This window comes from Phycodurus eques, chromosome 16 (assembly GCF_024500275.1).
Source record: "Phycodurus eques isolate BA_2022a chromosome 16, UOR_Pequ_1.1, whole genome shotgun sequence".
NCBI classification, from domain to species: Eukaryota; Metazoa; Chordata; class Actinopteri; order Syngnathiformes; family Syngnathidae; genus Phycodurus; species Phycodurus eques.
Genome location: NC_084540.1, coordinates 15,387,462 through 15,907,524, shown reverse-complemented (window position 1 = coordinate 15,907,524; position 520,063 = coordinate 15,387,462). Strand labels below are relative to the sequence as shown.

General features: G+C 41.7%; 15 protein-coding genes and 2 long non-coding RNA genes across 34 annotated transcripts; 8 read left to right on the top strand and 9 right to left on the bottom strand.

The window, feature by feature from the left end:
• Window positions 1–25,113: 25,113 nt before the first annotated feature.
• Window positions 25,114–35,380, bottom strand: kcnj19a (potassium inwardly rectifying channel subfamily J member 19a). Its single transcript, XM_061700074.1, has 3 exons — window positions 34,506–35,380; window positions 28,826–29,042; window positions 25,114–25,918 (listed from the first exon to the last, which is right to left on the bottom strand). The coding sequence occupies exons 1-3, from the start codon at window positions 35,211–35,213 to the stop codon at window positions 25,305–25,307; spliced, it is 1,539 nt and encodes a 512-aa protein (XP_061556058.1). The 5' UTR covers window positions 35,214–35,380; the 3' UTR covers window positions 25,114–25,304.
• Window positions 35,381–38,701: 3,321 nt separating this feature from the next.
• znf281a (zinc finger protein 281a) lies at window positions 38,702–58,165 on the top strand. Its single transcript, XM_061701024.1, has 7 exons — window positions 38,702–38,819; window positions 44,614–45,027; window positions 50,861–50,962; window positions 53,765–53,885; window positions 54,000–54,083; window positions 54,153–54,271; window positions 54,718–58,165. The coding sequence occupies exons 2-7, from the start codon at window positions 44,662–44,664 to the stop codon at window positions 56,014–56,016; spliced, it is 2,091 nt and encodes a 696-aa protein (XP_061557008.1). The 5' UTR covers window positions 38,702–38,819; window positions 44,614–44,661; the 3' UTR covers window positions 56,017–58,165.
• Window positions 58,166–62,698: 4,533 nt separating this feature from the next.
• si:ch211-198m17.1 (mucin-2) lies at window positions 62,699–83,766 on the top strand. The gene is made up of 14 exons (XM_061701248.1): window positions 62,699–62,889; window positions 73,797–75,167; window positions 75,238–75,330; window positions 75,401–75,499; window positions 75,565–75,674; window positions 75,758–75,816; window positions 75,893–76,026; window positions 76,100–76,234; window positions 76,636–76,678; window positions 77,677–77,714; window positions 77,789–77,876; window positions 78,758–78,935; window positions 81,612–81,644; window positions 81,806–83,766. The coding sequence occupies exons 1-14, from the start codon at window positions 62,832–62,834 to the stop codon at window positions 81,932–81,934; spliced, it is 2,568 nt and encodes an 855-aa protein (XP_061557232.1). The 5' UTR covers window positions 62,699–62,831; the 3' UTR covers window positions 81,935–83,766.
• Window positions 83,767–85,307: 1,541 nt separating this feature from the next.
• On the top strand, window positions 85,308–108,179 carry mpp3a (MAGUK p55 scaffold protein 3a). 5 transcript variants are annotated; one of them, XM_061700691.1, is made up of 21 exons: window positions 85,309–85,326; window positions 87,573–87,683; window positions 91,866–91,929; window positions 92,008–92,126; window positions 92,746–92,823; window positions 93,111–93,191; window positions 93,846–93,983; window positions 94,073–94,154; window positions 95,233–95,318; window positions 95,381–95,455; window positions 96,305–96,501; window positions 97,413–97,477; window positions 98,324–98,344; window positions 99,611–99,652; window positions 102,579–102,644; window positions 103,162–103,317; window positions 104,298–104,378; window positions 104,456–104,549; window positions 105,683–105,791; window positions 105,876–106,004; window positions 107,125–108,179. In XM_061700691.1, the coding sequence occupies exons 3-21, from the start codon at window positions 91,893–91,895 to the stop codon at window positions 107,302–107,304; spliced, it is 1,836 nt and encodes a 611-aa protein (XP_061556675.1). In that variant the 5' UTR covers window positions 85,309–85,326; window positions 87,573–87,683; window positions 91,866–91,892; the 3' UTR covers window positions 107,305–108,179. The 5 variants fall into 5 exon arrangements, with proteins under 5 accessions (XP_061556678.1, XP_061556675.1, XP_061556674.1 ...); XM_061700690.1 differs by having other exon boundaries at window positions 102,573–102,644; XM_061700694.1 differs by lacking the exon at window positions 107,125–108,179 and having other exon boundaries at window positions 85,308–85,326; window positions 102,573–102,644; window positions 104,298–104,371; window positions 105,876–105,964.
• Window positions 87,706–101,667, bottom strand: LOC133414952 (uncharacterized). The gene is made up of 4 exons (XR_009770081.1): window positions 101,361–101,667; window positions 93,815–93,959; window positions 91,882–92,117; window positions 87,706–87,936 (listed from the first exon to the last, which is right to left on the bottom strand). It is a non-coding gene; the product is annotated as an uncharacterized LOC133414952 (long non-coding RNA).
• Window positions 108,180–116,376: 8,197 nt separating the features above from the next.
• Window positions 116,377–273,472, bottom strand: asic2 (acid-sensing (proton-gated) ion channel 2). 3 transcript variants are annotated; one of them, XM_061701017.1, is made up of 13 exons: window positions 273,383–273,472; window positions 272,055–272,123; window positions 271,488–271,845; window positions 268,625–269,247; window positions 140,660–140,810; window positions 132,744–132,871; window positions 127,022–127,172; window positions 126,881–126,937; window positions 121,264–121,417; window positions 121,082–121,173; window positions 120,098–120,177; window positions 119,948–120,016; window positions 116,377–119,153 (listed from the first exon to the last, which is right to left on the bottom strand). In XM_061701017.1, the coding sequence occupies exons 4-13, from the start codon at window positions 269,192–269,194 to the stop codon at window positions 119,052–119,054; spliced, it is 1,554 nt and encodes a 517-aa protein (XP_061557001.1). In that variant the 5' UTR covers window positions 269,195–269,247; window positions 271,488–271,845; window positions 272,055–272,123; window positions 273,383–273,472; the 3' UTR covers window positions 116,377–119,051. The 3 variants fall into 3 exon arrangements, with proteins under 3 accessions (XP_061557001.1, XP_061557000.1, XP_061556999.1); XM_061701016.1 differs by lacking the exons at window positions 271,488–271,845; window positions 272,055–272,123; window positions 273,383–273,472 and adding an exon at window positions 269,696–269,746; XM_061701015.1 differs by lacking the exons at window positions 268,625–269,247; window positions 271,488–271,845; window positions 272,055–272,123; window positions 273,383–273,472 and adding an exon at window positions 187,090–188,522.
• A 3,421-nt stretch (window positions 273,473–276,893) lies between these two features.
• Window positions 276,894–283,721, bottom strand: hrob (homologous recombination factor with OB-fold). Of its 2 annotated transcripts, none has more exons than XM_061699717.1 (10): window positions 282,644–283,721; window positions 282,438–282,488; window positions 280,449–281,708; window positions 280,276–280,359; window positions 279,185–279,319; window positions 278,995–279,106; window positions 278,721–278,806; window positions 278,517–278,639; window positions 278,319–278,448; window positions 276,894–277,048 (listed from the first exon to the last, which is right to left on the bottom strand). In XM_061699717.1, the coding sequence occupies exons 1-10, from the start codon at window positions 282,644–282,646 to the stop codon at window positions 276,996–276,998; spliced, it is 2,037 nt and encodes a 678-aa protein (XP_061555701.1). In that variant the 5' UTR covers window positions 282,647–283,721; the 3' UTR covers window positions 276,894–276,995. The 2 variants fall into 2 exon arrangements, with proteins under 2 accessions (XP_061555701.1, XP_061555702.1); XM_061699718.1 differs by having other exon boundaries at window positions 278,995–279,103.
• On the top strand, window positions 283,109–292,253 carry asb16 (ankyrin repeat and SOCS box containing 16). Of its 2 annotated transcripts, XM_061699719.1 has the most exons (6): window positions 283,109–284,103; window positions 284,197–284,544; window positions 289,123–289,390; window positions 290,301–290,709; window positions 290,771–290,854; window positions 291,382–292,253. In XM_061699719.1, the coding sequence occupies exons 2-6, from the start codon at window positions 284,205–284,207 to the stop codon at window positions 291,670–291,672; spliced, it is 1,392 nt and encodes a 463-aa protein (XP_061555703.1). In that variant the 5' UTR covers window positions 283,109–284,103; window positions 284,197–284,204; the 3' UTR covers window positions 291,673–292,253. The 2 variants fall into 2 exon arrangements, with proteins under 2 accessions (XP_061555703.1, XP_061555704.1); XM_061699720.1 differs by lacking the exon at window positions 290,771–290,854.
• Window positions 290,001–291,768, bottom strand: LOC133414402 (uncharacterized). Of its 2 annotated transcripts, none has more exons than XR_009770017.1 (3): window positions 291,368–291,768; window positions 290,764–290,892; window positions 290,001–290,640 (listed from the first exon to the last, which is right to left on the bottom strand). It is a non-coding gene; the product is annotated as an uncharacterized LOC133414402 (long non-coding RNA). The 2 variants fall into 2 exon arrangements; XR_009770018.1 differs by having other exon boundaries at window positions 290,001–290,712; window positions 290,799–290,892.
• A 71-nt stretch (window positions 292,254–292,324) lies between the features above and the next one.
• tmub2 (transmembrane and ubiquitin-like domain containing 2) lies at window positions 292,325–298,051 on the top strand. The gene is made up of 3 exons (XM_061699725.1): window positions 292,325–292,751; window positions 294,011–294,546; window positions 297,119–298,051. The coding sequence occupies exons 2-3, from the start codon at window positions 294,020–294,022 to the stop codon at window positions 297,498–297,500; spliced, it is 909 nt and encodes a 302-aa protein (XP_061555709.1). The 5' UTR covers window positions 292,325–292,751; window positions 294,011–294,019; the 3' UTR covers window positions 297,501–298,051.
• On the bottom strand, window positions 297,614–309,560 carry LOC133414399 (ataxin-7-like protein 3). Of its 4 annotated transcripts, XM_061699721.1 has the most exons (15): window positions 309,313–309,560; window positions 308,819–308,852; window positions 307,957–308,057; window positions 307,747–307,879; window positions 306,404–306,575; window positions 306,234–306,334; window positions 306,129–306,151; window positions 306,004–306,049; window positions 304,699–304,736; window positions 304,518–304,592; window positions 304,241–304,284; window positions 304,017–304,076; window positions 301,460–301,531; window positions 300,209–300,351; window positions 297,614–299,471 (listed from the first exon to the last, which is right to left on the bottom strand). In XM_061699721.1, the coding sequence occupies exons 3-15, from the start codon at window positions 308,005–308,007 to the stop codon at window positions 299,251–299,253; spliced, it is 1,179 nt and encodes a 392-aa protein (XP_061555705.1). In that variant the 5' UTR covers window positions 308,008–308,057; window positions 308,819–308,852; window positions 309,313–309,560; the 3' UTR covers window positions 297,614–299,250. The 4 variants fall into 4 exon arrangements, with proteins under 4 accessions (XP_061555705.1, XP_061555707.1, XP_061555706.1 ...); XM_061699722.1 differs by lacking the exon at window positions 304,017–304,076 and having other exon boundaries at window positions 297,651–299,471; XM_061699723.1 differs by lacking the exons at window positions 301,460–301,531; window positions 304,017–304,076 and having other exon boundaries at window positions 297,650–299,471.
• A 1,142-nt stretch (window positions 309,561–310,702) lies between these two features.
• On the bottom strand, window positions 310,703–325,563 carry ubtf (upstream binding transcription factor). Of its 6 annotated transcripts, none has more exons than XM_061700255.1 (21): window positions 325,169–325,561; window positions 321,801–321,860; window positions 321,535–321,707; window positions 321,367–321,450; window positions 320,659–320,814; window positions 320,520–320,584; window positions 318,068–318,194; window positions 317,899–318,009; window positions 317,207–317,340; window positions 316,987–317,128; window positions 316,850–316,891; window positions 315,927–316,037; window positions 315,677–315,832; window positions 315,461–315,598; window positions 314,489–314,599; window positions 314,313–314,404; window positions 314,057–314,246; window positions 313,911–313,958; window positions 313,762–313,815; window positions 312,450–312,557; window positions 310,703–312,210 (listed from the first exon to the last, which is right to left on the bottom strand). In XM_061700255.1, the coding sequence occupies exons 2-21, from the start codon at window positions 321,835–321,837 to the stop codon at window positions 312,112–312,114; spliced, it is 2,178 nt and encodes a 725-aa protein (XP_061556239.1). In that variant the 5' UTR covers window positions 321,838–321,860; window positions 325,169–325,561; the 3' UTR covers window positions 310,703–312,111. The 6 variants fall into 6 exon arrangements, with proteins under 6 accessions (XP_061556239.1, XP_061556238.1, XP_061556235.1 ...); XM_061700254.1 differs by having other exon boundaries at window positions 310,703–312,213; window positions 325,169–325,560; XM_061700251.1 differs by lacking the exon at window positions 325,169–325,561 and adding exons at window positions 324,540–324,697; window positions 324,922–325,162 and having other exon boundaries at window positions 310,703–312,213; window positions 314,313–314,599.
• Window positions 325,564–326,783: 1,220 nt separating this feature from the next.
• slc4a1a (solute carrier family 4 member 1a (Diego blood group)) lies at window positions 326,784–342,566 on the bottom strand. The gene is made up of 21 exons (XM_061700752.1): window positions 342,248–342,566; window positions 341,245–341,315; window positions 341,070–341,128; window positions 339,033–339,133; window positions 338,925–338,971; window positions 338,686–338,851; window positions 337,581–337,716; window positions 336,744–336,813; window positions 336,629–336,671; window positions 336,379–336,563; window positions 336,003–336,210; window positions 335,740–335,943; window positions 333,632–333,780; window positions 333,355–333,549; window positions 332,319–332,552; window positions 332,162–332,251; window positions 330,809–330,975; window positions 330,484–330,725; window positions 329,762–329,931; window positions 329,125–329,298; window positions 326,784–326,902 (listed from the first exon to the last, which is right to left on the bottom strand). Exons 2-21 carry the CDS (start codon window positions 341,269–341,271, stop codon window positions 326,825–326,827), a joined length of 2,745 nt encoding a protein of 914 aa, XP_061556736.1. The 5' UTR covers window positions 341,272–341,315; window positions 342,248–342,566; the 3' UTR covers window positions 326,784–326,824.
• Window positions 342,567–346,634: 4,068 nt separating this feature from the next.
• On the bottom strand, window positions 346,635–349,993 carry LOC133414591 (migration and invasion enhancer 1-like). Its single transcript, XM_061700062.1, has 4 exons — window positions 349,689–349,993; window positions 349,457–349,554; window positions 349,303–349,379; window positions 346,635–347,127 (listed from the first exon to the last, which is right to left on the bottom strand). Exons 1-4 carry the CDS (start codon window positions 349,718–349,720, stop codon window positions 347,044–347,046), a joined length of 291 nt encoding a protein of 96 aa, XP_061556046.1. The 5' UTR covers window positions 349,721–349,993; the 3' UTR covers window positions 346,635–347,043.
• Window positions 349,994–352,176: 2,183 nt separating this feature from the next.
• On the top strand, window positions 352,177–360,953 carry si:ch211-214j24.15 (GTPase IMAP family member 8). The gene is made up of 6 exons (XM_061700061.1): window positions 352,177–352,378; window positions 353,559–354,239; window positions 354,823–355,355; window positions 356,258–356,426; window positions 356,985–357,608; window positions 358,494–360,953. Exons 1-6 carry the CDS (start codon window positions 352,354–352,356, stop codon window positions 359,087–359,089), a joined length of 2,628 nt encoding a protein of 875 aa, XP_061556045.1. The 5' UTR covers window positions 352,177–352,353; the 3' UTR covers window positions 359,090–360,953.
• A 6,350-nt stretch (window positions 360,954–367,303) lies between these two features.
• On the top strand, window positions 367,304–402,048 carry ngfra (nerve growth factor receptor a (TNFR superfamily, member 16)). Its single transcript, XM_061701545.1, has 6 exons — window positions 367,304–367,559; window positions 371,317–371,476; window positions 378,075–378,437; window positions 385,969–386,212; window positions 388,206–388,420; window positions 397,192–402,048. Exons 1-6 carry the CDS (start codon window positions 367,467–367,469, stop codon window positions 397,242–397,244), a joined length of 1,128 nt encoding a protein of 375 aa, XP_061557529.1. The 5' UTR covers window positions 367,304–367,466; the 3' UTR covers window positions 397,245–402,048.
• A 63,781-nt stretch (window positions 402,049–465,829) lies between these two features.
• LOC133415099 (neurexophilin-1) lies at window positions 465,830–488,746 on the top strand. Its single transcript, XM_061700926.1, has 2 exons — window positions 465,830–465,892; window positions 487,973–488,746. The coding sequence occupies exons 1-2, from the start codon at window positions 465,848–465,850 to the stop codon at window positions 488,744–488,746; spliced, it is 819 nt and encodes a 272-aa protein (XP_061556910.1). The 5' UTR covers window positions 465,830–465,847.
• The last annotated feature ends 31,317 nt before the right edge of the window (window positions 488,747–520,063 follow it).

Sequence of the window (520,063 nt, the reverse complement as noted above, 5' to 3'; positions counted from 1 at the left end):
CTTTATAATGGAAATGCAATAAACACCTAAATGGAAACATGGGCTGGTTGCACTGGAATTACGGGACTCTTCCGATCAAAACTGAACCGTTAAGTGGAAGGAGTGTTAAAAAGTGGAATGGCTCATGTATAATTTGTACTCTTTACAATAAAAATGCAATATAATGGATACAATGCCAAACAAAACTGAACAAAACTGCTAAGTTGCAACAGGTTTATTTTGTCTCTACATTAGAATTTGAATTTTTCTTGTTGTCTAACGTCAGCTGTCGGATCACTTTTTCCTCATCTCCCAAAGTGCGTCAGACTAGAAGCGGTCCGGTGAAGTTTCCTTACTGCTGTGGGGAAGCAGGACGGCCTCTTTAATAACATTTTATCTGGCCGCGCTCATGTGCCAGGCCATAAAGCGGAGCGAGCGATGGGCCCCGCGGAAGAAGCGCACCGAAGTATCGACTCGATGCGGTCAGATAGCGTTACTGCCGTTTGGCTTCCAGCATAGTGTGAAACATTTTAGTGGGATTTAAAGAAGACAGAGGCAGGGCTGGTATCAGTGGTTACCTTTTTTTTTCCTTTCTCCCCCCTCTCCTTTCCCTTAGTCATCCCCAGCTGCTTCCGCCAGTTGCCAGGGAACAGATATAGACAAAACGCTGCCTCTTATCTAGTCACGCTCCTAATTTCCTGCAGACCGCCTCTCCCCTGTGGCTCCTGTTCCCGTGACAATGGAGATGAAAGGCGCCCGGTGGGGTGGCGGGTGGGGAATGCCGCCACTAAGACAACAGGGCGATGGAGAGGTTTGTAATGACTGTGCAAACAAATGCGCCCCTATGGACCCTCTGTTGCCAGGGACAACGCCCCCCTGCGTTGGACAAACACACTTCCTTTACATCAACTGGGTTGACTGATCCTTTTCAAAAAGTAATCTGAATGGTCTTTTCCAGTCAGGCTAACACACACTGTTTTATTGTATTGGTCATTGAGCAAATGGAGACATAATATTGAAAAACGTAATAGCCACGCATTCAATTTACAACGCTTGTTTTCACCAAATATTCCCATCAAACTAAGCGATATTGAATGGGTGCCCTGTTAAAGTCCCGATATTTGATGGCAGTCGTCTCTGCATTTGTCACAAATAACGCCTGTTGTCTTTTACTGAATGGAGACTACGCCGTTAAAAACAAGCAGGGCGCTCGTAAAGCTCCTAGCGCAAAGTGTTGTGTCATGAGGTAAACAGAACAATGTTAAATCATTACATTCCTAAAAAGAAGACACACTTGATGGTGCACTGTCCTAAAAAGAAAAGATGTCGTGTTATATATTATTAAATGTATGTAGTTGTTTGGTCATATTGTTACTGTTTCACTCGCTTGTGTGGTTTGTTTCTTAAAAAGAAGACAAACTTGATGTCCTAAAAAGATGTACAGTTTTATGTATTATTAAATGTTTGTTTTGTTGTTCAAACTCCTACAGTTTGAACAGTAGTGTTATCTTGGGATTTGCCCCAAAAATGATCAATCAAGTATGGTGAAAATCTGCACTGTGAATGTTCCGAACTTCTTTAGATGGAAAACTGGTGACTCAACAGCTCCTCTTCTCTGTTTTTCTTCGATTAATCATTAGCACACTTAGCATGTTAGCATGAACACTTAGGGCTTACAATCATAACCAGATGAGTTCTCACTGAGGTTGTGCCGCGTTATCTTGGGATTTGACCAAATTTCCTCAAGTCGACTGTGTTGAAAATATGAACATATGCGAATGTTCTATGTTCTTTTCCAAGCTGCTAGTTACACTTCTTCAAGCAGAAAAGTCATGATTCAGTAGCTCCTCTACTCTGTTTTGCTTCAATTAATCATTAGCCCGTTAGCATGTAGCGCTAGCATCCGTCTGCAATCAGGGATACAAGCTCGTTCTACTTCAGTACGTGCATCTCGCACTCGTCGCGCTGATTGCGAAGAGCGCAAATCACGGCACTTTGAATATTTACATTGCAGGACGAGAGGCACGGAGGACTTTTAAGTGGCGTAATGGTTCTTGGATGTCGGGCCGTAGATGAACTGTCCCGCTGTCCAAGTTTTCGCCTGATTAAGATCTGCGACACCAGCAATTCAATTAGTCTCATTCCCTCTAAAGCGGCCAACTGTGATTACATGCCAAAGATTGATGGTCTTTTGTTGCATTGCTTCTTTAAAAAGAAGAAAAATAAATAAATAAAATGGTTGTGTGTGTCATTGAAGCGGCTGTTGACTGCAAGCTAATGTTGTATCCCCTGCTATCTTTTTTTCCATTTACCCCCTCGCTGCCAATGCATGTATTTATGTCACGCGCGTTTCATGTAAGGGAGTCGTGCTTGTTTCAAAACATTCTATTCTCATGAAACTTTGCTTGATTTTAATTAACCTTTTACTCTAAGGTGCCGATAACATTTGAGTACAGAGGAAGCTCAGAAGTCGAATGACCCTCAGATCGTACAAATCGGAATTTACTGTAAATACATTTAAACTGGAGACTGCTCACTTCTTATTTTATTGTTGCAAAAAAAAAAAAAAAAAAATTCCACAAATATTGGGTCAAAATCAAAATAGAAGTGAACACGTAACAGATTTAATCCTTTGATGAATTTTTGAAAATATTTTTTGCGGATGTTTTGTAATTTTGTTTTTTTTTAATCAATTTCTTTTAATCAAATTACGACTGTCGATTAAATTACGCTCTCATGGGCGTTTGCCTTCAGAGGTCACACTGTCCTGAAATTATATCGACGCCTTAGCATGAAAATACTAGTTCGCCCAAACTCACTAAATATAATGCTAAATGCTAAAAAAAAAGAGAAGTGTAAAAGGATGATGATGAAAACAAACTTTAACTTTAATTTGTGACCATCACACATCGAGTGACATTGTAGTCCTCCTGTTTTGAATGCGAAACTGCTTACTACTCATATATATAATTGTCGCAACAAAAGCATGCAGGTGAAACATCATATTGCACGTTTTGATTCCCTCGTGTGCGCCGAGCCTCCTCTGGCCGCCGCTGACGGCCCGGCGGCTGACTCGGCACGCTAACGGACACTTGGCCCATCGCCGACTGCTCAGCGGCCATAACGTGTCCTGACCATATTACGCCGATCGACGGCGGGACGTTGACATATCATGCCATATTACATAATTCATTTTCATGCATGTGCTGCAAGCTAAATTAGAATTTCAAACAAATAATTCTGTTTATATTTGATCTATGTCGTCGTCATTTAAGTGACGCGCGCCCGTGTGTTGCTGGGCAACGCTGATCAACAGCCGGCTCACTCGCGTTCTTATTGATGACCTTTCAAACACGTTCACTCATAAGCACAGGATTATGATTCAATTACATATACGGTACAATATGCAATATAGAGATTAGAGAACACAAAAACACATGACCTTTAGCCTGTTAGATGAGCGGTGCTGACATCTCACAGACGAACATTAACTAAGAGGGTTAATTTCCCCATTTAAAGTGTGACATAGTCTTCGAGTGGATTTCAAAGGTTTTCACGTCTCAGGAAATAGCCGCATTCCGGGAATTCTACCCACCTGCATACTTCGATGAGTCAAGCCTCTCAAGCCGGTACGCGCAAACTGGCCGGGTACGCGCGAGGGGTATGTCAGAAGTCATTATGGCAGAATCGGGCCAATTTGAAAACGCGCTAAGCAGGCGCATAAAGAACAGTGCAAACCGTAAAGAACAACAAAACAACATCGTAACTTTGATAATAGTGAAGACACATACAGTGATGTCGGTCTTACTGTTATGAAGTGCTGAAAATTCCCTCTAATAAAAGGCTTCACTTGTCATGGAACATTCCAGACACTCTCCCCCATCTAACTGTAGCTTCTCCTGGAAAATTCCATTGACGCATCAAGCGTTAACATTTCCTCCAGATAACGACGACACGCGCTCATCATCTGTCAGCGACTTGTCAGCACTTTCGCCAGGCCACGTCAGAACATCCCATGGGAGCCCCGTTTCATTCACACCTATCTGTATCCGTGTCTTCCACACCCTCCTCAGTCTTTGCAGCATAATTCCACTGGGAAAACAGGGATCCCACCATTGCGCTCAGGCTTCGATTCTTACTTACGACACCACATTTGTGATAGAAAAAAAAATTTGTGATAAAAAAAAAAAAGCCCCAGACAGTAGTTTTACCGAATGACACAAAATCCTGTTGAGGTCACCTATCATAGCAGGACGCATGAAAAAGCCTCAAAGACCCATGCACAAAATTGAACAGGGAGTCGGCCATTTTGGTTTGAAGCGGCCATTTTAAAGGTTGGCTTTTTTCAATTGTGCCCTCTGGAAAGTTCGAAAAAGTTAGCCCCAGACACCAATTCCACGGAACGACACAGAATTGAGTGGACATGTCTATCATAACCGGACCCACGCTCGAGTCGGCTGTTTTGGGTTGACGCAGCCATTTTGGTAGAAATCCTTCAGTAGTGCCCCCTGGAAAGTTAGAAAACAAACCAGTGCCCATCAGCAGTTTCACTGAACCACATGTAATTGGGCAGATATGTCTATTATAACAGGATGCAAGAAAACCCCTCAAGGACCTATGTCCAAAATTGAACAGGAAGTCAGCAGTTTTGATTTGAAGCAGACATTATTGTTGGAGTCCCTCATTCCTGATCTTTGGAAAGTGTGAGAAAAAAACAATTCCACCAAATGACACGAAACTGGGTGCACGTTTATCATAAGAGGCCGCACGATCCAGCCTTAAGGACTCGTGCCTGAAATTGAACAGGAAGTGGGCTATTTTGCTTTGAAGCAGACTTTTTGAGGCAAATTCCGGTGCTTGTTTTGTTATTGTTTTCATAGTATTGCAAAGAAATGTGCATCGGACCACCAAATAAATTCCTGAGTGTGTGTGCATGGGCACGCGTCCCAAACCAGGCCAAAGGTAACGCACAAGGAGGTGTAGCGTCTCTCTGTCCTGCAGGGCATGCGGTCTCACTTCATCTGTTTAATCTTGTCCCCTCACCTCCATTTATCAGCACCGCTTGTAATATACGACGCCGGTCGTTTATCACGCCGGCGCGCTGTCGTCCGTGGCGCCAACGAGCAGGGCGGTACTTGCAGCGAGGCCGCCGTTTTATTTAACGATGTTTCACCGCTCGAGGGTCCAGATGTCGATAAAATTTCATAAATGAGTTTGCACCGCTTGATAATGCACACACGTGAGGATAAACCGCAACAATGCAAAGCCCAGATTTTTCATTTGCTTGCTTTTTTTCTCTCCAAATTAATATCACTCCGAGCACTACAGGCTGAAGTGTGAGGTCTTACGACCTAATCACGTTACTCGAGTTTCAAGATTTCTTGGAAATGGCCAAAATGAGCCGAGTTTAGCCACTTCAAACCAAAATGGCAGACTTCCCGTCTTTTCAGGGATGGCTTCTTGAATGTTCTTTGGAGTACTCATCATCAATTTTACGATGCCAAGTGAAATTAACTTCAGGGGCTGAATTTTGTTTGCATTTTACGGTACGTTATCAAATTTTGTTGGAACCAAATTGTCTTTTCAAGCATGCCTTCTTTAGACTCTTTTGTGGGTCTGTTCATGATAGACATGGTAAAAAAAAATAAAATCATGTTGCTTAATAAAACTGTCTTTGGGGGCTGAAATTAAAAACAAAAAAAAAACAAAAAAAGTGCAATGTGCTACCGAACCAAAATGGCTACTTTTCCAGCATGGCTTGTTGAGAATTTTTGTGGGTCTCCTCATGAAAGACATGGTCAGTTGATTTCATGTAACATTGTGAAACTCTTTCCGGGCTGAATTTTATCCCCAAAAAATATAATTCTGGAGGATGCTAACCGAGTCAAAAACAACAAAATGGCAGACTTCTTGTGTTTATCGATCCTGGCTTTTTTTTTTTCTAGACTTTTTAGTGTGCGTAATCATGCTAGACATGCCTGCTATATTCCATGGTGCTTAGTGAAACTGCCCTCAGGGGCTGAATATTCCAACATTTCGATAATTGCGTATCATATTGTATTCTGAACGCTGCTGACTATTATTGATAATAGTTCATTTCTATGACAATAACGGCCTGATACATCAATCCAAACCTGGTTTATGTGCTGTTTTTATCCCTTTACGTTGATGATACGATGACACTAACGGTCTTCATGAAGTGTTTTAGCTGTATTCGAATAATTTTTCAACTGTGGAGACATGGATACAGCCTCTTGTTATTTCAAGTAGCCATACTGTAAATTACGCCCCCCGCTTTTCATCTCAAGCCTTGCAAAATGATTCTATGGCGTGGCTTCAATTGTAATTGGGTTAATTACTGATGGGGTGCACAGGCCTCCCACATACACGTGCACGCGCGTGCACACACATTGTATATTACAAACACTCACATATGCACACTCACGCATTGGGGTCACGTTAGCATCAGTCCGCCTGCGCAAGTGATGCAATTTTGAATTTCAAAATACGAGCGACAACCGGAAGTGCTATGTTGGTTACTTGAATGTTGCTGGCTTAACATTGCTTGATAGCTTTGCTTGTGTCTCAGTTCATAGATGTACTTTTTGTCCTTCTCTCTTTGAAAAACACACCCACACAACTGAACACATGCACAAAGAGAGATAAATTGTATTCAAGGAAAAAAAAACTGAAGAAGAAACAAGTTTTTTTTTAATTTGCAAGTATTTTCAGGAGTGCCCTATAAAGGGTTAATTCATTATATTTGGATAGCGTAAGCATTTTTTTACTTTTGTGTTCATTTGTGTATTATCGTTATTCAAGCGGCCCGGTTCACGTGACTTGTGAATCGGTGTTAACGTCACAGTTGGCTGGAGGAAGATATTGTGTGGATTGTGTGCAGGATTAGAACTTTGATGACTGTGCGCTTTATTAAGTGAGTAGCGATACAATAAACAGTGCCTAAAAACCTACTTAAAAAGCCTAACCCTGTCTTGAAACTCCACTTAAAAACACTAAGCCTCACTTAAACCCCTATTTAAAAATGCTAACCCTGACTTAAACCCTAATTTGAAACCCTAACCCTGTCTGGAAACCTTAAAAACCTTAACAGTGGCTTGAAACTGTGATTTGAAACCTTCACCCTAAACCCTGACCGTAGCACTTGTTGGAAACCACACTTAACCCTAATTTGAAACCCAAACTTTTGTTTAAAATCGTACCCCATAATCAAACCCCTAAGTCCAAACCTGTCTTTAAAAAATTCAAGCTTCAAAAGACAATACAAATCAAACCTCTGTGTGTATGTCTTTAAATGGCGTGGTCTCGTGAGTGACGTCAGGAGCTGGACTTGCTCCTTGTGGGTGTTCTCATTTTGCTTTTGTGTTTCACTCTTTGTCCTGAAGAATAAACAGCTTAAAGTGCGCGACTGTGGCCACCCTTGCCCACATGCGAGAGCATAACTGTACCTTGATTGCTGCGTTCCCCCCCCCCCTTCATTCGAGTGGCGCCGTATCTGAAGCTGACTCGTAATTTTGGATTGCAACACAAAGCAAACCAAAAAAAAAAAAAATAATAGACCAAGCGTCTTGTAAGTTGGGGCGCTCGTAAATCAAGGTACCGCTGTTCTTGAAGATAGCGGACCCATGCGATGACATCAGTAAAAAGATGAGCGTTTGCCATTGTGTCCCCTTTAGCGCCGTATTTGCCGCCCCTTGTTGAACTCTGGTTTGAATACCCGACGAGCCACAGCGCAAATGTCAAAATGCTAATTGCAACATTTATCCGAGGCCGAGAGGTGGGGCTGTGCAAACTGCGCAGGATGCGTAAGGTCTCCACGGGAATGATTCATTCTGCCGTCGACCCTCTAAGAAATGGCGATCATCCCTAACACCGTGCCTGATGATGCGTGTGTGTGAGGACTTACAAGGAGAGTCTCAGTATCGCACTCATGTCTTCACGCTGTCGTGGCTTTGAGTCTGATAAGTGCTCGTTGGTCTTGTCGCCAACATACTGGAAATGCACTTATCAGCGAACAAATGCAGGGATAAACACTTGAAAATTCCTAATGAATACCCAATAAAAGAAAAGTTTACATTGAGTCCTTTCCCATGCACATAATTCCAAAAGAAAAATACTCATACTGATCCTTCAAATGCTAGCCCTGCTCGGAAGACCAATTTGACCCTCAACCTGGCTTGAATTTCGCGTTTGTAATCCTCGTTTGAACTCAAAAGTTCCCATATTTTGGCTATTTAGACCTCCATAAGAGCGAGTCTCTAACATGGACTTAGTATAAAAGCGTGGATTTCATTTCAAAAACACCTTGGTTTTGTCGTACGAGTGTCCAGAGTTTTGTATCCGCTTTGTCCATATTTGACTAAGACCTCCCCCTTTTCTCTAATTGGTTGCCTGCATGTAAAAGAGAGAAACGCTTGTGAGAGAGAGCACATTGCGTTTGTAATGTTGACAGCGCTGGCTCGGGAGTGGAAAGGGAAGGCGGAGATCTTCGCTAGTGACGTAGATAAGATCAAGAAATTGGAAGGACCTGACTTCAGGCCTCTCGGCAGAAAAAACGTCTGGAATGCGGGAACGATTCTAATTCATATGCCACATGTTTACTGGTACACCATAGGGGGAAGATTACATCCCCAATCCTAGAAAAAGTTGTTTTGGTAGAATATGGCGCCTTTAATTTGGAACCGTAACTTGAAGCCCTAAAACTGTCTTGGACTCTTACTGAAAAAGACAAACCTTGACCCAATTTAAAAAACCTAAACCCTGGTTTTAATCCCATCTTGAAACCGCAGTGCAACCCTAAACCGTGGTTGGAAACCCTAATTTGAGACCCTAACCTTTTCGGGAAAGCCCAATCCTGTCTTGAAAGCTTGCTTTGAAATGTTTATCCTACTTTGAAACCCTAACCTTAAGGCCTTACTTGAAACTACCCTTAAAAACGGGCGGAGCGACCCCGCCGGCATCCCCACTATAGTGTTTTTCAAGGTGGAAAGATGTAGATCAGCACATCCATTTTGGGGCGCAAAAAATCTTTAGCCATACACCTTTGCTGCTATACAAGAGATAGGATTACTGTGATCCTGCCGTGTGTATTCTCTGTTGTTGTTGTTCTCTGCTGGAATTACTGAACTCAAGTTTGCTAACGATGGTTTCTAGTTTACGCTAATCCTGCTAGACTGACCTGGCGTTTATTCTTGTATTGTATTGCATTGTAGTATGTTTTACTGTTGTTTGTAGGTTGCTGTTTACATGCTCCAATACTTGCCGCTGTGTAACGGATTGATGTAATAATAACAATAATAATATGATAATAATAAAGCTGTTTAGCTCCCCAGACAATACTCCACCGGGCGCCACTGCTCTGAACACCTCGCCTCTTTTCACAAAGCAAGCATGAGGAGTTTGTGATCAAGTACAAGCGTTTCATCCTTGCAAAGCAAAACAACGGAGGTGTTTATGTGGCAGTCGACAGACCAAGTGTCCATTCGAGTAGCGCACGGATTTGCCTTCTAATCCCAGACGTGCGGCGAGTCGGCCACTTGAGCTCGCCTCCGCCGAGATGGGCTTTGAACGAGGCCCCTTCGGGAATACAAGAACTCTGCGGTGACGGTGCGGGGGTGGGCTTGAATTGTTGGACCTCGACTTTCATCGCTGTGTTTCTAAGAGGTGTGACCTGCTGTGCACCACGCAGGGTAATTGTTGGCACGTGGCAGCTTCCTATAGCTGTAGGATCAACAAGGACCAAAATCGTAAAGTCACCAGTGTAGGGTTGCTGTCGGGGAATGCTTGGGTCAAAGGGCGAGGCGCCACATTAGAACTAAAAATGCTGAGCTGGAAAATGTCAACTTTGCACACGTTGTAAATGTTTTGACACAGTTATAATCAATTGTATGCGTATGGATCCAAAAGCTAGTTTATTTTTAGCCTTGTCCCGTGTCTTGTTGCGCGGTACTGTAACTATCTGACGGCCAATAAATCTTGTCGGTGAAAAAACACGTCGTCGGTGTGGGACTGTTTTGCGGTGTCTCAGACAAACAACACGTAGGTTAGAGCTAGGGATTACGGCGAGTTAGGGGTTAGGGTTACAGACATTGTGGTAATGTTGAATTAGTTTTCGCAGTATTCTTCCAAGATATCAACGACTTCAGGCGTCATTCACAACTTTTCTTTCATCCTCAGTGGCTTGATGGCTTTGAGAACATTTTAGAGCGAGGTCATGCGCCAGTATTTTTCTTTAATTGACGTGTCGCCGGCAGGATTACATTTTTGGGTTCCGTTATGGTGGACTGAAAAAGAAAATTGATTTTGCGCCTCGTGGGTGCCGCTTGATTGACACATCTGCAGTCGGCAGCCGGTCAACACGTGCGCTAAGATATTCGTCAGACTTTTCAGCCCCCGTCAGGGCCCCAGCTGCTGTTTACACACGCCGACCGCTCCGATTTGAATATTAACCCTCGGAGGAAAGCGACCTTTCGGCCCACTGAGCCCGGAGGTGGCGAGCGGACGCCCCCGGGCCGCTTGGCCCGCTTGGGGTACCAAGAGCCGCGGTCAGAAGGCCAGAATGCTGTCCGTTGACCTTTTTGTAGCGTCTAATTTCAGCGTGATGTGCGGACAGATGTGTCTGCAGTGGAGCAAGCAGACGAGGAGGGGGAGGAGGAGGAAAATATCCCGCAGCTCTTCTTCCTTGTAACCTTCGTAGTGAGGCATCTGCCTTTGTTACTCGTGATGCACCGCACAGTCATTTAGCAAAGACGCGATAAGCGCGTCATTGTTTAAATGGATACGACCTCCCCCTTTTCCTCTGATTGGTTGCCTCCATGTATTTTTGGAATGTTTAAATTGGGGAGGACTTTTTAAATAAAAATGAAAAATCTAGTGAAAGTGGAGAAACTACTATTATGTGGTTCTAAATTGATCAGAAACCCTGTCCCAAATTTGAAACCCTAACTCTTACTTCAAACCCCAACCAGAAAGCCTCATTTTAAACCGTAACCCTGCCTTGAAACCTGAATTTTAAAGCCTAATCCTTGTTTGGAACCTTAATTTAAAACCATATTTTCAAATCCTTTACCTGAATCCTTTACCTAACCCTGAATTGAAACCCTAACCTAGGCTTGAAACCATTTTTTGAAACCCTAACCCTGCCTTGAAAACCTAATCCTGGCATCAAACACTTATTTGGCGCCCTAACCCTGACTTCAAATTCTACCTAACCTTAAAACACTTTATTTCATCCCTAACACTGGCTCGAAACCGTAACCTTTGCTCTATATTGAAATAGGGCCCCCAACAAAAAAAAAAGGCCGCAGGTCAACTCCACCCAGGAGCATTATTGCGGTTTTTGAGAAATTAACGAAACAGTCGGCTCAATAAAAAAAGTTTGAAAGCCGGACAAAGAAGTCTCAGATGTCGTCCTTGCCCAGACAGCAATTATACATGAAGGGCTTTTTGTCCGCCATCTTAAAAGTCCCAATAAATGAGATCCAACATCACAAGATACGAGCGCAAGATCCAAGAAATAATCTGGCCACGTGAAATGAAGCGATTGCTGGCGAGTGGAGGACACCAGTCACCGATCTCATTAAAAGTTAGCCCGCGGGCAATCAGGCGGCCGGTCGTTCTGTGGCAGAGTTCAGTCTTACAATACACCCTCATGCTATGTTTGCTTCTTTAATATACCCAACACATTTAGTCATTTTAAATATATATATTTACATTTTAAAGGTTACAAAGAAAACAAAATAAACATTTCATTCTCGTAAATATAGATATTTTTAGATTTTTAAACTTCAGAATGGGTCAGTTGGAGCCAAGACACGATAGGATACTAATGGAAAAAAAGTTTGTTTCTTTGGTATAACAAAATGTTCTTGGGCACTTGGTGTGTCAATTTGACCCATGGCTTGTTCAGCAATCGAAAATAATAGAATTAAAAACAAACTAAATGAACATTAAAAAGACATCACGAGATTTGTTAACTCGAGTCTTTAACCTCCGTTATGAACGTTTCTTCAGTATACTAAAACTGTTCATGGGTCAATGTGACCAACTGAATTTTTAGAATCAGAATCAGAATCATCTTTATTTGCCAAGTTTGTCCAAAAAACACACAAGGAATTTGTCTCCGGTAGTCGGAGCCGCTCTAGTACGACAACAGACACTCAATTGACGGAGAACACTTTGGAGACATAAAGGCATTGACCAAAAAAAAACCAGTCACTGAGCAATAAAGGGTTGGTAGTTATCTGGTAATGCCGGTACATTTTTTTATTTTTTTTGACAATTGTGCAAAAAGATGCAGAGTCCTCTAGCACTTAGAGCAGTTCGAAAGACTCATTTTGCAATAGTCCGGTGCAATGACCATTGTGCAAAGGGCGCCGAGACTTCCAGCGAGTCGTGCGATAATCTGGGACAATGTTGATTGTGCAAATGTTGCATATTATATTATATTTTATCATTATAGATATATTATTATATGGTAGTTGTATAAAAAAATATTTGAAATGTAATTAAAAGAACAACAAAAATAGTGCATGTTTTTTACAATTGCATTTATTTTTTTTCTTACTTTAGAACAAGTCAATTTGACCCGCTGCTTGTATATTCATAAAAAAAGATGAATTTGAATATATATAACCAAAAACAACAAAAAACAGGGCTTAGAATGGCTCAACTTGACCCACCACGTTTAGTAATAAAACATTATAATTTTAAAATATAACTAAAAGAAGAAAATTAGAAAAAGTTAACTTTCTGAAATATAGTAAACTTTTGAACGGTCGACTGATAATAATAATCATCATCATCATTATCATTTTCAAATAAACTAAAAGAGCAGCCATTCAGCCTCCTGTTTTTTTCCTATTGGTACCGCCAAAATGTGTTTAGTCCTTTTTTTTTTTTTTTTTTTTAATCATTAAAAAAAACTACAATGAAAACAAAAAGAGAACAAAAGTGTAATGAATTTTTGTTTCAAATGTTTTCATTTTTAAAATCTTTTTTGGAGACTAACTTGTAAACTTGTAAACTCCGGACCCCCTGCACTGACTGATAAATCCTCTGCCTCTCCGTTAACCCCATCCCCTTCCCATTATCCCCCCCCCCCCCCCCCCCCCCCCCCCCCCGTAATGAGGCCTTTCTCTCTCCGTCACGTCAACTAAAAGGACCCGCCGCGCTTTGACAAGCATCACCACTCCCGTTCTGTTCTTTTTTTTTTTTTTGTCTTTTTCTCGTTCCTATGCAGCGTCGTCGACGCACGGCAGGCGACCCCGCAAGACCCCCCGTGAGAAATGTTCTGTCTTTTTCCAATTCGCAGCTGCCAGTGAAGTGTGGGGCGAGTAAATGGAAAAACAGCGGAGCGTCTCATCTGAGACCTCAGCATCGCACTATAAAATACCAAAAACAACTCGGCGAGACGTCACATTTTTTGCAATAACGTACACTGTACCACAAAATGAGTTACTTTCGTTGGAATGGCCACGTGTCCCGAAACCACGGAACCTTAACGTATGAGTTTTATTCATTCCGTGACCAAGCTTGTAAACCAGTTTACTCGTACTGTATATCAAATCAATTTTCTCCATTGAAATGTATTAGAATGCCATTAATCCATTCCATTCTCTCCCCCCCCCCCCAAAAAAAAAAAAAAAAAAAAACACAAATATTTGTTTAAAAAAAAATAGCTTTGTATAAAAAAATAATAAAACTGAATTTTAAGAAAAACAGTTTTTGGAGTTACGGTACATACTGTTGTATTTATATATGCTGTGTGCCTTTAAGGGGCGTGGCCTAGTGAGATGTCAATAGCTGGAATTGGGTTGGCCAGTCTGCATGTGAGTGTCTATGTGTGAGTTGTGGCCTACATCAGCTACTTAGGATTGTTCTCTTTCTAGTTGTGTGTTTGACCGTTTGTCCCGTTGAATAAACGGCTGAAAGTGCATCGGCGACTGTGGCTCTCTTTGCCCACATGCGAGGGCATTACAGTACATTCCTTTTTTTATTTTGTTATTTATTTATTTTATTTTTCTTCACATACTTCCAATTTTGGTTCGTAGCACAAAGCAATGAAAAAACAAAGCCTCTTGACTCAGAAAATGCATAAGCTGGGGCACTTGCAAGTCAAGGTAGTAAAGGTACCGCTGTACCTTTGTTCTGGACAAATAAATACGTGTGTGCGTGTGTGTGTGTGTGTGTATACGTATATAAAAATCCATCTCTCAGTCCTCTGGCTCCATCACGACGAACAAAATGACCGCTGCGTTGTGGCCGCAGAGTCGTAATTCTCTTTTCAGGGGAGTATTATTTCTTCAGACCTATATTGCATTTCTTGTCCTTGTTGGAGACCTCACCCCCCCAACGAACGAAATAATCATCCTTCCCTCCGGCCGCCCGATAATGCTCATTGCCGTATAAATTGAGCTCCGTGTGGACGACGTGGACAATCATTCCACTGCGACGGGGTGTTGCCGCTTTAAATACGAGGACAATTTCCCGCCGTGGTGGCGGTGATGGAGGGATGATTAAGAAAGCACCAATGACCCCTCCATTTCCATTATGTTTGCATTGTTATTGCTTTCGGGCCTCTGGTGCGACGTGACGCAAAGTTGCACACGCTCATTTGTTCCAGCCAGGAAGTTAAGAGCCAGCGCGGCTGCCCTCAAAGCATTCTAATTCACAATTAGCAGATTCAAACGACTTGGATTTCGCACATTTGAGTCCATCTGTTTGCCACGGTTGACCACAGCACCCTGGTCTCCTCAGAATTGAGTAAGATTTAGTACCAAAAAAAAAAAAAAAAAAAAAAAAGATCCAGTAGAAAATGGACATTTTGGTTTTAATGTCATGAAACAACTTTGAAATAATGTCTTGTGACATGCTTTCTTGGTTGTTGAGACTTGCCAGCATTGTGGTGTGCATCATTTCCCATCAGCAGTCACCAGTATTTGTGGCAAAAAGCCTCAGAAGCTAGCATGTGATGCAACATTGCGAAAGAAATAGAATAAAAAAAAAAAAAAAAAAACAATCTGAGGGTAGTTAAATGCGAAACATTTTAATGATCCGTTGTCACCGTCTCCCTCTCGACACCATTTTAGTCTCTTTCATTGTAATAGAGTGGCATGAATTCCACGGTTATTCTTCCCTTCTGTGCCGCCGCCGTTGCGAGACAAAGCAGCGTTTAGAGACCAAAGGTTCGATGTTTGGTATGCACACGGCGAGGCCACAGAGGTGCTGCGTATAATTCTATGTCGTGATTATTTTTGGAGTGTTACACAGACTGTAATCACTTGCGGTCTGACAGGCAGATGGCTCTCCAGACGATTCGTTCAAACACACGAGTACGTAGATGAAGAAGAATCCATACTTTGTGTACTTTGTGAGGCAAGAGAGTGGCGGTGTCACACGTTCTCTCTGCTCTATTCACTTTTTTGTACCCGTCAACAGCACACAATGTGTCCAAGTGATATTTTGGAAGCTCGTCTGGAGCAGTGTCACAACCCATCTGCCTGCTAGATTCTCGGGAATACAAATTTCAAAACACTTCCGGCCCAAATCAGCTTCAAGCTTCAGAACACTTGAAATCAGTGTTTATTGTTCAAGATCAATGGCTCTCAAATTTGTGCCACTAGTGGTACACGAAAAAAATCACTGTCTAAATACAGTTCAGTTGTATTTAACTTTAACGTTCAATAGCATTTAAGGACCCACCAACATAACTACCCAAAACTTAGTAGTAGTTAGAAGTGACTTGGAAAAAAATGAGCACGGACCATTTGGATTTCAAACAGTCTTTACGAGTGAATTCCCTCAGTAGCGCTAGAAAGAATTGAGCCCCTGACAACAGTTTCACGGATCGACACGAAATTGGGCGTAGGTCTATCATAACAAGACGTACGAAAAAGTCAACGACTCATCCACAAAATAGAACAGGAAGTTGGCCATTTTGGTTTGATGTAGCCATTTTGGGTGAATTCTCTCAGTAGTATTAAAAAAAAAAAAAAAAAAATGCTCCAACACCAAACAACATGAAATTTGGTGGACATATCTATCCCAAATAGACGCACGGAATAAAACCTCAAGGATCCATGCCTGAAATTGAATAGTAAATCAGCCATTTTGGGTGAATTTTAGGGCTCATACTTTGAGGAACTCCTAATAGGAAATTTGTCCAAATGAGCCCCAATCAAAGAAAGTAGGTAAACTAGGCAGGTGACGCTAAATGGCCAAGCTTTATTAGCTCGAACGTTTCAACTGGGTGGAGCATAGTGTCATAGATATCATTCAGTAGTTACGGACACACGAAAAAGTCCATAAGGACCAATGCTGGAAATTTAACAGGAAGTCTGTCTGTCTATCTGGGATGCGCGTTTTGGATTGGGACTCATTTGGGCCAGTTTGAAAAAGTACAAGCCCATGAATTACAAATGAGCCCCAATAGGAAGACGGCATACTACATGGATGGGTGACACTAAAAAAGGGCCAACCCTTTTTAATGTGGGGGAAGCAGGACGTCAAAGTTGGATCATTCACAGGATTCGCTAGGAAAACGTGGGTGTTTCATTGCCGTTCACAGCTTTAATTATTATTATTGTTTTGGCTGTTAACTGTTTTTTAACGCTGTACAACAATAGAAAATATAACCCCAAAAAAATGGGCAACTAATAAGTAGTCGCACGTTGTCAGTGGCATTTTCGAGTGGTTTTATGGGATGTAAAACCAACGTGCGCTTGTTGCTTTGTTAAATTGTTAATGGGGCCATTAAGCCATCACTTAAATTGTGCGAATGAAAACATGGCCGTGGGTCAGGCGTTTTTCTCAGACTTAATGTTTGCTTGGGATGAGCCGGCATGACGACTAATTAATGATGAATAAATGTGACTGCCGTCAGCTCGGCTAACTGTCGTCAGGCTTGTTGTCAGCCTGTGGGGGGGAGAGAATTAACTGGGACACAAACAAGCGGCGATGAATCTCAATGTCTGAATTATCTCACGGGACGACATAATTGGGATCAAATCAAAAGTTTTAGTGTGCTTACCATTAAGCTCCTTCTGCCTGCATGTAACAGCGACAAGGTAATAGTTCTCATATCAAGCGGCGACAGCGCGAAACTTGGCAGGCTGAGAAAAAGCAATAAAAAAAGCCCAGTGTGCACTTCCTGTCCCTGCTGAAATCATCACAGCGTCGCCAAATCATCTGTCACATCTTCACAAACCTTCACTTTAGTTTCTGTTTCGCAGCCAGACGAGTTCCACACAGCAATCTGTGCAACTTAAGCTGAGAGGCTCACAGTAAAGCAAGAAAATACATCGCAGTGGCTCAATGAAGCTAAACATTGACAAACAAAAAGGATTATGCCATTTAAAATTGGGATAAAGGTCATTTGTATTGCATCGATTCGGAATTGGATTCAGTTGTATTGTAACACATCGCATCGGAATCTGAATGAATAGTTTCGCATCGTAATTGGAGTGAACCCTATTGTAATTGTGAGTAGTAACGTAAAGGTTGTGAATCGGACCGTAATTGTAGTGACTCATATCACACCGCAAATGGAGGCAATCATATCATAATTAAAGTGAAAAATACCGCATTGTAATTGTAGTGAAATGTATTGTAATTTGAGTTAACTGTATCGCATCGTAATTGGAGTGAATCGTGTCGTAATTGGAGTATATCGTATCGCATTGTAATTGCATGAACCGCATCATATTTGCAGTAAATCGTATTATAATTGGAGTGAATCGTATCATAAATGGAGTGAATTGTGTCACAGAGTAATTGGAATGAATCGGATCGTAATTTGACTGTTTTATATCGTAATCGTAATGTATCGTATCGTAATTGGAGTGAATTGTATTGTAATTTGAATGTATCACATGGTAATCACAGTGAATTGTATTGCATCGTAATTAGAGTAAATCATATCATAATTGGATTGAATCGTATCATAATTGGAGTTCATCGTGTTGTATTCGGAGAAAATCGTATCGTTATTGGAAGGAATTGTATCACGTAATAATTGTATTTTATCGTATTTGGAGTGTATCAATGAACATAGCTGGAGTGAATCATATCGTAATTGGAGTGAATTGTATTATAATTGGTGCAAATCGTATCGTAATTGGAGTGGATCACATCGCAATTGGAGTGAACCTCAATGTATCGTATCGCAATTGTGTAATAACAGTAAACCGTATCATAATTGGAGTGAATACAATCAAAATTTGGGGAAAAAATCGTGTTGTAATGGCGTGAATTGTATCGAAATCGGAATGTATGTGTCGTAATTGGAGTAAAACGTAACGTACTGTAATTGGAATGAATCGTATCATATTGTGGCGTGATTTATATCATATCACATCGTAATTGGAATCAATTTTAACGCATCGTAATTGGAATGGATCGTTTAGCGCCCCAATTGTAGTGAATGATATCACACTTTACATCATTAATGTTTGGAATGGTTGTCAGTGTATCGATTGAAGCATTCAGATGTCAACTTTATGGCATGGTAACAGGAATGAATCGGAAAACCTTGCAGCCATCTTTGGATCTTGAACAGTGGGGGCTGCTTGTCTTCTGCGTACCAATTAATAACGTAATTATGAATATGATTACTTTTTGGCTTTGCTTTGCATGGTTATGTGTGTGTATGTGTCTGCAGTGGTTTAAGTGAGAACAAAAAAGGTTGAACGAAATGGAAAGTAATTAATCACACATCTGTGCTTGGGACAGAGTTCGAGCATGCGTTGGCTCTGAGCATTAATTATTCTTTGACACGAACAAACGAGGCCGTCAATAGGAAGCATTTTGTTAAATTACTGTACAAACACTATTTATTATTTGCAGCCGACACTTATTTTTTTTAATACACACAACGGTCATATTCATACGGATGCAAGCATGTTTTATTGATTAAGTACAAATGATGGATGGTTTTAAAAGAGAACCAAAGGGAAGTAACTGTTTGGTGTGAGGCCTTTAGTTGGACAAACACAATATTCGAATAATACTAAACAATTCTTACCAGTACATTAAAGTGTAAACAGCTTTTAAAACTAAAAGGACTATTACTGGTTGTTCAAAACATAAACATTGGAACGCTAATCACGCAAGTGAACGTGGTGTTGAAAAAAAGTTTAAAAGGACTGTTATGGACAAATAAGTAAATTAGCTCACCAGCAAACATAAGCAAAGACGTACACAACATTGTGGAGCGACCACATAATTGTCAGCGTCGACTGCAATGCTAATTATTCAAGTGAAAGTTAGAGAAAACAAAATAAAGACTGATGGATGAATACGTTACGTAGTTCCCAGGAAAACAAAAATGGACGCACACGCAATATTGTGGCAAAACCGCATCTCAGAGTGGACTGGAACGTCACCTATCGTAACGTAACGTAAGATCATCGCTTTACAACAGGCAGGACTGATACGCCATATTTTTCTATATCTGAGGTATTTGGTGCTGTTTTGGTTAGCAACAGAGTTCAAGTGGGCTCAGCAGGTAAACTCTCACATCCGTGTGTGAACATGAACATCTATGCACTGTTAAACCATAAGGAGACTTACTACCTGTTTATAGATTTTTTTTTTTCCCCTCGTGGGGAAAAATAAGGTAAGATTAGAGAACCTTTTTTAGTCACACATTGGGGAAATTTGCAGGCAGGCATTTATTTGTCGCAAGTTGTGGTCAAACACAATATTGTGGAGCATCCAAGTCTACCATTCTGCTAATAGTCTTTGCATAACGCTAGATTATTTTTAATATTTACATTTAGCAATTTTACAGGTTACATGGTAGGTGCTGGTGTTTTGGTTCGCGAGGGACACATTTGTGTTAAATGGATGATGCAACAATTTGCGATAGGGGAAAATCTGCAAAATAGAGAATAATTGACCCTCCCACGTGCTTTAAACACATTTAAACTTATTAAAAGGCACTTTTTAAAGTATTCTTCGGGGTCTGTTCTCACTCTCTCGTCAAGAAGTGGGAGTTAAAAAAAAAAAAAAAAAAAAAAAAAAAAAAAAAAAACGTAGTGTGCTTGCGCCATTCTGTTTATTTGCGACTCCAAATTGCAGGTTCCTGTAAAACTGACCCATAAAACAAAAGAGAATTAAACATTGCATATTTAAACACCAAAATGTACAACCAAACCATATCGTTTCGAACAAAAATCAGCAAGCTTAATGTAAACACATACGGGTCACCGAAATTTGCGTAGATGTTACAGTCATTTGAAACTTTCAAACATCTGTTACTTTAACACACACGAAGCAGCAACACTAAGATACAGTAGATGCTTAATATGGTTTCTGAAACTTTGATCCGCAACTGAGGGAGTGGAACAACAAGGAGAATGGAGTGCAAATTGCTTGGGGGGCTGGTACGGGTGTCTACTCTGATTGTTGGGAAGGTGCCGTCGTATAGCGCCCGGTGTTTTACACAGCGCAGCGCAGGTAGCGCCTGACGAGCTATTTGTCCGGCTAGGGAAAAAGCGCTCATCCGGCACAATGTGGTAACGTGGCCTCCGGGGGAGCACAAGCAGAAAGAAACAGGAAGAAGAAGAAAGAGGGAAAAAAAAAAACGACATCTTTACAGGTTGCACACTAAAGGTTGTTGTTTTGGGCTGTGCTAGTGTGAGTGTGGTTAGACTACAATATAGTGGGAATCGTTCTTCGACGTATTGTGTACAACAAACACGATGCGTTCGCCGCTTATAAACGAAAAGGTTTTAAATACACACAACCGGCGTCACGATGCAATCAAACGGGTTTGCAGGCGGTTGTGACCCGTGTTCTTGTTATTATTAACGTAACCATGGTGACGGTCATTTTTCAAACCTGTCATTGTTTGTCCCACCAAGGACACGTTTCTAAATGTGGAATGGCTTCTAATGACTTTATTGACAAAGGTCAACCAAGGATGATAAAAGAATATCTTGAATACCTTCAATAAAAACAATCCTTGGGTGGACTTTTGAACTCATTTGTATCAAGTTAGAAATGTTTTTTTGTTTTAATTATTTTGACTTGATTACAAAATAACAGCCGATGTTTGTTGCCTGACTTCATCTTTCTTGGGCCTTCTTGGAGAAGAAACGCTTGGTTTGTGTTATTTTCAGGAACGTACGGACACAATCAAGCATTTTTTTTTTTCAGCGCTCCGAGGCAGACAGACAGACAGACAGACAGACAGGTGTTCGCGTGAAAATTTGATACGATGCCTCCTGCAGCCACAGATGTTCTCAACACCTGGCCTTTGATCACCCGAAACGTCCACGTCAAATGAATCCCGTCTGCGTGGATAATTCAGACAACCACGTGTCCTGCTGGAGGTCTCGTCGTGGGAGCAGCGATATAGAGAGCTCTGTGCGTATTGATTCCCTGCGAGGCCAAACTTTCATCAGAAACTATTGATCAGATCTTTCATTAAAAATAGAGACATCACTCTTCAGCAGTAATATCAGTTTTTCTTCACAGAGGATAAAGAATACAGTATATGACTGTGAGTAGGCATGCTGTTGTATTGTCTGTCTACGCGTGTTGCACCGCCATTTTTTGTTAAAATATCGTTTGCTTAAAGGGTTCCGAACACCGCTACAAAGATGCTAATCATTGCGTTTGGTGTTTCCCGTTATATGTTAGCATTAGGATTAAGGATTAATATGTTGCACTGTATTTAACACAATCCCGTTTTTATAAATTGTTTTTTAAATCACATAATTCCTTTAATTAATGAATTTCTTTAAGTGTTGCCTTTTTCTGCTACTTCGATGTCGTGATGTAATTAACATACTTAATTTTCTTTCCAGTATATCGATTATTACGTATCGATACATATCTATAAACAAGAGCCAATATTGGTACACTTGGCAATGCAGTCTTGTTATGATGTTACAAATCTGCATCTTTCACCCACTTTGGTCTTAATATATATATATAAAAATAGCCTTTTCTCTGGCTGTAATTTTCTGGCTCAATTATTTGCGTGATTAAAGTATTAAAGCTAAAGTACACAAACATGTCCATGGTTTTCGATTATCACACTGTCTCGGCAGACACGCAGGCAGAGAAACAGGAACATGATAAATACTTGGAGTCAAGCCAGTCAAATCCTTGCAATGAGCATTTGGTAAAATAACGGAATATGAGTTACTCTGCTGTTGCCACCTCTTGCAGTACAGTACTTTATCATTACAATATTGAGACATTTGTCAATTTTGACTTTATGTTGCAAATGTCCGAATTTCCCCCATTTCTGATAAGGAAAATTAAAGAGTGAATTTGATCTTACTAACTTTTCATCTGATTCATCTCATTTTTAAAATGAATTTCTAAATGTTTTCACTTTGTCAGACCTCCCTGCTTTTCTTCCAGTATATCGTTTATAGTGCAATATTGTATAATACGATTTGGCACTATATCACCAGAACGCATAATGAGTTACTCTATGATTACAGCTTCTTCCAACACAAGCGGATGAAGTATTGATATTGTCCGTATACGTGACTCCAGTTTTGATTCTTTAATTATGCTCTGAATCTCGTATTCACTGGGTTGCCGTGGCAGTGCTTTCCTTTTGATTGACGGCAGCCGCCTGTGTGTTTTTGTTGTTTCTTTCAATAAGGCTTACTTCCCTTTTAGCCCCCCAGAGGCGGCCCAATTAGCCAAGCACTCACTCAGTGTGTGGGACTCAGACAAAACAAAACAAAACAAAACAAACACTCATACAGGATATGCGTGTGTGTCTGTATACGTAGGAATCAGATGTACATCAAAACAAGCTGACGGTAGGGGAAAAGAATGAGGTGTTAATAATGGACGACTAGTCATTTGATTTTGGACATTATTCAAGTGCCATTGGATCAAGTATTCATGCCCCAGGTATTTTTAACCTGAACAGACGTCGGTTTCATTTTACTTTGACTGCCGCACGTATTATTGTCCAGACTTTCTTTTCCACGACTTTGGGAATGAAACCCGTGTTGTCTGCATGAAAGGCACCAGCATGTACTATACCACGACACAATCACTGCTACTTTTACTTTTCCACATTTCAGACTCTGTACAGTTTTACATACAGGAGTTAAATCAACACAGTGAAAACCCGCTATTTGTGGGGGATAGGGACCTAGCCCTGTTGGGAAAAGTGAAAAGGAAGAAAGGAAAGACAAGAGTCATTGATACCCCCCAAAAGGCTTTGTGATTGCCTATAGATGCCAAAAGATGGAGGCGAAGGGATACTTTTGTCCTAATAAAGCTCCTCAAGTCACTTTCAATCATTTCCTTCGTACCAAGAGGTCACCAGAGGGCATACAAAAACAGCAAATAAAAGATTGGAAAAGAATTTTTCAGCAAACAATGGAGGATAGAAATTCAAATGCGGAACCACGACTATGAGGGGGGGGGGGGGGGTTTGCTGTATTTCTACTTTTACCTTTCTTTCTCTTCTGTCTTTTTTCTTTTTTTTTTTAACGCTACTATCTTAATTACAACGCATAAGTACTTTTGCCACTTTTGGTGTTACAAGGCTGTAGTCAACACTATTGATTCATCCATTCAATGGGTCCTCTCTGGAATATTTTATTGAACTGATTGTGTACTGTCGTTTTAACACTTACGCATTGCTTTAGCATCTATTCGGCATTTGAGCTCATGTTGAGTTGTTTTCTAATGAGCGAGGGACGGAAGCCTTCCATCTTCCAAGTGTGCCGTGAAAGGAAAACGCTCGCAGAGCATCGATCGCTGCTGCCTCCAACAAATTAAGGTTTACGTGCTCTTGTTACTGACAAAAAACCGCTGGCTAAAGAAGCTCTGTGCGTGTGTGTTTGATGTTCGTTGACGTCATCCTAATTGGGAGTAATAGAAGAGATCCCTTTCTAGAAAATGAGCAACAACTCCTTATTGGTCCCTTGAGGGCAAATTAAATGCACTCTCAATACATATAGTATACGCTCTTCTATTACATTATATATTTGTTATATTATATTGAATAAACTGTCCTTTATTACATTTGAACTAACCACATTTCCAAAGGCAAGTCGGTCTAGTCTTTATAGTGAACCCCTTAAAGTTAAGTTGGTCAAGCTATTATTGTAAAGTCTAGCCATGGACCCGTTTCAAGGTATGTCGCAATTTTAAAACTCACAGTTTTAAATGTGAATGCTTAGTCAAATCCTTATGATCATCATCATGTCAGGTTGGCGTTACTGCAGCCTCTTGAAAACTGCATTTGCTGTTAAGCAAACATGAAGAACAGAGAGCTGTGGGAGAAAAGCAAACAAACCAATTTGAAGTTGAGAGAAGAGGGAAAAACTGTCAGCGCTATTGCACAAACATTGGGTGTGGCCAATACAACAATTTGGAATGTCCTGAAAAAGAGAAACTTCTGGTGTACTGAGCAACAGACATCAAACAGGTCGGGCAAGGGTATCTACAGCAGTTGATGACAGAAACATTGTGATAGCTGTGAAGAAACATTCAAAGACAACAGTCAGTGACATCACTGCCAACCTCCACAGGGCAGGGGTAAAGGTATCAGAATCCACTGTTCGAAGACTTCGAGAGAAGAAATATACAGGCCGTACCACAAGATGCAAACCACTCATCAGCAAAAAGAATCGGAAGGCCAGATTGGATTTTGGAAAGAAGTACAGAGATAGGCCACAAAAGTTTTCTGGACTGATGAGACCAAAATTAACCTCTACCAAAGTGATGGAAAGGCCAAAGTATAGAGAAAGAAAGGATCTGCTTATGATCCAAAACACACAAGCTCATCTGTGAAGCATGGGGGAGCTAATGTCATGGCTTGGGCTTTCATGGCTGCTTCTGGAAGGGACTCACTAGTCTTTATTGATGATGTACAGACAACTCAAAAAGTATTGGAACGGCAAGGTCAATTCCTTTGTTTTGGTTATATACTGAAAACATTTGGGTTTCAGATCAAAAGATGAGACAAAAGTTCAGAATTGGAACGCAATCCCCCATAATACTTTTCATGAGATTTTGGTTCGGTGGTGACCGTGAGTTTTTCTTATGTAAAATATGTGCCTTGGTTCAATAAGGGTTGGGAAACATTGGGTCGGATGACTAATTAACACAAAAACACAAGAGGAATGACTGAATATTATTTATTCAATAAAACTAAGATTTACTAACAAGTGTACATGCAGATGGTTCGATTTTGTGTAGCTCCAAATTTTTGTTGTGCAAAAATCCCAAAGTATCATCAGGTGGAAAGTCATTGATAAATAGTCAGTTAAGGATTTTCATTGATGCCGCCTTCCACCAAGGCAGACTTTACCTCTTCAGCGGTTCATCTTGCGTAGCTTGGCCGGTAGGTTGTCCTCGGGCCTCCTGCCGGCCGACAGCAGGGGGCTGTGCGCGGGGGGCTGCGGCGGGCACAGGGTGGGCATCAGGCTGTGCTGGTACAGATCCCCGGTGGACTGGGTCATGGGTTCGACTCCCACCTTGAGGGAGTCGTCTGGCCCGGACGACGATCCGAGGCGCTGGAGCTTGAGCGGCAGGTCCCCGGTGCTGCACGCCTTCTCAGAGTGCTGCGAGGTCAGCATCAGCACCTTCCTCTGGAGGTCCTCCTTCCCGGATGAGCTGATTCGCTGCAGCTTGCTGGGCAACCGCCCCCCCGCCGCCGTTTTGATGCAGTCCACGGAGAAAACGCGGTCGCGCCAGGCCGACTGGCTTTCGGTCAGCGCCGGTGTGGGTGTGGACATGGGCGACGGCAGGGAATTCTTCTCCTCGTGTTCTTTGACGCTGTACGCCGGTGTGGGGACCTCGAAGGTGCTATGGAACTGCGAGTAGTCCACTCGGAAGAAGCCCTCCTCCAGGGACATCACAGGCAGGAAGCGGTGACCCCACAGAACCTCGTCCTCTGTGTACGAGGTGCGCGCCTGGCACGTCATGCCTGCGAGGGCAACGGAACTGGTGAACCTTTTGCAAAGATCTCTTGGCCTTTTGTACAACTGAAATAGGGCTGCAGCTCATGATTATTTTAAGAATCGATTAATCTGTTGATTATTTTTTTCGTTTAACTGATGAATCAGATGAAAAAATCCCTTTACTCAAAAACAGGACATTGTTTCAAATTGACAGTGCAGAAAATGCACAAGCAAATGAATTATGATAAAGTTACTAGTTTGGTCTGTAACAATTGTTTTCAAAAGTCAAAGCTGTGCCGGCCAGCGAGATGATTTAGAAAATCTAATAATGATGATAATAGTAATAATGATGATGCGTTCAATTAATTGATTTCTACTATGATTCAGAGGCTTTGATGTCCCATCTTCACATATTTATGAATGGAATACGTCTGACATCCACCACACATGTCCGCAGAGCTCACGATCTACTGTATGTCTGCCTGCACCCCTGTCAAATCTACCAAAATAGCGTTAGCCCAACGGTCTAGGCTGGGCCAAAAGTTAAACATATTCTGAGCAGGCGTAAATTTAAATCGACTTTCTGCTGCCCAGCTCATCGTTGCGCCAGAAAACCCATCTTGTCGCAGACCGGTCTGCCACACACGTGGAGCGAGCCTTGCGCTTGCACGAAAAATCGGAATATGCCAGCATACGCGCCACGCTGCACATGCGTCGTCTACGAAAATAGAGCTCCTAGACTCTATCGAACGCTGTTGATAACCAAAACAGCTGCACCAATCGAGTCACGTCAACAAAGAGTTGTAAATGACTTGCCTGTGCAGGATTAAACGTGATCTTATGTTAATGTAGAGACTAGTGATGAAAGGAGACTGATTTGTGATCACGTACTGCTAATATTGTATTTTCCCCCAAAAAACGATTGATTAATTGATGATGGTGTGCGTCCATGTTTATGTTGTGGGGAGCTACGCTACTTCTTGTTTCCAGTTTGGTTGAACAAAAATGTATTTTTTTGTGCTCTCTCCCAAATGCGCGTCCATGTTTACACTGCACTCCTCCATAACAGCCATAATATTTTGTATTAAACTCCATTTTTGCTTGACGTAAATCGGAATATTCCACTAACATCGTTAAGTATTTTCCCAAAAATCCAAAAATAAAGTCCCGCACCCAAAAGACGCACTAGTACTCCTCGTACGATAAAAGCTCCTTTGGGGTGTTGGACAGCGTAAGTAAGGGATGCTAAGTTGAGTCTTTATCCTTCCAGTTCAGGGATACTGCTGCAATAAACTTCTCGTCGCACTCTGGTTTAATTGCACTATCAATACAACAAAGACCCCGTGGCCAGCCTGCCTGCCTGCCTGCCTCTATACATACAACCACACCACCCTCGCCCCCTCTTCCTTTCTCTTTTCAAATCTGCTAAGCCTATTGAGCTGGGCCGTGAGTCCTCCAGCAGTGGGTTATAAGTGAGCGTTATCTGGGAAAGCGAAAAGAAAGGAGGGATTTATTTGTAGTGGCCCCCATGGAGGAGTGTCGCGGTAAATACACAAAGTGGCAGGGAAATTGCCGACTGACAACATTTGGAAAACAAAATGGAGTGGACTGAAAGCCACGTTGACTCTGACATATTGTCACTCCGCAACGTTGTGTATGTTCATGTTCACGCGGTGGGGAGCCAAGCAATCCATTATTTCCAGGTTCACATCGCATAAATTGTAATTTGCCACTGCACCTTTAAAAATTGTTTTGACTCTGACGTGATCACTCCACTATGTTGTACATCTTTATGTTCTGGGGAGCTACGCTACTTATCTTTTCCAAATTTACTTCACATAAATTACAGTAGTCCACTAAATTGTCTGATTTTATTATTAAAAAGTATTGACTCTGACGTGGTCGCTCCACAGTGTTGTGTGAACCCACGTTTGTGTTCTGGGGAGCTAAGCAAACTACGATTTCCAGCTTCACACACGCCGCATGAATTGTAATTTATCGCTACAGAGTTTTAATATTACTTTCAAAGATTTGTTGACTGACATGTTGTCACGCCACAATGTTGTACAGTACATGTATATTTTCTGGGGAGCTACGCTACTTATGTTTTCCAGTTTAACTTCACAAATTATAATATCCTGCTAAATTGACTAATATTAAAAAAAAACAACAACAAAAAAACTTCAATGTTGTGTATACATTTCTATGTTCTGAGGAGCTAGACCACTTATGGTTTTCAGTGTCACTTGGCTTACATTGTAACATACAACTAATATGGTTTATTATGTTACAAAAAAAGGGTTGACTGTGTAGTCGCTCCTCAATGTTGTGTGCCTCCATGTTTTCAGTCTGGGGAGCTACACCACTTATGGTTTCCAGTTTCATGTCACATAAATTGTAATATACTGCTAAATTGTCTAATATTAAAAAAAAATAAAAAATTTTGTGTACATCCATGTTAATATTAACTAGAGCTATGCCAATTATGGTTTCCAGAGTCACGTCACATCAATTGTAATATATCACTACTATTGTTAATATTATTTAAAAAAAAAAAAAAAAAAAAAACTAAACTCTGACATGTGGTCACTACGCAGTGTTTTTTGAAAAATATGGCATTTATGTTTTCCTGCTGACGGGTTAAAAACCACGGCGCATTTGTCAAAGTGACACGAGCTATGAGAATGCACTCTTATTATGCAAAAGTATCACCACATCACACAGTCATAAAACATGCCGCCTAATTCGATCCGTTTGCATGCGTTCCAGTCACTCGTACCTACGCCGAGCTGGGAAGGTGCTAAATGAGACTTCAAAGCGTCTCCATCTCCACTAACTGACTAATGTTCATATTTCCATTTAGATGGAGATGGAAGGAAAAAGGAGGGCAAGGCAGAGGTGTGCGTGTGCGTGTGTGTGTTGTCATCGCTCACCAGTGGTCTCCACGATGCCCTCCAGAATCACCACAATCTCAAACTGCTCGCTGGTGAGCGAGCGTTGTGACAGGTCGAAGAAGGGGCTCTTGGGGTTGATCTCGTGGCAGATGGTGAGCGGCGAGACCAGGAAGAGTTGGTCGGCCCCTGTACCGAAGCCCACATCCAGCTCGCACTGGTCCAGGGGCAGGAACTCGCCCTCTGGGGTCTGGCGAGACTGAAAGATGGACGGAGAAAAAAGGGAACAGGTTAGCACAATGGAAACAGAACAAGTAAAAATAAACCAAGTCAAACACGTTCAAACCACGAGCAGTCTCATACTCGCGCAATGTACATATAATAAAAAAATGTAAACATTTTTCCTTCATTTCTCATTCAGTGAGTTTAAAAGTAAATGTTCAATATGCACTGTTGCCACCTGTGCAGTCAGCATGCATTTCCTCTTGTTTCAGGTTTCTCTTCAATTCTAATGTCATCATCAAGTCCGTCAGTCACCCCCCCCCCCCCCCCCAACTCCCTCCGACCCGCTGCTGACCTCTACCTGACATTGTCCCACATGCCAGCAGCCCCCCCCTCTGAAAATCCCCTGCGAGTGCCATGTGAGTAAGCAGCTTTTTCTCCAATTGAATATGAATGAGCCCTGCCCGAGGGTTCCGTGTCGGAGCCGCTGCGCCGTCAACGTTGTTCGCTTGTGAGCTACTTAGCGGCTCGTGAGCGAATCCGTCGTGGCGCCTTACCTCCGTTCTCTCTTCTCTTGTCTGTGTCACATTAACAAGATGGATGAGCGTACTATATGCGAACAGTCCACAGGCGAAGCTCCTTACATGTCCACTGTCTTTTTCAGCATATCTCTGGGCTTCAAATAAGACGATTTCTCTCCCCGAGCACTGCATTTATTATTAGACTCGATGTGCACTCAGGTTTGGGACACTTACCGCGCAAGCACATTTTAAAAATAGTCAAAGATAACGTGAAGAAATAAACTGGTGTTATGAAGCGTAATTAAGATGAATCGTTACACACACACACACACACACACAGTAGCACTGTAGTGTATTTTGTGTGTTAAGGTGTGCCTTGAAGGGGCGTGGCCTAATACGTGACGTCAGGAGCTCCGTTAGGCAATTTTCCACACGGTAACGTCTGCTCCATGCGCGTTACAAGTGTTATCATTTCATATTTGTGTGTTTGGCTGCTTGTCCCATTCAATAAAAGTATGGAAGTGCATTGGTGGGTGCGGCTCACCTTTTCCCCCACTCCTCCCCTTTTACTTACTGGAACAGCGCCATAATTGAAGATTGAAAAAATCCATTGCGCGCTTGACCACATGCTTGTGTGATGTACTGTACATGTGACAAATAAATGCTGTCATGCAATTGTTCCTTGCCAGTTCTTCACGATAACCGCCACCTAGCACAATAGAAACAAACAGCTCGTCTGCCTGATCAGCATTCCGCTGGCTTCACACATTCGCTCCCAACGCAGTAAAAAGTTGTGCTCGTCCGTTGAATGCCTCAAAATTTCTTCATACTTGCCTTTTATAATTGCATCTCTATTCTTATTAGAAAATGCAATGGAAAATCACGAAAGATTCATCAAACTTCGAAGGAGATGAAACTAGGTTGGTGGCGTTTTGGTGTTCCATCTGGATGCCCCCGTATAATATTCATCAGCCGCTTAGTGAGGAACTCTGAGTGACAGCCTCATCTTCCTCCTCCTCCTCTTCATCTTCCTGCTGGCAGCTGTCAGCCACTACGCCGCTCGCCAACAACTTCCTGTCCAAACAGCTGCCATTGTTCCGTGCTTTCACACAAACAGACGACAGCGTAAGGGCCAACGCAATCCTCTCTGAACGCCAATTTGCTTGGATTTGGGAACAGCTTCAATCATAAGAAATAATGGAAATACGAGTCATCAGTTCGAAGGTCAAGCTGTTGCCATCTTAAGAACATCATTAACGGTACAGGCACTGTTTTAAAATGTATTATTACCATTTTGGGGGTTTTTGTTTTTACATATGGAAAGGTCAGTGGTGCTGGTCAGGGCTACCAAGGCCTTCTCTGCTGGCCTAAACACTATCAGAAGCACAAGGCGTGACACGATCAGGATTTTTGGGGCAGATCACCGATTCGGAAGTTTAAATAAACCGATCCGATCACAAGATGGCTCATAGGCACGTCGCTTCGGCAGCCTGCTAACCCGAGAGAGTGGAATTAAGATGCTGAGAGCTCGTGGTTTTGTCGATGTGAACGTGTATGATTATGCTTTACAGGCCACTCGCGAGCTCGTAAATGTGGAAAAAGTCCGCCTTCTCTTCCTCCCCTTTCTCCTCCTCCTCTTCCTCTTTCACGCATCATTAAGCCTCCTGACGCAACACTCCACATGTGGCAAAAAGAGAAGCGGCTCCCAGCTAATGCTGTTTGTCTATTTTACAGCCCCTTTTTGCACGCTGAACGTGGACGTAATGAAATGGAAGTCAATTATAATAATTAAAAGAGCTGACGGTCAATATGTTCGGGCTCCTTTTCTGCACCGTCACGCCACCGTGGCCGGCGACCGCTCCAGGTTTTCCTCAGAATATGACGTACACATGCGTCTATCCTCCTCCCTAAAACAAAACCGCGGATAAAAAAAATACAGCCGAGGTCATCAAGACGACAGTGAAAGCATCGACTTGTAATCCGGTGTAAATGTGGTACATCACAGTTGTATAGAGCATCAAACACTGCACGTTGGAGTTGTATAGAACATTTAATATGATGTAAATATGCTACATTAGCGTTGTATAGCGCTTTAGATTTGATGTAAATACGGTAGAATAGTTGTATAGTCAACTTGTTTTTACATCCATCCATTTTCTGAGCCGCTTCTCCTCACTAGGGTCGCGGGCATGCTGGAGCCTATCCCAGCTGTCTTTTTGTAACATTTTTTTAAAATAAAAAAATAGTGGAACATGTTGAAATATTCAAAATTTTTATGTTTTAAATAATGGTTTTTGAGTTGTATAGAACATTAAATGTGACATAAACATAGTACGGCGGCACGGTGGCCGACTGGTTAGAGCGTCAGCCTCACCGTTCTGAGGACCCGGGTTCAATCCCCGGCCCCGCCTGTGTGGAGTTTGCGTGTTCTCCCCGTGCCTGCGTGGGTTTTCTCCGGGCACTCCGGTTTCCTCCCACATCCCAAAAACATGCATGAATTGGAGACTCTAAATTGCCCGTAGGCACGACTGTGAGTGCGAATGGTTGTTTGTTCCTATGTGCCCTGCGATTGGCTGACAACCAGTTCAGGGTGCGCCCCGCCTCCTGCCCGATGACAGCTGGGATAGGCTCCAGCACGCCCGCGACCCTAGTGAGGAGAAGCGGCTCAGAAAATGGATGGATGGATAAACATAGTACATTGGAGTTGTATAGCTCATTAAACAGAGTTATATATAACCTTAGATATAGCGTAACCACGGTACATTAGTTGTATAATGTATTAAATAGGATTTAGTATGTTACAGTAAAGATCAGTGAATACAAATGTGTTAAATAAGCATTGTATGGCACATTAAATGCAATTTAGCGTTACAGTTGTATAGAACATTTGATATGATGTAAATGTACATTCCAGTTGTACAGAACATTTAAATAATATGGTACATTACAGTTGTATATTACATTAAATATTGTATAATTATGGTAGAATTCGAGTGGTATAGGTCATGATTAAACATGAGAATGGCATTGAACATTATGATTAAATGTGTTAGATTTATGTATATAGAACATTAACATAAATATTATATTCACTTAGCTGTATGATAAATTCTGATATCCTCTCATTAGTTGACAAAACTCCTGAGGTTAAAAAAAAAAAAAAAAAAAAGATGCAGAGCATAAAGGACGTGAATGATGCCTGGCTTTACAAATGCCATAAATACACTTTTATGTTTAGCGTTGGCTCCCAGGAGAGCTGTTTTTTTTTTTTTTTGACTCACTCCGCTACTCCACTGCACTCCGCTGCTCGCCTCTTGGAAGGCCAACTGCACTGCTGCTTTCACACCTACCTGACCAGCGTGGTCACGCACTCACACAGTCAGCCTCTTATCTCACACCTGCTGCTGCTGCTGCTGATGGATCGTGATAATGCAAGCACGTGAGCTGTGTTTGTTTAATAAAAAAAAAAAAAAAAAAAACCTGCTCGCTAATGCTTCCGTGTCCACATTCGATACGACCTCCGCCAACACTTTAGTGTGACGGTCATACATTTGGCGTATAGCTTCAATCTTCGTCACTAATAAGAGGTTTGTACGTCACGTACAAATTTGAGCCTTTTTGACCATTCAGGGGCACCGTATTTCTTGCTCGTCTCTTCTAAATTGTTGCAGATCAGATCCACATTCAACTTGGTTTCATATTACAGCTTCTGAAGGATCCAAATCACTACGAAAAAGTCTCATTTTGTGCACATCATAATTTGAGCCTTTTGGACCCTTTAGGGCCACTGTATTTCACACTTATTGTTTTCAATCGCTGCCAAATGCCAGATCAGGATCAGATTCAGATTAAACTTGGTTGACATTACAATTCCTGAAGCATCTCCATTGTTAAGAAGAGTCTCCTTTTGGATATGTTAAATTTTGAGACCTTTGACCATTTAGGGCCAACCGTATTTCTTAGTTGTGTACTTTAAATGAGTGCCTAATGCTAGATCAGGACCAGATCTGGATTAATCTTGGTTTCACATGAAAGCTTCAGAAGGATTTCATCGCTAAGAAGAATTGTAAGCCTTTTGGACAATGCATGATATTTCTCACTTGTTTTAAATTAGTGCCAAATGCTCGATCAGCTCCAGGAGCTTTTTGCCGTTGGCAATTCTGGAACTAAAAGACTCCAGTCAGATATGTTCAGCCCTGCCAATTTCTCAAAAGTACGACCCAGTCAACATTTATTTAAACTTTTTTTTTTTTTTTTTTTTAGAATGAAAAAATATGATCTTTGTACAATTCAACCTGTTTTTACATGAAAACATCTCCATTTTTATAAATAAAATGCAATGTTATATCTCTTTTTTTAATTGAAAAATATGGTGAAACGGTTCGTTAAACAAAAAAACAAGGTGAAATATTTTCTTTTGTTTTGGGGATTTTTATTCTTGTACTATGGAAGTTTTTAAATGTACTTGTTAGATTAAAAATACTGTGGTATCTTGTTTTTTGCAACATTCTGCATCTTTTTCTTGATTTTTTAAAAAATATTGTTTTAATAGAAATCCCTGTTATATTTTGGAATGTTCAACATGTTTGTACTTTTATTTTAGAAATAGAAAATAATATGCAATTTTTTTTTTTTTTTTTACATTTTGTATTTTTCTTTGCATTTTTTAAATGAAAGAATGATGTGATATCTCGCAGTGGTCAACTTCTAGGAACGTTATTATTTTTGTTGTTAAAAAAATACTGTGATATATTGGAATATTCAACATTTTTGTGTTACATATAATAGCTTATCTTAAAATAGTCCACCTGTGTTAGCGTTTTATTTGTATAATTTAAAAAAAAAATGGTGTGATATTACAAGTAATAATAATGATAATAAAAAGAGCGAGCCTCACTTTGGGCAGCAGTTCCCAAAAGTTCCCAAACTGCACGCGACTGCTCCTGTGCAGTCAGGAAGTTGTACGAGAAGGAACTGACCTTGATGAGCTTGCATCGGATCTGCGCGGACACCATGTGGCTGTTGCGCAGGTTGCCCACGCGGAACATGAGGCACAGCCGGCCGTCCCGCTGCGAGACGACGGCGTCCTGGCTGAACATGAGCGTCTCGGCGCGCTTCTTGGGCTGCGACATCTTGATGAACATGCAGCCGATGAGGAAGGCGTCCACGATGGAGCCCAGCAGCGACTGGAAGAGGAACAGGATGATGCCTTCGGGACACTTCTCGGTGATGTAGCGATAGCCGTAGCCGATGGTGGCCTCCGTCTCGATGAAGAAGAGGAAGGCGGACGGGAAGTTGTAAACGTTGGCCACGCACGGCGTGTAAGACGCGTCGCGGGCGTGTTGCTGCAGGTCGCCGCGGATGTAGGCGATCACCCACCACATGGACGCCATCACCAGCCACGCCACCGTGTAAGTGAGGATGAAGATGAGCAGGTTCCAGCGCCACTTGAGGTCCACCAACGTGGTGAACAGGTCCGACAGGTAGCGGCTGGTCTCCCCGCCCAGGTTGCCGTGCTGCACGTTGCAGCGGCCGTTCTTCTCCACGAAGCGTTGCCGCTTCTTCTTGGCCGCCGGCACCGAGAAGCCGCCGCCTTCGTCGCCTCCGCCTCCGCCTCCGCCTCCTCCAGCCCGATGGGTGCTGACCACCTGGTAGTCCTCGCCGAATTTCCTGCGAAGTGCCGCCATCTCAGCGCGTTCCGAAGTGAGCGACTACTCCATCGTGGTCTGAGGTTACCTGCGGTGCGTAAACGGCGCCATGCACTTTTTTTTTTTACGCACGGGGGAGACGTCGCTTACTGCTTCCAGTAAGTCCACCGGTTGAGGTACGGGGGTCCACGGGAGCTGCGAGTGCGCCGAAGAAACGAGTGGATGAGGAGGTGGGCGTGCGTGAGTGATAGATAGAGAGAGAGAGAGAGAGAGAGAGAGAGAAGGGAGAGGAGGGGAGAGTTACGCATGACCACGTTAAATGGAAGAAGAGGAGGGGGGGCCTTTACGTTAATTGACTTTATTTAATCGGTGTGCAATTGACCTATTTGAGCCACTCGTTCCTTTTGTGGTCATTTGCACATACCTCGTGGCCTCTTTTAATTAATTGGCTTTTAGACGGTTGCTCGGCGCGCGCGCAGCTCAAGCGGCTGGCTGACTGCGCCATCTAGAGGAAGTCACGCGGTGGTGCCTTGACTTGCGAGTCAATCTCTACGATGCCCTAACCCAAGATCGAAACTCAAATCCATCTGAAATCTAGTTTCCCCATCGAAAGGAACTGAAATACCATTCATCAAGTCCAGCACCCCCGAAAAACACTGCTATTTTGTGGTACCTTTTTAATTAAAACAAAATAGCATCTTAGTGTATGAAAACAATAAAAGAGAATAAAAAATAAACAGTTTAAATGTGGTGTAGTTTCTGTACATAGGGACAAGCATAAAACAAACATACAGCGCTGTGAAAACCTATTAGTCCCCTTCTTCGTATTTTATTTTATTTTTTATGTTTTGCTAGGTTCGCCACGTTGTTTAAAATCATCAAACAGATGTCAATATCAGACAAAGATAACCCAAGTAAACATAAAATGCATTTTTTTTTAAAATGGTGATGTTATTTATTAAGGGGGGGGGGACTATTAAAAGCTACCTGGTCATGTGTGAAAAAATGATTAAGGATAATGTTTACGTACATATTTTGACCAAAAAAATAAAAGATTCTCAAAAGGAAACATCTGTAATGTTGGTGTGAAGCTCAAGGCCCAGGAGCCAGATCCGGCCCACTATATCATTTTATGAGGCCCGCAAAAGCAAATCAAGTGCATCAACTTCCATGATTCTTGCTAAAATCTGTTCTAAATTTCAAGCTGTCGTATGTAAGAAATGTGGAGATATTGCAAAGACATTTTTTTTTTTGTTATAACAAACATCTTGTTACAGTATCTTGAACAATATTTAAACAAATAATTATACTTGACTTCTGATTTCAAAACTAGTTATCCATCAATTTATTCCGTATATGTAATAATATGATTAGGCAATTAAACATTTATATGGTTTCACCGTCAGAACGGCCCTGTGAGGGAATCCGTAATCACAATGTGCCCCCGTGACAAAAATGAGTTTGACACCCCTGCTGTAAAAGAAAATATATTTATTGCTATTGTTTCTGTGGATGTTGATGGAAGTAAAAAAACTGGAACCAAAAACAAAAAAAATCTTGGAAAAAATGGTGGCAGGACAAATAAAACAAATTCTATATCGGAAAAAAAAACAAAGCACAACAAACCGCGACTAAATAATGGAGTTTTATGATGGAGACATTTTGACACTGGAGCAGACTAATTCCATTTCCTTTTCTATGCCTAATGGACGTCCCAGAAGATTCCATTGTATTATGCCTGAGCGAAGGAATCAGGATTTTGTAGCATCGACAAGCCAATGTTGTATTGCCTCTCACACAGAGGAATCCCTGCCCCAACAAGCAAGGGGGACCTGTGATCCATGAGGATTAGAGCGTCCGGGAACGCCATCTGTTACGCGTTGCTATGCCTCACTTATCCTTTTTTTTTTTTTTTTTTTTTTTTGAGGATGCTTGAATATCTACATGCTTTGTTTGTGAGATTCAAGGCGAGCAGGTGGGAGAAAGAAAGAGATGCTGAATTATTAATGAGTGCTCTACAAGCATCTGCGTCATACGATACGTACATTAGGGCACACATTCTACAGGGGGACAATACTGCCTTTGTCTGCTTCACCTTGGAGAAGGTGTTCACTTCTTTATCTCAAAAGCACACCAAGGACTGAAACAGATCGTGGTGGCTTTGATTGACCTTCACGTCACTGCACAACACAATATTCATGGATTGAAAGTTAACATACACGTGAACCTTTTCTGATGTATTCTGATCACGACATGGTAACAAGTTTTTTGTGCGATTATTTTCCCAAACTGTATGGCATTGATGGCATTTGAATTTTGATGATACACTGTATTTGTATTGGGTTGTTCTTCTATTGCTGCGTTGGCTGTGTAATCAATTGTATTGTAGGCTTTTTTAGAGGACATTTCAATTGCCTTTCTTTCCCCAGGTGTCCTCCAGGGTTCAGTGCTTGGGCCTCTACTTATCACCCTTTACATCCTCCCACTTGGTAACGTTGCTAGATTTCCACTATAACGCTGAAAATGGCCAGATTTACATTGCCACCAAATCTTTCACCACAGTAAGAATTGCCTCAATGTAATAAAATCCTGAATGCAAAGATTTGTCTTCAATTCAACTTTGACAACACTGACACTATCATCATATGAATGTCTCACAAAAAACAAATTTAACCACACCTCACATAACTTCACACTTTCCCTGTTCCCACACATTCGCAACTTTAGTGTCATTTTTGACCGCAACGTGCCATTTGAGCCACATGTCAGCCAAGTAACCAAAAGTGCCTTCTTTCATCTAAAAAAAGCATAGCCTGCCCCCACCCCCCCACCCCTCCCCAACCCCCCGCCCCTCACCTTCTATATCACGGAAACTAATACATGCATTCATCTCATCCAGAGTAGATTATTGCAGCAACTTGCTATACGGTTCATCCAGTCCTGCAGTAAACCGAAGAGCTCATTCAAAACTCAGCCGCCCGTCTCGTTACCCAGTCCCGTTCCCACGACCGCATCACTCCCGTCCTCCGAAACCTCCACTGGCTCCCAATTCCTCAACATTTGAACTTGAACTCCATTTGGTTAAACAAACAGTCCCATTCCCAGTATAGTTTAAGATACAGTATATCAACCAGCACTACTAATTCTGAAGGCCCTGAAGATTGAAAATGGAGCACACAGAGGTGGTAAATCTGATTAGAGACACACACAAAACAACAACAAAAAACTATAAGCACTTAAAAATTGATTGGAATAAACGGAAGTGAGTGAATGAAATGACCTGGATGAATGAGAATATTCACTGGCATCCTTCCCCAATCAAACTTCAATGACATTGTAGTTTTGCACCCATTTTTGCACATTTAAAACAATCGTTCAAGTCATTCTCATGGTATTTCCGTGCAAAACTACAAACTGGACAATACATTATGTTCTAGAAACAAAACGTATGTCAGTGTGTGTGCGTGCGCGAGCGTTTGATTGCGTGCGCGCGTACAAGACCCACAATGCCCCGCGCGCAGCCAAGATGGAAGAACCCAGCAGCTGCAGGAGAACAATGTTTTGCCTCTAGATTTTTGGGGGAAAACGGACGCCGAGAGTCAACGACGCCGGCCCGAACGAGCGGCTCGTGGTGGTCAGGCGCCGGTAAGAGACGCCGGTAGGGTTTTAAAAAAAAATTAAAGTCTAGTTCAAAGCGGCTCCGTCCGGGAAAAGTTGAAACTTCTCGTGCGGGACAGACAACAAAAGCTGGCCGCCGCCGCTAGGTTAGCATTGCTAAGCTAATGGGACCGAGCATCATTGTTCGCTCCGGACTTTTGTTGTGGGTCATACCCCTGTTGGCTGCTCCATCATCGCCTATGCTCATTTCGGTGTCCGCTGGGACCGAGTCGCCGGCTCTCACCAAAACCGTAAATATGAATGATCAATTGTGATATATTTTTTATACATTTAATTTAAAAAAAAGTCGCTGCTCGTTCGTCCTTGTGTTTTTTTTTTTTTTTTTTTTTTTTTGTCCTCGAACGTCCTCCAAAATCAACAAATGTAACTGAAAAGATAACTATTAGACAGACACGTTATTAAAGCTCATGGGCATTGCTCGTTTTTTGGGGGAGGGCTGGGGTTTCTGGAGGTTTTGAGTGCCGTGGCGAGGCTGATGTGCGGTGCTCAAATGCGTGGCCACATTAATTATTGTCCCGGATCACAAAGAACAAGACGCGAGATGGTTAGCATAATGTTAGCCTCCTAGCTCATTGCCTCCGCCGAGCAGCGTGATGAAGCCTGGGCGAAAGTACCACAGTCCATTTCATTTAGACTTTTAATAACCCTGAAAGTGCGTAATAAGATTTAATAAATGGGAGGACTGGATTATTCATCATGAGCTGTGGACGGGACCACCAGGGTTTTGCAAACTGTGGTTTGGAGGCAAAGATTGGGTCTCAAGTAAATTTCTATTTGAGCAGAGTAGAATGCTGTGATTGTTCTTAATGGTTTTCCTTTGATTTTGTTATATTTGTGGTCTATTAGTGTTTTTCATAGAAATACTTACTGTAATTACAACTTCATTATTGTTTTTGTGTATGTTAGTAGTAAGAGACCGCGGCACATTCCAATTTTGTACGAATTTTGGGTTACATTGTTGCCATACGAATGGAATTTTGTGGTAAAATGATTATCCCAACGTAACGGGTACAATGAAATGTTATGTCAAAACATTGGTAGTAACTAAACGCTACCCTATACTGTACTCATTATTCACCATTGAAATCCACTTATTGAAATTAGCATTTACCACCAATGATTTGTATTCGGACACAATCTATAGTAGCATGTCGCACCACTGATGTGATGTGTGTATTCTGTGTAATCACACCAGCACTCATTGGCATATAATCCTCATGCAAATAGGATGACTGGATCAGACACAAACCGTAGCGCAGATTAACATTCGATGGGAAACGGAATAATCGCAGCGTCCCGCCAGACAGGAAGCTCTTGCGTTTGTCCCTTTGCCAGACTGCAGCCCTTTTGTTGACCCACAAATCATCACGTTTAATCCATCTGAAGCCTCTTTTGCGCAGCGATCCCACAAAATTGCAGCATCAGTAAAGAGCAGGCGTTTATCCGTCTTTTTCTTTTTTTTTTTTAAAGCACAGAACTCTGGAACACCTGATCATGCTGCAATTTTCACATCAACAGAAGCCTCTTTTGCACGCAGATCATGCAAAATTGCGGCATCAAATCACAGCCAGGCTAAGTGATGCTCCTCACAGTTTCTGACATGAGCTTCAAAAGTCAATAAATCAAAGAAATGTGAAACTAAAAACAAATGGTAAATAAGTGATGTTGTTATATATTGTAGTGGCTACACAATGACACTGACGGCGCATCATTGGATGTGGCAACTCTATTTGCATGTGGAAGTCATATGGCAACACTGCGAAGACAAACAACGAAGATTGACTTATTGCTCATCTTTCAAAATACCAAATTCTTCAACGGCATACACTCATACATTACACACATATAATGTCCCCCCTCTGTTACGGCCATGCTATCAACTCAGAATGCAGAAAATGACTGGGTCACAGGGAGGAAAACAATGGGAGAATGTACCATTGTCAACCATTATCCTCGAGATCAATGACTGCAAACCGCTGCAGAAAATGATACAATTTCACTCAAATGGCGCAAAAATTATTGATAATTCAGTACAAATAATGTACCTTTGTCTGTCTATGCCAGCAGCATATAGAAGTGTGTGTCTTACTTCAATTTCAGCAAGTATAACTAAACAGGCCCAGTAAATTTGTGAGTGCATTGGCGCAAGATCATCGTTATTTCAGTATTTACAGTATACTTTTTGTAGCATTTTATATTTGGCAATGGTCCTGAGAATTTCTAATGTAAAATACAATGGAACCCCGATAGAACGAACTTACGGGGGGTATTTGGCTATAGCATTATATTGAAGCACTTTCTTTTTTTTTTAGGCAACCCATGCACCCATATTACAGTACAAAATAGTTTTGTAGGTTTTTTTTTCATGGCCTAGAATTCCCAATACAGTATGTTATTGTAAATAAATACTGAAAAAAGTTTGAAAATATTTGAAGGTTTCACATTTTATCCACACTTACCACGCTGGTGTGTTTGGTCATGGTGACATTGTTGACGTACAGTACTCATCATAGGCTAGTTGCTTTCATGAGCCGTGAGAAGTTAATGTGCTTCCAAATCCGTTGCAAATGGTTTAACCAAAAAAAAAAAAAAAAAAAAACTGTACTCAAAATAGCATGTTACAGACTCCAGAGACTTGTTTTGTATTCCTCAGAGTTAACACTGCCGCCTTGACACACTCTCTGCGTTGCGCTCTTCGCACAATAGACAGTAGATGTAACCATCATGACATGGCCGCCATGCCAATGCCAATGGCTGCCACATAGGCATGTAAGGCACTTCTTTTGGAATTGGATCTGTTACCCGGAAATACGTTACTCCCATTCTCTGCCTGCATTGCAACAGAGCGCCAGTAAACAACAGCGGCCAATTCTGGAACTAACAGATGTGTGTGAAGCACTAGCATGGATTATTTCTTATTTGTACTAATTAGGGCTGCACAATGAATACAATTTTAATCGTGATTGCGGTTTTGGCTACCTGATCATCGGTGATTTTTTTTTACATTTAAAATGCGGGCATCCATTTGCAGCAGTGCCTGCAACCAAGTCAGCCAGCCACTAGAGGGCGAATACATGGTTAAGGCTTTATTAAGCTCCGGCACTGCACGCTGGTGCCAACTTCAAAATAAAAGCCTAAAACAGCATTGATGTACAATGCAGTAATATATGAAGCTTTTATTTTGAAGTTGGCCCTCGCAGCACGTTGGAAGAAAGGCTACATGTCACGTCATTAACAATTGTTGTAGCGGCTGCCTTGACTGCAACTTTTTGGCTGGCCTGACCGCAATGAAAAAATGCCGGGAGTAACTAAAGAGGGGAATCACAACTGACATTTGCAGTTTTGCAACTGATATTTGCAGTTTTTGACCGGGCACAACTGACCAAATGGTGAAGCAGAATAACGGAGACGTACTACCGGGTGATTGAAAAGTAACTCCCTATTTTTAAGTACTTGTAATTTATTTCTGAACTATAATGCTTACAAGAAATGAACATGAGAAGAATGTGTATTGCATGGAGTTTTATTTAAAATTCGATATGGGAGCCAGCATTAGCCACCAGTTTCTCAACCTGCCTGGGAACCGCATTAACTGATTTCACAAGGAACTCTTGTGGGATGGAAGACATAACTTCTCGTATTTGCCCTTCAAGTTCTTCCAAAGTCGTTGGTTTGGTCAAATAGACTCGCTCCTTTAATCATAGAACATACACAAAAAAATTGAGAAAAATATTACAACATATTAATAAATTATGAGTATTTTATAATAGGGAGTTACTTTTCAATTACCCTGTATATTGACAACGGGAAGTTTTAAGTGAAAAGTCGCTGCTTGCAGCCTAATGTTATTGCCCTCTATGCATTAACTGTATTTGCTTCCATTACGTTGCAATTCGTGCACTTTGTAATAGCACACATATTAGTTAAGGCCTCTTTATACTCCCGTGCTCTCGCGGCCGACAATGCCCGCATTGCATCACGTGACCGACGAATTGGCCCGCGCAGCCCCTCTGCGTAGCTTGACGCACACACGGCAAAAATTGTTGCTGCACGTTCGAACGCCGTGGAGATCATCGCTCGTGATTGGTCCGTTTTAGTCACATGCTGTGATGACGTACTCAGTGTGCCCCTTGGTTCTACATACCATCTACGTCCCCGCCTTCTTGATCGATCTTGCAGCATAATTAAACGTATCATCTGGTCATCTAGGTCCGTTTGTTCTAGCAGACGCTGTTCCACGGTCGCCATTGTTGTTGCTTTGTTCCTTGTTACAGAAAGGACAGTAAAAACGGCTACTGGAAATGGCCCAAAACAAATGCAGAGGAAACTCCACCATGTGGTGTCCTAGCCAATACCAGCCGTAGCGACACGACCGACTTGGAGGTGAACTGCAGTACATTTTCAAAACTGGGCGCGTGGGTTGCGCTCGAGTATAAAGGCAAACTACACACGGGACAGCCACAGTGACATCAGTGCGGTTGCTGTCCGCCCGAGTATAAAGAAGCATTTAGCCCTTGCTAAGGTTGAATTTTTGGCATATATTTATTTATTTATTTTTTTTCTATCATCTATCATTCATTCTTATTTAAAGATTCGTTTCAAACTGTTACATATTGTTTGTTAAAAAGTAGTGCAATAAAAATAGGTTTTTCCCGAATCAGAATCATCTTTATTTGCCAAGTATGTCCTAAAAAATACACAAGGAATTTGTCTCCGGTAGTTGGAGCCGCTCTAGTACGACAACAGACAGTCAATTTACAGAACACTTGGAGACAGAAAGACATTGACAAAAAAAAAAAAAAAAACAGTCACTGAGCAGTAAAGGGTTGCTAGTTATCTGGTAATGCCGGCATATTATTATTATTATTATTTTTTGACAATTGTGCAAAAAGATGCAGAGTCCTCTAGCACTTCGAGCAGTTCGAATGACGAATATTGCAATAGTCCGGTGCAATGACCATTGTGCAAAGGGCGCCGAGACTTCAAGGAGTGTATGCGGTTTAAAGTGACGAGTAGTGCGATAATCTGGGACAATGTCGGTTGTGCAAATGTTACAGATACTCCTCAATCAGTGTGCAAATGGAGCAGATGCTACTCTGGCATGAGTGGCCAGTATATGCAAATAGTGCAGCATGGCGAGACAGCTACAGTGAGTGCACGAGTAATACATAATTGGCCCCACAGAAATGTGACAACGAACTCAAGTCAAAAAATTGCCAGCATGTTGTAATGGAATTGTAGGTCAGGTGTTTAAGAAGTTGATCGCAAGAGGGAAGAAGCTGTTGGAATGTCTACTAGTTCTAGTTTGCATTGGTCGGTAGCGCCTACCTGAGGGAAGGAGTTGGAAGAGCTGGTGACCGGGATGCGCAGGGTCCGAGAGGATTTTGCATGCCCTTGTCTTAGTTCTGGCAGCGTGCAAGTCCTCAATGGTGGGTAGGGGGGGGACCGACAATCCTTTCAGCAGTTTTGATTGTCCGTTGCAGTCGGAGTTTGTCCTTTTTTGTAGCAGCACCAAACCAGACTGTGATGGAAGAACACAGGACTGATTCGATGACCGCTGTGTAGAACTGTCTCAGCAGCTCCGGTGGCAGGCCGTGCTTTCTCAGAAGCTGCAGGAAGTACATCCTCACGTGGAATAACCGTGATTACTTATCATGAATACAATATTGATAAACACAAGAGTGATTATTTGGGGCATAATCGTGCAGCCCTGGTACAAATCATTATTGATTATTGCATTGATTGTCGTTTTTCCCGGCAGGATGACACTGACTAGTACATCGTAGGTTTTCCCCACCCACTCGCCAGCATGAGCATCATTCAAGACAAGCTAGGCAACGACTTCCTGCGCCCCAACGGCGGCATGGACGCCAACTTTGGCGCGGGCATGATCATGTTCAGCCACCTGCCGCCCGTCACCAGCTTCACCCGGCTGCATTCAGTGGGGCCGCAGGAGATGATCCTGAAGAAGGAGAGGGACTCGCCCGACTGCAGTGGTGGCGGCATGTCAGGAGCGGGCGACTACGTCCATGCCCTCGGCATCAAGCAGGAGAAGGTGTCTGAGCATGACTACCGCCTCCCGCTGTACCCGGGTGCACTGGTCAAGAGCCCCGAGCTACTGGAGGTCACCGTCAGTAACCAGAACCTGCTGGTGCATGAAGTCAACATGGCCAACGTGAGTACCGCTCTGGTCTGTCCGATTAAGTCGGGCGTTACCTTCAGTCTGAAATCGGAGCTTTCTTCTCACCAGTTAACCATTGTTCTAAATGTCCTTAAATGTTTTGTCCATCTGTATATTGACCTGCCTGTCTATCTACCTATCTGTCCATGTATTTATCTAGCGGGCCGGCTGTCTAGCTATCTCGCTCTTACCTACCTGCCTGTCTGTCTAGCTCCCTAATTTTCTAGCTCTATTTTCCTGCCTATCCATCAGTATATTTATACGTATCTACATTTAGCTAGTTCTCCAGCTACCTGCCTGTCTGCCTGCTTGTTTGTCTCGCCATCTGTCCAGTAAGCTGCTTGGGGTCCATCTGCCTATCTACCTACCTATATGTTTAACTACCTTTTCTACCTGCCTATGTACAGTGGGGAATGAAAGTATTTAGTCAGCCACTAATTGTGCAAGTTATCCCTTGTAAAAAGATGAGAGAAGCCTGTCATTTTCATCATTAGTATATGAGAGACAAAATGAGAAAAGAAATCCAGAAAATTACATTGTCTGATTTTTAAAGAATTTATTAGCAAATATAGTATTTGGTCAATAACAAAAGTTCATCTAAATACTTTATGTACCCTTTGTTGGCAATGACAGAGGTCAAATGTTTTCTGTAAGTCTTCACAAGGTTTTCACACGCTGTTGCTGGTATTTTGGCCCATTCCTCCATGCAGATCTCCTCTAGAGCAGTGATGTTTTGGGGCTGTCGCTGGGCAACACAGACTTTCATCCATCCATCCATCCATCCATCCATTTTCTGAGCCGCTTCTCCGGTCCTCAGAACTGTGAGGCAGTAACCAGTCGGTCACCGTGCCGCCCACAGACTTTCAACTCCCTCTAAATATTTTCTATGGCGTTGAGATCTGGAGACTGGTTAGGGCACTCCAGGACCTTGAAATGCTTCTTACGAAGCCGGCGTTGCCCGGGCGGTGTGTTTGGGATCATTGTCATGCTGAAAGACCCAGCCACGTTTCATCTCCAATGCCCTTGCTGATGGAAGGAGGTTTTCACTCAAAATCTCAGCATTTGTTCTCCTCCAAACACGTCAAGTTTGAGTTTTTACCAAAAAGTTCTATTTTGGTTTCATCTGACATTCTCCCAATCATCTTCTGGATCATCCAAATGCTCTCTAGAAAACTTCAGACGGGCCTGGACATGTACTGGCTTAAGCGGGGGGACGTATGGCACTGCAGGATTTGAGTCCCTGGCGGCGTAGTGTGTTACTGATGATAGCCTTTGTTACTTTGGTCCCAGCTTTCTGCAGGTCATTCACTAGGTCCTCCGGTGTGCTTCTGGGATTTTTGCTCACCGTTCTTGTGATCATTTTGACCCCACGGGGTGAGATCTTGCATGGAGCCCCAGATCGAGGGAGATTGTCAGTGACTATACTATACTGTATCTGTATAGGTCTGTCTGTTTGTTTGTCTGTCTGTCAGTCTACTTACATGGATATAAAAAGTCTACACACCTCTGTTCCAATGCCAGGTTTATGTGATATGAAAAAAGACCAAGATAAATAATTTCAAAACTTTTGACATCATTAATCATAATTATAACCTGTTCATCGCAAATGAAAATAAATATATCTCTTTAGGAGAAAAAAAATACAATAACCTGGTTGCATAAATATGCACTTTTTTGCAGCACCTTTAGCTTATAGTGAAGTACTTATTCTTTTTTTGTAGGAGTCTAATAGTGTGGATCAGCTTGATGTGGCAATAATTGCACTCTCTCTTTGCAAAAACACTCCAAATCTGTCAGATTGTGAGGTCATCTCTTGTGTACAGCCCTCTTCAGATCACCCCACAGATGTGCGATGGAAATGTTCATAATTCCCTCGACCTTGTCTCAGGCTCCAGTTGCAGTTCAAGAAAATAAGCCTTCAAGCATGATGCTCACACCCCCATGCTTTCACCGCGCGCCGAACGCCTACCTACAGTATGGTGTTCTTTTGGTGATGAGCAGTGTTTTTTGCGCCAAACATACCCTTTGGACTTAATGACCAAAAAGTTCAACCTTCGTTTTATTGGACCATAAACTATTTCCCACATACGTTTTGGAGATTTCAAGTGTTGATTTTGCCAAATATACCCGGGCGTAGATGCATTTTTTATTTATTTTTTTTGTAAGATAAGGTGGACCCTGCCCCACTGCCCAGACATATGAAGAAGATGGGAGATTGTTGTCATATACAGTGGGTACGGAAAGTTTTCAGACCCCCTTAAAATTTTCACTCTTTGTTATATTGCAGCCATTTGCTAAAATCATTTAAGTTCATTTTGTTTCCCACCTTAATGTACACACAACACCCCATATTGTCAGAAAAAAAAAAACAGAATTGTTGAAATTTTTGCAGTCAGTACTCACCCAAAATTTCTGCAGCTCCTTCAATGTTGTTGTCGGGACTTTTGACAGTCTCCCTGACCAGTTTTCGTCTCTTTTTTTTTTTTTTTGGGAGGGACGTCAAGTTTTTGGTAATGTCACTGTTGTACCATATTTTTTCCACCTGATGAATGTTGTCGCTGTGTTCCATTTTATATTTAGCTCCTTGGAAATTCTTTTGTACCCTTCTGACTGATTTCTTTGAACATTGAGATCCCGCTGATGCCGTAGAACCTCTTTGTGGACCAAGATGTGACTACAAAAATGACAGGAAAAGCCTAATAGAACATCAGAACCTTATGTGGGGTTAATCAGAGGCACTGGTGGAAGGTGTGTGCCGACTCCCATTTAGGGAGTTCAGTCATTTAGTTAAAAATACCTCTCCCTAAAGCAGTCTAAAATTACCAATAATAGACAACTAGTACTGCAGCTGAGTAAATAAACCAACCACTTTAAGAGGAAACACAATGTGTGACTACGATTCGTAACTATTAATTCCCATAATCCACTCCCTCTCTTGATCACTCATTTTTGGCATCTGTGACTCACTACACACTCACTGGCACCACATTATGTACGCCATAAATACATTAGGTTGTGTATGTTGTGGCTGGCGAGAGAACACAAAAAATGCAGACTGTAGAGGCTCTTGTATCATCCATCCATCCATCCCTTTTCTGAGCCGCTTCTCCTCACTAGGGTGCTGGAGCCTATCCCAGCTGTCATCGGGCAGGAGGTGGGGTACACCCTGAACTGGTTGCCAGCCAATCGCAGGGCACATAGAAACAAACAACCATTCGCATTCACATTCACACCTATGGGCAATTTAGAGTCTCCAATTAATGCATGTTTTTGGGATGTGAGAGAAGACCCACGCAGGCACGGGGAGAACATGCAAACTCCACACAGGCGGGGCCGGGGATTGAACTCGGGTCCTCAGAACTGTGAGGCTGACGCTCTAACCAGTCGGCCGCCGCTCTTGTATCATAATAGCTATAATGGCGTAAATCTACTGAATGCATGCAAAATAGAAACGAGCCTTATCTCACCTCATTCTTTCTCAACCCTCCTCCCAGTGGGTGAATGATGTCACGGTGTTGAGTGAATGAAAACGCCTCGACCCGGCACAGCTGTCTTGTCGGTGCTCACACACTTCATTTGCGACGTCTTTTGTGCGCACACTTGTGACAATGTGGGCAGCCTCCTGAGGTTAAGCCAATGTGAAATGTCGTCTGCACATTTACATATAAGTAAATATCAATCAATAAATAAAGATATAAATGTATTTGTCTTTCATACTTGTGGTAGTTTAGTAAAGGAACTAATTGAAGTGTTCAAGTCCTCACAGATGTTTTTAATTATTTTATGGTGTCTGATGTTTATGTCTTTGCTTGCAGTCTGATTCAAAAAGCCCTCGTGGTGAATTGTAGGTCACTTATCCACAGGAGGGCTGTAAATTTAGGCCGTTGTTGAGCTAACTCGCGCATACAACGCACTGAATGCATCTTGTGTGTCTGTGTTTTGTTTTTGTTCACTTTTTATATAATCAACTCAATTGTTTCATTTTAAGATAGGATGTATTTGTAAAAGCAATCTAATATAGACAAAGACCTACTGAAAGGGGGGTAAAAAGGTAGAGAATAGTTATCTTACAACAGTAAAGCATTTATTTATTTATTTTGGGGATAAGCAGCAGTAATCATATGACAATTAAGCTGGTCATCTTTTTTTTTTGGAGAAAAGTAGAAATCTTAAAATGAGAAGGTTTTCAAAAAAATTTCTTTAAAAAAAAAAAAAATCTTATTTTTAGGAAAAAAGTAATCTTAAGAGTAAAAAAGTATTTTTTTTATGGAGGAAAAAAGGCCTTTTATTATGGCAAAGGTAATCAAACGAAGGAGGGTATATTTCAAGAGGGGAAGTTAGAATCTCATGAGAATTATTATTATTATTTGTATTTATTTTTATTTGAAAGAAAAAGCAGTAATCTTTCAAGTAAGATACATATTTCTTATAGCAAAAAATCTAGTATTAGGTAGACTCTACACCGATTTTATCGACCTGAGCGGTATCGGCCGATAATTAGCATTTTATGCTGATCGGCTTGAATGTCCTAATTCGCCGATCGCTCCGCAAAAGACATTTGCTCCGCGTCGCCATCGTGCACAGTATATTTGAATCCAAAAGTTTATCTTTAGCCTTGTCACGTGTCTTTTGACGTAGTACTGTAAATTTCTGACAGCCAATGAAGTTATTTAAAAAAAAAAATAATAATAAAAAATCAGCAGCAGTGTGGGACAGACAACAGGATTTTTCAGGATTGCACTATGTTAGACTACTGCAATAAAATCTTGTATTCCGATAGCACCGCATCCCGTTTTTTTACGATCATTGCGCTTTATCTTGTCAACTCAAATGCGACCGGATACACTCGTTACCGTGGCGACGACAACAAGAGTGGATCGCGCTGACTGTATAATAAGGACAAAATGGGGGAAAACGTGTGTGGGGGGTCACCGGTGCTCAGGACAGGAGAGGACGTGCGGTTAAGGATTGCTTGAGGTATGTTCACATACTTTCAATACAATACAACTCGCAAGCAGGCAACAAAACGTTATGTAGCCTCGCAAGCGACTGCTAGCACTGACGGTTGTACGTAAACATGCCGCTGTTCTGTCGAATCGTGCTCTAAGGTTTCGGTGTGGGTGAAGTAATTTAATTACAGTAAGTTACCGCCCATTATTTCTGTCATGTTGTAATGTTGGTTTGACCTGACTGATTAGAATACACGATCTGAGAGCAGTGATTTCCAACCTTTATGGAGCCAAGGAACACATTTTACAATTGAAAAAGCTCATGGCAGACCAACCAACAAAATGTCACAAAAAGTGGATACATTAATTACTGTATTTACTTCCTGCCATCTAATAGAAGACCATTCATTTGTTCTGTCTGTCACTATGCCTCACTGGCATAAATAGAGGAACAAAGATACATTCCTTATTGTAAATATATTTTTTTGAGCAATTAAGTACACAAGTGTATACAGTAAATGAACAGGTCATTTAAATGGACACATTCCTCCATCTTGTGATCTGATTGGTTATCGTTTTTTTAAACTCTGTGATCGGCCCCAAAAAATCCTGATAATGTAAAGCCTAGTATTAGGAGAATTTCACTTTAAATTCAGTTAAAATGTTAGTTTTTCCCTCGTTAAATTTTGACTTTAATCTCATTTTATGATTTAAAAAAAAAAAAAAAATATATTCTCTAAAGTATTCTGACTTTGTTCTCACGAAAAATCACAAACGTCACGCCGACGTTTTTTGGAGACTGCTCCGTCGTTGAATGAAACACTAAGTATGTGTGTTGCGTCTGGCTCTCACGCCGTCCTCCTTTGTCATCCTGGCAGCTGCCGAGTCAGTTAGGAAAGGAGCCTGCTGGGAAGAAAGGTCGTAGGTCAAACGGTGATGGACAAGAAGGCCGGCCAAGGAAGAAGCGGAGCGAGGCGAAGGTTTGACACGCTTAGGTTTTACAATGAATTAAATCTAAATAAATTCTGATGCCTGTTTACATCCCATGTAAAAATGTCATGCATTGTTGTTTAAGTCACATTAAACAGAAAATAATGCAATTTTTTTCCAGCCTGTTGTGACAGGCTGGAAAATAACTGTTAGCTGAACTGTCAGTCTCCGCCCTGTTGTTTTTTGTGAATGACTCGTCCTAAATCATTGTGGCAGCGCTGTGCTCAAAATTAGCCAACTGTCAGTGAGGAACACTGCACTTTGAGTCCAATGCAGTCAAGTGGCAGGAACAACAGAGAGAGTCATTCTCATGGTTCATTACTGACAGCGGTTGACCTACATTGTTTGCATTGAGAAAAATCTTTTTGCCCCATAAGACATCGATCCATCCATTTTATGTACCGTTTATCCTCACTGGGGCGTGCCGGAGCCTATCCCAGCTATCTTCAGGCGAGAGGTGGGGTACACCCTGAACTGGTCGCCAGCCAATCGCAGGGCACATAGAAACAAACAACAAGTCGTGTAATAGAAATAATCCATTTCAGGGTCACTGGCCATTATAAAACATTTCATTGTGTTTTCGGTCAGATTTTCACATTCTTGGTAGGAGTGTAAAAAATAATTAACCTGTTAATTTTTAAGATAAAAAAAAGCAAAACTCATGCTCCCACATCTTTGACTTTGAGTCAGTCGGGGGTGGGGTTCCAGTCCAGTTACATAAAAAATGACTGATTGCCTTTTGCAATAGGAATCAAAAATTGGTTCTCTCGTGAGGCCTCTCTTCCGCTCACCTTTATTCGATGTGCCTCTCAAGAGGTGGCAGTTTCTAAAAAGTGGGGATTCCATAATCGTACGGAAGGTATTTTGCAAAATCAGGTCAAATATATTCTTTTTTACAGAACCTTTTTTTTAATTATTATAATTGTTTTTGTTTTATTGTTGTAACTGAATTAGTTTTGGATCAACTTGAATGCAAAAGGACCCCTGTAAATATTCCCAATGGTAGTCGACAGTTTCCTAGGTCACTCTGATACTGTATCTTGTCAGGTATGCAAAAACTGCATTAGGCCTGCCGCACACTGTGCGATGCGGTCAAACCCGATTGGACCGGACCATTGCATAAAAATGAGTTGTCAACTCACATTTAGCGATTGGATATATGGACGCCCTGAACAGCGAGCCTGTATAAGCATTTGATGCTTTATATACAGTATATTGTACTTGATCACATTTCTTAAACCATAAAAAGATAGATTAATTGTTAAGGAAGACGTCTGTTGACAAATAGAGTTGACGTGGGTGAGAGGAAAAGCGAGTACGGCGCGTGTACATTTTTGGCCACAAGCTTTGCTTTTTCATCCACAGGCACATTAGAAGTTATTAATATAATTAAATAGTGTTGTAAAACACAATATTTTATGCTTTGTATGGCTTTGGGACGGCATGGCTTGCTTAAAACCTGTAAATGTATTATTTCGCGTGAGTGTATTTTTCTCAAGTGAAAACGTATGTGCATTGTGATTGGCTGAAATCAGTGACGGTGTGTGCCGGAGATTTAAAATTTTGAATCATGGCAAAACCAGCGGCAGACTGATTGGCCACTCATGAAAACAGTTGCCAAACCACACGTACTAGCGACAGTTCAGTCAGGTTCAGCCGTGTCGCTCGGTGCAGCCTTTAAGGGTCTCATATTTTGCCTATTTGGACCTCCATAGTGACTCTCTCACATGGACTTAGTATAAAAGTGTCAATTTGATTTAAAAAAAAAAAAAACCAAAAAAAAAAAAACCTTGGTTTTGTCATATGCGTGTCCAGAAAACCCCCCTCTGACAGCTACTTCTGTTTGACCCAGTTTTGTATCTTCTTGGGCTAAGCCTGCCCCCTTTCCGCTGATTGCTTGCCTTTATGTAGATGACCCACTAGCGAGAAGATGCGTGTTTGTTATGTTGATGGCGCTGGCTCGGGGGCGGTAAGGGAAGGCGGAGATCTTCGCTAGTGACGTAGATAAGCTTGAGAAATTCGAATGACCTGATTTCAGGCCTCTCTGCAGAAAAACATCTGAAACTCGTGAATGTATTGAGGATTTTAATTCATATTTCACATGTTTACTGAGGCACTATGGAGACAATATTACATCCAAAATACTAGAAAACTTTGTTGGCCAAAATATGTCCCCTTTAAGCTTTGCGATTCCTTGGCATGCTTTGAGAAGTAAGTCTCCTACCGCCCCCCTTAAGGATACATAATAGGCAGGTCTACATTGGACTTGCTGTGTCTTCTGTCCAAAGAAAATATTAAAGAGTTAAAGCAAACAAAGCCATTTGTATTATTTCTTTCCCTCACCCAAAGAGACTCAATGAAGAGTTGGATCGATAAGCCGTATTGATTAATACAATCAGAATTGTTAAATTCTTATCAATTGCTTTCCACCGGCAGAGTGACAGTAAGTGAGTGAGAGAGACATGACATCTGTAAAGTCCAAGTTCAGTTCTATACAGTATGGAATCATTTGGACTAATTAAAACTCACATTCTATTGCGATATAGATTTAAAGTAAGTGTATTTATTTGTGTGTGTAAATGTATTCAATTTCTAGTCATGGTTACGTCACACCTTTCTCCTCTTACCCATCACTGGTGACTTTCTGCAATACATTGTAGAAAAAAAAAACCTCATCAAAAACCCAAAGAAAAAGCTTTGCAAAACTGACTTGTAATGCTCAATGAACTGAGGTTTAATGGCAGATGTATAACGCTAGTGTCGCTGATTATATATTTGAATGTTGTTTATAGTCCATGATGGATGGAGATAGGGGCAGCATGTCGCCGGGGAACAAACCTCACATCTGCGAGCACTGCAACGCCGCCTTCAGGAGCTCTTATCACCTGCGTAGACACGTCCTCATTCACACTGGTAACGCACACATTATTATACATAGAACTGAACTACATAGAGCTGTCTCTAATATTTTGGCTGTAAACGTCATGAGAAACTCAAACTATCTGGTCTAAATGCTTGTCTTTTTAGGGGAGCGACCGTTCATATGCAGCCAGTGTAACATGAGTTTCATCCAGAAGTACCTCCTGCAGCGGCATGAGAAAATCCACAGTGGTGAGTCATACGCACTGACCATATACTGTCCATATACTTCCTGTCTAAACTCTTGTTTGTTGATGTCAGGAGAGAAGCCATTCAGCTGCGATCAGTGCAACATGCGCTTCATCCAGAAGTACCACATGGAGAGACACAAGCGCACACACAGTGGAGAGAAGCCCTACAGATGTGAGAACTGCCAACAGGTGCAACATTTTTTCTTTTTCACTGTCGTTGTTGGGTTGCGGAATGAAAGAAACTTAATGTGGAAAGGTTTTTACCTTGGGGGGGTGGGGGGGACTTGAAACCCTAACCCTGTCTTCAAACCTTAATTTAAAACCCTGGCCTGAAATTCAAACCCTTGTTTTGAAACCCCAACCTTAGCTTCAAACCTCAATTCTAATTCCCACCCTTTGCTTAAAAACTTAAGTTGAAACCATAATTAGAGACCCTTGCCTCGGCTTGGACCCGGACCGATGCTAGAAACCATAACCCAATTTGAAATCATTGCCACACAGTGTACACTGGGATGTAAAATAAAGTGCAGTGATGTTAATGGGTGTTGTAGTGGGTATAGCTAGCTGAAATGTAATAACAATAATTTGTGCCCATGGGTTATAAATAACATAGCATGTTTTTTGGTCCCACTCAGTTTTTTTCCAGGACAGACCGACTGCTGAAGCACAAGCGGACGTGCGGAGACGCCCTGAGGAAAGTTCTGGATCCTAGCATGCTGGACATGGGTTGTGTTGACATGAGCGGCTATGGAATCACCCATGGAAACGCGGCAGCGGGCAGTGGAAGAAAAAAAGGCAGGTCCAAAAATCCTGGCGAAGGAGGCACTCGGAAGAAGAAGAAGGGGGACGCTGGGTTGAGAGTACCTCACATTCCCACAACTGTCAGTGGAGCCTACAGCGTCCACGATTACTCAGTGGAGAATGAAACCGTGTCGTCGTCCACAGAGCCGGGTCCCAGCATGCAACACCAGAGCCGTGCCCCCAAGATGCCGTTCAAGAAGGCCCATCGAAAAGGTCCGGAAAAGGGCGTGAAGGTGGATTCGATGGAGCACAGTGTGGATCCCATGCCGACAAATGGTGGCAAAGTGGGAAACAACAACTACGACGACGCCATGCAGTTCCTCAAAAAGCGGCGCTACCTCCATAACGTCACGTCTTCAACAGGAAGTGGCGGCACCGAGTACGACTTGCTGTCCCCGCATCCGACAGTCATCCAGATGACGGACGCTGACTCGGGTCTGGACAAGTCATCCGGCATTCCGGATGAGGTGCTCCAGAGCCTGCTGGAGCACTACACGCACAAGCCCGACACCTCGCACCACCACGACATCCATTTTGATCTGGGCGACCACCATGTGGAGGAGCTCCAGCCCGCCTCGGCCGAAGACCTGGACGCCAGTCCGTCCGGCGACAAGGGTGTCATGATGAACGAGTACTCACGCTTCCTTCTGCAGGCTCTGGAGCGCACCAGCCATAGTGCCGGCTTCCCCCTGGCCACCCAGTCTTCCGGACCCTTCCTTTACTCCGAGTGCGGCTTCGGGTCATCGGGGGCGACCGACTCCTCACCCCAGCACGTCTTCCACCTCCTGGATGCCACTCACCACCACCAGCTCACCCCTTCGCAGGAGCTCAACGCCTCCGCCACACCGCCATCATCATCATCATCATCCTACCAGATCAGCCCGGCGGACCTCAGCGGCCACAAAGAGGGGCCACCTGCCAAGAACGGTGCCACTGTTATATTCCCGATGGCCTCCAAAGCCGCACCCTACCAGATAGAGCATTTTGCACAGGCCTTCGGCTCGCAGTTCAAATCCGAAGAACGGATAAGGACCCCCGTGTCCGACTTCTCAGGGTACAGCAGCTTGCTGGCCGACGTCGGCGAGCCCGCGAGCTCCGTCTCCAAAACACCAACCAGCCAAAGCTTCAGATGAGACCACGCCTCAAAGTTAAAACCTATTTTATTTGATTTATTTTTTATTTTTTTAATTATTCTGATGCCATGTTTGTGCCCACTCCTCTTTCACACCAGACAATTTCATGTAAATGTCATTTATTTTTATTTATGGAATACAACCGTGACAGTGCTTTTGAGTAAGTGTAGTATTATTTTTATGATATTAATATGAATATTTTCCACCAGCCGGCTGACTTGGTGTTAAATAATAATAATAATAATGGTGGCAGGGAATATTAGCCCAGGATTGAGAATGCAAAAAAAAAAAAAAATTTTAAAAAAAGACGACAAAGTATTACTCAGGAAACAGGACGTTGCTGACATGCTGAATGAGTGTGAACACTGAAAACACTTTCTCTTAGGCAATATAGAGATTATGCTGTCTTTTCTTGACCATACTTAAATATGATCTATTGATATATATTTATAAGAACATATATATTATGATACAGATTTAATCACGGTGGCCATCAAGAAACAAGGACTGTTTCTAAGGTTTTTTTAAGGGCAAAAGTGACGTCATTTGTTTTTTTTTTTTTGACCAGTAGGGGTTGGTATTGGACAGCAATTGGAAAAGCCTTTCTTTGACTTTTTGATTATCTGCCCTATTCTTCCTCTTCATTTCCCCTCTACCAAGTAGTGTAAGGGCCACACTGACCACAACAAAATGATAAATCTATGGGAATTAAGTCAGAATAATAACAAAAATTACAATTTGGAGGTTTGGGGGGGGTCTTGAGAATGAAGACGTGTTTTAATTGAACGAATATTAAACATCTTGTCACTCAAGATGTGACAATTACGGTACCACCACTTGTGACTTTGTTCTTGTCAAACTTATCCATTCTCTCCAAATTCTCCAGATTTTTTCTTTGCATAATATGCTGTAATTTTTCTTGTAAAACTGCAAGTCGTAAATGTTTTTCTTCGGTTTATTCTTGTACAATTGTAACCTTTTTTCTTGAAACATTTCTGCATCCTTGTGGAAAAAATAATGTTCTTGTAACTTTGTTCATGTAAAATTGAAACTTGTGGTATGTCTATCCTGTGAAATTCCAACTGCTTTAGCAAACTATGAATGGAGATTTTGTCTTAATATTCCACTGATATTGGATTTTTTCCCCATAATAATCTGTGATTTGTTTTAAAAAAAAATCTCACAAAAGTACGGCTTTAATATAATATGTTATTCTTTAACATTTAGAGCGCTTCTCGTAAATTACGTTTGAAATGTACAATAACTGACGTCTGTCAACTTTCAGACTTTCCCTTGAAAGAGTAAGATTTGCCTATTTTCACTTCGAATGACCTGTTTCTCATTATAAGACTTTCTCCTTTGAACATGGTGGTGGTGTGGCCCTCATATTCTGGTCGTCTTTCTAGAAATCCAATGAGCACTTTGAGCCGTTTTGCATCAAGTCAAACGTTTTTGTAGTTTTGAATGTTATGACGGATTACGCTTCGGTTCGGTATTTGGGAGGGTCAAATGTTTTTGTTGTTGTTTTTTTTTGTTGTTGTTGTTTTTAAATCGTATTTTTTCTCTTTCGTGCGGGAGGATTTATGTCAGGGTGATTTGGGGTGGGAATTTTAATTGGGATAATGTAAATGTGATTCCGACCCTTACATGTTTTAGTTAGCCAATTTGCTCTTCTGATTTGGTGTTTGTGAGTTGAGTTGCTAAAACAGGCGGCCCTGCGCTAAAACAAAACAAACAAACAAAAAGGACAGTACTGGTATGCATTTCAGATTTGTCCCGGTAGATAAATTGGCTTGGTTAGTAAATATTAAATGTAATTTCTAAATGTATTTATGCTTGGGATTTTTTTTAAATTGTAAAAAGTCTTCCATTGATTGACGTTGGCTGAGAATTTTCCTCATATACCTCATATCTATATCAATTGTATCTTGAGAGATGTGGGGATAGCACATCTCATTGTTTACAAGCCTTCATTTTAACACTACTTTTTAAAATGTGACTCATTTTTGTAGGCCTATTTTACAACCGCCAAATGTCATAGCTTATGATGTCACCATTTTTCATTTTTATTTAAAGTACTTGTGACTCGCTTCACTAAAACTGCCTGTCCAATGAATTTAAAAGTGATTAGGGAGAAAACAATAAAAAACTGTCATGAAAAAAAAGCTCGAAATGTGTTTGTCTTTATTATGAGCCTCTGAACTTTCAGTAACTGAATGCCTTTGACTGTAAAAGATGGGTTCTGACCTGGTGAATGAGAGCAAAAAAAAACCCCATGATATAAATTTAGCTATGTAGGATATAAAAATCCACAAAACTGTGATGCGAGAGACGACATTACTGTTAAGATAGAACATAAATGACACATAAATGCCTAAAACAATACATAACAGAGCAGTGATTCTCAACTGGTGTGAAAAGCAATAGCCTTTGACAGTACAGCAAACTCATTTAAAACAGCATCTAAAAATATATATGCTGTACGTTTATTCCTAAAAAAAAAAAAAAAAAATCTTTTTTGTTCTTAACTTCTATGAAAGCGGGCCGTGACTTTCGCAACAACAGGAATGTGGATCCCAGGGTGACAACAGTTGGGAAACGCTGACAGAGGGTTTGATAAATTACATGCAGGGAGTGTTTGTTCCTTGTAAAAAAAAAAAAAAAAAATGTTTTTTTAAATCTTAATCTAATCTAAATTTAGCCACAGTGGAGGCAAACATCTCTTCAGATTCAACACAAAGGGAAAAAGTTCAAGTATGTAATTTCTTAAATTACATAAATATAAAACACCTGGATAGTGTTATTTCTTTGGCCTTCCATCCAACAAAAAACTTTTGTTGAAATCTTGATGACTTACGTTTAACGCTGCTTAATATGTTGGAAATGAAAGAACATATTCTTTTATATATATTTGCTGTCCAACGAACAGTTTTGTATCTCTAGTTTTGTGTTTTCATTAGAAAAAATTTAAAAGCCTATCCTGTATCTCCAAATGTATTTGTATCTTTTGATCCTAAACATGAAAGTAACACATTTTTCAGAACTTCTGTAAATACGGAAAGGGAAGTGCTCATTCCCATGTGTACTACTTGTCTGAGCTAACATGTCATCAGGCATTACGTGACTCTTATTTGCCACGATGATCATGATTATTACTGTGTTGGTTTTAACAAGCGGCACGGTGGACGACTGGTTAGAGCGTCAGCATCACTGTTCTGAGGACCCGGGTTCAATCCCCGGCCCCGCCTGTGTGGAGTTTGCGTGTTCTCCCCGTTCCTGCGTGGGTTTTCTCTGGGCACTCCGGTTTCCTCAAAATGAACAAAAGACTCATACAAGTGAGGCATAAAAACTGGAGCAGGAAAGTGACGGCGTGGAGATAATACATCTATGACTGTCATTAACACTTCACTCTTTGACATGCGAGAATTGTTTTCATTCAAAACCATTGTAATTTTATTTTTAACTTCAAACTTTGTAATGCCATGCGTAAATAGCTTCTTCCCACATTCCCAAAAGACAATTCTTAGGTTAATTGAGGACTCTTAATCAGAGGTCACCAACATGGTACCCGGGGGCACCAGGTAGCCCCCAAGGGCCACGTGAGTAGCCTCAAGAAGTGCCGAAGTGATCATTTGAAAATGTAAACACTTAAGAGAGATTGACAGAAATAAATTATTGCATATTGTATCATGTATTATTATATCTGTTCCCCGCTTTGCTAAATCAATGTTGATCATTTTAGGAAATCATTAACATGATCAGTGTGTGTGTTTGGCATTAATTAATAATAATAACATATAATTCAAGGTAATTTGTGCAAATTTGTTGTTTCAGGAGTGTGTATCAAACTGGTATCTGCATTAATCCAAACCCAGAGGTGGGTAGAGTAGCCAAATATTGTACTCAAGTAAGAGTACTGTTACTTTAGAATAATATGACTCAAGTAAAAGTCATCCAAATATTGACTTGAGTAAATATTAAGTAAGAAAGTCCGTCCGTCCGTCCGTTTTCTGAGCCGCTTCTCCTCACTAGGGTCGCGGGCGTGCCGGAGCCTATCCCAGCTGTCATCGGGCAAGAGGCGGGGCACACCCTGAACTGGGTGCCAGCCAATCACAGGGCACATATAAGCAAACAACCGTTCACACTCACAGTCATGCCTACGGGCAATTTAGAGTCTCCAATTCATGGATGTTTTTGGGTTGTGGGAGGAAACCGGAGTGCCCGGAGAAAACCCACGCAGGCACGGGGAGAACATGCAAACTCCACACAGGCGGGGGGGGGATTGAACCCGGGTCCTCAGAACTGTGAGGCTGACTCTCTAACCAGTCGTCCACCGTGCCGCCAAGTATGAAAGTACTCAATGAAAAAAACTACTCAAGACTAACTCGTAACTTCTGATTTAAAAAAATTAATAAAAAATCAGAACATGAATATCTGTTAATAAGCAATGTTGTCTCTATGAATAAATGAGACACTGTTAAGAGGTGAATGGTTTAAGTTCGTGGGCCACTTTGGCTTGACAGCAGGAGGGGACAGTCCTGGTTGCCGGTGGTTGCTAAGGCCATGACGACGGCGACAACAACAACAAAGGAAATTGAAAAATGGCGGATGCTCGCCACATGTGTGCCCGAGATAAGCGTGAGGTGAGCAACATGTCGTGAGGCCTTCATTTCACAGGAACAGGTTCCATATGGAAACCTGAATTTCTCTGATGCTGGAACTCCAGAGTTAAAACATGCACACTCATTACGATACTTCCTGAATGTTGGATCCACTTTAAAAAAAAATTATTATGTTATTGTATATAAACATTTAATGAAGGTAATCATTATAGAAAAAAATAATAACTATATACTAATTATTATTGTAATGAATATATTAAAACATATACACAATACTTGAGTCATAAATAAATTACAAGTATATATTCATTTTATTTATGAAACCTGTTTATGTAACTTGTAAATTTTCAGATTTAATTTTTGGAAAATACATGTTAAATTATATTTATAATTTTTTAATGAACTCAAAATTATTAGTAAACTACACAGCTGCTTAACAAATATAACGTTTTAAATTTTTAAATCATATTTTAATTATAAATATGATAGTAATAATTACCTTTTGGTATATATATATATATATATATATTTATCCTGAGTTTTTATGATTTCCTGTTATGCAACCCTTTAGTCATTTCGATTTGATACATTTCTTGATTACTCACATTACCTCTGGTGCTGTGCTTCATCTACAATAAAAGCCATGATGATGATGTGGTGTGGTGATGATAACAGTCACCTTGTTCTAAAAAGAAAATGTGGAAGTCTCATGTTTCTTTATGAAAAACACATGCATAAACAGACAAGGTAAAGATATTTTGTAATATAGGGAAGTGATAGTGAGGACACAAAGGCTGTATTCAGAGAAGTAATGACTCATGACAAATACTATAACTGCATTAAGAGCTTTTGTGATGTTGCCTTTTTTATTATGCCTGAAGAGTAAATATGACTAATAGGTATTAGGTGTTTCACAAATGCTTTAAAAAAGAACATTTGAACATGACCTAATTAGGTATGTTACGAAAATGTTCAAAATACCTGTATATCAAAATAGGCAATATCATTGGATAGAGGAGTGATACACACGAGTCCTAGTTTGTAAGAATCAGATAGTGATCAAGGATTTTATGTCGCAAATCTGCCCAAATTTTCTTACCCATAAATCAATGTAAATCAAGAGGAAATGTGTGACTGAAACCTTGACTTTTTGGTAGAAAAATGACTGAATGTTTCCTAGTAGTTGAGACGAAAATGTGATGTTGAAACTGACCATGTTGTTTTTTTTTTTTAATGGCGGCGTCCGCTCGAGCCGTCAGAGCATCTCATTTTGATGATCAAATTAAAAGCAAACAAATCGTCAGAATTACTTCCAACTTCACACAAAACAAGATTTTCAACCACATAAAATCTCAAAAGAATTAAAATGTTCAAAAACGAGGTGGAAAAGAGATTTCCCAACAATTTAATCTGAAAATATACCTTGCTCAAAACAATTCTAAAATGTGATTTTGGTGGTCCTCCGTGAAATCAATGTGCCCAAAATCCAGCACCGAAAAATGGAAAGAAAATGGCGGCCGTTTCTCTGGATTAAGTAACATACCTATAAATGGCTGCAATAAGGCTACAGGTTGCCTATCACTAATTTATTTTAAAATAAAAACAAAAAAACTTTTCTTGGTACTGGTAAAACCTTTTTAAACAAATTCTAGTTTATAAAAATTTATTTGAACCATGACAAAAGGTGGTAGACAGTTGAAAGACCCTGGGCAAAAAGTAAGCATGCTAACGTTAGCCAGGAAGCTAGAGGTTTCTTCACTGCATGTCCTGCCTTCGCCCGAGAGGTTTCCTCGGCGTTGCTACGACTTATATAGTTTGTCGTGCAGTCGCCTTTGTGGCTTCACTGCCCGGCCGCCCGGCCAGCGTGAGAGAAAGCGGGGCAAACAATAGCGTTAAAAATAGAACTTGATTGTACACTAGCCCTTTGGTGTGTCGCCATGGGCAAGCCGGGCAAAGGGGTGGACGGGGGCGGGATCTTCTGGCCGGTAGCGATGATTGACAGCGGGGGAGGTCCAATCGGGAGGCGCGCCAGCAAAGCTTTTAATGCCCCTGTGGGGAGAGAGGCTGTGCCCGGGAGCGAGCGAGCCTCTTCCGACCGCCTGGGAGAGAAGCACCTGTAGCACGCACTCGGAGACTCCTCGAACCCGCGTAGGTACCGTTACACGCTGGCACAAGCTCGGGACCACTGGAACAATGCTGCTACACCAGCTACCTCTATGTAACGCACTCCTTGTCGCTGTCGCCGCCATGGGTGAGTAAACTTCACCCTTTTTGGGGTTCTCCTTGCTAATGACGTAAGCCACGACTTTTCATGTTGATTAAATTGTACCTTCTTTTTCTTGAAATGACAGGGATACATGTTTTCAACTGCTTTGTGTGTTTGCCTCAACTTGAGTGGATACTATTCAAACCATAAACTAATAAGTAGTTTACAGCAGCGTTTCCCAACCTTTATTGGGCCAAGACGTGTATTCAACATTTGAAAATTCTCACGGCACCGCCGAAAAAAATGTCCCAGAAGTATATATACTGAAGTAATGGTGGTCTCAATTTACTTGCAAATTAAATACAGTAGTGTGAAATCTGGGCCTGTGCAGTCGAACACAAGCTATTATACCGTTATATCTGGGGTGCCAAAAGTAGCAGGCCCACAAATATCATCTACTGTAAATGCATAATCATCTCATCAGATTTTTTCTTACACAATTACACCATACATTTTTTACGACTGGGCGACTGGTTAGAGCGTCTGCCTCACAGTTCTGAGGACCGGGGTTCAATCCCCTGTGTGGAGTTTGCATGTTCTCCCCGTGCCTGTGTGGGTTTTCTCCAGGCACTCCGATTTCCTCCCACATCCCAAAAACATGCATGGTAGGTTAATTGACAACTCTAAATTGCCCGTAGGTGTAAATGCGAGTGCGAATGGTTGTTTGTTTATATGTGCCCTGCGATTGACTGGCGACCAGCTCAGGGTGTACCCCGCCTCCTGCCCGATGGCAGCTGGGTTAGGCTCCAGCACACCCGCGATCCTAGTGAGGAGAAGCGGCTCAGAAAATGGATGGATGAATATATTTCCAAACAAATTCAATTTTAAATCACAAAGGCATGGAAATGAATGACAACCATTATTTTACTATAGTTCCACTTATGTTATGAAGGGATTTGGTGGGGAAAATATTTGTAAAATGGAAGAAAAACAGATTTTATACAAAAATGAAAAGAACAAATCCATTTAGCCAGAAATTTGAGTAGACACTATTTGCTTTAGTTTAAGTTTAAGACGTGTGTGTCTGTGTGTGTGTGTGTGTGTGTGTGTGTGTGAAGCAACAGGTGGATACGTTGTTTCATTATACCTTCTGCTATCTAGTGGAAGAGCATTTAATTGTTCTGCTTGGCACTACGTAGCAGAATAAAGACACATTTTTGGAGTAAAAAAAAATGTTTTTTTTGACCACTTAAGTAAAATTGGACAATTTCTGGCGGCATGGTGGATGACTGGTTAGCACATCTCATAGTTCTGATGTTGTTGGTGCAGACCTGGGCTTCAGCCTTCCTATGTGGAGTTTGCATACTGGTCTGTAGTCCCACTGGTTAAAATAGCTTAGTAAATATGATACATAGCTGACAACAGACCTGTCAGGTTATATAAACAGACTCTTAGTACACACGGAAGCTTTTATGTACATAAAAGTACACATGAAAAAAAATAGTATCAGTATTATATTATTATTATTAACTCATGTTTGGATCATTAATACTAATATGATGTGATAAAGGCTTTGAAACCACATTTTGAAACTAATGAAATAATGCTTTCCCATAATAAACCATAAAGTAATATCACACAGTTTAGTTTCCCAAACTTTATTTCGCCCTGGCACATATTTTACAGAATAATAATCTCACAGCACACCACCAAACAAAAATATCACCAAAAAGTATATAATGTATACTGAAATAATGATCATCTCAATCTTTCTCAAAAATTTACTTAGTGTGAAATTTTTATTTATTTATTATTTTTTGGTAGCGTTGGCTAAGGCTTTCATGCTATGAAAACCCATCGCTCTGCTAATGGAATAAAAAGTGCTAACAATTTAATAAATATATAAATAAAAGGGCTCCCGTGAATGCTTTTTTTTTTTTTTTTTTTTTTCCCCAGATTAGACAGAATATTTTAACATTTGTAGTCTTTAGGATGACATAAGACAACACATTCACATTGAATCATTCCTGGAGTCAACAAAATCAAAGAATTCTCTTAAATTAGTGTTGGAGCAGCTCAGTTATTTTGGCATACTTCCCATCGTTTTTAAAACAACATAAAACAAAGTAATTATTATTCTTAATGGCGATTGATTGGTCACCCTAATAGGATGGAGGGTCATCACATGGTGTCATGTGCCTCAGAGTGTCGTTCCCCTGACTGAGGCGTGACGGGTTGTCTGAAGTGGTGACGTCCTCTTGGTTACACATCCTGGTTGAGTAAGCAGGCCTCTGCTCGTGCACACCTTCTACATTTCCATTGTGTAGCTAGTTGATCATTTTCACTTCATGTTCCGCTATACCAGGCAATCATGATTTCAATTTCCTCCCGACAGTACACCCCCCACCCCGTCATCCTCTCGCTATTTTGTTGTTTTGTGTACATCCATTTGTGTGGACTAGATTGCAAGAGGACGCTAATTCTCATGTCGTACTTGGCCCAGTTTTAATTGGATATGATACCTGCAGAGGTCGTGCGACGCGACCATCTGTTCAGCCTCGCAGTGCGTTAGCTCACATAAGGCTTCATTTCCACAGCAGGAACTCTATCACGGATTTCGGAACTTTTGGAGGACTGCTGTGCGTTTAGTATTGATGCACCGATTACCACTTTTTTCAGACCGAGTACAGGTGCAAGTACTTCGATTTAAGTTCTCATCAATACTGAGTAGAGATACTTGATAGTCTAGCAATTTTGATGAAATTGTGTTTTATTTTAATAACAGTCTTCAAAAAGAACTCTTTTTTTTTTTTTTTACATGGCATAGGATTCCCTTAAATATAACCCTTTTATACTCACAATGAGCATTTTTGTCTTTTCTTTCATTGAACATGGATTATGTGTCACTCAAATATGAGTAATAATTTGTATTTATTATCATTATTATAGTAGTAGAACTAGTAGTAGTGGTAGTAGCATTTTATTATTCATTGTGTTTTATGTTTTAAGTGCGATCTTTGTAATGTACAGCACTTTTTAAAGTGCCCTCTAAATAAAGTTGAGTTGTGTTCTTATGCACATGGAATAGTTATTACTATTCTACTACTTGTCCATGAGGTATGTGTGTGCCTTGGCTTACCACGATTAATTGAGCCTGATAGTCGGCGATTATTTACATTTAAAATGTGGGCAACGCTGAATATGAAAAGTGCTCTATTTTCAGCTGTGCCGCAACCTAGTCAGCCAGCCACCAGGGAGTGAATGCATGGTTAAAGCTATAACCTCCAGAACTGCGCTCTGGTGCCAGCTTCAAAATAAAAGCCTAAAATTACGTTTATGTCCATTGTAGTAATATTTGAAGCTTTCATTTTGAAGTTGGGCCTTTCAGCAAGTTGGCGGAGAGGTGGCATGTCATGGTAAGACACTATTAACAATCGTTGTACTGGCTGCCTTGACTTCAACTTTTCGGCTGGCCTGACCGCAAGTAAAAAAACGGCAGGAGTAAATAGAGCGAACTAGTTTGTGACCATGCACGACTGACCAATGGTCAAGCAGCACAACCGAGACATACCATCCTTGACTATTCACTATATTGACGATGCGGATTTTCAAATGAAAAGTCGGTGCTTGCAGCCTAATGTTATTGCATTCTATGTATTAACTGTATGCGCTTCAATTAATTTGCAATTTGTGATTGCACTTTGTAATACCACCGCGCCGGCATGAGGAATAATCGTGATTACAATATTGATAAACATAATTGTGATTACTCTTGGCCACAATCGTGCAACCCTAGTAGGAAGAATATGCCTGTGAGTACTATCATCTTTTTGTATATGTTGCTGCCCCGTTTGTGTTCAAAGGCAAGGTCTATACTGCGACATCGATGCTATTAGTTATCCCGTCTCTGGTGTTTTTGCATGATGTTTTAGCAGAAAGCCAGTAGAGACGAAGTTACGTATTTGTAAGACGACCTATAGCGCTAGTTCAGTTACTGAAACTTTGCGGTTATACTGACTGATTTAGTTCCAAAGTAATTTATCATGTTGAGCCATAGAAATCTTTGTTCCAGGAATGTCATGTACGTCAAGCCCATTCAGTTGAGGTGGCTAGGCAGCTATTTCTTATGCAAAGATTCATGAACCTCTTGAAAGTGCAATTTAGCTCCAGCGTAATTTATCATGTGACATTATATGAAGGAACTGCAAGCACCTGGAACACCAAGTGGAACTTTATGTAGGCCAACTAAAAAGGTTCCTGGACTCCAAAACCAAATGTTTGTTCCAGTTAGGTTCTCCAAAATGTCCTGTCCATGCGATCGGCTAATGAGAGGCGACATGTCCCCCATCCCTCTGCTTTTAGCCCCCCGCTGCTCTTTAAAAGTGTACACATGGCGTCAAGCAACAACATCAAAGTCTCCTGATGCTATTTTATTGAGAGAGAGTCACGTGACAACATGTTGAAAATGCACATGCTACGGGTAGCGTCAAAATATTCAAGCGTGACCACAAGAAAGGTTGATCTCCCACACTGAGATTCACGTCTGATTTTCCAATGATTTAAAAAAAAAAACCTTTTTAAACGTTCATGTAATTTCAATGCAAATGCATATGCATACTGCCTCACTAACAATCCACTCTATGAGCACATTCTGACGACGTAAACTTCACTCCGGTACGTTGTAATAAGCACGGCTGCATTTCCACCTCAAGATGCAGGAACTGAACTTGTTCTTGGCTGTTCCTGGATGTCACAGAATATCACACAATAAATTACCCTAGAACTATAGTGTACTTTCAAAAGTACACTATAGTTGAACCTTTGTAGTCTATAGCCGCATTCCTAGCGATCGTTGAACTGTGGGCACTGCAATTTATTGGAGCCAACAAAAAAGACGGAGCTACAGGGCTAGTAATTATGGCGGAGTCCATTGTTCTTCAGCATTTTATCTAGCCATCTTTTATCATTGAAAACAAGTAAGGTTCTTGCTCAGAAATAGGGCCATAATAGCCCCTTCTACACTGCCTGTCAAGGCTGACTTTTTCCCAGGTTGCTGTCCTGTGTGAAGGGGCGAGGTACTAGAGATCAGGAATGGGAGTGGTTTAAAGTCATAACCTGCCAATTTCCCAGCTTCTGAGGCAGTATCACAGATGAAATTGTGCTGTGTGAATGGAAGTAAGAAAAAGATGGAACGTGGGTGGGAAGGGTATCACCCAACCCTCACTTCTCCAACCATTTAGCGCAAAAGCCGTTTTCTAATTCCTTGACTGCTGTGTGAAAGTGCACATAGTCAAAGTCGTATTTCCCCTTCACTGGGGTTTGTATAAAAGGCACAGGCGGATAGATGCTGGGTATTGTGTTACAGCTCTGTTTTGCTGGATATCTGCCCGAAAGCGGCTTGTGACATGGGTCCAGTCATGACAGGAAGTGAAAGGGACAGTGCCTCCAGGAGGAGGAACACACGACAGTAGCATCATTGTGTGTGAGAAATGTGCCTTTTACGTTTAAGCAGCCTCGGCGTGGCTACGATGTATTTCGGGTACAAGCTGGACCTTTCCGATCCGTGTCCTCCAGAGTGTGTGTTTGCAGACCACCTTTGACCCAGTCATCCTTTTTGTGTCTGCAGGGATAATCTGCAGCAGGATAAACCCACACAGACAACACACTCTTAATTACTCCCACTGCCTGCCTTCTACTCTGTGTTATTCTATTTAGTTTATCTTTAACATTACACAACACCTACAAACTATAGTATATACCTCACAGCAACCACTGTTCAATTATTTGTATTCATTAATTTGTGCATTAAATGAAAATGTAAGTGTTATATATATATAATTAATAGTAATAAATAAATATGCAGGATAGTAATATGGGCTGCTTGCTTCACAAGCACTACCACTGTTAGTAATACTACTGGATCATAATAAGGATAAATATAAAAGCATATCTAATAAATGAATCTATAAACCATAAGAATAAAATTATGTATGTGGTAATAATTTAACATCTACATTGTATAACCCTATAAATAATTGTGAAAATAAACCCATTGTGTAGATAATGTTTTTTCCTGAAAAGTAGGTGTAAAGTATTTATTATTCATATTAATTTCTGCATGACAATGTAGGAGTAGTTATTAGAATTTTAAAAATAATAGAAACTTACATTTAATACATAGATCTATGAATAATTTTAACAATAGTTAAGAAGATTCTGTATAATAATTATATACGTATGAACGATATGTAAATCTACAAATGTAAGAATATTAAATTCCATAGTCTCCTCAAAAGTAGGTATATAATAAGGTATTTATTATTCACATTAATTTATAAATTAGATGAAAATTTAAGGCATTTAATTAATAGTAATAATTGTAACCCCAAAGGTTGAATGATTATATAAAAATCTGCAATAATAAAGAAGTTAAATATTAAAGTATAGCTAACCATTGATATATTGGCTCAGTGAGGGTGAAGTTAATTTATGACAGCATAGGCATGACGTTATTGAGGGCTCAAAGTTAAACATTGTCATATTTTGGACAGAGAACTTATGTTTATACTGTAAAATAACTTTTTTAAAAGCAAGTGACTATGATTTTCCCCCCCACATTTAACAAGGACCGGCGGATGACTGGTTAGTACGTCTGCCTCACAGTTCTGACGACCCGAGTTCAAATCCGGCCTCGCGTGTGTAGAGTTTGCATGTTCTCCTGCATGGATTTTCTCCGGGTACTCTGGTTTCTTCCCACATTCCAAAAACATGCACAGTAGGTTAATTGAAAACTAAATTTCCCATACGTGTGAATGTGAATCCGAATGGTTGTTTGTTTATATGTGCCCTGCGATTGGTTGGCGACCAGTTCAGGGTGTATCCCGCCTCTCGCCCGGAGTCAGCTGGGACAGGCTCCAGTGAGGCTAAGTGGTACGGAAAATGGATGGATGGATGAACGAACAAGGACCCGCTTCTTCCTCCTGCTGTGCTGCCTTTTTGTTGGAGCCAACACACACTCAATGTTCCATGACCATTATATGGAAATGAAAGGTGCTGATAACGCACCAACACACACACACCTATGTACACACACAAATGTTGACGAATGTCATATTTCCACGAGACCTGCTGTTACCTTAGCGACAACACTAACTACTTGACAAGTCAAACAATGACAAATGATAGGGCTATGTGGGTAAATAAAAGATAAAATGTGTCCTTTTATGTTTGAAACAAAGTCCTTGAATGGAAAGAATGTACAACCTCAATTCCAATGAAGTTGGGACGTTGTGTTAAACAAATAAAAACAGAACTGATAAACTTGATTGTTTTTAGCAAATAATCATTAACTTACAATTTTATAGCTGCAACACGTTCCAAAAAAGATGGGACAGGGGGCAAAAAAGACTGAGAAAGTTGAGGAAAGCTCATCTAACACCATGTTTGGAACATGCCACAGGTGAACAGTCTAATTGGGAACAGGTGGGTGCCATGATTGGGTATAAAAGGAGCTTCTCTGAATTGCTGAGTCATTCACAAGCAAAGATGGGGCAAGGTTCACCTCTTTGTGAATAAGTGCGTGAGAAAATAGTCGAACAGTTTAAGGACAATGTTCCTCAACGTACAATTGCAAAGGATTTAGGGATTTCATCATCTACAGTCCATAATATCATCAAAAGGTTCAGAGAATCTGGAGAAATCACTGCATGTCAGCGGCAAGGCCGAAAACCAACATTGAATGCCTGTGACCTTCGATCCCACTGCATCAAAAACCAACATCAATGTGTAAAGGATATCACCACATGGGCTCAGGAACACTCCAGAAAACCAATGTCAGTAAATATAGTTCAGCGCTACATCCGTAAGTGCAACTTGAAACTCTACTATTCAAAGCAAAAGCCATTTATCAACACCCAGTAACTCCGCTGGCTTCTCTCGCCCCGAGCTCATCTAAGACGGACTGATGCAAAGTAGAAAAGTGTTCTGTGGTCCGAGGAGTCCACATTTCAAATTGTTTTTGGAAATTGTGGGCCAAAGAGAAAAAGAATCATCCGGACTGTTATGGACGCAAAGTTCAAAAGCCAGCATCTGTGATGGTATGGGGCTGTGTTAGTGCCAATGGCATGGGTAACTTACACATCTGTGAAGGCCCCATTAATGCTGAAAGGTACATACAGGTTTTGGAGAAACATATGCTGCCATCCAAGCAACGTCTTTTTCATGGACGCCCCTGCTTATTTCAGCAAGACAATGCCAAATCACATTCTGCGTGTGTTACAACAGCGTGGCTTCGTTGTAAAAGAGTGCAGGTACAAGACTGGACTGGCCTGCCTGCAATCCAGACCTGTCTCCCACTGAAAATGTATGGCGCATTATCCAACCATCCATTTTCTGAGCCGCTTCTCCTCACTAGGGTCGCGGGCGTGCTAGAGCCTATCCCACCTGTCATCGGGCAGGAGGCGGGGTCCACCCTGAACTGGTTGCCAGCCAATCGCAGGGCACATAGAAACAAACAACCATTCGCATTCACAGTCATGCCTATGGGCAATTTAGAATCTCCAATTAATGCATGTTTTTGGGATGTGGGAGGAAACCAGAGTGCCCGGAGAAAACACACGCAGGCACGGGGAGAACATGCAAACTCCACACAGGCGGGGCCGGGGATTGAACCTGGGTCCTCAGAACTGTGAGGCTGACGCTCTAACCAGTCGGCCACCGTGCCGCCTATGGCGCATTATGAAGCGTAAAATACGACAACGGAGACCCCGGACTGTTGAACAGCTGAAGCTGTACATCAAGCAAGAATGGGAAAGAATTCCACCTACAAAGCTTCAACAATTAGTGTCCTCAGTTCCCAAACATTTATTGAATGTTGTTAAAAGAAAAGGTGATGTAACACAGTGGTAAACATGACCCTGGCCCAGCTTTTTGGGAACGTGTTGCAGCCATAAAATTCTAAGTTAATGATTATTTGCTAAAAAACAAAGTTTATCACTTTGACCATTAAAAATAGCTTGTCTTTGTCGTGTATTCAATAAAATATAGGTTGAACATGATTTGCAAATCATTGTTTTTCTGTTTTTATTAATGTTTAACACAACGTCCCAACTTCATTGGAATTGGGGTTGTAGAAAGGAGTCTTTGCGTGAAATTTAATAACCTTCAACACCCCACGGCCCCTTTCACGTGTGCTGAGACAACATAGCACGCCGAGAGCGCGACCAGGCTAATGTGAAATAACGCAAGCACGGCTGGATGAGGTTTTGCCTTAATCTCAGTCACTGTTCATCCAACCCCAGATTAGCGCGCCACCTTTAAATCGTAACCTAGACAAAGTGTATTCATGCAACACGGCGACCATGTTGCCATGCTACTCACAGGCAGGCGCTACTTTTTGGTACTTTGACTCAAGAGCTTGTTACTCAATTTAGTATTATTTCAAATTGTGAGACATTGGGATGCTGGGCAGATGGTGTGCCATTTGCAGCTGCCATCTAATTGTTGCGCATCTGAAGCTCACTTGTACCTCAAATTTTGTTTTGTAACTCAAAGCAAAAAAAATGATTTAGGACTGGCCAGTTTGCATTTTGGTTGCCTGGCTTAGTGAGAAGTGAATTATGGTACGTCACATACACATATGATACTTCGCTAACAGAAAATAATCAACCAGAAAGGTCCGGCAACAGCTGATAACACTCGGCTTTGCTCGGTATCTGTGCAAGGGTTCTGCCCATCTGGATGTCGCACATTCCCAATGGCTAGTGGCAACTCGGAATGCTGAATGATCGCATGTGGCTGACAAATGGCGGTAAACAGGCTCAAAGACCTCCTGCCTCTTAGAGTGCTCATCAGGCTGCTCGGCGACGTCCGCCCGTTTCTCCCATAAAAGAAACATAAATGGGAACAGACGGCAGCTAACAAGCAGCACTACTCTCTAGGAGAGCGTGACACTCGTTTTCATCAACTGATTTGCACCCTTCCCCACCATCTTCCGCACTTTAAAATGTCAACCTGGATGCCGATGATTCCATAAAAGTTGTTTCCGCCTTTAATGTCTCCTGAATAGAGTAGAGATCAAATGGACTACAGTGTTTGGAGTGTCATAATTTATCTAGTTCACCGCATTCATGAAGAGATGAGTTTCAACTGTGGAGAAAAGAATGTTACAAAAATCTGCCAAAAGCACATTCAGACAAAACCTAAGTAAGCTTGGGATAAAATATTAATACAGCAGTAAGTAGTTTTGTTTTCAATTATGATGCAGTATCAATACACACGATTACATAAAATCGTGTGTATTGACTCGGTTCTCAGAACTGTGAGGCAGATGCTCTAACCAGTCGCCTACTGTTCCACCATGTGGATAATTGTTTAAATGTCTTATTTAGATGAAACACAAAGATAATCAATTCATTATTATAATAAATATATTCATTAATATTTACTATTGGGAGGCTTAGTATTTGCACAATTTTAAGTTAAACGAGGTCCCTAAATGAGTAATCGATTAGAAAAAAACATCGATGAATTTTATAATCAATTGGTTGTAGATTAATTCATTAATCCTTGCACCTCTAGTATCGATGCACATGCATTAACCAATGATATTAAAGCAGTCTGAGAAAAAAGATACTGCTACAAAATATCGAATAACTTATTTGTGTTGTCACCTAGCTAAAAACTACTCGATCTTTATAACGAATACTTTTTTTATGCTTCATGCGCAAGATGACAGTTAAATATATATTGTAATGTCTCTTAGACAAATTTCTTCCAATATGTATCCTGGTACTACTTGTATCTGAAAAATATTACGTTACCGTATTGTAAGTTCCCGTCTACTTGGTAGTTCTTCTGTCAGTTGTCTTAAAAAATGCTCCAGATGTATATTCCACGAGAGAAAAGGTTATCACAGTTTGCTGATTTTGTTCATCTTTTTTATTTGACTGTAGTGGCGGCAATAGACCCCAACAGCGTTACCGCCACAGCAGAGGGAATGTCTGGAGATGGAGAGTACACGACAAGAACAGGAATGCTGGGTCCAATTAGCAGCCACACAACTTCTATGCAAACCACAGTCACTCCATTTACGACAACTGTGAGAGAGGAGACATCTGTCAAAAACACCTACACCACCATCACCAGCTCACTTATGACAAGTAGCATCCTGACATCGACAAGTCAACCCGGTAACACTGTGACAAAACATCCGCCAGACCCGACAGATCACAATCCCACCACAGATGACACAACTTCGATGACAACAGTTGATCCAACAAGAAATGACATGACGTATATGACAACAACCGGTCAGACCAATAACTACTTAACATCAATGACTACAACTAGTCAGACCAACAACAACGCATTGATGACAACAGGTCCGAACAACAATGACAGAACCTCAATGACAACAATGGGCACATTAAGGCCTACAACTGGTATGAACAACAAGACAACCATGATAATAACAACTGGTCTGACCAATAGTGACACAACCTCGATGGCAACAACCAGTTTGATCAAAAATGACACAACTTCCATAACAACAATCCACCTGACCAACAACAACACGTTTACAACCGTAGCTGGTCCAACCGTCGGCGACAGAACCTCAATGACAACAACTGCTCCAACCAACAACAAGACCACTTTGGTGACACCAACCGGTCCGACAAACAGCAACACAGCAGTAACAGCAATAATTGGAATAACCACCAACTCGACAACCATGACGACATCTATGACAACAACTGGTTCAACTAACACTGATACACCGTTATTGACAACAAGTAGTCCAATCAACAATGACACGTCAGTGACAACTGCTCCAACCAACGACACAAACTCAATGACAACAACTAGCCTGACCAACAACGACACGACCTCCATGACAACAAACCACCTGACTAACGATGACACATTACTGACAACAACCAACAACAACACGTTTACAACAACAGCTGGTCCAACCGTCGGCGACGCAACCTCAATGACAACAACTACTCCAACCAACAACAAGACCACCTTGATGACACCGACCGGTCCGACAAACAACAACACAGCAGTAACGACAACAATTGGAATAACCACCAACTCGACAACCATCAGCCCAACACCGACTCTGACCATCAATGGCACAACCTCTTTGGCAACTCCTGCATGGACAGACAACACCAACACCACCAAAGATACAACGACTTGGACGACAACTTCCCCTCATTCCAACAATGACACAATTACAGTATTCGCTACCAGCCCTGGAGAGACTTCCGCCGGTATCACCACGACTAGTCCCACACCCTCAACGGCAAAATCAGGAGGTACGACAATGACATTTGTGTGTATTGTCATTGGATTGATTGTTGCACGTTTTTTAACATTACACTGTAGCAACCACCCCTGGACCAACAAGCAGCATCACCCAAACCACAACCAACAACGCCACGCAAACCTCACCCCACCCCACCATGGGTCCAATTATAGGTTTGGACCATTTACATTTTGGATTGTCAGATGACAGGCTCCTAAATTAATCATCTTTCCTCTGTCCCAGTTTGTCCCGCGGAACAGTGTCCCCTTGAAAGCGTCTGCCTGAACGGAACCTGCCAGTGTCTCTCTGGAAGCTTCTTGGTGGGCAACCGTTGCACCCGCGGTAAGGAAGACTTAAAATTATGGTAAAAAGTCGATGGTGGTGTCTTATTTTGTCGTCTTCTTCAGCTCAAATGTTTCCTGGGCAACTCCACCTCACCTCCTTGACGTTTAACAAAGAAATGTTGAACAGGTCCTCCAAAGCATTCCAGGACACAGCAGCAGACATCTCGGCGGTGGTCAGCTAGCATGTCACATAAATTGGGGACCATTTGGCGTTTTTCTTTGTGTAGTAAACAGATATTTGCATTCTGTTTTGTAGCTCGCTGGTGCCTTTGCTGGTCAGCCGGGATACCTCCGCTGTGACGTGGTGAAGCTAGCGTGAGTTGCTTTCTCAAAAAGAGGTCCCACCTGGTGTCAGTAAACGTTTTCACCATTCCATTTGTATTTCCTGCAGCCCGGGAAGCGTCATCGCCACCGTCAACAGCGTCTTTGACAACACGGCGGCCTCTCAAGAGGCAATCGACCAGGTCATCAAGGATGCCATCGGGAACAGCTCCCAAGGCTTGCTGGTCAACGCTACATTTAGCGGTGAGATAACACCATCTAGCAGCAACCGGCGTGTCTGACGACCCCATTTTCTCACACTTTATTTTTCTCATAGGCACGAAATTGTGCGATCAAGTGCCACTTCCTTGCGACGCCGCCTCCACGGTGTGCACCAGTGCCAATGGCCACGTGGGTTGCTCCTGCAAAGGCGGCTACGTTTCCACTGTGTACTCCAACATCAGCTGCAAGGGTAAAGACATCTATTATGACAACAACGACACGTTAATGACAACAACAAAGTTGTTGACAACAACCAGTTAGACCAACAATGATACACTCTAGAAAACCAATCTGCTCAACTACAATACGTTAATGACAACAACTGGTCTAAACGAAAGCGACATAACCTCAATGGGTTAGGGTTAAATTAGAGTGGTGTTTCCTCACCTGGATGCTCTGTACTCAGCCTCATGTTATTAGGTCATTACGGTATTACGACGACTGGACTCACCGACACAATGTTAAAAACAACAACTGGACTTTCCCCCAATGACACAACCTCAAACCAATCAAACCGACGACACAGCCTCAAAGACAGCCTTGCATGTGTAATGTGTTTTTTTCTTTTAATGTTTGCGTGTGTGTCTGCAGCTTGTCCAAGCGGGCAGGAAGTGGTGGGCAACATCTGCCAGAAGTGAGTACACACGCACACTTAAAGTTGTGTTTTCAAGTTAGTGCATGGTGATTGTGATCGATTTTATCGATTAAAATAGATTTTGCAGGGTCATTATTTATTAATTTTTTCATTGTTGCATCCTCTATGGTTCAAAGTGCATCTAGTCTTTGCTGATATGCACTGCTTACACTAACAACATGGCTGTGAAAAAGAGACAAGCTAGTTTACAAAAGCACAGTCAGGTTTGCTAACTTAGCGATTTGGTTGCTATAATTTTAACCTTGGCGAGCATTCCAGCAATTACCTCATGCAAAAGCAAGTAGCAAATTTGAATCCTGCTACGAAATAGAAAACAATTAGCGAGTCATTTTACGGTACATTGTTGTTCGTATTCCAAGAAAGGAGCCCGATGGAAGGCTATCAGTCAATTGCGCTGAACATTGGTGCTGTGCCAGTTGTACGTTACAAAATCTTAATATTTTGGTTGTCACTTTGCCTTACCTGTAAGTCTACATGAGAAAAGACTGTGAGAGAGCTGCAGGGTGCGGCGTTCCTCTTGGACAACACACATTAGACCAGCCTAGCCATGCAATTGGACCCCTCATTTTACGACATTAAATTGTTGATTTATTATGAATTAATTAATGTTTAATAAAAAGGGATTTTTTTTCGCCCCAGAGAGAAAGCACTTATTTTCACTTATTTGAAAAGAAAAAAAGCATCTGTTATTTCTGTGGAAGTTGATGCAAGTTAATGTTGGAGGAAAAATTGCTGGTTTGGTATCCAAGAGAGTTAAAGCAAATTCCACAAGGGGGGGAAAAACTAATAACAAAAGTTGTTTTGAGTAGTGTCATTGTCATTTACTTTTTCCATAAATGAAAAATAGATTAACATCGGAAATGGAATTTTCTTTGAAATAATCAGTGATTTTAAGGGTATATTGCCCAGACCAATTTCAGATACTGGCACATTCCTGTGGACTTTTCAAGAAATGCAATTTTCCATCTCTATTCCAGATGTGCTTTCGGATACGCAGGCTTCAACTGCACTGACTGTGAGTGACTAGATTATTTGTTATCTTGTTGTGAGCACAGAGCAGAGAGTGACAACAAATGTGTGTGTTGGCAGCCTCTCTGCTGGCGGTGGTCGTTGTCTCCTGCGTTTTAGGCGGAGTTCTACTCATCTTGATTTTGGCTTTGCTCTCTTTCTGCTGCTGGTGAGTTCATTGAAACGTAATTCAGTGTATTGGCACACTGTTAAAAATCTAGTGCAATTACACACAACTAGGGGGCACTCTAGTCCACTACAAAGGAAGTGAATAGAGAATAGAAAGATTTACCATATTACTAGATATGGTTTATGCACTTTAAATATGTATAAATATTTTGTCCATCATGTTAGGACTCATTTTTCGTTCAGTTTGACTTTGATGTGAGTTGAATAATAAATGCAAATAGATAAAAATAAAATGCAATGCTAATTTATGTTTTTTTTTTTTTTTAATTCAAAAATCATTTTTTAATTAAAAAAACAAAACAAAAATAAGCCAAATATTTTTGGGGCCTAATGAGTGACTGTGAGAATTTTTCTTAATTAAATTGTGTGAACTATATTGAGGTAATAATAATACATTTTATTTTGCACATTTCCCCTTTTTTGGGTCCTTAGCCAACAATGCTAAAAAATAGATATAATAATCAGTAAAATATAAATATTATATAAATGTAATCATTTTTAAATTAGAAATAAATTACATTAAATTCATCATAATATTTTAAAGAATACTAACAAAATATATTTGTAAAAATGTGTTTCTTCCAGTCAAGCTTTGTTAATAGACAAAATTAAAAATTTAAACTGAGGAAAAAGTAATTATTCATACAAAAATTACAGTATAAAAAAATGTGAGCAAAAGCACACATACACATATATTCATATTAAATAAACAATCACACTTTTGATATGTGAGGAGAGTTTTAGTCATTGTTAAAGTACTTTAAAAATCATTAAAGAAATAAAAAAAAAAAAATACTAACTCCTACTACTAATAATAAATGATCCAGGTGCATACAGTATAACCTTCTGCGCCCGTACCAGGCGGAGATGCTCTGGCGGCCAGGCAGAGCACAGCGACGCCAGCCCGTACCCAGCGGGCGAGCTGACCAAACCTTGGCCGGTCGGCATAACGCCCATTCCACGTGCTAACACTGCAGGCACCTGGGACGCAGCATCCGCCATGGAGATGATGGACAAACGGCATCACGGCAACGGCATGGTGAGCAGCACACTTTTCACTCAGACGTCCTCCGAAAAAAACAGCCATTACGTCCACAGAGCCTTATCTTCACGTCATTATAATAATTTATTTTTCAATAACTGAGAGTGACTAAATATTTTAATTTGTTATCATAAGTATCGTGATGTAGCATCGATACTGCTTGGAAAAGTATCACAATGATATCTTAACGATCACTCAGAATTGGAGGGACTTATCACTTATGTTAATGAGGTTGTATTTTGCTATGTCTTTAGGCACAGGATACTGTTGGTGCCACTGGCAAAACGTATCATAGCAATCGTATTGTGATACCATCAGTATCGTTGGCATCGTACAGCCATTGCATTTATATCGTTGACAATGTATTGTGGTACTATCATTATTGTTGCGATATCATATGGTGATATTGTTGGTATGTTTGGCTTAGTATAATGACTTGCAGTTATGACCAGTATCATTAGCAAAGTATTGGGATATTGTATCGCCATACTATCGGTATCGTTAACAAAGTGTTGTAATACTACTTTTGTTAGTTGACAAAGAATTGTACTGTATTGTGATATTGTATTCTGAGACTCAGTTATCTTGGCAAAGTATTGTGATATGGTATCGCCCCACCATCAGTATGGTCCACAAGGTGTGGTATTGCGATACTATGGATGTTGTATATAGTATACAACACTTTATTGCGGTACTCTCGTATCATGATACTATATCAAGCTATTATTCATTATTTTTGCATATCCATACATTATTGATATTCTTGACAAAAGAATTGCAATAATATTGAATCATGATACGATCAGCAACTTTGGAAAAGTACAACTCCAATTCCAATGAAGTTGGGAAGTTGTGTTAAACATGAATCAAAACAGCATACAATGATTTGCAAATCATGTTCAACCTATATTTAATTGAATACACTACAAAGACAACATAATTAATGTTCAAACTGATCAACTTTATTGTTTTTTGCAAATAATCATTAACTGAGAATTTTATGGCTGCAACATGTTGCAAAAAAGCTGGGACAGAGAAAGTTGAGGAATGCTCATCAAACACCTGTTTGAAACGTCCCACAGGTGAACAGTCTAATTGGGAACAGGTGGGTGCCATGATTGGGTATAAAAGGAGCTTCCCTGAATCGCTCAGTCATTCACAAGCAAAGATGGGGCGAGGTTCGCCTCTTTGTGAATAAGTGCGTGAGAAAATAGTCGAACAGTTTAAGGACAATGTTCCTCGACTTACTATTGCAAGGAATTTAGGGACTTCATCATCGACGGTCCATATCATCAAAAGGTTCAGAGAATCTGGAGAAATCACTGCATGTAAGCGGCAAGGCCGAAAACCAACATTGAATGCCCGTGACCTTCGATCCCACTGCATCAAAAACTGACATCAATGTGTAAAGGATATCACCACATGGGCTCAGGAACACTTCAGAAAACCAATGTCAGTAAATACAGTTCGGCGCTACATCCGTAAGTGCAACTTGAAACTGTACTATACAAAGCAAGAGCCATTTATCAACAACACCCAGTAACGCCGCCGGCTTCTCTGGGTCCGAGCTCATCTAAGATGGACTGATGCAAAGTGGAAAAGTGTTCTGTGGTCCAACGAGTCCACATTTCAAATTGTTTTGGGAAATTGAGGATGTTGTGTCCTCCGGGCCAAAGAGGAAAAGAACCATCCGGACTGTTATTGAAGCAAAGTTCAAAAGCCAGCATCTGTGATGGTATAGGGCTGTGTTAGTGCCAATGGCATGGGTAACTTACACATCAGTGAAGGCACCATGAATGCTGAAAGGTACATACAGGTTTTGGACAAACATATGCTGCCATCCAAGCAACGTCTTTTTCACGTACGCCCCTGCTTATTTCAGCAAGACAATGCCAAACCACATTCTGCACGTGTTACAACAGCGTGGCTTCGTAGTAAAATAGTGCAGGTACTAGACTGGCCTGCCTACAGTCCAGGCCTATCTCCCATTGAAAATGTATGGCGCATTACGAAGCATAAAATACGACAACGGAGGACCCGGACTGTTGAACAGCTGAAGCTGTACATCAAGGAACAATGGGAAAGAATTCCACCTACAAAGCTTCAACAATTAGTGTCCTCAGATCCCAAACGTTTATTGAATGTTGTTCAAAGAAAAGGTGATATAACAGAGTGGTACACATGACCCTATCCCAGCTTTTTTTTCCTTTGTCGTGTATTCAAGTAAATATAGGTCGAACATGATTTGCAAATCATTGTATTCTGTTTTTATTTATGTTTACCACAACGTCCCAACTTCATTGGAATTGGGGCTGTATGATAATATTGCATTGTGATACACTGTAACTTTGGCCAAGTATCTTGATTATAGTGTATATTATAATAATTTTGGCATTGTTGGCAAAGTATCACGATATATCATGATACATTCATGTAACTTAAAAGTATCGTCTACTATCAGTATGACTAGCAAAATAATTTGTATCATAATACTCAGACATTTAGCTCAGCCTCAGAATCTGCTGCCGTTCTTTGCTGCAGTTAATGTTTAAATGTACCCTCATGACAAATTTTATTTGGTAGAACTAGTAGTAGCTAGTACTACTAGGAGCTAGTAGTTAGTTTCCCGCTCATGCTCCCTTGCTTTGCCTGACTCCCGATGTGTCGCTTTAGGGCTTTCATCCGAAGGTGAGAGGATGGAAAAAGGTAAGGTTTCATTCCCTCTTGGTGGTCTTCGTGTGGAGTACAGATATGGTGACGGGATCTCAAGGGATGGTGGTGGTGGCTCGTGAGCTTGCTTAGTCGCGTACCGTTGTTCTGCTGTGTGTGTGACACTAACACGTCGACTGCTCTCGCTGCCGTTTCAGTCGGGTTCGTACGATCTCAACCCGGACGGCATGAAGACCTTCAAAAGTAAAAACCCATCGGGCTACTCGTACCTGGTGCAAGGCCATGAAAATCCATACTTCCTGCCTGGTGACGACAAGAAAAACTGACACAGCTTCCCCCAACCCTCCCTGATGAACGTTTAAAACATTTTTATTTTTTAAATCAAATAGGACAACAACGAAGAGTTGCGCGAAGTTGACCATTGTGATTTTTTTTCTTCTCCTCGTCGCCTTGAAAATGTTGGAATTGTGCGACATTTCATGTCCAATGAATGGTTGATTACTTGTGGCTTACTATTATAACGATGATGATGATTATTAAGAATTATAATGACAAAATAAGGGCTGGCCCCTCATTCTAAATGCCGGTGAAGGGATTGATTTTTTTTTTTTTTTTTTTAAATTTAGCACTCTAAAACTTGTAAAACGATGTATAATAGGAACTGTGTTAGTTCTTGCGGTGCATGTGCCAACTATCACTATTGTCATCATACTGCTCGTCTTTGCTTGTGTTTTACAAGTGTGTACAGTTTTCTTTTTTGTAAATAATTGCACATCAACAAAAATAATAAATTAATTTAAACAAATAGAAGTCCTCCTTGTTTATTCCTGTTGATTTATTTTAATTTATCCTTCATAAAACAAATTTGGGTGTGCAAAAATAATTATGCCATGACACAATGTGTCTTCAGTGTCCACCAATCTACATACAAGTACTGCACTGAGTCTACCTTTGCCCTTTTTAAGGCAACGTCCGAACACGCTAGGTCCCCAAAACAAGGGTACACTGCAATTCTTTAGCTTCAGCTATTTAAGGTATTATGCCACCATACTTGATGCCCAAAACAATATGAGTATGAAACAACTACTTGGGTGCCCGTCACACTTTACTGTGCTGGCCCATAACGTGTCTTCAGCGTCCCCCAATCAACATACTGCACTGGGTCTGCCTTCGCCCCTTATCAGCAGCAGAGTCCTACCCAAGTCGGTGCCCGGGGTGAGATTCTATTCGGCGCCTCCTCCATTGCTGATTTACGTTTATAAAAGAAATCCCATAGCATTTTTGTTACAATTTTTCTTTAATGTATAACATGTCACCCAATTAAAAATAGAAAATAAAATGTAAAATAATGTAATTATAATTTAAATTCTAAAAAAAACCTGATACATACATTATGTTGTTATTATTATTACACATGCACACGCACAGAGAGAGCGAGAGAGAGAGAGAGACGTACAGTGATACAAGGTTGGCATCTGCTGTTGCATGTACTTAAACATGGAGCAAACTCCAAAAGCTGCATGTTGTCTATGATAAATCAGACTTAATCTCAGCCACCAGGTCACAGCAACATAGTGGCTGACATCCATAAATAATGAATATGACATGCATGTACTGTATGTGCCATGTACTGTAATTAAATATGTGGACCAGCTCCCAATCCTCAGATTTATTATGCAAACCCCAACCCTCAGATTTAGTATGCAAAACCCAATTACAATGAAGTTGGTACATTGTGTAAAATGTAAATAAAAACAGAAAACAGTAAGTCATTTTCAAGCCATTCTTACTTGATGTACAAATTGAGTTGCTCAACAGTCCAGCGTCTCCATTGTCGTATTTTGTACTAAAAAATATGCAACCAATTTTCAATGGGAGACAGGTCAGGACTCCTGGCAGGCCACTACAGTACTGGTACTCTTTTACTACAAAGCCATGCTATTGTAACACGTGCAGAATGTGGCTTGGCATTGTCTTGCTGAAATAAACAGGGACATCCCTGAAAAAGATGTTGCTTGGATGGCAGCATATGTTGCCCCAAAACCTCTATGTAACAAAACATGTAACACATTGTATACCTGTGTGTACCTGCAGAGAACACATTTTGTGTACATGCATGCATGTTCATGACAATAAAAGGTGATTCTTCTTCATTCTTCTTCTTCCTCTATTAATTGTACCTTTACAGATGTGCAAGTTACCCATGCCATGTGCAATTAACCCCCCAACTCCCAAGTTGCTGGCTTTTGAACTTTGCGGTGATAACAATCTGGATGGTCTTTTTCCTCTTTGGCCCGGAGGACACGACATCCATTAGTTCCCCCAAAAAATAGCTTGAAATGCAGACTTTTACACTTTGCGTCGGTCCATCTCAGATGAGCTCAGGCCCAGAGAAGCCAGTGCCATTTTGGGGTGTTGTTGATATATGGCTCTTCGCTCTGCATGGTAGAGTTTTAACTTGCATCGTAGATTAACTGTGTTAATTTACAATAGTTTTCTGAAGTGTTCCTGTGGCCTTGACACAATGATGCTGGTTTTCAATGCAGTGCCGCCTGATGGATTGAAGCTCATGGGCAGTCAATGCTGGTTTTCGGCCTTACCACTTAAGTACGGAGATTTCTCCAGATTCTCAGAATCTTTTGACAATATTATGGACCGTAAATGATTAAATGCTTAAATTCCTTGCAATTGTACATTAAGAAACATGGTTCTTAAACTGTTGGACTATTTGCTCACACAGTTGTTCACAAGTGGTGACGTGAACTTCACCCCATCCTTGATGGAAACAACTGAGCCTTTCAGGGATGCTCCTTTCCGACCCAATCACGACACTCACCTGTTTCCAGTTAACCTGTTCATCTGTGGAATGTTCCAAACAGGTGTTTTTTAGCATTACTGAACTTTCCCAGTCTTTTTTGGAACGTGTTGAAGGCATCAAATTAAAAAATGGACAATATTTGCAAATACATAAAACAACAACAACTATTCATCAGTTTGAACACTAAATAGCTTGTATTTGTTGTGTGTTCAACTGAATATAGGTTGAAAACGATTTTCAGATCATTGGATTCTTTTTTATTTGTGTTTTACACAACATCCCAACTACTACACAACCCATGTGATTGGGGTTTGTCAATGAGGCTGGATTAAATTACATCACTTGAAAGGGTAAGTACTTATTCTTTATTTTTTTTGTGACAGTTAATAATGTCAGCGGTCTGCGTATGCGGCCAAGAATATTGCCTGTACAGTTATTTCTACTTCCACTGCTTTCTGTGGCAACAAATGTGCATTGTATCACATGTCATGCGTGCTCGATACCTGTCTAAAGAGTCATCGGCGCCGTCTGATGGTCCAGAAAGAGGAATGCAATCCAATCAGCATCGAGCGGTTTCTGATAATCTGCCAACTTGCACCGTGATACGACATTACGATATCAAGACAAGCACATATTGTGTGTAAATCAGCATTGGGCCCCTTTACACTGTGTCTATTGGCTGTAATTGACTTACAGTGAGAACTGAAGCAGCTCTGCAGCAGTCACTCAAGTGCATCCAATTAGCAGACATTTCCCAGCAGCCTTTGGTGTCACATAACCGCACGTATAAGCCTCTAACATCATCACTCATATTTTGAAACCATTAGAAGATATCTTACCTTCACCTCCACGCTGTCTGGAGTCGTCATCTGGATGGGGGTGTCTGAGGCCCTGGAGGAGGTAAGCCTTGAACCTCGTAGCACAGCATGACATACAACAATACAATTTGCATTAAAATGGCAATACAGTTTTCCATTGGTGTATCGTATTGGTATTTTTTTTTTTGTGGTGAAACAAACGCTTCCTAGCCAAAAACATTAAAACAGTAAAATAAAAATAAAATTCATTAAAACATAAAATGTACACAGTGTACTGTACTGTAATGTACTTTACATTTAAGAGTTTAAAATGTTTTTAGAGTGTGTATAACACTATGAAAATGTTTTCAGAGTGTGTTTAAAAGTGTAGTCGAGCTTAACAGGAGTGCGGGGACTATTAATAAGAGATTGGGGAGGTTCACACAGCTTTCAAATATGTATAAATATTTACAAAAATATGTGGTTGGCTACTTTGCGGATTTCACCTACTGTGGGCAAGGTCCAGAACCTAACTCCCGCGATAAAAAAGAGTTTACTGTACTGCAAGATTTGGTTTGATAACAAAACACAGAGCCAGTAATCGATCCGGATAATTTTTGATGAATTAAAAACAAATCAAATTGCTAACTGTTGATCTGAATGCATTGTAATCGATCAATATCAATACCAATGTATCAATATATTCAATATGCCCACTACCAATGGTAGTAAAAGTAAAAATGACAATATTTGGATGTTTCTATTTACAATGATTAAAGGTTTATGTTGGGGGGGGGGGGGGGGGAGAAGCCATGAAGTCTCTTATACACACGTAACAAAAAATCCAATAAAAAGAAAGCTGCTTTAAATTGCAAAGAGATTTATGGAAACTCTGTACGTACAAAGAAGCTCCAATAGTTTCCCTGTGAGTTCAAATAATACAGTCTAGAATGCTAAATAATACATTATATTAAAACTATTTAAAAACACAAAATATTGATGAAATTTAGATATTAATCTGCTAACAAAAATACATTTTTAAATCAACAGTTCCGCATGTGGAATAAAGAAATAAACCATGAAATGTGTGAGCTCAAATAAAAACAATGCACAGCTTGAGTCTTTGTACCCGAAGATACATAATGGTCCAGATGGAAACACCCACAATTAGCATTTGAAAGACCGTGTGTGTGCATGTGTAGCAACATGGGTGCACACATTTGCGGGGTTATTAGGCGGTCACTGGGGAGAGGATGTCGGGACTAGGATACTGTATGTCCTTTGAGTGATGACATCATCGTGTACACCTTGACACCACCCACAAGAAGCAAACATACAATACAGTTAATTACATACATATATATTTTTTAAATACATTAAAAAATATACGCAAAAAAATCCAAATATTTTTTTCATTTCTGAGTAATTATGAGTATATATTTTTTCATTGATGGATCCATTTTATATTTGTGTTCATTTTCTCGCAGTGAATGCATTTTATCCATGTATTTATTGTCTGCCGTGACTAATAATAAAGTATCTATGTTATTCATTTATTTTTTTGTAGTTTTCATTCCTTTTATAATGCATTGTTTTTCATTTACTAAATTATTATAGTATATTTTAAATACATTTTTAATCAAACATTTTTGTCTACTGGGATTAACAAATTGTCCATCTTTTTAAATTAATTATTACTTTAAAAAATATATTTCTAATTTATAACTATTTTTTTATTCATTCAATTATTATTCATTTATTGTAATAATTTTATTTTAGTTTGTTATTGTTTTGTCTGCTAAAAATCAAACTGTATTTTTCAAATTATTTTTATTTATTTATGGATTTGTTTTCTTTATTTTGTATTTTAAGTCCCCCCCTCACTGGCATTAATAAAATGCCTGTTATGGATTAATGTATTATTTATACCTGGATTAATGTAGTTTCTATTTATTCACCAAATCATTTTTTCAGATAATTAATATTGTTATCATCATTGGGATTAATAAAGTATCTACTGTATTATTTATTAATGTAGATAACTATTTTTCATTTATTTCACGTGTTTATTTTAATTGTTTTCCAATAAAGCATAAAGCATCTGAAGCCGTAAAACATTGCTTTTTGTGATGTTTTCATAAAAACATTTTAACACATTGGTTTGGGAGAGGGGGATAATCCTTTCTGGGTTTTTTTTCATCCAGATGTTGCACCAAAATTGGATGATCTCACCATCTGAATGAGTTAAAAAATATATATGATGTACTCATTTGATGTGTATCTGTCCAGCATCATGACAGCGGGAGGGACAGTATGGAGGGAGGGGCATTAAACAAAAAGGAGGGATAGTGTGTGTGAAGCAGGTTTGTGAGCACAGCAGCCAGAAGAGGAGGAGGAGGAGCAAGGAGAAAGACCAGTGAGAAGTGTGGCCGCAGACATCGAGGGAAGAAGAAGAAGAAGGTAGGACACCTTGTTTGATGTTTTTAGCCCTTTAATTGCCATCGACATGAGCCAGATGGGATGTTCCCTCATCCCTCTGTTTTCCCTTTTTTGTGTCCCTCCATCTGCCCGCGACGAAGAGCGGCGTGATACTGCGCAGGGAGGATGAGGACAGGGGGAGCTAGCGGGGGATGGGATAGCATCAATATGTCAGTGGAAAAGGGGGTGCAGTAGTTTCCCTCCGTGTTCACGGGGTTGCAAGGACCACGCCCTCCTGTCAGGCACCACCATGATGATGATGATGATGATGATGATGATGATGATGATGATGATGAGGCACAAACAAGAGGATTAGCTTCATTCCCGGCATGTACTCACCATCAGTTGTAATACATACTACTGTATATACATTTGTACATAAAGCAGCATATTGGCTATATCGAAGAGTGATACCATACCATCGTGACGCTTTGTCAATGATACACATAGGTTCAAGATTGTGTTTTTAACACACTCGGCTCATAAAGATGATGCCGATTCTGAAGCCACGACATTATCACGATACACTGAAAACAATAAAGGTAATACCACGACACCATATCGTCACGGTACTTTGTCAATGCTACCATAGAATCGCGATGCCATATCATCACGATACTTTGTAGACTGTTCTCAATAGTACCACGACACGAAAAGAATCACAGTACAATATCATCGTGATACTTTGTCAACTGAAAGGATCACGATACAATACCACAATACTACATCCTGATGAAACCTTTGCAACATCACAGCTAGAAAATGATCAGGATACTCTGAAAGCAATGCAAATAGTATCACGATACAATAGCATAACGATACTTTGTCAATGTTACCACCCAATCGCAATGTGATAGCACCGGAATACTTTGTAGACATTATCGGTAGCATCACGATACAATATTATTACGAGACTTTGTAAACAATACCAATAGTTACATTTAGCATGATATTTTGCCCACCTAACCTCGAGTGTCACGATACATGAGGAAACTGGACTCTTCTCATTTGTTGAAACGGTTGACTTGACTCGACCTTTGCTTTTACCAAGACCTGAATGACTGAGACCCTATATACACACGTTCTCAACTATACCGATGATATCGCGATACAAGCGCCACAATACTATAGCACGATACTTTGTTATTGATATACATAAAGACTGTGGTTTTAAAATACTGTGCTAGGCTCATAAAGATGATTCTGAATCTGAAGCTCTGATATTATCACCATACTCTGAAAACAATGCAGGTAGGTTCACGATATGATATCATAATGATACTTTGTCAATGTTACCATAGAATCAAGGTAGCCTTTCAACACGATACTTTGTAGACGTTATCAATAATATCACGACCCGATCACGGTACGATATTATTAGGACACTTTGTCAACAGTACTGATAGTATCATGATACAATTCAAGAATCTAGACATTTTGTCAACGATACTGATGGCATCAAGATACAGTAGTATGACGATACCATCTCATCATGGTACGCAATGAATAGTAAAGATAGGATCAAGGTATGCCATTATCAGGATACTCTGAAAACAATGCGGCTAGATATTACAATAAGTCATCATCACAGTACTTTGTCAACCATACCATAGTATCACAATACGATATCACACTATTGTCAACAGTTCTGATAATATTACTATTATGATACAACATTACAGTAATAGTTTGCCAATAATACAGATTACGGATTATGTATTATCAAGCTATTTTTGCCAACGATATCAGTAGATACAGTATCATTGCGTTACTTTGTAAATAATGTCGATCGTAACACGGTATGATAGATATTTGCCAAAAATACAGAATATTATCACAATATTTTGACAATGATATAAGACTGTGAAAATTATATATATATATATATATATATATATATATGTCACAATAGTGACAGACTTGCGCATTTTGTGTAATTTATGCACACTTCTACTAATACCAGTGGATTATCAGAGTGTGTAGTCAGTCTTAGCAGACTGCCAGCTTGGGACAGCTTGGCCTTTATTATTTAATATTCTGGTGCAATGCTGCTAACAAAACAGACGCTTTGTTGTGTTACAAGCGATGGCCCTTTTAACACATTTTACAACACTAATGTAGCATGTTGACGTCACATGGTCCCCTTTAAGGACATCATGAGATGATCAGCAGCCCCTTCTAGAAACTTCTCAAATGAATCGAATTAGCTTTTTTAGGTGGGTGTAGGGTAGAATGGGGTGCCTCAACTCTGTCAGTATGATGTTTGTAAACAGGTTTCGTTTGGACATTTTTGAGGTTGTGCAGGATTTTGGGGGTGCACCTACGTTGTCGGGATGTTAGCCATTTAAAAAAAAAAAAAACAGATCAAAGCCTGCCTACAACCAATATCCTTACAGAACTGGCAAATCGTCTTTCCCCCACACAACCTCGAAAACGTAAACCAAATCCTGTCAGCAGCAAACATCCCGACAGAGTTGGTGCAACCCTCTCCCTCGTCCACCCACAAAAAAAATCAAAACAAACCTTGTTAAAACACTTCAAGTACTGCAGCCCAGCCCTTTGGATTTTCTAACTTCCAACTTCATCGGGATGTTGGCTATGACAGGCTTTATTTGGATTTTTTTTAAGGGTGTGTTGGAGAGGGGGTGCCCCAACTCTGACAGAATATTGGCTATAAACGTGCATTATTTAGACTTCTTTTTTTTTTTTTTAAGGTGTGCATGGTAAATGGTGTGTGCCACCGCTGACAGAATATTGACTATAAAGCAATATGGATTTTTTTTAGGGTGTGTGGGGTAGTGGGGAGTGTGCCAACGGTGATGGCATGCTGGTTATAAACCGGCTTTACTTTTGACATTTTTGAGGGTGTGTCAGGTAGAGGGACCACGCCAACTCTGGCGGCATATTGGCTATTATTTTGACTTTTTTGTGGGTGTGCTGCCGGTGGTGTTGAAAGGGTTGCGCGGCTTTGGGAAAGACCAACAAATAGAAATGCACTGTTTTTGAGACTTGGTGAAGCAAGCAGCATGTGGCTCGTACACTATGTTCCAAGTAACTGGAAACAGTTGTATGTTTATCAGCAGACCATGTATCCTGTGTTCCGTGCCTGCTCTGTACAATATCTCCTCCCCCTTGCAAGGAATACACTAAGTTTTATGACAGTAAGGTCGATGCACATTAGGATTGTTTGGCCTCAATGGAGGTCCTAGACGGCATTCAACTTTTGGGGGGTTTATTTTGAAACAGTGATCTTGAAAATGTGGTGTCCAATCATCTGCCCTGGTGAGCGCCATCATGTTTGTGTGATCCGCCCGCTAAGCTGCTAATGAGATTTGAGTGCAGAGTACGTCATTTTTGTTGGAACGCCACCCAGAAAGTGTCTGTGCCTATTTGTGGAGCTGCTGACGTGGACGTCCTGGCATATTTTATCAAGTGTATTTCACTGTACCTTTTTTCTTCTTTTTTTTTTTTTTTTTTAAATGTTCACCAAGCTCAGCATTTACACAATGATGCCGCTTGGTGAGCAACTCTTTATTTGTATTATTCCACCCACTTTTTTGCCTACATTTCTAATCTGGTTCAAACCATTCAAACTTCCAAATACTCATAAAATTTTAAATTCAGGTAGGCATATCTTTTTCACATTCCAAAAATTCAAAGTTTTCCCACAATTCCCCATTTCAGTCAATAAAATTCCCAGAGAGGTATTTTACATTTTCCAACTTCTTCCACATTTCGTGACTGATTCAAACTATTCCAAATTGAAACTGTTCAGCCCATACAGGACATCTGGGAAACTATTTATTTCAACAATAAAATTCCCAAGTGAAGACATATTTAACAAGAGTATTTACCTCCAACTTCCACATTTCTTGACAGATTCAAACCATTCTAACTTGAAACTGTTAATTTCATTCAGGACGTATTGTATACAGAGCCATTTATCACTTTGCTAAAATACCCACATTTTCAAAATAAAATTCCCAAACTCAGACATAATTTCCATTTTTATCTCATTCGATTATCTTGACCCATTCAAACCATTCCAACTTCGTCTCACATTCTATATTTCATCTCTGATTCTGATTCCTACAGAAATTGCATTCTGTTTCTCTATATTTTATATCTTTTCGCTATATTGGTTAATGGTGTGCCTCCCGATAGGTTTACTCCTCCTCACCTGGGGGATCAATGAAAGAAGCCATGCAGGTGCTCACAGCAGGAGCAGGTAAGATGAGCCCATGGTCTAACCTCATCATCCTCTCTCATGTTCCTTAATGTTATTCCTCCTCTTCGCCCCTCTCAGGGCTCCACGAGACATTGGCCCTGCTCACCTCGCAGCTGCGGCCCGACGCCAACCACAAGGAGGACATGGTCTTCCTCAAGGATGTTTTCAGCGAGAGGAGCTTGGCGTACCTAATGAAAGTGAGGAGCATGTATTTTTAATAATTGATAGTGCACCTCGAATACAGACGGCATATTTACACGCCAATTAATGTCTGTACAACTCTAATGTACCAGATTTAAAGCTATATACAACTCTAATGTACTATATTCATATATATAGTATATCATATCTTTCTATACAACTTAATGCGCCATATTAACATCATATTTAATGTTCTATCCAACCCTAATGAGTCATGTTTACGTCCATCGTAGTTCATGCTCTAAACAACCCTAATGTGTCATATTTACATCGTGTTATCTATACAACTCTAGTGTGCCATTTTTACATCCATTGTAGGTCATGTTCTATACAACTCTAGTGCAATATACTTCTATACGACTAACCAATCATATTTTGTGTTCTATATTTACATCGTTTTTAATGTTTGATACAAATATAATGTACCATATTCAATGCTTTATAAAACTCTATTGTGCAATATTTAATGTTATATACAACTAATGCACCACGTGTAATGTCCTATACAACTCTAATACGCCATATTCGCATGTTCCATACATTTCTTATTTACCATTACATCACGCCTAATGCTCTATACAACTCTCATGTGGCATATTTACATTTGTGTTCAAGATCCACGACAGGCTGAGACAGTACGAGAGACAAAGTCCAACTCCTGTCCTGCACAGTGTCTCTTCTCTAGCTGAAGACGTATGTCCATTACACACACACACGCACACAATAATAAAGGACATAGTAATGTCCTTGGCGGAGGGAATAACCCTGAGTGGCCATGCTGCATTACAAGAACTGCTTGAAGGCCGTAAAAGAGTGCTGAATCATCGCCAGGCTCATCTCATTCAGGGGCCAACATCCTGAGCCCTGGCAAAAGTGCTGACCTGGGCCTGCTCGCCACTCAGCGACCACTCGACTCTGATTGTGCTCGCCAGGAAGCTGATGTGTGTGTGTGTGTGTGTGCGCGTGTACGTGACTGACAGGTGACGGACGAGCTGCAGAGTCGCCCGATGAGCACGGAGGAGCGGGAGCTGCTGCATCTGCTCACATCACCGCATCTCAAGGTAAGCCGCCCGCGGTGAGTCGCCTCACGTGTCAGTCATTATTGAAGCATGGCTGATTGTTGGTACAGATAGTACCTGTCAAGCTATTACCACTATAATTGGTTGTTTTGGTATATCTGTATTAAAAATGAAAATGAGGGGAAAAAAAATGGTGGTGCACCACCAAACAAGATGCTGGCTGTCAACAGGTTTTTGTTTTGACTTGTTTTGCGGGTGTGAATGGAAAAGGAGGTGCGCCAACTCTGTGGTGATGTTGCCCAAAAAATGATTTTTTATGACTTTTTGTGGGTGTGCAGGGAAAAAGAGGTGCACCAACTCTGGCTGTAAACAAGCTCATTATTTTTGACTTTTTTTTGGTTGTGCAAGGAAGAGGGGTGCACCAACTCTGTTTTGATGTTGGCTGTAAAATGGCTTTGTTTGATATTTTTGCAGCTGTGCATGGTCGAGGGGGTGTACCAACTCTGACAGGATATTGGTTATATAAAGGCATCTTTTTTTTATGTGCATAGAGCAGATAACCAGACAGTCCGTAGAAGTCATCCATGAGGAACACCTTTAGTCTTTGTTTTACTTCCTATTCTGATACATTAATACAAATAATACATACATGCATGTAATTTTACCTGAAGTTACTGTGCTGCGGTGTCCTGCCAGGCCCTCCTTTCCGTGCACGACACGGTGGCCCAGAAGAGTTTCGATCCTGTCCTGCCGCCGCTGCCCGACGACTACGATGATGAACTGGAGGAGGAGTCGGTGAAGATTGTGCGTCTGGTGAAGAACAAGGAGCCTCTGGTCAGTGGTAATGCGCATAAAAAACAGACTGATCAAAAGTCTTACAGATCATATTCTAATCCCATTCCATGTCTGTGCCTACACTTTAGGGTGCCACCATCAGGCGGGATGAGGCCACCGGAGCTGTAATTGTGGCTCGTATCATGAGAGGGGGCGCAGCGGACAGAAGCGGTGAATTGTGAAGTTAACCCTTTTCTGTACCCTAACTCAACCTCCTAACCCCAAACCACACCAACACTAACCCCTAATCTTTATCTTTATCCCTATCACTAACTCCTCACCCTAAATCCACAGTAGAACACTAATCCTTAATCCCAAACCGCATCCCACTATCTTCTAACCTTAATCTTTAGCCCTAATCCTAATACTGTACCACTCTAATACCTCAACCTAACCTTTAGCACTTATCCCTTACCCCTATCCTAACACTAACCCAACCTCTAACCTCCAACACTAACCCCTAACCATAAATCCCAACCTGATCCCAACCTACACCCCTAAACCTAACAAAAACCATAACCCCTGACCCTCATCCCCAATCGCTATCCCTAACACTAATCCTACAATTTACCCCCCAACCTTAACACTAACTCAAGACACTGACTCTTAACCATTACCCTAACCTCTAACACTAGTCCCAAAGCCCAACCCTTATCCCTAACACTACCCCCAATCCCTAACTCCTAACACTGAATACTAACCCTAGTTATCTTTAGTCCCCAATCCGAAGGATTGCGTTTTAGGAACCCAATACTAGTCTGACCAAGAGGTTTTTTTTATTTAATTTAGAAACTCAATTATTTGTTTTGAACACCAGACATTTCCTATACTCTCTCTTTTTGCATCATAATTTTCCAATTTCCTGACCACACTTTAATGTGCATCCAAATTTGCTCATGCATCCCTTATTCATCTGTTTCATTTTTTTTGTAGCTAATTTTGGAAGCCAACTGACTGATGATGATGATCCGTCATCTTTTGCTAACTTTGCTCATAAAAGGCATAGAGATGATTGTTTGAAAGTGAAGACGGCTAAAGAATCAAAAGGCAGATCTATATGTTATAACACACTATTGAGTCTCTCCTGGGTATTTATCAATATTTAGCATCTTGGGTTTCACTGTTGTGACCACAGCAAAGACATCACAGCAGGGAGACGTCAAAATAAATACTGTCGATCAATCCCACAGAGGAGCCTATTGGATCGATTTTTATTTCATTTGGCGGGCGTCTTTGTGGTTCCTCGCAGGTTTGGTACATGTAGGGGACGAACTCAGGGAAGTCAACGGCGTCTCGGTGGTCCACAAGAGGCCCGACGAGATCAGTCAGTTGCTGGTGAGTCAAAATATATGATGGTCATGTTCCCTCTTATTTCAACTCTTCTTCTTCTGATCCAGTCACAGTCACAGGGCTCCATTACTCTGAAGATTATCCCTGCTGTTAAAGAAGAAGACCGACTGAGGGAGAGCAAGGTGAGCCTCCACGACAGGTAGCTTGCCAAAGAGCTGATATATTCGTCTCATAAGCGTTTATGGCCATTGCGTCATTATGCAAGGGTGAATTGCCAAAGTAACATACATTACTTACAGAACAGAAGGTAACAGAACAGTGCTAGAGGACTCTGCATCTTTTTGTCAAAAAAAAAAAAATAATGTACCGGCATTACCAGATAACTAGCAACCCTTTACTGCTCAGTGACTGTTTTTTTGTCAATGTCTTTATGTCTCCAAAGTGTACTCTGTCAATTGACTGTCTGTTGTCGTACTAGAGCGGCTCCAACTACCGGAGACAAATTCCTTGTGTGTTTTTGGACATACTTGGCAAATAAAGATGATTCTGATTCTGATTATCTATGAAGCCTTCACCCCAGGTTATATTTTGACAGTTGACTCAATTTCTTACATTGTTAACTTTGACCTTAGATGACCGCCTTAGGTTTACGATCAACTGCTACCAAAATGTAATCAGTTGAACGACTAGCTACTATGTCCACCAAGTTTGAAGACAATTCAAAAACAGACAAAATTAAGGATTTTTGTGTTTTATACTGTATGTTTGAACTTGCGGTGACCTTAACTTTTAACTTAGACCTTTATTATTAGAATGTCCAAAGCTCTTAAACCAAGTAACCTAGATTGTGAATATCAAGAGTTTGGGTGTTGATTTGTAAGCGAGACGAGAGCGGGAGAAGCAGCAACACATTGTGCCTCTTTTGTGCTTTGGCAAAATCATGGTCCAAATAAATCATTCGGCCAATCTCCAAAAAGATGATGCATTGGCGTTTTTTTTTTTTACATATTATACATACCTACTCAAACCAGGTGTACGTGAGAGCCTTATTCGACTACATTCCGTTGGAGGATAAGGCCACGCCATGCCAAGAGGCCGGACTTCCCTTCAAGCGCGGCGACATCCTGCAGATAGTGACCCAGGATGACCCTACATGGTGGCAGGCCAAGCGCGTGGGTGACAGCAACCTGCGCGCCGGACTCGTTCCGTCCAAACACTTTCAGGAGAGGTAAGCGTAGAACAGACATGGAAAGTTCCAAGTGTAGTATCAGTGGCGAGGTAGCAGCTGTGTGCATTTGTATGTGCTCTGTTTGGATGTGTTGCTTCTCCATGTGTATTAAAGTAGCAGTTGGTTGAAAGTTGATAATTACTGCAACATCTATGCTAATTTCCTTTAGCGTGCTAAGGCGTTTTGCATTATACAGTATGTTAGCATTGAAGCTTTGTTCGATGAAATTATATGGTTTGTCTTCATGGCAGAAGCTGGAGCTTCTGTTTATCTGATTGATGGAGTCCATGCTACTGTTGGGAATGACGCACAGTTGCTTTGGTTCTGTGTGAAAGCCAAAATAGAAATAAATACTGGGTCTCTGGCATGTAAATTTTGTGCAAAGAGGCTGCCACCTGTCAAAGCAGTCTTTTTCCCATATCACTTGGGGGTGACAAAATCAAGCCACTGATTTTACAGCTTGCTGGATTCTGTGGGAAAGGCAAAGACAGAATGGTTGTGGCGGGGATGTACAAAGTCAACCTAGCAATTTTCTGCCTTCGGAAGAATCTAATTGTGGGATGCTACATCACCATGTGAAACTCCATGCAGCGATATCCTGTTTTGCTGGGTTACAGGGTAAAGGCAATGGTAGATGTATGCCCCGTCTAAACCTCAGATTCCGCAATTTTACATGATCTCTGTGTGAAAGACAAAGGTGGACACATGCTGTATCTACGCTTCCGATGCATACATTTTTCAGGATCTCTGTGAGAAAGGCACATTTATAACTGCCCTGTCTGCAGCTTAGATACAGTTATTTCGCAGGAAAAAAAAAAAAAAAGACCAATTATAGATGCAGTTATTTTTCATGATACCCACAGCAATGAATATAGATTATTTGCCACTTCTTCTTTCTTCCTCCCCACCAGGCGACTGGCCTACAGGATGAAAGTGGGCACGCTTCCCAATCTCAAGTCCCCCAAAACTCCTTCCTGTAAGTTTACCCTACTTGATATATATATGATTTGAAAATATTAGGAATGAATCTCCATCTGTTCGGCGACAGTTTAAATAGGTCACTTTCCCGCTTTCATATGATGGTCCATTGGTGGTCTATGTAAATGCAACCAGGTGAGGGGTGGCTCAATCTGCATTGGTTGGGGTTTTATGGGGGGGGGGGCAGCATGGGACGTAAGCTTGCGAGCGATCCGATTACGAGTAGCAGGGGGGAGGCCACTGTGGCTTAGCAATATGGCAGCCACCCCCTGCCACTCTTAATTCCCCCTCCGGCCCAGCTGCAGGCCATGCCTGCTGCTTTTCCAATTCGTGACTTTTATCGCCAGCATATGTCAATTTGATGTTTATGACACCAAACAAAGTATCACCAGAAGTTAAGATGCTCACATAGCAGTCTACATCTCCACTTGGGTCGCTCAACATGGCTAAACATGTTGTTTGAACTTTGACACATGTTTCAGTCCAACAGAATATCCAGAAAAACAAACACACACAAAAAAAAAAAACACTCCCTTCACTCCATAGCTAGCGGCTAGTGTGAGATGCTAATTTATCAGTCCAGTCAGCATCGCCACCTGAGATGAAACCTGGCAAAATTTAAAAAAGGGCAAAACATGGCTAAACAAATCGCTTGAACTTTAGGCCATATCACTGTCTGACATGAATCTGTTCAAAACAATATAACAAACACTCTGTTAACTCGATAGCTCATAGCTTGCATGAGATCCTAATGTAACAGTCTGCATCTCCACTTACTAGAAACCTACCAATATCATCATCATCTTCTTATTCTATTGTTATATGTTGTCTTCTTTTATTTCAGATGACCAAGTGTGTGATAAAGGTGAGTACAGCAAAATAGACAATATTTTAAAGACAAAGGTATGTTTGCATGTGTTTTTGCATATTCCCAAAAGTATTCATGCTTAACCCTCCTTCCCACTTGAATAACACTGTATAATGGTTTGCGTGCGTGCATGTCCATGCATGTGTGTGCGTGTGTCAAAGTCTGCTTTTTTTTTTATGTCGTAGGCTATGTTCACACTGCAGGTCAATTCCAATTTTTTTGGGCCATGTGAGACATGTATCAGATTTTTCATGTCAATACTACAATTGCGACATTTTCAAATCCGACCCATGCTCCTTTGTATGTGGATATAAATTGGATATGTATCCGATACAACTGCAGTCTGGACATTCAGATGGCGCTCATCCGACCTATAAGTCATCAAAAGGCGACAAACTTCACAACAACTGAACGTGAACGATTTCTTAAAAAGATCAGATTTGACAAAAAAATAAGAACTGATACGTTTGATACGCTGCAGTGTGAATGTAGTCATTAGATGAGCATACACAGTACTAGATTAGGGGTGGGAAGAATTGTGATGCAATATTATTGCGATATTTTTGATAACGTCACAATACGTCAATACTGCGATAATTTGTATACGGAGGGAACTACATCACAATGTCTATCAAAGTGAAGACGAAAAAGTTGGTACTCGTCTTGTGCTCGTCTTCTAGTGCTCGTCTTCATACATGATATCAGACGGTATCGATACCTGATATCACCGTATTGTTTCTGCATCATGAGAGATAATGTTACCATCCGTCGATCCATTTTCAATAGCACTTGTCCTCATTAGGGCTGTGGGTGAGCAGGATCCTATCCCAGCTGACTATGTGCGAGGGAGGCAGTGTACACCCTGGACTGGTCCTCAGCCAATCTCAGGGAATGTATAGACCAAGAACCATTCATACTCACATTCACACCTATGGACAATTCAGAGTTTTAAATTCACATAACATGCATATTTTTGGAATGTCGAAGAACCCAAGATTTAAATCCAGAACCTCAGAACTGTGAGGCACTAACCACAATTCCAACGTGCGTCCAAATACCATAAATGTGATATTAATGTTTTCCCACCTTTAATCTGGGTGTAGATTAGGTTTTATGTTTGAGTGAATTGTCCCACCATCTCGCCACTTTTCTGTCCTGTCCTTTCTTCATTATCCTTATCCTGATTCCTCCGCAAGGTTTGCAAAGTGTCCTACACCTGTGTTGCTTACCCGTCCCTTCTTTTCCCTGCTTGCCTCCCTACAGACGACTGTGACTGTGAGGGCTATTTCAATGGACAGTACATAGGTGAGAGCGTGACCACCCTCTTAATCTTGCGGTTAATGGCACTTGGCTGGCTCCCCGGATGCAACGGGCCCTGGGGGAGGTCCCAAATGTTTGGCTGCAGGGTTGAGGAGTGGTGTGGAAGGGTGCTACAATGGAGTGCTAAATGGGTAAAACCCAGTTTGTTTGTATCATAACCCTTTTTTGGATGCTTCCACTGGAGTATAAACCGAAGTGTTAGGGTACCAAAAGGTGTTGAATGGTGGACAGACATTGGTCGCTGCTACGATTTAGGCCTCAACCTGGTTTCCAATCATACAATCCGAGGAAGTTTTAAAGAGGAACTCTACCGGCCTGCAGACATTCCTATTTGGTGGTTCTGGAAGTTAATCATCTGAGCCAGCATTTCTACAAATCATTCGCTTTGGATGTTAACACTGCCACCCCCTGGCTTTTCAGGCAGTACTGCAACATTTGGAATCTGTAAGATTACCAAACTGTTGGATGGAAATATGCAAGGAATGAGAAAAGATTAGGGACAGAAGGCTCTTAACCTACACCATCAAATGGTCCGGATAGTAAAATATTATAGGCAAATTACTTAAGAAGACGGCTTTTTCCTGTACGCGGTTGTGTGTTAAAATACTGACAGAGAATGTCGGATGAAGTCGACTCGTGACATTCATGGCATCCAAAATAGTATCAGAGGTGTAAAAGAAAGGCAAATAGTGGAAAGCAGCGACTGGGTTGAGAAGTTTTAACACCCCACACTCACTTCTCCTGCACCGATGTGTTGAAATCAATTGAGCAGAAGCATTTTATACATGTTCCCTGAGAAAGGCGCATGCGAACAAGTTTGGATGCACCAATTTTGCAGAAACTCTGTGAAACTACACCTCAGTCCCAACATTTTGCTATTCCCTTTCACACAGTTGCCATGCCGCATCTGATGCTACCTTTTATACTTACCAGTGACACATGGGAAAAGTAAGCTTTGGCGGGCGGTTAACAACTGGTATCAAGAGTCTCATTAGTACCCCACATTCCCAGTTGGTCCCTTTCAGAAAGACCAGGTAAACTTTGTCAGGTGTTCCTCCCTCTGGTACACCTCTGATAGCACATTGTAAACCAGGAAATTCAGGGGTCACCTTTGGTTCTATGTTGGTCCCTTTTACACAGACCGGTGACACAGGGAATAATCTGGTTTTGTCAGGTGGTTCCCCCCATGGAACACCTCTGATACTACCGTGGGAATGGGGAAAGTTACGAGTCCTTTTCTACAATGTAAAGTGTGCAATAGTGCAGGAATACTCAAATTGAAGTGATATGTGCAATCATACAGTAATGTGGGCACTGCAGTGATGAGCAAATTGGCAAAGTGTCACTATGGAATTAATAGTCTCTCTCTTTTATAAGTTAATGGAAAGAAGCAGGGTTATAATAGTTTTGGATTTTACATTATAGTTAGTTTTTATTTCATTTTGACTTTTCATTTTCAAATTCAGTTAGTTTTAAGTTGTTTTTAGAACAGGTTTGCCTTTTATTTTAAATACTTCATTTTAGTTTAGTTTTTATTAGTTTCTATATTAGTTTTAGTATGGCCTTTTGAAAAAAAAAAACGTTTAACTTACCCCCCAAATTTTTTTTCTTGTTACTAAAATGCAAACTACTCAAGTGAACTTTCAGATTTGTGACTATTAGACAGACAGATAAAAAGTAAACCTGATTTGACCTGATGTATTTCCAGTGAAAGTGGATTCAGTCTGCTTTCTTGAGTCCACGGTGTTTGTGACAAAGCTTTTCAGGTTTCCCTGCTGTTGCTGTCTTTTTTGTTGCAGTCGTTCAATCGCTTCTGAGAAATTCCTTGTCAACTTTCACATTTGCCTTTCGTGGCGATAAACAGCGGCATTTTGAGACTCTTGGCAGTTGTACGTTCATCTGAGTTTTCCCCAAAAGACGAATAACCGAAGGTTCCGTGAAGGCGCTAGCTAAAAGTTAGCTTCGCGGCAAAACTTGCGCTTGGTCTGGTGAGCAGTCAATTCGATGGTGCTGCCCGATGACGTCGTTTCTAGGCGACACATAGTAAGTGAACTACAATTCAACCGTTCTGTATCAATGTATTTATCCGAAAAAAAATATTTAAAATCAACGCCGAAAGCTCATGTATGAAATGAATCGACAAAGACGTAAACAAAGGACATTTTTCTACAATTATAAGTTCGTTTTGCAAACGTAAAATATCGTTTTAGTTAATGTTTTTTTAAAACAGTCTTTTTTTAATGTCGTTTACGAAAATGTTTTTTTTTTTTCAGTTTTATTTTTACTTATTTCGTTCGTTTTCGTGGACCATAATAACCTTGGAAAGAAGCCATTGAATTGGTTTCCAGTTTGGATGTGCATTGTTTGATAGCGCCGACTAGAGGGGAGGAGCTGGAATACCTGACGTGCGAGTTTGGGTGAGTCCAAGAGAATTTGGACCCACAAGAGAGAGTAGAGGGTCCCGAAAAAAGTCAGCATTGGCACGCAGTGAGAAAGCGGCTCTTGACTCCAAGCTTTCCTCTGACTTTCCGTCCCTCAGCCAAACATGAGCCGTCTGCTTCCCTCCATCTTGCTGGAATGCTAACATTGGCAATCTCGAAACACCCGGTCGCGTCACATTGTAACACAACAACAACATTTGTGCTTCTGGTACATTCAGCACCCTGCTTGGAGCCGTACACCACCCCCTTGCCAAGTCCCCCTTCCATGCCTTGCCAACCAACCCCCCTCCCCACTTCCTGCATCTGCTGCAGTGTTCCAGTGCCCCCACACCCTTATCCACCACCCCACGGGGGCCCTCCTGCTGCGTTGGACGCATTGCACACTGTAAGCAGGCACGTCTGTTGCTCGTTCACTTTCCTGGTGTGCACGTATGAGGCTAAATTGGGTGAAACTCTAACACCAGTTGTAGTCTCTCCTAAGTGTAACGCAGTGGCGCCCTCCTGCGGCCAGGTGTTTTCCTGGGAATTTTATTCAGGTACAGTGGCCGGCTTCCCTTTGGGTGTGTAGTCTGCCGTCCGGATGACAGACGGACCTGAACTTGTGGGTGTGGGGTGGGATGGGGTGAGGGGGGATATGGGGTGGGGGTGCCCACTTTGCAGGTACTGCGGTGGGCTCCCACATAAAAGTAGAACAAACAAAAAAATCTAAATAAATGTTTGAAAACAAACAGCTCTAAAAGATGTATTGTGCTTTAAAGTTAAATACAATGGAACTTTACTTAACTGTACTCTACTGAAAAATATGTTTAAACCACTGTTATATGATGCACAGTTTGAACATTTAATTCAGAGATTCTTTAGCGTATCACTAGATACAATACATGCGCCACACTTTGAGAATCACTGTTCGAAGACAATACCACATATCTAACCAGTCCAAATGCATGGATTTGAGCAGCAATTTTGTAGTTTTTACAGTTTTTGTACAGTGACCATGACATCTTACCTTTTTTTATTCCTTCTGTTCCATCACCCCGACCGTCTCCAAAACAGCCGGTCTGCGCAGGAGCTTCCGCCTGAGTCGAAAAGACCGACAAGGCTCCTCTAGCGACGGCTCCGATCCGGGAGATTCTGAGTTCCTGACCTACGAGGAGGTGACCCGCTACCAGCACCGGCCCAACGAAAGGCCCCGACTGGTGGTTCTGATTGGTAAGCTGGGGGACCCAACTAAGGTGGTGCCTTTAGGACAGTCTGACTGGCTACATCAACTAGCTTCACATTTTGAGGAAACATCTTCATGTAACTTGGGGTTTCCTTCATGGTCAGAGTAAGGCTGGGCGATTGAGTCATCGATTTTATCAATTTGCTCAAGTTTATTGGTCAGGAAGATTTTTTTTAAAGGCCCTGAAAAGTGAATTCATAGATTTGTTTCTAAATACATTATAATTTTTTTTAAGATATAGTAATTGTTGAAGACGTGCAAAGACTGAGAGCAATGTAGTACTCAGTTGCGGAGATATAACATTAAACTGTTTTTCACCATTTCAGTTTTCCTGATTTTTTGGGGCGTGGCTAAAACGGGCCCCTAATGACGCACTTGGGCTTGGGCATGAGTCGTCCCTCCCCCGCTATATATGAACTTGAGCGCCTTCATTCACATCAGTGGTTATCCGGCGCAATTGTTTCATGCAGTTAGCTAGGTCGCTATGCCTACAGTTCGAAAAGACATCTTCCCTTCTGAAAGTCCGCCGGTGTGGCTGCATTAGAGGGCCTCGTTGTCGGCCGTGAGTGTGCAGACGTCATGCAGAGAAAGACGGAAGGGTGAGCAGTGGGGAGCTTTTTGACTTGACAGCCGGCGTGTGGACCAGGGTTTCAGGCTGGCATGACTGCTTTAGAGTGCCTTGTTGTCATTCTAGCCACCTGAGGTAGACAACATGAATGTAATCATTTTCGCATTGTATTTGGTATAAAAAGAGAGGATGCGTTTTCTGGAAGCGAAGGGTAAACATTAGATGAAAATGGTAAATGTAATTTTTGTCCAAAAAATAAAAAATGGAAATTGTATTTTAAGGACCATATTGCCCAGTCTTAGTTCAGGGTCAGAAGTGTTGAGGTGAACAGCTTCAGTTCACTTCTGTGCTGTGTTTCTAACAAGCTGAAGTGGGGAATGTTTCTTGTTGTCGTTAAAGGTTCTCTCGGTGCACGGATCAATGAACTCAAGCAGCGGGTGATTGCTGAGAACCCGCATCGCTACGCAGTGGCGGTACCACGTCAGTCTTCATGTTCCGAATCCAAATTTGATTTCAATTTGAAGTAGTCTTAAACCATTTTTCTGGTTGTCCTGTAGATACCACCAGGCCCAAGAAACCTCATGAGAAGGAAGGTGTGGAATATCACTTTGTCACCAAGCAGCAGTTTGACGTCGACGTCCTCAACAACAAGTAGGGTTGCAAACGTTCCAGGAATGTTCAGTTTGAAACTTTTCATGGGAATTTATAAGAATTAACAGGAATTCATGGGAATAAACCAGGAATTTACAAAGTTGAAGGTTGGCTCTTAATACAGAACTTAAATATTGTTGTGGAAAATATATTTTACCATGATCTTGATCGAAATAAATGTTTGAAACCATTCAAATTTCAAGTACAGTTGAAAATGAAGAACTCATTTCCCGAGGCTACACTTCAGAATCTTGAGGGAAGATGCTTTTTTTTTGTGCAATTTGAATGGGACTTTTTCGAAGGGAGAGGGGACTATTTTTGGTTAACTGTGTGCATTTTTGTTAATTTTTTAATGGGTTGGGGAGGATGAGTAACATTTAACTTGACATTTATGTTTGTGTTCTTCAATGAAAGAAAGATTTAATGCAAAAGCAGACATACATTTTTTTTTGGTGAATTGAGTAAAAATGATTATTTCCTCTCTTTGGTTCCAGGTTAAAGCTAATCATTTTTATTTAGGGCGTTCTAAGTTAATATAACTTAAGAAATAACGGGCGCAAACATGTTTAAGAATGAACGTAATGAGTGACGAGTTCATGATGACGTAAATATGAATGGGCTCGTTTTTGGCTTCAATGGAGCAGTAAATAACTTGTTGGTTTCTGCAATAAAACATTTATTGTTGATGAGTTTTACGTACACGTAGTACTTGATTGGTTTTGCAGGGTTAGGAAATTATGCCATGATAGGCTGTCTGCTAGTAGGTGTGGCTCCATTTTTGTCTACAATAAATGGCGCTTGTCGGCTTTTGCATTTGAACTCTTCTATTGATTGTTCAATAAAATATATGAAATTTGATAGCGTTCTACTTACAAATACATCTTTTGAAATGTCATGTTTTTTAATTGCATTATTTTGCATTGAAGTGTTCAACAACATTTTATTTACGCTTATATTGATTCTTACTAGTACTAAAATTCCCCATCTTAATAATGAAAATGGAAATTTACCGGAAACTTTCCAGGAATTTACTTGACATGTTCCACCCTGCTGTAATCGCAACAACAAGTGGGTCTAAATGTGGACCGCTGCTAGGCACATGGGTCAAACGGTCTTCTGGTTCTGGTTTTCAGGTTCATCGAGCACGGAGAGTACAAGGAGAACCAGTACGGCACCAGTATCGAGGCCATCCGCTCCGTGCAGGCCAAGAACAAAATGTGCATTGTAGACGTTCAGCCTGAGGTATCCACAAGTACTACTCACGCTCATACAACCCCGATCATCCTTGGGATTACTTGTTCTGATGGTTTTTCCCGGACACTGTAGGCCTTGAGAAGGCTGCGGACGGTGGAGTTCAAGCCCTACGTGGTTTTTGTCAAACCGCGGGTTCCCGAAAGCAGACGGCGTCGTACTGCCGCCACCTCGCCGGGAGGTGCGGAGCAAGGGCGCGTTATGGTGAGTTTCTGGAAGCTCCCCCCCCCCCACACAAAATATTATTTGTTTTTATTTTGTAGCTTCCGATCAAGGATTTGTTTTAAGAGTAAGTTGAGTTACGATGTTAGTCAAGAAACAAATTAAACTCGTGAGTCAAGGTACCAGTGTACTCATACCAACCCGTTTTCATTCTTTACCCTAACCATTTCGATAAATGTCCGATCAAGGTAGAATCTTTTCAGAATCACAAACATAAGATGTTATTTATCCCTTGGTAGCTGAAATCAATAATCCAATCAGAACATGTTCTTTGCTACCTCTCCCTGTAGTCAAACAATCTTTAGACTTCCAGGATTTCGTAGATTTGAAGAAAGAACATGAAATCATTTGGAATAATGTCTGATTCAGGTAGAACCAGATCAGGATCGCCAACAAGACGTTATTGAGCCCTTAATAGCCCAGATCAATAACCCAACTCAAGACGTTCCCTGCTACCACTCCCTGTTGTCAACCACTCTTCAAGCTTCCAGAATTTTGTAGAAATGGCAGACGAATCCAAATCATTGGTCTGATCCAGGTGGAATCAGATCTGAATCATAAACAGAAAATGTCATTGAGCCCTTGAGCTGAAGTCCATAATCCAAATCAGATCATACTCCTTGCTACAGTACCTCTCCACCAGTCCTAGTTGTCATCCAGTCTTTGGATGTCAGACAGAATTATCTAAATATCTGACCTAGGTCAGATAGAGTCAGATCAAAATTTCTAACAGAAAGAGTTATTGATTGCTTAATAGCCTAGATCAACAGCCCAATTCAGAACATGGTCCTACCTTCCTCTCTCTGTGATCTGTGCGATCTTCAAACTTCCAGGATTTAGTAGATTTTGAGGCAGTACGTGAATCCTTTGGAAAAATGTCCAATCTAGATAGTACCAGATTAGGATCGCAAACAGAAGACGTCATTGATCCCTTTGTAGTTGAGGTCAATAATCAGTCAGAACGTGTTCCTAGCTACCGTTCTACCAGTCCTGGTTGACAATCAATCTTCAGACTTCCAGGATTTAGTAGATTTGTAGTAGAACCTTTATCATTTCCTCGGTATATAAGAGATGGACGTATGACTCCTTTGGATCTCAACAGGACGAGGACCTCCAGGAGATGCGCCAGTCCGCCATCCATATGGATCAGCAGTATGGACATCTAGTAGACCGGGTCCTGATCAAGGAGGACTCAGCCAGTGCCTGCACAGAACTGCAGAGTATTTTGGAAAGACTGGAGCGTGAGTGTTTCTGGGTGCCTCTCAGCTGGGTTCGGACCTAAAAACGCCTCAAAACCTCCATCCTCCTGACCCTCAACCGGACTGGAGGTTCTGCTGCACTTCCCATCCTGGACTCGGCGGGGAACTGTGTCTACATCACAAAAATTTGCAAATTCCTGAATGCCACATTTATCAGGTTTGCTTTGAAGAACTGCTTGATTTCTCCCAATGGAGTCCGTTTAGTAGCATGTTTTGTAATGAAGACAGATCACAGAATGCTTCCCAGACACAAACTACTCAACAGAATGTAACATGTTTATTTTTCCACAAGCTTCTTTTCAAGGAACTGCATGTCCACTTGCATATTTAATGTAAATAATATACATGTGACTCCTGGTGTGCCAACGAATGGAACTTGTTTACCTTGGAGCCTGCACCTGATTGTATGGATGGGTGAGTATTTTTTTTAATTTATTTTCATATTTGACTTGAACAGCTCTCACTTTACAGATAAATGCTAATGCTAAATGCTAATTAAAAAGTGCTGACTGCATTGCATCTTGTCTTAGGGTATAACCCTACACATATTTATGTATGTGGATTTAAAAAAAAGTATATTGTGGCTGTCTTGCAGATTATAATTTTTTAAAGCTTGTTATATGTTAGTTTTGTTTGACAATACATAAACTAATGCTCACGGGCGGATAATGCAAAAATAAATAAATAATAAAAGCTGATTAACTGGATTCTTATTTTTGCTTGGTATGCTAACTAGCTAAATGAAAAAAAGAGCAACTTTCACAGCAAATGTAACATTTGTTCTGGTCTTCGAAGGCTGCTTGATGGCCCACACAAGCCTCAATGTCAAAGTCATTTGTAATGCATACATATGTAAAAAGTGCCATAATAAAAAAATAATAAAGCTGGTTATGGTTGAGTTTGCTGTTTACATTGCTTTCCTTCTAATTATCTATCTGTAAGAACCTATACAGACATGAGATGTCAGTAGTTCACGTTCATGTTCAGTGTGTTGAAATATTCTGTTTATTTTGCATAGTTGTTTTTTTACAATGAAAAATAATGTTTAAAACAAATAAAAAATAAAACACAGATTGCAACTAGATATAACTAATTTGATTACTTTTTAGATTTATGATATACTATATTTTGAACAAGGCGCATTTTATTGATATAATTGTTATATTTAAATGCACGTTTATTACCAATTTATGAAAATTAAATTAAACAATTGGAGTTCAATACTTGTGATATTTTCCGATTTTACTATTTCAGAATCAGAAACATCTTTATTTGCCAAGTATGTCCAAAAAAGAACACACAAGGAATTTGTCTCCTGTAATTGGAGCCGCTCTCGTACGACAACAGACAGTCAATTGACAGAGAACACTTTTGAGACATAAAGACATTGCCCCAAAAAAAAAAAAAACAGTCACTGAGCAATAAAGGGTTGCTAATTATCTGGTAATGCCGGTACATTGTTGTTGTTGTTTTGTTTTTTTTGACAATTGTGCAAAAAGATGCAGAGTCCTCTAGCACTTAGAGCAGTTCGAATTACTAATATTGCAATAGTCCGGTGCAATGACCATTGTGCAAAGGGCGCAGAGACTTCAAGCGAGTAGTGCGATAATCTGGGATAATGTTGATTGTGCAAATGTTGCAGATACTCCTCAGTCAGTGTGCAAATGGAGCAGATGTTACTCTGTCATGAGTGGCCAGTATTGGTCAACAACAGATATGCAAATAGTGCAGCTTGGCGAGACTACTACAGTGAGTGTAGGAGTAATATATAATTGGCCCGACAGAAATGTGACAACAAACTCAAGACAAAAAAATTGCCACCATGTTGCAATGGGATTGTAGGTTCGGTGTTTAAGAAGTGGACTGCAAGAGGGAAGAAGCTGTTGGAATGTTTGCTAGTTCTAGTTTGCGTTGATCGGTAGCGCCTACCTGAGGGAAGGAGCTGGAAGAGCCGGTGACCGGGATGTGGAGGGTCCGAGAGGATTTTGCACGCTCTTGTCGTGCAAGTCCTCAAAGGTGGGTAGGGGGGTACCGACAATCCTTTCAGCAGTTTTGATTGTCCGTTGCAGTCGGAGTTTGTCCTTTTTTGTAGCAGCACCAAACCAGACTGTGATGGAGGAACACAGGACTGATTCGATGACCGCTGCGTAGAACTGCCTCAGCAGCTCCTGTGGCAGGCCGTGCTTTTTCAGAAGCCGCAGGAAGTACATCCTCTGCTGGGTCTTTTTGAGGACGGAGTTGATGTTGATCGCCCACTTCAGGTCCTAAGAGACTGTAATTCCCAGGAACTTGAAGGTCTCGACGGTTGACACAAGGCAGCTGGACAGCGTGAGGGGCAGCTGTGGCGAAGGATGCCTCCTGAAGCCCACGATCATCTCTACCGTCTTGAGCGTGTTCAGCTCCAGGTTGTGTCGGCCGCACCGCATCTCCAGCCGCTCCGCTTCCTGTCGATATGCAGACCCGTCACCGTCCTTGATGAGGCCGATGAGAGTGGCGTCATCTGCAAACTTCAGGAGTTTGACAGCCGGGTGCGTTGAGGTGCAGTCGTTCGTGTAGAGAGAGTGTCCTTTTCAAATCTGCATTAGAAGGTATTCAAGTCGTTGGTTAGTGTGCTATTGTTCTCAGCTTGGGGGGATCGTCGCTTGTAATTTATCAGCGATTGGAATGCATGCCAGACTGATTTAGAGTCGTTAGCGCTAAACTGTTTTTCCAACTTTGCTGCATAGTTCCTCTTTGCAATGTTAATTTCTTTAGTCAGCTGGTTTCTAGCTCGATTATACAGGGCCCTGTCCCCGCTTCGATATGCGTCCTCCTCCATACTTCAATCGACGGAATTTCATATTTATTGTAAATACTTTAGTTTTCATATATAAAAATATTTGTTAAAATGTAAATCATATTACATTATTGAAAATTGTATTGCATATTCATATCATACATTTTATTTTTAATGATTAAAAATATACTTCAGTTAAAGTATACCTATATTTAAAAATAAATTATTATTATTATTATTATTACCTTTTCTTTACTGAGGGTTAATGAACAAAGATGGCTAAAGCAACCTTCTAAATAAACCTTTAATTGATAAGAAACATACTTAAATCAACTGTTGTGATTTTTGAGGATGAGACTAGAACATAGAAAAATGAGTCCTAAACACGTCCTAATCAGACATAAAGTCACTTTTGAATACATAGAAGGACTTTACTTTGCCTGTGAAGTCACCAGACTAAAGATAATTCAAGTTCATCCCACTGGGTCTCATAATGTCACATTTCAATTGACGGAATTTAATTAATCAGATTAATGGTATGTCATCAAAGAGCAGACAACTAGTAGCAGTGAGCCACCACAGGAGGGTACTAGCACAGCATAAGAGAGCTCTGACTGCTGTAACTGAGGACAAAATTGGAATACACAAGCATCATAGAATCATATTTTCACATTTTAAGATGCTTCAAAGTAAGCAATGTGCTATCTGCAATATAATACATTTTGTTCTTATTGCAAAACTAAGAAGAAAAAAATGCATCGTAGTTGTGCAAATAGTCATTTCAATATATGTCTGCTCCAAAGTAAGCAATGCATGATCTGCAAAATAACACCACACTGTTGTTTGCTCATGACTGAGTTACATAAAGACCTCTCCTACATCAAAGACACGTAATGTACAACCCCAATTCCAATGAAGTTGGGATGTTGTGTTAAACATAAATAAAAACAGAATGCAACTCATGTCCAACCTATATTTAATTGAAAACATTACAAAGACAATATATTTAATGTTAAAACTGAAACACTATATTGTTTTTAGCAAATAATAATTAACTTAGAATTTTGTGGCTGCAACAAGTTCCAAAAAAGCTGAGCCAGGTGGCAAAAAAGACTGAGAAAGTTGAGGAATGCTCATCAAACACCTGTTTGGAACATTCCTCAGGTGAACAGGCTAATTGGGAAGAGGTGGGTGACATGATTGGGTAGAAAAGGAGCTGCCCTGAATTGCTCAGGCATTCACAAGCAAAGATGCGGCGAGGTTCACCTCTTTGTGAACAAGTGCGTGAGAAAATAGTCAAACAGTTTAAGGACAATGTTCCTCAACGTGCAATTGCAAGGAATATAGGGATTTCATCATCTACGGTCAGGTTCCAGAGAATCTGGAGAAATCACTGCATGTAAGCGGCAAGGCCGAAAACCAACATTGAATGCCTGTGACCTTCGAGCCCTCAGGAGGCACTGCATCAAAAACCGACATCGATGTGAAAAGAATATCACCACATGGGCTAAGGAACACTTCAGAAAACCAATGTCAGTAAATACAGTTTGGCGCTACATCCGTAAGTGCAACTTGAAACGCTACTATGCAAAGCAAAAGCGGTGGATGACTGGTTAGAGCGTCAGCCTCACAGTTCTGAGGACCCGGGTTCAATCCCCGGCCCCGCCTGTGTGGAGTTTGCATGTTCTCCCCGTGCCTGCGTGGGTTTTCTCCGGGCACTCCGGTTTCCTCCCACATCCCAAAAACATGCATTAATTGGAGACTCTAAATTGCCCGTAGGCGTGACTGTGAGTGCGAATGGTTGTTTGTTTGTATGTGCCCTGCGATTGGCTGGCAACCAGTTCAGGGTGGAGCCCGCCTCCTGCCCGATGACAGCTGGGATAGGCTCCAGCACGCCCGCGACCCTAGTGAGGAGAAGCGGCTCAGAAAATGGATGGATGGATGATTATTTACGAAAAACAATAAAGTTTATCAGTTTGAACATTAAATATCTTGCCTTTCTAGTGTATTCAATTAAATATAGATCAGAATCAGAATCATCTTTATTTGCCAAGTATGTCCAAAACACACAAGGAATTTGTCTCCGGTAGCTGGAGCCGCTCTAGCACAACAAACAGTCAATTTACAGAACACTTTGGGGACATAAAGACATTGACAAAAAACAATTGTGCAAAAAGATGCAGAGTCCTCTAGCACCTAGAGCAGTTCGAACGACCAATATTGCAATAGTCCGGTGCAATGACCATTGTGCAAAGGGCGCTGAGACTTCAAGGAGTGTATGCGGTTTAAAGTGACAAGTAGTGCGATCATCTGGGACAATGTCGGTTGTGCAAATGTTACAGATACTCCTCAATCAGTGTGCAAATGGAGCAGATGCTACTCTGGCATGAGTGGCCAGTATATGCAAATAGTGCAGCATGGCGAGACAACTACAGTGAGTGCACAAGTAATAAATAATTGGCCCCACAGAAATGTGACAACGAACTCAAGTCAAAAAATTGCCAGCTTGTTGTAATGGAATTATAGGTTAGGTGTTTAAGAAGTTGATCGCAAGAGGGAAGAAGCTGTTGGAATGTCTACTAGTTCTACTTAGCGTTGATCGGTAGCGCCTACCTGAGGGAAGGAGCTGGAAGAGCTGGTGACCGGGGTGCAGACGGTCCGAGAGGATTTTGCACGCCCTTGTCTTAGTTCTGGCAGCGTGCAAGTCCTCAATGGAGGGTAGGGGGGTACCGACAATCCTTTCAGCAGTTTTGATTGTCCGTTGCAGTCGGAGCTTGTCCTTTTTTGTAGCAGCACCAAACCAGACTGTGATGGAAGAACACAGGACCGATTCGATGACCGCTGTGTAGAACTGTCTCAGCAGCTCCGGTGGCAGGCCGTGCTTTCTCAGAAGCCGCAGGAAGTACATCCTCTGCTGGGCCTTTTTGAGGACGGAGTTGATGTTGTTCGCCCACTTCAGGTCCTGAGAGATTGTAATTCCCAGGAACTTGAAGGTCTCGACGGTTGACACAAGGCAGCTGGACAACGTGAGGGGCAGCTGTGGCGAAGGATGGAACATGATTTGCAAATCATTGTATTCTGTTTCTATTTATGTTTAACACAACGTCCCATTGAAATTGGGGTTGTAATCAGAGACACAATGTCATGTGCCTGATTTATTAAAGCTTTGAATGTACAAAAACGGGTGATTACAAAAACTTGATTAAGCACGCAAACAGATGTGGAAACTGATCTACAAACTGGGCACACACAGCATTGCATCTGCTAAATGCACAAAACCGCCGCATAGTTTATTTTTATTTTTTTATCTGAAAAAGAATATATGCAAATAGGTTCATTGAGCATGCGCACTGTGATTTATCAGACATCAGAGGAATTGCGCTGACCAATTTAGCCTACATCAAATACACACATGACATAAAAAACACAATTACCGCTAAGGCACTTATCCTACACCTTAGACACACAATGACAAAAACACAATGTCAAACGCACCATGACTTAAAGACACAAGATGACACATCAGCATCAAAGAAACGACACAGTTCACCGGGCTTAAATCAAAGACACACAGTGATATCAAAGACATCATTAGCTCAAAGTAACCTCTCTGATATCAGACACAATGGCTTCAAAAACACAACAGCATCAAACCCACAATGACGTCAAAGTCACCTCGCTTCCATCGAAGACACACAATGACATCAAATACATGATATCAAAGCCAACTCTTGTACATCAAAGACAAATATTCCCATCAAAGACAAAGGCGAGATAATTATATTACAGGAACAATTGCATCAACACACAATGACATCACGGCACGTCGATTGCGTCACTCGCAATGGCATCAAAGAAACAAATTACCTCAAAGACATAATGGCATCAGACACACAATGACATCACAGCTCTCTTGTACACTAAGACACACATTTGCATCAGATACAATTATTATAAAAACACATTATCGACAAAGACAATAACTTCAAAGACACAGTGACATCACCAAAATGGACAGAAAAACTCCAACTGAGGACAAACCCACTGCGCCTTGCTGCCTTTGATGATTGTTACCTAGCAACAGATGCTTTCGCCTCTCCACTATTTGTTAAATCATGAGATTTTCACACAATTAATTCATGTGATGATTTTCACACTCACCTACTTAACCATCCATCCATTGTAGTCGTGATAATGGAGTACAGACTCTGTTTATGCTCTTGATCGATAAAGAGTATTGTGTGGTAACAGCCGGCATACGTCGAGGCCTAAAAGACATCTGCTGTTTGCAGCAAAAACCAAATGAGTGTAATAACAAAGTAAAAACATAGAAAATAAAAGTGTCCTCCTGCCAATATTGCTTTTGTGAGACAATTGCATGAATTATAGCTAAAGGTGGAACAGACCAAACTCACAACACCCAACTTCTCAATTGAAAATAATGGAATTAGAAATAGTCTGTTCCAGTGCCCCCGGAAAGGCTGAGTAGTTGTACTTTATTCTAGTTTTATTAAACAACGATCAGTGCTTTTATGACGGCGACAGTTTCACCCTGCAACGCATTCTTTTTGAGTTTTTTGAGCTACGAGCTGTGGTTCGACTGAACTCACTTCCCCACAAGCAGTGATTTGACAACTAGTGAACAATTCTTCAAAAAAGAGGCTTCAAGTCCTTCATAACAATGACACTCGTTTGGCAGCAATAACCTCAACCAAACGTTCCCTGAAGTTGCAGAGCAGACGTGCACAACAATCAGGATAACTTCTGGACCATTCCTCTTTACAAATCTGCAGTTCAACAAGATTCCTAGGATGTCTGGTGTGAATTGTTCTCTTGAGGTCATGCCATAGCTTCTCAATTAGGTTGAGTTCAGGACTTTGACTGCACATTTTGGTATTTTCTTCTTCTGAAGTCATTCTTTTCTTGATTCGCTTCTGTGTTTTGGACCATTGTACTGTTGCAACACCCATCGTCTTTTGAGTTTCAACTATTGGACAGATGGCCACAAGCTCTTCTGCGACGTTTCTTGATAAACTTGTGGATTGATTTTTCCATTGATGATAGCGAGCTGTCCAGGCCCTGAGGAAGCAGAGCACGCCCATACCATGATGCTCCCTCTACCATGCTTCACAATTGTTGGTTTGCTGTGCCATTTCCCCTCCACCAATGGCGTTGTGCGTTCTTCCCAAACAATTCAACTTTATTTTCATCTGTCCACAAAGTATATTGCCAATAATGCTGAGGAACATCGATGTGCTTTTTCACAAATTTCAACATGCAGCAATGATTTATTATTATTATTATTATTTTGACAGCAACAGCTTCCTCCTTGGTGTTCTTCCATAAGTCCCATTCTTGTTTCATGCTTTACCAATGGTAGATTTGTCAACAGAGATATTGGAATGTGCCAATGATTTCCCAAAGTTTTCAGATGACACTCTAGGGTTCTTTTTTTTTTTTTTTTTACCTCATTGAGCATTCTGCACTGTGATCACGCAGTCATCTTTACGGGACGGCCACTCCATGGAAGAGAAGCAACAGTGCTAAACTTTCACCATTTATAGACGACTTGTCCTTGATGAACATCAAGACACTTAGAGTTACTTTTTTAACCTTTTCCAGCTTTGTACGAGTCAACAACTCTTAATCATAGGGCTTCTGAGAACGCTATTGAGCGAGGCATGGGACACATAAGTCAATGTTGTTGACAATGGCCAGAGCAGTTTTAAGCCACACCTCTGAGCTTTTTATTGATTGGACTACAGGTTGGCCAACACCTGATTGATTAGCTATTGAAGAATTTGTAACCTAGAGGTTCACTTACTTTTTTCTCTCTGTACTGTGAATGTTTGCATTATTTTCACTAAAAATATGAAAACATGTTCTTTTATATGGTATTAGTTTAAACAGACTGTTTATTTTTGTTTTACATGAAACCACATTTTATGATAAATTTATGCAGAAATGTAAGAAATTCCAATGGGTTCACATACTTTTCCTCCCACGATAAAGGTTACCTGACGGCCACAGCTTGACCCTGGAACAGACTATTTCAAAGACTGAGTACTTTTACTTTATTGTAGTTTTATTTTATAACACTTAACTTATCTTGACACTTGAATGAGTTAGGAGTGTTAAAACCTGACTTAAAAGAAGACTTGCAAATTTCAACCAAAGGTTTTATGACAGATTATTTCAATTTCCATTATTTCCAGTGGGGGACATTTTTATTGGGAAAGGACATTTTTAAAAAAGCAAAAAAAATGCAAAAAACTAATGTGCGGAAAAAAATACAACAACAAAGAGAAGAAGACAAGTGTTGCAAAAAGTGTGATTTAATGGTTTCACATTGAAAACAGACACACACAATGTTGGCACCTTGGCACAAAAACACGGCGCCCAGGTACAGCGAGCAGTTTCAGTTGGCGCCAACGCTGCAACACGAGGCGGAACACGAAGACGGCAGCTTTCAAGTGCAACGGACATGGAGGGGGGGAGGGGGAATCAGAATTTAAAGTGGTGGTGATGAATTCATTACGAGCGATATGGCAGAGAGGCCATGCTGAGATGATTGTGGACAAAAAATAAATAAATCACAAAGATGGCAAAAATATTTCAGATGAGGTGTTGCACCATCCCAGAATTGAGCTTTTGCTAAGCCATACCCCCTAAACACAGACTAACCAATCACAATGCAGCATCAAGCAACAGTCCAGCAGAAATAATAATAATAAATTAGATTATTTTAATCTGTAATATTTTACTAAGAATTATTAAAATAAATGAAATTAAATATTTTTGCTTTTTTTTTTGCATTTGTTGATTTGGTCGAATAGAATAAAATGTGCTCTTTTCAAAGGTAATTAGAGAAAAAATGTCTTTGAAAACCTAATTAATTTTAATCTTTAATTTAATAATTTGTTCATTTAAAACTAGTGAAAAAAATGTTTGCCCTTCTAAAAGGTAACAAATTCTATTTTTTAATTAATTTATTTAAGCTACTAAAATAAAATAAAGTATTGTTCCTCTTTTCAAAGGTAATTATAGTGAAATGCCTGTCCGCATAGTCATTTGAATCTTTTCCATTTCCTACTCCAAGATATGCAATGTACTTGTTCTAGCCAGAAAATGAAACATTTTGTTGCACTTAAACCACCCCAAAACTAAATGAGAAAAATAAAAGCTTTTTTTTTTGTTTTTTTGTTTTTAAATATCCCTCCTTTTTAACCCTTTCCACAAAGCAACAGTAACTCAAGGCGGGCTAAGTCTTAGTGAAAGATCTATTGCATCCTCCATTTTTTTCAACATTCCCGTTATGTAACACTGTTACCTAAAGCAAATGTGAGTCTAAAAAACACATTTACACTACCATTACAAATAAGATCAAATAGAGCTTTCTGGCTGAGCTATTTGTGTTTGGGACAAATGGTGAAAACTTGCCAGGGATCTTTTGGTTAATGACATCATCACCATACAACATTTTGTACACTGCCGGCCTTAATGTCACAGTACACCAAACACTCCACCTTGAGTCCCTTAGATAGCAGTGGGAGTGTGGCATCCTCTCAAAGATGCTCTCTCTTTGTGCGGACTCACACTAGGCCATCAGAACCGCGCTTGGGCCCGCTTGACACCGAATGTCCAGTACGCTTGGACTCCTTGTCTGTTTTTCATCATAATCCTTGTATAATATAAATTAAATACGACAACTCGAAAAAGTAAAAAAAGGCCACTGCACGCTTGGTCCAAGCACATGCAATGTATGCGTCTAATCTAATGCAATAGCTCCTTGCCAGTTATTCACACTAACCGCCATCGTGCACAATAGAAATTGGCAGAACGGCTAAATAATCCAGAGTCAAAAAAATGTGGTCACACGTGGACAAGTGGATGCACAATGTAGATTCCTAATGCGATCGCTCCTGTCACCAGTTAGCAATGACAACCGCCACCTAGCACAAAAGAAATCAACAGAACGAATAGAAATAACTAAAATAGTCCACTTGTCACAAAATGCCATTTTGTATGATGCATGTGATGGCTGCTCTAAGCAGCTATTTACAATAACCACCATTTTACACAATAGAAATTAACAAAAGGACTAAAAATAATCAACAGTGGAAAAAGCTCACAGCACACTCAGGCACATGCAATGCATCTGTCACAGGATTCATGCCATGGCTCCTCCAATTATACATAACTGCCACCTTGTACAATTGAAATCAACAAAACGACTAGAAATAATCCCAAGTAAAAAAAGACAACCGCATGCTCGAGCACATACGTACGTACAAAGTGTGCGCCACATGTCTAATGCGATTGCTCCTATCTGGATTTATCAATGATAACCACCGCGTTGCACAGTAGAATTCAAAAGAAGGACTAGAAGTAATCTGTAGTCCAAAAAGTCGCAAATAGGTTGTGCACAAAATGCCCAGTCATATGATTCATGCGATAGCGCCTCTCACGAGTTGTCAATGATAACTGCCACGTTGCGCAATAGAAATCAACTACAAATAATCCACAAAGTAGGAAGGTTGCAGCGTTTTGGCAAGTCCGGCATGGCCTAGTGTGAGTATGCTCTTGAGTCTTTTAGCAGCCTGATTCAAAATAACAGTACAAAAAAAGGAGTTTCTTTGCTGTCTTGATTGGCTGAGTTTTTTTTCCTTTGTCCAACAGAAAGATGTGATTGGTTGTCCCGTTTAAAGCTGAAACGGGAATCCAGAGTTGACGCTCTACATTCATCACGTGGGCACATTATGAGTGACACATGCGCTTTGGTGGCTCGCAGTCTTTTTTTTTTTTTTTGCACTGTGGTGTTCATCGAGCCACCAATAGATGCTACTCAGGTATGTCTCTCCACACTCAGAACCCCGCCCGCCCCCCCGGCCCAGTTTGTCACCACTGAGGCTTAAGAAAGTTTTGAAATGCCTCGTGATTGGCTGTCTGGATAATGACGGAGGGGAAGGGGTGGCAGGGCGAGGCGAGGGTGCCTCAGCAGGCGATCTCCTCCAAGGTGCCCAGTGTGGCCTGCAGGGGCACGGCCACGCTGTGGCTGATGGACTCCGAGTGGTTGGCCACCGGATCACAGGAAGTCTAAAAAAGAACCGTACCCCAAAATTGTATTTTATTGAAAATAATAAATCAGAAAATAACAGCACCCAGCAAAAAAAAGTAATAACAGTGACACAAATTCTATTTTAAAAAAATTAAGTAAAAAATAACACTCCTCGGAATTTTATTTTTTTTGCATTAATAATATTTTCTTTTGATACGAAGCATTTTACTGAATTAAAAGAATACACATTAATTTGATGAAAACATAACAGTAACCAAAGTTGTATTTCATTGAAAAAAGTTAGCTAAATAAATAAGAGTCGCATACATTTTAATTCTTCTTAAATTAATAATAAAATAAATACGTTATTAAACATAACGTACCCACATTTCATATTATTTAATAAATGGTAAATTAATAGACTAAATTAAAAAAATACTTAATTTCTGAAAATAAAAGATTGAATAAAAAAACAATAGTACCTAAAATTGTTTCACATTTAAAAAAAATTCCATACAAAATTAACCTGTTCAAAATTGTATTTCCTTTATTGAAATAAAATCAATATTAATCAATATTAAAAAATGACCAGGAAAAATAACAAAAACAAAAAAAAAGAATTCATTATTTTTGTTTGTAATTGTATTATTTCTTTGGAATAAAGAAATAAATAATAAAATAATGTAATTCAGGTAAAACAGATTCAATATTACAATACTGCGATTAACTTTTACAAAATCAAAGGCAATGATGCCCTGACATTGCAAACCCCCAACCCGAAACAACAAAATCTGCATCAGAAGGTTAAATAGGATTTAAAGGACGCACTGACCACATCCCCTCGGCGACCCTCCTCCTCGTCCTCTCGACTCAGGAGGTCCAGTAGTCTGTCCCGTATCACCTGAAGACCACAAGAGTCCAGGAAAGTTACCAAATGGGATGATTCTTCGTCCTCCTCTTCTTTTTAGACAGCGTCACTCACCTCGTAGGCGTAGTCAAAAAGCTCCAAGATGGTGAGGATGCTGGCCCCGATGAAGAGCCCCATCTGGCCGCCGATGTCACCTGTAAGGGGGGGCAATTATTAGTATTAATATTGTGTAAACGCTGAACGGCATTCTCCCTCCACATTTCTCAACCGATTCGAATCATTCCAACTTCCAAAGACATGTTAGGTACTACTTTGCACATTCCAAAAAAAAAGCCCACTTTTCTGCACGCACACACACACGAACCACTCAAGAGAATAAACATTGTAAAAAGTTTAACTCATTCAGGACATCTTCGGAGCTATTTTCCACAACTTTTTCCACAAGTTTTTCACTATTCCACAGTTTCCACAACAACATTCCACAATTAATGCAGACATTTTACATATTTACCTCCTCCTTCTAATGTTCCTCAACTGATTCAAACCTTTCCGGCTTCAAATTGTTCAGCTCATTCAGGAGCTCGTGGGAACAATTCATCAACAATTCAGCCCAATTTCAATTTTTCGCGATAAAATTCCCAAATCAAGAGATTATTATTATTATTTTTTTTTACTTTGACCTCCTTCCACATTTCTTAACCGATTCAAACCATTCCAACTTTAAAATGCTCATCTCATTTTGAGAACTATTTATCAATTTCCCAATAACATTCTCAAATTCAGAGATTTTCACATATTTACAATTACACATTTCTTTACAGATGACAACCATTTCAACTTCAAACATTCAGAACATATTGGTATCACATTCCCTCGATTAAACATTTGCTAAACGATTCCAACTATTACAACTTCAAAATATGAAAGTCATTAAGGACATCTTGGCAATCATTTCTTACATTCCCCAAATTTGAAGAAATATTTTACATTGCTCTCAAAATCTACACTAACTCTTTCTACAGCATTTCAGTTCAGCGTCAGGTTTCAAACGCAATGTCTACAGAAATTGCATTCTCTTGTGATTCTTCTTCTTATTACCCAGCAGGCCCGCCACCTCGTAGGCTTTCTTCTGCTCGATGGTCTCGTAGTTGAGAGCCTCGAAGAAAACGTCCAACACCAAAATGTTGTCACTGTGAAAAACAAAAACGTACGAAGATCAAAGACGCCCCGACGTGGGCCAAAACAATAGCATGCGGTGTGATGTGAAACTGCGGACGTACGCGATGTATTTCTCCGACTTGTTGAACTTCTTTTGGAGGTAACGCGCCGAAGTCTTGCTGGGTATCTTGACCATGGATAGCTCCTTGTTGTAGCGTGTCACGTTGCACGGCGTGCGGCACATGCAGCTGCTGCTCTCCGCCGCAGACAGCTTGGCTAATGACCAGGATGATGATGATGATCATGAAAGGGTGGTGATGGCGAAGAGTACAGGAGTGGATGTGATCTCACTGTAAATATGTTGAGTGTGACACTTTTTAAGGTTTTCAATGACAATATACTGCGTTGTCCATGTCCAATGAAAAGCATGAATCTCATGCACTAAGTAACCTGCCAATAAACCAACAACCAACTGAAACCTTTCGTCCACCCACTAATCAACCGACCAACCAATCACCCACCTAACCTATCTTCCTTACCAACCAAATCCAAACGGCACCCTACAAACTACCCGACCTTCTTGACCAACCAACACACCTACGCTACCAACCAAGCATAGCCTTTTGGCCTACACAAGCCAACTTATCACCCACCTAACGCTTCTACATTCCTAAACAAATCCTACCAACACCAACCAACCAACCAAACCCCCCCCCCAAAAAACCTTTGCCCACCCACCAACCAAGCAACTAAAATCTTTTATCCACCCATTAAACAACTGAACAACCCACCTACCTATCCACCCACCAACAAACTTACCAAAATTTACATCCGCCCGACCAGCCACCCTACCCACCTACATAACCAAACTATTGTAACCTTCCAGCCACCCACCAATCAATTAACCAACCTAACAAAATATTCTGCCTAACCCACCAACAAACCACCGACCTACCAATGCATGCTGCCCATCCAACCCACCTACTAACCCACCCAAATCTATCAAAACCAAATAATAAAACAATATTTTATGTCAAAACCAAATGATGAAACAATATTTTATTTTAAAAACCTTATGCTCATCCACAACCAAACAACCTACCTAACTAACCAACCAATTTATCCAACATCTTACCAACCAACACAATCTACTGGGCGTGCACAATTAATTGAATTTGAATCGTGATCGATCGCTATTTTGGCTGCCACGATTAAATGAGCCTGATCATCTGCGATTTCTTGACATTTAAAATGCGGGCACTGATGCATGTGAAACCACCCGGTGGCGAACGTATGGCTAAGGCTTCATTAAGGGCTGGTACTGCGCCCCGGTGCCAACTTCAAAATAAAAGCTTCAATAACATTGATGTCCAATGTAGTACTATATGAAGCTTTTACTTTGAAGTTGGCGGAGAGGCGGCGTGGCACTGCAAGACAATATTAGCAATCGTTGTTGCGGGTGCCTTGACTTCAACGTTTTTGCCGAAAAAAACAAAAAAACAAAGAAAAAATACGGCAGAAGTAAATAGAGATTTAAATCGTGATTAATAATCGTAATTACAATGTTTTTCAAACAAATCATGATTAAAAAAATCATGATTATTATCATGATTATTATTATCATCGATTATTATCATGATTATTATTTTGGCCATAATCAGGCAGCCCGACAATCTATCTACCTCAACCTTCCACCCACGCCCAAACCAAAGACAAATCATCTGTGGCAGAGCAGTAAAGTTGTAGAGTAGACCTACAGTATCACTCCCAAAGACTGGATCAGTCAGAAATAATACATTAAGACCCCACCCGTGTAATAATATGACATATAATGCTTATTTAACAAGACTGTTTGTCATGTCGGCTCATCGTCTCGGCGCTAATAACACAACTCATCTGCGTTGGAAGTCATCAAAGTTTCCTCGTAAACTTTCAAGTCTGAAGCGAAAATGTTTGATGAGCCGAACAACGCATAATCTCCTCTGACAATTTAGAGACAAGTGCTGTTTTTTTGGTAAAATTAATATTCCAAGGAGGGGAAAAAAATAACGTTTGCAGTCAGAAACGCTTCGACAAATTGGCAGTGAGTTGACCTGATTTGCATGCCGAGATCCCGGCGTCAAAATAACAAGTGAAGATGAGCCAGCGTCCAATCCTCTAGCTCGCTATTTGACACTCGTGGAAAGCATTTTTCATGCACCTGAATTCATTTACGCAGGCCTTTTCTGAGCATTGCGCAAGTTGCTGCAGAGCGTGGGAGGGAAAGTAACGTTTGACTACATTTAACACAGATGTCATTTATTTGTTAGCCTGTGTGCACTTTCTGTAATCTATTCGCTCTCTCCGGTCAGAAAAATCTCCATCTTAAAAATACATGTGTAACCTCTTACACATAGAGACCCTGGCAAAATTGCCTTCATCTTTCACGCAGAACCCAGCAAAGATGAACTACTATTACTACCATGACTGCGAGAGTGTGCGCTTTCTCACAGCAATGTGGCATCCAGACGACGGCAACAATTGCTCTCAACGCAACATGGTAAGAGAAGTGAATGTCAGACATTGTGTCCTGTGTCTGCGCCTCAGATACTACCGCCGAAGGCGGGAACATTTTTTCCCGACCATTCTGTGTTGTTGCCATTTATACACCACAGCAACTAGCATGGAAATGAGAAGCTTATTTATTTATATAAGAGCTTTCCTGTCTTTTAGTTTTATATTAACATTTATTATATGTTGATAAAGATATATGCTGCCGTTCATGAAGAAATCGGTTTACGAAACTCCAGCTGGCCTGCTCCCTAATGAGCACAGTAGACAATCGCTAGATCAAGGGTCTGCAATCTGCAGCTCCAGAGCTGCATGTGGCTTTTTCTTCCTTCCGCTGTGGCTCCCTGTGGCTTTGGAAAGTACTGTAATTCATTAGTATTGAATTTAAATGTAAATTAGTTTGTTGATTTTTCAAATTCAATTGTAAATTGGAAGATAATGGTGCCCTTATAACATTAAAATAAAAAGTTCTCAAAATATGAGTCATAAGTGGCGATGTGCGAATCCTGGCGCCAAGATTTATCGAGCTATTCCACCCCCGGTAAGAAAACCATGCATAAATCCCCAAAACGTTTATGATGAAAACATAATGTTAATGCTACATGCTACATGAACTATATTAAAAACATCGCTCACGCCTCACAGATGACAGCTTACAATCGCGTGTGAAGATGAAGGCGACGACTTTGTCCCGACGTTGTACGCTGTGGTTCAGGAGCAAAAATCACATTAACCGGGTAAAATAAATATTTGAATTGGCTATTATTTTGCAAATACATATTTTACATTGCTAAGTGTAACAGTCCTTTTTAATTCAAGTTGAAGGCCGACTGCACACTCCACACGCGATAAAATGACGACTGAACACAGACGCAGACAGCATTTTTGGTTTGCATCTCTGGTTGGTGCAAGCGGAAAATTCAAGTTTGGCTTTAATTTTATGAATACGGTAACTCAAATGGACATTAACTATTTTATGTGGAAGTTGCTGACCCCTGAGATAGATGATTAATTGATTGCTAAATTTGGCATCTACCTACAGTATACACGCCAAGTAATTTTGGCAAATCAGATGCTAGAAGAAAGTCAGTTTGGGAAAAGGCATGGGAAAAAAAAAATTCCCTAATCGCGAATCATTTCCTTAACCATGGCAAAAAGTCAAAACCAAAGCTTGTGGAAATGACAAAAGAACAATCTGCAACTGCCAGGCTGCTTCTGATTTCTGATTGGACGCAGTTCCCCTTGTAACTCCGAACAAGATGTAAACAGTGAAAGCAATTAAGATGAAACCAGCAGATAAAAAAAATCTGTCTCATCTCTCGCCACAATGATAAAGCTCTATGACCTCATACAGCTGTTCTTTTTAAATAACAAGCCAACAAACAAGATCAGCATATTTTATCTGCTAAAGTAACATTGATAAATACAGTAAATAGAAGACTGTCTATCCAGTACCTTGTACCGTTTTACTATAAGGACTTGACTATTAGAATTCAAGTGACTTGGCTATCCATCCATTTTCTTTACCGCTTATCCTCACAAGGGTCGCGGGCTGGTGGAGCCTATACCAGCCATCTTCGGGCGGGAGGCGGGGTACACCCTGAACCGGTCACCAGCCAATCACAGGGCACATAGAAACAAACAACCATTCGCACTCACCTTCACACCTACAGGCAATTCAGACTCCCCAAACAACCTACCATGCATGTTTTTGGGATGTGGGAGGAAACTGGAGTGCCCGGAGAAAACCCACCCAGGCATGGGGAGAACGTGAAATCTCCACACAGGCGGGGCCGGGATTTGAACCCCGGTCCCCAGAAATGTGAGGCAGATGTGCGAACCAGTAGTCCACCGTGCCGGCTGACTTGGCTGTATGGACCTGAATAACTTAACTAAACGTAACTAAAAGGACTCGCCAATATGGACAGAAGAAGGAATTGACTATGAGCACTTGAGTGACTTGATTATCCATCCATCCATTTTCTGAGCCGCTTCTCCTCACTCGGGTCGCGGGTGTGCTGGAGCCTATCCCAGCTGTCATCGGGCAGGAGGCGGGGTACACCCTGAACTGGTTGCCAGCCAATCGCAGTGACTTGATTATAAGGACTTGAATATTAGGACTTGGTTATAAAGAGTTAACTACAATATAAGGACTTGACTGACTTGACTACAATGACTTGTTTGACTATAAGAACTTGACAAGGACTTGAGAGACTTGTCTATAAGAACTTGACTAACTGAACTATAAAGACTATATAATATAAAGAAGACTAAAATGACCTGAAAATTTGAACTTGACTTGAATATAAGAACTACAAGGACCTGACTGTAAGGAGTTAAATGTTTGCCTTGAGTAAAAGGACTTGACTGACTTAACATAAGTTAACTGATTTAACAACATAGATCTTGACTGACTTGACATAAGAGGACTTTGCTACACTGAATGTAAAGCCTTGATAGATTAGACTACAATTACTTTACTGAAATGATTATCAAAACTTGAATGTAAGGGGTTAACTACATGGACCTGACTATAAGGCATTGACAAGAAGGACTAACTAATTAAGGCTTTAAGGACCACCTTAAGTATAAGGAGTTGAGTGGACTTGGGGTATAATGACTTGAATGGACTGTAAGTAACTTGACTGATTGGACGACAGTGATTTGACAACAAGGATTTAATAACAAGGACTTGACTATTAGGACTTGACTATGAAGACTTGAATGTAAGGACTTGACAATAAGGGCCACCTTGAGTATAAGGAGTTGACTGACTTAACCTGAAGAACTTGGTTATAAGGCTCGATTGGCTTAAGCTTAAGGACGTGACTATAAGGACTTGAATGTGAGGACTTGACTTGTTTCACTGTAAGAACTTGACTACAAGGATTTCACTATAAGGACTTGAAGAACTTAACTATAAGGACTTGATGACCCGACTATAAGGACATCAACGAAAGGACTTGTCTAAGTGGTGTTGTGAAATGATCCTGATGTCTGCTTGTGTTAAAAATAGCTGGAATGTGAATAGTTGATTCAGTGACAAAATAATAAAGTCCAATGACTGGTTTTCATTATTAAAATTTTACTCTTTACCCTTCCGTCAGTCAACATGTTTTGATGTCTGATCTACACACTCTTTCGGGAAGAACTCACAAAATGGCGGCATGACGTGATCATGTGACTCACCTAGGGCGGGCTCAGCGCAGTCTTTGTACTGCTCAGGAGTGCAGTAGGCGGCGTCGCCTGCCAGGAAGACCATATTGAGTGAAGATGTAGACTTTGTAGTTTGTGTAGTGCGTTCAGTTATTTTGTGGAGAGGAGGCCTACCAGGCATGTGCACCATCCTGCAATTGCAATTCTCCACGATGTATCGTGTCTCACAGTCGATCCGGCAGGCAGTCACGCTGTACACTTGGAAGAAGCCCGACTCCAGAGCCTTAGACTCGCACTCGCCCCAGGGGGGAGGCAAAAATGTGAGCTACAAGGGAAGCAGATAACAAATATTATCTGCAGTTGACCCTTGGAAATTGAATGACGGTTGTACAACCTGAAATTCAAACAAAACTGTTTAAGACAAAATGCTCTTTTCCACAGGCGTGTAAATCACGCTAAGCTACCTGGAAAAATGCTTAAACTTATCGCCTAAAGCAGTACTCATGAAAAACATCCATCCATCCATTTTCCATACCACTTACCCTCACTCGCCAGCCAATCACAGGGTATATTTAAGCAAACAACCAATCGCACTCACAATCACACCGATGGGCAATTTTTTGAATGTTCAATCAACCTACCATGCATGTTTTTGGGAAGTAGGAGGAAACGAGAGTACCCGGAGAAATCCCACGCAGGCACGGGGAGAATATGCAAAGTCCACAGAGGCGAAGCTGGATTCAAACCCCTGGGTCCTCAGAACTGAGACCCAGATGTGCTATCCAGACATCCACCATGCCGCCTCATTAAAAACATGTTTGAGGTATTAAACATCGGTCATTGGCTGAGGCAAACAGTTCCACAGTTGGACAGACACTTGACCAAATAGCTCCTCCGGGTCCGACAAAGGGGGCAACACTCCAACACGCTGCGATCCCAAGAACAACAAGAACAAGGGTCGAACAAGGCAGCCTCTCTTTCCCAGATTCCTTCGGTTGTTACGGAAATTCGTCCCGCATGGGGGAGCAGCAACTACATTTTCTGGCAGGTGAAAGTGGGCGCTGCTGGCTTGGATTTAAAAGAGCTTCTGCTCTGTGCTATCAGTCCAGACAAGGGGAAAGCCGTTCCAACATTACGCTGAAAAAGCAGCCATGTGCGCGGAATGTTGCCGATTGCTGCGCAAGGCTGTTACGGACGATAAGGAAGCAGCCAGCGTGAGAAATAAATGCTGACATCCCCCGAAGCCATTTTAACGTGCTCCTCGGCAATCCTCAACCCTTAACTCACCCGAACGAGTATTAAAGAGTTAACTGCCGCTGAGCCCATTCGTCGCTAACCAAAACGGCAGCACATGAACAACGACTCAGATGATTTCAAGTGTGTGTTGTATAGGACTTCCATTTGCCGGATTCAAGACAATCTTACGTTAATGTGGAGACAGCAATTAGCGTTCCAGTAGACTCTGACGTCGTCGCTCGTCAATGTTGCGTACGTCCGTGCTTATATTCCGGGGAAGCTATGCTACTTACGGTTTCTAATGTCTCCTAACAAAAATCTGAATATACTGGGAACATTATTTTCATATTGTTCCCAAAAAGTGGTCACTCTGACATGAGGTCCCTTTGCAATGTTGTGTGTTGACAGTATGTTAAAACTGCGGGAAGTTTCGTCGCATGGTTTCCAGTTAATTTGAACGAAATTAAAATATACTCCAGAAAAGTGTTGATTCCGATACATACTGTATGGTCGCGCCACAATTTTGTGTGTGTCCACATTTACGTTCCAGGAAGATACGCCCCTTATGATTTCCAGTTTTACTTGAATTAAATTGTAATATAAAGGTATCATAGTTTAATATTATTCCAATAAAGCAGTAACTTTGACTTGTGGTCGCTCCACAATGTTGTGTGCATCCATGTTTACATTCCGGGGGCGCTATTACACTCAAGCTTTCCAATTCTCTTCACATGAACTGTAGTACAGGAATTAAATTGTGAAATATTACCAGAAAAAAAAGAGTTACATCTGATATGTGGTCACTCCACAATGTTGTGCGCATCATTGTTTAGCTTCCTGGGAACTATGCCACGCGTGACATAAATTGTAGTATACCGCTAACATTGTTTAATATTATTCCAAAATGCTGCGACTCTGACGTGTCTACTCCACAATGTTGTGTGCGCTCCTGAGAGCTACGCCACTGACACGTTCCAATTTCACTGGACATAAACTGTAGTGTAATGGAAATATTCTTTAATATCGTTCGAAAAAAGAATTCAACCTGATGTAGTTGCAATGTTGTGTGGGAGCTATGTCACTTATAGTTTTCAGTTTCACGTGACAAACATAATACAGTATATGCCGTTAAGGTTGTTTCAAAATCATTCCCCAAAAAAAAAAAAAAAAGCTGCGACTAAGACGTGGCAGCTCCACAATGCCGTGGTCCTCCTTGTTTATGTACTCTGTCTGCTAAGAGAAATTAATGCTGACATCCTCAATGCAATTAACGCTTCTGTGAAAGTTCCTGCTCAGCAATCCTTAACCTTTCCGATCAGCTCCGTCACTAAAATAATCTTCTCTTTGGGCCCAATTAAAGCGAATTGTGGCTAATTCGCCATCTGATTAATTCGGCGTAATGGCCTGTGAGCCGATCGCAGTCCGTCTAATAAGCGGCAAAAGCCTTGGCGCCGCTCGCCGTTGTCTTCATCAATATTTCACTCCGGTGCTGAGGCGGGGGGACTTCGTAGAGTGGATGGGGGGATCTTAAAGGAGGCTTTACAGTTCATTCGGGAAATGGTTGAGAAAGGCTGTTTTGTTTTAGCATCATGCACTTGAGCTTCACAGTGCAGGTACAACTCAATCAAAGTGAAGGCAATGTGAAATAGAAAGACAAGTCCGAGGGCCTTTGAGGCTTTATTGACACGGTAGCTACAAGTGCCCCAATTCACATTTAGGGTCTATAGAAATAAATACTCATATTTAATGCACTATACTACTCTAATGCAGCATTTCTTACACCACAATCAATATACTATGTAGGCCCCTCTAACGTATTAGATTTACAGTAGTCCCTTGTTTATCATGGGGATTACATTGTAGAACACCCACGACAGACGAAAATCACCAATGGAGCAAACATTTATTTATTTTATGTTATATATTTTAAAGCGTTATACATAATAATACAAAATATGCATATGAGGTGCAAGTATTAATTTTTCCACTCATGGTCGCCATCCTCACGTTATACACTGTACTATCTGTGACTTTGAATGTGTGTGGCTTTATAAGGAGGATGTGAAAGCTGATCTACTAACTGGGCGCAACAGGACTGCATCTGCTAAACACGTAAAATGCCCCACAGCTCATATTACGCATTCTGGGAGCAGTATATACAAATACTGTAGATTAATTTCGCACGTGCAGTGTGATTGATCATATTTGGCAGATTTTGCATCTTTAAATAGCACGTTTGGAAGGCAAGTGCAAACCAGCATGCAAAGCTGTGCCAGCGTAGTTCAGGCAAAATAAGAGGCGGCAGGGATACCTTTTCCGTTAGCGTAAACCTTTTTTTTAAAACAATTATTTTGACATATCGTCTAGCCAACAATACAATTTTGGAGCTTCAGAATAATCTAATCGCTGACTTGGAGCCAGTCACAAGAAGGAGTTATGCCATATCATCTACAAAAAATCTTTCAACTGTGGGTCTGAGTCATTTCAGTGCTTTGGGACAATTGGGGCTGGCATTAAAAAATATATAAAAAAATAAAAGAGGGAGAAAAACCTAATAAAATGGAAAAAAAAACATTTTGGAATTAAAAAAAAAATTGCAAATAGGTGAATCCGTGGGGGGTTCACTGAATTTATTTTCTGTAACTCAGTAATTTGCTTGTTTGCCTCTTCCACTGACACTTTCAATTCAATCACTTCAAATTTCATTTAGCGCTCGCGGTGCTCTACCAAATGTTGCGTGATGAAAACCACCAGTGCTACCTAAAGCACAAAACCCTCTTAAATACGGCGGTGTCCAAAACATTTATACATGTTGTCAACAGCTTGCGCAATCTGTTAAGAGTGAGTGATCATTCAATTTAGCATCTTGCTATTTGCTATTAATGTTCAATACAAGACTAACATACCAATTAACACCATATTTAATGTTTTATACAATAAATCCCAAGTTATGATGAGCTCCTGTTCAGAAATGTCCATCATATTTAATGTTTTCTACATTATGTTATGATGATGATTACTTGTTCAGAAATATACAACTAATGTACCATATTGCCATCATACTTAATGCTCTACACAACTCTAACTGCCATATTTCCATGATATTTAGTGTTCTATACAACTAATATTTACATCATAGTTAACGGTCTATACAAATCTAATGTACCATATTTACATCGAATATGGAGGCCTACTGTATCCATTTACATCGTATTTAATGCACTACACAATGCTAATATTTACATTGCATTTAATGGTCCATACATGTCTAATGGACTGTACTTACATTGCATGTTCTTTGTAACTGTAATCTGCCATATTTACACCCTATTTAATGCACTATACAACTGAGTTGTACCATTTTCAAACCTAATGTTCAATCAAATTGAACGTTCTGTACAAAGCGCGTAATGGTTATTATGCTTGAACGTGTTTCAGGAGGAGCAGAACGGTCTCGGCAGACAACTTGATGATGTTTGCACTCTGTATTAATTAATGAGAGGATCTAAATTTACTGCTTTTCTTCTCCCCCAGAGCGTGCGTGCTCGCCTCGACGCCACTTACGACCTGCCACTCAGAAAAAAGAGGCTGACGGATGAGCGCAGACAATCACCCTGGAGGCCTGTTCGTCAATGCTAGTATGCTAAGCTAATGCTTTTTGTACGACATGCACGTGGCCGTGTTTTTGTCGTAACATAAATTCAAAAGGCATTGATGCAATGAAAAATGTTTCTTGCACCAGTCTGACTCAAAAGGCATTTTTGATAACTTTAGAGGCGGAAGGCAGTTTTCGCCGACGTAACCTTTTGGAGGTCAAATCTGACTTGTCACGTCTTTTTCGATGGAAATACGATTACGCCGCTCGGACAAGGACGGAGCGATCAGGTTTACAACAAAATCTGGAAGAAAACGACTAAAAGTCAGCATTGAAGTCAAAATGGCAGACAGTTGTTCAAATCAGGGGTGGGCAAACCTTTGTGCTAAAAGGCCACATTTGATTCTCAGGCAAGTCTTTCGTAGATGAGGTTCAAACAAAGTTAGCCCAGCAGTTAGTGCTACCTCAATTTGAAGCAGAGGACTGTGGTGTGGGTTTGATTCTCGGTCAGGACACCGTTAGAAGACTTGTGTTTACTTTGCCACTTTTTGCCGTCCTGCTGTATGTATTTTATTTATTTATTTATTCTTGCTCTGCGGTTCTTGCTGAAAGGGAAGAAACTCCAGTTTCTGAGAATGCGTTAACAGTGTTTTAAAGTCGCGCAAGTTGCTTTTGCAACTTTTACTTCCCATGTCCACCATTAACCAATAGAAGACTCATATTCAGCATTTTAAAGTTCTCTTAATTACTTTTGTGAGGTACACAAATGCAACTGTTAATTCCCATGTCCACCATTATCGAATAAAAGACTCGTATACAGTTTACAGTCCTTATGTTGCCAGTGTTACTAATTAAAGTTTCTCATTTTAATTCAGTAGTGTTCTTCTTCTTTGCCTTGAAACGTATTTTGGGTATTATAAGGATTTGCGAACATGTACAGTGTATATATCCTGTGTATATCAATGTTTGCTAATGTATTGTTAAAAAAAAATCCAATATCGATCGCGCTCTAAATTTCGTTGGGCATCTTCATGTAAAAGAGGGCCCGCAACAACAGAAACTCACCCTCTGTTCCTGCGTTGCCACGAAGGTCTGGAAGCCGGGTGCTACGCCGAAGCCCAGCTCGTGCACAAAGGGGGGCTCGGCCTGGCTGTGAATCTGGACTCTGACCCCTGCCTCAAACGCTGTGTCCTCTGCAACGAATACAAATGTTATTTGTTCACAATCAGTAAATGAGACAAATGGGGAGAACCATTTTCCCCTTTTGAGGTTTTGTTTTGAGCAGTTTGAGTAGTAGCGTCAACGTCCCCAACGCTAGAGCAGGAGCTGAAGCTGCATGCCTAGTGACATTTTGTGAAATACTGTTTGCGTTGTCATTTTGTGCGTACCGTGAGTAAGATCAGTATCCTGTTTAGCGACCACATTGTTGGTTTTCATGGTAGGGTGGGGATGGGTGAGGAACGTAAAGGCAATGCCACTCTGTGCGGCCACACATGCCAGGAACCGCCAATGACCGCTAATGAAAAGCATTGGCCTAGATCCTCTGTGAGCCCCTTTGTTCACAATCAGGACCTCATACAATGGAGAGAAACATCCAATCGTTTAGTTTAGAGATGTGCAGTCGTCGTACAATCTGACGTTCTGATAAAATGCATTGATTTGAGATGGGGAAAAACATCAAATTGATTTGTTTTGAGTGGTACTACAACATGGAGGTCAGATAAAGCTATTGATCTGGCTTCTTTGTGAACCCATTTGTACATAATCAGTGAGGGACACAACTGATGAGTAAAAAGATAAAATCGACCGGTAATTGTTTTCAATTTTTTGTTGTTCAACTGTAGTATAAAATGGAGCTGGGAAACGAGGCATTTTTTTTTTTCTCGCCAAAACATGTCCACCTTGATGAAAAACTGGTTGTGAAGGACGTTTGTTGAAAGAGCTTCAAAACAAACACACACGCATGCGCGCGCACACGCAAAACGCCATTTACGGTAAAAGAGCGCGTGAGCAAATGTTTCCATGTAGAAATCGATAACAACACAGTCACATGCACATGCACTCGTGTTCCTCGGAGACATGTAATCAACCCTGGCCTGCGACCCCCTTTTGGTTGTTGGCCCACGGGGGGGGACGGTTCGGTTAGGCTGGGGGACCGCCCTGGGTCCTCGGGGGGTGGGTGGAGTCCCCCTGGCCGGGTCTGCCACAGGACGGGCTTACTGGCTTGGCCTCCCCTTGCTGGTGGAGGGGGCCAGGTCCACCCTTCCTTCCTCGATGTGCCGGCACAGCAACTCGGTAGACCAGTTGACTAACACGCATGCGATATGGTGTTCAGTCATTAATAAGTTCCATAGTCACGCGATCGGCCTGAATTGCTTATGCCGGGAGAACAAATCACAACACAGGTTGTATGATGATATCAACTCACAGGTTCTTACAGGTGTTTAAACACGACAAAAGCATCCCACCGCACCACTCATCAGTAGCACTGCCTTGCTCATTTCCCCACATCCTATCCTGCCCTGCCCTGAGTTGTCGCACGTCCTCACTGGGTGTCCCCCCCGTCCAAAAATAAGAACACAATTGGACGTTATAACGTTACTTGTAGTCAAATATCGAGACCTTTTGACTATTGTTCTGCTGTCGTTTGCACCCCTATTCCCCTTGTCCATTCTGTCCCTCGGTCTATGCCCTAAAACCCTTTTCTGTCTGGCTGCGTTTTCAATAAACAGCTGAAAAGGACAGGTTAAAAAGAAATGGGAGGGGGAAAAAAAAAAACTAAAAAAAATCAACTGTCCGCCTTCCTCCATTAAACTATCAGCACACATTCGACAACCTGCTGGCATTGCCATGACGACAGCTCGGACGCAATAAACGCAGTGCGTCTGTCTTCGCCGGCCAGCAGGGAAAGGGGAAAAACACTCGGAAATAGCTGAAAAGAAAAGAAAGTATCGATCTGATGCCCTTCAAAATCAGTAGTGACCAAGGATATGTAAAAACATACAGAAACATGTACGATAAAGGCTTCTTTATACTCGCGTGGACGGCGACCGCGCTGACGTCACTGCGGCTATCCCGCACGCAGTTTGCCTTTGTGGAACCGGGAGGAACGCTGATTACATCCTCGCAGCATGTGACTAAAACGGACCAATCATGAGAGATGATCTCCACGGCATTCTACGCGCAGCAACAATTTTTGCCGTGTGCGCATCAAGCGACGCAGACGGAGCCGCCCGGGCCAATTCGTCGGTCACGTGATGCAATGCGGGCGTTGTCGGCCGCGCGAGCGCGGGAGTATAACGAGGCCTCAAGTGGAGGCTTATGGCAAAACGTGCAGGAACGAGCAAAAACGTGCAAAAGCGTGCAGGAACGCTCAAAAATGTACAAGAAAACGTTCGCGCTCCAAAAAGGTCCCTGAAAACGGACACACAAGGTCTGAGCTTTAAGTACATAGATGTTGCCTAACATGCTTGAAGCTATTAAAATCACAGGTCCTTCTCAAGGTGAGACAGCATTTCTACCCCGAATACCATTTTATAATGATTTACCAGTTCAATGCAGAAGGCTTCAGTTTCCAATATCGATTTGTTTTGCAATGAGTATCAACAAGTTACAAGGTCACTCTCTAAAAGTTGCTGGATTGAAATTGTGTTCTCCGTGTTTCTCTGGTGGTCAGTTTTATGTTGGTTGCTCAAGGGTTGGCAGATCTAATGATTTGTGTATACTGGCAGAGAATAAGAGGACAAAAAATATTGTCTATCATGAAGCATTGCAATAAAACCTTGAACTGTTTGATGTGTACAATATTATTGCATGTGAACTATTCATAAGGTTTGGAGCATTGGGCTTTCCGCAGGAACGAGAGGGCTAAGGCGCCCGGGGGGTGCCTAACCCACTAGTTAAACATATAAATAGAATGTAATTAAATGTTAACAGTTTTTGAGACATTTGTTTTGCTTCAATTCAATTTACATTGTGCTGCTCCTTCTGATATACGTGCCTTGGCCACCTATTGATGGAGACGGTCACAACTCCTCAAGAGGCTGCAGTAATATGAGTTGTTCTTGGAGAGGGATAAATACATGCCTGTGAGTATGATTCTTTTATCTGTCTACATGTGTCGCTGCCCCGTTTGTGTTAAAACATCTGTTGCTTAAAGGGTTACAACGATGCGACACATTTTGTGTCTGACAACCTTCAAAATCAGAGTTGTTGAGATCCGTTTCGATGAATTTGCTGCGGCTGTGAATATAACACACACACACGCACACGCACACACGCACCATTTTAATAACGACCCTTAGCTTCATTCATCAAGTGTTTTCATTATTTTAAAGCTCACCTTGTTTTTGTTCTGTTCATGGGCTTTACACACATTGATACTACACTGATTATGCTGCGTTCAAATTGGTTGCGAAATGGGGAATACCCTACTTGGTCCGATTTCAAAGGGCTCCAAGTTAGGGTTTTAAATGTGGGTTTCAGGCCAGGGTAAGGGTTTCACATTAGTGTTACAAACCAGTGGTTAGGATTAAAAGCCTGGGTTAGGGTTTTAAACAAGGGTTTGATGACTGGCTTGGGGTTTCGAATTAGGGTTTCAACTTATAGTTGAGTTAAGTTTGAAGATTTTTTCAGGGTTTCAAGTAAAGGTTGGGGATTCGAATGAGGGTTTCAAGACAGGGTTATGGTTTCAGTTTCTTTTTCAAACCTGGTTAAGGTTTCAAGACAGAATTAGGGTTAAACATTAACGCTTCAAGCCTGCCTTAAAGTTTCAAGTTCCAGTTTCAAACCTTTATTAGGGTTTAAAATTAGGGTTTGACGACAGGGTTAGAGTTTGAAGTTACAGTTTCAAGCCTTTTTTTAGGAATACAAACAAGAGTTAGGGTTTTAAACAAGGGTTCAAGCCTGGGCTAGGATTTCAAATTAGGGTTTGAAGCAAGAAGTACGGTGTAAAAGTTGGAATTCAAGTCTGAGTTGGAGTTACAATTACGGTTTCAAGCCAGATTCCGGGTTTGAAATTATAGTTTCAAGCCTGTTTTAAGGATTCAGACAAGGGTTAGGGTTTTGAAGGATTTCAGGACAGGCACAGTGGGCGACTGGTTAGCACATCCGCCTTACAGTTCTGAGGACCGGGGTTCAAATACCCAGCCCCGCCTGCGTAGAGTTTGCATGTTCTCCCCGTGCCTGCGTGGGTTTTCTCCGGGCACTCCTGTTTCCTCCCACTTCCCAAAAACATGCATGGTAGGTTGATTGAAGACTCTAAATTCCCCATAGGTGTGAATGTGACTGTGAATTGTTGTTAGTCTTCAAATTAGAGTTTTAAACAGTTAGGGTTAGAAAGTAGGGTTTTAAATAACCGTTGACATTGTATTCAAATGTAATATTAGAAAAAAAGACAGGGTCAAGGTTTCAACGCTTCCTTAAGTTTTCAAATTAACGTTTTAAATTAGGGTTTCGAGACAAGCATTTGTCATTATTGTCAAGGCCTTGTCAAGAACTGACTTTCTTCTGGCCTCTGATTGGTTCTGACATCTTTATTGCCGTAACAGCTCCACCCGCTGCTCGACAGTTTGCGTTTTCTTGTTTTTAAAGAATCTTGGACATGGAACTCAAACCAAACCGAGCGGTAAAAATGCTTTTGGTTTTGTATTTTGTTTTTTTTTAAAGGAGAGGAAGTCTTCAACAATGCAACACAGCATACCCTTGTTTGCTTATTAATTATTTCTATTGTTGCTCTGAGCTTGACAAGCAGACTAAAAATAGACGAGGGCGAGCATGGAGTAATCGCTTTCCTGGGAAATCCCTTTCATTAGTTGCAATTACAAACTACGATCCGCTCCCTGATGATAAGAGTGTTTGAGAGTTATTGTGGCATTTAGCATTTTTGGGGGCGTTCGAGGGCGTGGGGAAACCCGACGACTGCCAGGATGATGGACGTGACAAACTGTGGCGCCAAAATGGTGTCTGGGAAGTAATCGGAAGTCATCAGCTGGAAATGAACCATTTGTGTTCGCGTTTGGACCGACTCTGTTTGGAAACCTTGGAAAGACACGAACGGTCGTCATGACAACCTTAACCATACTAAGACGTGAAGCGACTCATTCGACTTATTCAGGGATAAAAAGTAGCTCCGTTATTCTCATTCAGTACATTCCGGATTGGATGATATAAAGGTTTCAAACCTTGGCTACGGTTGAATCTATGACACTTGGGAAGACAAATGGTTCTTTTAGATGTTCTTCTATGGCAAATCTCTTCTTTTATATAAAAATAGCAGTCTTAAAAGGTTAAAATCCAGTGCCCGTGCCTACTCGATCTGCCTTTTCAGGTAAAGCCTGAAATTCTGGATCTAACCCAAACCCTGAAATTAGGGTTTCAAGCCAGAGTCAGGATTTCAAACTCGGGTTAGGGTTGCAAAAAAGGGTTAGCCGCTCAAATTAACGCTTCATATTGGGGTCAGACCTTTAAATTAGGGTTTCACGCCAGGATGAAGTTTCAAATTAGGGTTTGAAGTCTGAGCTAGGGTTTCAAGACAGGGTCAAGCTTTCAATTCTGGGTAAGGGTGTCAAGTCTGAGTTAGTGTTTAAAATAATGGTTTCAAGCCTGGGTTAAGGTCTCATGTTCAATTTAGAGTCAGGGCTTTGGATTTCAAGTCTGGTCTAGGGTTTCAAACAAGGCTTAGGGTTTCAAGTGAGTGTTTCAAGCCAGTTTTAGGGTTTTAAAAAAGGTTTAGAGTTTCAGTTTCAAGTCTAGGTGCAAAGGCTGGAACAGGGTTGAAAACATAGGGTTTCAAGACAGGGTTAGGGTTTCAAATCAGGGTAAGGGTTTAATTTAGGCTTTCAAGACCGGGCAAAGTTTCAAATCTGGGTCTCAAATTAGGGTTTGAAGTCTCACTTATGGTTTCAAGTTAGGGTTTCAAGTAAGGGTTAGGATTTCCAGTTACTTTTGAAACCTGGGTTACAGTTTAAAATTAGGGTTTCAAGACATGGTTAGGGTTGAAAAGTAAGGATTTCAAATTAGAGATTCAAGCCAGGATTAGTGTTTTCAGTTACTTTTTCAAACCTGCGTTAGGGTTTCAAGTTTAATTTTTAAGCCAGTGTCAGGATCCTAAATTTGAGTTTGAAGTCAGTGTGAGGGATTCAAGTTAAGAGATTCAATCAGGGCTTAGGGTTTCCCACTATGATTTTAAGCCAGGGTAAAGGCTTCCACTCTTGGCTATGGTTTCACACAAGGGTTAGGGTTTAAATTAGGGGTGCAAGCTAGTGTTAGCAAGTCTGGGTTAGCGTTTCAAAGTAGGGTTAGGATTTAAATTTTGGCTTCAAGTCTCAGTGAGGGTCTCAGAGTAGGGTTTCAAGTCAGCGTTTGTGTTTGAGAGCTTGCTCTCCTCTAAAACTATTAGCTATTGATTATTTTGCCTGCCGGTGAGAAGTTTGAAGACCTTACGGGGACTCACATAGACGCTTGCGGAACAACAGGGAGCATGTCCTTTAAATAACGTCTAGTTTCCAGGCAACGGGAAACTTCAGCCACTCATTCCTCATTCCCCCGTAATCAAACATGTTTTTCAGTGTGTGACATGGTGAAGTGCAAAGCATATACTGAGTCCTCAGGCCCAGCGCTGGTCCAGGTAGCAATAACAACAACAATATGTGAGAACACACACGACAAGTAAAGAAAGGAAGAGTCGGAGAGAGCACAAAACACAGTTTGGGTGCAGTGAATCCACATTCATTCCAGTTTGTGTTCTGACGGCTTATTATGTCTTCGATGTCAGCTCAAAGATACTTTGTAATCAACAAAGTGCATTTTGTGCATTCTTAAGTGTTTTATTGACGTTGTAAATTCCAGTCTGACCTATTTGTGTCGTGAATCATTCTGTCTTGTGTTATAAAATCCAGTGCTATTGTTTTCAAGCATGCAATTCCATTTGTTGTGTCCTTGATGCCACTTCAAACGGTAGGTAAAGCAATAGAACGTGTAACCTACATGCTTTTATTTCTTACGTGGATGCATTTTTACTGTTCTATTGATGTTATAATTTCCAATCTGACATTTTTCGTGTGTTATGATGGGTTATTAATCATTCTTTCATTTAACTTTTTGACACCGGGAGGTGATACGCTCCCGACATACATTACTTTATTGTTTCCATGATTACATTTCTTTTATTGTTTTGTCGATAAATTACAACCAGATATCATTTTTTTTTGTATTCATCTATCAGCCCTTTGATATTTTGCCACAAGGAAGCAACACAAAGGTACAACAATTTATTGTTACCAGCTGTGAAGTTTTATTGTGGTTAAACAGTACATTCTGATCTACTATTGTTGGGGCTTGTTTTTCCATTCGGTCCTTCTATCTTTTGACAACAGAATGCAGTAAAATCAGTTCATTGTTAGCAGGCGGGTGCTTTTTTGTTTTGTTTTCCTTGGCCAGATCATCCTTGAAAAAGTAAAATAAAAAAGGTCTCAATGGTTTTGATTTTCTGGTTAAATAAAGTTTTTTGATTGCGTGATTATTGTTTTATTAGTGTTATAAATTCCAACACTATTGTTTTATGAGGGGGTTATTCATCTATCTGTCCTTTGATATTTTGACATCAAAGGAAGCAATAAAATATTCATTTGATTGTTTCCAGGTGTGAACATTTGTAGTTTTATTGGGGTTATAAATTCCAACTTTTTTTTAATTGCTTTATTAGTGCCCATTCATCATTGTGTTTAAAAACACCATATAGCACCCATTAAATCCTTTAATATCTGTGAAATGAGACTGTGTCCCGATGCGTTCCCTTTCCCGAGAACCGTGAGTCACCGCTGCGTTAATTATAGATGAAATTAAATCGCGTGAACGCAAAAACATCCCTGCCCCCCCCCCTCCCCCCCGAGGCTCACGAGCAGAGAGACGACCAATCCCATCGACAGAAAAACCTGCTTAGTATTTGCAGCTTGTAGTCCTAAGTACTAAGCGAGACCCACCTGTGTCGCCCCACACTGGCAGGTATTCATCTTGCTGGATGTCCAACATGATCTCCAACCCGTTCCCCGTGCCGCCTTTCATGGTGGTGCGCAGAGATTTGCCCTCCTCGGCCGCGTTGAACATGTAGCACTTGCCGTAGCGGGTGAACACCTGTGAGAAAAGACAGGTTGGTGTCAGTACTCAACTGCAGCGAGTACCTGGAATTTATTTGAGGAAGTCTTCATTTCATCAACTGTTTGTGTAAGACTGAATGAAGCGAGGCAAGTAACGGTTGTGGTTTTTTTTTAGTCGTGTACACTGTTCTGGTGCTATGATGTCATGCTATCGACGTAGCTCAAGCAGCTAGCGGAAAAGTTTGTTTGAGGTGAGGCGTTTTATTTTTTCAAGTGGATGATTCAGCTGGTGAAGTAGAGTAACTTTTGTCTGGTTTAGCATTGAGTAAAGATAGTTACAGCTACTTAATAGCATCACCTGTTGTTGTTTTTTTTAATCTGGGCAGAAATAGGAGGCATCTTTGTGAGGTAAGTAATTTTGTTGAAACAAGGGTCGAATACAGTGACGTATTCTCCCTAGTATTTTGTAAAGGTAATTAAAGCTACTTTCTGGTGCCACCTGTTAAAGCTGTATTCTTTCCTGAGCGGAAAAGGGGAGACACAAACAAAATGATGCTCCTGGGGATTTGTCGACACATTTATCATGTTTAGTATTGATTATTTAAGGTAATTACAGCAACCTCGTGGTATGACCTGATTTTTTACTCGAGCAAAAAAATAGCATTGCATCGATTTGAGGTGAGACTTTAATTTGTTTAAGTGGATGAATCAGTGGGCAATTTATTGAGAATTTATTGGATGAGCGGAGGCCACTATTTGAGGCAAGGCAGTAAAATATGTATTAGAATTTAGCTCCCTTTCTGCATCACCTGCTATTTTTTGGGGGGAGGTGAGGCTTTTGCGTATTCCTGTGGATGTTGCACCCGGCAATTTGTTAAAACACGGTTAAATACTGTAACGTTTGTTTTGTTTAGTTTGCAGTATTTGGATGTGTCTATTTAGCGTGAGACATTTTTTTATTAAAAAAAATATTTTTTTTAACTCAAGCAACTAACTTTACCTGCTGGTGGAAACGTGGCTACAATAAAGATAATTAGAGCTAACTAGTGTTGTTTCCTGTTACTTTTTTTCCATTTATTTTGAGGTGAGATGTTTATTCAAGGGAATGTACAAAAGGACACATTTGAATCACTTAAAAGCTTTTAGTTAGCTCCCATTAGGCCCAACCACGCCCCCCCCCCCCTAATAATCTCAATTATCAAAAGAGTCAAGTGGGACTCCGCAAACACGTAAATTCAGACACTCAAACGCATTGTATAAAGATCTGTTTATGTGCCAAAGCGGTGTTTTATCATGCCTGTCAGAGGATCTGCCAGCCAGCCCCGCCCACCTCATTAGCCTGACGAAGACCCATCTGCTTTGAGGAGAACAGAGATAATCAGGCAACTTGTTTTAATTAGTTCAGAGACAAAAGATTATATTTGCATATATCAGTACGACAACACGGCTATGTGGCTGCATGGGTATTAATGTCAGTGACGCTAACAGTAGCCACCAAGCATGACAAATCCAGTCCCGTCCATGCGTTTTTTTTTTTGTGAGGCAGTCTCATTGTAGCGCAGATGCAAGGAGACTTAAGTCTTTCATTTGGCTCAATGTTTGACACAACGACATGCCCCGCTGGACTGCCATCGTTTTAACACTTGAGTTCCTGTTACAGAGAAAAAAAAAACAAAGACCGAAGACGTTGTTTGGATATTGACACAGGTCTTTTTCAACTGTGTGATCGATGGACTCGCTAACAGCACACAGACACACAGGTGGAGCGTATCGGCAGGAATGTCAAGTGGGAGGCGGGGGTCCGCTTAACTCATCTGGCAACAGCGACGCTCCCGGACTGATTCTGCACTGGCAGTGAGTTCAAACTCAGTGAAAAGGCCTGTCCTCTAACACAATCCGTCAGACGTTTGTACAAACTCTTACTATAGAATTCACCCTAATTATAACACCGTATATTGAATATAAATATGTGCAGCTCCTTCACTACAGGTGTGCTATTATTTTTGTCAGTCTGAATAACAGGAAACAAACACAAAAAAAGTCTCAAGAACCCACCAGCAACCAACAGAAAGCTGCCCATTATTGTTTGAAGCTGTCATTTTGGGTGAATTACAAAGTGCCCACTTAAACTCCTACGACAGAATTTGCCAATATCATATCATGGTAATTTGAAGATAAATCCGTGCATCTCCCACAGGACAGGTGTGCTATTGTTTTTCTCAGGCCCAACACTTTGCGGTTTTGAGATATTGGATTTGTCCAGAAAAGAGGATCAAAGACACCAGTTCCATACTGACTCGATAGTCTGTGAACTGTGTCTATCATGAAAAAACAAAAGCTGTTATTCAACATTAAAATCCATCCATCCATCCATTTTCTGAGCCGCTTCTCCTCACCAGGGCCGCGGGCGTGCTGGAGCCCATCCCAACTATCATCGGGCAGGAGGCGGGGTACACCCTGAACTGGTTGCCAGCCAATCGCAGGGCACACACAACAAACAACCATTCGCACTCACATTCACACCTACGGGCAATTTAGAGTTGTCAATTAACCTACCATGCATGTTTTTGGGATGTGGGAGGAAACCGGAGTGCCCGGAGAAAACCCACGCAGACACGGGGAGAACATGCAAACTCCACACAGGCGGGGCCGGGGATTGAACCCGGGTCCTCAGAACTGTGAGGCTGACGCTCTAACCAGTCGTTCACCGTGCCGCAACATTAAAATCAATAATGTCATTTTACATTTTCAACTGAATTGAATACGATAACAGCCTTATGTTCCATTCGGCACAATTTGCTACCAGATGTCTTTTTTTTCCACATTTCCACGGCTAAGAATGGCGTTGAGGTTCAACAACGGCAGCCGCTGCTGCATTTGTCAAGCGTGACGATGTTTGGCACGCGTGTCAAGGCCGGAGTCAACGAAAAGAGTAGTCCTCTCGCAGGGTGACGGCAGGACAAAAGACTGCGAAGGAAAAACTGTGGCCACTGGAAATCTTCACCCGTCGCTTCCCCCCACTCGTCATCTGTTGCCTCCAGTGGAGACGTCCCAAAAAAAATAAAAATAAAAAAAAGAGACGATAATGAGCTCTCAGGCCTGTCCGGACATCTGAACATAACAGCGCTGCTTTGTCGGGGGAGCACAGCACGGCCAGAAAATACTCGTGAATCAATTGTGACTTTGCACGATTGAAAGGAAAAGACATCACGTCCGCATTAGAAGGACATAAAAATAAACAAAGGTGAACATTTGATTGTTCGCGAGTGAAATCGCTTGCCAACATGATTCATTTACCACCACAGTACGAAAGAGAAAAAAAAAGAATGAAGAGAAAGTTTAAAAAGTAAGGAAACATTTTTAAAAAGCAAAATAAAAAGGAAAGGAAAAAAAATAAAGGGAAACATGATTAAAGGGGAAAAAAAGACCAAAAGACAAAAGTGAAAGAGAATAAAAAAGAAGCAGACAAGGAAAAAGAGAAAATGAAAATGGAATAAATGAGAACAGGGTATAAAAAGAATAAACAACAAAGAAAAAGACAAAAAAAGACTGAAAAAGAAAAAGGATAAAAAGGGAGAAAGAATGAAAAGAAATAGAAATTGCATCGAAAACGTGGAATGCAATGCAAAAGGTCTTCAGAAAAAGGCAACTGCTACTGTTAAACTTGCACTAAACACTGAGCCGTCTGGTGATCACAAACATACAATTGTTCACAGTTACTCAGAACAGTGGTACGGCATTATATTTTGTGCCTTGCGAGAAAGAAGAGAAATTGCATAAAGACGACAAACGGATAATATGCAAGGGCTCCCAGAAATATTGTTCACAATATTTAAAAATTTTAAAAATATTTAAAAACAATATTCAAATGTAAACAATTACATGTTTGTGATCTCCAGGAGGCTTGCTGATTCGTCGAAGATCTTGTCTGCCGTATTCCTACGCCGACACTTAGAGACTAATGTTACGTGTTAACACGAAAAGCAGAATTGAATATATAAATCAATCGAATTTAAAGACTCAAATCCCATTAGCACTACATGGAAATGACAAATTATGCAAATATCCACACTGGAATGAATAGCGACACTCATTTTCTCATTTGCATTTTCCAGCCCGGTGTAACGAGAAAATTGATACATTGAGGAGCCAAGGAGGGAGTTCTTATGAGATGCCATTATATTGTTTGGCCAATCAATAAGCTGTTATGAGTAGAGGCTAAATTACAACATTAAGTAATAAATTGAGAGAGGCACTTTTTACAAATACTGCACATGAAAAAAGATAATACAAACATACAGTACACTGTATACACTTTTTAAATTAAAGTGAAATAGCGATGGTGGCCGACTGGTTAGAGCGTCAGCCTCACAGTTCTGAGGACCCGGGTTCAATCCCCGGCCACGCCTGCGTGGAGTTTGCGTGTTCTCCCCGTGCCTGCGTGGGTTTTCTCCGGGCACTCCGGTTTCCTCCCACATCACAAAAAACATGCATGAATTGGAGACTCTAAATTGCCCGTAGGCATGACTGTGAGTGCGAATGGTTGTTTGTTCCTATGTGCCCTGCGATTGGCTGGCAACCAGTTCAGGGTGTACCCCGCCTCCTGCCCGATGACAGCTGGGATTGGCTCCAGCACGCCCGCGACCCTAGTGAGGAGAAGCGGCTCAGAAAATGAATGAATGAATGAATGAATGAAATAGCGATACGGACAGAGCTCTGCCGTGAACAGCGAAAAACCAGGAATTGAATTGACGTCCCCGCACAAAAGGTGTTTGTTGGTGCGTACAGATGCAACAAGATGGCGGCAAGGCACTTGAAACGAGGAGGATCATAAAGCATCAACAGCATGTAATCACAACATCAACCCATATCACATCGATGACTGTCCTCAGTTGTTGAATTATTCAACACAAACAAAGCACCTTCACATGAGGCCCATCACTAGCATTAGGTAGCATACTTGGATGAATAAAAGTTTCCTAACCACGGGGCCTGAACAATAAAATGCAGTCCTATTTTGTATTTCATGGGCAATCTGTCACAGTATGTTGTTATGTGAAACCTCACACATGGGCAAACAAATATGCGCACTAACACTTTACTAAATTCCCCTTTTGGCATTTACACACAGTTATACATGTTAGTGAATACAAGGAAATTGCAATGGCAAAGTAGAATACATGGGCTATTAGTACTTTTGGAAGGATGGGAGGTCTAACCTTGGCATGAAACCAAAGGTAGAAACCCTAATTTGAAAGCCTACTTTGAATTTCCGAGATTAAACTGTGTTCAACAAATGTACGGTGGGTACGGAAAGTTTTCAGAGCCCTTAATTTTTTTTACTCTTTGTTATATTGCACCAATTTGTTAAAATCATTTAAGTTCATTTTCCCCTCATTAATGTACACACAGCACCCCATATTGACAGAAAAAAACGGAATTGTTGAAAGTTCTGCTGATTTATTAAAAAAGAAAAACTGAAATACAGTATTCCCTCGCCACTTCGCGCTTCACGTTTTGCGGCTTCAGTGCTTTGCGGGTTTTTCCAAAAAATTCGGAAAAAAAGAAAAAAAATACAGCCATATCGGCAGCCATATTGCGGAAAGACACGTTGTTTCATGTTGATGCGCGCGAGAGGAGGTTTCCCTGCATGCCGAACAAAGAGACATGTACATGCCTGAACTGTAAGGGCACTCATACAAGGCGCGTGATTGGTTCCCGGCGCGACATCGACCAATGAGAGCACGAGTGGATTTATCCCGTGAGCTGATTGGCTGCGCATCATCGCAGCCTCGCCCAGCAGCTTCCCTTGTTGTGTCTCGCCAGTCTCGTCCACGCTGTCGTGTTCACAATGACTTTTTTTGTTTAAGTGATAATTTTATTGATTAGTTAAGCAAGCCCTTACAATTCCGCCGAAGTGCTGCGCCCCTGCGAAAGCTTCCTCCGGGGCGCCCAAGAGGAAGAAGAAGATGATGACGGTCAGCAAAAAAGTGAAACACCAACACAAGCGTCTTCGCCTCTCTCAGAAGGCAATGTTGATGAATGTTAATTACTGTATAATCAATGTTAATTACTGTATAAGGTTTTATAATTAAAGATTTAAGTAAATACGTGTACTGTTGTCATCTTTGTCTCAAATATGTAAAGTGTAAATACTGTTTACATATTTTAAACATTCTGGTACCCACATAGACATCCACGAAATTTCCTAGGGGAGAGGGGGCGGGGGCAAATCCTACTTCGTGGTTTTTCACCTTTCGCGGGGGGTTCTGGTCCCCATTAACCGTGAAAAACGAGGGAACACTGTATCACACATCGAGAGGAGCCAGATGAAGTGGCTGGGGCATCTGATTCGGATGCCTCCCGGACGCCTCCGGGCACGTCCCACCGGGAGGAGACCCCGGGGACACGCTGGAGAGACTACGTCTTTCAGCTGGCCTGGGAATGCCTCGGGATCCCCCCGGAAGAGCTGGATGAAGTGGCTTGGGAGAGGGAAGTCTGGGCGTCCCTGCTAAAGCTACTGCCCCCGCGACCCGACCTCGGATAAGTGGTAGAAAATTGATGGATGTATGGATGGATGAAATATCTATAAGTATTCAGACCCTTTTCTGTGACACTCGGGTGCTGTCCATTTCTTCTGATCATCCTTAAGATGGTTCTACACCTTCATTGGAGTCCAGCTGTGTTAGATTATACTGATTGGACTTGATTAGGAAAGCCACACACCTGTCTATATAAGACCTTACAGCGAACCGTGCATGTCAGACCAAATGAGAATCATGAGGTCAACGGAACTGCCTGAAGAGCTCAGAGACAGAAATGTGGCAAGGCACACATCTGGCCAAGGTTAAAAAAAAAATTCTGCTGCAGTTAAGGTTCCTAAGAGCACAATGACCTCCATAATCCTGAAATGGAAGACGTTTGGGACGACCAGACCTCTTCCTAGAGCTGGCCAAGAGCCTTGGTGAGGGAGGTAAAGAAGAACCCAAAGATCACTGTGGCTGAGCTCCAGAGATGCAGTCGGGAGATGGGAGAAAGTTCTAGAAAGTCAACCATCGCTGTCATAAAGCCCCTCCACCAGTTGGGGCTTTATGGCAGAGTGGCCCGATGGAAGCCTCTCCTCAGTGCAAGACACATGAAAGCCCACATGGAGTTTGCTAAAAAAAACACCTGAAGGACTCCAAGATAGCGAGAAATAAGATTCTCTCGTCTGATGAGACCAAGATAGAAACGGCTTAATTCTAAGCGGTATGTGTGGAGAAAACCAGGCACTGTTCATCACCTGTCTAATACACTACCAACAGTGAAGCATGGCGGTGGCAGCATCATGCTGTGGGTGTGATTTTCAGCTGCAGGGACAGGGAGACAATCAAATCAAAGGAAAGATGAATGCGGCCAAGTACAGGGATATCCCGTACGAAAACATTCTCCAGAGTGGTCAGAACCTCAGACTGAGCCGAAGCCAGAGCCCTGACTTAAACCCAATTGAGCATCTCTGGAAAGACCTGAAAATGTCTGCCTACCAACGTTCAGCATGCAACCTGATAGAACTGGAGAGGATCTGCAAGGAGGAATGGCAGATGATCCCCAAATCCAGGTGTGAAAATGTGTTGCATCATTCCCAAAAAGACCCATGGCTGTATTAGCTCAAAAGGGTGCTTCTACCAAATACTGAGGAAAGGGTCTGAATACTGTGTGATATTTCAGTTTTTCTTTTTTAATAAATCTGCAAAAATGTCAACAATTCCGTTTTCCCCCCCCCCCCTGTCAATATGGGGTGCTGTGTGTACATTAATGTGGGGAAAAATGAACTTCCATCATTTCAGCAAATGGCTGCAATATAAAAAAAAGAGTGAAAAATTCAAGGGGGTCTGAATACTTTCCGTATCCACTGTAATTGTAATAAACAAGTGTAAATGTATAGGCACTAGACTCTTGTTCCATCCTGAACTCTGTATACCTTCTCCATCATTCACCACACAGACGCTGTGGGGTCGACTTCTCCTAGACATAGTACATAGCAGCTCCCGTCATCTTCCAAACTGACGGGCGCTTTTTATGGAAGTCGTTCATCACGGCACTCCATGATGATGTTTTTATTCTATACAAGGCGACACCGTTGCGATAGCACAAAAGAATGGCGGGCGGCGGGAGATTTATGTGAGTGCGGATGAGGGAGGCTTCAAGATTAGGGATGGGGAAACAAAAACAAAACAAAACACAAGCGTTTTATAGGACGGTGAAAGGTATGTGAGGCTTGCTGGCTAGCGTGGTGTCATGCACGGGTCATGTCTGGTGAAGGAGCATGTGACTTCCAAGCATTGGTCACTCTAAATGTCAATCATTACTGGCATGGCCATTGATTACCCTCAGCACCACTGATTGTTTGATTTCCATGTAACAATCGACGTGGTACGTGGTCACATGTGACAGCACAACTTGAGATTTGTGATGCAGCCGGGAATGATTCATGACAATGTCTGCATTGTGTCATTGACATTGGATAACGGGACACTAACACAGGGAGTCAGCCGGGGGGGGGCACAGCAAACCCATTACAGACGTTCCCCTTCATTTGTCACATTTGTACCGAGGGAGCGTGGAGGTGAAATCTGATTATAGACGTCGGGCACCCGAGTGAGTCGCTGTTCTTAACGGACCCGATAGGCGAGGAAAGGAAGACAATTCTTGCAAGGAACAGTCGTCATGCTACATAAGGTCTAATACGTAAAGGGCAAAGACGAATCCAGTGGCATCTTCTATAATATAGAAATATCTACTCTCGCTTCTGTTGTGGGTCCATCTGTTCACGGGTTCGTCCATATGCTTCATAGACGCATCCTCTCCGTCTACATTAACATCTATGTCGCTGCTAATGACCGATTAGCAAGGCAGCACGTCAAAAAACAACAACTAAAGAATGACTCACTTTCATTTATTTAGAGGAACGCTGGAGCTCAGGATATTCCCACATCCCAAATACAGGCTGATTTATGTGTCAATTTAGCAGGAGAGTAAATGACTCACTTACAATACAGTAAATTATTGTTAGGACTACAGATGTCTTCTTTTCCCAGTTTACGTCCTCTTTTTAGGGATTTCATAACCTCTGTGTGTGTGTATTTATTCACTGCGCTGTGACTTGTGTCTAAACTTTGGGCCTCCAAGTTAGGCTCTGACTGTACAGTTGAAACTCTCTTACAGTCATTAGTTGCCCCAATGTGCTCATGCAGTCATTATCTATGTGCCGTTTATTACAGGACGGTTACCTCATGCAGGTTGCACACAGGCACTGGTTAGTGTAATGTCAGGCACTGGTCAGTATAAATGTCAATCAGTGCGGCTGACTGCCACCGATTGCCCTCAGTACCACCGATTGGACGGTTTCCTAACTCAGGTCCGTCGAAAAGTCAAGTATAGGTTAGTCTAAATGTTAGACATTGGTCAATCTAAACGTCAATTATTTCTAGCAGATATAGTTTGGATTTTAACAGTAGTACATAGCACCTGGTGAGTCTTTTAAATGTGATAATGGCAAAGCATTTTGTGTTGTATGTTAATGTATGAAATGCGCTATATAAATACATTTAATTTGATAGACTGCATGAACTTCAAAAAATGTCCTTTGAAGTCTCAGTATCGGCACGGAAATTTGCAGTCCCCCATCACTAGCGTAACATTAGCGTGACCACAGCTGCTGGCGCGACGGGATGCGTGACATCTGACTGCATTTCAGAATAGTTTTGGATTGCTAATGCTATTGCATAATAAACTACAGCCACTCTGCTTTAATGAAATTCCCCCACGGCGTGTGAAGCCAAGTCACCTGCAACACTCACCTCGCCAGTCACTTTATTAGGTACACCAGGTTAGTAGCAGGCAGAGGTGGGAAGTAACCAAGTACAAATACTTTGTTACTGCAATTAAGTGGATTTTTCAGGTATTCAATGAGAGTATTTACTTTTGTGATAACATTTTACTTTTACTCCCTATATTCGAAAACAGATATTTGTACTCTCTAGTCCTTACTTGTTCAAAATTTAAAAAAAGTTGTTCGTTTATATATATATATATCCGTATATCCGTATGTCTGTCAAGGTGCACACACCAGAAGGAGCCGGACAATCACAAAGAATTAATCTTGATGCACCAACTTTTAAATTAATTCGATATAATTGTTTTATCAAGTATAAAAAAAACATTACATTTTCTGGGGCGAGGCTGAAACAGATTATTGACATTTCCATTCATTTCAATGGGGAAAGATGATTGGAGCTAGTGTTTTGCGTTACATATGGTCAAGGAACCAATTAAACTCGTATCTCAAGGCAGCACTTTACCTTCTACGAAAGGACACCATGTGAGTGCTTTTGCCATCTGTGATAGAGATTCACACCATCAGAGTGATCGCTATTTTGATTCTAGGAAGCCAAAATGGAGGCTGTTCGGACAAAAGGTCAGCACCTCTGAATCATTGCCCTGCTTCACAGTTCTGACCCGCTCGACACGCGAGCGTAATTTACAAAAGAACGAGTGTCATGCCGCACGGAAAAAGAGCTGAAAGAAGCAATTCAGAATTTGAACTTTACTGCGGGTAATACATCAAAGTCCAAATGGAGTCATTTCCTAATGTACTTTCCAATAATTCCTGCCACATTATGTGCCAGTGACTGGTATGAATATGGAGCACGGATGAGTGAAATATTAATCTGCCAAGAAAATGAAATGATAGCATGAGGGGATATGAATAACTGAAAAGGCAATTTAAAATCTCATTGGTGTCTTTGGAACCTTGGGCTTGTGTCCTATTTTGTAGCCAGAGCAACACAAACACTTTTTTCCCCCTCATTCCATGTAGCCCTGTAGGCTACTAGATATGGTTGTCACATCTGTGTGATTGGTCACCAATGTGACATCTCACATCTTCGGGACATCATCACCCCCCTGATGGCTTGTCCTCATACCTGCAAGCTGAGAAAGACCAAGAATGATGGAAGCAATAACCGTACACGTACAAAAGCAACCTCCTCAGAATAACAGGGGGGAAAAAGCTCATAACAAAAGATGCTACAAGCAGTTAGCTTGGATTTTTGTACATCTTCATCACTGAGGACAATGTCTATATTTTATATCATGAGACACAGCCAATGAGTCCATATAGTCACGATACATGTATGACGTTATACTCGACACGCTCCAATTCTGACACGATTCACTCAAATTATGATACGTTTCACGGCATTTATGCTGCGATTCATTCCATTGACAACATAAATATATTCGCTGCAATTATGATCTGATAAAATATGATTCATTCGAATTACGAGGCAATACGATATGATTGATTTCAAGTACAATGCAATACGATTTACCCCACTGACGATATGATTCACTCCAACTGCGATATGAATCATTCCAATTACTATAAAATTCTCTTAATGACAATACAATAAATTACAATTTACTCCAATTCTGATGCGATAAAGTCCATTCCATTTACGATGCAATTCAATCAAATTACGATGAAATGAGATTTACTCCAATTACAATACAACAAAATCAAATTAATTCCGATTGCGATGTGATGTGTAGGGCTGCAGCTACCAAATATGTTTTTAGAATCAATAATTCTACCAATTATCCCATCGATTTATCGAGGAATACATTTTGCATTATTAAAACACCACGATGTGCATGTGAGGTGGAGGTATTATTGATGTCCACTTGGGTCGCCGCTCTCACTTTCCACACTATAATATCTGTGAATTTTAGTGTGTGTGACTTTAAACGGTGGGGCTTCACCACTGATGTGATACGTATCACTCCAATTACCATACCATTAACCCCCATTTATGAAATGATTTACCCCATTTGAGATACGTTTCACTTCAATTACAACACATTGAACTCCATTTAACATGCAATTCACTCCAACTATAATATGATTTATTCCAAGTACAGTATGATATGATTCACTTCAATTACGATGCGATACGACTTTCGGTCACAGATATTTGCCGCATCAATGAAGTGATAAGACAGAGGGTGTTACACATGAAAGAAAGTATGCCATATTCGTACCACTGTTTTTCATTACGTTTTTTTTTCCACATCCCTAATATGTATGATGCACTATAAACTGGTGTGTGTGTATAAAGCTATTTGAAAACGGCACAGTGCAGCAAATAACATTTGCTCTGCCGATAAAGGAAATACTTAAAGAGGCTGATTCATCATTGCGCAAATTATCTTAGACTTGAGTGCTGCTGCTGTTCATATGTCGTTGCTCTGCCATTTTAAAGCCCATGCCCTCGCTGCTTATTGCTCATCGGAGGAATAAAGGGAGCTCAAAGCAACCGCTTGGTGCGCCATAAATTATTAGCCATTGACTGTGTTTATACCAGTTATCCCAGTGCGGAAGAGAAAGGAACAAAGGTCCTGGCGCTTGGAAATGGAGAAACGTGTTCTGCAGGCTTATATATGAACAAGGTTAGTTAAAATTTTATAGTGTTGTTTTTTTTTGTTTTTTTTTTGCCCCATGATCTTTTCCTTATTTCATTGATTAAGGGTTCAAGCATAAGCTTATTGGTATAGTAGAAAGAGGGAAATAAAGGTAAGGGTGCGGTCAAGATACTGTAATCGAGGAAACCACATAAAGTCCAGTAAATAGACAGTTTCAGGCAATATATGTGCATTTGTTCCCGGGTCAGGGTGCTGCTCCCTCACAGCAAGACGGTTCTGGGTTAGATTCTGGGTATCCCCGTTACCAACCATAACTAAAAACATGACCGGAGTGTTTGGTTAATGATTAGTCAGTTCCCAACAAGGTATGCATTCTTGATTGGACCCCAAAGCATTTCCCGGTTGGGAAGGGTAAGAGTGTGGGTAGTGGTAGGGTCATGGGTGAAAGTAACACTACGGAGTGATTGGCACTGCTGCGTCAGAGCAAGAAAGTCCCGGGTTGAGTCTGTACTTGTACTCCTGTTTCCCACTACAACGAAAAAACGGCCCAGAATGTTTTGTTAATTCCAAGACACTTCCTTTTACCTAAATTCCAGTCTGGAGTGTTTGGAATGTTTGGTTAAATCCCAGCAATTTCCCTTCACACTGGTATCAGCACAAGATCTGAGGTTGGTCCCTAGATGCTTCAAGTTTGGGTATGAGTCATTCTACCTCATTTCAAGACAGTCTGGGGTTTTATTGCGGGGAATCACGTTTCCTGCCACAATCAAAAACATGTCCAGAATGTTTGGTTAATTCCCAGAGAGCTCCTTCCACTGTGGTGCCAGAACAAGATGTAAATTTAGTCCCGGGGCGCTTTATGGTTGGTAAGGTAAACTTCATGGTAGTGGCGAGGGGGGACAGGTAGTACGGCATGATGGAAGAGGTTAATAATACTCCCTCATTGCAAGGACGAGTCCTGGTTTGGTAGTTAAAGGCCATGGTAATAGCAAGGGGTGACGTGTTGCCACAGCTGCCTCACTCCAAGAAGGTCCATGGTTAGATTCCAACTTGGAATGCAACTTGGAATGCTAGGAACATTCAACTTTGAGGCTTATCGCTCCCATGTCTGCATGGGTTTTCTCCGGGTACTCCCGTTTCTCAACCAGTTCCCTCCACCGAGGTCTCGATACTAGATCTGGATTTGGTCCCAGTAAAAGTCAAGTTGGAAAGGTAAGGGATAAAGGCACAGCGGTGACAGGTAATGCAGCATGGTGGAAGAGTGGTTGACACTATTACTATAATTAAAATGCCTAGACACTTCTGTTAAATGTCAAATCATCTTCCATTTCGCCTTCAATATGTACACAAAGACACATCTATACAGGTAATCGTCTCGTGTCGACATTTTCACAGTACCTCTTCAAGGTGACATTTGAAATGTCAAGAACATTTATGGGTCGAAAAGGAGGAATAAGAATAAATAAAAAGAGCAGTTCTGAAGAAAGTGTCGCCAGTCACCTGAGGCTGACTGTCTGCTGTCCCAACGCTTTGAAGAACGCTGTGTGACGGAAAAAAAGGCAGAGAAAACAAAAAACAATTTTTAACAACTTTTGAGTTGCAAATGGTTCTTTGTCCCACTTTCCCCCTCCAAGCAGCCAGAAAATGATTACAATAAAATTTATTTTAAAGACAAAAAATAAGTTTAATCCTATTATTGTTTACATGAGAAAAATACAAAATAAACATTTTAATACGTACACGCATACATACATATATAGAAATGTAAAAATAAAAAGGAAAGCCAGAAGAATAAGTAATCAAATGTTTAAATAAAAGAAAGAAAGAAAATATCTTTGTTAGAAAAAAAATTTTAACTTGAAAAAGTAAAAAGTTCATTAAAAGAAGAAAAAGAAAAAAAGTACAGTAAAATTTCCTTGATTTTCAAATGGGATCAATTTAACCAGCAGCATAATAGCAGATTTAAAACTCAAGGTTTGGTCCAAAAAATTATTGTGCGCATCACGACTGGAGATAGCGGCTTGGGGTGTCCACTGCAGTTTGGTAACGCCTGCATTAGTTGTCACCATCCCTGATGGTGAAGGACATTGTTACGCACTGCATGAAAGTGTTTTGTGTGTGTGTGTTTTGATCAGACCCCAATTAAAAGTCAGTTAGCTCGCAGCGCAGTGGGTTGCCGACCTCGTTAAACGTATGATGGCTCGGGGAGGCGACGGACTCCCCTAGCTCATTGTCAGCCGCCACGACGACGCTGTCCTCCTGCTGCCTGTCCACCTGCCGCCATCATCATCATCATCGTCATCATCATCACCACCACGTAAACACGACATTTAAACTCTGTCCCTGGTTTCCTCAACGGCCATAAATTGTGCCGGAACGTGGCATGAGGACAAATAATTCTTTGTGTCTTACATTTAAAAAAATAATAATAATAAAAAATAAATAAATCAATGTTGGATTGATTCGCCCCGACATTCCCTCGCAGTCGCCGGCATAAAGCGCATCATCAGCATCGGCCTCAGCCAGCGCTAAGGCCACTTAAAGGCCGCGATTTATGGTCCCCTGTCTACGATCATTCCAGAAAGCTCATTGAGAAGGTGGAGTCAAATCAACAACAACAACTAATCACAGCAGCACACTGTCAAATAGCATTCAGGAAATTGACTCTTATATAGCATACTGTATAACAACCTAAATGAGAATTGACCAAATGCTAACATACTAACAGTTGGTATGCTAACATATCAAGTGAGCAACTTGTGTAGAGAAAGTGCTTGGGTGGATTCTTGAAGATTTTAAAGTGAGTTTACCTTTATTAGTCGCAAAACATACTCTGTTGTTGGTTAGTATTTTGAATGAGAGCTAACATGCTAACAATTGGTATGCTAATACAAGTCAACCTGAGAAGACAAATTGCTTGGGTGGTTTCAAAAGGATTTTACGTCATACCTTGTTGTTGGGTAGTATTTCAAAATGAGACGTAACAAAATGCTAAAATGCTAATAGTATATTAAAATGTTGACTTTTGTTGTGGTAACATATGGCGACGTAAGTCGAGAAGTTGCTAGGATGGAGTGATGATATCTTACATTGGTCGGTTACTATTTCAAATAAGAATTGACGAAATACTAATAGTCGCTATTCCAACAGTATGCTAACATATAGCAATAAAAGTGAAATCTGCCTTCCTGTGACCTGCATTTTCCAGTGTGTTATATTGAAAAGGTAAAGCATAATGTGCGCGGGAGGTGATTCGAATTTCATTTTGTAGTTTTGCTGCCGCTGTTCCGCCATATTTTCATATTTGTATGAATGGGCAGTCTCAATTCAATGAGACGAAATGATACGCTGACACGCTCTGACACTGAATATTTTTTTCTTTTTTTTACACACACTTGACATGCTATAATTTTTATAGATGCTCACACTCCTCCAATCTAATCCCGCTGGACCAAAAGCACAATGGAGTTTATTACCTCTATTATTTGTCAAATAATATAGCTACAACAAATATTACATTAATTAACCATTTAGTGGTAAATTCATCATTTCTGTGTTTATCTTCACAGCTTGGCTCAACATCCGCATGGTAATAAAACTGTAGAACACACCAGGAAGTGTTATGAGATGATATGAGTAAAATTTGTCAAATTTATTGGATTATTAAGACCACTTTCATTTTATCTGAAGGGATAAAAGACAATGTTATAGTCTTGTATTACAGCTATGCCTTTTTAGAGCTAGAGATTGAAAATACCATGGAACAATTTTTAATAAAATTACCTTAAAAATGAGTAAATTAAATGAAAAAGTCTTTCAGAAAAGACATGCTGGCGAAACTAATGTAGGTTGTTTATAACATTTGGCCAAATAATAATTAATCCTAACAATGATGTTTTAAAAAACTACTATTGAAAAGAAATTAAATAGCCAATAAAAATGTAAAGAAAATAATATAAAACAAATTAACAGATTGTGTTTGTACATATAATCAAGATAATAAATAATAGAAATAATAATATTAAAAACAATGAGAATGATGAATAAAAGTACAATCTACACATTCGATCAAGTGTAAATGTCATCCATCTCACCCCTGGTGTACACCAAATAAATGAAAATGAACTTCGAGTGTGGGCACTACGCTGGACCAAAGACACAGATGTTTAAAAGATGTTTTTCTTCATCACAAACGCAGTTCAGGTCATGGTCTTCTCTGGATCCTACTTCTGATGCCAAATCCCTTCATAACTAACATCTAAAACTCACATTTTGAGAGCAAAGCAGTGGCAAGAGTGAATACCACACGGACATGGTATTTTGTGGCAAAAAATAGCATGAACGCAGTTTAAGTCACAGTCTTCTTCGGTTCCCACTTCTAACGCCAAATAAATACTCAAAAACTCACATTTTGCGAGCAAAGCAACTGTAGGTGTGAACGGTACACTGAAACTGCATTGAAAACATGCTGCAGTGAGATCGCAAGCCCCCTGGTTCCCATTTCTGACACCCAAAAACTAACTTCTAAAACAGACTGAGAACAAAATATCCACAAGCCCGGAGTAACACTACACGGACCAGCTTTAAAAAATGTATGCTGCGTTCAGGTGAAAGTCCCCCGTGGATCCCACATCTGACACCAAATAACACCACATTTCTATTGCCAAATAAATAGTTGAGAACTCACATTCTGAGAGCGCAAAATAACGTGTCAACACTACATGGACCAGCGTTCAGGTCAAGGGCTCAACTGGATCCCACGTCTGACGCCGATTTAATGGTCTAAAATGCACATTTTAAGAGCAAAATGCCTAAAATGGCAAACTGTATGCAATCAAATGACATTTTATGACGCTGACTTGACGGTTTGATACGATACCTCTGCTGCCGCTCGAGGCAGCTGTCATCCACTGTAACACCGTTCCAACTTTCTTCTTTTCTTGTTTCAAGAAGAAAAAGATGATGGACTGGCATGCGACCATTTTGTGCTTCATTTTTTATAATGCATGAATATTGGATGGCTTGTAAAGGTTTGAAAATAAAAGCTGGCATGGTAGACACGAGAGTGTTACAGTGGACAAAATCAACCACATTTGACGGGATGAACTTGGTTAGATTTGAGTCAGTTCGGAAATGAAGTGAAGGAGAGGTGATTCAATCGGCCGCTCGTTAAGAGATGATTGATTGTCTCTCAAGAACAGACTCACCGGTTCAACTGCTCGTCTAGCACCGTCGTGCCTCTGCTACTTGCATAAAGTACGTGACGCCGGTGTGTATCAGTGTTGTTTCCTTTTGAGTGATGGCTGACGAATAAATAGAAAAAATTTTCCAGCCTTAAAAGAGCATGTGTCTATTTGTTATGCCGTGTCACGATTACATAGATCACACATGACTCAACAAAACAGCTCCAATGCACTTTAGCTTAATTATTAAGCTTTTACAAGAAAATGGAACACATTGCTATTTACGTACTATATATATTTGTGTAAATATATTGTATATATATATATATATATATATATATATATATATACATACACACATACAATATACTTTTCACGCTCAACCTCATAATTCGGATGGAGAAGCATTTCGCGCATGCGTGATCATATGCACGCACGCACTAATCAGACAATCGTTATAACCGGTGTTATAACCAAGTTGTGTTTTTGCATTTATTGAGGTTGGTTTTCATTTGCAAAGAGCAGTGATTTATTCCTGGTCATTAGTTGTCGTGCATCTTGTCTTGCTCATCGACCATGTGAGATTTCATAGCCGTACCATAATTATCATCATCATAACCATCAACAAACAACAACACTCCCGCCCAAGCCGGATGAATTATTTTTAATGAACACCTCGTGGATCTTTAATTCCTCGCTGCCCACATGCAATGACGAAAATGCAAATGCTGCGCAACTTAGCGTTGGCCATGTATCTACTATACAAGGCTCAAATTTCATATAAAAATCTAATTTTGGTACAAAATCTCAGGGGCAAGTTGTTTTTTTAAAGACCTCTGGTATTGGCCAAAATAAGCCTAAAATGGCCGCTTCAAATGAAAATGCCAAACATCCTGTATTTCCAGGTATGGCTTAACGAGACCTTTTTGCGGGTCTCCACATGTTGGTGGCGCCCATTTCTCTAGTATACGTGGTTCAAATTTGGTAGCAATGGGGAAAATATCTAGGACAAGTTTGTCTTTGGACGACCCTTCAAATGGGTCATAAAATCATCCTAATATCTGGGGGGGGGGGGGAAATCCCTAATATTGCCAAACTAAAATGGCACTTTGTCTTTTCAGGCGTGGCTTCTTTGTGCTCATGATCGGCATGCCTGACAAGTTTCTACATGAAACTAGCTTCTGGGGATGACTTTTCAAAAAGAAAATCACGAGTTATTAGCAGTTTTACGGGAAGTGAGGATCATCTTTTAGAGACCTCCAATAAGCGAGCCTTTGGTAACTTTGGTAACTAGCGCTCAAGTTTGGCCCGCGTGTCGGTATGTGGTTACCACGCTTCAAACCATTTTCTGAGCAGATCTGGGAGGATAATTAACTCGTAACAAACAAACATGACAGAATAATCAATCAGGATTATTTTTCAGAAACATCCTATCATCGGTCTTTTGCTGACTTTGATGCCAGGGGAGGGAAAATGCACAACAGCAGCCCGATTATCAGTGTCTGTATTGGACTTGATTCTTCAAATGTCCTCTTTGACCTGCAGAAGGTAATCATCGGCAAGGTCGCGACAGGAGTCTCGTTATTCGGTGATGTCGCGACTGATTGATTTGATTCACTTAGTTGCCGGGGGAGTCTCCTTGGCTTTATGCCGCTAATGGTTTGCTTTTAGCTTTTTGCTCTTTTCTCTCTCTGGCAATTGGACTCCTACCTCCTTGGACCCTTACCTCCTTTTCCTCCGTATTCTCTTTGTTCGGATTTGAGAGCTTTGTGTTTCCACCACGTATGAAATTATTCACCAGTGAGACCAGAGGGTGACTTGAGTCTCCTACATTCTATTCCCAATTTAAAAAGAATACAGTAGAGAGATCTGAGCGGATAGTTAAAGCAGACATGAAAGGACGCAGGACAATGACAAATATGGCACCAGGAGTCCATCTCTATTCTATAACTACCTGTGTCTGATCATGTTTGAATGGAAGGGACGTGCAGTAGTTCACCATAGCAGCATACCACCAAATTGCAACTCTGATGACTCAGACACGTTTACTGCCCAGGGGAAGAAAAATCGATTTCCAGTACCACTTATCCTATCCCAACTGACTTTGGAAGAGGGTCTGGGTACACTCTGAACTGGTCGCCGGCCAACCGCAGGGCACGGACAAAAGAAACACTCACACCTATGGACAATTTAGAGTCTTTCCCCATTTGTTTGACATTGAAAACTACTGCTCTAAGAAACGCTTAACGCGGTAGATTGGTTACAATTTAAAAGGGTCAACCGCAAAGTTTCATCTCTAATTACCAGTCAAAGTTGAATTTTGTCAACTCAGAAGACATCATTTGCAGGTGGCACAGTTAACGAAAAGGAAGTCAGACATTAACTACAAGTTGGATGTTATCATCAAAGCCAACTGCGAACTGGTTTATCAGGCCACAATACAACATCTCAGCAGAGAAATAATAAGAAGCAACAATCCGAGCTGGGCCGGCATCAAAGAGTTGCATAACTTTAGTTGATGATAATGATGTGCTAGTTTTCATCTCGGTCAGACAAACTGCTTTCATTAATGCTCTGCGCCGCAGCAGGAACAAATGTTGCAGTTCATCGTGTGCCTCATTTGGACCAAGTCCCAAGGGAACTTTCGAAGGAAAGGGAAACTTATAACATTAGCAGGTGGGTTCATCCTGGGGTCAAAGTTTGGAAGGAGTCACTTGTCTCTTCACACAATGAAATTTGGTTGGCATAAGTAGACTCACAAAAAAAAAAAAGTCTCAAGAAGCTATGCCCAAACAGACACAGGAAGTGTGACATTTTGCTTTGAAGCGGCCATTTTAGGGTCATTTGGACACTACAAGTGTCCTTGTAGTTTTGTTTTTTTTAATGTATCCCCTAAGCCAGTTCAACTTAGCAACATAAAATACATTAGACATAAAATAATCTCAAGGAATCATGCCCGAAAAGACACAGGAAGTCAGCCATTTGGTTTGACTCGGCCATATTAGGGTAATTTTGGATGTTTCCAAGTGTCCTTCAAATTGTGGGAAAATTAATTCCCTGAAGCCTGCACTTCAACTTAGGAACTTGAAATTTAATAGGCATATGTAAGTAATGGTAATGTGTGATGTGTTCAGGTAATTGTTAGAGAACAGCAAGTTTTGCAAAACGTACCAAAACACTCAACATTCAAACGTGTAGAGGAGGTCGTGCTTTTTGCAGATGATGTGGTTCTGTTGGCTTCAACAAGGCGTGCTCTTCAACTCTCATTCGAGTGGTTCACAGTCGATAATGACGCAGTTGGGATGAGAATCAGCACCTCCAAATCAGATGCCATTGTCCTCAGTTGGAAAAGGGTGCAGTGCCCTGTCCGGGTCAAGGAGATCCTGCCCCAAGTGGATGAGTTCAAGTATCTGGGAGTCAAAGATCACGAGTGAGGGAAGAATGGAGTGGGAGATGGACAGGCGGATAGCTACAGGGGAGAAGGAAGCCTGGCTTCCTTACTTAAGCTGCTGCCCCCGTGACCCGACTCTGGATAAGCAGAAGAAAATGGATGGATGGATGGATGGATGGAAGGTTTAAGTGCCTTTTTGGTTCATCTTGAAATGTTTAAGCCCAATATCCCTGACTTTTTGTGAATAGTGTATGGATGACTGATGACATGTCAGCAAAACATTTGAGCTAAAAACAAGATCGATCCATTTCTGTAGTAACCGCCTTGGAAACAAATATTTACAAATATTTTTCCATACAATACAGTAGTTTCTATTTCCCATATTTTTCCAGATCTGGAAATGTTTGGAAACAAATTTCCTACTTTTAATTAGATAGCGGTAGCAGACTCTAATATGGTGGTCTGTCCACATTGTTGTGTCCGGTATGAAATACTGACAATATTCACAGGACGGCAGGCAGGGAGAGAATGAGAAGATTGAAAGTCCAAGCAGCAGGAAGCCGAAAATAAAAACCTGCGAGGAAGGCATGCTCCGGGCCTCAGCACAGGTTGGCGCTGTGAATTATTCATTCGCCCATCTTATTGAATTTGTTTAAACCTGCCGGGAGATCAGTGAAAACTTAGGTCTTGAATGAGCAAAATGATGCCGGGAGCACAAACCCACATGGAGGGAAAAGACTCCCCGTCACTATAAACTATGTTTGTGCGCGTGTGTGTTTACTTCTGGCTTTGAATCATTTGTCAAATGCAGCCAGCGAACTCAAACTTGTGTCCTAACTCACATTCATGCGTCATCGCTCTTAACATTCTCTTTCAAGTCACCTGGATGGGTACTAACAAGGCCGCACACGACGGTAGCATAGCATTTTGGTTACAGAGCTACCAACAGCATAGCATTATTTTAGGTCATACAAGTACATTGCTTATTCCACATTTGACACAGACTGAGGTGAGCAAGGTGTGAGAGAATAACACATTGCTCCGCATTGCCGACTACAGGATCTTGATTTATTTATGTCACTTCAATTTTTTTTTTTGTAAACTGAACAAGGGAAACACCCAAAAATATTTCCCTTTAACCTTGCACAATGTGAGGGATTGAACCGACGACAGTTTGTAGCCGCCCACGTAGCTACAGTATAACCACAACCAGCATTAGTCTGTTACTTTAAACTTTTGTTAACTAAAAAGCTGCCTTATTTTTGAGCTTTTATATATAAAAATGGAACAAAAAAAAACAAAGTGTCGATTTTTACCTGACTAAAATGACGATGCAGACAGCTGTAAAATAGCGCAATCCAGCATCTACATTTATCTGTGTTACTTTTAATCTTTCTCAACTGAACAAAAAAGGGAAAATACTCTTCGACCTTGCACAATAACACGTGAAAGGTATGTCTGTTGATTGTTCGCTAATTGAACTTACTGTGCGGCTGGCCAAAAAGCTTTATGCGGACGACCGCATAGATTTATTCAGCGTGGTATTTTGAATTATGTAAAAATTGTAAAAAGCCCTTCAACGGTGCAAAATACCACGTGAATTGTGTCACAGTTGATTTTAGACAGAATCAAATTACTATGTGGACGACCGCATAGCTTTATCCGGGGCCTGCACTTGGTTAGTTCATTTATAGATTGATAAAAATCATCTTGATGTTTAGATGAGGTAAATCTGATTTACAGCGATTTTTTTGTTCAATTTGTTGTCATTTGTAACTTCCTGATAGCAGCTTTTACCACACAATCACTCACTTGCAGTTTAAGGTGCTCCAGAATCCAACAATGGCCTCCCATCGCAAAAGCACTTAAGGGGATGTAAATTTTCTGAGGACGGCATTCCGCCACGGGGCGCAGTCCGACACACATCATTTGTTTTGAAAAAAGTAGTAATGTTAGAGGGAGTGAAGGCCTTGGAGGCTCCGTGATCTGACTGCTGAGCTGTTTGCTTTGCAGAACAGAACGCAACTCGGACACAGAGCCCTAAAATGATGATGGCCACCGTGCCATGGACAATCACCACTTGCTGGCGGAGGAGGGTAACTGCTGGCTGTGTCTCGCTACACCGCATCTTAACGAGCCCGCTCGCGAAGCTCGGTTTTCACCCAACGACCATCAACTATGAGATTATATTTGTATTATATTGCTTTCGAATATCTATACTTCAAATAATATTGAAGATTTAAAGGCAAAATAAAAAAATTGACTAAATTAATCATCTGAATTCAGCATCAATTAAAAAATAACATTCACTCATTCATTTTCCGTACTGCTTATCCTCACTAGGGTCGCGGGAATAACATTCAATACGATATAATTTATTATTCACAATACTGATGCTTTGGATATTGGCTTGTTATTATTTAAAACAATGTAATTATTTGTTAAATAATGAATCAACTATTTATTACAATTATTTTTAAAATGTATTTGACTTTTTTACGACCATTATTTGCAGTGCAGTAACTTAATACATGAATGAATACATTATTTAAAAAAAATTTTAAACAGGTGTATTATTTTGAAATAAATATTAATTTTTAATTAACATATCACAAATCTATTATTCAAATATTTTACAATAATTATTTTCTTGTATGGTTTTTATTAATTCCATTTATACAATTATTATTTAGTGTTGTTTAAATTAATTACTGAACAGATTGTAACAAATAAAATAATTTCTAAATGTATTAAAAAATAGATTGTTAATACAAATATTTGCAAATAATATTAGATTAAAAATATTTAATTTAATAATTTAGTTTAAAATGTTTTTTTCTAATTGATTCATTTTTAAAATAATAATAATTATTATTTTTCTTATGTGATTTTTATTATTAAGATCTTTTTAAAACCATATTAAAATTGTTTTCTGGAGCCTTTCTTAAATAACCAATCTATGCATTTAGCTTTTTACGTATTTTTTTTATTTTTTAAGTTTTCTTCATTTTTTTTCAAGCACCTGTACATGCCCTGATGCCCACCATTTAGAAAATGGTCCTTTAACAATAATATCGCCCTCATTGTGTCTGAAGCACACACAGACAAAGTACAAATGACAGTTTATATAATATATATATATATATATATATATATATATATATATATATATAGAAAGGAGCAAGGAGTGCTCGTCGGCCATTTTGTTCCATCAGCACAAAGCGAGCAGGTGGAAAATGAGAAATTAGATATATATAATAATATTGTTTTTGCAAAATGTGCTGACTCATTGTATGTATGACGCACATCCACCAAATCCATCTTGGTTCCTTTCACATGGAAAAACATCTTTTAAGGCAGAAAAACATGTTTTTGTGGCCCAGTACCGCCCTTTCCAGAACAAAGTGTTTTTCCAGGCAAAAAAGGAACATTTTCAATGTTCAATGTACTCCTTTTGTCCACAAATGAAAATGTTTGTAACAAATATAAATTTTTTGTATGTGGAAAGGCATTACTGGAAGACTGGATTGTGTCTTTTGTGGTCGAATACAGTCGTGCCTTAAGATACGAGTTTAACTACTTCCGTGACCACTCTCGTAACTCAAAATACTTCTATCTCAAATCATCTGCACCGTTTGTGTTCAGTCCGTTGCTTAAAGGGTTACAGCATTTAGCAGACTGAAAGGCAAAGCTATGTGGTTGTTTTGAATACACAAGGTGTCATTCTCTGTTTCGTGTTTCATTTGACAGCATACTTCAACTGGGAGAGACAAACTCCTCTTTTCGAAGAATTGTTCATCAGCGCTGATTACTGTGAGTTGAGTTCACTGCCACCATACGGCGCTTGTATCTTAAGTCTGCACTCGCAAGTCAGCCCCAAAAATCGGCCAAACGATGGCTCGTGTCTGGAAAAACCCGTACGTTGAGTCACTCGTACCTCAAGGCACCACCATATAGCCTTTTTGTGACCACTTATAGTGCTTTAGTGACCTTTCAATTACCTACATTAAGGCAGAATTATAATGTTTTTGTGACCGTTTCCTGAACAAATCGTTTTTACCAGGCAACAAGTAATTCAATTTCACAGCTCGGTGTCGACCTTATATGACGAAAAAGTGTTTTTAAGGGCAAAATATTTCTTAGAAAATACCGGTACCACTGTCCTGGCCAGATATATCGCACGAAGGATTTGGAAAGCTCTCGAGTGTCCCGGACTTATTTTCCGTGGTTTAATGTCTTTTGGATTCCCCTTGTTGGCAGGCTTTGAGCTGCCTAGACGAGAGCCATCGCGGCATGGTCGCTCTTCACTTTGCCGCTCTGACAGCTGCGAAATAGCTTGAGCAAATAAATAAATCACCGCCTCTACCAGACAGACGTGGCACTACCGTTAAGGAGGATTTACTTCATATGAACCGCGTCCGTCCGCGGCTTTTTTTGACGACGTTTAACCTCGCCTACTGATGATCCTTCTCACACAACATCGTCCCAGGATCTGCTGCAATAACATTGTCCCCGAGGGATGCTGTTTTGGGGCTGAAAGAAAGAAACCAATAGAGAAAGAGAGAGAGAGAGAGAGAGAGAGAGAAAGAGAGAGAGAAAGAAAGAAAGAAAGAAAGAAAGAAAGAAAGAAAGAAAGAAAGAAAGAAAGAAAGACAGAAAGAAAAAGAAAGAAAGAAAAAGAAAAAGAAAGAAAAAGGAAAACTGTACAGATGAATATGCAAATGTGGGATGGGAATCGAAAACTGGTTCTTTTTGGGAACTGGTTCCCGGTAATTCAATTCCTAGGAATCGTTTGTTTGCTTGAGTGTCGATTCCGTTTATCGCTTAGTGATGGCACAAGAAGTGTAGTTTGGCTGTGACCTTTTTCAACACTGCGTCAAGACCCTAAAGTTTGGCTCTTTTTCACGCCAACAGATGATCGCAAAATTTCACAACACTTTAATTTAGTTAAAGAAGGGAACACGTGCAATTTGCAGAAATAGAGCTGTGAAAAATAACGAGATATATGGTAAAAAAAAAAAAAAAACATCCACCGAACTATATAACACTCCATCATTTATATCATTATTTTGATGTGTGGTGTCCGAGACCGTAATACAACAGCAGTTGCCTCTCTATTACATCATCCTTGTGCCTCACATCGATTTACCATCAATCCAACTGTTACAAGTGTAGCATTAAGCATGGGTTGATTGTTCATGCCTGGAGAGCGGGCACAGGGAGACGTGCTTAAGAGGAGACTTCTGTTTCGCTGGTCACTTGTGAGCCGATGTTTGTGAGGTTTTGTGCAACAAGAATGAATTCAGATGCCACACGTATGAACAATGAATCAAGGTTTACAACACCCACAAATGCCGTCATTTTTGGAGTGTAATATGCATTTTTTCCACACAAAAAAAATGATCAGAAATCGATAGTGCGTATTATACATAAGTATAAGGAACATTAAAAACATTTGTCACATTTTATGGACAGATACCGGTAACTAGGAGTTGTGAAAAAGGCGTACTTTCATACCAATATATGTAATGTATGATGATAAGATGATAGATGGGGAGGTATGTCGGTCGGTCGAAGGTGGGTACGGTAGGGGGTAGGTAAGTGGTAGATAAATGGGGAGGTAGATGTGTGGATGGTAGACAGATGAGGAAGTAAATAGATGAGTAAAGAGAAATAGTGCAGTAAAAATGATAAGTGTGACAGCTTGACCTGTTTTTCTCACACCAGAACATGAAAAACGTTGACACCTGTTCACAGGCATCAAACGTCAAACACGCCTGACGCCTCGCATGACCCGCGCCTCCAACGCGTCACCCGCGTCCCTTTATAAGTCACGGTGATGTAATTGTGACATCATTGGCGTGACGCACGCACACAGACACACACGGGATCGCCTGGGAGACTCAAAGATGCTCGAGCACAGCTAGGTGGTTCCGCTCTGAGAATCGAGTGGATCAGAGGACATGAGGGTCGGAAGCGCTGCAGGATAAAACCTCACCGTAGACACTTTATTCCGATCTTACATGCTGCTCATGAGGTGAAAGGCGTTGGGGTTTAAAAATATGTATATAATCGCACAAAGGTAGGTAGATGGATTGGTAGGTGAGCAGAGGGTGGGGGATAAGAGGTAGGTTACTAGATGGGGGCTGGATTGTTAAATAGGTAGATGGGGTGGTTGGTAGGTGGGTGACTAGGTAGGTAGGTTGGTAAATAGCTGGGTGAGTAGGAAGGTAGGAAAGAATGTGCGACTATGTAGGTATGAAGTTGGGTAGGTCGGTAGCCTGATAGATGGGTAGGTCGATGGGTTGTTTGGTGGGTGGCTTGGTAGGTCAGTAGGTGGGTTGGGTTAGGTAGTTAGGTAGGTAGGTTCAAGGATAGACAGAGATGGGCTAAAATGTATGTATATGGGTTGGTTGGTGGGTAGGTTTTGTCTAGGAAAGTAGGTTGATGGATGAGTAGGGGGGTTGGTAATTAGGTTGATGAGTTTGTTGGTGGGTGGCTGGGTAGATGGGTAAGAAGGAATGTGGATTGGTACAAAGGTGGCCAGGTAGGTAGCTGGATAGATGGTTTCTAGATTGGTTGGTCAGTGGCTAGGATGGTAGGTTCATCTGCCTACCAATCTTACTACCTACCCACCTACCTACCAACCTCAGTACTGTTCTATCCATCAAGCTAGCTAATGTAACTTCGTAGCCACCCACACACTAAATACCCATCTACCTCCCTGCCAAGCCATCTATCCACTTATTGACTTACCCAACTGAGGGTAGGTAGTTACGTAGGTAAATTGATGGACAGATAGGCAGGTGGGTTGGAAGGTATGTAGGGAAGGTGGGTAGGTTGAATGGGTTAAATGGGTAGTAGTAGGGATGCACCGATACCAGTGGCGATACTGTACGTCTATACCCATACTTGTATGTAAAAATGCTCTGATACTATGACAATGATACCACTTTACCATCCATCCATCCATTTTCCGAGCCGCTTCTCCTCACTAGGGTCGCGGGCGTGCTGGAGCCTATCCCAGCCATCGTCGGGCAGGAGGCGGGGTACACCCTGAACTAGTGGCCAGCCAATATCATGGCACATACAAACAAACAACCATTCGCACTTACATTCACACCTACGGGCAACTTAGAGTCTCCAATTTATGCATGTTTTTGGGATGTGGGAGGAAACCGGAGTGCCCGGAGAAAACACCACTTTACCAGTCAGACATAAACCATCCTTGCAGGTTGAGTGGGAGATCGACAGATCGATAGGTCGATAGGTCAACAGATCGATAGATAGAAAGAAAGAAAGAAGGAAAGAAAACTCCGCTCGGGCATCAGCGCCGTCCAGCAAGCAACGGCTTACTCGAGCCCCGTCTCGCGCTCCACATTACTTTGCTAAGACTTAAAAGCTTCATGAAGTATCGGTACATGGTCTCAGGGAGTACTCAAATGCAAGTACTTGTATTCCAGCTAGGTAGGAAGGTCAGTTGGTTGGTAGATGATAGATGGGTGGGTGATAAGCAGGTAGGTACTGTCCATTGATAGTAGAGCTTGCACTAAGAGTCAACTAGTCACTGAGTCAGCTTGACTCCTCTGCATCTGCATTTAAAATTTGAAGTGGACTAATCGCTGATCATCTCGTCTTCCAATCAGCCAACTTGCAGAGGACTTTGAACTTGCCTGCCCACTGCCGTCACCAAACTAAACGCTCGGTGGCGCAGCGACATGTCCAGCCAACAAGGCGAAACAGTCTTCATGCATCTGCAGGGGTAAGAGTATTAAAAATGAAGCTAGTTGTGGATGAGCATGGCGGTTAGTCTCGCATCGCAAGCTTTAGCTAGTCTGATCGCCGCTCAACATAAATGTTTTACATTCAGCATTTCTATGCCGGTCCGTCAAAATATGTCTTTATATGAAACCAGTCCGTGGTGCAAAAAATGTTGGGGAGTCAGGGACTAAATATAAATAAAGTCATGGACTAATTGACAACGAGTCAACTTTCATCACAATAGTGTCAACTACAAAGAATTTTGAGCTGTTGAGTTTGAGTTGTTTAAGCCCTATTAGGTAGGTAGTTTTGTAAAACTACAGTAGCATATGCAAACTACACAAGGATTCAATGAGATTAAAATCAGGTACAGTATTTAACGACAGCTGCTCCGCGTGCAGCATGTTTCGCATGCATGCATCTTCAAGTGATTAGCGGTCAGGTTAACAACAATGTCGCTTGCGCCGTGTGCTCGCCCTTCATTGTCTTGCAAAAGAGAACAAAAGGCCAGGATGTGGGACTCCAAACAACATAATGATCTGAATACGGTGTAAATTATTAACGCGCATCTTAAGCTAATTGCGCGACACACGGCGTATGAGCTGCGTTCCATTAGCTGGTGTTGTCGCCCCCCCCTTTACTGCTTCCCGCCTCCTGTCGAGTTTGAGTCAAGGCGAGCAGGAATTATTTAGCGGGTGTCTGCGGCGAGCTGGTGCGTCATCACAGAGCATGGCTAATGGACGGGCTAGCTCCACGGGACACACTCAAAATGGATGAAGCATGACAGAATGTACACGCAAGGATGTTTGAAACACATTCCCGTGGAAGAAGACTGTTTGACAATAACATTAGCGTAGCGGTAGCGTAAAAACAGAAATATTCACAATACTAAGTGTGGGGGGGAAGCACCTTTATTTGCATTTGTCGCTTTGTCCGTATATTAGCAGGATACTTCCTGGTTCATGAGGGAGGATGGCAGGACTGTACTATTTTGGATACTGGAACGGAGTGGACACTTTTATTGTAAATGAAATGGCAAGTACAGAAAAAATGTCCCTTAAAAAAAGTGAGTTCCATATTTTTGTTTACCAGTTATTTAATAAGCTATGTACTTCCTGGTTCATAGAGGTTTTCTGGAATGGGGCAGGCGTTTCCATCGGGACTCAAGCGGCAAGAACAGACTGACAAAAGTGAGTGCCGATGTTTGTGTTTGTCCTTTTATGAACAGGCTGGTCCATGGTGGGTGACATTACATAGCAGGGCCATATCAATTAGAATTCTGGAATGGGGATGGGAGGAAACAAAAAAACAAAAAAAATTCCATCGAGAGGCTTGCTACTTCCTAAATTTCACTTCCATTGGGACTCTAACAGCAAAAATCTAAATAAGAACATTGGTCAGATTATACTATTTTTAATCCATCCATCCATCCATTTTCTGAGCCGCTTCTCCTCACTAGGGTCGCGGGCGTGCTGGAGCCTATCCCAGCTGTCATCGGGCAGGAGGTGGGGTACACGCTGAACTGGTTGCCAGCCAATCGCAGGGTACATACAAACAGACAACCACCCGCACTCACATTCACAACTATGGGCAATTTAGAGTCTCCAATTAATGCATGTTTTTGGGATGTGGGAGGAAACCGGAGTGCCCGGAGAAAACCCACGCGGGCACGGGGAGAACATGCAAACTCCACAGAGGCGGGGCCGGGAATAGAAGCTGACGCTCTAACCAGTCGTTCACCGTGCCGGCACTATTTGTAATGTGGTTACTAATTTCTGGTTCTGAGAAATAAACATACTATATTCGGAAGTGGGGCAAATGACAAACAAAATTAAATTAATCACCAAACAAAAATAACACAAAAGGGCTACTTAACCAATCGATACAATGCGAGGGGTGGACGACTTCCATTGAGACTTAAAATGAAAAAAAAAAAAAAAAGAGAAATAATCATCCAAAAAACATGAAAAATAAATACAAATATTCGGTAGGTATGGGCTGGACCTTATTGTTTTACATCCAGAGCAGAAGAAACACTTCCACCATGACGCAAATATTATTTTGCTTTGTTTTACTCTGCAGTCTGCAGCCAGGTCGGCATTTCAAATGAGAATCTGTCCTCAATTGCAAAAACCTTCATAAAACCGGTGCAAAAAGAGAAATCAATTATCAAAGAAAAGTGAATACAAAAGGCTACTTCTGGGCTCATAGAAAGATGGATGGACGATAGCTAAATATCAAAACCCTCTAACAAATGTGAAAAAAACTGACTATAACAAAATTACGTATGATATACGTAATCAGTGGACTGTTTAGCATATGTTTTCTGGAGAAGGGAGGACTCTTTCATCAGGACTGAAAAAAAAAATATAGTAATTACACTGTGCACATTTTCATCTGAATTCAACACCAAAATCCTCCATAAGGGAAATCTGTTGGGTAGTTTTTACAACAAATGGCGACAATTTCGTACATTTTGGTGCTTGGCCACTGCAAACAAACAGTTTGTTTTCTCCATCATGACAGAGGCAGAATTATCCTCAAATAGGCAGCTATATTGGACAACAGAGCACTTTGTCCCCCCGAACCCCCGCTACTGGCACGGACGACAGCTGCCCAGATCTATTATATATGAAACGGCAACCCGCAGGCGGAGTGGTCGCAGGGGTCAGGATATGAGTGACAAAACAGTGGCCTGTCAGCGGTCGCTGTTAGGCTAACTGGTGCTGACGCGTCAGGAAAACCGCAAACATCAAAGTCATGGATGTGGTGGTTAAAGTGCAACAGCAACAACAGCAGCCGGCAACTGAAACTAATGACAGTTACAGAGGAAATAGAATGGTCGCCAGGAAGAAAAATGATTGTAATAATGTGATTCTAATTGGTATTTTCATTTGGCCGTCTCGCCCTGAGGGAGTGCAGTTCCGCCATTCAGCTTTTTTCTTCTGTGAAAAAACATTGCTCCAGAATTAAGCGACTCGAAGAGCATAAACCTCCGCCAAGGCCAAGTGAGTCATATTTAGAAGTTATTTGCTCAACTCATTCGACTTCTGTCACTAACAAAAACAGCAGCACCGTAAATTGTCAGTGGAAAGTGTGGTGTCTTATTGTATGCTATCCACAGGTTTACGCAATGTGAAAAATGATCTACTGTTACGTGGAAACTGCAAAGACTCTGACACGTCACTCCACAATGTTGTGTGCATCTATCCAAGTTATTACTTTTATACTAACAGTAATGCACACAACATTGTGGAGGGTTCACATTGGAGTTAAGGTTTCTATATGATAGAATATGATTTAACAACGTTACCGTTATAATTTATGCCAAATTAAAGTAGAAACCAGAAGTGGCGTAGCTCCCTGGATCCTGGAGGCACACAACATTGTGGAGTGACCACATGTCAGAGTCAACACTATTTTGAACTAATACTTACAACAATTTTAGTGATATTTGTTTAGTGGTACGATGCATGTAAAATAAAACTGTAAACCATAAGTAGCATAGTTCACCATAACCTAAACATGGACATGCACATTGTGGAGCGACCGCATGTTGGAGTTAACGCTTTTTAGAAGTAGGAAGTGTAAACCAAAAGTGGCATAGTGTCCCGGAACATGAATAGAGAAGTACACAACATTGCGAAATGATCACAAGTCATTAAAAAAAATACACACAGTCGCTCCACAAATTTGTGTGTCTATGTTTATGTTCCAGGACCGACGCCACTCATGTTTTCCACTTTAATTTGACATAAATTGCAGTATACCAGTAATATTGTTGAACATATTTAAGAATTAAGCCCGACATGTGGTCACTCCATAATGTTGTGTGTCGATGTTTTTGTTCTGTGGGGCTACAACACTTATGGTTTTCTTTATCAATGGAATTGCAATATAACCTTAATCTTGTTTAGTATTATTATTCCCAAAAACTCTGACATGTGGTTGCGCCACAATGTTGTGTATCTATGTCGCCAATTCCTGTTTCCAGTTTGGCTTGACATCAAAATCAGCCGCTTCTCCTCACTAGGATCGCGGGCGTGCTGGAGCCTAATCCCAGCTATCTTTGGGCGGGAGGCAGGGTACACCCTGAACCGGTCGCCAGCCAATCGCAGGGCACATAGAAACAAACAACCATTCACGCTCACATTCACACCTACGGGCAATTTAGTCTTCAATCAACCTACCACGCATGTTTTTGGGATGTGGGAGGAAACCGAAGTGCCCGGAGAAAACCCACGCAGTCACGGGGAGAACATGCAAACTCCACACAGGCGGGGCCGGGAATAGAACCCCGCTCCTCAGAACTGCGAGGCAGACGGTCTAACCAGTTGCTTACTGTGCCGCCGGTTTCCAGTTTCAAGTAATAAATTGTTTTCTCGTGCTAACATTGTTTAATATTTTTAAAAAAGTGTTAAATCTGCCATGTGGTGGTTCCACAATGTGTGCGTCCATGTTTATATAGTAATACCATGTAAGGTGCTTTATTCCTTGACATTCTCCAAACACACGTAATAGGAGAATTATAAGTCATTTATTCAAAGTCAATGGTCAGAAGAGACGAGTGGATCAGTCACATCCCGGTGACGTGCGTCAGAATACTCGGACGGAATTAGCAGGGGACAAAGTGTCAGTACGGTAGGAGGACGATGCGGGACCACCTGAGGCGTTACCACAGCAACGCTGCTTATCGCTATCAGACTCGGGAGAAGGACTTGGGAGGGTCAGTGCGGGGACAAATGAGCAGAAAGTGAATCCAATCTGTGAATGTAAATTATTCACATTGTTTGGTCGTCTGTCCCAGTGTGGCTCCCAAAAACAGTTTGACTTAGCAATTTGAAATTTGGCAGTCATGTATATCACGAGTAGACCATTTCCAAGGTTCCTTCAAAGACAAACTTGTGCTGACAAAGGGCTTTCGTCCAATGGCAACTAAATTTGAGTCATGTATACTGGACAGGGTGGCAGCAAACGTGGGCGGCCAGAGCATGGTGGCGGAGTTTGATGATTTGCCGTAAAGCAAAACACTGGTAATAATTTGTGATTTTTCTTTCGTATTAAGCCCTGGAAGACAATTTACGTAACAACGTGAAATAGGCACGTCTATCATGAGGAGACCCAAAAATGTCTTGAAGAAGCCATGCCTCAAAAGGCACAGGAAGTTTGCCATTTCGGCGCATTCTGGCCATTTCTAGGGACCCTTCAGAGATAAAATTGCCTTAGAGATTTTGTCTGGTTTTTTTTTCTCCCAAATTTAAACTTTGTGAACACAGATCCGCAACAGTAAATAGCAAATTTGGGGGGGTGGGGGGGTGAGGTTCGGTTCGGCATCACGTGTGGGTGGAGCATGTTAGTGAAGTGTGATGAATTGCCATAAAACACAAACATCTAATAACTCAGCCGTTGAAGTTTTGGGGGGGAAGGTCAGACCGGGGAACATGAGTTTTAGTAAGTATGTCCATTACAAGTACACCCACAAAAAAAGTCTCAAGAAACCATGGTTAAAATGACAAAGTCTCTCCTTTTGATTTGGTGCAATTATTTTAGGCTCATTTTGCCCATTCTAAAGGTCCTTCAAAGTACAAACTGCCCCCAAATTCGAACTTAGCACACTGGGCGATACTTAAATGAGGAATTACAGTTTTCAGTATTGCAGATGGGCGGAGCATTGCGGCGATCATCTCCATCGGTCATCTCCACAAGGTCAGCTCTTGACCAAATGTCTCGGCCTGAAAACATCCTCAGGTGCATCCCGACGAGCGGCTTTAATTGTGTTTGTTTTAACGACTAACTTGCAAACTTCTTGCTCTTCTTTTCACGCAGATAGCTGGAATTAAATTGCCGCTCTGGTGATGAGGCAACCAAGAGCCCCCCTCTCGTTATGTGAAGTGCGCGTCTCACACCGAGAGCGAAAAAAAATCCCAATAAATATGTTGCCGCTCTGCCTGGCTCGCCAAATGACTTCCGCGACACTCCCGCATGATTTCTCCCGCTCTGGCGTCAAATTGCACCCCGAACGGCCGCCGTGGAGATTTCACAGTGCAACATTTGCGAGATGGATGCCAACGCGAACTATCGTAATCCGCCTCACTCGGCGGACACAGGTGCCGCTGGCTCATTATGCCGACTCCCACGGGTGTTTTGAGCAGGCGTCGGGAAATATGGACACCCTATTAGCACATCTCCCCGCTGTGCGGTGCCGCGACAGCGCGGGTCACGACACGTGGGAAGCAGTAACAAAGGAAAAACCAACTAGCGGACTGAAGCAAGCGGAAAAGAGGCAATCACTCATCAGTGAGGCCACGAACGCCCAGAAACTGTAGTGAAAATTCACCTGTTTATAATTGCTTATATTCATAATTGTAACTGTTACTCTACTCTAAAGTCTAATACCCAAACAAATTCATCTTACAACATTAGCCCGAAAAATAAATGGCTTACTTATTTGACTGATCAAAATCACTGTGCGTGTCTGCATATGCGGCAAAGACTCTCTGTAACTTCCACTAAAAACCCAGACGAAACTTTTCTCCTCCCCAACTTTCAAAGTCTGTTGGTCTATCAGTCGAGCGCTATCACTTCCACATACTTTTGTGATACCAATTACAACTTTTAGGGATTTGGGGCCATCTTGTGACAGCGCACGAGCGAAAGAGCACAAAAATTTCAAGTGAATTTTTTTGTCTTTTTTATTTTTTTTTAGCTATAGTTGAGGATAGGTTCCATGGGGGGGTGGGGGGGGGGGTCTAATTGGTGAATTCACGAACAGCAAACCACGAACAGGCGAGCGCTCAGTGAATTAATAGCTTAAACTATAAATATACCCTCAACTGTGATCCCAAAACAGAAGAAGAAGAATCACCTTTTATTTTTATTGTCATGAACATGCATGCATGCGCACAAAATTTTCTCTCTGCATTTAACCCATCACAGTGAACACATACACATGTTAGTGGAACACACTAACATGTATCGGTGTCTTGCTCAAGGACACCACAGCCGTGAGTCCGGGGGATGTCGGCGGATGCTCTAGTCGGGGTCTTAAACCTAGGTCCCCCACGGTGGCAGGCGATGGTCTTAACCATTGGGCCAGTTATCATTTATATCATTTCTAACTCATCTTACAACAGTAACCTTCAAAATAAAGGCTTACAATTGATTTGATTTCCCAACAATGCACTAGAAATGCACATGAACATGCAGCAAAGATTGTTCATAACTTCCACGAGCAAATCAGGCTAAACTTAGGTCCTGAGAAAATAAGGCACTGCTCAACCCCCCCTCCCCCCGCCCACTCTACTGTGCGGTGTGTGCCCACTTGATGGGTGACCAGGCAATCGGGAGACCCAACGATTTGGAAATAAGCAATTAAAAAGTGACTTAAATGTTTGTGTTGGCATTGGTGCAATAACATCAACGTTATACTGTGCTGTATGCAAATGAGCTTCAAACCAAAAAATGTAGTCCCTGATTTGACATTTGTGTTGGGGGAGCAGCATGTGTGCACCCCCTGGAGGTTACTTAGAAGGTCACAGAAACAGATGTACGACTCTGGGTATGGATGAATTTTTGCGGCATAAGTCATCAAATGTGAAATTTGTTGGGGAAAGTTTGGGAGGTGGGCAGGAAGGAGAGATACAGGTATGCAGAGTTTGAAGTTAAATTGGAGCATCTGCAGTTAGTCTGCAGCGCCGTATTCCACCACGAGACATTTGGCCAAGATATATCCTTGCGGAGTTGGCATTTAAAGGTTCATGTTTTATGTGAAAATGTGACTGGTCCTAAAATGGCCACTTCCAGTCTCTTTTTAGGCATGACATCTTGAGACTTTTTTTTTTTTTTTTTTTTTTTTTTAAGCCATGAGGTATTCAAGTTTTGTTTCATAGCAAGTCACCAAACTTTGGCAGAATGCTCCGCCCGCACTCATTGACAAACACTGTTTCTCAATTTAGTGTTCTCCATCTGTTAAGCAATTCGAATTCGGTAGCTATCGGAGAAAAAGCTCGAGGACGAGTATGTCTTTGAATGACACTTGGAAATGTCTAAAATTTGCTTAAAACGGCCACTTTTTAGACTTTTTTTTGTGCGTCTACTCATGATAGATAAACCATTTTTTTGTTGTTAAGTGAAACTGGTTTCAAGGGCTGAATCTTCCAAAAAATTCAAAGGACACTTGGAAAAGTCCAAAATGAGTTTGTCCTTGAAAGATGGCTGGAAATGGACAAAATCAGCCTAAAATGTCAACTTCAAACATATTGCCTGTCTTTTCAGGCACAGCTTATTGAGCTTTTCTTGTAGCGCTACCCATGATAGACATGTCTTAAATGTCATGTTTCTAAGTGAAACCAGCATCAAGGGCTGAATTTTCCCCCAAAATTAAAGGACACTTGCAACACAATATTTCCTGGGAGCACTACTAAATCAATGGCGAATCATCACACTTTGCTGCCATGCTCCGCCCACACGCAACAACAACCAAAAATGTTTTGGAATTTATTGTCACTCATTTTTCTAGAATGTGTGGTTGCAATTTGGGAATCCTTCGGAGAAGTTTGTCTGTGAAGGAATTTGTCTTGATACTTTGGTTCTACTATTGATGGAAGCTCATGTGGAAATGTCTTTACACATACAGCGGTCTACAAAGGGTGAAAAAGGAGGGGGATTAAAAGTGAGCTGTCAAACAGACAGGAGCCATCACTGTAAATTGCCTCCTGTTTTCTTTTCCATTATTCGTTAAAAGAAAGACGAAAACGAAGAAGGCGACGACAGAAGCAGCGAGATCTCGTTCAATTATTGACAGGAGCTCAACATCTCCTGGTTCCTCTCGCGGTTTGTCTTTACTTTCCACCTTCCTTCGTGACACCTCTCTAAGGACACTAATGGTAACGTGCGAAAAATGCAGTGAATGCATTGAGTGCGAACTGAAGTGCAGATCGAGTGCTACTCGTCTCATGGCAGCAGCAGCGTGAGTGCAAAGTTGGAAGTCGGCAGAAATCTTCTCTCATCTTGACCAGGGTCAAAATGTCTTTTTCCTGTCATTTGGAAAGAAAAAAACAGCACTTCTTCTCGTTTTTTGACAGATAGCGACAATGTTCCTCCGGCGGGATCGCAGCCAAAGGGGTAAGTTGTACGCTGCCAATAAAAGAGCACATAAGACAAATAGGCTGCACCGGTACGGCGTCTTGTGTGTGACCAAACCGCCTCACACGGTCATCAGGAATGCGTACAAAAGAGGCTCACATTAGTTTAGGTCCTAAAATATGATCCATCTTAAAACCTGTTTGTTTCTTTATATAAAAAACAGTGCTATTTATCCTCATAAAATTTTTTTTTAACAAGGTCACTGTAACGGATTCATGGAATATAAATTTATTTAACACACTGATCGAGTCATATGAGTTACAAGCTTGATCAAAGAGCTAATCAAACTCTTAAGTCAAGGAACAGAGAAAAAGGCGCTATAATGACATCCTGATATATGTGTAGTGGAGTTGTAATTTGCAACAACACAGTTAAAATAAAGTTCTTTCTTTTTTTTTTTTTTGGCCAAATCCCGATCAAAAGCCTTCAATGAAGAGCCAAGTCGCCGGAGGGGAGGTACCGCGCACATAACTCTTGTCGTTCTTTAATTGCATCACGCCAAATGAAAGACACTTAAGGACGACGGGCCGATTAGCGGACAGCAGCGGCCATTCGTCCCGCTCGGCCGGCTCTTTCTGTGGCAATCAGCAGCAACACCAGGAATGGAAGACGATAACTCCCTTTTGACAATAACACAGCGGCATCATCGAGTCTCAGTCCACATTTCCGCTCAGAAGCGATGAATGGCCACTGCTGCAGTCATTGAGATTGCGCCAAACTTTCTGCTTTTGTAGCCTTGACACTTTCAAAGCATTTTGGCCTTAGAAATGTTACAAACATGACTATTCGCCCTATGTAATACATTTGCCTGTATCCTGTACCTTGGGAAAAAAAAAGATCATTTATCCTTTGTTAGATTATGCAAATGGAGACTGGAATCGTCCGGATCGTTACTTCAATAAATCTTCTCGATCTTCTTGTTTAACATTATAGTAATGATTTGTTCAAAAAAATATATTTTTCTGTCAATCATTGTTTCCATTTATTTATTTTACAGTAATGTTGTTGCAGTTATTTACAAAAAAAAATAAAGCAGTCTTAATTCTGATATTTGTTTTAGTGTTTTAAAAAAATAATAAAAAATATTTGAGAATAGACTACCAGACATAACAAAATAAGCATATTAATGTTAGCTCAGTTCAAATCCAGTCTTGAGTTTTTTATTCTGCTATGTTAAGAACATGAAGAAATAAAATTAAATAAAATGGTGTATTCGCGTAGATCATGCTTTGAGAAACATAAATTTTGATTTGACAATACAGACAAAAAAAAAAAGTAGCTGCTTCCAATTTTGCATCATCCATATTGCCGTGTTAGCATAAATGAGCCTTTAGCTTTTACACTTAGCAAAATGAAATACGACACAAATTTGCTATTTTAAGACCTTTTGAAAGCGAATTGAAGTAATCTTAGGATAATTAAGGAAAAATCCAAACCGTTAGCCTCTACTTTCTCATATTTGACGTTCGTGTGGGTGCTTGCTGAGCTGAAAGTGAATAAATATTTGCGCGGTGGGCGTCGCGTTGAAATGTAAACATGCTCTCTGCTATACGTTTCTTTGAGGTCACGGCAGACAGAATTCACAGCTATGATCGCAGTCACGAAAAACATTTTCATTACGCAGAAATTATGAATGATATTTATGGCACAGTACAAGTGTAATAACCTCGCCATTATGCAGCGGGGTGACTTTACGAATGCGAGCCACGTCCAATTTCGTCATCCGTGTTCAAGGTTGTCGCTTTTCCACATGGAGACAGAGCTACCTAACTGCAACGTGGTGGCCCTGACGACAAATTAGCGAGCATTCGTTTCAATCACAACAGGAAGAAAGCGCTCCAGAGCGAGGGGGTTAATGAGATCGTGGCGACCGACTGGAGCTTAGCGTGTTTGCTCTGATCCGTATCGATGCGGCACACGGTCCCGCCTGGCGTAAACCCCGATGAAAAAAGGTGAGCCTCAAACACGAGAGCACACCCTTCATGATTGTACTTGCAACTCAATACGTCAACATTTTTAACACCAAATGTGACGGGTTCAAGATGTCTCTTGTCATGCATGTCGCGTTCCCAGCCATCTCCAGGCTCAGAAACAAGTCCAATACGCAAAAGAGATGTTCTCACAGATGATCGTCACACTTCTGACACCCAAACAATAGGAATCCCTTTCAGATCCATTGAGTGTCTCATTGGTCTAATGGCAGAAACGGATCTCCTGAACCAAGTGTACTTCTGACGGATGGCCTTATTACTGGCACCCCACTTCTGACGCCAAGAATCACGGGACACTGACGACGAGGCCAAGATATTTGCCGTGGTAGGCAGATGATGAGATAGTCATAGCTGTGCCTGACCGTCCCACTTCTGACACCAAAAACTAAGCAAATTCATTACGATCCAATGAGCCGTCTTCGGAGAGCTGCGAAAAAGATTCTCCTATCCCAAATATCATTCCGACGAATGCCTCACCTGTCTCTAGACTCAGTGATAGATGATCAGCTGCTGCAATACCTGCTTCAGATCTGATCATTCCACTTCTGACACCACTGCTGACTGAACAGGTTGTCAAATTGCATACACAAACCAAGTGATGGCATGCTCCATCACGCGACCATTCCAACACATTTCCAGGCTCGAATACGAATCACCTGTCTGTGAGTGGATAACCCTACAGCCAACGTCTGACACCAAAAGTCTGTTGGCGTGGGGAAAGAAAAGCAATACTCAGACTGCGACACGGGAGCCATAGGGTGTGCCCACCCTGCTCCGTCCCATCCCCGAGTGGGTAACCTCACCATCCCACTTCTGAAACCAAAAGTCTGTCAGCATAGAAGAACCTGCACTAAATAAATTTGGATTCGATTTGACTTTTGACTGTCTCAAGGAACAACAATTGTGGAGATTCATGAATTAGAGTTATACTCAAACGAAATTGATTGTATCCATTTCCAACCCAATGTGTGTTGTCTCTGTAAGTCACAGTTGGCTTTAATGTACACTCTCATGTTTACAAACAGATTGTACGGAGGTGTCCATTTGACGCCAACAGGTTTGAAGTGATTGTAGTGTTTCCAATAGAAACATCTGGCTTAAATAACAACAAATGTGAAGCACACAACTCCCCGCAGGGTGAGCCATAATAGAGAAAATAAATAAAATCACCTCGAGCACTTGAAGATAGTGAACAATACTTTACAGTTATTAGATTTCTGTGGAGATGCTGCATTGCTCACCTCAGGGCAAAGGGGGGAAAAAGGTTTACTTCCACGCAAGCTGCAGAGCGTGTGATGAGGCGTCGCACCGTTTAATTGGTGGCGCTTGGCTAGCATTGCAGGTGGATGAGGTTCATCAAAGAGAACATTACCTAGTTGCTATTTCGAGAAGCCGTCTCGGGGAAGTTCTTTGTTCAGGCTTGGGTCTCCCACGCTGGTTCAATCGCAGAGAGTTGAGCCGAACTCAAAAATCCAGCACAAATGGATTTATTGATCCTCCACTTCTTTGTTTCCTTCTTTGTCTTCTTCTTCTTCCCCATGGTGAGATACTGTAAGATTCTCAGTGAGGCTCGGCCGAGGCTAACGTGCGTCCTGTTTTGTCAGGATTCATCCTGAGTAGCAGCGCTCCAAATACAGTGATAAAGAAAAAGACCTCAAGGAACCGATGACTTACAGGTGGTGGAAGGTTTCAGACTTAATTTATTATTAAGTCAAATTATTCTTTATTGAAAATAATAAAAGTAAAATAAACAATTTTCATGTATAGTTATTGTATCAAAAATTGGTTGATTAATTATAAATAAAATCAAAACAAGAGTGAATTATTATTTGATCAATAAACCACGACTAACAATTTCCCATAATTTACATGAACATTTTAACCTCCTCATCTACATATGACCTGGCCCTTCTGTCCATATTAAAAAATTTTGTGGCCCATAAGCACAAACGTTTGCCCACCCCTGCAATCGAGCATTCATCTGATCTGAAGGGAGTAATGCCACAAAACAAACTCCCCCCCCCCACCCACTCCCCCCCAGTCAATAACAAAAATAAAAGACCTCAACGAGTCCTCGCTAATGAGATTAGCTACAAATCACAGAAGGCCCGTTAGCGCCATGAAGAAGTTGGGCTGTGACTGAAGGATGGAAAGAAGGAATGAAGGCTTGATAGCCTCATTAGCTTAGCTAGCAAAAGTTAGCATGTTGCAGAACAGGATAATAAGTTGAGGCCCTTCAGTACCTGGCTTTTGCCTGTGGCGACACGTAGCTTTATGCTGGTCTATGGATGTGTAAAAAAGTGACGTTGAAGTGGAAGGTTTTAAACTGGCCAATTAAATCTCCAGATTAAACCCTATAGAGGTAAAATAGACAGATTGGGAAGATAATTCATAGATGACGTAAACATTTTAAAAAGTTCAATTTCACTTTTTTTGGCGCAAAAGCTAAGGCTTGAAAGATATTTGCAATGCCAGATTTGGTAACTTTTGCAGTACATATACTCCTTAAAAGGTGGGTAGGAACGCTCTACATTTACTCCGTTACATTTACTCAAGTAGCATTTTGGATAAATTGCACTTATTAGAGTAGTTTTAATGCAGCATACTTTTAATTTTTATTCGAGTATGTTAAGAGACAGTACTTTTACTCTGTTACAATGATCTACATGCTGCCCGCTACTTTATCAATTACTGCTTATCAGTTTTTCTTGGTGTGTGATCTGTTTAGTGTACGACTTCCACATTATGCGCTGTTTGCTCCAGTCCAACGTAAGCGCGAGTGCAGCAATCAACTAACACAAGGCAGTGACATGACAGCACACGTCTTCTATTGGGCTTTGCGGGCATACAGTAAATATAAACACTAGCTACACCAGCCCAGCCAATCGACGTACCTACGTGGCGGCCATGTTGGGAAGGTCGTCGTTCCCATTGAGGGCAACGGCACGCGACTGTGTTTACATTTCAGATGATGAAAAACTACAGCTTTTATGCATTGTAGTATTTGTCTGGCATTGTCTGCCCTAACGTAGATATTCCAGCCCACTTATAAGTTGAGAAAACACCTTGCGGTAAGTTGCAGATGTTTTTGTTGTTGTTTTTACACATTAACTGTAAAACATGCATCTTTTGGGATACATGCTAATGTCGCTCACACACATGCACGTGAACACACACTGCACATTTACATTTTATTTAGTTATTTGTATTTATATTAGATGCTCTGATTTAAAGAATAAAGCATAAGTTACTCACTATGTACTTAGTAGTTGAGTAATTTTTTTTCACAAAGTACTTTCTTAGTCTTACGCGAGTAATGGGAGGAGTACTTTTTACATTCACTTGAGTCATATCACTTTCAAGTAACGGTTCTCTTACTTGATTGCAATATTTGGCTACTCTACCCACCTCTGCTTAAAATACATTAACAAAGCTAGCATGTAGCCAACAAGTGTCGTTGCTCAGGTAAGGATGTGAACGTTTGACGTAATCAGTCCTTTTCAACAAGAGTTTGGGTTAAAATTAGATTTAAAATGGGAGGTATTGTACAGGTTTGTCAAAGAAAACTATCACGAAGCAGCCTGGCATTCACGTGTCTAGCTCAAAGCTAATGGATGGAAGAGCCTGATTGTTATTAAAGCCCTTTCAGCGGTGAGCCGATGCACCTCTTGGGCTTTCGGGGCTGCCAGTGCACAAACACAATCACAACAACAATGCGAGGAGAGAGAAAAAAAAAGCGTAGTAGTAACACCCACACAGGGTCCAACTTTTTATTTTTCTCGTCGGCAGTTCTTAGCCACACGGGAGCTGAAGTCTTATAAGCGAGAACACGCCAGAAAAGATTCTCAGCGCCATTCCGGGTTTCTGTTAAAGCTTCAAATTTGAGTTTGTACTTGTAACGGTAAAGTGGAAGTTTTTAAGACTGACTAAGTCTATGCTACAATTTCCACGTAAATGACTTGAGTTTTATCCTAGCCTGCAGATGGGTTGGAACGTGGCAGATAGTATGACAGAGAATGCTATCACTACGCCATCTGGCTACAATGCCAAATACCCTGGCCTAGGTGTAAATAGCCTGGAAAAAGGGAGCTATCTTTGGATGAAGAAAATGTGAAGTGAAAGATTTTATACTTGCCAAGTCAATCTTTAAACTTCCACCCAATATAGAGCAGTGATTCTCAACCAGTGTGCCAGGGCACATTAGTGTGCCGTGAGCGCTCTTCAGGTGTGCTGTGGGAAATGATAAAATTTTACGTAATCGCTTAAAAAATTATTTATTTACAAGAAAAACAATTCATCTTTGTTCATCTATTTATGCCAGTGAGGTATAGTGACAGACAGAACAAATAAATGCTATTCTATTAGATGGGAGGAAGTACATACAGTAATTAATGTACCCACTTTTTGTGACATTTTTGTTTGTTGGTGTGCCGTGAGATTTTTCAATTGTAAAATATGTGCCTTGGCTCCATAAAGGTTGGAAATCACTGCTGTAGAATATACCACCGATTATGCGTAAATTACTCGCGATGACTAAAACTCTGTTTTAAGTAAAGGTGTAACCAACATGATAACCGGAGAGCCACAAAGCAAACTGTTTTTTCTCAGTCTAGAGCAAAAAAGGCCTCAGTGTACCAGTACATTTGAAAGGGAGAGAATGTGGTGTACATTGTCAGTTTTCATCCTTTGGTCCTTATACCTCAGTTGGCCCCTTTTTGTGTTTGCAGCAATTCCTTTTTTTTTGCCTTTCATTCTAGACTTCTGAATGAAAGCGGCTGTGACTCATTTGGTGCTCGAGCGCTTTAACGATTAGTTGTTACAGGAAGTTCAAACAGTTGCCGCACCATTGATTTACACGCGTTGTTAAGGACTCCAATCATTATAAAAGAGGTCACCATTTAAGTGATCCAGAACAATTTAGACACTATAAATTTTGGGGGTTTGCATGTGAAGACTGCACTTGTATGAGTTAGAGGTGTAAGCAACATGAAAAGCAGATAGGTGTCTTAGGGTGCAGAAAAATGTCAGTGCGTTTTAGTCTGGCCAAGTTGGTAAAAGGTGACCTTGGTGACTAATGTTGTGTATATACTAGTTAGAGGTAAAACCGACAAGAAGGGAGCTATCTGTGGGTAAGAAAACAATCGTGAAGTGGAAGGTTTTAGACTTGTCAAGTAGTTTAGATTTAAACTTACACAGCATACCACCGATTACGCATAAATGACCCGTGACCACCAAAGCTTATGAAGCCATATATACCGGTAAGGGGTGTAGCGCCCATGGGTGTAGAAAATTGTCAAGATGTTTTGCCTGGCCAAGACGTTCGCCAGATTTGAAAACCATAGAGCGTATGGCCGATAGCTCGTAAATAACCTGTGACAATTACATTTATGGGTCTATAGGAAGAAATTGTTAAGGTGTTTTAGTTGGCCCAAGTCAATTTCCAGACAAACCATAAAGCGATTACCAAGGATTACAAGAAAATGACTAACTGTGAAGGTGATGTGGATGGTTTTAGACTCGCCAAGTCAATCTCTAGACTTAAACCCTATAGAGGAGGGGTGTCAAACCTGATTACACAGGGGCCCAAAATTTAAAGCAGACATTAGGTTGCAGGCCAAACATAAATGTGAATAGAAACAGACAGGAATACATTATTCAACTTAAAATAACTCAATATATGTTTTAAATAAAATTATATCTGCCAAAATTACACAAATTCAAAATATGAACATGTTGCAATAAATCCAGAAATATAAAGAAAAATGATACTTTTCAGCAAAAGCTAAAATATTCATAAATCAAAATGTTTCTTTGCTCTTACGCTAATCTATCAGAGATGGCTGGTAGTTAATTTTTCTTGGCAACGTGTTTGTTTACGTTCGGGGTAAGGTTCTGTGTTGTAGAGATTCGCAGATAGTCTGCAGGTGTCAACAAGGCAACTCATACGTCGCACTGTGTTAGTACTGTGGCAATCTTGAGTCGCACAGGTGAAGGAACAGACACGAAACGGAACACCAACCTCACTCCTTTTACAAATTGTGGAAAGGTTTTTGACTGGCCAAGTGTATCTCCAGACTTAAACCCTATAGACTAGATCATGTCACTGCATATAAATTACCCATAATGACTAAATCTGTGGAAAGTTTTAAAACTGGACAAGTCTATCTCCAAACTGAATCCTTAGGGCGCATGTCATGGATTACTTTAAATTACAGTTTTTGAAGGTGAAGAGGATCGTTTTAGACTGGCCAAGTGAATCTCTAGACCTATATCCTGTAGAGCACTATGACTAAAGCTGTGAGAGGTTTTAGACTGGCCAAGTCCACCTCCAGACTTTAACCCAATTGAGCATGGCACAAATGATGTCGTATGTAGACAACTTACGGACGAGAAGTTGTGAGCCCCGCAAGGTTCCCCTCTGTACTTGCAAGAGAGCAGCATGTCATCCAGCTGGTGGCTAAGTCGGTCCATGAATTCCAAGTTGGTGCCCTCAAAGTTCCGGGGCGGCAGGAAAAGCCTGAAGTCGGACAGCTTGCCAAACCAGCCTATGCGGTCCTCCTGCAGCAGGTCCAGCACCAGGGGCCGGACAGTACGGTTGGCCAGCAGCAGGCCAAGCCAGTGTCCGGCGAAGTACAGGTCGCTCTTAGTGAGCTTGTAGAGGCGGATGGGGTTGTTGTTGCAGATGGTGACCACGGGGAAGGCCAGTTCCTTGGCCCACTCAGTGTGGACCCGCGTGTAGGTGGGGAAGGACATCCAGTGGAGTAGCCGGTTGGATGACCAGGACAGCAGCAGGCCCAGGGAGGTGCACAGCGCCAGGAGCCAGAGGACTCTTCGGCCCAGGGAGCCGCCAGGGACGCACACCTGCCTCAGCCCGTGCAGGTGTGTCTGCGACAACAGAGTGGAAGTGAGCGCCCGGGTTGTTCCGTGCCGCTGGGTGGCTGTCGGGGACCGGATACGGCGCCCCTCTCGAGCCATGACCGCCGCCCACAGGGCTCCTACAACCGCGGGGACGGCGTCATTTCCCAGCCCGGCTTGCGGGGCTGCGACCCACATGTAGCTCCAGGGTAAACGGTAAATCCAGACCCGGATGTACAACCCTCTGACTGGTCGAGGAAGGACACTCCCCCCCGAGGTACCACCGCGTTGGTTCAGTGAGCGGACTTGTTGGTCCCTCCTGATGCTGCCGACTCAGCGGAAAGAAATTGAAAAGCGTCCGTTGCTGCAGCTTGTGTGACAGCGAGTGAGCGAGGACGCCAAAGGAGGAGGAGGGAGGATGGAATACAAACCAGTGGGGGTGCGATGGGGGGTAGGGGGTTGGTGGAGGGATGGGTGGGGCTTGACAAACGTGAGATGAGAGGGAAATGAAATCAATGAGAGCAGAGCATCTTTGTTCAGGGGTTCTCTTGTCTACCGTTTCAGGGCTTTCAGCAACAGTGATTTGACTTACTGAAGCTGATTGACGGTCTGCATCCGAACGGTGGTCTCACTTCTGTGACTTCCACGTGCCGCTTCTCGCTTGGACGGATGGAGCCTGGCGTCGCGACCAAGGTCTTAAGTGCAAGGCTACAAAATGACACTGGCATCGGGGAGGAAAGCAAACAAAACAGAGCAGACGAGTTCTCCTCGCTATTCCGTGGCTCGCCTTCTAAAAATACTCCGATCCATCAACTCCTTGCTCTTCCTCCTCCTCGCTGTCTTCTTTTCTCACTTTCCATCATTAGCCTTCACTCACAGTCTTCCTCTCGCGTTTGGCTCCACTTCGTTCCTCTTCTGCTTCCTGCAGCAATTCGAGCGGACTCCCTCCCGCGCCGCCTCCGTTCTCCCTGCCGCTGCGCTAACTTGCTAACAGCCCCCACAACCCTCTTTACCCACGCCCCCACCCACTTTTGCCCCCCCCGCCCATGTCCTTGTTTGTCTGCCCCCGCCGCAATGAAACAAGACAAAGTGTGTGGATGGCAATGTAAATACAAATACTCATATATAAATAGAAAAATAATAAAACGTTTATACTTATTCTTAAGATTGGAAAATAGTTTAATATAAATACAAATAAAAAAAATCTATATTACAAATAAATACATAAACAAAGATATGAACAAGCAAATAACTATAAATATATTAAAATAAAAAACTTTTGTAAAAAAAGTTTACATTTTTAAAAAAAATCATAACAACATATATAAATGGCTATAAATATAATAAATACATAAAATAAATGCCATTAACATTATGTGCATTAAACAATTACAAATAAGTAAGTACGAACAAAATATAAATATCATTAATAAGATGGGCCGGCTGTGGCTCAATTGGTAATGAGGGTCAACGGTTCGAATCCCAGCTCTCTGTGTTTACTGTTGATGTGTCCTTGGGCAAGACACTGAACCCTGAATTGCTCCCAGTGGGCATGGAAGCGCATTGCATGACAACAGCCGCCCAGTGGTGTATGAACGTGTGCGTGAATGAGTGAATGTGTGAGCGTCCTTAAAGTGCTTTGGGCACCATGATGGTGGAGGTAAAAGTGCTACGTAAGTGCACTCTATTCATCATTTAATAAAAAAAAATATATATATATAAAGATCACATATAAATAACAATAATTACAAATAAAAATGACTAACAATATTCAATAAAATTAATAAATACACAAATATAAATAAACTGTATAAATATATAATATATAAATACTAACTATAATTTTACAAATATACAATAATAGAAAAATACAATAAAATATAGGGCTGTCACTATTGAATACTTTTTGAATCAATTCTATCGATTATTCTAGCAATTAATTAAATAATCGGATAAAAAAAGTTTCATTAAAGCTGATTGCAAATATTTTGTATTATTGTTTATTAACCAATTGTTGTTTATTTGGTTTTGTTTAAGCATTAAACAATACCAAATAAACACATCACACATTAAGGGGGGGGGGCTGGTGTTATATACCCTCCAACCTTTTTAAAACAGCTACTTCTTGGCGACTGATTAATGTGATGGAAACAATTATTATTAGTACATATAAATAATTAGAAATAAAAATGACTACTAACTATAATCTTACAAATAATAAAAATACTTATAAATAGAAAAGTGCTGTCACTATCAAATACTGTTTATGAAGTGATTATTGTTATTTTATTAGGTATTGATAATGATGAAACGAAACCAAATAACAATTAATCAATATAACACGAGCGGGAGTGATATTATACCCACCAACCTTTTTAAAACTGAGAGCTACTTCTTGGGATCTGACTAATGTGAATGGCTACTAGCTGGATACACACTTCTGAAGCTGCTTCAGGTTCATCGACATGTCAATTCCAGGTTATTCATACAATGACTCCAAAAAAAATAAAAAAATATGTAATAAATTAAACAGTATTATCTTTTCCATGAATTGACTTTGATTCAGTCACTGGTTTAGTCTGTAACTTGTCAGAAAATTGGCAAAAATGTTGATCAATGTGTTCCAAAGTAAAACCAGATGTTTGCAAATGTCATATATTAATCAAACACAAAGATAATCAGTCTGCTTTCATGGAGGACGACAGAAATCAGAGAACATTTACTGTTGAGAAGCTCAAATCGGACGACTTGGACAATTGTATCACGCCTCGCATCAAAAACTGCCCAAAATGCTATTTAAATCCTCTTAAAATTTAAAATAGAAAGTTATATTAGCTCCGTATTCATCTTATCCCGCCATATTTAATTGCTATCAGTTCTCACATTGGGCACATTTTCACTTCTGGTTTTAATTAAATTTTATCGTTATTGTTATTATTGTATGACATTTAATGAGGAACATGCACTTTCTGAACTTAAAGACGACAGGGCCGTTTGACTTTATTGAGCCAGCAGAGGGCCGTGTGTGGCTTTATGTTTTGTCTTGTTTTTCAAATACAGGCCTCTCCCTTCTGCACTTGAGTAAATAAACAACCCTTTTGGTAGCCTGTCAACAACAAGGCAAGGAGCAGGCCGGACAATCTCTATCTCAAAGAAAAGCACTATTTGCTGGCGGTGTTTAGAGGTGACGACTGTAAGGCACAAAGCTTCATAATTAGACCACAGAAGAAGAAGAGGTGAACATAGTGTAGCTATTTTCTCTAAGGTGGCCCAAAGAGTCATTAATGTAAACAATCCACACACAAATTACACACGCACGCATGCACACACATTTGTGCACTCCTGTACTACTCATGTAATTGTGCATTTATGGAACTGTGTGTTATTTTGATACTTATGTATTTCTTGTGGACAGCTACTTGTACGCTTAAGGGCTTGAATACCATCTGTGTGGTTGTGTACTTATGTGCAAATTGTGTGTCTCTAGGGGTGTCTACTTTAGGATTTGTGTGTTTGCCTACTGCATGTGCACTTATGGTGTTTGTGTCCAACATGCATACTACCTTTGTACTTGCCTAATTGTGTGTACTTGGTGTGCTACTCCATTCTCATGCGCTTGTACAACCCCAAATCCAATGAAGTTGGGACGTTGTGTTAAACATAAATAAAAACAGAACACAAAGATTTGCAAATCATCTATCCATCCATCCATTTTCTGAGCCGCTTCTCCTCACAAGGGTCGCGGGAGTGCTGAAGCCTATCCTAGATATCATCGGGCAGGAGGCGGGGTACACCCTGAACTGGTCGCTAGCCAATTGCAGGGCACCTTTGCTTAGATGCAAATCACTGCATGTATGCAGCAAGGCCGAAAACCAATATTGAGAGCCCGTGACCTTCGATCCCTCTGGCGGCACTGCATCAAAAACCGATATAAATGTGTAAAGGATATCACCACATGGGCTCAGGAACACTTCAGAAAACCATCCATCCATCAATTTTCTGAGCCGCTCATCCTCACAAGGGTGCTGGAGCCTATCCCAGCTATCATTGAGCAGGAGGCGGGGTAAACCCTGAACTGGTTGCCAGCCAATTGCAGGGCACGTATAAATAAACATGGACGCCCCTGCTTATTTCAGCAAGACAATGCCAAACCAAATTCTTCACATATTACAACAGCGTGGCTTCGTAGTAAAAGAGTGCGGGTACTAGACTGGCCTGCCTGCAGTCCAGACCTGTCTCCCATTGAAAATGTGTGGCGCATTATGAAGCGTAAAATACGACAACGGAGACCCCGGACTGTTGAACAGCTGAAGCTGTACATCAAGCAAGAATGGGAAAGAATTCCATCTACAAAGCTTCAACAATTAGTGTCCTCAGTTCCCAAAGGTTTATGTTGTTCAAAGAAAAGGTGATATAACACAGTGGTAAACATGACGCTGTCCCAGCTTTTTGGGAACGTGTTGCAGCCATAAAATTCTAAGTTAATGATTATTTGCTAAAAACAATCACATTTATCAGTTTGGACATTAAATATCTTGTCTTTGTAGTGTATTCAAATCAATACAGTTTGATCATGATTTGCAAATCATTGTATTCTGTTTTTATTTATGTTTAAGACAACGTCCCAACTTCATTGGAATTGGGGTTGTACTACTAGTGCACCTACAGTATGTATTTCTGCACTTGTGTACTCGTGTATTACTTCCGTGCCTTTGGAATTGCATATATTTCTGTACTGCTTGCATGATCGTACACCAGAAGTATTTATTTCTGTATACTTAACTATTTTATACTTTTGCATTTCACTTTTTTTTTTTTTACACTTGTATGACAGCAGTAATGATTTTTTTTTATAATTATTAAATATTATTATTGATAGCATGTACTTGAACATAAACAACTAGCTGCTGTTAGCCTTTTTTAATCTGGAGCCATGTAGCAATAGTGTGCAACCGTACAATAAACTAATATTTTTAAATGTGCCACTGCTGCTGCTTCTTTCTTTATTTCGTTCTTATCAAAACGCTGAATAAACAGAAAAGGGAATTTTCATTTGTGTACATCGAATATTTTTCGGCTCGCCCTTTTGGACCAGACTGTGTGCTTGTGTTGCCAATTCATTTTTCTTTTTAGACAGTTGTGCTCGGTATTCTAAAGGTGATGCCGCCCAGGGAAAAAAGACAAAGAAAACGAAAATCTATGATGATTCTTTATGACCTTGCTGAAGAGCACATGGTGATTAAATAAAAAATTATGAAAAAGTTAAACGCTGTTGATGGTAAATAAAAGAAATAGAACACTCTTGTGTCACCGAATAAATGTTGCTGAACATTAATTGTCACAAAAGTGTACCTTTTGAACGCAAACAACATGTATAATGCAGCGAGCAAGCGGCGGCTAGCACGAGGAGCTAACCTAGAGTGGTCTTCAATCAGGGCTCACTTTCACGAATAGATGGACTCAAATGCATACAGGATATCCAAATCAAAGTCTTTTTTTTTTTTAGCAAAAAGTTGGTCAATACAGTCGTATACGTACAGGGTAGCTACAATTAGGAAGCTAGCTAGAAATCAGCTAGTACGAGAAGCTAAACTAGTAGCCTCGGTCTTCACTCAGTGCTCTTTTTTTTTTTACAAACAGATGGACTCATAACCATCCAGAAGGGCCAAATCAAAGTTCTTTGTTGACAAAAAGTGACACAACACCGCCTTAGAGTGCTCAAGTGACAACTTTTCAAGTGACAACATTCACTCGGCGCTCCTTTTCTTGTCAGCACATCAAACAGATGGACTCAAAGGCACCCAAGAGATCCCAATGGAGGTCCTTTGTTCCCAAAAAGTTGGTCAATACTGGCTTAGAGTCCTATCAAGTGACAACCTTTAGGTGGCTAGCGTGAGAAGCTAACGTAGCAGTCTATATCTTCACTCTGAGATCTTTTTTGTGTATTATTATTGTGTTAAAAATAGAGAAACTCAAATGCACCTTGAAGAACCAGATCTTTTGCTTGCAAAAATATGCTACATAAACTGCCACTGAGTCCTATTAACAGCAGTGCACATAAAAAATGTTGGTCTGCTTCTCAAATGAGCACCAGAGGTTGTTGCTTGGCGCTCAGTTTTCCCGACCCAGCAGCCTCACTGGATCAACTTGAAGTACAGACGTGCTCAAAAACGTGCCGATGTTTTTAGCCATGACTGATTAAAAAGACACACTATACTTTTTTTTTTCTTGACTGTCTGACATGAAAACAGACCAGACTGTTTTAGGTCAATTGGGATTACCAAAATTATTTCTATTTGCTAAATACCAGAATAGCTGTCGTTGTTTTAGACAAACATAGATAATAGACAATACAGTCATGCTCAAAATAATTGGCACCCAGGGGTATCAATATTTTTGAGCACGACTGTATGTGCGTACAATTTTAAAGCTTACTTGATTTACATGAGACTAACATTATCAGACAGGTCTTTTAAGGACGATTCCAGTGATATAAGTCTTATTTTCCTGTGATAGATATTCTAAATATACATTTCTACAAATTAAATGAATAACAACTTTAGACTATGAAATTATATATACTATACTACCTTGTCATTACAATTATTGTTTTCTAATTTTAAAGCTACCAATACGTCTAACATGGTTACTGTGATGATAAATATTGGAATATACTGTATATATGAGAGTAAACGTGTAATTATTAGATTTTAAAGCTACATATGTTGTTTTTGGTCTAGTCTGTTTCCTAAATATATTAGTGCGTACGTAAATAGGTGAATGAGCAGCATTAACTGTGCGCACGTTGTAGCTTGTCACTTTATGACCTTCACGCTATTTACTTCTCGCCTGAGTTTATGGGCGGACATGCCACATCCGATATGGCGGACGTGCAGAAAAGCTAGAGAAAAGAGAAAAGCTACTCAATGTGGAGTCTTATGTTTACATGTCTATGCAAAAAAAAAATAATAATCACGATCGCAGTTTTTAATGTCACAGTAGCTATTTCCAGATTCCAGTCTCTGTATTATGTATCATTTCATTGTCTTCGCAATTAAATGCATGAGCGACTTGAAGTTTAATTGTTTGATCGGGTATCGGTGACCTGAACAGGTGAACGTAGACCTCGTGGATGTTGTGTCTTTAATTTATCTTTGAGTTGCAAAACTTGCATGTTGCTCTTGGTTTCATCAAAAAGCTCGTCCATGAATCCAAATAGAATAATCTTTGGCGTTATACTCGTGGCTCAGCCCTCGTCTATTAGCGGGCTGACGGCAGGGTTGCCAGGTTTACGTCGCGCACGGCGAGTCTTTCATAAGTTTTAGCCGAACAAATCCCAAGTCCTAAAACTGGCAACTCCAGTCTAACCCACCTCTGTCAAAAGGTTTGTTAGTTTGAAAGGCGAACGGCAACATCACTCGAGCCCAGTCTATGCCCCCACAAAAAAAAAGGTAAGGTTTTTAGTACGTGATGATACACTTGAGTACAGTGCGCTCATCATTTTCAGTGCTCATGCACACGACTTATGTGCACCCCTGCATATTATGTGACTAACACATGGCGGCGAGTGCAAGAAGCTAAACTTGCAGTCTACGTCCACAGTCAGAGTTCCATTTCTTTTCAAACAACACAAACAGACACCAGACCCAAATCAAACTACTTTTATGTGCAAAACGTTGGTCAATACAGTCTGAGAATCCCTATGGCAATATGGCAGCTAGCCAGACATTTTGGTCAAACTCCATGTTAACAAAATGCTAACATTAGCATGGCATTAGCTGTTAATGTTACTATTCTTTCTGAGTTAATCCCAAATACAAATTTGGGGATAATGAACAGACTGCATATGTATAAAATTGTGTAAGGTCAGTTTAGCAGTAGCGTGGCTAAATAGCGTTGTGGTAAGTCATGATGAGAGCCGAAATGAAAGGACGGCTAATCCCAAATGAAAAGGCAGAGGGTGCTGAAGTGGATAGCTAAACCCCTCATTATGAAATATGAATAAAAAAGGCTTTCTTATTATTATAACGTACCAGTGTCATATTAGGGGGGGGGGAAAAACCTTCGCGAGCTGGACATCAACCTTTGCTAAGGTAATCACCTCACCCACATGACACATACAACGCTCACTTCTCCTACTATGCCTGAATGCAGCACTTGTGCATATGCTTGTATGATAAATGTGTTAACATTAGCATTTGGATGCTAAACTTGGCACATTACAGATGTACAGCACAGCTGGTGTTTATTTCGCACAGAACTCACTGACACTGGACATTGCAGCGTTGACACCGCCTTTGCGGCTCACCCCATTATGAAAATTACATAGATGCTATTCCAGAGGCGCAGTTAAGAACGCAGCGCTCACAGATGTCACTGAGTGTTAAGAGAAGGATATAGCAGAGGAAGTAGTTTACCCCTCCAGGGACGCGCCGTCTCGCGTGTCCGTGATGAATGTCAATTCACTGAACAGGGAGAGGGGGGGTTGTAAAAGGTCAGCGAAAAACGTCAACCTTCAGTCTGAATGATGGCGCTGACATTTCACGAAGAGCCCCGCCCACATCAATTCACAACGATGGCATAAAAGAGCGGCGGCACGCGTCATGTTTCTGCCTTATGCACACATTTTTTACTGTACAGACAAAACTTGTACAGACTTGCGTAGGTAATAATTTCAATTCCTGTTCTTTGTTTATCATCAGGCAGCATGGTCGACAAGTTGGGTTCTGGGTTTGAATCTAGGTTAGTCCTACTTCAATGAAGACTCTAAACTGTCTGCAGGTGTGAATGTGTGTAAGTTTGTCGACTGTACAGTATGTGCCCTGCCATTGACTGGCGAGCAGTCTGCTGTTTACAGCAAAAAAAGCTGCCAGGCGATTTCTTACATCCTAGTAGGCCTAGGTAATATGGCCTTATAATAAAATCTGTGATTTTTTTGTTTGTTTGTCACAAAAATCCGATTTCCCATTTTAACTATTTTTTTTCTCCTTTGCATAGAGAAAACTCTAATGACAATGGCATAAGTCAAATCAATTTGGCTTTTTGATTTTCAAACTCTTAAAAGCCACATTTGGGTTTTAAACAGACAGATGGGCAGGTCACTCATAGATTAGATTTTATATATATATATATATATATATATATATATATATATATACATATATATATATTTTAGATTTTAAGTCTACTAAAATGTTTTTGGTTATACAAGTGTAAAAAGAAGTGGACGGCAGTAAAATAAACACTTTTATTTTCTTCCTTCGACCACACAAAGTCACTTAACATTCGCAACTGTCTTGCAAGCATTCAAAATATTTTAACCACTGTAAAAAAATACAAAATAAAAATAAAAACTACTATGCCGCAAAATTGGTGCATCAAAATTGTAAAGTGTACTACAAGAGCTCCTTCCCTCAGGTAAGCACTACCGATCAATGCAAACTAGAACTAGCAGACATTCCAACAGCTTCTTCCCTTTTGCAATCAACTTCTTCAACAGCTAACCTACAATTCCATTACAACATGCTGGCAATTTTTTGACTTGAGTTTGTTGTCACATTTCCGTGGGGCCAATTCTACATTACTCGTGCACTCACTGTAGTTGTCTTGCCACGCTGCACTATTTGCATATCTGTTGTTGACCAATACTGGCCACTCATGCCAGAGTAGCATCTGCTCCATTTGCACACTGACTGAGGAGTAGCTGCAACATTTGCACAACCAACAATGTCCCAGATGATCGCACTACTCGTCACTTTAAACCGCATACACTCCTTGAAGTCTCAACGCCCTTTGCACAATGGTCATTGCACCGGACTATTGCAATATTCGTCATTCGAACTGCTCTAAGTGCTAGAGGACTTACCAGATAACTAGCAACCCTTTACTGCTCAGTGACTGTTTTTTTTTATTTTATTTTTTATTTTTTTGTCAATGTCTTTATGTCTCAAAAGTGTTCTCTGTCAATTGACTGTCTGTTGTCGTACTAGAGCGGCTACAACTACCGGAGACAAATTCCTTGTATGTTTTTGGGACATTTTTGACAAATAAAGATGATTCTGATTCTGATTCTTTTTGGGTATCCATCCACCTTAACAGTACTTAAAAGAGGGGGTACAAATTCCTTGTTTCCACCAAAAAGTATGGTTTGGTCACGATCAGCCCATGCCTAGTACTACCATAAGTGATCTTTTCCGAAATTCTTTTTTGGTACCCACCTTTTGGTGTACCAAACTCAGTTGTAACAAAATTGTTTGTTTCCACCAGGTAGTACGTTTGAGTTCAGTTTCGTCTGGAACTCATGGCATTCCCTTTGTAATGGGTCACCACACTTTTCCCAGATTAAACAGCAAGCAGATGATTAACTTCCCAGCATTGGCCAACGTCCGGACTCCGTTACGGATGCGATTACGCCCACATTAGCCTTTTGTTCATTGTGCCCTGACAATCCACTCCCGTTCGGTTACGCCATAATCTCTCACCGGAACGGGGAATCCTCCCCTGTAGATGAAGCGGACCAGCGGAAGCCTTTGAAGGCTCGTCAGAACATCCGACCGCCTTGAAGATGCAAAGCCACGCTGATGAACAGACGCGTGAACGGATGAAGGTTGGCAGCAATTTCACACAAGACTACGTCGCGCCGGAGCAGATTTGCGCGCACGTGTGAATACATTATGTTAATCTCAACACTTTCATCTTCAAGACTTTATTATGCAAGGCTTTATTAGGTACAAGAGTGACTCCTCTATAGCAGCCCATTCATTTCAATATACATTACGACGGACCGTTAGTACAAGAGAGCTCGAAAACGAAAGAGTCTACATTAGAGTGCTTCACGATGCCGGATGCTCCCTTGAACAAAACCGAACATGTTTTTTGTAAACAAAAGTCTTAAGTGAAGTCAACAAGTACCTTTGATGAATGCCGCAACGTCTTCATTGACGTTAACATACCTGTTTTTGTAAACATCAGACAATTAAGCATCTTCACTGATCCTAAAACATGTTTTTGCAGACATCAGTCAATTTAGTCATAAGTGACATAAAACACGTGTTACATTGCAATGAGCTAAATGAGCTAATTGGCGCAGGCGCAACCCCACGGGCTCGCCAGTCAGAGTCAGAGTGGCATTTTTCCACTCAGTTGGAGGCCCTTTTGGAGCCAGCAGCTGAAGGCCACTCAGCAGTATTAAAACAAACACACAGGCGGAGATGATAATAGTGTAATAACAAAACCAAACACTCGAAAAAAGTGGGGAGAAATGAGCACTTTGGCAGCTACTAAATACCGGTACTCCAAGTAGGAGTTTGTTAAACTATGAGTCCTGGAAAATATACACTAAACACACACATAAACCCATATGGATGACTTCATGTTAAATTTTGTGCATGGGTCCTTGAGACTTTTTCATGCCTTCTATTGTAATAGACATGTACACCCAATTACATATCGATTTGTTAAACTCTTTGAGGTTCGTTTTTTCTAATTTTATAGAGCCCGCTACTTAGAGAATTAGCCCAAAATGGTTGAATTCTTGTTAAATTTCAGGCATGGGTCCTTGAGACCTTTTAGTGTGTGCTGTTATGACATACAAGTCCACCCAATTCCATGTTGACCTGTCAGGAGCAAATATTTTCTAACTTTACGGCGGTCCCTACAAAGTGAGGCGTCTTGTTTGGTACCCCTGAAATACAAAAATATTTACAAGGATGCATGCAGGCGAATATTCCAAACACTTTCACTCTTTAACGCTGCTATTCAATTATCAGAGCTGCATCACTGCGTTGCTGTGAATATTCAAAGCCAAAAGAGGCTATTTGTTATTCTGCACCACATACGCAAACACGCACACAGTCTAGTTCCGAGCGAGAAGTCAGTGATATTCATCACGTACCGAACAAAAACTCTCACAATCTAAATTGATTTGTTTCCAAGATTGTCACATAGTTGCAGTTTGCCTTTGAAGTTCACATGCACCATTTTAAAGTGACACAATGGATAATAAACCAAGATGGATGCTAACGTAGCATACAGATAAATAGCAAAAAGCCCGTACAAAAGAAACATGTAGCTAGCCTCGGCGGGCTGTGGCACCGAATGAGGCGCCAGTCGCCAGTTGTGGATGATTTCCTTTAAGTAGCGCCTTTTATTGGATATAACAATAATATTAGACTGGGCAGCCTAGTTAGCATATTGCACCATGCAGACTCTGCCTAAAGTCAGCTCGGTTAGAGTCCAGTTCACCACAGGCCTAGTGGGAACAGGCAGTGTAGAAAACCGATGGCTATTACCTTGAGATACAAGTGACCCAACTTTTTTGAGTTTTTTGAATTGTCATTTGACTGATTTTTTTTTTTTTTTTTTTTTTGCTTTTAATTTATTTGTATTTAAAACAACAACATAACATTGCATTGAAGTCCACTCGCTTAATGCTAACATAAAATGGCGAAACTCCATAGACGGGCTATCTACTAGCACCTGTGTCACGGTGTTATAACCCCATAAGCAACAAATATTTGAACACACAGTGGCACAATACATGTAGAAAATAATCCTTCATCCTCATTGAAGAACGACTAATATTACGGTGGCTTACAGAGAAGCTAAAACCGTCTTTATGTACAGTATATTTGTATTTCTGCATTCTACTGCCCCCATGTGGCCAAGGAATGCACACAAGAAGGAGCAGCACAATGTCCACAGAATTGAAGCAAAGAATGTTGCAAAAACTATTTTCTTTACAGTCTGTATAATTATGCCATTACTGTATGTTTTTATAAAGTACAATATGATAAGAGTGCTATTTTTGTTTGCGATACGAGTGTTTTGAGTTACAAGCATGGTCACAGAATGAATTAAACTCTTATCTAAAGGCAAGACTCTCTAAGGCTACCAATCTGAGGTTTTGCACTTGAATCTCATTTCAGGCCCTCCTGGTTGGGATTTGCATGTCATCCACGTTAGCGTGCGTTCTGCTTGTACTCCGTTTCCTCCCACATTCCAAAAACATGCATGGTAGGTTCACTGAAGGCTATAAATTGTCCTTAGATGTGAATGTGAGTGTGAATGCTTGATGTTGGCTGGCGACCAGTCCAGGGTGTGCGACACCTCTCGGCCAAGGTCAGTGACGACAGACTCCGGCTCACCAAATGATTACAAGCTCTATAGAAAATGAATGGATGAATATTAGACTGCGACGGCGGAAGATACGGATTGCGGCTGACTGTAACGAGTTAAAGGTATACCCCTCGGGAACCCTCGTCTGGAAACAAAATAAAAATACAATACGCTTGCTTTTGTAGCTTCATTCTGTCCACACCGGATGGATATGATTCAGAGCAAGATGGAAGCAGCGGTACTTCATTTCACACGTGACTGAGCGACAAGGTGCAGGGGGGCAGCAAAAGGGTAAAAAAAGAAAAGCACACCGAAGAATTTCTAGATTGCAGCTTAAAAGATTTCTGTTGGAAATTGAGCAATTTAAGCAATTAGACGGCATTATAATTGGACCTTAATGTACAGCGGCGCAATTGAACAGCAACAATAACAAAGATTAAAAATGTACAATATGAAATTTGACCAATTTTGTGAGGAAAACAAGTCTAAAATGAAGCTATTCACTACTTGCTGTTGTCCTTGTGTATCCAAGATGAACGCTGAACAGCAGACTAAAGATTTCAAATGTATTTGGCTGGGAGGAAAAAAAGAATTTTTATCCATCTAACCTTGATGAATAGAATGTTTGCCCACGGATTAACAAGATCATCCGGATAATAGAGAAGCCTGAATAGCCAATTGATGCTGCATCCACATTTTAAGTTATAAGAAAAATAAAGTTGCACCTTTTTACCGTTTTAACAGCACAAAATGTATGTGCAGTTGTGAAAAATGTGTAATAAACCTCACATTTTTGGAATTCTTCGCATAATCATACATGACAGGACTTGCTCGAATCTCGTGAGACTTCCTCAAATCTTGTGATTTGTGCGCTAAATCCCTGGAGATTCCTTCAAATCTTGAGACTTATCCTCACTCATGCGAGACTTCCTTAAATCTTATTAGACTTCAACTCTCGTGACACTTTCTCAAATGTCCTCAGACCTGTGCAACAATTTCTAATTTCTTGTGAGACTAAATCATGCAAGGCGTCCCCAAATCTCATCAGACATGCAATCATGTAAGACCTTTTCACATGTCGAGAGATTTGTGACCAATCACACAAGACTCCCTCTAGTCTTATAAAACTTGTGATGACTTTGTCATGTCCCCAAACCTTGCGAGATTTACTAAAATCTCGGACTTCTTCAAATCTCCGAAAACCTGTGCTAATCGTACAAGACTCAAATCCTGTGAGATTTACGACTAAATCTCCAATCTCGTTACACTCCTTTAAGTCTCATGAGACTTCCTCACATCTCACTGATACTAACAATCCAAAAAAAAGATGACATTTGCTATGTTGTGTGATGTACAAATGAACACATCTGGCAAGAAGGCGGAGAAAGAAAGCTAGAGAGAGAGAAAGAATGAAAAAGAAAGTGAGAGAGAAATGGAGACAGAGAGAGAGAGAGAGAGAGAGAGAGAGAGAAAAAACGCTGGCGAACATGATGACCGCCGACCTGACAGAATACGAGGGGCCTCGGGGTAGGGGGAGGGGGAGGGGTGGTGGGATTGGTCAACCCGAAGCCCGGCGAACACCCCCGCTCGGCCTCATTAACGTGAGCTGTCAGCGCGGCTCTCTAACACGGCGGCCGTGTAAAACTATTTGTCTTCAATCTGCCTGGGCCACACTAATTAATTTAGAGAAGAATTAATTAAAAATGATCAGCCAGCCATGGCGTAACTTTTCCGTACGTTTGCATTTAAAAAGAAAAAAAACATCACTTAGTCAAATGCCGTGTCTGCAATTTCAAGGACAAAAAATAAATTGCTATCCACGCAGACGTTAATCAAATGGAATGAAATGTAAATTAACATTAGCATTGTAGTTATGGATGAATGTTAAAAAAAACACCAACATACAGACATGAAATTAAATTTTGGGGTTCAGTGTCTTGCCCAAGGAAACCTCGACACGCGGACAGTCAGAGCCGGGATTCAAACCGTCGACCCTTTGGTCAATGGACAATCGGCTCTAGCAACTGAGCCACACCAGGAAAATGTTTTTTTTTTTTTTTAAATACATTAAAAAAAAATTTTTTACATGTTTTTTTGTTCAAAACTGTGTTACATACACATTTTATCTATTTTAAGGCTCACTGTGGATGACCTGGCCCATAGGGGGAAAAAACAGCAACATACAGTACAAAGCTGAAATAAAAACGCCCACAATTCCGGATAGTTTATACCTTGTATGTCTTCTTCCATTTCTTAGATGTTCATTAAAAGTTCATCAAAAGTGTTCTGCTGCCGTTTTGACTGACAGAAGAAAAGCTGGAGGAGACGGGAGTGACGAGCGGTGGGCGGCGTGACTGAGCGGATAGAAGGAACATCAAGAAGAAAGTGTCCAGGCGGGAACATCCGGTTCATCCCGATGCTGATGTCAGTGTGGAGAAAGAAACGATGGTGGAATAAAGTATGAGGCGGTGGCGTATGCGGTGACGTTTCACAAATCTTGAGACATACGCTATAGCACATGAGATTTCCTTAAAATCATGCAAGTAACTCCGGTTGCTGCGGAGACCCTCTGATGTGGGCAGCTGAAAGTCAACTCCTACAGTGCAACAGTTTGTTTGCTCTACCGATTTCCCCAAAACACAAATGGGATGAAGCATGGCCTGAAGGATTTGCACAGCACTTAACATTGCGAGGGGATTTTATACCCATTGAATAATACATGAATATCAGAACATTCAGGCGAATGCGGGAGGTGCGTTGATGACGGTTTACATTTTAGGCCATAATATTTCTTGAAAGAAGACTTGGGTTACCAAATGTTTCTATGCCAAACTTCTCTGTCGGAACAACAGCCGCAAATAAAAATGGCCGACACGGGCCCTCCGTTCTCTCGCAGCAGAGCCGTGAATGCAGCTTGCATTGAAATATTCATAAAGCAGATTAAGAGATAGAACAAAACATAGGGGGTCCCGGCGGCTGTCTGTCCATTTGGGCGTTTTCTTGGGGGGCGAAAATGCTCTCAACATTCCATACTCGTCGGCTTTCCCGGCAGAGGCGTCTTTGAAATCTCGATGTTCTTTTTCAGCTTTTTTCGAGAAAAAATTAAAACTATCGACTGCCCGTGAGAGCTGCTCGGCTTCACAGAGAACCTAATATAGACAGTAGGAAATTTGGGGACACTTTCGCGTGCTATTGAATGAAAAGGTATCTTCAGACAGTATTTAAGCACTGTACAACTGGAGTGTAACATGTTTACATATTTAATGTTCTATAGAATCCTAATGTATTACAGTTATCATATTTAATGTTCTATACAACTCTAATGTATTATATTTACATCATATGTAATGGTCTACACAACTCCAGTGTATCATACTTACATCTTTATTGTTCTGTACAACTCGTATTATACTTACATCATAATATTCTGGACAACTTGTGCAAAATGTACATATTTATGCTCTATTTGGCTAATAAGGAATAGATTATATTTAAGGCTAGCGGGAATGTTTCAGGCTCACTTTTGTGCCACAAAGAGCAGGTTTGTTCATTTATTTAGCTCTCTATTTATAAGTATTATGATTATTAACACCATTCCTAAAAACACCTCCCAGTGGTTCGTTTTAGCCATTAGTATTTAACTGTTTAGAACAGGCATTCTCAAAGTGGGTCCAGCTCGGGACTCCGTACAGTGGAGACATTTTTCCAATGACCCCCTCATAATGCTAACAGCAATTAAATAAGTAAAATCACAGCTGAAATAATATAAAGTTGCTGTTTTCCCCAAAGCAATACAATCAATCAACTTTTATCAAGCAGACTCATAGTCCATTAGAAAACACATACAGTACAGTATAAAATAAGACACAAACGGAAAGTAAATCAGGAAAATCTTTATATTTAATGACCATAGTTAGTTTTTAACCAATTCCCTTACAAGAAAACAACAAGCATCCAAGAAATTTCACTTGCACTGTGCAGTATGCAGGTATTTATTTCACTGTCAAACCGGATGAATTTTTGGCTAAAAAGTTACTGAATCGATTTTCAACCACTGAATTGTTCCGGATCATATCGTTCTAAATGAACCAACATCGTCCTTGAATCGAATCGGCAAAGACGACTCGTGTTCCGAATCGAATTTTTGCTAAACGAATCGTTACACCCCTAATACTTATATATTTTATGTTCTGTACAACACTAATGTACTATATTTAAATCCCATTGAATGTTCTATACAATTAAACTGTATCATGTTAAGTTCTATACAACTCATGTAATGTATTTGCATCATATTGAATGCTCTGTACCTGTACAACTCTCGGTTATTTATCACTATATACACAATTGTAACATGTTTACAACAGATTTAACATTCTGCTGTCTACCACACAGTACCAATCAAAAGTTTGGAAATGCAGTTGAACGAGAAGGCGTCCGAAAAACTTGACTACTACTACTTTGTCTACCACACAGTACCAGATACCAGTTGCTTTTTTTGCGCACACTTTTGCCGAGGGCAGCTCTCGCGGTGTAATTAGGCCGATGCTTTCAACAAGCTTGTGTTCTTCATCACTCCCACCCGAGTGGAGGAGCACGCAGACTTGTTAAAAAAAAAAAAACATTTTAAAATGCGAGAAACGACAGCATGTCAGCCCACACACACCTTGAAAGCTTCATCTCATTATCCTGCAGCAGTAATGAGCACAGAACAACAGTAGCTCTATGGCACCGGCTTACATAAACAGCTCTGGTTGTGTTCATTCAACTTTGCATGACTTTTCTGGCTTTGCCCTGGGCTTTTAACAATGTCAACAATATGCTACAGAAGGTGTCTGTGCCGTTGTAGGGACTTTGTGTCGTGACGCCGGCGAGGCCAACTAGTCAGTATGAAGTTATTCAGAGCACGCCTAATATTAGAAATACCAGTTCAATCCACCCTGAACAAGGAGAAAATGGAACAACTCGTACAAGATGCACAAGCACCAGCAACAACACATTTATTTTCATATTAGAGACCCTGTCAAGTGAATTCTGAGATTTGTTTCAAAATACATGATACATTTGGGGCTGAACAATGAATCGGATCTTAATCGTGATCGCGATTATGGCTGCCATGATTAAATGAGCCTGATCGTCGGTGTTGTTTTTTTTGTTTTTATATTTAAAATCCGAGCACTGCTGCATACGAAAAGTGCTCCATTTCCAGCAGTGCCCGGAACCTAGTCAGCCAGCCACAAGGTGGCGAACGCACGGTTAAGGCTTCATTATGCTCTTGCACGGCGCTCCGGTGCCGACTGCAAAATAAAAGCCTAAAATGGCATTGATGTCCAATGTAGTAATATGTGAAGTTTTTATTTTGAAGTTGGCCCTCGCGGCGCATTGGCGGAAAGGCGGGCTGTCACGGTAAGACGCTTAACAAATCGGTGTAGCAGCCGCCTTGACTTCAACTTTTCGGCTGGCCTGACCGCAATGAAAAAACCGCCGGGAGTAAATAGAGAGGAAAGTCACAACTGACGAGTGCTTTGCAGTCTGTGACCGTGCACGACTGACCAGTGGTCAAGAAGAACAATGGCGACGTACCGTCCTTGACAATTCACTATATTTACTTTTCAAATAAAAAGTCGGCGCTTGCAGCCTAATGTTAATGCCTTCTATGCATTCATTGTATTTGCTTCCTTTAAGTTGCAATTTGTGATTGCACATCATTTCAGTTAGCCCTAGCAAAAGTAGAATTTAGTATATCATTTGTTAAAAAGTAGTGCAATAAAAATAAAGATTTTTCCCTAACATGAGGACTAACACAGTAAATGTATGTGCTCTACTGAACAGTTTCCTTTCTACTGAGGCTATTATGAACTATCCAAACAATAAATAAGAGGGAAAAAAAGTGTGCTGCTTTTCACACATCTGTTTTGTGACTAATATCTTTCTTCTGCGAAACGTTTTAAATTTCAAACAAGGCTATAAATCTCAGCAGCTAAATGAATCATTTAAAAAAATTAATAGCTGAACTAATTTTTATTTTATTTTATCGAGAGGGAATATACGAGTTTTATTTAACACATTACAATGTCTAATACTATTTAGAATTCATGACAATAGCCAGAATTTGAAGTACCATGTTTTGCCATCTATGATACCGCTGCTTTTACTGATGCTTTAGGTTTTTGTCATGGTATCGTTTCAGTATTGGTATTGAGGTCATTTATACAGGCATAGTTTAAAAAAAAAAAAAAAAAAAAAAAAAAAAGTCAGAATTTTGGTATCATGACAACAACACTCAATAAAACTCTGTTCCCCTCTATTTACATCATATTTGAAGTTCTATACAACTCTTATCATATTTACATACACAGCTCTAATGTTGCCCATAGTGCGCACTCTTCAAAGTTGAACGTTATTTTTATTTTTTTTAAAGGACTTTTAAAGCCTCTGACCTTGTTTTCATGGTGAAACACAAGAGAGTGTGCTCATGTTTTTGGCAGTGCCGGCAAATTTACAAGAAGCTCCTCCATGTGCACAAACAATGTAAACAATGGCAAGGAGGGACGCCAAGAGAGAATTCACACTCACAAACAATGGAGTAGTTAGCACTCAGAATTGTACAGCGCTCTGTGTGCGCGCGTGTGTGTGTGCGTGTGTGTGTGAGTGTGTGTGTGTGTGTGTGCGTGCGTGCGTGTGTGTGTGCGTGTGTGTGAGACCCAGGCTAGAAGGCATTTTGTCCCATGTTTGCGTGCGAGTGAGGAGTAGAGATGAGTGACGAACCGTGATGAGGCTGGAGCGAGCCCACGGCTTGCCGACGTGTTTGCCCCCTCCTTCCCCAGCCGTTAAAACATGCCCCCCCCCCCCCCCCCCCCCAAATATCACATCCATGGCACGCACAGCATGAATGTTTTATGCGGAAGGTGGAGTATTGGGAAAAATCTTGTATTTGAAGGAACTAAGCTTCTAGCTTAGTTGTTGATGGTGTATGGATACTGTACAGAGGAGGACACGCAATACACGATGCATCACAATGTTGACCTACGATGTTGGTACAAACAGTGGATACTGTATTCTGCAATATTAATATTTGATGTTGTTGTTTTAAAGCGTTCCTGAGATGGATAACAGTATGATAGTGTACTCTAGTTTACAGTAGTGGCAATATTAATAGTTGATCGTAAATAGATACTGTGCAATGAAAGATAATGCTAGATCACAGTAGCAATATTCGATATTGTTGTATTGATAGTGTACCATGATGGATATTGATACATTACAAGACTAATATTTGAAGCTGGTGCATCGATACTGTACTGTGACGGGCAGTGATAAGATGCAGAGGATACATGTACAACTGGCCTGCGCTCTCTGGACAAGTGCGTTGGATTCGAGGGTTGAATATTCCGTCCAATCAAGGACAGATAAATGTTTAAAAATAAATGAATTTCAACTAACCATAATATTACCAATATGCGGTTAATTACTCTTTCTTACCAATGTCAATGTCGCTCCTTCCGTCAAAGTCTGCTATGTGTGCACAAATCATATTCGATTAAACAAAATCCTTCGAATGAAACGTTTCAGTTGAGTGCCCCACTGTAAATTTAAATTACAGTAAAGAAAATACATTGACATCACTTCAAAGGAGCAAAGTAATGTTTTAACAATTTGAATTACAATGAAAGACAGCTTTGTTATACTTTTTTCACTGTACTATGACAAGTAACGATACATTGCAATAGTGATATTTGATGCTGTTGTATCAATACTGTAGCGTGATGGCTAACGAACAATATGATACATGGCAACATTGATATTTGATGTTTGTGTAGCGATACTGCATGGTGATATAACAGTGTATCCAAATATTATTGTCCGGTGATGGATAACGATACATTATAATGTCAATATTTGATGTCGTATCGATATTGATCCGTGCTGGATAACAATACATTGCAAAAGTTATATTTGAGATTGGTGTATCAATGCTGTACTGTGGTAAACAGCGATCGATCGCAATATCAATATTTGCCGTCGATGGTCAGTGTATCAATACCGTATTGTGATGTGCAATGATACATCACAGTAGAAATATTTCATGCTGGCGTGTCGATACTGTGCCGTGATGGCTGTTGATACGTTGCAAATGGATATCTGATATTACCTTTAGCCGGTTGTTTTCAAAAGATAGATGTGGGTGTTAACCTTTTTTTTAGCCTGTTCAATCCCACTCATGCTGGGGCTTTTTGCCCATTTGTGCCACTTTAAAATGCCACGGTTGATGCAGTTTAACATTTAAGCTGTCACTCACGAGCGCTGCTACCGGGAAGAATAAGTCCACCTATGTGTATTTTTTTAAATCACAACTTCAACATCCATACTGGCGAGCTCAGCGTCTTTTGCTTTTTCCCCTGCGGTCGTTTTTTGGATCTGACAGTTCCGACCGCGTAGCTCAGCTCACAGAGCTCCGCCTGCCAGCAAATACAAGACCACACCCTAGGGGATAACTGGTTTGTCCTACCCAACGGGAGGAATATTTTGTTTTCATTACTGGCAGTAACAAATAAATAAATCACCTGGGGCTCAAACGTCAACATAAAATGATACAAACGGACAGTTGAATAGACAAATCTTTTCTCGTGTAAAACTGTAAATAAATAGGAAGATACAAACCAGGAAATATCAATACTGCCATGTAGCGTACGGTTATACATCACACTTCAGTATCGACCAGTATCAACAATAACATGAAAAATCGATTGCTATGTATCGTGTATGTAATATCATGTACAATAAGGCTACACTAACATCAAATACATATTTTGTATTGTTATCCATAATTGTACAGTATTGATACGTTATGAAATAATATTGCTATGTATAAATGTATACATTTCATTATCTATCACAGTATAATTAATGATGCTGACTATTCTTGCTTGCTGCTGCTCACTTTCACTTCTTCTTTCACATTACATACTAATATCAAAATATCAATATTGTAATGTAACTTTATCCATCACCATGCAGCAGCAAATATTGATGCAGAAATGTATCATATTGTTATCCATCGCGGTACAGAATCAATACACCAATATCAAGTATCGATATTGCAATGCATATTATTGTTAACCATCATGATACAGTATCAATATAACAACAACACATTGTCCATCTGTGGACAGTATCAACACGTGATCAAGTTATCGATATTGAAGTGTATCTATCTTATGCAAGGCATCGTTGCCCAGCACAATACAGTATTGACACACTCATATCAAATATCAAAATATTATCTTATTATCAACCATCGTGGTACAAAAGAAATACCCCAACATCACTGTAATGATATTGCAATGTATCGCTACCCGTCATGGTTCAGTATCAATACGACGACATCAAATCTTGATGTATCGTGTCATTATCCGACACGGTGCAGTAGCAATACAATACTGCAACATTACAGCGTTGTTACATTCAGTTTGTATTGGAATATTGCCGCTCTCCTTCATTGAGTTTGACACATTTTGATCTGTCAAACACATCGACAGCAACACAACAAAAAGGACTGTCGCGTGTGCGTGGATTTGCACATGTTGATGTAGTCCAGAAGTGTCATTTCCTGCTCTGATAAGAACAGTTATTTGCATGGATGCCAGGAACGGGAACGCCGCTCTCAGAATGTTTTGAAGTTGTTGCTCATTCAATGTTGCCGACGCTTCTGAGGAGGAGCAGTTCGAGCTCTTATCGCGCGGCACAAACGCCCGTGTCTCGGCTGATAAACTCGACAGCAGCGCGTCAGACCTCGGCCTCCTATTTTAGGAATGCTTTCCCATTTCACGCTCGTTTGCTTGCGTAATTGCAGCATGTATCCATGCGTTTCCAACAAAGACTGTCCTTAAAAAGCGCGACTTGTAGTCTATCACTATTGTTGTATTAGTATTTGATTGATACTATGATGGCTAACAATAGGTGACATTGTTTTAATACTAAATACATTTTTATTTGATCACATTTTAAATGTTTGGGTAATTTCGAGGATATTCGGCAAGTGACAGAAGCAGCGACGTCGTTTTGCAGCGGGGTTTAGCGAGTCTTCCTCTGCTCAGCAATTTCACACCAGTCAAACCAAAACATGTCACCGTCGCCTTGTTATGTGATGAAACCATTGCAAAGCGTCTGTTCGTTTGTGCAACAGTGAATAAACTTTGTTTAGTTTTTTTCCCAAAGCAATAATGACTGATGTTACAAGACGCTTAGAAAAAAAAACAACATGTAAAGGGACGTTTACTCGACAACAAGCTCGCCTCCCTCCCCCTCCCCCCGTCTCATTGTTCTGTGTAAATGCCACCAACAACACGGACAAAATGGTAATTGTTTTGCCGTCGGAGCTACTAACAGAGCTGTGAAAAAAAGGTGGGATGCTGGGTGTGAAGTTTCGCACCTGACACTCACTTATCATTCCTGGCGTTTTCCCATGTCTGCTGTTGTGTGTGCAATGCACCGACATGGATTGTGGTCACGAAAGCAACCCGGCAACTTTCTGTAACCTTAGTAATTGTATGTATTTATTCACATAGTTTACCAGTCACATCCACAAATATCTAGTATTTATTACTCATGTACTTTCCAGATATGGTGCTGCTGTATGTGGAGTATGTATTTATTCCGGTACATTTTGCCATTCCCATCTATAACTGTACATATCCATCCATCCATCCTTGCTAATCATTCATAAATAAACTGCTGACTATTCTTGCTGCTGCTCATACATTTTGTCTATAGTATCTGTCAATGTACTGTTTTCCATTCGCATATATGGTATGTATTACTCGTGTATGGTTGGCACAAATAACGGTGATGACTAGTCTTACTGCTGCTCACATTTATGTATATACATCTAAATTTCTATTTATTCTTTTTGTCAGGCTTGCCTCTCTGATGACATAATCATGCACTGATGTCGCTCACAGGGGGAGGGAGGGGGTGTTGAGGTGGAACGGGGGGGGGGGGGGGGGGGGGTGGAGGAGGGTGCACAGATTTGACACTGATGCGGCGCGACGGCTCCTCCGAAATGTTGTTAGTCATTGTGAGCTATTTTGAGTTTTTTTTTTTTTTTCTCCAGAGGCTGTGAAGCATCAAGGCTTAGAGCAGAGACTGATGACTATGTGCTGAAAGAAGACCTTTCCACTAGCTGTCCACTAAAGGCCTGCTTACTCTGCTGCCAAGCAACACCAGTATTAAGACTGTTGTTATTATCATGACTGTCTTTGCCAGTCAACAGGATTACGACTCAACTGGTTTACTCTAAACTGTCTTTGTGACCTCAAAAAGACAAATGTTTCCTTTACGTTCATTTCTGTGAATACAAAACTTAAGGCACTTGCGTGTCTATGAAAATGAGGATTGTTGTGCCTTGATGGAGAGCTGCCAAACACCAAAGAAAGTCAAGAATCAATTATGGAAGCATCCCAGTACAGCTGAAAATGATCAAAACATCTCAAATCCATTAGACACATCTCGAATTGATCGTCAACATATTTCAAATTGCATCTTGATTCCTTTAGTGATGCATCCTGATGCACGTCTCAAATCAATTGTCGATATTTCGTGAAATCAATTAGATGCATCTCCAATCAATGAGCGATGCATCTTACCTAACTTACTTCATGGGATTGAATAAAGTATCTAACTATTTATCTAGTATCTTATAGTATCGCGAATCAATTAGACGCATCCTGATGCATGTCAAATCGATTAGCGCTGCATCGCGAATTGATAAGATGCAGCTTGAATATCTTAATACATCACCAATCAATTATTGATGCATCTAATAGATGCATCGCAATTGGATCGACACATCTCAAATTAGTTAGCTGCACCTCGAATTGATTATCAAAACATTGAGTCAATTATCTTGAATCAAATCTTGAACCGAAAATCGACGCAGCTTAACTCTATTGATTTAAATCGATTGATTATCCATCCTCTCCAGTCAATTATCAATGTATCGCCAACGGACTATCAACCCATCCTGATGAGTCTTGATTTGTCGACTTATCTCGAATGGATTATAGCCAGACGTCAAATCGATTATCGAGCTTTTTTTCAATTTTTGAAAAAAAAGAGGTCTCAAAGACCAGGTTTCGAAAAGCACAATCTTTTTCCTGCGCAAACAGCGGATTGTTTTGAACGTTTCGGTCCGTCCGTAGGCTGAACTTGTTTTACCGAAATTACGCCCTTATCATGAGCGAAGCAATTGAACCCACAAGTGCATTCAAACTGCCTCTGCCTGTTCTCCCTTCGGACTTGTTTGCAAGTGTGAGCTGCACTTTGCACAGTAACAACTAAAAGGCTCCTGTGGTGTTTTTTCACGAGCGACGATAGGCGACCCAGCAAAGCAAAGAGGCTTAAAAGCGTCCTTAATGACAGCTTCTCACTGCAGGGCCTTGGCACGTACACACAAGCCGTTTATGTATCGCGTTTACTGCGATTTGTCGTCACAGGCCTGGTGCACAAATCAGATTTCCGACACATCTTCAGTGGTACAAAGAAGTGCTTTCAAGTTTGCGACATTACGAGCAGTACTTCCGTCTACTCCAAAAGCCCCAAGTGGCAATTACTGCTGTTTGCTGGACTCCTGTTTTGCTTGCTCCCCGTTACAGGGCCTTAAGCTCAACAACATGCATCGCTTTAACAACAAGAACGTCACTGATTATGAACATTAATGGAAAATGGCTCCCACCCCGAGCTCAGCGTAATATTGTAAGACGAATAGACAGTGGTTGATGTGGGAAATTACATCCTGTAAGCGCACGTAAATGAGTGAAAACGAAGGGAAAAAAAGCTGACTCTGCTTGGAAATTTGCAGCATCACTCAAACAAGCGAAAGGATCCGAAAAATAAATTTAGGAAATTCCGGAAGTTTAATAAAATCACCTCTTTCAAGAAAATCTGACACATTTTGTTTTTAAAATTCTGCAATATATTTATTGTTGCTCGTGGTTCACCACCTCTTTCACTAAGGAGGACAGAAAAAATGTTTTATTTAAAAAAAAATTTACAAAATAATTGTATATCCAAGTTTGTCACATGTCTTTCAAATTAAATACTTCAGGCATCTTGCTCACTAAATACCATTAGGAATCAGCTGTTCGGCATAGCCGGAGGCTTGCTGACCAAAATTTGGCTCTCAAAACAAAACAAAGCAAAAAAAAAAAAAAAAAAAAACAGTACACTGATGGTATAGTGGTACACTCGCCTGACTTTGGCGCAGGCAGCGTGGGTTCAGTTCCCACTCAGTGACGGTGTGAATGTGAGTGCGAATGGTTGTCCGTGTCTATATGTGCCCTGCGACTGACTGCCGACCAGTTCAGGGTGTAGTCCGCCTTTCGCCCGAACTCAGCTGGGATAGGCTCCAGCGTCCCGCGACCCTAAACAGGATAAGTGGTGTTGAAAATTTGATTGGATGGATTGGGAAAAGCAACCACGCGACAACTTGTAAATCGAAAAACATAAATTGGGGCACTCACAATTCAAGGTACCAGTGTCCTATCGTATTTCATTATTGATTACTGGTAGTGCCATTCATACTGATCTCCGGTACACTACAATTGAAATATTGAAACATTTACAAATATTTCCATTTTTAAGACTCTTGGAAAACATCCATCCATTTTCTGAGCCCCTTATCCTCACTAGGGTCGCGGACGTGCTGGAGCCTATCCCAGCTGTCACCGGGCAGGAGGCGGGGTACACCCTGAACTGGTTGCCAGCCAATCGCAGGGCACATAGAAAAAAACAACCATTCGCACTCACATTCACACCTACGGGCAATTTAGAGTCTCCAATTAATGCATGTTTTTGGGATGTGGGAGGAAATCGGAGTGCCCGGAGAAAACCCACGCAGGCACGGGGAGAACATGCAAATTCCACACAGTCGGGGCCAGGGATTGAACCCGGGTCCTCAGAACTGTGAGGCTGACGCTCTAACCAGTCGGCCACCGTGCCGCCACATCCATCCAGCCATTCAGAGTCACAAGGCACAAGGGGGGGGGGAGGTGCTAAAGCCTATCCCAGCTGACTTGGGGCAAAAGGCAGACTACACCCTGAACTGGTTGCCAGTCAGTTGCAGGGCACATACAGACACTGACAACCACGCAGACTCACATTCACACCATCACTGAGTGAGAACTGAACCCATGCTGCCTGCACCAAAGTCAGGTGAATGCACCATTACACCATCAGTGACTTCTTGGCAAACATTTTAAGGATAATTAAGGTTGTCATTTGCGTGAAAATCTAGTTTAAAACTTTATGAACATCGACAGACACTGATAATATTCTGCTCCAGTCCTGGAGGTGGTGGTAATAATGGAGGAGAAGAGACTTGGCTGCTTCTGATGATGAAATAGTTGCTTCTTTTAAAAATGGTCCAATGTGGCATCTCACCTCAAATTTAAATATTACTAAATAATGCAACTGCAGTAATGTCGGGCCAGCGACAACATTGTCCCGGAGTCACATCTCGGCAAAACCAAGCAGAATAGTCCCAGCAGGTGAGAACCCATCTGACGGTAACACTCCCCAGGGATCTGTGAAAAGACAAAGCCCGGAGCTCTGCGGTTGGAAGTTCGTATCGACACATTAGCAGCGAGTCTAAGAACTTCTTGCTTAAGGGCGGCTGACTCGTGAACCGGGAACGAAGGTGCGATGGCGGCTGCTTAGCTTCTCCGTCAGACTTACGGCTAAAGAAGACAAAGTCAGCCAATAAAGTATACTTTTATTCCAGACTAACACCTGGAGGTGGCTTGATCATGGGGATATTGAGCTGGTATAATAACTGGGGATGGTCACCATGCGTGCAGTGTACAGTAGCAACAACTCCTCCTGTCAAGAAGCTAAGGCTGACGCCCGGGAGTTGATGGCAGGAAACACGTGTGGGTGGATAAATAAAGGAGTGTGCGTAGTAGGTGCAGTGTTCACATCCAAACATCCAGGCATGCGTTGGCAGAACAAGTTCTTTGCCCTGGGTGGGAGGGCGTGCCTTTTTTTAAACCTCGCTGAGATTCTAGCGCCTCAACCATAATCAGCTGCTAAGAATCCATCTGAAAGGAAATCTGGCCAGTTTTACAGAAACTGTGTGAAAGGGGCTTCAGACAACATACACGCTAAACCAAAGACATTTTCAGTAAGCCAGCGGTGTCAAAGAAATGAAAATGTTTACTGGGTTTGCTGTGTGAAAGGCGCAAGCGAATAAACACCAGCTGTAATGTGAATGACACAGGACAGCAACACAGAGAAAGAAAAACACTTTCTTGATATTCTGTATAACCTGTAAAGTGGTCAACAAAAAGTGATGGTGGAGTGCAAAGAAACCTTGAGGCGCAGGTGGGTTGATTTAGAATTCCAGCAATCTGATCGGAACATTTAGCAAACTAGCACATCTTCAAAGACACACATGCACAGCGGGGGTCCAAAGTATTTGTTCCCCTTCCCTCGTCCAGAGCCGTCACCCGAGGCAAACTTCGGTCTACTCGACACCTTGCCTCAGAGCGAGATGAGGATTTAAGTTTGGAAGTGACAGAGTGGGAGGGCAGGAGAGGAGTTGGGAGGGGAAAAAAAAAAAGAAAATGGGGGGGGGGGGGGGGGGGGGGGGGAGAATATTGCCGGATGATTGCACTTGTAACGCCCATCACTTCATTAACCGCGTAATGACTTCTGAAAGCAGAACACTCTCGGAGGTTCTCTGAAACGCTTACAACTGCCGTCCCAGCAGCATGAAATTTGGTAGGCATGATCACGAGTTGACCCACAAAAAAAGTCTTTTTTTTGCTGTACGGTGCTGTATGGGGCTGAGAATATTGACAAATCTTGATGTCTCCCCATTGGTTCAGTAGTGCACACCAGAACTGAAGCCAGTTTCACTTAGCAATCATGAAATTTGGTCGTCATGTCTAAAATGAGTCGACCCACAAAAAGTCTCAAAAAACCACATGTGAAATCCTTTTTAGTTTAAAGCAACCATTTTTAGAAGAATCATCTTTGTCATGACATACGTGCATATTCACGATATTTGACATTGACAATGGCGGTTAAGATAATTTTAGAGTCCTTGTAAGGAGAGATTTTGTCAGATTGCTACCGAATTTGAAACGCTTACACTAGACGGACGGATGGACAACGCTTAATCGCAAGTGATACGAGTTTTCTGTACTGCGTGTTGGAGCATTGAGGTGAAATTTGACGATTTCCCATAAAACGGGAAACTTGTCTCGTGTTTACATTTGACTCATCAGTGGCCCCTACTGTTGAAAACATATCGACGCATGTCTTACTTCTCGTTGATCTACCACCGACCACAAATTAGCCGAAGCGCAACTGAAGTGAAAAATCCTTAACAGCTGTGGGCCGAATATTCTTTTCTAACCGGTCAAGTGTTTGAATTGAGATGTCCTTACTTAGTGCAGGAAAGAAGTTCTGAGTCAACTTCAAAGAAGCTCGCTATTGATTCAGCTTAGCACTGGAAGCCTTGTCGTGCGCGCGTGTGTGTTTGTGTGCATGTGATCATGTTCCTGTGACAACAAATGAAGGACCATTACAAAGTCAACATGACCGACCGCTGGCAACAATCATTCACGCAGCATTTCCGCAAGCAAAGAAATTCAATCATCTTTTTGCTTTGATGTCACTTGAGTGCAAGGTGTCGCACACACAAATATGAATATTGCAATGCATCATATCATTTGTCTGTCACCATAACAACGGCACTTATCGTGGACCGTCAACACTGTGAAGCTTAACCAAAACATTTCATTTTTACCATGAGTGATGTTTTATATATTAGTTCTTTTGGCGCCCCAAGAACAATTGAGCCAAAAAGTAAAAGTAAAAAAAAAAAAAAAAAAAAGCATATACTGTTAGATATTTCAGATATTTTGGGAGCCTTTGCATATTTTGGTACATCAATTAAAAGGGTGGAGGCATGGCATGCTACAGATGAAGTATTTTGGTACCAAATATAACTTTTAGTAGAGGTATAGTAAGGATGAAATACTGTTATGTTTTTACCTAATGCGTATCAGAACTTTTGATATCCTGATAAAAGGGTGCCAAAAACATCAAAACATCAAACATCTGCCTCACGGTTCTGAGGAGGTTTCGAATCCGGCCTCGCCTGTGTGCTGTTTGCATGTTCTCCCCGTGCCTGCGTGGGTTTTCTCCAGGTACCCCGGTTTCCTCCCACATTCCAGAAACATGCAAGATAGGTGAATTGAAGACTCTCAATTGTCCGTAGGTATGAATGTGAGTGTGCATGGTTGTTTATTTCTATGTGCCCTGCGATTGGCTGCTGACCAACTCAGGGTGTACCCCGCCTCCTGCTCGCAGTTAGCTGGGATTGGCTCCAGCACGGCCGCGACCCTTGTGAGGAGAAGCGGTACGGAAAAACGATGGATGCATGGTTACGGCGAGAAAGGGATGCAAACGCTTTATGGTACTAACTTGGCATGTGGGTACCCTTACCAACTATTGATCCCCCAAAACAATGGTGCCAAAAAAGGGTCATGGCACAGGAAATCACCGCCGTTGACCGCTGTTGAATTCAAATATCCATGTAAACATGGAGGACTGGCAGTGAATATTTTGGTAGGTCTACTTCAAGAAAATGGTGCCAAAAAGCGTCAGGGTTGTGTTAAAAAAAATGAAAATGACATTTGTACAGATGAATTATTTTAGTAACATAAAATCAGGGTACAGGGAAGATATTTTGACAGCCTTGACAGGTCCGGTACCCCAAAAGTCATGACATGGACTAAAATACTGTAACAAGGTGGTAACCTGCCACTTGTTGGCACACAAACCACCCAAAAAGGGGGTGAAAATGGATACAGACAAGATATTTGTCGCCCACGTGGCTTTTGGTACCCCGCAATTAAGGATGCCAAAAAGTGGCATGGTATACAAGTTATTTTGGTAGCCTTCAGTATTTTTGGTATGCTGAAAAAAGGAGCTCAGTACAAACAAGTTACATTGGTACCCCAAGAAAAGGGTGCCATGAAGAGTTACAGGGGGCTAAAAAGTGGTTTGGTATCAATAATTAATTTTATTAACCCAAGAAAAGGGTATCAAAATGTGGTATAATTCAGAGGAGGTACTTTTAGTATCCTTGACAGTTTTGGGTACCAAAAGAAAGGGTGCAAAATGCCCTTGAAGCAAATATATTATTAATGTCAGGTGACGGATAACAATCACCTTAGACTATGCAGATGATTTGGGGGGGGGGGGGGGTTGTCTATTTGAGGTGAGGCGTTTTTGTGCGCATTTGTGACAGCAAATTGAGCACATGCAAACCAACTATCAAAAAGGCCTCACTCTTGACTATACTACCCCATCTGGTGGAGCGTTGAGGAAGCGCAACAGACTTCTGCCTGAAGCAGTCCGTGACAGTGACACTCATTAGCGAGTAGTGGATAGATACATACGCGGCTGCAACAGGAGATGATCACAGAAGAAAATACATTTGAATTCATAACACTTGAACGTCACTGCAGGATTCTGCATTTCCTGCTGCAGTGGAATTCAAACGCCATCCGGGGGCGCTGTGCAACCTGTGCAAGTTGTGCAACGTGAGCTCTTGGACAAACCCAGTGTCTTGCTTTTTAGCCCTCTCTCACAATTCGCCACCGAATCCTGTGAGATTCCCCCACAGAGATTTTTTTGGGGGGGGGGGGGGGGGGGGGGCAAAAGTTTCTCACAGCTCAAAATGTCAGCGTCAATGGAAAGTTTCAAGGTTGTAGCAAGGTCAAATGCCCCAAAATCCACCCAAACCAGGCACAAAAGTAGCAGGTTGCGAGCCATTGAGCTGGTAAGCATTTAATGGCGATCGACCACAACCTTGAGGTGATAATCTGGCGTGAAACGTCAGCAAGAGCGAATGGAAAAAATATTTGCGACAAATGGCGTCGTCTCACGCGTCAAATGAAAGGCCTCGGCGAAGGCTTTATACATCATTGCTTGCTTTGTGGCTACGCTCTTCAATGATGGCCAAAATGTACAGTTTAGGGGCTTGAAAACATCCACCGAATCTACACAAACACATCCCACAATTGCGAAAGCGAGTGGGTAGTAGTTAGACAGCAGTTATCTAAAAACGGCCAGCAGGGACGCGACGTGGACGACAAGGAAAATGAAGACGACGCCAAATCGGAGGAGACAGAAAAAACACATTTTAGTTTCACACAATTCAAGAATAAAACAAAACAAAATACTGTGCCTTGAAGTGCAACCTGTATCGTGATTCTTAAAATATTTTTGTATGGATACATAATATTTATAATGTTGTGATATATTATTATAAAATATAAAAATTACACGTTTTTCAATTGCAATATAATTTTTGTCTCATAAAATGTATAATATTATTTGCACAAATGATAATTAAAATGATATATTGCAACATCCATCCATTTTCTTTACTGGCTGTCCTCAAATATAAATATCATTTAAAACAATAGCATTGGTGCATAATGATACTTCACCTGTATCATGTATTTTTTTAATACCATAAAAATAATAGTATGTCATATTATTTAAATAAATATATAAAATAAATGTTATAAATAAAATCAAATATATTATATTACTGGTGCATTGCGTTAATTTACGTGCATCATGAAATGTCTATATTTTTCACAGATTAAAAACATGCAGTACAACATTTTAAGAAATCTTGTACAGAAAATGTAATATTTTAAATAACTAAAATATATATATTTTAATACAATATGGCTATGCAAAGCTTAACAAAAAGAAACGAAGGGTATAAAAAGATCTGACACAGGCTAACGACTGACTTGAAATGACAGTTTGTGTTTCAGTTACTGTTGTCATAAATATTCCAAAAGCAAGACATGATCAAAAAGCGATGAAAAACAAATAAGAATTGCATCTGGAGCAGCGTTTGCCTCGCTTCCCGGCGGCGTGGCAGCGAGCGATTACAAATGAGATTCCCGTCTTTTTTCCTTTTCCTTAATTGCCTGCGCACATTAATGGGAAACATCCATCACCCGTGCAGGCGGCACGCAGCCGTGGAGTCAATAATGCCGGTGAATCTCAACCTCAAGAGTCTACAGCAGAACTTGCTTTTTCCCATGCTTCACGTCACAGAAATACATCTTTCACCCCAAGCTGCTGCCACATCAAAGAATACAATTTCAAAGAAACCAGTGCTAATTTGGTCCTAGCTGGCGAGATTATTTCAGTTGGCCAAATTTTAACTATCGTGACTACTATATTCAGCGCCTCTGAGAGTACCAGCTAGTAACTAGTAACAACATAGTCACTTGCATTTTCATTCATTCTAATCAGAATAGAAGGCTCTATGTAAACTAAATTGTCCAAAGGTGTGGATGTGAGTATCAATGCTTGTTTGTCTATTTGTGCCCTGCGATTAGCTTGCAACCATTCCTAAGCACACTCCACCTCTCGCCCAAAATTCAGCTGGGATAGGTTCCAGTTCCCTGCAAAGCAAATAAAGACGAGCATTATGGAAAATGAATGGGATAGTTGGATGGATGGAGGGTATTAAAAATTGTAAGCATCGTTGCTACCTTATTTAGCAACTCTTATGGTTTTTTTTTTTTCCCCCGACAGCAAACAAATGGAAAACGATAAAAAATGTCTAACAGAAATGCCATAGCATCGCTCAAAGTAGTAGGTGTCTTTCGGCGACACTTCTTTTCACTTGCAAAAAAAAAAAAAATTAAAAATTACAAAAATGGCATTTAAAAAAAAAAAAAAAAAAAAAACGAGTGAAGAAATGAGGTTGTATTTTGAAACAATTTCATTCATTCCTAATGTGTAACAAGTGTACAGGGTTGCTGATTTTGGTGACTTTAATCGTGATATGAAATGTTTATGTTATGTTTCATCTCTAACTCCAAAACACATTGTTTCAGAATCAAAGACAACGGGTGCTCGACCACGGCAAAACGCTTGAGCTCCGTCTCAATAAATGATGAGGCCTGGCTTTTGTCAAACATTTGCTGAAACGTGCTCCATGTTGCCTACAGGAGCGCTTTGAGCCGCTTTCAGCCCTGACCTTTGGCGACGCAGATAAAAATAAGGATTTTTGGAAAGGGCAGCTGTAGTGTTTAAGCTTCATTGCGGCTTTCTTCCGTCTGGCCGGATGGCTCATCTCGGGAGCCAAGGAGGCCAGTCCCTGAAGCGAGACAGAGGCATCAATCACATCGCAGAGGAGCAGCGGTGAATTCCGTCTTTCTCCGATTGTCTGCGGTGACAGATCCCATTTCGGCAGGATGTCATAAGCTAAACCTCAACAGTAGATGGAGGGGGAGGCATGTCCACCTGATGTCAAATGCAAAAAAAAAAACAAATTTAAATCAACAGTCCGAAATAACCTTTTACACCAGATTCAAAGTATATGTCAGATATTTTATTTTATATTTTATTATTCTTATATACAATAAATGATTTATCCAATGATTTGATCTTTAAAAATGTTAAATGTATATGTAAAATAGTTTCTTTTATTAATATATTTGCAATACATCAATTAAATTCAAATAAAATCGGTGAAATCCCTTGTAAATTGGTCGAGGTACAGGCACTTAAATTTACCACAAAATGGTTCCTTCAAACCAAAATAGCTTACTCCTTATTCAATTTGGGTCATGGGTTCATTTGACCTATTTCTGCGTCCTGTTATGATAGAAATGTCCACCGAATTCCGTGTCGATTGGTGAAACTGGTGTCGGGGGTTATTTTTTTTTAACTTACCTCTCACCGCTACTGAATGAGTTTTTGGAGGGGTCGTGTTCGGGATCCTTAATGCAATGGCTGTTTAAAACCAAAACGGCCAACTTCCTATACAATTTCAGGTACGCATCGTGCATTTAGTTATGACAGCCCTGTCGACCTAATTTTGTGTCAATTTGGGAAACGTGTGGCAGGCTAATATTTTCAAACTTCCCAGCAGGCAGGAATTTGTCCAAAACGACTGCTTCAAACCAAAATGGCAAAGTTCCTGTTTTATTTTAGGCCCGTGTCCTTGAGAGTGTTTGGTGCGTCCTGTTATGACAGATCTGTCTCCCCAATTTCGTGTCGATTAGTGAATCTAGTGTCATGCTTAATGTTTTCAAACTTTCCAGTGGGCAGGATTATGTCTGAAAAGGCTGCTTTCAAACAAAATGGCAGACTTCCGCTTCAATTTCAGGCATGATACACTTTTGTGCATCCTGTCACGACAGACAGGTCCCCCGATTTCGTGTCGAATTGTGAAACTGGTGTTAGGGCTATTTCATTCTTTTTGGTTGGGCTGTGTTACAGACCCCTAAAATACATACATTTTAACCAGAATACATGAAAATTGGTGAGTTTTAAGGCCCCGCAAAATTCCAAGAGGGCCCTAAAAAAAGCCTGCGTTCAGTTAAGTGACTTCCCCCTGGGGAGGCGACGGCATTTCGTCACAGTGGTGAACTGACAATGTTGCTGACTTGCAAAGTGCTACATCAACCACATGTGACTGCGGAGCCGAGCAAGTCTTAAATCTGCCCCTGCAGATCACTACGGGAATACTACTGTGCCGCCGCTGCGTTTAGGAGACAGCTGCAGCCCCTAGATAGCGAAAAGACAGAATTCCGCTTCTCGCTAAGTAATGAATCACAGAGCGCTGCACCGTGGGGAATGTGGCGCAGATTGCACTCAAAATGCAATTGAGACGAGGAGGAGGAGCGGGAGAATCTGACGGGAGGGAGGGAAGGTTGTCGACGAGATGGAGGCCAAGTGGGAAAATTAAGACGGCGATAAAAGTGGAGGGGAATTTAGTTGTCACCGGAATAGTCAAACAGTCAACATGACACATTATTACTCACGATTAACTGGACGGACCATGTGTCTCACTCGAGACAATTCCCTAACTCATCACAGCATTTATAACGCAAACATTACATCCTTTTGACCATTTAGCGCCAGATTTGCTCATGTCCAATCATGTAAAAGTACAAAGTAGAGCGTCACCCACATGACATCAGTTACGACTAACTCGACTGAGCACGTCAATGTGGCAATCGTATTCGTCACGACTAATTCATGTGTCGGCGTGTCTCTCATATGTTTTTTGTCACTGTCATAGCTAATTTCATGGATTTTATCAACAACAAATGTCCATTTGCTCGGCTCTTACATTTTTTGTTTGTATATGTATGTTTTGTGCCATATTCTCATTTAACTTTGGAATTCATTAAAAATGATTAAGATGATTTTTATATGTCAGTTTTTGTGTTTAGCAAGCTTTTCAATAATACCAATCGTCTGAAAATAGGATAGATATTAGGAAAGTTATTAAAGTTTTGGGGCCATCTCGTGACTCTGAAGCTCCACACATTGGCTAAAATGCATCAGACAGATGCTCTTTTTTAGGTAAACAGGGTGCGGTTTATGCAGATCATGGGCACGAGCCCATTATTTAGAATGAATTCTGATTCCCCCAGCATACGTACGGTGGTGCGAAGAAAATTGGACGGTACGCACGTGTCATGAATCCAACGGTGATTCTGCATATACGCTGAACTTGTACGCAGCGTAAAAACATTTCTACGCATTTATTAGTGAATGGCTTTAGGGCCACCGTACTGTCTGTGGTGTCCTTCATTAAAAAGTGCATTTTAGTACAAACCTAATTAATGTAAAATTACCCCAAGTGGGTAAAAAAAAAAAAACAACAACATTCAAACCATGTCTTTTTGTCGCTTTAGGAGCACCATTCTTTCCCTTGTGTCCTCTATTGAAAATCAAATTTTAATACAAGTCCAATTTATGTCCAATTACTCTTCGAGGGTGAAAAAAAAGTATATTTTATAATGCAAACACCATGTTTGTATGTCTTTAGGGCCACTGTCCTTTCCCTGGTGTCCTCCATTAAAAAGCATGATTTTGTTTTGTTGTTTTATTTTTGGTCGATTCCAATCAATGTAAAATGAAAGCGGGGCCTTCTAATTGACTCATTAGCCAGGCATTGAATTTACCATAAAAAGTATTCCGTCACAAACCTGACTTCAAACCACAAAAAACAAAAAAACAGAATGCTGCATGACACTATTACGGCCTTTATTTGTTCTCCGCTTTGCTGGATTAATCCCATAATCCCCCTAATGTGATTGGTTCTGTCTCGCTCCTTATGCAACTATTTGTCTTTTTCTAAGACCATTTTCAGACGCATCGGGCCACACATTTGGAAACAAAAGAAGAAACCCTCTAATAGATAATCACGCCCTGTGTTTGTTTTGAGGGTTTTTTGGGATGTAATCCGACGGAATAGTGGTCCCATTCTGCTTAGTTTAGGAAGAAAATACACATTACTGTTCAGTAACGAGCCTAACATATGCAGAGTGAAGGCTTGCATATGCCAAGCAGACCACGAGAAGCTCATCCATGCTTTTATCGCAAGTAGGCTTGACTATTGTAATGGTCTTCAGAATGGACACCCCAAAGGGAGCATTAAATAGCTGCAGCTCATTCAGAATGCTGCAGCTCGGGTTCTGACCAGAACAAAGAGGTCAGAACATATTACTCCAATTCTAAAGTCTTTACACTGGCTCCCAGTCAGCTTTAGAATATATTTTAAAGTTCTGCTACTGGTCTATAAATCACTAAATGGTTTAGGTCCTGAATACATGAAAGAAATGCTAATGGCATATAAACCCCTTGACAGACAAGTCCACCCAATTTCGTGTCAATTGTTGAAACTCGTGTCGGGGGAAATGTTTTAAAACTTTCCTGGGGGCTTTACTGAGTGAGTTTTAAGGTGTCATGTAAATAAAAAAAATAATTTAAAAAATCGTGTACACCCCTTGTCGTCACCATAGGACCGACAGAATGAACTGGGGGGGGGGTGAATGTGAGGACACAGATGGCTGGCATTTCAAGGACTTGTTAACTAACATTCCAAGCCACGAATCCTAATGGGGAACTGAGGCCGTTTATTTGGACATTATGCAAAAGGAAAACAAAGTAGGTCGTTTTGTATTCTGAGATTGTCTGTTGAGGCAGAGGTGTACGAAAAAAAAGTACAATTACCTTGTGCACAGCATTTATTAACGAGCTATGGCTGCAGCCTCAATTTTGTCTGATTCCCTGCGGTTGCGCCAAATACAAAAAAAAAACGACAAATCTAAGCATTTAATCTTTTAAAAAAATTGCACTTTTTTTGTATTTCTTTTAAAAGTACTTTGTCACATCTTTTCATCACATTGGCATGGACGAAACCCCTCGCTTTTATACAGCTTTTTTATTTTTTTTTTTAAATGGGGTGAAGGGGAGCAGTGGCTCCTCTCCGGTGTTATTATTGTAATGGCGGCCATTCATACATTTTACATGACACACCCGACGCTAAAAGCCTCGCTGGGGTTGCGTAGCGAAGATGACACTGCTATGGGAACAGCAGGTAAGTGCGGGAAAATGGCGACGTGGTTGGGAAACTATGCACGGACACAGAATGGACAGTGAGGTGTACGCTTTAATTACTTGTATTATGCATGAGGAACTAGTGTTTATCCACAAAAATTGGTCAGTGAGTTTTGTGTTTAAATTTCTTGGTGGGTCCTAGTATGGGTGGATTAAGATGTCGCCGATTTGTCTAGGATAGCTGCTTCCAACTGGGGCTCATTTGGGTAAATTTCCTAAAATATTAGGAAATTTGTCAAAGTGTGAAGCCTGGAATTTGCCCAACATCCATCCATCCATTTTCTGAGCCGCTTCTCCTCACTAGGGTCGCGGGCGTGCTGGAGCCTATCCCAGCTGTCATCGGGCAGGAGGCGGGGTACACCCTGAACTGGTTGCCAGCCAATCGCAGGGCACATAGGAACAAACAACCATTCGCACTCACAGTCATGCCTACGGGCAATTTAGAGTCTCCAATTAATGCATGTTTTTGGGATGTGGGAGGAAACCGGAGTGCCCGGAGAAAACCCACGCAGGCACGGGGAGAACATGCAAACTCCCCACAGGCGGGGACGGGGATTGAACCCGGGTCCTCAGAACTGTGAGGCTGACGCTCTAACCAGTCGCCCACCGTGCCGCTTTGCCCAACATGTCTACTTCAAAATAAAATGGCAGACTTACTGCTCAATTAAAGGCATCATTGGGTCCTTGGGACATTTTCAGGAATCATGTCTTGATGGACCTGGTGACTAATTTTTACAACTTCCAACTTTCCAACTTCCTCTACACTTTCGAGGCATTGGCCCTTGAGACTTTTTTGTGCAGGTTATAGTAGACATGTCCACAGAATTTCGTTTCGATCGGTGGACCTGGTGTCAGGGGTGGATTATTTCAAACTTTCCAGGCGGCAAACTGAAGGACTTTACTCGAAAACGGCTGCTTCATACCAAAATGACTGACTTCCTGTTTAATTTCAAGTATGGGTTTTGAGACTTTTTTAAAGATTCAGGCAATGTGTCTGAGCATTGTTTTCCAAATGTGTGTTATCTTTTTTAAAGATAAAGCTAAAAAAAAATTCAGCTCAAAATAAAGTTAAGATGAAAGAAGGAAAAAAAAATAAAAATACATCAGGCATTCAACAGTTTTGGTCGTCATGTGTGTGATGTGCTCCGACAACACAGCAGACCGCACACAAACATTCGGCTGTAGCGCCGATCTCGAAGTCACTTCGGGAACCGGACCGATGTTTCCCATGTGTTCTCGAAGGTTGCAGGAGCCTGGAGCCTTGTAAAATGACGATGTTCTCAAAAAACAACTTGCTTTGGAAAATACTTCTTGCCGTCTGCAAAACTCACATTTCTTCATAAAATGACATTGGCAAAGATATTTTTGTTTTCATTTACGGTCGCTTCCGTATTTGTCAGTCTTGGGTGATTCTTGATTGGCTACATTCTGTTCCACGTCACCATTCTCAGCGTCATGGCTGTAAATATCGAACATGTTCATTACTTAAGTTTTGGACCCTAAAATCGGGACGAATCCACACAGATCAGACCTAAGGACAATTTTCTAGGATAATCTTATAAGACTTAAGATTGTCTGGCGTTTGACGTACGAGGTTTGTTATGGTTAGGTTTAGGGCTAGGGTGGAGGTTAAGGCAGTTTAGGATGGGTTGTGGTCAGTGGGATTAATTTTAACAACGCCACACTTAAATCACATCTTTTCCCGTATGGCATCAGTAGGGCGTGTTCTACCAAGATACAGCAGCCAGTCATATTGCAGTGGGGCGTGTCCTGCCTCCAACATGAGTGGGATTACTCATAACGCATCCCTGAGACTTTTTTGTGCATCCTGTTACGTTGTATTGTAGACGTCCACCAAATTTTGTGTTGACAGGCGAAACTGGTGTCTGGAGTAAATTTTTCTAACTTTTACAGGGAGCAATAGCGAGGGAATTTGCTCACAACGGTATTACCAAATACCAAATTGGATATACTAAACAGATGGATGACGCTAAATGGCCATAGCTTTTTTGCCTGAGGCCTAATATGGGCAAAGCATGGCGTCAAAGTTGGATGATCAGTTCAAGGATTTGCCAAGAAAATTATTTTCTGCACGTTTCTCGCCGGGTCGGAGCTAGGTCTCAAAGAATAGACCCTCAGGGACTGATATTTTTGTATGAAAACTCAAATAATGAATATCATCTGACCGCCGCTGTCATAAGCGGTCCGTCCACCTTGGTTTCCAAAGTGCCGCAACATCTCCTTCTTGGAAGCGCGGCGCGCCATCGTCCTCGTCGGCCCTCCCGTGTCGCCGGCCCTGCTGGATCACATTAACGTCACGCACATTGAGGGCGACAGGCTGGCGGCACGGGGGAGGAAAGGGTTGGAACCAGCAGAGCACGGCGCAGGTTTGATAAGGTTGCTGGACCTGCCGACATAAGTACCTTTCGCTCAAAGGAAAAAACAGTTCAAATGGCATTGCCTCTACATGTGTACAAAACTGCGACAAGGTCCCGTCTTTGTAGATTCGAAGTATGTCATTACCGTCATCTGTCAAAAATACTCAAAAAGTGGAAAGTTATTCTTGGGTAACTTTCACACAGAACATCAACAAAGTGAAAATCAAGCTAAAACCGGCTGCGTGAAAGCGTCTTGTGATGCCAGAGATGCCAATCCCTATCATCACTTCTCAGGCACAGTCTGAATATTTTGTCGGGAACACTTGCATCTCAGCCAAAACAAACACAAACCACAAGAAAGTCTATAAACAACACGAATATTTAAATTATATATGCACGATGCCCTAAATTCCAACACGATTTTAAAAATGGCCTGAGTAGCGCTTTGCGATATGGACAAAATGTTCATATCTCTGTGGCTTAAATGGGCAACGTAAATGCAAATGGCCAGCTAACGGACACTCTGTCTACTACACTCACACACATTGCCTGAAAAGGCAGATGTGATAATCAAGTAAAAACAAGAAATGTTTTGGAGTTTATACTGTACCAGATGCTATTCTGGACTGGTTGCCAAGTTGTTCAACTTTTGTCTGATATCAGTATACACCAGGTTAGCCCATCAGTAGGAGCTCACTAGCTCAATAACATGTTACTAGTACCAGCAGCATTAGACACGCTTTTCAAAAATAAAGCTCTCTTGCGAAAGTGTAATCGATACTCCTCTGAAAAGAAAAATTAATAACATAAATTCAAGATCATAGCTTTGATGTTAATACTGCTTAAAATAACAGAAATTCATAGTAAGGCTGATAAAAAAAAAAAGAAAGAGTTAATAGAATTAAAATTCATAGAGAATTTCAGATGATTTAATCGACAGATAACTGGTTAGCTTCATTGAAACCAGGGATGTCCAAAACTTTTCTTCCAAGGGCCACAAAAAAAAAGAGGAGGCAATTAAGGGCCACTTTCACATCTTTATTTAACACAATAAACAACTCCATCAGTGTAGGTAAAAATATGTGAAGCTACACTTCTTTTCACATATACTGTATTGTTAAAAAAAAACAGCTAGGTAATAAAGTAAAACAAGGAATTTTGAGGATTTTGGGGTGGCCAGTGGCACCCCTGAATGATGTGGGATTGGTTGAAAATCGTTTCAATTCAAACGATGCCCAACCCTAGTAGTGTTACAGTCGCTACATGGAAGGAAGGGGCTCCCCTCCTCCCCACACCAACCCCAATCCCACCCTCCCCCATTTCCGCCAAAGTCCCCACAGACTTTGTCAAATGTCCACCACCGGTCTGAAAAACGCCTGAGGCCAACAGCAGGGGGTAATTAAGCTGCTACGGCAGCCATGAAAAAAAGCAATTAAGCTTGAGGAGAGTGTGTGGAGGAGTCGTCAGTTTTCATGGAGCTTTGTCTCGTCCCAGCAGGACCTCAATAAATTGAAGATTGCCGGATAGACAATTTTTTAAAATCTGGAACGCAAAGCTGCTTCAGTTTGTACATGTCACCTTTAATTCCAGTCCCTGTCAACAGTTTCATTCAAGGATGTTTCAACAAACACCTCCTTTTAAAGACAGATGGTGAGGCGCAAAGGCGCATAAAGATCAATGAACAAAAAATGTTACTCCACATTCAAGTTTATGAGCTTTGCAAGAAAAACATTACATTCCTGCCTTTTGTCAAAGCTGTAGATGAGAGGGTTGTCAAACGTATCACACGCAACCTCATAGTTATGGTTGGTTATAACAGTGAAAGGACATAATAATGCAGTAAACACACGCTATTCAAGGAGGATAGGGACCTAGCCATGCCGCAAATAGCCTATAAATGCCACAAGACGGCGGAAAAGGACTACATTTGTCTGAATGAAGCTGACGAGCCGGTCATGGCTAGCTGCTCAATGTAAGGTACAGTAAGTGAACAACTAACGATAAAGTTCTTTGCGCTAAAAAAAAAAAATATATATCTATCATCCATCCATCCATTTTCTTTATCGCTTATCCTCATTAGTGTCGCGGGCTGCTGGAGCCTGTTCCAGCTATCTTCGGGCGGGAGCCGGGGTACACCCTGAACCGGTCGCCAGCCAATCGGAAGGCACATAGAAACAAACAACCACCCGCACTCACATTCACACCTACGGGCAATTTAGAGTCTTCAATCAACCTACAACGCATGTTTTTGGGACGTGGGAGGAAACCCACCCAGGCACGGGGAGAAAATGCAAACTCCACACAGGCGGGGCCGGGATTAGAACCCCGGTCCCCAGAACTGTGAGGCAGATGTGCTAACCAGCAGTCCACCGTGCCGGCGAGTATCTATCACTGAGTCAAAAATATATAGAAGCGGAAACATACACGGCAACAACCTTGCACTTCCGGTGCATTCTTTCCATATCAAATCATGTGCAAGCCATTTATTTTTTAGGGCATTTTTGTAATATGAGTTAGAAATTATATTAAATTGTTTGGAAAACAATTCGGTGTATATTAGACTTATTGAGGGGTGTCTATAGACAGATTTTTACGATCTTCTTGGTCACTAACCAGCACGAATAGTAAAATTGTGGTTATGTATGTATCTTGGTTTCATGTTCACGGTTTGTTACAGTATGAGAACAAAAGCTGCTTATGTTTAAGGAACTAAGGGAACCGTTTTAAAACTATTTCAAATGAAACATCAACAGCTTAAATATCTTCAACGTTCTGCCAAAAGCGTATTGCTAGCCAGAAGCTCAGCCACACTGTGTTTGTTAACAATAGGTTTGTGGGGCAAGAGCATGTGGCAGTTCCACTTCTTGTCCCTTTTCTAATACAGTATGTTCTGTGTGGGAATCCTAATAACCATATTACATAATTGCCCCTGCTTTTAAATCTTATTTTTTATGACGCAAAACTATTTTTAAACAGAAGTCAAGGAAATAAATGTGGCGAGCTTTCAAGGGCCATGTGAAATACAGTAAGTTGGACTTGAGTTTGAAACCTGTGTTGAAGGCCACATCTGTAGTGCCCAGAGTTTTTCCACCAACGAAAATGTGCTCTGTAAAGTAACAAACGTAAGTAGCCCAATCCAATTTTGTACGGATGTTTTTTTTAACCAGTTACTAGGGAACTGCTTGTGTGTTGCATGGTGGCGAACACACTGTTATTAGTCAGAACACAACTGTGTATACATATATCAGAGGACATGATGTACAACAAACACGGCTGTCATATAAAATTTAAAAAGAAGTGGTCCTATCAGGCAACCCAGAGGCACACCCGTGCAGCTGCAAAGAGGACATGATAGTTTCCGATGTCTTCTGCCCTCCAAGCGGCAAAGAGATTTGTTTCATTGCCAACAAACAATTCCAACCAGAGATGTCTTTTGAATCCAAATGTCACAAGACACCATATCAAAAGCAAAAATCAAGAAAACAGCAAGTAAAACGTCAGATGTTTGATGGCAGATGACAATGTACGACAAGGATCCAGTTACAGTAAAATAAAAAATAGCAGAGGTTCGAGTCACATGACTTGACTAGTCAGACTTAAATCACCAATTTTAGGACTTAGGACCTGCTTGGCTACACTTATGAAAGACAACTTTGATTTGGGCTTCATAAGTCTTGACTTGACTAAGACTTGAACTACATGACTTTACAAATCTGCCATTTCAAGATAGTGTACCATTTGTTTTGTTTTTAAGTTTTTGGGTTTTTTTTTTTTGTTATGCGTGCAATCCTGCCCATTAATATGCTGTAATGCAGCAATGACTTGCTTGAAATTGAATAGGGACTTCACTCACTTAATGTTTGCCACATTAACTTGGGACTTCAAAGTTAAGATTTGAGACTTCCTTGTGACTTGCAGAGAATACCACTTTTCTTTCAAATATCATCATTCAATGTCCACGATTTGCTGAGACCAACCCCGATTCATCAAGTCAAGCAGTATAGCTTATAATAACAACCAGTATATGCGCGACACGTCTTGAGCTGACACAATAACAAGCCTCTTAGGCGAGTTCCTTGTCCTTTGGGATGACTGGCAGCAACAACAAACAGCGTCTCCCCCTCTTATCCTCCCTGTAATCTTTCTGCCAGCAAGACGAGGCTCCAATCCAATACGTGGAGGGCTCAAAGAGCCTCACGTGAGGATGTAAGAAAAAAAAAAAAAGGGATGTGGGGGGTAAAAAAATGGCAGAAACACATCTAGAGTGAAGGAAAAGCCAACTTAATTCCCCACGATTGACAGACTCCTTAACGATCAATTAAGCAAATCAACTATTATACACCTACACACCATTCATCCATCCATCAACCCATCCATCTGTCTATCCTCACGCATCATAGTGCAGAAACAATATTTGGAGGGGTGCCATAAATGTCATTTCCTGCAAAATTAGCATGGAAATGATCATCACCGCAGCAAAGAGCAGATGCAGGACATTATACAGATTGTAAGGTCGCCTTCACTGCACTTAAGAGACTATTTTAGATTACATATTATTGTCATCCACCGCAAGAGAGAGGATATTTTCAAAAATTATATTATATATATTTATTTATTTCTTTTTGTATAAAATTATATTATATTTTTCATGCCGCAGACAGTACTGTCATCAGTTTACGCAAGCAGAGTAAAAACAATAGGCCTCATTCGATAAGCGTGCACGCGCACAAATTTGTGCTTCAATCGTACATACACCCTGTCTGATGCAAAAATCTGTGATTCATCAATGTTCATAATTGTTTTCGTTCGAAAAAATTTAGAACCTCCTCAGACCATGCGTACGCACAAATAATGCAGGATCAGCTTTAAAAAAAAAAAAAAAAAAAAACATCTTTTACCTAGGATGCACAATGTATTACAACCACAGTCGTTTATAAAAACAAAATAACTAACGATAATAATTCAAACCAGAAATTTGCTAATGGGGTGACTATTGTTCTAAATAACCATGACAAGGACACATCTCATCACTTTTACCGAGGTTTCTTTCAAGTGCTTGTACAGTATGTGTGTGCTGCAGCTGCCTGCGTGCATGTATGACGTTGTCACTCAATGCAGGAAATGTTTTTCTTTCATAGTTTTTCCAAGGCATTAGTATTCTTTGTAATCCCTGGGATAATTTGATTTATATAGTTTTTTGTGATTCTGCATGTGATGTAAATTGATCAATTTGCACACCCATTGCCGCTGGCGTGGTTGAATTGTGACGCACGCCGATCGGCATGTGGCTCACATATTCTCTGTTGCTTCCAGCGCAAATTTTATGAATTCGATCAACTACAAATGCCTTTTTGCTGTGGGATAGCACAACGTATGCAGTGTTTGTTCAATCGCAGCTCTTAGGTAGTTTTGTGTGTCAGGTTTTGTGCCACATTTTCTAATTTAACTTCAGAATTAATTAAAAATGATTGACATGATTATTATAGGTTGTCAGTTTCTGTGTACAGCAAGCTTTCCGATGATAACTTTTTGAAACTAGGATAAAGATTAAGAAAGTTGTTACAGTTTTGGAGACCTCTGTTGTGACTTTTTTTAAGGACATTTTTTTGTCTCGCGTCCTTTCAACTGCGGACATCGACCGAGATGTGTCAGTCAGACGGCCTTTTTAAATAGGGGTACGGTTTATGCACATTGCAGCTCGCGAGCACAAGCTCATCTTCCATCCATCCATTCTCAAGACCCAATTCAGGGTCACTGGGCGCTGGAGCCAATCCCAGCTAACTTCAGACGAAAGGCAGAGTCAGTCGCAGGGCACGTGCTCATCATTTAGAATGAATTCTGATTCACGATTATAGGCACCTTGGTGCAAAGACAATTGGCCGGTACGCACATGTCATGAATCTGACGGTGACTTTGTGTATATGCTCAAATTGTGTGTAAAGTGAGAACATTTCTACGCAGTTATTACTGAATGAGGCCCAATGTCTTAAGAGAAGAAAATCCCACCCAAAATAGACTCTGTAGTAATTTTAGGCTCGTTTTCTGATGACATTATTTATATATCTGATTTTGAGCCAGATTAGGTCAAAAACATTTTTGTGATTGACACACTGATTGAGAGAAGCTTGTGAAACATCTCAAACCAGCTAACTTTTAGCTTTTGAGAGAGAGAGGGTCATCGTGGCCTTTTCGACCAAAACAAGTCATCATCCGCCCCGTAGTCCGTCTGGCTGCCTCAAAGAAGAAAAGATGAGCTCCCACAAATGCATCCAATGTCCTTTGTAATGTCATTTCACTACCTGTCTATGTGTGTGTGTGTGTGTGTGTGTGTGTGTGTGTGTGTGTGTGTGTGTGTGTTTGTGCGCGCGCTCGCGTTTAATCATGAAAGAAACCCAAGCTTGACGTAAATGCTCCAGTAAGCAAGGTATGACGAGAATGGGCGATTAAAAAAAAAGTGCCTGTGCTTTTAAAATGAAAAAACAAACAATCAAACAAACATCAAAGACAATGTCTAAAGATGAACCCAAGCAGAGCAGGAGATTAAGATAAAGCTCCCGATCCAAAACATCTTTTTATCACCAGTTATCAGCCATCTGTCCTGGCGGCTGCTTGATCAGACGGAGGATTTACGTGTATCTGATTTTATCGCCGTAATAAAGGTCGGTCGATTCATCTGGTCGGATACCTTCTGATTGATGCCAATCTACAGCGGAAAACCAGCAAAAGTAAAAGCGGGGTTGAACAGAAGTGCAGGTATATGTGGCCTTAAGTGCTTGCTATTTTAGTGAGCCTGGATTTTGTTTTACTCCGTGAAATGAAGAGATCAAACTCACAAACAAGAACTGATTCAGAAGAGCCTTTCACACTGGCCGTGGTTTTTTTGTTTGTTTGTTTGTCTGTTTTTGCCCGTCTTGTGTGTGAGGTACTGACGTGGGATGACTGTGGGTTGAAGGTTGGCTGATGTGCCAATGTGGCTGAAAGGTAGCCGCTTTCACATTGCCTCACCGAAACGGTTTTAGGACTAGAGTGAACTCTAAACCCCTTTCACACCGGCTATCGATTAGAGGTGTGCACCTTCATCGGTCGATTACAATTACCATGTCAACGATTTGATCCAACATCACGATGCATCACAATGCCTCACACATAGGGGTGAAGCCAGTGAATGCCAGGGATTAACTTTACTATTCAAGTCGCAGTTGACGAATTCTACCTCAAAAAATGGCAAATTTGCACGTCAACTTCGAATCCACATTGGTACCTTATGCACAGGACAGCAAACCAGTAGCTTCTTATAACCATGAAGCCCTGGTAAAGAACATAGTACTGACAAGCTAAGATGTGCTTCTTGACTTGTCTTCTCGTCAAGAAGGTTTCCAAGGCTGATAGCAGGATGTAGTTCAGTGAGCACGAAGGTGAAGTGCAGTCGGGCGCGTACGGATGACACACCGCACCAACAACACACCTCAACTGTGCCCCTCTGAGCATACGGCTCGTTAGCGTAGCCGACATGGCGTGTCATTCCGTCTCCCCCTCTTTACCCCGGAGGCTGCCAGGCCTATGTGACAATGTCAAAAATCCCTCTCAAGACTCCACAAGCTCCATCTAGTCTTCGGGAACCAGCAGACATACCGTCAAACAGGGCGGCGAGACAGACAAGTGCAAATATACATGGAAATGGAGGGCCTGCACAAACATACAATTGTTTACTTGGAATATAGTGTATAACATACAACATAGGGTTGGTAAAAAGGCGAATGGACTCTGTGCTGGTTTCTACTGCCGCACTGCAGCTACTGCATAAAGCGGTCCAACGACAATTCACTTCAATAGGCCGAATGCATGGATTCTCTTTTATTTCCCTTTTGGCCACTGAAATAGAAATAAGTGCTTCCCTTCAAGTTATTACAACTTCCGAGGCTTTGTGGAGTCTAAAGTACACACGTTCAGAACGGCCGGCTAGCTGTGCCTTTTACAGCCGTCTTCTTTATAGAGAACATGTGCGCTGGATTTCAATCGGACGCACTGGTGGGGAGTGTCTCCAGGGAGCACTACTTAGGGGGAGTCGCATCTAGGGACACTAGAATACTCACGTTTTTGCCAGGGCATGTCTTTTTTGGTATGATAAATCCCCCCCAAAAGGTTACCTGCAGAAATAAAAATAAAAAATAAATACTTTGATTTTTCATGGCGAATCATCAAACTCTGCCGTCAGGCTACCATCACACCCTATAATGTGAATGAAAATTTATTTAATAAAAATAATTAAATTTTCGCAATGTAGCATCACCCATCTGTCTTGTATGCATGGTTCAACTGGTAATGGCCGCTTCTATAGGTAGATTTGGCCAACAGTATAGATTTGGATTCTATCAACCTATCGCCATAACGCTTGTTGATGAGGTCATCATATGTGAAAATGGTTTCAAATGCATCTGACCATGGAGCTGAAGGACAGTTATTTTTTTAAACCAGTTTCAAGCTTGTACCGCTTACCCTCACTATGGTCACGGGTATGCTGGAGCTGGAGAACATGCAAACTCCACACAGGCGAGGCCGGGTTTGAACCCGGGTCATCAGAACTGTGAGGCAGACGTGCTAACCAGTCGTCTACAGTGCCGCACCCAAAAGTATATTAATATAAAGTACATTCAATATTTTGGAAATCAGTAACGTTATTTTGTGTTCATTTGCAAAGAGTGCTCAGTTTATTTTGACTTCTGAGATATGCACAATAAAAGTTCTCAAAATTTGTTTTAAATCAATTTAGCGTTGCTAAGGGACAATATAAAGCAATCAGTAATACTCCCATTATAATTTTCACAGTTAAGTTTATATTGCGATAGATATCGTTACCGTGAATAACAATTTTTGGCCGGCCCTTGCCGCTTCAAACCAAAATAGCAGATCTTCAGTGTCTTTTCAATCATGGCGCTAAATGGGTTAAATGTAAATCTAAAATGGCTGCTTCGAATCAAGACTGCAGCCTTCCTGTGTTTTTTCAGCCATGGCTAAAACAACAACAAGTTAATCAAAATTTCCAGTTTGATTGCAGTCTCTAAGAGGAAGTTCCTTTGGAAAAATGGCAAAAACCAGCTTCCTGTATCATTCCTGGCATGGCTTCTTGAGACTTTTTGTACATCTACTTATGATAAAAATGCCTGATAAATTTTGTTTCCAAGTGAAACAGGCAGAATATTGACAATTGGGCAATAATATAAATTACAATCTTCGTCATAATAAATATGAACGTGTATCATAATGGCGTGCTCGCTTGGTCAGCTATAAATAGAAAAATGTCTACAACTGAAGCTAATGGTTGCAGATGGGAAATGTGCAGAAAAGCAGCAGGCATGAATGAGAACCTCTCTCTGTGCAACACCACACACACTGCAACACTCAGAAACAACACCTGCAAAATATTTTCTCCATTTTGCATGCTGTGTAGCTCATTTTGCACTTTTGATTCTCGTCTCCTCGCACTGGGCGACAATGAGGAGTTGCTAAGCAACCTGACGACACGTAAACACTCCCTGCGGTGTGTCCCCGTTTCCCAAGCACAGACACCACATGCATCAACACCTTTTTCAGATCATAGCCAACTTCACTCAAACATTTTAATACGCTGATAAACATCTGACTGTCCGTTGGAATCAGGGTTTTATTCTGCAAATCAAATTCGGAGGTGCCCTGTGTTGAATTTCAGGCCACGTCCGACTCCGCTGACATCATAAAAGCTGTTATTATTTGACCAGCTGTATCATTTCTAATTGCAAGACGAAGACCTAGAAGACGACGATCGTGAATGACAGATTTTATTTGCTCCTGCAAATGTGTCCGACGAGTTTCAAACATTTAAATATTCTTTCAGGACAGAGGTGAAGCAAGTGTATTTGTTTGAGCAAAGTGATATTAACGCAAAGTTGACATTAGTAGATTGGAAAGGAAAAAGTGATGTCAAAATCACTATGATTTAAAGGGGGGTTGCAATTTAAGAAAAAAAAAGGGATATTTGTCAACACTCATTATGACTTGACAGTAGTACATGATATGTTTCGTAATAAATAAATAAAATCTGCCGTCTCTGGCCCCACCCATCATGTGCGTCTGATTTTATATACAAGAAACCACTGTGCCCGAGGACAAACAACCAGTCAGAGACAGAAGGCATGACTTCCGAGGTGTCAATCATTTGTTGCGCACCCGCGGACAAAATCTCAAAATCTGAAACTTCAAACCGATAACATTTAGGATCAGACCCGATGACGAATAAGGTGCTTTTCTGGGGTAACAAGGTAACAGGTCATTCCAAGGCCACAAGGCTGTGCCTTTGAGAACGCAAAAAGTCCAAAAGTGTTTGTTTGAGCCAGTGGAAGGTGTGTCATCGGCACATTTTGACCGAGGATAAACCCTGGGAATTCTCACCTCAATATTCCCTTTATGCAAAAGTTTGTGTTCAGACAAATAGGTCAGATCATTTTTAGATGGAGGAAAACAAAAACAAAAAAAATGTGAACAGACTATTTTTAAATCAATACTAGTCCTTGTAAAAGGACGATATTTACAGTACAAACGATATACAAAACAGCGAAGGGCAGCACATTGCATGTGTAATCCCCCCCCCCCCAAAAAAAACTTTCCGAGATGATCAAAGACATGAAAGCGTTAAATGATGACACATTACAGACCACAGGAAAAAAAAAAAAAAAAACAGGAAACATGAAGCAATACGTTCTGCTGCTGTTTTCACTTTTATGCAAATGTTTGGGATTATTTTCTCCATCTGCTGCCTTCTTCTTGGCAGTAAGAAGCAGCAATCATGTGTGTGTCTGTGTGTGTGTGTGTTCCTCGCAGGCAGCAGTGTGTAATGAGAACACATCTCGACCAATAACACAAATCTATGCCCGAGTCAGCATAGATAGTCGAGTATGGCAAAACTCGCAGGGTTTTTTTTTTTTTTTTGGCAGGCGGTCTTCATTCATCTACCGGCTTTTCTCCCGTTCCGCAAGATACTGTGCAACATGTACAGATTAGATGGGTGGAATGGTAGTTGGGTGGGTGTATTGCAGAGGGTGGTGGAAAATGAGGCAGGAGAGTGAGAGTGTCAGATGGAATTTCAGCATCATTGTTACAGTGTTTACTCAACTGCAAAGAGTGCCATGCAAATAATTAGGGGTGAGACCTGTATTTATTTCTTTTTTTTCATTAGAGCACTAATGAATCGATTAAAAAAAAAAAAATCCATTCTGAACATCCCTTTGAACGTCAGCTTTACAGATGCTCTGCAGGCAGTGTGTGGTTTCACTTTTTTTTTTTCTTTGTCCTGTTTGGCTGTTGACCTGACTTAGGAGTTTTTCAAGATATGAGCCATCGTCCAGCTGATTTTTTTGCTTTGAGTTGCGAGCAAACGAACTCATCTCACTTCACAAGCAGCAGTTTGGCAGATAGTGAATAATTCTTCAAAATAAGAGGCTTCAAGCTGTTTATTGCCACTCCCATTTGAAGTTTACTGTCAAACTAAATATGAAACAAAGAGAATGTGTGTTGAAAACATAGCTTTAAAGCTTATAGCTAACACATCATGGGAAACGCCATAGATGGGCTAATGGATAGCATCGCTGTCGTCGCGCTATAACCCTTAAATCAATGGGTATTTGAACACAAAGGCTGGAGCAACACGTGCAGACAGGTAATATAATAATACATGCAGGCCTATATTCTTGATCCACTCTGAAGAATAACTAATATTACTGCCAAACTAAGGAGCTGAGACCGTCTACATGTAAAGTATACCCGCATGTCTGTATTGTACTGCCCCCAGGTGGCCAAGGTGCACACACCAGGACCAGCACGATGTCCACTGAACTGAAGCGAAAAATATGGCAAACAGTTTAATTTCTTCACATTGTATTTCATGATATCATTACTGTATGTTTATATGTAGTACATCATTACTGAGTGCTAATTTTCTTGCTAAAAAAACAAACCACATGACAAACATTTTGGCTTGGTAGTTTGTTTTTTTTTTGGTCACGGAACAAATTAAACTCATCTCAACGCACTACTGCAGCGCCAGGTCAGCTTCGTCCCCACGCCCCTCACCCATTTTGTGTCAACTGGATGGCAACAATTACTGCCTTAAGAAATGTCACGCCTCACATTTCTGTCCAGCCTTTATGGCATACCCTTACACACAAGTTTACATTTAACATTGACAGAACCAAGCCAAGGTAAGACATTGCAGCACCTTATTGACATTCCTTTGCACACTGGCGCTGTATTACTGCTATTTTTCATCTCAGATGCAACCTCAAAAGACAGAAAATTGCCGGATCATTTATCACCGTATTCTGTGATGGAACCACTTAGACAGAACAGCACCAAGCAAAAAAAAAAAAAGACAGGAAATGTCACATTTTTGTGGACACACAAAAAAAACAACAACATGGAAGGGCCCACGTAATAGACGCATCGCGTCTTTCCAGCATGGTCTCGGTGAATTCTTATTTTTATTCATCTCTTTAAGGTACTTTAATTATAGTGGAACCAAGGCACAAAATTGCCTGGTCGACATTGCTCCTCCCATTCTGTGATTGTCGTTTAAAAACAACTGATGCGGAAATTGCTGTCTTTTACAGGCAGACATGATGATTAATTAGTTGTCTGGAAAAAGCTGTTTTCCCCCGCCTCACAGTAGTGCTGGATGAAGACTGCTAAAAGGAAGTTGGACGCTTTACAGTTCCGATGTAGAAATCCCACAGGAGCGCTGTCCAGGAGGGTAGCTGGATATCAGGGGAGACCTCCCACCGGGATAAAAGATGGGAGGATGATGACAATAAAGTGAGAGCGAGAGCAAAAAAAAAAAAAAAAAAAAAAGGGTAGCAGCACGAGCTTGCTTGATTTACACCTTGCTGAAATGGATCGAGATGAAGTGGGATAAGTTACGACGATGGGTGTGAAGCTGCATCTGTTTGGCGTTAAGGTGGAAGAGGCGCAGCTGATGCATAATGCTTCCATTACAGCCACAGATTCCATGCTGGAGTGTGCCCTCTCTGTAATAAAACTACAACCAAGCAAGCCATTGTCATCCGAGCCCTGACACGCTACATGCCATTTACATTAGCTGCGATTAAAAAGAAAGAAATAACAAAAATTCAGTCGGCACGTTAGCATACGTGTTTTGAAAAGTCAGCACGTAGTACAGCCGTAAACCTCGACGTTAGTTATTTTTTTGGTTGTTTTTTTTTTTTTTTTAGTAGGCTTACACAAATACTACACAAGTACGTGTAGTAACTACGTTAAATGTAGTTAAATGTCAAAGATGAGAAATTAGCTTGGTATCTAGGTCGTAAGGTTACGCAAAAACTAGTTAAGTTGGGTATCAGTACTACACAGAAGAAACATTTTGTTATTTAGTTTGTTAAATAGTTTGTTCAACAGTCAAACTTAGTAGGATTATAACAACACTACACAAGTGTGTTCAACTTCAAATATTAGATAGACAGTATAGGTGCTATCTAGGTAGCAGGATTACACAAAAACTACAAACGTTTGTTAGGTAACAGTACCAAAAAAACAAGTTATTCTGTCATATTTTATTCATTTCTGAGTTAAATTTAGTAGCATTACACGTATACTACTCAAAGTGGTAAACAAAAGATTCGTCAGTTAGCTCGGTATCTAGGAAGCAACATTATGCAACAACTGCACCAGTGAGTGAGTGATTAAAATTAAAAAAACAAAAAATGTGTTTATTTGTTAATTAGTTCATTCATTATTAGTTCAACAAGTTCAACTTTAAAGATTAGTTAGTTAGCTACATAGGTATCACGGTAGCAGGTTTATTTTTGTTAGTTCGTAATTAGGGCTGAAAGATTTTGGAAAAGTACGTAAATTAGATTTTTTTTTTTTTTTTTGCTCAATATTACCATTACGATTTAATATGTGATTACTTTGTCAAGGTCCTCTTCTCGTGTGTTTCAGCAAACTATCAATAAATGACTATTACAATAAGCAATAGAATCATTATTAGAACTGCACGATACTGGGAAACTATTTTTCAATTTTTTTCAACCCAGTGATATGGTGGATATTGCAATATGAGGGGGGGCACAACCAGGTGGAAAACCAGCATACATTTATTTTTTTCCCCTTCCTGATTTATTATTTGGACAGTTAATACTGGTTTCAATAGAAATGAAACTATGCTCAGAGGACAAATGTATACTGAGGTCTACCTTTATGAAAAATGTGTCGTAGTATTGATCAGGTTTTGCCCATCCACTACTACAAGCATCCAATGGTCAGTGTACTCTGTCCATCTGTATTTAGTCGTGCCGGGGGATGCAGAAGTTCCTCTCCAGGCACGAAACGTACTGCCGCGAACACGTATAAATCAGCAAGGCAGTGAATGTCGGGTGCACAGCGGAGGCCATAAAACAGGGCCGGCAGCAGAGGCCGTGCTGGGCTAAATAAAAGATGAAGGCGGCGGTGGTGGAACAAGTAGGAATCACTGAGGAACCGCGACTGGTACAGGAACAAAGCAGCACAGGTGTGAGAGATAAGAGTGGGGCAAGGGTCTTACGAGCAATTTGTTTCTTCTCCTTGGGTGAGCACATTTCCTCCACACCTGCTTTCGCCTTTAATGTGCACCCACCGACACTCCCGCCATGTTCACTGATCTCCGGCATGATAAACGCGGCGCGTAGTCAACATTTAACCTCTGCCAAAATGCGATGGCTTTGTTGTTTTTCTCTCCCGTCTAAAAAAATAACATTGGAAACAGTAGCAACACAGTCTGCTCAGTGTAGCACGGCTGACTATTCTTACTACTGTTGACCTTTACTTCTGTATGGATCCTATGCAAAGTTTAGGTTTCTGTTTGTATTTTAACTACTTGACAAATCAGTTTAATCCTTCTGCGACTACGCTCGTCAATTTAAAAAAAAAAACTCTTATCTCAAAGCATTGCTCCCTATTGAAAAGAATGGAAATGCCATTAATCCATTCCAGTATCCACAACGAAGATTTTAGCACTATTGTAGAATATCGCACTTCATGAGAACATACAGCAATGACATAATTAAATAGAATGTAAAGAATTAAAAAAACATTAGTTTTTTTCATTTCAAATCAATGGGCATTGTGCTAATCCTTCTGGTGTGTGCAACTTGGCCAGCTGGGGGCAGTATAATATAGACACAAAAACATTTTCACAACTGAATATTTTCCATTGTTTGCAAAGGATAAAAAAAACATGCCTGTGAGTATTATGTTGTCTGTCTACATGTGTTGCTCCACCGTTTGTGTTCAAATATCCGTTGCTTAAAGGGTTATAACACTGCAACCCCGATGCTATTTGTTAGCCAGTCTATGGCATTTTGCATTGTTTTCTAGCATTAAGCTGATCCGACGTATCTAAGGCAAAGCTATGTGGGTGTATTAAATGCGCAACGTGCAATTCACTTTGTTGTATGTTTGTTTGACAGTAAACTTGAATTTTGAGTTTTAATAAACAGCTTGAAACTGCATTTTGAAAGGAATTGCTCACTAACTGCAAATTCAAAAAGTTCAAATTTAATTCAAAGCAAAGAAATACAAACGGCCAGAGGACAGCTCGTATCTCAAAAAAAATAAAGTCCTATGTCGAGTCACATATGTCAAGGCACCACTATATGGTACTTATTACTTGCGTAGAAATAATACTGTAATAACTATTCTTGCTGCCATTTACGTTCGCGACTATATATACATTATTCATATGTAGTTTGCATTCACATCTGCATATGATATATATACATAGACTTTATTATTCATGTACAGCTGCCACATGCAACTCTGCTGACTAGTGTTGCTGCTGCTCACATTCACTTCTGCATAAATATAGTATCTATTATTCATATTTCCAATAACACTGCTGCTGCCATTCTGCTCAGTCATATTGCCTGATGCTGTATGCACAGTTTATACAGTAAATCAGTGATCTCCAACCTTTATGGAGCCAAGGCACATGTTTTACAATTGAAAAATCTCACGGCACACCAACAAACAAAAATGTCACTGGCATAAATAGATGAACAAAGATACACTATTTATTGTAAATATAATTGTTTGGGAGCAATTAAGTAAAATTTGATCATTTCCCACAGCACACCCGAAGAGCGCTCATGGCACACTAATGTGCCACAGCACACTGGTTGGGAATCACTGCAGTAGACATTGTCAGTCATTATTGATTCATTGTTGTTCTTATTTTGTGCTGTTACATTTCCTAAGGCCGGTGAATTAAGGTGGTGAGATCGTGACTAAAATGAAGCTCAGAGGACAGAAATATGATCAGACCCAGTGACACCACCTGTATTTTTACCAGACCAGACATTTTGTATCTGTCACTCGTCAGCTTGTTATGATTTTTCTTTTGTTGCTTTCTTTCTTAGCTCGTGTCGCTCTCCTCTTTGTGCTGCTCATCACGACAGCAGCTGTTGAATTATTGATGCGGCGTTGAGCCAGTGAGATTTCTCTCGCCGCTTGTTGCGTTGAACTTTTCTGGCTCCTGTCGTGCTGACTGTCTATATGCAAAGACGCGGCTAATCGAGTCGGCCGAGCGCATCAGCGGCACGCCGACAGTTACTGTTTTTGTTCAACAAACCCTGTGAGAGGTCACGTCGGCGAACAAGGAAGAGCAGCGAGAATTCCAGCGTCAAGGGCAGCGACTCACGTAAAAGTCACGCTGCGTTGGAAATTCTGTCGGGTTGGGAGGTTGGCTGAGGTGAAGATGCGTTTGAACTCTAAAAACTTACGTTGTGACATTAGCATTAGATTCGTACAATTCTGAAATTGACAGGACATGTTTTTATGAATATCTCAACAAAAATAAATGTAGGAAAAAAACACAATGAACTCCCCTTCATCACGGGGGATATGTTCCGGGGCAATTCATGAAGTGTGTTATATGTTTTTGTGGTCCTTTGAGCTTAACCAGAATGTTTGGGGAAAATTTGCCTCCGACATAAGGGCAGTGACCTGCATAAAGGTAAACAGAGGTGAGGCTGCATTTTCCATTGCAACATTATTGCACAATTCTGAATATTTACCAGAATGTTCTGGATAAATGTGTTATCAAAAAACATCATTGGCAAGCAACCAAGGATGAACTCGCTGAGTTTATTTTTTTTTCTTTGGCTAATTTATTATTAGCGAGTGTTTATCTCAAGTCGAAAGTCATTGGTGAAAGAACCTCACACGGAGAGACTACCGATTCCGACTCCCAATTACAACATATCCCTCCGCCAATACATTACAGCAGTCCCAAAATGAAATGGGTCCACTGCATACAAATACAGAAATCAAATAAAATCTGACATACTTCCCTCTCTTCAAATTAAATGTCCACATTTCAAATGAAAACATATTACTCTCAGGAAAATAAATCATCCTACAATATCACGAGCCCTGCGATTGGCTGGCAACCAGTTCAGGGTGTACCCCGCCTCCTGCCCGAGGATAGCTGGGATAGGCTCCAGCACGCCCGCGACACTTGTGAGGATAAGCGGATGGATGGACGGATGGACAATATCACTAAGCGGAGGAAAAGAAACCAAGGATTCTCGTGCGTTTAAGAGTGCTCCTGGCGTTTATGACTCCACTTGAATTGTTGGACTCGGCAAGAGTCAAGAAGAAGAAGCGCAAGAAAATGAGAGGTTTTTCAGTCCTCCTGCTTTCACCTCTTTGCCCCACTTATACCTTCCTGCAAAACCGTGAGTCTGCTTGCAATACCGTGAGCTTGCCCACGATAATCGCAATAATGATCATACCGTGAGAATAACTCCATGATAAACCCGAACCGTGAGATACAGATATCGTTACATCCCTATTTATTACACAATTAAGTAAAAAGTCAAATGCCTGAGGTTACCAAATTCAGAATTTGACATGAATTTTTAGAAAATGTGCCTTTTAAGTCCCGAAAACATTATTAAAGGGCTAACTCGCAGCACGTTTAGCTTTTTCTTTGGATTTTGTGGTTAGTATCCCAGATTGATTCAAGATTCCAACATCAGCTTGCATCCAAGGATAAACCTGCCGCGTTTAGCTTTTTCTTTGGCTTTTTTGTTGCTTATAGTAAAGGTAGACCGTTTTAGTGCAAAGTCAAACTCTAACTCTAACATGCTAACTAACAGCGTGCTATACTTTTTATTTTACTTTTTTGTTGCTTATTCGAAAGGTAAACTGTACATAATTACTAAATAAAACAAAGTCAAACACCTAAGGTAGTATAACTTAATAAGGTAGTGTAATAAAAGAAAATGCAGAAAATTAGATGACTCTGAGTCCCTTGTTGCTTTTTCCGCTCTCAGAAGGGAATTTTCTGGAAAGCTATCATGTCACCAAAAACAAAGGGCTAACTCACAACACATTTAGTTATTTTTTTATTATTATTACTATTTTAGCTTTTCTTGTTGCAAATTCATTATTTTATTTGGTAAGTAAAGTATACACAAAGTCAAATGGCTACGGTAGTATAGTCTGGAAAATATGCACCCAAAGTTGCCCAAAACATAGTCTTCATTTTTTTTTCATGCAACGTATACCACTTCGCATGAATGTGCAAAATGTGTAGCGTTACAATATTCACATATATTTGTATCCAGCAACAGTACATTTCTCTCTCTCTTTTTTATTTTTTTTTTTGCATGCAAAGACGCTCGAGGCGAGCACAAGCTTGAAAGAGACCTCGAAAACACGACGAAACACCAGGGACTAGCTACTCCCTAAAGCAAAAAGGCACAGACTAATTAATTACCCAACACATCCAAAAAACGTCTTGGCAAAGTAGAAACTTGAGACTATTTGAAAGCCTATGAAAAGAGTTATGAGTGCGTCGAGAGGAGCTTTAACATAAGTATTAGTGGCTCGACATACAGTATGGTGTCACCTTGTACACTGTGTGACTAAAGTAGGTATATACTTCTATCTATTCCTTCCCGACCTCGGACACACTTTTTATTCATGGGTGCGTTTTAATTTTGCATCCTTCCTTCCACCTCATACCTGCTCCCCCCCCCCCCCACCCCCACCCCCCTCTTTCTTTTCTCACCTCCTCCCTTCCTTCAACCACAGACCTGCTTTTTTTCTATTTTGGGTTCTGCCTTCCTTCTTTTTGTCCTTCGGTACATGTCCAACGCTGCTTTACGAACGATTACGATGACTCAAATTATTTCCCATTATTCACGGTACCTATATATATATATATATATATATATATATATATATATATATTGGGATTCAAAAAGTGTACTCAGAACTGCCACAAATAAAAATTCACTTTCAGAACAATTTGTCCAAATTTGTCTGAATTTCCATATTTTCAAAATTTTGTCAAGAACATTTCCATGTGACAGACAATTGTTAATAAATTATGGCTTCAACATTTTTCATTTTAATGTTTTTATTACATCAACCTAGTAATGATGGACGCAGTTGCAGCCTGAATCAAAGTGCCAATATATGAGATTTTGACGTTCAGTCATCAAAAATATTTGTCTATGGATTAATGCATCTTTGCCAATTCTATTTTCAACCGCGGTAACGAGAAAAAAAAAAAAAAAGAAGAAAACCGCAAGACTTTTAAAGCAAATTAGATCTCAAACGTCAAAATTAAAGTTGAACTATTTTGCAAACAAACCAATAACATTGCTGTTGACTGAATTGGATAGTTTATGGACAATAGTTTCTTTTTCCATTTTGTGCAATGGACTTCTTGTATGCGTACAAGAAGTGCATGTAAGAATAAATGTAATTATGTCTTGCATGCCATTTATATTACATGTTTATATTTCCTATATGCACAATTGCTGCTGAAACGATGCAAATTTCCCCATTGTGGGACTAATAAAGGTTATCTTATCTTACAAATACTTATTCATAATATACTGATATATATTAAAAGTGTATTGTTTCACAAAATCACTTACTGTATTTCGATGTTATGTGTTTGCTTGCAACGATAGCTTAGCAATTAGCATTGACATGGTCTTCACCTATCCACTCCTCGTCCTCCCTTCATGACACTTTTGTAAGTAGCATGGTAAGAAGTGTAGCTTATTTGCTACCGTCGAGGCGATGATCAGTGACTTACAATGCGTCGACACCGGACGCAAAGACAACTTATGCCACCGAGGCTTGGCAGCTGGGCGGCGTAATAAAATAGCGTGCATCAAGCAGCTGTTCAATGTGGATGTACTGGTAATGTCAGATGCTGGACCCCCCCCCCAATATCCAGAACAATCAGTGTTCCGGCTGTAATGAGTCAACGTTCAGTGATTTCCATAACAAAATACGGAAGTTCCGTAACATTTGGCAGCTCTGTGTACGCCTACTTTTGGCCCAACCTGTACTTTTAAAAAGGTCCCCTGCTATTGTGACCAGATGACACGGATCATCTCTCAACATGGCTGCCTGGGGGTTAATTTGAGCATGCAGCCATAAACTGTCATTAGCCGCCTCGCGCCAGACTGGGATCTTCTGTTTGTTAGTTTCCCCCCTGTTATGCTGATGATTTTTTAATTAATGAATGTCAATTACTACGAGGAAAGGATGAAAATTATCCGCTCTGTTGGTTTGCAGTGCTTCACACGGAGACAGAGTACAAAAGTATTTGGACACAGAAGCTGGTTGGTAAAGATCCGTCTCGCTGCTCTTTCCCACGCATATCCAGAATTCTACATAAACACAGTGAAGCATTATGGAACTCCCACCTCTGTTGCGGTTCTGAAGGCAGAAAATTCTATCCATGTGAACGATGGGGTGGAACAGTGGATGACTGGTTAGCACATCTGCCTCACAGTTCGGAGGACCTGGGTCCAAATCTGGCCTCGCCTGTGTGGAGTTAAAGGGGCTTACAGACCAGAACACAGGAATTGATTTCAAGACAACAGGGTGAAGGAAAACCTCATGCTCCTGTCCTGGCATTGTTGGAACACCCTTGGACACTGGCTGCATCCCATCTCTGATACTACCACACCTTGTACCCCCCACTCAGTATCGGTACCATTCCCAGCGAGCCAGGAGAAAGGTGACTTGAATGACAAAGTGAAGGACTTGCTATGTAACTATATCACATTGTACAGTTTGTAGTATATGTATTTATTTGTTTTTATCATCTGAATTTGTGTTTGCTTTTGTTTTACTTTGCTGTCTGCAGCCAGGTCAGCATTGCGAATGAGAATCTGTTCTCAATCACTTTACCTAGATAGATTAGATAGATAGATAGAGAGAGAGGGGGAGAGATAAAATAGTTGGATTTGGGGGGATTGGTGGACAAAAGCTGGGTTTGATGGGCAGAGCAAAAGGGACTTTCAACACAACACAGCGGGAGAAGTGTCAGGTGTTAAAATTCACATCCATGTCCCATCTCTCTCACACATACAGGAGTGATTTACCTCTGTTACGGTTCTCGTACTAGCCCCGAGGGGGAAAATTGGTACTTTTAGCGAGCATCTTCCCATCATCTCATCCACCTTTCCCTAACCTCGCTGCATCGTACCTCCTCTTCCTTGTTCAATTTCACGCCGCTACACCCGGACTCAACTCATCGGCAGAGAGGTTGTACAGAGCAGACGCTCTAAATGCGGCGTCAAAGGTCTCCTGACTAACATTGAGCCGCCTCTTGATCACAAATCGTTTAGTTACAGTGGTACCATGACGTCGGAGTCCCCAACTAATGTATTTTTTGAGGTACAAGCCGTCACATGGTCTTTTTTTTTTTTTTGCTCTGTGTTTTTTTTGTGTTGTTTGTTTTTTCCTAACCTTGGGTCCCTAAGAAAGTAGGAGCACGTCTACAATATGCACGACAGTGAAGCAGAAGTAGTCAATAAAGGCTATTACACCAGGCAAGGGCAATAACATAATTTCTAAACTTTGGACCTTTGTCATTAAAAGATGGAGAAGCTGCAGAAAATTAGGTAAACATGACCAAAAAAAGGCAAATAAATAAATAATGTGAGGAAGATTAAGATCATCAATGTGGGAATTTTAAAAAAATCTATTATTTTATCAACTCAAAAGCGGAGTTCCTCATATCGAAAGTCGTTGAGAACATTTTGATTGAACTTTCAAGACCCGCAGAATATTGTCTTCTGTGACAATATAAGCACTGAACCTCACCATAAAAGTTTGTTTCTATGCCTTTCTGTTCTTTAGTAATTAGTCAAACATGGTTTGATTTTGCCAAAAACACTCGTTTCTGACCAAAACGCGGAGAAAAACTTTATGGGGGGGGGGGAGTCAAGAATGACAGTGACTTTGACACAAATACTTTTTGCTTTTATGGCACCTCAAAGCAATAAAACGAAAGTAAGATTGAGAAACCATACAGTGCTAGTTTTCTTATTAAAAATGTGTTACAAAGAATGTTGGGGCTTTTTGGGGGGGGGGGGGGGGGGCTGGAACATGTTTATGGCATTTTCATTCATTTAAATAAGGAAACTTAATTTAAGATACAAGTGACGAGTTACCAGAATGATCACGGAATGAATTAAACTCAAAGTCAAGGTCCCACAGTATTTGGAATAGGTGCAGGGCTTTCAAAATTAACATTGTACAAAAAGCCACATGCTGTTTTACCACGTCTAAGCCATTGTTACCTGGTAAATTCCCATTGCAGTGGGCAGCAACAGTTCTTCTCCAATAAACTGTTTGAATAAAGGAGGCCACCAGGCACGGAAAACACTTTAAAGTCAAATTCCTCGAATCTTTCCCTTTGTAACAGTATACAACCTGTGTTACATATACTTACATATGCAGTATACAGTATGCATGAATCTTTGGACAACATTGCTAACACAGAAGCTGAGTCACCGCCACATCACGCTTATAAATAAGAGATCTAAATAAGTAGCTAGCAGGCGGCACCATGAATAATAGATGTTTTTGTTTAAGTCGTGGGGAGAAAGCAATATGGTCTTTCCAACAAACAACACACCAACACAAATAGGAGAACAGAGACTAAATAAATGCCCAGAGAAATGTATCACATTCTGGATTACCTTAGTGTCTAAAAAGAACGATCAGGTCAATTTTTGATTTGGCCAACACATCCGGCGACATATTAACTGAGGTACGACATTCATTCCCTTTGATGACTCCAACAGGACAAAAACCTGAAAATACGTGGCGTCGATTCTGATTGCTTTACTTTGTCAAGTACAACGTTTATAGGACTTTTGGATCCAAAAGAAGGCGCAAACCAATGCGGATTTGGGGCCGAAATCCGATTTTTTTTCTATTCATTCCCATAAATTATTGATCAAATACACCACATAGCGCAACTCTAGAATTAGCTACAGTCTCGATCTACCTTCAAAGAAAATCCGGTGGTCCTTGGTGATTTCTTTCAACATGGCCAACCAGAACCTCAGGCAACATTTCATCTGAGACATGACATTCATTCCACTTGATACCAGGGAGCGTATCAGTGTGGCAAATGGACAGGCGCAGTCACCCCTGATTGCTTTTCTCAGTTTCTCGCACAAATTACGACATTTACAGGACCTTAGTAACCAAAAGAAGGATCAGACCAATTACCAAATTGCTGCCTATATTTGTTTTTGTTCTCTATACACTAGGCTTTACACGATCAGGATGTTTGGGGCCGATCAACGAGTTTAAAAAAAAACGATAACCAATCAACGATCCGGTCACAAGATGGAGGAATGTCTATTTAAATGACCTGTTCATTTACTGTATATACTTGTGTACTTAATTGCTAAAATAAAATATTTACAATAAATAATGTATCTTTGTTCCTCTATTTATGCCAGTGAGGCATAGTGACAGACAGAACAAATGAATGGTCTTCTATTAAATGACAGGAAGTAAATATAGTAATTACTCTGTCCACTTTTTGTTACGTTTTTGTTTGTTGATGTGCCGTGAGATTTTTCAATTGTAAAATATGTTCCTTGGCTCCACAAAGGTTGGAAATCACTGCTCTAGTCAGATCGTGTATTCTAATCAGACAAGTCAAACCAACATTACAACATGACAGAAATAATGGGTGATAACTTACTGTAATGAAATTACTTTATTTTTTAATTAAATTACTTCACCCACACCAAAACTTTAGAGCATGATTCGACAGAACGGCGGCATGTTTACATACAACCGTAGCAGTAGCTTGCTAGGTTACATAACATTTTATTGCCTGCTTGTGAGCCGTATCGTACGTGAACATACATCAAGCAAGCCTTAAACGAACGTCCTCTCCAGTCCTGAGCACCGGTGACCACCAACACACGTTTCTCCCCGTTTTGTCCTTATAATACCGTCGCCGCGCTGCACTCTTGTTGTCGTCGCCACAGTAACGAGTGTATCCGGTCGCATTTGAGTTGACAAGATAAAGTCCAATGATCGTAAAAAACGGGATGCGGTGGTATCGGAACACAAGATTCTATTGCAGTAGTCTGACAGTGCAATCGTGAAAGAGCAAATTTATCTTGTAGTTTGATCGGGGCATGACGTGTTGCCTGTCTCAAACGTGTTGTCTGTCCCACACCACCGACAAGTTTTTTTTTTTTTTTCTTCTAAATAACTTCATTGGCCGTCAGATATTTACAGTACTACGTCAAAAGACGTCAGAAAAAGTTTTCTGTTCTGAAAACGGTCGGGGCCGATGATTGTAAATATTAAAAGTGTTCGATACAAACGCTCGCAGATCCTTATGTGTGCAGTCAAAACGGAGTTGGGACATTAAGAGCCCCACATGGGAACTACTACTTCAATCGGACCCGCGCCGTCAAGCTTGCTTGCTTTGCTCTGCGACTTATTAACACGAGAAGCACAAGCTTGGTATTCCTTTGAAAACAAAATATTTTTCTAGCACACGGGGATACAATTAGGTAGGAATCAGAAAAACATCTTGAGAAATTCATTTTGGAAGGACTCCTGGAAATTAAGCAGCAAATGTATTTATAGAGCGCATTTCATACACACGGTAACTCAATGTCCAAAATGAGCCTAAAATGGTCGCTTCAAATCAAAATGGCAGACTCCTCGTGTCTTTTCAGGGATAGTCTTGAGACTTTTTGTGGGCCTAGTCATGACAAGTCTATTATTTTTCAATCGGTATGCATGTACACCGCTTTAGGTACGACGTTCATTCCGTTTGATATAAGGAAGACTTTAAGAGTCCAACATGGCTGCTGCTGCTACTACTACTACTTGAAATGGACTCTTGCAGACGGACGGGCCTGATCGCTTTGCTGGCGACTCGTTAACACCGGCAGCCCCTGCGATCAGCGTCCCTCCCCGTCACAAAGTACGCCGCCGCCTTTGGGAGCATGTGGTGAATAATGGTTGCGCTCTAAGCAGTCCGAGAGTGACACGCAGAGTGGATGTGTCAGGGTGGCTTCAGAGACGTACTTGCCATTTTGGCTGTGTCACAACTTGATGAGGAAAAAGCCACATCTTGGCCATGTCCAACATGCTAATGTCAGATTAAAAGTCTCCCACGCGTATTGATTACTAATCGAATGCGGGAGATTGAGATTCTGCCTTCGCTTGCCTTAATGAAGACGCGTTGGGTTTAGAGAAGAAATGTGCAAAATCCATCCATCCATCCATTTTCTGAGCCGCTTCTCCTCACAGGGGTCGCGGGCGTGCTGGAGCCTATCCCAGCTATTATCGGGCAGGAGGCGGGGTACACCCTGAACTGGTTGCCAGCCAATCGCAGGGCACATACAAACAGACAACCATTCGCACTCACATTCACACCTACGGTCAATTTAGAGTCTCCAATTCATTCATGTTTTTGGGATGTGGCAGGAAACCGGAGTGCCCGGAGAAAACCCACGCAGGCACGGGGAGAACATGCAAACTCCACACAGGCGGGGCCGGGGATTGAACCCCAGTCCTCAGAACTTTGAGGCTGACGCTCTAACGTGTCGGCCACCGTGCCGCGCAATGTGCAAAATAAACTTTTTTAATCCTTCCCAGTTCTCTGCAGGGCTTGAAAATCAAAGCATTTTATGTTCTCAAACACCTTCATTACTTTTCCAAGCAAACAGATATTGTCATCTGAACAACCCACTTCTTTTCTGATTCAGAGTTTAATTATGATGTTGTGGCACATTATACAGATGTGTACTTTGTTTTCTGATCTGACTGGCAGCTTTGAGCTTTCATTTTGAAGTCGACGAAGCGCTCGTTCTTTTACTTCGTTTTACCTCACAACAATGACTAAAAAATGAAAGGCACCCTCTGAAATGTCGCCATAAAAAAGTGATAAGAAATGGATACAGTTGTGATGGTAAAGCTTCAAAAGTAAACAAATATCAACAATAGAGAATTCCCAGATGAAGTAGTTTAACTCCCTTTGTGGCCAGTTGAAAACTTTGATATCCAGTAAAAAAAAGAAATAATACAAATTAAAGCGATGAATTTAAACTTGCATCACGTAAAAGGCGTTTGGTCTGGCACTGACCTTGAATAACTGAGTGAATGTTTTATGGCGGCGGCACGGTGGCCGACTGGTTAGAGCGTCAGCCTCACAGTTCTGAGAACCCGGGTTCAATCCCCGGCCCCGCCTGTGTGGAGTTTGCATGTTCTCCCCGTGCCTGCGTGGGTTTTCTCCGGGCACTCCGGTTTCCTCCCACATCCCAAAAACATGCATTAATTGGAGACTCTAAATTGCCCGTAGGTGTGACTGTGAGTGCGAATGGTTGTTTGTTTGTATGTGCTCTGCGATTGGCTGGCAACCAGTTCAGGGCGTACCCCGCATCCTGCCCGATGACAGCTGGGATAGGCTCCAGCACGCCCGCGACCCTTGTGAGGAGAAGCGGCTAAGAAAATGGATGGATGGATGGATGTTTTATGGCGAGTCATCCCTCGCAATTTCGCGTTGTCCATGAGTCTTTTATATTCTTGAGAGGAGTTTGTTGTTGAAGGACCCGTGGAAATGGGCGAAATGACTAAAAAGTTCCTTTCAAAACCAAAATGGCAAACTTCCTGAGTCTTTTCAGGCATGGCTTCTTGAGACTTTTTCGTGGGTCTACATGATAAACATGTCTATTAAATCTCATGCAGATAAGTGAAACTGGCTTTGGGGGCTGAATTTTCAAAAAAGGCCTCTGGGGTGCATTCACCAGAATCAACATGAGTGCGGGCTAAACCTTCAAGATGGCGATTTAATCCGCCTGAGAATAATAACCACGAAAAAAAAAACGAAGCAATTTCACATGGAGCATCAACGACTGTGGAGTCATTAAGTGTAAAAAAAAATCACAGTGCGGTTCAGCTACTTGCAATCAAACTCCAACCTATAATGTATGTTGGAGCCTTCTACTTGACATTAATGACAAGCGAGTCCATAAAGTGCCGAATGGACAGCGGTGTTATTCATCTTGAAACACACACACACACACACTATCCATCTTTTTATATCCTTCTCTTCCTCCTCTCATAGTGGAGCTCTTTTGAGAATGATGGGATCAGACGTGAGCAGGCCAGCCTTTCCACCGAGGAGGAGGCCTACTGTAGATGTACGTTAGCCCAATGCACTCGTACATTGCACGCACCATTCGCAAGACGTCTAATAGCCTGCGCGTAACTTCGGCACCACCTCACCTGAACTCATTTCGGCCAACAATGAAGGCCGGTGGCAGTATGCTGGTAACTTGTGATCGAAAGGTAGTGTTTTATTAGAAAGAAAAAGAAAAATCTAATTTGGTAGGCATTTGTACCATGAGGACCATGCTCAAAAACCCACAGGAAGCCTTTTTATTTACATAAAAAAATGTAAATAAAAAAAATAAAACTCAGCTTAAGATATGTTTTTAAATTCAGCTCCCAAATCCAGTTTTACTTAACATGAAATTTGGTAGGCACCTTTATCATGAGTAGACCCACAAAAGAGTCACAGGAAGGGATGCTTGAAAACACACAGGAAGTCTGTTATTTTGCTTCAAAGAAGTGTATAATGTATAGTGTGTTTTCTTCATTTTGTATCATTGGACAACAGTTTGATGAGTTGCCCCCCAAAAAATTAACAAAAACCTTAGGTAAATCAATCATTTGTCTTTTTATTTTTTTTTGAAAATACAGCTCCTGAGTTTCCAGTTTCAATCAGTATCACAAAATTTTGCAAGCATGAATATCATGAGTAGACCCGCAAAATAAAAGTTTCAAGAAGCCACACCTAAAAATGACATAGGAAGTTTGCATTTTACTTTGTAGCACCCATTTAAGGCTCTTATGGCCATTTGTAGGAGTCTTTCAGATACAAACTCCTGAAGATATTGTAGGATTTCAACTGAATTTGAACTATCTAAACTAGACAGGCAACTAAATTGCAAACCTTACCTTAAGAAAGTTTCCTTAGCTTAATGGTAACAAAAACGCTGGGCTTTGGATCAGTATTGGTAGGGGGGTATTGGGGCACTGGCCAAGAATTTTACCCACGCTATCTGCAGGAAAGGCAGCAAGCATATTACAAAATGTTCCCATTACCAAATAACTAATGAAGGTTATCTTATGTATCACTACACTACCAGGGTATAATTAATAACTTGTGAATTCTTAGAAGATTCTGCCCCCGAAGCAGGTTAGACTTTGCAACGTGAAGTTTTTCATGCATATCTATCATGAGTAGACCCACCAAAGTTTCAAGATACAATGTCTGAAAACATACATTTTGGACATTACCAGGGATTTACCAAATTACTACCAAACATGGACCAGGTATACCAGACAGATGGGTGAGGCTAAATTGCAAATGTTTTTAGTTTTCATCAGTGCATGTTGACAGAGCATGGCGGCAAAGTTTGATAATTTTCCATTAAACACAAAACTAAAACACCAGTAGGTGTCCCCTACTCGATAAAATGTACAGATGCAGTAGGGGGATGAGGATAAAGATAATGATGTGGTTGTTTGAGATACGGAGGGGAAGCTGAATCTGGCAAGGGATGGAGTTCGAAGCCATCACTGCAGACATTGACAAGACAAAGGAGTGGGTGAGAAAATGAAAGATGAGTGAGAGTGATATTGTTTCCCTTCTTTACTGAGATGTCATTTATGATTACACAACAAGAACAGGAATTGCTGTAGACATTCTAGTTGTACAATAAAACAGCCATCCTATGCCGGTGTAATGGCGTCACCTTCACCCCGGGTTGCCACTTAGCGGCGCGATTAATAGGCACAACAAGAGTAAACACGGGGGTGGCAATACGCAAGAGCCAAGGCCCGATTGTAAAACAAAGAGATATAAAAGCAAATGGGATTTGTTGCGGCTAATTGCAGCTTTAACACGCGGGGCCGCGGCCGCTCACAACGGCCGACATATGTATCGGCTAATTAGAGTCTTGTTATGGAGTCGCGTTGCGCCATCAGTCACTACATCTGCCTCCTCCATCCCGGGCTAATTGGGCACATCAGGGGTCTGTTCATATTTAAGATGTGTAAGTGGTGGGCACCAGCAGCATGAACGTTCAAAATGATGGACCTTTGGTGTTGATCTGAACACAGTGTGGCCATTTGGACTTATTGTTTACTACAGACATGTTTAACTACAGTATTTGTATGGTTTTAGCAGTGGCAAATCTTAAATCTCAACTCACATTGTTTGAGTTAATTAATCGCAATAACCTCATTTCAGACAACTAATGATTAGCTCTAATTAAGAAGACAATAAAATCAAATATAACTTTTTAATTTAGTCTGTGGCAAAATGTCATATACACCCAACAACATCCTTTTAAACATAATAAGAACTCAGCGAACGTTGCCTTGACACCGGACCAGACTTCAGGGATCAGGAATCACAAGAATCAGTGCTGAAAGGGGCTTAATCCGCATTAACTGTTATCAAACGCGACAGCTTCCAGAATAGTGCATTGTCATGTTGGTAAACGCTAACGCTCCTAGTCAACATCTGGCTATGACAAGCCACTGCAGCGTTGTGTGCACAATGAAGGATCGTGGGGTGTTTATCTAGGTCACAACATGTGGTGTCGAAAATAGCCCGCCTCCCCCAAAGCCATCTTCCGGGGAAATTTGGCCTCCTATGGCCAAAAGCGGCATCCCCAAAACCGTTTTGTTGTCTTTATTTTCAAAAACGAGATTAACAGAGTGCATGACACTTTGTGGAAATTAGCATAGCAAAAGCGCTGCCGAACTGAGTTGACGGTAATTGTTTTGTGTAGGAGTGAAGATAGCATCAGGCTAATCGCGACAAAAAGAGACGGAGCTTCCCCCAGAATTGGCCTGCGGCTCAGCAGTCACTTTGAACACATTAAAATATCATAAAAATACTGCCTAAGTGTTTACTTTCAAGGTTGCCAGCCAGAGGACAAGGTGATAATGGGCTTTAAAATGGAAAAAAAAGGTTTTACATCTCACAGCTGTTTTTAAAACCGCTTTTGTAGTCAAGGACCCACAGCGCAGTCTCGGCAACCATCACATTTTATGTCTTGCATGATCCCTGTATCAGATCAAATGAATGGCGCTGTGAGCCTTTTTCAATTAAATCTCTCCTGACTTCATTTACATTGCACCATACTGATACCGAGCCCCTATCAGAGACCTCTATCTTGGCAATGGATTAAGAAGAAAAAAGGTAAGCGTATCCAAACAGTTCATTGATTTAAAAAAAAAAAAAGATATCCCAACATGATTCCTTTTTATACAGCTATACGTCTCATGCGGGAGTGGTACAAACCAAGTAAACAAATACTATCTTATATAGCATTTCAGTGGTGCAACACAAAATAATGATGCAAACAAACTACATTTAAATATCCCCTCTTAAACAAAAATCTAAAAAATTAAATATCAGAAATTCCAGTGAGTGCAGTAACAAAATTTTAAAAATGTTTTTTTTTTTTTTTTTTTTTTTTTAAATGTAAATGGTAAATTATTCCATTTCAGGGTTGCGGCCTCATATAAGTCAAAGTAGAGCGCTTCACTCCACTCCAAACAATGAACACAGAAGTTGCTGCAACAGTCTTTTGAGTAATGTAGTTATTTTACTGTGTCACGTCGTGCTTTGCAATGTGGAACAAATTTTATAGTGGATAAAGGTAATTTTATATCCAGGTTATAATATTGTATTTTCCCTAATATTACATAATTACATAATATTATTGGCAATTGTGTCTTTTCTCCTTTTACTTATAGAACACAGTTTACATAGAAAACAATAAAATCGATTATTTTGTCGTTTTATGACATTAAAAAAAATTAAGAAAAATAAATTACAAATCTGATCTATTTCACCCAATACTGATCAGTTTTTAAACTGTTGTTCCAAACACATCACATGATCGCAAATATTGGTTTGGAACAACCATCTAGATTCACGTATGTCCTGTCACGATGAACAAGAGTTCAGAATTGGGTGTCAGTCGGACTCACTGATATATACTTGGCAATGAGATTAGGCACTTCAGCCATGAACCAAATCAGCACATTTACAATATACACACCCTTTCTCTCAGCAAAGGGTGAAAAGGTTAAAGCCTCATTTACTCAAGAAAAGACACTTTCCTTTTGCTGGCAAAAAAGGAAGTGGGGAAAAATCAATAGTTCTGCAGTCAAGTCTGTCATAAGGCTCAGGGAAGTCATTTTGGTCTGGCAGTGACAAACATTTACGTCTCATCGCTCGTCACAATGGCCGCCAAAGTGATCAATGGTGTCAAGGAGGCGAGCGACACTGAACGCGAAGCGTCTCTTTGTGCCTAGAGCTACGTGTCAATTCAGCAGTGTGAATCAGGCACAAACTCCTTGATACCTTACTACAACAAAGAAAAGGAGCATTTTAGAGGTTACAGTTCTTACTGAAACGCTGATGGCTAAGAAGTCTATTGGGACATTTTTGGTGTATTTTTAAACAAGAATAGCATGAAATTACGATGTATTGAACTTATTTATGTTTTGTTTCGAAATGCATATAATATGTTGACAATAAGTGCTGAAAACATGCAATGACTGGGAACAATTAAGTACTGAATTGTTGAGATATAGGGTTAAACTCTTTCACCATCTCAGTTGTACGGATTTTTTTGAGCGAGGCTGTAAACAAGCAAGTACGCACTTGGGTTCGGGTGTACATTCTGGCCATGAGCCACCCCTCCTTCACCACATAAGTACTCAGCGCTCTCAGATTAGCTGTATCGATTCGGCGCCATTGTCACTTCCTTATTGATAATAACTTTCTAAATTTCTACCACTGCAGTGTGCAGTTAGCTATTTAGCTATGCTTACAACCTGAAAAAATACATCTCTGTAGTGTTATGTGTTTTGTGGTATTTGGGCTACAGTGTCTCTGCAGTGTGCCCCCATGCCCAGTGTAGAACCAGACGCCTGCACCACCCCACGCCTGCCCATCAGTGTCAGAGGATTGTAGGATCGGGATATGGATCGGCACACCGGCGTATGGGCTGTCTGCCTCAAAGTGTTCGCTGGCGGCATAAGGAGGAAGGCAAGAGGAAGATCAAGGAAAACAAATTAAATAAATGAATTTCAAAAATCATTCAGGGTGACCGGTGCGTCGCCCTGCTCTGGCCGCTTCAGAGTACGTCATTGGTGGCCACAACTCCGGCAACGACCCATTGAATTTCAACGGAGCCAAAGGAGGAGAAAATTGCCGGCAGCCGGTCATTGGGAAAAGGGAGGCATTTATTTGTCGGCCAAAATGATGAACAAAACTTCAGTGGTGCCGCGACCATACTCATAATGCAAAACACTCATATCTCAAATCATCTTTCCCCATTGAAAATGAATGGAAATGCCCTAAAACTGTTCCAGCCTCCCAAAAAAACAACAAAACATTTTTGCGATGTGTTTTTTAAAAGGAGAAAATAGGAATAAATAGTATACATAATTATTAAGTGTAAAATATGGAGACGGTCACAACTAAGGTCAATAAGCTACAATAATATTGTCGCTCCATCATTTGTGTTCAAATATCTGTGGTTTTAAGGGTTATAACACCGCAACAGCGATGCTATGAGTTAGCCCATCTAGTGCGTCTTCCATCATGTGTTAGCATTGAGCTATCGGGGGCATTCAGAAGACAAAGTTGTTTGGTTGTTTAATACACAGTGTGTAATTGTCTTTGTTTTGTGTTTAGTTTGACTGCAGACTTCAACTGGGAATAGCAGTAAATAGCTTGAAGCCTCTTTTTGGATGAATCCTTCATTATCTTCCACACTGCTGCTTGTTGTGAAGTAAGTAGAGTTGAGTTCACTGCCACCGTAGAACGCTCGTACCTAAAAAAAAATTTTTAAAGTGAAAGCAAAAAAACAAATTCTACCGAACGACGGCTTGTATCACGAAAAACAAAAAAAGTCAGGTCACTCGTATCACAAGGCATCACTGTATATTTATATTAAAAAAAAGAAGAAAAAAAGCAAAGGCTAAGCAACATTAAGATGCAAATGTACAGACACAGTAGACAACAAACTATTTATTTTTAATTGTTATTGTCTGAGGGACGGGTGACTAAAAGCATTCTCGTGTATTCCAGCGTGGGGGCACGACCCCGCATCCGTTTCATCTCACCACAGTCTCGCCGTTCATTTATCTGCCCGTCCGTGCAGGCGGCACACTGGCCAGATGCAATTTTGTGGCGCATGTCCAGCTCCTGGGCTGCGATTTTATAAGCATACTTCAGTGCTATACAAATGAGCTTCCATTATAAGAGCAGGTGATAACAAGGGAGGTTAATATAGACCTTTTAGTCCTAGTAGGCTCCCGTCATGCAACTCGCAGACAGAAAAGAAGCTGTTAAACAAGATGGGGTTTGCGAGACACACTCTTAAAAGTTCGCCGGTCACACTGTCCTGCCGAGAAACATTAAACAAACCCCACTGATTAGTCGGCATGTTTGAGATGAGGCTTTTACGCCAACTCATTGAAAACCTTATTGTTATAGTCTTCGCTGGCCGATGAAATCTATGGCAAAGTGCCATAGGGAGTCTGACAGAACCATCATATTTTGTGGAAATGAAAAGCTGATTGTAATCACTTGGCAGAAATAAAATTCCAGTCATCGTCCATCATATTCCACACAAACGCTAATTTCAATTTCCTATGTAATGCGAAAGAACGGTGCATTCAGGGTTAGTTGGGACGTTGTCCGAAAAGCTTGTAACTACAACTAGGGTTTCAAAGGGGAGAAAGTTTCTGGTAAATTTCGATGGAAATCTAAGATGGGGAATTTTGGAAATATTCAAAGTGGAAACTTTCCATGGGAATTTATGTGAAGTAACTTGGAATTGAGGGGAATGTAATAGAAATATCAAATCAAAGCATATATTAAATAACACACACTGATTTATCATAAGCCATCCAAGAAAACTAGGCAAAATAGACAGCTCTCCTCGCCCACAAGCGAGGACATGACTGTACCTTAATTGCTACATTTTGTTTTACTTCACTCAAACGGCAGCATATCAGGATTGTGCGAAAATATATTTACCTCAACGACATGTAAGTTCCCTTTTAAGAACTAACCTTCATTTTGTAAATTCCTAGTTTATTCCCTTTTAATCCCATAAATCCCTGTTAATTTTCATGGAAAGTTTCCAACATTCCCATAATTTTTCAACCGTTGTCACAACACTGAAGGTGACTGCCAGTCGCACATTTAGATTTAGAACAATGTTTCGAACAGATGTGTCTTATTGATGTGTGCAAGTCAAAATCAGTGTATAAATTCATCATTCATCTACGATAATAACGTCAGTAACCCAACAGCACCTTGAAATTTGTAAAGCGCGCGGGATTCAAGCAGCAACTCTCTGAATAATGGACGACGGCGAAGACGCACGCGAGAGAGAGAGAGAGCTCAGGGACAAACGGCTGGAAGCCAGAAATGTTGAATTCATCCCAGACGTTTTCTCCCCAGACTACAAAATTTGTGGACTCTTGTGCCGAGCAATCGCCGCTTCTCATTTGTCTCATTTAGTTCTGGCATCGCCGCGGTAACCGGGAGCGTGAGGCTGCCAGCCAGCAGGTAAAGTCTGTGTTACCTCAAATAAACACCTAATAAAAGCCTCCCTTTTGGCATCAGAAAAAAAATGGGTAGCAACTGTCCACACTGCTGGGCGCATTTAATCTCCATTGCTAAGATTAACAGCATAATCTACCAAGGTCTCTGATGTATTAAAGAGTAGAGTCTTGCCACATCTGGCACGGCATTGAAGACGGAATGTGTGGCCGTGATTGGCCACATGAGTGCTTGTGATGTGAAGTGATTAGTTTTGTGAGCAGTCATGTGAGTGGTTATGCGATTGGTCATGCATATGAAGCGATTGGTCATGGGAGCGATCCAAATAGTGCCAAGTGATTGGCCAAATGATTGCCAAGAATGAAATTTGTTTTACACTCTACTTTCACCTAATTCCATTAACACGACATACAATACAGTAACATTGTTTAATATCTAACAATAGTTTTAAAAAAGAAATACCCCCTAATAGATGCCTACCACCATCTGCAGTTGAAGCATTCCAGATTTAAGAGTCCACTTACAAACAGAGGTAACAGCCAGCCAAATAGATAGAAATATAGATAATTTCATCCAGAAGGGAACTTGACTTAAGTAATAATAAGTTTGACGTTCCAATGTACGTGATCTTTGGTTTGGTGGTGCGACAAGTGTCATGTTGACGGAAAGAAGGCACATCGTCCTGACGCTGATGTCAATGGTGCTGGACACAGGTGGGAGCGCCAGAGGAGCGGCTTGACATTTGAAAGTCCTTGAGAAGACTCAAGAGTTGCTTTTCATCCTTGCTGAAAATATTTGACAATAATAATAATAAGAAGAAGAAATGCAGCACTTCCCTCCTCGAGGAGCCAAAAATGTGACTGCTGGAAACGACACAGGAATCCCTTTCCCAAATTCATGCAGAATTTCAGCAAATTTGGTGAATCAGAGGCATAAGAGTAGAGCTGGCATTTATTCGCCTGTGCCTTTCACACAGAACCCAGCGAAGCAGGACAGACAGTCAAAGCATCAATTTCTTGATTTGTTTTGCTCATCGAATTGCATCTGAAATGTACACTGTGGGACTGAAGCGGAACAGCAACAACATGAACGTACAGTGTGAAAGAGGCTCTCTTTTATATTTTCAGCAAAATAAGACCAACAACTTGACATGAACCGCTTTGTTTTGACGTTAGCGTTGATTGTAGCATTCTGCGTGCAGTGTCGTCTTGTTTTGTTTCATTCGTTTAAAACACGTGCCACAGACACCTACGGGCCTTGAGCAGAATAGCAACTACCTGAACATACAGCGTGAACGGGGAGGGGGTCTGATATCTATAGCAAAAATCAAAAGACAGACACACACACACACACACACACACACACAGTTCTAAAAAGTAAATTGCTTTGATGTTAGTTTTAGCACTTGTTTTAACACTTCTAAAGCTGCATGAAGCTACATCTCCTTTGCCTGCATGAACATCAGCCAACATCCAGAGGAACCTGACCTCATCCACAGTGTGTGTGTGCGTGTATGTGTGTGAGTGTGTGTATCTTTTTGTGTGTTTGTGTGAGAGAGAGAGAGAGAGCGTGTGTTTGGAAGCTGTCAACTAAGCAGCCAATAAAAAAAAAATGTAATAAAAGTATGAGCTATTGATCCAGACAAAACCACAGGCCAAATCAATGGCTCTCCAGTGTTTACCACCAGCGGCATCATCATAATCCACACATCATGTGCGTGTGTGTGTGCGTGCGGGCCAGGTTCCAGCCTCTCCTCCTCTGATGGTGCAGGTCTCAGATGTGGTGTGTTCTGCCAGGATGTTTCAAAAAATTACATTAAAAACTTGAACGCCAACTCCGATGACGGATGGCAGCACCTCCATATCTGGCTGACGTGATTGGCGGAGATCTTTGCGGAAGAACCGCCCACCAATCGCGTCTCACTTGAAATCAGCCCGCGTCCGTAACGAATTAACAAGCGGCTAATTTGCAAAGGACCACAGGGAGAGAGTTATCAGCTTTCACATTGAGGCTCAGAGGGATTTGGTAGCAAAGACAAACGATACTGCACACACAGTGGAATATATCTAGACATCTTATCGGGTCATTCAGAAAGTCGCTCCACAATGGGTGCCAGGATACCTCCGTGTGATAGAACGCAAGTGACTACCACTGACCTGAAGAGATCCAGCTGGTTACTGTAGAGACTGTCAAAAACATTGTTGGTGAACTAAACTTCAAACAACGACAAAAACAGATATTTTTTTTTAAAAAGGCAGCGGGAGCAAAACTGAGTTCGGTTGTACTTCATTGAAGTATTTAACAATGTACTCATGTTATTTTTTGATCAATCCTCATCCGCAAATCCATCAAAGTCCTCATCCTCTGTATCCGAAATGAACAGCTCGGCAAGTTCTCCATCAAACACGCCAGGTTCCCTCTCGTCATTGTCGGAGTCAGTCTCGTTGCCGGGGGGCTGTTCAGCAATAATGCCTGCTTTTACGAAAGCTCTAACGACAGTGCAAGCAGACACGTTAGCCCAAGCATCCACAATCCATTCACAAATTGTGGCGTAACTCGCCCGGCGCTGCCGCCTAGTCTTTGTAAAGCTGTGTTCACCAAATGTCATCCATGGCTCCCACGCCGCTCACAACTTCACTTTGAACGCCCTGTTTACACCGATGTCCAGCGGTTGGAGTTCCATCGTCAAGCCTCCCGGAATGGTGGCACCTCGCCCTGTTTACGCGTTTTGTTTTTCTTTTTTTTCCGGCGGAAACTAAGCTCCGCCTTCTTGACTTGGAGAAGCTCGTTTTCCTGCTTCCTCCACTTGCGAACCATGGATTTGTTGATCTTGAATTCTCTCGCGGCTGTTCAATTCCCATGTTCCTCCGCGTAACTAATAGCTTGCAGTTTAAATTGTGCTTCGTAAGCGTGTCTCTTCGTAGGTGCCATTTTCGGGGGTCCTTAGCCAAACCGATGCATATACCGGAAATATATACCTACCGGGGGCGTGTCTTTAGCGTCCTCTGTCACACGCACCCTTCCCCCTTTACGTCCGTATGCTGTACTCAGTCATGTCCGCCTTCCATTATATAAGCAGCGTGTCGGCAGGAAATGCTCCCAGTCAGTCAAGCGGAGCGCTCATTAAAGTCACACAACAACATTTACAGATTTTGGAACTCGATGCACACATAAGGCGTGCCGCATTATAAGGCGGCCCGTCCATTTTGGAGAAAATTTAAGCCTTTTAAGTGCGTCTTATGGTCGTGAAAATACGGTACATAATACATATACCACTGTTATAGTTTTAATTGCATGAATAAATTTGGCGATGTGTGTCCTTTTTTTGGCTCGTGTCCCTGCCCCCACAAATGTCTGTGCACGTGCCTGATTGTTGTATTCATTTCAAACGTGCAAGGTAGCAGCTGACAAATGAACTGATGAGGATAGCTCACATTATAGAAATTGTATGAGAACTAAGGAAGGCAGGCTAAATCGAGTGCTTGTTTTAGTCACAAAGAAGTATTTGTTCATGTGTGACGCTCACACCGAGTGTCTGTGCAGACTGTGGGAACTCACATGACGCCCATGACAGGCGGCGACCTCTAGTTTTGGTATTTTTTAGCATCCGCGGGGAGGTGAAGGTGCGTCGCTACGGTACAACGAGGTGACAAGCCTGGAGCAGCTGCAGCAACAGGCGACGAGACAGAACGAGGCCTTCTTGTGGCCTCTCGTCAACACGATTACGAACGGGGTTTTGAACGCGACCCACGACATCCAAGATGGCCGCTAAAGGGAGACAAGCGGGGACTTGCCAGGCTACGCAGGCTAACCGCGACAGAAGAGGGCAAGCCGACTGTCACAACGAGTCAAAGATGAAAACTAGCACTGTAGAAACAGTGGATTCAACCTGTAGCCTAGCATTGGCCTCCAAGGGGCACATTGAAATCCTTCCCTAACATCCCCCCTCCATTTTCTGAACCGCTTATCCTCAGTAGGGTCACGGGTGTGCTGGCGCCTATCTCAGCTGACTTTGGGCGAGAGTCAGGGTACACCCTGAACAAGGTCGCCAATCGCAGGCCACATGACCTGGCAAATTTTTACATTGTGTGCTGAACTTTGTAGTGTTCATATTTGAGGGTGCCCAATTAAGATTTTTTTTCACGGCCTATTTACATGAATTTTTCAGTAATGGGGAGGGGTTCAATGTACCCAATCTTGAAGCCATACTTGCATTCAACAGATTTTACTTTGACCCCTTCCTCACGTAGTTTGTTTATTTATGTATTTTTATTTTTTTTTAGTTTTATAGAAACTTGCCAAAAGGTTTTTGTAAACAAGCACCAACTAGCAGACAAAATTGCTACAGAAACGTCTCAGCGGAGGAAAACAACTTTTGAAACCAATTATTTCAGAATAAGGCTACTTATGACATTTGCTAGCCAGAGGCTGAGCAGCACTGTGGGTGTTTACGGCGTAGACGTGCGCTTGGAGCGCAAAGCAGTTACATTTCCTGTCTGAAAACATGTAACGTAACAGAACCAGACCACCGAAGCCCAAACAACTTATTGAGTACTATTACTGTCTTCAAGCATTATAGACAGAATGGAAGAAAATGTCAGAAAAAGGGCCTTATCTTTAAGTCCTACCTGAATTTAACGATTCTACCTTGGCCTGCGCCCAGTCTGGTCTTTAAGTCTTGTAGAAACTTGAAAAGACGTTTTTGCACACCAGTGCTAACGAGCGTACAAAACAACTATGAAAACTTTTCAGTGCAGGAAACAGACAACTCTCAAAATAAAGGATTTCAGAACAAGGGAGACAGCGAACAATCGGCGGAGGCCGAGTCGCACGAGGCAACAAGTGGGTGTTGACTTTGGTCCGACATGAAGGCGTTGAAAGATCACAAGTCGGGTTTCAGTTTGACAGAATATGCATTAAGACACAAATGAACCCGGAAAGCCAAGGAGGGAACATAAAGAGGTTGCGAGACAAGGCCCGGGAGGTGAAAGCGTGGGAGGAAAAGATCCGCTTTCAGTCTAAGGAGGACACAACGAGGCGACTCTAATCTGTCAACCCGGCTGACGTTTCCCTTGGAGGAGAGCGCACTCACCGTCTGGAAGTCTTGGTGGCTGCACTCCTGGCCTTGATAGCGGCAGTAGAGCATCATCTCCTGCAGGTCGTGTCCGACACGCTCCACAAACTCGCGCATGCTGAAGGCTTTGGGCTTGTACGCCGTGAAGTTGGCGCGCTCCCGCAGGAAGTCCAGAACGTCAGGCTCGGCCAGGTGCGGCTGCGGGACGCTCAAGTGCACGTCCAGCAGCGCCAGCAGCTCACCGGCGTGGTAGAGGTCGTTGCGCGTCAGTCGTCCGAAGCGGTAGGCGTTGAGGTTGCACACGGTGACGGCGGGGAAGACCAGGCTGCCCGACACCACCGCGTCCACGCTGGTCACGTGCGGGAAGGACAGGAAGTAGGACAGACGCTCGGCGCTCTCCAGGGCCAGCAGGGCCGTGCAGGTCAACAGCGCCGCCGCCCACAGGAAGCGCCTCGCCGTCCCGCCACCGCCGGAGTAGGGAAAGACGAAGCGCAGGCCGTGCAGGGTGCTTCCGAACGCGAAGGCCCGCCAGGAGCCAGGACGCAGGCTGGAGCTCTCCCGGCTGCCGCAGCTCTCCTTCAGGTCCATCGTCCACGGGACCTCCGTCGCCTCGGGAAGCTTCTTCCCCGCCGCTCCCACACCTGCACCGCAAATGCTAACGTGAGCTCACATATAGATATATACAGCACATCATATGCATTTCTAGCCCATTTTTTAAATTGAATCCCAGAACCCTTACAATTTTAGACTACAGTATTTATTTATTTATTTATTTATTTATTTCACGTTAATAAAGTGTATAACGATACAGTAATTGGTTGAAACATAATATTTGAACACCAAAAATTGTTTGTAACACTCAGTCTCTCCCACCTCTCCCCGGCTGGGCTCTAAAGGCACCATTTGCACAGAGCAGGACAATGCTTTTTAGTGCTGTACAGTCATGGAGTAAACAGTAGAACCCGTCTTAAACCAGGATATGTGGAACATTTATTCTTTCTACAACTTCTACGCCTCCATACCAAGACACTATTACTATGACCATTCCTCATTTTTGCTGCATTTAATTGTAGCTCATTGTTAACTGACCTTTTATTCTAGCTAGGAAACAAATCAGGTTCATAGAGAACGCCCCACTGTCCTCTGTGTGAATTGGAATGAAAGAAGCTAGCTGTTGTGTTAATATCAAAGCCAAGGTGGTACTGCCAAGCTAACCGACTGCATGCCCATTAACATCATAACAAAGAGAGGAATTTATGTGTTCCAAGTATTCACAAAAGTCACTTTATGTTAATGTGCTTTGCATGTTGTCCATTGAACTTCATATAAAAAGACCAAAACATGACTCCAATGTTCATTTTGGCATTTTCACTACTCACTATAGGGGACTGGGGGAAAAAATACATACTGTTAATGTGCATGTCGAGGTGCTCTTATATCAAAATGAATTGTATTCCCCCAGAAATTAGTAGGGTTACAATATTTTTTTTTTACGATTCCAATTTATTCCTACTTTGCTGTGGATTTAATTTAAATTAACCTTTATCAAATTTGAAAGGTTGGTCACACACTTTCCCCCCCTTTCATAAATATGGGAATAAAATCGCATTAAAATGTATAAATTTCTATTGCCTGTCCGGGAGCTCAGCACCTCTAAACCTCTGATCCTAGAACTGCCCCTGCAGCACAGTGTACACTGAATTTCCCTATGAGATATTCCAATTTTTACAATAAAATATATTTAAATTTTTAAAAATTTAAAATTTAAATACTAAAAATGCAATTAAAAAATAAAGATATATTTAGAAAAATAAAAGCAAATGCAAATTGAAGTAAATACGATTACAAAATTAAATTAAAAAAATCAAATAAAAAAATAAAAATAAAATTAAGTAAATGGAACTATGATAAAAGAACATTTAAAAAATTAACAAACTATTTTTAAATCAAGAAACTAATTCAATACCATTTTAAATCAGATAAAAACTAAATGAAATAAATAGAAGTAAATACAGTTAAAAGTACATATTAAAAAACGAAAAAAATTAAACAATGTTGAATAAAATAAATTATTACAATAATAAAATGAAATATATATATATAAATTAATTGAAGAATTACATTAAAATGTAAAATATGTAAAATGCTATAAACAAAATTGAGATGAGTTGAGTAAACATTTAAAGAAATAAAATTAAATAATTTACAACAAAAACAAGTGAATAATTTAATTAAATGTTACTCATCTAATCACAGACCTTAAACGTAAATTACTTATTATGTTGAAAGAAATACAAGTATTTTAAATATTAGACAAAATAAAAATGTACTTTTTACTGTAAAATACAAATAAATACAATACAAATAAATTAAATAGCTAAGTTAAAGTTGAAAATATAAAAAAATATTTTAAGTAAATGTAATAAAACAAAGTTAAAACACAATACAAAATCTAAATGTAATTATGTTTAGGTTTCTTTTGAATGTAAAATGTTTAATAAATGCACAACTATTAATTTAAAATTTTAAATAAAGTAAAATTAACTTTGTTTCAATGGAAAACTAAGTTTAAAAATAAAAAAAATACAAAACAAATGTAAAACTAAATTAAAAAATATGTTCATGAATAAATAAAAACTAAAATACAAATAATAATTAGAATAGAAAGAATAATTCATTTGTTAAAATTGTTCAATCACCACCAAATATCCTCTTCCCATCCTTTCCTAAACGTGCACACTTAATTTCATAGTGACAGAATTCAAACACTCACTCTCACGTAATCTCACACACATACACACACACACACACACACACACACACGTCACACGTATGTCCAAGCTTCCCAGATTCTCCCATGCGTGCAACTGACGGCCAGCACCTTTCGTCTTCAGCTTAGCGAGGACACATCCGGCGTGAGTGTGTGAGAGCAGAGGCTGGGTGAGCTGTTGATGATCAAAGCCACTGTTTAGTCGCGCGCGCCCATCCAAACTCCTCCCGTCGTCCTCCGTCCGGCTACATCCGCTCGCCCGCCTCTTTCCTGCTCATCTGTGGTGGAGCCTGACAACGGCGGAGAGAGAAAGAGAGAGAGAGAGAGGGAGAAAAAGAGAGGAGAGAAGGGAGGCGAAAGAGAGGGAAGGCTGGTTCACTCCCTCCTCTCACTCACACTTCCACATCCCGTCACCTCGGATAGACACAGGCGGACAGATGGGAAACGGGAAGATGTGCCAAGACGCAGACTTGGATGCATGGTGATGGAGGTGTAGTTGTTTGTTGAGAAGGAGGAGTGGAGGGCGGGGAAGGTATTTGGTGAGGGGGGGGGGGGGGTGACATGGGAAGTGAAGCAGAAGTGAGGCGTGATGTTTGGAAGGAGGGAGCGAGACCAAAAAAAGAAACTTGGGGTGGGGGGGATTGGGAGCGAGGTCAGAGGTAGCACACCATCACTCACACATGAGAGGATACGAGGCAAACATCCTTGTTGTGAGAGTCTTCGTATGGAGGATGAAGGCAGGAGGGCCTGGAAAGGCAGGATAATAAAAGGGGGAAAGATTTTTCAAATTAAATTTTCCTCACACAGCACAGCAAGGTCATAATATCAATTCATCTTAAAAAACAATACTTGTAATTTTACATTTTTCACACGTTTCCAGACTGTGATACACATGCCATGGCAACAGGTGGCGCTGTAACACTAGGTGTACATTTTAAAACATACAGTAAAACTATGTAAACAGTATAATAAAACATCCATCCATCCATCCATCCATTTTCTGCGCCGCTTCTCCTCACTAGGGTCGCAGGCGTGCTGGAGACTATCCCAGCTGTCATCGGGCAGGAGGCGGGGTACACCCTGAATTTAGAGTCTCCAATTAATGCATGTTTTGGGGATGTAGGAGGAAACCGGAGTGCCCGGAGAAAACCCACGCAGGCACCGGGAGAACATGCAAACTCCACACAGGCGGGGCTGGGATTTGAACCCCAGTCCTCAGAACTGCGAGGCAGATGTGCTAACTAGTTAGCTGCCGTAAAATAATACAATTAAATGAAAATTAAATACATTTTAAAACATCTAAAGTTAAAAAATACAATACAATAATCCCTCGTTCATCACGTGGGTTACCTTGTATTAATTTATATTTCACAGCGGCGGACGACTGGTTAGCACATCTGCCTCACAGTTCTGAGGACCTGAGTTCAAATCCGGCCCCGGCTGTGTGGAATTTGCATGTTCCTGCGTGAGTTTTCTCTGGGTACTCCGGTTTCCTCCCACATCCCAAAAGCACGCATGGTAAGTTAATTGAAAACTCTAAATTCCCCATACGTGTGAATGGTTGGTTGTCTATGTGTGCCCTGCGATTGGCTGGCGACCAGTTCAGAGTGTATCCTGCCTCTCGCCTAGAGTCAGATGGGATAGGCTCCAGCATGCCCGCGACCCTAGTGAGGATAAGCGGTACAGAAAATGGATGTATTGTATTTCAAAGCGTCATGAATATACAGTAATACCAAAAAATATGCATGGGAAGTGGATATATTATTTTTGTCCACTTTGAGTCTCCATCCTCATATTCTACACTGTAGTATCTGTGACATTGAATGTTGTGTGCCTTTAAAAGGTGGTTCTGGTCTGTTGAGTAATGTGAAAGTTTGCTTATGAGAATGTAGAATTGACTAGCTGTTAGCTGGCTAAACGTTAGCCACTCTAGTGTTGAGTGACTCGAGTCAGTTATAAAGTGCAACAAAACAGGCCAAAGAAAATCTCTTGTAAATTCGACTCACCGAAGAAAAGAGTAATGTTGATTAACAAGACGGTCAATGAACGAATGGATTTTTAAAAAAATGCAAAGTATGTGAAATCAGGCTTCAAAATGGTCAAGAACTCAGACATTCTTAGAGCTTCCAGACGCTGCGGGTGTGTTGCTGCATGCTCTGAAAATCAGCTGTCGAACAAATACTTCAAATCGCGACTCCTATCTATCTACAAGGCGAAGAGCGATGCACATAGCACACGCTTTCACAGACAGCGGCGAGTTACGTTGCCGCACTGCTTCCGTTGAAATTCAGCGGGCCATTAATCGTCAGCCGTGACACGTGGCAAGTGCAAAGGGGGGGGAGGGGGAATTCCGTGGCGCACGCGTTGCAAACTGCAGCCTTCGGCCGCCACAGCTATAGGACTCGCCCCGCCTCCTCTTCTTCACCCGCGACGAGAGTGGCTTAAAGCCCTTCACCGTTGCACGGGGGCCTATGCCGTGTACTCAACCGCTGTTGGGCTGGCGTGGGGCCACAGATCCTATGCAGTTCGCTGCTGCCTCACAACGCAACACGCATGGGGCCAGACATGTTAGCTCAAATAACACCAAACGCATTGCACTTCAGGGAAGATGTATTTTTTCCAAGTCGTGGCCATACTTTGCTCGCTAACGGCGCGCTATACTGGTAGAACTGGGTCCATTATGAATGAGGAAGTGGCAATTCCGCCAGATGGCCACTGCATGGAAAGAGGGCGCTTGGTGTTTATATAGTGGGGGACAGAAAGTATACGCCCAAACCTCTTGACATCACGAGGATAGTATTTAGCCCCGCCCACAAAATCAGGAAATTTTAGAAGATAAAAAAAAAAAAAAAAAAAAAAGTTCAAATCAGTACAATATTCTGTCTTTGCAGATGTTTTTAGCACTTACCAAACATATTTTAAGTATTTAGAAACAAAACAAGGATTTACGTTTTGGTGCACTTTAAGGCCATCTACAAGTCATCTAAGAATGTGGTGGTTTACTGTATTTTGTTGCTGTTTGTTCAATAAAGCAATTGAGAGTGCAACAGCGGCTGTGTTTAGCCTGTGGAGGGATAACAATTAATTCCAACTAGCGGTGGTAAGTCTATAATAAATTAGCGAACACCTGATGATGACATACTTTAATATAGACGTGCAGTTGTGAAACTTAAGTCTGTTGCACTTTGTGCATTAACCGCATTCCACTTCATCTTCTTTTATCAAGTGTGAAATGATCCCATACTGTCTGTCTTTCACGCAGTCTGCAGTAACAGTCGTGTAGGTAAGATAAAATATGCGACGTAGTGAAGCCGCAAAAATTTATTCGGAATATAGTAAGGGACAATTGTCGTGTAAAAAATATACACCTATATAAACACAATGAAAATACTCTAAACCACATGAAAATTATAGACAGCGCTACACATGACAAAGCAAGTGGTGCTATAAAACTTTTTTTTTTATTGCAAATGAAGAACATACTAAAAATAGCAAATACAGTATACATCTAGATTAATCACTCTTGATAATAAACGAAACAATACATCATAAAACTAAAGTAAAATTGGCGCAACTCCGAACAAAATGGCATGCTGTGATTGATGTCTTTAAAAAAGAGGCGTTATTGGGAGTCCCACGTAGTTTCTAGGCAGGCCACGCCCTGCTCCAATATTACCTAACCCCAACCATAGCCATAACAAACTTCGTTTTTTTTTTTTTTTTTTTTTTTTTTCTCGTACAAATGTGATACGTGTTTGGGATGGTCATCTCGTTACATCTGCGTTAGCCTGGCCTTCCCTCCACGCAAGAGCCAATCATGTTGCAGTGGGGCGAGTCCTGCCTAGAAACTATGTGGTAATACTAATAACGCAAAAAAAGAGACTGAATGAAACAGAATGAAAAGACATTATTGGAGCATTTTTAACCCCATGAGTCCATTTTAAACAATGTAGACTCAAGTCCAAAGGTCACGTGCAGTTATGGTTAATGTTTCACTTGCTTATAAAACTACAATTCTCACTTTAAAACTGTCGTTGGACGCGACGGAAACATTAAAATGCGCTTTAATAAGCCCTGATTTAACCTCTTTTTATTTTTTTTGCATTATGTTTTTACGACGTCAAATCAGCAGTCAATCAAATTGGTGACGAATCTGCGTACACCAAACGAAAAATGAAAATGTCACTGAGGAAACGGTGGCGTACGTTAATATTAATGATTCACTGAACAAAAGGCAATTATGAGGATTATAAAAAAATAAGAATTCTACTTGTATTCCCGCTAACAAGGCGAGTGTTCACAATTCACCTACTTTTCTCCATAAATCACATTCTGAAGACTCTTCTTTTGCTCTTGTTGCCCTCTGAATAAACTCAATTTTTCACGGAAAAGTTTCCAGTCTACGCTTGCTCCACTTTACAAAGTGTTTCACTTCAAATGAATCCACTTTTGCGTGAATAATTTAACTATTTGGGAAGCCGTGACGCACCAGGATAACATCGATTTGGAACCGCCCCCAATTTATTCAACAACCAATCACGCGCAACCCTGCACATTTCGCTAATTAAGCTTCAATATTGTATGACGACATTATATATATATATATATATATATTTTTTTTTTTTTTATTTTTTTTTTTTTTATTTTAATCTAGCTGCAATAACTGGCACCATTTAAAGCGTTATAATGTAATCATAATGTATTATTTGTTACATTTGGACTTATAGTCCTCACAGAAAGTTGAGCTCACCTTCACACAAACTGAAACTGATTATTTGATGTCAAACTCATTTTTTTTTTAAATAATTTATTGGAGGGATGAAAAGATTCACCTTCCTCCAGGGACTCAATTTAACTCAAGATGAGAAGAAATTTTTAAAAAATGTCATATCAAGACCAGCCCAGTTCTGCATGAAGACCAATTACACTTGCTGGTTGCATTTTAATGGCTTGTGAAGCATCATCAGCTGTAATTATGCGGTCAGTTTGCATATGTAGCAGAGGAGAGGCTGTGGAAGTTTAAAGGAAAATTATATTGTATTATTATATATATATATATATATATATATATATATACAAACACCTGGGATTGGCAGTGACTCTGACACAGTTTAGAGTCACTGCCAATCCCAGGTGTTTCATTGGTGTTCCTACCAATCCCCCCGCCCCCAATTTAACTAAACATTATTATAACAATAACAGAAGCTAATACTGGTAACACTGTTAGCCAATGTTGATCTGTGCTAACACTGCAGCACTGCTTACCTTTTGGTTTAAGATTATTTAAAATCTGGTTAATTGTTTCACTTGATGGGTGGTCACTTATGCATAATGTCCCCCCTTTAAATACATAGCGTCGCTTTTGTCGGTCCTTCAACGCATTTTACTAAATGCTGCCCCCTACTGGCATCATAATCCAACTTTAGCATGACTGTGTGGACATGGCAATCAATGAAATGTGACAATAACGACGTTGAAATGTATATTTCTTTACTAATATCAACATAGAGAGAGACGTATGATACTTTTCAACAAAAACAAAAATGCAAATTTGTTTCATGTTTTTAACATTATCAAGGTAATATAATATTTGGGTCAGTAGTGAAGCATCAGTTCCCGTCAAAGACTGTAGGTGTCTTCAGGGAGCGCCACCAGAAGCTCATCCAAGTCATCTGCAACGACAAAATTATCATGTAGTGAAGTATTATGAGCCCCTTTCACACGGAGATCCTGCGAAATAGCCGCAAAAGAAGTTTTGCCTTCAGCTCTTACACAGAACTCAGCAAATGCAAAATACTGCAGCAAACGGCAGTGTGGAAGTGGACGAGAGAGATCGAGCAAAATTGCCACATCACAGTCGTAACAGAACAGCCGGCATTTATCCGCCTACGGCTTTCAGGCAGAACCCCGTGAATATTACTGTTAAACTTCACACCTGTCTAGCAGTATATGCTTTCACGGAGGCAATTTCCAGCCACTGACACTACATCTGAAAGCAAAAAATGTTTGCCCCTTTCACACAGAAAAGCCACATGGAAAATTGTGGAATGCCAGCTTTTACAGGCAGCGTTAAAGGGACAAAAAAATATATTTCACATTTTTTCGTCACAGAATATCAATTCATCTTAAAACAACACACACGAAACCACATTTCCAGACTGTAATGTGCACGAGAAGGACAACGCAAAGTGAATTAAGATTGATATAAAAAAATACAATATAACGAAATGCACCTAAAATCAATTAAATTGTAATAAATGTAATTTAAAATAAATATAATAAAATAAAGTACATTTGCTTTTAAATCCTCAAAATCACATGAAAACATTTCCATATTGACGCGCATGCAAGGGCAACAAGTGGCACCATAACCCGTAAGTGCACATTTTAAAACATCCATCCATCCATTTTCCGTACCGCTTAACCTCACTAGGGTCGCGGGCGTGCTGGCACTTATTTGATATACAATAAGATTAAAAGTAAACGTAAAAATATAATAAAATGAAATAAAACAAAGATGTATTACATAAAAATAAAATAGAATAATAAAGAATTGAATGCAAAAATATTCAAAATTATGTGAAAACACATTTCAAGATAGGCACACACAGCAACAGGCATATGAAGGCAACAGGTGGTGCTATAACCACAAAGTGTAAATTGTAAAACATACAATAAAATCTATTTAAATGTAAGAAAAATACAATAAACCAAATAAAATCTAAATCAATTAAATTGTATTATAAGAATAAACCAAATAACACTAAAATATAAATAAAAAATGCAGTAACACTCCTATAAATTAACGATCAAAAAGAAATCTCCATTTAAAAATAAAAAACAAAATAAGTAAAAACAAACATTTGAAATATGTACGCAAATATGGTTGCGCGTCAACTAGAACATGCTTGTTTTGCATCCTACACAGTTAAGTGAACCAACCTGCGTCCCAGCCTGAATTGTGCGGGCCTTTGTCTTTGCATTTCGTCCTGTCATCGTCACAGTCATTATCGTCAAATACTAGCTGCATGGAGGACACAGGCTTGCTGGTGGGCAACAGCGACGTGGGCTCCTACGCAAAAGAAAATAATATATATTTCGAGGTGCAGACAGCTTGCCGATTTAGATTTAGGTGCCCACCAGGACCAACGGGGGGAGCTGCCCCGACGTGTGGCAGGCTCCATCGGGCGAATAGATTCTCAGGAGGTTGTTGGGCGTCACGTTGAGGTAGTGGTTGCGATGGGAGGGGGAGAACACGCCCACCTAAAAGTAAACATCACACTGGCATTAAAATAAAAAGGTCCTGGCAACACATTTTTAAATAAAAAAATGGTGTTTCCTTACTTGTTTTAGCAGCAACACAGCGCCGACCTTCAGTTCTCCCAAGCGTTCCTCCAGGAGGCGACGATGTAACGTGCCCTGAATCTCGCCTGTTGTCAAAAAGAAGGACGTCTAACATTAACTGGAGCAGGATCAACTCTTTGTGTTTGTGTGTTTGTGTGTTTGTGTGTGTGTGTGTGTGTGTGTGTGAGAGTGGTGCTCCTAACAATTCATGAAAACTACTCCGTATGTACGAATAGCGGTGGTCACTACAATCTGCGTGTGTGTTTGTGCGTGCCTGTAGGATCCCTAAACACAGCCTTGGCGTCGGTGTGTGTGTAGTTGATGCTCTTGAGCAACACAGCCATATTTGGGACTTTGTTTTTGTTCAGCTGCTTCAAAGCCGCCTGCTACGACAACAAAACAAGAAAGCAAAATGACACTTTGGTTCACAAGATTGAGGTTAAAACAAGGCAGCCAAGCAAGACCTTGCGGAGCACCATGAGCACACTGTAGGAGCACAGGAAACACGCCGGGTTCCGCTCGTCCAGTCCCATCTGGACCTTCATCGCTGCCCAGGGGCCGCTGCTGAACTCCTCTTCCTCAGACTGGGAGTTGGAAACCTGGACAAATGTATTGGGACACAATCAATCCATTATCTATAGTTAGTGTTCGTCCTCGTTAGGGTGGCGGACAGAGCGACGGACAGATACTTTATTCATCCAATAAGGGAAATTGGATTGTCACGGCAGCAGAATTCACAACTATACACTGGTACATATAGGCAAATAATTGACTCGTCGCTAGGGATGGGTATTGTTAAAATTTTAACGATACTACTACTCGTAACGATAATGCTCATCGATCTACTTTAACGGTATTCTTATCTGTACTTTTTTTATTTTTGTATTTTTTTTAAATAAGTTGTCTTGCAGGCGGGCACGGTGGCCGACTGGTTAGAGCGTTAGCCTCACAGTTCTGAGGACTGGGGTTCAATCCCCGGCCCCGCCTGTGTGGAGTTTGCATGTTCTCCCCGTGCCTGCGTGGGTTTTCTCAGGCCACTCCGGTTTCCTCCCACATCCCAAAAACATGCATGGTAGGTTAATTGACAACTCTAAATTGCCCGTAGGTGTGACTGTGAGTGCGAATGGTTGTTTGTTTGTATGTGCCCTCCGATTGGCTGGCAACCAGTTCAGGGTGTACCCCACCTCCTGCCCGATGATAGCTGGGATAGGCTCCAGCACACCCGCGACCCTAGTGAGGAGAAGCGGCTCAGAAAATGGATGGATGGAAGTTGTCTTGCAACTGCAACAATAATTTAAAATAAAAATGATTTACAGAAAAATACATGTTTTGAACAAATGAATATTCTAATGTTAAATAATGTATAAACTAGGGGTATTCAACAAACATTTAAAAAGGTCGAAATCAAGAACATTTCTTGTAGTACCGGAGACTTGAACCCAGAACCTCAAAACTGTGAGTCAGACGTGCTAACCTCTACCGCATCGTGCTGCCCTGGGATACAGGCCCACAGATTTAATAGCCCTACTTTCAAGTGACTACTATATGGAATTACCAGGTTTGGAAGGCGTGCCGCCACACCGTGGGTGGGGGTCTGAGAAACGGAAACCACAATCTCATCCAGATTATGACCGTGTGGCTGGGAAAAAAACAAAATAAACTCACTGAATGATGTTATTGTGACAGGAAGACAATCCACAAAGAACGACATCGATGTTAGAGACTGACCTGCTGTGGGAGGAGCCCCGCTGGGCCAGGGAAGCGTCGTGTCCTGGGCGGTCGAGGCTCTGAGCGTGGCCTCTTCCGGCACATCTTGCTAGACGCAGACACCAGCTGCACCAGGTGGTTGGTCAACAGCGGTGTGCTAAGGGGGTGCGGACTAAAGGCAGGAGAAGGGGAGGGCAACACCCTAGGCGCAGGCGAGATAGCCTCAAAGAGGCCCCGGGGTGGGTGGGAGGGTGTGGGGGCGCTCCACGCCCCCTGCTGAGGTTTGCCGAAAGTCTTGGAAAGAGAGTTGGGGGCCAGCGAGGAGGTGGTGACACTTTGCGGCGGGACCAAGTGGGAGGGTGTCAGCGTTGGCGCTCTTAGGGTCCGTCCACCTGTGTTGGTGCGTAGCGTTTTCTCCGGAGCAAAGGGTCCGGCTAGACGGTCACACTCCTCCAAGTCTGCAACGTCTAAGGCCCAGTCGTCAAAGTCATCCTGGGCGGTGGTATTGATGGCGGGCCTCTGCTGCGCCCTCAAATGGGGCTTAGTGACATCCAGCGCAGTTGAAGGAAGGGGATGAGCTGATCTCTCTCTGCTTGGCTGGAGGTTGGGGCTGGAGTCTTTAGGTATTACAGGGTTGGCACCCAGCGGGCGTAATGCCCCAACGGTGGTTGGGATAAGGCTCGGCTGAGCCCACGAGCGGCACTCAGGGTGGACCGACGTGGGGTACGGAAGGGGGCAAGCTTGAATGCTGGAGAAGACCTTCCGCAATGTTGGAGCAACCGTTTCCTGGCCCAGAGGGCAGGAAGGCACAGTGGGGGAGGGCCTTTGCTGTGCCCCCACATTGGGCTCTGGAAGGTCTGGTGTGGGGGGCGGAGGGGGCCTCAGAGCCTGAGCATCAGAAATAATATTCCGGAAAGATGGAGCAACCCTTTTCAAGGAAGGACATGATGATTCCCCACTCGGCTGGAGGAGGTTGGTGCCGGAAACTCTGGGGCCCACATGGTTGGCAGCGAGCAGACAGTGTGCCAAAGTGACAGCTGGCCTTGGCTGCACCCCAAAGCGGGACTCAGGGAGTTTTGTCAAAAGGGGGCGAGCCTGAATGCCAGAGGAGAGCGTCCGTAAAGTTAGTGCAACTGTATCCGAGGCCGAAGCGGGACCCGGGGAAGCTGAGCTCTGGAGGAGGTTGCTGACGGAATCTCTTGTGGCCACACATGCAGAACCTAGGGGGCGGGGCGGCACGGCTGCCTGAGGTTCAACAGTCCAGTTAGTCCCTAGCAGGTCCTGATGCACAAACAGTACAAGGGAGGATCAACAACATTATGCAGTGATTAAGTCTGTCAGCCACTTTGTGCAATTTTTCTGGCGACCCAAACACAAACTATTGCCTGAAAATCATCACCATTTACTACACTCAGCATATTTCTTTTAGCTCTTTCAAACATTGGAAGCTAATCTTAGAGGTAAACTTAGAAACTACCTTTGGAATCTAACATCAGAAGCTAACACTGGAGATAATGTAGGAAGCGAACATCAGTCATTAATGGTCTTCCTTAGCTCTGACACTAGCGATAACATTGGAGGCTAACTCAGAAGCTAACAATGGCGGTAACGCTGGAAGTAGAGGTCCAACAATTAATTGATTACTCATTTAGAGACATTGTTGAACTTAAAATTGGCCAAATCCTTGCAATTTAAGCGTAAACAGTATTTTTTAAATTTTATTTCTGTAGTCCTCCATGAAAGCAGACTATCTTAGTGTTGAATCAAAATAAGACATTTGCAAAACATCTACCTTTACTTTTGAAAACAATGATCAACATATTTGAGTATTTTCTGAAATGTTACCTACCAAACCAGTAATTGAAACATAATCAGTTTGTTTGTGCATTTTCTGTTTCTGTATTTTACGATAGTGGTGCTTGGGAGAGTAAAACCCTTTTTAAAGGTATATGTGACGTCACGTCCGCTTCCCACAAGTGATGGCATCAGGTGTGTTGTGTGTGTGGTCACCTCGTCGTCAAAGTCCTCGCCAATGCAAAACAGCCCACTTAGTTGGTGGCTCTGTAACAGTAAAAAAAATAAAAATAAAAAAAACACTTCTCTGAAGCTCGCTTAGCACGTAAATACAAGACCTCGATGATTGAAAGCAAAAAGGACGACATATTTACCACGTTAGCGTGCAAGCTAACGTTTCGCCCCTTTACTAGCTGACTTACCATCGCAGGCACGAGATGTTGCGACGAGTTATTAAATGTAACAAGACGTCGCAGGCCATCCGGTGACGAGGCGTCTGATTTTGTTATCTTTAAAACGTTATTTGCTAACACAAAGTAACAAATGGGTTGCTGATGAGATGGGCGGTTTTGGAGAAATGGTGAGCCCGCGACTCACGTTCAAACGTGATGACGTGTGCCGTGGTTTGACAAAGAACGCGGAGGTGGGGCGAGATAGTTCACCTCACGTCTCCAGTCGAACATTGCTAACCACACTAAATTGTTAATTTGAGACATTTTACCTCCGAAAAAAACGTTGTATATTGCTTTACTTTGTCTATAAGTAGAAATAATAATTGATAATAATAATAAAAATAAGGTATTTATAGCTATATAATCACGACAGTAAGGAAATGACAACGGGGAACCCGTTCCCTTCCTGTCACCTGTCAAAGTCGGGGAAAACTTCATTGTATCGACAAAAATTCAACATTATCGTCTTGTTTGGCTGTAAATCAAAATAAAGTACTTTATTTGTCTAATTACGATAATGGAAACGGCAACCTCGTCAGATTCCCTTCTGTGCGATTGCAAATTTTTGATCAAGAATGCCGAAGTAGAACAAGATGAATCCGGTCCAGCCTCGATTCAAAGTCGGTAAACCGCACTACAAGTTACTTTGGCGAAGTTTAGCTTGTAAAAATCAAGATTGGGCGTTATGCATCGTCGTCTTTTGACTTTGAGAAGAAAGGACAATGTGTTCATCGCCGTCTAATTGCGACAATTCATCAAACCCCTTTCAGTTCGGTCGTACAGTTTTGACAAAGAATTGGGAAGTGGCAGATGATCGTTACCCTACCGTCTCCCGTCAAAGTCAGGAGAAACGTCACTACAAGCTATTTATCTTATTTTATCTTTTTTAAGAAAACAACAACTTTGGGCGTTATTGGTTGTCTTCCTTTGGCTGTAAGGAACAATAGCAAGGTATTTGTCTAATTACATAACGCGACCTTTGTGATGACACCTCGTCTCGTCTGACTCCTTTCAGTTTTAGAATGCGGAAGTGGAGCGAGATGGTCCCCTCCCGTCTCCTGTCAGTCAGTAAACCTCCTAAACAAAAAAACAAATAATCGTATGCTTTGTTTTTGTCTTCTTTGAGCTTTATAGTTTAATAGGGTAACTGAAACGCAATCAAGACCAGTAAATAGGTGTTAAACTGAAAATGAATAAAGTCCTTGTCATTTGTTGGTTCTATTGTGGTTTAAGGCTGTTACTTCAACACTGCCACCTATTGAGTATTTTGTAAACGTGCAGGTATCAGTTGACAACCTATTAATAACTGGTTATGAGTTTGAATTTGGCTACACTGTACCCTGCCGAAGAAATGACGTGTGCAACTGAGCGTGAACAGAACAAATGCGCCTTTAATGAGGGTTAAAGTCTGTTTGAGCCGCCAGTCGAAGGTGAGTAAAACCTGTTGGTCAACATTTTTGGGACACCGCTCAAACAAGAAACGGAACAGATACGTTATGTAATCTTTTATTTGTGTTCGCCAGGAAGCGTCATGTCCAAGGACACGTTTCCCTTCACATCCACGTCGCTGCGCTCCCTGAGGCTGGAGCAGGAGTTGCAGGACTGGGAGGACGCGCGGCAGGCCCTGGCCCAGAGGCGAGCTCTGACCCGGGCACCGCTGCCGAGGGCCCCCCGCAGACAGCCCCCTGGGCCGCAGCGCCTCCAAGAGGTGCGGGCTGCCCCGCCTCAGGTCCGCTGCCGGGACGCCGCCGTCCACAATACGTTCATGTGCGGAGACATGAAGGGGGTGTATGCCGTCCTTAGGGACCCCGCCATGGTCAACGCCCTGATGGAGATGGTGCATGAGGAGATGGTGTGGGCCCCGCAGATGGGTACGCCTTTCCAGAATTCAGGGGTGTGAAACTCATTTTCAGTTCGGTTCACATTGTAGTTATAACTTCCGTCAAAGGGTCTTAGAAAGACAATATCATAATACTCATGGGGAATTATTTATCCTCTGTGAAAGATGGCTGCATATTACTGCACCTTTTCGAGTCAGTCGTAAAATGAATGTATTTTGCATGTTTTTATTATAATGCCACCTCATGGCCAAGGCACAGACACCAGAAGGAGCACAATGTGAATGGGCACTGAAGCATAAAATCTTGATGCACACACTCTTTAATTCTTTACTTTCTCCATCCATCCATCCATTTTCTACCGCTTATCCGGGTCGGGTCGCGGGGGCAGTAGCTTTAGCAGGGACGTCCAGACTTCCCTCTCCCCAGCCACTTCAACCAGCTCTTCCGGAGAGACCAGCTTCAACCAGCTCTTCCGGAGGGATCCCGAGGCGTTCCCAGGCCAGCCGAAGGACATAGTCTCTCCAGCGTGTCCTGGGTCGTCCCCGGGGTCTCCTCCCGGTGGGTCGTGCCCGGAACACCTCACCAGGGAGGCGTCCGGGAGGCATCCGAATCAGATACCCCAGCCACCTCATCTGGCTCCTCTCAATGCGGAGGAGCAGCGGCTCTACTCTGAGATCCTCCCGGATGACCGAGCTTCTCACCCTATCTCTAAGGGAGAGCCCGGACACCCTGCGGAGGAAACTCATTTCGGCCGCTTGTATCCGGGATCTCGGTGGAATTGAGGAGGTCTTCGAAGTATTCTCCCCACCGACTCACACACAACGTCCCGAGTCGAGGTCAGCAGCGCCCCATCCCCACTATACACAGTGTTGGTGGTGCACTGCTTTCCTCTCCTCTTTACTTTCTATTTATTTAAATTATAACTGTTTTTAGAGCCCTATGGGGGGCACAAGCCAGTGCAAACTGTAGGTCGGTCCCAAGCCCGGATAAATGCAGAGGGTTGCGTCAGGAAGGGCATCCATCTTAAAACTTTGCCAAACAAATATGAGTGTTCATCCAAAGAATTGCATACCGGATCAGTCGTGGCCCGGGTTAACAACATCCGCCACCGGCGGCGTCAACCTGCAGGGCGCCGGTGGAAATTCAGCTACTTTGGGACGAAGTCGAAGAAGAAGAGGTGGAAAGCGGGTTCTTCGGCAGAAAGAGAAGAGGAAAGCACAGAGCCTAGAACTGATTGTGTGGACTTTGATGAATGTTGGGACTATGACAGGAAAATCTCGGGAGTTGGTCGACATGATGATTAGGAGAAAGGTTGATATATTGTGTGTCCAGGAGAGCATGTGGGAAGGCAGTAAGGCTAGAAGTTTAGGGGCAGGGTTTAAATTATTTTACCATGGTGTAGATGGGAAGGGAAATGGAGTCAGGGTTATTTTAAAAGAAGAGTTGGCTAAGAATGTCTTGGAGGTGAAAAGAGTATCAGATCGAGTGATGAGGCTGAAACTTGAAATTGAGGGTGTTATGTGTAATGTGATTAGTGGCTATGCCCCACAGGTAGGATGTGACCTAGATGTGAAAGAGAAATTCTGGAAGGAGCTAGACGAAGGAGTTCTGAGCATCCCAGACAGAGAGAGAGTCGTGATTGGTGCAGATTGTAATGGACATGTTGGTGAAGGAAATAGGGGTGATGAAGAAGTGATGGGTAAATACGACATCCAGGAAAGGGACTTGGAGGGACAGATGGTGGTAGACTTTGCAAAAAGGATGCAAATGGCTGTAGTGAACACTTTTTCACAAATGGCTGTATTGACACAAGAGGCAGGAACATAGGGTGACCTACAAGAGCGGAGGTAGAAGAACGCAGGTGGATTACATTTTGTGCAGACGATGTAATCTGAAGGAGGTTACCGACTGTAAGGTAGTGGTAGGGGAGAGTGTGGCTAGACAGCATAGGATGGTGGTGTGTAAAATTACTCTGGTGGTGGGGAGGAAGATTTGGAAGACAAAGGCAGAGCAGAGAACCATGTGGTGGAAGCTGAGACAGGACGAGTGTTGTGCAGCTTTTCGGGAAGAAGAAGAAGAATCACCTTTTATTTTCATGAACATGCATGCATGTACACGAAATTTGTTCTCTGCATTTAACCCATCACAGTGACCACATACACATGTTAGCGGAACACACTGGAGCAGGGGGCGGCTGAAGCGCCCAGGGAAGAGGTGAGACAGGCTCTCGGTGGACAGGAGGATCTTCCAGAAGACTGGACCACTGCAGCTAAAGTGATCAGAGAGGCAGGCAGGAGAGTACTTGGTGTATCTTCTGGCAGGAAAGGAGAGAAGGAGACTTGGTGGTGGAACCTCATAGTAGAGGAAACATTCCTGTGGAGGTATGGAAGCACCTAGGAGAGGTGGCTGTGGAGTTTTTGACCAGCTTGTTCAATAGAATTCTAGCGCGTGAGAAGATGGCTGAGGAATAGAGGAAAAGTGTGCTGGTGTCCATTTTTAAGAACAAGGGTGATGCGCAGAGCTGTGGGAACTATCGAGGAATAACGTTGATGAGCCACACAATGAAGTTATGGGAAAGAGTAGTGGAGGCTAGACTCGGGACAGAAGTGAGTCTTTGCGAGCAACAGTATGGTTTCATGCCTAGAAAGAGTACCACAGATGCATTATTTTCCTTGAGGATGTTGATGGAAAAGTACAGAGAAGGTCAGAAGGAGCTACATTGTGTCATTGTAGATCTAGAGAAAGCCTATGACGGAGTACCCAGAGAGGAACTGTGGTACTGCATACAGAAGTCTGGAGTGGCAGAATAATACAGGACATGTACGAGGGCAACAGGACAGCAGTGAGGTGTGCTGTAGGTGTGACAGACAAATTTAAGGTGGAGGTGGGACTGCATCAAGGATCAGCCCTGAGCCCCTTCCTTTTTGCAGTGGTGATGGATAGGCTGACAGATGAGGTTAGACTGGAATCCAAGTGGACCATGAGGTTTGTTGTGATCTGCAGTGAAACCAGGGAGCAGGTGGAGGAACAGTTAGAAAGATGGAGGCATGCACTGGAAAGCAGAGGAATGAAGATTAGCCGAAGTAAGACAGAATATATGTGCATGAATGAGAGGGGTTGTGGGGGAAGAGTTAGGCTACAGGGAGAAGAAATAGAAAGGGTGGAATACTTAAATACTTGGGGTCAACCGTCCAGAGCAATGGGGAGTGGGGTCAGGAAGTGAAGAAACGGGTCCAAGCAGATTGGAACGGGTGGAGGAAGGTGTCAGGTGTGTTATGTGACAGAAGAGTCTCTGCTAGGATGAAGAGCAAAGTTTATTAAACAGTGGTGAGGCCAGCCATGATGTACGGATTAGAGACAGTGGCACTGAAGAGACAACAGGAAGCAGAGCTGGAGGTGGCGGAAATGAACCTGTTGAGGTTCGCGCTCTGAGTGACCAGGTTGGATAAAATTAGAAATGAACTCATCAGAGGGACAGCCAAGGTTCGATGTTTTGGAGACAAAGTTAGAGAGAGAAGACTTCGATGGTTTGAACACATCCAGAGGAGAAATAGTGAGTATATTGGTAGAAGGATGATGAGGATGGAGCTGGCAGGCAAGAGAGCTAGAGGAAGACCAAAGAGAAGGTTGATGGATGTCGTGAGGGAAGACATGAGGGCAGTTGGGTGTTCGAGGGGATGATGCAGGACACTTGCATGGAAAAGGATGACGCGCTGTGGCGACCCCTAAACGGACAAACCAAAACGAAAAGATGATGATAACTATGTTTTTACAGAGTACAATACTGTAGAGTGCCATTTTATTTTTAATTAAGTTATATTTTTATTGGTGTTTTTTTTACATGGGCCTGGAACGGGTTAATGGCATTTCCCTTCAGGTCAAGTAGGAAAGATTATTTGAGTTACGATCATGGTCATGGGATGAATTAAACTCTTAAGTCAAGGTACCACTGCATTTTTGGATTGTTCTGTAGAACAGACATTATATTTTTCAATGTATGGGAATATTCTCGATTTTCCACCTGCAGAGTTGCCGATCTGCAGATTTTTTTAGGAACATATCCTCCGTTCGTTTTTGTCATCAGGCCAAAGCACTCTCAAATATACAAGTATTGCTTTGGCGCCATCATGTGGCAACTTGGTGATGAGAAGCTATGTTGAAGTGAGTTGAGAGGCATCATATAGTGCTTTGCGCCATCTTGTGGCATCTATAGGCAATTATAAACCTTTTTTACTAGGGATGCAAATTGCAGATTTTTGCTGCAAATAGCGGGAAATAAACAGTGTTTTCTAGAAAATATGAACGCGACTGTTTCTATCTTCATCTCATTTGTGCAGGGTGCAACAGCACTTAACAAATGATTGTTATAAATAAGTCATTCCTTAAAAAAAAAAAAAAAAGGTTGAGCTGGCATCTGTGGTACTTAAAACTGATTATTTGCAGTCTTAATGTGCTCAGCTGGTTAGTCCAGTCGGCAGTTAAGGGTTGTGTAAAGGAGTTGAATCAATACTACTACTTTTACTGTTCTTTTTTTGTTTTGTTTTTAAACACACTTATCTGTACTTCTACAGAATTACAAAGTGTGAGTGCTTTGTGTTCCTCCATCAGGCATGTGGACCATGAGTTCCAGGGTGAAGCAGACGTCCGCCTTGCGCCTAGCGTCTGGCCGCGGTCACGCGGCGTGCGTGGAGGAGCTCCTGTTTCGCGGGGCCGAGGTAAACGCGGACCCGGGAGGCGGCACGGCACTTCACGACGCCTGTGCAGGAGGACACGCCGCCTGCGTCAAACTGCTGCTCGCCCACGGCGCAGACGTGCAACTGCTGGCGGCCGACGGAAGCGCTCCTCTTCACCTGTGCACCTCGCCACTCTCATTACAGTGAGCTTGGGACACCATTACTTGCTACATTTTGTCTTTGATGTTTACAAAAATGTACATTAGGTTTGTCAAATACAATCAACTGTCTGAGGTTTACAAAAATGTCCTAGGTTCATTGAGGACTAAATTGCCTTTGATCTTTACAGAAATATAAATTTGGTTCGTGAAATCCAAATCGGTCTGGCCCTATAGATTTAAAATGTATGTTACAATACAGTGCTATTATTTTTATTAAAGATCCCGTAGTTTAGCTATTTAGACCGCCATTGAGTGACACTCTAACATGGACGTAGTATAAAAGTGTCAATTGCATATCAAAGACACCTTTATTTTGTCATACGAGTGTCCAGAAAAGGCCCCCCTGACAGCTACTTCTGTTTGACCCAGTTTTGTATCCGCTTTGTTTATATTTGGCTAAGATGCCCCCTTTCCTCTGATTGGTTGTCTCCGTGTAGAAGACCCACTTGTGATGAGAGCACACGTGTTATGCTGCCAGCGCTGGCTCGGGAGCTGAAAGGGAAGGTGGAGATTATTGCTAGTGACATAGATAAGCTCGAGAAATTCGAATGTCCTGATTACAGGCCTCTCTGCAAAAAAATTTCAAACTCAGTAATGGGTGGACGGTTTTAATTCATATTTCACCTTTACTGAGGCACCAGAGAGACAATATTACATCCCAAGTATTAAAAAAGTTGGGTTGGCAAACTACAGGACCTTTAAAAAAATAAAAAATGTTTTTGGGGGGATACTGGAATGTATTAATTGCATTTTACTAAATTTCAGTAGGGAAAACTGAGCCAATATATGAATAAATTGAGCTTTGAGCTCAGTCACAAATTAAACTTGTAAGTCAAGTTGTACAATCTCTGTACAAAAGATGTTTTACATCGAAATGAAAATCCACCTGCAGGTGTGCCGAGCTGCTTCTGGACGGCGGCGCCGACGTGAACATGAGGACGGCTGAGTCGAGGCTCACCCCGCTGCACGTGGCCGCCCTGTGGGGCCTGGACAGCCACGTGGAGCTGCTGCTCTCCCTCGGCGCCGACGTGCTGGCCACCAACCGAGAGGGCGAAACGGCCCTGAACGCCACCTGCGCCAGGGCAGACAGGCCTTCGGAGGCGGGCCGCTACCTGGGCGTGATCCGCAGGCTGCTGGATGCGGGCGCCGACCCGCGCACGGCAGGCAAGAAGAGACACACGCCGCTGCACAACGCTTGCGCCAACTGTTGCCCGGCCATCGTGGAGCTACTGCTGCAGTATGGAGCACAGGTGGATGTCAGCAACTGCGCGGGGTACACGCCCATGGAATGCGTGCTGCAGGTACTACAACACAGACGCAAAACATCAATACAAGAAAGTAAAACACTGATTGACCTTCAAGGTGGTGGAGGACTACTTAGACCAGCAACCTGAAGCAGTGGTACGGACCCTCCTGAACCACGGAGCCAAACCTGTCTCACCAAAGGTTTGCAAAAGCTCCAATCTGGACCATTTAGAGACAACCTGTTTTTTGTGAACAAACACAATTTAGTCTTCAACGAACCTCATGTACGTTGCTGTCCACATCAAACACACTATAGGTCTGAATTAACCTTGTGCGTTTATGTAAACATCAAAGACAATTTGAAGTCTAACGAACGTTACCTATGTTTTTGTAAACATCAAATACAATTTAAACCTTCAAGCAACATTTAATCTTTAACACAAAGGTAGTGCATAAAGTACGTAATGGTTTTTGTAAACATCAAAGACCTTTAGTGGCATTCATGGTGGTTTTCATAAACAATGACAATTTGGAGTCTTTGATATCCACCTTGGCGGGCTTGAATGGTTTCTTACAATGAACCAAATGTTTTTCTACAGATTTTTAAAAAAATGTTTGCAAAATCAAAGCCAATTTAGTCTTCAACGAACCTGACATAATTTTTTTTTCTTTTCTAAAGAACAAAGACAATTTAGATCGTTCCATAGTGTTTACCTTTCTGTGCACAGATGTTGAGGCAGTGCATCCTCTCTCCCGCCACGTTGGAGGTGCTTCTTAATTCATACCCGCACGTCCCACCAAGCGACTGGATGGACGACTGCCCTCTCACGCAGGAACACAGGGGCTTCTTCGAACTGGTGCGCGAGAGGAGCGGTCAACCTCGCTCGCTGCAGCATCTGTGTCGCTGCGCTTTGCGTCGTCGCCTGGGGGTGCTATGCCACTCGCAAGTGAGTCGACTGGACGTCCCCAGCTCGGTCAGGGATTACCTGCTGCTGCGGAATGATGGGACCCTACACTGAATTTGGATTTTGCTTTATGCATTACTGAAGTCAAGGTCCTTCTGCATGAAATTATCTCTCTATCTATCTATCTATCAGTTCAGAGTCTTTAGAGAAGTGTACGGATCGCGAACGATAAGTTCAGCGAACCATCAGAATCAGAATCAACTTTATTTGCCAACTATGTCCAGAAAACACACAAGGAATTTGTCTCCGGTAGTTGGAGCCGCTCTAGTACGACAACAGACAGTCAATTGACGATAAATTCAACGAATCACTCTTCAGTTCCTCAGTACACCAATTCACTGAACGAATCACTCAGTTCACTTAAGTCCCTCCCCCGCCTGCACGGCGCTGCCTGAACGCTGGCTGCTCATTGGTCATTCGCCGAAGTGAGTGACAACGCTCGCGAATCGCACATCACATAAAAATTAAGTCCCGCCCCCAACTGCACGCTGGCTGCGCATTGGTCATTCGCCGAAGATATAGAAGTGAGTGACAGAACGCTTCAACAGATCCGTTTCCGCTCCCAGGCGACTCGCTCGCCTCACGGCGGCCAAGCTAAAGCAACGAATCATTTCATATATTGATTCAGTTCAGTTCGTTCACTAAAAAGATTTGTTCTTCTGAACGAAACGTTCGCGAACGTAACAACTGTCTTTTTTTTTTTTTTATCTGGACCACGAGTCTGTCAATATTTTGTTTTAAAAGGCACAGATCCACCACACAAATACTACAGTACATACAGTAATTACACTTTACAAGACACGTTTATTTCTTTAAATTCTCTTTGTTTTCATCCAATATTGTGCTAGATTATTATTTTTTAAAATGTATGGTGTTTTTGAAGGGCAGTGGAACTGATTTTTTTAAACCCGCTGAAAAACTGTTGAGACGTTTTTATGATGTAAATAAAATACAAACGTAAAATAAAGGTTAAATATGTTTGAGGGAGAACACTACGCGTCGTCTGTTTACCGACGTCACCCCACCCTTCTTCCTGTATATGTGTGTGTGTTGTTTTGAGGAAGTAGCCGCTTGCTAGCTACTAGCATCCAGAGGGTTCACCGTCAAACATGCTGTGATTACGCGCCTGGCCGGTAAGAAATAATCGTGTCGTCCACAGTGACGTTGAACGTTGGGTTGTTACAACGGTGCTACGACGAATAAACGGGAAAATGACACAATGAACTCTTGGTTTTTATGTAGCTTGGGTTAGCTTGAGAGGCTAACTCTGCTCGTTGTTGTTGACATGGATTAACACTTTGACGGGAGTCACAATGTTGCTCACTTGCTGGCTCCTTAATCCGACACACAAATGTTTTGTATGCGTTCCTCCAGTCCAATGTTAAATAACCGGATTCTGACGTCAACAAATCGTCCGTTTTGAATGGCGTTACCGTACTTCCGGGTTGGACTTTTCCTAGTTTTTCTTAATGCATTTGCTGCTATTTATGAATTTTGAAATATATATATTAAATTTACCATTGCCGTACATATTTTACCACATTGTGCCATGAAAGATATGTAATATGGTAGACAGTTCCATGGAAACAATGTAATGTAGTTATAAAATCACAAGATTATGTCACAAAGACTACATATTTTTGTCACAAACACTGGATTAACCCCCCCCCCCTCCAACTACATATTTTCAAAACAACAGATTATGCCAGTGAAACTACATATTTTGTAATACAATCAGTATATTATCCTATGAAATGCAGTGTGCATATTTTGTCACAAAAACGATTGACACTAAAACTACCATGTCGCAAAACACTAGATTTTCCCATGAAAAAAAAATCATATACACACCAGATTATACCATTAAAAAATACTTTTGTCACAAAAACAATGATTTCATAAAGAATACTGCATATATTGTCACAGAACCCTAAGAATACGCCATGTAAATTACACCTACACAGAGCAATATGTCATGAAAAACATTTAGTCACAAACACTATCATGCCCTGGAAACTATGTAATTTGAATACTTAATTTTGCCACAAAAACACTGCTTCCCACAGAAAGAAGATTGTCGTGCAAACAATATATTACAAAACACTAGATTATGCTATAAAAATTACATTTTGCACCATTATCACTAGATTTTGTCATGAAAAATATGTTTGAATCCAAAACACTATTTTGTGCCTTGAAACTATTCGTCACAAAAATTATTAGATCATGCCGTGAAATAAGTTTTTGTTCCATAACACCGGAGTAATCCCTAAAAAAAATACACGCTTTGTCACAAAACACTGTATTATCTGACAAGAATTCCATATTTTGTCCCAAAATACCAGATTTGGTGACAAAAAAACTAGCTAATGTTAACGCCGTCCTTGTGCAGGACAAGAGGATGGCAGTGTGTGCACTGACCATGCTGGAGGGGATGGGCGGTGAGGCCACCGCGGCGGGCGGTGCCCTGCTGGTGGCCCTGGCACTGATCCTGGCCTGGGTCTCCACGCATGTGGTCGAGCGCGGCGACCACATCCTGGGTACCATCCTGACGGCGGGCACGCACGCCTCCCTCATCGGTGCGGGCGGGGACGCAGGCGGCGAAGCCCAGGCCGACGCACCCGAGCAGACTGTCTCTATCCAGCCCTCACCGGAGAACAAGCCGGACGACAGTGAGGTGGATGAGGGGCTACCGTCCGAGGACGCGGAACTGCTACTGGACATTCAGAGCAAAGCGCTCCCCGGGAGAAGGATTCAAGCTTCGGATGAGGAGGAAGACGACGATTACGGCGAAGACGAGGAGACTGAGGGGGTACATAAAAAGGACGTGTCTGCCACGCCACCCTTTTGCGTGCGACTCAAGTTTTTAAACGACACTGAGGAAGTGGCTGTTGTCAAGCCTCACCACACCGTGGACCAGCTCAAAAGGTTAGGGCACACGTTTTGTCCAAATATTCATATATTTTTTCACAAATAGATATTATTGGTCTGTCCCCATGTCGTCTGTTATTTTCACGCACTGTTAACCAATTCAAAGTGTTAAATAGCTTGCGAAGAAATCTATTAACTCTCCTGGACACTTGAACTGTCTGAGAATTGTCATAACAGTCTGCCTCTTCTTCACTCCACAGAAGCCGTGCGGCATTATATTGTCTGGATGTTTTTTTTAGACTGTAATGAGTAAAAAAAATAGGATCACTGTAACGCTTTGGTACAGAAGGAAGTGGTCAGCCATGAAGCTAAGTTGCGTACATATTTATTTCCGCCTCATGGTTGAACTCGATTTTGAATCTTTCGGTTGCAGTTCAATTAGATTTTGATTTAAATGCTGCGATATCGTTTCCGTAAGAAGTAGAAATACAATTAAATAAGAGTAAATTATGACAATTTTGAAATATTTATTTTGATGCCATGTAAACATGTCGCATCACAGTAAGCAAAAAAATATAATTTGCACACAACTTGTTTATGCACATGGAGTACAAAAGTAAAAAAAAATATATGACGGTTGTGTGTAACACACAGGGAAAGTACATGTAAACAAATGTTTATTTCCTCTTGGGAATTGAAATAAAAAAACGTGCACAATAACTTATTTGCGCAAGAGTATAAAAATAAACAGGATGACAGCTATATAGCATACAGTATTTGTGGCGGTTTCCAGTAGCCTACTTTCTTTGTCAAACCCCATTCATTCATTGCCTTTGCCAACAAGTTTGCTGTCTTGCTCCCTCGTATGTGGCTTCCGTGCAGGGCTAGTCTGCAGAACATTTGACACTGATTCCCGCTCATTAGAAATTAAATGAGTTACATACGTACAGTCAGTCGCTCTGTATTACATGTATGAGCCACTTTTTCTGCCCAATTGAACGACTCCAAGACTTCTGTCTTAAAACTGGAACTGGAGCCTCGGGAAGGAGACTTCTGACATGTTTTCGTGTTGGTATTTTGCGTATTTATTAGAGTGTCTTTTGTCCATTTTGTGTGTTCCGAATTTACAGGGGAATCTGAAATAATCACAAACTTCAAATTTAAAAGTAAAAGTCACCTGCTTCACGCTGACAAATAGTGCAGGGACCGACCGCAGATGCTGCTGCCGCTACTTGCTTTAGTCACTATTTTGTTGTTTAGTCGAGTGCGGCTTCCGTCCATACAATGTGAAGTGCATGCAATGCGCCCCCACTGGCCACGAGGTGAATCGATTCAAAGGATTTGCTGTATCAATATTGAATTGTGGGACAATGTTTTGCAATGAATCGATATTTGTACCCACCCCTACTACTTAGTCAGCTCACCGTTCTATTTATTGCATCTAAAGGTCTCAACATACCTGCATGTCGGGCAGGTTAAAGTGACAGCGGACACAGCGCAGCAAGTTGATCCCGCCATAATCTACTAAGTACCTTCTGCGAATCCGTGAGAAGTAATACCCCTCCATACCATAGGCGGAAGTAGTCAGTGTGTGTGTGTGTGTCCCCTCCATGAATCTCATGAGTGTAAACAAAGCTTCCAGTTTTGTCCAGGTGGCAATGTCGTCAATATGCGTGCGATGATATGAAAATAAGTACATGAGCAAATCCTGTGCTTGCCTTCTTTGGATGCCTACTTCTTCACCGTTTGTTTGCTTTCGTAACTTCCATTTTGTATTGTACACTGATTCGCTAGCTAACAGCCAATCAGAGTGATCAATTGTGACATTTGGCCGATGCAGATTCAACTTGTTGAATCGGGCGAAAACTGCCTGGCGACGGCTAATTCGTACAGAAGGTGCGAGGCACACCTGGCCAACGGCGCCCACCGACGCTCAACGACCGACGTCTGCTTGGTTTGTTGAGACCTTAAGACCTTTGAAAAAGATTTTGAGAAGTCACGTGCTTTTGTGAAGGATTAAAGGGTTTTTGTCTGGTCAGACGTTCGGCACGAGCACAGACTTTGATGCGCAAGGCTGGCATCGGCAATGTGTCCATACCATTTTAATCAATGACAGCGTTAATAAATTTGATGTTTTAAGCACATTTAAATTGGCTATTGAACATGATTTTGGGGTGGTATTGCTTTGATGTTGGTGCGCAATATAAGGTATAATACCATTTTGAACGACGCAGTGGTTGGTAACTCAAGCATGGTGGCGTTTTTTTTGTTTTTTTTTCCCTGAAACGCGGTGATTTTGGATTTAGCAAAAAGACGGCGCTATTTTGCTGCAAAATACTAGATCTTACTACATAAACTACACTTTTTGTCACAAGAACATTAAATTGTATCATGAAAAATTTTTTTTTTGCCATGAAACAGTAGATTATCAATAAATGTTCGATTTAGAAAGAGCAAAAATACAGCAAATAGTTGTTTGATAGGTTCCCCCCAAAAATCATGGAATTGGGGAATTTGTGAGCAGTAAATGGGGAAGGGAATACTGTAATACCTTTAACATGTATAATATTTTCACTACATTATCTATTAGAAAATATGTCATTTACCTTGTGGTTTTCTCCCTGGTCAGTAAGTACTTCTCTGGGCGTGAGCATCAGATCAAGCTGATCTACCAAGGCCAACTCCTCCAGGACTCCAAGAGGACTCTGCTATCCCTGAACGTGACTCACAACAGCGTCATCCACTGCCACGTCTCGCAGGCCCAGCACGACGGCAGCCCCGAAGCTGAGGCAGCGGGTTCTGCTGAGACTACTGTCACTGGGGGCCTGCGGGCGGCAGGCGTGGCCATCAGCACGGGCAGCCTGGTGGTGCCCGTGTTCGTGGTGATCCTGGCCGTGGTGTGGTACTTCCGCATCAACTACCGCCAGTTCTTCACTGCGCCCGCCACTATCTCCCTGGTGGGCGTCACCGTCTTCTTCAGCTTCCTCATCTTCGGCATGCACAGCCGCTGAAGAAACTCAGCAGCACGTAACACTAGAGCAACCTCTGCCAAGGCCCCCGAAACTCTTATATTTGGATCATCTATATGCTGAAAATCAAAGAGAAAAAAAACCAAACAAAAAAACCAAGCAGAAGTGCACCATTGTTTGACGCCTTGTTCCCTCCACCGTTGTCCTTCCCCGTCATAAAACATCTTCGGGACCCAGTCAGGCAGTTTTTGGCTAATCCTGCCTAAGACGCTAACAAACTGTTATGAAGACAAATTTCCTTGGTGGAGGTTTTATGGAAAAAACGGACTAAAGTTTGGGATTAATTGAGCTTTTATTTCTGCTTTCCATTTTTTGAGGCTGCTTTTCCCTATCAATGCTTCAAGATGAAATTTTTTTCTGTGGCGTGTAGAAATTAATTTAAAGGCTGAGATACTGTAACATGAAAGTATATCAGGCCTGGTGTCTTTCGTGTACAATGTGTATACAGTGTAAATAAAATGAATGAATGAAACAGATTAATCTGGCACTTAGGAGGAAAAAAAGCAATTTGGAGTCTGATGTCTCCAATTAAAAGTATTGAAAAAAAAAAAAAATTCCACTCTTTTTGTTTATTTACAGACATCAGTAACGCAGAACAGCGCTCGTAAAATGTTTTTTGTTTTTTTTCTCCCATTTGTTGATATTTAGCGCTGACATCACCAGGAAAAGAAAAAACAAACAAAACCTCACGGGACTATAAAAATATACACAATTAGATTTAAAATACGAGAGCTTACCTTGTCCGTCTCAACCACCATGACAGTGAAATGTGCAAATACAAAGTGTGTGTGCATGTGCGTGGTAAACATGTACAATACCATATCACCATTTGGATCCTTTACATCAAATAATCAGGTCACAATCATCTTGACAAAACAAAATATGTCACATAAGTATACAAAAGTAGCGTATTTCGACAAATAGTGGCCAGTAATACAACGTGGCGCGACCCCATGTCAGTCTTTTGGGGTATGGTGTCAATTGAAGGGATGTGTCTATTGGAGGGAGGTGCTATGTGCCTTATGGGGTGTGGCTTCTTGTCTATTTGTCTTTTGGAATATGACAAAATTCACCTATTGGGGAGGCGTCGATTTCTCTTTTGGAGTACGGCGTCTATTGGAGGGAAGCTATTATTTGTCTTTTGGGGTATGGCATCTGTTAGAGAAAGTTGTCGATTTGTCTTTTGAGCTTTGGCATCTATTGGAGGAAGGTCTTTGTCTTTTGGGGTACAGCCTTAATTGGAAGGATACATCTGTCTTTTTAGGTATGGCATCTATTGAAGGGAGGGATAAATTTGTTCTTTTGTGATAGGGCATCTGTTGGAGGGAGACGTTTGTCTTTTTTAATCTGTCTTGGGGTACAGTGTCTATTGGAGGGTGGGGCTACAGAGGAGGCGTCTTTTAGGGTACGACATCGATTTGTGTTTGTCCTTGGGGTATGGTGTTTATTGGAAGGGAGGCATTTGTCTTTTCGGATTTGGCTTTTGGGGTACTGTATCAGAGGAGGGTGTTTTTTTTCTTTTGGGGTATATCGTTTAGTGGAGGCCACCATTTGCGGAAATACGTTATACACAAGTCGCACTTCACCTGAAATACACACAGCAATAGAGAGAGCAGAGGAATGTGTGTGTGAGTGTGCGTGTGCGAGATTGTTGGTGCACCTGAACGCATCATCCAAACCGACACTTCCTCTCAAGTTGACATAGAGACGTGGGGTAAAATGTCCTCTGGTGCTAGTTCAAGTCGTCGTAGATACTGGAAATAGAAGGAGGAGCAGGAAGTTTGGGACGCTTTTTCTTGGCAGCCAAGCTAATGTTACTGTGCGAGACACCGCCATTGCCGCCACTCGTTAGATTTCCGCTTGTTCCTTCACCGCCGCCTCCTGCTGTGGTGTTCAAAGCCAGCGAGGTTCGCTTCTTTTTCTTCGGCCTGCGAGTGTCTGAATGGTTGGTGCCTGCAAGGAGAGATGGAAGGAGATTTCTGTCAATTAGAAGCCAGAAGAAAGTCACTTCAGGGAAAAGGCACAGAGAACACAAAGAACACAAACGCATAGAACAATGGTGAATAGAGTAAAAAAGTGAAAACTACTTGCAGAGTCCTGGACATTAAAACTACAAAAATGGTGGACGGAAAGTTAAAAAACATTGGAAAATGTACTTAACATACACACACATATATATATATATATATATATATATATATATATATATATACACACTGTATATATAAAATAATAGTACAAATAACATTAATAACAAACAAAACAAAAATGAATGTATTCATAAGAAGAATATGTAGTTCGTAATAAAAACAATACTAAATAAAATACAAAAACAAAATATAAATAAAATATAAATGAATTAAAAATAAATTACATGCAAAGACAACAGTCTGGCAAAAATAAAATATTAATGAAAACATATATTTTTAAAAATTAACAATAATAAATAGATACACAGAATAAATTAATAATACAAATAAACTAAAATAAAAATATAGAATGTGAAAAGATTATAGTGATTCTTTCCTTACTGGCTCTGGAGGAGGCACAGTCAATGGGATGAACAGAAAGAATAAAATAGATAAAATAATTTTTAAAAACAATGGGAAAAATAAAAAATAAATATATAAATTAAGTAATTAAAAAATATATATATCTAAAACTGTCCTAAATAGCAACTCATTCCTTACTGGCTCTGGACGAGGCGGAGTCGGTGGGTGAAATCTCCGGCGAGTCTTCCCACTGCAGGCGGCTGATGAGGTTCTGAGCCCCACCACTGTCCCCTTGGAGCTCAAACGTGTTGCTCTCCGCTGTGACGTCGGGCAGGGACGACCTGGTGACCACGGGAAACACGTTCAGGTCACTTCCAGTTCTGCTCGTTGGAAATGAAACTTGGTACAATATGCTAATATGGTATGACATGCTTTTGATAGTGTCTATGGTGTTATTTTTGCCTTTCACTACTGACAAACAGTCACACTCTCAAGCCACTCCACTACATTTTACTCCTAACATCACACACACACACACACACACACACACACACTCACACACTCACACACACACTCCTACCCTTAAGGCCTCTTTATACTCCCGCGGTTGCGCGGCTGACAACGCCCGCATAGCATCACGTGACAGACGAATTGCCCCGCGCGGCCCGTCTGCGTAGCTTGACGCGCACACGTCAAAAATTGTTGCTGCGTGTCGAACGCCGCGGAGATCATCTCTCGTGATTGGTCCATTTTAGTCACCTGCTGTGATGACGTACTCAGCGTGCTCCTTGGTTCTACACACCATCTACGCCGCCGCCTTCTCGATCGATTTTGCAGCATAATTAAACATATCATCTGGTCATCTAGGTCCATTTGTTCTAGCAGACACTGTTCCACAGTCGTCATTGTTGTTACTTTGTTCCTTGATACGGAAAGGAAAGTTAAAAACGGCTACCAGAGATGGCAAAAAAAAAAATGCAGAGGAAACTCCACCCTGTGGTGTCCTCGCCAATACCGGTCGTAGCGACACTCCCGACTTGGAAGTGAACTGCAGTACATTTTCAAAACTGCGCGCGTGGGTTTGCGTTCTAGTATAAAGGCAAACTATGCGTGGGACAGCCGCAGTGACGTCAGCGCGGTTGCCGTCCGCGCGAGTATAAAGAAGCCTTTACGCACACGCTCACACGTTTACTCACGCTCCTATGCACGCACTAACTACTCCAGCACACACACACACTTACCATCACACACGTGTACTCTCTCACTCACACGTGCGTATGCATGCATGGACACACTTCAGGTAGTCATTTACAAATGAAAAGTCCTTAAAGATGGCAAAAATAACTGATAGAAGCATTCGCTCACTCATGAAGTCAGTACAATTGTAAGAGAAGGGGCGAGGAGTTAAGAACGGGATGAGGGCGGGGTGGGGGGACGGGGCACACTCACGCGGACGGCCCCAGGAGGAACACCCTGACGCTCCTCCTCTGCTCGTCCGTGTGCTGGGGACATCGCTGAGACCTGGTGGGCAGGACACAAGGTGGCGTTACACATCCCTGACTGACTCACGCACGAGCCTCGATGGAGGGCGACCCTTTCACCATAATTAGCCTCCTTTCAACACAGATTGTAGAAAAGTGGCGACCTTAAGTCGTACTAAGCAAAGAGGGTGTGGTAACTGTCGTACCTGTCGGCGCTTTCACGCAGCAACACAGTATCCTGCATCCCGAGTGGGGTTGATGTTTTTTTTTTTTTTTTTTTTTTTAATAGTCAAATCAATGACGTCATTTATATTTTTTTAAGATGTCAACTTACTACGATCCGTGCAACTGCTTGACTTCAACCTTCAAGTAAAAGATATATGATCCACACCTTCCCCGGGTGCAGTCGCCCTACCCCCGACTCACTCATCCAATCACATTCAGACACCTTCACTGCCTTTCAGACAGTCGGAATTTATTATTTTTTAAATAAATGTAATAATCTAATATATATATTTTTTTGTAATTCTATTGTGTAACTCCAGTTCACACAACACTACTGCAGGGTCGCTACAGTAGTAGAATTATAAAAATAAATCACAGGAGGAGGCAGTGCTTTGCAATACTATATTGCAGCAACCCTGCTACTGACCATTTTCGGTGGAGTCTTGCTAGAGTTCTACAAATTCCGACTTTCTGTGAGACATTAAGGGTTTCTGAGTGTGATTTGTGATTGGATGAGTGAGTCGGGAGGAAGAGGAGCGTGCCGGTGTGTGTCGTCGCGATTAAGGCTTATAAAACACTAGCTGTTTTTTTTATTTTTATTTATTGGTTACATACAACATTCACTGTTCATTTTCACAATAAAGACCCTGTGGATCGACCCCCACTTGTGTTCATTTCATTGTCTAAGAAGTAGTACTATAGTTATTGCACTATATTATATAATAGGATAAAAATAATTCTGCATATTATTCAATCGCACAACGTAATCATTACTCTAGAATTGTAATCGTTAATAAACTAGGTCTTCAATAATTGTTATTGCAATGTATTTATTGTAAATATATTATTATTTAAATGCATCAACCTTGTAATGACGGACACAGATGTAGCCAAATGTCTTGCATGCTATTTTTGTGTTTCCTCTATCCACTTTCGCTGCTGAAGCGATGCACATTTCCTAATTGTAGGATTAGTAAAAGTGTTCCTAATTATATTTAATATATTAATGTACTTTTAAACTTATAGGCCCCTGTTCTCAGGTGATGTAGGGGTGTACTAATTAATTTTCGGTTTCCGGTTCTGGTCCAGTGTGGCTGTGTAGCATTATTGTGTATATTTCTCTCCAGACACGCATTCCTTTGCCTGCTATTTTGCTTTTCAAAGTTGGTTACTCTCCGCTATAACGTGGTTCCAGCTAGACCTGTGACAAATGTACTGTGTTACCTAATCAATTATTTCTGTGTTTTGCAACTACATGTCACGATAGCTTAGCAATTGGCTTTTCTGTCTTACTCTACTCCTCATCCTCCTTACGTGAAAATAATACTCGTCAGAATACTGTATAGCTTATTCACTCCCATGGAGGCGATGATTCGTGACTTATTGCTATGATGACACTTGACACGAAACAAACTTTCGCTTCAGCGGATTCACATCATGTTTAAAAGCGTTAGCTAGCTAGCTGTAGCTCATAAGAAGCTGGGGCGGCACAAAAATAGGGTGCCACAAGCATTCCCCGATACGAACAGCGGAAAGCAGGGAGCTTGGGCGACTGTTAAGTGTGGACGCCCTGTTATTTCTTTTTTGTTTGGGCCGTTTTATTTCAGTGACAAAAACCTTTCGGTAGAGAAACTAAAATGGACTTTTGGGACATTTTGGGCAAAACATTTTTGGTGACCTAAAATTCAGTGCGTCACTATATAATACTAAATGTTCTCGGTTTGAAGTTTTCTTTTTTGAAATGTAAACTCAATTAAAAATGAAAACAAGATGACGAATGTACCTGTCAAGCAGAAATGTTGCTAATCCCGCATCGGTTCTGAATCCTCTCAGTCTCAACTGCCTGAGCTCCCGCCACCTCTAATAGTAACTATGTTTACTCTTTCTTTTTCTCAGCATCTGTCCAATTCCTTTTTGTGATTCTGTTTGCTCGTCATATACTGAGTTGTTGACAAACAAGAGATGAGCACCCCCCCCCCCCCCCCGCCAAGAGGTGTATATTCCCTAATAGTTTTAGCAAAGCTCCTGAAGCCCATAACGTGAGGCTTCTGAGGTGTGCCCGTGAGTGCACGACTTATGATTAACACACCTCGTCAGTCACACCTTCTACGATTGGTTGTTTTTTTCCCATAATGACAGTTTTAACTAATATGACAAAAAGTGATTTTTTTTTTTTTTTTAATTGCAAACTCCTTTAATATCTGATTGTGAGACACAGTGTCACTGTGTAAAAGCGGGGTCATTTTGGTGGCCGTTTGGCAGGGTCTCTGTGTGAAAGAGGCTGGTGACTGGTCGCCCACCTGGAGGTGCGCGTGTGCAGGTCGATGGCTCGCCAGTCTTGCTGCCAACTTGTGTTCAACCTTCAGTCAGTCCCAACATTTCAAGCAGATGCAGATGAAAGTGAAAGTCATCATGCACTTTCACTTTAGAGCAGTATCAAGTGGAAAGGGAAAAACTGATAGGATAAGGCAGACATCACCACTTCACGGCAGTCTGTGTGTGTGTGTGTGTGTGTTGTACATACCTGGTGCACATCTTCTTGGTGTGTTCCGAGATTACCCCACATTGCTGCACAAACAGACATACCCTTAGCAAACCATCCATACTCAAGCCTCGTTTCCACCAACCGGACGGTACAGTATGGTACACTTTTGTATTGCGCGAGAAACGCAAGAATCCCAGAATATTCCACCCGAATCAGTAACCCTTCATCGGGGGGCACCGGCAGTCGCACGCTTTGTTACGCTTGCCAAGGCTGGAGCTAGACACGCTGCTGTTCATAGTAAGTATAGTTTTCTTACCGTGGTCAGGAGTGACCTGACTTCCTCAGGCCCCAGAGTTTCGTAATTGATCCCGGCGTTGTTGTAGTTGTTGTACTGGAGGAAGGTAAAAGACACAAAAAGCACGTATCGTCTTTGACACAGTCCTGTAAACATTACAGAAAAGCCTGACTAATAAAAATTGAGGGAAGGAAGGGGTCACCTTGAAAGCTTCTGAAGTGACATTGCTGCCCAGATCACCTGAAACACAAATCAAGGTTTACATACTTTTAATTATGTAAATAAAATTAAATATATTTGTTGACTATAAAAGAGATTTTGTTTGCATTCAATGTTTCCATCCATCCATCTATTTTCTGAGCCGCTTCTCCTCACTAGGGTCGCGGGCGTGCTGGAGCCTATCCCAGCTGTCATCGGGCAGGAGGCGGGGTACACCCTGAACTGGTTGCCAGCCAATCGCAGGGCACACACATACAAACAACCATTCGCACTCACATTCACACCTACGGGCAATTTAGAGTCTCCAATTAATGCATGTTTTTGGGATGTGGGAGGAAACCGGAGTGCCTGGAGAAAACCCACGCAGGCACGGGGAGAACATGCAAACTCCGCACAGGCGGGGCCGGGGATTGAACCCGGGTCCTCAGAACTGTGAGGCTGACGCTCTAAGCATTCAATGTTTCCATAAAATAATATTTATATCTAGCATGAATAAATTATAAATACACAATATTTATACATAAGTATTTTAAGTTTATTATAATATTTGTATTCAAATTTAAGATAACTCTTAGGCATGGAATTAATGGAAAAATCCTTTGAAAAATGATTTAAACAATATGAAATAAAACATTTCATATCAAAGTTGAAAATCCATCCATCCATCCATTTTCTGCACCGCTTATCCTCACTAGGGTCGCGGGTATGCTGGAGCCTATCCCTAGGGTACAGCCTGGACCGGTCGCCAGCCAATCGCAGGGCACATATAAACTAACAACCATTCGCACTCACATTCATACCTACGGACAATTTAGAGTCTTCAATTAACCTAACATGTTTTTGGGATGTGGGAGGAAACCGGAGTACCCGAGAAAACTCACGCAGGCACGGGAAGAACATGCAAACTACGCACAGGCGAGGCCGGATTTGAATACGTGTCGTCAGAACTGTGAGGCGGATGTGCGTCATCCACGGTGCCGCCAAATTTAAAATCATTCATTTAAATTAAATGTATCTCAATTTCACTCATTTTTTAATGTTTGAAATAATTGATTTAAATTAAATGCATACCACACAGTTTTCATTTTCAAATAATTCATTTAAGTCACATTTTACAAATTTTTCAATATTTAAATTGATCTAAATGCAAAATACTTTCACCCAGTTTTAGTACCATATTTGAATTTATTGAAATCAGATGAAAAACACTAATCTTTAAAATTTTTAAATCAATCAATTTTAATAAATTCATTCCAATTTCACCATCACTCACTCAGTCATCACTCACCATTTTTGTGCTTTAGTGATTTGGATCGTCGCGGTGAATTTTGATTCTGCACAGATGAAAAACACGAGTTACAAGACAGCAAAAGACACTGTCTATATTAAAAAGGATAAAAAAACAAAAATTACCTTATCTGACTTTCTCTTTTTGGCTACAATAAAAAAATAAAAAAATATAATAAGATTGTTATAAGAGAGCAATGTGAGGTTCTGTTTGATTTTCAGATTGCTCACATTTCTTCTCTGCGCCGTATGACCAGTCGTTGTCGTTCAGGTCATCATTGTCTTCCTGGTCGCTCTCTGACTTGCTCACGTTGTTGTTGTTGCTGGCCAGCCTATCAAAAATGTTTTCAATAAATTCAATACTAATTAATATTTGGAGGCTATATTTGTGTCGTGCCGACCTGCGGCTGGCGATGCGGCTGCTGTTGCGTCCCATGCCCAGACACTTCTCCAGGTGCGGCGCAAAGCGAGACGCCGCGATCAGCCGCTTGCAGTTGGGACACTCGCACTCCTTGTTCTTCCACTGGTTGTACACCTGGCCGAAGATGTCCAGTCCTGGCTGATCCACAATCTCTGCAAAAATGACAGCAGAGGAGAACGAGGGCTTCCTGTTAAATACTTCACGTGCAGTTAGGAGGCTAATTTGATCCGAGAAGAGACTGAGGGCATTGAGAAACTGGAGTGAGGCAGCCATAACTGGAAAACTAACATAACTGGCATCATAACTGGAAAATGATAACGTTTACAATCCAAGGTGTCTTTATCATCCCTGAGGGGGCAGTTTGTTTATTTTGTATTTTGTATACCTCCAGAAATACCGGTACTCAGGACTGTAAACTAGTGCACTGATGTGTTATAATTTTCTGTATTCATCGCACTGTTGAGTGAAAATTATTCCGATACTTTTCTATATTTTTAGTTGCCTTTTTTGCTTAGTATGCAAAAGGCAGATGCTTTAAAACTGGAAGTCAAAAAAAAAAAAAAGTTAGAAGCAATATTAAAAACATTTTAGGATAATAATCAAGATTAATTTTTCCTTTCCATATCGGCCAGCCCTAGGTGGTTGTCCTTTATCCACAAAAGAGATCAAGGATAGCAGGAAACCGGTGCGTTCTTCAGTCAAGTGGAAACTAAGGAGAATAGGGCAGCAGCCAGCTAAGGTAATGTTTGCACGTGTTTATTTTAATTAATTTTATTTTAATTTAATTTTTCTGTCGTGTTTCCTCAAAGGTTACAATAATGACTGCCCGGGTGTTTGAGTGACCAGGTACTTCCAAGACAATGGATCAACAGAGCAAATTGGAGACTTTGGAGTATTAGCCCTATAATTTTATAAATGTTTCAATGACGAATCCGCTCAGCCCACTTGGAACCCCTACGGATCAGATCCCTGTTTTTTATCCAAGAGGAAATTGAGGGCGGTGGGAAAATGAAGCGATGCAGCCAAGTGGAGGCTGTGGAGTATAGTACCACAGCGTTCAGCTCCGCAAACATGAGCATGTGTGTTTATTTGACTATTTTTACCCGTTTTTGCTCAATCATTACAATGATTGATGACTTTGCTCGGAACGCTTGAAACCGAGTGACCAGTTACGACCATGACAACGGAGCACTACAGCAAAGTGGAGACTGTGGGCAGTCACACTTGTAAAGTTCTTCCTTTGGATGCCCACTAAGCTCGAAATTAAAAAAAAAAAAAAAAAGGTGATAGAAAATAAGTGGGAGAACGCGCAACGGTACCAACCGAATTCCTTGGCGCTCTCCGGGTCGGTGTCATCCAGGAAGAAGTAGCCATGCTTGACGGCGCGATGCACCTCAAAGCAAAGGCCCAGGCAGGCGTCCTCCACCAGCTCAGAGTAGATGTCGTGGACCAAGGCCTACCACACACACACACACACACACACCATCATTAAACATCAAATAACATAATAATAAATATGTAATGGCGTTGTACCTCCAGCCTAGTGTTGTCTGGGCCTGACAGGGCCATATCCTCCATTTTCATTTGAAAATCCCTCTGCTGAATCTTTTCGATGGTGTCGTAACGAGATGGCGCTGTGAGATAAAATTCATTTTATGACAAAAATCAACACAGATCATCTCATCTGTCACATTAACTCCCTATTAATGATTTTTAAGAGATTAAACAAATTTATGGTGACAACTAACATCATGTAATCTATTATCAGTCACATTAACTCCAAAGTTATTACTTTCACCGTAAAAAACCCCAACAAAAACAACATTGTGACAAATAAAAACATAGCCCATCTGTCCCTCTTTAGAGTTAAAAATGCATTTAAGGTGTCAAACATCAACAATCACATTAGCAGCAGTCACACTGACACTATATTCTTCACATTTAAGCTAAAAAAATATTTGTGGTGACAAAAATCAACACGTGGCAGTCACAATTACTCCATATTACTCACGTTTAACCAAATAAAGTAATATAGTTTGACAAAATTCTAAACATTGATCATACTAACCGTTACAGTAACGTCATATAACTCACTTTTAAGTAAAAATATACATTTATGGTGACAAAATCGATATATAGCTGTCACATTAAGTCCACATGACTCACGGATATACTCAATAAATAAATAAATAAATATTCCGCATAGATCATATTATCAGTCGTAGAACTGAGTAACATAACACTCACTTTTGAGCAAAAAATAAAAATAAAAACAAAAACATGTATTGCGACAAAAACAACAACACATAACTGTCACATTAAATCCAAGTTTGTCACTTTTTATGCTAAAAGAATGGTTGTGCAGTGACACAAATTAACAGTTATATCGACTCACTTTTAAGATGTTAAGTCGCTTTTCTCTCTTCATCCTGTTCAGAAAGACAAAATAACAACTGACAGAACGCAACACTAACGATAAAAAAAAATCTTCACTTTTGTTGCAATGACAGTCATTGAAAAATATTAATATATAATGGTGGTAGCGCCAAGTAGCAAAAAGAAAAGAAGAAGTAAGAACAGGTTACAGGTGATCGAATTGACAATTAGGCAGCTACCTAATTTTATTTTACGCCATTGGGCCACCGAAATGTGATTTTTCGAAAATGAACATAATGCTCGAAGGTGTAGGCTGTTTATGCGGCTTTTGTGTCGTCATTGTGTGTGCATGTGTTTTTGTTTTGTTTTTTGGTTAGGGCGCAGCAGCATAGTGAACGTTACGGAACATGAAAACTGGGTTAATTATGTGTAATCTAGCATTAGCTAGCGTGCTAGCTAGGAACCGCTGAACCGTTACGTCATCAACACATTTCTATTTTGGTTTCCTTTTACCTCCTCGTCACGGAAGCGGCCCGTTCCCCCCGGCGGCAGACGAGACAACATGACTCGCTCAGTCAGCGCGTGAAATCTTCGTCGACGTCCATGTTCGTCCTTTCTCTAACAAAAAATCAAATAAAAATAATAACAAGTTCAATGTGTATTTCTGTTTGTTGTTATTGTTTGTTTGTCGCAGGTGTTGACGAAACAAACAAACGGCCGTCTTGTGCTGCTTGACAGTCGCGAGGCGGCCATGCAGCATCGCTCGGCCAATCACAGCGAGGGATAACAAAGCACTTCCGTAGACGTCATGAGGGTATATGTTAATAAGAATTGCAATAAAGATTTTTAAAATGAAAAAAATGAAAAATATAAAAGAAGAAAAATAAAATGAAAAGAAAATAATGAAGAAAAAAAAAAAAGAGGAGATGGCGCTAACTACGAAATGACGCCTTATATTCATGCAATATTTATTTTATTTGACACTAAGACAAGTATAGCATGTTATTTTTTTTATAAAATAATATATTTTGCCACATAAAATACAAACGTTATACATGTACATAGTATCTCATACTGCATTTTGAATAGAAATACAAATTTTAAAATTGTACAACACTCCTAATCTTATGCGATAAAACATATACTTTTACAATAAAATTATCATATTCTGAGTCTTTGTCTCAAATTTTATGACTTTGTTCTCATATTTGTTAATAAAAAAATATTTTTAATATTATATGTAATATTATGAACTTGTTCTCTATTAAAGTATGATTCTTAATCATCTATTTTTTCCTCAAAAATACATTTCTATTTCATCCCTTGTGACTGCCAGGGCAGCGCTTCAGGCACTTAACGATCACTCTCATGCTTTATTCTCGAAACTTTTTTTTAAATATGAAAAACAAGGCTCTTCTTTATTTACTTAATATTTAGTCAAAGAAAAATATATCTTCTTGGAATATTTGGATTTTATTCTAGGAAGCTTCACTCATATTACCAACATTTTTAAATCCTCAATAAGTATTATGACTTTTTTCCTCAATATAATACATATTTATTCTCATATTATGACTTTGTCTTACTATGATGCCTTTTTCTAAAAAAAATTTCCTCAAACTATATATTTTCTAACAATACATTAACCACATATTCAGACTGAAAAAAAATCATTCTCTGGATATTACAACTTGTAAGAAAATATGGCTTCATCCTCATATTACAACTTTTCTGCGGGAAATTTTTCAGTTACCTTAAAAAAAAAAAAAAAAAAAAAGAGAGGCTCAAGTCTTATATTACACCAGCTTCTCAAAACATGATTTTTACTAAAATGGCTTTATTCTCATATTGCTTTTTTTAAAATATCATCTTTAGTAATACTCCCTCATACTCAAAAGACAACAATTGTTCAAGATTGTTTATTTGCCCAAATACTTGGAACTACAAGGACATCATCTTAATAACACCCTCCGCTATAGAAAACATCAATATCATTGTTTCTCAAATGTTCAGCAGTACAAACTTGTAAAGCTTTTTTTTTTTTTTTTTTTTTTTGCTCTTTTAAACATCTCTCCCTCTAAAGTAAAACAAAACAACCAAGCGACAGGGAGGAAAACAAAAACACTCCATAAAAAATTAAATATTTACAAGAATAATACAAGCTTTTCCCTCCCTTCTTACTTTGCTTCAGTCACAAGTCAATCCCTCACAAACAGAATATTGTAACTAATGTCAGTCATGGCGTGTGTCATCACCAAGCAAAAATGTCTCATATGTACATTCATTATGTAGTTTGTGTCATCATCTACTAATAAGTGCAGATTTTAGGGAAGGTCACAAGCATCAAATACCATTATAATGAGCCAATAAAATATATTTTTTTTAATAAAACAATTGTGGAGGGAACATCATGAGTGTTGCACAACAAACTGGTTTATTTGTTGTTTGGACAGAAAATGAACAACGAACCTCAAATAAAATGTGCAGTGCCTCTTTTAAAAAAAGCATTTAAACACCCTCCCATGAATATTTTTTTCTTTGTTTACAAATGTAACACACTGCACGTAAATGTCTATTTGTGAGGAGGCGCGATGTCAAGTGTTGCAACTACGGAACTCTGTTTCAAGTCATAAAATGGTGCCCAATCAATTGCCGAATCTGATAAAAAAAAAAAATAAGAAAAAAAAAGGGGGGTTCAAAACATATGTGCACTGCAGCATTTTAAATGACGTCCCAGACCAATGACAATAACAACAACAACAAAAAAAACATTCATCATGGCTTCTTGTTTTTTTTTTAATATCTGAAAAAATACCACCTCTTTAAGAACTGAACGGAATAAAATCAGAAGCAGAGAAAGAGAAGAGGGAAAAAAAGTATGAACAAGGAAACATTCTTAAGAGTGCAATTTTTCCAGTACAAACACCCTCGCATCCTTCCCACCCCTTCTTCCTGCTTAAGAGTGTCCCACCCGGTCGTTGTGTTCTTTGGCTGTAAGAAGCCTGGCTCGTCCCTGCGGAACAATCAAATAAAACGGGCAACATTGTATTAAAACTAAAAAAAAATAAAAATAAAGCGTGCGCCAGTTCGGAACATCGCCAAACCAGTGGGATGCGAGTCCAACTAAAACTCAGCGAGGGGCTGAAGAGAACAACAACAAAAGTGGGGGGGGTGAAATTGAGGAGGTGTTGGCAGGGGTTGGCACAGTGGCAGAGCTCCCCCCTCCTGAATGAACCCCCGTGGCTCAGCTTGGTCTGTCTTGCCGTTACGGCGGTCACGCCCCCCGCTCCCCCTCGCAGCCGCCACCGTCCCTCAGTCAGAGTCCGAGTCTGACGAGCCGTCCGAGTTGGACTCGCTGCTGCTGTCTTCGGACTTGTTCTCCTTGTCGTCCACATCGTCCTCATCATCGTCCTTCTTCAACACAAACAACAGCAATTTTATTTTATTTTTTGATAGTCAAATGTCCCACAGAGGTTTCGGTGATGTCTCCACTTTTAGTAGTGGTTGAAAGTGACATCATTTGGAGGTTAAACAAAAAGGCATCAAATCTCATGAGACTAATCTACAGGATTAACGCCACGCTTTGCTATTTCGTTGGCAATTTTGCTTTATCGTACAGTGACCGACTAATTCCCGGTAACGCAACTTACGTCATCATCTTCACTGGAAGAGGCCGCTTCAGAGGAAGCCCTGTCCTTTTCATCGTCGTCGTCATCATCGTCGTCGTCATCATCATCGTCGTCATCCTCGTCAGTGTCCTGTGGGAAGCCAAACAGTGAACCTATTGCTAGCCATTTCCAAAGTTGATGGACCGTCACGGTTGGAAATAACTTTTGAACAGAAAGCCGCCCCACATTTTTAGGGGTTAGCAAGTTTGGCTGTTCTGGAGATCCAGTGATCGTTAGTTGGAAATAACTTTTAAGGATTCTGGCCATTTTGGTTGCGCACAGTTTGTTTCAGTTGGAAATAAATTTTAAACAGAAAGTTATAAAGAGAAGAATTTTACTTTTATCCCAACATTTTTAGGGGTGAGCTATTCCAACGGTACCACTGGCCATCTTCTACGACATTAGGGGAGTCTCTAAATTAGGATTATGGCTATTTCGGTGCTCCATGGATCTGAAAATAATTTTGGAACAGAAAGACTACGAACTTAACTTTGACTTTCGAACTGCACCAATGAAAATATTCTACAATGCCAGGAAGTCTCAGAGTTTGGATGCTGCACGGATCGGTACTGTTGGAAATAGCTTTTGAATGGAAAGTCGTACAGTGACAAATTCAACCTGTACTCAGGGGTGAGCTTTCCCATGGTGCCATCTGTGTCCTACAACATCGAGTGTTGTGTCTGACTACGTATATTGGCTGTTACACTGCTTTACGGATTGTTACAGTTGGATATAATTTATGAACGGAAAGTCATACAAGGACAAATTTAACTTCTTCCCACATTTCTCGTGGTGAACTCGCCAGCGGTACCACCCCACGACCTTCTCCGACAGAGAAGTCACGATCTAATGGCTGTTATGGAGATCCACGGATCATTATGTTTGGAAAAACTTTTGAACAGAAACACGCAATGTCAAATCATACAGGCTAGGAATGAAAGTATGATGGCCAGATTTTTAGGGGCTCGCTTACCAACTGGATCACCCGTGCCCAACTACGACATAGGGGAGCCTTTGGCTGTTTCAGTTTGCCTCTGATTGTTACATCTTAAAGTACAGTGACAAATGTAACTTTTATTCCAACATATTCTGGTATCAATGGCAACCCTGTATGGCATTGGGAAGTGTCAGATTCCGAATTATGGCTGTCCGGAGAGCCATGGACCTTTGGAGGTGGAAATAATGGGTTAGCTTTCCAACGGTACCATCTGCATCTTTTTACGGCGGAGCCTGAATATTGCCTGTGTCAGTTATATCTGATTCTTATGGTTGCAAATAACTTCAGCTAACTTACGGATTTCTTGACTTTTGCCTTGGGGCCTCCTGATTTCACTGGGGTTTTCCTCTTCTGGAAGATCGAGTGAACACACATTTGAATAAAGTTACCACAAAATAAAGCACAAATCTTTCATTTTCTGTTGCAGTTGACAATTCACAACTCACCTGAGAGTTGTACTCTTTGTAGGAGTTCCTGACTTGAGAAGATACACTCTGAGAGAAGAGAAGGAGTTTTAGAACACAATATATATAAGAATTATTTTTTTTAGGAAGAGCAGCAGCAGTTGGTGTAGTGTATGGAGAGCACTCACAGCCAGCCATTGCTCAAGCAGCACTTTGTACTGCCTCTGCAACTCTTCAGCAATCTTTTTGTAGCGGTCCTTGTCCTTAAGAGGCAGCCTCTGCCAGCGGCTGCCGATCTCCGTCATCCTCTCCTTCATGGGCAGGTGGTTGAGCTCGCCGTTGGACAGCATCTCCTGAGAGAACTTCTGGTACCCGTTTCTGAAGCAAAGCAGGATGTCAGTTCAAGCAAACAGAAACACTCTACAAATTGTGATTGGAACTCACGATGGGGGCTTCTTGGGTTCACCCTCGAACTTCATCTTCTTCCCTGAGGCCACGGCGGTGGCGACGGGCGAACGCATTTCGCACAGGTCTCTCTGTGGACCACAGACAAAATGGTGGTGAGCCGCCGTCGCATCAGAAGCTGCGACCAGGCTGAGGTCAGCGCACCGCCGTCTCACCTCATATCTTTTCTGGTCTTCTGCTGCCTTTTTAATCCACATGATCTTTTCCTTCTTCTCCATGGTGCTCCATGTAGCCTCCATCGCCTTCTGAGCCTTGGGACGGTCGTTCTGCAACGCATACCCATACTCAATTTTAGCCTCACCCACACAAACTAATCCAATAGAAGAGCTGTAGCAGAAATTAAATTTGTTTTTAAAAAAATGCTAAAATATGTTAATTCCTCATACTAAGGGGCACTTCCTATATTTTGGTTGTATTAGCTTTTAATATCAAATTAATAATTTCAGAAATTTTCATTTAGGCCATTTTTAATGAAAATAAGTGTAATAAATGAGTAGTAGTATTATTACATTTTAAAAATTAAATACATTTTAAAAAATATACCATTTCTTTCATCAATCTTAAAAATGAAAAAAAACTAAAAATTTTTGCAATTTCCATTTATGTTTTATTAATTTATTTAATTGATTTAACAATTGAATGGAAGCAAATGTGTCATTCATTATTTAATTTGATTAATTTCGTTCATTTTTGTTTTAAGTCAATTTGCTAACTTGAAATTAATTTAAATTCAAGTTGAACTATTTAGTTCAATAAAATGTTGAATTAATTTAATCTAATATTTAATTATTGTAATTGTGTTATTATAGTTCATAAAATTATCTAACTTGTTCTAATTTGAATCCCTCAAGGACAACAAGTCAATTTACTACCTTTTAATGATTTTTGACATTTATTTAATTGCATTATATTTTCAGTTACTTAACTAATTGTATTTTTTAATTAAAAAAATATTTTTTTCTATATACACTAAGCTTTTCCGTGGCATTTTTAAGACCAGATTTCAGAATTACAATGCATTTTTTTTAACGATAACAAAGGCCTTCATTTTGTAAAATTAAACCTTTTTAAAAGATCTGCCTGTTCGTGTGCAGGTGTGCCTAACATTGAATCTAGTGAGCACCCACCTTAAATTTGGCCAGGTAGTCTCCGATGACACTGTGCTGCCAGATGTCCTGCGCAGTCTTGGGCGGGTCGGGCAGACTGCGGTCCTCCTTCTTCTCTGACTCGGCCTTCAGGACCGCCTCCAGTCGTTTGTACTTTTCCTGTGTTCAAAATAAAGACGTGGCTCAGGCCCAAGTATATAAATAAAACCACTTTTAGCACCCTTTGTCAAGTCCTACCTTCTTCTTGTCCGGCAGCTCGTTCCACATGCGCGCCAGCATCCGCGTAAGCTCACTGTCGGAGAGATCCGGACGCTCCTGGTGCAGCTTGGGACGCTTCTCCTCAGAGAAAATGAACATGGCCGAGATGGGCCGCTTGGGTTTCTCCGGGTTGGCCTGCAGATCAGGAGGAAAACGTCAGAAAATGCGTTCACTACTCAAAAATACGTGGGGAGAAAAAAAAAATCCATGATGCCTACGGTCTCCGTACCTTAGCTTTGGAGTTCTTCTTTTTGGACGCGGGGCTGTTGGCCACGTTGCCCCTCTTAAAGCCCACCTTCTCCTCGGACAGGACTCTCTGCTGCTCCGCCTCAGACAAACTCTGGAGAGGGAAGAAAATAAAAGCCCAGTTTACATCATTCAAATCTTAGTCCACCATGAAAGCACATTTTGAGAGAGTCAAATGCATGCCGCCAAGGCACTGTAACCACTTTAAACGGAAGACAGTTTTCATCAGTCAGAAGGCAGAAGAAAGTCATTTCTGGGAAAAGTCACAGTGAATGGTAAACGGAGGAAAGGAAACTACGCTTGACAAATATTAAAATTATATAAACTATAATTAAGGAAGATGCATGTTGAGTTAATTTAAGGCTCAAAATTGTCGTTAGGTATGAATGCTGGTTTGTCTATGTGTGCCCTGCGATTGGCTGGCGATCAGTCCAGGGTGTGCCCTACATCTCACCCAGTCAGTTGGCATTTGTTTTGGCAATTTTTTTTTATTTTTGCTGATGAAAACACATAACCTATACTAATAACAATGAAACATTGAATTCATATTTTACGTCTGTTTCGACAAGTGTATTTTGCTCGTAAAGCTAATGTTAGTTGAGCACAAAAATATGACGTAATGTACAAGTCTACAAAATGACATAAGAAAAGAATACGATGGTTGAGATTAGTCCATTTTTTTAATACCCTCCTGTTACTCACAATAAAATGCTAAACGCTAATTACGAAATTAAGATTTTCAGAGCAAATAGTAAATTATTTTTTGTTAAAGTTTTCAAGGTTGATCAAACTGTATTTCAGATGCCCGGTGAGGAGATGATAAACTTGGGATGGATGATGGCGGTTTCCACTTACGGAGACCTATTGTATGTTCATATTTGTTGACATAATATGAAAGGAACTTACGCTGAGGAATCTGTTCATCTCAATTTCATACTCCTTCTTCCTCTGCAGAGATTTAAAAAAAAAAAAAAAAAAAAAGAGATTCGTTCAGAGCAAAGTGAAGGGAAGTGATATAGTCCGAGGCGGCCATATTGCGTCACCTGCTCGCAGCGCTTCTGGTATGCATCCTTCTCGTTTTGCTTGAGCAGCTTCCAGCGCTGGCTGCACATCACCATGCGCTCTGTGCTGGGCACGTCCTTCATGCTGGACATCAGCTCAGCGCAGAACATGGAGTAACCGTTCCTGGAAGAAAGAAAATTATAAGTACCCTCTTTCTGTAGTGTGGTGTGTGGGAAGGTGGCGGGGGGGGCAGTGACTCACGGCGGAGATTTGTCAGGACGCCCGTCAGATTTGTCTTTCAGGTGCCTCTCGGCTTTGGTAAGCGTGGACCTGACAATGTCACCCTGCGTCAGGTTCATCTCGGGATGTTGTTGGATGTACTGGCGCATTGTTTCCTGTAAATATAAAAGCCACACTTGCGATTGATTAGGGATGCGGCTGACTTGGTAAAACGGTTGTGGACTGTGGTGCTACGCTTTGATGAATTGACTACATTTCTTTCCCACCAGCAGCCACATAATTTTTACCCAACTGGTTTGCCACTCAGGATGAAAATGTGACACCAGTGAAAACTAAATTCGCCCAAATCCAGAATTCTTCTGCTTATTTAGTCAAGGCGGTTCATGATATGCTGCTTGCTCCACTTAAGACAATGAATCCCAATTTTGCATAAATCAATTATGTTCCTTGCTTAAGGCAGACTGGGGGGGGAAACAAATGACACCATTGAACCCAAAATCAGTTCAAATTGCTTGGTATTTTGCTTCTTTGATCAAGACTGCATGATATGCTGCTTGCTGAATCCAGGAATAATACAAATTACACTTTTGAACACCTAATTTTCCCAAAATTAAAAGACGACTCGAGATGCTGCACTGTTACCTTGTGTTTATTAGACAAGACGATGTACGATATGCTGCATACTGTGTGCCGCGCCCAGTCTTCCTGCTCACCTCGTACTGCTTCTGCTGTTCCAGGGACTTGGCGATCCACTTGAGTCTTTTCTTGTCCGACAACTGCGTCCATTGCTTGCCGAGGCAGTCCTTGATGTCCTTGGTGGTGGCCTGGAGAAGAACCACCGATGAGATGAAGCGACCGGACAACCAAGAATAAACAACTCACGTCTGGGTGGCCTTTGAGAAAAGCCTTCTTTTCGTGGTTGTACCACAGCTGCTGGGGCGTTTTGGCCTTCTCTGGAACATTTGAGCCTTTTTTGGTCATGCTCTCCATAAGATCCGGGTGTTCTTCCCTAAAATAAGTTAACACTATGAGTTTTGTGTCCATGGTAGGCAGCAAAATACAAGCTCCTAATACAGGGATGTCAAGCTCATTTTTGTCATGGGCCACATTGTTGGCACAGTTTCCCTCAGAGCGTCGTTATGACTGCAAATCCATATACAGTCCCGTGAAAAAGTATCGGCCCCCTTCTCAAATTCTTGTATTTTTGCTGTTTCCCCACTTTAATGTTTAAGATCATCAAATGTAAATATCAGATAAATATAACCCAAGTGAACTTAAAATACTGGTTTTAAATTGAGATTTCATTTATTAAAGGGGAAAAAAACTATTGAAAGTTACCTGGCCCTGTGTGAAAAGGTAATGGCCCCCTAAACCTAACAACTGTTTGGGGCATCCTTAGCAGCAACAACGGAAATCAAGGGTTTTCTATAACTGGCAATGAGTCTTTCACATCTCTGTGGAGATATTTTGGCCTACTCTTCCTTGTAGAATTGTTTGAATTCAGCAAAAATTGAGGGTTTTCGAGCATGAACAGCCTTTTTAAGGTCCTGTCACTGCATTTCAATTGGATTTAAGTCTGGACTTGGACTATGCCACTCCAAAACCGTCATTTTTTTTTTAAAGCAATTCAGAAGTTGACTTGCTGGTGTGTTTTGGATCATTATCCTACTGCAGAACCCAAGTGCACTCCAGCTTGAGGTCACAAACTGATGGCTGAACATTCTCCTTCAGGATTTTCTGTTAAAGAGCAGAATTCATGATTCTATCAATCACAGTAAGTTGTCCATGTCCTTAAGGAGGAAGCAGCCAAAGACCATCAACACTACCACCATCATGTTTGACTGTTGGTATGATGTTCTTGCTGTGCTACATTTACGCAAGATGTAACGAGAAACACACCTTCCCAAAAGCTCAACTTTCATCTCGTCAGTCCGTATAATATTCACCCAAAACTCTCGGGAATCATTCAAATATTTCTTTTGCAAAAGTAAGACGAGCCTTTTATGTTCTTTTTGGTTAGAGTTGGTTTTCGCATTAGAACTCTGCCATGGATACCATTTTTGCCCAGTCTCTTCCATATTGTTGTGTCAAGAGGCCTGCAGTTCTTTGTGGCCTCCTGGATTAGTCATTGGTGTTCTCTTGGGGTAATCTTTGTAGGCCAGCGACTCCTGGGAAGGTTCACCACTGTTCCATGTTTTCTCGATCTGAGGATAATGGCTCATCCTATGGTTCGCTGGAATCCTAAAGCTTTAGAAATGGCTTTTGTAACCCTTTCCAGACTGACAGATGTCAGACATTACTTTATTTCTCGACCGTTCTTGAATTTCTTTGGATCGTGTCATTTTGTTGGAACTTTTTTAGATCTTTTGTCTGTGTTTGAGTGATTTCTTGATTGAACAGGCCTGGAGGTAATTAGGCTTTGACCAGTGAAAATTAACTAAAAATTGTGATTAGCCACAATTAATTAATGGTTTAACAAGGGGGGAATTACCTTTGTCACACAAGGCCAGGTAACTTTTAATAGTCCCCCCCCCAATAAATGAAAAGAACATTTAAAAAGAGCATTTTGAGTTCACTTGCGTTATACAGAATGTCTGATATTTACATTTGTTTGATGATCTTAAACAGACTTCGGAAACTATGCAAAAATATAAGAATTTGAGAAGGGGCCCAATACTTTTCACAGCACTGTAACTGTTTCATTGGCGGCTAGGCAATATAAGGCGCTAGGGCACCACTCCACCGCTGCTGAGTCACATTGAAAAGGACAAAAGTGAAACAATGAAAATAAAATATAATTAAAATATTACAAATTATATGTATAGCTACTATTAGAGTGGGATAAACAGGATACAGTTAATGATGTGTAATTTTACACATCATTAGTTCATTTATCTCTGGTCTCTTTCTATGACACAACGTCCGGTTTAGGGCGCATCGAGCTTTTCCCGTTGACCCTCGTTAAATGTTGAACGTGCAGTTTGTCCACACGAAATACACAAGATAATGCCGAAGGAGGGCGTTGGATTCCGGCGACCATTAATGTTAAACAAGAGTTACTGTTAAACCCTCCCATTCCAATCAAGTTACTGTCAAAAAAGGCGTTTGGTAACAAAACAAAACAAAAAATGCTTGCTATGTCTCAACATTCTTTAATGTTTTTTTTAAAAAAACATATGGCGATTATGTTATTGTTATGTTATTTTAGTACAGATTTCAGCAACAATCATGAAAGTCTGACGCGAATGATTTGCTTTCATGGGGCACATAAAATTATGTGGAGCGTGCTCCCGGGCCTTGAGTTTGACACCAGTGTCCTAATATATGATCTCACCTGAACCTCATCATGCTGTGCACAAACACCTCTTTGTCCCTTAAGAAGTCCTCCACATATTTTTTCTACAAGGTGAAAAAACAATTTCAGAAGCTGATTTTCTTTTTCAACCCATTCCCGAAATGCCTCTGACTTTTACCTTTTTTTTGTCCGGCAGTTCGCGGTACTTCTTGGACAAGATCTTGGTCAGATCCAAGTTACTCATTTCTGGATGCAACTTTGCGTACTTGGCCCGCTTCTCCATGAAGAAGCGGAAATAGGGCGTCAGGGGCTTCTTGGGGAAATCTGGATGTTTCTGTCACATTCATACAGAGAAGAAGGTTTTGAGTAGCGTAAAGTTCACAGTTCGGACTATAAACCGCCAATTTTGATGCAGCTTATTTGTGAATTTTCACGATCCCAAAGCATCACTTTTGCGTCTTACTTCTCCTTCAACTCAACAAAATTGTTTACTGCTCACGAATTTTTCAATGAGCTTCATGTTGAAATGTTAACTGTCCACCTTTTCCAAATCAAATCCACACACATTAAAGCATTCAGCTCAATATTTAGCTCTGCTATGCCAAAAACTCAACGTAATGCCTACAAAAATGCCATGTCCTACAATAAGGTTGACAGTTTTTGCGTTCTCTCATATTTGTAATGTGTAAAGTGTATGTGGTGGAAAAAAAGCTTTTTTTTTTTAAGTGGGTGCTGCTTGTATTACCAGTGCGCTCAATTAACCACTAATTTATGCGTACTGTATACCAATTATAAAACTAAGCCAACAGAAGTTCAATTAACCACTCATTTATGCGTATTGTATACCAATTATAAAACTAAGCCAACAGTAGTTATCTTAGCTCACCTTTATTTTCTTCCCTTTATATGGGTTCTTGATGTAGTCCTGAGCATCAAATATCAGCTCTGTGAGGGTCCGGAATTTACGGATCTGTTTTGAAATCAGACAAAACCACACATTGAAGTTACACGACTGTCTTTGTTCCAAAATATAAATAAATCCTGGTGGTGTCACCTCTTTGGAGACCTCCTGCCACTTCAGCTTGCACATCTCAGCCGTGTAGGAGTTAAAGGCCACCTTCTGCCAGTCCAGGTGGGACTCTGAAGTCTTGTACTTGGTCAGGTCCTTCTGCGGCAGTGCCAACTTCATGGACTCCAGCAACTGGAGGAGGTCATCCTGCGCCCACACTTCAGCGCAAAGTTAAATACAGTACATATTAACATTTCAATAGAGTAATACTTGATAACTCCGAATGGGATTAGAGGGGAGCCGAACGCTACCTTGGTGTTGGGATGTTGCCTCCATGTCTCCATTCATTTGTGGGTTATTATTTTCTTAGTCTGGAAAAACAACAACTCAAATTAACCATAACAATGTATTTTGATGAGTACAGTTGATTCACCAGTCGCAAACTTAACAACATAACACCTATTACGCCCTATCAGTGTGTTTTTGTGAAATTTCTTTAATACCATGCCCAGCTCCCTTTAAAGGCCTTTTCACACCAACCACAAGACAGCACGCTGTTGATAAACACATTCATTGTAAATGTGCTGCTGCAACGCAAAAGCGCATGGTAGGCGCGCCCAAATTCACCACGCTGTCATATCTTAGCACATCGAATAGGAGAGATGGTGGTGAAGGGATTTCAAAGACACAAGAGCAAGAGATTTTATTGGAGCTGTACAGTGAAACCAGCATGGGGAAACAAATTATTGCGGTGTCCTTGTGTCCCGAGTTTTGGGACAAGACAAATGTCGTGCTGTGACATGGTAAAGAAGGCACATCGATGGGACACATATTTTGAATGTTTCAGGTTGGTTGAAAGTGATAGAAACTTGTGGTTTAAGCATTTTTTTAATTTAAAAAAATTAAGATTGAAATAAAATACAGCATAGCCACACATGCTTCAATTGTATCACATCTCTTCTTGGTCCTTATTATAAGCAGTCAGTGCTATCCATTGTAACAGTGAAAAATACATATGGCTGAGCTGCGGCCTACTTTACGCCCAAACCAGTGGAAAAAGGCACCGGGCTACTTCCTGTTCAGTCGCTGAGCAACCAATGCCAAATATGGGCAGACTCGCCTTTCACCATTCCTTCGTAGTCCCTGCACCCTACCCCACAGCGAAAGCCAAGCACAGTGTGTAAACACCTTAAGGCGCCATGTTAGAGTAGCTTGCGTTCTCTGTCTTGACAATGAACAACCGTCTTACGGGCACGGGTTGATGCCAGAGACAGCACAATGGGTGATTTCTCAAAATGATGCTGAAAAAAAGTTTGAATAGACATTTGACAGTGGCAGAAGTCAAAGGCTGGTCAGCCAGACTAAAGATAGTCATTTGCTACATACTGTATTTATTAAAAATGAGAGTATCTATGTATCACTGAGGTAAAAATTATCTAATAATCTGTAAATGATTTATTTTTAAGGGCTTTTAAATGATAACGTGTTTTAAGATCATAGTTTTGGGTATATTAAGGTATGGGTTTAAACTATTAAAAATAAGCAATTGTAAACATTATGGGCGACATCCATTACTTTGGTCACTAACACCATGGAATAGCCAAGGTTCACTGTACTTTAATGATGAATTGTAATAATTTTATCCAAATGAGTCATGAATTTAAAAAAAAAAAAAAAAGTATTCTCAGCATGATTGGAAGCGTTTAAAGTTCGTTTAGTGACAAAAAAAAAAAAAAAAAAGTAGGAACGGCATCTGAATGGGCATTCCAACGGGAAAGTCGACATAATGGCTTACATTCATTACGCCGCCCCTTAAACGTTTACGCTCAGCGTTGAGGACGCACACACACAGGCGATAGCTTGTGACTGCTCCCAATCTCAAATAACAGCGCGGAGGGCTAACAAGTAGCAACGGTTTAGCGCCCACTCCCCGTCTAGCTACTTTTCACCCACACGGAATTTCGACGTCTTTCCCCCTCCCTTCGTCTAAACCTTCTCCCTAACACACAACGACCATTTTCTACGCCTGTGCCTGCTTACTAATGGAGGATTTTCGAGTGGGGGAGCCGAGGGGTTTGGGGTGGATCCACAAAGGAAGGAAGGAAGCGAGTGGACGCAGAGGCAGCTGGAGGCGACCAGCTGACCACGGGGGCTCTGCTTTCGCTCTCCGACGAACGGGGCCACAATGGCGGCTATCACTGCGCCACATGAGCCTCATCACCCACGGATCTAGCTCCGCCGCGCCACACTCAAATCTTGACTAGAAGCAGAAAGAATGGCGACACGTTCTCGCTTACGATTGACAATGTGTGTGTGATAACTATTTTTGTGTGTGTGTGTTGTGGCAGACAGTTTTATTTTTTTGTGTGTGGTTTTATTCGAGAATCCACAGCGAAACCGCGGTACATTCTTCAGTGAGGCGTAGCCGAGCGGCGCTTCCATGATGGCGGATGCTCGTTGTTCGTTGTGTCCTTGATGGGTCCAGCTAACCTGTTAGCTCGATAAGCACCAGCCGCGGGGCGAACCAGCGACACCGAACCTTTCGGTACCGGGCCACCGTTTTAGAAACCAGAGCCTTTCGAACATTTGACCACCGTACCGAATTAACTATTAAAACTAACGGCTTTTGGGCCATTTTCGAGACGATAAAAGCGTTTCGTTTTAACGCTAGTGTTTTCGGGAGAATTGAATTCAGCCTATAATTTATGAGTGCCCACTTTAACGCTTGTTGTGGAGTAGCGTCAAAAAGCACATCCCTGTAGCACGTTTTTTTTTTTTTTTTTTTAGAAATCTTGAAACAATATTAAATCAGTATGCAGTTCCTCCTATACATAGTTCGGCTATGAACGTCGTGGTAGTTAGGCTGGAGGAGCTACAAAGATGAACCACAAAAGGCATAAAATTTAAGATACAAAAAACCGGCATAATTCCTTAAACTATCGATAAACAGCAGTTTTTCGGTTAACAGTGTGCAAAAAGTCGGAGGACGCGAAGGTTGCGTGGCGCCACAAACAAGCGGCGATGTCCGCCATGCTTCCGAGCAAACCTACCGTCACAAGCTCCAAATGGCCGGCCGGGGAAAGAAGAAAAAAGACAACGAGGCTCAAAACTCAACCCTGAGGCGTCGCGGGGCTCCTTTTAGTCGAGCCGAAAAGCGACGACGAGGAAGGCGGATTCACCGAGGAGTTCGGTAGTCGGTAGTCCGTGGCTGGTCGGGTAGAGAGAATGGAGAGAGAAAGGGCGGCGAGATATTAAACCAAGATCCCTGATGGCTAACCGAGAGGGGCGGCTGGCTGTTCTGCCAATTGCCGCATGGAGGTCTCGGCGCGGAAAGAACTGCGAGCTACCCCCCAAAACCAAAAATGTATAAATATTCGACGAGGAGGAAATGTCCTAATCAACCACTTGAATTTCATTTTAACATGTAGTTACCTCCACAAGTCTCTCTCCTCCCAGCCGCAGAGGATAAGAAATACGGCTATGGCCGACCTCGTCCGTCCCGTTCCCAGCGTCGTTGGTTGAGTACAAAGGGGAGGCCGTCGACCGAGCCGCGTTTTTCACACGTATTAAAATGCAACATTTACGGTCAAATTGGCGAATTTAAGTCACTCGTTCGTGTGGCGCAATCGTATCGCGTTTCGAACCGAGCGGGTGGGGGGGTGGCTCGGCTTCGGCTTACCTAGCTGCTTCTCGGCGTCGTTGTGGAGGAAGAAGGGGAGGGTTGAACGATCGCCAGTACTGCGCCGTCGGTCCTCGGCTCCAGTCCCCGCAGAGATGATTCTTCCCCCGCCTCCATCGCACTCGCCGTCTCCCTCCAGTCAACGCGCAGCAAGCTTCCCACTCCCCACCCTAACCGTTTCGCGACGCCGAGACGTCTTCCATGTTGTCGGACCGACGCCACCGCCGTCGTTTCCGTCTGCCGCCATCGCATTTTTACATCTGGAGGTGGCGACCGACCGAGCCGGACCGAACCCCGGCCATCATGTCCGCTACGTTGCTGATGTTTGCAACACTTTGATCGGACAACCGAAACAGACTTCCAACACCGAAAGTTCGCATCATTTGACTAACCTAAGATTTCGAACCATATATGGTTAGACGGACTTATATTGGTTTTGGTTAATTACAAAAAAAAAAAAAAAAGTTACATTTTTTTTAATGTCCACCCACTGTTGTGTCACTATATGGATCTCGGCTGTACATTGTGAAGGGAATGGTCGTTTTAGAAATTGTCGGTAGCTATTTGACAGCTTCATATTTGATCGGCATTCTTTTTTTCTCTTTCCTTTTTCCAACTCCACCTTGTGTGTTTGTGGGCGGAACCCCGGGGCCGTCCAATCGCGGCAGCCGGGTGAGGAAAACAAACTGCTCACAGACTTCTGGGCCTTGTTCAGTAGTGCTGCGTTCGCTTGCTGTAGGGTATATTTACATCATTCATTTACGTGCCACATTTTAATATGTATTTCACCGTTTGAAATGTTTTTTAATAAAGATAACAGAAGGTACGCGTGACGCATGATCGTTAGAGTTGTCACATAGAGTGTAATGTCATAGTTTTATGGTTTTCAGATGTGCAGTTTTCAAAGATCACTGTAATGAGCCTCTTAACTAAAGTGCCGTGAAAGCAAAGTGTTGTTGAAGCTGAAAGTTCTGTAATTAGTGGTGTATTGTTTAAAAAAAAAAAAAAAAAAATTACATTCATGGTTAAATGTATTTGTATTCTGCTATTAGGGCTATTATTTGGTTAATATTAAATAAATTAATACAAATGGGAAAAATAAAACTTTTACTAATCGGTTTATTTATGTTAAACCATTTGCATGTACAGACATGAAGAAGCAAAACTTACATGTATTCAAATTCTCTGTCAAACACTCGTAAAAAGCATTCATTCAATTCAGATATAACAGCTTATGTCTTCATACAAATGCTAGATTTGTGGACTGGACAGAAAATCCCTTAAAATGACAACTTGACAAACCACTAACACAAGGCAGAAAATGTAACGAAGTATGGGAATTTGTTTGTGAATGATAAATATCCTGCTTACTCCCATTAAAAACTGCATAAAATGGACTTTACATCAAATTTGAAAGGATAACACCTCTAATTTACACACGAGAAAAATCTACTTCTAAATGAAGAAAGGCCACTGGTATCACCTGCAATAGTAAAACAAAAGAATACCAAACATAATGCTGCATGACAGGATGAAGCTTTAAATAGGGAGCTTTTTTTTTTCTTAAAAGATATTCCCAAACCCCCCCCCCCCCCCCCCCCCCCCCCCCCCCCAAATGAATCATTAGCCATACATTTCAATTTATTTGGTTTTCGCTTATGGAAATGGGGACTCATTGTACACATCCTCCCCGACGTCTTCTTCAAAGGTCACCTTAGCATTGTCTGCATCCAACTGCAACACAAATGAACATGCAAATGCATCTTCTGGAGTGGCGGTGGGGGCAAAGCCTGCTCAGTTCCCTGATCCAGACTATGGAGCATTTACATTATTAAAAGGCCTGTAATACTTAGAGCATTAATTTGGCTATCCCCCCCCCCCCCCCCCCCCCCTTGAAATGTGTTACTTTAAATGTATTTATTCATTTTCTATTCATTTATCTCATTAAATAATTGGTTAATTTATTTATTGTAAATATTACAATGAAACACTTTTAAAATGAACAATTTTACATAAATATTTAACGGTGAGGGATGCCGTCAAGCTGAAGAAGGAGTCCTAATGCAGCTTTGGAGGTTGCTGAACCAAAAACCAGGGCATGGGAGGAGTTCGGTGAGGCCATGGAGAAAGACTTCCAGATGGCTTCGAGGAAATTCTGGTCCACCATCTGGCGTCTCAGAAGGGGGAAGCAGTGCACCATCGACACTGTGTATAGTGGGGATGGGGCGCTACTGACCTCGACTCGGGACGTTGTGAGTCGGTGGGGAGAATACTTCAAAGACCTCCTCAATTCCACCGACACGCCTTCCCATGACGAAGCAGAGTCTGGGTTCTCCGAGGCGGGCTCTCCTATCTCTGGGGTTGAGGTCACCGAGGTGGTTTAAAAGTTCCTCAGTGGCAAGGCCCCGGTTGTGGATGAGATTCGCCCGGAATTCCTAAAGGCTCTGGATGTTGTGGGGCTGTCCTGGTTAACACGCCTCTGCAACATCGCGTAGACATCGGGGACAGTGCCTCTGGATTGGCAGACTGGGGTGGCGGTCCCCCTTTTTAAGAAGGGGGGCCGGAGGGTGTGTTGCAACTACAGGGGGATCACACTCCTCAGCCTGGATGAAGTGGCTGGGGAGAGGGAAGTCTGGGCGTCCCTGCTAAAGCTACTGCCCCCGCGACCTGACCTCGGATAAGCGGTAGAAAATGGATGGATATTTAACATTTGTTATTTATTGTATTAAATACGGCGGCACGGTGGACGACTGGTTAGAGCGTCAGCCTCACAGTTCTGAGGACCCGGGTTCAATCCCCGGCCCCGCCTGTGTGGAGTTTGCGTGTTCTCCCCGTGCCTGCGTGGGTTTTCTCCGGGCACTCCGGTTTCCTCCCACATCCCAAAAACATGCATTAATTGGAGACTCTAAATTGCCCGTAGGCACGACTGTGAGTGCGAATGGTTGTTTGTTTCTATGTGCCCTGCGATTGGCTGGCAACCAGTTCAGGGTGTACCCCGCCTCCTGCCCGATGACAGCTGGGATAGGCTCCAGCACGCCCGCGACCCTAGTGAGGAGAAGCGGCTCAGAAAATGGATGGATGGATGGAAGTATTAAATACTTGGTAAGTTAAGTTAAATTAAATTAATTACAAATACTATATTAAAATGAGAATGAATTTTTTTTTTAAATCAACTAATTCACGTGCAGAACATTTACCTTCTTTTCTTTTTACCTCATCTACGAATTATTTAAAACCCAGCTGTGGCCCTTGAGCACTAAAGTTTTCCCACCCCTGATTTACATCATCGAAAGTCCTGTAATATTTGTTGCATTAATTTAGCATTTTTTCACCTAAAAAGTAGTTAATTAAAATGCATTCATTCATTATCTCTTTAATTCATTTACCTTTCTATTGGTTATTTTTTTCATTGTAAATAATAATAAAAAAATATGAGTAAAATACATTTTGCATTTTGTATTATTTATTGAATAATTAATAGATTTATTGTCAATACAAAATAAAACAATTTAATTTCTTTATTTTAAAAAAATCATTTATCTCTACTTGGTTCCCTTATTTATTGTAAATAATAAAATAACATAATGAACCAGTTTACATTTTGATTTTTTTATTCATCTCTTGAATCAGTTATTGATTTATTGTAAATTACAATACCAAAATATTAGTAAAATAAATTTTACTTTTTTTTTTAACTTTTTCTCTTTTTAAAATCATTGGTTGTTTATATTAAAGTAATGAAAACTACTACAATAAAAAATGAGTATGAAATACTTTATTCTTAAAACAAACTACACTACCTTTTTTTTTTAAACCTCATCTATGAATGATCAAGCCCATCTGTCTGCATAAAAATCAAACGTGGCTCCTTGAGCACAAAAATGTACTTTCCCCAACTAAAAAAAAGGGGAATTATATAAAAGACAACGGTTCAAGGGAATGGCGAATGTACTCACGCATTTCATCTCCATGACTGAGAAGAGTGTGCCGGTCATGAGCATGCGCAGCGGCACGGTGAGCAGCAGGATGAAGGGCAGTGCCAGGGAGAAGGGGCTCATCTTCACCCCCCACAGCAGGGCCAAACACACCAGCTGGATCAACGTGAAAAGGTGCATGCGCATCGTGGACACCTATGTAAAAAACACATCAGAAAAGTTCTAGAAATACATCTTTGACGCTGCTCCTTCAATATGTACTGTGTACTAAATACAGTCCAATCATTGAATTAAGGCTTTTTCACACTTTATGTAAGATGTAATTTTTCAGCATTTTTTTTCCTGGGTCGCAAGCGACAATGGGGGTACAACACCGACTTGTGAATTTTCCGCCTTCCAAGGTAGCTTCACAAGCGAGACGCCTGTCTAAGGGATATTCCGCAATGCAGACAATAGACCGATGTCAGTTTTAGGTGGTAACATCACAAAAATGTCATCGCGTTTAATTGTCCCAAAGCTAACTTTTTAAAAAATGACACAACATAATAACCTATTGCTAATTATTTTGCGGACCACAAATAATCGGGGGACGCCTGTCTGAGAAGTACTGCTTTATAATATTCGAATGAAGAGGAGTGACTTGGAAGAAGGTGCGTACCCTGGTGGCGTAAGCATCGGACGGGTGGTATTTCTTGGGCGTGATCAACAGAAGTATTCGATCCCACATTTGAATTCCATTCAGGGACGTGACACCCATGTAGAGGAAGATTCCAAACAAGGCCGTCATGGGGATCATCTTCAGTAGGGGCTCCATGTAAATAGAGACGCCTGAAACAGAGAATTCAGTATGTACCTGTAATGTGATGGAAAATGTTATCTCTCACATGTACTACTAAATTTCAGTTGTGTCCCTTGCCTTAGTGAAGCTTGGAAGAGTAACACATGGTTTCATTAGATGACAAGGAGGTGACTGATGTCTGTATAGAACCCTGGTAAGGTGTGAAAAATGCATTTTGTAGGAAGACGGAATACTCCGCTCTTTGAGACTCCTTATTGTCCCTTGATGCTAACACATCGGTGATGCTATGTTTGTCCCTCAATGCTTTTCCGTCTGACCACTGGACTGTGTCTCCCTGTATTATGTTTATTGTTCTGGTACATTTAAGTGTAAGGAAGTATAAAATTCTGTGTTTGAGAATTGAGATTGTGGCCAGATCCCAGCATACTGCCTGTCACTGTGTGCGTTGTCTGACCTCTTTGCAAATATACAGTAATACAAATGTGTTTCAGGTATTCTCTGTAATAAAAAGAGTCATTTTTTTCCATGACATGAGACAAAAGGAAGTCCTGGTTCAGCCTAAGCACACTGCATTTACTTACCAACCAAGATGGCGACAAGAATGCCGCTGATCCGTTGCTCCAACACCTTTTCAATCTCTGGTTTGGGGCCCTTGGACATGACGGTGAGAGCGTTGGCATGTGTGACAGAGCGCACCGTAGCAGCACTGAGCCAGGGAACCCCAAATATGGATGAGATGCCACCCATGGTGACAAGGAGGAGCAGGTCAAAATGGAAACCTGAGCCTTTGACCATCTTCCTCTCAGGTTTGCTAACAATCAGCCTGCAGGAGAAAGAAACAGCGGCATTTCAATGACAACAAACAATGTTGCAATTGCCAGGAAACGTGATTTGATCATTACGCACGTGGTAATTTGGGACTCGAGGAAGATGAGGATGAAGACGAGGACTGCTGGTACACAGCAAGCGGCCATCATCCAGATGGGGAAGTTTTTTTTTGCTCCCGTAGGGTTTATGAACCAGCCACGGGCGTCAGAGTTGGTCACCTGGATCCCTTTTGGCACGACCAGTTTCTGCAAGAGAGCCACGTAACGCTCACAGTCGTACATGCCCAACACCAAAGGTTGGAGTAAGTCACAGATACTGTATCCAAGTCATACATAAGTCTCAAGTCTTAACCTTCAAGCTTTAAGGGAGTCCAAAATTACAGTACAAGTGAAGTCGAGTCGCCACAAAACTTCAAGCAAATCGAGTCAAGTCATTACTTGGCTTAAGTAAGTCAAAAACCAAGTCATACAATTTCGCTCAGTTACAACATATACTGTATTGGCACATTAGCCATTTTGCAGTTCAGTATTTGCACTTCTACTGTCACATAGTTGTTTTTTTTTACTGGTTACAAAACCAGTCTGGCGGCACGGTGGCCATCTGCCTCACAGTTCTGAGGTACGGGGTTCAATCCCCGGCCCCGCCTGTGTGGTGTTTGCATGTTCTCCCCGTGCCTGCGTGGGTTTTCTCCGGGCACTCCGGTTTCCTCCCATATCCCAAAAAACATGCATGGTAGGTTAATTGTCAACTCTGAATTGCCCGTAGGTGTGAGTGCAAATGGTTGTTTGATTATATGTGCCCTGCGATTGGCTGGCAACCAGTTGAGGGTGTACCCCGCCTCCTGCCCGATGATAGCTGGGATAGGATCCAGCACGCCTGCGACCTTAGTGAGGAGAAGCGGCTCAGAAAATGGATGGATGGACAAAATTCAGTCTCCGTATTGTGTATTACTTTATGGTCTTCTCAATTCAACGCAAAATTGACATGAAGCTTGGTTAATGTTTGACGAGCAATTGGTGAGCTAAGTTGTGAAGTTTACATAGCTTCCATCTTTATGGGTTCTTCTGTGGGTTGAAGTTACATGTTGTGGTTGTTTGTGTTTCTTATTTTTGAGTTGCAAATCTTACGTGTTGCTTGTCTCTTTTCCCCATTTTTAGCAAAAACATAATCATCGAATCCAAATGTAATCTTTGGAGCTCTCTCCATGATACTTGCTTCAAGAGGTAGTTAATCAAATCTGCATCATAGCATACTGGTGGGTTGTCAGTGTTGCGCGCACTATTCAAAAAATATATAAAAAAAACAAAAGCAATGGCACACTATCTTATATTCAGTCAAGCGTCATGAATACTAAGTCAAGTCTTTCACTAGTTTTAGCCATGTTACTCGAGTCCCCCACCTCTGCACAGACTACACGCTTAAATCACTTGCCTGAGTGTAGGTGTCCTTAATACTGATATCCACAGCGATCATGATGAAAATAGCGATGGGGACCCCGAAATCTCCAATCAAGCGTCGCAGCTGTGACGAGAACACTGGTCAGGAAAAGACCAGAAGACCTGATTTGAACTCAGCGGCGGCGACTTACCCAGCCGGGCAGGTACGTGCTATTCTTGAACAGGCGCAGGAAGTAGGCTATGAAGAAACAGCCCAACATCAGGCACATAGACAGCAGCGCTGTGTTGGGGTAGGGATTCACAATCGGCACGTTGTGGATGACCACTGTGCCGTTGGGAGTCTTATTGTAGACTTTGTCGAACGGGCTCTCTAGGGAGTCGTTCAGGTGTTTGTAGTTCAGAAGCAACGGGTGGGCCTTGAAGATCTGTGCAGGAGGAGGTACCGTAAGGCTAAGGCTAAGGGGTAAGAGTTAGGGTTATGGTCAGGCTCAGAGTTCTGTCATAAGGCTTAAGGATACGGGTTAGGGCTTCTACATGAGGGTTTCAGCAAATGGTTTAGGGATTATGGTAAGGGGTTCAAGTGAGGGTTATGGACAATGATTAGAAATAAGGGTAAGGGTTTGGTTAAGGGATGCTTACTATAGGTAGGGGTTAGGGTAAGGGTGGGAGTAATAATTATGCATAACAATTAGAGTTAGGCGTAAGGGTTAGCGGTAAGGGCTCAGCATAAGGGCATTAGTGTTATAGACAAGGGGGTTTGGGGTAAAGGTTAGGTGTAAGGGTTAAGAGTAAGATGGTGAAGGGTTAGAGGTACATTAAGGGTTTGGCATAAGGGTTAGGGGTTAAGGGAAGTCTTTTGGGTAAGTTGTATGAGTAAGGGTTATGGACAAAGGTTAGGGTTAGGCATAATGGTTAGTGTAAGGGCTAAGAAAATTGGTTGAGTTTTGGCGTCAGGGGTAGGATGTGATTTACGGAGGAGGGTTAGTGGTAAGGGTTAGAGTTCAGCATAAGGTTTGGGGTAGGGGTTAAGGGATGAGGGTTAGCAGTTAATCAGGGTTAATGTTGAGAAATTCGAAGTGAGATAAGGGTGAGGGTAAAGGTTAGGGGTAGGTTAGGGGAAAGGTTAAGGATTTTGGGATTAGGGCTACACCACACCAAGTGATAAGAAAAGCATGGTCGGACAAATGGATGTAGAGATGATGAGAAGATGAGTCCGGTGTGGGAAACCTTAAAGAGTTTAAAGAAGGTCTCGTAGATGAAGATGAGGGAGATGAGGATGGAGAAGATTTCCTGGGTGAAGCGGGAGATGAAGCGCACCAGGAAGCTGCCCTCCACCGCCACGATGATCACCACAATCACAATGAGCCAAATGCCCACCCAGATACGGCCCACTAAGTACTCAATGCCCTGGGATTTGCAGAACTATAGCAAGGGAATGACAAGGCACATATGCGTGACAATGAGGTACAAGAAGGCAACGGTGATACTTACGGTGGACTCGTACAGTGTAAAAGGCCTCCTCGAAGAGCAGCAGCGGTCCAGAGAAACCGAGAACCAGGACAGGCTGTGCGGCGATGATGCAGAAGATGACACCTTGGACGCTGGTGGAGATCATCAGCTCTGACACACCCATCATCCTCTCTGTTTTATCAGCTAGGACAAAGAATAATTAAGGAACATGTAAAATGAATGTAGAGATTTGTTTCTAAATACATTCTAAATGTTTGAAGATACTTGATGAAAAATGTGCACAAACTGAGAACTGCCGTATGTAGTACTCAATGCTGGCAATATAGCATTGAATAGTTATTCACTATTTCAGTTTTCTTAAATTCTTTGGGTGTGGCTAAAAAGGGTACTAGTGATACACTGGCAAGAGTCAGTCTTTCCCCACTATATAAGAACTTGAGCGCCTTCATTCGAATCAGAGGTTATCTTGTGCAACTGGGAAGTGCCGTTCGCTGACTAGCTATGCAGACACTTCCCTACGGATAGTCCGCTAGCCTGGCTGCACGCAGAAAAAGGTGGAGTAGTGGGCAAGGGGTTAATTTAAAAAAAAAAAAGGCAGTCTTGACAAGTCAGCATTTGGACCAGGGCTTCCGGCTGGTGTGGCCACTTTAGAGCGTCTCCTTGTTGGCCATGAGTGTGCGCATGTCACGGAGAGAAGGCAGAAGAACAAGGATTTTTTTTTTAATGTCCAACATGACAACCAGTGTGTGGAAGGGGGCTTCACGCTGGCGTGGCTGCTTTAGAGTGCCTTGTTGTTGGGGCGTGAAAAAGCTCCGTGAGAACCCAGTGGGATATACAGTATTCCAGCCCCCGGAGGTTTTCAGTGGATATATTTTTGCTGGACGAAGTAGTATCCATTTTTTCAGGTGGTAGAAGTTGTATTTGATTGACAGTGGAGACTGAACAAAAAATATTGAATTGATCATCAGAGTCTGAAAGATTTATTTTGAAAATCATGTGCATCCGCCTGTGCCTCTCTACACATGTGAAACTGCTCGTCTCGGTAACTTAGTAAAAAAGTAAGCCCACAAGCTAACAAAAAGGGGTAGAGAAACAGTCTTTGGAGAGCTTCTTTGGAAAGGGGAAAAGGCCAAAGAGGACACAGAAGAAGGGCTGACAACTTCCAAGAAAAAGAAAGAGACCAAAGAGACAAGGTATTAGCAGCCCTATTTAAAATATGGGTAGGATGATCCTCAAGCACCAAGTACACGCTGCGTAATAGCTCGCCGGCACCAGGCTCGCAAAAGAGGCAATGAAGCCTTCTCGACTGCCTCGGCACATGGAGACCAAGCACCCACATTAAAAGAAAAGCATGGATTAAAATCAAGGCAGAATATCCAGAGATTGCCAAAAAAGCACAGAATTCCTTGCTTCGATTTCCAAAATGGCAGAAACCATGGTTGGAACGTATTATTGGAATTTAAATGAATTTCAAGGGGGAAACTTGATTTGATATACAACATAAACTCATAGTTTAAGGTACCACTGAGTTTTCCATAATTTGTTTGTAATTGTTTCTATGAAGTGCATCAGAAAAGTTCCAGGACGGGTATCACAAAAGATAAACTACAAACCCAAATTACAAACTATGAGTATTCCAGATCACCAAGAACACCTACAAAGACATCCTGCAGCGTTTGCTTCATTCCATGTGCGAGAAGAGGCGAGAAAGGTGGCAAGACAACCTGTGACTGTTTCACCATGACAACACATCTGCGCACAATGCCCTGAGCGTCCAACTATACCTGGCCGAGAAGAACCCTCCCATCTCACCTGTGTGATCCCCCCCCCTCCCCCCCTCTTTCCCACTCTAAAGGGGGACATCAAGGGGACAAGTTTTGAAGACATGGACGACATCAAGATGGCAGTGATGACGGAGCTGTAGAGGATCCTTCCAGGATTGCCTTAAGGCATGCCAAAGAATGCTGCAAAATTGCATTAGACTCCAGGGGGATTACTTCGAAGGGGAGAAACTGAAAGTTCGTAGTTTGGATTTGAAAATATCTTTTGTGACACCAGTTCTGGAAATTCTCTGACACACCAAGTCTGCCAGGCCGTCAAAATATTGCTCTACGTGAAACTACGGGATGCTTTCAGTCCTACCTAAAAGTCCTCCGAAGGTGATGGCCGGCGACAGGGCGGCGAAGTAGATGAAGATGACAGCGGCCATGACCTGTGGGTTGAGGGCGTCGGTGTAGTCGCTGATGTAGTGGCGGTAGCGACGCTTGATGTCTTTCACCATCCCCCCAAAGGGATACCCGGTGCGGGCCAGGGGGTCTTCTCTGGGTGGCTCCAGAGGTATCTTAACTGGACACATAAAATTGACCCTGAAGTTCTTTGGTCAAGTCTTGTTTTACTCGGCTTACCTTTAATTCTGTCACCGAAGGCCAGGCGGTTGTCGGTGGGGCGCAGTCTGTCCTGCAGCATCCTCTTCTGGAACTTGATGACAGGCTCCAGCATCCCCAGGTCTTGGATCTCCGTTGGGGGGATGACAATACTACAGTCCATGAAGTCTGCGATGGCATTGGTCAGGTCCTGGTCGGTCTGTGCTAAGAAAGCCTCCAGACAGAACACCTGGTGCAGCAGAGCGGAAGACATTAGCTCCTTGTCTGTTGTTGTGCCGATTCACTCATCCCTACCCTGGTCTCTCAACCCTTCTAAGCCATTTTCTCTTTCTATCTACCCTCTGTCTCTTCATCTCAACCAAACCAGCCAAGGCAGATGGTCAACCCATTTTCTCACCCAGTCAGCCATCAGAGCCCCCATTGCACGACCGCTCTCGCTGTAGTCCATGCCAGCCTGACTAGGGCCCACCAGGACGAACACAAAGCGCACAGGGACGAGACATTCCAGCGCAGAGTCCATCACCAAAGAGTCTCTAAGCCTGACGAAAGCCACCACTGGCTTCTCCAGAAGGTCCAGGGCACCTTTGAGGGACAGTCTTTTGATTCAAGCTCTAACTTCCAAATATTTGAATGTGGTATGGAAATACCTGAGAGGACGACGGAGGCCTCCATGTTGTCAGAGCTGTCTCTCTGCAAAAAAAGGGGAAGCTGTGATGCATTTGGAGTATTTCGGGTGGAGGACCACCAAAATGAGATAAATACCTTTTTAGAAACAGAAAAGGTCTGCATCTCGATGTCTCCCGAGGGGGTGACCACAGGTCTGTCGGACTGGCTGGGGGAAAAAACACAAAGAAGGCGTTCTACCGGGGTTTTTAACATTTTTTTTTTTTACCTCGGACACAAACCTTTCCTGTACAAAGAGCCTGCGACCCATTCAAATGTTTACACTGTAGGGATTTCAAGCTCGTTTTTGGTGTGGACAGCATTGTACAGTAGTTATGGTTTCCCTTAGAGGGCTGTTATGACTGTAAAACCAAATAAATGTTTATTACCTCATCATATTATTCTACATAGACAACAAATTGATGGATAACTAGTTTTGAAATCCTACGTCAAGGAAAATAGAAACTATCGCTTAATTCATTTTAAAAAGGGGCTTTGGTAATTAAAAATGTTGGCAATATCTCAATGTTATTAGAAGTCAAGACAATTTGCAATTTTGGGACAGACTTTAGCACAAAACATGAAATAGATGCACACTGTATGCTTTAGTGGGCCTCATAAAATGATGTGGTGGCCCAGATTTGGCCCCCCCAGAGTCTTGAGTTTGACACCTTTGGTTTAAATGATGTAACTTTGTTAATTCATATTCCATAACAAAAAACAAATCCACTACAGTCCAACAGGCTTCCACGCTTCGTTGGATAGCTTTGGCACAGTCTCCACACACTGCCTTGGTTTCGCCATTTGCAAAGCCGTACTTAATGAAGTCGGGATTGCACTTTGCAAAAGAATTGGTCCCTCAATGGTTGACAATTACTGTGCTAAACACTGTGGAGACGCATTCATGAAAAGACCCCCGGGGAGCAAGGGGCTTACCTGCGCCGCATGAGGAGCGCTCTCAGCAGAGCATCCCGATCGCTAGCTCGGATCTCGTTCTTGTTGACGAGCGCGTCCACCACATTCTCAGCCACAGATGACAAACTGCTGGCGTTCAGGTCAAAGATGACGGCACCTGTGTAAATAATGTCAACGGCAGAAAAAAAGAAAAAAAACCTCAGAGACCTCATAGGTAGCGAGATTATTCTGGTCTACTTTAGGGACATTCTGGTCTACTTTGGCAGCATCTTGGTCCACTTAAAGATGATTTTGGTCAACTTTGGGCACATTTCTGAGCAACTTTCTGAACATTCAAGACCACTTGGAGAACATTTACGTTCACTTTGAGGACACTGTGGTCCACTTTAGGAAAATTACAGTCCGGTTTGTGGACATTTTAGTTCACTTTGAGGACATTTTGGTCTATCTTAAGAACATAACAGTTCACTGTGTGAATATTCAGATACACTTTGGGTACATCCTAGTCCACTTTGAGGACATTCTAGGTCACTTTTGAGGTATTTTGGTCCACTTTATAAACATCCAGTCCACTTTGAGAAGATTGTAATCCACTTTGAGGACATTGTGGTCCACTTCAAGGACATTCTGAGTGGCTTTGAGTCAATTCTTGTCCACTTTGAGAACTTTTTGTTCACTTTGAGGACATTCTGATCCAGTTTAAGGATAGACTGGTCTACTTCGGGGACATTGTGGTGCACTTCAAGGACATTCTGGTCCACACTGAGAGAATGTTGTTCCACTTTGAGAACATTTTAGCTCATTGTCAGGACATTCTGGTCCAACTTGAGGACACTCCAGTCCACTTTGGAACCATTGTGGTCCACATTCTGCTCTTCTTAGGAAGCATTTTGGTGTACTTTGATAAAATTCTGTTGCACTATGGAATTATTGTTCACTTTGAGGACATTTTTGTCAATTTGAGGCCGTCTTGGTCCAACTTGAGGACATTTTGGTCCACGTAATTTACGTTGTTGTCTACTTGAAGGACATTTGGGTCTATTTTAAAGACTTGAAAAAGATGAGATTGAGCTACTTTGGCCCCTCAGAAATGTTGATTTAATCCTGACATGAAGTCCAAACTCACCTGTGCTCATGGTCTTGCGTAGCTGGATGAGACTCTTGAAGGTCAGGTAGGACGTGTGGGAAGGACCCCACTCCCCCGTGGCGGCGTTGAAGTTCTCCTCAAAGCCCACCCAGCGGCCCGTCTCCTGCCAGGTGTTTCCCTGGAGCACGTTCAGTTCTACGTACGCCTGCAGTCCAAATCGTATGGTCAGTTAGTTAACAAAGTTGGTTAGAAAAATGATTTTAGGATTGCAAACTGACCTGAGCGTCGCCTCTGGTGGTGGCGTTGGTGTTCAGGTTGAGGTAGGCTGAAAGAACCACGTGGAGTATGAAACAAAATGCCACTACATGGGGATGAGAGGAGCCTACCTTCTGAATTATTGGGAAAGATGTACGTTTCCATAGGCGCAACCTCATTGTTCCGCCCGATCTCCACATCGCACAGATCACCACGGTCTGCCGGACACCTCCTGGAATGGAGAAATGGAGTCCTGCACTCAATGACGCTACACGAGAATTACCACAGACCTCATAGGTGGTTAGATAAGTCTGGTCCACTTTGAGGACAGTTTGGTCCACTTTAAAGAATGGCTGGTCCACTTTAAGGACATTCTAATGAACTCTGACAATCTTCTCCACTTTGAGGACATTCTGGTCCACTTTAGGAACAGCCATATCCACTTTGAGACCATTCTACCACAGTTTAAGGGCATTTTGGGGGCATTCTTGTGTATTTGAAAGATTTTCTATTCCGCTATGGGGGACATTGGATTCGACTTTGTGGACATTTTGGTCAACTTTAAACTGAACAGAGTTCGTTTCACTTTGAGGACCTCCTAATACACTTTGACAATCTGATCCACTTTGAAACATGGCAGATGAAGCTTCCTCTGATCCACTTTGAGACTTTGTCATTCTAGTCGACTTTAGAAGATTAGAGATAATGTAGTCTACTTTAAAGACTTTCTACTTCACGACATCATGAACCACATTGACAACCTGGCCATCTTTAAGGACAATCTGGTCCACTTTGGGGACATTTTGTTTCACTTTGACATTTTGGTCTACTGTAAGGACATTCTGATCCATTTTGAGACCATTTTAGAAACATTTTGGTCCACTTTGGGAGCATTCTGGATCATAGTGAGGACATTTTAGTTCAGTTTGAGGATATTATGGTCCACTTTGATACCATTCTAGTCTACTATAAGGACATTTGGGTCCACTTTGAGGACATTCTAGTCCACTTTAGTAACTTTTGAGTAAACTTTAAACACATTCTGGTTCACTTTGAGGACATCATAGTCCACTTTGACAATCTAGTTCAGTTTGAGGACATGGTGGCCCATACAAAGGAAAAATAAGACATATTACTTTAAGAAGCTGCAATTCTGTCAATAGACACACGAGAGCAGTATCTACCAATCTAGGTTCAAGATGAAACGTCAGCAACTAGGCTGTACTTCAATGTTTTTGCCACAAGATGGCAGCAAAACTCCTACTAGTTGACACTGCTTGGGTTTGGGAGAAAATGCATTTGAATTCAGACGACAGACATCAGACGGAAAACGCTGCCGACTATTCTTGCTACTGTTCACATACACTTCCGTATATCGCTGGCATTGGGTGGAATTGTCTCCATCACCTCCAAAACCACCACTTTTCAGGACACAAACATTTTTTTTAAAAAAAAATTAAAAACACCATGATTGTTGATCCAATTAGCATTGCATCGATAAAAAGGGCAATCCATTTTCTACACTTGAAATTGGTCAATAATTTTGTCAAAATAACAGACCCATGTGTGGACTGACCAACAGTACAGACTAATAAATGTATTCATTCATTTATTTAATCAAATAAATGTACCACTTTTGGACATAGGAGGGTTCTGCCCTCCTATGTGCATGTAATACTTGCTATCCACACCTGCATATATAGTATTTATTACTCATATCCAGTTGCCAAATACAATGCTGCTGAGTTCTTGCTGCTGTTCATTCACTGCTGCCGATATGGAATCCATTTGTAATACACTCTTTATATATGTTATTGACACGTATAGCATTATAGATACATAAGCTGCTGACTATTGTTGTTGCTGTTCACATTCACCTCAGCGTATATAATCTGTTTATTATGCACGTCTTATATTTATTTATATTTATATAAATAGATATCTTTATTTATATTTATTATATATTTAAGTTTGGCAATCACATCCACACATATACCAGAAGTATTTATTACTCATGTACAGTTGTCACCTAAAATGCTGCAGAGTTCTGACTATTGTTTCTATCATTCCTGTAACTTCAATCTTTTGACAGACCAGTGTGAAAAGATTATGTCATGTATGTAATTTATGAATGTGTGAATAGCGTTGCTTATGACTCTAGGACTCACATTATCAAAGGGAAGGAGGGGAATGAGGAATCACGGTCTTCATATGACATGTCCCTGGGCTGCAGGAGAAGAGAAATGATTTCATGCAAGAGGGAGGGGGAATCATTGGAAATGTGTCAGATCAAAGCCATTTTCATCTCAAACGATGGCCACCGATGACAAAAGAAAGACCAACCTCATCAAAAGTCAATTTGTTGTCCATAGTTGCTTTCTAGGTTGACACTCTCAGCTAACTTTGTACATTACCTAGGAGAAATGTGGGAAAAATTCAACTTTATTCTCATTTGTGATTCCTACCATCGAGTCAAACATAAACAGTAACACACAGGGAGAGACGTGACGACAACATGAAGTCACCACGTATTGATGTTACAGACTCATGGCTCCAGACTGATAATCAGCCGTTAGAAAAAAACTATGACTGTTCTATCTTTGAGTCACACCCTCTTGTCTTCTCTGACCTCCTGAAGGACTTTGGTGCAGAAAAAACAACAACAAATACAAATAAATTCCTATAAATAAAAGGCCCACTACTAAAGACCAATGAAACACTGTACATAACAGTTTAGGTTTAAGATTACAAGACTATGGTTAAGGAAGGGTTCCTGACTATGATTTAGCTATAGCCTTGGATACGAAGGTCGGGAACTAAGAATTAGGGACTATGAGTTGCGGTTAAAGACTATAGAATCAGGCCCAAGAGTTAGGGTTAGGGACTATGAGTCAGGTTGAGGTACTATGGGTTAGGGTGAGGACTATGAGTTAGGGATAGTCTTGGAGACTATTATTAACAACTATGGGTTCAGGACTAAGGGTTAGTGACTTTGGGTTAATGCCTGTGGGGTTAAGGTTTTTGACTAAGGGTTCAATTTAGAGGGAGATAGGGACTACAGGTTCAGGACAATCGGTTATAAAACTGTGTTAGGGACTGCGTTTCGGATAGGTGTAGAGACTATGGGCTAAGGACTACGGGGGTCAAATCAATGATTACGCATAGATATAGATTGGAACTATGGGCTGGGTTAGGAATTATTACTTGGACACTATGATTTGTAACCGCTAGTTATGTTTCTGGACTATGCATCAGGGTTATATCAAGTTTCTATGATAAACTATGTAACATAAAGTATAAATATAAAGTAGGTGGGACTCTGGTCCAAAGTAGACCACACCCCTACCTGCATGCAGGTACTCCCGCCTGGCTTCCGGCAGCTGTCGGCGTGTCCTCTACGAGAATGAGATGCGACCAGGCGACCTTGACGAGACCCCCACGGCGAAGAGCGGGAACACCCAAAACCAAAAATACGTCAAACTGGAGAAAGTGCCGTACCCCGCAGGCCGTCCAGTTGCCAAGCAACCCCACAAGTTCGCCGTAGATAAGGCCCCGCGTGACAGCACACCAGCGCTATCATTCAGCGACACCTTGACGCTGGGATATCCCAGCCCTAGTTGGACTACACAGCTCTCAACACGATGAAGCGTCCTCTGATGCCATGATTTGGGCTGCTGGTGGTGCACACAAGGGGGTAGAAAAGGGGCATTGGATTATATCATGTCAAAATACGTCATCTTGTCGACATCGTTGGGATTCCCTCAAAATTACATGACATGATTAGAGACTATGGGCTCAGGACTATGGTTTAGGGTTATTGACAATGAGTTAGGGATAGGCTTGGTGACTATGGGTTAGAGACATAAAATTAGGGAGTATGATTTTGGGACTACAGGTTAGGGTTGGGACTAACATTTAGGGTTATACGCTATGGGATGAGTTATGGTTAGAGACTATGGGTTAGGATTAACAACTATGGTTAAGGGTTAGGGACAAATGGCTAAAGACCAAGGTTTCGGGACTTTGGGTTAAGGACTATGAGTTGGAGATAGTGATTAAGGGTTAAGGACGAAGAGTTGTGGTTTAGCAACTATGGGTTCATGTTAGTGCCTGTGACATACAAAATAAAGTTGATGTGTACTATTCACCCAAAACTTACACGGTCGGAGTCATCTGACAAATGGACCAATTTCAGGCATTCCTCCCTGTGGATGTGGAGATAAGGTGGCCTGCGACCACATAGACAGTTTCATTCTCTCTAATGGTTTCATGCAAAAACAAGACAATTAAAAATGTATCCAAATATTTTGATAGGTTATTGTTGCTCTTCAAAAAAAAAAAAAAAAAAAAAAAAACACTCAAAATAAATGTGGTTTTGGTTTAAAATCAAATTTGGAAATGTAAGGATATCATCGCTGGCCAATAAAAATCATGTACAGTATGAGAGATTTTTGAAAACAACAAAAAAAAAAAAAACAACAAAAATAAAATGTCTTTGTGTTTTGAATTCAAATAAAGGCAGACACAATAGGAGAAATAGGTTTTACATTTGACGAAAAAAAATGTGTCGCAGAAATTCTGGTTAGCAAAAGAACCTGCACCTTTTACACCAAGTCACAACCACAAACGTAGATGAGCCAATCACAGCACAGCTCAGATGTGACGTCCCGCATGGTTACTTTTTTTGTATTTAGTTATAATATATAAAAAATATATAATTTAAATAATTTTATTATTGAAATAATTTTAAAAATTTGAAAGAAAGAAATGCAAAGCCATGCGATCGTTCGTGTAGTCGTTTCAATCACTCCAAATTCAACCGACACACCTTTTGTCTGCTCCAAGGTAAGCTACGTACTTGTATTATCTGTAAAACAATACGACGCTATTGTTAGCTTGCTAGCCGAAATGCTAATGTTCCACGACTACCCCCTGTTGTTGTTTTTGTCTGTCTACAGTTGACCGCCGGACAAATCGCATCGGTTACATCTGCAACCCAAAGACAATTATTGATAGCCTATCAGCTGCCACAATCAGTTCACAGCGTGAAAAGGGCTGACAGAGAAAGCGGCAGCTTTTGACAGGATAAGGAGGCATGAGAGGAAGTCTTGTGTGAGTCATGTGGACCCTGATGTCAGTCGCATGAAATACGATTATATCGAGACATGACACACTTTATTAGATACGCACTCATGACTTGGATGAACACTTTGCCTTCATAAATGTTGCTAAATAAGTAAACAAAGATAGAGATTTCAAGGAGCCATGCTGTAATTTGAACAGAAAGTCGGGCATTTTGGGCAGATTTCCTCAGTGGTGTCCCGTGGAAAGATTGCAAAAAAAAATGTAACCAGTTTCACGGATTGACACAGAATTGGGTGGACATGTCTATCATAGCAGGATACACAAAAATGTCTCAAGGACCCATGCCCGAAATTCTATTTGAAGTCGGCCATTTTGGTTTGAGGCAGCCATTTTTGGGAAATTTCAAATTTCAATCAGCATATTGCGTGTGTGCTTGTATGTCAATACAGCATGTGTCTATATATTTATATATAGTTACCCTCACCTTCCTCACGCCACCTTTGATTCCTATAATTTCCCTGCCCTTTCCTGGTCAAGCCAGCAAATTATTTATCAAATTTATCAAACCATGACTACCGCCAATTTGTCTGAGAGCATCCACCATTGTGAAGTTCAGCTTTGATGCAAACTCTTTCAATTTCAGTGTTCTGTCCATTGAAGACTAATTTGACGTTGTTATAGTCATCCATCCATCCATCCATCCATCGTTTGTACCGCTTTATCCTCACAAGGGTCGCGGGCTGCTGGAGCCTATCCCACCTATCTACGGGCGAGAGGCAGGGTACACCCCGAACTGGTCGCCAGCCAATCGCAGGACACATATAAACAAACAACCATTCGCGCACACATTCACACCTATGGGCAATTTAGAGTCTTCTATGCACCTACCACGCATGTTTTTGGGTTGTTGGAGGAAACCAGAGTGCCCGGAGAAAACCCACGCAGGCACGGGTAGAACATGCAAACTCCACACAGGCGAGGCCGGATTTGAACCCCTGTCCCCAGAACTGTGAGGCAGACGTGCTAACTAGTCGTACAGTGTGCCGCCGAGAAGGTCAAATTAGAAATTAAATTCACCTATAAGGCTTACAGTGCATTTTAGGCTCCTCCTGAAATTTCATCCAGAAGCCCAACACCCAGAGTCAATTCAGTTTTCTGCGAACTGAACAAGTAAAAAGACATTTGGTCTTGAATGAACCTTGTGTGTTGACATTTGACTAAATCTCACAACTTTTTAAATTTACTGAATAAACTTGTTTACAAAAACATGAACATTATTGGGCAATGGTTAGACTACAGTAGAACCACCCACTGCAAGAAGGACGAGAGGGGCCCAGATGAAGTCGATGCATGCGTGAGTTTGAGGCTTATCATCATCAGCCAGCTATCTGCTGACTCCACGCACCAACATCCTGACACACCCTGACCCCGCAAAGACACTTTAGACACATTGTATAGTAAAAGTGACCATTATTGTCTTTGGAAAGGCACATTTGTTTTCATTGTTGCGGTGTACTTTTTAAAAATTATATATATTTTTTAAATTCCTGGTGACTGACTGGTGGCCAGTCCAGGGTTTAGCTTCAGTTGACCTGTGACCCAATAAGGACAAGCATTATATATAAAAAAAAAAATTCTAATGCTTATTTATTTATTTTTTTTTAAATATTTTGCAAATTGTACATAGATTTGTCTTAATCATTTCATTATTCATATACATTTGTGTATTTTCTATATAGATTGACATTTAGATTTTAAAAAACACAATTTTAGATAATTGAATTTTAATTTTTTTATTTTGTTTGGATTTTTCAATATTTAACAATTTTCAACTTTATATAAATGTTATGACTTCCATTTCCCCCCAAAATGTAACAATCTGCATTTTTTATGTATCAGATTTTGTGTCCTTTTGCCCTGAACATATAATTTACAACTTTTATATAGATTTTTAAAATGCCGTCCCACTTGTAGATGTAAAGCTCTGTAAAAAAATAAACCACTGCAAAAAATGTTGCTTGAGTAAAAGTAATTTTTTGTTTTATGCAGTAAACCACTGACAACATTAATCCCAAACAAGCATCGTTTTGAGTGTTTATTTGCAGAAAAATTGTCCAAAATACCCAGAGCTGTACATTTTAATCTTTAACCCAATTTGCAATTATATTAAGTTGTATTTCATTCATCACGGTCTTCCTTAGTTTCCTAATAAATGCAGTTTGTTTTCTTTTCATATATGTGAAAAAGATGATTCATGCGTTACTTTGAAACTGGAAATCAGCTGGGTTTGACTTATTCTAGTGGCTCCCAAAAAAATAAATAAAAAATAAAATAAAAAAGTGCTTTCACAGCAACAAAAAAGTGGAAAGAAATAGTCTACAGTAATCCATAATTTAACAATTTTGAGAAATCTTTTAAAGCACAAACTACACTAGGCATATATTTGACTAACAACCTAGCGCCCCCTAGAGTGAACACTCTGGACTTTCTGGATACACAGTGTTTTATGTGGGAGAAAAAAAACTCATCCCTTCTTGCCTCCTGTCGATGCGAAGCTTGACTGAGGAAAAAAAGTTTACACAAGAGGACTGGTCGCCAAGGCTGCAAAGGAGATGTCCCTCAAGGAAATCAGAGTGTAAAACACAGTATTGCAAGCAGTGAGTTTATTCATTTAGTCATTGGAAGCACCAAAACAAGCACAGCATCTGAAAACCGTTAATTAATAAGAAAAAAGTAAATTCATGACTTCTTACTGACCTTGCATTCAATTAAAACAAAACACATTCTCCTCGTCGACCGCTCCTGACGAATTGCATAACCGTCGGGCATGGGAAGTCATCGTAGCACAGCCGTGTGGCTTATTTGCGGCAGCGCTAGTCATTAGCGGCCCCACGGTTCAGTGTCAAGAGCGAAAGAGGGGGAGTCGGGCTTTCCACAAAATGGCTGCGCAGTGCAAATTTGCAAGGATTAATCACATTTAAAAAAAAAAAATAATAATAATTTTAAAGCAGAAAACTTTAGGGGAAAGCCCGGTCTAGTCCGGCCGCACACGTATGTCTACATAATGACGCATGGCGAGCGGCTCTTGGTGATCTTCGTCAGAGGTTTTCCGTCTTGAGCTTTCTGGATGGTGTCCATCACCTGGACAAACGGGGGTAGGGGAAAATACACACTTGCTATCTTATTATTATTTTAAATTTGGAGAGGGACCAACTGCACCTATCTGTGCTCAGCAAGTTGGTCTTCCATACGCATATATAGCAACTGAAACCAGTTTTAAAAGATAATCAGCCCGAGTCATTGGACCGAGACACCAAAGTATGTGTGTGTGTGTGTGTTCTTAAAGCACTTTTATTGATAAGCCCTATAGTGCATGACGGATGAGAAGGCGGCAAGCGAGAAATTAGCAATACGACTCGCCTTGGTGCATAATGAATCTTTTCAAGCTCGCTAGCTTCTAAGACAGTGATGTGGTTTCGATGAACGCATCGCTGTCAAGTGTTGTGAATGTGACCGTTGTGTGAAAATGTTGCCAGTAGAAATGCACAGAGCGTTGCTGAATGTGCGACCAAGAAACATTTTTCCCAATGCTCCGGTCCCCCCCTCACAATTCTAACACCAATTAAAGATCTGTTTTCAAGGGGGGAAAAAAACAGCAGAACCAGTAAAATCGGAGCCGAAATATAAATAACAGTAAGTTGCTGTTTTCCCCTTTGTTTTATTGCAAAGCAAAGGAGGCGCGCAACACGGTCCACTCGGACTCGATGTCCCCCGCCTACCCCGGAACATGAGCAAAGACCTGCCGGAGGTGGGAGTTGAAACTCCTTCTGACAGGGGATTCTGCCAGATGTTCCCAGCAGACCCTCACAATACGTTTGGGCCTGCCACGTCGGACCGGCATCTTCCCCCACCATCGGAGCCAACTCACCACCAGGTGGTGATCAGTTGACAGCTCCGCCCCCCCTCTTTACCAAGTGTCCAAGACATGCGGCCGCAAGTCCGATGACACGTCCACAAAGTCGATCATCGAACTGGGACCTAGGGTGTCCTGGTGCCAAGTGCACACCCGTATGTTTGATCATAGTGTTCGTTATGGACAATCCGTGATAAGCACAGAAGTCCAATAACAGAACACCGCTTGGGTTCTGACCGGTGGGGCCGTTCCTCCCAATTACACCCTTCCAGGTCTCACTGTCATTGCCCACGTGAGCATTGAAGTCCCCCAGCAGAATGATGGAGTCCCCAGCGGGAGCGCTCTTTAGCACCCCCTCCAAGGACTCCAAAAAGGGTTGGTACTCTGAACTGGTGTTTGGTGCATAGGCACAAACAACAGTCAGGACCCGTGCCCCTCACCTGAAGGCGGAGGGAGGCTACCCTCTCGTTCACCGGGGTGAACCCCAACGTACAGGCGCAGAGCCAGGGGGCAATAAGTATAGCCACACATGCTCGGTGCCTCTCACCGTGGGCAACTCCAGAGTGGAAGAGAGTGCAACCCCTCTCGAGAGGACTGGTACCAGAGCCCAAGCTGTGTGTGGAGGAGAGTCCGACTATATCGGAACTTCTCGACCTCACACACCAGATCGGGCTCCTTCCCTGCCAGAGAGGTGACATTCCACGTCCCTAGAGCCAGTTTCTGTAGTCGGGGATCGGATCGCCAAGGTCCCTGCCTGCGGCCACCAGCCAGCTCGCACTGCACCCGACCCCAATGGCCCCTCCCACAGGTGGTGAGCCCATGGGAAGGGGGACCAACGTTACCCTTTCGGGCTGTGCCCGGCCAGGCCCCCTGGGTGCAGGCCCGGCCACCAGGCGCTCGCCTCCAGGCCTGGCTCCAGAGGGGTTTTCATCATAGGGGTCTTTTAGCTGTGCTTTGTCTGGTCCCTCACCTAGGACCCGTTTCCCATGGATGACCAGGGTCGTGAACCCCCAGACAACTTAGCTCCTAGGATGATTAGGACACACAAACCCCTCCACCACGATAAGGTGACAGCTTCCAGGAGGGGATGTTTATGAAATCATTTTAAAAATACAGAAATTTAGACAAATTACTCTGTAAGTGAATTTCTATAGGTTGGCAGCTCTGAAGAATAGCCATAACGCATTTTTTCTTAAAACAAATAAATAAAAATAAATGAATAAAATATTGGCGTACGGAAAAGAATGTTAATTTCGGTACATCCCTGGTAATCAACACACTCCGCCACATTTAGGTTACTTCGACGTCGTAAGACACAACTCAGCTACATTGGTTGTCGTTCATGTGTGTAAAAAAAACAAAAACAAAGAAAAACAAAATAAAGACGCCATCAAGCTACTCACATCATCTTCGTAAGGGAATCCTCCGAGGTCCAGCTTGGAGAAAACCAGCTGCCCGTTGATCTCAATCTCAAAGCTGGCTAAAAAAGAAACACGGTATGACTTTCAATAACAAACTCGTCTCACACTTAAGTTGACTGTGGTATTAATTATTTACCTTTGCGGCCCACGAAGCCCGACACATCCGCATCGGGAAACTCGCCCTTGACGACTCGGGCGAGCTCCAGATAGCGGGGCTCGTAGCCTCAGTTGCCGCTGCAGAGGAGGGACAAACTCGGTTAGCTTAGCAGTTAACCACACACAGCAACCATTACACTTAGCCTTCTGTTGGTGACTAACAGTGTATAATTAAAAAAAATAAAAATAGTGGGATAATGATATAAGGTTACCAGTATTCCACTCGTATTGTCACTACTCCCATTTTTTTCTTCTTCCGGGTGCTGTCGGCGAAGATGAACCCGTTGTAAAACAATATCGCACAAGTGAATCGATTAGCTGCCGAGCTTGTTTATAAGGAATCTACATAAGGGGGCGGGGCTAGGTTGACGTTCCGGATCACGTGAGATTGACGTCTTCTGGTCAGTCACTCCGTAGCAGACCACACGAAAACTCGACGTACGCACCTTTCCCACGTTTATTTTACAACTTTGCAGTGTTTCAAAGTGAGAAAGACAGACACGGATGCTTTTCTGAGGTTTATGGCATCCGTTCGACGACAACAGCACGCGTACTCTCAGAACCGCCCTTGCTTGGCTTTCTTGTTCTCCACCAATCACAGTCGCCTAATGTGCCTTCACGGACCCACAGGAATGTAGAAACACAAACATATACCAGTCCGTTACTGTGTAATCAACTCGATTTTATTTACTATTGATCTTTGAACCTTATTTTCAAAGCTGTGTCACCTCTCATTCGTGTGCTGACGTTTTGTTGCCACGGGCTAAATTTGCTTATTTTGACCAGAAGCTCAAACATTTATTATTATTTTTTTTAATCTCACTTGTGTGCTGTTTATTATTATTATAACCCAGCTGGGTGACCATTTTAGCCGAACTTGTAATGGGTTGTATTTTATTTTATTTTTTAAAATTGTAATTATTACCATAAAGGTACAACACAGGAGTTACAGAACAACAGAAAGTAGATTTTGTATTTATTTTTTGTCTTTAATCACAGTACAATCATCAGTCTTCCGTTTCTGACAGTGTGTAAACAAACATTTTATTCAAATTCATTTATTCATTTCAACTAGCTTAGCTTGAATCATACATCTGCACAATGCACCTTTTTTTGTTCGCCGAGCCTCGTGTGGCACGGTGGACGACTGGTTCGAGCGTCAGCCTCGCAGTTCTGAGGACCGGGGTTCAATCCCCGGCCCCGCCTGTGTAGAGTTTGCATGTTCTCCCCGTGCCTGTGTGGGTTTTCTCCGGGCACTCCGGTTTCCTCCCACATCCCAAAAAACATGCATGAATTGGAGACTCTAAATTGCCAGTAGGTGTGTGAATGTGAGTGCGAATGGTTGTTTGTTTGTATGTGCCCTGCGATTGGTTGGCAACTAGTTCGGGGTGTACCCCGCCTCCTGCCCGTGACCCTAGTGAGGAGAAGCGGTTCAGAAAATGGATGGATGCATTAGCTTCGCATTAGCTTCGCACTAACCCGGATGCATGAGTCGAGTGTCTCAACACAATTAAAGCGTTCCATGGCCTGCATGTAACTGGAAAATCGAGCGTGGAAGAATCAAAGCGGACACCAACAACATTCTTTCACTGGGCTGGAGCAGTATCTCATTTGACATTTAATTTCTGAGTCATAAAAGTCAAGCATACATGACTTTGACAATTTTCTCCCACCCCAAGTGAGAGAAATGGACATTATCTGTTCCAGGGTCAAATCAATCTTTTCTATTTAAAAGATTTCCAAACTGTAAAATATCTTGACATTTGAACATTAACTAATTAATTTCAAGCGTTACAATCATTTAACTGTCCAACAAAAAGCATGTCTCTCAGAATTCTATGACTTCAAAAATGTATCTTAAACACAAAGAGAACAATATTAAACGTTTCTTGTTGCAAAAAAACAAATGCAGAATTCTTTCATCTATAGTTTTCCTGATCCGTGAACAAGTGTGTGCAATTTCAAACCAAATTTAGTGGTTCAAATGTGAAGAGATAATTCTTGCTTTTTGTTGGACAGACTGACAATATTATATTGTGTAATGATTCCGCTTAGTGACTGCAAGTCTAAATGCATAGTCGAAATTTCCAGCAAGGCACATTTTGAACTTAATCTGAAAAATATTCTATAGCCATAACTTGAAAATTCATCAATTTCTGATGTGTTTCTCTCGATTCTCACCCTAAACACAAAATCTAAAAATTCTTAGTTGAAAAGAAAACTGCAAAATTCTTTCATCAATGGTCCTACAATTGTATGCACAAATGGGTGTCAATGTCAAGCAAATTTGTGGAGTTTTAAATGAATAAATACGAATAAAGAAGCAATAATTACTTTTTCAAGATACAGAACATGCATTTTTTTTTTGGACAGGGATGATATTACAGTATTGAATTATTCAGGTAAGTGATGTACCCAAATTTGCGGATGAAACATATGTCACACTTAATTTGGAAATGATGCCGTGGATAGCTGTTTTGTATTTTCACCAAGACATTTCCACATAATCCTCAATGTGTTTTCCTCAGTTCTCATCGATATTGATTAAAAAAAAAAAAAAAAAGAGTGAAATTTCAAGACATTTTGAATAGATAGGGGTTAATTGAAGCTGACAAATAAATTCCAGCTCTAGTAAAATTGGCACTACATATTGAGATGAAGCTGTGTTGGGAAATTCCAAGTTCAAGATGGCGTGGCAACCTGCTGCTCAGAGGCGTGTATTGTTGTGTGTGCTCATTTCTGCCGACCTTCAGACCTCCATAAAGGCATAAAAATGGGAATGCTGATGTCTGGTTGAACAGAGTTTAGCTCACGTTTCCACAGACAAGCTGACATGTTATGTTTATTTTTATAAGAGGATAAATAATAAACAAAATAATGGCAACCGGTGAGCAGTCAGCAGGTAAGTCAAACTCGTGCCTTCGTAACAGTGTTGATGAATGGAATTTTGATGTTTTGTTTTTTTTTGACGTCAAACCCTTATGTTGTGGGTGTGATAGGGTGAGGAATGTGTTTGAACATATGCGATGTGCCAGGACATGTACAACGTACAAACAGGTTCTACTGCTATGATATTTTGCTTTGGGTTGAGGATTTCATTGCATCTTTCATACAGCTAGTACCAAATATTCTGGTTGACATTTATCAAGTGTATTATCTTAGATATGCAGTCTATAATTAAATGTTATTTCTCATGGGTATTTTTAATTTTTATAATTAGTGGTTAAATATACATTTTGGAATTGCTTATGAGATGTATTATTATTATTATTTCCGCTACTTTGCAATACTCTAACATTTGGGTATATAGTTATCAACTCATCCATTAGTATTATTATAAAAAATGTTTTTACTTACTACTTTTTTTCATTAGATCCGATTTATCTTCCCCCCCCCCCCCACCCCCCCTCTTCTTTGCTAATTGGCTAGTAAACGTTGCTACTGCCCCCACGACCCTGAACAGGATAAGCGTTATTGAGAATGGATGGATGGACGTTGCAACTGCCTCGTAGCGCTTTCCAATGGAACACAAACCAAAGTTAGCACAAATGGTTCCTCCCTGATAAAACCAATGAAGCCAAATGAGCGTGAAAGGAGAAGTAAACACACAGCTTTTAATTCCAATGACTATAACAACTACATGTCCTTGTGTTGCATTTAAAGCCCAATTAAGTTGCCAAAAATGCATCCTTCCCAAATAAAGGTAATGAAACTGAAGAAGACTAAAATTAGCTGAAAAAAATGTTAAAAAAATATTGATATTAAAATTAAATTTTCACTTACGGTATCAAAAATGGTTCCTTCCCAACAAATCAAATGAAGCTAAGAGGCTAAAATGAGCAGGAAATATAATCACTTTTATTGTAAAAAATTAAATGTTTCTGTTAAATGCAACATGTAATAAAGTCGCTAATAGTTCTTTCCCAATAAAGCTAATGTCTCCTTAATACGCCTCGGGTTCTAAAATGAGTGGCAAACATGGCCATTTCTATTTTAATGAATGTAACAATAGGGCTATTGAATTTAACTTTCACTGACTGTATGGTACGTTAATTCCCAATCAATACTGTTTGTGTTTTTAGTGGATGGCTGGTATACCTCCCAGTTGAAGCTCGTCCTCCTTGGGGGCAGGAACTCAGGGAAGAGCTCCCTGGGAAACCTCCTCCTGGGCACAGAGGAGTTCGTCACCAAGGAGAGGACGTCGTGCTTGCGGCGGCTGGCCCCGGTGGGCCGGCACTGGCTGACGGTGGTGGACACACCCGGCTGGTGGTGCGACTTCGGCGTGGAGGACACCGCCCGTATCGTGCGCCGGGAGATCCAGGGGAGCGTCGCCATGTGCTCTCCAGGACCCCACGTCTTCCTGGTGGCGGTCAAAGCTGGCTCACCCTTCACGGAGAGGCGCCGCCGGGCCCTGGAAGAGCATGTGGGCCTGCTGGGGCCCAAGGTGTGGGGCCACTGCGTGGTGGTCTTCACCTCGCTAGGTGCGCCCGAGCACAAACGGGACCGGGGGCTCTCGGAGTCGGAAGCCCTTGGTTGGCTGAGGGATAAGTGCGGACAGAGGTGTCACGTCATCGACTTGAGCGATAGAAGTCGAGTCGGAGAGCTGTTGGAGAACATCCAGAGATTGGTCGCCATCAACAGAAACAGCGTGTTTGAGATGGTGGAGAGCGTTTGCAGGGCCATAGCGGAGGAGAAGAAACGAGTGGAGGAGGACGCCCACACCAGGTTTTTGAACATGAAAACTCACAGAGCCTTTATGAGAGGTAAGATTTGCAAACCAGGGTTAAGGTTTCAAGTAGAGATTTCAACCCAGGTTAATGGTTCAGTACAGTTTCAAGCCAAGATTGGGTGTTTAGGGTTTCAAATTATGGTTTCAAACCAGGGTAAGGGTTTCCAATTATGATTTTAAAAATGTAGTTAGGATTTCAATGTACGGTTTCAAGTCAGTGGTTTAAGCCAGTGTTAGAGTTTGAAATTAGGCCTTCTAGTCAGGGTTTGGGTTTAAAATTGGGGTTTCAAGCTAGGGTTAGGGTTTCACAGTATGCTTTAAAGACATTTAGAGATTCAAGTCAGGGTGTGGGTTTCAAATTAGAGTTTCAAACCACCTTCAGTGTTTCAAACAAGGCTTAGAGTTTCAAAAAGGACTTCAAGACAGAGTTTGAGGGTTTTGGAGTAGGGTTTCAAGCCTGGTTAGATTAAATTGCGTTTGAAATTAGGATTTCAAACCACAGTTAGAGTTTTTAATGAGTCTAAGGATTACAAAGTGAAGTTTCAAACCTGAGTTACTGTTTCAAAATTGGGGTTTAAGTCACCATTCGTTTCAAGTCCTGCATCCCACATTTCCAGAGCGGGCTCCCCCTCTGCCTGACATCAGGATTGTGCTGCTGGGAGCCAAAGGTTCCGGAAAGACTTCTTCTCTAAATACAATCTTGGGCCGGGACCAGGGGCGGCGGTCCTCGGGCAGAACGGCTCGCTGCGCAATGGGACGAGGCGCGGCCTTCGGGAGGCAGGTGACGGTGGTGGACACGCCCGGCTGGTGGATGAACTTCTTCGTCCACGAGAGCACTGCCTTCGACCGTGGTCAGATCAGGCTCGGCCCATCCTTTTGCGCTCCGGGTCCGCACGCCTTCCTGCTGGTGGTGCGCCCGGACCGCGCCTTCTCCGAGATCTACCGCCGTGCGGCGCAGGACCACCTGGAGCTGCTCGGCGGGGACGTCTGGAGCCGGGTCATGGTGCTGTTCAGCTTTGGGGACTGGCTGGGCGAGACGGCCGCCGAGCAGCACGTGGAGAGCGAGGGTGAGTCGCTGCGGTGGCTGGTCGAGCGCTGCGGGAATCGAACCCACGTGCTCAACAACAGGACTGCCGGGGATGGATTCCAGGTAAGGGAGGTTCAGGTTTTGAAATGATGGTTTTCAGTTCGGATTAGCGTTTCACAGTAAGGTTTCAAGACAAGGTAGGGGTTTCAAACGAGTGTTAGGGTAGAAAAAATAGAGTTTTAAATCAGGGTTTAAGTTTCAAGCCAGGCAGGGGTTCAGGTTTAATCATAGGATGTCATACAAAGTACTTAGCCCAAAACCTGGGTTAGGGTTTCAAGTCAGGGTTAGTGTTTCAAGACTGGTTACGGATTAAAAGGGTTCAGAGTTTTAAACAGGGTTTCAAACCAGGATTACGGTTTCAAGTTAGGGTTAAAACTCTGGGTTAGGGTGTCAAACAAGAGTTACTGTTTCAAAGTATGGTTTAAAGCAAGGGTCAGGGTTTCAAATAGGGTTTTAAGACAGGGGTAGGGTTTCATACAAAGGACTGGGTTAAAAACAGGCTAGGGTTTCAAGTCAGGAGAAGGGCTTCAAAGGAGGGTTTCAAGACTTGGTTAGAGCACCACAGTAGGGTTTCTGGGTTGGGGTTTCATGTTTCTTATCAAGATCACGGTTTCAAGCCTAGGTAAGGGTTTTAAACAAGGACTAGGGTTTCAAATCTGGGTTTGAAATAAGGATTAAAGTTTCAAAGTAGGGTTTCAAGCCTGGGCTAGTGATTAAAGAAGGGTTTAAAGCCAGGGTCAATGTTTTAAGCAAGGGTTAGGGTTTCAAAATTGGGGTTTTAAGACGGTCGGGGTATCAGACAAAGGATTGGGTTTAAAATGTGGGTTGGGGTTGCAAAGTAGGGGTTAAAGTTTCACAAATAATTTGATATAAAACCAGGATTAGGGTTTCAAACAAATGTTAGGGTTTTGAAACCTGAGTTAGGGTTTCAAGTCAAGGTTATGGCTACAAAAGTGAGTTTCCAGGTGAGGGAGCTGCTGGGAAAGATAGAGGAGATGGTGGCGGGCTGCGTCGGCGGACATTGGCGGGCGGCGGGTGAAGAGGAGGACCAGTTGGAGAGGATGACGAGGGTGGAGGAGAAGAGAGCCGTGGAGCGGAAGATGAAGATGGAGCAGCAGAGGAGGGAGGCACCCGGTACGCACCTCGGCGAGACAACGGCAGCACCTCAATTTACGAGTGACCCGACTTACGAGTCTCTCAAGATGCGGGCCATTGTTCGACTTGCGAGCAACATTTTGAGATTCGAGCAGTTTGGAAAATAGTGTACAAATGTTCAAAAAAAAAAAAAAGAGGCTAAAACAAATAACTGGAGAAACAACCACATAAGTCTGCTAGCTTAATGCTAACAGATAATGTAAAAATATTAGCATTAACAGTCCCTGTGTTGTAACCCTTAAGCAACACATGTAGGTGTAATGTAATGTAATATATGCATGTAATATAACAATACTCACAGGCATGTAGTCACCAAACTGCTACTTGTTGTAAAGTGAGCTCAGTTTGTTGACACCGCACAGTGCTTGTATCTCGAATTTTTGCTCGCAAGTCAAAGCAAAAGAATCGGCTTAACGACGGCTTCTATCTTGAAAAACTCGTAAGTCGGGTCGTATCTCAAGGCTGTATTCTGTATTCATAAACCCTTTCAAAAAGTTATTGATTTGGCTAACTCAAAGCAGCTTATTGATGTTTCAGACAAGTCCCGCCCCCTCTCTGAAGTGACACTTGTTTTGGTGGGTGGCAGCAAAACGGGCAAGAGCTCGTGCGGCAACACGGTGCTGGGCCACGACTGCTTCCACACAGACCGTCCGACCACCTCCTGCACCCTGGAGCGGGGCCGTGTCGGCGATCGGGCGGTGACGGTACTGGACACGCCGGGCGACTTCCCTCTAACCGCCGACCTTCTGAAGGGGGCACCGTCCTGTGCCGTGCTGGTGGTAGTCAACGCCAGCGCTGCCTTCACCGGCGGCCAAGGAGAAGCCTTGGAGGCGCAGCTGGAAGGGGTCTGGAGGAGGGCCGTGGTGGTGTTCAGCCATGGCGACTGGCTGGGCGACACAGGAATCGAACAACGGCTGGAGAGCGAGGGGCCGGCGCTGAGGGAGCTGGTGGCCAAGTGCAGGAACAGATACCACGTGTTGGACAACAAACGGCGTTTAGAGGGCTCGCAGGTGCTACAGCTGATGGCGCAGGTGGAGAGCATGCTGGCGGCGGAGCATCACACGTCCACTGGATCATCTGCCCCACCGGACCACAAGAGTGCCACGCTGTGCAAGGATCTAGGTTTGATGCCCAGTGACAGTCATCAGCTTTCAAATCACTGTGAGTCCTTTGAAAACAATATGGCTGCGCACAATGTCATAAAAGAAATCAAAGTTTCAAATGTGGGCTCCGAGCCAGGGTAGGGGGTTGAAGTTAGTTTCAAATTACGGTTTCAAGCCCGAGTTAGCCTTTCAAGACTGGGTTAATGTTTCCAAAAAGGGTTATGGTTGCACATTTGGTTTTCAAGTCATGGTTAGTGTCTCGAATTGGTGTTTCAAGCCTGGGATAAGCTGTCGAACCAGGTTTTGGGTTTCAAGCGAGGGTTAGGGTTTTAGAGAAGAACTCCAAGTTATGGTTAGTGTTCAAAATTTGGGCCTCGAGACTAGGTTAAGGTTTTACACAAGGTTTATGGTTTTAACCAGTATAAGGGTTTCAAAGTCGAGTTTCACATCAGGGTCAGCATTTGAACGTAGGGTTTCACGCCTGGGTTAGGGTTTAAAACAAGGGTTAGCGTGTCAAGCCAGTGTTAGGGTTTTAAAGTACAGTCTCAAATCAGGGTTAGTATTTGAAATTAGCGTTTCAATCCTGGGTTAGTGTTTGAAGTCAGTGTTGGCATTTGAAATGATGGTCTCAAGCCTGGTTTAGGGTTTTAAATACGGTTTAGGGTTTTCAAATTAAGGTTTCAAGTCTGGTTTAGGCTTTCAAACAAGGGTTAAGGTTTCAAGTTAGGGTTTTCAGACAGGAATAGGGTTTCAAATTAGGGTTTCAAACCGGCTTTCACAGTCTCAAACCAAGTATAGATTTTCAATGTAGGGTTCCAAAGTTAGGTTTTCAAGTCTGGGTACAAGTTTAAAACGAGTTTTTCAAGCTTGGGTTAAGGTTTCAAATTAGAGTTTGAAATGTCTTTATGTCACACGTTTAAACGTGTTGTTTCTTGCATTGCAGTTAAGCGTAGAGGGTCTTCCACTGAGTCTTTCAGTGAGTCCTCCAGTGAGGGTCCCTCAGTGGACTCGAGTGAGTTTTCATCTGCTGACAAACAAGTCGCGCTTCCCTCGGCCGTGCGGAACGGCGGGAACGCCACTTCCCGTTTGCTGCCCGTGCTTCAGGACAGACTGAAATCTTTAAGCATCAACGTACCAGCGTGGCTCCACATTCACCCGCCCAGACTTCCCATAATGCTCCTGGTGCTGCCTCCACCCCGCCAGGGTCCGCTTCCCGACGGGTACGCCCGCCTGGAGCACTCCCTCTACAGCCAGAGAGGAGACTGGAGCAGCTTGGAGGAGCTGGAAGCCTTCATCGACTCGTATTTCGACACGCTGCGGGAGCGGCGGGCCTTAACTACGCTTCCACCATCGCCTCGGCCCGAGGGTGCCGCCGCCGCCCCGCAGTCGGGGGAGCGCCTGCTTTTGTCCATCGAAAGGAAACTATCCAAGCTGGACCTGCTGGAGGAGATCCGGGAAGACCTGGCAGAGGTGAGGAGGAGTCTGGCGCTCAGCTGGAAGGTCATACAGGAGCTCAGATGCAAAAATAAACACCAGTGAATGACACTCCGCTGACTCAGCACTAGGTACACGTGTGCTCCCATGGAAAAGTCTAGTTCATATAACAGTATTTAAAAATAATCATTTAGCGAGGTTTTCAAGGATTAATGTTTGAAAGTAGGGTTTCAAGTCAGCGTTAAGTGTTTCAAATTAGTGTTTTAAGCCACGACCCTGATCAAATTACAGTTTGAACAATACTGGCAGAAAGTGACTGAGATTTTTTTGAACCGATATATTACAAAATAAAAAGAATACGAGGAAACAAACACAGAAGCGGTCCTTGACCAGGGCTGCGTTTCAAATAAAGGTTTCAGGCCTTATAAAGGTTTCAAATGTTTATTTTTGTGGTTGCAGTGACCTGTTCCTAATGTTTTGGTCAAGCATAATAATAAACGTGAAAATATAATCATCATTTTTGAACAGGGAGATACAGTATTTTGACACCTGATGTTGTGGTTCATAGAGAACTATGACAAAGCTTTCCACCAGGGGCCGCTGTTGTATAAGTATCCGAGTCAACGGGCTTCTGCTCACGTGGTACATTATCAAATATGGGGCAAAATTACGACAAAGACAGCTGGCATCCATTTACAATTTTTACAACTTTCATTTGGGATTGTGGGGAAGCCAATCACACGTATAAACAAACAACCATTCACAGTCGCATTCACACCTACGGGCAACTTAGAGTTTCCAGTTAAGTGACCATGCATGCTTTTTGGGATGTGGGAGGAAACCGGAGTACCCGGAGAAAACCCACGCAGGCACAGGGAGAACAAACTCCACACAGGCGAGACCGGATTTGAACCCATCCTCAGAACTGTGAGGCAGATATGCTAACCGGTCCAGCACCGCGCCGCCAAAGTATTTTAAAATAGAAACAAAAATAGAGTTAGCAAGTCTAATTGATATAAAATCAATAAAATTAAATGTTTTGAAATTTGCTTTTTTTAATCAATTGCGATACAATCAATTACGTACAAAAAAGGAGGCTCGCGAGGACGCACCGCAGCCTTTTGCAGAGTGGACTACTATAGCTACTTGGCTGGATAGTTACTTAGTTGGACTTTTGTTGCTAACTCCGGTTAGCAACAAAAGTTAAAAAGAAGTAATTGGCTCTCTATTTTAAGTCAATGGTAAAGATACAATATATAATGGTGATGTGTGCTCTATACTCGGACGGCTGCATGCCGGAATTCGGAAAAGCGCCACGTACATCACGTGACCGTTTTCATCACGTGACCGTTTTCACCAAGTCGTCAGGTATGTTGATCACTTCTCTTCTATTTTTTTTAACTTATTGTACATTCCCAAGAAAAACGGAACATCACACCGGTAACATTTCGCGTAACATTGTGCGCTCGCAGCCGACCCCCGCAGGCAAGCAGGACACAGCAGTCTTTTTTTTGTCCAAGTTTCGTGAGTTGGGAGCAATTTCATTGGACAGGGGGGGGGCCTGAAATCAGGCTACATTCAAATATCGCTAGCAGTTTGAAAACTACATAGTCTTTTTAAGAATTGGTATGGCATGCAGTTTTTAACTCCCACTTAAGGTAAGAACTAGAGTTATTTTATCCAATAACTATAGTCTTTTAAATGACAGAATGACTGAATATATATGGTACATTTTGGGGTAAATAGGACATGTTTTAGCTTAACATTGTTAAGCTAAGTGCAACAAACAAAATGGACTTCCAGGATGGACTGACTGTATCATAGTGGCAAAGCAGAGATGTGACGCACGCACGCATGCACACGCGCACACACTTGTCATCATCATGGTGTCATTCCCCATCACTCGTGCAGCCAATCTTTTTCCCATCTCCCCGGATTCCCATTGTCCCTGTAGGTCTCTATCCCCCCCCCCCCCCCCCCCCACACCCTTAAATCATATCACAGTGCCCACCTTCTCCTTATACAATCCGCCCCCCCCTCTCATTAGGGTTGCCCCGCTGCCTGGAGCAAGTGAAGGAGGGATGAATCTCCCCTCGCTTTGTCTCTTCACGGAGGTTCCCCGTTACTTTGAAATCCGTCTCCATTAAAAGTGGGAAAATTCAGCGGCAACCTGGCGAATTCTCTGAGTGTCGCTTCTTGGAGATTTAGACAAAATGAGGCCCAGACACCAGTTTGACTGATCAGCACGAAATTGGGTGGGCATGGTAGCAGCTATGATAACAGGACACACAAACAAGTCTAAATGACCTACGCCAGGAATTGGATAAGAAGTGAGCCATTTTGGGTTGAAGTCGCAATTTTCTGCAAATTCCAGAGCTCGTACTTTGATGAATTCTTGCTAGGGATTTTGCTCAAATGAGCCTCAAGTATCCAGTCAGCAAATGGGTGAGGCTTTTTTTTTTGCCTACGCATCTAATGTGTTGCATCAAACTTTGAAGATCATTTTGAGGATTCGCCATGAAAAAAGCGTCTTTATTGCTGATGAATGCTTTAATTTCCTTTGTATCCCCGATGGGGGCGTGAGGTTGGCGGTGGCGCGGGGAGTAGTAATTAAAGCAAGTAACCACAACATGAATGGAGCTGAGTCGGAATGCTAATTTGGAACGTCTGGCGATGGCCAATCTCGGCAGTGGGAACAATTTCTCCGGAATGCTTGGGCAAAGGTGTTAATTCCGAGCGTCACGTCTCGACTTGATGGTGGTGTCACAAGTAAATGAGGTACATTTGTTTTCCTCACCTGGCCAACACACACACACGCACACACATAAAACCCCCCCTTCCACTCTTGCTAAATCCACGTCTGCCACAGAGCGCCCGCCATCAATCCATGACAGGGAAAAAAAAAACTCTAACGCAAAGTTCAGGAAACAATTAAGTGAAATAACTGCTCTGCGACCAAGCGAACAGCTTGAACGGCGCTAAGTCATCACGTTGACGGGCGGAAGGAAGCCCGCGAATGCTGACACAGCAATTTACCTTTGGCATGTCACTATTAATGGAACACAACGTCCATGGCGTGGGTCATTTCGAAACATTTTGAACTCTTCCAACTTCAGGTTGTAACGCATATCATAATGTATATTTGCAAGTTAACTGGAATCATACTTGAAGTGGAATTGACTTGAAGTGTGCAAAATTAAGCTAGGCTAAGCTAAACTAGACTCACCGACACGGAATCCCTGTTTATCACAAAACAACACGTTCCAGACTCATCCACACAAGGTGAAAATCTTTGATATCTTTTCATAGTTTTACCACTCCCCGCTTAATTCATTAAAACACACTTTTAAATACATCTTAAATGTTTTTGAACACACCAAAAAAATCGCGCGAGCTGTGGCCGACAGCAGCTGGTGCCTGAGTGTGTATAAATAAATGGCTAACAAGTGCATCAGTGACTGCAGTGACCATTATCCATAGCACTTGTCCACACACACACACACACACACACACTCGGTTTACGAATGCGTTGTTTATCTACGCCGTTGCAGAAGTAACGTCACAACTACAGAAAAACACTAAGCATGGCAATATTACGTAAGAGGCTTTCTTACGCCGAACCAGTTGAAACCTTGAAATGTCCCGATGTACAGGAGAATTGTTCCATCACAGACTGAGCGACTGACAAATGAGTCTCAATCAGCATGATTAGCAAATCGTAGCACAACTTCGTTGTAAACCGACTCTTTTGTAAGCGCATCTGCTCCGTGGATCCGCATCAGCTGCTCTATTCTTTTGGGTGGTGTTTTCTTCAAAGCTTTGTCTGTAACGTCCGCCAGGAAAACGTCAATTTGAACGCCTGAGCCTGGCGGACATTTTGGGTGTAGTCCGTTTCCGCTAGTGGGCTCCTCTCTCGTCGTGTAAAACCTTTGTAACCGTGTCTCATTGAGCAACAACATTACCCTGGGGGGACGTTGGTTTCTCCATTTCCTCCCGCCTCTCTCTCCCCTTTTCCCAACAGTTGAGGACTCCGAACTTTCTCTTTCTCTGCCCATGACTTGGCAGCTTGGCTGGGTGAAGATCCACGTTCACATTCAAGTGCCGGCTAAACCTTCCTTCTCTTCTGGACTCTGTCTGTATGGACTTCATCTTCCCTTGCTCGCACCCGTTGACCTTATATCTATCTATATATATGTACGTGCATATTGTGTAATATTGGCTGTTGGTGGGAGGTTAGTCTTAGGGGAGCACAACGTGTGTGTGTGTGATGTAGGTCTTTCTGTGTTTAAATATTTTTTTAAATATATATGGTCTGGATTTACCTTTAAATATGATTTTGTATTACTGGTGTTTATATTTATGTATTGTAGGGACCCCCTCGAAAATGAGATGCTGCATCTCAACGGGCTATCCTTGAAATAAGCAAACGAAATAAACAAATAAGTCCGTGGTGCAAAGAAACTTGGGGAACGCTGCACTATGCTGAAAAAATATCAATGCTCCTAACCCATTTAGTCACCCAGTGTCAGTTTTTCAGTGACAACAGTAGGAGGTTACATAGGGAAAAAAAAAAAATAGAATTGGTGGGATTACTATAAATATTTTTAAGACAATGTTTAATATTTGGAAAAAAGAATGCACAATACGTCTGCTTTAAAACATTGACTGGAAAGTTAAATGCTTTATGATGGCAATAATTTGAGCCTGGAACGGAAGCATTCACTTGACAAGATTTCCTACCAAGTCTTTTATCAACTTTGAATCTGTAGGACCTCGACCGAGCGTGGTTCAAAGTTCAAAGACTGAGGGGTCATAAATAAAAAGGCCTCGGAGGCGTCTGTTTTAAATAAACACGGGAAATACGGCGAGAAAGACTATCTGTATCATCATTCGACAATAGGGGCTAATTCATCACGGGCTTGCATTCCATCTTTTTTGAGGGCCTGACACCCGAGCTCAGTTTTGAGGACCATGAATATATGACAACGTAAAGACGCCCCGTTGGGAGAATCCCCTCACCCCCTTTGGCTAACATCCTCGCGGCTTTTAACGTCGACGCTCCGTATTCATTCGCTATGGATGAGCGCGTCTGGCTTCTCTGTTGTTACTGGGAAGCGTAACTCGGGCTTCCAGTCCAGCGTAACCATTCGCAGGTGAGGCCCCCCATCCCCGACCTCCCGATCTTCTCTCTTGGCCTGTGCTTCAATCCCCTGGCGGGCAATGCATGCTGGGTGCAACCAAAGAAGAAGAACTGACTGTCTTCCAATAGCGTGGTGCTCCAAATGGCAGCAGGTGAAGACTGTCTGTGAAGACTCTCAACATCTGTACTTTATATCCCCCTCGTGATCACGAACGCATTCCTTGGTATTTTTCTGCTCTGATGTTGCAATATTGTTAATCAAGCTTTGTGTCTGTTTTAGGACATTTGATTAGCTGCACAATCCAATGAGATGCAATGGCAAGTGCTGTGTTAAAAAAAATTAAAAAAAGAATGAAATTCTACTTATTTATAAAAACCCACATCATGCATTATTTATTGAGAAATTAAGGGAAACCTCACTAGGTAACCAACAACAAAGAAGTCTTGGAGGGTTTGCAACAGTATCTGAATATGTTGTGATGAATTACATTTTCATCATTGTTTTAAATGTATTGTTTATTTCTTTTGTTTTTATTGCATGAATTTAATGCTCTTAATTTATTCATCTATTTTCAATCTTGCTTATCCACAAAGTATTTTATTTGTATTGATTTTGTTTCATTATTTAGAATTTATTTAAATTCATTCCAATAAATTATTATTTGTATATATTTTATTAATTTATCCATCCATTTTCTGTACTGCTTGTCGTGTACTGCTGTCGTGTTGCAGGCATGCTGGAGCCTATCCCAGCTAACTCTGGGAGCGAGTCAGGGTGATTTAATTAATTTATTCTAACGCAATTAGAATTATGATGATGATCATTTCTTGCATTCATGAAATTTTATGAATGAAATTGAATTAATTCAGTTTGATTCCATGTAATAAAATGTATAAAGTATGTTTTATTAATTTCATTTAAAATACTTGTATTTGTATTATTTATTTAACATTCATTCCAATGCATTTTTTTCATGAATGGCCATTGTTTTAAATTTATTCATTTAAATCAGTATTTATTGTAATTGTATTAATTAATTTATGTAAATAAATATTAAATGGTATTGTATTAATACATTTTATTTCATGTTATTGTCGTTGTATAATTGTTTGTATTAATCAAAAAGTGATTTTTAAAATAAAATGTTTAATACTTTAGTAATTAAATATTCTAGTTACTTATTTTAAGTTTAATATAAGATTAAATTGTATTTTATTAAGTTTCATTATTTTATCATTCATCATATTCTATTGTCACTATTTTATTAATGAAATTACTCTCTTCCTTTATTTAGAATTAAATGTTTTATGATGTAATTGTATTCAAGATAAACTAAACAGAAATAAATAACTGTCAATCAAAACTGAACAGAATTCTCTTGCCGCTGTACCTAATGAAGTGACCAGTGGATGTTGTAGCGGTGTCAGGAAGTTGCTGGAGGTCACTCAAAGGTGCCCACGGGTGCGTGGGTCTCTGAGGATGTTGGATGTTGTTCTTCAGGGATCAATACGGGGATCTCCACTGTGTAACTAAATCACTCTCTTTGCAGTCGACGGTGCCAGTGGGGGGAGGGCACGTGGTGGGGGTCGTTGGTTGCGGGGTCAGCAGAAAATACAGTACAGTCAGGGAGTTAGTTGCGTCAATGCTGAGAAGACGTCTAACTGTTAGCATTTGATAAATTCACAATTCAAATAGGACTGGCATGTAGGTTTGGGTGATATGGCCTTAAAGGTGTAGTTTGCGGTTTCCCCCCTAAAACAACAACAACAATTTTTTTTGTCATATATGTTAAAACTATCTGTTTAACTTGCCTGCGTGACCAAATAGTCTGTCAATCATTTGCACATGCCCACCACTTGCACAGAGGCTCACGGATACGTACTGCAGCCTCTCGCAGAGTAGAACTTTAGTTAGGAACAAAATTTAAAAAGAAGGAATTGGTCAGCTCTCGACTACAAAACAATGGTAAAGATAAAGTTACAGTGGTGTGTGTCCTATAAATGAACAGCTGCATGGGTGAGCTTGGAAAACCACCACATACCACGTACGTCACATCACCGTTCTCACCGAGTCATAAGGTAAGTTGATCACCTCTTTTATATTTTTTATTGATTGTACGTATGGACTTTCAAACTTAACTGCACGTCGCAATAGCGCCACATACCTGTTGATGCAAATGAAGGTGCTCATATTCTTATATGTATCGTGGGAGAATTTAATACTATATCCCCACAATTGAGTACTACATTCTCAGTCTTTGCACATGATATCAGCAATTATCTTCAATCCGAAACAAATCTCGGAATTCACTTTACGGCATCTTTAAGTTTTTTTTTTTCTTTTCTTTTTTGTGCTCCTTCTCAGTATGAGCACTATGGAAGTTAATAAATTAGGGAAAGTTTTGTTCCCCTTGTCCTAAGTTATCAAAACCGGTATTGTATATAATTGATAATGTATTTTTGATTTTGTACAAAAATACACACGTGTACATTTCAGTCTCTGTTTATTTTACTAAAGTAAAAGTAGTGTTGAATCATACTTTGCCTCTTACTAGAGTATTTTACATCTGTACTTCTGCTTACATACAGAGTGCCAGTGCTTTTGCAATCTCTGCATATAGTTAAAAATAGACTCGAAAAAAAATGTGAATGAGCTCATCCTTGTCTCCCTCTTGTGGTCGCTGACGGTACTGAAACGTTCATCAATCAATGACGAACTCAACTATGCAGAATATGCAGAACACATGGAGCCCCACCGGCTGCATGCAATACAACAAATATACACCATTTTCCCCCAGCCCATTTGAACGTATAGTAGATATCTACTTCATATACAGTATGTGTTTGTTTTCCATTTTTGCACCTTCGTAACTTGATGACATAATTCCAATCTGTAGGTGAATTAGAATTTGCCGTAGTTCAACTAGCAAAATCATAATTACAGTAAATATTTGGATGGAAAAACACTTCTATTCCATGTGAAAAACAGTACGTACGGCGGTAACTGAGCGTGCCCTCTTAATTGTGCCGCGTGACAAATGAGGTCTTCTCGGCTCCGTCGTGGTAAACCGAGGACGGGAGGCGCGTGCGCGTCGTGACTGCAGCGTCGCTTTATTACCTCCCTGTCGTGCACCTGCAAGGGAGGGAGAGAGGCAAAAAGAGAGGGAGGGAGCAAGAGCGAGAGAGAGGGGGACTCATTTCTCCTCCTCTTCCTCTGCATTGCACTTGCACCCCGAGCCTCATTCCGGACAGGACACCCTGCTCCTCCTCCTCTTCCTCCTCTTGATGCTCCAGTGGACTTACTGAAAGAGAGAGAAAAGAAGAAATTACTTTGGGATAAAGATGGGAACCTCTTCTTCCTCCTCCTCATTTTTTCAGACAACACACGCAAACAGGATGACTTCCTTTCCCGCACTTGTGATCATGTACACCCTGGTAAGTACCTCGTTACTTTGTAATTTGGAGCTTGAGTGACTTCGTTAATAAGACTTCGTTAATAAGAAGTGCGCCTTACTGAGCTTGCACGTACAACGTGTAAGATTTTAGATGAATAAGCAAGGTTTACCAAAGTGTGGGTCGGGGCCCCGAAACGGATCCCGTGGCAATTTTCTTTGGGGTCCAAAAAATGGTTTTGTCGTAGAAAACGTTGCTTATCATAGTTTATGTGTGGGGTTCATAGATTTTATGTGATATGCTTTGGAGAAAGATTTAGATGATTGAGCAAAGGTTTCCGAAACTATAAATCAGGGGGCCAAAATGTGATTTTTTGTGGTCTCACGTTTGTTGTAGAAAATGTTTATAATAAATTCATATGCAAGATGTTATGGCAATATGTGATATTTAAAAAAAAAAAAAAAAATTGTTGACTAAGCAAAGTTTCCAAAACTGTGTCGGAGGCCCAACATTTCTTTTTTTGTGTCAGATTACAAATATTGATTTTTATCTACAGTACATGTAGCTGCTATGGCAATTCTTGACCTATTTTAGTATGTAAGATTTGGGTGATTAAGCATTGTTTCCTAAACTGTGAGTTGTGGACACGAAATGGGTCTCAGTGCAATTTTTTTTTTTCAAGGTTCAAGAAGGGATTTCATTCATGCTTGTCGTGAATGTCGTGACGTTTATCATTAGTTCATGTCCAGTATATGTGGATGTTATGGCAATATGAAAATTTTTGTAAGTTTGGCAAACTGGGGTGGTGGTCCCCAGAGGGTGTGTTCTATCTACAGCGCGATCATGCTCCTCAGCCTCCTCGGTAAGGTCTATTCAGGGGTGCTGGAGAGAAGGGTCCGTCAGGAAGTCGAATCTCAGATTCAGGAGGAGCAGTGTGGTTTTCGTCCTGGCTGTGAAACAGTGGACCAGCTCTACACTCTGAGCAGGGTCCTCCAGGGTGCATGGGAATTCGCCCAACCAGTCTACGTGTTTTGTGGACTTGGAGAAGGCGTGCTTCGGGAGTATGGGGTACCGAACCCCCTTATATGGGCTGTTTGTTCCCTGTACGACCGGTGTCAGAGTTTGGTCCGCATTGCCGGCAGTATGTCGGATTCGTTTGCGGTGAGGGTTGGACTCCACCGAGGCTGCCGTTTGTCACCCATTCTGTTCATAAGTTTTATGGACAGAATTTCAAGGCGCAGCCGAGACATAGAGGGGGTCCGGTTTGGTGACCTCAGTATTGCATCTCTGCTTTTTGCAGATGATGTGGTTCTGTTGGCTTCATCAAGCCGTGATCTCCAGCTCTCACTGGAGCGGTTCGCAGCCGTGTGTGACGCAGTTGGGATAAAAATCAGAACCTCCAAATCTGAGAGAATGGTCCTCAGTCGGGAAAGGGTGGCGTGTCCTGTCCAGGTCGGGGATGAGATCCTGCCCCAAGTGGAGGAGTTCAAGTAACTCGGGGTCTTGTTCAAGAGTGAGGGAAGAATGGAACGGGAGATTGACAGGCGGATCGGTGTTTGTATCGATCCGTTGTGGTAAAGAAGGAACTAAGCCGAAAGGCGAAGCTCCCGATTTACCGGTCGATCTACGTTCCTACCCTCACCTATGGTCACGAGCTGTGGGTCGTGACCGAAAGAACGAGATCCCGGATACGAGCGGGCGAAATGAGTTTCCTCCGCAGGGTGTCCGGGCTCTCCCTTAGCGAGAGGGTGACAAGCTCAGTCATCCGGGAGGGGCTCAGAGTAGAGCCGCTGCTCCTATGCATTGAGAGGAGCCAGATGAGGTGGCTCGGGCATCTGATTAGGACGCCTCCCTGGTGAGGTGTTCTGGGCATTTGCCAGGACAACCCAGGACATGCTGGAGAGACTACGTCTCCCGGTTGGCCTGGGAACACCTCGGGGTACCCCCAGAGGAGCTGGATGAAGTGGCTGGGGAGAGGGAAGTCTGGGCGTCCCTGCTAAAGCTATGCCCCCACGACCCGACCTCGGATAAGCAGAAGAAAATGGATGGATGGATGACAAGCACTGCCCTAAACCTCCTGTTGTGTTTCAGTCAAGTTGAACCACTTGTTAGTGGAATAATCAAACAAAACTGTATATGAATTGATTAATAAAAATGTGTACTAATTAAATTGTCAGTGAATTAATTAATATTGCTCAATTAAATAGTCCATGAATCCACTTACAAAAATGTGGATTATTTCAATTTTCAATGTAATTGACAACTATTAAATTCAACCCATTTAACAATCCTTTATTTTATAGTTGACTTTTCCATTTTACAATAGTTTGACTAGTTTGATGGCATTTGAATTTATTTATTCATTTTAAAAGATTTAGTTAGTCTTCGAATGAAGACGAAAGGTTGCTTTTTATTTTCATTAAAGGTAATCATCTATGTTTTCCTTTAAGTCACGAGTCATGTCACCTTCAGGGACTGTCTGAGAATGGAGCTTTCCTCACACACCTGATCCATCCGTCCATCGGGTGGCGCTCGGTGCCTTAACCCTTTTCAAACCGCGGCTCTTTAGTCGCAAGCCAAGCCGTTTCCTACTAACCTCAAGTTTGGCAGTCCTCTGCAAATAAAAACTTGACGGCGCGATCGTTGGAAGACTTTTTGAACGACAGTGAAGCAGGCGCTTGGCAGCTGGCGGAATTGGCGTGGCCGCGTTGCCAACCAGCTGTGCTGTGACAGCTGTATGCGAGGGCGGCCACAGATTAAATTTAGGAATAAACCTCAGCCTCCCCCCTTCCCGCACCTAAAGTGAGCGTGAAATCAGCATGAATGCAAAACAAGCGCACCCTAAGCGCGAGCCGATCAGGGGAAAATGTCACATAGAAAGGAAGGGAACGCTTGTGAGGCCTCAAGCTGCGAGTTTGCTTTTAATGGAGAAAAGTGAGAGTAAAAAATAATTCTCACAACGCACACACTTGTCCTGGTAAAAGGGTTCGACACCCGCGCTCTCCATCGCAGCCACACGGGTGGCTGCAACGGAGAGCGCTCCTACATCCCTGCCAGTCTTCACACTGGCAGGGATGTAGGAGTTTTAACAACCATACTTTTCCTGGTGAAAGACTGAACACCCATACTGTTCCTCGAGAAAAAGTTCAACATCCACACTTTCCCTGGGCAAAGACTTTCAACACTCAATTTTTGTTGCGCACACCGGAGATGTTCCCGATGAAAGGTTTCAACACCTATACTTTTTGTCACACTCGTGGCGATGTGGGTGTTTCAAAACCCACACTTGTCCAGGTAACGGACTTGCCGGGGATGTGTGTGTTCTAACACCCACACTGTTCCAGGTGAAAGGTTTAAACACCCACACATTTTGACAAACCCGCAGTTTCCTGGTGAAAGGATTCAACGCTGATACTTTATCCCACTCACGGGGGATGTGGGTGTTGCAACACCCACACTTTTTGTCACACTTGCAGATTTTGTGGGAGTTTCAACACCCACACTTTTCATCACACCTGCAGGAATGTGGACATTTTGACACCTGCACTTTTTCTGGTGAAAGGGTTCAACACCCACACTTTTCATAATACTTGCAGGTTGTGTGGGAGTTTCAACTAGCCGAAATAGGCTCAGTCATTCGATGTGTGTCGCAGGAAAAGCGAAACACGCACACGCACTTAGTCATATGTTGAACTGTGCTCTCGTGAGTCGTCTATGAAGATGGCTTACGGAATTTATGATGGTGATGCCAACTCCTTTCATTTGTCACCGATGTTTTTCGTGTGCGTCTCGCCTCAAGGTGGCGTCGGCGGCGTCCAAGAGCGAGCGTGTGGTGCAGCTGCCCTGCGAATCTGGCCAGTACACCAAAGACGGCGAATGCTGCCACGAGTGTCCGCCCGGCGAGGGCGTGGTCAGGCCATGCGGCGCCAAGCAGACCATCTGCGCGCAGTGTCTCGACAGTAAGTTTGTGTGTGTGTGTGTCTGTATATATATATATATATATATATATATATATGTTTTATCTTCCTATTTTCTGTCACAGCAATATGTATGCTAACGCTATTAGCATCACAACAATGTGTTGAATTATGAAATCAGTTTTTTCCCTCCGCCTTCTTGAGAAGAGTTTAGCCACACTACATACACACATACACAAACACACACACACACACACACACACACTGGGAAAGCAAGTGGATTAAACATATCGAGAGTAGTGCAAAGCAGTGAATTTCCCAGTCTAAAAATAAGCAGGGTGCCCATAAAGTCTCTTTATAATTTAACACATATATTATCAAAGCTAATGAGGTGGTGCACCATCTTGCAGGGAAATGATGCAATGTGGTTGAAAACTTGAATAAGCAGAAGCAAGAAGCAATCGGATTAACACTTTTCTTCATCTGATTTTTTAATATTTTCTTTTTGAATAGTAAACAGACTTTGTGAATACCCTATAGCTCAAGGATGGGCAAAAATATCGCCACCAGATCATTTACATGATCAAGAGTCCTGTAACGTTACTTGCACTAATTTGGTCACCATGATTCACAAGCGAGAGGATTAACCTGTTACCTCCCCTGTAGGCAATCGCAACAGGTTTATGTTAGATCACAGGCTAGCTTAGGCTAGCCGCTAACATTAGCATCTTGTGGTCGCAACATTTTGCCTGCTCTGGTTTTTATTCACGAGAGCCGACAAACAAACACCGACTGAACTGTTTCGTGTCGGGTCACACAGCAGTAAACTTGAATACCTGTTAATTTGAGCTGTTAGCCGTTTGCCTCTAAATGCTATCTTGCTTAGTACTTCAAATATGTTGCCTGCAGTGTTGTACCTGAATGAGTTCAATGAACGAAAGTTCATGAACTAGCTCATATTTTGTTCAAACTTTAACTGAACTTAGTTTATTTCTGCCTGATAAACGTAATTGAGAACGCGCTCATTCTGGCGTCAAAGAACGGTTTTCGAACAAAAGTTCATTTTCATTCAAGAGTGCCAGGTATGGCTCGGGACTTCCAGGACAAAACCTGTCACAACACACTGTATATGAGCCTTCATATGTCGGGTATGAATGCCGTACTTGGCAACCGCCATTCATGTTTACATTCGGCAGGCATATCGCAGCGCCCTGTGTGCGCGAGGTGCATTCGGGGACACTGCGTAAATGGGAGCAAATGTGTTCTTTGTTTGTTTTGTAATGCAGTACATCATTGTCAAAATTGATAACTAGGAAAATTATGATTTGTATCAGAATGCTTTAGTTACACGGAACAAAAGTATAAACGCAACACTTTTGTTTTTGCTCCCATTTTTCGTGAGCTCTAAAACGTTTTCTACATACACAAAAGGCCATTTCCCTCCAATATAGTTCACAAATCCGTCTAAATCTGTGTTAGTGAGCATTTCTCCTTTGTCGAGATAATCCATCCCACCTCACAGGTGTGGCGTATCAAGATGCTGATTAGACAGCATGATTATTGCACAGGTGTGCCATTGGCTGGCCACAATAAAAGGCCACTCTGAAACGTGCAGTTTTATCACACAGCACAATGCCATAGATGTCTAAGGGAGCATGCAATTGGCATGCTAACTGCAGGAATGTCCACCAGAGCTGTTGCCCGTGAATTGAATGTTAATTTCTCTACCATAAGCCGAGACGGAGACCAAGGGCGTTTCAGACAATTTGGCAATACATCCAACCGGCCTCACAACCACAGACCACGTGTAACCACACCACCCCAGTCGGTAGCCAACATAATTCGCAATTGATCTGCGCTGTAAATTCTGTGATTCTTTACTCCTCACAGGAATCATAAAATAGATGGACGTATCTCTCTCGACTGTAAAACATTCATGAACTGGAACAGCCGGCTCTTTGTTTTAAAATCACGTGTATCATATTCCTCCAAGTGGTGACTGTAAATTGTAGTCGATGGTGATGTGTTTGTTCTCTCGCCTTTTCCCAATTGGGAAGAAGCCCATACACTCCCTCACACTCCTGTCGACTCCATCTTTATTTCTCTATTCAGTAAACCCTCTTCACCCTTCTCCTCATCCTCATTGTTGTGATGACTCATTAGACTATAGCTGTGGATAAATCGGTATTAGGAAGCGACGCACTTGAGGGCCCAATCTGCTCATTCATCATGCATACTGTTACACAAATGCAGCTTTACACAATCCACCTGCCGCCAATTAAACGCCATCCTATAATGAACAAATACAGTACATTCCCGCTAATTCGCGATTCACCCATCGCAAACTCACAGACTCAGAATTCTTTCTCTAAAACCTAGCAAACAATTATTTGTTGAAAAATGCACCTATTCGCGGTTATCCGCTTGTTGTAGCGCCCTTTCTGTACTGCCCTAAATGGCACCCAAACACCATGCTCCTCCTAAGGCTGTTAGTGGAGTAGTCGCTAGAATTGGCCACCTGCTGATAGCAGAACAGCGTGACGCCAAACAGCAGCATGATGGAAGTTTCCTGTAGAGGTCAGCTTTTGATGTATAAGCTCCCATGTTAGCTTGCAATGTTACTGTAGATTCCAAAGTTAGCTTCCAACATAGTTTCTGACATTAGCTTCCAATGTTAGCTCTAATGCTGGCTTCTGAAGTTAGCTTTCAAAGTTACCTGTATCATTGGCGCTAAGGAAGACCAAAGTTAGCGACCAACGGCAGCTCCAACTTTAGGTTCAGCATCAGCGTTTAACGCTACCTCTAATGTTAGCTTCCAACTTTACCTCTAATGCTATAGCTAAGGTAGACCAACATTAGGTTCCAAGTTTAGCTTCAATGTTACCTCTAACGTTATCTTCCAACGTTTGCGTCCAATTTTTACTTCCGAAGTTCGCTTCAAATGTTTGCTTTCAATGTTAGCTTCCAGAGTTACCTTACAATGTTACCTCTAATGTTAGCTTTAACATTAGCTTCAACCATTCGCCTCCAAGATTGCCTCCAACATTAGATTCCGAAGCTAGCTTCCAATATTACCGCTCACGTTTGCTTACGATGTTAGCTCCAATGTTAGCTTCCAACGCTGGCTTCAACATCAGCTTCCAACGATAGTTTGCCACTATGGTTCTCCAGCGTCAACCCCAGGAGGAGCCTGACCTGTCTGTCAGACCTCCACTGGAATCTTCCGTTACGCTTGCTGTTTCCCAGCAATAACATTAGCTTCAACATTAGCTTCCAACACTAGTTGACCACCCTGCTTTCTCCAGTGTTAAACCAACATGGAGCAACGCCTGAAATGCACTTCACTGTCAAGCCAGCTTGCTATCAGCCAATGGCTAACATTAGCTACTCCTCCTCTAATGTCGCACTTTAGAAGTAGGGGGTGTTTAGGCATCATCTTAGGGCTTTACAGAAAGAGCACAAAAATATGCGAATAGGTGTGTGTTTCTTTTTTTTTTAGCCAATCATTTCAGTTCTACAGAAAAATTCAGGAGTAGGTGAGGGTTCACTGCATTAGAAAGCGCAGCACCTGAGGGCCCAATCTGCTCATTCATCATGCATACTGTTACATGAATGCTGTTTTGCTATCTGCCCGCCGTTAATTAAACGCCTTAGCCGAGCTTATCAGGAACAATTATTCTCAGCCAAGCTGTACTTACATGCGCGTAACCCCCTGAGAGGATACTTCCAATTTTCTGCGGCACATGGCGAGTGAAAGTCTTAATGTGGCTGAAGCCCGCGGGGAACGGCGCAGACCGGTGCAACTCACCTGCGCATGCGGCTGAAGTGCTCGACTAAATCATTGATGACCCGCAAAGTGCAAAATGTCCCGTTTCGCGGCCAATCTTTAGTTACCGCAGCGCCATTTAATTCCCACTTCCTCTTGATGTAACCCTCCCCCACGTGACCGGCACCCCTCTCCCCTCGTTCTAAGTCGAGTGTCAGCATCAGCACTGTTGAAATATTAATCAGCTTCCTCCTGTGTTCTCTTCCATCTCGAGCCACAGCCCCCGGACCCACGGGAAAAGCTGACAGGTCAGCGTAGCGATTAGAAGCCAATTGGACCTAGATCCAAGGGATCCGGATCCACATTCCAATACACTCTTCTTCCCACCACTTCCTACCGCACCTTGGCTGGTGGAAGCAATCCAGTGTTTAGTTCTGTAGTCCGGGCTTTCCCCAAAATCACAGCTTTCAAAATCCAGATTTGACGAGTTGGCGTCACCTCTCTTTCCCATTCCTGCACTGGAAATTCTCTTCACACTTCCGGTGTTTTCTTTAGCTCGATTGTCCACACATTTTAAGCCACGCACCCCTTTCAACATCCTGACAGATTTGCTACACCCCCCTGTCTTCCAGGAGTGTGCGCACCACACTTTGGGAGTCTATTAGTCCATTCCTGCATGAGAAATTCCCTTTACACTCTTCAAAAACAGCTATAAACTCATTTATATTGTCAAATCTATATAGCCCTCCTTTTGTTCCAAAGCCGTTTTTTTATTTGTTTTTACCATTTATGTTTGTTTCTGTCTACGTTGTCTATTTTAACCTATCTGTCTAAATTTTGCATGTGTATGTGTTTGTGAAGTGCTTTGTAACTGTGTGTTTTAAAAAGGTGCTATATAATTAAAACTTAACTTACTTCTTCAGGAAGATATCCAGTGAGTTCTTTAGTAGTTTTGTCCCGGGTTTCTCCAAACTTCAAAATGTCAACAGATATGGCAAAAAAGACAAATCATCAAGTCAAGCCATTTTTAGCAATGAGTTAAACTAAAACACCACTTTAAAGTTCCACTACATTGACTTTATCTTGTGCACTCCCTCTGAAGGCCGCACATTAGCAAGGTTCCTTTGTAAACCTACTAAAAAAACTCAACAAATATTGCACTCTTGTATCCTGACAAAAATTTACACAAATTTTAAGGGCTCCGAACACACCCCAATAGAACGGAGTCATTCATGCCCTCCCCAAAACATACGACGCATGTAAAATGCATTTGAATTTAAAATTGCACTGTGGACTTTAGCCAGTGAAGGTCCGTTGTTGTCCCACATTTTGTGTTTTTTTCCCATAACAGTCAATTTGAAGTTTTGCTCAGGCCCGAACTCGGAGGTGGTGACAGACTACTGTCTCGTTAATAAAATTCCGGCATTTCAATTACATTCATAAAAAGTCACTAAATACTGGAAAAAATAAGTTTTTTGATGGCTCCAAATGCACCTCCCCAGAAAGTGACCAAAAACATGCCCTCAATACCAATTTCACCAATCGTCATGAAAATCACGCGTAAATGTCGCGGCAGGCCGGACTGAAAGCTCAGGTGAGCTGTAGCTTGCGCACCCCCGTTTAGGATGGTGGGAATGTTTTTTAAACGACAAAGTTTGGATCACTTTGCACAGCGGAGGCTAAAAGCTGAGATGACCAAATTGTGAGACTCATCAATGTTGCATTATTGATGAGACTAATGGCACTCCAACATGATTTAAAGGCGGTGGCGCAGAAGGAGGTCCGGGTGACGCAACCCCTCCCGTCCAGATCCGAATACATAAGATTCCGGTGGTTGATTCATTTGTCAACATGAGAATGTGTGGTCCTTTGGAAACAACACTTCCGTAATTGAGCTTTGCTGATCACCCTGCTTCTGAGTATTCCCAGTCAAACGTTCCTGACTAGATTTTTTTTTCATCCTTGAACTCCTACCTGAGCGCGTAAAATGATACTGGCCCTTTAAAACATCACCGCTGTTCGCGGTGCCAGCCTTGACTAGATTTGCAACGTGCTACAACATAGCTAGTGGAGGAGGGTGCAGTGGGGTAGACACAGCTCCTAAACTGCTGTTAATCAACATGACACCCCCACGTGCAGTCTGACACATTCACACATCATGTTGTTACTACTGTTACACTCCCGCGAGCCCAACTCGCCTGTGATTTACACCACAGCGGGAAGATGAGCAGCCTTTAAGGAGCATTTAACCACCCAAAACAGACAGGTGCCATTTATTTTCATATGATATACACACGCACTCCCTCTACCTCAATCAAATCGTTGCTGGATGGGGGCTGGGACCTCTCCTCAGAGAAATGGGAAATTAAAATTTGATGACTAAAAAAAATAAAATACAAATAAATAAATAAATAAAAGATACACACCTTCTTTAACATCCAGACAGACTTGGTGCAGCCCAATACACACCCTAAAAAATCAAAGAAAAAAATTACATTTTAGTTGATCGAATGGAAAATAAAAATCTGATCATCCCCAAAAAAATAATAAATAAATAAATAAAAAGATATACAGATACACACTTGTTTTGAAGTCCGGACAGGGTTGGTAAATATATATATGTATATATATATATATATATATATATATATATATATATACACACACACATATATATATATATATATATATATATATATATATAAAAATATATATATATACACACATATATATATATATATATATATACATAAAAGATTCCGCAATAAAATATTTATCTTAATGTTTCTTGATAAAGTCTTCATGGTCAATTGCTGCCCTACAGAACGTCTCACCTGATCCTGATCCTCCTGTGTCATACATTCTCATCTCCAGGCGAGACCTTCTCCGAGAATTACAGCCACACCGAGGAGTGTCGAGCGTGCACCCAGTGCACAGGCCTGATGCGCATGGAAACCCCGTGCACAGACTCCAATGATGCCATCTGCGTGTGCCGCTATAACTTCTACTTTGACGCATTATCGGGACACTGCGAGCCATGCACCGTGTGCCCGGCCGGCGAAGGCGTGTTCGCCCACTGCGACCACGACCACGACACGGTGTGCGAGGAGTGCGTGGACTTTACCTTCTCAGACCGCGACAGCTCACTGGACCCCTGCCTGCCCTGCACCATCTGCGACGACGAGACCGAGATCCAGCTGGCCCACTGCACGCCTGTCAGCGACTCGGTCTGCCACAGTAAGTATCTCTGCGCTGCGCTCTTGCAGTTCTCGTCAGCTCTCGAGCAGCAAAACCTAAAGATTAAAACAGTCTTGCACATGTTTCCACATTACATTGAAACAAACATATCTAATCCAATAGTCATTCCTCAGTTTTCTGCGGTTTCAAGTCCTTATACTGGCAACAGGAGAAGCTAGCAGTGATTCTACACTAGAGAAATATGATCTTTTTGAGGTTTAGTCAGCACTCGGGTAGCAGCATTTGGGGCCAGCTGGAGGGTCTTCAGAGACCCTTACGAATGCGTTACAAAGCCAGTGTTAAATTCTAAGGCCTTGCAGAATGAAATACGGCCTCTAGTTCTAGTTACCGCTCGAGCAGCAGAACCGAGAGTCAAACCCAAAACCTTCGACTGTGAGGGAGTCTTGCACCCATGTTTGCACATTACATTGAAACATGGTTTTCTGCAGTCTAATGTCTTGATTTGACCTACAAAGGTTGTTGGTTGATGCAATCAGGAAAGGCTAACAGTGATACTTGCACTGGAGAAAAAAGATTATGAAATATGATATGGGGGCAGGAGTCTGCAGCTGATTTGGGGCGTGAGGCGGGCGAGTGCCTAGGGACCACCAAGGACTGGTCGCCAGTCAATCACGGGGCACATGTAGACAAACAACCATTCACACTCACACCATACTATACTTCAATGATCCTAATCAAAATAGAGATTGGATCCCAGAACCTTTAACTGTGAGGCAAATGTTGTAGTCACAAGCACCACTGTACTGCCCTGAGAAGGATTTTAAATTCAAACTTGTACAGGGGGCTGGAGAAATGCCATCTTCTCTTTCTAGTCAGCACTCGAGCAGCAGCATTTTGGACCAGCTGGAGGGTTTTTGGAGGCCATTTTCTTACACTATACTTTGATCAAACACGCTAAACCACTTACACCACCAGGCTGCCCAGTTGCCTTTCAATTAAGCCATTGTGGATGACCTACTAAAAAGACATTGACCTAATTTACGAACGGCCATTTCGGACACAAAGCACTCCCTAATGAATTACGGGGGGATAAAAAAAAAAAAAACATATCAAAGCTCCCAAGGCGTCCCAGAGACGATCGTTTTAATTGAGAATGATTTCCTATTTCATCATCGCAGCATCTCTGAACTTCAGCATGTCCACTTTGACGCACTCTGATCATGTTTGATTTGATGCCCCGTGGGCCTGACTTAATTTACGACTTCCACTGTGCTCTTGTTCTTAGTGGGAGAGCAACACATTCATGTGTTCTCTCATCTTTGACCTCATTCACGCTGAAGCGTTTCACTTCCTGCCATTTGAAGATTTGACTTGACAGAAGCTGACCTCAACACAGATTAAAAATTCATTTTCTCTTAGCAGTTTTTCTATTTTCTATCGCACAGTAGTCTTCCACATTACACTGATAAATAGCCTAAACCCAACTATGAACATGTCAGAAATCGAATGTTAAAGTTTCTTTAAAATTAGACGAGGCTTAAGGTCGTGCAGTACGAAATATGATTTTCTAGTTCTAGTCAGCACACGAGCAGCAGCATTTTGGTCATTAGAGAGAATGACAAATGTGTTTGAAATCCAATGTAAAATTTTCTAAAAATATTCACAAGGCTCAAATGCGTGCAGTATGAAATACGATCTAGTTCTAGTCGGCACTCGAGCAGCAGTATTTTGGACCAGCTGGAGGGTTTTTAGAGGCAATCACGAATGTGTCCAAAAATCTGTTGTTAAATTTTCTTAAAAACCTCAAAAGAATTATCAGGCCCAGTTTAGTTTCCAACTCTCTGGGGAACTCGTGTCCCAAAACATGTTTAACTCAATTTACCCTGTAAGGATAAAACATATATAACAAACCATACCAGCGGCAAAATGAATTCAAGCTGTCAATCAATCACAGTGCGTGGCGGAGGAGGAAGCGGAAGTGATATAAACATGAGAACGTACCACAGCGATGTGCCGCTATTCAATAATGATGATGATGATGATGATGATGATGATGGGTCGATCAGAGTCATGGGATTCGTGTGACCGGGGTTCATGTTTCGCCAAGTGACCTCCATCGACACACTCTCACACCCTTGCTTCCACTACACGTACTTTTTTATGAGCATCCAAAAATAATTTCTCCTGCCAAGCGTGTTTTAACTCCACGATGTTCTATTAAACTCATGACATGTGTGAACACGCCTGCTTGATCTGCATTATCATCAACATCATCATCATCATATGCAGTACGGAGAAAAGTATTAAGACAGATAACACCAACAGTGGTACTGGATGAAAATGCAAATGAATGGCAACATTTCGTCACAATTGTCACTCATTCACTGTCAAAAATCAGCAGTTACACAGTTAAGCATTGATACTTGCCAACAAGACTTTTGGCTAGGAAATCTTTCCACACAGCAATGCCTAAAGGTCCGGGTCAAATGTCATGGTCACAGCAAGGTGAAATATGTCAAACAGGAAAATCCTTAATTTTCTTGTTGTTTTGTTCAATCAACTTCAAACTCGATGGACACGTAGGTGGTAGCTAGCTGCTTGGCGGATTTGTTTTTGGGGCAGATGGATTTTTAATTTCGGGGATAGCGAAGAATTAAAGTTGATAAGTAACAAGGTACACATTTATTTGCGACAAACCAGTGTCAGATGTTAGCCTACAATGAAGCTTTTGTAAATATTTACTTACTTTTGGCAATATGCACTCATATAATGACATAATGACTATTTTTTGAAGTGACATGTTGTGGATGTTTGGCAAGTTGCAAAGACCTTTAAGGATTTTGTTTCATTTTTAAGGCTAATTCATCTTCAAACTTTGATGCCAACGTAACAGTGAGACTCCATCCATCCATCCATTTTCTGAGCCGCTTATCCTCACAAGGGTCGCGGGATACAGCGGGACTCATTTGTGTGAATTCTCAATAGGCGATCATGAAAGTCCTGAATTTTTACCCAAAATGACTGCTTCAAATACAAATGGCCGACTTCCTGTTCAAGTTCTGGCAAGGGTCTTGGAGTTTTCTTCTTCTTGTGTTCTGTCATGACATGTCCACTTAATATCATGTTGATCAGTGAAACTGGCCTCTGGGGCTGATTTATTTCAAACTTTGAAAGGATGGGGGCGCTACTGAGTGAGTTCTGACAGGGTCATGTTTGGGACTGCCTAAAATTCATAAATCTTTACCAGGACACATGTTTGCAAAAATTGAGGAGTTTTCATGCATGTAAAAGCCTCCAAAAGGCTAATCATTTTTCATAGGAATTATGTTAAACAGTCATTCCAAGAGGGCCTTTGTGCTCAGACCCTAAAAAGATTACTCGGTCGTAATTATTCGTATTTTGTCAAATTAAAGCCCATGACGCAGGCTCCTTACTATGGCAGTACGCCCTCGTGTGATGACACAATGACCAGAAAACATGGAAATAGTGTCATTTATAAGAATAATTAAGACTTTGGCATTGAGTAGTCTCACATCCAGCAGGTGCTGTGTGGTCCCCCAACTTTACCCTTCATATCACTTTCCCCTCTCTTGGCCGGTGCCCATTGACCGTCCTCAGCTAATTAGGAACAGCAGCTGCTCTGTTCATCAACACTCCCCTCCTCTGTCCACCACCCTTCCTCTGGAAAGGAACCTGGGATGCTTCGGACGAGGCGTCGCCGCCACAGAGGGGCGAGTGTTCTCGGGGGGTGGGGAGGGCTGGATAAAGGTGTCATTGTGCGGCCTGATGCGGAGCTCCACACAAGACCTACCCTGCTGATAAATTGGTCTCGCTGGGCAGTTTCACAAGCAGGCAAAAGCCCAATGAATAGATGAACTCGCATTGTAGCCCCATTGAGGTACGTAGTCATGTTTTACCCATCAGCTGCGCGGAAGTAAAGTTGTACAATAACAAAATCCACCAGCATTTACTCGGGCTCTAGGTGGGATATGGGTCCTTTGGTCCCCGTAAAACCGGTGTCAGAGTTGGTCTTCATTTCAAAAGTAAGGCAGTTTAAGTTTGTTTCTGATTGGTGATGGTTGGACTCCGCCAAGGCTTCTCTTTGTCACAGACTTCGTTCGTAACCTGTATTTCTGTTGAGGGGTTCCGGTTTAGTGGCCACAGTCATACGTCCATTTTTTTGCATATGATGTGGTTCTATTGGCTTCATCAACAACTCTCATTAGGATGAGAATCAGCACCTCCAAGGCTGAGTCCATGGTCCTCAGTCTGAAAAGGGTGTGGAGCACCTTCTTCAAGTCGGGGATGAATAAACTGCACCAAGTGGAGGAGTTCTTGGGGTCTTGGTCATGAGTGATGTGGACTCTGTATCCACAACTGAACTAATCAGTTCTGCAACTCATTTTCTGTGTATCGCTGTTCATTCCATTTTTAAATGGCAATATCCCCAAAATGAAAAGGTTTCTGATGACTTGTTTGCCAATAAAACGAAAAATTACAGATTTTTCATAATTCGATTATTGTCTCAGATCAAAAATACGAAAACAACAGACCGCAGGATTGAGTTAGATTTGAATATTGAATTAGTCATTTTTACGTGACCCAGGAGTTTGCTAATGGAAACATTTCTGGCATTTCAACTCACATCAATTTGATTTGACATGAGTGTATTCAATTACGAGCTTTGTCACGGAATAAATAAAACTATAAAAAATATAAGTCAAGGTACCACTGTAGCTCAGAGTTGCATGGATGCAGAAAGACATGAACAGCGTTGACTGTTAACACACCTTCACTTTATTCCATTTGCCAGCTCGTGTTACTGCGCTAATAGCATTAGCCGGCCGCGCGTTAGCGGAATGATCAACTGGCCGAGCGCAGGAAACCTGACGACGCGCGGCGGAAAGGTCACGAAACGGACGCCTCCTGCTGTTTTTTTTTCGGCCAATCAATAGCTTTAAATAGACGCGTGCATGAGGCCTGGCTGTCTGCGAAGGATATTTTCTACCCGTTCTGTAAAGCGATCCGGCAGGTGGGCAAGAATGCCCTGTCATCAACAACCAGCATCTTTTCATTGGTTGATATACAGTACCGTGTTGCTGCTCGTGGGCGCCCCCGGCAGGCAGTCAGAGGCAGCAAATCTTTACAAAGTGGAAACAGAAGAGGACACAGATGATCTTTTTGGAACCGCATCACAGGGCGCTCAAGGGGGCGCGCATTGTTTGTGTGCTCAGCAAATGACACAAGAGGAAATTGCACACATACTAACAAACTTACAGCTCCTTGGAGGAGGTGGCGATCTCTCATAGAGGGAACAGGGAAATAATTACGTTTTTTTAAAGTTCAATATACAGTAACACTTTCTAATAAATATAATCCTACTATCAGTGACATTTACATAAACGTAGTCTTAAAGAGACTTCAATAACTGGCAAGTGGAGTTTCCCTGAGACCTGATAGATATCCATTTGGAAAATATGACGACACTTCAAAGGTGCAATTAACCCACGTAGCGGACGGAACTTGGGTGTCGTCAGTGAGCCCCACTCGTCTCGCAGGCTACTTCGAAGGAGAATGTGTTTTTGTATTCTCTATTAAAAAATACTGTACAATAAAGGTAATTAAATCAGAATACTGTATTTATGAGTGAACGCGTTTGGACGGCCAGCAGTCGAGCCATCAATAGAAAAGCGACCTTCTACGTAAAACGAACTAGTTTTTGTTAACGTCATCCTGCTAACTAATTAACTAACTAAACTAACAAGCTGTAGTTTAAGGTAAAACTAATTGTAATTAAGTAGCTAACGGATTCTGTTTTATGTAAAATTACCTCTTTTTTTAACCTAATCTTACTAGCTAACTTAATGTAAAACTAATTGCAGTGAGGTAGCTAATGAAATAACTAAAACTGTCTTCATGTTAAACTAACTAGTGTTTTGACTTCATCCTGCTAACTACTGTGACTAAGCTTGACCAATTTGCAAAGAAACTATAAAATAGAACAACAAATTCACACCTCTTTGGAGGAGGGAATGATACTTTTTAACAGAGAAAATATGGATATACATACATTTGTATTAACTTCAGCAATGACCTTTCAGCACTGTCACTTTCTTCAAAATGACAAAATGATGAATTCACCCATTTTGGAAATCTCGCAGGTTGATTTATTGAAAACTCAAAACTAAGTTGCAAACCTCCTGGGATAAATGGAGGAAATTGGGATGTAAATTTGTTGTGTGCCTTCTGTAATCGATCCAAGCCACAAAAAAATTGAACATCGTTAAAGCGCGGTGGGAGCGTTGCCGTCTTTGGCTTTGAAGAAATCTGGGGAGATTTCACAGGGTTAATCCTTCCTGCTCCGGCTCGGAGCTAATGAGGAGCAGTCCCCCCACCAACCCTGTTTCTCTCCAACCGCTTCGCACTGGAGGGTTCTGGCAGACCAGAGCCCCGAGGGGCGAGGAATCAGCAGCAGGTCTGACAGCTTCACCGCACTGGACTTTAAAGGTGGACGCCCAGAGTGCCCATTGTGCTGCAGGAACATGGAAACTACGACCAATTATTAGTTGAGAAAAAAAAAAAAAAACTGGAAGGCAGGAACCAGACATTCCCTTGGCCAAACTCATGTCCTCCTCAAGCCACCCACCCCTATCATGATATATGGATCTATAAGGTCCTGATCCAGGCTACATTTTTAGGCGGGAGGGCTGGGGGGGGGGGGGGGGGGGGGGGGGGAGACTGAGAGGGATCATTGAGAAACACTTTCTTTGTGCAACATCACAAGCAGAACTCAAAAACAGCTGCGACAAAAATGTGCTGGGAAAAAAAAAATTCTCATCGGAAGAGCACTTTGATTGCTGCCATTATTTAGCACACAGCCACTATTAAGGGCTCTATTTTCGTCACTGGCATAAATCTAGCGCGACGTGTGGCATAACTCCGCGCGGCGTAACTCTGCGTGGAGGCGGGTTAGACACAGTGTTGGGAATTTCGTGGACCAGCACACTCCAGCGCATCTGAAATTAGTCCTATGAACTAATAGTTTTTTAGTTTCAAAACTAACAACCTGTTGTCATCACGTAAAACGTAGTTTTAAATTCATCCTAAACATTTTTTTTAACAGGAAATGAACTGTAACTACAATATTCAGCAAAATCCTTTTAATGCAAAACTGTCTTTTTAAAAAATGTAACCCTGCTAGCGGACTAACTAACTAAAAAAAGTTATTATTATTATTTTTTCAATAGTAATTCTGAATAAAAAAAAATAAAAAATCTCCACAAAAATTTATTTTGGGTGTGTGCTTTTTAAAATTTTGAAATAATAACATTCATGCTGACTAGCAGTAGTACATTGCGTAGAACTGTCCTTTTTTAAACCTAAAACTAACACTGACAATGATCAATAGCCCTCACAGTTGCGCTTTGCGTAAATACATTCAGAAATATAATATATAGCAATTTAACAATCGAATCATGACTGTTAGAGAGGTTTTTCACACAGACCCACTTGCCCCTAACATAAAAAATCTCCACTGAAAATCTCCTTGCTGTGCTCTTCCCTGGCTCAGATCCCCTGCTGCCCACCTACTTCCCATCCATCTCCTCTGAGACAGAACCGACGTCACTCGCATTCACCAACTACTTCCTCCTTGATGGTTCCGAGGGCCCGTGGCCAGGCGGCGAGACCACCACACCCAGCGCCGGCGCGCCGCGCTTCCTGGGCCACGGTCTGAACGAGAACCTCATCCCCATCTACTGCTCCATCCTGGCCGCCGTGGTGGTGGGCCTGGTGGCGTACATTGCCTTCAAGAGGTCAGTTGCATACCAAAACAAAAGCACAAGTTGAGACAGAAGTCACTAACAACATTTTATACCACAAGCAAACTGCAGGCGGGACGGTGGACGACTGGTTAGAGCGTCAGCCTCACAGTTCTGAGGACCGGGGTTCAATCCCCGGCCCCACCTGTGTGGAGTTTGCATGTTCTCCCCGTGCCTGTGTGGGTTTTCTCCGGGCACTCCGGTTTCCTCCCAAATCCCAAAAACATGCATGAATTGGAGACTCTAAATTGCCCGTAGGCGTGAATGTGAGTGCGAACGGTTGTTTGTTTGCATGTGCCCTGCGATTGGCTGGCAACCAGTTCAGGGTGTACCCCGCCCTCCTGCCCGATGACAGCTGGGATAGGCTCCAGCACTCCCGCGACCCTAGTGAGGAGAAGCGGCTCAGAAAATGGATGGATGGATGGAAGCAAACTGCATTAGAGAGGATAAGGTTTCAAACTAAGATTTGAAAACAATGCTAGGGTTTCAAACCTGGGTGAGGGTTTCAAACAAGGATTAGGGTTTCAAATTAGGGTTTAAGACAATGTTAGGGTTTCAAGTTAGGGATTCAAGCCTGGTTTAGGGTTTCCAACAGGGTTTAGGATATTTAATTAGAGGTTTAAACAAGGCTTATGGTTTTAAATTCGTTTTTTTAAGTCTAGTATAATGTTTCAAAAAAGGTTTGCAATTTCAAATTCGGGTTCCAAGCCAAGGTTAGAGTTTCAAGCCAGGGTTGGGTTTCAAATTACGATTTCAAGCCATGGTTATAAGGACACAGAACAGCAAACAAGAAAAAGAAAAGTGCGACAAGAAGAAGAAAATGGTGGACTCATGCGTCCTTGGGCTGGAGGCTCTGACCTACTAACACTATAAACCTTTTCACAACAAAAACATTCAGCGCAAAATACATTATAGACGTCACGCACGCACGCACACACACACACACACACACACACACACACATGCGGACACACACAAGCCCTTTACACACATTGATTATTTGAAAAGTGCCAACCAGGGGAAACTCAAGTGCCACTTTTATGAGGCTGGGGTGTGGCGAGGGGGTAAATACACACACAAACACATACGCACGCACACATATACATTGCATATATTCCTCAAGAGGGAAGAGGATCGTTTACATATTTACTAGCAGCGAAATCAAATGTTTGCGTGTTAATTTTACAGCAGAGCCCTCGTAAAGAGAAGCAGATGTGAACACACACACACACACACACGCACACACACACTCACGTTTGTTATTTTTCAGTGTAAACAAGCAAAGCAAAAACTTCAGGCAAACACAGTATAACTCATGATCATCATTTGTAAACGACACGATTGTTGCTATAATAACATCATCAGCTACAGAATCTCCTGTTTTATATAAGAATGAAACCACATGGTGGGGGGGGGGGGAATTATCATAGTTGTCATGGCGACTGTAACTAGAGGAAACAGGTATCTAAACAGGTCGTTACCAGTTTGTACTTTTGTAGCCCTTTAGCAGTCATATACAGTGAACCTTGGTTCACAAACGCCCCTGCTCACCAACAAATCGGTTACCGAACAACATTTTTGTACAAATATTGCTGCGCGCGGGGCGGGCGGTTTTTCCAGCTCAAGGTTAGGCTTCCAAAATAGGGTTTCAAGCAGTTGTTAGGGTTTCAAGCAAGGTTTTGCTTTTCAAGTTAGGGTTTCAAGCTAGTGTTAGGATTTTAAAACAGGTTTAAGGTTTCAAAAAACAGTTTGAGATTCAAAGTATGGTTTTTAAATACGTTATGGTTTTAAATTAGGTTTAGGGATTCAAGCCAGGGTTAGGCTTTCAAAATAGGGTCTCACAGCTGGTTGGGGTTTAAAACTAGGGTTAGGATTTGAAATTACGAGTTAAAGCCATGTTTAGGGTTTTAAGATATGGATGATCAGATGCCAAGTGAATAAGGTGTACTGTAAGTAAGTATTGCTACTATGACTCTGCGGTCCGCAGGTGGAACAGCTGCAAACAGAACAAACAGGCGGCCAACAACCGTGCTGCGGCTGCGGCGGCGGTGACAAACAACCAGACGGTGACGCCGGAGGGCGAGAAGCTGCACAGTGACAGCGGAATCTCTGTCGACAGTCAGAGTCTACAGGAACAGCATCAACAGGCGCAGGCCGACGTACAGGCTCAGCCACCGCGGTCACGCACACAGGAGCAGATAGGTGAGTAGCTGGCTGGCTGTCCATCAATACGTCATCCATCCATCCACCAATAAATCAATTAAGCATCCAACCTCTATCGACCCATGCCCCCAACCAACCATCCATCATAAAACACCCAACCGTCCAACAGCTATGCGTCCACCCAACCAACAAACTGTATATTCATCCAACAGCCGTACAACCAACTGTACAATGTGTTCATCCAGGCATCCAAAATCCATCCCTTTCTAACCAACATCTGACATGTATCCATGCAACATCTATCCAACCAATTACCACCATCCAACTTCTCTTCATCCAACATCCAGCGCTCCAACCATCTATCATCCAACACCTATCCATCAAACAAGCCATCACCCAACCTTGCATCCATTCATATCCCCCTCTTTTACAGGCCTAAAGATGGATTTTCTTCCCCACCTTTTCTTTCCCCCGTTCACTGTTCTGTATTAAGGGCACCGCTACATACTAGGGGCACACATTTTCGACCCTAGAGGTAATAATGATAATAAAGCGCTTTTCTGGACACTCAGAGCAACACGTATTTAGAAATGCCTTGAAGTTTGTCGGTGTGCCCAGCTGTCATCGGTAAGTTTGATCTGCAAATTGATTGTTGTAGTTTGTAGTGGTAATAGTGACGGCTGTTACAACAAATGCTCGACAGTCTCTTTTGTGTGCATCGGGTCAAATGTAGGACAGAAACTTGAGCGCATTCAGTCTTGTTTAAATTTTAAATTCATTCAATATGTATGCGGAGGCTCGCCGTCAAGAGAGGTGCTTCTATTTAATGGAGAGGAGGCGTGCCAACCCCCATTATGCCGCACGCCACACAAGCCCCCTTTATACCGCACCCCCATCAAGCCTTCAGCGGTGACTCATACAGGGAAAAACCCTCTCTGCATGCATACAAGAATTAAAAGTGTTTGCGTCGTGACTGGCTATAGGGCTTTAAATTAGTCAGGGCAAGGCCTTCAAGCAAAGGGCAGGGTTTTAAATTAGCCTTTCAAATCAGGTTGGTTTTCAAGTAAGGGATTCAATTTATAAGCTCCATTTTGAAGCTAGGATTCAAGACGAGTCGGGTTTAAGGCAAAGGTTCGGGCTTCAAATTTGGCTTTCGAGCCAATCTTAGGTTTCAAGACAGGGTTAGAGTTTAAAATTAAATTTATAGGCCGCAGTTAAGGTTTCAAATTAGGGTTTCAAGCTGTGGTTAGGGTTTCAAATTAGGGTTTCAAGTCAGGCTGAGGGTTCCATGCCACAGTTAGAGCTATAAAATATGGTTTCAAGACACGGTTAAGGTTTCAAGCAAAAGTTAGGGGTTCAAATTAGGGTTAGGGTTCCAAATCCAGGTTAGGGTTTTACATTAGGATTTCAAGACAGAGTTAGGGTTTCAAATTAGGGTTTAAGACAGCGTTAGAGTTTTAAATTAGGGTTTCAAGACAGGGATATGGTTTCAAATCTGGGTTTTAAGACACAGTTAGGGTTTTGAATTGGTATTTCAAGGCAGCGGTAGGGTTTCAAATGTGGGTTTTAATACAGGGTTAGGGTTTGAAGACAATGTTAGGGCTTCAAATTAGGGATTCAAGACAGGGTTACGGTTTTAAATTAGGGTTTCATCCCAGGGTTGGATTTTCAAGTTAGTGTTTACAGCCCATTTTACGTAAGGGATTGAAGTTATAGAATTAAGGTTAGAAATCAGGATTTGAAGACAGGGATTGGGTTCCAAATGAGGATTTGTAGCATTATGTTCCTTCTGAAGTTCTGTTCCTGTTATTTGGACTTGTGAGCATGTGCTATGCAGTCATGAGCGAATCCTCCACCCCAGCGTGCCAGCTCAGTTTTTTTAATGGCTTCCACTGGCGTTAATGGCAATTAGCACGTGCTAAACGGACGGTAGCGCTGCGCAAACGCCGCCGTCCTGCGTCCTGCCACAGCTCTCACCCGCTAATGAGGCAAGAGGCTCCAGAGGATTACAGTCGTATGTAGCAGCTCAAAGGAAGCTGCTCTAATGCTAATACCACGTTCATTATACAGTGGTGCCTTGCCTTTCGAGTTGAATTGATTCCGTAGCACTGGCATCGAAAATCATCTTTCTTCATTGAAATGAACTGAACTGCCATCAATCTTGTTAAAGAAAAGGAGTGAGATGCCGCAACGCAACAAAAAATAACGAGCTCAGGATAATACCAGATACTAAAACAAAACAAAACACGACAGGAGAACTAACTCAGAAACCCAGCCGCATAGGATAAAGATACTGAACAAAAGAACACCAGAACGAAATACAAAGAGCGCAAAAGAATGCGAGATGTAATACGACAGAAATACGAAAAGGAACACAAACAAGAGGACGAAACAAAGGACTCGATCTAACTGCACAAGTTAGAGAGACAACAGACTGATGGGACAGAAAAGAAGCTGACTTAAACCCTAACCCAGCCATGAGACCCTAATTTGAAAGTCTAAAGCTTGTTTGAATCACTAACCATAACTTGCAAACTTAATTTGAAAGCTGGAAGCCCTTTCCCAGACTTGAAACTTTACTTTGAAATGCTAACCCTTGTTACAAACGCTAACCCTAGTTTGAAACCCTAACCCTGGCTTGAAACCCAACTTTAAAACCCCAAGCCTGGCTTCAAACCCTACTTTGAGACCATAACCCTTCTTTGAAACAATGATCCTTATCATAAACTCGAAACCTAATTTGAAACCCTAAACCCGCGTTGAAACCCTACGTTGGAAACCTAAATCTTGTTTAAAACCATAATCCATGCTTTTAGCCCAAATTTCAATACCTAACCCAAATTTGAATAACCCTGCCTTGAAAACCTAACATTGGCTTGCAACCCTATTATATAGTAATCACTAGTTTTTTGTAACATTACAAGAATAAATATATTAGAATATATAAATATTAGAAGAATAAAATAACTTTACAAATCAAAAGGTGTCCTATTGCAAGAATAAACAATATAAATGAATACCTGTCTGACAGCATCAGTCAAAAGGCAGCATTATTTTGGTACTGTATTTTGGTTTCACAGCACTTTTATTATTGGCTGTCATTCAGTGTTGCGTGTGTACCTAATGTTCTGTCCTGCGGGTGTACAGTAACATGCAGAGACGATGACTCACTCTCACTGTGATGGTTGTGCTTCACGCTGCTGCTTTTTTCTCTCCACTGGCTGCTGATCAAAGACAGAATCTTACATTAAAACACGAACATTTTAAAGCAAAATCAAGTCAAATGTCTCAGTGGTGAAATGAATAATGTAGAAAGTATATGAAGTCTCATAATATTACAGTGTGGGAGGGTGCCAGAGAGAGAAACATATGATTTAGTGTTTTAATTATGCACCGCAATCATAATAGGCAAGTGTATTGTTTCCTTTTAGTTTTATTATCGGCCAGCAAGCATTTGTTGTGAGGGAAAAAAGCGAAAGAGTACGTAACGAAGCTTCTCTTTGACTGAGCGACTCGGAGGTGGATTGTATTAATCGTCAGGATGGTGCAGCCAGCAGTCCGATTGTTGTTGTTATTATAGTTCGAGCTCGAGTCCCTCTCTTGCAATGACTTCGCTTCGTTGCCATTCTATAAATCACCACACTGAGGGCTTTCACATAATCATTCATCAGATCCTGCGGGTGGCATACCCAAAGATTTGGCTTGGTAGCTTCCACAGAGAATTCAGCTCCGAAGGCACAATAAAAGAGAGTTCTTTTTTTCCTTATTAAAAAACACATTACAAACATTTTACTACTTTGCACAGTTTGTGCATTAACACTGGCTACCCTTAAATACAGGAAACAAAGTGTACTCAAATAATGATTCAATTAAAATGTAGTGCACATAATTTGATTACGTATTGCACTCAAATGTTTAAAAATGAACATTTCTTAAAGACCAAATGCAAATGTATTGTACTGCACTGAAAAGTGAAATACAATTGAACTGTAATGTACAGCGGGCACGGAAAGTTTCAGACCCCCTTAAATTTTTCACTCTCTGGTATATTGCAGCCCTTTGTTCAAATCATTTAAGTAACATTTTTTCCTCTTCAATGTACACACAGCACCCCATATTGACAGGAAGAAAAACTGAATTGTTGAAATTTTCGCTGATTGATTAAAAAAGAAAAACTGAAATATCACACAGCCATAAGTATTCAGACCCTTTGCTGTGACACTCATATATTTAACTCGGGTGCTGTCCATTTCTTCTGATCATCCTTGAGATGGCTCTACACCTTCATTGGAGTCCAGCTGTGTTTGATTATACTGATTGGACTTGATGCGGAAAGCCACACCCCTGTCTATATAAGACCTTACAGCTCACAGTGCATGTCAGAGCAAATGACAATCATGGGGTCAAAGGAACTGCCTGAAGAGCTCAGAGACAGAATTGTGGCAAGGCACAGATCTGGCCAAGGTTACAAAACCATTTCTGCTGCACTTAAAGTTCTTAAGAGCACAGTGGCCTCCATAATCCTGAAATGGAAGACGTTTGGGACGATCAGAACCCTTCCTAGAGCTGGCCGTCCGGCCAAACTGAGATTTGGGGGAGAAGAGCCTTGGTGAGAGAGGTAAAGAAGAACCCAAAAGATCACTGTGGCTGAGCTCCAGAGATGTCGGGAGATGGGCGAAAGTTCTAGAAAGACAACCATCACTGCAGCCCTCCACCAGTCGGGGCTTTATGGCAGAGTAGCTCGACGGAAGCCTCTCCTCAGTGCAAGACACATGAAAGCCCGCATGGATTTTGCTAAAAAAAACACCTGAAGGATGCCAAGATGGTGAGAAATAAGATTCTCTGGTCTGATAAGACCAAGATAGAAAGTGTTGGCCTTAATTCTAAGCAGTATGTGTGGAGAAAACCAGGCACTGCTAATCACCTGTCCAATTCAGTCCCAACAGTGAAGCATGGTGGTGGCAGCACCATAGTGTGGGGGTGTTTTTCAGCTGCAGGGACAGGACGACTAGTTGCAATCGTAGCAAAGATGAATGCGGCCAAGTACAGGGATATATATTCTGGACGAAAACCTTCTCAAAGTGCTCAGGAACTCAGACTGGGCCGAAGGTCCACCTTCAAACAAGACAATGACTCTTAAGCACACAGCTAAAATAACGAAGGTGTGGCTTCAGAACAACTCAGTGACTGTTCTTGAATTGCCCTGACTTAAACCCAATTGAGCATCTCTGGAGAGACCTGAAAATTGCTGTCCACCAACGTTCACCATCCAACCTGACAGAACTGGAGCGATTGCAGATCGCAAGTAGGAATGGCAGATGATCCCCAAATCCAATTGTGAAAAACATGTTGCATCATTCCCAAAAAGACTCGTGGCTGTATTAACTCAAGAGGGTGCTTCTATTAAATACTGAGCAAAGGGTCTGAATACTTATGGTTGTGTGACATTTCAGTTGTGTGTTGTTGTTTTTTTTGTCAATATGTGGTGATATGTGTACGTTAATGTGGAAAAACCATCTCAAGGATGATCAGAAGAAATGGACAGCACACGAGTTAAATATACGAGTGTCACAGCAAAGGGTCTGAATACTTATGGCTGTGTGATATTTCAGTTTTTCTTTTTTAACGAATCAGCGAAAATGTCAACAATTCCGTTTTTTTCTGTCAATATGGGATGCTGTGTGTACATGAATGAGGGGGAAAAGATTAACTTAAATGATTTTAGCAAATGGCTGCAATATAAAAAAGAGTGAAAAATTTAAGGGGGTCTGAATACTTTCCGTGCCCCCTTTATGTACCTTTTCTCTGAAGAGACCGTTTAAAAGTTATTTTGACCATTTCCAGGTGTCCTTCATAGGCCATCAGAGCTCCTGAAGCCTGTTTCACTAACATAACGTAACGTGAAATTTGGCAGACATGTCAATCATGTTTAGACTCACAAAAAGTCTCAAGAAGCCAGGCCTGAAAAGACAGCAAGTCTGACATTTTGGTTTGAAGCGGCCATTTTTGGTTTGAAGCGGCCATTTCCAGGGGTCCTTCAAACACAATGGCTGAAGGGCTTTATTCTGAACCCTGAAGCCTGTTTCGCATGTCTATCATGATTCCTAAAGAAAGTATGAATAACCCATGGCCAAACAGACAAATGGCAGGATGTCTGCCATTTTTGTTTCATCCATTTTTGGCTCATTGCATATTTCCACGGGTCTTTCAAAGCCAAATTTGTCTTTGAGATTTTGATTGATGGCTACCAAATTTGAATCATCAATGCTAGATAGACAGGAAACGTTAAATTATGAGGGTCTTGAGGTTTCATCACTGCATGTGAGTGGAGAATGGCAGTGAAGTTTGATGACCCCCCCCCCCCCCCCCAAAAAAAAAAAAACTAGTAATAACTCATGACTTTAAAAAAACACACTGATGGTGCTAGTTTTGCTTACCTTGAACTTTGGTCGGCAAGCCTATCATGTGTAGTCCCACAAAAAAAGTCTCAAAAAGACAGGCATCAAAACAAAAAGGAAGTCTGCCATTCCCTTCAAAAGTAAACTCATACTATAAATTTTGTCCAATTGCTAATAAATTTGAAACACGTAAGCTAGAGAAATGGGTGGTGCTGAATTGCGCGGAACTTTTGTTTTTCTCATTGCATGTGGGGGGAGCATGGTGGCAAAGTTTGATGAATTGCCTTAAAACACAAAACTCAGTCAACATTGACCATGGTTTGCATGAAAGGTACCATCACAAACTAGCCTAGGATAAATGCGACTTGCACTTCACAGCTTCCGAGGTACGATTAGTGTATTAGACAAAATGACAATAAAATCCAGCAAATCGTCTTTTTTCTTTGGCGTAATCCTCTGGGTACCTGATGCAGGACTCTAGTATAGTCGAAGGCATGGATGAATGAATGACAATAAGGATACGTGTGAAGCAGACAAAAGAAGCCTCCACACAAAAAGGTTTGTGCGACTCCTCTTTGGCAAAAGCGTGCATTGATAAAGGACGCCTCGGCATTCCTCAGGCGTTCCCATGGCATTGGCCTGTTGGCAAAGCAGGTTAAGAGGTTTGTGGGAAAAAACAGCTTTGGATTCCCATCCTTGTCCGGCTAATGATGCCACTTGAAAACGTTTGAAAAGAGCGAGTGATAACACAATGCCACCTATTAAAATTAAAAAAAAAAAAAAAAAAAACTAAGTAGAATAATTGCACATCGAGCAAAGGCTAGCAACGAAGTATTTTGTCACTTACATCAAGATTGGGGCTGTTGAAAATCATGTTATATGTATCGGGAACAGCCTGAGCATTTTGCTGAGAGCCAGTAGGAGGGTATGAAAACCCACGAACACGACCGGAAAAAAACTGAAACTTAAAAAATTGTAATCATTAAATGTAAATAAAGTAAAAAATAGTTATAAGAAAAAGACACAATCTTGAAAACGTCATATTCTGGGAATAAAGTCACTTCTTTTTTTATTAATCAGAAAAAGGCTAGCCAAGGAGTTTCTCTCTTGCTCTCTAAGATTCAAGAATGGCAACGGTTATACGTTAGGTTTTTGTTAATATCAACACAAGATTATCCTCTATAACGACAAAAAAATAAAATCTTTTCCTGTAAGGTTTTCCCTCCACACTCTATGACTTAAAAAAAAAAGAAAAATGAGAAATAACATAAATAAGAAAAAAACAAGAACAGGGCTCTGAAGTAAAACATCTGGACTTGAAACACAATTTCCCGTAAAGTTACGACTTTCTTCTTGTTTCAGTTTCAGTTTCAGTTTATTTTTGAAAGTACACATGGTTAAAAAAGCCACGTACACGTACACATGGTTAAAAAAGACAGAATTAGCCAGAAGGCTAGTTTTCATCTGTAGTCCTCTGGCCATGATGTAAAAAAGCAGTAGAATACATCCACAAGACAATATATTGTAATTTGTGACTATTCACTCAGTCTATGTCTTGCTCTATGTTTTGCTAGTGTTGTGGCTCAGATTTTCACTTGTAAAAATAAAACAAAAAAATAAATAAATACGTAATGATCATATACTTTTTCAGGGTTAAGCTTACGATCACTTTAATTTCAAACTCATGTTGAATTTTAAAGTATTGATAATGTTTTGATAGTCTTTTTGGTCACAAAGTTTGACCGACGGGCCTCAAGTTCAAGAAATATTCAAGAAACTTTATTGTCCTACAAACACATATTTACACATGATGTAGCACAAAATTGGATACCCAAGGTCCCAAATTAGCCCAATAAGTCTCAAGACGTGAAATATAATTAGAGTAAGAAATAAAATTAAAAGAAAACAAGATAAAAAAAAAAGATAAAAATACTTATTTGTAGTTGTGATGTGTCCCAAAGTGCAAATGCAGCAAAGATTTGGATCCAGCGGTACTACAAATGCCAGAGGCTTGAATTGCAGATATTTCCATGATATTTCCATGATCCTTGTACTTAAAAAGAAACAAAGTGTTCATTGTGCAGGTATGAATACGCATGTGGGGGCAACGGAGCACTGTTTTAATTTAATAGTCGAACAGCTTCCTAAAAGAAGCTGTTCCTCAGCCTGGTGGTCCTGCATCGGATGCTCCGTAGCCTCCTGCCCAAAAGGAGCTGATGGAAGAGAGGGTGTGTGTGTGTGTGTGTGTGTGTAAGGGGTGGTGGTGGGTGGGTGTTAAACTGGTAATGACAGTAAGCCGTCAAAAAAGGTTTCAGTGGGTGAAAAAAAAGATGTTTACCAACTCTTAAATTACCAGCGCAAATTAGTCGTGCGAGCTGGAGTCTGACATCTTTTCCTTTTTCTTCTCTGCAGTGGTGAGGGTGGACGACGGTCCTGAGCTCGTCACACCTCCTCCAGAAGTCTGAGGAAGAAGAAGAGGAATGCCACTTAAAACGGTGCTTCTTCAGCAGGGGGGCTACCTGGACTTGAAATTGGCCCCAAAGACTTGCCGTAGATGGACCTCAAAATTGACTCTTCATCTCTGCATGCAGAGTCTCATAGAACCACGTGCCTGGACTCTTAGCGTATCGACTTATGTAGATTTAAAAAAAAAAAAAAAAGTGCATCTTAGCAAATACTCCACAAGCTAATTTTCTCGACTAACTCCGTTTTTTTTCCCCCATCAGCTCCATGACAAATTAGCCTTGAAACCCACCCGTGCCTGGAAGGTCCGACTCATGCCAGACTTGCTTTTTGTTTTTTCGAGACACAAACATCCCATTGTTGTGGTGACCGAACCACTTCTGCTAAACTTCCTCACGCGTACCTCCTGTAGGGCCTAACTTTCCTTTTTCTGTAATGCTGACTCAGCAGGGTCTGTTTTTTGCTGAACGAGCGATGCCTTCGGATGCGGCGTGACAACAGCAGTGACCCCCGAATGCAGCACTGTGCTTTTAGTTGAGTGGACTCTCAGAAGGTGAACATGATGTGTTAAAGGACTCTCTCTGACCTTTAAAAAGTTTCATAGTTTTTAAAATAGTGCAGATGTACAGTTACAATTGCACAAAGTTCAGCTAACCTTACCTTTGAATAGAATAGCCTTAATTGTAATTTTTTGGAAACAAAATTTGGGGGTGCTCCCTCGGAGCTACAGTGCACAACAGGATTTACATTTTGATGAATACCACTTTCGATCTTTTTGAAGTTTATTCTCCGTATGTAAAAAATACAAAACATACCGTATACAGTAATCCAAATGTAAGGAGCTCGCCCTGTTGCAAATAGCAAATATTTGGAAAAAATTGCCCACCCCTCCAAAACGTTTGCAATTGCCTATAGATGCCACAAGATGGTGACAAAGCACTACTTTTGTATCAATGAAACTCCTCAACTCTAGTCAACAGAGTTCCATGGCACCAGGATGCAACAAGATGGTGGCAAAGCACAAAATTTTCCTCAAAATTAACAATAACAAGTAACAATAACAAATCAATAACGAATAGGTAAGAAAAAAAAAATCTGACAATGTGAATTTGTGGATGCCGAAACGATAAAATGCTGCGGGTTCACTATTAGCGGGAAATTATCTCATTCTGGGATTCCTTGACATTTTCACCATTTTTACCAGAAATTTTAGGTCAAATTCACCCGAAACGTTTGCGTTGCCAGGATTCACGTTTTAATTTAATTAGATTTTTTTAATACTCAAAACCTGAAGGGGGCAGTGTTATCTGGGATGCCATCGTGCTAACACAACTGGGCAGGAGAAGTGAGTGTCGGGTGTTAAACTTGACACCCTTGTTCCATCTTTCCAATATTCATTTTCACGCTACGACCAACAACATATGGCGCAATCCAGCAATTCTTAGAAGTTAGCATTAACGGGCACTACCATCTTTCACACAAAGATTTTCGTTAAAATTGGGCGGGAGACGTTAGTGTTCCTTGTGAAACTACGAAACCCAGTTCCGCATTTCAACTTTTACACAGCCACTCCTCTCCGACCAAAGTCAGTCATTTGAGGAAAATTTAATTTGAATCTGTATGTAGTGTCGGTGCTTTTGATACAGAACAGAAACCCGGGGCTGAAAATTCATTGCTTTCAGGCCAAATTTACACCAGATTACATTTTTTTTGCTGTTCCCTTTTACACAGTCATGTTGCAGGTTGCCTTTGCACAGGATACATTTTACAGAAACGCTTTCTGCATCCTTCACCCACTCATCAGGTGTGTGTGTGTGTGTGTGTGTGTGTGTGTGTGTGAGACATTCTCTGTCTTATCCACACAAGCAGCTGCTGACATTTACTGTATGGACACGCTGATATGAAAGACTTCACCTCAAAGGCAACCTTTTATCACTTTAATGTCGACCCCCTTCAGTAACGTATATAAATACCTTTTTAAAGATCAAAGAATTGCACCGTAAAAGGTAAAGTGAGACGAATAATTTTGGGGGGTAATATAATAGCTGTTAGAGTATCAGTATTGTAAGTTACAATGCATTTTAACCTGGCGGTGAGCAGGCATCAATCATCATTGGACGAGGTACAAGTCAGTCATTACAAAAGCCTGACCAATTGGTGATGTCGTGGCCCTTTTGAAGTTGTTCAGTTTGGTTTACGTTTGGCTCCCATTTTCAACGTGTTGTTTTGCAGTTGTTGCCTTGTTAGACAAATTAAATGTAAATTCAGAGAAAGTCAGACAGTAATATAATTACAGTGAATGCCCATCTATCGCAGGGGATAGGTTCCAGATCCACCCGCCATAGGTGAAAATATAGAGACCATAGAAAAAAAATATTTTTGCTAACCGTTTTACCCGCTCCCACACACTTTAAACACATTTAACATTGTTGGCACACTGTCGCTCATGCAGTTCTTTCAATAAAGAGACAAAGGGTGCTTGCTTCGAGCTAGTTATTTGTCACTCCCAGTTGAAGTTGAATGAAAACCTGATAAAACAAAACAAAAATTAAACATTGTATAATGCAAACAATATAATTTCATCGAACAAAAGTCTGCTCGCTTAATGTTAAGCAAATATGTTACTAAATTATAAACCTTCAAACAACCTCTACTTTAACACACACTGAGCAACAACACGTAAACAGAGCATACGACAATATTCGCAAGCATACAGTATATTCATACTGCTCTGTGGGACCAATGACTATTACTGGAGCTCTGTTGGGTACCTTTTCTGTCTCTTCTTCATGCTCTTAATTACACTGCATCTCTTCCAGTGCCGCGATACGTGGTACTTCACTGAAGTCACACGATTATAAATTTGGACTTGCCTGTATACTGTAAAACCCATTAAAAAAAAAACACTTTTAGAAATCTGCGATATAGCGAGTGCGCAAACGATGAACTGCAATACATCGCGGCAATACTGTAATGATCAATATCCAGCGCAGTATAACTAACCTGTCCAGCACTGCTGATGAGCTTGCAGTCTAAATAGTGAGCTAACACGCTGCAGAGTGAGTCATTAAATGGGTCACATAGCTGCCAACATATCCCAACAATGAACCTTCTGCTCCTTTATTTCTGACATTGACTTGTGATTCATGCATGTCTGTGGACAAGTTGGAGGCCAACAAGTAGCGGCCACGTGCGTGCGCGCACACACGAGACGGCGATATGAATAACACTCTTGTCGAGAGGCAGCGTGGGCATGATTCATCCGCATCCTGGCTGTGGCATTCAAGCAGAAGGTGTTACAGTGTTGAGTGGTGAGCCCAGTTTAAAAAAACAAAAATATATTCAATAAAAAATGCCACGCCCGCCGACAGCTTCAAAATAAACCTTATATCATCTGTGGCTCAGCTGCTTGTGGTGTAAAAATGTGAACACTAATACAAATGGCAGCAATAAACAAATTATGGGATTTTTGAAAGATGTCGTCTTTTCATGGTTCTCAGCAACAGTCTGACAACGACGCTCAAACTTTGTGTCAAACTGCGTTCAGGGACCTTAGCAAAAGACGGACTACAATTTTCTCCTATTTGAGGCAAGGTCTTTCCCATAATACTATACTACATTCACTTATAACTATTTTTACGAAACGATTGGAATCTGGCAGATTTTTTTTTTTTTTTTTTTTTTTTACAAATGATAACCTTTTTATCCAGATCCATCTGCTCTTCCTGTGCTTACCCCCTCTTCAAAATCTCACAGAAATCGGTATGGAGGTTTTCACGTAATCTTTGTCCTCTGTTACTGATGCTCGATCTTTGCGTCAAATCGTGGACGACAATGCTGTCCCTTTGAAGTAAAATTCTTCCAGATAAAACGAAAACTAGATTCATGAAAAATCGTCATTTGGGTAAGGAAAATGTCAAAATACGCCCTAAAATGATCTAAATGTCAAAATATGTCCTAAAATCCCGCACCAACACTTTTTAGCAAGACCTGTACCAAATCTTTACATCTTCTCTTGAAAGCAGTTTCCACATAATCCTGCTAACAAACAAAAAACAAAAACAATAAGACACAGCTACTTGTATTGTATTGTCTTTATTGTAGATCATGTGGTCACCTGATAGTTCTCTGCAGTCATCCGATACCAAAGCCCGATCTTAGCATCAAAATGCGGTCAGAAAAAATCTCAATCTGGTAAAACAATCCTGAAAACAAACAAACAAACAAACAAACAAACAAAAAAACGCATTTACGTGCCATTGAAAGAAAAGCCGCATCAAACAATGTAATTTGGTGAGCAAAATGTCTGCACCAAAATTTGACATCCTCGCAAAGCAATTTGACATACATCGCAATCATCACAAAACACAGTCCCAGTTAGTCACTAATGCTAGCACGTGACATTTTATCGTGCATTAAAAGTGTGATTGTTTTGCCACTGACGCTTTTCATGTCTTTGTGTGACACATTTTTTGTTCAATGTTTTTGAAGCACTTATAGAATATCACACTCAAAGAGTCGCACCGTAGTGCCTGCGAGCTTTGTCTTTTATGTTTGTAGCTTTTTTGCCCCTCTTTTTTTGAATGTGCATTTTGTTTACATGATGGGGAGTAAATAGAACGTGACATGTGACTCTTCACTGTGATTGTCTCCCATAGTACAGTATTATAATTATTATGACCACAAAGGGATATTTGTCAATGTACTGACAGACTAATAATGTACAATGCTTTGTGTAAATGTGAATTTCTTAGAGTTGATATTAAATACAAAAACAAATGGACAAAGTGTACTCATGAAATGATCTACGACAAATAAAAAAGAAGAGGTTCTTGCATAATGAGTCGGCTGTGTGTTTGTCGAAGGATAAAATTCAACCCAACATTGGGACGAAAATGCCATACTAGCATTTTTCTTCCGTCTCTGCTTTTTGGGAAAATTCCCACAACCTCCGAAAGAGTCCGATGGGCCAAACCGCAGTCCAAACAACAAACATGTGTTCATTGGCCCAAAATATTGGAAACAGCTCTCAGTCCAATGCAGATGTGTTCATTAAACAATGCAGGGGTACTTAATGTGCGGTGGATAAGTTGTACAATTCAGGATTTTACCACAAATATCAGAAAAATTGCACCTCTAATGTCGACTGACTCATGGTAACACAGCTGACTTGAATCTTTCAGTTGAATCGGGTTATCTGACTTGCCAAAACACTGCATACAGGAAGTCCTCGAGTTACGACGTACTCGACCTACGACGTTTCGACTTTACAACGCCCGTGCCTCGTCCGCCATTTTGTCCCCAGCACCATAGTGTTTCTGCTTAGCTAGTGCATAGTGCTTGTCTGTGTTTGTGGGCCGGGAGTATCTTTGCCTTTTTCGCCCTCCTTTTTTCACACTCTCAGCAGTAATGGTAAGTACAGCATCTTATTTTTTATTTTAATGTATTTTAGTTTCTTTATACAAAGTGTTTACCTTTCCTGCTACGGTCACGTGACCGTGGTCGGGAGACGCCTTCTCCAGTGCCGAGGTTGTCCTCCTCGGGGTTAACTCCCTTCTCTCGTTGCACAGCTGAGCTGGGTGGCGGCAACAATAAAGGCACGAAGCACCGATTTGCTGCTTTAATGGCTTTATTAGCTCCTCTGCACATTCAACGTCAATGGGTTCGCTACTCTTCCCCGGTCGCCGTCACTACACTTGCCACTGTACACACTCGCACCTGCGTGCACTCCTTTGTCCTTCACAGTCCCGCCGGACGACGCCTGCGCAGACCCGTCTCACTCACACATCGACGCACACGCCCACACACACTGAGCTTGCAGTCACAATCAAGTGGGACACTACCCGTAACAGAGGTATTTTGACGTAAATTTCGACTTTAACGGTGAAATCCGACTTACGTGGAAATTCGGGTTACGTCGCCAGCGTAGGAACGGAACTCGTTCGTAAATCGAGGACTTCCTGTACTCAGATGATTTTGTGGAATTGGGTGACTGACTCTTTATCTGACTCATGGAAACTCAATAGACTCAGAAGATTCGATTAAATTGGGAGCGTGACTCAACTACAGGACTCATGGTAACATGTTTGACTCCGATGATTTTGTTAAATTGTGTGACTGAACCGAGTTAGCGGACTGACCAGAAACACAGCTGATCAAGTTGAATTGGATGACTGACTCAAGTTAGCAGGCTCATGGAAATATCGCAGGCTGAGATGATTTGGTTTATGGACTTGAGTCACTACTGACTCATATAAAGGGATTCCTGGAAACACAGTGGACTCAGATGATTCAGTTGAATCAGTTAATTGACTCGAGTTAGCGGACTTACTGTAACACCGCGGACCCAGATACTTTGGTTCACTGAATGAAGTTAGCAGATTCACTGAGACAGTGTGGACGCAGATGATTCAGTATCATCCGGTGACTGACTCGAGTTAGTGGACTCACCGAAAACACTGTGCACACAAATGGTTCGTTTGAACCAGACAGCCCTGTATCGCTGCACACAGGGCTGTTTCGAGAAGATTAAAAGTGTGCTGCAATTCCTCATCCTTTATGTGTTTTGACCGAATCATATCACACATCATAGACAACTGGGAAGTGGTTTAATTTGTAGAAAAAATACATCTACTAATCACATGTCTCCCTTAAAACAATCCTGTCTTTTTCAAGGTAACCAAAGCTGATGTGTTGTCAGATGGTGAAAGCATGTGTCAAGTTAGGGGACGACACCGCAAATGGTTTTAGTCAAGAAAGTCACAAAGTAAGATGTCCATCACACTGAGTCAGCATAATCCACCTCTCCACACACAACATTCTTATCACTGTGGTAACAGAACGTACCCAGTTGCAGATGTTTGGTCCTGTCTAAGATGTCCCATACATGTTGAACCTGCTCCTTCCTCCCTCACCCGCCCAAATGAATGACATAAAAACCCAGCACAAAAAAACTTGTGTCCACACACGTGCACACAATGTGAGCAAGAGTGTGTAGTTCAGGTATTGTAAGTATACAACACTATATTGTAGGGATGGTGGTGTATTGATACATTATCACGACAGCAGTATAGGATATTTTTGTGGTCCAATTAATTTTTGGTGTATTTTTTTTAGCTGAAAAAAACCCCCCAAAATTAAAAAGGGGCCAGGGGGATGAGATGCGTGAAAAACTACATTATATTTTCGTGGTAAAATTAGGTCTATTTTTGTACACCTATGGAGGACTTATTACTGTTTTTGGATAAGAAAAAAATCTTGGTTATGTGAAAAACTACATTCTATTTTAGGGTAAAATAGGATTATGTTTTGTCATCAGATGTATGACTTATAATTGTTTTTGTTTTCAGATGAGAATATATATATTTCTAATGTCTGTAAGATAGGAAACACCTGCTCCCACCCGACAATATTTGGAAAAATGTCAAAAACTGCATTATATCTTTAAGATACGAGTAGATCTGTTTTGGGGATTTTTGTAAGCTTTATGTACAAGAAGACAAAGTTATCGTACATTAATGCAATACCTTAAGAAAATAGGCAGCGTGTCACAAGGACATTGTGAAGCAGCATGTGTCTCATTACCCATTACAACTAAATTACGGGGTTTGTGTGAAAATACTGACACATCATCAGTGCATTGTTGTAAGCGAGACATAAAACATGAGGTCCGGGGAAGAAAGGGAAAAAGGCGCGATGGCGTCCAGCTGTGTGAAGCGCTAGCACACTTGAAGTGTGCTCTACGAAAACAATCACATGTGCTTTCATTTAGCTTGCTGACCCGCCTGCGCACCGACGCACAGAAAACATTTTTTCTTGAGGGGTTGGGTGGGGGGAACACAAGGGTATCTCAAAGCTTTCCCACCTTTGGACAAAGCCATTTAGCAGCTGCATAGAGAAGCCCGAGGGTCACTTTTGCCACATTGTAACTTCGAAGTCAATTTAGTCAATGTGGTCAACTACTGTTACAGTGGTGTAGCTCATGGGAACGTAAAAATGGATGCACACAACATTGTGGCGCAAATACACGTCTGAGCCAATATTATTATTATTATTATTTTTTAAGTATTAACCAATGTTGTCGGTATGTTATAATTTATGTCAAGTTTAAGTGGAAACTATTAATGCTGTTACTCCTCAGGATGTAAACATGGACACACACAACATTCTGGAGCGACCACAAACTGTAACTTAGTCAGTGTTTTTTTTTTTTTGGAATAATATTAAACCGTTTTAATGGTATAGTCTAATTGTTTCAAGTTGAACTGGAAAGCAGAAGTGGCATGATTCCCTAGAACGTGAACATGGACGCACACAACATTGTGGTGCGAACGCAAACTAGCACAATAATAAACATATTTTTCAATTAATACCTGTCTGTGTTTATAAAGGCAATTTGTTTGTTTGTGTGTGTGTGTGTGTGTGTGTGTGTGTGTGGACAAATTGGATCTCATATTGTGCAGGTGTACCAAATAAAGTGTCCAGCAAGTACAGTATATAGCACTCTTGGATTCTTTAGATGTGGACGTTTAGTAAGGATTTATGATGAGCTGGTGATTAATGTCTTTTGAGGTTTCAGGCACAAAACGTTACTGCTGAGAGAATGCTTGAGTGGTTCTAAACTATTACAGATGACCCATACTGATGTATTCATTGGAAACAGATGACGTGAACCACGTACACATACTTTACGTTCATCTTCATTTATGTTGGTTAGTTGACTTTTGGGAAGGTCTCAAATAAATATGTGGACAACTGTGGACGGATTTCTTTGGGTTAGATTAGAATTTTTGAGTGGTTCAAAGGGCGATGCGGATGATCGCATAGCTTAATGCAAAGTCTGCATTTGTATGGGTTAGTCTTTCATTCTGAGGGATCCAATTGGCTATAACTGCATAGCTTTATCCAGAATCAGACGCTTTTCTATGTTATTTTTTGCCCATGAAGGACTCAAATGGCTTTATCCAGAGCCCACATTTATCTGGGTTAGTTTACATTTTTGAGGGATTCAACTGATGATGCGAACGACAGCAGAGCTTTATCCAGATCCTACATTTGCAATTTGAGTATTCGTGGTCCCAGTATGAATCCTTGCAGTATCCCATCAAGTCTGCTTCACGAATACTTATGAGGGTGGGTTTATGTAAATTTAACGTTGTTTTGTGTCTTGTTTTCATCATTTTACACAACAATCCAACATATAAAAGTGGATGAAAAAGCTTGCTGAAGGGCTTATGGATGTTTTGTTTGTTATGGCTGCCTTTCCTATGCACTTGAATGAACATACCTCTTACTTGGCGAAAAAATTATTTTCCTTCAGACTGCTTTGATCCCCTAATGAAACCACGAAAAAAAAGGCAGACATCTGCATATGTGCTTTCTTGTCAAATGTTTGCAGTTTTGCCTAACAAGCCAGGCATTGATTGTGTTGAACCAATAGTCATTTGCTTCTTACTTTTTGCCATCCAGGAGCCCCCCCCTTCTCCTGACTTATTCAGACTTGTGGATGAGAGTGCTTGCTCAAAATGTAGTGTCACTGAACAAAGAGCCATCTGCGCTGTTGATGTGACCTCATTAGAAGCAGCACACAAGCGTCCATGTTAGCAACATCGCTAGGCTTTGTTCATTAGTGGTTGCTGACCCAAGGCCTCTTAAAACTATTCTATTAAAAACATACCCGGCAGGGAAAATGCTTTAGGATAGCGACACGGCGCGTTAGCATGGAGCCACTTTAAGAGGATGCGGCGCTGATTGAGTCCTACTTTGCAGCTTCAATTTGCTTACGAGGGGCCATTAGTCAGAATGCCATACAGACCAGACGGGACACTTGTAACGGATAATTACTGCGGGACAAAAACCGCATTTTTGTATTGTTTTCTAAGATAATTCATAAGTCACTCGCTGCACCCCCAATCCTCTGCTGAACGCTCACTGTTTGCTGACTCTTCTTAACGTGGTAATTAAAGCTGGGGCGGACTGCGACATCCATTAGACGAAGACGCAAAACATGACATTCTACACGAGGAACCTTTGAAAGAAACTCCTCTCACTTTTAGAAATAAAGTATCGCGGTGATTCTTCTTTCTAAATGCTTATTGTGCACATGGATGCTCCAGCAAGTCTTTAAAGACCCTCCAGTGCCCCCAAAATGCTGCTGCTCGAGCGCCGACTGCAACCTTTCACTAATTCAAACAATAACTCTTACAGCATTTATACAACAAAAAAAGTTTCCAAGAAAGTAGCTTATGATGTAGCTTATAATGTTATTTCTATTCCAAAATGATGCTGCTCAAGGGGCGACTGTGAACTAGGAGATTATATTTTTCCCATACTAGCGTTACTGCTAGGCAGGAGAAAATTGATGGCTGGCTGGATGGAGAACTGCTCCCTCGAGCGAGTCCAAAATACTGTTGCTGAGTGCTGACTAGAGCTAGGACATCTTATTTCTCTCGAGCTGAGAAATGGATAGATGGATCGTCTACCCTCCAGCTGGTCCAAAATGTTGCTGCTCGAGACCTGACCAGAACTCAGGGATCATATTTCTCTGCACTTCCTACCTGTGCAATTATGAATTATTAATCTTTGGACCTGTACAACCATATTTGTGTGTCACGTCATTACACCTGTATGCCCATTCAGATGCATTCAAAAGGCAAACATCTGCCTGAACGCGATCCACACTTACATGATATGGCAAATTCGACCCAGGGGGATCCCTGCAAACTTGAGACGACCCCCGAAAAGAAGCAGGGGTGACTCTAGAGTCATCCATCAAAGCTTCAGCGATGAAGATGTGGGAGGCCGCGAAAAGCTGACACAAAAGTCATTACAGGCTGTTTTGCCGGCCCAGAAACCAAGTGGCTGCTCACCACATGCTGACAAGTGAGGCTCAGATCTCAGGTAACGTTTGGAGCTGAAGGAACTGGACGCAGAAGATAATACAGAGTCGCGGTGGAGTGTGTCATGTTAACCCCCATGTGGAATCATCCATCAAGCCTCAGAGAAAATCCCGACAGCCACTAATTAAGGTTGAAAGCCAATCCGGCCGGGAGCAATCACACCGTGGGTGAATTCGGGAGTTCTCTTCCTTTTTTCTGTCACGTCCTACAGCGTTGTTTCGCAAATTAGCGCCCTGGCCTGTCTTCTTTGTGCGAGGTCCTGAAATCATCTGTCAGGAGATGTTAGCTCGCCCTGTCCGTTTGCACCCGCTAGGCTTTCTAGGAGCTAGAAACTGAAAGAACAACGACCCGAGGGGACCTGAATGGCCAAAAGCTGGGATTCTATTAACATTATTAACAATCTTATTGGATGTGTAGTTAAGTCCTTTGAGGTAATGCCAGATGAGAACCACACTTTGGTTTTTTATTGTTTTACTACATTGAGAAATGGTCCAATTAAAACAGATAAAAACGGAGGAATAATGATAAAAACAACTAGATGTAGAAAATCTTTTGAATGCAAGAAAATAATAGCTAACTTGTGGCTAACGAGAACCAAATGTTGGTCTGTTGGTTTTGAATAAATGGAGCAAATGTGTTATTAAGACAACTATAATAATAATAAAAAAAACAAGATCATGATATAGCTCACTGTCCATGAGCTCAACTTTTCATCTTCACCTGAAAAATCCCCATATTTCTGATGTGTTTGTGAGTGCAATGTGTGCCAAAACAAGCAGAAGAGAAATAAGAAAAACTAGATATTGAAAAATGTTGTCCTGCAAAAAGTAATAGTTAACCCGTTCCCCAACAAGAACCACACTTTAGTGTTTGATTCCATTTGAAAGAAGACTGCTCAAAACAAGCCGTGGAAAAATAAGTGGAAGACTAATAAGAAAAACAAGATCCAGTCTCGACAAATCTTTGACTGAGAAAAGTAATGGCTAACTTGTTCCAAATGATGACCACGCTTTACATTACATTGGAATCAATAGCGCAAATGTGCTATTAAGACAAGCGGAGGAAGAAAAACTAGATATTGACAATAAACAAACAAACAAATAATCTTGCTTTTTCTTTTCATAACAGCTCACCTGCCTTTAACAAGCTGCTTAATATGTCCTTTAGATTAAAAGCCTCAAAAGCGATTCTTTGGAATCAGAGACAAAACCAATGAAAAGAAACCAGATTGCATCCCTTTTTAATGTAATATTTTCTAGGGTAATTTTTTATGTATTTCCATTAAGTTACCACACATCTGACCGCAGGTTGTGCAGCCAGTCTTTGCTATTTGGTTTTCCATGGCGAACAAAGCCCTTGTCCTGGATGCCAAATGCCATTGGGAAGACGAGTGGAAGCTGAGCTTGCTTTCCGGAGATTTATAAACATTTGCAAGTTAATAATAACCCAGCAACAGGCTTGAGAATCATTAGAGACGTGCAGCTTTCCTGGTCCGATGATATTAAACCTTTGGAGCATTCGGACAGCCCATTGTCCGTGTGATCAATAGGGGTTCATAACAAGCCTTACACTCAGTGGTCTTGTTTCTGCTCCACTGAAGTTTACTGGGAGCCATTAGAGCAAGAGGGGGGGGGGAAAAACAAACACTGGTAGATTTTTATAGTTGGAGTTAAAGTGGCACTTTGAATCAACAACAACACGAAACGGGAAATTGATGTCAAAGAAAGGGCTTGGACGTCGGGGATGAGGGGAAAACAAGTTGAGCTGCAATTTGTTTTTTTGTTTTCTCTTAAAAATTCTTTGATTTGTGGCTAATGTCAGGTCTCATTTCCTTTTTTTTCCTTCTGCTCCATTACTTCAGGGTTTGGCGCATAACATATTTTCACTTTAGATAAAAACTGCGTGGTCGTAAAAGCGGATGATAAACAGATTGTCGACTGCAGTGCAGGTTGGACCTATTATTTGATTCTTTTGACACACACTTGTGATTTGGGCAACTTCTGGGGATTTACTGTAGTCTCATTTCAACCTGAGCAACTTTTGGGGAATTTACAGGATACATGTTTTAACCTTTGCAACTTTTGGAGGATTCACAGCAGTCTTATTTGAACCTGCACAATCTTTGCAGGAGATACTGTATATGGCGGTCGTATCTTAACCTGTGCAACCTCTCTTGTATTTACAGTAGTCTTATTTCAACCTGCACAACTTTTGCTGGTTTTAAGGTCTTAGTATTTTACTGTAACCTGAGGAACTTTTAAGAGCTTTCTAGAATTTGTATTTGAACCTTTGCTAATTTGGGGGATTCAGAACAGTCTTATTTTAACCTGTGAAACTTTTAGGCGACTTACAGCAGTCTTATTTAAATCTGCACAACTTTTTCTTAACGAAAGCTTAATTTAAATGTGAGCAAACTTTGGGGGATTTATGGTCATCTGAGTTTAACCTGTGCAATTTTTGAGGGATTTACTCTAATCTTAGTTGAACATGCAAAACTTGGATTTTTTTCTGACCTGTGGCCCAGTTGGTAGAGTCGGTCATACAGGGACCAAAGGGGCGATGGTTTAACTGTTGAAGTGTCCTTGGGCAAGACACTGAACCATAAATGGGTCCCAGTGGGCCTGGGAGCACATTGCATGGCAAGCAGTTGCCCATTGGTGAATGACTGTGTGCAGTAATGTATCTGAATGGGTTCAATGAACGAAAGCTCATGAACCAGTTCATATTTTGGGCAAACGTGAACTGAACTTAGTTCATTTCTGGCTGATAAACGTTACCGAGAATGCGTTCTTTTTGGCGTCTGTGAACGGTTTTCGAAAAAAAGTTTATTTTCATTCAAGAGTGCCATGGTTTGTTAGGGACTTCCGGGACAAACCCCGGCTGAAAACATTGTATACGAGCCTTCTTATGTTGGGGCATAAACGTATTTGGCAACCCATTCAGTGTGGCCGCCATTCATGTTTGGATGTGTGAGGTGCATTCAGGGACACTGTGTAAATGGGGAAGAATCTGTTCTTTGGTACATAATTATAAAAACGGATTACCAGTACTGCGGGACGGTGGAGGACTGGTTAGAGTGTCAGCCTCACAGTTCTGAGGACCGGGGTTCAATCCCGGGCCCCGCCTGTGTGGAGTTTGCATGTTCTCCCCGTGCCTGCGTGGGTTTTCTCTGGGCACTCCGGTTTCCTCCCACATCCCAAAAACACGCATTAATTGCCCGTAGGTGTGAATGTGAGTGCGGATGGTTGTTTGTTTGTATGTGCCCTGCGATTGGCTTGCAACCAGTTCAGGGTGTCCCCCGCCTCCTGCCCGATGATAGCTGGGATAGGCTCCAGCACGCCCGTGACCCTTGTGAGGATAAAGCGGTACAGAAAATGAATGGATAGATGGATTACCGGTACTAGGAAATGTATTATTTGTATCAGAATGCTTTAGTTAAATCACTGTACAATCACAATGTCATAATATGGAATTTATTTTGTTTTGTAGTAGTAGACTAGATAAGATAAAATCTTTTTGTTAATATAGTCAGCCAGAGCTGCCAGGAATGCAAAGTTATCAATGTCTTTTCATCATCGTTCCTGTCATACTGTGTTGCGTGTTTTTGTTTGCACATTAAGGACAGAAATCCTGGTTTTGTTCTAATTCCTCATTTTAAAAATGACTAGTCAAGCTACATGTTTTTCCTCATGTTTTTGAGATAGTAGGGTGAAAGCTACAGCTGGCTACGAGTGTGGAGTGAATGGGTGGCAACAATGGGGAAATGAAATGCCAGTATTTTGAGGGTAATGGCCCATCAGCAACATTGAAAAAAAACATCTATGAAGTAGTTCATTTTTGGAACTGTGAACTTAGTTCAAAATTTTGAATTATGAACTTGAATAGTTCATTTTTGGACCGGTGAGGTCCAGATCACTTTAAGCTAGTTCACGTAGAAAATGAACTTTCCCAACACTGACTGTGTGTGTGAATGGGTGAATGTGAGCCTCTGTGAAGCGCTTTTGGCGCTATATACTTTATGCGCGCTCTATGTACCATTTTAGTTAGGTTTTAACCTGCAAAACTTAACACACCTTAACTTAACACATTTTACCTATGCAACTTTTGCTGAATTTACAGTAGTCATAATTTAAAATGTGCGATTTACGGTAGTCTCATTTTAACTTGTGTAACTTTTGTGGCATTTTACAGTAGTCTTACTTCACCTACTTTACTTTAGGGTTTGATTGAGTGAATGAATAAATCCTGCAATTCGTTCCTTGAAAAGCGCTATATAAGTCAAATGCATTATTATTATTATTATTATTCTTTAACCTGCGCTACTTTTGGAAGATTTAGGAGTTTTATTTTTACCTAAAGAAATTAGAGCTCTTGAATGGATTAATGGAGTTGAGCAGCGCAGATAAGCCACAACAACGATCAGCTTATCAACAAATTGCATCGGCGTAGAACGGCGTTCATTTCCTGTGAAGCATACTGTATGTCCTCAAAGTTTTTTTGTTTTTTTTCCCCCTCACCGGAACTCTTTGGGAGGCCAGTGTGAATAAGCTGTAGTTGCTGTTACGACTGACACTACCTGCAATTGTGGTAAATTATTGGGTCGACCTTATACTGTATACAGGACAGTGAGCCCAGAAAAAATAAACTACCTCCACTACCACTAAAGCTGGGAAATTTCCAGTTGAATGTCGTCCCGATACTTTTGACAGGATAAAGTACAGCAAACAGTAGTTCTTCTTTTTTTTTCATGGGTTTTTATAGTAAATTGTCTGTAATGCCCTCGGATTTGAAAGGAGAGCCACATTCGGCGATGCACTTTTCAGCAGTTTATTGAGTGCCTGGAGAACAATAAAACACAACACAATGAGCACACTCACACATGAGCTGCCGTCAGCCACAGCTCACGCCCAGCTACTCACGCGCCACCCGACCAGGCCCCGCCTCTTCAAGGCACTTGCATGTAAACAGACACTAAGGTATTTTTTTTATACATTTTATGACTACAATTTGTGCCAGTGTAAGTGATCGGCAAAACAATATCAAAAATGTTTTTGAAATGGTCTCTACATTTTCACCTATTGTGGATGGGTCTGAAACGTGTCCCTCGCCATAACCAAAGGTTCACTGTACAGCACGATAACACAAACAAAGCTAACAAAGGCTTATTGACAATGATAAAAGAACAATATTCAATCGGCATTCCGAGTTAGAATACACGGAGTGACCTTCACGTGAGTCACCCTCAGCTCCATTAATCCACAAACAAGCAATACTATGTCAATAGAAAAAATAGGTGCAGATACAATTGAGATAGAATGAGGTTGTGACGAGATATATAGTGACAGAACCAACACATACGAATGAGAGAGACGGATATAGATACTATAGATCATATAATTACAATAGATAGAGATACAATTGTTAGAAGATAGATAACGATACAGTAGATAGTGATATAGATACAATTAATCGCTAGATACACTAGAACAAAATAAAATGGATAGATCAGATAGATAGATAGATAGATATTTAATAGATAGATAATTAAACTTGTATCTCAAGCACAACTGCATATGTAGAGATACGATGTATAGATGATGGATGTATATAGTGTACTGTAGATAGAGTGATATAGATACAAAAGATAGATTTACGACTGATAGATGATAGAGAGATGGATACAATAGTTATATAGATACAATGGCTGGATACAGATACATGAAGTATATATAGATGCAATTGATAGATCGACAGACACAGTAGGTGAATGTACACTAGATATACTAGATATTGTAGATAGATATAGAGAGCTCCTTAATTGGATCCCTGTAAGCATGTGTGCAGGATGTGAATGTATGTTTTCCAGACTCTAATTCTATCACGTAACATGTATGTGTGTGTGTCTCATAAATGTTTTACAATGATGAGATGGCCTCTCTCCGTAAGGAAACGCGTGTAAGTCGTCATGGATGCGGTTTCACAGAGGAAATTCACACAGGTGCTCTCGTAAAAAACACAAACCGCCAGCTGTGACGTCCACTCGTTGACCTCACTCGCCGGCGCCTCCATTAGCCAGAACATTGCGTTGTGATTTCATTACATCAGACCTAATTGCCGGGACAGAGGGGTTTGCAGGGCTACTACAAGCCAGATTTAGACAAACAAAAAGGCTTCCTGAGTGCACGGATGCCAAACTTCAACCACAGAGGACACAAATCACACCAACAACAAACAAAAACAAGCAAGTCCGTCATTGGATTTATTTTCATTATGCGAGGTGACACTTATCGTGAATAAGTAGACAGAGGAGCAATCATAATGTATTCCACAAGTTTTTTTCTGATGAGAGGCCTCAAATCAGGACGTTGGAATTTCTCGAGCTTATCTACGTCAATAGCGAAGAGCTCCGCTTACCTCTCCGCTCCTGAGCTAGCGCTGTCAATATAACAAACAAGTGTGCTCTCACAATTGGATCTTCTACACGGAGGCAACCAATCAGAGGAAAGGGGGTGGTCTTAGCCAAATATGGACAAAGCGAATACAAAACTGAGTCAAACAGAGGTAGCTGTCAGAGGGACCTTTTCTGGGCACTAGTATGACAAATCCAAGGTGTTTTTTTTAAATGAAATTGACACTTTTATACTAAATCCATGTTAGAGAGTCACTCAATGGAGGTCTAATTTGTTAAAATATGGGACCTTTAAAACACCCACATTTTTCAGTTTTTCACATTTTCCACGACAAATGGTCTATTCTTTTGCTCTGTGTTGCTAGCCAAGATATGAGTTCGAAGCAAGCTTCAGATACACTGCCGCTCTAGTGACGTGAAAAAGAAATGGAACAATTAAGTTAGCGTGATGCCCTCGCATGTGGGCAAGGAGAGCCACAGTCGCCGCCGTTTATTGAATAGGACAAGCGGTCAAATGCACAAAAACAAAATGAGAAATCTTGTGAGGAGCTTCTAAAGTGATCTGGACCTCTGTAGGAGAAAAACATACGTAGACTATCTGGCCAACCTGACTCCAGCACCTGATGTCCCTCACTAGGCCAGGCCCCTCAAAGGCACACATCCAACAAACATATACTTTTATTAGGTTTTATATCAATACAGTGCTGATTTTCTGAATTCAAAACCTGTAACAAAAGATTTTGGTTTTAAGAGGGGAAAATGTATTTCACATACAAGGTAATTGGGTTACGATGTTCCGGAACTTACTAAAGTACATTTGTGCAAATATTAGTGGAGGTGTGTATGCACAGTATATATATTTTGTATTAAGATCAAATCCAAATTGTACGTACATACAATCCTTGCTTTTAAAACTCAGCAAATATCAACAATCACAGTAGTGATGATGTAACACGACACACTGAATATTTGTAAGATGACAGAATAAAAATAAATAAAAGTGATGCTTTGGAAGTCATTTGAATGCTTTCCGGTCTCCAAAATGTACCGTTTTACGTCTTTCCGCAAAATCATCACTTGGCCAATCCAAACCGTGTGGTCTGCAACTCACCAGGAACGCTGGCCGGGATAGCAGAATGGAATAATATCGGACGCGGCGTCATCATTTTTTATTATCATCATCTTGATCCCTAAAGTAAGAGTGGAAAGTTAGACGAAGCCTTCGTCTTTGCTTCACTTGAAATCTTCGTTTAGTGCCCTAACCTTGAATGCTAAAAAAAAAAAAAGACAGACTTCATGTTGTCTGCAGTTGAGTTATACATGCATACAAGGCGGGCAGATGGCGAGGAAGGGGGCGGAAGCGTGTGCTCTAAATCAGCTGGCTAATTTAATCAGCTTGTGTTTGATTAACAAGGTAGTACATCAGTCGCTGGTAGCCCTGGCTGCTGGCCAAGTAGGCGGAGATACCGTGCGATGCAATAGTTGGGGGTCATAAATCATACAACACTCTGTTCATTTCAGTTTTGTGACCATTGCAAATTTAAAAAAAAAAAAAAACAATAACATCACACCGCAGAGGGAACTTTAATCATGTTTGTCTTCAATTAAATAATGCAATAAAATAAATTATGACTTCAACTTTGACTAACTTTGGCGATTACTTCGAGTCAGTGTGTTTATTTGAATTGGGCAAGTTGGCGAGAGGAGCAATCACATTCGATGTATTATAGTACACAGCAATCATTTTGACTGTGTGGATTGTTTCTTCTCTATTTATTTCTATTGTGCAAGATGGAAACGACTGTGACTCACTTGTAAGAGGAGTGATCACATTAATTATATTACACTTATTTTGACCGTGTGGATTATTTCCAGTGATTGTGTTTATGTGTATATTTTGTATAAAATGGAGATTATTATGATTTACTGGCAAACGGAACTATTACATTAATTACATTATAGTACGTTGCACTTATTTTGTCTGTGTGGATTATTTGTAGTTTTTGTGGTTATTTCTATTGAGCAAAGTGCTGGTTGTCATAAATAACTGGCAAGATGAGTTATGACGTTAAATGTAAGGGATGCACACTGGGTGTTTTGTCGTGGATTAGTTCTTATTTTGGGGTTTTTTGTTGTCTGTCTCTCGATTTCTATTGTGCCAGGTGGCGATTACCATTGATAACTACCAAGAGAAACGATATGGCGTTGGTGTCAGGACACTCACATTGCTCATGCAAGTGCCCGTAAAGACTGAGCCTGTTGTGGATTTTATTGATTGTAGATCATTTTAGTCATTCTGTTACTTTCTACTGTGCAAGATAGCGGTTAGCAGAAATAACTGCCGACAGGAGCCATCGTACTAATCGTAATTGTAACATACACATTGACCATGCATGTGCCCGAGCATGACTGAGCATATTTTTGACTCAGTGGATTATTTCCAGTGTTTCTGTTTATTTCTGTAGTGCAAGGTGGTGGTTGTCATGAATAACTTTCAAGGAACGATTACAAAGATTGCACAATAAATGTCTCAGTTGCTCTACTCCAGCACACGTCCAGGAGTGATCGAGTGCACCGTGGACATTTTTGACTGCGTGGATTAGTTCTACTGATTGCAATCATCTGCTTTCATGCTTGCCTGTGTCTTTGTGTGTGCAAGACAATGTCTGGCCCACATCCCGGCAAAGCAGCTGCGTGGGCTCTGCTGCTTTTCCAATTCCAGTAAATACTTTCTCTTTTCTACTCGAGGCGAGCCGGGAGATCGACCGCCGCGCCAGTTGAAAGGATGAACGTGGTTAGCCTCGCGGTTAGCCGCTAACGCTAATCTATCAAAGGCCAATCTTGGGGGCCTGATTTGACGTTTACAACGTGGAAAGTATTTGATTGAAATAGCATGCGGGGAGATTTTAATCGTGCTTTCTTTTGTGTGGCCGGTTGTGTTCAAGTCCTCGGAGGGCTCCAACTCACCTTTTACTGCCATGCACACTGACCTTAATTGGACATGTCCTTTCCTATTATATGCACTCCACTTCAACCCACTTTGATGCACTTCACTTATTTTACTCGCAGGTCAACATTTACAAGTGACACGTGTCCGGAAACCCCCCACACACGAGCAGGTTGTTTAGGTCTGAGCAAGAATCCTATTGAATTTGAAAGATACCCTGCACAAGATGGCTGAGGTACCTTAACTCATTCATTACCAGCCGTTTTCAAAGCAGAGTTGCCCAGTTTTTGTTGTTGTTTTTTTTTTTTAGCATTTTGACTGATTTTTCCAAACACACAGAATATTGTGTTCTATGACAATATAAGTAAGAGTAGATGCTCATCTTTCACCAGAAAAAAACTTTTTTTTAGCTTTTTCCGTTCTTTAGTAAATCAGCGGTCGAACATGGGTTGGTTTGACCAAAAAACACCAGTTTCTGACCAAAAAGCAGAGAAAACAAGCTCTTTGTGAAAAGAAACATGTTTGGTAAAACAATGACTTTGACTCAAATATTTTCTTTTTTGCTATTGAGAAACTGAGAAAGTGCCTTTGATGCCAAAATATTTTCTTCACAGATATAAAACGATGAAATGTGCCGAGAGCGATGGTGACTCACCACATGGTGGCAGATGAATGTAAAAGCGAGGTAATTCAAAAAAAAGAAGAAAAATCCAACGTGACAGCATGCTTGTAGACAGGGGCTTCTTGCTGGTGTAGTCAGCTACTTTCGAGCGCCTTGTTGTCGCGGCGTGGAAAAGCCCTACGACAACCCGGCGGGATGTATTCCAGCCACCAGCCTCTATATTTTTGCGGCTAAAACATGCGGTTACGTGTAGGCACAAGAAAGATCCTAGACTAAGTAGCGTCCATTTTTCCAGGTCATAAAAGTGGTATATGATTGACAGCTGAGGGGGGCTTGGCTTCAGCGCATTCAGTGGACACACTCACAACATCTGAGAGCGGAGAGAACGAGCTGATTTTTCATGATTTTGAAGTCTCATTTTATATACAATTATTTTAATCACTCCATTCATTTGGCAGCATTGTTTTCACTTTACAGGGACTTGAGATAAGAGAGGCCTACTCATTTTTAATTACATTTTATATTGAAAATGCGTGTCAATTTCAATATTTTTTTGTGATATATAACTTGACAAGCTTTTTTTGGGAATTATCCGGAATGCTCGTGTGCTAGCGCTCAGCTGCCCCCCCCCCAAAAAAAAAACACTAATCCGACATAGATGCGAGAATGATTTATGGAGACGGTTCACACTTTTACAACGCACACCACCCTAAAAACATAATTCAGCAAAAAAAAAATTCAGGAAGGCCTCAGAAGGGAATAAATGTCAGGAAAAGGTTTTTTTTATTTTTTATTACATGACAGGTGCAGCAGTCGTCTGACAGACAGTTCATAAGAGTACAATAAAAAAAAAAAATGGTAGTAAGAGTGAGAAGACCTGCTGGACTCCACCCCCCCCCCCCCTTCTCAAAAATCTAATCGAGAAGACTCAAACGTAATTAGGGGCAGAATTCAATCCGCCCCTTAAGAGGCACTCTGGAGGGTGCAGGAATCCAGGAAAGGCAAAACACTTAAACAGCTGATGGAGAGGAGCAAAGGTGCTGTCCGCGGGAATTACAGTCACAGAACGCCGTCCAACATTGGATGGGAGGGGGATTTATGGAAACACTTATAAGAATGGGATCGATGGGGGTGAGACGGGTCGTGGAGGTTGGGGTCTGGCAAAGATGAAGCAATCAGGATCACGCAAAACAAAGAAATCAATACGACTGAAACCACATTCCCTGTAACTGGATCCACCAGCACAGTTTGGGGATTATTCATAATTACATTCATCATACCAACACAACTTGATTACATTTGACTTTGGAGTCATTTTGTTTTCTTTTCGACGATTTATTTACTTTCTCCTTTCTTTCCACAGTTATTTCCAAAATGGAATACAGTGGGTACAGAAAGTATTCAGACCCCCTTCAAATATTCACTCTTTTCTATATTGCAGATATTTGCTGAAGTCATTTAAGTTATTTTCCCCCTCATTAATGTACACACACCACCCCATATTGACAGAAAAAAATTGAATTGTTGAAAGTTTTGCAGATTTATTAAAAAATAAAGACTGAAATATCACACAGCCATAAGTATTCAGACCCTTTGCTCAGTATTTAGTAGAAGCACCCTTTTGAGCTAATACAGCCATGAGTCTTTTTGGGAATGATGCAGGTTTTTCACACCTGGATTTAGGGATCATCTGCCATTCCTTGCAGATCCTCCCCAGTTCTGTCAGGTTGGATGGTGAACGTTGGTGGACAGCCATTTTTAGGTCTCTCCAGAGATGCTCAATTGGGTTTAAGTCAGGGCTCTAGCTGGGCCATTCAAGAACAGTCGCAGAGTTTTTCTGAACCCACTCCTTTGTTATTTTAGCTGTGTGCTTAGGGTCATTGTCTTGTTAGAAGGTGAACCTTCAGCCCAGTCTGAGGTCCTGAGCACTCTGGAGAAGGTTTTTGTCCAGGATATCCCTGTACTTGTACAGTTTCCTTTGATTGCAACCAGACGCCCTGTCCCTGCCGCTAAAAAACACCCCCACAGCATGATGCTGCTACCACCATACTTCACTGTTGGGACTGTAGTGGACAAGTGATGAGCAGTGCCTGGTTGTCTCCACACATACTGCTTAGAATTAAGGCCCAAATGTTCTATCTTGGTCTCATCAGACCAGAGAATTGGAGTCCTTCAGGTGTTTTTTTAGCAAACTCCATGCGGGCTTTCATGTGTCTTGCACTGAGGAGAGGCTTCCGACGGGGCCACTCTCCCATAAAGCCCCGACTGGTGGAGGGCTGCAGTGATGGTTGACTTTCTAGAACTTTCTCCCCTCTCCCGACCGCATCTCTGGAGCACAGCCACAGTGATCTTTGGGTTCTCCTTTACCTCTTTCATCAAGGCTCTTCTCCCCCAATTGCTCAGCTTGCCCGGACGGCCAGCTCTAGGAAGAGTTCTGATCTCCCCAAACGTCTTCCATTTCAGGATTATGGAGGCCACTGTGCTTTTAGGAACCTTAAGTGCAGCAGACATTTTTTTGTAACCTTGGCCAGATCTGTGCCTTGCCATAATTCTGCCTCTGAGCTCTTCAGGCAGTTCCTTTGACCTCATGATTTTCATTTGCTCTGACATGCACTGTGAGCTGTAAGGTCTTATATAGACAGGTGTGTGGCTATCCTAATCAAGTCCAGTCAGTATAAGCAAACACCAATGAAGGTGTAGAACCATCTTAAGGATGATCAAAAGAAAGGGACAGCACGCGAGTTAAATATATGAGTGTCACAGAAAAGGGTCTGAATACTTATGGCTGTGTGATATTTCAGTTTTTCTTTTTTAATAAATCTGCAAAAATTTCAACAATTTGCCCCCCCCCTCCCCCCATCAATATGGGGTGCTGTGTGTACATTGAGGGGGAAAAAATAACAAATGGTTTTAGCAAATGCCCGCAATATAACAGAGTGAAATATTTAAGGGGGTATGAATACTTTCCGTACCCACTGTATATCCCATGTTATATGTTATATGTCATGCAATTATAATGCGTTACTTGACCTCTGCATAACGTTTACAAAAACAAAAAATAGTGTAGTTAATATTAGACAGTGGCGAACTATGCATTTGGTACCAGGGCCTTCAGTGCAGACTTACTTGTCTTACTTCACCTTTTAAAACCACCACAAAACATCAGTAATAAGCAAAAACGCAACAAAGCAGCGCATAACTGTGCCATCATCTGGAGAAATTTCAGTAGTTGCTGCAAGATGCAAAAAGTGGACACGTCAAGGAATAAAGAAATGCAAATTATTATCTTTTTTTTTTAAATAAGAAAAAAGGCCATCTGAAAAAATTGAATCCTAATTTTTACCCAAAATATTTCCCCCCAATTTTCTAACAAGTTAATTTCACCCAAAAATTATGAATATTTTTTTATTTATTATTTTTAAATAAGAAAAAAACAAGACCATCTGAATAAATGGCATACTAATTTCCCCCCAAAATATGTTTTTTTCTGGATTTTTTGACAGGTTAGAGTTCACCCGAAACATTAAAGTAGGTTAAATATTTCCACAAAATGTCGTAAGAAAAGAGGATGTCTGGTCACCAAGAGTTTAACAGTGCATTGCAGCTGAGATTGTAACCAATAAACAGTTACTGTTATTGTGCAACATTTGTAAGGCATTAGTCACAATAATAATAAATGCTTTATCAGCAAAATAACAAAACCATCTTAGACTGCATCCCAATAACGGGAATCAGACGCGTCAAAAGTTGTAAAACGAACCTCACGGACATTATAATCCGCATTAAAGCCAAAATTACACACCAAGCCGCCAAAGTTTGCTCAAAGTGCTGATTCGGGCTTGTTGGTCCAAAACGAACATTTCAAAGCTGGCTGCTGATGCGCTACACTCATCTTACATACCTAAAGTATGTTGTTAAGAAAAGTCACCATTTGTCAAGAGTTTCCAAATGTGTCATATAACATAACAAGCCTGCAACACATTCCAAAGGAATTTTTTTTTCTCCCCCCCCCAACATTCCGACCACTTTATGGACGCCACAGAGAATTCCAGGCGCCCCGACAGCAACGACGCTAGGTTCCAACCCATCTTGTTGGTGCCTTTTAGAGGGCTACGTTCGCATAATGAGCTTATTAAAAAAGTGGCAGCCATGCCAACATGCAGCCTGTGGTCACAAAAGCATCAGAGTTTAAATGGCCGCACTAACGCTCTTCTGACAATATAGTAAACTCTCTTAAAAATTTACAACTGGACGTTTCCACCACACCTCAAAAAGAAATTGAATGAAATATAAAATATTATCAATGAATGGCCAATATTAATGTGAAAAGATCATTTGGTTTGCCACGGTAAATTGTTCAATTTCACTTTGTCTGAAAATTTTCTAAAGTTGTTAACTTAAAATAAATAGAATGTAAAAAATGTACAATTTAAAAAAAAATTTTTGTTTTAGTTTAAATCACAGACAGATCACAATAACCTGGAATATCTTAACTCTTCTAAGAGATTAAATGCGAGGCAGGCTAGATGGGCTATGTTCTTCACAAGATTCAATTTCACGTTATCCTACCGGCCTGGTTCCAAGAATGGTAAGCCAGAAGCTTTATCGCATATTTGCAGCGCAGAGAATTCTATGTCTGACCCTAGAACCATTTTGCCCGAGTCATGTTTCATTTCTGCTTTTATTTGGGACATTGAGACTGCGGTAAAAGAGGCTCTGAAGAACACTCTTAGTCCTGAAAGTTGCCCTGAAAACAGGTTTTATGTGGTTCCGACCTTAAGGGGAAGAGTCATCCACTGGGCTCGCACTATCCGGACTGTATGCCATCCGAGACATTGCCAAAACTCAATCTGTGGTCGAACAGCGCTTTTGGTGGCCCAATGTTAGAAGGGATGTTATCAACTATGTCAATGCTTAACAGGTATGTGCTGCTAACAAGCCCTCTCGTAAACATCCTTCTGGGGAGTTGCGACTCCTGCCAATACCACAACGTCCTTGATCAGACATCTCTGTAGACTTTGTGACGGGATTATCGGCCTCTAAAGGAAATACCACCATTCTCACAGTCGTAGACAGGTTCTCTAAGATGGCACACTTCATTGCACTTCTGAAACTCCCCTCAGCTAAAGACACTGCCGAGTTAATGATACACCAGGAATTCAAGTTTCATGGTTTCCCCAAAAAATTTGGTATCTGATAGGGGTCCCCAATTCATTTTGTGATTTTGGAAGGAGTTTTGCAGTCTCATAGGTGCTACCGTCAGTCTGTCATCTGGGTTTCATCTTGAAACCAACGGACAAACCGAGAGGCTGAACCAGGACCTGGAGACTGGGCACCGATGTCTCACTGCACAGGAGCCACAATCCTGGTCTCAGAAACTGGTTTGGGTCGAATTCTCTCACAATTCCCTCCCCTTTGCATCCACTGGTCTATCGCCTTTTCACGTTGTGCATGGTTACCAACCATCTCTGTTTCCTGGCATAGCCCCAGCGCCCACGCTTCCAACTGCATTGACCTTGGTGAGACGCTGCAGGAGGACCTGGGAGCGAGCCTGCCAGATGCTGCTGCGCCAGGGACCGTCCTACAAAACCGCAGCTGACCGTAGGAGGACACCGGCCCCGAACTACAAAGTGGGTCAGCGAGTTTGGCTCTCTACCAAACATATTCCACTACGGGTGGAGTCCCGGAAGCTCGCTCCCAGGTTCGTGGGGCCCTTCCCCATCACAAAGATCATCAACCATGAAGCTTAGGCTCCCAAGGTCAATGCGGTTCTACCCTGCTTTTCACGTCATTCTGCTCAAGCCCGCCCGGGAGTCCCCTCTGGTCCCGCCTTCCAGGAACCCGCCCCCCCCCCCGCTTCGTGGATGGGGGCCCTGTCTTCACTGTGAGGCAACTGTTGTCGTCTCGTCGGAGGGGGTTTCAATATCTGGTGGACTGGGAAGGCTACCGGCTTGTGGAACGTTCATGGGTGCCTTCTGCGTTTATCGTGGATGACTCGCTCATTCGGGACTTCCACGTTGCGCATCCTGGGGCCCGCCGTTAAGGGCGGGGTACTGTCATGGGTGTGTGTTCTGGTTGTTGTCTTCCCCCTGTCTCTTACACACCTGCTCCTGAGAGCATCTTCACCACCTGTGCCTCATTCACCCTAATTACCCCTTGCATTTAACTTCGTGTCTCATTCTTTTTCGTCGCCAGTTTGTTGTACCTTGTCGTCGCGTTCCAGCATTCCTTGTTTCCACGTCACCGACTCACAGTGAGACTCGACCGTGTTCCGATTATTGACCTTGCCTTTTTGCCTCACGTTTTTGGATACTGTTGACTTTTCGGATTGCCTGCCTGTGTACCGACCTCTGCCCGTATATTAAACCTCTCTTTTTGAAACTGTCCATTTGTAGTGGAGTCGTGCATTTTTGGGTCCTATCCTCTGTTCCGTTCATGACAGATGCCTGGTAAACTTTTCTAAAGTAAAATATGTGCCTTGTTTAAATGCAGGTTGGGAAATCCTCAATATACCCCAAACTATGATCCCAAAACAAATTTCTAACTCATCTTACAACATTACATTAAAAATAACTGGCCTGCATGTTACCATTTCGCAACCCGTAAAATTACCGATTTGTACAATTGTCCGAGCCATTTTTTAACAGTTTTTGACTCAGTGACACAAAGATACTCTCCTTTTTTAAAATACATATATCACAAACAACACTGATCAGTTGTCAACTTCCACCACTGCCAATAGCAATCCGGACCTTTGTCTACATCATCTTGAGGAGTTAACCACACTGCTCTCTCCTTGCTGTCAACCCCACAAGGAGCCTTGCCTGTCTGTCGGGGCTCTACTGGAATCTTCCGTCACGCTGGTCGGAAGGAATGTTTCTCAGGCTTCCAAAATGATCATTTGCATTGTTTGGTGAAGCAGCATATGGCTCGTTCTGACTGCCCTAGTTTAGAGACTCAAAAAAAAAAAAAAAATTCTGTTTGTTGATGCTTATTACGAGCAATATTTTTCCACATGGAACGAACTACAAATGCAACTGGTGGTGTTTCCTAGTGTGTATTGCAGTTATATAGTAAACACAATATTTACTTAATATAATATTCACTGCTTGTGACTTCACGTGATCGGCAGTCTGGATTCTCAATTTACCGGCACTGTTTTCCTTTTCACTATCAATAGTGTTGACAAGTCGACTGACGTTCACTTTTTTACCGAGAGGCCTTAAAATATTAAAAGAATATATGGAAATATTTCCCAGATTCCTGTGTGAAAGTTATCAAATGTGACACTTCCTGGTGTCAAGCGGACCACCTACCACGGCTCAAAGTAAGCAATAATCTTACCAAAACTTTCATCAGTAGGCCTCCTATCAGAAATGGCACAATAGGAGTCTATTACTGCAGAGTGACCCAAAGGCAAGACAAAAAAAAAAAAAAAAGTTACTAGTCTGGATTTTGAAGATTATTAAAATATCCATATTGCGGTATGTAAGTGTCGGGTCTGGAGGTTTCATTACTTCAGTCGGCATGCATTTCATCTGCTGTGAGAAGAATTGCATTTTTGGCCTGTTCGGTCCTACCTTCCAACACGATTTGATGGTTCTGTATCGCCATTAGTCGACTTTTCAGCCACTGGTTGCGCGATCGCTGACCAATCTACGTGTCAATTGTTATAGCAGTGACGGATTGTGCAAATAAGACTAAATATTCATCCATCCATTTTTACACCGCTTATCTTCATTGGTTTCATGTTTGAGCGTTCACAGTCACACTTTTGGACAACTTGGAGTCTTCTAACCCTATTCCCATATTCGATTATGCTTTTTTTTTTTTTTTTAAACCAAAACACCACACTGACTCTATCCTCAAACCTCTCAACATTTTAAGTAACTCCTTCTGCAGATTTGTATTGAAATGTCCATTCAGAACTTGCCATTGCCTCATTTACGAGGGACTCAATTAGCTTCATTCTAAGTCCAGGTGTCAGTTTTCTCCATGTTCCACCATATTTAAAACAGTTTCTGGTCCAGTGTGTAGCTCCATATCCTATTGCAAATATGACTAATCCATCTTTCATAGTCCCCAAAATCCATAAAGAAATTGATTGTAGGTCATTCATGTTCCAAGCCCCATCTGATTGGAATAATGTTCCTTCCTCAAAGTGTGTCATTGGTTTTCTTTTAATCAAATTTATTTTCTCACTTACAAACAAGCTTTTCATGTTTTTGGCATGGTTTTGTGTTTTGTTTTATTACTTCATACAATATTGCTGTGGTATTCTGTTGCTTCTGATGTTGCATTGTATTGCAAAGTTGTTCTGTGTCTGTGTGTAAACACTTTTTTTTTTTTTTTTTCCAATTTGAGCTGGTGATGGGGCGGGTGGGGTGTGGGCGTCGTGGAAGTGATAGAGCAACATGTATAGTTGTATTGCATGTTTTGTATTCCTTTTTGTATTTTGTTGGGACCCCAATTGTTGAGACCACGAGATGCTGTTTCTCAAGGGGCGATCCTAAATAAAATTGAAATAGAATTTAGTTCCTTGTGTACACGGGGTCCACAGTTTACAATAAGCCTGTTATGCTCCAACTGTTTTGCATTTGATTGTTTGATATTTACGGCCTAGAAGCATTTTTTCATACGAACATTTACTGTAATTATGACTTTAATACTGTGATATACAAAGGCGCATTCCAACTTACAAACAAATTTGGGTTACGTCGCAGCCATAAGAATGGAACCTCGTTTTAAACCGAGGACCGACTGCATTGTCCTTCAGAGAGAATCTGTTTTAGCTGACTGCGAGGACCTTTAACTCCTCACAAGGACCACTTTTATGGGGATTTATAGCATATTTAGACAGCAGAACAGACACGTAAAGAACCCAATAAATTGCAAAGTGCACCATTTCCTGTGCGTGAGGTCGGTGTCGGTAACATACGACGTTTGTCAGCCAGGAGTTACCTGTCGGGAGCGTGTCATCGCGCTCTGGCATGTGTTAGGCGGCACCCGTTGGAAGATGCGGAGCGGCTGTCGCAGTGTGTTGGGGGGGTCACGGGAGGAGAGGGTGCTGACAGTGGGGTTTCATTTGTCTTTTTCCCGCTACACCGGGACCATTCTCCGTCAAAGCAATCCGAGGAGGCGGGAGTGAAGTGCACAGTCTCTCCATTCCCACCAGCCTGTCTTCATCAGATGAAGTAAATCTTAACACGCACTCCTGTCTTGTTTTAGATGCAGGCCAGATCGGCAGGAGTGCTAACTCTTAAAGATGGCTCTGCGAATGTCATTAGGAGGTGAGCCAGAGAACTGCCAGCCGCTGCCTGGCCCACCACGGGCTCGGCTAATGTCTGGATTGGACCGGGATCTGCTATTTGATGCACAGCCAGACGTTACAAGGTGTAAGACAAGCTAAGGGTTTCAAACTACGGTTAGGGTTTCAGACTCGGGTTAGAATTTCAAGCCAGAGTTTGATTTTTGAAGTAGGATTTCATCCATGGTTAGCGTTTCAAAATACAGTTAGGGTTTGAAACTAGGGTTACGGTAAGAAGCCAAAGTTAGCATTTCAAAATAGGCTTTTAAGCCTTGGTTGGAGTCTTAATTTAAGGTTAGCGTTTCGAGCCAGTATTAGAGTTTAAAAGTAGGTGTTCGAGGCATGCTTATGGTTTAAAATGAGGGTTTCAAGCCACATTTAGAATTTCAAATTAGGGTTTCAAGCCCTTGTCAGGTTTTCACACGAGGGTTTCAAAGTTTCGTTTCAAGCCAGGGTGAGAGCTTTAAAGTAGGTTTTCAAGCCACAGTTAAGGTTTAAAGTGAGTGTCTCAAGCCTGGTTTAGGGGTTAAAATTGGATTTCAAAACATGGGTAAGGTTTCAAACTCGGGTTTCAAGTCAGAGTTGGGGTTTTGAGTTAATGTTTCAAGCCTGATTTTGAGTTTCAAAGTAGTGCTTGAAGCTCGAGTTTGTGTTTCATATTAGGATTTCAAGCTTGGTTTACAAAGGAGGGTGAGGGTTTCAAATTAGGTTTGTAAACCCATGCTAGTGTTTCAAAAGAGCATTAGGGTTTCAAACCCATGTTAGTGTTTCAAAGAAGGGTTTCTAGCTGGAGTTTGTATTTCAAATTATATTTGTAAGAACAGTTGATCATTTCAAATTACGTTTTTTAGCCAGGATAATGATTTCAAAGTAGGGCTTCATGGTTACGGTTTCAAGTTCTGATGACAGGCAGCAGGTCGGGGTATAGAGAGGCTCTCCACCCGAGGACCACCAGCGAGCCTCAGCTGCCGGGAAGACTTTGTGGCGGTGACGGGTGGACGGCAATTTCCGTGCCTACTGTCAGTCGCGCCTCTCGTCCCGAGTGGACGCCCGAGGGGCAGCTGGCGAGTCTGCGACCGCTTACGTGTGAAGCGTGAATTTGCAATTTCAGTTGCCATTTTTGGACTGGAAGAACATCCCCGGAGACAGAGATCACCACGGTGTCACTTAGGAAAGACAGAATCCAATTTCAGGAACACTCAGTCGAGAGCGGCCCTCCGCCAAGGCAGAAAAAAAAGCCAGGTAGTGTTGAGTTTCTACAAAATTGCCACATTAGAGTTATAACAGAAGCTCAGGCATTTATCCACCTGTGCCTTTCAAACAGAACCCAACAAAGTGGGACATTGCAGCAGTATTAGGGTGTGCTTTCCTTATTGTAAACAGATCATTTGATACCAGTCCAGACAAAGATAGTGTTTTTTGGTGATGGTAAAAATGTAGGACCCCAGCACAGGGAACCACAGTGCAAAATGCAGGGGTCTCAAAATTTGTATTTATTTTCAAAAACAGAAAAGGCAAAAGGGATCATGGAAAAATCTAAAGTCACACAAAGTCAACTAATCAAAGTAACACTGGGAATAAATTCACCAAAACAGGAAACAAGACATGACTATGGACATGACTTACAGCGATAAAAATGATCCAACACAGACTGATCAAACCTGTGACCTAAATACAAACAAATTGACAAGACAGCGAGGTACACCTGGACAAGACACGAATGGCTGGAGGGAGCTGATTGGTTGACACAAGGTAGAGGGCTGACGAGAACAGGTGAGACGAAAACCAAACGAGCAGACAAGACTTGATCACGTGACACAGAAAAAACTTGATAAAACATGAAGCAAACAAATTCAATCAAAAACAAGTCAACAAAAACACAGATCATGACAGATAGCTTGTATTGATGGGCAGTTTGAAAGGGGCTATGACATTCTCTCCGAGTGAGGCATACAAAAATGGGGCGGGAGAAGTGAGTGTTAAACCCCACAAGCCTGGTACCACAAGCTTTACAATATTCCCTTTCACACAGCTGTCGCCCAGCCTCTGATAATACCTCAGAAGCCGGGAAATTCATGGGGCAACTTCAACTACCCCATTTTTTGTCGGTATCTTTCATGCAGAACAATGAAAAGGTCTGGAAAAACCTGGCTTCGTCGTATAAAATAGTTGTCCAATAGTGGGAATTGCTTTCAACACAACAGGGCGGAAGAAGTGGATGCTGGTGCCGCTTTCACACAGCTGCCTCTCACCTCTGTTAAGCTTCTGAAGAAGCCAAATAATTTGCGAGTTAACTTCAACCCTCCGTTTCATGCGCTGTTCACACAGAACAGCAACAAGGGACAAAGTATGGCTTAGACAGGCAGCGTGAAAGGGGCTATATAGAGTCCTTTCTCGTATGAAATAATGGTCAAACAGTGCTGATTGCTTGCAACGCAACAGGGCGGAAGAAGTGGATGCTGGTGCCGCTTTCACACAGCTGCCTCTCACCTCTGTTAAGCTTCTGAAGAAGCCAAATAATTTGCGAGTTAACTTCAACCCTCCGTTTCATGCGCTGTTCACACAGAACAGCAACAAGGGACAAAGTATGGCTTAGACAGGCAGCGTGAAAGGGGCTATATAGAGTCCTTTCTCGTATGAAATAATGGTCAAACAGTGCTGATTGCTTGCAACACAACAGGGCGGAAGAAGTGGATGCTGGTGCCGCTTTCACACAGCTGCCTCTCACCTCTGTTAAGCTTCTGAAGAAGCCAAATAATTTGCGAGTTAACTTCAACCCTCCGTTTCATGCGCTGTTCACACAGAACAGCAACAAGGGACAAAGTATGGCTTAGACAGGCAGCGTGAAAGGGGCTATATAGAGTCCTTTCTCGTATGAAATAATGGTCAAACAGTGCTGATTGCTTGCAACGCAACAGGGCGGAAGAAGTGGGTGTTCGGTGTTAAACTCAATTCCGCGGTCCCAGCTTTGCGCTCTTCCCTTTCACATAGCCACAGTCCCTCCTCTGACAGTAGCCGGGAAATTTACAGCTCAACTTCAACTATCTTTCCATTCCTGGTACCAAATAGTCACACAGCAAAGTGACACAGGAAAAACACAACTGGGCAGGTGAAGTCGGTGCCAGCTGTTAAACCTCTGTCTTGGCTTTGGGAGGTTATATTACCCCCAACTGCTCTCTCGCCCCTGATATTAACTTGGAAGCGGGTCGACTGGTACCGCCTTTCAAACAGAACAGCTACATGGAAAAGAGCCAGGAAAATAGCCGGGTTAGACAAGCAGTGTAAAAGGGGCCATAAGTTCCTTCCAAATTCAGGCGAAACCATAAGCGCCCCAGTCGCGCTTTGTGCTTGGCGGAGGTATCAAGCGGACCAACCAAATGAATCACCAGGAGAAAGACTGAATTACAAAACCTTCCCTGACAGCTTACTTTAATATTTTCTGTGAGGTCAGGGTCCACATACCTACTAAGCCGCATAGCTGCCCCACTTTAAACCTGGGAAGCGTCGAAGGAAATCTGGGCTAAGCGATCCGGTAGCTGATTGAAAGGAGCGAGACATTGTCTGCTATCGTAACCCGTCGCTTCCTGCTCGGATGCCGCAGCCTGACTCGACCCGACATGGCTCTCAGAAACTGGGAATCTTAAAATGATTAATATGTTTACTTAAGCTGATTGATTCTTTGATTGATCGAGTTGGAGGGCAATTACGCTAGTCCAAAGATCCAAAGAGTGTAAACAAGCCATTAGTCATGAGCCTTTCCTTCCTTGTGAAGTTCCAGTGGAAATCCCAGCATGACTCGCTCACTTTGTATCACAGACTTTCCTGCTGGCGTTCTCATTGGTCCACGAAACGACTCCAAGTGACCTCTATAATGGGCCGAGGGCAGTCATGACAGACTCGGACGTCGGTTCTTCATTACGGCAGTGAAAATAACAAGGAAGGAAGCGACAAGTCGGACAGACTCGATTGCTTCCACATGTCCGAACTGTTGACCACCATTGGTGCCAGTGGCTGTTAGTATTATTGAAGACCACCAAAACACACAGAAAACATGAAAGGATGAAGATATAATTCTTAAAATCAATAGAATCGATTAACATGCAATCAGTAGCATGTAGCATCTAGCTACAAGGGTTCTTATACGTTTTGGGTCCAGGGATCTTACAGTGGAGAATTTGTTTCCCCAACTACCACCTCATAATCCTAACACCAATTCAACATAACTACCACTAACCTCTAAATGTCACAGGAATTACAAGATTGTCCATTTTTTAGAAAAAAGTCACAACGTTATGAGAATAGTCACGTTCCCCTGAAGTGAATAGATAGATAGATAGATAGATAGATAGATAGATAGATAGATAGATAGATAGATAGATAGATAGATAGATAGATAGATAGATAGATATGGTGTACAACTGGTTAGCGGGTCTGCGTCACAGTTCTGAAGAATTGGGTTCAAATCCGGCCTCACCAAAAACATGCATTGTAGGTTAATTGGATAGTCTAAATTGCCCGTAGGTGTGAATGTGAGTGTGAATGGTTGTTTGTTTATATGTGCCTGCGATTGGCTGGCGACCAGTTCAGGATGTACCCTGCCTCTCGCCCAGAGTCAGCTGAGATAGGCTCCAGCCCACCTGCGACCTAGTGAGGATAAGCGATTCAGAAAATGGATGTTTAGTGTGTGTGTGTGTGTGCATATATATATATATATATATATATATATATATATATATATATATAGTGTTCCCTCGACACTTCGCGCTTCACGTTTTGCGGCTTCAGTGCTATGTGGGTTTTTCCAAAATATTCATAAAAAAAAATAATAATACAGCCATATCGGCAGCCATATTGCGGAAAGACGTGTTGTTTCATGTGCACGAGAGAAGGTTTAGCTGCATGCCAAACAAGGAGATGAGTTGACTAAGAGGCTTTGTACATGCCTGTACTGTACGGGCACTCATACAAGGCGCGTGATTGGTTCCCGGCGCGACATTGACCAATGAGAGCACGAGTGGATTTATCCTGTGAGCTGATTGGCTGTGCATCATCGCAGCCTCGCCCAGCATCTTCCCTTGTTGTGTCTCGCCAGTCTCGTCCACACTGTTGCGTTCGCAATAACTTTTTTTGTTTAAGCGATCATTTTTTTGATTAGTTAAGCAAGCCCTTACAATTCTGCCGAAGCGCTGTGCCCCTGCGAAAGCTTCCTCCAGGGCGCCCAAGAGGAAGAAGAAGATGATGACCATCAGCGAAAAAGTGAAACTTTTACATTTCATCAAAGAGGGCAGAAGTTATGCATCTGTGGCACGCCATTGTGGCGTGAATGAATCTACAGTGCAGTACATAAAGAAAGAGGAAGCAAACATCTGCAAAACTGCTTCAATAACCTTCAATAAGGAAGCGAAATGTGTGGTAACTCTGCGTAATAAGTGAATTGTGAAAATGGAAGCTGCATTGTGTATTGCTGATGGCAGGGAAAAGACAGTGAGTAATTAATTACTGTATCTTCTTCTTATTTTCCTCTCGGCTTGTCCCGTTAGGGGTCGCCACAGCGCGTCATCCTTTTCCATGTAAGCCTATCTCCTGCATCCTCCTCTCGAACACCAACTGCCCTCATGACACCCATCAACCTTCTCTTTGGTCTTCCTCAAGCTCTCTTGCCTGCCAGCTCCATCCTCATCATACTGCTACCAATATACTCACTATTTCTCCTCTGGAATTGTCCAAACCATCAAAGTCTGCTCTCCCAAACTTTGTCTCCAAAACATCGAACCTTGGCTGTCCCTCTGATGAGCTCATTTCTAATTTTATCCAACCTGGTCACTCCAAGAGCGAACCTCAACATCTTCATTTCCGCCACCTCCAGCTCTGCTTCCTGTTGTCTCTTCAGTGCCACTGTCTCTAATCCATACATCATGGCTGGCCTCACCACTGTTTAATAAACTTTGCCCTTCATCCTAGCAGAGACTCTTCTGTCAAGTAACACACCTGACACCTTCCTCCACCCGTTCCTACCTGCTTGGACCCGTTTCGTCACTTCCTGACCACACTCACCATTGCTCTGGACGGTTGACCCCAAGTATTTAAGGTCCTCCACCCTTGCTATCTCTTCTCCCTGTAGCCTCACGCTTCCCCCACAACCTCTCTCATTCATGCACATATATTCTGTCTTACTTCGGCTAATCTTCATTCCTCTGCTTTCCACTGCATGCCTCCATCTTTCTAACTGTTACTCCACCTGCTCCCTGGTTTCACTGCAGATCACAACAAACCTCATGGTCCACTTGGATTCCAGTCTTACCTCATCTGTCAGCCTATCCATCACCACTGCAAAAAGGAAGGGGCTCAGGGCTGATCCTTGATGCAGTCCCACCTCCACCTTAAATTTGTCTGTCACACCTACAGCACACCTCACCGCTGTTCTGCTGCCCTCGTACATGTCCTGTATTATTCTAACATACTTCTCTGCCACGCCAGACTTCCGCATGCAGTACCACAGTTCCTCTCTGGGTACTCTGTTATAGGCTTTCTCTAGATCTACAAAGACACAATGTAGCTCCTTCTGACCTTCTCTGTACTTTTCCATCAACATCTTCAAGGCAAATAATGCATCTATGGTACTCTTTCTAGGCATGAAACCATACTGTTGCTCGCAAATACTCACTTCTGTCCTGAGTCTAGCCTCCACTACTCTTTCCCATAACTTCATTGTGTGGCTCATCAACTTTATTCCTCTATAGTTCCCACAGCTCTGCACAGCACCTTTGTTCTTAAAAATGGGCACCAGTACACTTTTCCTCCATTCCTCAGGCATCTTCTCACACACTAGAATTCTATTAAACAAGCTGGTCAAAAACTCCAAAGCCACCTCTCCTAGATGCTTCCATACCTCCACAGGAATGTCATCAGGACCAACTGCCTTTCCATTTTTCATCCTCTTTAATGCCTTTCTAACTTCCCCCTTACTAATTATTGCCACTTCCTGGTCCACCACACTTGCCTCTTCTACTCTCCCTTCTCTCTCATTTTCCTCATTCATCAACTCCTCGAAGTATTCTTTCCTTCTAGCTAGCACACTGCTGGCACCAGTCAAGATAATTAATTACTGCAATTACCAGCTTATTCAATTACTGTATAAAGTTTTATAATTAAAGATTTAAGTAAATACGTGTACTGTTGTAATCTTTGTCTCAAATATGTATAAATACTGTTTACATATTTTAAACATTCTGGTACCCACATACACCTCCACGAAAATTCCTAGGTGGGGGGGCAAATCCTACTTCGCAGTTTTTCACCTTTTGCGAGGGGTTCTGGTCCCCATTAACCGCGAAAAACGAGGGAACAATGTATATATATATATATATATATATATATATATATATATATATATAAATAAAAAATTTACATTTCAATGTTTTTTTATTTATCATAAAATGTTATGATGGACACCTAAGTATGTTTTCTTAAGTATTTGAAATAGACATTATATATTACATCATATTTTATCATTATTTTTGTGATTGTTTTATTAATTTGTTATTTTAAAAAACCCATTACATTATGTAATACACAATAATGTTTAATATAATACACAGTGGAGTATATATTTAAAACATTTTTTAATTACTGTACTGTATGTCTACATTATATAATATTGTCATATAATGCATATTTTTAAACAGTCCATTTTTTTTGTAATTCTTGCTAGGGGGGAAAAAAAAAACGGAAAAAAAAAGCTGAGCAGGTGTTCACTCACATCTGCTTTTGACAATCTGACAGCTGGGAAGTCTTTGAATGAATCATCCTTGAACAACTTGTACACCGGACACCCTCCATGTCGCAATGCCTTCCATGGCACGACGCTCCACAAACACACCTGTGCTCGCAGCGGGAAGACACACTCCACAACACTTTAACACGTGTGAGAGGGGGTGCAGGTGAAAAAAAAAGTTCTCAAAATCAATGTCGCATGTCATACCCAGATGGAACTTATTCCTAATCCCAAAGGACTCCAAGAGCAAATTCCCAGTTTTCCTTTTGATTCCAGCGAGGAGTGAAGTTTGATCCTCGGCCAGAAGATCCAACAGCAAGCACTGAAACTTTAATGGCTGTGGAGGCGTTCCATAATCAGTGTCATCATTCTATTGAAAGCTGCGATTACAGATGGTTCCTGAAGGTCTGACATACTCAGATAAATGGTTGGTTGGATGATGGACAGATGAAAATGTACAATCTGAAAAAATAGTTGGGTTGTGGAAAGAAAGCTGACCTCAACGTCCCCGAAGCCAACACCCCAACTTACAGACAGATAGACAGATCGCTAGATCGTTAAATGACTGAACTGCCGCGCAGTGTGTGGGGTTCTGCATCAAGTTTGCACGAGCGACCGACGGAGACGGCATCGTAACCTTGCAGATATAACGGCCAATCAAAAACGTCATATGTCATATCACAGGAGGTTTCACAACAAAATGTACGCAATCCGCTTCTTCCTGTACTTCAGTAAAATACAAAGGAGTACAGTAGACGTGGCGCCGTAAAACGTTGTTTCCGGATAAGAACACCAGGGGTCGCAGTTTTGCCTTTGCAGCGAGTCGGTTATGTGTGCAAGGGTCAATTGCCAAGTGTCCGGATGGGAGTCACCGAGTTTTTTGTTTTGTTTTTCACGATTGTACAGTTCAGTCGTGTACGGCCGTGTCGCGTGATATGTGGCTGGCCTCATAGGCAGTTGGAAAAGTTGCTCAGTTGGACACGATTTTACACCTGACTTTGCGAGCACGATAGATAAGACAGCTGAATTGTGAGAAAATTGGACCGATGGATAAACAGATACAGATAGATGGGTTAAACGTTTTGGGACATTTGGGAACAACCGCTCCGTTGGGTGAGGAAAATTAGGATTTCAGACTGTGTCTGAAAATCTGACACATCTGATTTTGCCAACTATTGGGGGAGCACTTTTATGACGCTGTCAATTTCTGTGTGTATATGTGCGCGTGTGTGTGTGTCATCTCATCTCTCCCGCTGCTTACCCATCACTGTCCAGCGTAATTGGATGCGTGAAGGGAAATAGAGTCGTGGTGATGTGACTCGGATCGATATCGGTCTCCGGCAGTGCGCCCCACTTCTTCTTCGTCATTTTCACATCATCATCTTAGACTGCGTGTGTGTGTGAATGGTGGGAGGTTGATAGCAGCCATTAGAGGAGACACCTGCCTCTGAGCCACCGTACACACTATATACATGCGTAGCATCCACTTCTGTCTTATATCATCTTTGCAGTTTTTATTGAAGACCCCAGGGATGTGCGAGCTGAGGTGAAAATGAAGTGAAATGACAGCTTTCTACAAATCATTGTTACAAAATGGACACCCCTGTAGAAGAAGACATCTTGACTGACTAATTGTATAAAGTTCTTTAGTTAAAAACAGTTTTGTGCCTCTCTAGTTTGGCTCAAAGGACTACTATTAGTGTAGTCAGTGCAGAATGACCATCAGTGGAATAACCCGTAGGTTTATTACTATTCATATAAGGAGGGTGTAAGGTTTTTGCTTCGAAAAAAAAGCTGGGGTCAAAGGACTACTATGAGTGTCGTCAGTGCCATCAGCATAATTCCACATACGTTAATTACTATTCATGTTGATGTTTATCTATTAGTAATCTTAAAGAACCTTGATTTAATCGCTATGAGAGGATTTAAAGTAGATTATTTTAAAGTGACAATGTTATCATTTAAAATAATATTTAGACACAGTTTACAGAGGAAGAATGAATTTCCGTTCGAAAGTGTACGTTTCAATGTTAGCTTGAAAACATGTTGTTTTTCTAAGAACCAGAACCTGTAACATGCACAATTACAAGCCAGACAAGAGAAGTTAAGCCTTTGTTATCTGGTCCAGATAACCTCATTATATGTTCCCACCTATATATGACATATGAGCATCTATTTAAAGATAATGTCGCCCCAGCGGGCCGTACCATATGACCCGTGTGGTTCCGTTACACCATCAAAGTGGAAGCGTCATCAGCTGGGAGGTGTCAGAACCCGTAGGGTCAACGGCCAGGAGGGTGTCCGACTTCAAGGCGTTGCACAGGGGAGGTTTCGGGGGGCTATTGTTGTGACTCAAAGACCAACGCTGCCTTTGAAAGGGGGGGGGGGGTTCTTGAATCGGACCTGCGCCTGAACCTCGCCCTCCACATCCCCACGTACTTCACATATGAACACCTCGAGGAAAAAAGCACCCCAGGGAAGCGCTGGTAACCCGATAGCGTATAGCAGCCTGTCAAACCCCCCCCCCTCGATGGAAGATGGAGGCTTCCCATTGGTTGGTTTGAATAGGAAGCCACCATGAACCCAGCGGTGAGGGGAGGCTCAGAGGAGGGTGGGTTCCTCTCTTAGCGGGGTGACAAGTGGATTAGTATCCTGGAAAACAGACATTTGAAGTACTGGGACCTCATCTGTCTCCTTAAAAATTGATATCACCCGCTTGCATTTATTTTTGTTTGTTGCTTTATGGCGACCAATTGATACTTTTAAGCGAGTGACTCATATTGTCTGCTATCTTTAGCCACAATTAATTTGTTAGCTTTTAGCACCACACACGCGCACTGAGCACGCACACAGGTACACGCTGAGGGCTTTGAAAAGCTTTGCTTTCACTTTTGGCCAAGGCTGCCTTGTCTCCATAGTAAAGATAATGAAATGCCTCTGGAGCCACTTTGCTTGTTTTGAGTGTAACTGCATGCATCTTTAAGCATGTGTGTGTATTAGTGTGCGCGCGCGTGTGTGGAATTCAGACAGTGCCATCAGACCGAGCCAAGAGCCAGCCCTACCTCCCTCCCTTTAATAGCTGCCATGATTAAAAAAGCTTTTAGACCACGGAGGGAGTTAGCCACCAAAAAGGACAGGGGGTGAGGTGGGTGGGCTTTGAGGGCAGGACAGCCTGCCAAAAAAATAATAATAAATGCAATGTATTCTTACTCACCCACCCCCCCCCCACCCCCCACGCGCATACACACACACACACACACACACACCGTATATACACAATATATATAGTAGCCATTGGTTTATAAGCAACACTGGGTTTTCTGATTTCTGATACGCGACCTAGCGGCGTTTACATTGGGCACTTTTAAATGAGACACAGGCATTCACAACGCTCTCTGCTTGTTCTGACATCTTTTTCCATTTTTAAAATTATTTTTTTTCTTTTTCCATCATCCACAATGCAAACATAAAGCATCAGGTTTCTCTGTGTTGTGCTCTATTGTCGGTTCCCATGATAAACAGGCAACGGTCGGTGGAGGTGCGTTTAGGTTGTCAGGAAATGGATGTGGCGCAAGTGTTTCAAGCTGTGTCGTAATTCTATAAGAGATGTCACCTGGAGGTCCTCATTTGCATGATGTAATTTATTCATGCCATTATAATACAATGCCAGCGTTTGCTTGTCGGGTATAAAGCGCCTTAATTCCGAACGAGAATGGAAACAATTACATGTCTGTAACGGGGCCCCCGGTGATAGCGCTGTAATCCAAATGCGCTGGTGTGCATAAATATTGCGAAGAGCCACGGGACAAAGATGAGGATGAAGATGCTATTAAATCAGTTTTGCCTTTACTTGGTTGATGCAAGACACATTTCATTTCAGTGACCTCATGTCCTCTTCTCCCTGGATGAGTCCACTTTTTGGTTACAAGAAAAAATCTCTGGCAGGGATTTGGTGCTCGGACTCGGCATCCCGTACGCTATTCGCATTGACAGTCACGAATGACTAGTGAATCACAATCGAATCGTTACTCCTTGTACTATTCCAAAATAAAGACATGTCATTGTCGAACAAATGAATCAAATTTCATGATTTGAAAACTATCAATTGAATCCTGGTAGCAGTTTATTTCAGGTAGCAGATTTTGTCACAAACCAGAAAAGACAGCTGACACATTTTGGCCGGCTCGTTTTAGCAACCGCTTTTCCCGCCGGAAAAAGCAGTTGGCAATGCTTCTTTTTAGTTTAAAATGGCTTATTCTAACCAAGGTCCCTCGCCGGATCATGGCCGTGGTATGTTTTGCGCCGGTTTCTGTGCTGTAAAATGCTTAAATCCACGCTGGCTGGCTGGGAACATCTACATCTACTTCTCTCGTCAATCATCTGCCACGATGTGTTGAATGAACTTTATCCAATTCATATGCCGTGGTTGCAGTCTGCAGATCCTCCGGCACGGTTATCGGACGCCTCGTTCCGCGGAGATTATTGAGACGCTACTGTACAACTGCACGCATGCGCATGTGCCGTAAGCCAAAATGGCGGTGGCCAAAAAACAGTGAGAGGTAAAGTATGAGAGCTGTAGCCAATCTCAAAATAGTACATTCTAATATGTGCATTTGGAAAACACTTATATCTCCGTAAGAGGTATTTACCAGTACGTTATCAGATAATAATGCCTTGGTGAAGCAGCATGTGGCTCATTAGCCAAGGTTATTCCTGCATGCTTTGTTCAAAGAAACCATTACAAAATGGAAGTTTGTAATCATGAGGCGGCTCTGTGTGTAGAATAAATTGGAGAGGAGAATACCTTGGAAATTATTATTATTTTGTTTAAAAAAAGCATCCTTCAAAATAAAAAGATGTTCTAAAAGTGTCTCTAAAAAGCCATCCATGTATTGAAGTCATAGTTCACCCCTCACTGCTTTTTTTTGGATAACCAAAACATGGTCAATCTGCGTTACACACAAGGTCAAATTTAAGTAATGGTCTTCTTGGTGTGTGTGTGTGTGTGTGTGTATGTGGGTGGGGGGCATGTGCTATGTTTCATACAAACCAGGTGTGTGTGTGTGTATTGTGTGAGTGTATCTCAGCATGTAGGCGTGTGGGATCATGTCTCGTAAGCCTCGAGAGGCGTGCTAATCACTAGCAGGGCGCTAAAACACTGGCAGCAGGCTGTGAAAACATTTGCAAAACACTTTTCATTTCCTCTGCCTTCAATTGAGGCAGCATCCCAAAGCGCGCACACACACACACACACACACACGCACGCACGCACACGCACTCATCCATCCATCCATTTTCTTTATCGCTTATCCTCACTAGGGTCGCGGGCGTGCTGGAGCCTATCCCAGCTATCTTCGGGCGGGAGGCGGGGTACACCCTGAAAACGCACCCAGGCACAGGGAGAACATGCAAACTCCAATTTTAATTTTCTTTAAGGTTGGGGGCTCCGGAGTGACTTAGAGTGATTTTCACACAGTAGTTAAATTCATATTAGCATTGACTTGAACTTTTAACAACACACTGGTGCTGTGTTGGAGTGGCCCTTAAATTGTTTTGGGTAGCCTCATTAAATTTTAATTGAAGCTGTGCTTTTCAAGCTTATGTAGCTAAGTAGACAACCATTCTGAGGAACGGCTGAATCTCAAAAAGTGTGGAGGAGTTTGGGGAGTCTCCGGTGTTGGGGGAGTATGGATGTTCTGTACTGGTGTTCAGGAAGCGAGCAGTCGGGATCTGAGCAATGGCTCGATTTGGGTTACATGGGAGCTATGTATTTATTTGACGTGTACCTCTGCGGTAACCCAATAGCACTCCGGTGTGTTTATTTACCCCACCGGTGGCAGTGATGAGTAAGTCAACCCAAGAAATACAAGAGCTAAGAAGGAGAGCAAAAATGAGACAAATGACACTTTTCAAAGTGACAACTGAAAAACAGCACAACCTATATGTTACAGCGTAGCTTCGTTTTTGATTTTCATGTTATTTGGACCCCTGGAAAGGGCCAAAATAACCCTAAAATGACAAATTCAAACCAAAGGACTTGCTGTTTTGTTGCGGTCACGGGTTCTTGAGACTTCTTTTGTGGGTCTACTCATATTAGACATACCTAGCAGCTCTCATGCCGCTAAATGAAACTGCCTTTGGGAGGATACATTTTAAAAGAATAATTGAATGAAGTTACTACTAGTGACTCATGTTTTATTGCGATTCATCAAATCTTACTACCATGCTCGGCCTACACGTCATGGCATAAACTCAAATCACCCTCGCAATTTAGGGTGGTCTGTCTGTCTAGTGCAACATGGTTCAAATTTGGCGGCAATCAGGCAAAACCTCTCAGCCAGGTTGGCTTTTGAAGCAACTTAGGAAATGGCCAAGATGACGCTAAATAGCCGTTGCTATGTGAAACTAGCTGAAGGAGATAATTTTTCACAAAATTCTTGGGTGCACTCCTGACCCTAACCCTAACCACCAACAGTACACGCAAGAACAGAAACTCAAGATTTTTACAAATTAGAAATTCCTAAGTATCTAGTATACGTACTTGAAATTTGGTAGCAGTCAGACAAAATCTCAAAGACAAGTTTGGTTTTGAAGCAGCCCTATAAATGGGCAAAATAACTATAAAATGCCCACGGCAGACTTCTTGGGTTTTTTCAGCCATGGCTTCTTGAGACATTTTTTGTGAGTCTATTCATGACAGACATGTCGACCTAATTTCATGTTGATAAGCGAAACTGTCTTTGGGCTTCTCAGTTAAATAATAATAATAAAAAAGTCATGTTATTACAAGATTTTTGTGATTTATGGTGAATCATCAAACACCCGCCACCAATATGCAATGAGTTAAACTCCTATTCCTTTCAATTTAGCGTCAAGTGTACGCAGTACAACTTAACACCAATCAGAGAAAATCTCTTTGACATGGAAACTGCAAAAATGAGCAGAAAATGCCCCCTTCAAACCAAGACTTCCAGTGTTTTTTCCGGCATGGCTTCTTTTTTGTGGGTTTACTGATAATAGACACGTCAACCAAATTTCATGTTGCTAAGTGAAAGTAACTTTGAGGGCTGGATTGTCCAAATGTTTTCATGTTTTTTGGCATCCTCTGTCCGCCACTTGGATTACAATCAAAGATGTTTCCATGTTCCAGGTGTCATTGAGACACACAATCTTCATTACAACTGGAAGCAGAGCATCATCATTACATGTAATGGTGCAAATCAAACAGGAAATTGGGAGGTGAGCAGGTCTTATGTCGCTTGATGTGGTTTATTTTCAAACCCATTTACACTGGCAGCACTTTCACTTGCCTGTTTGCTTTCCCATCACTCGATCTAAGTGGCCTTGACTCCATCACGAGGGGCTTCTTTCGTCAGGGGAGGGGGCAAGCCCGGGTGGCCTCCAGACGAGGCTGAAGTCGAGAAGTTTGTTTATGAAAGCGACCGGCCGGGCGACAGCCCGCGGGAGCCGCAATTTGTCCTGCTAATGCTGCTAATTCGGCTCCTGGAGATTGTCGTTGCCAAGACGCCTTGCAGGCTCTCGTCTTCGCGTTTGATTTAATGGGCCGACCCGAGTCCTGATTGTGGCGTTCACGCACAAACGAAAAGAAATACACTGGAAATTTAATAAAAAAGATTTTTATTCAGAGCACAGCAGTCTGTTTACATTAAGACCTTTGATTTTCTTGTTTACTATGAGTAGGCAGACACCCAAAACGCCCGAAAAAAAGTAAATAAAAAAGTTAAAAGTTAATTTTCTGTAAACCTGATAATAATAATTAGCTATGTTTTGCTTTGAGAACATCTGCTGTTGTTTAGGTGGTAAATAACCGCATCTGGTAGCATAGTGTAGGCCATTGTTCAATTTCCCACACACAACTTCTGACTTTAAGACCCCAGCACATGTTCACTACACACCCTAAAAATGTCAAAACAAATCATATCGGTTCTCTCTTAAGAGCAAAAAAAATCAAGAGTGGTGCATTGTAATAACACCTCACTGATGCACACAACATTAAAGACCCCAATACATGTTCCCTACACACTAAAAAAGTCCAAAGAATCTTGTCTGGTCCATTCTAAGAGCGTTACGTGTAAGAAACTAAAAGCTGTAAGGTGTAAAAACACTTTATTGATGCGTACAGCATCAAAGACCCCACTACAATTTCTCACACACCCTCAAAATGTAAAAAAAAATCACATTAGTACTTTCTTAAGAGCAGAAACTCAAGAGTGATGCGTTGCAAAAAGCGCCTCACTGATACACACGGCATCAAAGACCTCACTACATGTTCTCGCTGGTGTGTTAGCACATTGGAACAAGAGTTACCGACTGATGTGTGGAATGACCCCCAAAGATGTTTTCACTTCGCCCAGCTGTCTCCACTCTCCTCGCTGTGCTCACGGCATTCAGCAGCCATTTAGACTTTTTCCCCCGCTTGCTCCGCAATTTCCACGCCTGAACTTTGTTTACTCTCTGATAATTCACCGATTGGCCGCTCAGATTACACGGCGAGTCATCACTTCTAAGACAGCCGAACGCCACAATATACTTCACCAGAGTACGGTGTGGAAGCATAATAGGCGGCATGAGCTTTGGAGACAGCGAGATACCGATATAGCCAGGTAAATCAGTCAACGTTCTCTGTCCACCAATCAAATTGCTGCATTGAGTTTAGCTCCGCCTCTGTAGGTACCACACTACTGCGTTTGGTACCAACAGAAAACAGAAGGGTGCCTAAAATTTGACTAATGGAAATGCATTTTTTTGTTTTTTGCTGCCTCTTACAACTTGACTATGGAAATGCAAAAATGTGCATACCTTACAGCGTACAGTGGTGCCTTGAGATACAAATGACCCGACTTGAGAGTTTTTCGTCAGACGAGCTGTTGTTTGGCTGATTTTTTGCTTTGACTTGCAAGCAAAAGTTCGAGGTACGAGCGCTGAATGTTTGCACGGAATTCAACTCAACTCAATTCAGAATGAGCAACAGTTTGGTCGATAGTGAACAATGCTTTGAAAAAAGAGGCGTTAAGCCGTTTATTGACACTTCCAAACTTAGGTTGCTGTCAAACAAAACAGAATTACATTGTTGCGTATTCAAAACAGCCACATAGCTTGTGCTTAGCTTAATGCTAACAAAAAAATGCAAAACAACATAGACAAGCTAACGAAAAGCATAGGCATCGCGGTGTTTTAACCGTTTAAGCAATGTATATTTGAATGTGAACGGTGGAGCAACATATGCAGACAGATAATACAACAAAACTTACAGTCATATATATTTTATACTCTGCAAAGAACGACTAATTTTACTGCGGGTTGCTGAGGAGTTTTGTCTGGCTCCATGTATAGTTGCATGTCTGTATTATACTGACCCCAGGCGGCCAAGGCGTAATAGCCATTGAATTAAAGCACAAATCTGGCAAAAACTGTTTTAATATTTACATTCTAATTAATTATATCATTACTGGATGTTTTTGTAAAGTACAATATTACAGATTGTTATTTTCTTATTAAAGAAAACAAAAATGCCTCTATGGTACAGTCAAACAAAAACACAGTTTTGAAGAAGAAAAGGTTCCATTTTGGAAGTGACTATTCGCTCCACTACCAATCAACATGCCGTGCTGTGTCGAGCTCCTCCCCTTTATGTAACTCACTAATGCCCTTAGTACCAACAGCCAGGTGCCGAAGAGTTGACCATTAGAAATCAGTTAGGTTGGTACTGTTTACAACTTGTGACGATAAAAACACCAAAAATGGCATACTAAAAAACTTACTGATGATGGCTTGTCATGTGTTCAGCATCGCCATGTACAGGTTTTCAATGATACACTGGTGCCTTTGAAGTCGTCGAAGGTCCAGGCGGTTGCATACAAATTTTCCAAAAACTGTTTTTATAGTAGCCGTTACAACCTTTGATGACGGAAATGCCAAACTAAGCGCTCCTTCTTATGATTCAGTTAAGCATCTTCCTCCTGCATTTCCTGCATCCTGGCCAACCAGGATGCAGCTGGCCCTCTACGAGCAGATGTTCTCATTGGTTACTGGAGAGCTTCTTAATGCAACAGTCATGCTAATCAAGTGAGTGCCCTGCTGTGTGATGAGTTAAATAATTTGATTTATTTCTATTTTTTTAAAAAAAGGGGATCCCCACCAGATACTCTGTATTTGAACCTTCTTAACCTCAAGTTTTGTGTGTGACACTTTGGCCGTTTTTTTTTTTTTGGCTATTTGAGACACTTCAATCCATTTTTTTTTTTTTTTTACCCCCCCACGTGTTCTCAAGTGTTGTCAAGCTGTTATGTTCCGTCATAGAGGTGAACCTCATGTGGCCTCTTCTCATTTGTTTGCATTTAGGGGGGGATCTGCTTGAGAGGTTTTATGCGCATCACGTTACACGTCAAACAGTCGCAGATTAGATTATGTTTAGGACACAAAGCAGGTTTTTACGATCGGGTTATTTTTTGGGGAAAAAGACAGTTTTTCTCAGCAACATGTCATTTGGTAGGCATGTCTATCCTGAGTAGCCCCCCCCCAAAAAAAAACCCAGGGCAGAAAAGACACAGGGAGTCTGCCATTTTAGGGTCATTTATTTTTTTCCGATGGCTGCCAAATTCGGCACGTATGCAAGATGAATACATGCTACTAAATTGCAAGAACTTCAAGATGTTGTTATTATATGTGGGTGGAGCATGACAGCGAAGTTTGATGATTTGCAATAAAACATAATGGGTCCAGTAATAACTTGGCTTGTGAATCTCTTGAAAATTCAGGTCCCAAAGGAGGTTTTACTGAGCAACATGAAATTTGATATGCTTGTCTATCATGAGCAAAAAAAAAAAAAAAAAAAAAAAAAAAAAAAAAGTAAAACAAAGTAAAACTTTGTTTGGCTTGTCTATCATGAGTATACCCACAAAAAAGCCTAACCAAGCCATGCCGGAAAAGACAGAAACTCTGCCAGTTTGTTGTGAAGCCGCCATTTTAAGTAAGACAAAAGTTTAGTAATGGCTTGGCTCATTAATTTTTGGGAAAATTTGGCCACCAAGGCCTTATTCACTCAGCAACATAAAATTTCATAGGAGTCTCTATAATAAATCCATCCATCCATTTTCTGAGCCGCTTCTACTCACTAGGGTCGTGGGCGTGCTGGAGCCTATCCCAGCTATCATCGGGCAAGAGGCGGGGTACACCCTGAACTGGTTGCCAGCCAATCGCAGGGTACATACAAACAAACAACATTCGCACTCACATTCACACCTACGGGCAATTTAGAGTCCCCAATTAATGCATGTTTTTGGGATGTGGGAGGAAACCGCAGTGCCCGGAGAAAACCCACGCAGGCACGGGGAGAACACGCAAACTCCACACAGGCGGGGCCGGGGATTGAACCCCGCTCCTCAGAACTGTGAAGCTGACGCTCTAACCAGTCGGTCACCGTGCCGCTCTCTCATAAATAGACCCACAAAACAAATTTCAATAAGCCATGACTGAAAACACGTGGGAAGTCTGTGACTTGTGTTTGAAGCACCAATTTTCCATTTTCAGGGCTTCTTCAAACACAAACTAGTCCTAGAAATAGAAATCCGATTGCTACCAAACTTGAACGCCATACAGTATATTAAACAGATGGTTGACGTTACATTACATCTTGTGTAGCCGAATGAAGACCCCATCCCATCCATTCATATGCGCTATAGGCAGAGGTCCTGTTCATGCAATGTGTTTGTCATCTTCATTCGTCCCCACTGCCTTCTCGTCGCACACTTGACAAGGCTGCTCTTATTATTTAATCACGCCCGAGTGATGACTCATCCCTTTGTGCTTCTATGATGGCATGGTGGTTGCGGTTCTGCTGGGACCACGACAGGATGAGCGTCGGGTCAATTCCAGACAACTTTTGTGATTCTTGGTCAAGACAAAACATGAAAAATCGCTCACGATGATTACCGTAATTTGTGTGACGCATACAAGCCCACCCTCGACTCCCTCTAATTTTTTTCCCATGAAATTAACTGGGGCGCAGTATTGTTGGTCGCCATGGTGACTTCCTTAGACAAACAACAAAGAATGTGATGAGGAGCCTCTCTCTGTTGACGTTAGCAATCACGACGTCGCACTTGCAATTTGACAGTGTTTGAACTTTCACCCCTTCGCCTTCTCTCACAACACGCTCTCCTTGTTGCCGTCTCTTGACCCTGCATCACTCGCAGGTTGTCTCTGCCCTCAGTGCATTTGTGTGAATGTTGATGTCAAAGCGTGATAAAGCACACGTGTACCTCATTAAAAACACCATCTCGATTTAATCAGCGTACTGTTAATCAGGCAGTAAACTTAATCATGTACAAGCCATGAAAATTAAAACCTCGCCTTAGGTGGCTGACCTGGTCCTTGTTCAATACCCGCCTTTTCAGCTGTCATTCATACCACCGCATCTGGCTAGCGTCCCGTTTACTTGCCACCAAAAGTTTGGGCTCCTTTTTGATGAGTATTTTAAGCAGACCAATAACATTCACGCAAAGCTCTCCCCTCCATCTTTCCCAAGGCCTCCTTGAACCCTTTCTGCATCCAAAAGGGCATATATGTCGAACACAGGCCCGGGGCCAAATTTGGCCAACGATGTAATTATATTTGGCCCGCAAGACCATATTAGATGTGTATCAGGTAGGCGCTTACCGATCAATGCAAACTAGAACTAGTAGACATTCCAACAGCTTCTTCCCTCTTGCGATCAACTTCTTAAACACCTAACCTACAATTCCATTACAACATGCTGGCAATTTTTTGACTTGAGTTCGTTGTCACATTTCTGTGGGGCCAATTATACATTACTCGTGCACTCACTGTAGTTGTCTCGCCATGCTGCACTATTTGCATATACTGGCCACTCATGCCAGAGTAGCATCTGCTCCATTTGCACACTGATTGAGGAGTATCTGTAACATTCGCACAACCAACATTGTCCCAGATGATCGCACTACTCGTCACTTTAAACCGCATACACTCCTTGACGTCTCGGCGCCCTTTGCACAATGGTCATTGCACTCGACTATTGCAATATTAGTCATTCGAACTGCTCTAAGTGCTAGAGGACTCTGCATCTTTTTGCACAATTGTCAAAAAATAATAATAATGTACCAGCATTACCAGATAACTAGCGACCCTTTACTGCTCAGTGACTGTTTTTTTTGTCAATGTCGATTGGCTGGCAACCAGTTCAGGGTGTACCCCGCCTCGTGCCCGATGACAGCTGGGATAGGCTCCAGCACGCCCGCGACCCTAGTGAGGAGAAGCGGCTCAGAAGATGGATGGATGGATGGATTGAGTTTGGCCCACGACGTCCCAATTTTTTATTTTGTCACGCTGTGAATTTGAGTTTGACACCCCTGCAAAAGGGGATCTCTGTCAGAAACAATGCATTTCACTGGAAATACTATGAGAAATTCACTTGAGACAAAAGACACATGTGAGTAGATCAAAGTCAAATCAATAAATAAATCTCTTTTCAGACCTAAAACGAGGATTTATGACTATCATCTGTTGCACAAACCTGAGAAATACATAAAACAAATCCTGTCATGGACTGGTATGTCATTCAAAATCAAGAGCCTTGTTGCTTTGATATCCATCCATCCATTTTCTGTACCAATTATCCTCACACAGTCGGACTATATTTCCTCAAACGTTTGAACATTGGCGACAAGGAGCATGTACTGATTCCACATTTGACATCCGATATCTAATCCATTTTGTGCCAGGTGGAGTTCAAAATCAGTAGGGGTCTTGCTGTGACATGGCATATAATCTTTGCAAATTTGTTGATCGATGGAGAACAGATAAAGTACATGAATAAAGATAAAGTATATAAATCACCCCAAAAGTGTGAAGAATACAAAATCACAATGTATGTCTACTTATCAGGTTGACTTTCATCTCACCTATCTTGGACAAATACCTCTAAATCCATAGTAATCTTGTTTCGTAAAGTAGAATACTCTTTGGAATTGGTTGACCATCGAGAGCGGAAGCGTTTGACGCTAATACCAACCCAAATAATTTCAAGGTTTACCTCACTGCCATACTGCGTCAGATGTGATTCAAAACCAATTGGTTTCTTGCTTTGGTCTTTGGAGATTGGTTGACCATTGTGATTGCTCGAGAATGCATTGTACAGTATGTACTTACAGATTTAATCTTTGGACACAAATGTCTCTGACATCTTGGGTTGGGTGTACAGTAAAACCCTGCTTATTCGCAGGTTGCTATACATGAAATCACATATTTATTTTTTTCTGTGGAACCTATTGGTTGAAAAACTCACATACTAAGATATTTTTTTAGCTGTCTATAATGCCCTAAGATGGCACCAAACCCCTGCCTGATAGGAAAGTTGTTATTGGTGTCAAGGAAGTATTACTGAAGGGATACATCTCGACTGAGAGACTAATATCTTTGTTTGTGGGGAGGAGCTGAGTTTAAACTGGGTTGTTAACAGAAGTCACGGAGAGTCTTTTCCACACGCACAATTCCAGTGGATTTGCATTTGTAGGCGAAAATTCAGTGCATCACTAATATATGCAGTACATTTACAGTAAAACACACTTTTTTAAAATGATGTATTTACAATTCATAATGTTTTGCTATCAGTTTATTAATTATATTTAACATTTATATTATATTTATATATATTTAATATTAGATTTTATTTATATTATATTTAATATCTGGTTAATTCAAAAAGGGTGATCTATGGTTTTACTCCACTCCTTTAGAGGAAAAAATGAAGGGCCCTGTTGATGCATTCATTTAAAATTAAGAAAAGTAAATCAAAAGCAATCAAATGTAATTAGTTAAATTTTTTTGAGAAAGCAATTGAAGCAGTTACACTACTATTACATTTTCAACAGGGAAATTTGTAATTGTAACCAACCACATTTCCAAAGTAATCTTCCCAACACTTTATAGAGCTACACAGTACCATCATGTGTTGGAATCATTCAGAGGGAATATTCTTGCCTGTAAAGAGGACACGAGAGCTCTGAAAGTTAGACGAAGAAAAGCTTCTGCAATGTCTGCCGGCGTGGGGGCTCTTGGCGAAGAAAAAATAAGAAGAAGGTGCGACTCGCGCAGCCCCCAGGTGGGTCAAATGTGGTTGTACATTTGCGCTGCGAGCTTGTTATAGATCTTTTTTTGGAGGTTGGGGCCTGACCTCGTCCACGCCCCGCAATTACCCCGACCCCCTCGTTAAGACTCCTGCGGTGGAGCTCGTAAACAGCTGCAGCTCCCACTTAACACCGCACTTAAATGGCTGCCATCCACCGAGCCGCCGTCCACTTACCCCTGCGCCATGGCACCTAATGTCATTTTACACCTTCACGGCCTTGCAATCAGTCAAACTGGAGATGATAGATGTAGTGTCGTAGCGTGGGTCGCCAGCCCCCGGGGCGAGGCAAACTCTTTGCGCCCCCGCCACCACATATAGTAGTCAACGTGACACACTGTTACTCATGACTAACTCGACCGAGCATATGACAACTTATTCATCAAAGCTTTTAGAATGCAATCGTCATGTCTTTTGTTCCTTTGGAGCAACCGTACATTCACTTTTGTCTGTAAAGATACTGTACAACGTACATAAAATTAAGTCAGTAAGTCAAATCAATATGGCATATTGTTCTTCATGACTATGTCAATATAGCTTATTCACGATAAGTCACTCCCTCATCAAAGCGTTTATATAACAAACAACTTTGTCCCTTTAGGACCACCGTAACTTCCCTTTTTTCCATACAAAGTACAAAAAGTTATCAACGCAATACAGTTGTGCATTAAGATACGAGTTACCCAACTAAAGAGTTTTGGAGCTACAAGCCGTCGATCGGCCGATTTGTTTGCTTTGACTTGCGAGCACAAACTTGAGATACGAGTACTTATATTACTGCCATACTGAGAAGCCAAGAGAGGAACTGAGTCTCCAGTACAGTATATCCGTATGTCTGTCTTATACTGCACCCTGGGCACCTTATATTCTCTTTTGTGCGACCATGAGGACGTACAAGACAAAACATGAGAAATTAAGAAGATCAAGTATTTAACATAACACCTTGTTTCTTATGACTAACCGGACTAACCATGTCCATGAAACAGTCTTAATCAAGACAAAACCTCACAGCTTTTAGGAACACAACATCAGATACTTTTGTCCCTTTAAGGCCAGCGTAGGTTTCCTTGTGTCCAGGCATGTCGCTCTACACTTGAAAGTTCTAAAATAACTTCTCAATGTGCACAAAAGGCTGCTTTTGGAGGTGTCTCCCACTACATTGGAACCACTGAGGTTCCACACCAGCCATTTCAGGACACCGATAGACTGAAGCACAAAAAGCCAAAGCAGACGATGTCAATAAAGAGCCGATGAGGACGATCGATATGGCGTTTTAGCCATAGCGCACCATTTAACAAAACCTTGTTAAAGCTCATTGCAGTCCCTTACTGCCTGATGTAAAGACAGCTCATTAGGATCACAATATTGAGCCATGTGCCAGTTCATAACTATGGACTGCTCTGGAGATGAACCTTCCCCCGCCCCTCCACTTCCCACTCTGTGATTGATGGGGTGTGTCTGAGCGGTTGCAGCTCCCATTTGGCTCTGAACGAGGCCTGGGTAGTCGGGCCCACATTATTAACTTAGCCAGTGTGTAAGTGTGCATACCGCTAAATTCAATTTGGAACTGAACCCAAGGTGCCGCCATCGATCCAGTGCGTACTTTTGCAGCCCAACGGGCAGCCATGTAAAATAGCATGTGCTGTTCACACAAAGCCCAGCAAATGTGGGATATAACAGCGACAATCCGGTATATGCCCAACCTACTTCCACATTCGGCAAAACGGGTCTAGGCACTTCTTCCCGGTTCAGGTGAATGGCAAATGAGACTGGATCAAAGCAACCGTAGGAACTTTAAACATCTAAAATGTCTTTTTTTTTTAACACAATATGTCACCACATAGCCACCAAAGATTACAATATTCAATGTTTAGGCTTCGTCCGTGTTAACATACTGTATATCATATCTTATTTCTATAAATAAATGATATACACATTTAACTTTGGTCCGAAGACACTAGCCATAAAGAAAACAAAATTCTAGCAAGTTCGGCTTCAAACAATCATGTAATCAAACTGTAGGTATGCTCGTTTGCTTAGCATGCTCAGGAAGTGTCAGCTATCTCGTTTTCCGTGTTTGGTCACATGATGTTTCGCAAATAGCAGATTACTTTCGACAGAAGAGGGCGAGAGAAGTGTGTGAAAAGTGTGATGTGGTTTTCACTATTTCCCTTTTAATTGCAATTGTCTGTTATACCTGAGGCAGGAAACCACTGGTTCGACTCCGCCCCACCCACCATTCCATGTCAGCACATTTCACAGAGAACAGTGACACAAAGTTTGAAAGGGGCTACAAAGATCCTGCAAAATTGCAGATTCGTCATTTTCCCATCTGACTTTCGCACAGCGCAAAGGGCTTTCCACTTTTTCCATTACACACAGGCGTGTCTTGCCTCTGAGACACTTTTAATCATACTTCCAAAATTGCTGTGCAACTTTAGAGACAATTTTCCTGGAATTTTTGTCAAATTTAAAATTTGTATGACCTTGAGACGTTCAACTAGAGTTTCATCTGTCTTGGCTTCTGTGATGTGCTGTTTTTAGCGAGCAAATCCCCCAAGCCACTAAATTTTATCCTGGTAACGATATAGATGTCAACAAACTTTGTAAGGGTTAACATTAAGAAGTGATTTAATGGACGATGTCATGCTATCGCTAACCCACTCAAAAAGTAATTCCCAGGACAGTAGTGCGAGAACAGAGACAATTGTTGCGGGATTTTTGTCTTCGTGAAACACGATCCCACCGCTTTGGAATGGTGGACTTGGCTTGGCCCTATGCCTCCCTTTTGTGTTCGCCGCTTGACATGTGTTCCGTACATTTGCATTCGGATCTTTATCGGTTCCATGTGCTGCATGGAAGCCTCCACCATTCGCTATATGCATGGAGGGATTGATCCTGAAAGAAACAGCCTGCTTCAATTCCCCCGCGTGGGCTTGGCCAAAATCACCGTCCGGTTTTCCAAACTTTTTCCAACCGGGAATACCTCTGGGAAGTGAAGCAGACACACAAGCACCTTGGAATCCACCAGCGATGCAACGGGAATCATGTCATTTTGCCTTGGGCAAGACAAGTCAAGTCACAGGTTATCTCAAGTCAAGTCCTGTGATAAATCAAGTCCCAAGTCAAGTCACCTTATTAATGCAATATCTGGTCTTCATTCAGAGAGAAGACCATTAAGGTCTGATAATGGTATTAACCGCCAAGTTATCTAACCCGTATGTACTGTATGTTTAACAGTCAAGTCTAAAGTATTTTAGTTTTTTTGTCAAGTCACAAGTCATCAAAACAGTGACCGATCAGGTCGAAGTGGCAATGACTCAAGTCCCTATCTCCTCCAAGAGCCACCATGTTGCCCCTCCACGTGGAAAACCTGACTTTAACCTCACATCCTTGATTATTGGAAGCATCAGAGATTGCATTGGTGGGAGGAGCTCACTTCCGGGATCAGTCTTTGATTTACAGTGAGGAAGTGATGGAAAGGTTCGGTTTATCCCCCCTTGCACTTGCCCTTTGTTCCCATTCCAGGTGGTGTGATTTATCTCCTGGCTGAGCAGACTCAACTGCAATCTGGGAAAGACGTTTTCAGCGCCATTGCATGCTGTCAAGCGAGGAAGAAGGGGTCCAGCTCAGGGCCCGACATGGTTCGGCAGAGGTCGGGAACAATGGGGGCGGGAAAATAGAGGGGCTTGGTTTATTTTTGGGGAACGTGGCTGCAACGACAGGTGCTGTGTCACAGCTGCCGACGGAAAATAAACATGCTTGGCTGAGTGCTCCATCACATGCAGCAACCCCGTACAGCACAATTACGTGGACTGACCACTCTAAACAAAGAGCCTGATGAAAGTGAACAAGCTGACCCAAGGAAATGCATTGCTCGTTAACGCAACTATAGATTGCATTACCTTTAGAAAAAAATAACCTCAGCTGTCAACTCGAATGACACCATTGCCTTTTATCTTTTTCACAGTTTTTACTCCTAGGCTGGATTTACGCCGCATGATTAGAGCGATACAATTCAGAGATTTTGCTCTCAAGTGACACATTTGGGATATGAGTCTTGACAGAATAAACGCAAGAAATCGGATATCTTCAGATGGGAGTCTTTTGAAGGTAGATAAAATCAGATATGTGCCAAAGCACGTGCAGTGAAAACGCAAAGACGGGATATACCCTGTCAATGCCAGCTTGAGATCATAAAAATATATATTGAAAGACATGACATGCTGTAAATCTGAACTACATGGTGTAAATCTGAAGTACAGAAAAAGCATAGGCAATTAAATATGGTCTAAATATGCTCCATCAAAGGTGTATGTATAGAACAGTGTTTTCCAGCCTTTATTGACACAAGGCACATATTTACATGAGAAAAATCTCACAGTACACTACCAAACAAAAAGTATTTATTAGAGGAAGGAGATTGGAGTCATATGACTTGACTCAAATCAGACTCGAATCGCCAATTTTAGGACTTGGTACTTGCTTGGCCAAAGGTTACAAAAACATAGCTTTGCAACATGACTTGACAAATCGTTGCTGTTTACAGTTGAAAATCAGCTTTTGTTTCACTCAGGAAAATATTTTAGAGACATCCAATTAATTGGGCGTTTGTCGACTTTGATCGGAAGAAAGGAAAAAAATGCTCAAATTATTAGGTACAGGTACGTCTGTACCCCGCTTAACATTTGCAATTACTGGCCCGCTTGTTTTCCAAGCAAATCTGAAAGGGGGAAAAAGTACTTAACATCCCAGACAACAGCATAATTGCTCAAGATCATCTTTTAAAGACATCTGATAATCGAGCTTTTTCTGACTTTGTTCGGAAGGGTGAAATCCCACTCATTATTGACCTGCTTATCAGTATATGTGTACCTCACTTAAGGAATTCACCCAATCGCCACCAAATTTGAAGCGGGTAAAATAGACAGAGAGACGGCGCTAAATGGTGAAAGTTGTGAGTTTTCATTATTTGATGTAAGCGGATCTTGGTCGCAAAGTTTGATGTTTTTCCATGATATTTTTGTCATTTGTTTATAGAATCGCATGTGGGGCTGTATGGTGACCACCGCTGATCTAAGGCAACATAAATTAAGCACTCTAAATTGTGTTTAATCAAAAGCTGTAATTCCTCCTGAGTTTGATGAAAATAAACTAATGTGTGACTAAACTGATGAGTCATTGTTGAAAGAACCTCCTGACTGTAAAATGATGACTGCCATTCAATCCTGATCCCGCTTCATCCTTTTAGGGTGTCCTTTGTTTTCCGTTTGCGGAACGATCCAGGCGACGGGCTGCTTAGAGAAGAGCCCCCGCGGGCCTCCGCTCTTGTCATCCGCCGTGATGGCCACCATTAACCAGCAAGTGTATTATTAGCATCATCATTGCCCCCTTCCTACTGGTGAGGGGTCAGGATGAGAAATCACCATTGGCCGCCGCACATGCTCAGTCCGACAACACCTGCTTGCTAATGACAGGTCAGGCCCAGGTCATGGATGCAATACACAAGTCAGTATACTGTCGTGTCCGGCAAGTTATTTTCAATAGTCAATACGTATGGCATGTATGTATAACTTTAAAAATAAACCATCCAAACATAAGATTGTACATGATAATAACCTGAAAATGTTTAAAAGCCAAGTGGAAAGCATCGCAACGGAAAAAGTGGACTGTGAGTCACACAGAGCGAAGTAATAGTGTCACAGAGAAAGAAATAATGGTGCAATGGTATATGATTGTAAAATCCCAGTGGAGAGAGGTTGCGTTGCAAAACACTGGTCTTGGGAAAAGGGTGTCTGATCACCTCCATGTTATTTCCATTTACTGTAACATGCTTTAAGGTCAGAGGACAAAGAATGTTAAAGCTTTTCTTAATAACTCTAGAACACCTTTACAACCCACATCTGCCATTTTGAAGTGATTATATAGCAGATACACAGCAGTTAATTCGATACATATGATTCAGAATGCACCAGAGCAGTAATACATGCTGCCTGAGTAAACAGGATGGCAGATTTTAAAATTCCAGCGTCGCTGGTTATCTTTTGCATTTACTGCCATGTGTTTAATGCGTAGTAGGCAAAAATGTATTGAAAACCTAAGTTACAGGAAGCGTGAAGAAACATTTTAAAATCCCAGCGGGTAGAGCAGCGAGCGTTGAGTCGCCAAATTGGACATGTCTAGCCAAATGACCATGTCTGGCAATCACATGGCAGATGCTAACTTCTGGCTCCAGACAGGAAGTACCTAAAGCAATTAGAAGGAAAATAAGTCACCTGCCAAGATGATGGGGGTGGGGGGAAGCCCTAAAATAAAAATTGTCTTTGTTGGATTAAAAGACAATCAAATAAAGTGTGGCAGGGAGGCTCCCTAATGGCCACCTTCTCTTTTGTTATATTATTTGATTAATCCCCCCACTCTGTCTCTGACTCATCTGCTGCTGGCAGCGGCAGGGGGCGGCACCTGATGGTGGGGTGTTGGGGGGTGCGCTCACGACCCTGAGCTGAACGAGTCACGATGTGGGACGGTGGCGGGATGCGTTTATCATCAACTGCAATTGATAGACGCTGTCCTCTATGGTTAAAAATTCAGAGTAACCTTCTTTGGTACCTATAATGCAGCACGGTGATGAAGTGCTTCGCATCCCTGCCAGAGTACACAGAGACTGGCTTGGTGGGCAGAATTTTCAAAAGAATAATGAATTATAACTACAGTTTGGTGTTTTTTGGTGTTCATCAAACTCACTGTCCGTCTGTCTAGTTAGACGTAGTTCAAATGTGGTAGAAATTGGACAAAATCTCTCAGAAAAGTCCCTTTTAGAAGGACCTCAGGTAATGGCCAAAATGAGCCAAAAATGGCTACTTCAAACCAAAATTGTCGTCATCTTGTACCTTTCCTGGCATGGCTTCTTATGTCTTTTTTTTTTTTCTCGGTTCACCCACGATAGATTTACTTACCGGAGGTGGGTAGTAATGCGCTAACCTTTACTCCGTTACATTTACAAAAGTCACTTTTTGGATAAATTGTACTTGAGGCTTCTGCCTCGGGCTCTGTCACATGGCCGTGAATATTGTTATTCATCCAGATCATTTCAATCCCAGGGCATTGAATCAATCGCAACTGGACTGCTATGGGAGTTCTAGGAGGCTAGTTTAGGACAGAACTAGCCTCCTAGTTAGCTTACTAGTTCTGTCCTAAGCCTTGTTGCACAAACTGATGAAGCCTACTCGGATGCGAGGTAAAATGTCTTCTAAGACAACCATCTGTCATTTCAGGGTGTACCCCGCCTCCTGCCCGATGATAGCTGGGAAGGCTCCAGCACGCCCGCGACCCTAGTGAGGAGAAGCAGCTCAGAAAATGGATGGATGGATGGATGAATGTATAGATCTCAGGTTGGCACCTTCCTCGTGCACAGTAATCTGAGGTTGTGGAACGGCTTTTCGTGTTTCACAGGGAAATGGAACCGTCAAATGCCAACACACTGCTGCGAAGACTTACAACCTTTGTAATTAAATCTGTTTCGTATGCCTGCTTCAGGCCTGCTTCTGCCCTGCGATTGGCAGGGCAGATATGAACAAACAACCATTCACAGCTACGTGCAATTTCGTCTTCAATCAACCTACCATGCATGTTTTCTGGATGTGGGAGGAAACCGGAGTGCCCGGAGAAAACCCACGCAGGCACGGGAAGAACATGCAAACTCCACACAGGCGGGGCTGGGGATTGAACTCCGGTCCTCAGAACTGTGAGGCAGACGCTCTAACCAGTCGCCCACTGTGCCGCCGGTTACATGATGTGGTCAATAAAAACATGAAAACCCATAATTATTTCCTGCGGTATTAGTTTAAGCAGCTTGTGTTTATCTATTGCTGTGACATGATGGAGACCAGCTCATATTCCGTAACTAATTTATGCAGGTTCACATACCTTTTCTTTCAACTGCATGTCCTCTCAGGGTCCTTGTGTCCTAATTCAAATTGTGATTTGTATGATATGTAAATAGGTTTGTTTGACAACAGCGATTCTCAGTCTGATACCACAAGTGGTATGCAGGGTCCCTCTAGCTGTATGCAAAGAATGACTGCCTAAGTACAATTTAGTTATATTTAAGTTTTTTTAATAATAGACTTTACATGTAACGTTTAAGGACTGTTTGTTTTTAAAGGAGCCATATTATATATTTTAGACCTCTATAGAGTGACTCTCTAACATAGACTTAGTATAAAAGTGTCAATTTCATTTAAAAAAAACACCTTGGTTTTGTCATACAAGTGTCGAGAAAAGGCAGCTATTTCAGTTTAAACTAGTTTTATATCCTCTTTATCCGTATTTGGCTAAGATCGTCCCCTTTCCTCTGATTGGTTGCCTCCGTGTAGAAGACCCAATTGTTTATGTTGACAGCACTAGCTCGAGATCTGAGAGGTAGGCAGCGATCTTCGCTAGTGACTTAGATAAGCTCGAGAAATTCGAATGTCCTGATTTCAGGCCTCTCGGCAGAAAAGCGTCTGGAACTCAGAAATGCGAGGATCATTTTAATTCAGATTACTGAGACACCATGGAGTCAATCTTACAGCCCAAATACCAGAAAAGGTTGGTTTGGTAAAATATGGCACCTTTGAACTTGTATTTAGGTGTAAGTTTGAACTTTTAGGTACAATTAATTTTCAATCAATATTTAAGCACAGTTTTTATTTTCAGTGTTAATGTTACAGTGGATAACAATACATTAAATTACAGTTTTAGGAATAAAACCTCTCTCGTTTTAGATGAACACTTAGGCCTACTACTACTAATGTTGGTCATAATGGTGGTACTTAGAGAGCTAGGTTTTTAGGAGGTACCGGTACTTGATGTAAAATGTTTGAGAACGACTATTCTGAAAAGTAAATGTGTCCCTGTGGAGCCGCTGAGGTTGCGCACCCTGATGCTAGCCCTTTGCCAAAGGTCCGCTGAATGTTTACAAGCGGACCTGCCGGTTCGTGTGAGGTTAAAGGTTGAAATACAACATTTTTGTTTGATTGACACCAGAGAGGGGAGCCGGAGAGCTCCATCGTACCTCTCGACGGGGAATCCCGGACCCCTGGGATGTGTTTATTTTCAGTATCGGTGGGAGGATAAACGTGGCAAGCATCTCTAAAGCCAAATAAACAGCTTACACCTTGAGGCAAGTCCATTGGGCCACGAGCTGCAAACATGCCTCAGGCTGCTGTACTGCACTCCAGTTATTACCTCCCTCAAGGAGTTTATCATTATTTGCTTGTGAGCGGGTTCCCAAAAGTCCGGATCTCGGAAACCAAGGAACAACTCATTCCATTTTGGTGCAGATCCAGCGTTACAGTCTGGGAAAAAAGCAACCAAATTTTATGTGTGGCAGTTGACATCCACTTTGTAATGTACATTAACGCCACCTACAGGACTGGAGTGGAATTGCATCAACCTGTGCCTTTACTATGATTTGTACGATTTGAATGAACTGTCTTTAGGATTTTTTAAAAATCACTTTTCTTCTTTGTTTAGGTTCCCTGCGTCGACTTTGTCCACATATCGGCTCCCTGCACTCCCTTGTGTTGGATCAGCATGGTATCAATGTATTCCTTGTCTTTCTTCTTTTTCTGCTGCCTTAGTTACATATATAAAATTCTCCATCATTTTCCCCACTGGGACAATGCAGAGAGATGACTAGGATGTGGCTACTTCCTGGAGTTCAAGAAGAGGTGAGCCTCACTTTAAAGGAGACTCAGTGACAGTTGTGTTTGGCTGGCTGTTTTTAATCAGGATTGCAGGGAAAGGGGAGGAGGGTCTGTGGTTGGTAACATATGGCACATTCCAATGACTTCTTCTCCAAGTGTCACTTTCTTTTTGATTCCTGTGAGAAAGTCAATGACAACAAGCAGTTCTCAGAATTCCTGACCTCTAAGTTCAGTTATGTGATTGTGATGCTTGGCTATGTGAACCCCTACCTCTCCGACATGTTTAACCACCCAAAGCCGAGACAAATGTTGTGCAAGACCGTAGCAAGAAAATGAACTGGAATTAATCCAAAACAAATGAAAAATTCAGCCTCCAGATTTTTTTTGTCTGACCACAATGTATTGATGAAGACGACTTGTGCAGGTATGCCTCGAAACCGTGAACCCATTCAAGACAACATGAGTGTAGCTAAACAGGCTTGGAGCAGCATTGGGATGAAACCAGGCCCTCTGTGTCTGGAAGTAATCCATTCCACTTCCTCCTCCTCCTACCCCTCAACACAAGATGAAAAAACATCCACAATGTGTAATCTTTATCCTGCATTCCTGCAACTCAATAAACCCTGTGTGGTTCAAATTTAGCATAGCTGGAACGACAATAAAGACATGTGCTAGTATCATGACAGATTTTATACATTATTTTTCATGTTTAAGCTGTCAGAGCAAACGTGGTTGGGAATGAATGCAAGTTACATTATCGGAGAGACTTTTACATGGCTGTGTGTGTGTTTTGTTTGGTTGCAGCTCCCCCATGTGGCTGCTGCAACAACACACATTGACCATAACTTTAGGCTGAGGCAGTGGTTCTAAATCTTTTTACGCAAAGTACCACCTAAAAAAAATTACTTAGCTCGTCAAGTACCAACGTTATGACCAACATTGAAATATTGTAACGCAGTAGGTCTAAGTGTTCAACAAAAACATAACAGGGGTTTTATTCTCAAAAGTAGATTTTGTTATTACCAGTTTTGTGTTTTATGGTGAGTCATTAAACCTTGCAGCCATGCTTTGTCCACACAATGAAAAGAAAAAACCCTCAACTTCCATACAGTTTTGTGCTCATCGGTCTAGTATTCATGGTTGAGATTTGGGAACAATCAGACAAAATCTCAAGGTCAAGTTAATCTTTGAAGGACCCCTGTAAAAGGGGGGAAATGAGTCTAAAAGGCCTGCTAAAAACCAAAATGGCAGTCTTCCTGTGTCTTTTCACTTTTTTGTGGGACTGCTCATGATAGGCATGCCGACCAAATTTCCTTTTCCTCAAACTGGCTTCCCGTAGAGAATTTTCAAAATCCCACTAGATGGCACCCTAAACTCACCATTAACACTCTGGTGGAACTTGACTGCCAAATCTAGTTTGCCCGCAGCTCCCCATTCGAAAAGCAAATGAGTGTGTCCAACCGGATTACGCAGGGAGCAACAATAATTTAAAGGGAATCGACACAACAAAACATGCCGTCCACGTTTTTTTATCGCGTAAAACAAGATTAAGGTAAGTCGATGACATTGGGGGACATAAGCATCCACACAAACATACACATTTCTTGCCAGTGAGTGGAAAACTAGCTGGTGCTCCCGGGAGGCTGCGCAAAGTAAATTATGGCCCGGCGATTATGTGCCAAAGTGAAAGTGTGTGGTGAGAATGTGAGGCGTTTTAAGATGCCTTTTATGAGGCTCGCTTTTGCCGATAATCGCGGGCCGGGGAGCGCCATCTCCCTTTATGGGGCTCAATGTTTTCCTCACTCAAATAGCTCCCTCATTCCCGGGCCTGGAATTATTCCCACACACGTTTAGCCTCCGGAAGGATCCCGCCAGGGAGACAAAGGAAGGGAAAATTGAGATGATTGGCATCTTGCGCCTGTGTCGTAATGACTGGGTATCAGGGAGATAAATTTAAAGCCACTTTCATCAAATCTAAGACCTCGCTTTCACTAAATATAACCATTAGGAACAGGCGATATGGGCTTAATGTTATAGCACAATACAGCAGGCTTTCTACTAACAGTGTCAGGAATCTTTAGTTCTTTTAGGTGCTTATACTTCCTGGAGCTAAAAAGCTCTGGACCTGCACCATCCCTGTGCCAAGCCCAGGTCTGCCCCTGTCCCCACCAGTAGCAGCAACACTCAGTCGATGGGCCGCAATTCTATTTTTGGCATCCACTTTCAAGACAGACCACTTTTTGTTTTTATTTCTCCGACTGTCCTCCCCGTCGAACCCACTGCATTCACTGCAGCAGTGACCTGCTGCCACTGCCTGCATTTTATTTTGTTCGTTGTGGCACTGTTGAAGCCAACAAACAATATGCCCTTCCTCGCTTAGCTCTTGATAGTTCTTGGAACTAATTTTCTTCCAATCAGATATTCAGACTCTTCTTTTGTCCAAAATAAATGATCACAAATGTCTCATTTCCACTGAAAGTTGCAGGGACTGTTAGTTATTGGTTCAAGTAAATCCTGGAACTAAAAAGGTTCTTCAAAGGTTTCTGGATCCCTTGAAAGTAAAGCAGGGTCATCTTTTGGCTCCAATAAATGACCCCAAAAGTCACATTTCCACCTCAAGTTCCAGGAATCTTGAGTTATTATGATTTTAATTCTTTAAATATAAAATGTACCAATCAGATATGTTCAAAAATGCTGCCTCAATGGTTCCTGGACCTCTCATCAGTACTACCGCTAGAACAAGGTCTTCTTTTGGACACTGGAAATCAATTTAGACAACCAACAACATCTTAAGTTGGGTGATAGATTAGCTGTTAGTACTTGTAGTGTAGTTGGAACTACAAGTTTCGGATATGGTCAAAAACACCATCCCAAAGGTTCTGGGACCTCTCCATAACACTAAAACCTACCACAGGCTTCTTTTGTCCCCTGATAAATAAGCCCAGAACTCCCTAGTTCCAAAATGCACTATTTATTAAAATTTTGAGGATCTGTGGCCACCCTGAAGGTGTAGGGAATGGAAAAGACTTCAGTTTTAACCACAGTTCGCAAATGCCCCTTTCTCTGCTTCGATTTCCCAGGGTGGTGTCCCTTGATGTTTGCTCGGCTGAGCCAATTAACCTGCGACCCGGCCTCAGTTAACCCTGCACCGCGGCATCTGACCCTCGGGTGTGAGAAGGTTATTACGAGGAAAGACACTACCCTGACCGGCCATGTCACGACCTCCCTGTTGGGCAGGACAAGACAAAACAAAAGACTGTCTATGGTTCTAATTAAGGCAGAATTGAACCACAGACACTCGCTAAGCTGCTGTTAATGAACTACTGTGTTAGGACGTGGTCATTGTTCATCACAGACCTGCTGGGATGAAATATAACACTCTCCGGGAGAACTTACCATCTCTAGATGGAACATGACAGGCACATTATGTCACTAAATGTCATACATCCCAATTCATTCCATCTGAAATGAAAGCAAGTACAGTGGTAGCTTGACTTAGGAGTGGTGAACTTACGACTTTTTCAAGTTACATGATGAATAAGTCAGAGTATCACTATAAAACTCAAAGCTATTGGTTCAATGTTATATTTGTTGGAATTTACAATCAATTAAAAATCAACGTGATGCAATGCGGCCGCCAACGCCCGCATTGCATCACGTGACCGACGAATTGCCCCGCGCAGCACTTCTGCGTAGCTTGCCGCGCACCCAACAAAAATAGTTGCTGCGCGTCGAATGCCACGGAGATCATTTCTGGTGATTGGTCCATTTTAGTCACATGCTGTGATGACGTACTCACCGTGCCCCTTGGTTCTACAAACCAACTACGTCGCCGCCTTTTCGATCGATTTTGCAGCATAATTAATAGACTTTACACCGATTTTATCGGCCTTATCGGTATCGGCCGATAATTAGCATTTTATGCTGATTGGCTTTAATGTCATAATTTCGCCAATGACGTCATTGATCGGCTCCGCAAAAGACATTTACTCCGCGCCGCTATTGTGCACAGTATATTTGAAACCAAAAGCTAGTTTGGACGGGTCCCGCACGCTTCTGAGGGCCAGAGCTCGGCCCGCCACCACGTCAACCGGCAGGGACGTTATGAGCGCATCCCAAACGGGACAACAACTTTTCTATTTCTTTTTATTCTTGTGCATCTGGTTTTTCTTCAACCGAACCTTCTTCGTTTATGCCAGGAGGTCCGGGGGAAGACCACCCCCAAAGACCAGCTGATCTGCGTTCGTGAGTCGACACTGCAATCCTTACTGTGATGTACAACATAAGTGCGTAATAATTGTGGGGAATTTACTAGCTTCATACAAAATCCCAACTTTGCCTTCTCTCGCTCTGGCTCAATGTATTAAACGCTCACATGCTCATTTATTTTAGCCCAGCGACTACACACACACGATGTCCCCTTTTCCATTTTCAAACGCCTTATTTTCCTTCGTATAAAATAAAACCACTCGTGGTCGTATTTTGTGTGTGTTCTGAATTTAAGTAAACCTCTGTAACCTAGGACTCAAAATGTCGTAGAGTGTAGCAACATCCAGATTATGAGACTGATTAAAAAGGTTTGTCGTCATTTCGCCTAAAGTTAAACTTGAAAAAAACTGGCGTGGGGCCCTTTTCGAGACATTAGTTAGAACAAACAACCATTCGCACTCACATTCACACCGCCGGGCAATTTAGAGTCTCCAATTCATGCATGTTTTTGGGATGTGGGAGAAAACCGGAGTACCCGGAGAAAACCCACGCAGGCACGGGGAGAACATGCAAACTCCACACAGGCGGGACCGGGGATGGAACCCGGGTCCTCAACACTGTGAGGCTGACGCTCTAACTAGTCGTCCACCGTAAATAAAAAATTACGGTAAACCTGAAGTAACATAAAGTGAATACTTTCCGTACCCACTGTATATCATGAACAATGAAGATGATTTCTACAGCTTTATGATCGGATCATTGTTTTTCTTTTTTCCATGTTGTGTGTATTGATTCTTCACTGGTGTTTTCCATTTTTATTAACTCGTCTGTTTTGAGGCCATACTTTGGTTTTGCCAGAAGAGTCTGTCTAGGCTTTTGTGAATATAGTTTGAATTTTTAGATTTGCGTTTAAGGCTATGAGAAAATGGGTGGAGGTTTCAATAAATGTGATTTAGCAATTGAGAAAAACTGCTACTTCACTTTTCACTTACCTCTTTTCCTGTATGTCTCCCAAAACCTCTGTCCAAACGTCCCCGCTGTCTCATGTATTGTAGGTGTCAGGCACAATTGACAAGAGGCAGAGCGTGTTGCATACCTAATGAATGTGAGAAAGTGGGTGAGAGAGAGAAAGAGAGAGAGAGAAAGAGAGAGAATGAGTGAGAGAGAGAGAGAGAGAGAGAGAGAGAGAGAGAGAAAGAGAGAGGTGTTAAAACGAGTGTCAGCTCCTCTCAAGCTCAGCACCGCTCAGTCCGAGCCGGAGGTTGCATCCTAACCCATCATCATTCGCACCATTCCCAGCCTTCCCGGGAACGCACACTACGCTGGAATCTCTTGCCATGGATGATAACGACATGGAATTTCCAAATTGCAGCTAATCGGACTTTGACACAGAGAAAAAATAAAAGCAAGGCAGCAAGAGCGAGCCCCGAAAAGGGACATGACGGGACGGCGCACCAGCCGGGACGGACTCCGTGTCGTAGGCTCGTGAAGAAGAATAAGAAGAAGAGCAAGGAGGAGGAAGAGGGAGTTGATTTTTTTTTTTTTTTTAGGAGGGAAGAGTTGGGGCTTTTCAAGCGTGGTGGAACAATGCGCTGCTTCATCCTGCTGCTCCTCAACGGAACCGCTTGTTTGGTAAGGGAGACAAAGTCGCAATACGAGGGACTTGGGGGGGGTCTTTATGATGCACAAAATTGACTACAAAGTTGACAAACACAATGCAAGGACCAATTATAGTCAGCCTGGGGGCAGATTATGTATCAAAGAACTAACTTAGAGGGTTTTTGAAAAGTATTTCTTTTAACATTGTTAATATAGAACGTTGACTAATATGTATTCCATACTGAAACATCTCTGGTCATAAAATATGTAATAGTTGCACAGTGACGTTCTGAACGCCATGTCATAATAAATAGCTTAAAATGGTATGAAAAGCCAACATCTCAAGCTAGAGGTTAGCATATTTGCCTTGCAGTGGAGAGTTTCTGGGTTCGAATTTCGAGTTTTAATAATCTCCCTGTGCTTGCGTGGGTTTTCTGCAGGTGCTCCGACTTTCTGCCATAGTAAAAAAAAAAACCAAAAAAAAAACCCTATTCGGTTAATAGAAGATGGCTGTCTCGCAGTCAAAAGGATCCAGGCTCGAATCCCAGCACATTTCTGTGCGGAGTTTGGATCTTCTCGTGCTTTTCTCTGGTCCCCTCCCCCCCCACACATTTCAAATTGTTCATTGGTATGATTATAAGCATGAAAGGTTATTTCCCTACATGTGCCGTGTGAATGGCTCGCAACCAGGCCTAGGGTGTACCCCGCCTCTTGCCCCAAAGTCAGCTGGGATAGCCTCCAGCTCACCCGCCACCGTAATGAGAACAAGCGCGATAAAGAATGGATGGATGGATGATCCAAAAAAAAGAGGCAAGCATGTCTGCCTCAAAGCTCTGAGGTTTAGGGTTTGAATCTGACCTTTCGATGGAGTTTTGCATGCTCTCCCCGACCTTATGTGAGTTTGCCCCACTGGACAGCGAGCGGCGTGGTTGAACACAACTGAGCGTGCCGGGTTCTGCCACTAGTTTTGGTGCAATTCGAAATCGGAATAGCAGGTAAAGGGGAGGTCGCAAAGTTGCTAATGTAACTGCCAATCAAAAATGGATCACATGGTCTTTCACAAAAAAACTTGTTTCGGGAAATCCAGCCGGCTGTCACTAAGCCATAATAATTCAGTATTTCCAAATATACACTGTAGTTTTACTATAATACTTAACTATACTTTTATATGCACCTGTGGCTAAAAAGGAAAGCGAGGAGAGTCTCTGTCATCGAAATGCACGAGTGCAGTCAATGAAATATCTCTCTGAAATATCCACTCTCTCCTCTATTTTTGTTTACCCATTTCCTCTTTTTGTATTATTATAATATAGTTATACCAGCCAGGGAAATCTGCTTGTTCCTTTAAAATATTGCTATGTTGTTTGTGGTTCATTAAAAAAATAATGTAGTACAATATTTGTAGCGCCTGAAAGCATTATTTCCTTATAAGAACACCAGGTGGCGCAGTTTTTTCATTGCAGCGTGGTTGGTATGTGTGCCAAGTGGCAGACTGTAATTTTGTTTGCGATTCTCCACTGAAGTCGTATTCGGCCACTTCGCTCAGTGTGCGACGTGTATTATGTTCAATCAAGACTCTAAATTGAAATTGTAAATTCTGAGTGTAAAAAGGTTGTTTGTCTAAAGTGCCCTGAGATTGGTCGCCGACCAGTGCAGAGTGTACCCTGCCCCTTGCCCCAAACGTCAGTCGGGTCTTAAATAGGTTTGAAGACTATCCAAAAATTATCAATTAAACAACTTAAAATTGCATTTAAAAGTGGAAACCGTGACAGGACGGCAATCAAAGAAGTGACTTTGCGCTTAGGCGGCACGGTGGACGACTGGTTAGAGCGTCAGCCTCACAGTTCTGAGGACCTGGGTTCAATCCCCGGCCCCGCCTGTGTGGAGTTTGCATGTTCTCCTCGTGCCTGCGTGGGTTTTCTCCGGGCACTCCGGTTTCCTCCCACATCCCAAAAACATGCATTAATTGGAGACTCTAAATTGCCCGTAGGCATGACTGTGAGTGCGAATGGTTGTTTGTTCCTATGTGCCCTGCGATTGGCTGGCAACCAGTTCAGGGTGTACCCCGCCTCCTGCCCGATGACAGCTGGGATAGGCTCCAGCACGCCCGCGACCCTAGTGAGGAGAAGCGGCTCAGAAAATGGATGGATGGATGGATGGACTTTCCGCTTATGTCTGCCCGTCATCTCCTTATGTTTACGCTCTGTCTTATTTATGAATACGTTCAATGTCACCCCATCAGACTTTTTTCTGGTAGCGTTTGCATGAATACATCAACTTAAACCCATGGCGAATGTGCTGGGCCACAGTTTTAACATCAATGACATCACATTTGTATTCAAAGGACACTCGAGACGCTCGCGTATACTTGTGATTTTCAGGCACTTGAACTCACCGCGCTGTAAAATTGCTATGAAATGATGAACATTGCAGTTTTGATCATCATCATCTGAGAAAAAACAGTACTGTATGTAGGCTGTACATTGATACGTTTTACATGCATTTCACTCAATGTGACCTCTGCTTTAAATCCATCACGGCAGTAATAATAAGAAATTAATGCTGCAAGCAGCAATGAATAGGCAATTAACCCCATGATCTTGGGGGGGGGGCACAAATCGGGAGTTGCGATGATTATAGTGGGTTTGTTGGGTGTGGAGGTTTCTGACAGCAGGGGGCGCCAAGGACTGTCATCATCTTCACCCACAAGACGACATAGAGTTCAGGTACTTCATTTTCATGTTTTATGGCGAGTCATCAAACTTCGCCACGCCGCCCACACACCTTGACCAAAACTCACATTTTTCACAATTTCGCATCCCCCATCTGTCAAGCATGCTACGTTCAAATTTGGTAGCTACTGGACAAAATTTCAGAAATAAGTTCATCATTGAAGTGCCCTTGGAAAATGGTCAAAATTAGTCACATTTAGAATGGCCTCTTAAAACCGACATGGCAGACATTTTGTGTGTTTTCATGCCATTTTGTGTGTTTTCAGGTTTTTTAAGACTTTAATGTGGATCTATTCATGACAGGCATGCCTCCCAAATTTGAAGTTGCCTCGTAAAACTGGTTTAAAATGGCAGACTTCTTGTGTCTTTTCAGGCATAGCTTCTTGAGAATTTTTTATGGGTCTACACACGAAAGATAAGTCCACCAAATTTTAGATTGCTTAGTGAAACCCTGCTTTGTGGGCTGAATTTTCAAAACATTCATCAGCTGAATTATTAAGATTCTTGTTTTATGGTGAATCATCAAACTTTGCCACCAAAATGGCAGACTTCCTGTGCCTTTTCGGGCATGGCTTTTTGAATTTTTTTTGTGGGTCTTCTCATGATAAACATGTCTACCAACTTTCATGTGGCTACATGGAACTGGCATTGGGGGCTGAATTTTTTCAAACTTGCAGCGGGCACTACCCAAACAATTTTGGGGCTCTAGGAACAAAATGCGGTTAAAAAATTAAATTGTGCATGCGTGATACAATTAAAAATAAGTTTAATATATATATATATACATATATATATATATATTTTTTTTTAATTCCCCCTTGCGTCTTAAATTGAGCTCACCCATTCGCCTTTCATGTGTGCTTGCACAAAAAGGCAAAAATAAATAAATAAAACCGCCTTTAATGAGAAATCAGCTCTTTAGTCACACGAGGGAAGTTGAAAACATCCTCCTCCTCTTCTTGCTCGGAAGCCCGCGGGCTCAGCTGCCTCATTACGGAAAACCGAGGGGTGGGGGTACGAGGAGAAGAAGAAGGAGGAGGAGGAGGAGAAGAAGAAGGGGGTGCAAAGACTCAGGTGATAGTAAAAAAATGGCGGACTACACACGCACACACACTCGTGATAATAGGATTAACACAGTCACAGCTGTTAAAACAATTTTTGTACCCCTTTTTGCATGTATAAGGGGCGGAAAAAAACATGTCAGCAGGGGATCAAGGGTAATTCATTAGCTCCATGACACTGATGAATTATGGCGCAATTAATGAATTATGGCGCAATGCATGAATTAAGTCAATTAAGGCACAAAAAGTAAAGTAATTAACAAGAGGATGATTTAAAATTAAATCTTTTCTGTCGCAATGGTGCGCAATTCCACCGAGAGAGAGAATGAGAAAGAGAGAGACCCCAACACTCCGGGGACCTTCTGCAAATGGCCACAAAATACACATTCAGCAGACACTGAGATCACCTGCACTGAGATCCAATGGAAGAATTTCACCTCATAGTAAAAACAACGTTCCCTTTTGACACACACCATCTCAGAGGTATTTATTGGACAATGTGTATATCATTGCGCTTGTACAATTGTACAGCGTTATAGCGAATCCAATGGTTTTCAATGTGTTAAAAACGTCCATACTGAAAGCATAGTGCAAGATGTAGACTATGCAGGGGTACCTAATGAAGTGGCCCTTGAGCGTAATGTATTTTGTATCGTTGGCTTTCAGAGTACTGTACTGTATCAATACACCGGCATCGAATATTGATATTTGGCTAGGCTATAAGTATGTTTATTATTGTGGTTGTACAAAGTAAAAGATTTATACTTTACAAGCGCACCTAATGAAGTGGCCCTTGAGCATATCGAATGACAACAACAACAATAATAATGCTACCACTTACCAATTTTGTATTGTTTTCTTTTACAGTTTATGTACTGCATAAAAAAAAAGTCTGAAATATTGATACTTGGTTACGTTCTGTGTGTATTTTTTAAAATAATATACCACATATATATTCAAGGAATATATCGTCACTGTCGGCTGGAACCCTCCTATGTCCAAATTTGGTCAATTTAATATTTTTTTCACAAATCCGTTGGTCAGACCCCATGTGGATCTGTTATTTTACAAATTATTGACCAATCTAAAGTGTTGAAAATGGCTTTCTTCCTTTGATAATGCAATGTTAGTAGCTCAACAAATGTGCAATTTTGGAGATACGAGCATTCCGTTCAGTGCTAGCGATTATTGTGGCATAATTACTACTGTATATCGCGAAATCGTTATCTCTCGTAAAACACTGAATAATATAAAATTTATATCTCAATGTATCCTAAATGTTATCAATACACCTATTCTAAATAATCATTGCATCATGATATAGTTATCGTTGGCAAAGCATTGACACATAGAAAATTGATAATGCTAAATAATATGAAATGGTCCCCCACACTATATCGATGATCACATAATCAGCATATCGTGATATTGTTATCTTTGGAAAAACATTGATACATAAGATATTGATATTGCAATGAGTCATAAATGTTTCCACCAAAATAAATCGATTATCGCATAATCAATGTACAGTGATATCATTAACCTTAGCAAAATATCGCAATATGTTATTGTGAGGTATTTTGCAACTCTCAGCCCTAAATGGGCAGTCGAGGTGTCTACGTGGCAATGCATCCATTTAAATCCCCTAGAAAAAGGAGCCGTCCTTGGTCAAGCGTATTTGCTAACGTATGTGGATATTCAATGTCAAAATATTGCTATGAGCAACAGTTTGTAAAGAAGGAAGCTCACGGAGATATTAAGAAATATGTATTTTTATGTTTCTACTTTCTACCCTTAATTAAAGCTGCTGGTTTTGAGCACCGTGGGAGTGAGCAGAACAGTTTGTACCAGAACCAAAAAGGCAATTTAATGTGCTGCACTTGTTTGACTCGATCACAAATTGCAGACAGAGTTATTATGAATGAAACCATAATTTTAAACAAATTAATCGTGACGTTGAGGATCAAAGCAGAACTAAAAAAAAACGCACATTAAACAGCATTTGATAATATTTCATATTTCTAAAAACACTTGAGTGAATAGGGCTCATGTTTTTAAGCCTCTACTGCTAACCAGGCCGCAACCTCACCCTCACAAGGCACATAAAAAATTATGCAGAGTGTCCCTAGTTTACGACATTCGCAACATACGAGACTGAGTTTATGATTGTGACAAACCTATTGTTTTTCATTTGATTGTATTATACTTATGGCCTGGAAGTATTTTCCATACAAATATTTACTGTAAGTATGACTTTACTACTGCGTTACTGAAGGTTAGTGATAGACTATGGTACGTTCCCACTTACGTACAAATCTGTCATCTAGCAGTGCTCCACAAGTTTATATACTAAGTTCACATATTTATTATACGCTGTAAAGGTAAAAATTATTTGCTGCTACAGAAGAAAATCGGGGTGTTCCACAAGGTCTATGTCTACTATCTATCTGGGTATGTCACTACCTACTATGTCCACAGATATTTGCAGTATGCGCTAAACAAATGTTGAAATCATTAGCCGCTATACTAGAAAACCGGTGGCATTCCACAAGGGTTGCTACTCAGTCCACACATTTTTACAGTACACCAGTGATTCCCAACAAGGGTGCCTGCCGTGTGACAGCATCAGGGGTGCCAGGTGAATCTATCCAATTCCACTTAATTTGTCTGAAAATTATTTTCCATTAATTACAAATCTCTTTGTTCATCCATCCACTCCAGTAAATATATAGTGGAAAAACAAACTATTAAATGCCTTTCATTAAATGGCAGAAGGTACAATGAACCTGTATGTCCACCTGTTGCCATTCATACAGAATACATCATGGTTTCCTGCGAGTATATCAGCTTTGTGTTAAATTAAACAGGACTGAGTCAATTTGTGAGTAAATTAAGACGAGATCATCATTATTTTGTTTTTTTAGTTTGGTTGGGTGGCCTGAGATTTTTCGCATTTAAAATGGGTGCCTTGCCTACATGAATGTCAGAATACATGGGGGAAACAGTAAAACACTAGAGTTGTTCCACAAGTCTTGATACTAGGTCTACTTATTTAAATTTCTAAATTACTTGGTGTTCCAGTCGGAAACCTAAATAAGATTGATCAATGAAAAGGGCTCATGTTTTTTTTAGCCTCTACTGTAAACCCGGTGGCAACCTCAACCTTACAAGACCTTAGCTCATAAAAAAAGATCTCACACACACAGATATATATGTAGTATATAAAATTGTACAGCCTATAAGCCCTTTGATACATAGACAAGGTGTCCATATTCTTTCTGTCCATGCGTTACGACCCACCCTGAGTGGTCGCTGAGAAGTGGACCGTGGAAGACGGCTCAAATGGGCTTTTAAAAATAATTGTTGTCGCCGCTCCATATATTCTCAAATCCCCCAGTAGGAATCCCAGAGCGCCTCTTAAAAGTCATCCATCCAACTGAGCTCCACCGCTTTAATTGGAAAGGCTCACTTTGAGGCGGGCCCGATCAGCTCAGAAGACGAGGAGGTTGGCCTTTGGGCGTTAAACGGTGCTGACAGCAGTCTACTTCTTGTCCAAACATGAAGAGGGCAGTAACAGGTCGTGTGTGCAGAACTTCAAGATAGAAGGTCTGCTGTGGATTTTTATTCTATCCTCTAGGAGACAGCGGTTTTAGTTACGATTCCCAGGCGAAAGTTACACCCACTCGCTTTCCCAATGAGGCTACAAGGCAACGCACTGTGGGTCACCCTTCACTCTCTAAAATCAACAATTATAAAGTACCTGCACTCCCAAAATCATGTTGTTTAAAAAAATAAAAATCCCCCCAACGATCCACACAAAATTAGGTGCACATGTCTATAATAAGGCGGAACGGTGGGCGACTGGATAGCACATCTGCCTCACAGTTCTGAGGACTGGGGTTCCAATCACAGCCTGTGTGGGGTTTGCATGTTCTCCCTGTGCCTCCGTGGGTTTTCGCCCACATTCCAACAAAATGCATGGTAGGTTGATTGATGACTCTAAATTGCCCTTAGGTGTGAATGTGTGCGCGAATGGTTGTTTGTTTCTATGTGCCCTGCGATTGGCTGGCGACCAGTTCAGGGTGTACCCCGCCTCTCGCCCGAAGATAGCTGGGATGGGCTCCAGCACGCCCCAGACCCTTGTGAGGATAAAGGGGTAGAGAAAATGGATGGATGGATGTTGATAACAACAGGATGAACGATAAAGTTTCCATGCACAGGAATAGTTGGCCATTTTGGTTGAAAAGCAACCATGTTGGGCAAATAATCTGGATACAGCCTTCCAAAGTGTGTTGAACTGAACTCGACAGGTGTAAACGTGGCTTTTAAAAGCTACTCTGCTTGTGCGGTGACACCACATCCCGACCCAAGTTTGGGAGCCTGAGGGAGTGCGAGCAGTCGGCAGGTGTATGCTCCACCCATTTGATTTGGTTGTGCATGAGTCAGACAGTTTTAGCCCGGGGGCAGGAAGTCTCTATTAGCACAGCAGCAGTTGTGCTCACCTGCTCTGTTACTCTCTCCATGTGACTAATTCGGATTCAAAATGAAAATGTGCAGATAAGTGTCTCTACGGTGCACTGTGGGTCGTGTTGCAATATCATATTGTTCTTGGTTTACTGTCGAAGCACGGACGTTAGGTCTAAAAATTAAGAAAAGAGGGCATTTTAACTGTGACAATAAAGAAACGAGACTGCTGTGTACACTTTCATTCTAATATGCCAACGCCACCTAGTGGTTATAAAAAAGGTGTAGCGTACGCTTTCATTCCAATATGACAGGGGTAACGTATGAGTGCATATATGAACAGTTGTGCTCATAAATTTACATACCCTAATTCGTGAAATATAAAAAAAAATTAAATATAACTGATGACTGAACAACAACCATCATTAAATTCTTTATGGTTATGTTTTCTTTAATGATAATGCTTTTATGAAATTAACCGTTTAATTTGAATCCCATTAAAATAAAATTAAATGTATTTCGGCTGGTCATTCATGTTTTCTTTAAAGAATTGTCCCCATCTTACAAATTCTGCCTGGGCAATCAAATATATGAGCACAACTGTGTGTTTTCTAATTTACTACATAAAAATAGGGCTGTGAGTTTCAAAATAAGAGCAAGTAAATTTTTTAAAAAAGTATTACGTGTTCAAATAAAGTGCTTATGTTATTAATTATATTATTAATTATAAAATTTTGAGGTCAACTTTGGGTGCGCATTATACACGAGGAATTACTGTATGTCACAGTACTTTGCAATGTCTAGCGTTACTATTCTGCTTTGGTCGTGTACACCTCTCTTGCTCTGTGGTTCTTTTTCAGCCTTTTGTGTAGCATACAAAAAGTCCCCATCTTTGAAAATTCACCCCCCGGAGCCAGTTTCACTTGAAATTTGGTAGGGTTGTCAATTATGAGTAGACCCCCACGAAAAAGTCTCAAGAACCCATGCCCGAAATGGCACAGGAAGTCTACCATTTTGCTTTGAAGGGGCCATTTTAATGTGACTTTGGTCATTTTGTGGGGCCCTTCAAAGATTTTTTGCAATTGCTGGCAAATTTGAATAAGTTATACTAGATAGATGTAGTGGTAAAACTGACCCTGAAATGGTCGCTTCAAAACAAAATAGTAGACGCCCTGTGTCTTTTCAGGCATGGCTTCTTATAATTTTTTGTGGGTTTACTCAAAATACACATGACTACCAAATTCCACATTCTTGAGTGAAACTGGCTTGAACCTGGTGGAGTTGACTGTTTAAAGCGTTTTGTAATTTGACTCATCAAACTTCTTTGCCATGCTCCACATGCAATGACTAAAACCATAATTCCTCGCACTTTCACTTGGCTGCTAGTATATGTGGTTTAAAAATTTGGTAGCCATTGGACAAAATCTCTTGGACAAGCTTGTCTTAAAATTTTATTAAATGGAAAAGGAATGTGAAAATGGTCACTTCAGACCAAAAATGTCAGGCTTCCTGTTCATTTTGTAGCATGGCCTCCTAAGACTCCAAATTCAAATTCATGTTACTGAGTGAAACTTGCTTCTGGGGCTGATTTTTTAAAGAACTCCTTGGGGGGGAACGCTAGCCAGCCAAACAAAACAATATCATAGCAGTGGTGAGATTTTACAGAAAAATTCTGACGTAGGCAGTTAGCCAAGTCTCGTTTCTTCATTGTCACACCTCTTATGTTACATTTCTTTTTCCCCCAATGCTACAGAAACCGATGGGGGGAAATATGCAATTTCTTTCAGTTTAGCAGGCAGGCATACTGTCATTTAAAGCTGTTTCCACATCAGGGGACAGACCCCGCTGTCTTCCCTTCCCACCCTCCGCCGACTGGTCGATATCTTATCATGCCGAAATGTGATAGCCAATTCAAGAGCGGTCGCCTGGCCGAGCATACAAAACGAACCAGTCTTCGGGGACCACGGCGGGTGAAGAGTTGAAAATGAAAAGGTGGTAAGTGTGTAACCCCCCTCCCCGCTCCCCGAAAAAGAAGACGTAAATGATTTATAAGGAGCCCAATGTTTTAAATTACCTTTTTTCTCACTGCACACAATGAAAAGACAATTAGTTCTAAGGGCAAAATCCGTTTTCAGACTTTTAATCGTGTAACACGGGAGCGGCTCCCACGGCGAGCTTATTAGACGCGTGGGAGAAAAGCGGCCAGACTGACGCTTAAGACATCTGAGCTGTACCAGTCTTTAATTAAAAATTGATGTCATATTAGAGATGAAGATTTGAGCGCAACGGAGACAACAAGCGAGTGCCTATTGAACTCCGACGGGACCAGGACCAGCTTTTCAGCTCTGCCCGGGCACACTGTCAGCCTCCATCACTTCACATCTGCTCCTTTGACGGCCATATCATTAAGCGATATAGAGCTTTAAGTCATCTCAACATGTTTGCGCAGAAAAGATGAGTAGATCTTATTTTCCTCCCTCAGGATAATTGGATTTACTGATCCACATAATGCCTCAAAGATACCTTAAAAGCTGGTTAAAGACACTCAGTGATGGAGTGATGTCCCCTCCAACAATGTCCTTTTGATCTCCACAGTCTTGTAATGTGATAGAGAACGAAGTCTTCATTACTGTACCAAAGTAGAATTTTCACTTATCTGTACAGTATTTTACTTCATTATTTATATTGATACTTTTGGCAACTAATACGGTTCCCCTTCACTTTTGGGGGGGAATACTTTTGTTTCTAATAAAATACTATACGAGGGGACTTCAACTTCTACCGAAGTAATTTTCTGTTAAGATACTTGTATTTTTACCCAAGTACTGCTTTCAGGTACTTTATGCAAGAATGGATCTCTGTTTATTGGTTCATTTATTTACTAGTAAGTTTGCAGAATTATGGAAAAAAAAAAAAAAAAAAACCTGATTAACATGAAAATGTGTATAGATAGGTAGCACAAAAACAATGAATAACCTACAGTATAACTATCGGTCAAGATCTGGATAATTGTGACATTTATCTTAGCTTTAAACTCAGTTCACCATGTTTGCAGCCAAAAGTATAACGTGTCCCCCCCCCCCCAAATGATTCGATTTCCTTTTTTTTTTTTTAATTATTTAACACACAATATGCCTCAAAGAAATCTTAGAAATTGGTTAATGGCACAGTGTTGTCTGTTACCCTTACCAAGCACAAAGGCAAGAGGTATTGTTTACTAATCCTATGTTTTGTCACCAGTTAGACAAAATTCAGCAAAAACTTGACTGACAATGACATGGTAGCACGACCGCGACCCTAGTGAGAATAACCGGCACTGAAAATGGATGGATGGATATAATTTAGCTTTAAACTTGTTAGCTCAACACGTTTGCTTCAAATAGATGGATAAATCTCATTTTTCTCGAAAACAATTTGATTTAAAGAACGACAGCGCTGTCTGTCTGTTATCTCCGTCTCGCACCAAGGCGAGAGAAATTGCCTCAATTTATGCCATTTTGAGTCACTGTGGGCTTTTTGCCCCACCCCACAATAATAATAATAATAATAAAAAAGTACAATCCATCCATCCATCCATTCCTTTTACCGCTTAGCCTCACTCGGGTCGCGGGCGTGCTGGAGCCCATCCCAGCTATCTTCGGACGGGAGGCAGGGTACACCCTGAACCGGTCGCCAGCCAATGGCAGGGCACATAGAAACAAACATTCGCACATACATTCACACCTACGGACAATTCAGTCTTCAATCAACCTACCATGCATGTTTTTGGGATGTGGGAGGAAACCGGAGTACCCGGAGAAAACCCACCCAGGCACGGGGAGAACATGCAAACTCCACACAGGCGAGGCCGGGATTTGAACCCCAGTCCCCAAAACTGTGAGGCGCATGTGCTAACCAGTCACCCAGCTTGCCGGCCAGGTACAATCCCTATCTTGCTAATACACAAACCTTTTGTCATTTTTAGATCTTATGTCTGTCACATGCTCTCATACAATCAGTTAAATTTCAATTTTTTTATAATCAATATAGGATTTTTATGGCCCACCCCACAATGTAAAATGCTACAGTCCTGTTGTCTTACATCTGTTGCATGCTAATATCTGAACAGATAAAGTTTTATTTTCGATTTTTGGGACATTTTGAATCACTATGTGATTCACGCCATGGCCCGGAGTCAAAATTGGTATTGTCCTGGCACTTTACATCTATCACATTATAAATTTCAAAGGGACATTTTTTTTCTCTCCTTTTCTGCCATTTTGAGTCAGTAGGTGTTCTAAGACCCACAGTTGTACAGTTGTGCAAAACACAAACTACACACAAACACAAGATGCTAAGACTAGCAGCAGGTCCCTTTAGCAAGGACCTATACCAACAATATATGATATTAAGAAACCATAATCAATTATTAGATTGAAAGTGGGGACATTTGTCTCAAAGTAGCAATAGCAAGTAGGAATTGATGTATTATTTTGCATTGCACTACAGTCAAAGTTAATTGCAAAATAATGTAATAATTACGTGTTTGACTGGATGACACTTGGGCTTGTCAGCAGTCATCTGCTTGAGCTGAAACGATGGCTCAGATTCCACTTAACTGTTTCCCCTCCCACCCGAGCGGTTTTATGCCAAGCGTGACCCTTCACCGCCACAGGAAGCGGCGTTATAGTGCTGTCGCTCTCACGGTAACAGGCTGGTAATCGCCAACCGGAGCTGGGGGAGGGCCAGCGGAGATTGCGCTCCCCGCGGAGAGTAGAGGGGCCCGGGGGCCGCCGTTCACTCAGGCTGAATGACTCGCAATTACTGCCACCAACAGAGTTCTCGCCGCCTGCCTTGCATCTTCTGCGGTTAAGCTAAGCACATGTGACAGACGAAATCGCAGCCAACCGACAGCAATCACTACGTGTTTTCGTATAGTATGTGCCGTAGCCTAGGCTAGTGTTTCTCGACCTTAAATGAGCTAAGACACATTTTATTGGGGGGCTAAGCCACATATTTTACATTAATATGTGACATCGCTCGTCGGATAAAAAAAGTAAATAATATATATATATTTTTTTTAAATGACAAAAATAATAAGGCATAGCGGATTGAATAACTCGCGTTAGATTACTCGTTACCAAAAAAAGTCATCATAATAGGATTAATGGGACATTAGTAATTGGTGTCAAGGAAGTACTGTATGTTGAGGTGATACATCACGCCAAAGAGACTAACATCCTTGTATGTCAGGGAGGAGTTCAGTTTGGCCTGAGATGTTCGGGGAATGATAGTATGATATTTTTACAGTTTGAACTCGTGATGGGGGGACTTGAGTCAAATGGCTCGACTCGAGTCAACTCGTTCACAGAGATAAAAATGTTGACAAAAGTGAGTTCCACTATTAGTAAGTAGAGTACAAATTGTGAGTAGCTATGTGTGAATATAATTTTCATATTAGTGAGCGGGTTTATTGAAGTCTCGCCATTAAAATATCTGCTCTGTAATAAAACCTGTCTGCACTGGTTTTAAATTTGAGACCACAGCATATGAAACATAACCTTTAATCTAATGACAATTGTCAATTCTTCTAAATCACCGCCTCTAAATAAATCAACAAACCTGACAGTGATTTAATTAGAGGACACAGGAGGAATGCAGATTTTGTCCACATAACTTTTTTTTGTTTAAGGATGGCAACATATTTATGTCATGCACAGTATTATTCCCTCAATTATGAATCTCTTTCATTCTCCATTAGCTCATTAGGTACACATCTAATGATATTTGACCAACAGAAAACAGTCTTGGTTTTTGCTTAATTGTGTTCTCTTGAGAACCATAGGAGTTACAAGGCTGTCATCAAAATGCACACAGCATAGTTGGGTCAGAAATAAAGTTCAGTTAAATTGAGTTTGAAATACAAATTTCAAACAATTCAGTGCAATAAATTCAATCAATCATAATCTCAGTTGCTGTTGATTGAAATTTTATAAATTGTGAATCATTTTTTGGGCGTCCCTATTTATGGGGTGACAAACATTTTATTACCACTCCAATATAAGGTAGAATTAACCTGCGTATTCATTTGTTGCCATTCATACAAGAGATTAATGGTTTTATTTTCAACTGCCAGGCCCAGATTTCATTCTAAGTAAATTTGTGAATAAATTGAGACACGATCATTAGTATTTCCATCGCTACAAGTATACTTTTTGTTTGGTGGTGTGCCGTGAGCGTTTTCTAAATTAAAATACATTTATAAAGGCTGTGCAACACTGCTTGAGGCAACCAACAAAGCCCGCCACATGCAACCACCCCCATATTCTGAATCTAAAAAAAAAAACACAACCAACCCAACAAACAAAAAACAAACGCAACTTGATGCAGTACCCAGACTGATCTGGGGGAGGCAACAATGTGCCGCAGGGCCAGACCACTGGAAAAGGCAAAGAAGAAGTTAGGCAAGCACTTATCTTACCTGAAAATGTCTTGTTTGGCTCAAATGTCATCAGTGTTGACGATGATGCCACGGAACATGAAATTTTTAACGTTTACGATACAAATTAGGCAGATGAGAATTGTTAGGGCAATGGCGGAGGACTGCTCTTCACTGTTGGCATTCCTAGATGTTCTTTTCCTAAGAAATCCATCCTATCCCATTTTGCTTACATTGCACAAGTAAAAGAACGCGTGCTGCTGATGCTTAAACCTTACACCTCATATACTCCCCCGCCACGCTTAAATGCAAAGTGGCGACAAAGTTGTAGCCGTGTGCATTCTTTCCGGAAGGATGTAAAGCATAAAAGTAATGCCGGTTGTAATATTCAACAATAAAAAAATAGACGAGGTGTCAGGCCACCGCAGCGACCTTTTCGAGATGATTCAGCATTCCACAGGAATGGAAACTCTTCAAACACATGCAAATGAATACAAAGACAGAAGCACAGGAGGCGAATTAAATTGTACTTAAAGGAAAAAGGCGGGTGTTTTCTTACATAAGCTTTTTATTAATCTTCTTCAGAGATGTTTTTGCTCACATGCAAGACTCCAAATTTTGCCACAAGGAACGATGACGCTGAATTCCAGAAATCCAGGAAGTCGGAAGATTTCTGCACTCTCCCTCGCTAATACACAAAAGAATACTGCTGCGAGTCACAAATTTGTCAAAAATTGAAGTACACCAGTCTGACGTCACAGTGGCAATGTAAACCAAAGGAAGAATTATGTATTTACAGGTGCTGGTATTGGATTATAAAAATATTGTCCTTTAAATTAGGTAAATCTGTAAAATGTTGGTGAACTGCCACGGAAGATTACTTTTGTTGCCTTCACACGGAAAAACAAGCTGATCCTAACCATGATATTTATTTATGTTGGACTTTGCTCACCTAAGCGGGATATTTTCGACCTCTGACTAGGAAATGTGCCACAGAATGTTGCAGATTGAGGGCAAATCGATGCATACCATATTTCCACAGCAGCCTGTCGACATGCCATAAATGTCACTTGATTTTTGCATTTTAATGCATTGAAATGTGTGAGTACAAATGCTGCATCTCTTTTAAAGGACATTGTGCACTAAAACATGAAAAAGGAACATGATGAACAAGATTTGTTGCCTTCATACAAATAATGAGTTAATTTCATGTTTTTTCCTGCCTGTGTTGGACTTTGCTCACCCAAGTAGGATATTTTAGACCTCCCACAAGAAAAAGTGCCCCACAATGCCAAATCAGGGCAAATCGACAGAGGCCAGACTTTTGCACGCACGCATGGACGGACGGATGGACAGACAGAGAGAGAAAGAGAGAGAGAGGTGGCATGAGCAAGCCAACTGTTGCATTCTGTACGTTTTGTTGTCTTTTCCAGCGTCGCCTACGGCCTACACTAGCTGTGTTTTGTTGTTTCAGAATAAACTACAAAACAAAACAAAAAAAAAAAAAAAAAGAGCCTGATCATTTTTTACATTTAAAATGCGGGCACTGCTGCATATGAAAAGTGCTTCATTTGCAGCAGTACCCAACAACAACATAGTCAGCCAGCCAGCACAGGGCAAACGCATGGTTAAGGCTTCATTAAGCTCCGGCACTGCACTCCGGTGCCAACTTCAAAATAAAAGCCCAAAATAATATTGATGTCCAGTGTAGTAATATAGGAAGCTTTTATTTTGAAGTTGGCCCTCTCAGCGTGTTTGCGGAGAGGTGGCATGTCACGGTAAGTCACTTAACAATCGCCTGCCTTCAACTTTTCGGCTGGCCTGAGGGCAACGAAAAAACCCCGGCAGTAAATCGAGAGGGAAGTCAAAACTGTTGTTTGCGGTTTGCGACCGTGCACGACTGACCAATAATCAAGCAGCACAACGGAGACGTACCGACCTTGACAATTCATAGATTTGACAATGGGGATTTTCAAATGAAAAGTTGGTGCTTACGGCCTAATGTTATTTATTGTGTTTATGCATAAACTGTATTTGCTTCTACTAAGTTGCAATTGGTGATTTCACTTTGTCATAGCACATTTATTCAGTTCGCCCTTGCTATAGTAGACTTTTTTGGGTCCGTTTATTTGTTTTAATTTTCTATCAGTTATTCTTATTTAAAGATTCATTTTGAACTGAGAACTGTTGCATATTATTTGTTAAAAAACATTGCAATAAAAATAGAGATTTTTCCCTAACATGAGGAATAATCGTTATCGAATCGTGGCGGAAGATAGCGGAGCGCCGAGCATTCCCTGATAGTACCCAAGTAGCGAGGAAAAAAATAGACGCACTGTTCTTTTAAACCAGCTCGGAGCTGGTTAATAATAACAGTGGATGTGTTGATTTCATCGTATTTATTTATAAAAAACTGTCTGCCCCGTGTCTGTAAAGCACATGGTAGGCCGACACGGTGTAATATTGGCCCCGGGCCATGGCGCCACCGTTAATGTCGGACCTTGTCAAGGTACCACTATAATTATTTATAATGGTGCTGTGATGACTTCTTGTGGGGACGCAGAGCAATTTGATTGACAGTTAATAAGAGGAGAGGCCTGTCCGGCGGCCATGCCTCACAGAAATCCAGATTACACGAGAGAAAAAAAAAATACAAAAAAAAAAAAAAAACAAATTATGAATCCTCTCATCTGTGACCAAAGGGCAAAATGGAGGGAATTCCTCACTTTTGTTATGAGAGGAAATCCCGAGTTTTTGGGCAAGACAGAAAATCTATAGCAGCCCGCCGTCCGTGGCACGCCGGAACAAATCCGGCTGGCCGCCTCGGATCGGCGGAATGAAAGCGAGTCGAGGTTAATCATCCCCGAGGAAGCCGCGGCTGTCAGGACAGTAGACGGAAGAGGAGCGTAGACAGAGACAAATGCATAATGCATTGCGGCATTAACGTCTCTGCGGGTTTACACACACGCGTGCGCACACACACACACACACACAAACACACCTTATATTTGCATCGCTTTTCATTAATTGAGGGTTGACAAAATGAGTGCGAGTGTGTGTCATATCCCGTAGGATGCCATCGTCACAGCCAGCGCATTAGATGTAAACTACCTACTAATCCAGGGGTGCGCAAAGTATGGGCCCTGGGCTACATATGGCCCAACAAGCACTTACATCACAATTTGAAGAGTTCTGTTAAACTTGTGGCATTAAATAAACAGTTTTTTGTGTTGATTAAAATGTATTCTTTTTTACTTTGAATCAATGTTAGTTGATTTTGAAACAAATTATGAAAGACAGAACACAATGACCAATTATATATACTGTACATTTAATTTTAAAAAATTTCATTTTGACAAAAATGGAATCCAAACGTTAATTTTAACCGACTATTTTATTCGTCTTGTACGTTTTTTCAAAGGGAGGGTGTGGACGAGGGTTTTGCTCGTCTTGACTGTGAAATTCAAGCTTGTACAAAACTGTAACGATGAACAAATGCCAGTAGAAGGGAGCGTTGCATAACTTTTGAGATTTGAGATCAGAAGTAGAACTAAAGGTTAGAGAATCTTGGCTTTTCACATTGATTATGAAAGAGTACTGCCAACACGTTGAAATTTGGACAAGTTTAGGCACCTCACACTCAAACAGAGTATATACAGTATATGTGTCATGGCACGTAGCAGAAAGTGTGTGTCATCATCGTGAGAAAAGATGCCGCAGTTCATGTATGAATGGTGAACACCACTGAAAAAAATCCACTGCGTTACTCACGGCGCATTTCTTAGTTGTATGTCTGTAAATATAATTTTGCCATTAAGAGGTGGTTCTAAACCTTGATTTTGTTGTTTTATCGCCTGAGGTGTTACAAAAGCAAAAAATATTTGCGTCAAAATTACTGCTCTGCTTTACATGTTCCACAAAAAGGTTGTGTTCTACTCTTGTGGCTCAAAAATCTGCTTTTTAAAAAAAAAAAAAAAAAAACCTGCTGATTAGTAAAGAACGGAAAAAGATAGAAAACAACTTTTTGGGGTAAAAGTCTTTCTTTCGTTTGGTGGTGGTTAGTGTTTACAATGCCGCAGAACACAACATTCTATGGGTCTTTAAAGAGCAGTTAAAATGCTTTAAAACGGCTGGTAATATGGGGAACTGCTTTGAAAATTGCTGGTAGCGAATGAGGCTGCACGACGGACGACTGGTTAGCACATCAGCCTCACAGTTCTGAGGACCGCCATTCAAATCCCGTCCTCGCCTGTGTGGAGTTTGCATGTTCTCCCCGTGCCTACGTGGGTTTTCTCCGGGCATTCCGGTTTCCTCCCATATCCCAAAAACATGCATGGTAGGTCAATTGAAGACTCTAAATTGCCCATAGGTGTGAATGTGAGTGCGAATGGTTGCTAGTTTATATGTTCCCTGCGATTGGCTGGCGACCAGTTCGGGGTGCACCCTGCCTCCCGCCCAACGATAGCTGGGCTGGGCACCAGCACACCCGCGGCCCTTGTGAGGATAAGCGGTGCAGAAAATTGATGAATGGATGGCAGTGAATGAGTTAATTATAATTAAACTAACTACAAGTAATAAAATATAATTCTAATCCAAATTCAGTATGAATATATTAGTAAAATAAACTATTTTACAGATATTTTATGAAACAATCGGTTAATCAATTATAATTAAATTAACAATAGGTGACACGGTGTTCTAGTGTTTTGCACATCCGCCTCACAGTTCTGATGTTAGAATCCGGATTTTGCACTTCTTGTGTGGAACTTGCATGTTCTCCCTGTGCTTGCACGTGTGGGTTTTCTCCGGGTACTCCATGTTAGGTTCATTGAAGACTCTATCTCGGGTCACCAACATGGTGCCCACAAATTTGAAAAGTCAACACGGAATAAAAACTAACTTTAATGAAAAAAAAAAAAACAGATAGCTGATGGATGGACAGATAGATGTGATTCGCTAGCGACCAGTCCAGGATGTACCTCACTTTTGCCTCTAGTGAGGGTAAGTTCTGGAGAGAAAGTAATTATAAATAATATAATTTAAAAAAAAAAAAAACTTTTATTAAAATATCGATTTATTAATTAATTTAAATAGTTACCAATGATAACATGAGTATAATAAACAATTTTATATGTATTATCTTAATTTTAAATAATAACTTCATTAATTAAAATGAATTGATCAATAAACACTTAAAAATAAATAATTTTAGAAACACACTTTAACCTTTTTCTTTGCCTCATCTGTGAAGGATCAGGCCCGTCTGTCCATCGTTCGAAATGCTTGTTTTTTTGGGACCACTAATTCTCCACACACACACACACACACGCGCTGGTATTTGCATTGCTTATCATTTAAGTGAGAAGAAGTACGTCCCGCTCTCAGAGGACGGCGTCATCAGGGCCGCTTTCAATGCAAACTACCTGCTAATATAGATCATTACGGCGGAATAATCCACCATTACTCTGCTGGGGTGCTCACACTCGGCTCAAAAAGCTACCGCTGAGCGCAAAATTGACAGCCCATCTCTCGACCGGCACTTTTAGTCTTTTAATTAAAAGACTACATGTGCTAATTGGAAAAGAATGCTTTATTCTTTTGTATGTAACCTCCATGTGCACCCCACCCGTCTTCCAACACTTTGATGGTCCAAACCCAAATATTTTGAGGCGATAAATGTCTTCCCCTGCGCCAATTATGAAGCTGCAAGTTTGTTCTTTTAAGAATTTAGTGGAAGGAACTCATGATAATCTTCGAGTGACGTTATCAAGCTTGCCCCATGTATTTAGTCACATAGCACAAAACCAGGAAGCAGGATTAATTTGAATTGATGTGCTTTACGAAGTCACTCCAGTCCAGAATATATGCAGTGAGTCAATCCTATTCACAGCAAGCTGCTTTTTCCTAATTAGCTAAAATTAACTCCCTCAGTTTATTGTGAATATAAATGTTGTTTTAGACCATACATGTTCCTGGCATCTTCCTAATGTTTTATAAAAGTGTGCTGTATATATATTGTTTATATAATTACAAAGCTCCTCCTAATGGGATACAAAATGATTCACTCCAGTTACAATGCAATGTGATACTATTTAGTCCAATTATGATGCAATAGAATTCATTCAATTACAATGCGATATCATTAATTCCAATATCAATACGATTCGATACTATTACGATGCTCTGTGATTCATTCATGATTTTTTTTGGCCCAAATTGACATCTTAAATCGCGTTACAAACACACTAAATTTGAACGAGATCCAAAATGAACCGTGATCTGCTACATAAAATAATGTAAAATTACGAATCCAAAGTATACTGCAGTGAGATACAAAAGGCATGAAACAAAACTGAGGTTGTGGTTCAATAAACAATATTTTTCCATTGTTTTGTCATTTTAACATATTCCGAGTTTGGTTACTGAAAGTTCCATTCAGACGTACTAGAACCAGGCTAAAAAACTGAGCTAACAGGCTCAGCCGTAATTCCTGCAGGCAACAAAGAACACCGCTGTCGACGTGATAGGTCATCAACACTCTGTAAGGGCCTCAACTCTGCAACAAAAGGAATAAAAAAGAGAAAAACCTTAAAGATCAATTTTATGAGCGTTATATAGTGGTGCCTCGGATGAAGATTTGTAAATGCGCCTGCGGATCGGGCTCATCGGGGTGTGAGAAACACCTTTGGAGAGCGTTTCTTAATAGCACAGCTTTATTGTTTAACAGGATTATAGCCCACCCTGGCATATATATTGACCAAAGACCGCAAGGCTAACGGACCTTGAATTTTGGATTTTCTGTCTGAATCAATTGTAAGATCCCTTGGGGCTTCTCTAGCATTCCGTTGGAGGGGTGCTCTGGGAATAAATCACAGCACAGATTTTTTATTATTATTATTTCTCTCGCAGCCGAGCTAGACAAAAGAATGTAATACCTGCGAAGTTTGTAACATTTATACACGCTATACTGTATCAAATTGATCAAATGTCACGGACACCACCACGGGAGGTGTGAACAGTAAATTAAATATTGATTAAAGCTCTAATTTGTTTTCGTGGCACGTTCCTTATACCCTTGCTAATAACGAGAGATGGGAGTAAGTCACATATTGTCGTGCTTTGGGTACGGGGTTGTTCATCGTTGTGGTGTGCAGGCAAACAAGGTAGGTGGAACCAAGTGCAGAGAAGCAGCCAAGGAAGGCAGGCGTTAAGGGGAATCTCACAAAAGGATTCATTAACAAAGGGCCAGACAAAAGGTAATGCTGGGATCCAAAAACTATCAAGCAGAGTAGTACAAAACAACTGAAATACATCGTAACAAACAGTGTTGCCACAGTTACCTTGAAAAAGTAACTTAAACTTGAGTCAAGTCATGTGACTCAAGTCCTCCATCTCTGCCATAACCATGTTTCTCCCTTCATTTTCTCACTTGGTTCAGGTGGCCCTCAGTCAGGAGGACGACTCCTCGAGCCCCAAGAGATCCTCTGGAGACTCCCCCAAGACGTTGGGCCTCCTGAGCGGCCAGGCAACCCTCTCACCATTAAGCCGCTGGATGCTTCACGGCAGAGGCCGGGCCGCCAATGCCACCTCGCTGGAGTTGCCCTACCGCACACCGGCCGCCTTCTCCAAGCAGGAGTTTTCCAAGCAGGAGTTTTGGGAGATGCTGGGTAGCGACCCGCTCAAACCCGATGCCCCGGGCTCCCGGGTCAAGCGGCGGCCCATCGTCAAGACGGGCAAGTTCAAAAAGATGTTTGGCTGGGGGGATTTCTACTCCAACATCAAGACGGTACGGCTGAATCTGCTCATCACCGGCAAGATTGTGGACCACGGCAACGGCACGTTTAGCGTGTACTTCCGCCACAACTCCACGGGTCAGGGCAACATCTCGGTGAGCTTGGTACCGCCCGTCAAGGCGGTGGAGTTCGACCTGGAGCGCCAGAGCGTGGTCTACCCCAAGGACTCGAAGATCTTCAACTGCCGCGTGGACTACGAGAAGGTGGACCGCAGCAAGCGCACCTCGCTGTGCAACTACGACCCATCCAAGACCTGCTTCCAGGAGCAGATCCAGAGCCACGTGTCCTGGATTTGCTCGAAGCCTTTTAAAGTCATTTGCATCTACATTTCGTTTTACAGCACGGACTATCGCCTGGTGCAAAAGGTTTGCCCGGACTACAACTACCACAACGAGATGCCCTACTTGCCATCGGGCTAAGGGACTTGTCTGGGTGGGGAGGGCGAGCAGAGCGGAGCTGGAGCGTTTTTCTTTCTGATGCCACTGTGTAGCCTGACTGGAGTAAAAGATATATGCAAAAGTCAACCAATATACATATGCACAAAGTGGCGGTTGGGACAAGGCATTCACAAAACGGTAGAGAATGTCAGCGTCAACACACAAGTTCTTACCTCAACCCTAGTCAATCATTATTAAGTCCTGTCACTGTCCTTCAAAAGCAGTGCACCGTCCACTGCATGAAGAGTCTGGCTTTTATCACAAGCCTCTTTTACACAGAGTTCCTGCAAAATTGGCATAGCAGAGTAGAGCCGGGATTTATCAGCCTGTGCCTTTCCCAAACAACCGGGACATTGGATGCTCGAAGAAGTCTGCAGTCTTAGTCTAAACTGACACTCCTGGTAAGGGGGGTTTTTCCTATCACACAGCCGCCCTCCTGCCTCTGACATTAACTCAGCAGCCCCCCCACCCCCCATTGTCATTTATGTATCTTTCACACAGAATATCGACGAGCTAGGGTCAAAAAGACAAAAAGTCAGAATGGTCATAAAATGATTTGAGCATTTACTTTCCTCCAGTTGAATGTAAAAAGCAAATAGGCCGGTTCAGGTAGCACTTTCCAGAGTAAACCGCCATGTTCTGGTCATTCCTGGTGTTAAGCGTGTGGTAATGTCTTTAACAATGACTCACCATCGCATCCCCACTCAGAAGAATGCAGCGATGCCTTACAATTAAAAGACGACATAAAAACCCCATGACTGCAACAAGTAACTTAGTGTATGTGAACCCACTGTCCATATAAATTACTGACTTTTTTGTACTCCTGGGTCTGTAAAGAAAGTAGTAACGCAGAATCGATACTGGGGTTCCTTGGTTTACGTCAGGGTTCCCTTTCTTACGGAGACAAATGTAACCTGAATTTCTATGCAAGTTGGAACACGCCGTAGTCATTATTATCATACAGTCATTATTACAGTACAGTTCTTGGCCATAAACATAAAATAATTGCAACTTTGAAATGTCATATGTTGGCACCATAGTAAACTGAAAAGTGCTCTGTCGACCAAAAAACAGACAACAGTGGGTCTAGCTCAGGGGAGGGCAGAGTATGGCCTAGGGGCCACATTCTGCAGTGCTTTGTTCCAGCCCACCAAACATTTACATTATCAAGAGTACTGTAATATTTGTTTCATTATGTAGCTTTTTTAAAAATCATTTATCACATTCAACTATTTATTTGAAATAATAAAACAAAATATAGACATTTGTTACATTTTTTTATTGATTTGATGAACTGATGAGACATTTTTTACATTTTTTTATTGATTTGATGAACTGATGAGTTAATTAATTCTAATTTAAATAATTATGAATGCAATTTTAAAAGAAAATATCTTATTAAGATGAACATATTTTACATCCACATTTTAAGTTTTATTTATTTATTTTTAACCTCATCTACATATGACTTGGCCCACCTCTCCATTTTAAAAATCAAATGTGCTCCTGTTTTGCACCCTCACAAAGGGTTGGCTATTTTGAGACCCTTTATAATGTGCACCATACCAAACCAGATCAGACTATTTGGTGTAAATGTGGCTATAGACACAGGCAGCACACCACAACCAGCTCTTTTAATTAAAGTAGGACGTAACGGAGAACGCAGCTCCATCTTTTGTCCCTCTGTGTGCGGAAAAAAAGATAACATTTTGTTGCCGTCAGGATTCCTGATTTCACGCCTTGATAACTTTGACTGTTATTGCTCTGTCCCGACAAACACGGTCGCTCGCAACACTCACCAGTTATCGGGCAGAAAATACAAATATTATCAGAATAATTGCGTATAATCTCCTTTAGAACTAATTAAGATTTCACCAAGGGGCTCGGATGCATTCCTCGATGGATGGCAGGATGTTAATGGCGAGGATGTTTTAGGTCCAAGTTCAGCTGTGACTTAAAGACTCTCATTAAGATAAATGGCCATCAGCTGGCGTGTGTCAAAAACAATAGCAGGGGGCAATGTAAAATGGAGTGATGAACAAGCATGGACCTTCCACTGCAATGGACAACATACCATCTGCTAACCATTTGGGTTTTAATTTGAACATAAAATAATCTTTGATGTAGAAGTCTAAATGGCTCCAACCAATGACCTTGACCAAAGGACGAATATTAAAGACAATAAATCATTTATATTTAACCCGGTTACCTGAAAATTGCACCGACTAGATAAGATATTGCTTGCGTTGTTCATTAGCTTGACATTGATGACAATTACACATTGGTTTGCTTTGTGGTTTGGAGGCAAAATCAGCAGGGGAAAACAAGACATCAGGGCAAAGTATGCTGCATTGGCCAAGGAAGAACCTAATAAATTACGGTATGTATCTGCTGACTAGAGATTACACCCCCCCCCCCAAGAAAAATATATAAAATGAATACATTTAAAAGAGATTGTACTTTGCAGAAGCTCTCTCCCTTAAAATGCATGGTCGGCTTTGCAATGTGGGATGAACAATCTGTATACCCTGGACTTTGGGTTAGGGACAATTAAGACTTGGGATAGGGCTGAGTCAGAGAATTAGTGCCTCATGTGCCACCAAATGAAGGCCCATGTGTAGCCCCCTGCCGAGCTAACGATAGTCCCATCAAGTGTCGGAGAAAAGGTGGACTTGCGCATTCATACTTTAGCTTACCCACCCCTTCAGACGTCGACATGTTCCTCAGCCATTTTCCACTTAACCCACCTGTGAACCCCCGCGAGCTTGCCTCACCACTATACGGCCCACCCTCCCTTCATTACTGCAGCCGAGCCATAATCTCCCAGTGAGCTTAGCTGTAAGAGCTCATCGTTTTCCGCCTTTTCTGCTATCTACCCCATCATGAAAGTGCTCCCATCTTGTCCCGTGTTCAAAGTATCTTCAGTAAGACTGGATTGCGAGGATGTGGTACGCACGCTCCTGCAAACTCATAATACCAAACCCCACAGAGAAGGTGGCATCCCTCCCGCACACACTGCAGAATTGCCTGGTAGTAGCCCAAGTTTTAGTCAGGCCCCGTAGCTACCTGCTCAGTTTAGCAGCAATAGCCACCCTCCAGAACTCCGATGGTGGGACTAAGAGACACCAGGTGGGACCCCACGCTTGGCGGATCTACTTGGCCTTAGAGACTGCGACGTCTCAGCAAAGGACAGCAAGAGAAAATCTGTAAACACACATATATTAAAATAAATAAACATATATAAATATATATATATATATATATATATATATATATATATATATATATATAGACTCAGATCTGAATAAAGTGGTATTTAAATGTGGGCTCTTTTGTTTTGTTTGTCACGTGGATGATCAAGTATACTGTGCGGATGACATGGCATTTATTGTGCATTTTTTTGGGAAAACATTCACATTAAAGTGATAAAAACTTCAGTCACTGATGGTGTAGTGGTTCATTCGCGTGACTTCCGCGCAGGCGGCGTGTGTTTAGTTTCCAGTCAGTGACAGTGTGAGCAGTCTAAATAGCCTTCTTCTTCTCACGCTTTCTTGTTACTTCCCCCCAAAAGGGTGACAAAGTCTCAATACCATACCATAATTTGAACCTCTTTTACCCTTTATGGCCACTGTACTTAAGCTTGTTTGAGCCTTTTTTACACTTTTGGGCAGGGATGTTAAACTCATTGTTAATGCGAGACAAATTGTATTTATGGTGTTCTTCAGAGGGCTGTTATCACTGTGAAAATCAAATGAATAATCACCTCATCATACAGTAGTACATATCCACAATGCCACTGCATTTGAATGTTCTATACATATTTTTTATATTGAATGCTATACATATTCCTATATTGAATTTTAAACTGAAAAACATGGAAAATGGTGACAACCAAATATTTAAGTATACAATTGTTGTTCAATTTGTGTTAGGAGGGAGATAAATGTTTTTAATAGCTGTAAAATGTGTGTGTGTGGGGGGGGGGGGTAATTTTGCTTCAGATTTTGTGCCAAAATGAAAAAAGAAATCCATTTCACAAGAAACAAGAAGTAGGCACAAATAAAACAATGTGGCGGACCAGATGATTCCGACACCTCTGTTTTAGGGCAATACTGGTCTGAGCCTTTTTTTCATGGCCCCCATAATTGAGCTTATTTAAGCCCTTTTTATCCTTAGGCCACCATGATTGGGCTTTGGGTTACTTTTAGCATTGCAGAATGACGCAAGTGGGAATTGTTGGCCCTCTCCACACGTGCCCTGCAATTGTAGAGCTGCCGACCAACAGAAATTCACTTCTGGAACAATTTGTCTGAATTTTCATATTTTTAGAATTATGTCAAGAACATTACTGCAGGACAGTTATGGCAGTATATTATGTAATAGGATAGCTGATTGAACATTTTGCCAAACAATATCAGTCGCAAAACAACTTGGGTGGTATTTTTTATTTTTTGGACCTGACTTTAACCAAACTTCAGGGGGTCAAGCACAGTGTTAGGGGGGCACCAAGAGCTGCGGCAGGACAACTTGTGGCTGCTTCACCATGACAAGACGCCTGCTCACAATGCCCTGAACATCCGACCATCCTCGATCGAGAAGAACATCACTGTGGTGGAGCAACATCCTTACTCCCGACCTGGCTCCATGTAATGTTTTTCCTTTTTGTCAAGCTGAAGGGACCAATCAAGGGGAGCCGTTTTTAAGAGGAGCAGGATATCAAGATGGGCGTGATGATGGGAGCTGCAGAGGATCCCGGAATAATTCTTCCAGAAGTGCATTAAAATGTGGACGCGAGGGCTGGGAAAGGGCATTAGAGTCCAGGGAGAAAGGGGAAAAAAATGATAGTTTGGATTCGAAATATAACTTTTCTCACACCTAATCTGGAACCTTTCTGATACATTTCCTAAACCTGTATAAAATACCTACTGTAGATGTTAAAACATAAATGATACCATTGCAAAAACTTAAAACATCAGTCAGAGCAGTAGAATCATAGATAACGTTCAAATTATTTGTATTTGTATTCATTCAAAATAACATTAGGCAGTGGATAATAGTCCAGACTTGCAGTGATGTTAAATTGGGGTTCGTTAACTTGAGGTTCCATTGTATATAAATAGATGCACAATGTGACAAATGTATCATGGTTTGTTGAGCACTCTGACTTGCTTTGACTCATTTTGCGATGTTAAAAACAAGCTGAGTACAGTGGCCCTAAAGGGTAACAAAGGCTTTCTAGCTCAAATATGGTGGCCCTATAAATGCTTTTATCAATTACCCCTGTCTTACAATTCTTCCCCGGCACACCATCTGCCGCATCACCCTCTGCGCCACGACTGGTTATTTTCTCAAATGACTGCGGTCCAGCTCGCCATCGCTCACACTGAAATGCCCTTTTCCCGCAGCGAGAGACGGCGAAAAAGCCTTCGACTTGGACGTACTCCTCTCCAATTAGACGGCTGCTCTGCATCTTTTTGCTCCCTTTCATCATGAGGTTATCCCCAGACAGGCCTCCTGTCCAGGAACAAGGGGATAGGAGGTGGGGGGGACATGAGAGGGGGTAGATTGGGACCGCCGCTGCCAGCCATGCCTTAATCGATCTTGTTTAAAGCCGAGCTGAAATCTTGTCTGGGATTTAATTAAGAAGTAAATTGAATTCAATGTCAGTTAGGCCATAAAGTAAAGTGGGGGATGTAACAAGAAAGGGAGAGAAAGGTGAGGCTCATTAGGAATTGGGTTCATCGTATCCATGAGCTTGTTCTTAGCATTCCCGAATGAGTCAAAGCACGATGTAAAGTGTGACATTGAAGCTGGTGGCGGGGACTAATTTTTACTACTGTTTCTGAGGCATTACCGTGTGAGTTTACTCTTAAAATAAATAGAGCTTCACCATATTTACTGCAAGTGTTTGGGCTTAAAACAACACGTAAATCTCGCTGTCAATTTATAAAACAATCTCACCGACGTCAGTCAATCTATTTCCTGCTCATGTCGGACACACAACGGTGGCGGCTGCGGCATAGAAAGTGCTGATGGGCTTTTTGTTACCTGGATACCATGTACATCCAGATGCAATTTATTATCATAGCTCATCCTCGCCGCCACCGCTGCGGCATTTTAATGCACTTCTTTGATATTCCGCGTAGCAAGGCTCACAGTCGTCCTTTTTATTACAGGCAAAAACAAAAAAAAATGAAATGCTCATGCTTTGCGGCCGCATACAGTATATACATTTGGAACAATGTTCCCTCTAATTTTTTATGTGTCTGAGCAAACACACCAAGCCCCTGAGCGGTCCCTTAGACCACTGTGAGCAACATCAGACATTGTGCACTGTGGTCAGGTCAGTGTCACATCCATTGAAGTTACATGGCTTATTAAAAGAATCCGATTACAGCATTTACATTCCCATCAGAACACTTTTATTTGTGTTTTTGCAAACTTACAATGAAAATGTCAACAAACTTGTTTTCTTTTAACTACAGAAAAAATACATTGCTAACCAAACCAACTATAAACTATGAACTATACATTTGAAAGCCCGCTTCCAAATTATCACTGGATTCTCTCTTGCAGTATTCTTCCAGCACAGAGTAGCTCCTCAAAACAGCATTCACAGCCTGGTACCTAGACAGCCATCGCAATTCGTTCAGAGGCCGAATGGCAATGTATCCTCATCAAGAATCTTTGCCAGGTCTTCCAATTGTCCCCTCTTTATAGTAGATCTTGAGAAAATGGAATAAACCGTTCTAAGAAGAGTTTGCACATCACGCATCAAAGTTCCATCTTTCCACGCATCATCAATGCCCAGGTCCTCTCTATAGGCCACACATTGTTATTCAGTTAGGTGTGATATTTGTTGCTTCAATAAAGCTGCAACTCGGTTGTGTTTTCCTAGCATTACTGAGGCACCATCGGGGGTCAGCATCACCATTCTCTGTAGGCCTAGTTCATGCTTGGTGTAAAACTGAATTATTGCCTGCACAATATCTTTAGCAGTGCATGCTGACAGCTGAATGGTGCTGCCAAACACACTTTTATGGTCAACATTATTTTCCTCCCTGTATTTAAAATACAGAACTCGCATTTTGTGCACTGGAATGTCTGGGCTTTCATCTATGATGAGGGTGTGCCAAGGTGCATTTTAAACAATACACACCGTCTCATCCTGCACTATTTGATTGATTGAATTAAAAAATTCAAAGGCATAATTTTGGCCACGCCAGCTTTCTGGTATACTCGGGTACATTGCCATGTGATTGTGAATTTGTTGAACCGACAGCAGAGATGCATTCAAGTTGATGGCAAGCAGAATATTGTCGATGAGAATTTTAACTTGTTCTGGATTTGATTTGTTTACCAGTGTCAGCTCATTCCTCTTCTCTGTCTTTGGCGCTCTCCCCCAACAAGGCACCGATTCCCCATTCCCATCTTACATCTGTGTACAATTCCAACTGCTTTCAAATGACTTTTGTGCTGAATGTGACGCTTGAGGTAGTCCAGCTTCCATTCTGTCCACACTGTTCCTTCCGAAAACTCGCTTGCGACTTTGGCTGTGGCAAAACATTTTGCCGACCAGACCTTTCTCGCTCAAAAAAGAGAAAATCCCATCCAGTTTCACCCCTTTTTCTTCTATTTGCACATACTCCGACAGCCATTCCATCTTAAAAGAACAGCATTTCTTTTTTACTTTGGCTTGGTTTGAGGATATGTCACTGCCTGTTCGTTTCGCCGCCATTATCGAGGGTACACATAAACAGCGTGTCTAACTCGTCTTCACTCTACGTTGAGCAGACCGCTTTGCTAGCTAAAACACTGGTGGCGGGTGGCGCATAACGACGCTGCCATTGTCAACAACGTTGACAGGCTGCGTAAGTACGTATGTGAATTGTGCAGCCAGTCACCCCTCACTCATTGAATCACATTGCAAAATAGCACAAACTGAATAGTTGTATGTTATACTTTCAATTCAGGTTGGATTTTTATGTTTTGTGTGCAACGCAGAATGTCTGTGCGCGGAGACCACATCAGCATTGCGCAATTGCACACGTGCGAAAGCTTGGAGGGAACAGTGATTTGGAACCCAAAAAAAGAGGCCGTATAGGTAGCGTTAAGTGCTTGCGCGGCTCGCCATCCTAATATGGGTGGTTAGTCATGGATGGAATGTTCAACCTTTGAGATCACCAACACCCCCAAAAGAGACGTGTAATGGAGGTATAACCTGGCATTTATTCGCATGTGACTTTAACACAGAATCCAGTGAGATGTGGAATATTTTCCACACAGCCCACGTGGAATTTCACATTCAGATCATTAGCTGCGTCAGAGACAGTTTCTGGTGTGATGCATGTGCTTTCGACACAACAACGCAGGAAAAGAGTAGATTGCGCGTCTCCTGTATTCACTTTCACCCTAATGAGACAAATTTGATCTGAGAGCAGATTGAGGGCAGCGGGAAATGCAAAGCTGCAGTAAAGTGAAGGCTGTGGAGTGTAACACGGCAGCGTCCGAGTTAGCAATCATCAGCACAGGTGTTATTATTTGTCACTTTTAGACATGCATCCTAAAAATCTTACAATCTGCTCCACTAATAAGTGACAAGCCCCCTTAGGTACCCAACCAACTGTGGCCGGTACCCCCAACAGTATGGTGCCAAAAACTGCAAAATACGGTTAATTTCCAAAATGTAGCAATAAGAACACTGGAAAAAAATTGTGATCTGAACCTGACTTGCACAACTTGGGTTCTACTAAGCAGTTTTGTACCCCTCAGAGATTCCATGTTTTCCTCGCAATTGTTACAACTTCTCTTTTTCATGTACCTGAGAAGTATTGATTCATAACGCCTCAGAGGGGGGAGAGAGAGAAAAGAATCAGATGAAAGAGACGGGACCATGGCAAAAAAAAAGGCCGCCACGTTTCCTCCAGTTTGAGTTTCTTCAAAGTGGAGTGACAGTCCCCACGGGAGGGCCGACGCCCGCAGGGTCAACGGGATGAGACGTGCATTGCGGGAAGTTGTCCATCAAAAAAGTCTGATGGATTCTGCGCACCCTCTCAAACCACTGCTTCCAATGCTTCGCCTCCCTCGCCATCCCAAAGGGAATGCGACTCGCATGAAGACACCTTTCTAGAAGCTTCTGCCAAAAGTCCAGTTGAGGGAGATACATTTTCTTTGTATATGTAAGTGCATTTAGGAAATAAAATGATTAAAAACTAGTGTTATTGTATTCCGAGTCGTCATATTTATTTCTATAGTTGAAAGTGACGCTTATTATCAGTTCCCAGTAGGAGGAGCGATCCCATTAATTATAAGACACTTTTTGGAATATTTCAAGTTGGGTTGCTTATTTCAATTGTGCAAGGTTCTCAGTAACTAGTTGGGGGAGCAAAAATATTATCTATATGACACATTGTGTTTTTATAAACATGCATTTAATAAATGAAATGACTGAAAATGTGGATTATTTGAGGAAAAAGATATTATTTCGAATGGTCGTGTTTACGTCTATAATTCCAAGGTGCGCCTATGATCACTGCCTAGGAGGAGGAGCAATCGCTTTGTGGATTATTGCGACTCCCATGAAGACCCCTTTCCGGGACCAAAAGGCCAGTTGGGAGGGATACATTTTGCTTGTATAAAACTGCATTTAGCAAATGAAATTTTTGGATGATTAGTTTTCATTATTTCAGGGAACCAAGTGGTCATGTTTATTTATACAGTTCAAATTGGTATTTATGATCAGAAACTGGGAAGAGGGGCTATCCATTAATGGTACAACACTGTGGAGTCATTCGGGTTATTTCTATTGTGCAAGGTGGTGGAAAACAAACCGCTGCAGTAAAGCCATACATGGATAGTTTTTGCCTAATCTTTCTATCAAACCAGATGAAAACAATACACCTCAGCTTCGTTCTCTCGAACTTGGCAGAGGTAATAAATTACACGGCCAAATTACAGCTAAAAAATTCCATTAAACAAGCACACAGAGCTGTATTCCCTCCTCCATCGGAAGCCTTTTGTTTTCTCATCATTACCAGTAGATCCAAACTTGTGCCAACTCAGCTCCACACAAACATATTAGTCTTCATTTGCTCCCTCGCTTCCTTGTCAAAATCCATCATGTTGTTTCTCGGCTTGCGAGCGGCAAACAAGTACGACTTTGCTAGGTAGCGATATTCTTAGACTGGTCATTTTTCAAGAAAAAAAGCTCCCACTTAATGGTTGGCAGAGGCACCTGAGATTTCAACACTGCTGGGAGAATCCTCATAACTGGCTGACAGTAAGTAGAAGCAAGCTCAAGTTTCCATCTATATATTTTACCCATATCGTATATACCATACTCGAATTTGGCAGCAGTGGGAGAAAAACAAAAATCCTAGGCACCTTAGTCTTTGAAGGACTCCTGGAAACGGCCAAAATGACCCAAAGACTGCATTCAAGCAAAATAGCAGACTTTCTTGTCTTTTCGTGCATGGGTTTTTAAGGTTTTTAAGGGGTTTTTTTTGGCTCTACTGTTAGAGATGACTATCAGATTTCATGTTGCTAAGAAACACGAGATTTGGTGGCTGTGTTAAAAAGTTAAGTTATTGGCCATGGAATCTTGAGTCCTTTTGTGGGTCAATTCCTGATAGACATTCTTACCAGATTTGCTATGGGATACCAGCTTCAATCTTCTTTTCAAATTTGTCAAAATTTCTGGAAACGACCTTAAATTTGTCACTTAAAACCAAAATGGCAATCTTCTTAAGCCTTTTTTCTGGGTCTTCTCATAATAAACATGCCTACCAGATTTCATATTGCTGAGGGATACTGGCTTCAGGGACTGAATTCCCCCCCAACCCCCACCCCGCCTCTTAAAAAAAAATGGAGCGTGCGAGCTACAAAGATAAATATGCTTATTTCACTGTACATGTCACAAGTGCATTAATCTACACCAGACTGATTTTTTTTTTTTTTAAATGTCCATGTTGAAATCCATTGTCATTGAAAGGTCACAGTGGAGTGTGCTCTTGCAATTACCTTCCCCGCAGTCATCACTCTGCCCAGCGGCACAGTTTTGTCTTTTAACTGAGCTGTAAAGTGGCACAAAGCCCGGCCGCTTTTTCACTTTGACACGAACAGAAATTCTTTGCGATGATTATACGGCTTTGCATTGTAGTTGAGAAGGAAGACACAGCTAATGCTTGTGTTTCTTGGTCGCGTAATGACAGACATTTAGTCTGAGGAAGACAGAAAAAACTAAGCACTACGTTTCGTAGATTTGTAACGACACAAAAAAAAAACTACTGCAATATAGTCTACCAACATAGCGAGAGATGCATTGTATTTTGTCATAGAGTTATGATGGTAAAAAATACAATTAATTTGTTGTAATTTTATAGCATTCATGTTTAGGTTTTTACATTTTGCCATTTTGAGTTTGTAATACAAAAAATTTAAAAGTTTAAAAGTATACACCACAAATTGTAATTTTTTTTTTTTTTTTTTAGCTTTTACTTTTAGTTTTTTTCTTTAGAGTCAAAACACATTTTATTGGTTTAGGAATATCAGGATGTCCGCAAAAGGTTTTCGATTTGATTGTTCAAAATGAATGCCTTGATCCATTAAAAGAAATCTCAATAAGCCTTAAAATCTATTCTCTATAAGTCTTAAAAACTGCACATTATAAGCCTTAAAAGTGCATCCTTAGTAAGCTTAAATAATGAATTAGTAATAAACAAAAAGCCTTCAAAATGAATCCTAAATGTAACTTCAATGTGTCACATAAAAAGCTTTTAAAATGACACAGACACAACAAACAAATTTGTGGAAAGAGTGAAATCAACCAAAAATATTTTTGACACGATTGGTGGTGTAAAAAAAAAATTACGACAAAATGTTTTTAACATTCAAAGAAGCCACCCTGCTTGTATGGGTGGTAGTGAAATGAAGCCATCAGGGAATAATTGCCCACTAGGGAACAGATGCCATTCGCCTTAGTGGTCCTGTAATGCATCGTCGACCGTCACCTTAATGATTCCACCCTAGCCCTACTGCTCGTATTTTGCCTTTCAATTACAACATTCGAAAGTTCTCGGGCCAGGGGGAGGCTACCCGCATTACAATGTCAGTCGCCATGATGAGTTAGGGTTCTCTCATCCAATGCTGACGTACTTCTCTACATAGTGTTTTCAATTTAGGGTCGGGCTTTGAAGATGTGGGGGTGCAGGAAGAATCCGTTTGGGCATCAAACAAGTCAAGCGATTGGAATAACGACCAGTGTCAAGGCTCCAGATGAAACGTCAAGCCGCCCTTTCAATCCACTTTTTACCCTTCGCCATTGTCCTTGACTCCACTTGACTGGACCACCTCGGAGTGGAAATTGAGTTATTCTGAGGCTCCGCTTTAAAAGCTTACCTCACAAAACACGCAAGGCGGAGAGCGAGGGCTTATTGATGGCAACTCTTTTAGCATTTGTCTCCTGCCTGCAGGTTCCAGGAGGACATAAATCCGGATAATCTCTTCCCTACATCTGTACAAGCCACCCGGAGCGGGACGTTATTCAGGGTCAGGGCCAAAAGGAGGCCGTCACGCTCGCCTTAAGAAAACGACAAGTCACTGCTGGAAACTGATGTATGACCTCTATGTTTGTGGGCGATCAGAAAGGCTGCTGTATCAGAGGCCCCTTTCACACGTTTATGCTAAATTGGTGCATCATAAGATGATTTTTCTCATGTCGCTATTTTGTAGGAAAGGAACCGACACAGAATAAGGGGACTGTGGATGTCCCAATCCAACTTTTCCCTTCCCATCCGATACCAATATCACAGCCTTGAGGTTTTGCTGAGACCGATTTAAGCAATAAGCATACATAATTTTGAAGTATGGAATGTTAGAAAAGGCTTGCTCAACTGATATTACTCAAACAGAGAACAAATAATCAGCATCAATAGGTATGAGAAAAATTGACGCATTTATTATTAACCAATGGTTTAAATAAAGTAATTGCTGTGCATGTCTTGACCTCTGAGGGGCACTGTGGTGTACGCAATGAGATATAAGCAGTAACAAAGAAAGTGCAACTCACGATCGAATATTGGAATTATAATGAGAAAGTGTTGTTATATTGCTTGTTTGTATGTGTTTATACAGCGTTTGTGTACCAATATTGATTATTTTGAGATATAAATACCGCAAATTCTATGCTAATCTTTGTGAGCTGGTCAATGGTGTTTTTCATTCATTGTGTGTTAGCTTTGAGCTAGCGATGTTTGTGAACAAAAACGAAGAACGAAACTAAGTCTTTGTTGTTTTTGAACCTTCAATAAGTGTAATTCTTTTGTTATGTCTGTTCAGTTTTATAGTGAACTTCAACTGGAATGTCAACGACTTTAAGCAAGCAACATTCATTCTTACTCCTTGCTACTATGATAGCACCTTAGCAACCTGTGATGACATGGGCTCTGTATGCCGTCTGGGCAATGTTGGATAGAACTGCTAGAGCAGAGGATGGAAGGGACGTCTTGTATAATAGTGATAAAATCTGAGATTTTAGATCTAGTCTAAGCCAATCAAATACTCGTTCTTTTAATGACATCGGACCGATGTCCGATCTCAAAGATCAGATCGGGACACACCTAAAGCGGACCACGACAAACCACAAATTTCACAGATGTCAGCGGCATAACGACTGTGTAAAAGGGAATAGCGGAAAGCCGGATCGTTGCGTAGAATTTAACACCTGACAATCAATTGTCACTGTCCGACAAGTGAATTATGTTACAGCGTGCCTTTGGACACGTGGGCTGTGTCAAAGGCGCAGGTGAATAAATGTTCGCTCTACTGTCATATCACTGATACGCCTTATGCAGAAACTTTGTATGAAAGGGGCTAGAAGCCACAATAACTTGTGGTATAAATTCATGGGTCACCTTTTACGTAGACCAGCAAAACAAGATAAAAAACAACGGGCAGTGTGATAGGGGCTACACAGTCATCATTCTGTCTCAGTAATAAGCCTCTGATAATACCTTGGAAGCTGTTATGTTGATGAGACACATATCGCCCCTCCAGTTCCATGTCAATCCATTTCACCCAAAACAGCAACAAGGAAAAAAGCTGGGACATAAGTCACCTTTGCTTGGTAGTGTGCAATCGACGACACAGCTGTCCTTCCGCCTCTGATATTACCTCAGAGTATGGGAAATACATTTTGTGTCATCTTTGACAACCACCCACCCTCAACTCACTACCTATTGTTTTTCGGTCCCTTTCAAATAAAGTAGCGACATGGGGGGAAAAAAACAGGCAGTGTGAAAGGTGCTACATAGTCATCGTTCTGCCTCTGGTCCGCCCTTGATACTACTTGTAAGCCATGGATTGTGTTTCCAGTCCATGTTCGACCATTTCACAAAGGCTGGCAACACGTGAAAAACCTAGCTTTGAAAGACAGAATGAAAGGTGCGACAGTCGTTGTTCCACATTCACATTACTACCTTTCACACAGACAAGTGATCCGGGAAAAGATGCCTGATGAGCAGAGTGAAAGGTGCTACACAGTCGTTAGTCCACATACAGTTAAGCCTCTGATTCTATCTATGCGGACAGGAAATTCACAGGTTGCCATCGTCCCTCCATTCTGCCTTTCATACTGATTGGCAATACAGGAAAAACCCAGGGAAAAGGCACGTCTTTGACAGGCAGTGTGAAAGCGGCTAGAGAGACTGAAAGACACAAAGATGAAGATGTGGCAGTGGTGTTAGGGAGGGGGTGTTGGCTGTAGAGTGCACAGGGGGCAGGGGAATGGATGTTTTACGAGGCCCTTAACATTTACTTCCCCTACGTTTCAATTCACCATGTCTATTAAGGGCGGCCGCTCCTCCCGTGTGTCGGCCATCCATCAAAGACAAAGTGACGGCAGCCCCGACGTTGGCGGACATCTCGCCGTGATGGAGGGAGGGAAGGTCAGCCTATGGGAGGGTGGGCGTCTAGAGAAAGTGATCATCCAGGTGACGGAAAAGGAGATGCACGAACAGAAACCATAGGAGAATAAGGAGCTGAGCTGAAGCAGCACTTCTTTGTTCGCACCCGGACCACTTCACCTTTTTTCACAGGCACAGTCTGAACACAGTGTGGCCCCAACAGAACACTCAGTTCCTGTCAAACGGCACTATGTCAAAGTCGGGGAAAAGTAAAAAAAAATTTTAAAAGATGAAACAGCCTTCAGAAATGTATTTAATCTAAAAAATATATTTTTTTTGTCCCATAACTTTCTTCCAGTGGTAGTATGGTGAAGCACGAGGAAATCACATCTTTCTCGCAATCAAAAGATGCACATTTGAATCTCAGCTAGGGAACTTCCATGCGGAATTTGCATGTTCTCCCCGTGCTTGCGTGGGTGTTCTATGGATACTCTGATTTCCTCCCACTTTCCAAAAAATACTCTCTACATTGATTAATCATGGGTGTACTCAGCCTCTTGTCTCAAGTCATCAGATATATTCTATATTTCCCAGGACCCTGAACAGCATAAGTGCCAGAAACTTAATTTCTTGTTAGCTAGAATAGTCACAAGCTGTGAATTGTTATCTGACTATATGTGCCCCTTTGACTGAATGGCCACCAATCAAGGGTGTACCCCACCTCTCGTCCAAAGTCAGCTGGTATAGACTCTAGATTACCCAGGACTCTGAACAGGATAAATACCAGAAACTGAATTGAATGATCTTAAAGTCTATATGTGCCATATTATTGACTGGCTACCAATCCAAGGTGTAGACGCCAGCTCAGATGGCACCCCTTACAGTGAGGGGTACTTGTGCCCCCTGCTGCTCCGACATGTACTCTGACAGCCAGCGAATGCACTTTCATGTGAGTGGACAAACTTTGTGAACACCAGTGTTTGCTTGCACAAGTGGACGACACCCGAGAAAAACAGATGAGGTCTGAATGTGTTCGGGTCAGGAAAGCGTGCCCCTGCATTCAGGCTTCAGCAGGGCGCCGTTATTAATTATGAACTTTTCTTGCAACCCACCCATTAATCTAAATCTAGCAGTCCAGACAAAGCCACAGCTGACGGCAGCCGACCAATCATGTCATATATTTTTTGCCCTCTGGCCGACCAGAGACGAGGTCCGCACTCTGCGAGCTAATCACGGCCGCAGTCTGACACAAGCAAAGGCAGGAGCGCTTCAGATCAGAGCGGTCATTTGCAGCTGCGTTAATGACTTGCGTGTAGGCGATGATCATTGCGGCGATGAACAGCTGCTCGGCAATGGCGTCCGCTTGCCTGCCGTCGGCCATTTGTCTTCATTAACGCAGGGCGAGGAGAACCCTCGACCGCAACTAGTGCGGGTCAGGCATGGAAACATGGTGGCTTTTTTGTTTACAAGGATAGAGGGCAGAAGAGGAGGGTGAACGAGACAAAGATGAACAGCGAGCAGGTGGGGAAAGAGTGTGCTTTGTACCATCCAGCAACCTTGTCTTCTTCCGGCCAGCCTGTATCCCCCCCACAACCCAGGTAGCAATTAATCATCTGATAGCGAGCTTACTCGAGCGACAAGCATCTCCGCCACATCCTAATTAAGATGGGAGAGGAAGAGAAGGAGGCTAGAGGAGAAAAAGTGAAGTACAGTAAACAAGCAGGGAAGTACGGGAATCCAAATCTCAAGGCCGAGCACCTGCGGATCGGTGGCGAAAGTAACAGAGCGTCGGTGCCAGCCAGTGGTGGAACCCATCCATCTCGGAGACTCCATGCTGGTGCCAAGGTTATCCTTCAGATATTCGGTTGAATAACTTCCCTCATCAGATAATAAAATATACGCCGTTATAATCATGTTTATGTGGGGATTACATGTTATAAAACACAACAAATTTGAATTAATGGAAAAGTAATGAATCTTTTCCAGTCCCAGAACCCAGTTATGTTCATGTGTTTAGCTAAAAAGAAGTATAGAAATGTAAACACACTTTGTTATAAAGAAATAACACGAAAATAAACGCATGCTAATTGGCCTTTCTGCATATTATAAGCTTGACCAATACTATCATCGACAAGGTAATATTTAACCATCAGAGGTGGGTAGAGTAGGCAATCAAGTCGTGCGGCTGTTTTTCCCCCCAAAAAATGAGTTATTTTGATTGGCTCGCGAAGGCTATGTGCGCAGTCATGTGACTGCCTTGTGTCATCTGATTGGCGAATTGGAGTCAAATGACATTGGTGATCCCATTTGATTGGCGCAACAGGCACCCTATACGGAAGTCGAAGATGAAGTCTAAAAATAGACGAGCACACGCATGAATAAATAAAAGGATCTAGGTGCATGTAGCTAGTTTATTCTTAATTGCTCACTCCTATTCAATCTCCAACCGTACAGTTATCCCACTGAACATTCCAAAGTAGCATATGTCACTAACCTCCTCCGCGGCAAAGCAGCAAAATGGTCCACTTCATAATGACAAAACTCATCTCCGGTACTTCATTCATGAGATTCTTTTTCCGCCGAACTCCGCAAAGTATTTGATCACCCAGTTCAGGGCAAAGAAGCTACCCGTCGCCTCCTCACGCAGGGCGCTAAATCAGCAGCGGAATATTCAACTGAGTTCCGGATATTGGCAGGTGAAGGCAGGTGGGACGATGCGGCGCTTGGGGGGATTTTTTCAAATGGCCTCTCCGACCAATTCAAGGATGAGCTAGCGGTCCGGGACGAGCCCTCCTCTCTCGAGGATCTCATCGCCCTTTCCATTCGGCTTGATAACCGACTGTGAGAGAGAGAGCGGTCCGCGTATGTAAGAATCCTCCCACTCATCGGCGTCGGCTTCTTACCCGCCACCCGCACCGTCTCCCGCACTTCCGTCACTCCCCGTAGGTACCACAGAGCCCATGCAAATTGGTAAAACGCGTCTAAAACCACAGGAGTGTCAGCGTCGAGTCATCCAACGGCTGTGAATCTACTTATTTCCTCATGCCCCATCCGATCAAAAGACCAGGCTCACCGCGACCCGAGAGCGTCGTGGTGAGCCAAACCTCCATTCCTTCAAGCTCTCCCTCCCGCTTGCATTATAGTTTCTGCTCAGAACACTCCCATTACTGCCCTTATAGATTCCGGTGCCGATGACAACTTTATTCATGAAGCAATAATTCACCAGCTCCAAATCCATCTCCAACCACTTCCATCCCCGAAGAAAGTCACAGCCCTGGATGGCCGAAACATCTCCCCCGTTACCCACCAAACAGTGCCATTCACCTGGCTTATTTTGGGTAATCACCGTGAGAACATCTCACTTTTTGTTATCCCTTCCCCTGATACCCCATTAGTCCTCGGAATTCCCTGGCTCAAAAAACACAACCCCACCATCGACTGGACACACTTAGCCATCACCGGATGGAGCCCTCACTGACACTCACACTGCCTGCTCTCAGCTATACCGCCCTCTGATAAATCGCCACCCACTTCCACGCCCGTTGACCTCTCCCGAGTCCCTGAAGAATACCATGATCTCTCTCCGCGGTTCAGCAAAGACCATGGCATCTGACTTCCAGCATGGGGCATCTGATCTGAATCCCAGAAGGGAGCTCTGACTTCCCGGATGGACCTCTGGCATCAAGCATGGAGCTCTTACAGCTCAGAGTGCATGTCAGCGCAAATGAGAATCATGAGGTCAAAAGAACTGCCTGGAGAGCTCAGAGACAGAATTGTGGCAAGGCACAGATCTGGCCAAGGTTACAAAAAAATGTCTGCTGCAGTTAAGGTTCCTAAGAGCACAGTGGCCTCCATAATCCTGAAATGGAAGATGTTTGGGAAGATCAGAACCCTTCCTAGAGCTGGCCGTCCGGCCAAACTGAGCAATCAGGGGAGAAGAGCCTTGGTGAGAGAGGTAAAGAAGAACCCAAAGATCAGTGTGGCTGAGTTCCAGAGAGGCAGTCGGGAGATGGGAGAAAGTTCTACAAAGTCACCCATCACTGCAGCCCTCCACCAGTCAGGGCTTTATGGCAGAGTGGCCCGAAGGAAGCCTCTCCTCAGTGCAAGACAGATGAAAGCCCGCATGGAGTTTGCTAAAAAACAAACAAAAAAAAACACCTGAAGGACTCAAGGATGGTGAGAAATAAGATTCTCTGGTCTGATGAGACCAAGACAGAACTTTTTGCCCTTAATTCTAAGCGGTATGTGTAGAGAAAACCAGGCACTTCTCACCTCCTGTCCAATACAGTCCCAACAGAGAAGCATGGTGGTGGCAGCATCATGCTGTGGGGGTGTTTTTCAGCTGCAGGGACAGGACGACTGGTTGCAATCGAAGGAAAGATGAACGTGGCCCAGTACAGGGATATCCTGGAAGAAAACCTTCTCCAGAGTGCAAGACCTCAGACTGAGCCGAAAGTTGACCTTCCAACAAGACAATTACCCTAAGCACACAGCTAAAATAACAAAGGAGTGGCTTCAGAACAACTCTGCGACTGTTCTTGAATGGCCCAGCCAAAGCCCTGACTTAAACCCAATTGAGCATCTCTGGAGAGACCTGAAAATGGCTGTCCACCAACGTTCACCATCCAACCTGATAGAACTGGAGAGGATCTGCAAGGAGGGATGGCAGAAGATCCCCAAATCCAGGTGTGAAAAACTGCATCATTCCCAAAAAGGGTTGTATTAGAGCAAAAGGGTGCTTCTACTAAATACTGAGCAAAGGGTCTGCATACGTATGGCTGTGTGATATTTCAGTTTTTCTTTTCTAATAAATCTGCAAAAATGTCAACAATTCAATTTTTTTTCTGTCACTATGGAGTGCTGTGTGTACATGAATGAGGAAAAATACTCTTTTAGCAAATGGTTGCAATATAACAAAGAGTGAAAAGTTTAAGGGGGTCTGAATACTTTCCGTACCCACTGTATGTGACGTACGGGGCAAACGATGTTTATGCTGTGCTAGAGAAAGCACAACTGAGAGTTCCGCGTCAGGGATCTGGCTGGAATGTCTTTTTTCTGTGTCGCTAGCATTGTAAAGTCTCTGATTCACCAATTTTGTAGAATCTGAATGTAAGAGGCTAGTGACTCAGACAAGAAGAACACAATTACACAAGCCAGGTATGATATTGTAAAGTCAGTGTGAAAGGAATATATCTGGAATAGAAACTCGGAATGCCTAGGTGGACGATTTCTTCTTTTTTGTCCAAGATTCCGAGTTCCTCTCTTCTTCTTTTTGCTGGCCATATTATGGCCACCTGTCTGCCAATTAGCTAAGCGCAGAAGGAGCAGCTGGACACCTTTCCCAATATTCCTAGCATCTGCTTAAGCTAATGGCTCTGATCTCAGGGAGCGCCGGACCAGACAGCCAGGGGAAAATGTTTTCCGAAATCACAGGGCCTGAAGGAAACCTCAGTTTGAAGATCCCTTTAAACTGTCTTTTACCTTCAACTATTCCGAGTGTCTTGCTCAAAGGATTAGCAACTGATCTGGCATCCCAGCAACTAGTCCGTACTTGGTAGTTTATGGCCAATGGATGTGTTTTTGGTCTACAATGCATCATCTTCAAGCCAAATCTTTAAGGATGAGGCCAAGACCATCATAAACAAAGTTGATGTTTTGGCACATCAAGGTGAAGCTTCAGGATGTGGGCCACTTTTTGAGAGTTTGGATGAAAATTTTCAGTAAAACTATTATGACAGAAAGTCACCAGAACGGAAGATCCTATTTTGTGTCCTGTAAATCTGTTGGACTAACACACCTTCTGAATTCTTGTGGATTTTTTCCCCCCTTTTTTTTCAAGAAAAAAACATTTACAAGAACAAAGACGTATTACGTTGGGAGAAGTCGGAATCTTACGAGAATATAGTAATCTTCCAAGATAAAGATTTATTCATGCATGGATGTCATATTTATGTGATGATACGTCACAATCATATCAGTACTCTTAATTGGCCCAAAGCTAAGGTAGGTGCAATTGATTTACAACCCCGATTCCAATGAAGTTGGGACGTTACGTTAAACATAAATAAAAACAGAATAGAATGATTTGCTAAACATATTCAACCTATGTTTAATGGAATACACTACAAAGACAAGATATTCAATGTTCAAACTGATAAACTTTATTGTTTTAAGCAAATAATCATTAACTTGGAATTTTATGGCTGCAACACGTTCCAAAAATGCTGGGAGTTGTTTACCACTGTGTTACATCACCTTTTCTTTTAACAACATTCAATAAATGTTTGGGAACTGAGGACACTAATTGTTGATGCTTTGTAGGTGGAATTCTTTCCCATTCTTGCTTGATGTACAGCTTCAGCTGTTCAACAATCCGGGGTCTCCGTTGTCATATTTTGGACTTCATAATGTGCCACACATTTTCAATGGGAGACTGGTCTGGACTGCAGGCAGGCCAGTCTAGTACCCACACTCTTTTACTACGAAGCCACGCTGTTGTAACACGTGCAGAATGTGGTTTGGCATTGTCTTGCTGAAATAAGTAGGGGTGTCCATGAAAAAGACGTTGCTTGGATGGTAGAGTATGTTTCTCCAAAACCTGTATGTATGTTTCAGCATTAATGGTGCCTTCACAGATGTGTAAGTTACCCATGCCATTGGCACTAACACAGCCCCATACCATCACTGATGCTGGCTTTTGAACTTTGCGTCCATAAAGGTCCGGATGGTTCTTTTCCTCTTTGGCCCGGAGGACACGACGTCCACAATTTCCAAAAACTATTTAAAATGTGGACTCGTCGGACCACAGAACACTTTTCCACTTTGCATCAGCCCATCTTAGATGAGCTCGAGCCCAGAGAAGCCGGCGGCATTTTGGGTGTTATGGTGTCATGTGCCACTAATATTACAAATCACAGAATGATTTGCTAGTGTGTTGGCCCATCAGTCAAGACCGGCGAGCGCCCCTTCCCTTTCTGTTGCAGTCGTTAGCAACCATGCTACCAGTCTCCTCGAGCAAATATACACTTCCCTTTGCCAAAAGTGGGCAAACAAAAGATGGAAAACAGTTAACTTCCAAGACAGGTGGGAGACAGATTATCTGTTCACTAAAGTAAAAGACAGACCTGTTTGTCATGTGTGGAGCAACATGGCTGTAACAAAGAATATAACATAATTGAATTATATTTATTAATGCCCTTTATCAACTCCTAGTCAGGGACTGTTAATAGTTTGAGGTTTGGATTTTTATTGAAGGACATTATTATTTTTTGGGTTGTTTTGTTGTTGGCCTTTGAAAAAAGATTTACATCAAAAAGAAAGTTAGTTGGAGATAGATAAATAAAAGTTAGAGAGACAGAAGAATTCATGTTATCTATTTAAATACAAAACAAAAAACAAATACCACTGATGTCTTTTATCGCAAATTTGATTTCTCGTGTTTATAATATTAGTTTGTTTATTCCAGATTTGGTATTTAAGCAAAATTTTATTTTGTTGTCAATGATAAATTTTAATGCTACATTTCTGCAGAAAAGGGAAACATGCACATCGCAGTGATTTTTCATTAAATATTGAGTTTGGCCCGTGACGTTGTCCCAATTTTTTGTTTTGGCCCGCCGTGAAATTGAGTTTGACACCCCTGCTCTATAGGGTTTTGGGTGTGATTCATGGTGGTTTGGTTATTAAGTAATCCTGATCCTAGCACTTCTGGACATTTCAGTAGTACGTGTTACTTGCAAATGAATAACTTTTCTTTTAATAACATCGTGTCATCAGAAAATTTGTCTGTATGCCTCGACAACTTTCATCAATATCGTGTTGCATTTGCTGCTCGGCATCGACCCATCCTCACTCGCCATCACTCTGCCCATTGAATAATTACCCTGGTCCACAGGTGGGGGGCTATGAAGCATCGTCCTTAGAAAAAAGATCTTGCTCCTCTCCCCCTTGTAAAATGCCTCGACCCTTTTTCACTTTTATGGACGGGGGGAGTAATATATGGCTGTATTTACGAGACAGGCTCTGACAGATTTAATATTTTAATTTGGTTTTACAGCCTGAACATAGGGCGTCGTAGGACTCTTTACGGCCGACTGGATGGTGCAGACCGACATCGACTTCAAAATGACACGCGCAGCCATCCCCTCGTCCACGTGCCGGGCACATCTCTAACCTTCCCCGTCTCCATCAGCTCCCCCCTCGGCCATAACTCCAAGGCGTCGACATGGCCATCGAGCAGACAGCGGCGATCTAATAGAGGCGAGATTGATGGTTCAAACAATTCAAGGGCTGCGGCACAGGGAACAACACAGCTGTGGGGCTGAGAGATTGATGAATCAGAAGATGCGGTTCTAAACTTTTCGCGGCTACGGCAATACGCCCGCCGATGCTTCAGACTATTGGCAGCTGGGACCGCCGCAGCTGAGGGTTGATTGATGAATGTGACGACTCTTCAGCTATTCGCTCCGGATTGTTTGGTAATTTCAAAACTGAGAGAGAAAGAAGAAGAAAACAAACTTCGAGCACCACCATGAGAAGTTTGATGAATTTTAATGGAAATCAATAAGGTTGGATGGCGCTTTCTCCAAGAGAGAACTTTAATCAAAAGAAATTCATTATTTTGCCGTAGCGCCTCAAATAAAATAAAAAAAGTTAACCAATATTAACCAAGACACTCGCCGCCAAAGTAAAGTATTTCATGGACAACAAATTTAACATCCTCAAAGGCTGATGCAGAGACTTTAGAGAGGGATTTGTAGGTGTTATTTCCTCGTGGGGGTCCGAAGTGTTCCCATGGGAACTGGCAAATGAGCGTCTGCCCGTCCTGGCCCACGGGCACAGTGATCATCAATCTGTCTGAGCTCAACCAATCAATGGCTTGTTGAGTACTCCCCAGCATTGCGGGATGTCGCGGTGCTAGCGAGCAAGTCCGGCCCCAAGTCCTTTCTGTCCGACACAAATCACCGGCTTAATTGATGGCTCGAAATTGGCTTAAAGGGCCTGGTCCACCTTCCCCCATCCCCCCGTGGATGAAGGTGAGCCTACCTAGCAGGCAAGTAGCGATGGAAACACTTGAGTACCCAGTGAGTTTGCACATATGTGTGATCCTTAATTTCAGCATGAGCTGCTTTTATTGATAAGGTTGACACTGTTACTGACATGATACCTACTGTTAACAATCACACAGAACAAGTGGAAAGTTACGCAATCAAGCTGAACACTAATCATTCATTGTAGTCACACGACAACAGGCTTCTGTTCAACAATAATGGTTTTGTTTTTTTTAACTGTAGAAATACACAAGAATTCACATTTGCGTGTGTTGGCAGTGTGTTTTGGGTCATTGTCTTGTTGCATAATGAAGCTTTTCCCGATTAATTTGGATGCATTTTTCTGTAAACTGCTCGACAAAATGGTTTTGTAGACTTCAGAATTCTTTCTGATGCAACCATCACGAGTTACATCGTCAAAAAAGACTAGTGAGCCGATTCCAGAAGCAGTCATGCAACCCCAAGCCATGACATTACCTCCACCATGCTTCACAGATGAGCTTGTCTGTTTTGGATCATAAGCAGATCCTTTCTTTCTCCATACTTTGTCCTTTCCATCACTTTGGTAGAGGTTAATCTTGGTCTCATCAGTCCATAAAACTTTGCGGTAGGGCCTCTTTATTTCTTCTCTCGAAGTCTTCTTGAAACCATGGATTGTGACACCTTCACCCCTGCCCTGTGGAGGTTGACAAATCATTTTGTCTGGCAATTTAAAGAAAAACTGCATCCAAACTAAACGGGAGAAGTTTCATTATGCAACAAGACGATGATCCAAAACACACTGCCAACACAACAAAGGACTTCGTCAGGGGAAAAAAAGTGGAAGGTCTTAGACTGGTCAATCACCGGACCTTAACCCAATTGAGCATGCATTTTACCTACTGTAGAGGAGACTGAAGGGAGAAACCCCTAGAAAAACGACTGAAAGAGGGTACAGTAAAGTCCTGGAAAAGCATTTCAAATGAAGAATGCCACAGTTTGGTGACGTCAATGGGTCGCAGGCTTGATGCAGTTATTGCAAGTAACGGTTATGCCACCAAATATTCAATGTTATTCACTTAAAGTTAATCTAAATCATGTCTGTTCCAATACTTTTGCTCACTTAAAAAGTGGGTGGCTTCAAACAAAAGGTGCTCTGTCCTGAGTTGTTTAACACATCTAGAGGTAAATACCATGAAATAAAAGCTGGAATTCTGAACTTTTGTCTCATATTCATCTTTTGATCCGAAACCCAAATGTCTTCAGTATACAACAACAACAAAAAAGAATTGACCGCGCCGTTCCAATACATTTGGAGGGGACTGTGCATACAGTAGATACTTCTGACGTGCCTGAATTTTTAAGATCAACACATTATTCAATGAAAAAGTAACGACAATCTCGAAAAAGGTTTTGTGAAGCTGTGGTCAGTATTTTATGTATTTCACACTCAAAAATATGAACATTAAATGACGTGAGCGTAATTTCAAATTTTATTATGTGCCTTAATGAATGTGATATTTCGCTGGAATGCATTTCCAAAATTTGATCACAAAAGTTTAAATGTCATTGGTCGCTGCCACTAAGTATCGTGTAAATCGGTTCAGTCATTTTTGTGTGACTTTAAATTATTATTGTATTGTCGCAATTATAAGACTGGAATGAAAAGTTGAATATATGCGGGGGAGGACGGGGACGCAGAGGACAGTGGAAGCCTCATTTACCAGTGACATATGAGTGACACTGTCATGGCACAACGACGATTTTGAGAGCGGACCCCCGAGGTCCAAGCAGGTGCGTAGTGAGGGTCCGATCGATAGGGGCGAGCTTTGATAGAGTGGTGTTTGCCACCTGGCTGTCGGCCAGCCTCCCACATCCCTAATCAGTGAGAAGATTCACAATGGAAGCTAACTAATGAGCGTGCGCCAACGGAACGGCCGGCCCACTCACAGGGAATCACCACGGCATGTTGGGAAAATAAAGCCTTTTAGAGGCCAAGAAAACCAAACGATGCAAAACACAAGCAAATTAGATGGACATTGACTGATACTTAATATGATGTCAAACCCTCCCAAGTATCCTAAGGTCATATTTCATCAAAATAACCAGGATTTGTTTTTTTTTTCCTGGACTGGAAATCAAAATCCTACTTTGATATACAATAAGTAGCTTTATCACTGCAACTGGGAGATGATTAGTTTTAGTGGTAGAAGTGTCACTTTAAAATCAACTGTTCTATGAAGCTTTACCATCGCAAACAGTTTTGTTTTCATGGTAACCTCGGCAACCAGCAGCATCAAATTTTATCAAAATAACCAGGTAATGGTTTGTTGTAATTGGAACTTAAAATGTCACTTTGAAATATGCAGTTTTATCATAACTTCAGCCCATTAAACGGTAGATGTGAAGGTCTTGTGGTAACCTTGGCAACCAAGCAGCATCATGTTTCATCAAAATAACCATGGAATGCTTCTTGTCTTGATTGGAATTGAAAGTGTCACGTAATGAGCGATGGTGTTGGAATCATTCACCCTTTCAATTGACTAGGGGAAAGCTCATCCTGCACAGTCCAGTTGCTTCCTCATCTCCCAAATCTCCCGTGAGGTTCCCGCCAATATTCAGCGACACGGCGTCTCTGATCCGAAGACGCCTTCATAATACTCATCTGCCTTCATAATAACGCCGACGCGGGCGCCAGATCATCTTCCTCATTGGCGGCAGAGTTCTTCTTTAATCAAATCCAGAATTGTGTCATTGCGCGCGCACACACATAAACACTTCAATCTCTACACGTACACAAGTGGCCCAAACTCCCACAACTCCAACCCATCACACTTGCGGCAAAAAAAGAGGAGACCATAAGGTTATGGTGTGGACTAAGTCTCGTCCACCCATGCTCCGCGGTGAACCATGCATGACATGTCGAGGCCAAGGAAATAACAACCGGTGTCTCTTATTTTTTGTGCGCCTCTTTTTTTGGTTTAAAGGTAGTAAGGAGGATATTAATGTCTCCTCGGGCAGGATATTAATCTAGCTGTCTATTCTCAGTCATCATCCACAGATGTATGCAAACTCCAGGTGGAAAAGCAATGCCATGAAACCTGGAATCTTCAGACTTCCTCAAATGCCACATCAGTGGAAAAATCATGATACATTTTTCATGATGTCGCATCAAAAATGGCAGAGGTATCCAAAACCGAGGTTATGGCGGTATGTTGGCCTTGTCACCTCTCTTTTGTTCAAATACTTCTTTTACAATAAGGTGTCAACAGAAGCACTCTGTTTATTTGTATTTTATTTGACGTTCATGCTTTGATTTAAAAAAATAAATCAGTTACTCACTAGTTACTCAGTACTTGAGTAGTTTTTTTTCACTGAGTACTTCCTTGCTCTTACTCAAGTAATTATTTTGAGAACTACTTTTCACTTTTACTTGAGTCATGTTTTTCTCAAGTAACAGTACTCTTACTTGAGTACAATATTTGGTTACGCTACCCACCTCGGCACACAAGACATTTGGTCCAGCTTTGACTTTGTGGAGCTTATTCGTCAAACTTTACAGCCATGCTCCACTCAAGGCAATAGTGGAAACTTTTTTCTTTTCTTCATTTTAGAGTTGCCCATCTGTCTAGTATACAAGGTTTTAATTAGGTAACATTCAGACAAAATCGGTAGGATGCGTTCATCTTTGAAGGAACCCTGGAAATGGAAAATGAATGTTGTGTTTTGTGGCAAATTATCAAGCTGCCATGCTCTGCCCACTACCAGTAACGAAAACTAACGTTTCAATAAAAATCGCATATTGTCATCTTTGGTGGCTCTGTGGTGACATTTTGTGTTTAAAAGAAAATACATTGTGGACTTTTAAAGTTCCTACAAGTGCTTTGTCCCAGTCCCATTCGCAGTTCATCCGAGCCGGTAGGAAGTGCTCCGAACTGTTTTTCCGAATGCGGAAGTAGGTTGCGCATATACTGGATTGACAGTTGAGCACGGCGTGGTTTCGGCCCATTTAGCGGACACACCTACAGTGATCAAGAGCGGACAGAACGGTTTAATTTTCCAAATTTGTGAAGCCTCATTTTATATACTTGGCAAATGTTTTAATCATCCAAATTTGGCAAGGTTTTTACCTTTCTGTGATTTGTCAAATTTAGAAGACATTTATTTTCACTTTAAGAGGACTTTGAGAAGAACAACAAATAAGCCGTTTCAAGAGGGTTTAACTGTGTCAGTTTTTCAGACGAAAACACCTGCGGTGCTTTCGCAGTGTGGCAGGCTTTGACAAACTTTGCCAAAGGTTTGTCACGTTGCAGAGTGGCAAAACATATCACACTGTTCCCTTCCTTTTGGCCTGTGAGGAAGTGACATGAACGCTTTGTACATCCACTAAATCCATTCAGTAATCTCCTCGTGCGGCGTGTCTCGTCAGGCACAGCATGGTGAGGTGGCTGTCAGGAAATCTGACGCGGGTTCCCCCTGTCACGGCCACTCAGACTGGCGCATGTCAGTCTACAGTGCCCACTGGGGTGTCTGACGAGCGCAAGGGCGGCATGGAGGGCACCTATTCAGGATATGTACAGTAAATCTAAATACGCCGTCTGCTATGAACAGATTATGGGCCATTGGAATGCATCCATATATCTATTGATATAATCATCCTTCTGACCATTTTATACCAAAATTCATCTGTCTATCCACTGGTGTATTCAAACTTCTCTCTGTGTATACCTAAATTCACTCATCCATCTGTTGATGTACATATCCCTCTGCCCATTATACGCCTAAATTCATCCATCCATGTTGTTGATATATTCATCCTCCTTTACATTGTACAACTAAATTCGTCCGTCATAAAATCAAGTCATCATTCTGCTTCCTGTACACCAAAATTAAACTTTCCATCATTGATATATTCATCCTTCTGCCCATAATATGCCCAAATTCACCCGCTCATCCAATTATATATTCAACCTATATTCAGCTGGTCATATACTTCCCATAATGTATCGTCACCCGTCCAACATTGATATATTTATCCTTCTGCCAGTTCTAAACCTAAATTTACCCATCCAATCACTGATGTATTCATCAGTGATTGACTGCCTGCCGTATACGTAAATTAATCTGTCCATCCATTAATGTAGTAATCCTTCTGCCCATAGTATACTGTACCTAAATTCATCCATCCATCCAACCACCAATAGTCATCCTTCTGCCGGTCTTACATGATACATGTAGTCATCTTTAAGTCATTGATAAATTTTCCCTTCTGCCCTTTGAATACCAAAATACAACAGTCTACTACTGAAGTAATTATTTTTCTGCCCAACATACTCTTAAATTAATCTCTACAGCCACTTCTTTGCTTTTTTCTTTTATATTTTCTCCTTTTTCCACATCGTGATACCCTCCCAGCTTGTTGTCTTTCACCTAACTCGTCATCCTCCTCCCCGGCTGTCGCTGATCTTTCCTTTTCCCAATCACCGCCGCTCCCACGTTGCTTTGTCGGCTGAGACAAACACAACAGAGGGACGGCGGAACACAATGGCAGGATGTTGACACGTTAAGAGAACGTGGCGTCTAAGAGGCCAAGGGTCCGTGTGGCGCTCAAACGAGAAAGGATGTCGCTCATTTCCAAGCTCAAATTGCCTTGCTCTCATTTCTGACCCCACGTTTAGCAGGCTCATTGAGGCTATTCATGGCCGCCCTACACATACACAATGTCACAGCAATACCGTAAACACGTTGTTTTAATGCAGCTGTCTTACACGGCCTTGGGCGGTGAGCCCAACTTAAATCTGTTAACAGACATTACAAAGAGACGGCAGCCATTTATATCCCGTGCCCCAGGGGCGGGATCCTGTCTCCATGGCTACAATGGCGTGTTGACCAGCCGCAAAATAATGGCAGCCCGGCAGGCACTGTGATTGATCGGCCAGCTCGGACCATGAGGGAGAGCACCGTTGAGTTGCAGAGACATCTCGTTGACATTTCACCTCGCGGGCACAGATGAGCGGCGCATCCTCCTCCTCATCCTGCGATTTCCCAACCGCTCACCAGCCTCCTGTCAGGTCGGCCCGCGCTCGTATAACTTCATTACTTTTTAATGCCCAGCGTAATTACTGCCGCCTGCTGTAATTGGGCAGAGATATGAGAACAATAAAGGGTGTCAGGACACAGAACAGGGTTTTAATTGTGGGTTAACCATATTTATTTTGCCACGCGCTCTCTTCTCTCCTAGTGATCTGGGCTCGGCGGTGCAGGCCAAGTGCCGGAGAGCACATTAAACCCTGAGATATGATTAAGTGTCAAGTCGTGCTGTACCCAATTTCAAATTCTTTGCAACTTACCGCTGTACATTTTGTTTGTCTACAAACTTCAAATTTTGTGGGACTTGTCTTTAAAGGACCTCAGGAAAAAATTCCAAAATGACCGCTCCAAAACAAATTGGCAGACTTCTTATTTTTCTTTTTTGTGAGTGTGCTCATGATAAAAACAAGAAAAGGGTTTTGGAGGCACTTGTGCTCACAGTAGGTATGTAGATAGAGGACAATGGATTTATGGATGTAAGGACCATGAAGAAAAGGATGGAGGATGCACAGATTAACTGATAAATAGAAAGATGTTTGCTATGTGATAAAGTTAACAATGAATTTGGGTGACAGAATTTGTCAAGACTTTGCTGCCATGCTCATGCAGGTTAAGTGATGGGGAGCGCGCTAAATCCAAGATCTGATTTAGAGTCGAGTCACGCCATGGCCAAGCAGTTGAGCTCCTCTCGGGCTCAGATTAGGTCTGACCTCTGAACCTTGGTGTCACCAACAGATAATAAACTTATATTTATCAGCTCCATTTGTCTCCCAAAAGGGCCCCGCTGACACACACAAAACAGACACACAGATACACTTGTGCATTTGGTGTGCAGTGGACAGATTAATGTTTAGGTAATGTTTAGACCAACATGACAAATTGAATGACAACAACACTATTCATTAAGATACCATTCTGTCACAAATTTGTATCACACCACACTACTACTCACACCAGAAACTGCTTTGCTGTGTAATTATTGTCTTATTATTGTGTTATTATTCTTCAGGCTAAATAAATGACCATTTCAGGACTTTTCCATCCTCTCAAATGTTCACATTTTGCAGGCGTGTTCGTAGTGGTGAAAATGTATTCTTGGCGTGGGGATTCTCGTCAAGAACCAGCTGACTTTAAAAAGAATTAGGCCCAATGTCATTCAGCACTGTGAAATTTGGTACGATGCCATTTTGATTTGAAGCGGCCATTTTAGGGCCATTTCCTTTAAAGATGGACTTTTACAAAGAGATTTTGTCTGATTACTACCAAATTGTAAGTACATA

Bases quoted from the DNA above. Each gene is read 5' to 3' on its own strand.
- si:ch211-198m17.1 (XM_061701248.1), top strand. From the start codon at position 62,832: ATGCTGCTACACCAGCTACCTCTATGTAACGCACTCCTTGTCGCTGTC. The intron at 76,027-76,099 runs GTGAGATAACAC...TTTTTCTCATAG, and splicing joins GGTCAACGCTACATTTAGCG to GCACGAAATTGTGCGATCAA. The intron at 77,715-77,788 runs GTGAGTGACTAG...GTGTGTTGGCAG, and splicing joins AGGCTTCAACTGCACTGACT to CCTCTCTGCTGGCGGTGGTC.
- kcnj19a (XM_061700074.1), bottom strand. From the start codon at position 35,213: ATGGCGGCACTTCGCAGGAAATTCGGCGAGGACTACCAGGTGGTCAGC. The intron at 29,043-34,505 runs GTCAGTTCCTTC...TCCATCTTTCAG, and splicing joins TCCGATGCAAGCTCATCAAG to TCTCGCCAGACCCCAGAGGG. The intron at 25,919-28,825 runs GTGAGCGATGAC...TTGCCCTCGCAG, and splicing joins GGGCATCGTGGAGACCACTG to GCATGACGTGCCAGGCGCGC.
- LOC133414399 (XM_061699721.1), bottom strand. From the start codon at position 308,007: ATGAAAATGGAGGATATGGCCCTGTCAGGCCCAGACAACACTAGGCTG. The intron at 307,880-307,956 runs GTACAACGCCAT...TGTGTGTGGTAG, and splicing joins CAGACAACACTAGGCTGGAG to GCCTTGGTCCACGACATCTA. The intron at 304,285-304,517 runs GTAAGAAAACTA...CTGTTTGTGCAG, and splicing joins TCAGGTCACTCCTGACCACG to CAATGTGGGGTAATCTCGGA.
- asic2 (XM_061701015.1), bottom strand. From the start codon at position 187,758: ATGTGGGTCGCAGCCCCGCAAGCCGGGCTGGGAAATGACGCCGTCCCC. The intron at 132,872-140,659 runs GTGGGTCTCGCT...TATTCGTTGCAG, and splicing joins GCCAGTGTGGGGCGACACAG to AGGACACAGCGTTTGAGGCA. The intron at 121,418-126,880 runs GTGAGTCACATG...CCTGGTCATTAG, and splicing joins CTGCGCTGAGCCCGCCCTAG to CCAAGCTGTCTGCGGCGGAG.
- hrob (XM_061699717.1), bottom strand. The intron at 279,107-279,184 runs GTCTTGCTTGGC...TTGTTGTCGTAG, and splicing joins TGCTCATGGTGCTCCGCAAG to CAGGCGGCTTTGAAGCAGCT. The intron at 277,049-278,318 runs GTTGGTTCACTT...TTGTCGTTGCAG, and splicing joins CAATTCAGGCTGGGACGCAG to ATGACTTGGATGAGCTTCTG.
- asb16 (XM_061699719.1), top strand. From the start codon at position 284,205: ATGTCCAAGGACACGTTTCCCTTCACATCCACGTCGCTGCGCTCCCTG. The intron at 289,391-290,300 runs GTGAGCTTGGGA...ATCCACCTGCAG, and splicing joins ACCTCGCCACTCTCATTACA to GTGTGCCGAGCTGCTTCTGG. The intron at 290,855-291,381 runs GTTTGCAAAAGC...TTCTGTGCACAG, and splicing joins CCAAACCTGTCTCACCAAAG to ATGTTGAGGCAGTGCATCCT.
- ngfra (XM_061701545.1), top strand. From the start codon at position 367,467: ATGGGAACCTCTTCTTCCTCCTCCTCATTTTTTCAGACAACACACGCA. The intron at 367,560-371,316 runs GTAAGTACCTCG...TCTCGCCTCAAG, and splicing joins TTGTGATCATGTACACCCTG to GTGGCGTCGGCGGCGTCCAA. The intron at 371,477-378,074 runs GTAAGTTTGTGT...TCTCATCTCCAG, and splicing joins CTGCGCGCAGTGTCTCGACA to GCGAGACCTTCTCCGAGAAT.
- slc4a1a (XM_061700752.1), bottom strand. From the start codon at position 341,271: ATGGACAACAAATTGACTTTTGATGAG. The intron at 338,852-338,924 runs GTCAGTTTGCAA...TTTGGACTGCAG, and splicing joins CCACCAGAGGCGACGCTCAG to GCGTACGTAGAACTGAACGT. The intron at 332,553-333,354 runs GTTTCCCACACC...CCTCCTGCACAG, and splicing joins CCTTCTTTAAACTCTTTAAG to ATCTTCAAGGCCCACCCGTT.
- znf281a (XM_061701024.1), top strand. From the start codon at position 44,662: ATGAGCATCATTCAAGACAAGCTAGGCAACGACTTCCTGCGCCCCAAC. The intron at 53,886-53,999 runs GTAACGCACACA...TTGTCTTTTTAG, and splicing joins ACACGTCCTCATTCACACTG to GGGAGCGACCGTTCATATGC. The intron at 54,084-54,152 runs GTGAGTCATACG...TGTTGATGTCAG, and splicing joins GCATGAGAAAATCCACAGTG to GAGAGAAGCCATTCAGCTGC.
- si:ch211-214j24.15 (XM_061700061.1), top strand. From the start codon at position 352,354: ATGGCAACCGGTGAGCAGTCAGCAG. The intron at 354,240-354,822 runs GTAAGATTTGCA...CCACATTTCCAG, and splicing joins TCACAGAGCCTTTATGAGAG to AGCGGGCTCCCCCTCTGCCT. The intron at 355,356-356,257 runs GTAAGGGAGGTT...GTGAGTTTCCAG, and splicing joins CTGCCGGGGATGGATTCCAG to GTGAGGGAGCTGCTGGGAAA.
- tmub2 (XM_061699725.1), top strand. From the start codon at position 294,020: ATGGCAGTGTGTGCACTGACCATGCTGGAGGGGATGGGCGGTGAGGCC. The intron at 294,547-297,118 runs GTTAGGGCACAC...CTCCCTGGTCAG, and splicing joins ACCGTGGACCAGCTCAAAAG to TAAGTACTTCTCTGGGCGTG.
- mpp3a (XM_061700690.1), top strand. From the start codon at position 91,893: ATGAAAGAAGCCATGCAGGTGCTCACAGCAGGAGCAG. The intron at 93,984-94,072 runs GTCAGTGGTAAT...CCTACACTTTAG, and splicing joins TGAAGAACAAGGAGCCTCTG to GGTGCCACCATCAGGCGGGA. The intron at 99,653-102,572 runs GTGAGAGCGTGA...CTCTAACACCAG, and splicing joins TTTCAATGGACAGTACATAG to TTGTAGTCTCTCCTAAGTGT.
- ubtf (XM_061700249.1), bottom strand. From the start codon at position 321,837: ATGAATGGAGACATGGAGGCAACATCCCAACACCAAG. The intron at 321,708-321,800 runs GTAGCGTTCGGC...TTTGCGCTGAAG, and splicing joins GGCAACATCCCAACACCAAG to TGTGGGCGCAGGATGACCTC. The intron at 320,585-320,658 runs GTAAAAGTCAGA...TTCACCTTGTAG, and splicing joins AACTGCCGGACAAAAAAAAG to AAAAAATATGTGGAGGACTT.
- LOC133415099 (XM_061700926.1), top strand. From the start codon at position 465,848: ATGCGCTGCTTCATCCTGCTGCTCCTCAACGGAACCGCTTGTTTG. The intron at 465,893-487,972 runs GTAAGGGAGACA...CACTTGGTTCAG, and splicing joins TCAACGGAACCGCTTGTTTG to GTGGCCCTCAGTCAGGAGGA.